Source organism: Ambystoma mexicanum, chromosome 6q (assembly GCF_040938575.1).
Source record: "Ambystoma mexicanum isolate Mex_15411 chromosome 6q, UKY_AmexF1_1, whole genome shotgun sequence".
Taxonomy (NCBI): Eukaryota; Metazoa; Chordata; class Amphibia; order Caudata; family Ambystomatidae; genus Ambystoma; species Ambystoma mexicanum.
Genome location: NC_090937.1, coordinates 672,467,753 through 673,044,468, shown reverse-complemented (window position 1 = coordinate 673,044,468; position 576,716 = coordinate 672,467,753).

The following is a 576,716-nucleotide window of genomic DNA, read 5'->3' as shown; positions in this document are numbered from 1 at the left end:
ATAAGTCTCATCATCCGATTCAGCACCTGAATTATAGAGGTCTGGGGAGGTGCAATCAGAGACACCCCTGGACAGTATGGTCTGCAGTAAGATTGGGTTTTCACCCACCACCACACTACGTCCTCCACTGGTGCCCGGTCGTGCCTGAGATTCCTCCTGGGTCTGCACCATCTCCTCCACCTCAACAGCATCAAGTGCATCATCATCTGCAAAAACATGAAAGACAACAAATGGAAACATGCATGAGCACCATAGCACACACATAGGCCTGATAAGCCAGAGATCCAGTACATAAATTACACATGTCCCACATGACTATTACCCTGGCATGCATGCACTGTCAATGAGTTGGAAGGGGAGGCAAAAAGTAGACACTGAGGACACCAAGATGGAAAATTAACACATTTTCTGCATGCTGGGTAGCACTGGCATCACACATTAGCCTCTGAGTGGCATGTCCAATACACATACATGACACATGCCAGCACATAGATGCCATGTAGCATAGCCATGGTACATTTCACAAGTACAGCCATATGTCAGTGAATGAGTACTGTCACCCATCCATGTGAGATGGACATGATGAGATGAAAAATGCAAAATAGTGTGTCAAAATACGCATGTGCCACACAAGGCAACACATCCAGTGTACAATGATACAGTGATAGCATGCAGATCGATACATCAGTGGTTGGTCACTGCAACCTGACACGAAAAGACTATCATGTTCCACATTCAAACAGGCCCCAAAAATGTTTGTGAGCAAGCCCTTACTCAATCAGCCTGAATGGTCAAATCATTCCAATAACAAGGTAATAAATGTGGCCAATGTGGGGTGTAATCAATGACAGAAGCATGTCACATATGTGGCATTAGGGCTGAAAAATGCGTTTGAAAAATGGGAGAATTGAAACAATCAGGCTGAATGAACACAGAAAAATTCAGAACAATGTTATTGCAAGATGACAGTTCAAGGGCAACTGCAGTAATGTTGCGCTAATTGGCTGCTGTGGTCAGAAGGGATACTGTCATACCCAAATCCAAGGCCGCTGAATGTTTTGGAGGAAGCACATGGGTGACCCATACCACTCAGGACTACACACCCTCACCTGGAACTCAATATGAACACGTCACCCATGCAACATGCACATGGATTACACACACATGCATGGCACTCACCGGACAATCCTTCATAATCAGGTAGGTCTCCCATGCCTTGGATCTGTTCCTCTGTGATGAAGGTTCCAGCAACAGACTCATGTTCACTGAGTTGGTTGTCCTCTGGTGGAGACCCACCGCCAGTCACCAGAGTAGAGGCATGATTGGAAGCCAGCTTGTTCTTTGCTCTGCGTTTCAGGTGATTCTACCGCTTGTAGCAATCATTAGCTGTGCGCCTCACAAATCCAAGGGCACTAATGTGGTCTGCGATGGTCTGCCAGTGTGCCCTACGTTGACCAGGTGTGGTCTTGCACCCTGCAGTCACCAACATTTCACGGCTATGTGCCGACACATAGGCTACAAGTGCATCAAGTTCGGCATCATTAAAGCTAGGCTTCCTTGACATGCCGGAGTGTGTAGCTGTGTCTGTGGTCTCAGCCTGTAGTGCCAGAGCATCCTTCTTCTTCTTCTTCTTCTTCTTCTTATTCTTCTTCTTCTTCTTCAAAGGTGGTGTGGATCCTGAGTGGCCTATGCCACTCTGGGCAGTAGGGCAGAAGCGCAGGTGGACTGAGTAACAGAAGCCTGTAAAGGCACAATGACCATAGGTCTTGGTGCAGGCATTGGCTGCAGGGTGATGTTGGCAGGGCCAATGTCGGTTTGATGGACCTGGACCGACACTGTGCCAGCTGGGAGACTCGGAGCTGGGGTGGATTGAGCTGCAGCTGCCCCTGCAGCCTCCCCACCCAGGCTACTTGGGGCAGCAGATGACATTGCTGCCCCAAATCCACGTGGCCTGGTGACAGCAACTTTCACCCCCACACGTGGCTTAGACTTGCTGACCTGGAAGTCAGCCTGGGAGTCATCCTGTGCCGGTTCAGGTGCCAAAATGGGCCGGTCCAACAAGGGCTGAGCTGGGATGGTGTCAGCTACGTTTCCCACAACCATTGCGGGGGGCATGGGTGTCCCCGATTGGTCCTCCACACACAGGGGTCTAGGGGCACCCTGCAAATCCTGGCCACGTCCCCTACCGCACCCACCATGCCCACCTTTTGGAGGTCAGCCACCTTTGCCTCCCTTACTGCTTGGTTGCCTCCCAACCATGGCACTGATGTTGTTGTGCGTATGGGAGTTGCAGTAAACAATTGTCCTGAGCAATTGGGGTGAAAGGGATAGGGTACTATATGGAATTCATACCCTAGGGCTCTGGCAAGGCTGTATTTGACCCCTGGGGGAAGATGACGGGTCACGCAAATGCACAGGCACCCCAAAAAAAAAGCACACATGCACGTAACCCCTGGTAGACCACGGAAAAATAAACCCGCACTACGCTGTGGCACCCAGAAACACAAAAATAAGCGTACGCGTGTTACACACAGCCTATAATGACCTCTGAAGGGGTACGCGACACACGGGGGGCAACCACAGTTGGGAAAAACGTGCACGACCTATCATCTGCCTTGAAAAAGAATGTGAAAAAGACGTGCATGTACGCGTTGGCAACACCCCCGCCAAAAGAAGAAAAGAACGCAGTCTGAGGATACAGGGAGTACTAACTGGAAACGTTGTGAAGTAATCGCGTGTGAACTGACAAGAAGTATAAGATACACCCGCTCGCTCCCCACAAAAAGCACGTACAAGGAAATAGCGTGATATTCGTACCTTTTAAGCCAGCCCACACGTGAAACGTCACTTACGCTAACGCGCTAAGGCCCTTTCCTCCAATAGCATGGTGACGTGCAGTTTTCTCACGTGCTGATTCACTATGCACCTGTGTTGTGTGCAATGCCTGCGCGCATTACGTCACTGATGCGCTTACGTGCTAAGGGCCTTTCCTCAAATTACACGCTGACGTGCAATTTTTTCATGTGCCAAATTACTCAGCATCAAGCTGGCCACGCGAATACACACGGAAGACCACGCTCCTGCCCAAAAGGCCATTTTCCTGCCCCCAAGAGCCATGAGCACGCTCCCACCAGCCATCTGCTGCTGCCTGCCTGCTGCCCATGTGCCCTGCTATTTGGTGCCTGCACGTCAGCCATCTGCAGGGGTCCAGTTGCTGTGTCCACCCCTGCTGGAACAGAAGACTCCCGACTGGGATACCATCGCTCCACAGCCCAGCCCCAGGACCCAGTTGCCCACCCACGCCTGCCTCGAGGGTCGCAATGTCAGGGCAAACACCATCTGAGACCACTGGCGACCCCCAGTCAGAGAGGAAGAGGGCCGCCAGCTTCAGTGAGAAGGAAGTTGGTGTCCTGGTGGAGCATGTCCTGGGGCATTATGATGCCCTCTTCGGAACATTATGCGCCAACAAGGAAGGACGGTTGAGGATCTGAGAGGATGCAGTGGTTACCATCAACGCAGAGGAGGTGGCAACCCGCGACATCAAGCATGTCAAGAAGCGCTGGGAGGACCTGAGGTCCAGGACCCTCTACAAGGCCCGGCACCTCGCGGAGGGGGGCCGGGCAGCATGAGTAACATCCAGATGAGGGTCCTGGAACACGTAGCCCAAGCACTCCACACCCAGATCCTTCAGAGGCAGACCCGTCTGGAGTTGAGCGGTAAGTGGCCAAGCATTGATGTGTGAGACAGGGCATGTTGCAGTGTGCTGGTAGTCTGATACTTGCCTGTATGTGTGACATAGGCCATATATGGATGTGTGTGTGCAAGGACATCATGGTCATGCATGTCAGACCAGTAATGTGTGAACCACATGGATGGTGCGTGTGTTCCAATGCAACATGGGGAGCTGTATGCGGAATGCACACATGAATGCATGCCAGTCTCTGTTCTTGGACATGGAGGGGGGGTGAGGGATGGGTGCTGCTGTCATGTACATGTATGGTGCACATGTGTGTGTGTCTGAGAAGTGTGTGTGTGTGTGACTTTGAAATGCCATGGTGGCAGATCAGACGAGTTGGTGGCAGATCACTCTCTTCGGCAGGGGCCTCTCTCTGGAACAACCTTCCTGCCTCCCTGAAACTCGAGGAGAACCACCTCCAGTTCCAGAAACACCTCAAAACCTTCCTCTTTGCTTCTGCTTTCTCTCCTCCCCTCCCTTGCTGAATACCTGACTGAAATTGCACTGGTTACCTGGCCACCCCTCTGATCTCTGGCCCAGGCCCTGTCAACTGCCCACCTGCACTGCCTCCCTGGCAGCCCCTGCACTTGGGGACTGTTTCTGTATCCCTTCAGTCCCCTTTCCAGCACTTGTCCGCACTTCCTGCACTTGCCTGTTTTTTTTTTTTAATGTGTTTTATTTATCTTATTTATTCCACTTCCCATGTACTGCACTTTCCCCCTCTCCCTTTCCCCCCTTGCACTCTTCCTTTCCCCCTTCCCACGCACTTGCGCAATCTCAAAGACAGCTGGCCTAGTAAGATTGTTATCTGTCCTCCCTTGTTCCCCCCCTTGCCTCGTCACTCCTTGAAACACTTGTGTTAGGCGCGTTATTAATGCCATATTATATCATATCATATCATGACACATGTCCGTGATGATGTGTAGATTCACTCATGCAGTGCGGTCACCGTTGTATCCACTGTGTCTATCCAATGTGTCTGTGGTGTACAAGACATGACGCATGACCCTCTGGTGATGTGTGTGCATGGGACCAGTGTGAGCCATGATGCATGCGAGTTTGAAGGCAACATTTTGGTTAACAGAGGCCCTTGTACATGGATGATGATGTTGATTGTAGGCGCCGGGACTGTTTCTGCATGTGTGTTGCGTCCATTCACCCATGTGTTTTGGAGGGACAGGATGGAAGTGACATTTGACAGTGCCCCTCATGTGTTATTGCTTCCTGTCTAGGGGAATTTTGTACTGTACCCTGATGCTTGTGTTCTATGTCTCCCTCTACGCAGCGTCAAGTGAAGAAGAGGGCAGAGACAGCGCTGTGGAGCCAAGCAGTGGGGATGCCTCCACCGGGCAGAGACGCAAGGCCCAGCCACCCTCCCAGGAATTGTCAACATCTGGGAGCGAGGGGGCTTGTGCCGCGTCCGCCACTATGGCTGTAGCGGAAGGGCCAGGTGAGCCCCCACAGGGGCTTGCAATGGCGGAAGACGGTGTGGAGACGGTTGGTGGTCTCCCACGAGGAGGAGGAGCCTGCTACTGAGCCGCACATGGGGCCTGGTGGGGGTAGTACCACTGGTGCAAGTGGTGCAGTCCAGGGTCAGGAGGGAGCACAGGTCACCGCAGAGGGGCCTGTGCATGTCGCTGTCCTTGACCCTGTGACTGCACCACCATGCACCAGCAGGGATGCCCCGTCTCAGGCCCGTCCACAGGTAGGGGGGAGTGCCACGTCATCTGCCTCTCCACTACCTGCAGACAAGGGGTCCCACGACCATATGGGCTCCATCCTGGTTGGTGTCGCGTTGTGCACACGTGACATTCATGATGACGTGCGTGCTTCCTGGGCGGAGCACACACGCCATCACGAACAGCAGCGTCGCAACGTGGCACTGTTGGGAGGGGCCCTGGTCGGTCGGTTCCTACATGTGTTGCGCACTCTGGCAGACCTCTCCTCCTCTGTGGAGACTATGCGCCATTCGTTCCCCCTGTCGTCTTCCGGCCCAGATTCCACCGGGGCCCCCTGTGGACCTGGCCTGACCAACACAGCCAGCTTGGTGGAGATCCCATCCCTCCCACAGTCGGGAGTCAGCGGTCCAGCAGGGGTGGACTCCGCAACAACTGGAGTCCAGCAGATGGAGGATGTGCAGGCATCGGACAGGGCACATGGACAGCAGCAACAGCAGCAGGCTCTAGGTGGGAGCAATTATTGCTCGGGCCCATCGACATCAGAGGGGCAGGCATCGGCCAGAGGGCAGGAGAACCCTGGAATTGGTGTGTCTTCCGTGTGGCTGCGGTTGGGCCAGCGCATAGATACGGAGCAGCAGCGGGCTGAAGAGGCGCGGCTCACCATGGTCAGGGCGGAGTTCTCCATGCGTCGGGCGTTGAGGCGGCCAGAGTGCCTCTAGGCAACTCGCAGGGAGTTGGAACAGGCCATGAGTGCATCCCTGCAAGACCTCCCGGGACATCACAGAGTGAGCTACAGGACTTGCCCGCCGCCATTGTATATAGAGAGATAGTGTTAGGTTTCCTTTGTTCTTCTTTTAATTTGGAGTTAATGGACATTGCTCCACTTCGTGTGTATATAGTTTTTTCTTTCTAGGACTTTTTTGTAGGTTTCCTTTTGTTTGTGGATCATGGACCATTTGGACTTATATTGTATATAGTTGCAGACTTGTACATCCTTTTTCTTTTCTATATTCCCTTGGATCAATGTTTTTTTTAAAAAATTTGGATTATGTTTTTATTATGGACATTGGCAATGGACCACTTTTTTATTCTACGTGATTTTTCTTTTTTTTAACTTCATTGGATTTACAACAATTTTTTTTCTACGTCATTGTACATTGATTTTCAGTTTACTATTCCTCAAAGTCAGTTATTTATGTTTTTAATACATTTATAAATAAAGTGTTTTGTTCTGTAATTGGTTTTGTGCATGTCTCATTGATGTCTCATTGAACATTTCCCCAGTCACGTGTTGCCACTGTGTGGCTACGCTGTGCATTCTTGCATGGACATGGTGGTTCATTTCATCTATCATGGCATGGGTAATTTGGGAGTGTGTTCTGTGGATGGTTGCATGCTTGGATTGGGAGGCAAGGGGGATTAGGATTGGCTTTCGGGACATGGGTCTGTTTTGTTAGGACATGTTGTTTGTTGGGACATAAGCCTGGGCCTGAGGCTCACTGCTTGGGCCTGGGGGTGCTGGGGGACATGAATTGGGGCCTGCTGGCACAGGTGCCCATCACTGCTGGGGGGGTGGGGGTGCTGGGAGACATGAGTCGGGGCCTGCTGGGAGGTGCCCATCACTGCTGGGGGTGGGGGTGCTGAGGGACATGGGTTGGTGATCAATAGTGGAAGGTGACATGTGGGCTGGCTGGGGGGCATGCCCATGGTGGATGGGCTGCGTGCGGGACATGACCAGGGGTGCAGGGTAGTCCCCTGTGGTGTGGGTTGCCTGCAGGGGCCGTGGAGGGGGTCGAGGGCACACCTGGAAGGACCCACACTGCCAATCCATGTGTGGGACTCCCCGCGCACCCCACTGGATACATGTACCCACTCTGACAGCGAAATCGTGTGTGATACTTCCAACGCACCGTGGAAATAGACGTACCCTGCTCGCACAGGGCCAATCATGTGTGAAACTTCCCGCAAACCCCAGTAATACACGTACCCCGCTCGCACAGGGCCGATCGCATGTGAAACTTTGCATGCACCCCAGTAATGCATGTACCCCACTCACACAGGGCCGATCGCGTGTGAAACTTTCGTGCACCCCCGAAATACACATACCCCGCTCGCACAGGGCCAATCGCGTGTGAAACTTCCTGCAAACCCCAGTAGTACACTTACCCTGCTCGCACAGGCCCAATCGCGTGTGAAACTTCCCACGAACCCCAATAATACACGTACCCCGCTCGCACAGGGCCGATCGCATGTGAAACTTCCCGCGCACCCCCGAAATACACGTACCCCGCTCGCACAGGGCCAATTGCGTGTGAAACTTCCCGCAAACCCCAGTAATACACGTACCCCGCTCGCACAAGCCCAATCGCGTGTGAAACTTCCTGCGCACCCCCAATATACACATACCCTGCTCGCACAGGCCCAATCGCGTGTGAAACTTTGCGCGCACCCCATTAGTGCACGTACCCCACTCGCACAGGGCCGATCATGTGTGAAACTTCCCGCGAACCCCCGAAATGCACGTACCCCGCTCGTACAGGGCCAATCACGTGTAAAACTTCCCGCGCACCCCCGAAATGCACGTACCCTGCTCGCACAGGGCCAATCGCGTGTGAGTCTTCCCGCGCACCCCAGTAATACACGTACCCCACTCGCACATGGCCAATCACATGTGAAACTTCCTGCGCACCCCCGAAATGCACGTACACTGCTCACACAGGGCCAATTGCGTGTGAAACTTCCCGCGCATCGGGGTACATGTATTCGGAGGGGTGCGCAGGGAGTTTTTCAGGCATTTTCGTGGTTGGGGGCCTGTGCGCCATGTACGGGATTTCTGCGCTGTACATGGAGCACAGGGAGGGGTTGGGGGCGTAACTGGCGCTGCTGCAGGGTCGCTGCGCCACTCTGCGCCACGGTAATGGATGTTAAAATCCATGAATACACTGTGCGCGAAAATGGATTTTACCGCAAGCGGCTGGCGCAGACTGTCGCACGCGCACACCGTGCGCCAGCCACATGCGCCACTTGTGCGCTGAATTCTATGAATTACCCCCTATATCTTTCTGGATGTGCATACAATATTTTCTTTCCTGTTTCCCCCATTTTCACAATAGTTCTTTCAACGCACTTCTCATATAGTTTGACATCATTACAAAAGTGCATATCTCTGGCCATTAGCTGTTCAATGATCTTTTCATTGAATGTTGTAATGTTTTTTCCAGACCAGTTAATTATATTCCTTGTCATCACAATCTCATATTTGCCGGCTAGTCATTGCCTATATTCCTTAAGTGTATTATTGAGGAAGAATTGTATTACCACGTGATCACTTAATGTAGTGTTGACTAGGAAAAAAATGGTAATGAGATCCCATTTTTTGTGTAAGCAATACATGAAACAAACAAACAAACAAACATGATCAATTCAAGATGCACTTTGCGCATTGGTCCAGGTGTATAACTGAGGGCCATCAGTATCGGATTATTTGTAGAGTTGTAGCATATTGTAAAGGTCCATAAAGGAGGGCCAACAGTTTTCTTTATCGACCCAATACATTTTGGAGGCCGCGGCTGCTTGAATACCATGCATATTGCTGCACATCTCTTTAGACAGCTTTTTGTTACATTTCTGCTGTCTCACGACGGCAAAGATTATTCAGAGGTCCTGCCAATACAAAATGGCCATTATGATTGGTAGTCAACCATTCCTCTATAGCCATAATCATTGACTCAATTATTTCCCTCATAAAAGCATTGCTTAGAGCATTGTACACATTAAAGTATGTCTAGTACCAAGTCACATAGTTATTTTAGCTGCGAGTACATTTTGGTAGCTATTTATTTTCACTTCGGAAGAGATGTGTTGGTGTCAAAATATCTTGACCATTGGCATCACTAATAAAATTGAATTGCAAATGCCCCCCTGCCCACAAACATATTGCTGAACAAAGCCACTTCTGCTTTCTGCAGGGAGCTTGTAGCATGGATGCTTATGATAGACCTCTCTTCTACTGTTTCTATCTCTCAGCTTTCTTTAACATCTTTCCTCCTATTATCCTTCTCTGCAGCAACGCCCAGCTCCACCACTGTGTCCACAAGACATAGCAATCCTTCTTTAATTATTTGGTGTTCTCTAGGCAGAGTGTTCCATAGGCCTAACAGCGCTTTTAATATAATGAACATTTCTGAATCAGAAAAATGATCTTGCTCTGAAGATGCTGATGATGAAAAGGAGGCACTATGTGCTGGTGAGGAAACATACACGCTTTCTGCTATTCGCATCAAGTCTTGTGACTTGGATAGGTTTTCCAGTGTGGGTGGTAGTCCTGAGGTACTAGGATGTAGCTCCTCTTCATTTCTATGTACCCGCCTGACCTCTGGTACATTGGAGGAGTCTTGTTGCAGGCGTGGGCATACATTTAGGAGTGACTGCTATCTATAGGCTCCACGCTCATTCCTTCAAATTGGCTTTCATGATAGTTCTCATTGTGGTTTTCCTGATCTTTCATTGTTCTTTTGTTGGATGTTTATTTCCCTGTGCTTTGAAATAGGCAGTCATGTTTCCATTGTTTTCTTTGAGTACTTTGACTTCCTTTGAAGTACCCGTATGTAAGCCAGCTATTGTTATTAATTTTCGCCGCTGTTTTCTTTCTAAGATTAAACGTTTAACTCGCCTTTCTATCAATGTTCGGATGCAGCTGCAATAATTAGGGAGGTGATTGCTTTGATCTTCCACAGGAAGATCAAAGTTTTTAACCATCGAGTGGTATTTAACAGGTTTCTCAACCGTTTTAATATGCGAAAGATTCACTTGGCCCAAGACTGCAATTCACCGTTGTCACTTAACAGAGTAATTCAATGAACGAGGCCCCTTCCTTCAATCATAACTTTTCCTGGACGCACACTGCTACTTATTCAGTCAATTACATTCGCAGCAGGTTAACTTTGTGACAAATTGGAAGTGTGTGTAGCTGGGAGCAGAACAATGCACCTCTCGCTGATGTTCCAACAGTTAAAAAAGCGTCATTCTCTTACTGCCTCTTCATTTCATTTTCATTTCATTTCCAACAAACGATGGATTTCAAGCAGACAATAGAGATCATTAGAATGCTCTTCAGTCTTCCCCGCCACTCACACCACAGACCACTCCTGACCACTTATCCTGCACCACTTCTCTGTCCCATGCCCTGCTAAGCAAGGGGGATCTTATTGTAAAGCAGGCCAGCAAACACAGACAGACAGCTCCTGCTTGGAAAGTAAAAATGGTAGTCAGACAGCACAGCGCTGACCACTTATCCCACACCACTGCTCTGTGACGCGATCCACTCTGCAATGGGATCTTATAACATATCAGGCCAGTAAACATGGACAGCTCCTGCTTGGAAAGTAGAAATGGTAGTCATACTGCACACTGCTGACCACTTATTCCGCACCACTTTTCTGTGTGGCGGTCCGCACAGCAATGGACATTTTACAGTAAAGCAGGCCATGAAACACAGACAGCTCCTCCTTGGAAAGTAGAAATGGTAGTCAGACAGCACACCGCTGACCACTTATCCCACACCACTGCTCTGTGACGCGATCCACTCGGCAATGGGATCTTATAACATATCAGGCCAGTAAACATGGACAGCTCCTGCTTGGAAAGTAGAAATGGTAGTCATACTGCACACTGCTGACCATTTATTCCGCACCACTTTTCTGTGTGGCGGTCCGCACAGCAATGGACATCTTAAAGTAAAGCAGGCCATGAAACACAGACAGCTCCTCCTTGGAAAGTAGAAATGGTAGTCATACTGCACACTGCTGACCACTTATTCCGCACCACTTTTCTGTGTGGCGGTCCGCACAGCAATGGACATCTTACAGTAAAGCAGGCCATGAAACACAGACAGCTCCTCCTTGGAAAGTAGAAATGGTAGTCATACTGCACACTGCTGACCACTTATTCCGCACCACTTTTCTGTGTGGCGGTCCGCACAGCAATGGACATCTAACAGTAAAGCAGGCCATGAAACACAGACAGCTCCTCCTTGGAAAGTAGAAGTGGTAGTAATACTGCACACTGCTAAATACTTACCTTGCACCACTTCTCCACCGTGTGTGCTGTCAGTGAACCATAATTCTTCAAAGACATTTTCCCTTCTCTCAAAATGTCCTAATACATTTAACAATAAATCAAATGCTTGTGTCAGCAACTGTATCTAACCAAGTAGCGCATTAGTGCTATTCAATCCACGAGCTCTACCTGCAGATGTATTCCGTTACCTAAAAATGTGCTAACAACTTTTAGAAGAAATTCAGGTGCTTATATATGACAGATACTGTGCTCAACAAAGTCATGTGTAAGTGTGTGTTCAATAAACCAGCTTTCTTCAAAGAAGTTTACTTTTCCCTCAATGGGCCTCATTACGACCCAGGCGGTAAGGGGTTTACTGCAGCGTAAACAGCGCCGACCCTTACCGCCTGATTACGAGGTCCCTTAGCGCCATGGAGCTTTTAACACCTGCTTTTAGCAGGTGTTAAAATCCATGGCGCTAAGGGACCATGGAGTTAATTATGCCACCGTAATTTACGGTGGCGTAATTAACGCCTTCCCCACTCCCATTATGCCCTATGGGGCAAAAATGGGAATGGGGAAGGGTAAATGGGGATTGGGGACTTACCGCCCCGCCAAGGTCGGAATGGGGCGGTAATCCGCCAACCACCATGGCGTAAACATAGTTTACGCCATGGTGGTAAAGTCACGGCCCAGGCGGTAACTTACCGCCTGGGTCGTAATGAGGCCCAATGTGTGGTAAGATGTTTGACAATCAATTGCTCCCATCAACCAGCACTCCCCAAAAATGTTTGACCTTCCCTCAACGTCTGCTGAAAAATGTGAAAATAAATGCACTTGTTCGTGTGTGTGTTAGCTACTGTGCTCAACCAATAATACATGTGTCATGAAATTCGAGTGCTCATATCAGCTATTGTGCTAAAAGAAGTAATACATTGGCACTTGTTTAATAAAGCAGCACTTCCCAAAAGATATTTTCACCCCCTCGGAGTGTGCCAATACATTTGATAAGGTTTTAAAATACTCTTGTTAGCTACTGCTCTGAAACAAGTCATACGTGAGTGCACATTCAATTACCCAGCATTCCCCAAAGATGATTCTGCTACTCTCATAACATGCTAATACATTTTAAAAGTAATTCAATTGCTACCTCAATCAACTAAGTTGTGCAAGTGTGCATTAAATCAACCAGCGTACGCCAACTATATTTGCCATTCCCTTTAGGTGTGCAAAAGGTATTACCCAAATTGACTGTGCACAATTGACCTTTTCTCCTAATTGACCGAATTATAATGGTCCTAATTGACCTTTTACACAAATTACCTTTTAGTTATTACATGGCCTGCGGTAGCGGCCATGTCGTTATGGTTAAGTTGCTAAACCCATAGGAAGAGCACTTTTTAGGTGGCTTATAACTTCGCTCCTCCTGGATGAATCCTCACCAAACTTTGCAAAGAAAGGTGTATGGTCTACTCTGAATTTCTTTGTAAAGTTCGATGAGGTTTGGTCAAGGGGGGCAAAGTTATAGGGGGTGTCCCAAAATTTCTTTTTTTCTCATAGACATAATGGGAGAAAACTTAGCTCATGCCTACAGCCCAAACTGCTGGACGGATTTTCACCAAATGTGTGGCAGGAGCGGCGGCTTGGTCCCGAAACCGTGCTTTTGTTAATTTGGTGAAAATCTGTCCAGTAGTTGTGAAGCGGGAGGTGCGTCACATTCTTTCGATGCGTCCGCCATATTGGACAGCGCAGCGTGGAAGTGAGTATACATCTACTTTTAGGGATTGTGTTGGTGTGTTGGAGTGGTTTGAGAGAGTGGGGGAGTCAGAGGTGGGTCAAATGTTGTATTTGTTTAGGTGGGAGAAGGCTGTGATGTGTTTGCGGTGTCTGCAGTCACCACGGTTGTCTGCAGACATACTAAACACTGGGCGCACCACAGGCTATTTACTTTATTATGATGTTCGTTTTGGGTCATTAGTAGAACATTGGGTGAAGAGGGTATGTATTGAAGAGTTTGTGGGTTGGTTGTAATTATTATTTTAGAATGTTAATTGAAGTGGATAGGTTTTGAGGTGGATGTGATACGTTTTTGGGTTGTGGTCATTTGGTGGGTGTTTGCTTCTATCGGTGTGTTATGAATCTAAGCCGCTGCCACAACCACCACAGCATAACACACCCATGCTACCAAACATTATGACTGTGGTATGTGGGCTGCTTAGGGGATATGTTTTCAGAAATGTGAGTACTGATTGGCAGTAGTGTAATAGTGTTTATAGGATAGTGAGATAATGTTTGTTTGTTTGTTGGATTGTGTTCAGCATGTTGGTATTTAAGACTGTAGGCATTTTGGGTTGTATTTATTGGTGAGGTGTTTGTTTGCATGGTTGTGTTATGTTGCAGTATTTGAGAGTCCAGTCATTATATACTTACTGTTTCCTTTGTTGAGGCTGTATGTAGAGTTTTGGCCAGGCCTTGCAGTCAAGATTTTAGGGTTTGGCAACACACACTGTAGCATAAGATACCCATGGAAGCAAACATTTTGGATTGTGCTCTATGGTCAGGTGTTTGCTTGAATGGGTGTGTTATGCTGTGATGTTTGTGAGTCCAGTCCTTGTATACTTACTGTTTGACGTTTTGTGGTTGTATGCAGTTTTTTCATGACATGGGTAATTGGAGCAGACATTCTTTTTTAATCTCTGTGATATAAGAAAAGATCACATGTAGTGTATGTAGTTTATAATAAGTATTGCATTGCATAGTAGACATTTCTGTATTTTGTCAACCCTCATAGTTAGTGCTTTAGAAGTACTATAGTTCAAACCAGTGTACTGTGCAATTTGCTCAGTTCCTGTGTTTGTTCATTAAATCATTGGGTCTGTGGAAAAAAAAATCCATGCTGGATTAAAGAAAAACACTTTCTACGCTGTGGTACAACATATTTTCTTCATTGATTTCAATAGGAGGAATTAAATAGGTGTATGTTTTTTGATTTGGAAGTGGTGGTAGTATTGTTGCAATTAGACAGCAGTTGGTGCATTCTAATTGTTTATTTCTTGTTCCATTTTAGTGGTATCCATCTATCTGTTTGCTTGTTGCAGAATTTTGGGGCAGTTAGATACCTGTTGGCATATTCTAACTGTTCATAGTTTTGAAGTTGAAGTTTTGTTGATGTTCATACACAGATTAGTTATTAAATTTTGGTTTTAAAAATAAGTAAGCGTTTACAAGATGTGCTGGTAATCACTGTTTTAGAATAATGGTAGTATCATTACATTCAAACCATCCACAATTCTTTTTTATATATGCAGTGTAGTGACCTGCATTGGTTGTGGCTCCTGCTTGGTAGATTATACCTATTGTTGTGAAGGTTTTCTTACCAAGTGATACTTGTCCATGTGTGAATCCAGTCACCTTGCAGTTGTTTTTGGTACCATCTGTGTTGTAACGTAAAAGCATTACTACTATGTATTTACTATGTGTCTGTATTTGTAAGGTGGAGCGATTATCTGAATTGCAGGTCGTACATAATCTGCCATGCTTTGCATTTTTGTACAAGTTGCTGAAATGGAGTGGATTCACAGTTAGTTATGGATACATACAAGAAGCGTTCATTAGGAACTTCTTCTTGTGCGACATGGCTGCATAGAGTGTATGTATGTTTCCACATGTATGAAATCTGGAAGATTTCATTTATAGGTATGTTTTGTTTTCCAGTACTTGTAGTAAGTACATTAGATATTCCTGTGGATCTTCTTGTGTGTTTATAGTGAATGTGACCATTCCAGCACAGTAGTCCAATTCCTGCCTTATTCCAGAAACACTGTAAGTGTTGTCAGGATTGTTGGTTGCATTTCTATGAATTTTTTGGTGGCAATTGGAATAGAATATTGATTTCTACATTTGCATAGCAATTTATGCCAGTTGTATTTGAAAATTTGAATGGACCTGACAGTTCTGCGTCCAAGTCATTTGATTGGAGTGTGCGGTTTCTTTGAAGAGGTAGTTGACTTTGTTTGTGCACTAGATCCTTCTTTGTTTGTGGTTCTTGATGAAGTATTAGCTTGTAACTTCTTTGGAGGAATTGCTGTGAGATCTTGCATAATTTGAGTCTGAAGTAGTTTTCTTTTACAAAGTTTTGCTTTTTGAAGAACAGGATAGGTTTTTAGATGGGGGCGTAGAGTGAACACAGTCTATTGTATTTTAGAATGCAAGGAATATCAGCATTTACTTTACTTGCATCAAAGTCGGTTAAAAATAGTCCATCAAGTGTACGTAAGAGTGATAGTGCTACATAGCTCTTCAACCAATATCTATCAATGCTTTATCTAGGTTAAGATCTTGTGATTTGTGAATGCTGACTGGGTATGCTAGAGTTAGAGAAAATTGTTGTATGCAAACAAACATGTCTTTAAAAAGAAGGAAGCGGGCTGTTGAGTGTCCTATCCTTTTAACTTCTGATAGTTTGTCAAAGAGAATATTAACAAACTGAATGTCGTTGTCACGTGGGTATTTTTGAAAGCCAACAACTGTACCAAGTGCTCCATTAACTAGTCCTTGGTCCACGCCAAGGTTACGTTTAAGCATTACTCTACATGTTAAAGATCATTTTAAGATTTTCTCCAAACCGGCTGTGTTAGAGATAGAGTTTTCTAAGGTATTTAGCATTGTTGTGGCTTGTTAACACATGGGTAGTGTCATACCATGTACGTCCAGTTTGTCTGTGGATGAAATTTGAAGTATTGGTTGCATTTCTTGTTTTAACATTGTTTCATTGAATTCTGAACAGCTTAGAAGAGTTTGCATCAAGGACATATAGTTTATATTTTTGTGTGCTAAATGTTCCATGACATCAGTAGCAGATGGCTTATGGCTAAAGAGTGAATGGATGTGCCTGGTTTATAACATAGATTGTGCTTGTTGAGATAGTACACCAACTCTAATACTTTTTTTTTTTTTTTTATTTTATTTTTATTTTATACTTTGTTTAACCCAAAGGGTTTTTAAAAGTTTTTGCGTTTCAATCCTTTCCATTTGAATATTGTTTACCTATGGTCGTTTTTCTATAGTTGACAGAATTGTATCCAAATTTTTTGCTGTGGCAGTGACCCAAGTAGTTCGTCCACCTCCAATTAGCCTCGCCCACCAAGTCTCTACATCGAAAGTGTGGGCTGCAGATAATATCTCCTTCAAGTAAGGACCTCTTATAGCCTCTACTTCTGGGCATCTTAACAATAGGTGTTTGGTCGTTTCCACCATAGCCGGGTCATTGCAAAATCTGCAAACGTTTGTGCTCGCCAGGCCTCGTATCATCAAGATTTCGTTCGTATGGAGTAAGTTGAGGCGGGCTCTTATAAAAGTATTCCTCAGCTTGCGGTTTGGATATCTTTTCCCGTACGCTTGTAATTCGTGTAGTTTGTGGAACGTCTGTGGCAGGTGCGAGGTTAACTTGCACGAAGCGGCCTGGTCCAAAGTAAGTATCCAGTCAAGCTCGTTTAATTTATTTTGGATTTTCATCGGATTGTCCATCAACTCCTTTTTGGAACATTGAATAGAGTCTAACTTTTCTTCTTGGTCTCTGTACCATCTGTTCAGGACAGACAGGCGCCCTCCTTCTGCCTCTGCATTTATAGCTTCCAAAAGCTCAGGGCACTTTTTCCAGCAATAATTTCCTAAACAACATCAAGCTGTTTCTTTCCACTATCGAGGCAAGCGAGAGTTGGCTCATTTCATGTCTGATCAAAACCAATGGAGTTGAGTTTGGTAGATTTAGGACCTCTCTCCAGTATTGGCTTTCAAGTTTCCTCCAGATGGTGTGTGGTAGCCCCAGCATTGCTTCAGCTCCGTAGATCAGTGTGGGAAATACCTTGGCCTTGTAGAAGTCCACAATTGGTATGAGGGAGAAGCGACCGTATTTTCTATCTATCGCTTTAGCCTGCGATATTAAGTTCTTTATTTTTGACAGCAGATGTTTTTGCATTGCAATCTCCCTTGTCGAGTTGTCCACCACAATGCCCAGATATTTAAATTCTGTGACTGTGCCGATGTGTTCACCTTCCAAAGACCATGCATATGAGTCGCTTTTGCTTTTGCCTTTCCCAAAGAACATGATTTTGGTCTTGGGCTTGTTTATTTCAAGACCATTTGCCTTGATGTATTCAGCGAAGTTGTCTCTGCAGGCCTATTGCTGTTTGGTCTGTGATGATGATGTCATCCGCATACATAATTCTCGAGATTTTCATTTGGCCAATATGCGGAGGGAATGATCTGACCTTTGCTTCTGATTCTTTGTAGTCGCCAATGAAGCTAATACTTTTTAAATGTTGGCATATGTGAGGTCTGCAGACTGACACATGTTTTCAGTTAATTCTTTATATTGGAAATGGTGCCAAAGGTTGACATTTCCTATTCTGCCAAGAGTTTTACGGCATAGTTTGTGCCCTAAGGTTTTAAAAATAGGTTCACCTTTAACTGGTGTTAATTGAAGAGGATCTCTGAAAACTATAATGTGTATTCCTCCAAAGAGTTCTTCATAGTCTGTTTTCAGGACCTCTTGTAATCTGAGGTGAATGAAGGCTAACATTAGATTGGAAACCATACTTACCTCATCTATTAGCAGGATTTTCATTTGTTTGAAAACTCTGTGTAGATCCATTGCAGCTTCTGGAGAAAGTGTGTAATAGTCTAATTTGTTTTGGTGTTCTATTGGAAGGAGTAGTAATCAGTTTAAAGTGACAAATGTTGTAGGCAGCTAAACCTGTGGGGGCAGTTAAAACAGCTGACAGTTTGTTGTTGTCAATAGTTGGAGGAACTTGCTGATGACCTTGATTAAGAACATTTTGCCTGAACCAGCTTGACCACTCACGTTTAGCAGTATAGGTTTGAAGTCTTGTCAGGTACAATTTTTAGTTTCATGCTGCACACCATGTTCAATTTGCTTTGTTATTTTTGGGAAAATGCTATGCTGCTCATTGTTTAGTTGTGGTTTTAGTAGAGCAAAGTCTTCTGTAGATTGTTCATACTGACACATAGTGTTTTCTACTTCAGTCATGGCTAATTCTGCCTCATTTGCTATTAGTGGCTGTCCAAGTGGTTCTTGGCTTCCTGTTAGGAGTGTCAGGAGTGTCCACATCTAGTTGCGCCTGGAGTTCATCTTCTTGTTGCTGTTCATTGTGCAACATTGTTTTGTACTGTGTAAAGTTTACATCTGTTATAGTGCTTTCATTTGCTTTGAAAGCATCTTCATAGGAGTCATAGGTATCTAGTAAATCTTCTTCTTTTCTCCATGGTTTAAAAAGTTGTAGCAGGGGAAATGTAACACAGTTATTTATGTTGAGGAGTTTTTAATGACAATTTGATGTGATTAATTAAGCATTGTTTGGTAAGTTTCACTAAGCTGCCTTCACAATTTGCTACTCTGTATCTACCTTTCTTCTCATCTGGTTTAATATTATTTTTGTATGTGAAGTTTTGGGCTGTGTGGTTTAGACACATGGTTTCCAAAATGGTACTTCTAGTTGGGTAGTGTGTCTAGTCAGTTGTTTTTCAAAATGTCTTGGGTGTTGGGATCATTTGTGGCTATTGTTACTATATCTTCACATGATTTGAGAACTCTTTTTTCTAGATTTAGCTGGACCAAGGTTTAGCCATACTATATTTTCAGATTTTCCATATGAGGCAGTACCGGTTTAACGATTTGCAGCTTCATAGCAGCAACATTCTCTATGGGAGAGCATGTTTTTTATGACTAAACTGTACAATTTCTGTGTTAATGTTTTGTCAGATGCTATGTCATCCCAGAGGTGTTTGAGCTCTGTTTTTTCTGCTTTGGTTAAGTAGGCTGTGACATATCGTGCAACTGCAGTGGAATTGTCTGCAATGTACTGCACATCTATATTTGCATTCCATAGGAGGGCAATGATTACATTGTAATCATTGATGTATTTTGATCCTTCTGTTCTTTTTATGTAATATGTGTTTTGTTAGGTGATTTACCTTTGACACTATGTCTAACTGAAGACATGAAGTTGTTTACTTGACCTGTTGGTTTACTTGGTCTAGGGAAACCAAAGTGGCATTTGGTGTAGTATTTGCCTTATTTTTTTTGCAACGACAATACTTCCTACATTTGTATCTTTGAAATTGTAAAATCTGTGCATGAAGTTCACTATGTGTCATTTGTGAAGGAATTTCACAAGTGACATATTTTTGGATGAACTGCAAAACAGTGGCATTACTGTCCTGACCAAATTTAGGAGCATCTTTAATCCACAAAAGCATGTGGATGTGTGGTGCTCCTCTGGTTTGGTATTCTTTTCTCCAAAAGAAGTGTTACACTTCTCCGAGGGGAGGAATAGTTTTATTACAAATTAAGTGTAGCATAGCAATCAAGCGATGATGGAAATATCTTGATACATTTACAGGATCTAGAGAGCAGAGTTCTCCTGGAGTTTTTATATCTATATTCGTTTGTTTTTTGTTTGCTATGCATAGGAAATTGTTTAAATCTTCCCATGCATATTCTGCACAACTTAATGTCAAAAACCAAGTTGGAGGGCCAATGTTTCTTATCATACAGTGTACATCTGCGTGACATCAGAACCAATATTCTTTTGTACCACGCATGTTTGCTAAAAGATTTGTAATGCTTGACTGTAAAACCTTTTCTAGCACTTTTTGTAGTAATTCCATAGCTAACATATTTTGAAAATGGGTTGCTGATTTTAATGTGTGTGCAACTCCGTAGCATAGAGTTGCTAGTTCACTTTCAAAGAGAAGGTGGAATATGTTTTCCACCATTGTCTGAATTTGGGGTCTTCAGAATACATTCATAAAGAGCAGTATTCTGATGCTGTTATTTGTGTAGGTCTTTCATCGTTCCTTCCTCCTTTTCCAGTAGGAAAGAGTAGAGGAAAGGCACGTGCTTCTATCCTTTTTTCCCATATGCTGATTGGAGATCCTTTGGCTTGTCAAATTTGGTACGTTTCCAGTGCATCATCTATGGTGTCTTTAGAGTGTAATGGGTGAATTGTATAATGGTCTAAAATATTGGATTCCGTAGCAGGCTCTAGAAGTTGAAATTGAACAGTTTCTGACGATTCTTGAATTATTTCAGTGTGTTCCCTCAGGCTTTCTTCAATATGTATTTCTTTGTAGTATTCATTGTTGTCTTTTAGTTATTGCAGGGCTTGTCTAACTTTATGTAAGTTCATGAGTTGTTGCCAATTTTATTTGTCTTTTGTAGGTACGTGATTTACTAAGATAATTAAAGTTTGATCTATTGGACGTTGCACTCCCAGAGTGTGTACATTTTCTTTGAGATGTAATGACAAATAATCTACTTTGCCACAAATGCCTTTCAGTGATTCAGAGGGAGGTAGTTTTGCTGTTTTTGGTTTAAGGCATATTATTACTTGAAATGGGTGCACTGTTTGAATTATGATGCTCTCATACAAGTTAAGTTGTTGGAGGGGTTTTGGTAGTGGGAACAATTCCAAGTTATTTGTGATAGCAGGTATTTGGTTGTTGTCAAGTTTTGCATTGCAGTAACTGCAAAGTATTAAGGGGTCAGTAATTTCGTATTTGCTTTCTGCTATAAGATAGAGAGCTAATTGGAACCACTTGGAATCTTCATTGTCTTCTATTTTGTACATTATGTCTACTGTTTCTGTACTATTCTTATAAAAAGTCCTGCGGCAACACATACACACATGGTTTGGTACTTCAGCAGATGTGCTTTTAAACTTTAGCATTTCTTTTTTATATGTGTGTAGTAGAAGATTGCCATCTGTAATGTTGTGGCTAGTCTGTTATAAAGTGATTGCATTTTGTAAGTGGCTTTCACTTCCGAAATATTTTCTCTGAATATGCTCTATTTCTTCGAGTATTTCTTTAGCTGTACCATGTAGACAATTATTATTTAAATTGGCTAGTGCTAAAGCAGGACTTTTGGCATAGTACAGTTTATGAATGAGTTTTCATATTATTGAATGGTATGTTGATATCAATTTGATGTATTGGAAGGTGCTTTTTCAAATAGGTCCAGAAATGCAGGCTAATGAATGTCCTTGTAGTCCTGTTTATTTTCGCACTGGACAGGAGTCCACACTTTGTAATAGTTTTATTTTCAATTTGTCTTTGCCTTTCACATACTGATGGAGGAACTGGCGTAAAGATGTGAAAGATTGTTTGCCTATGTTACACATTGATGTGCACGGCCATTTGTAGACTGGACGCATTGGTTCAGTGGAATGGAGAGTTGATACTAAGTTTTCTGGGGATATTTTTGTGAGCACCGTTTCTTGTTCCATAATGGTATTGTTACATTTTTCATACCCTCATCCACTGCTATGTATGGCAATTGGGTTTCTTTGCTTTTGTTTGTATGCTTCTTCATTGAAATATGGTTCTGTGCTGGTGGTATGACTCCATTCACCGTCACAGATGTTTGTGAAGCTATCTTTGTTGATTTTCCGTTTATTGAGAAGTTTTTTTTGTAGTTTAATAGTTAGTTTTGTTAGTGGATTCATTCTGTTTAAAACTAAAATAAATAATTTCCTTTTGAGAAGGATTGCACTGTCTATGAGAGCTTCTAGGATTAATTTTCTACGGTAGGTTTTAAGGGTTGTGCTTGATCTCTCTCCCGTTTTTATAAGGTTCTGAAGGACTCTTTCTTGTAAAATAATTCTTTTGGCATGTTTACTTGTGGCTGCATCGAGATTTATAGGTGCAGTGTTAGCACTACTGGTAGCTGCAGTCTTTTTAATAACTTTCTGTTTAGTTTTACATTTTTAAAGAGGAGGCTAAGTTTCTTTACTGGAAGCTGCTTTTGTTTCTCTTAGTGACTGTATTAGCTGCTTTGTTTGAAGTTTTTGTATAAATTCTGCTAGAGGTGGATGCTTATTTTGGACACTTTTCTTTTGATGTTGTCTACTTCTGTGTTGCATTCTATGGAGTTGCTTTTTGGTAGGCATTCTTTGGGGTCTGTTGGAGAAAAAAAGAAAGTGTGGGTTGGGATGTTGGTCAATGTATGTGGGCTTTGTGCCTGAGTGTCTGAGTATGATGGGTGGTATGTATGTAGATGTGTGTGATTGTGCAATGGGCTATTGCTTCAGGTTGTTAAGGCTATTCTCATATTTGTGTGTTACTGTACTGGTGTTCAGATGACAATACAAAGTATGCACCTGCTGAGGGGCACTCATTAATACTGAATCTAATGCTGCAGGGTTAATACAATTGTTTGTTCTACGATACTAGAATTCTACAGTGTTTGAGTAACAGTTAGAACATTATGGCAATAGTGCACTTACTTTTTTGGATGGAAAGAGTAGGTTTCTTCTGAGTTCTGGTTCGTACTTCAGACGCTGCTGGTTTTCAGAAGAGTGGTCTTCACTGCAATTGTCAAAGAAAGAAGTTAGTAAATATGTGTGTTAATAGCACTGTTCTTAATGTGGACATGAATTTGTTTTTTTTTCAGTAGTAGTGCTTTCTGATAACTGTACATAGCATGTAGATGCGGTTTCCTTTGTCTATGTGCATTCTGTATATTTTACTTTGAATCTGTCAGTTGAACTTGACTGAATGATTACAATAGAAAGCACACAGAACACACTTGGCTTTTTAAGGCAGTGTTATTGGATGTTCGGTGATAGGAGAAATAGCCATATGCTTTTCTTGCTATTTATACAGGGTAAATGGCAGGAAGTGTGGGGAAAAGCATGCAATGATTACATTTGTGAAGGTGTGGGAAATAAAGCAGAAGGAGTTGATGGGTTAATCAGCTTATTGCTCTCCAGGATAGTTGTAGGGGAGAAGGTTCAAATAAGAAAATCTGAAAAAGTGGCAAAGGGACAAAGCAAGTTCACCAGGCTGTAGGAGATTAGCAAACTTCTGGATGTTCCTGTAGTGCTTGGAGATGGGAAGAGTCTAAAATAAAGTAAGGGTTGCAGTGAAGGGTTTGGTGCTTTCATTGCAGACTGAAGGGAAGGAGTGAGATGTTATATGTGTTGGTTTACCACACTTTTTGTACTTAGTTGTACATGTTGTGATAGACATGACTGCACCTGTGTATAGTTGAATGCTTTTGTAAATTCTAGAACGGAATGGGCAACCAGCTGGAATGGGTGAGCTGCCTAGATTGGAAGAACAGTTGTAGAGGCACTGCTGTTGTTTCAGCTGGGAGCCTTTCAAATGATATTGGCTATCTGCGTGTGCGAATAAAGATCCATGTACTCATCCTGGCTGTGTGTCACTTTATAACACCCTACAAAGCCTTCTCCCACAATTATACTGTTATTTCTCCTATCTTTTAACATGAAATGACACTTTGTTAGACAGCTGTGTTTGTTGTGTCTGATTACTATTACATTCATTCCTAAAGGAAGTACAAATGATGGATTGTATGTTAAATATCCAGAATGATGTAGAGAAAGGAAATTGTATGTACATCCTATGCACCGTAATGCATTAAATGGTATTATGGTTGAAATGTGGATAAATAGGTGACAGTGGTTCCACAAATGACAGAATGAAGAGAATAACAGTTTGTACATTACAGTTAGTAATATGGGTGAATAAAAATGTGGAGAGAAACCAGCTTTCCAAGTGACACTTCATCATAGCAGATGGTAGAAATGACAGTAAGCATTTTTTTTTACAGGTTATACAGGGTAAGTGGCAGTTACCCTGTTTACATGCATTTATACAAGAGCTGTACATGTACTGTGCAGAAAATATTCATACCTGTAGTTTGTGTTCATGCATTTGGATGTGAATGAATCTGCAAGCAGACATTTTGGACAGTTTTATAGTAGTTGTTGCTGTAGCTTTGAAATCATAGCACAATTGTACTCAGAGTGATCAACAGTACATCTAAAGTGCTGAACTGTGATGATGGATTTAGATGTAGAGTTCTTGGATGTGATTGGTGGATGGTTGTGTGACTGCTTAATAGTAGCCAATGAGGGAATGGTGCAGAGAGTGAAGTGGAAAGGGTAGAAGGGCTGCTCGAGTGTTACACACTTTGCGGACACCGCGGTTGTCCGTGGACAGGGCATGTCCCATCCAGGGCTTCTGAGCATGAAATGGGAGTGTATTTTGGGGATTAGCCAATCAGGTGTTGAGGTTCTGCTTTGTATTGAGAGAGGTTGTGTGTAGTGAAGATGGCAGAGGTGGAGAAAGTCAGGGTGTTGGTGGTTGGAGATATGTTTCTAGATGGTTTAGAGAGGTATGCTATGTTTAACCATAAGGCTGCCAGTTTTGGCTTGAAGGAGTGGAGGTTTACTGGTCAACTGTGCCTGGTTGCAATATGCAGGCAGTGTTTTCAGCTTGTAAAATGTTCTGCATGTGGCAGATTCCACATGTAGTGGTACTGTATTGGGGTGGTGTCCATTTGGAATACACCAGTGATCCTACTTTGTTGAGTAATCTTGAAAAGTTGGTTCAGGCAGTGCTGGAGGTTGTTCCAAATGGGAAAGTGATTTTCTCTCAAATACTGCCTAGGGCAATATTGGACCATTTCAATGTTTTCTATCCCCAGCAAAATGGTGCAAGGTATTTGGTGAACAGAGGGATCTCTTCTTTTTTGTTGAGAAGTGGAATGTGTCTTGTAACAATGAAAATATTGATTATGTCAATTGTGACTATTTTAAATCAGATGGCATTTCTTCATCCATATTGGGAAATGCCATGTTGTTTCAAAATATAAGGAGTGCTTTACAGAGGATAATGTGAAGACATCAGGAAGAAAATAAGTAAAAATAACATTACAAAATGAAAGCTGTTTTTTTATAAGCAGTTTCTAAAAAAACAACAGAAAAGACTCTTTTGAGAGCCAACCTCAAAGGGGAAGTGGGGAACAGTATTTAAATTTTCATTACCCACTCTCATATTTTTCGATTTGTCAGTGGACACTGCGGTTGTCCGCGGACAGTGTGTATTACATATGGGGATTTTGAGGCTGAGAGTCATGCAAATGAGACTTAGCAGGCCAAGGGATTGGTCAATAAGGTATACTGGGTGTGATGTGTAAGGAGACTTTGTCAGAGAGTATTTTTCCTGAGATGAGAGCAGATAGCTATGGCTGTGTCTTTCAGAAGGCAGATTGTCTGGATTTTGGGAGACACGTGGATAAATTGGTTGGAGGTGCATGCAGATCGCTGTGGAGTGGCTGCACATCTTGGATTCCCTCATGTAGATGTGCACTGGCATGGAGTGCATGGAATGAAGTGGTTGGATTTGGTTCCTCTTTGTGTTACTTTTGTATCACAGCGTCATCCAGACATTATTATTATTCATTGTGGATAGAAGAGTTTAGGACATGTCTCTGGAATATCCTTTCAATTTGCAATGAAAGAAGGACTTGGGAAAGTCATGGACATGTTTCCAAACTCCAGAGTAATATTTTCTTGTATTGCGCAGAGACAAATGTGGCTGCATTCTTATATATTTGGTCCACAAATCGAGAAAGCAAGGCGCAATGTCAAAAAGCTGTTTGTGTCTTTTTGAGAGATGTTGGCATGTTTTCTTTTCACAATGAATATATTATGTTTCGTAGTAGACACATTTTTTGCAGAGATGGAGTACATCTTACTTATGCTGGGAATCAGATTTTTCTGTGAAATATACAAAATGCATTGTAGCCCTTTTTGGATCCTTTTTCCAGTAGGTGTTGACCACTTTATGTTTTTGAAAAACACAAAAAACACCACAAAAATGCTCTTTTCAGAGCCACCACTTTTTTCCGCAGAAGAGGGCAATGGTTTTGATAGGGCAGCACCGCAAACATTTTAAATGTCCTCGGACTGTCCACGGACGTCTAAAAATGCACAGGGCCCTGCAGCATTTCATAGGCTCTTCTATTTTTGAACTGTTAAAGGCAGCTCTGAAAAGAGCCTTTTTTTGTTGTTGTTTTGTATTTTTTGTTGCTTTTCAGGCATGACACATAAGGAAAGGAAGGGAAGGGAGGGTAAGGAAGGGGTGCCAACCACAGGGATACAAAAGGGCAGGTGGAGAGCGGAAGATGTAGGATGGGCCTTACTCAGGTAAGTGGCAGTCCTTCTCATGCTCCCGGACCACAGCCTCAAAAGCACTTTGAAGGGTCTCCCCCTGCAGAGTACTGCATCGCAGTACATACACAATACTTTGACCTTTGAAAAGTAAGGGTCTACAGCATCACGTATGGCCTGCAAGGCAGCAGGAGGAATGTGCAGCCCCACAGGCATGCCTCTTGTGGTGGCAGGAGCAGAAACAGAGGATGCTGCAGAGGAACTCAACCTACTACGTTTATCGCAAGGTACAACTTTACGAATAGCCCCACCAAGGAACAACCTTAGGTGTCACTTCATTGAGATAGTACCGTAGCTGTACAAACCTGTTTTGCCACAACTTGCACCAACTGGCACTGAGTGCAGCGCACCTTGTTTGCACAAGCTTTCGGTACTCCATCAAGAGTGGCAAACAACCTCCACACCCAAGATTCACGGTGAGTGCTAGTATTAGGGACTTCCACTACCTCATCCTCGTCATCCTCTTCATCTTCCTCTGCATCCTCACCATGCCTGTTCCCCTCTGCAGGCCCTTGGGGAGGTGGTGGTGGTGAGGGGGTGAGGGTGGTGCTGATGTTGAGGCAGCAGGAGCAGGACTCGCCATGGTTGTCATCTTCTCCAAATGTAAAAGAGCACAGCACAGCAAAAGCAATTTCTGATAACCAGCAATCTGGAGCAATGCTCTGTTCTGGAAGTCCAAAATCAGAATGAGGATCAGCTCTGGGGTGTGGCCTTTTATAGGGATGCTGGGGAGCACTTCGCCGACAGCTGCGCTGTCCGCGAACAATTTGAATACCAAAAAGGGCTCAAAAAGTTCCAAAAAGTAAGCAGATCACTGGGGCCATGGTCTGGGACATGTACAAGGGTGAACCTTCACAGGAAAATACCTTGGATTGCTAAAAATAGCACATTTTGGTGTCGGGGGCCCAGACCGTGTTCACGAACAAGGACTCATGCTTAGCATGGATGCGGTCACATGATGACGTCGCAGACACATTCGCGAATGGGAAGGGTGTCCGTAGGACACCAAATGCACGGGGTCGGTTGTATGTATGCATGCGGGTGTTCTACGGACAGTGTTCGGGTCCCGGAACTAATTAAAAGTGCGACACACATGCAGCGGACAGTTGCAGACAGACGCAATGTTCATAGGACCCGACGGTGTGGTACGTATGTGTGCGAGTGTTCTACGGACAGTGTTCAAGTCCCTGAACTAATTAAATGTGCATCACAACTTTTCGGACATGCGGACCGACTATGTGTTCTACGGACCTATTCATTCGTGTTGCGGACAATGCGAACAGGGTTTGTGTTCTTCGGACACCTTATTTTGAATAATTGCGACATGCGGACGGATTTTGTGTCCTGTGGACACCTTCATTTTAATAGCGAAAAGTGTGGACAGGTATGGTGTCCTTAGGACCCCTCCATTTTGGTTAATTGGGACATCCAAGACAGTCGTGCCATCTGCGGACACCCGAACAGCCTTTAAAAAAAAAAACACAGAGGAATATAGTAACAGCATATATAATATTTTATTATTGTATAAAAATATAAAAATTATGAAAGAGAGGGGGAAGCAAACATTGATACAAATACAGGGGAATTAGGGATGTGTACATGTTGGATGGTAGGGGAGGAAAAGTTTTTCGTGATGGGGATTTTTTGGGGATGGTCGGCTGGGAAATGGAGAAGGGTTACAGGTATTGTGGGACAGTGATATTTAATGTTTTCCTTCATATGGTCCTCTACAAGGTTTTTCAAAATAATGAAATTGGTCATTAATTGATCAATTTATTGCTCTAAACACTGCAGATGATTTTCCAGGGTGTCTGTTTCAGTATTATTTTTATTGTCTGTATCTTCTGTTAAAAACAGAAATGTCTTAAGTACACATAAAATAATGTTTATTAATTGGCTTATTACGAGAAGTGTAGTGTCTACCATTAGTATCACTGTTTTCACTCATTTCGTCCTGAGGAAAATTTTCTTCTAGCCATTCCAAAGTACTAGACATTTCTGTGTAAAAAAAAAGAAAATGTAGTACTAGTTGTCAGAATGAAGGGTTTGGGCATGCAAGGGCATGGAGCAGGCAGTAGGAGGCGAAAGACTACATTTCCCAGGAGGCAGAGGCTTATAGTCTTCAACCGCCAGCGCTCCGGTGCAGTTGATTATGGTCATGGAGCACGGGCAGAGGCGGCGTAGGAGGCATAGTAGGGTGTTCCATAGTTTGGAGGCTAAGACAGGGAAGCTGGTGCCCCCCGCTTTTTGAAGCTTAAACCTGGGGATCGATAGACAATGAGTCTGGGCAGTTCTTAGCAGTCGGGCAGTAGCGAGATAGCCGACTGCAGAGGTAGACCGGGGCTTTGTTGGCCAGGCATTTGTGCGTGAGGGCAAGTGTTTTTAAAGAAATTCTCTGCTTGACAAGTAACCACTTTAGATTGGTTCTGGATTCTGAAATGTGGTGGTTGCGGGGGATGTTCAAAGCCACTCGAATGGCATTATTCTGGGTAGTTTGGAGTTTGTTCAGGTTCTCTTGGCTGGTACTTATGTAAAGAGCACTGCAATAATCAATTTTTGCCATAATGAGCGTTCTAGCTAGTGTGACACTGTTGGGGGTGGTAAGAAATGGTCTGCAGGCTGCAATAAGTTTGCACGTGTAAGCAGAGGCAGACCTGACTGCATTAATTTTGTCTTGATAAGGATAGGGTGGCGTCAAGGTAAAAGCCTAACGTTTTGGTGTCTTTCGAGACTCATATGACATTACCGTCTATGGTGAATGACTGATAAGATGGCTCAAGTTTGCTCAGGCGTTGTGAGGTAACCAAGATAAGGAGCTCCGTCTTATCGTCATTTAGACATAGCTGGTGTTGGGCCATCCAGGCTTGGATGACCAGGTAGACGTCATTGAGGGCCTTGGTGTGTCAGCTAGATAATCACCTGAGATGGGAATGAGTATCTGGGTGTCATCCGTATAGTTGGTGTAGGAGACACCCAGATAGTCAAGCACATCAAAGAGTGGTTCGTAAAAATGTTGTAAAATGTAGGTACGCCACAGTGAATAGGGGAGGAGTCCGCAGCTGCGGAAGGTGCAAAGACCCTCATGGATCTGTTGCTCAAGAAGGATTTGATCCATGCCGCAGCGGAAGATGAGAAGTTGGCGGCAGAGTGGAGGTGCCTGCAAAGGATCTGGTGGTTGACCAAATCAAATGCGGCGGAGAGGTCAAGGAGTAATAGCATAGCTAGTTTGCCCTTGTCCTTCAATACTTCAATCTGGGTTTTCAGGTCTATTAGAGCAGTTTCGGTCCCGTGTCTGGGCCGAAATCCGGATTGTCGCAGACCTAGCAGATTGTTAGATTCCAGGTAGTTTTGGATCTGAAGGTAAGCTGCACGGTCCAGAATCTTAAGCAAAAACGGTACTGTAGTGATAGGTCGGAAGTTCGTAGGTATGCTTGGGTCTAAGGAAGGTTTTTTGAGTAACGGGATCACCCACGCGTCCTTAAGGTTGTCCGGGACAATACCTGTTTTAAAGGAGGAGTTGATGAAGGCCGTAATGAAAGGAGCAAGATCATGGGCAGAGTCTTTAATGATGGTAGCTGGGCAAGGGTCACCTTGGCAGTTGGATGGTTTAATTCTCAGGATGATATTTTCTACCTCAGTAACGGTGAGCGGTGAGAAGGTGAAAGGTTTGGTGTTAGCAGTGTCTAGAGGGAGGGACCTGGCAGGGGAGAGTGAGCGTTTGTCAGGCTTCAGGCTGTTCTGCTTGTCTTTAATTTTGGATTGAAGCATTGAGATTTTATTTAGTAAGGCTGCTTGAATGTTAGCACACAATTTACTATCTTTCGTGCATGTGTCTGGAGGGGAGACTGGAGTTTCGAGCTCTTTTAGGATTCTAAAGAGTTCCTAAGAGTTTGAGTCGGCTTGCAGAATGCAATTGTTAAGCGACTCTTTTTTAGCAGTGATGATGGCATCTTTGTAGGTGAGGGAGGCAAGAAGGAAACCATCTTTATGCTCATCAGACGGGTGGCTTTTCCAGTGATTTTCCGCTCAGCGTTTAACTTTGCGGAGGATTCTTAACTGTGGAGTAAACCATGAGTTAAGATGTGCACGTGGTTTGGCCTTCCTAAGTTTGATGGGTGCTATAGAGTCTATAGCCGTGAGCATAGTTAGGTTATAGGTGTCTGCTAGGGAAGTGGGATCAGAACATGAGTTGGTAGCCGCATTGAGGGAAGGGAGTAATAGTGGGAGGAGTTGTTCCTTAGTTATGTTTTTTTTAGTGCGAGTGGGGAGTGCTGGGGCTATCGGTGTCGGGGCTCGTGGGATTGCTTCAATATTAAAAGTTATGATGTGAAGGTCAGACCATAAGCATGGGGTATTGTTGAGGACCTGGATGTTGCAATTGGAGCCGGCTAACCGATCAATGGTCCTGCCTTTAATATGGGTCGGTTCTTGGATGTACATGGTGAGGCCAAGGTCTGTTAGAACATTCTCCAGATCAATTGCCACGAGATCTTTTAAGTCACCACGACCTAAGTTGAGGTCACCTAGGATGATTTTTTGTGAGTTGTTTTTCGTTTTGTCAAGGAGGAGAGTAGAAATTTCACTGACAAAGGTGGGTGCCGGACCTGGGGGCCTATAGATAAGGTGAAGGGTGGCCGTTTGATTGGGCGTTAGTAATAGTTTGATTGACAGCAGTTCAGCTGATTCGAGTTTGGAGTCGGATACCACTCTTAGGTCAAGGGAGTTTTTGTGGATGAAGGCCACGCCATCGCCTCTGGATTGGGCAGAGGCGCGGTCACAGCGTGTGATGCCGTAGTCCGGTGGTAGGGCCAGGGATAGAGAGGGGCCAGATGTGGCATGTAGCCAGGTTTCGGATATGGCGATGAAATCAAGGTCAGCAGTGGTGATGAGGTCGGCTATGTCTAAAGCGTGTGCTGTGAGAGATCTAGCATTGATAAGGGCGCCCTTGAACACTGGCAGTTTAACCCCTGTGGTAGTGGTTTTGCATGTAGTGGTGGATGAGGGTGAGCTGGGTGGAGAATGTGAGGTTTGCTTAGTGGCGTTGGTGCGGGAGTGTCGTAAGAGGAATCTAGTGCCTAGTCTCTTGTTTCTGATAATAAGGGGGCAAGGTTGGTTAGGAGTGGGTTTCGTAGCAAAGTATTCCAGCCAGAGAGCTGGGTCATTAAGGTATTGGTTAGTCTGGTTGCTAGGGTGGGGGACGGCTGCGGTAGTTGCTGCAATGCTCATTATAGGGGTCATAGTTGGTAGAGCTGAATGGTATAGGTTCGGGCAGGCCAGATTATTAGGTGGCAGATCAGGTCTGACCCCGAGGGCAAGTGTAGTTGCCGTGGGTAATTGAGTGACTACGGCAACGTGTGGGGCTAGAAGGTGGTGTAGTAGAAGGATCACACTGACGTGCATGATGGTAGTACTAGCTGCCTGAGAGGGATACCTATGAAGTTGTTCACATGGGACAAGATTGGGTCTCATTGGATAGGGCAGAGGTAACAATGGCCATAGCGGGCCAGTAAGTACAAATGCTTTGATATGACTAGATGCCCGGATGAGGCATTGCAAAATACAGCGCGGCTAAGTTTGGGTGTCAGGCGCATTAAATACAGTAGTACAGAGTGCACCAGGCAGAGGTGATACAGCTAGGTTTAAAGTGCATCTAGTGATATCTAGATGTGACAGATTACAGTAGGCTAAAATGCACGGGGGAAGGCAACACCTAGATTTGACATATCACAGTAGCCGAAATGCACAGGTGAGGGCAGCATCTAGATTTGACTAATCACAATGGCTAAAATGCACAGGTCAGGGCAACATCTAGATTTGACTAATCACAATGACTAAAATGCACAGGTCAGGGCGACATCTAGATTTGACTAATCACAATGGCTAAAATGCACAGGTCAGGGCGACATCTAGATTTGACTAATCACAATGGCTAAATGCACAGGGCAGAGTGACACACACCTTGACTAGATTGACGTGGCAAAACATAGGGTGCGATACAGATATTCAATTAGCAGGTATGGACTGCTGGCTGATCGGGACGTTGCAAGGTAGGATGACGCAACATGCAAATGGATAGGACATCCAAGCAACATAGGATTGGTTTGAAGTCTGTGCTACCGCAGTTGCTGGCTGAGTAACGTTCAGGGTGGGAGGGGCAACGTTGTAGGTCACACATGTAGCGGATGTCCATGTAATACTAGGAAAACATAGGGATAGTCTTTGCGGAATTACACACAAATGTCAGTAGTGTAGCGTGATTGGCAGGGCACAATAAAGGCACTTAGCCAGAAAAGTCTTAACAATATGCCTGGAATCGGGCAGCGTTTCTGGCCCCTGGCTCTTCCGGCTCACGACAGGCTCCAGACAGGAAGCCTTGTGGGTGGCCTTAGGGGTGAGCCGGCGTTCGCCTGCCGGCGAAAAGGGATTGGATAAGGTGAGATGGTGGGCCAATCGGATCAAGCCTGCACCATTAGCAGGGTAGTGATGGTCGGGTTTCATGGTGGGGAAGGCAATCATGCATGACTCCCAAGCTTCAATCAAGAGAAACCTTGTATGGCTCTGACCCCACTAGACCTCAAGGAACTAAAAGAGGAGCAGCAACCACTAGAGAGACTACCACTATCTTAGAGGCACCAAGGAGCAAACCCCTTAATTGGAACCTAGGTTCTGAATATCCCAATCTGCCATTATGGTCCTGGGGCCCTTCCGGATGGAGAGAGTGTTAGTGGCTTAACACACTTTTTATGTTTTTTGATGATCTGTAACACCTCCCAGGCAGGGAAAACACAGCTAGATCGGAAAAGAAGAATTGACCAATGGAAGGAGAAGAAAGAGTGTAAGGAATGGGAAAGAAAACAGGAAGGTGTGGGTTGTTCGGGTGAGGTCACAGGAGGTGGAGGTGGTGGAACAAGAGTCCAGCAGGAGAACGAAGTAGCACCAGAGGGTGAAGGCATTTATTGGAGAGTGTGAGGTGTTGACTTAGTGAGTACAAGGGTACTGCAGTGTGAGAGTGCATGTTTGTGTGCTGACAGTGCAGAAAAGCCAGAGAAAGCAATGCCAGTGTAAGTTATGGCTGTGAAGCAAGGGTGGGTACATGATGGTGTGTGATTCAGAGCTGGGTAAAGTTGTAGAAATTGTGTGGAGGAAGAAGTAGCACTGCAAAGGAAGGAGTAGTTGAGTAGAGGAGGGAGTTGAAACATTAAAGGTTGGAGGAAATATGTAGGAGGAGTGAAACGTAGAAGGGACAGGAGACAGGTGGGAGGAGTCAGGAGGAGAGCTGCTTTAGAGAGAGAAAAAATACAGAAGTGAGATGTTTGCCCTTAACTCAAAGTCTTCTAATAAATTTGACAAGAAATTGAAGCGCTTACACGTATCAGCTGTTTAATGTCAGTCAACCATATCATGTATTACTGTGGGGCCAATAAAGCTACCCCAGCACAAATGTCCTCCTCTGCAGACAGGTAGTGTGCTGTATCAAGCATCCAACAAACCTGCCCCAGTCCCACATGTTGGGAGTTTAGGAAGACCCTGCAAAATGTTTTCCTCCAACTCATCTCAAGGGATTTTTCAATTCCATCAAAGGGTCATAATTGATTTTTATAAGAAATTCAAATTTTCATGTCAGCTACTGCACTCAAATAAGTTATGCATAAGTGTGTGTTCAATCAAGCAGCATCAGCACTGTGCTGAACTTGAGTGCATTTTCAAACAGCTAGCAAGCCTTGAGTAATTTCTGTAGACGACCAGGTGGACACCGCCTCCCTGGTCTCCGCTCCCTTAGCACCATCTGGAATGACAGACAAAGAGCCACAAGTAGGAACCTGGGCATGAATCCTTGTAATATTCCTGTACCACGTCGAGAATATGACAGATGATATGAACTCAGGCAACCATTTAGAGTGTATCCTCAAGCTGACATAATGGAAGAATGCTCCCAAGAAGGATGCCCTTTGCCGAGCTGTCAAGATGCAGCCATGAACAGAATGGATGTATGGTAAAACCAAGTCATCAAAAGATTGTCATAAAGAGAATATAAAAAACTATTGTTAGGAAAGATTTCCCTTAGGTGCAATTTTCCCTCCATTTGTGAACCCCCCATACTTTTTGCTTTGTTTGGCTTACCTAACCTGACTTTTCCCACTGGTGCACAGCCTTCAGCTGCACTTCTCTATGCTATGGGGAAACTGACACGTCCTTCAGGCTGTCAGTACTGGGAAACTATGTTTCCCTTAGTCTTCGACTATGTTGCCATTTCTTGGTAACTTTTTATCTATGTGCCAAGTACCTACCAGTACTGCGCATCAAGGTCCTTTTGTTTTATGGCCCTAGCCACCCTCTAAGGATTTTTTGTTGTTCATACAAGTGTGCCTAGAACGAACTGGTGGCAGCTGTTTACTTTTAAAGTATTTTTACTTTGTTTTTATGGACCATACCACATTTACCGCATATGGCCCAAGACTGGGGCCAGTGCCGAAAACATCCATGTCACAAAGTCTTTTGTTCTGTCCTTTGGCCATTTTGTCCATTTGACTTCAGCCAGGTCAAGGGTCCCGGGTATTCCTTATTTGGGCATGCAGCCTCCCGCGAAAACCACATCTTTTGCGGGCTACTGCATGTCATGTGTGCTAGTGCCCAGGAAGAGGGTTGGGGCTGAGTGGTCCCAATCCACACTACTGGTGCCAATAAGTCTGGTAGACCTGAATGACTGAAACCACTGTAGGCCATGATTGGCACCTTCCTGCCATACCTGCAAGAGGGCAGATCTTCCATTGTCTATCTGAGATTTGAGCGTGAAACGAATCTTATAAGAGAAGGGGCTCTGTATCCATTGCATGTCGATCAACTGAAGTTCACACCGAACTACAGAAGGAGACAAGTATCCTTAACAAAAGAGCAGACTCGAGGAACCGCAGGTGATGTGCTAGGAAGGTTTGGCACCCTGACTCCAATGTTGTCCTGTCGGACCCTGGCTTTTGCTTTGTACCAAGAAAGCCTGCAAGGGCACTTCGACCCTTTGGAGTAGTGGGAGCAACTACTCTTGGCACCTCCTGATTACCCTCGCAAAGAGACCCTTCAGCAGTGTTCCTGGGCCATCCAGTGAACTCACCATCTCAAACACAGGCTACTGCACAGGAACACTGCCATCCTGAGTTGAGACTCAAGACTTTGGGAATTGCTTACTTGTGGTCCTGGGCCCTTTCCCGCCATTGTCCTAGCTCCTCTGGGTAGCGATTTATGAGAGTGCGCCACACTGCAAGCATGTGGTGACTGTGACTTTAAGTACCTGCTGGCATGCCCCACCGTGTACTGAGATGTGCTGCATTGGAACTATCCTTCTCCTTTCTTTGAGAGCTGACAAAAGGCTACTGTCCCGCCATGGACGATTTTCCCACCTGCAGTGGCTGAGAACCGGAGTGTCCAGTAACTGCATAGGTGAAACCTACTAGCAAAGTGGACTAGACGGGCCAAGTTTGTTCCAGACTGTGTTGAGGGTCGGTGAGTACTTTCATCACTTACCGGTGGCTGCTAGCTCATCCATCTGTTTTTACATACGAGAACCCCTTAATTGATACTCACCGTGGCTGGCCTGCCCTCCCCAGTTATTCCCTAACTCCAAAAGTTACTCTATCTACAAGGGTATGACCTCCTCTAGGAATAGGACTTGATTCTTCATCACCTCAAGCCCATTCATGAGCAGCTACAGGCCACTGAAGAGAACTTGCTTTTTGCTTTACGCACGACTGCTCTTTGTTAACGCACTGCTGTACTTTGAGCACAAGGCTCCTCACTTCGTAGGGCTGGACTACATAAGCCAAGGATTGACTAGGAAGCATCGCCTAATGTGATATCTGTGTTGAACTTGCCCATTTCTGTTGCAGGTTGTGGTTATTTTCTCCATACATATTGAATAAGCGTGTGTGGTAACTGTTTTCTTGATAACTGTGGTTTAATCGTGTTTTGTTATAAAGGCCTATTTTAAATGTATTTTTCATATACATCTGTCTAAGGGTAATCTGTGGAGTTTTACTGTGTGTGCTCATTGTGGGATTCCGATCACTCCCACCTGTCCTGAGACTTAGGGCCTCATCACGACTTGGGCGTTACCGCTAGTGGTATAACCGCCGGCGGTATTAGCCCTACTGCTAAACTCCCCGGCGCTAATAGAGTCAGATCACGAGTTTGGCGGTAATGTTAATCCCCATTCCCCATTTGCCCATTCGGGAATGCCCCATTCCCCATAGGGCTCAATGGGGAATTTTCACGCTCTTACCGCCGTCGGATTTCCCACCGGCAGTAATAACGCAAATTTTCGGCGGATTTCCCCCCAGCTCAGAGCTGGGGCGAAATCCACTGAAGCCCTCATTTGGCGGACCCTTAAATCCGGCGGGAATAGCGCGACTGCCGGAGTTAAGGGTTACCGCCAGAGTCGTGATGAGGACCTTAGTCTTGACTGCCTGCAAAGCTACTGTAGATTGGTCTGGTTTGTCCAGACGTTTCCCCGTTTCCACGAAACTATGGTGGCCTCCTAAACCTCTGCCCACCAGGTCAGAGTTTAGAAATCCAGCTTAACTCCTATGCTGAAACGATATGAAAATACTTAAGAATGATGATGTAACTGGAGCACTAAGAGAAACTTGTACCCAATGATACAGTAATCATGAACACAAAGTCACTGATCAATAACTTAATACACAGTAACGCAAGGTAGAAAGAATATATTAAAGCTTGCTTATAAATGTATATGTTTAATGTTTAGGATGACCATTAGAAGAAGATGGACGATGGCTTGTGTCAATCAACCCAGCTACCTCAAAATGCAAGCCCAAGATCATTATGTGAAAACACAATGAAGCGGTTGTTTGTCCCTTGCAAAATAAAGGAGTACATTGTCCTGGGGCCAAGGATGCTATTTCGAGAGATGAAGGCAAAGTACAAAGGGAGTTCAACGAGCAGGTAATGTGCCAAGGACATATTTCTCAAGATTAGGAGGAACAAGAACATTTACAGATATCAGTAATGAACAATTAACAGTGTATAAAAGTTATATGGAATAGAGTGAGCAAGTCTATAAAGACCAAGAGGAGCAACTGCACCCAATATCATTGAATCAAATAGTGCTAAATACACTGTCGAAATGGACATGTGACAAAGAGCTTGCATGCAAGGGCTATTCATTAAGCTTGAAACCAAGATAATGGTGTGCCTACACTCCCTTGATTGTTCTGAGACAGTGCAGACTGGGAAGGTCAATCTTCAAATAGAGGACACTGGCATGAGGCCTACCAATGAGAGACGGTAGACTAATTGGGAAAACAAGGGAGAGCTGACGTATCTCAAATCACCGGGGTTTCTTTTATATGTATGTGCTGCTGACAATCCTAATGTGCAAGGTTGGATTTGGGTTGCCAACCAATCAGAAAAGCCTGCCATGCACTTTTACATACAATGTTGCAAAGTATTATTCCACTGCCATATTCTCTGCTATAATCAGTATTACTACGTAAGTAGAAATAGCTTAGAGCGTGTCCTACAGACTATGGGCCACCAATGAGAGACTACCACTCATGCATTATATATGTAGGTTTCTGTAATATGCTGCGTAGGATAACAACATTGATGATGCATCTAGCATTATTTACACTAAATATAATAAAGAAGTGTTGTGATCCTGCATTCATCGATTTGATGAATAATGATTAAACCTGCTTTGCCTCATTGAGATAAAAGCACTTTTTCACCATCTTCTTTCAGTCTGTCCGTTTATTTGGTCTGAGACATTTTATTGGTAATTCCATCTAGCACAAAGATGCTTCAAGGTGATAGAGCACATATGGTAGCAGTGCGGATGGTTCAGGTCTAATCGACCTAGAACCCAGATCCAGACTCCCAGACATATGACTGCTCCTTCCATGATCCACACGATCACAGCACGTAAAGAATCATATGATCAACTTATGTTTGGCAGGTCCCCCTTTGATAAAATGCATGTCCAGTCCCCACAGGTGCCCGGCGGATGAAAGAGGAACTAGTTGATTGTGGGAGAGTCAAGGCCTAGTGACTTGAGCTGAGTGAAGGATGTAAGTAGACAATTGCAGCTGATAAAAATATAGAGTGGAAGGGATTGTGATTGTGTTATGTTGTATATATAAGAGACATAAAGAGTAACTGGAGTATGTATCTTGGAGATTAAAAAAGGAATAGAGATAAGAATTCCTCAAATTCACGGGCCTGAGAGGGACAGAAAGTTCACACGCTATAACTCGGTAAAGGAGTATTAAGGATTCCTAAAGGCAGACTCGATTAGAAGAACATGTATCAAACTGCCAGATGGCGTAACAAAAAGAGGAGATTTACATTTACTAAAACAGTAAAGGAAGACGTACGTAAGGGGAATATGTATATACATATTAAAAGTGCACATATGTAAGGGGTAAAATATGTTTGTATAAAGGATAACGTGTTTAAAATGAACGACAAAAGATAAGAAATGGTAGCACAAATAAATAAATAAAAAAAATGTCCTTACATTTTTTTGGACAAAGGATTGATGTCAATCAAATAGCCATAATTAGACGAAACCAAAATATAAAAAAGAAGACAGATTAAAGATACTGAAAAACAACTAACGATATAAATACAATTTAGGGAAAGTGTAAATCAAGGAGCTGAAAGAACAGTGTCAATAGATTTTTTCAAAAAATAATAAACAACGGTAGAAAAAATATTCTGATTTTCTGCAATACAAGCAGCGATTGATTGTGCCTGATCAAGTATATATTAAAATGATATATTTAATAAACTTGGAAGGAAGAGGAAAACATTTGGTAAGTATTGGCAGTCTGAATTGACTTGTCATCATGGAAGAAACACCTCTAACACGTTTATGCAGATCATTATCATGATATCCAGCCAAAATTAGGCAGTATCATTCTGGATGAATTAAGGGCACCACCGATAAGACATTCATGCCCTGGCCTCCAGGAGGTTCATTGTCAAATACGATATTACGTAATCTGGTGACATATTTACATGCCACAAATAAGGGAAAGAAGCTAGAGAAAAGATTGGCAGTATTAGAGCTTTGGACAATTTACAAGAATGAGAAAGATGACCCAGTCTATAGGGAGTGGATGCTTAATCAGCATAAAGGGGAAGATATAACTCCCTCAGCTCCTCTTTTTTCTCCTGAGAGAAAAGACGTAGAGAATGAAAAGAGGGGATTCTACCCTCTAAAAGAATTAAACACAGCAACCAGGTATGTTAATCCACAATACAAACCCCCTGCTTATACTAGTGAAGAGACAGAGGAAGAGAGTAAATGCAGAGAATGCAAATATATACAGACACACAATGAAACTAAACAGCATGATGAGAAAAAGGATAGACAAAATAAACAGATAAAGAGCACGAGGCAGAGAAACAAAAAAGAATAAAAGATACAGCTAAGGGTACGACAATAGTACAGAACAAATGGATGGGAGGACAAATATTGCTTAAACTAGATGATAAAAGTATTGATGGAGTCCGAGAAAGAGCGGAAAGGAAAGAACGAATAAAGCATGAGGCAAAAAGAGAAAAAGAGAGACTAAAAGAAGAGAAGCGAGAAGAAGCAGAAGCCCAAACATTGCAAGTACGTAGGTTGCAAAGAAGGCGGGAGGAAAAAGATTTAAGAACAATAAGGAGAAGAGAAGAAGAAATGAATAGAAGTAGGGGATTTAAAGATGATGAGATTGAATATCTATGCCACAGAAGCATAGTTCCCAAAAAAATGCAAAAGTGACTCAAAGAGGAGAAAGGGTCACAACCATCCCGTGGAGAGTTACGAGGATTATTATACATGCCAACCTGGTGCAAAGAAGACACAGAGACCATAGGGATAAGGATTGGAAAATTATATAGGCAAATGAGGGATTTGGAAGGATACAGAACTCAAGAGGGTGAACAAGGAGTCTCCTTTACAGAAACAGGAGGAAGCTTAGATGACATCAGATGATCATAGGACATTATCTTTAAATAGGTTAGATATTGATCACACAGAAGAGGACAATTGTCATACCAGTTGGGGCGTAATAATGTGAGACGAAGAAATCTAACATAATGAGAGAAAGCGAAAATAGGGTGCATATGGATTTTCAAGAGAATCAAGTATATATAAAGGGGTGCAATGGTCATATTTAGAAGACTCTATAATAAGGACCCCAGAGCCAATACCATATACTGAACAATTGCAAGTACAATCACATAGTACATGGGATGTATCCCCGCCGTATGTGAGCAGATTAAGGTCAGTGCCTGGAAGAAAACAAGCAGGCAATGATAATGCTGCCTGGAGAACAAAGAGTGTGGGTAGGTAAGACCAAGGACCAGGTTATGAACTATTAGAGACAGGAGGTGGTCGACCACCATATACACCATAGCGCCAGATGGATAAGGAACATTTAAAGTGCACATTGCCAATTTTAACTTCTAGTGCGCAAATATGGATCAAAGAATTAGATAAAAGGATATCGGAAATGGCATTAGCTATAGCTGATATAAAAGGCCTATTATCAGCTATCTTGGGGGAGGGAGATGATGACATTTGAAAAAGAGCAGGGTATCCAAAAGTAACTGCGCAAAACACAATGCATGATGGAGCGCCATTCAATAATTGTACAGCAGAAATATGGTGAGTGCTTAGATTAGAATAGCCAAATACATCAGATATTGGAGCAATAATGACTAGGAAGATGAGGGAGGACAAAGACCCCATTGCTTTTATTCAGGATATTCAAGACAGAAGGAGTTCAGAGTTGCACGAACTCTGGGATAAAACAGTAGCAATATTTTATCACATATTATGCCAAGAAAGGCAGTTAAAAAAACTGGTGGGAATGGAAGCAAAGCCATGCTTCGAGATCCAATTTGCAATTGTCATTATTGCAGAATGCTAAAAGAAAAATACAAGAAGAAAGCCGAGGCTAGAAAGCAAGAAGAGGCAAAGTTGGTGCAGAAGAAATCAGCACAATACGCCATAGAGGGAGCAGTGTTGGCAAGTAATGAGGGAAGCACGGCTCAAGTAGTACAGTTCCCACAGCAAAATAATATAGTCAATGCCCAAGACCAGAATGGGTAAAATTATATGCCAAGAGGCAGAGGGAATGGGCTTCGAGGAGGAAGATGAGGAGGATTTCAAAACCCTCAAGGAAGGGGATATCTAATGGCGGACAGCCACTAATAGGTTGGAATTGTGGAAAAATAGGACATATGACTAGAGCATGAAGAAGAGGAGACATAAAACAACAGAATTGGCAATCTCCAAGAGGGGGGATGGGATATGGTCCACAATACAATGCAGACTCCCAAGGATATTATGCTCAAGATCACTTGCAAAATCAGGCAAATGTGCCACAACAACAGAAGTTCAGTAAGTGTCAGCACAGACACAATTGCCACAACCCCAGCAATTCCAACAAGCACCAAGGCATACACAGTCATTACAGGCGCAGCGACATCAAGCACCTATGCAAATGCAACAGGCACCCACAGAACAAATACAATACATCCCAATGCAACATATAGGTGCATCACAATGGCAAATGGACAAGGGAGCCACACAAGTAGTAAAACCCAAATTAGGGAGTATGACTGTGGTGGGAGGGAATTCTTTCACAGACATGGGGATTAATTTATGCCCACAATAGGACAGCCCACATGAGAACCTGATGTTTTCAGTACTATCTGTAACACCAGACCCCCAAGAGGAACCAAGGGTCAAATTGATGATAGGAGGCAAGACATTTTCATTTCTTGTAAACACTGGAGCAACTCGTTCCTGTGTCCGTGAGGGGAACATTTCCAATTTCAGGCATTGCCATGAAAGCTCAGGGATTTTTTGGGGTGATGAATGTAGTTCCATTTACAGACAAATTACCAATTACTACAGGGGAAAACAACATGTCCATGCCATTGCTATACTCTAAACAGACACCGTTAAACATACTAAGATGTATTTTAATGACAAAGCTTAACATGACAATATCTTTTACTGATGAAGGCCTAGACCCTGATTCACAGTGCTTTCCAATGGTGTTTTGCCATTATGAAATGCTTATGCGAATCAGGCCCATAGTGTGTTCAAGCCCAGTGATATATATTTTATGAATGTTGAGTTATTTATATTAGCCCTTACTAGAAAGAAAGCCTTACGGGGAGTCCCTCTAGACGAGGAGGTACTTCTATATAGAGTGATTGCTTTATTGTCATGGTTACCTAAATTGGCAGGATCCATAACTATGGGGTGATCAGTAACTCTATTTGTAGAGCATGCATTATTTGCAATTCCAGAAAAACCCAAAAGAACATTGCTTACTCAAAGAGCATCGAGGTACGAGGTAATTATCTCAAACCCTGCAATTACAATTGTTAAGCCAGTGAATCCAGCAAGTTTATAGCTGAACCAGTGAGAGAAGATGGAGATATGCATGACTTTGTTACATACACTGAATGCTATAAAGATATTCTACATGTTTGAGAGAATGCTCTAGGAAGGGGGAAGTGGTTTTCATGGATGGTTCGTCTAGAATTGATCAAAAAATGGGGTGAGACATACGGGATCAGCAGTAGTAAAGATGACCTGAGGGGGTACATTTGAAGTATTGATAAGTAGAAGATTGCCATCAACCTATTTAGTGCAGGCTGCAGAATTAGCTGTGCTTATTGATGCACTATGACGTTTTGAGGATGAGGAAATGATGGTGTACTCTGACTGCGCCTATGTCAACCGTACACGCAGGCACATTGGAAAAGGAGGGGCTTCCTCGGTGCAGATGGCACTCCAGTGCAACATGTGGGGCTAGTAGACAAGCACATTGAAGCCTTATGCTTTCCAGAAACCATAGCCATTGTAAAATGCAAAGCGCATTAAAAAAGAACACATTTAAACAGATTGCAAAAATGTAATGGTTATCGATACATGTTAGTTGTAGTATGTCCCTTTTCTAGATGGATCGAAGCAGGTCCATGCACACATCCTGACTATGCATGCAATGCAAAGTTTCGAGTCAGCAAAGTATTTCCAAGATGGGGGGATGTGAATTCTTTTGAACCGACAATGGGCCGCACTTTGTGAATGAACTCTTCGAACATATAGTCTCACCCTTAGGCATCAAGCATAAGTTTGCTTCGGCCTATCACCCGCAAGCCAATGGGATATGTGAGAAATTTTAGGGGCCTTTTGAAGGAGAGAATAGCAAAGCTTATAGTAACATTAAAGAAGGGATGGCTGTGTTATGTACCCCTTACATTGTATGGATTGCGCAATAAACATGGTTCAGATCACCATTTAATCCCCATGAGTTTGTGAATGGACGCCATATAAGAACTTCAACTCCCAATAAGGGAAAATACAGATGCCCACAGATTAGCAAAGGCATTATGTGACGAGAGGGATGCATGATTATTTAAAAATGATGACTCAAAGTGTTTATTTTATTTCTCAACAGCTCAAGATTCAACAGGAGGGGTCAAAAGTGAACAGAACTGATGATTTGCCTATTAGTTTGAAAGACTCATTAAAACCTCCAGTACTTTACGCAGGGGACCAGGGGCTAGTGAGAAAATGTGTGCGTACATGGAATACCCCTCAATTTAATTGAATTTATGAGGTGGAGGAAGTAAGCCCTTCAGCAGCAAAACTCAAATGCCGACGGGCTTGTATCCATCGCACAATGTGTATAGACCCCCAGGTGTATACCAACTCTCACAGCATTCCGTAATTATTCTTGTAAAAGTGAACTCCTTACATAGAAATCCCAAATCATTTTGTTATGACAAAATATTCTTTATTTTAAATCATACAAAAACAATTAATGAAAAGACAATGTATGACAAAGAGCTTCTCTTTGTTAAAAAGTATATGAATGTCATCTCTAATAACACTTGATTACATTTTTAAACAATAACCCATGTCACAACCAACTATGACCCATACTGTACCACTTACAACCCACATCATTCATTCATATTCATAATCTACTCATACTGGGCAAAATGCGCAAAGTAAACAATTTGTAAGAAAAACAATAGGGTCTTACAACTCAACCCCACACTGCAAAGTGATATTGACTCAGTCAATGCACCCATTCAATACAATATAGGCACATATCAATTGTCTAATTTTGATATGAACATTTTCCCTCACAGTCATAATGACTGCCCAACTTTTGTAGTCCAATGGAACTTTAAGCAAGAGAGTGACGACTCGAGTTTCGGCTTATACTGTTTGTGATTTCCATACCCAAGCCATCTTTAGGACATGCAAAACCCCATTTCTGTTCACATTTGCAGTGTGTTGCTGATTGCCAATTTGGCTGTCTAGATAAGTAAAAGAGATAGAGAAAGTGAGAAAAGAGGGGAGAAAAAGAGGGGAAAGAAGCCCCAAAGGGGGAGGATCGATACAGTGGAGATAGGGGGAGAATAAGAAGGACAGGCAAAGTGGGAGGGAAAAAGAACAGGGCAGTGGGTATTTAAGATCATGCATCCATCTGAATGATATGAAACCTTATACGGGTGAAGCATTGACCTCTCCTGCACCTACCCCCAGTGAATGGTATCCACAGTGACACACGTGTCCCCACTGAAGCAAGAGAAGAGTGGCAATGAATGACCAAGAACACAAATAAAGAAAGCAAAACATTTGTAGATTAGGGTTGTGTTATGAACTGATCAATGTACAGTGACCTTTGAACACTTTGGTTAGATAAGCACTTAAGAAACAATGAGAGAAGAGTTTGAACTTTTCAAGACAAAGAAAGAGAAGAAAAAATGTCCGATCTTCGTTTATGATACCCTTCATTACATTGATATATTCATTCTTAGGTATTCTTTTTTTCCTACATTTCTCAAACATGTCCAGCTTTGATTCAAAGAGCTATAAGCTTTGTTGCATTCCTGGGGAACCCTAAGAACAATTGGATTGTTTGGTGAGTGATACTTGAAACAATACTCAAATTTTGGATATAGAATTGATATAAAAAGGAGGTAATACATTTGTATATTCATACAATGGAGAGGTTTCAACATTTTAGAGATTCATTATCATCTAAAAAATTGATAGGCTTTCATGTGATATTGATGGTGATATCAGCTGGCATTATGATTTCTGTTTTTCTCCTTATTCTGATGTCATTGCGTAGACTTGCAGAAAATGGCACTAACATGGAGTGTATTAATGGCACTGATATAAAGGGTATTGATGAGACAATTACTATTGGAAATGCTGAGGAGAACCATGAAGGTATAAATACAAATCTTGAAAATTCAGTTAATTTAAAGATTAACTCATGGTACCAGTACATGAAAGAAGTGGGTGAAAGAACGGACGAAAGTTGTTCTGTTTGATCTTTAATACCGTGCACCATTATTGCACCAAGAACCATTAGTGCAAGAGAAATGTCTTCACATGACGCAAAATGTCTCAGTCATCCAGCAGCACGCACAACCAGAGGACAATTTTAACGAAAAGGGCTATGTTACAATGGCGATCAAAAGTGGCATTGCCATTTGACGATACCTTTGTGAAAACAAGAAGGATGGAAAATGGATTTGGATGGACGAACAATAAACTCATGAGTCTGTCCCAGTTAGGAGAACAAATAAAGGTTGTCCAGATGAAGAAGTTGAATTGCTCAGGCATCACTGAAAAACCAGGCCAAGATGTGGAGAAAGACCTCAGTTAGTTATATATGGATGTGATCTCACTAGTACTGGAAGGGAAGAAGGGCTATTGGCCTGCCCTGTACATTTATTTAAGAAAGAATCAGCACGTATGATGCATATAGTGAAAGACAAATGTCTGGAATCATGGGTCAAGTATTCAAAGTTACTCACATGGGTCAAGAAAGAAGCAGGACCAGTTTCGATAATACCCACTGAAACATCCAACAACATGCTTCAGGAACAATGGCCTAATCCTGTTTGGGAAAAATAAAGGATGTGGACAGATAAGTGAAGTCGCAGGAATGAATGGAGGAACTGAAGTGTTAATGGATCGATTTTGGGCCTTTGGATCCAGAGCATACATGCAGTTGCCTAAGAATTGGTGAGTAATATGCTCTGTGGCAATGCTACATGTACCAGTATTGGTGATTCCCCAAAGTGACCTCCATATTGATGAATTTCCAAAAATGGATGAACATTTAAGGAAGAAAGGATCACCCAATCTCCACCGAATAAAGAGAAGTAATTATTATTCAGCAAAATCAATGGAGTGTTATGACAATATCCCAGATGAGCATAAATTGTTCAGCGAGACGGCAATGATAATGACAGTTATATTCTTGCCAGGACTCCAAGTAGCAGTAAATGCAAAGTGGCGTGGATTAGAAGATGGGAGCTGCTGCAGACAATCAATGCAACAAAAAAAGGATTCAATGCAATCAGAGAAGAATTAAGAGAAATCAGGCTGATGATTCTCGAGAATCGGTATGGCCTGGACTTAATAACAGCAATGTAAGGAGGCATGTGCGCCTAGGTTGAGCCTTTTTGCTGTACATTTATTACCTTCTCATGATGGAGAAAATGGTACCCTGACAAAGCAATAACCATGCTGTCAAGTTTGCACACAAAAATGGTGGAGGAAGTAGACACAATTGAAGATGATGATTGGTCTACATCTCTGTTTTCATTGATTCCAACTTGGCTGGCAAATGCTTTCAAGATGCTTGGAGCAATACTAGTGTTCGTATTGCTAGGATTCTGTCTTAAGGATCATCATGGGACAATGTAAAAAGACAGGCAAGAAAGCTATTGGAATGAAGATAATGATTGACATGGATACTATAACTGGTGAACTAGTGCAAAGTGAAGACAGTATTTGTGGGAACTTAAAGAAAAGTACACTTGCACCTCCAGGAATTAAGTTCTACTATCCTAAAGATCGGAAGAAATACTTGAGACAATGGATATTCTGTGCACGATCAGGCAATTGTTGTCTGAGGACCTGGAGTGTGAATGAACATATATATAAAATGCTGGTCACTAGAGGGGGGTGACAAAGATGTGGGTCCAGAAGAAAATAAATATGATGAAATGATAGAAGAAAATGAAGCAGGAAATACAGAAGAGCAGGTGAAGAGCTTGGTCGAGAACTTTACCTGAGGGGGGAATGTAGAGGAGCAGGTGGACACCTTCTCCCCGGTCTCTGCCCCCTTAACACCATCCCATTGGAATGACAGACAAAGACTCACAAGTGGGTACCCGTGCATGAATCCTTGCAATATTCCTATAACACGTTGAGTATATGAGAGACGATATGCACTCAGGCAACCATTTAGAGGTTACCCTCAAGCGGACGTAGTGGAAGAATGCTACCAAGAAGGATGCCCTTCACTGAGCTGTCTTGATGCAGCCATGAACAGAATGAATTAAAGAAGATATAAGAACCTATGCTGAAACAATATGAAAATACTTAGAATGATGATGTAAATGAAGCACTGAGAGAAACATGTACCCAATGATACCGTAATCATGAACACAAAGAGGAATTCAGTGACTCACTGGTTGATAACTAAATACTCAGTAACGCAAAGCAGAAAGAACATATTGAAGCTTGCTTATAGAGATATATATTCAATGTTTAGGATGACCGTTAGAATAAGATGGACGACGGCATATGTCAATCAACCCAGCTACCTCAAATACGAGCCCAGGATCATGAAGCGAAAAAGACGACGAAGAGACTGTTTTTCCCTGACAAAATAAAGGAGTACTTTGACCTGGGACCAAGGATGCCATTTCAAGAGATGTAGAAAAGGTACGAAGGGAGTCCAACGAGCAGATCATGTGCAAAGGACATATTTCTCAAGATTAGGAGGAACAAGAGCATTTACAGATGGCAAGCATTGTACAATTAAAAGTGTCTAAATTTTATATGGGATAGAGTGAGCAAATATCTAAAGGCCAAGAGGAGCAATTGCACCCAGCATAATTGAATCAAATAGTGCTAAATACACTGTTGAAATGGACAAGGGCTATTCATTACGCTTGAAATCTAGGATAATGGTGTGCCTACACTCCCATGCATATTCTGAGACAGTGCAGACTGGCAAGGTCTATCTTCAAATATAGGACACTGTCATGATGCCTACTGATGAGAGAGGTTAGAGTAATTGGGGAAACAAAGGAAGAGCTGATGTATCCCAAAGCACCTGGGTTTCATTTCTATGTACTTGCTGCTAACGAGCCGAATGTCCAATGTTGAATTTGGGTTGCCAACCAACACTAAAAATCCTGCCATGTACTTTTAGATACAATGTTGCAAAGTATCATTCTGCTGCCATATGCTCTGCTGTAATCAGTATAATTACGCATGTAGAAGTAGCTCAAGGCATGTCCTACAGACAAAGGACTGCCAATGACAGACTAACACTCATGCATTCTATATGTAGACATGCTCTCCTAATCCAATCCCACCCCTCAATAGGTTTTTGTAATATGCAGCATAGGATGATGTCATAGATGACACATCTAGCATGATATAAACTAAGTATAATCAAGAAGTGTTGTGATCCTGCTTACACCGATTTGATGAATGACGATTAACCCTGCTTTCCTTCATTGAGATAAAAGCAGTCTTTTACCATCTTCTTTGAGTCTGTCTGGTTATTTGGTCTGAGACATTTTATTGGTCATTCCATCTAGCAGAAAGATGCTTCAAGGTGCTAGAGCACATTTCCCTTTGCTCAAAGTAAACAAAAAAGAAGCAATAGTCAAGTGCTTGTGTTAGCTGTTGTACTCAACCAAGTCATGCATGAGCATGCCATCAATCAAGCCAAACACACTACATAATTAATTGAAAGTGTGCTAAATATTTGATAAGACGTTGAAGTGCTCATGCCAGTTACTGCACTCAACAAACTCATGTGTGAGAGTGCATTCAATCAACCACTATTCTTCAAGGACATTTGCCCATCTCAAGATATTCAAATGCTTATGTTATTAATTGCTCCAAATGAAGTGTGTGAGTGGACATTGAATCGACAAATGTGTCCCAAGCATATTTGCCCTTCGATCAAACTGTGCTAATACATTTGACAAGAGAGTTAAATGCTTAGTTCAGCTAATGTGCACCACTATCTGATGCATGAGAGCACTTCCAGTCAGCCAGCGCGACCTAAGGGGTTTGCCTTCCTCAAAATATGATAACAAAGTTGTCAAGAAATTCAAGTGCCCATGTCAGATACTGCACTGAACTGCATTCTATGTGAGAGACTATTGGTCAGCTGGTGCTCCCCAAAGACATTTGCCCTTCACTCACAGTGTGCTAACACATTTTTCTAGAAATTCAAATGCTTACATGTGTCAGTTTTGTGCACCTTTCAAGCCTCTCATGTGTGAGCACACGTTCCATCAAGCCTCCCCAGTGAACATGCCATCTCTCTGCAGGCAGGTAGTGTGTTGTGTCAAACACACAAAGACCTTGCCACTAATGCCATCTGACTCTGTGTACAGCAACACTCTGAACATACATTTTCTCCCAGCACACCAAGAACACTGTTCCCTTCTCTGAAATTATGCGAAGAAATTGTAACGGGAATTCAAGTGCTTGTGCAAGCATTTGAGGTCAGCCACGTTGAGCGGTAATGTGCATTCTATCGAGCCACCACAGCCCAAAATATGCAAGCAATTTGTCCTTGAAAGTCCCGTCTAGCCTGCCTTTTTAATGAAATACAGATCATATATTAACGTTATTTGCTAAAATAATGCCTAACATTATATTCTGTTCAGCAATGCCTAAAATGAACCCTATAATCAATTCCTAAAAAAAAAGCTTTGTAAAATGCTCCAGCTCTCAAATAAACAGCCCATGGATTCACCCCACTCCCTCTTTGAAATATTTCCAATGATTGCTTGACACCTGGATCAGCTCTGCTAATATTGGATCATTCCATGAGCCTAATATATGTTCCTGGACTTTAATTTGTTGAAAAATTACGCCCCTGATGAAGAGTTTTTTATACTCGAAACGCGTTGGGCTCACCAAAAGACAAATAAAAAGCAAAAATTTTTTTTTTATAAAACAGAAAGTTTCAACTGAATCATTTATGGACCTTTTCTACAGAATTGATTGAAAGTTATCAATATTGTATTTAAAAAAATGTACAAAAAATGTTCAAAAGGCCTATCTTGGCCGTCTAGAAAGTGTGCAGGGGACGTGGCTATCCACATTGGATTTCTTCTTTGTTTAATGAATCATATGTGCACAGACCTCAAGGGTATCAGGTAATAATATCCCCATATATATCGTCGCCGTAAATAATATCGCCGGGAAAATGTTGTGGCAATATTATTTGGGTGACCATATATATGGGGACAGGGGCAAAAAAAAATGTTTTAAAAAAAAAAGAAAAAAAGAAAGAAAAAAAAAGTTTGGGGGTTGCAGGGCTGTCTCCCGCATGTTCCATGCAATAATGTCGCCACTAGAAATGGCCATTTTTCGGCGATATTTTTGCATGGCGAGATTTTTGTGGCAACATTATTACATGGAACCACCTCAAGAGTCCCTCAGATGGACGTTGTGCTAGACATACAAAGATAATGAGTTATCTGCATGCAAATAGGACAACCAACCACTATTCTCCTGCTCCCTCTTGCATTGTAGGGATTACAAAGTTGCCTTCTCCCCCATAATGAAAGGTTTACTCTAATAACAAACCAATTCCATTGCTCCCCAAAGATTTCCAAGGATTTTGATGTGCACATTGGAAGAACAGAGAGACTCAGCTGAAAATAGGCAATTCCAGAAAGGCATCACAGGAAAAGAATTGAGCCCTCAAGCATGTCCAGGACACATTTAAAATCGAAGATGACGACAGGTCTTGATGTAAGCTCAGGCAAACCAGTTTTCGGCCAATCCCAGACAAGTGCAGCCCATACTACATAGGTGCAATCATAACCCTAAGAATCTCCCATAGAGTGGATAGACCAGGCTGTAAGAGCCAGTTGGATCAGGAAAATAGTGTGGGGAGTTCAAGTGTAAGTTGAAAGATGGAGTTTGATGCAGAGCAAAGAGAGAGAGGGAGAGAGATGTACTCAGAGGAAAGCATTTTGGTGGAGTTTGTAGGAAGAGAGAAGAGAATTGGAGGAAGGTAGCGGTGGGAGTTACCATTGGAGAAAGAACTGGCCCAGGAAAGAAGGTGTAGAAAGGCCCTTATAGGAGAACTCTGGTAGCTTGCAGGGTTTCATAAGGAGGCTAGAGGGAGAAAGTTACAAAGTTAAATTGAAGATCGAGGGGGAGAGAGAGATACAGGCAGAGAGAGAGATAGATGACATCACGGGAGTGCTATGAGAAAGAGAGAGTATTACCATCTGCGGAAAATAATGTAGAGAAGCTAGAGGGTGGACTAGAGAGTTGCAAGAATTGTGTAGGTGGGAGGTGAGTGGTTCACCTTTCTACCCAGATCATGTAAGTTCTGAAAGACTAAATCAGCCTAGTGCAGAGAATAGAGGTGTGGATCGAATAGAGGTAGTGCTTCCTAACTGTGGGCGAGGGAGGAAGTAATAGAGAGGAGTGAGTAAACTTTGGACCAATACCCTAGTTAAAGGAGGTAGTCACTGGGCAATGGTACCCCAAGGTCCTCTGCCAGGTTTCTGGAGTAGCCACCCCCTAAGGTGGACAATTCAACCATTCTGCTACTCATCTGTTATAACCCAGGAACTTTTGCTATGTAACAGACTACAGACCCCGAAAAGATACTCTCCTTGAATCAACCTCCAGCTGGTTTAGGAGCACACAAAAACCTGCAAGTTGAAGGATAATATAAGGGTTCTGATATGAAATGAGAGCCACAGCCAGAATGACCTAAATCCTGGGACCCTGCAAGAGATGGTTAGTTTTGTGCTACCCCATCTTTATGTTTTAACAAACTCAGACTTGGGTCTGTCCTTGTGTGCCTTCCTCTTGGATTGACTGTTACAGAGCATTGGTAATTTCAGACTCCTGGGGCCAAAATAGGGTCTTTCCATTTAATGGGGAACGGTGAAAGGGCCAGTCTGGCAAACTATTGTTTTATTGGACTATTGAATATTCGTGGTTCCTTTTTTGCAAACATTCTCTAGGTGAAACTAACATCCTGCTAATAACATTCTTTCAATGAAACAAATATCTGTTTGTAAGGGAATGTAAACCTCAGTCAATATGTTGCATAGGCCTATTGCTAGGAGTACAAATCATCCTTTTATGGGGCCAATTCAGCATGATGGATTGACACATTTTGTGGGCAATTTATTCTCTTGGCACATTTATTGTGGACTTTTAAACACACTCATTGTTCTTTGCCCAACTATTAAAGTTAGGGTATGTAAAACATGCAAGCCACTGCTACATATGTCAATGAGACATTCAGAGGCTTCAAGCAAGGGTTTGTATTGTCCTCAATGATTTTGAACCTTTTTGTTATTGACCTACCTCAGGCACAGGCCACATTTTCCCTCTGGTGGGAGTTCACCATATTCAATATGTTTCCTATGCTGAAGACATACGTGCCCTTTGCACCACAAAGGTTGAATATGCTGGCTGTTTATAAGTACATTAGTAATGCTCATTTTGTAAAAAGTGATAATTGCTTGGATGTGGCCACTTATATTTACCCTTACATGCTATAGTTCCAACCTTACAATGTTCCACAAGTACACATCAAAGTGTAAACCAAAGGTATTAAAACAGGTACAACACGTTTACTCTATTGTGTTATTCCTTATGTTGAACTAAATATATATAATGTCTGCAAATTGGACTTTGTCAGCAGCATTTGAAAGGGAATGTTTGGGGATTTGCCTAAGAACACTCATGTTCTATAGGATTTCATCTGTTTTATGCTTGAATGAAAATATCTTGGAGCCGTCATACCATGTGCTGTTTGGAGACGGAAGAGGAGGGCACAGCAAAAACGTTATTTCCAATTCAATTAATGACCAAACTCCAGCTCCAAATTAAATTAAATTCCACTGGAGTGTAAAAGTGAGATGTAAACTGCTTACACCATGGCACTTATGATAATCTCTTTGGTGTTTACACACTCAAACCACTCTTCTTACTATTTAGACGAAGATGGTAAAACTGTTCTGTTTGGAATCAATTATGGGAAACACAGACATGAGATGTTTATAGATGCATGATGGACAGCTCTGGAGGAAAACACTTGGGTTGTTGTGAACCACTTCACTGTGTTTAATTCTCAGCAAGTTGGGACTCAATTCTATTATCACTTTGGCTATTCTTCGCTATTTGACATTTAACAGAATTTGGATCACAAAAGGCACAATGTTGATGTTGTTAATGAAAGAGGTCTCATTTGCAGTGGCTAGCATTTCTAAATATTTATATTTTGTTTATTGTATTGGTTTATTAAAACCTTATACAAAATACAGAATGTACACAGGAACGTGCGTTACAAATTCCATAAGGTAACACTCAAACAGTTTAAGTCCTTAGCATTACAATCTATACAAAATGTTGTTTAATCATTAGTAATTCATACTTTAAAATTGTAATCATTATATTTAATTATTTACGAATGCCATCAAATATCAATCATATTAATCATTTTTAAAAACTGTACTACGGTTATCGTAGGATTGGTGTTCCTAAATTGTCGTTCCTAGAACTCATCTGTGGTCAGCCAATTATCCTTGTAGACAAATCTTGTGTATATTTCCTGTCTCGTGGTTTGTAATGCAGGAAATGTTATAATAATATGTAGCAGGGTCTCAGTTTCTTGTTTAATAGCTCAAAATCTGTAAGAGTTATCATGCACAATCTTCCTAATATATTCAAATTCCCTATTCGAGATGAGATTTAGTCTAAATCTTAGGACAATATTCATATAGTGCCCATCAGGGAATTTCTCCAATTAATTTGGTAGTGTGCCATATTTTTTGTTTTCTTGTGCTATATATTTATATAAGGTATATTGACCACTTATATCACAAGTGTTACTTACACGAAACCCACTCATATAGTTTCATCTTGACGACAACTGGGTTAACAATAATGTCCCCTTGGCTTCATTTAAAAAAATTAAAAATGTTAAAAAAAAATCTCTTTAAAGGTTTTCATGATACCTGGGTTAGGATTCTCCATATGGTGCCATAGTTCATAATAACTTGTATTTCTAGGGGAAGTTCTAATAATTCGAAAAAGATAGCACCCACCATAAGAGAAGTCACACACAGAGAAAAAAGTCCTAATTCATATTTTAAGATTGAGATTGGCACACGGTTAGGCAATGCTAGTGCCTTACGCCAAATGTTCCCTTCAATAAGTGCAAAGTCAATGTCATATGACAAGGTACAAACCTCCAAACCGTACATGATGGCTGGAATAACCTTTACATGATAACATGTGATTAATGGAATCCGTGAACATTTACAATGTTTCTATTTGATAACCTTTATCTGGCTCCAAATTGTTCTTTTTACATATTAAGCCTCTTCAAGGTAGCAGACGTATCAGATGTATTTACTATAAACAGTCCAGACATTTTATTTCATTCATAATACTCAGTCTCTCCTCCCTTAATTTCCCCCAAAAATTAGATCCACTTTTGTGGCATGGAAAGTATATTATATCCATTGGTGGTTGAATTGTTTTTTAATCCATTCTCATCCGTGTAGATTTGGAATACATTATTAGGTTATTGCATACCCCTCTATGATTATATCATCCACATAAGTGAACGAGCATATTGTGTATTCCTCAATCTGAGGTGATATAAATGATGCCTTGTCTAGGTACTCTCCTATATCAGAGACATGCACATTAAACAGACAAGGGCAATTCCTGTTTGGGTCTGTTCAGACCCGGAGGACCCAGGTCCCTAACCCCTGCTCAGACAACAGGTAAGCATGCACCAACATGTCTTTTCTTTCTCTGTCACCACAGGCCATCCCTACCATCATCGGGCAAAGTCAACATCTCTGGTGCTGGGTTGTGGGCAGGTGCTCAGTGTCACTGTAAGTTGTTCAGTTGTAAAAGTTGTATTCTCACGCTGCAGCATGTGTGTGCCTGCTTCCCCCTCACTTTGTCCTGGTTTCTTCCATGTTTGTTGGCCCAACCACTGCACTCCCATTGGTTGGCAGGCCCTTTAAATCGGCCACCAAAGGCACCCCCTGCCATGGCAACCCCCTGGGTCAAGGACCAGAAGCAAAGGACAGCTCCAGTGGTGTCAGCCGGTGTCCGCCATGGTAGCACATAGCGTTCAGCCGTCGAATTGCTGTGACTGATCAGGTAAGTTGAACCTGGGTATGTTGTATTGTGCTGTGCTCAAAAACATATCCTTTTTTCCCCTTCTACGAAAGTCAAATAAATAAAGGATGTGGACAGATAAGTGAAGTCGCAGGAATGAATGGAGGAACTGAAGTGTTAATGGATCGATATTGGGCCTTTGGATCCAGAGCATACATGCAGTTGCCTAGGAATTGGTGAGTAATATGCTCTGTGGCAATGCTACATTTACCAGTATTGGTGATTCCCCAAAGTGACCTCCATATTGGTGAATTTCCAAAAATGGATGAACATTTAAGGAAGAAGGGATCACCCAATCTCCACCGAATAAAGAGAAGTAATTATTATTCAGCAAAATCAATGGAGTGTTATGACAATATCCCAGATGAGCATAAATTGTTCAGCGAGACGGCAATGATAATGACAGTTATGTTGGATGTGTTGTATTGTGCTGTGCTCAAAAAATTGCCTTTTTCCCCCTTCTGTGAAAGTCGAATTTGGGTATTTTCACATTCTGGTAATGGTGGCATTGTACCTGGTTCTCACTAGGCTCCCACCTAGATCCCCCCGCTAGAAGACCTGCCATTCATTGGTGTGTGTTACTCGTTCCCCTCCTGTGTCTTCCTTTGTTGTGACCCATGGCCACCCTCTAGTCCTCTCCGTCCGCATTCTGAGTTGTGTGCCACAAGGCTGTGCATCTCTCCATCTTCTCTCACCCCCTTCTCTCCCACCTACCTCCTTCACACCCCGTATTGTGCTCTCTTTCTCTCCTATCTTCTTTAACTGCTACTCTATCTCTTACCCTATCCCTCTCACTAAGTCTGGAAGGAAAAGGTTCAAGAGGGACATCCTGGTCTCCAAACCAGGCCTCCCTATCGCTGAAACCTACACCAGTGCTTGCTCCAGAAAGACTCACTGATATCCTTTTTGTCGTCCCCTCTCCAGACCTATGGACCCTTCATATGGTCTCTGTTCTCTCTCCTTTCTCCTCCTCTCCCATTAATGGTGGCACTAGGTGATAGGTCCTCTCGTCCCCCTTACACTCCTCCAAGACCATCATTAATGTCTATCTGAACGGCACTGTCTTGATTCAGAGCCCTCAGCCCAATCTCCTCCTTTTTGATAGGCGTTTCCCACGTCTTATCAACTTCCTCCCTTCTCCTGCGACTCCTTCTGCCACCTCTCTGGCACCCTCATCTTCATCCTCTGCCCACACTTGGGACCCTCTACCACCTCCGCAGAGTGTACCTCAAGCTTGCACCCCTCCACAGAAGTCTTTCAAATGTGGCAACCTGCTCAACGTCACTAGAGGCATGGTTAATGGGCAGTTCTGTCACAAGTGTTGACCCTCTTCTCCCAGTGGGCTACAAGATCCTGTCCAAACCCAGAACCAACCGTTCTGGAGGTGGAGTAGCCCTGATCTTTCCGGAGTGGGTCTTGGCCTGTCAGCCCTACGCAGGCCTACTCTTCCTTTGAATACCTGGTCTGCAGGTTATCTATCTCTCCTGTCCTCTCTCTAACTGTGGCCACCATCTAAAGGCCACCTGGCCAGGTTGCCCTCTTCCTCTCTGAATGGGCCGACCTCTCCTCTTCTCTCCTTACCTCTACTTGTCAATTACTTCTCCTCAGAGATGTCAACATCCACCTGGATGCTTCTAATGCCTCCTCTGGGCTTTTCCGCAACCTCTGCGACACTCTCTCTTTCCATCCTGCCCTGTGGTCTGACACACTCTGTCGGACATACTTTGGATGTTCTCATCACCTCAGACATCCCCTGTCACCACTCTTCTCTCTTGGTCTCTTGGACTGACCACTTTTTAATCTCCTCTCATCTGAAACTCTCTATCCCTCAGGCAAAGTCCTCCCCATCCCCAGCACTGCGACCTACCTTCTCGGTCATTCGGTCCATGAAGCGTGTTTCAGTGGATGCCTTTGCCTCTACTTTCTCTACTCCTCCTATTCCTGCAGCTGACGCACACTCTGGCATAGCCCTTTCTAATCTGCATCTTTCTATTTCCAACACCCTGGACATCCTTGCCACTGTCATGAGAATGCAGCTGAAGTCTACCTCCAAGTGGATCTCTTGGTATGATTCCAACCTCACCATCCTGAAACGCAAATGCAGGATGGCTTAGAGGAAGTGGAGGGCTCTGGGGGAATCCTCTGACAAACTGGCCTGATGCCTTCTCCAAAGGCAATACAGACTCTATATCCTGTCCAAGAAGAGAGCACACATTCAAGCCCTAGTCTCTGGGCCACCAAAAACACTGCAGGACTCTTTAAAATCTGCAAAGAACTGGCCAATCCAGTCCCTTCCTAGGCCCTCTGTATGGCTTTCGCCTCTCAGATCTCTGCTACAACTCGGGACATTCTGTCCTCTAGCTCCTCTTCCTCTCTCTCTTCCTCTCTCAGCCCCCCTTTGGCCATCTCTCCCTCTCCTCCTCCTTTCTCCTCGTTCTCTCTGACAACACCTGACAAGGTTTCTAAACAAGTCTAGACATGTCGAGAAAGGTGCCCCCTGATCTCCGAGAACCTTCAAGGACCATATTGACAACCTCGCTCTAGCCTTGGCCAATTTCTGGAATAACTCCTTTGCCACTGGACCTTTCCCCTCTCCCCTTAAGCACTCCCTTATGCAACCCTTCCTCAAGAAGCTGTCTGCTGATCCTACCTGCCTGGCAAACTATCACCCAATCTCCATCACCCATTTTCTGGGCAAACTCTTGGAAAAGCTGGCCATCTCCCAGCTTACTCTCCACACTGTATCTGTTGTTTGTCTCCATGACCATCAGTCTGGCTTCAGAGCTGTCAGAGGCATGGAAGCTGCTCTCCTAAACACCTGTGAAGATCTGCTCTCTAACCTTCATTCCAGCATTCCTTCTGTCCCCATCCTACTTGATCTTTTCTCTGCTTTTGACACGGTCAACCACGGAATCCTGCTCATCAATCAACTCTGTGGGAAACTGGGCATCATGAATCAACCCCTGGAGTGGCTGACCTCTTTCGTCTTGGACCGCCCCTTCCAGGTCCAACTCAGTCCCTTTATCTTTCCTACCTCTCTCTCTTACTGTGGCGTTCCCCAGGGCTCTATCCTCTCACCCTGGTTTTTCAACCTCTACTTGTCCCCTTTGGCCTACCTGATATTTACCTTCTCCTCCAGCTTTCAGTGTTATTCGGATGACGCTCGTCTTTCCTTCAGGCACCCCTCAGCCTCCTCTCCTCTCTCGACGATTCAGGATTGGTGCGCCTCCAACAATCTCAGCCTTAATGCCAGTAAGGCAGAGATCCTTCTCATTGGGACCCCTGCTCCTGCTTTCCCTCTCTCACTCTGGCCTCCCACTGTGGGCCCTCTTCCTTAGTCTTCTTTAAAGGCAAAAATCCTTGGTGTCATCTTCAACTCAACTCTTTCTTTCTCTCCTCAAAATCTCGGATGTCTCCAGGAAGTCCCACTACCAGCTGCGCCTCCTCAAAGGGACTCTTCCCTTTCTCACTTCCCCAGAAGCTCACTGTCTCCAGAGCTCTGGTTCTCTCTAGGCTGGACTACTGCAACAGCCTCTTTTTCAATCTACCTTCCTCTACTCTCCACACTCTGCAACTAATCCAGAACAGGATTGCAAGACTTATCCTTGGCCTCAAGCCCAGGGACCGTATCTCGCCAGCCATGAAATCTCTTGTCTTGCTCTCAGTGGCTGCAAGGATCAATCTCAAGACCCTTTACATTGTCCACAAGGCTTTCTGGGACCAGGGCCTGCACTAAATCCAACACTCTCTTCCAAAATACCTTCCTTCTTGAGCCCTTCGCTCAGCTACCTCCAACTTTCTAAGCGTTACATGCTTCTCCATGCAGAGTGTGGGAGGTAGATCTCTCATCTCTGTAGGTGCCTCCCTCTGGAATGGCTCCCTGCCCCTCTGAAACTTGAGCCGGACCACCTGAAGTTCCAGAAGCTGCTAAAAACTTTCCTCTTCTCCTCTGTTTTCTCTCTCTCCCTCCCCTGCTGACCTACCTGTCTGCTATACCGACTGGTTGCTTGGCTATCCTCAGAGTCTCACTGGGTACCAGGCTCTTTTTTGATCAGTCACCCTTGCACTGCCTCTGGGCCTACCATGCACTTATGGGCTGTTACTGTAACCCTACAGTCTCTTGTTCTCCTTTCACTACCCAGAGCCGTGCTGCCCTGGCTGCACTTACTCAGAGCATTTCTGCCCTGCTTTCCCCTCCCCTCTTCCTTGCACTTCCCACCTCCCTTTCCCCGTGCACTTCTCATTCTCTCAATTGTACGATCTGAATGACACAAGGCCTAGTAAGATTATTTATCTTGTCCTCCCTCTGTCTTCCCTCCCTTGTCGCGTCTAGAAACACTTGCGTACAGGCACGTTATAACTTACTTGTCATATCAAGGAGCCAACACACATCCCTACCTCAGCCCCCTGTCCTTTGTGGTCTCACTGGACAGAGTTGCTGTTAGGAAAGATTTCATATTGTAGGTAATTTTCCTTCCATGTGGCAACCACCAAACTTTTTGCTGTTGTTTTACACACTGATCTAGACTTTGCAAGAGAAGCGCAGCCTTCCGCCACACTCCTCTGGGCTTTCGCTCCATTCTTACGGGGAAACTGACATGCCCTTAAGACAGTCAGTACCGGGAAACATTGTTTTCCGTAGTTCTTTTCTCATGTTGCAGCTTTCGCGCAACATGGCACAAGAGGGCCCTGTAAACTAAGTTACTGCACTCTTGGGTCTCTAGTCATTCTACAGGCCCTAGTAACTCTTGATGGATTTATAACGAACTGCGCAAGTATGTCACGGACGGGACTGGTGACAGCGATTGTTTCTTTGTGTTTTGAACTCCCTTTTGCCCTGTTAACCGCGCTTCTCGCGTTTGGCCAAAATGGGTAGCCTGGCTTCCAAAATGGCCAGACCACGAGGTTCTTTGTCCTGTCCGCTGACCGTCTTGCCCCTTCATCTTCCCCCAGGTCGAGCCGACCCGGGGCCATCCTTATTTGGGCATGTACTTTCCCGCGAAACACAGATGCTTTCGCGGGCTTCTACAGGCCTGTTGTGAGCCTCCAGGATGTGGGCTGGGATGTCTGGTCCCAATACACATCCTGGGTGCCAGAGAGTCTAGTGTGTCTTGAATGCCTGGGACCACCGTGGTCCGTGATAGGTCCACGTATGGTGTGAGTGTTTTGTGAGCAGATCTCCCATTGGGCCCTCTTCATTTTGGTGCGAAGGGAACCCTGGATGAAAGGAGGCTGGAAACACCACTACCATGTCGATCTCCTGAGTGCTCACAAACAAAGGATACAAGAGCCAAGTATTCTGGAACTAAGAAGCTGAGTCGAGGAATCGCTGGTGACCCGCTGAAGGTTTGGCACCCTGCACTGCTGTCGACCTGTGAGACCCCTCTGCCTCTGATCGAACGAGAAGGCCTGTACTGGTGCTTCGACCCTTTAGAATAGTGGGAACATCTATTCTCTGCATCTTCACCAACTCCTGTACGTAAGCCTTCGGAAGCATCCCTGGGCCATTCAGCGGACTGACCAGCCTACACAGGAAGCTTGCTCTGTTACCGCCGTCTGGCTGCTGCTGAAATCCGAGCCCTTGACACTCTCACACGCTTTGTACACTTGGCGTTCCCAGGTCTGAAGTGAGAAGTGTACATTGGGCCTGGAATACAAGCGGCTGCCGAGTTGCCCTGCTGAGGTAACCATCTGTGCGTGTTCGTTGCGTTTGGGACACCCTCGACCCTGACTTCTGCTGCCGCGGAATCTACACGGCACCGAGACGTCCCTCTGATCGTATCTGAACCTGCCAGTGAAGAAACTAACTCGGAGAAGCCTGGGTCTGCCTGCATCGGGGACCGGTGAGTAGTCAATACCCAGAACCGGTCTCCCTCCTGCAGAAGGCTGTGGCTTCCCCCCGCTGTTGAAAAGCAGCACCCCTTTCTCCATACTCACGCCCTGCTTCTGCCCACAAGTGGAGGCTGCGCTTGAGTTGCGGAGGTCTGTTCGCCATCGTTTGTTCACCTCTCTGAACTGCCTGATTTCTCCGAAGAGACAGGTACTTTTGAGCACAAGGCTCCACTCTTCGTAGGGCTCGGACTTCCTTCTAGTTAGGGAGGTCTCTGATGTCGAACTGGGCCTAACAATTACTTGCACTGCCTGTTTTCCTCCCCATCTAGATGTTCTGCATATTTCGTGCTCCTAACTCGTTAGACCCCTCGAGTTACTTGATTGTGATGTGTTGGTTTACTTGAGTTTTATCGTGATTTTTACTATGGTCGATGTTACAAAGGCCTTCTAATAAATATGTCTATATTTTTAATATAACACCTGCCTGGAGTAATTTATAAGCGTCCTTGCTTTGTGTGCTCATTGCGGGCTTTCAGTCACCCTCACCCCTCTTGAGACCTAGTCTTGACTGCCGCCATCGCTACCCTGATTGGTCTGGCTTGTCCAGAGGTTACCCTGTTCCAAGAAACTAGGCTGGCCTTCTGAACCCCTGCCCCTCCAGGACAGAGTTCAGAAATCCATTTTAACAGTTGCTCTAAAATCCAATATAACCCTAAGAATTGTGTTATCATGGAGATTGATGAGAATATGTAGTATATTTTCAGGAGGCTGCCAGTTTTTCAATATCTTCCATAAGCGAAGCCGGCTAACCATGAAAAATGCCTGTTGCGAGGTCTATACTGGCAATATGCAAGTATGGGTTATCCTTGTCATAGTTTTTATCAATCAAATTATTCAATATGTAGTCATTCAGGGATATAGTCACTCCCTTCCTGAAGCTTGTTTGATACTTTGAAAAGTTGCCTTTTCCAATTCTTCAATTTCCATTAATGTAATGGGACGATAATTAGATAACAGCAATCTCACTTCTTGAATATCAGGATAATATAAAATGTTTTCCAAGTAATATGGTTTTACTTCTTATTATGTCTCCAAATGATATACGCAAGAGGGGAGCCAATATTTCCTTTAAAAAAAACTATTGCTCATGCCATGTGGTCCCGGGCCCTCGAGTTAAAAGATTTGTTTTTATCAGACCAACTATCTCGTCATAGTCAAAATTGATATTCTAGAGATCACCATTGTTATGATCTAATTTCACTTCACCAATACTAGTATACAGAGCTGATAAGTGATTAACCCAACTCTCTGTGAATATAGGATTAGTCTGAGTTTCTCTTTGGAATTGGTCCCTATTCTGTATATATGACCAACAATCTACGCTATAGTTTTTGAAAATAGCTTCCAACAGGTGTTTTGTGGCATTTATCAAAGATAGCTTGAGGATCAGCACATGGTGATCACTTAAATTGGTTTCCTTAACGTAAAAACATTTACAGTCATGATTTAGTTCATCATGAAGATATAATCTCCCTGTGAGTGTAAATTACCGTTTTGCCAAGTGGGTTTACTCAGAATATCTTCCTGGATCCATTAGTTCAGCATCTATAGTCCTCATTCATTAATATCTATATATTAGATATGAGTTAGATCTGCAAAAAGGAAGTTGACGTTGATGTATTCACTTGTTTCATGTAAATGTCATTTTGCAATATTGTGTGACTATAGGAGCATGTAAAAAATTACTTCTTTGATCGGGTATCACATGTAAGGTCCCTTGAATCTTGTGCAATGTTCTTAGCGGATGCCCCTTATTTATGAGGATAATTATCTAAATTGTTGAGTCAGTGAAAGTTTGAAAATGTTACAAACCAATGAAACCATGGGATGTTACAACACCATATCACTGAATCATAGATATTGTGAATATTTGAGTCAAAAAGTCAATGAAATGCTGATTCATTTTGATACATTTTGACTTATAGGGCCACATTACATGTTCGGCAGGATACCGGCAAACTGTAATACCGTTTCTACCACTTGGTCTGCTGGAATTACTGGCAGATTTCAAATGGCGTAAATACCACAAAATCCCCATTAAATGTAGTCCGATAGGACTCCATGGGGGGATTTGACGGTATTACCGGCAATGGTATTACCGGGACGGTAATACCAACAGTTTTTTGCCAGTAGGGTGGTGGATATAGCTTCAGTTTAGAGCTGTAGGTAAAGCCACCACCCTACTGGCAAACTTGCAGTGTGCCGGAGCAGTAACGTGCCGGTATGCAGTAACTCTGCCACGTTATACCGGCACACTCGTAACAAGGCCATATTCTCTGATTTATTTTAAGGAAAGAGAATTTAACTTTTTTAACTTTAGGGCCAGGGGATGGGAGTTCTAAGGCTATTTGGGATGAATGCATGAGGGGGTAGCACATGAGATTGGTGCTCAAACTTATTTGATTGCTTATAGCACAATCATAGCTACAGCTCAGTTGAGCGCTTCACAAAAGCATTTTGCAAGAATTAGGCTTGGCATTTTATGCATTAGCGCAGTACTGTTGGTGAGTGAGAGAGGCGTTTTCATTTGCCTGGAAGCCCCCCCGACACCCCTTTTTCTCTGTATAGCAGCATCTAATCTGTTCTCTTATCACAAAACAATGGTGCACTGAGTTGCAGGCCCTGAATATTTTCTCAAACTGATTTGAAATAATTCTTAGATTTATTTTCCACAAATAGAGTTTTCTCTCATCACAAACAAATGACACACTCAGTTATATCTTCAGTGAACAATCCTCTACATGTATTTAAAACAATTCTGAGATGTTCTCCTCCTCAATTCGACCGCAAATATCACATCTGTTTATTATGTAATTGGGTCACTGCAATGAAGTAGTCACATAACCTGAATAAAGTTTCCTGCAATAAACCTAATGAACCCACATTTGTGGATGATTCATTAACGATGAACCACAGACAAACATTTGGAAAGGTTTGTCTGAAGTTTGTTCACGTGGCTAAAGAGAGGCCAATATGCTGGTGCTCCCATTCAGTCTCAGGCATCTTTCCGTGGGGCAGGCAGTCTTTGATTAAAGCAAGCTTATCTTAGGATGGTCAAATAAGCTGGGGAGTATGTAGAGTAGTTATAGGAAGAATGGTGGGGAGAGTTAGTGATCGACTGGTTTCCAGTTAAAGAGTAGAATTAGGATTGGTTTTGTTTATGCAGCACTATGCCACCACCAGAGATTGTGGGAGTCAGGTGGCACACCAGTCAGTGACTGCTACTTGAACCAAGTGGACAAGACAGGTGCCTTCAGGTGACACTAGGGAAGAGGAGTAGAAGGAGCCAGGAAACCCTGAAGGCAACTTGGGGAGAGTGACAGATGCCTGATTTTGCTGAGAGTGCACAGCAGAGGTTCAGTAAAGCAGTGGATGAAACACGAGTCCCTGTCTAACTCTTGGAGTGAGTATATGAGACATGTGCCATTGGGTGACAGCTGAGAGGAGGAGACACAAATCCCTGAGGGCAGGTTGTGGGAGAGGCATGCTAATCTAATTTCACTGGGAGCAGCAGCAGAGATTTAGGGAGGTGATGGGCAACAAACAGTGCTTAATTTGTAAAAAAATAAGTGCCAGTCCCCAAAAAATATTGGCCCCATAATACCGGGCGCGGCACCGCCCGGGCGCAGCGCCGGCACGCCGCCCGTGCCAGTTCAGTGCTAGAGCTAGATCTGCCCACCACCAGCCCATCACACTGCTGCTGCTTCATGTCACATGTTTGGCGCTGCACGAGCAACTGTTGGCACAGGCTAGTAGTGGCGGGAAGGACACACATGGGTTGGGAAAGTATAATGCTTTAAAGTTGGAAAACACTTGTTATGGTAGGTGTAGTGGTTCCAGCATTCCGGCAACCCCAGAGGCAAAAGAGTGCATTTGAACACACTTCTAAGATCTAGACAACACTTGTTAGACGTCTGGACCATACTTGCTGTGCTCGAAGTGATAATGCATTTGATCAAATAGTTGCAAACCTGTGGATGTTATCTTATTTGTCAATTTTGTAGACTGACCCCCCACCGCCCACCCCCTCCCACCGCCCTGTTTCCCAAATGACTCTGAGTGGAGCTGGGGTCGCTTGTGAGACTCACAGAGAGTATCTTTCTGTTTTGACGTACCAAATCGGTACGTATTGCAAGTGACACATTTTACTAACAGGGCAAACTTTCTATGGCAGGTTGGAATTAACATGACAGGACGTTACACTGCACAATATTTTACTGACCTCTATCACAGACAGCACCCGCAGACATGTTCAACTTGCTTTCAACAATGCAGAGGGGAAGAAGAGGGTAGAGTGACCTTTTGCAGTGGAAGTCAGCTGGGATTACATTATTTGCCCAGGATTACACACTTATGCTGAACAGCAGGCACCTCCCAGGGTGCTGCGAATGCTTCATAAATATACCTAAAAGCTTTACACATTGTTTGGTTATGTGCCCACCCATTGCCTCCCCATGGCCATGCTAATCCCTATGGCCATTCCCACCCATTCCTGCCTCTGCCCGCCCAATACACCTCCTCATGGGAACTCTTTGAGCTCTCATTACCATCAAACTTTGCACTGGAATTGCCTGCAAGTGTTTGTTTAAAGCAGTCTTCTGAGAGTTAATGACTTAAAATTGGAGTTGTAAACACGCTACTGGTATAGTACTTTTCTGCTTTAGCACTCACAGTCATCATTCAAAGAAACCAATACCGGATGCGACTCCGAATACTTCAAAACAAATCACTGGATTACCAATAATGCAGTCTATGTGCATATTTTAGAAGCCAAGAGTGTTTACTCTCCACCAACTGTGCATGTTCTCATTTAGGATTCACAGAAAACTGCAAACATCTCTACTGGGGCTAAAAGAGCTTCCTGCTGTGCTGCTAAGTAACTAAGGGGGCCCTTTGACCCCCCGCCCCTAAGCACATGAGTGAGAGGGTTACCTTACATTCAAGGGGACTCAGAGTTGAACCTGTTTAGATGGAAAGGGCAAGCGAATTACTAGATTATTATGTGTAGACATGCCTGCGGGTGGCCCTGGTCTCCAATAGGAAGAGAGGCCATCTTTGCTTAGGCTTATTTCGCTCTGGATGGGACCACATGAGTGGAGGTGTGTCACCCCTTTGGAGAAGACTCCTCCAGATTACCTCCCTGCCCCCCAGAGCACATCACCATTTGCTCCCGTGGATTAGGCATCTTAGTATTTGGAGGCTTGAGCTCAGCATCACAAGTGTATCTGCCTCCCCAGGCTGCCCTCATCTCATCTGCAATCTGCCAATGAGGCTTCCCACAGGCCTGCTGTTTAGACAGAATTATGACATGCTCATTAAGATGAGCTGGTATATCCCTGGGTTTATCTGACCTTTGCAAAGTTACGGATGCAAAGTTTGAGCTGCATTTGCTTTTGAAGAGAAGGTGATTGCCCTGGGGTGCTTGAAGAGATAGAGGGAGAAGTGGGCTTGCGGGGAGCATCGAGGAGTGGGTGGGGGTTTGAATGTTAGATGGAGCCAGCCAAGCAGGGAAAATGACAAATGGACTTTAAATGGCAAACAGGGAAATAATTGCATCTTTCCCCTTGTGGAGAGATCCTTAGAGATCCAGTTGGGAGAGAGGAAATTATGTGTAGGTGCACGCTTGTGCGGTCACACACACACACAAACGCAAGCAGATTATTATTATTATTTATCTGTTTCGCCTTTGCTTCACACTTTCCACTTCTCCCCCCTTCCATGCACTTTTCCCCTCCCCCTCTCCCATGCACTTGCGCGTTCCCAATGTCACTGGGCCTAGTAAGATCATTGTTTTGTTCTCCCCTGTTCCCTTCCCTTGCCTTGTCGCGCTCTGAAACACTTGTGTACGAGCGCGATAGAAATTAAATATCAACATCAATATGAATAACAGTAATAACCCACAAGAGTAACAATAGCACGCCTCAGCAACGTGACTTGAACTGTACTAGTATGGCCCTAAAAATTCAGTAACAGGACTCCTGGGGAGCCCCAAATCACCTCTTCCCACCCCAACTGATTGACTCAAATGTCATTCTACTTGCACCCCTAAACTACTGACACGGACCAAAATACATGCAGCTGATTTACGCCTGCAAACACTTCCCCAGCCACAGGATTTTGGGGAATCAATGCCTGCTCCATCGTTGACTCTATTCCCTAGTGGGCCCTCCCGGGTGCCCTTCCGGGGGCTCTCCCAGTGACCCAGCACTGTCATCTGGTAGATTTTCCATTCTTTGCCATCTGGTTAGAACTCGTACCCAAGTATCAATGCTACAAACCACAATGGGGCATATCTGCACCCAGGACTCTGTTACTTGTGGTCGGCACTGCACGCCGCATGTTTCACACCTCGCTTCTAACCACTACCCTCTTTTTTGCGGTTTCGAAATGCCACAATGCTACCACACATTTCAGAGAGGTGCTATACAAGACCACTGTACAATACATTACATTACCAATAAGATCATTAACTTGAGTTGGTTAGCGGTAACACTAATTACAACTCTTATGCAAGGGAGGTATCTGTCAGCACTAGATTAAAACTTGATATATTGTTAGGCTTTAAGTAACGGTGAATGGTTAGATGGAACAAGGACTGAGTGGGCAGAACCATCCTGTTGGACCTGCAATCTGGGACCGAGGTGCATTTCAGGGTGCAGTGGCTTGGACCTTGAATGCACTCCATGAGGGATACTGTGGTGATAGCAGAACATTCATTTATTTTCCCATGCATTGTTTTCAAGGTACAGCAACACAGTATGATGAAATGTGTTCAAAGAAGATCCGTCCAAAAACGTGTGAGGCCAAATATCTTTTCTTTTGAGGGTTTTTTAGTGCCTTTTTGCAACCTTTGAACATGCTACTCTTTTAGGGTGTCCATTCATTTGGCGCAAACCTTCCATTGTCTTAAACCTACTCTGAACCTGCATAATGTCACCTTTTTAATAACTACAAACAGCTTGGTAAAATATAGGTTTACTTGAACCAGTTTCGCCTGTTCACCCTAATGTTGGTTGTGTGGCACCCCTCTGATCCCCCTCGTCCCATTTTTGCCCTCAGTGACGCACTTCTCCCGGCCATGGCTCTGCCTGTGCTTATTCTTGCTGGTTCTTGGTGCTAAGCTTTCTTTGTCCTTTCTACCTGTTGGTGCCATCCTGTCCTTGTCCTCACTGTTTCTGGCTCTAAGTTGGAACTAAGCCTTTACCGCACCCTCTAGCTTGCATCTTCCCATACATGAGTAGTGTGCGGCAGTGGCACACCACCATTACACCACTGAGCCGATCCGGCTCTAGCCATCATCCCCCCAATCCCTCCAGAAATGACGGTCTATGCTATGGTGACTCGAACTGGCTGACCAACAGAGCCGTGGCCGGACAGGACAGCGCCTGGGCTTCACTCTTAGCATATTTAGCCAGTGCCGCCGCCGGCCCCCTCGCATTGCCGTGCGGCCCAGCCCGGCTGCGGAGCAGGCGCGGTGGCCACGGGGCCGCGGGGCAGCAGTGGCACACACACTGCTGCAATGGGGCCATGGTCAAAGTTGGGAAGGTTCGGGGGGGGGTCGCACTGAACTGGCAGTTGCCGTCAGACATGTCACATGGCCAATGGCAGCATGTCACGCACGGCACGGTGACGCCGCCCGCCGCCGTGGATTTCATGTCACAGAATTGACTTGAGCATGTACATTTCACGGCGATGGGTTGACGCAGGCCCGATCAACACAGATAGTGAAGTAAAAAAAAAAGGCAAGTTAACTTAGTTTCACTTCACTTAGCGTTACGGCGCTGCGTTGTTGTTCAGCAAGCGCGGCCTGCCTGCCTGCCTGCCTGCCTGCCCCTGAGGAACTCAAGTAGGCCGGGCCGCGGAGCAAACAGAACGGAACACGAGTCTGATCACCCTGGCCTCACCTCACGCCACGCCTTAACAAATGAATCCTGCCTCTGCTCAACAACAGACCCACGTGACTCACCCACCCCCACACACTCACGTCATCATGTAATTTCACTGGCTGGAGCCTGGAGTCAACAAGTTAACAACACAGCCAATGAAAACTGTACATTCTGTGTTACTATACAGAATGTATCAGATACTACATAGTAACAACAGAATGTTGGTTTTCATTGGCTGTTGTTGAACTCTGAAGGCCCAGCCAGCCAGGAGCCAGCCATGTCTCTGCAAGGAGATCAGCAGCAGAATGATTTATCGATCATGAAACTAGTTAAAGTGTGAATAAACAAAGGAATTACACATGCGCCAGCCGCCCAATGATGTTCCGGTCCCCAAAAAAGAGTTCCGGTGGCCCCCACCGCCTACCACCGGCACAAATTAAGCACTGGCAACAAACATTGGGACATGTGTAAAACTATATAGGCACTGAATCGAGCCAGAGGCAGGGGAGATGTGATGCTCACGATGTCTTCATTCCTGAAGATGAACTTTCTCTGTACCATAATTGTAGATGGTCCATAGTGATTATCATCCTATTCACTTTACTGACCCATTATTCAACATTATGCTGGGTATTCTGGCCAGTACTACAAAATGCACAGGTATTGCACTATGACATTGAACATTCACTGAGACCAAAATAAGAGGTTGTAGTTTCCTTTGTGTACCCTACCCTAGGGACAGAAGTGGGAGTTGTGCAGATCTACGGAAGATCAGGGAAGAACTACCTCAACAGTGGTAAGAGATCGACGATCTCAGGTCTCTATCTCTGTTAACCCCACCCACTGGGTCAGACGGAAACTGTAACGGGATGGATGATGATCAAGACAAAGATTATGCACCATCTTAATCCTTAACGGAAGAAGCATTTCTGTTGGAAAGCACCACTACTGAGGAGGCAGAGAAGAAACACACCACAGTTGCAGATACTCTGGTATTCCTAGAAATCCACTCACTATGTGTATTGTGATGAATCCCTTGATGTCATCGCTTTTCCTCAAGGGGAGCCCTATCCCATGAGACCAGGGAGGTGAGGTCACTACCTGATTGTGCCCCTGAGGGTGCTACACTGCGGGAGGTTCTCATGGGGACAGACTCACCCTCTTTGGACAGGGACTGACATCTAGGAGGAATGTGGTATGACCCCCTCCCAATTATGCCTTCTAAATCTACACCTATGGTACACCCCAGTAATAGACCCAATCACCCCATGTACAGTAATAGACCCAATCACTGCATGTACTTGTGTAGGGCCTGTGACATAAAATCCACTGAAACAAAGATGAGCCCAGACTACCCAAGTATGACTTACATCACAAAGACTGGGACGAGGAGGAGGTGCAGAACTATGAAGGTCACTACCAGCAGGAGGTGTCAGCATTCTAGTACTCCACTAAAGGCCACTATCAAAACCAACATAAAAACAGAAGACATACTAGAGAGTTTGTCAAATCCTCCCTTGAGGAGCTGCAAGCAAAGAGCGGTTGACATGGTAGCAAGAAGGGGTTGGTAACCGGGACGCTGGCGAGAAGTTGGAGACATCCCCACTTGGTCTGGCATTGAAGGTACAGACGTACCATCTGCCAGAGACCAGAGACTGTGGACCCACTGCAGTATATCAGAAGGAGAAAGGGGGCCACAAGACTAGAAATGGAAGATCCTGAGATTCACCGGGGGCATGCCAGCGGAAACCCTATTTATTTATTTATTTACTTGTGTATTTATTTATTGAACATTTGCATGGCGCCTAAACAGCAAACAGTGTTTCCAGGCACCACAAGACAGAGATGGGTGATGGGCAGCAGAGGAGAAAACAACAGTAACGGCCCTACCAGGCCTTGTGACATTCATATTGTGCAAGTGCAGCATCAAATAGTGCAGGGGGATCATTGAGGGATAGGGAGAGGGTGAAGTGCACAGGGAGGAGCCCAAGGGGAGGAGAAAGTGTGAAGAGGTTGACAGAAGGGCTTGAGTATAGGTGCGTTATAAATGCCATATTGTATCATATCAAGTGCCAGGGGCAAGCAGGGTAGGGTAAGTAGTGCGAGGATGGGGGTGGACCAGCCTTGAAAATAGGACAGGGAAGGGTGCCCCAGGGCAAGTGCTGGAAAGGAGTGAGGACTGGTCAAAGGTGGGCCTGACCCCAGTAAGGCTCATAGGAGACACAGGCAACCAGTTGCAGTGGCAGGAGGAGACTAGCAGGGGAGAGGGGATGGAAGGAGGAGGAGAGAAGTCAGGTCTTGAGAGGTTTCAAGAACTTAAGGAGATCCAGTTCATATCAGAGAGGGGCAAGGAGGCCATTCCAGAGGGAGGCTCCTGCCGAAGAAAGAGATCCACCCCACACTCTCTGCTTGGAGAAATGTCTGATCTGGAGAGAGTTGGAGCTAGAACACTGAAGGAATCTAGCAGGCAGGTATTTAGTGAGAGAGAGTTGAGTGTAGTGATGCCCCAGGCACCAGAAAGCCTTTTGGATGATGCAGAGGGTCTTGAATGTGATCCTTGCAAACACCGGGAGTCAGTGGAGAGATGTTAAGGCTGGAGAGATGTGTTACCTGGAATTGAGGCCAAGGATAAGTCTTGCATTTCTATTCTGAATTAGTTGAAGAGGGCCCAGGGAGGAGAGAGGAAAATTGAGGAAGAGGCTGCTGCAGTAATCCAGCCTGTAGAGAACCGGAGCTCTGGAGACGTTGAGTTTCTGGGGGAAGGTGAGGATATGGAGAATGCCTTTGAGGAGATGAAGCTGACAGTGGGCCTTCTTGGCAAGGTCAGACATATGAGGTAAGAAGGAGAGAGAGGAAATCATTGGTGGCACCCACGTTTTTAGCCTCGCACAAGGGTCAGAGGAGGGGCCCTAGAAGGGCAGCCAGAGTGTAGGAGGGAAGGGGGGGTAGTGGTCCCACTAACGTTAAGGCAGAGATCCTTAGCAGCACACCATGCCTGAATAGCAGTCAGACAGTCAGGGATGAGCGTGGAAGGAGAGGAGGAGGGAATCTTAAAGGAGCTGTGTGATGTCAACATAACACTGGAAATGAGGAGGGAATGTGGGGATTAAGTGAGCAAGAGGGGCCAGGTAAATGTTGAAAAACCATGGGGAGTGGATATAGCCCCTAGGGACGCTGCAGGTCGAGAGTGAGGTAAAGGAGAGAAAAGGGCCAAGTTGCACTAGGGAGGGCCGATTTGAGAGGAAAGAGGCAAACCAATCCAGTGCCAGATCCAGGGTATCACAGATGTGATTTTTGAGGATGGGATGATTGACCGTGTCAAAGGCAGAGGACAGATCGTGGGGGATGAGGGCAGAAGGAGTGTTGGAGTTGAGGTTTGAGAGGAGGTCATCACAGGTGTTCAGGAGAGCAGTTTCTGTGCCTCTGGCTGTTCTGAAGCCAGACTGGTGGTAATGGAGGCAGCCAACAGATTCAGTGTGATGCAATAGTTGGGAGAAGACCAACTTTTCCAGGTGTTTGCCCAAGAAGGGGGTAGTGGATATGGGGCAGTAGTTAGCTGGCCAGGCAGGGTCCACTGACAACTTTTTTAGGAGGGGGTGGACAAGGGAGTGCTTGAGGGGTGAAAGGAAGGAGCCAGTGGCAAATGAGTGGTTACAGAACTCAGCCAGGGAGGGAGCTAGAGGGGCAATGTTGTCCTTAATAGTTCTAGACGAGCAGGGAAACACCTGTTTGGAGGAGACTTTCATAGAGCAGACTGTCTTGGTGACCTAATCTGATGTTATGGGTGAGAAGGAGGAAAGTAGGAGAGAGGGAGAGGGGATTGGGGAGGCTTGCATACAGACAGGGAAGAGTTGGGTATAAAGGAGAGAGTTTTGGTTGTGAAATGGGAGGCCAACGCCGTGTAGCGGGCCTGGGAAGGGAGAGGAGAAGTGGAGACTGCAGTGGGATTGGCAAGTTCCTTACAGAATTTGAAAAGTTCATCAGTGTTGTTTGTGGTACCACAGATCAGTGCTTGGAAATGGGCCGATTTCTTGTAGTGGATGGAGAGTCTTTATTGTCTTTAGAGCAGGCGACAGGCCAGTTTGTCAGAGGACTTGCTAGAAACCAACCACTTCCGTTCTGCAACTTTGCACTTTCCTTTTCAACGAGGCTAGGTCAGAATAATAGCAACTATTGCACTTGGAGGCAGGCTTCATGTGGATACTCATGACAGAGGCAAGGATGTCAATGGTGTTGGAGATGGAGAGGTGAAGGTTAGCAAGAGCTGAGTCAGTGTGAGAGTAAATAGTAGGAGAAGGGGAGAGTGAAAGGTGGGAAAAGCAGCTACTGACACTCACTTTATCAGTCAAATGATGGAGAAGGAGACTGGCAGTATGGGTAGAGGCTTAGCCAGAGAGCCCAGCAGCTCCAGATGGGAGGAGTGGAGAGCGTGGTCGGAACAGGAGAGAGGAGTAGTGAGAGGGTTAGAGAATGAGATATCAGCTGTGATGAGCACAGCCAAGGAGCGCCCGGCTGAGTGGGTTGTGCCAGATGGAAGAATGGTGAGGGGAAAGAGAGGTTGTGCAAGAGTAGAGTGGCCACGTCAAGAGAAACCCAATGAATATTGAAGCGTCTGAGGAGGAGAAGCTTAGAGGTCAGAAGAGAAGAGGCAAGGTTGGGCCACTCCAAAAGGAAGGGGGGATCAGCCCAGGAGACCTGTAGATGATATTGACAGTGAGCGAGAGCATAGGAGGGATGCAAAGCTTGCAGACAAGACATTCAAAGGAAGAGTAGGATTCAGTGGGTATGATGGAAGCAGGGACCGATTCAGGGAAGACAAGGGCCACTTCACCTCTGGTCCGGTTTGACCTGGGCTTAGAGAGGATCTTGTAACCCTCAGGAAGTAAAGTGTCAAAAGCAGTGACAGAGCTGGCATTGAAGCACATCTCAGTGAGAGCGAGGACGTCAAGGAGTTGACAGATGTCAGAAGAGTGTTTGATAGCAGAGCGAGTCTTGAGGGTAGCTAGGTGAAGCTGGTTGCCGCCTTTAAAGGACTTCTGAGGTGGGGCACAGGGGTGAGGTACATCCGTCGGTAGGGGGCGAAGAGGCTAGGGGGGTGGCAGCCAGATGTAAGGCAGGGGAAGGGAGGAAGTTGATGAGAGACAGAAGACACCTGTCAAGAAGAAGGAGGTTGGGCTGAGAGCCATGGGCTATGATAGTGCCATTCTGGTAGACATTAATGATGCACCTAGATGATAGGAAGTGTGGCTTGAGAACTCCCCATCTGGTTCCATCAATAATGTGCGATGAAGAAATAGGGGAGAGGATAGACACCATATGGGGAATATATAGGTCAGGAGAGGGGACATTAAAGAGGATGTCTGTAATAGTCTGCCTGGAGGTATTATTGACATAATTGTCACCAATGGGCAATCCTGGGTTGGAGACAAGGTCTGCTTACTTACATTTTTTCCTTCCAGACTTTGAGAGAGGGGTATGAAAGGTGATAGAGTAGCAGTTAGAGTAGATATGAGAGATAGAGAGCACCATAGTTGTAGGTGGGGGTGGAGAACAGGTAGAGGGTTTGTACAATGCATGAGAAACTCACCAGGGGGCCTAGCAGGAAGTCAGGTGAAAGGAATCAAATGCGACAAATGGAACATTGAGTCAAAGGTAATGAGGGATAGGGTTTGATTTACAAAGGAAGCAGGGAGCATGAACATTTCACATTATAAGGCGCAGCCAGTAAAGTGAGCACCCAGAAATAAAGTCAGGTAAAGGAAAAAGGTGTAGCAAATTACGAATTGAATTTATTATTATTTGAATTTCAAAAATAGATTAAAAAAGCCTAGTATTTGACACAGTTCGAGGATTTAGGACAACAGGTTTTGAATTGCAAGAAAACAGTCAACAGCCAACATTTGAAAGGGCAGCAGAATAAAAAAAACATGGGCCTCATTACGAGATGGCTGCCTCCCATACCGTGACCGAGTCCGATCTTGTTCAATGGGGATTTACTGGTGTAGTCTGACCCCCCATACGGCTCAGTGGGAATGGGGAGGGCGCTAATAATGGGCTCGCGACTTGCAAGCCCGTTATTAGCACCCTGGTCCCTTAGCGGGACCCATAAGGGATGTGTGGTCAGACCACACGTTCCTTACGGTCCCTGCCAAGGGACATTGGAATAGGGCGGTAAGGGATTACCGGCACCGGTCTCCTTACCGATGCTCGGTATCCCTTACCGCCCACCTCGTAATGAGGCCCTATAATGCCTAGAGGGGAGTGAAATACATTGTTAATGCAGTGCCATGGTTAGCAAATAGGCAGATTCAACTATCCTACTGGTGAGGGAAATTCATACTATTTAAACCGCAGCCATAATTAGCAAATAAGCAGCTTGAACTATCCTCCAGGTGACTGAAATGCATACTTTTTAAAGCACTGGCAGATAGGCAAATACTTTAAACCGGGAGTTTCAATATAAACCAGGCAGACTCAACTTACAGAAAAAATGGGGTACAGGCATATAGTTAATCATGGAGACTCAAATAAGTAACTGGCAGATTTGAAAAAAACGAGAGGCAGGCAAGACAGGCTCAAGGCCAAGGGAAACAGCAGCCGAGCAGGAACTGTGCATCAGCAATCAGAAGCTATGCTAAGTAGGCGAGAGGTGATTGTGATAACAGGCTGAAGACCAAGAGATGGATTACAGTAAAAAGGCACAACATTTCAGGTGGGAATCACGGCACAGGAGTCCTGTAGGATGTTCGAATAGGTTAAGAGGCAATATTGCAGGTGAGAATGGCACAAGAGTCAAGTAGACCATCCATTTGCAGGGGCAACCACACGCAACCCCCCACCCAAACCAAAACCCCCTGCAACCCCCCACCCATTCCCTTTAAATAATTTTATTAACAAAAACCGACCCAATATATATATATATAAACGTACAAAAGGTCAATTAGAACCATTGAAATTAGGTCAATTCTCCAAACTGTCAATTCTCCCCGATCAATTTGAGTAATACCATCTATCCACTTTTCCACACAGGAGAAGGTCCAGGGTCGCTGTCTACAGAGATGTTTCCCACCACCAAAATTGAAAGATCATGTACCGAGGGTACAGTCTTGGTGAGGGTCTTCAGTCTCATCCAGTGGTCGAGTCCAGGTCACCAGAAGCCATCCTAAGGTCTATCCTGTGGCTGCAGCACTGAAGAGCCGAAAAGGTGGTGAACTGCTAAATCCTGGCACCTAATTTTGTCACTCCACCCATCGCAACCGAAAGTCATTGACGACCACCAAAGGACTTATTGTCCTCACCCAGGCCTTGTTGAGGTCCACAACAAGTTTCAGCCTTGTGAGACATCCTCAGCTGGTGTAGCAACCCAACATCGGAGTCCACTGTGAAAGTCCTGTATTGCTGCCTTTCCGACACTGCTTGGTTCCCTTCTTATTCTTGATACTGACATCCCAGCCACTCCTTCTTCCAAGGAAGGTCCATCCTCGAGGGGTCTCATTGAGTAAAGCCAAGAAACCCCATCACTTCGCCTTCCAAGGCACTAAAGGTACTGCGACGAGGAGGAGCATCTTCCAGCCTTAGGATTCATCCAGGAGTCCCAGATTTATCTTGGGTCCTGTTCTCCTGTGGCATCTCCCTTACTTTGTGGTAGCGGGATCTGTAGAAAGAAAAGCAGAACATTCTTAAACATTTATGAACCTGGTTTTAATAGAAAAGAAAAAAATACACCTTAACTTTTTCTTCCAGGTTGCCCAGGTGGGGGGATCCTCACACAGTATTTTTCTTTTATTCCGAGGAAAGCATTCTGCCAGGGTTATAACATTGCTGCCTTTATACATTAATGTCTGTGAAGTTACACACTGCTTAGTAATTCTTATGCTTTTTAATAACTGTCAGGAGTTGGTGCATTTGAACTGAATCTAAGTACATTGTGGTACACCATAGATGTGTATATATTAACCATTATTATAATGGTGTTGCCTAAGTACTAAGTGTGTTATTTACTTGCAAATATTAATTTGAACCTGACTTATTTAAATCTATGTCAGTCAATAAAAGATCTAGGGTAACACCTAACATTGCGTGTGGACCTTCCTTTGTGGGGGCTTGGGGATAATCTATACCTAAGAACCAGCCTGCATCACCTCCCCTGAGTCTCAGCCCTTGGTTGCTAGTGTAATCTACCATTAGAGAACCTTGGCTGGGGTGCTCTGTGTGTCTACCCAACCATATAGAGGGCAGAATTATAGATAAGCCCCTCCACTCTTTACAATAAGTCATCATCTTTGTAGAAGTACCTGGCAGGAGGGAGAGCCAGGTCTGCTAGAGCCATGCAGTACAGATATACAGGTCTGGGACCTGCACTCACTTGAGTAGAGGAGCATAAACCATTTTCCTCATGGCAGTACTTGGCAGGAGTGTGAACCAAGTATGCGCAAGTCTAGAGACAAGGAAACCTGGCCCTGGGACCCACGATCTGAAAAGGCCAGAGAGAGCAAACTTCCGCCTCGTGGCTGTACTTGGCAAGCCAGAAGACCAAGTGGGCTATACTGGGGAAACCTGTGCCAAGAACTATACTTGTATGTGAACTATTAAGAAAGAAGGAAAACACTGAAACAAGGACCATCAGCGGAAGGTAGGCATCCTCCCTGATTACCACTGAGGGCAAGGTGACTGTGAAATCAAGATGCCAGGAGAAGGCAGTCATTCTCCTAGTAGTGCTACATAGATAGAAAATGGAGAATGTAATCTACCTGAAAAATGACAATCTAACCAAGAGGCCAGGGAAAGGCAGTTATTTCCCCTGGTTCTGTGTGAGAAACAGTGAAGTCGGAGACCAGGAGAATGGAGTCATTCTCCTGCTAATTGAATCTGCAAAAAGGATCAAACTACAGAATATTGTGATCCAGGGCAGGGGAGTCATTCAACCCCTTGGGTGAGGAAACTGAGAACATTTCTGATATGGAGTGTTACAAGATTGACAATCCTTTGTGAAGTATTGGAACCAGGGGAAGGGAGTCATTCCCCCAGTTAAGAACTTGCAACCAGATCTGTGCTACCCAGTCCAGGAGAAGGGAGTCACACTCCTGGACCAATAACATTGATGCAACCTTCTAGTTTTGTTACAAGTCTAAGAGTCAGAGTTAGAGTTTTGACACAGGATGGTGGACTCTTTAGTTTACAAGAACATTCTGACAAACTCATTAGCATTGTAGTTGAGGCAGTGAAACCCCTCCTAGAAGTAGGGAAAGTTACGTTTTCCCTTTATTTTCTTGGTGAATAAAAGTCTATAGCAACCATTACACCATCCCCCTTCTGCACCCTTACATTATATAGTTCTTTGAGAAACAACCATCCAATCATAGATACGAAATCACATCACATAAATGTGTGGCATTCAGAACTACACCAGCACCACCAACGTCAGCACCATCAAGTCCACATGATATCATGTTTTGCTAGCCCAATATGTAAGTCAACCATATGGTAGTACTACACAGAGAATAAACAGCAGCCACTTCAGGCCACCTATACACTCTGCTGAAAAATGGTGTACTGATGGTAGGCAAGAACCGACCTGGGTACCACACCTATGTGGTCCCATATGCAGTGGAACCATGCACAGACCTGGGAAGAAGTCAAAAGATATGAGGTGCATCCTGCCCTGTACCAGTTGTATCATCAGACAAGCAGCACCTTTCCACCATTTAATACAATTACCCATGAAAATATCAGTGCTTCAAAGTGGATGCCAAGCTCTTCCCAACGTACACCAGCAGCACATAGGATTGATCATCTATTGCATCAGGGCAGTGCTATGAAAGTGTTTGAGTGTTGCTAAAAAATATCATAATTCTCATGACACACAGCGCCTGCTGAATGCTAACTTGGTTACATTATTGGCAATATATTTCTTGCCATACACACTTGTTTAAAATGATGGATTCTTGTGCATTAAAGGAAAGGTCAATAACTGCTGGGAAGATCCAGGCTGATGTCTTTCTCTCTTAGAGAGGTACCAGAATTGTGCAATGATATTTTGGCTACAGTTGGGTGGGCATTACAGTAGTCAGTGGGGCAAAAAACACTTTACCATGGACATCTAGACTAGTGTCCCAACACACTAGGTTGTCTTTCCTCCAAAAGCCAAGAAGTGTCCCAGAGCAATTCAAGTGGACAGCTGGTGTACACATATCACCAACAGACACCATTTTACATGCAAAACGTTCAGGGAGTAAGCCACAGGGAAGTTGACATCAAAGATATATTAGTAGAGGTTGTAGCAAATTTGCTAAGACCTCATAGTTTGCATTTTTGCTTTGCTGTAGCAGACATTGGGCCTCATTACGAGAAGTGCGCTAAGAATGGGGTCATTACTGGCATGGAGGAAGTAGCGGGTCTGTGCTCGTGTGACGCCGCTAATAGCGGCTGATTACGAGTGCGCGAGCAAGCGCAAACCCCCATGCCGGTAATGGCCATACCACCATGCCACTAAAGGCCCTCCAACCCCCTGATAGCAGCATCAGAGGACCCGCCGATACCCCCTCCGCCTAGGAGGCACCCCTTAATACCGACCCGGTAATAACATCATGTAAATACCGGGCTCGTTATACAGGACCCGGAAGTAACATCATCGCATCGGAATGGGAAATGCGCTGGCGGCCATCTTCAAAAACACAATCCATTGCAATCCTCCCAAACCACCAGTGTTGCATAGGAGAGACCAGGGCCATTGAAAAGAACATGTCCAAGGCAACTAGAAAAACCAACCCCCGCCTGCGCAAGAAGTGTTTCTCTGATGAGGAATTTAACATGTTGGCAGACACCCTTGCTGCCCATGTTGATGAGTCCACACCCATACCCTCAAAAGGAGGCACAGCAGAGGAAGAAGGGGATATGGGAGGAGTTAGCCCGCAAGGTGTTTGCAGGCGGCACCACCCCACGCACAGATCCAGACTGCAAGAACAGGTGGGATGACCTCCGCCTCAGGGTACGCAACATCCTGGCCAGCAATCGTCGGGAGGCCATGGCTACATGCGGGGGTGCCCACTCCCCAGTCAAACTAATGTGCTGGGAGGAGACATGCAGCGCTGCAAACCCGATGGAGTCGATCAAGGGCTCTGGGGAGATGGAGACGGGTGCCGCAACATCTGGAGATGGAGGTGAGTGACCCTGCAAACCCCAGTAGGGAAAACCATGACGTAGCACAAGTGATGTGGAATAGAGCCTAGGCAAGGCAATGCATGTCCCATCATGCACACATCAACATACCCATGTCCAGATGGAGGCCTAAACCCTACCACACTGAAATGCATGCTGAGTGCCAATCCCATTACCAACAGACAGCCAACACACAGGGACCATTCCCATGTCATACATCAGACAAACCCCAATACAACGGCATGCCACCTGGCATGCAGCATTGCCGAATTGAGACATCACGGCTAATGCCAAAATGCCCCCCTTCAAACTACCCTGTGTGACAGAACTGTAAGATATGAATGCATGATAAATGAAAAACTCCACAGCACCATCTAATGCATCTTGCATGTAACACCATCACTGATGCCCTGCATCTCTTCTACCCCCCAGGCATCATGGAGAAGATGGCAGTGAAGACGGAGCCACAAGGCCATCCACGTCCCGGGGCAACCCACCTGGCACTGGCAAAACCACCTCTGGGGCAGCATCGCAGCCCACAGTACAAGCCAGGGCGAGTGCACAGGCCATGCCGGCACATGAGGGCCCCACAGCTGTGGATGAGACTGCAAGCACAGAGGTGTCAACAACAGTGGAAGGGGAGGCCAGTGGCACCCATTCTGCTGCAACAAGTTCCATGGGTGAGGCAGCAGCCACAGCCCGACTGAGTGACATTGACATAGGAACGGAGGAGTACGTGGACCAAGAGGGCGCAATCCATGTGGCATGTTCACACACCCTAACCCCCCGTCCGTCCCCCAACCCCACACTCAGGCCACAATCTCCAGCCCCATTGTGGATCCTACACTGCACAATACCGACCTGAGTACTACCCCCGAGGCCAGCCCTGCAATTGCATGCCCAGCCGCCAGTGGCGTAGCACAAGATCTGGGGGCCCCCCTGCGAGCCATGCTGAGGGGGCCCCCCCAACTCAGCAACAAATCACAGGTCGTGCCACACACTGGCTGGCCTAGATTACCACACTTGTGCAATACGCACAAACGTTCTGTTGAAGGGGTATGCCGCACACTGCACTAGGAGAAAGATATGAATATGTGTTTAATGCAATATACAGCAAACTTTCTGAGAAAAATTGGCTAAAAAGCCACAGTGTGTGCTATTGTTTTGCAGGGTAATACCAATCCAATACATGCAAGTCACCAACAGCGCACATGAACATTCATGCTTTGCTAGTAAAAATGCCAATGCTCAATGAAAACATGTCCAACTGGCTGCACAATGTATACCAGTGTAGACACGTAATAACATTACAATAAAGCATGCCAGGCCACACTTAGACATACCTAGACCGGTTGCACCAAAATGCCAGTCGAAGCAATGAGACTCATCAAGAAGAGAGCACACATTCAAGCCTGCGTCTCTGCGGCATCTAACAACACGGCCAAACTCATTAAAATCTGCAAGGAACTGGACAATCCTGTTGCGGTCTCTACCTCTACTGTTCCCTCAACAGGCCCTCTGTACGTCTTTGGCCTCTCGCTTCTCTGCTAAAACTCAGGACATCCTGTCCACTATCTCCTCTTCCTCTCCCTCTTCCTCTCTCGGCCCCCCTTTGGCCATCTCTCCCTCTCCTCCTCCTTTCTCCTCTTTCTCTTGAACACCGGACTAGGTTTCTAGACAAGTCCCATCTATGGAAGTGTAGTCGAAACAGGTGCTCGCCTGCTCCTCCAGAACCATCAAGTACCAGATTGACACCCTTGCTCCAGCCTTAGCCGATTTCTGTAATCATTTGTTTGCCACTGGAACTTCCCTTCTCCCATACTCTTGGAAAAGCTGACCATCTCCCAGCCTACTCTCCACACTGAATCTGTTGGTTGTCTTCATGACCATCAGTCTGGCTTAAGAGATGCTAGAGGCATGGAAACTGCTCTCCTGAACACCTGTGAAGATCTGATCTTTAACCTTGATTTCAGCATTCCTTCTGTCTTCATCCTCCTTGAACTTTCCTCTGCTTTCGACACAGTCAACGACGGCATCCTGATCAATCGACTCTGTGAGAACCTGGGCATCATGGATCAGGCACTGTAGTGGCGGACCTCCTTGCCCTTCGACCACCCCTCCCAGGTCCAATTTGGTCCCTTTCACTCTGCCACCTCTCTACCTGTGGTGTTCCACAGGGCTCTGTTAGGGAGAATTCTCTGTTTAGGCTGAATTTCCTAACCTAGTGAGTCCCCCAGCAGCTTTGCTGGATTTCTGGAGTTTGTTTTTTTCATCCTGCCAAGAGTGCGACTCTTTTCCTCCCACTCTTGGACATGAATGTGGTTGATTTCTTTGAATGTCAATGTGTTCTATGGGCTATGGGGTCTTTTACTCCATAGGGCCTCATGCGTTTTGCTATGTGTGTTACACCGCACCCTCCGTGCCGTAACACTGGGGTGTCCTAGAGGATCCCCACCATAGACTCCATACCCTGGGACTGACTACTGTCTCCCAGGGCATGTAAAATCACCATTGGCTTTACTAGACCTAAATTTACTAACAGAACTAGTACAAACCATCCTATTGTGGACGTACTGGTAGGGGTAATTCGATTACCCCTGGGTCTGTTGTTCGAGGGGGCACTGTTCCGTCCCCCCTCGTCGAGTTTTGGCTGGTGGCAGTGGATACTACTTTTTATATTCGACCGGGAATATATTCCTATGGGATTCTTCCCATTGTTGGAGGCTAATACTTTTTCACTTTAGTCTCTAACATACCGCCGGTTTATCTGTCTTAAATAAATCCACTGGTTGGTATTTTCTGCCAGAACTCGGTTTTTAAAATGGCGTATGTGTTCGCCTCTGTAACTCCGAACCAAAGGTTGAGCCCTTTGTTCCACTTTTGGCAGGCTTCTGCACAGAAGCCCTCCAGAGTAGTGCCATTCCGTCTGGGTACCACAGGGGGTGTGGGAGGGGGTTTAGGCACCCTGGACTGGGTTGCCTTGCCAACTCAGGTCGCACTCTTGTGTGATTGGCCCGAGTGGTGAGCCGCCCCGCTCACCACTTAGCATGTTTGATTGACAGCTAGGCTGAATGAATAGGGGTTTTCTGCATAAAAGCAGGGCTTTTGGGACTGGAACTTCAGAAGTAGCCACAGGACCTAAGAATCCGACGAGGGTAAAGCTGAGCCGACCTGCAACGACGACACCTCCGGTGGAGCCCTGCTGAACCGACTCACCACTTCACGACGACAGAGGAGATCTCCCTGCCGGAGAGTCTTCTTCCCCTGACTGGTGAGAACAACCAGCCCCTTGCTCATTTCTTCGCTTCCAGGACGTCTAGTGGTCGAATTGCCCATGCTGAGCACCCCGGCAACCGGATAGCCACTGGCCACTGTACCGCGACCAAAAGGTGGTGCCTTGTGACTGAGCACTCCGCGGCTGGTCTCTTCCCTGGTGGTGCAACGATCTTCAACTTTTCCTCGATGACGAGAGCCTCTCATCTTCCGGCAAAGCCCCGACTTGGATCCACCACCAGGAACAACTGCCCCCGCCGGAGCTGGCTCTTCACTTGCAAGGTACTGTGTCCGCCTGGCTTCCCTTGAAACGGTTAGCGTGAGGTGTCTTAAATCCTTACCTTTCCATTGGGTCGCCTCCAGACCGTCTTAAACGTTTGTTCTAAACTGGTCCAACCTTTCTGTGACATTTTGCTACAAAAACTTGAAGTGCATTTCCACTGTGATACTTTTGGGACATACAGCCTTGCCTCTCTCCGAGTGGGCCTGGCCTCTGAACTTTGTGATTTACAGTAGAGCCTGCCTTGCTCGCCTTGCGTTTTTTCGTAAAAGTGTTGGTACTGAGTTGGTTTCATACCCTTCCTTTTTCTCTCCCTTTCTAACGAATACTAGAGTGCCTTCTAGGTTAAAGCATTCACCTCTGTCTGCAAATAAGTGGTGCCGTTGAACCTAGACTTGTCGAAATATTGTTATGGGATTGATATATACTTATAGTAATTGTGATTGAAGTTGTTTGCCATATTCGTGCCAGTGTGTTTTCCATAGATATGTTTTTAAATAAATAATTATATATCTTTACACCCAAGCTCTGATCCGTGTCTGCTTGTTCTACTGTGAAATTGCCCTATCTTGTATACTCCAAATACGGCCTAACTCTTCTTGAGGGAAGTCTGACTGCTCAGCCACAGCTACCAAGTGAATCTGTGGGGTACAGACTGCTACCAAGTGGGTTTACTGACAACACTTGTAGTCCTAAATCTTTTTCAGTGGTCCCAGAGGGAACTTCATAGGTTTCTGCCTAACAGGCTCTATCCTTTCACCCTGGTTTTTCAACCTCTACTTGGCCCCTTTGGCACACCTGAACTCTACCTTCTCTAACTTTCAGAGTTATGCGGATGACACTCAGCTTTCCTTCAAGCTGCCCTCAGCCTACTCTCCTCTCTCGCTCATTCCTGGTGTCATCTTCAACTCCACTCTCTCTTTCTCTCTTCGCATCTCGGATGTCGCCAAGAAGTTCCACTACCAGCTGCACCTCCTCAAAGGGACTCTTCCCTTTCTCACTTTCCCCCAGAAGCTCACTGTCTGCAGAGCCCTGGTTCTTTCTAGGCTGGACTACTGCAACAGCCACTTTCTCAATCTGCCTTCCTCTACTCTCCGCCCTCTGCAACTAATCCAGATCAGGACTGCAAGACTTATTATTGGCCTCAAGCCCACAACGCTACCTCTCCAGCCATGAAATCTCTCCACTGGCTCCTTTTGGCTGCAAGGATCAAGTTCAAGACCCTTTACATTGTGCACAAGTCTTTCTGTGGCTGTGATCCGCACTATATCCAATGCTCTCTTCCAAAGTACCTTCATTCTCAAGCCCTAAGGGTTAGATGCTTCTCCAGGCAGAGAGGGGCGGATCTCTCTCCTCTGCAGGCGCCTCCCTCTGGAATGGCCTCCTTGCCCCTCCCAAACTTGAGCCGGACCACCTGAAGTTCCGGAAGCAGATCAAAATGTTCCTCTTCTCCTCTGCTTTGTCCCTCCCCCTCCCCTGATGACCTACCTGACCTACCTGCCTGCTGTACCAACTGGTTGCTTGGCTACCCTCAGTCTCACTGAGTCCAAGCTCTTTCTTAATCAGTCACCCTGGCACTGCTCCGGGCCTACCACGCAGTTAGGGGCTGTAACTGTAAACCTACAGTCCCTTGTTCTCCTTGCACTACCCAGAGCCGCACTGCCATGGCTGCACTTACTCAGAGCATTGCTGCCCTGTTTTCCCCTCCCCTCTCCCTTGCACTCCCCCACCCCCTCCCTTTTCCCTTGCACTTCTCATTCTCACACTTGCACGATCTGAATGACACAAGGCTTAGTAAGATAATTTGTCATGTCCTCCCTGTTTTCCTTCCCTTGTCGTGTCGCGCCTAAAAACACTTGTGTACAGGCGTGTTATATATGACTTATCGTATCATGTAATTTTATCACAGATGCCCAGAAAGATATACAGTGTTGCAGTAAGAAACGGCTAGACTGGCAGAACCCAAATGCCAGTCTAGCCAGGTAGTTACACTTAGAAGGACTTCTTTATCAGAAATGCCTCGTTAAAAAAAGTCATACCGAACTGAGGAATGACTAGACTGGCTGCACCAAATTGCCTCTCTAGCCACTATTACCACATGTCATGCCTGCTTAGAATGGATGTGGACAACCATTATGATGTTTTGCACAATCCCACCCCCTGCCCCCACACATCGCCTCTCCCTCCCATCCCATACCCCAACTCCAAAATCAGCTCATTGGCCCAGAATTACCTCCATGTCCCTCTTCTTTGTCCCAGTGCGTACGTATGAGGCTCCTTGCCTCATGCGTAAGTACTGGTATGAGGAAGAGTGGGACTAGGAGTAATGAAGATTACAGGTAGCTAAGGCAGGCATTACCTTCATGTACCTGTACCTCATTCCAGTACTTGTGTATGAGGCATGCTGCCTCATACACAAGTACTGCCTCATACACAAGTACTGGGATGAGGAAGAAACGGGCTAGGTATAATGAAGATTACCAATAAGTAATCAAGGCATTAAAAACAAGTAGTGGTGCAACACTATTGAGCTGACTGGGCTTCAGCACTCCCACCCCCACTCCCCCACTGAAATTGTGATCTATGTTGACTTGACCTGGCTGACCTACAGAGCAGTTGCCGGACAGAAAAGGACACAGATGTTGAACGGCACCTGGGTTTTACTGTTAACAAGGGCCCGGCCCAGCAATTACTAATGTACAGCATTTCACTGTTAGTACCTGCATTCAAATGTCAAATTATTTTAGGCAATTCAAATTGTGATGTGGGTTTAGTATTTGCATGCCAGGGGAGTGATTGGAAGGGTAGAGAGGGAACAGGAGACCAGTCATTCGCACAGCAGCCCATAAATGGGTGCTTTCAGACTTAAAGGAGAGAGTTAACTGCTTGTATCATTGACGCAGCACTAGAATAGTCTCATTAAAATGTGTAAAGCAGTTAGATGCCCCCATACAAATAGGTTTGCTCCTCCCCACCACACGTGAAGTTAGCGCCTCTTCCAACATTTGAAGGGTTAGCCCCCTGAAATGTAGGTTTTGTTGCGCCCCTGAACACAAGCACACACACCATATATACACAAACACACCCAGTCATCCATATATTTGAGTGTGCACTCTTTCACCATACAGGCAGCCACCCATAGATGTAAGTGTGCACCCTTTCACCATACAGGCACACCCAGGCAGCCACCCATATATTTAAGTGTGCATCCTTTCACCGTACACACACACCCAGCCACCCATACATTTGTGTGCACCCTTTCACCATACACTCACACAGGCAGCCACCTATACATTTAAGTGTGCACCCTTTCACCATACGCTCACACAGACAGTCACCTAAACATTAAAGTGTGCACCCTTTCACCACAAAGGCACATCCAGTCAGCCACCCATACATTTAAGTGTGTACCCTTTCACCATACACGCACACCCAGCCACCCATACATTTGTGTGCGCTCTTTCGCCATACACTCACGCACGCACACTTCATGGGGTTGAAGGGAGCAATAATACTTCATAAAGAAATTATTTCCATTAAGGACTGAACCATAACGGAAATCATTTATTTATAAATGCAGAGTGACTTCAAAAATAAACTATTTATTTTTGAAGTCATAGGGCTTCCCCCACCCCATCGCATGGAGGCCTCCATGTCAATGTCAAGGGGTGGGGGTAGTGACGTACTTCAAAAAGAAAGTTTATTTTTGTATTCACTCTGGCATCCTAAAGAAATAATTTCTGTTACAGAAATAATTTCTTTATAAATACAGAGTGAATTCAAAAAGAAACAATGAAAAAAAAAAGGATTTTTTTTTTCCTTTTTTTTTTTTAACTCCAAGTGGGGCCCCCTCCCAGGACATGTGGTCGCGGGGCCCCCCGCACCGCGGGGGCTGTGGGGGGCCCTGTTACGCCAGTGCCAGCAGCAGCACCCTCAACCTCTGCTGCTCCCACTGACTTTGAGGCATGGCTGTCAAGGCTGGAGGCAAGGCAGGACTCTATGCTAGAACTAGTTCACCAATATGTGGCTGACGGAGAGGACACAAGGCGAGCGATCGCTCAGGCCATTGCAGGGAACACTTCCACCATAAATGCCTCTGCGGTCATGATGCTTGACAGTTTGGGGGCCGTCACGCAGGTCCTAAGCCGCAGACTGCAACCCATGCAGCAACAACAACCTGCGCCAGCCGTGCCAATACCTACAGCATCCACCCCATCCTCCACACCCACATCCGCTGCACCCTCCAGCCCTGTTCGTCTGACAAGGCGGAGTGCGAGGCAGTCCGATATGCTGCCCGGTCACAAAGAAAGCACGCAAATAGTGTGGGACAACAATGGGAGTGGTGTCGGTGGTGTATAGGGGAATAAGGGGGTGTTCATTGGGTAATGGGGAGTTCATTGGGGGTATGGGGAGTTCATTGGGGGTATGGGGAGTTTATTGGTGGTATGGGGAGTTCATTAGGGGGTATGGGGAGTTTTGGTGTGTTGGGGGAGGGGGGAGAGGCGAGGGCTTGTGAGTGGTGGAGGGGTGAGGCACTTTTCTGTAGTTTTCATTAATATACCCGTTGTATAAAAAATCATTTAATGCCTGGACATTGTTCATTTCATGTGTATTCATTTTATTCATGACAGTGTACAGTACCCAACTCCCCACATACCCTGTGTGCATGTCCACATGGACCCAGTGCTCATTGTAGCGCTGACACATTTCCATCAACGTCCCTGTGGTTCAGAAGTATTCGTCAATCAGTGATTGGCGTACAGCACAGCCATCTTGTGCATCACTTACTGGCAGGGGTGCTGCTTCTCCTCCACCTTCATCCTCATCATTCTCACCCGGTGCATGCATGTCAATGTCAGGTGCAAGTGGTATATTTCTCCGGACGCACATGTTGTGCAGCATGACACAGGCCATGGTGATCTTTGCCACCTCTCAGGCCTATAAAGGAGTGCTCCACCAGACCTGCTTAGGCAGCGGAACCGCGCCTTCAACAGGCCAAAGGTCTGCTCAATCGGGTATGAACCTGATTGTACTCCTCTTCATGGCTGTTAAGCGGGTTACGCACAGGGGTAAGTAGCCACGGCTTCAAGGGATATCCTCCATCACCTGCATGGGAGTACAGAGAGGTCTGTGTGAGTCATTCTGTACTGCCACCTTCAGGATTCACAGCCGTGGCCACAGCTATTTGCTGTTGACATGCACATGTCCCTGTATGTATGCACAAAGATTATTTGGATGCATTGTGTACTGCAATATGGTCTGCTAGTCTGGATGGCGTTGTACAGATGATTCAGGGTGTTTACTTGCTTGCTGATGTGGATGTACTGTGGATGCGGAACAATGTCTTGCCTCCCATGATTGCAGTGTATGCTACTCTGTGCCTAATCACACTAGCCACATTGGCACAGTTGTAATCATGTTTAGTCATGCATCGCTTGACATACCCATGGTGGGCTGGTTGTGCGTCTTACATGTTGTAATTGATGTACGGCATTGGTCCAATGTGTGGCAGTGATGTGTCATGTTCGGGTTGGGAGGTTCAGGTCAGAAGTGTTTAGCTCTGAATGCATTGTCCACTCACCGCCCATTCCCACCCAGGTGGAGAATGCATCCCCCAACATCACAACCCTGATGCACTGCCATGGGCCAGTCAGGCAACTCACCAAGCAGCCAGCACGTCGTCCAGCATGTCGCTCCAGGTGACGGGGTAGCGTGGAGTTACGCAGCACCGACACAATTGGGCATGCCTGCCAGTGCATGGAAGCCTACTTTGGTGTCAGCAATCTCCTGGGAAGTCCGTGGTAGGGATATGTGGTTGCTAGCATGCTTCAGGAGGGCATCCAGCACTTGGGTCAGCATGCGTGAAAAGAGTGGTTGTGATATACCATGCAGCTGGCCCACTGTGTGCTGGTAGGTTCCTGTGGTCAGGAAGTTGAGCACAGACACCACCTTTAGTAGCGGGGGGGGGTGGCAGTGCGTATTTCAATGAGGCTGACGATGTTGTCATGTATCATGTCCACAATGGTGGTGATGGTGGCCCGGTCCAATTGGTACAGGGTGGGGATCTGCTCAGGGGTTAGATTGAATGGGCTGGGTCTGATGCGAGGGATTGGTGGCTGCCTAGAAGGTACTACTGGCTGCACTGGTGGTAATTGCCAGGCCTGTCTCACCCTCCTTCTCCTCCTGTGTCTCCTCTGTGTTGCCTGTTGTTGTGGCTGTAGTTGTTGTTGTAGTTGCTGTTGTTGCTGTAGTTGTAGCAGTAGAGGCATGTCCTCCAGCCCCATGATTGCAACAGCTAGTGGTATCATTTTGGTGTGGGAAGGGGTGTGGGTGTACTCCGTTTATACTGGGACAGGCTCAATTGACTCCACCTGTGGTGATTGTGTGCACCTGTGGCAGTTGCCTTCACTGCAGGTTGTTATTTACGGGTGGTCCGCGATGCCTGTATGGCCGCCGTCTTGTGGGCCCTATTTACTGCCTTCTGGATGCCGGTAAGTGTATGCAGACGTATCTTGTGATGTCCTCCTATTACCGGCATCCCGGTATTTCCTCCGCGAAGGGGCATGTGTATGTGCGCAAGCCGGTATGAAGGAGCATGTTATGGGCGGTGGCGTTATTGGTGGGTTGTAGGGTCGTAATGGCCCGGACCTGTTAACGATGCCGGTAATACCATTCCGCCTTCCTATTTTCATTACCTCCATTCTCATAATGAGGCCCCTTGTCCCTCATTACAGGTCTTGTGGAAACAATGCTGGCGATTTACCGCCACCTGACTTGTCGGAATCACCTGGAAGTCAGGCGCCAGTAAATGGTAATCCCCATTCCCATTTGAGTCCCATAGGACTCGATGGGAATGGGGATCATGTAAGCATCGGCACCGTTAATAACAGTTGCAGTGCTTCGGTGAAAGTCTGTGGGCGGTTGCAGTTCTGCCCGCCAGGTCTGACACTGGCGCGCGGTACAGCACCCGCCCGCAGACTCGTAGTTTGCCAGTCCGGGAAACTTGTAATGAGGGCCATTGGATCAAATGACCATGTGGCCGGAGTGGAGTCGAGTGGAGGAGGCAGTCTGTGTTTGTGCCTGAGTCTTTCCACATTGCAACTGAAGCTGGGAAAAGCATTGAAACTTTGCAGAGCGAAGCAGAGTTGAGTCGAGTGGAGGAGGCAGTCTGTGTAGTCCGTACACATCAGGGGACGGCAGACTGCTGCGAAAACGGGCATTGATCAACTTGATCTTTGTGAACTGAACTGAACTGCGATCATCCGGTAACCAGTGAATAAAGGAAAATAAATAAGGTATTCTGACGTCAGTTTGTATCTGGACTTGTTCGTATTTGTAAATAGCTCGAATCACCCATTAGTGTCAGTTATTGCCCGGACTAGTGCCCGGACTAATCTGCCGAACCCGAAGGGGCTCAGGGGCACAGGGCAGACTCCTACAGTATCGCCTTGAAGGTTAGATCCCTCGCTGATAGTGATCTGCTACTCAGCTGAGGGGGCGCTTGAACTGCTAAGCGTAATGTGTGCCAGGAAGGAGGTAGGAGTTACTCACTAATAAACTATTAACAAACTATTGACTGACCGGGGGCGAGTTATACTAATCTCAGGCAATCCTTTGTTCTTTTTTGTGAAAAATTGAAAACAGTCCTTCTGGACTGGTAGCAGTAAGAGTTCTCACAGGTGACTGGCAATTTTGATTCAAACGCTCCAGTGATCTTTCACTCTGATTGTGCACTAAGTATTAGTGCTTAAGTTTTTGTCGTAAGATTCGGGGACTGTGGGCCTCTGGCCTTTGACCCAAGATCTTTGTCTTGAGCAGAGAAGTAGTTGCTGATTCAGTCTTTCTTTTAAGACTAAACTCACCCCTATTGATTGACATACTTGGGGACTGCGGGCCAGTGGCCTTTGACCCAAGCGGAGGGGCGACATACATCTCCTTTTAAAATGTATGATTTACGCAGCACTGTTCAGGGATCCCAAGCCAGCTGTAATATTCAGAATAATATTACTGAAGCTGGCAGGAAGTCACAGCGCCCTGAGAGGGGGGGCAAGCACACGTTTTTTAAGCACTACAAGTCAGGGGGGGTGGTATTTTTCTCCCACCTCTGAGTGTTTGTCCATCTGATAATTTGTCTCCAACTGGGTTAGGCATTCGGAAAACGCTGACAGTGTCTAGGCAGGAAGGGGCTGAGTCAAATCTGTTAAATCACCCTATCCAGGCCCTATTCCAAGGAAATTTTGATTATACCCTAAGGATGACCACCATGATTAAAAGTGATCTCAAGTCACTTAGTGTCAACGACTGAGTCAGTGATGAATTGCACTACAGACGATCTATTAAATCAAGTGGTGGGTCCAGTTCAATCAGAGGACTCCCAAATTGAATCTACCTTTAACCTCAGCCAGCTTAGAGATGAAGATCTGCTGGAGCTGGAAATGGCTGTACCGGGTAATATAATGCAGAATCCAATGAGGACAGTTGAAGAAAGGGAGCCGAAACAAGGAATGGACCCCATCTTCAAAAGCCTGTAAATTTCTTACCCAATTCTCAACCGATGTCCAGCACTCAACCAGCAAACATATCCCAGGAACTTGCAGCACTGACAATAACGGCGTTAAACTTTGTCCAAACCTCCTTGGTCAAGGTCTTTGAAAATTTAAAAACTGAGGTCCAACAGCATACGGGTATATTACTGGAGGTTACACAAGACCTAGAGATACATTAAATGACTGTGGTGGCTCTAAAATCTGCTATTAACAAGTCAATGGGTGAATCCATGAAAGATCTTCACAAAGAAGTTAAAGAGCAATCATTAAAAATTGATCACCTGACAGAACTGTGCGGGGAGTTAAAAAAGTTGTCGGTGACTCTATTAGAGAAATCTGAACTCTCCCATCAAATGACAGAGGAACGAGTTAAAGGAACTCCACTAAAAACCACTTCACAGTCATTCCTAAATGAGCTTCAGTGATGGAGGAGTTTTTAAGATTGGCTGTTATGGCAGATAGTGAATCCCCCCAAGAATATTTGGAACAGGGGCTGACAATAAACATATCATCTTCAGATTCCGATTAGGCTGTGACCCAGAGAAAGAAATTGAATGGATAATCGAAAAAGAAAAAAAAAAGAAGGGAGAGAGTAATAAATGAAATTCCCAGTCTGCCGAATAATCAAGGAAAATGAAAGATGAAGCAGCATGCATCAGAGGCCAATCAACTTTTGCGAAAGCTAAAGGAGGGTTTGAAGAAGGATGAAAAATCACAGAAAGAGAAGGAACTTAAGATTGGCCAAGGGAAAAAGGGGAATAAAACCTCTAAATCAAAAAGTCAAAAAGATCACGTTCCCACAGAAAATGTAGAAATAGTGGGAAAACTAACTGTGGGAAGCCAAACGGAAGTAATTGAGCCACCAAAGAAAATTGCTCCTATCTTTCTACTAGCTAAACGCAAATGCAAACCTGCTGTCACGATCCATGCCCCTGACCCCCTCAGATATAACAGCCCTCTGGCAGCAGACTGGGCTAAAGCCCTTCACACTGGCCCCAAGGGCCTTAAAACTCCATCAGAAACATACATGGAGTCAGTCCTGGCACCTTTGGCGCCCGGCTCATTATCAGGAATAGAGCAATACCAGTTTTGGACCTTAATCCAACATGGAGGCCTATTACACAGCTCAGTTCTTTAGAACCAAGCCATGCGGTCTAGTGTTTTGGCTGTCGCTGGGCCTGGAACTACTTGGCCTGGAACTACTTTACCTGGGCTATTTAAACCACACCCAAACAGCAGAACATGCTTCGTGTTATTCTGCACTCCTGCAGCGTAACGCTCACCATGTCCAGCTCCTGCTCATCTGCTTCTCCGGCAGCCCGATCTTGAAGCCCTAGATCCAGATTGCATTAATAACCTGGAAGAACAAGAACAGCATTAGAGAGCAAGAACACTTACCTGTGAAGTAACTGGTCTTGAATCCATTTTGCACTTCGCTTACCTCACGCATCTCTGGAGTTCACTGCAACCTGCAAAGATAAAGAAACAAGGACAGCATTAATAACAATTCTTACCTGAGCAAGCAGTGAGTCCTGGCAGCACCCTGCGCTTCTCTTACATCGCCCATCTCCAGGTTTGACCACAACCTGCAAGGGAGAAGGAACAAGGACAGCATTAACAAAGCACTTACCTGGGCAAGCAGCACTTTGATCGCTCATCACTCCGAAACATCACTGCAACCTGTTCAAAGAAGGGAACAGAACACAGGTTAGCAATTAACACCAATAAACAGCGCAGCGCTCCGCGCATCAATAACTCACTGCGGTCTTCGCCATCGGCGCGGCAACTCCGAGATCGCAACCATCCCTGTGAAAACAATAAGAGACATTGTTAGGGAACAACGTAGTGGAACAAGACGCTGAGAAGACAGAGAAAAGGGAGGGAAAGAAAGAGACAGAATAAAGACGGAAAAGAAATTATAACTCACCAGGAAGACAGCAAGCAGCGTCGGAGTCACAGCCAGTCTGGACCCGACATAAGGGCACACAGACCAGTGAAGCAACTAGGTCTACGGAACGCCCTCACCAACCACGCACCCCTGCAGAGAGACGCAGGACAGAGAGTTCAGTGCTCAAAAACCTAAGGTGAACAATAACCACAAGGGAAGGGATTTGGACCAGAGGGAGGTGGGAGTCCACCCATCACAGAACCAGTATCTTAACCCTCCATTCTCCTGTTATAGGCGTTACCAAACGTCTGGCACATAACCAAGCAGAGAGGGGCCCAGAATAGTGCTTAGACCTCCATCCAGTATCGTGTGGCGCCCCCGTGGATACCAGGTGAGAGTAACACCTGCCAATACCGGGTAAAAATCTGAAAAAATCAAAAAGTGAAGTCTCTGGAGGCTTGGGGGAGGCCTCGGCTAACAATAAAGTAGACCAAGCAAACACAGGTGTGATGATCAATATTGGGGGTGAAGGATCTGCCTCCTCAAGGAATGAAAGAAATTTACAAGAGCAACAGGCTAGTGGGCATCCTGTAAATGGAAATGGTGCAAGTAATACTACAGGAATCGCGACTGGAAATGGCAATGGGGGCCCAGAGAAAATGAAATCTACATAAACAAACTATGGATTTTGGAGTTTTTCTCTCAATAAAATTGCAGATAATGCAAAATAAAATGCCATTAAATGCCATTAAATCAGTCTACAATCCTGTTTGAAATGAAGTCAATTCCTGCTCTGAAGTACTTCTCAACAGCAGATTTTGAGGTAGTGAGTTTCCCTTTCGGTACTGATACAAATACTGCTGAAGTAATACTGAAATCAAGACTTGGCTTGGGCTTAATCCTGGGAGAGGCAGCGGCATAGGACTAAAGAGGATTGAGGATCTCCCAGGAATGCCCTGTACCAACAACTGGATAATTTTTGCACACTGAGAATCAAGCACAGTCAGCGGGGGCAAAAAATAAGGAGGGTAAAGGATCAAGTCCACCGAATATGTGGGAAAGGTTTCCTGAGATAATCTCACAAGTATTCCTCAAAATTGGCATGACCCAGCAGAGCTCTAGGGAAGAAACAGATCAATGTACTGTCGTGAAATACCAGAGGTTATACCTCCTTCTTCTAAGAACCCAGGAAAACACTAATATTTAAGACATTTCATTTAATATTATTTTAAGAGACTTGGTTAACCTGTCTGGTGGGGATTGAAGGATTTTCTATTTTTCAGCAGCTGACGCTGGGTTCAGAGGGGGGTAGACCAATGGGCGGTCGGCTGGTGGCTTGTAGTAATGAGGTGTTTAAGAGCTCTATTATACTATCGAATGCAAGACAAGGCATCCTTATGGTGAGAGTGACAAAAAGAGGTGTCAAAGTGGGTTTGAGCTGGATAATTGTAAATGTGTATTGGAATCCCAGAGCCCTCTCTTTATGCAACTTCCTGCATGCCCTTTCAGATGGTCTAGTGGAGTGTTCCGTGCAATATCCGGCAGATGATCTCATCATTGCTGGAGATTTAAACTCACAATGTATTTCCACACTTGATCTAAAGTCTGGAAACTTTCGACAGAAGACCAGCAATGGAATAACATGGGTAGAGTTCATGCGTGAGTGGGACCTCCCTATGTTCAATGGTAACATCTGGGAGGATATTCCCAATGCGCCAATCTGGCACAGGGGAACATCATGCTCAACGATTGACTATTTTTTTGCCTCATGAAACATTTTTGACAGTTGTTCTAGTTTTCATTTGGGGGATGGAAATAGTGATAGTCATGTAATGCTAAAGGCAACCTTGCGGTATGATAGTGATCTAGTGGCATCGGTTTATGATCATGAGTTGTCTACTAACTGTGCAGGGAATGCTGTCAGGAAGTTTGATAAAGGGAGAAAACTGCTCAATCATGAATTGAGGGAAATGGTGAATTAAATTTCTGACCAGCAAAAGTCAAAACGCTGTAATCCTGGGGGCTTTCTTCTCTTTCTGTTTAATCTGGCTCCATTAGAACCTCACCTTCAAAAACCACATAAGATTCACAGACATACCTTCAATGTTCAAATTATAGCATAAAAGAAAGAATTACGACAACAAAGAGTAAAGTTAAAGAGATCTCACTTAGATGTACAATCCTATAGAGAAGGTGTTAGACACCTCAATAACAACTACAGAAACTGGCTACGTGCTCATAGGCACCTTGTACTCCAGCAAGATGGAGAAAGAACGCTTTATGCACTCTCTCATAGAAATTCTAAACATTATTGGACAATGGTGGGAATGAATGAAGTAACTCAGAACCAGAAACAGGATTCTGTAATACAAGAACAGGTCTGGATTGAGAACTTCACTAAGGTTTATGATTCCCCGAAATCATCAGCCTCTCAGAGGAAAACAATGATTAAGTGGTCCCTTAAATTTACCAACTCAGACCTTGAACTGTTAATAAGGAAATCTTCAGCCTCTAGAGCAGTGGGACCTAACTGTCTTAGTAACTCAATTCTTAACATGGACCCACTTATTTGGGCAAGGATTCTAAAACAACTATTTGATAACCTCATCTCACTGAAGAGATTCCAAGATTTATGGAAACAGTCGCTAGTTATACCTATCTACAAAAAGGGTGATAGATCACTGGCCTCAAATTATCGTCCGATCTCCTTCGTAGATGCTGACAGCAACATCTTTACCGGCCTCATATTAGGAGAATTGGAAGCCTGGGCTAAAGTCAAGGGAATAAAATCAAGGCAGCAAACTGGCTTTAGGAAGGGTTTACCTACATCACTCAATTAGCTAGTTCTGAGTTGTCTTGGTGCGAGTTCTTTTCAAAAGGGTGCCCCCCCCTTTTTGGAGCTTGGATCAACCTCTCCCAGGCTTTTGACATAATTGATAGGAACCTATTGTAGAAAAAATTGGACGCCTGGGGGATTCCTCCTAGTCAACTATCGATCCTGAGAGAGTTACATTATAATAATCTTATGCGTGTGAGGCTTTCTAGATCTGGCCTACTGTCAAACTTGATCAGGATCGAGAGAGGTGTTCATCAGGGTTTTCTAATAGACCCCCTTCTGTTCATTGTTTTTATGATGGATCTATCTAGATGGCTGCAGGAAATAGGCTTAATATCACCTTCTATTGGAAATACAAACGTTAATTGGTTAGCATTTGCAGATGACATTGTAGTCCTGGATTACTCTCAAGTTGGGCTGCAGCGTCTTTTGACCACACTAGAAATGTATGATCGAAATAACAATCTAACCATCAATCCGCAAAGTCTAAGATACTAATATTTAAGCAACCGAGAAAGGAAGTCAAGACCTATGCCTGGAACTTGGACCAGCTATCGATAGAGACTGTTTTGGAATTAACCTACTTGGGAGCCACACTTCGATCTTTTCCAATGAAGAGCAGTCTGTTGCTAGCTATTCACCTAAAAATTGTGAAGTTGGGAGCTCAAATGAAAAAAATGTAATCTAAATTCTGTACATTTTCTATGCTCCTAAGATTCTATATAGGAAAGGTTTTTCCGATAGTTCTGTTTGGCTTGGATTACAACTCTATAGCCATGGATATAGAATGGGACACAATTGAAGCCAAGTTGTGGAAATGAACCTTAGGTTTACCAGACTGTGTACCGATAGTTTGCCTTTGATACGAACTAGGCCTTTCATCACTTAGATCATGGATGGAATAGAAGTGGATGGCACTCTATAGATTAATTTTAGATCCACCAAAGAGCTCCCTCTTCGAGGAAGTGGCTCTCGAGTTGTAATCTGGAAAAAATTGGGTTTTGGTCAAATTTAAGCAAAAATGCTCTGAAATACTGTCCAGATCTGAGTGTGGTGTTGACCTTCTTCTTCAGAATCCATTAAAAGTGAAAGAAAAAATTAAGCAGTGTGACTGGATAGGCACGATAGACAGCACGAGGAAGGCTAAGAGATTAGCCTCCTTTACATTGACGGAAAAGCGAGTCTCTGTAGTGCCTGCCTATTTAAAAAAGTCAACTGATTCATATTTAAGAATATCCTTTGTGAGATTTTGTTTAAATCTACACCCTACTCTAGAGATACTAGCTACTAGAGATAAGAAAGGGGAGATCACACCTAATTGTGATAAGTGTGATAACAATGAAGCCCAGACTAGTGAGCATCTACTATCCAAGTGCCTCGGCACACAGAGTTTGAGGGTTAGAAGATTTAGAAGGTTTGTCCATGATGAATCTTGGTTAAACACCTATGATTTCTGGGGTAGACTATCCTCAGGTAATGAGTCTGGTCTGTCTGTAGAGGTCATCAGAACCCAAAGGGAACTAACATTGATGGCTGATTGAGATTTTCAGGGAGAGAATAAAAGGGATGTAATCTAGAGGCTTTCAGTCCTTTTGTTTTTGTAACATGTAATTTACTAAGAGATTTGTCGTCTTTCTTCTCATTTTTCTTTTCTTTTCTTTTAGTGGTTTATGTTTCATGTTTTATCTCAGTAACTGTAAATAGATTGTGTAAATTGACTTAATTGTATTCCTTTTGTATGTATGTTGTTGTCTAGTGTGCTAAAAGTCATTTTTTGGTCATCAAAATTTGGCTATTGCACAATAAATAAATAAAAAAAGACCTTGCTACTTTATGAATTAGTAGGAAAATGCACATCCCCTGCTTTGCACTTTTTGCCTGTCCTGAACCTCAAGGCCATATACTTAATCAGCAATTGTGAGCCTGTGGAAATAAAATGGTCAATGATACAGATGAACAGATCCCATTTTGCCCAGGCTTTCCATGTAGAAAAATGCCCTATGCCATCTACAAGTGTGCCATAAATTGCCATGTACCTTCTGAAGACATTAGTGGCCATCCATTGGAACTCTACTTTGTGCATTGTGTTGAATCAGAAGAAGGAGTCTGACAACTTAGTGGCATTTTCAACACAGGTTTTATCTGAATTAAAATAACACTCCTAACTTGCCCTAAAGCTGTGAGGGAAGTTCCCTGCTTAACAAAACTAAAGCTACGAGCGCATGTCTAGTCCAAATAAAAAGTCTTCTGTCTGAATCATAACCAATTAACTGGCCATAGCACTTTGGAAAAATATCTGACTAAAAAGAAAATGGAGGCTTGTATAATAGCATCAGTGTTGTCTTCTGTCTAGCCCAAATGTATTCAAATTGTCCTCAGTCTCACAGTTCTTGCAGATTGACTTCACAGCTTTATTGTTAAATCCTTTTGGAAAATTCACCAATGTCTTTGGTCTGGGGTCCCCTCTCCCTTTGATGAGGAAACTGTCAATGATTTTCAAATGTTCCATTCCCTCCAGAATGACATCTTTCTTTTTCACCTTTGTAGCGTTGGGACTTTTATAAAGTCTGTTAGCTCTCTGTTAAAAAGTCTTATCTCTAAATATTCCAATTAGCTTAGGGTTCTGGAACAGTTGCATAATGCCGCTCCCATGATTTATGGACTATGCTGTCCGTGTAATAGAATATTCTGCTTTCTTTTCCTCAATTTCAACAAGCGGCTTTTGTCTGTGCTTCTTTGACACTCTTGGTGGTTGCTTCAATATCAATATACAGTTTCTGTATCTTTTCCCACTCTTATTTATCGAGGGCCATGTCCTGGTCTTATTATATTGGTGTAATACTTTGTCGGCTATTCCAGCCTTATATTATGTAGTGTGTATCCCTTTTCTCTATGGCTCAGAGGAGCCGGGTGCCCGTTACGTTCACTTGACTGTTTGTAGTAGTGGCGGCTATTCCAGCCTTTTAACACAATGGCCCTCATTACAACTCAGGCGTTAAGGGTTAACGCCACCGTTAACCCTTAACGCCTGATTCCCACCATAACGCCTGCGTTTTGCAGGCGTTAAGTTCCATGGTGCTAAGGCACCTTGGTGCTAATTACGGCACCGTAATTTACGGTGCCGTAATTAGCGCCTTCCCCACTCCCATTATGCCCTATGGGGCAAAAATGGGAATGGGGAAGGGAAAATGGGAAATGGGGATTTACCGCCCCACTCACCTTGTAATGGGGCGGTAAATCCGCCATCCACCATGGTGTAAACGTAGTTTACACCATGGTGGTAAAGTTGGTGCACTTAGCACCTCAGTTGTAATGAGGGCCAATGTTTGTATTACTTGCTCTTTGGTTCATGCAGTTTCATTGAGTGGCACAAAAGTTATAAACCATCCAAAAACTGATTTTCACCAACCCTGTAATGCACAAGTAAGCATAAATGTCCCAGAACATCTCTGATAATCTCGTACATCACAAGATTGCCCCGGACTGTTCGTGGACATCGGAGAAGAAACACGCCCGATTTCTGGCTTTTCATGGCCATATCTCATCCCATCCTCATCACCCTCACCTCCACAGAGATTGTTTTATTAGTTTGAGTAGTGCAATGTTGTGTTTTTTAATATGGTTTTACTGCGATGTTCGCTGACAACGTCCAATGTCTGTCAATCCAACATGGTGGATGTTTTCCAAAAATATGATGCACCTCACGCTTTTCACCATCCAATCAGCAGGCACGTCCGATGCCCGCGGATGTCAGGCCATCCTCCAGCCCAATCGAAGGCCTTTCCATGGACTGAATAGTGAAGTGAGCCCGTGGACCGAACCCAGATGTCACACATTTTTTGACCTACTTTTTGGTTGTTTAAAATAAAACAACTGGACAGATTTACACCAAATTTACAAAAACCTGCTTTTGGGACCAAGCCGCCGCTCCTGCCTGCAAAATTGGTGGATATCTGTCCAGCGGTTTGGACTGTAGGCATGAGCGCATTTTATTTTCAATTGCATCTATGGGAAAACACACACAATTTGGGATCCCACCTATAACTTTGCCCCACCTTCACAAAACCTCACCTAACTTCTCAGAATCAATTTGACAGGGCCATATGCTGTTTTTGCAAAGTTTCGTGAGGATTCGTCTAGGGGGTGGGGGGTGAAGTTATAAGCCGCCCAAAAAGTGCTCTTCCCATGGGTTGAGCAACGTATCCATAACTACAGGGACTCTACCGCAGACCCTGTAATATATATATTCATTGAAAAACAACTTTTTAAAAGGGATGTTATGGTTCCAAGTAAAACCGAAAAACCTCTGAAATTCGCCAGTTATGGTAAGCTAAGCATTCATAACTCGCGCCACTACTGTGCATTGCTAAGACTAACACCTAAGACATCAAAGATAACATCACAAATGTCATTGATGACATCACTGATGACATCACATGTCTGGCTCCTTCTATTTTCCGTTACTGACATATGTAAGCCAGTAACAGTCAGGATCTAAAAATTCAAAAAGTACTAAATTTATAGACTTATGGTTCAAATATGTTCCTACAGTAATTCACTGGGAGTCCACTCACAGCATATGAAACATATATATAAGGGAAAACACAGACTTGAAAGATAGCAATGCTTTCAGTGCTTGAAGATAATCAGTAAGGTTATCAACACTTTCTTATTGTTCTACTGTTTTTTTATTACTGTACTTTCTCTGGATATGGTCATATTTGTACTCACACTACTTTTCTTAGGGTCCAGTCACATCATGTGATCGTTATACATAGGGAAGTAGTAGCTTTGAAGCAGAGCAATCATTTCTGTGCATGAAGATAATCAGTTAGGTTATGAAGATTGTCTGGTAATATTGCTATTTTTTTGTTTACTTCACTTTCCCTGTATATGCTCATATTTGTATATGTTGTCTGGTTGTGATTTGTTTGCAATAAAGCAATTATGTAGTAAGTGGGTTTTATTAGGAACTTATTAAATCTTTACAGTATGCTAAACTCTAATAAGAAAGCATTTATAATGTTAGTATTTAACATGGCAAGCTTATTAATATTGCAACTCCATCCTGTCTGCTGCACATAATGCCTATGTTTCTACATGTGTATCTTAGTATACTGGAAAAACGTCATACTAGAATGCTGTTTGCATCAATGCATTAAGCACTACGTACCTCATGATATTTATTCCAATGATCGTTGACACTTTTTTGATCAACATTACAATAAGAATCCCTTGTACAGACTTTTCATGAAAAGTAAATGCACATATGATGTCATCAGTGATGTGATCAATTACATTTGTGATGTCATCTTTGATGTCCTGGGTGTTAGTCTTAGCAGTGCACAGTGGTGGTGCGAGATATGGTTGCTTAGCTTACCATAACTGGCAAATTTCAGAGGTTTTTCAGTTTTACTTGGAACCATAATGTCCCTTTAACAAAGTTTTTTTACTGAATTTCATAGGTTTTTAGTAGTACAACTTAACCATAACGTTCCTGTAACAAAGTTTTTTCACTATAGATATATAGGGCCTCATTACAAGGTTGGAGGTAGCCATGGCGCTATTAGCGCCATGGCTGCCTCCAAACTCGTTCCGACTCCGCCCTGGTGAATGGAGCAATTACCGGTCCATTCCAAGGTTGGCGGGACCAGTAATTCCCCATTCACCAGGGACATTCCCCATTCCCATTTGAGCCCCCATAGGGCTCAATGGGAATGGGGAAGGCGCTAATAACGGTACTGCGGTACCGTTATTAGCTCTAGAGTCCCTTTGCGGGTCCCGTCCTTAATGCCTGAAAAAAACAGGCATTAAGGAAGGACCCGCAAAGGGAACTCGTAGTAGGGTGGTAAGGGATTACCGGCACCGGTGCCCTTGCCAGTGCCGGTAATCCCTTACTGCCCACCTCTTAATGAGGCCCATAGATAATGTAAATGTTATAAATGTTTACTAGGATGCCCTTAGTTTATATACATATAACATAGAACATACTGACCCCATACATGCGCTAGTGCATCTGATATCCGTGAACCATGCGCCTGTTCGCGGACGGACTCGGACAACATCAACACTAGCCAAAAACTCAGAGGGTATCTTACATTGTTATATCATCCAAAAAAAACCAAAACACTAAACATGTTCAAAAAGCAGCACATAAATAAATTACATTCAATAATAAATAAGAAGTGAAACTGTGTATGTAAGACACTAACATTCCAATTACATAGCATATGCAACATAGTGGAATATACCAAAGCACAATAAATATGCCTCCAACAAAATTACCTCACAGAAACTGCACAGCAAAAATCAACAGGACACCTACGCATCAGTAACAGCAACACTTTGCAAGAAAATAGTGAGTACACTACATTTATTGTATATATTTATAAACTTTCTGTATTAGGTACACTAAAACTAATATATTTTTTTTTCACAGAAATGTCCAGTACTTTCAGATGGCTGGAAGACAATTTTCCTCGAGATGAAATTAGTGAAGATAGTGATACTAATGGTAGACACTACACTTCTCTATATAACCATTACTTTATGTGTACTTAACAAATTTTTTTTAACAGACCATACAGACATTAAAAATAATATGCCAAGAGAGACGTTAGAAAATTCTCTGCAGGGAATGGAGTGAAAAATTGAACTGTTAATGAAAAATGTCATTCTTATAAAAAACTTTGTGGAGGAACATATGAAAGACAAAATTAAATATCACTGTTCCACATGTACCTGTTCACCCTCTCCATGCCCCACCCAACTATCCCCAAAACCTCCCCAGCAAGAAAAACTTTTGATAAGACTTCCATCCCTTCCTCCCCTACCATCCATCATGTCCAAACCCCTAATTCCCCTGTATTTGTTTCAGTTTCTGCTTCCCCCTCTCTTCCGTAATTTTTATACGTTTATACAATAATACAATATTAATTGTGTTGTAAGTATATTCCTATGTGTCTTATTTTTTTTAAAAAGGCAGTTAGGCTGTCGGTGGACAGCGCGACTGTCTGGGATGTCCTCTATTAACGAAAATGGGGGTGTCCTAAGGACACTATACCTGTTCGTATTGTTGGCAATCAAAATGGAGGTGTCCTTAGGACACACAAGATGTCCGCCTCTCCGTAATTAACCAAAATGGGGGTGCTCTAAGGACACTATACCTGTTCAAATTGGCAGTAGACAAAATGGGGGTGTCCGCAGAACACTAAAGACGTCCGCATGTTCGTAGCTATGCAAAATAAAGTGTCCTAAGAATATATCCCATGTTTGCATTGTGAGTAACCAGAATTAATATGTCTGTAGAACACATAGCCCGTCCGCCTGTCTGCAAATTTGTGATGCACATTTGTTTTGTTCGGGGACCTGAACACTGTTCGTAGAATACCCACGCTCATGCGTAGCACACCCTTGCCCCTACGAACATTGTGCCTGTCCGCAACTGTCCGCCACATGAGTGTCGCACCTTTAATTCATTCGGGGACTGGAACACTGTCCGTAGAACAAATGCACGCATGCCTAGACCTGTCCCCGCGCATTTGGTGTCCTACGGACAGCCGTCCCATTCGCCAACGTGTCCTCGACGTCATCATGTGACCGCATCCACGCTAAGCTTAACAAACACTGTCTGGGCCCCCGGACACCTAAAAAAAGTGTTTTTCTCAGCAATCCAAGATATTTTCCTGGGAAAGTTCACCCTTGCACATATCCCACACTATGTCCCTGGCGATCTGTATACTTTTTGGAATTTTTTGAGCCCTTTCTTGGTTTTCAAAATGTTTGGGGACAGCGCGGATGTCCGTAGACCTCTAAAGTCTTTCTGGTGCTAACCTGTCACAACCATTGCACTTTTTGCTGGGATGAAGTGGTGGCTTTGAAAAGAGCCATTTTGTGGTGTTTTTTTGTGTTTCGAATGGTCAACAACTACTGAAATGGATTGCTGTAATTCCAAAAAAGGTTTCAATGCATTTTGTATATTTTGCAGAACAATCTGATTGCCAGCATAAGTAAGATGTACTCCATCTCTGCGAAATATGTGTGTACTACGAAACATAATGTTTTCATTGTGAAAAGAGGACATACCAACATCTCTCAAAAAGGCACAGACAGTCTTGTTAACATTGCGCCTTGCTTTCTCCATTAGTGGACCAAATGAAGAAGAATGCAGCCACATTTGTCTCTGCGCAATACGGGGAAAAATTACTATGGAGTTTGGATACATGTCGATGACTTCCCAAGTCCTTCTTTCATTGCAAATTGAAAAGAGATTCCAGACACATGTCCTAAACTGTTCCCTCCACAATGAATGATAATAATGTCTGGATGACACTGTGTCACCAAAGTAGCACAAAGTGGTACCAAATCCAGCCACTTCATTCGACGCACTCCATGCCAGTGCACTTCCACATGAGGGAATCCAAGATCCAATTTATCCACGAACTTCCAAAATCCAGACAATCTGCTTTCTGAAACACACAGCCATAGCTTTCTCCTCTCCTCTCAGGAAAAAGACTTTCTAACAAACTCTATGCTCACACATCACATCCAGTAAACCCTATTGACCAATCCCGTGCCGTGCTACATCTCATTTGCATCCCTCACAATCTCAAAAACTTTGCAAAGTTTGGTGAGTATTCGTCCAGGGGGAGCAAAGTTATAACCCGCCCAAAAAGTGTTCTTCCTATGGGTTTAGCAACTTAACCATAACTACACTGCCACTACCGTGTGTTAAAGGGACGTTATGGTTACAAGTAAAACCAAAAAACCCCAGAAACTCGCCAGTTATGGTAAGCTAAGCAACCATAACTCACGCCACCAACTTGCACTGCTAAGACTAACACTCAAGGCATGAAAAATGACATCATAAAGGTCATTGAAGACATCACTGATGACATCACATATCTGGGCCACTTGTTTTTGTTTGCTGACATGATTAGGCTAGTTTTTTGTGTTTGCTGACAATAAGAATTTCCAAAATGTAAACAGTGCTATATATCTGGACTTAGTATACCTCAAAACAAGTAAGGGGCAAGCCCTAAATAAATGGCTGTCCAGCCCATCCCCCTCCTCAAGGGAGTCATACCTCTCAACAGCTAAAGATTACAAAAAGGCCATTGCAGAAGCAAAAGCAGCTGCCTTCAACCTCAGAATCGACAGAGCTAAATCCCAGTCCAAGAAACTGCTTGCTATCTTCAACGAGCTAATCACTCCCCCCACGTCCACACAGGAAACTGTGAAGGACCAACAATGGTGCGAAGACATCCAACATGCCTTGCTAAACAAAATCAACCTACTAAAGGAGAAAATCAAAGCTAATCTCGCATACCTGCCCAAAGCAGCGCCTCAAACTCACATGAGCTCCAAACCAGACCCTAACTGCACACCCACCACAGAACCACACATCCCCTTCGCCTTCAGAGAGGTCTCCATACCTGAAGTCATAAACATTATGAAGCTTATAAAAACATTGCTATGTAAGGGTGACGTCTGTCCAGCCAACATAATCAAAGACTGTGCAGAATCTCTAGCACCCTTCATCACACCCTTTATTAATGCCTCCTTCACCACTGGCTCAGTGCCCTCCTCACTCAGGGAAGCCTGGGTCCGGCCTCAGTTAAAAAAGCCTACACTTGACCCAGATCTACCAAACAACTATAGACCCATCACTACGGTGCCTTTCCTACTGAAAATTCTAGATAAGGCGGCATACTTACAAATCCAGTCCTACCTAGAATTGCACAACATCCTGGGTAAAAGACAATCAGGCTTTCGTCCTCGGCATGGTACGGAGTCAGCACTGCTAGACTTGAAAAACCAGCTACTAAAGAACATCGACAAGGGTAAGTTGGCTCCTCTCTTGCTCCTCGAACTGTTGGCGGCTTTCTACTTGGTCGATCACAAGATCCTAGAGAAGCATCTCATAAACACCGCCCACTTCTCCAACAAAGCCACCAAGTGGATAACCTCCTTCCTGGAAGGCCGTGCCATGAGGGTTTTCTCAGACCAGGCAGCAGCCAACCCATCACCCATTGGCTGCGGGGTTCACAGGGCTCATGAACGTCCCCTACCCTCTATAACCTCTTCATTCTACCTCTATTCAATGACCTAGTTGAACTCAGCATAACATTCATTAATTATTCCGATGACACACAGATCTTACTCCCTCTATCAGGGGATTATGAACTTGACCTGAAAACACTACAAAAAACCTACACAATCATCCAGGCTTGGATGGCAACAAACAGCCTCTGTCTCAACGGGGACAAAACCAAAATCCTCCTGGTAGGCCCCAAAGAGACCCTGAAAAAACTAGACAGCAGATACTGTAATTTCAGCATTGAAAACACTGTGATCACAGTCTCTGCAGCGGTAAAAACAATGGGAGTATACCTTGACTCTGCTCTGTCCATGGACAGACAAGTCAGTTATATCACCTCATCAGCAGCACTCACAACCAAAATCATCAACGCTGTCAAACCTCACCTCTCTTCCAGCAACTGCCTCAACATTACAAGAGCTACTGTAGGCGCAAATCTGGACTACTGCAATGTCCTCCTCCTAGGCAAATCCTCTAAGAACATCAACAAACTACAAGTCACCCAAAACAATGCACTTAGAGCCGCCCTCAGCATCTCTAGGAGAGAGCACATCTCCCAAGATAGGAATGACATACACTGGCTTCCAATCAGAGAAAGGATACTCTTCAAAACACTCACAATCACGCATAGATGCCTGTCCCAATCTGCCCCCACATACCTAGCAGAAGGTATACACCAAGTCCAATCCTTCAGACCTGTTTGTGAAATATACTGACGCAAACTCACAGTCCCCGCATTCAAGAGAGTCAAAGCTGGGGGGTCCAGTTTCAAAGTTCTAGCACCCACAGCTTGGAACTCGCTACCTCTCAACCTAAGAAAAGAGCCATCCCTCATGGCCTTTAGAAAAGCACTGAAAACTAATCTGTTCAAGTAAACTGTGCGCTTGTTGTTGATACCATGTTATGTACTAAGACTTAAACTGCAACCTTGTATTACTGTACCCAATAATGTATACTATGCCTAAGTGAATATTCTGTAACCGCGCCACAATGCCCCAGGGCTGCTGTGTGCGTTATAAATGCAATTAATAAATAAACCTGCACCTTAACCTTTTGATATGTTCTTAAAGTACTTTCTTTAGAGTTTAATCTGAGCTCACAGTGCACATGCATGGGCAATAAGCATGCCTCAAACATACAACTAATTTTTGTATATGATGATTAACTCTGTTATTTAAATTTTTTGGTGCTGTTGTTTCTTTCTTCCTTACTTTAGTTTCCCTGTATGTGCCTCTAATTTGTATGCATTGTCACCTGCTCCCAAAGGCCGAGTTCTCGCCCACCTACTGTGCAGGGATGTTGGTAAGTCTCCTAGAGGCTTATGCCCCCTGTGGTCTCCCCCTGTCCCATGGATGCCTCCCTCCTCGGAAATTGACGGTCATCTGGCAGCCCCCATGATCCATGCTGACCCATCCTATTGGCCTGAAGTACAACAGCTGCCCCATAGTCCCACACCAATAGCTACTAGTGCGCTACCAACCCTCCTTAACATGACTTGTGCCCATCCAGTCATGCACCGTCCCAACCCACACTGTCAGGTCACCTCCGCCGATGGCACTACCTCCCACGATACTACTAAACTATCGAATCCCCTACTACGCTCTTGTGGGCTGCACATATTAGACCATTTCCTACTACTGGCATCTGGATGCCCACACCAAATGACTTGCCACCTTTAGCTGAGCTAAATGTACCACTTCCTAATTTGCCCCCTCTGCCTGTGCCACCACCCCATGCATTGTTGTATAGACTGTACCTTGCACCTATGCCTGCTCCAAATGCATTGTTGCCTAGACTATACCCTCTGCCTGTACATTTTCCTAATGTATTAATGCCGACATTGTACCCTCTGCCTCAGCAGATTTAATTGTTTCCTAGAATGGACTCTTCTACCCGCCTAACCTTTGACGAACCCATGCCATCACCTACCTCTAAGATCATGCTGCCTAAACACAATGCCATACTACCATCACCTATGCTTTTGCCTATATCCATGCCCATTAGCATATCACCATTGCCTTATGTCATGCCTCCTAAATTGCTCACTACACCCACCACCCTCAACCCGGGCACCAGCACCAACAGAGACATCTCTGCCTCACTGACTGTGCCCAAGACCCTGCTCACTCCACCATGCCCTGCCATCCACCCCACCCCTTGGAAAAAGGCTCTAACCGGTGTCTTACATTTGGGCTCACAACACTCCTCCAAAGCTTCCCCCAAGGGAGGCTCGGACATCCACCTCGACTCTCCACGCACCTGCCTCCCCTACACTACCCTATGCCATTCCTCCCCACTGGACTAAACCCATGGAGTAAAACCCTAACACCAAAATCTAAAGAGAAACGAGTCACGCATACAAACAGCCCCCCCCCCCGACTCCATCGAATGCCTATTCTCCAATACCATAGCTACCAACGGCACCACACCATTGGCCTCTAACACAACCAACACCAACTTGAGAACCAGCCCCCCAGCCTGCACATGGGAAACCAGATTACTCCGCCTCAGATCCTGTACATACCCCCTCTAAGTACATGAGCATGAGCAAACCCAGATAAACACGCTAATACTTTCAACAGGGGCTACACCCCTAACTCCTTGCACCACAGACACCCAGATGAGAGCTTGCATAGGGGAACTAGACTACAGCATCTCCGCTCTCACACAACTGCCCTCAGTCACCAGTGCACCATCAGAGACCAGAGGAAATCTCTTACTCCCATTGCCACTCCCCAAAGGTCTGCACTTCTTACTCTCTTATCCAATACCTTGCCACTCACTCCTAACACAATGCCCACCCCCACCATTGCCGAACCTGAGCACCTTGCCTGTGCCCTCATGAATGCTCACTCCATCTGCACCCACGCCCCAGACATTCATTATCTCATCTTGGAAAATGACCTTGATATCCTTGCCATCACGGAAACCTGGCTACAAGACACAGCTGTCCCGTCACTGTCTCTCGCTTTACCTAATGATTATTCTATGCTCAGAACAGATAGGTTAGATAGCTTAAGTGGAGGAGTCATGCTTATCACCAAAACCACCCTCTCCCCACCCTGCCAGGCTCTGAACTTCAACTCGCTAAAATTGAGCCCAATCCTCAAACCACTGTAGACATTGATCTCCTCTATAGCCAACATAACAACAGCAGCACACCAGAATCAGACATCCCTTCCGTCATCGCTCAAATTGACAAACCTAACATGAAGCTCCTACTCCTAGGTGACTTCAACTTAGGCCTAAATGACCCTGCTAATCATAAAGCCACAGCACCTAGCTCCTTCCTCCAAGAAATGAGGTTAAATCAGGTCATCACCGTCCCACCCATGCAAAGGGCTGGACCCTTGACTGGATACTTAACATCAACCTACCCACCACAGTCCTATCTATTGACTCTGTGCCCTGGTTGGATCACTCTCTGATCCATTTCAACCTAGCCATCAACATCATCAAAGCATATAAATCTAACATCAAGCCCTCATCACAGCGAGACACACTGGCAAACTTACTTTAATGATGATGGAACCCACTTTCTGTGCCACTCTGGTGCTGCTACCTGTCAGTTCTGATGCCATCCTTGTGGCCTACAATTCCACCCTCCTTAATGCACTCGATCTCCATGCCCACCTTAAAACCACAACAGCAAAAAAAACTATCCACCATAATTGGTTCACAGAGGAACTGTCCACCATATGAAAACTGAAACGATCCCAAAAACACCTATGGAGAAAAAACACGCCCATGCTTAACAAAGAAGCCTTTCTCAAAATTGGCAAATCCTACAACAATGCTATTGTGACTACCAAAGCTAATATCCATAGTACTAGAATCAATGGCGCCAGTTTGAATACAAAAGAGATCTTCAAAGTTGAGTCCCCAGCCACGACTATTTCTAGCTTCTGTGATAAACCTGAAAGTGTCTCACCCTCTAGTCCCTGGAGATCTGTCATCCTGGTGGCCAGGACACAGCTATCGCTTTTGGATCCAGTTCCTGGGGGTGGACAAGTGCAGGAGGATCACATAGATGAGGGGTCTTTGGAGAGGGGAAGTGAGCCACCGGATGGTGAGATGTGGTATCCCCTTCTCTGTAACACCTCTTTCCCAACCTCAGAGGTGGGATACTTAGAAACTCCCCCCTGCCCTTTCCTGACAAAAATACTTTCTCACTGACAGCTCACTGTAAGCTAAAATGGTCTAACACCAGAGCAGTATACCTGACATGTCCCAATACAATGGTCAGGCAAGGTCAGGCAATTACTGATCATTACACACACATGACTTCCATCACACTTCTCCACATGGATAAAAGGAGAAGCACAAAAGCACACTCTGAGCAAGACAAAGCAGCAGTTCTTATATGGCAGTTTAATACAAGGAGAAAGATGGCGAGACCATAGAGGGTTGCAAGGAAGGAAGTGCCCTTGACCTTTTCAGACCATTACTTTCGTGATTCAAGGAAAATAAGAAACCTAAGACCTGGAATTAAAGCTGAAGAAACCTGCATTGTGTGTTGAAGGTACCCGGGACTTTCCTGTGTCAATAAGCAAGGCAGGGACAAGTGTTTTCTGCCATGGTACTGTCCTTGGCACCTACAACAAAGCTGCGCCAGTAAAGATAGCACAGCGGCACAGCCGGGTAGTGTGGGAGATTGAAACTAGATTGGCCTGTGTTAGAACCAAGGCTGCAAGCGGCAACATTGTATGAAGAAATCTAAAGAGAACAGGGTGTGAAGCACATGTGACGAGCGACATGAATATAATTGAAAACCAGAGGAGTGACTGATCCTTTGCAGCCAAGAAAGATACCATAAACAGAGTTGCCCGGTGTGACGCGGGTGCTCACTCAAAGGTGTCTGTTAAGTATCCAGCCATTTGGTGAATGTGAAACAATAATTGTGAGATCAGAGTGGTCCTGAAACCTGTCAAGCTAAACCCTGTGCACATTCGCAAGTCTTTGATAGTTTAATACCAACTGAAATTGGTCTGAGCCCGGCTAAGGGAGACTAATTGTGTAAGAGAAAGGATCTGAGCCTGGCTGAGGGGGATCCAGGGTGAACTGCGAGTCACCTGAGAAAGAATATTCTCTGATCATTGTAAAGAGGGCATCTGAGCCCGAATGAGGGGGATTCAAAGTAACGATCATTGTAAGAAAAGGGATCTGAGCCCGGCTGAGGGGGATCCAGTGTGAAGAATGAATCACTTGAATTGAGTATTTGTGAGAGGAAAATAACTTTTCATTTGTTTTGTACATCAGGCCTCCGATTCAAGACACTTTGATAAGTAAAAAGACTTGGGTACAGAAGGCCCTGATGCTGGTAACTGAACTGTGTCCTTGTGCCGAGGAAGCTAGAGAGTGTGCTACACTCGAGTAAACCACCTTGTCCCCCATACTGAAGACGTGGGGAGGGGAGGAGTAGCCTGAACATTCCACAGATCATTTTGAACACTTCTTTCTTTTCATAACATTATTCCCTACACTATTTGTATTTAGAGGTAAGGATTGGCAATAGGTATTTTAGTATTGGCCCTTTTATTTTGGCAACAACACCACTAGAACTATGTTATTATTATTTGATGGTTGCAGCTTGCTCCCATCTGTAAATTTAGGATTATATAGGCGTTTATCATAGCCTTGTTGAAGTTTAATAAACACCCTTGAACTGTGGTCACTTGTGTCTGTCTTACTGTTGATATCATGCCTTCCTTACACTTCCCAAAAGACAAAGCTTGGTGCTATCTGGTACAGTCCGCACTGGCCAATAAAACTCACAATCTCAGAGAGAAAACCATCCTCAAAAAATCAGCGCTGCTTACCAACACAGTTTACACCACACTCCTATTATCCGATCGGAGCCCATCTCCTCCCCCTTCCACTTCTTCCCTGTCTCGCCAGCCAAAGTGCTCACCATCATAAATCACCTTAAAAACTCCAACTGCAAAGGAGACATCTGTCCCTCGCATCTCATTAAGATGTGTGCAGCCCCCCTTGCACCGTCATTGTCCAATGTATCAATGCCTCCTTTGCCTCTACCAAATTTCTTAACTCCATCAAGAAGCCTGGATTACACCACCTCTCAAAAGACACAGAACCAAACACTCCTGGAAACCCTCAACCTCCTTAGCCCGCATCAATCAGGTTTCAGATCCAGACATAGCACTTAGTCTCAAGATTCAGTTGGACAACATCCGCGATGCAGTGGATCTTGCCATTCTCCTTTTACTTGACCTATCTGCAGCGTTTGATCTCGTAGATCACAATATCCTATGTCAGCACCTCACCTCTCCCTTCAAACTCTCTATTGATGCTGCCAATTGGATCAACTCATTCCTGAGCAAGCAAACCTCAAGGATCTTCGCTGGGTCTGAAGCAGCCGATCATATCCTCGTTTCCTATGGGGTCCCTCAAGGGTCATGCATCTCCCCCATGCTTTATAATATGTAGACCAAACCTCTCTTTGACCACCTCGAAATTCCCTACACTAACTTCGCAGACGATACACAAGTACTTCTCCAGGTCACCATGATCTTGACTCTGCCAATATCAACCACCTGTGCCTAAATGATGATAAAATGGAGCTCCTTATCATAAGCTTTCCATATCGCCTTAAACTCCTTGACCCGGCCTTCACCTCCTTCTCTATGAATGGAAACATTACACCTTTTTCTAGTTCTGTCAACACTCTAGAAGTCCACCTTGACTCTGTACTCTCCATGCACAAACATGTCAAAGCTGTCTTCTCCTCTGTAGCCTACTCTACTGAACTCATTAACCTCTCCAGAAAAGTGCTTTCCCCTAGGAGCTGCCTCAAACTTGGGAGAGCCATCATAGGGAGTAAACGGACTACTGCAATGTAATCCTCACAGGAACCTCCATAAACATTTTTGCTAAACTACAAATGATACAAAACAATGCCCTGAGGGCAGTTTGGGGCCTGTGTAAATCCGACCATATATCACTTGTGAGACGAGAAGCTCACTGGCTGCCTATCAAGGCATGCATTGAGTTTAAGATACTCTCTGTCACCCACCAGTGCATTCGCAACACCACTCCTACATGCCTTGCCAAGAGCCTATCCAAAAAACACCATCCACACTGCCTGCGGTCCTCAACATCCTCCTCTCTTGTGAAATATAGATTCACCAGACAAAGAGCGGCAGGTGCTAGTTTCACTGTTTTAGCTCCTACCTTATGGACACACTCTTTCTTGATCTTCTGTAAAAAACTCAAAACCGCCCTGTTTAACAAATATGACTAACTCAATACTGTTCCCCGCACTCCTCTATAACTGAGTGCTTGTTTTTTATAACCGGCACCCTACCATGATACTGCACTATGTTGTTGTTTTCTTTTTGCTTCTTTCTCTATCATTTTTTGTAACCAATGAAATCTAGCGCTGTGATACTACTGGGTCCTTGGCACTATCAACAAATGCAATAAATAAATACATAAATACAATTGTGCGTTTTTATATGGATTTTTTCTACTAACACAAGTGTGTGGTAATTTTTCAATTGTTACCTATTTATTCCATGTGTAACATTACTCAAAACTCTCATAATGTAGCATTTATTATTTTAGTATCAGAAATTGCTGGATTAAAAATATTGTACTTTTATGGTGGAGGCTGCAACCATTGCCTATTTGTATGTATGATTACGTTACTATATCAACAACAACATTAGAAAACAACGTTTTGTTTACGTGAATACATGTACATTCTTTAATACATTAAGTAGTTTGTGATAGTTCTCCCAATCAATACTAACGTCTTGTTACCAACATTATAAACTCAACCCCTTGTAGTGACTGTTTATTAAAATGAATGTCATATGTGATGTCATCAGGGATAGGAATCCACAGATAGAACCAGGTTAAGGGATCTAACACCCAAATCTTCCCTTAATAGTCATAATACCACATGCTGGTTCAGGTTAATTCTGCTTAAATATTACTTTTACAAGAAAGATCAATCAGTATTTTGGTGTTCCTGATGTCCTTTTCCTTAAAATTTCTTCTAGCAAACAAAAAAAATAAATGTTTGTTGTTTTCCAAGTGAATGTCAGCTTTATTTAGTTTCTATGGAATGCAACTGATTTTAAAAGGACTGTTCCTTGGCGGAAAAAATAGGTCATAGGGACAAAGTTCCCGTGTATCTATACACGGAATTCTTAAAAAAGAAAAAGAAAAAAACTGGAGTAACTGGACCAATTAGATCGAAGAAAACTCCTATTCTTTGAGGTCCGGAGATGCAGATCTTGTTTTAGTTCCATACCTCAAGGTCATTACATGATCCCTCCTTGTAGTTATTAGGGAAGGAATCGGTTTGTGGTCTGACTTACAGGCCTCGTCTGTCTGTTTTCAAATGTCAAGGCACAAAAGAAAAAAGCCTACTGGTTTCAGTGGATCAAAGATATTAGTGTCACTTTCATCAGGGCTAGCGCAGACCGATACTTAGTTGTGTGTGGCCTTATTTCTTCGGTGTTGAACAAATCTAGGTTGTCAATAGGAGTCACACAATTCTTTGAAGATGATTTGTCCCATGTATAATGGTCCTAGAGCGACACACGCATGGGTGTAGATATTTTCTCTTCTACATTCTACATTCTCTTCTTGGAATTAAGGTGTCCCTGGGAACACGAGAGGTTTCCAGGAATGCATTTTTGAAAGGTACGACATTGGGAAAGAAAAATATCTACACCATGGACCTGGACAATCTGACCACTGCCCATGGCCACAGGCTATATCTCCATCACCACTTTTCTTTGTACCTACATCATGACACTTGTCAAAAAATAAAACAGACACATTTGCAAAACCATGCTTTCAGGTCCTTGCCAATGCTCCTTGCACGAGTTTGCTGCAAATCTGCCCATGTTTTATTTTTTGAAAAGTGTCAAAATGTACATACATAAAATAGTCATATAACTTAACCCCTACTTGATCCATTCAGACTTTTCACAAACCTTCAAGGTTGGGTCTATAATCTTTCTGAAAACCTTTCTCCACATTCGTCAAACGGCAACAAAGTTATAAGCCATCTAAAAATGTTGAGACTCCCCTCTAATTTTGCCCCCTCTTGACAAAATCCCACCAAACTTTGCAAAAACATTCATATTTAGGTCTAAAATCTTTTTGCAAACATTTGTCCAGATTTGTTCAATGACACCACATGTATAAGCTATAAAAAATGTTAAGACCCCCCCCTCTCATTTTGTTCCCTCTTGGCAAAACAGCACCACAACTTGCAAAACCATTCAGAGACAGGTCTAGAATGAAATTCCGAAATTTCATGCAGTTTTATTGAATGGTGCCAAGTTATAAGCCATCCAAAAACTGCTTTAAACCAACACAGTAATGTAGAAATAAGCAGGAGATGCCTCCAACCATTCCAGGTGTTCGTGAACATCACAGGTCTGCCTCGGACATCAGGACTGTTTGGGGATGTCGGAGTTGAAAAAGCACCTATTTTTTTTTTGCTTTTTAAGGCCATATTCATCCCATCATCATCACCCCTCACCTCCCCATAGATTGTTTCAATAGTTTGACACACCTCACATTTTTTATTGACCATTCAGCTGGCGCATCCAATGTCCGTGGACATTACGCCTGTTAGGCAGAATTATATGCAGTACCCTTTGGGAACAGCACACAAAATTAAGACTACAAGTTACAGTTCAAATTCACCTTTGGTACAAGCCTGTACTACACAGTAAAAGTGGTAGCGATGGCTGAGCAGCCAGACTTATCTCAAGAGCAAGTGAGCAGTATAAAATAGTTACACAAATGACAGCAATTACTATGATTCAAACAAACACTGACTCAAGGTTTCTAAGTAAAAAAATATACATTTATTTACACATCAGTTGTATAACATTTCACTAAAGTAAAGCAGTTGAAAAAACACTTTGCTAATACACCACACCACTCCCAATAGTTTCCAGAAAAGTTAAGCTCACAAAATGAAGTGGGAGCAAAATGGCACTCTAGTAATTAAAAAGGGAGGGAAAGACAAAGTTAGGCAGAAATTGAGCAGCACCAACAGGTAAGTAAGCAGGGATATCTTGAAAGAGGAACTACAGTGATGGAATCAAATCAAATAGGCTTAGGGCCAAAGTCAATTGGACAAAAGTCTTTTGCTCAAGATCACACAGTTCAGGGTAGTTTGCGGTTAAGTCTTTGCCAAGAGTTCAGGACAAAGTTGGTCGGCAGAAAAGTTAGTTTAAAGAGAGGAACCCTCGAGTTGAAAGGTTTCACACACCTTCACAGTGGCTGAACGAAACGCACAACCGGATTTGCACAGTACCTTTAAATGGAGAAGAAGTTGTAGCTGAGGCGGATGTTCCTGGTAGTTCCTGCAGGGTCACGGTTCCTGAAGCAACTGTCGAACTGACACAAAGTAGGAAGACTGGAGGGTCCTGCACTACCCTGGGAAGAAACCAGCAGCAAAGCAAAGCAACAAATAAAAGGTGCGCTCTTTAAAACCCAAACAGGGTCCGACCTTCCTGGCTATCCGGCCCACTGTAGCTCAGTAGAGCGAATTTGACCAGAGGAGGGAGTCCTGGCTTGCAGTTTGGGCAAACTGGTTGGTCCCACCAGCTCAGGGGAAGAAGATTCCGGGAGGATATTCTCTGTTGTTGGAGTTCGACGATTTAGACCTGCAGGAGGGCTTCACCAGGCGGTTCAGTCGTTGTATGGATCCTCTTCCATCAGCTCCTCGTCAATTCTTTTGTTCCAATGGCGACTCTGCCTTCCAGACCCAGAGACCTGCTTTTATGCAGTTTCCCCACATTCACACAGCCTGGCTGTCAATCACACAGCAGGGTGGCTGGCCCGCTGGGACAGTCACCACCGCCAATCATTTCAGAGTGCGACATTGGTCTCTAAGGGGGACCCTGTGCAGGGAGTCCTAAACCCCTTCCTCACTTCCTGGCCCCCCAGACATACAGGCGCCTAAGGAGGGCTTCTGCATAGAAGCCCACGAAAAGACTGTGAACAAAGGAATTAAACCTGGTTTGGCGCGCAGGGTAAACCACGAGAAAGACTTTTACAAAAAGAAATGGTGAATAAACCCAGCCGAAACCGTAATAAAACATATATGGTCTAGCGGGTTTAAGTTTGAGGCTACCAAGATAGCCTAAAACAATACCAAGGTTATTTAAAATAACCGCGGTAGAGAAAATACGGTCATTACCACTGCCACCAGCCAAGTCTTGATGAAAAGGGAGCAAAACAATGCTCCAAGAGAAACAGACAAAAAGGGATAAGTATTAACCCTTGCCAGTACTGCATGTAAGATGGTTTGTACTGGGTCTGTGGTTTTACAGAGGCTAATAAAGTTAATGGCAACTTTATGTGTTCTGGGAGACAGTAGTCAGTCCCAGAAAATGGAGTCTGAGTTGGGAAGTCTAAAAGGCAACCCTGTGTCACTGCACTGAAGGTGCTGTGTAACACATAGTAAAAAGATGATGCCTGTGGAGTAGATGAGGCTCCACAGTCTATGAACACAAAAATGTTAAACACACACAGCAAAAACACATGTAAGAGTGGGAAAAAAGGGCTCACAATCTTACCAGGTGAAAGAAATAAATCCTAGAAATCCAGCAAAGCTGCTGAGGGACTCAGTAGGTAAGGGAAATTAGCCATTCTTTAGAATTCTCCCTAACACTCCCCAATGCCCCCCAGATTAAGGGACAGGAGGATTTAATCCACTCCTGGATGAATCTCTACCTCTAGTCAGTTATAAACATCCTAGAGAGACCGTCAGCATTTTGGTGGTGACATCCTGCTCTGTGCTCAATGGTGAAATCAAACCCTTGCAGGAAGATTGACCATCTCAGAAGTTTTGGGTTCTCCCCTTTCATTTGCATTATCCATCTCAAGGGTTGGTGGTCTGTCTGAATCACAAAAGTAGATCCATACAAGTATGGTCTAAACTTCTTCAGAGACCACACAATGGCAAAACATTCACATGCCCACCTTGTTTCTGGTTCCTTCAGTTTCCTACTGATGAAGCAAATGGGGTGCTCCCTACCTTTCTCATCCAGTTGACTAATGACTGCACCTCTACCTGTATTGGATGCATCTGTCAGCACAATGAAGGGTTGGTGATAATCAGGAGCTCTTAGGACTGGGACTTGACAGAGGGCTTTCTTCAGTTTTTCAAAGGCCTGAGTGCACTCCTCATTCCATCTAACCTTTTTAGGGAATTTTGGAGAGGAGATTACATTCAAGGGAGAAGCTATGGTCCCATAGTTCTCTACGAAACTCCTGTACTACCCAGTGAGACCTAGGCCGGCTCTCACTTGGAATTGAATAGTAGAAGTGGCACAGTTTTGCACAGCTTGTACTTTGTTGGACAATGGCCTTATTTCACCCCCTCCTACCTCATGACCAAGGTAGACCACTTTGCTCTGACCAATTTGACATTTGCTTGCCTTTATGGTCAGATGGGCCTGCTCAAGAGCCTGCAAAACATATCCCAAGTGATCAATATGTTCTTTACATGTAGGGCTGAACACTGCAATGTCATCCAAGTATGCCATGCAGAAGTCCTCCATCCCATTCAGAACTTGATTGACCATCCTTTGGAATGTAGCAGGAGCATGCTTTAGTCCAGAAGGCATAACCTTAAACTGGTAGAGGCCTGCTGGGGTTGAGAATGCAGTTTTCTCCTTGGCATGGTCTGTCAGGGCTATTTGCCAATAGCCTGACGTCAGATCAAATGTACTGAGGTACTTGGCTGAACCAAGTCTATCCACCAGTTCATCTGTCCTTGGCAAAGGATGGGCATCAGTCTTAGTGACTGCATTTAGAGCTCTATAATCCAAACAGAATCTCAACTCCTTGGATCTTGCCTTTGGTACTAGAACAACTGGACTAGACCATGGATTTATAGAGGGCTCTATAACCCCAAGATGTTTATGTTTATGTTTATTAAATTTATATAGTGCTTAACCCAAAGCACTTTACAATAAAACAACGGGTACAATGGAGGGAGACGCATATAAACAATCATGATACAAACCAGTGTAACAGTGCGTAGAACAGTTTCCTTACATGGAGGAGGCGAGGGAAGGGTGAGGAGGAAGGGAGTGGGGGTAGTCAGGGAGGGGGGCAAATTCAGTTGTCTGATTTAAGTTCCACAGTGTGAGAAAAAAGGGGGGGAAGTGGGAGGTTATGAAGGGGGTAGGGGGGACTGGGGAGAAGGGAGGAGAGAGAAGGAAGGTAGTCAAGGGGGGGAGTGGAGAAGGAGGGCTTTCAAGGCAGAGCGGAATCAAGCATCTTGTTGACCTCTCCTTTGATGTGGGATCTCACATGTTCTGACATTCTGTAACCTCTGCTTTTCACAGGCAGGTAGACAGTCACCAGTGAGAATATCATGCTGACCCCAAGGTGTCAAGCCTGGTGATAGTGAAAACAGGGAGGCAAACTGATTTAACAGAACTTTGCACTCCTCCTGTTGCTCAGAAGTCAGTTGAGAAGAGAGATTGACTCCTTCTATTTTCTCATCCAAAGTTTGGCCTCTGAGGAGGTCAGGTAGAGGTTCACTCTCCTCTTCCTCTTGAGCTGAAGCTAGAAGCAACGCTCCCACTTCTGGTCTCAAGACATATGCCTTTAAACAGGTGGTGTGAAAGACTCTGGAGCCTCCTTAGGTCTGCCTAAGTCCACCAAATAGTTCACCTCTCCAAGTTTGCCCACAACCTTGAAGGGTCCTATCCATTTGTCGTGCAAGGCCCTCTGCCTCGTTGGCACCATAACTAATACAAGCTGGTCTTGAATAAACTCAACCATGCAGGCCTTCTGGTCATGCCAATGTTTGACCAGAGCCTGGCCTGCTTTTAAGTTATCACTAGCTTCTGCCATCATCGGTGACATTCTCCGGAGACCTATCACATAGTCAGTCACTTTGACTGGCTTGAGGGAAGGAGCACTCTGAAACCCCTCCTTAATCAGGGCCAATGGACCTCTGACTGGATGGCCATAGAGAAGTTCAAAGGGAGTGTATCCAACTCCCTCCTGAGGGACTTCTCTATAAGCAAAGAGAAGACATGGCAGTAGAAGGTCCCACTTTCTCTTAAGGGGTTCTTCTAAAGCACCTATCATGCTCTGCATAGTACGATTAAACCTCTCTACCAGTCCATTTGTCTGTGGATGGTAGGCTGTAGAGAACTTTTAAGTGACACCACAGTTTTTCCACATGGCTTGCATGTAGTGGGACATAAAATTGGATCCCCTGTCGGATATCCCTTCCGTAGGAAACCCTACTCTGGTAAAAATACCAAGTAGAGCCTTAGCCACAGCCTGAGCCGTAACAGTTCTCATAGGTATGGCTTCTGGGTATCTTGTAGCATGGTCTACTACAACCAGGATAAACATGTTACCTGAAGATGTGGGAGGGTCAAGGGGACCAACAATGTCAATGCCCACCTTCTAAAAAGGAACTGCCACCACTGGGAGAGGCACCAGGGGTACCACATTCTTGGCTCCACTCTTGCCAGAAGTTTGGCAAGTGTGACAGCTCCTACAGAACTTGTCAACTTCTGAACCCATCCTAGACCAGTAGAAGTATAAGGACAGCCTTTCCTTGGTCTTTTTGAAACTCAAATGACCAGCCAAAGGTATCTCATGGGCCAGCTGTAGGAACTGGAGTCTGATGGCAAGGGGCACTACAATTATTTTGCAGTCCCCAGGGATAGACTCAGTCGGTTCACTGTAGAAGAGGCCATCTTCCCAGCTTAACCCATGCTTTCCAACTTCTTGCCCATCAGTTTGGTTAGCAGCCTGTTGTCGAATGCCTTTGAGAGTAGGACACTCGCTTTGTTCTCTGCTGAAGTCTGCCTTGTTTGGTCCACCTTCTGCCAGTAAAGACTGCAGCTCAGGATGGTCAACAGGCTCAGGATGTCCAACCAAAACAGTGTCTTCTTCCAGATCTGATTCTTCGGAAACTGGCTCAACCACACAAGGTTTTACCTCAGACTCTGCCTCAGCAGGTGGAGGGATCACAGGGGTGATCTTGGACAATCTGGGGGATGTCTTGTTGGTAGCACAGGGGTGCTGTCTGACTTTTTCCTTGAGGTCTTGGGTTTCCCATTTGCCTCTTTCTTTCTAGAAATAGCAGTGAGCAGCTCCTGTGGAGAGGGAGTGATAGTTTACTCTATCAACTCCTCTGGAGAGCCTCTCAAGGTCCTATCCCTTGCAGGCCTAGTGAGCTCCTGTCTCCTCTTACTGGGAGACCTGGGGGTGCTGGACACAACTCCAAGAGTTTTCTGGTCATTTCCCAACAGGACTCTCCCAGGCACTTCACTCTCAAACTTGACAGTCATATCATTACACTGGACGAGAGCTTGTAACTGGGGAAGCATTTGCACAGGGCCACCAGCTAACTTGGTAAGGTGTTTGGGTGCCTTAGCAACATCCTCCACCTTGAAAAATGATTCATCTTCCACAGTTATGCTGGCTCTAGTGTCTCTGATGGCAGGAGTCTCCTGGCCATTCACAAGAACACTATCTTTATAATACTCTTTAGTATTATCTGTGATGGAATTATAGACATCTAAATTATGTTGTTCCCACAATCCCAGGGACACTAAAGAAACACTGGCTGAGACTCTCATGGGTTCATCAGCCAGTAGGTGAAAGTTTCCACTTTTGCCATAGGTCCTTCTTCCTCTGGGGAGAAGGCTAAAGAGACAGTGTGGACCCCTGAAGGTTTACCCTTACATCTGGGATTCCCTTTCACACGGTCAGTTGACCCACAAACATAACATTTCCAAAAATGTCTTGATGAATGGGGGTCTGTTCTGACCTCCATCTGGTTTCGGTACAGATGGTGCACTAGCCTGATTTGGGTTTCCCTGTGGTTTACCCTTATGTTGCTGTTTGTTGCCCTCTTTTGGATTGGAGGTATTATAATTCTCCTTGTTATTTTTCTTTGGCTGCTTTCCCTCTTCCTTCTTCTTAGTTGCCCCAGAATCCTTGTGAGTAGCCCTGTTGGCAACCCAGAAGTCAGCAGCCTTAGCTAACTTCTTTGGATCTATCACCTTAGAATGAGCCAAGTGCTGTCTGAGCTCAGGAGAGCAGGCATCATAAATTGACTCCAATATAACAAGATTTCTCATACGTTCATAAGTGTTCACTCTGTAATCCTTAAACCAACCATATACGTTTTTCAAACATTCACATACCCAGGTAGCCCGAGGGGTACCATCATGCTTTTTGAGGGTCTTAAACCTCTTCTGGTACTGGGAAGGGTTCTTCCCAAATCTAGCAATTAAAGCTAGCTTCACACACTCAGAATCCATACAATCCACCTCCGGCAACTCCATCACAACATCAGATGCAACAGTGGGGAGCCTAGAGAAGAGCCATGGAAGCAACTGATTCCCTGTAAAACCTTGAATACCATGGTTATATTCAAACATTGCCAACCAATCCAAAATATCAATCCTAACCTCATACATACCCACAATTTCTTTAGGCATACGGGATCTCTTAGGACTGAAAGACCTAGAAGACTCTGGGAGAGAAACATTTTCAAGAGATAACCTTTCTATTTCTAGTTCATGTTTTAGCTCCATTTCTCTGAGTTTAAGTTCTTGGTGTTTTTGTTCAGTTTGAGCATTTAAACATTTGAATTCCAATTCAAGCCTCATCTTTTCTAGAGCAATGAATTCAGGACTGAGTGTAGGACCTGGTGGGATCCCAGTGGACAAAGGTTGAGGTTGCTGAGCAGACAAGGGAGCAGTGAGGCCAACATTATGAGACACATCTACTTCCTCTAACTCATCAATAATAGACACATTATCATCCTCATTATTTTCCACATTTTCTGAGAGGTCAGGTATTTCAGACCCACCCTCCAGACTTTGTTTCTCTAACAACCTTTCAATCAATTCAGACGTGTTGCCTTTAACAGAGAGATTCCTTTCTGTACACAGATTTTTTTTAAATAATCCACACTGTAACTAAAGAGAGTCTCCTGACTGTGGCTTTCCATATAAGACATGATTAATATTGCTTTTTAGTGATGTTAGCCTTGTGGTTATTTGATCCAAGGTAATAGCAGAACTCTAAGTGCAATTACTATACTTGATCCTCACCGCTGTACACCAGTGTTAGACAGAATGATGTGCAGTACCCTTTGGGAACACCACACACAATTAGGACTACAAGTGACAGTACAATTTCACCTTTGGTACAAGCCTGTACTACACAGTCAAAGTGGTAGCGATGGCTGAGCAGCCAGACGTATCTCAAGAGCAAGTGAGTAGTGTCAAATAGTTACACAAAGGACGGCAATTACTATGATTCAAACAAACACTGACTCAAGGTTTCTGAGTAAAAGAATATACATTTATTTACACATCAGTTGTATAACATTTCACTAAAGTAAAGCAGTTGAAAAAGCATGTTATTAATACATCACAACTCTCCCAATAGTTTCGAGACAAGTTAAGCTCACAAAATGAAGTTGGAACAAAATGGCACTATAGTAATGAAAAAGGGAGGGAAAGATAAAGTTAGGCAGAAATTGAGCAGCACCAACAGGTAAGTAAGCAGGGCAATCTAGAAAGGGGAACTACAGGGATGGAATCAAATCAAATAGTCTTAGGGCCAAAGTCAATAGGACAAAATTCTTTTGCTCAAGATCACACAGTTCAGGGTAGTTCACAGTTAAGTCTTTGCCAAGAGTTCCGGACGAAGTTGGTCGGCAGAAAAGTTAGTTTAAAGAGAGGAGAAGGACAAGCCCTCGAGTTGGCGAAAGGTTTCACACACCTTCACCGCGGCTGAATGAAATGCACAACTGGATTTGCATAGTACCTTTAAATGGAGAAGAAGCTGTAGCTGAGGCGGACGTTCCTGGTAGTTCGTGCATGCTCACGGTTCCTGAAGTGACTGTCAGACTGAAACGAAGTAGGAAGACTGGAGGGTCCTGCACTACCTAGGGAAGAAACCAGCAGCAGAGCAAAGCAACAAATAAAAGGTGCACTCCTTAAACCCCAAGCAGGGTCCAACCTTCCTGGCTATCCGGCCCACTGTAGCTCTGTACAGCCAATTCGACCAGAGGAGGGAGTCCTGGCTTGCAGTTTGGGTGAACTGGTTGGTCCCACCAGCTCAGGGGAAGAAGATTCCTGGAGGATCTTCTCTGTCGTTGGAGTTTGAGGATTCGGACCTGCAGCAGGGCTTCACTGGGCAGTTCAGTCACGGTTGGGGTCTTCTTCCATCAGCTCCTCGTTGGTTCTTTCATTCCAGTGGTGACTCTGCCTTTCCAGACCCAGAGACCTGCTTTTGATGCAGTTTTCCCCCATTCACACAGCCTGGCTGTCAATCACACAGCAGGGTGGCTGTCCCGCTGGGACAGTCACCACAGCCAATGTTTTAAGAGTGCGACATGGGTCCTGTGCAGGGAGTCATAAACCCCTTCCTCACTTCCTGTCTCCCAGACATACAGGCGCCTAAGGAAGGCTTCGAAAAGATGGTGAACAAAGGAATCAAACCTGGTTTGGCACGCAGGGTAAAACACAAGAAAGATTTTTACAAAAAGAAATGGGGAATAAACCCAGCCTGAACCATAATAAAACATATATGGTCTAGCGGGTTTAAGTTCGAGGCTACCAAGATAGCCTAAAACAATACCAAGGTTATTTAAGATAAATAGTAGTAGTACCACTGCCACCAGCTAAGTCTTGATGAAAAGGGAGCGAAACAATGCTCCAAGAGAAACAGACAAAAAGGGATAAGTATTAACCCTTTCCAGTGCTCCATGTAAGATGGTTTGTACTGGGTCTGTGGTTTTACAGAGGCTAATAAAGTTAATGGCAACTTTATGTGTTCTGGGAGACAGTAGTCAGTCCCAGAAAATGGAGTCTGAGTTGGTATGTCTAAACGACAAACCTGTGTTACTGCACTGAAGGTGCTGTGTAACACACAGTAAAAAGATTATGCCTGTGGAGTAGGTGAGGCTCCACAGTCTATGAACACAAAAATGTTAAACACACACAGCAAAAACACATGTACGAGTGGGAAAAAAGGGCTCACACTTTGACCAGGTGAACGAAATAAATCCTAGAAAGCCAGCAAAGCTGCTGATGGACTCAGTAGGTAAGGGAAATTAGCCATTTTTGAGAATTCTGCCTAACAACATTGCCCTCCAGGCCAATTGGATGCTCTTCCGTGCGGCGAACAGGAAAGTGAGTCCGTGGACCGAACTCAGATATCACTATTTTTTAGTTACCTTTGGGCATTTAAAAAAAAAATATATATATATATATAAATCCATTGCATCTATGGGAAAAACCACACATTTTGGGACCCCTCCTATAACTTTGCTCCCCCTTTATGAAACCTCACCAAACATTGAAGAATCAATCTGACAGGGACAAATATTGTTTTTGCTAAATTTCATGAGGATGTGTCCAGGGGAGGGCAAAGTTATAAGTTGTCCAGGTGAAGCCCGCTGGTGTAAAGGGCGTTGCTGTTTGAGCTGGTCGGCTGTGATCCTGCGATCCCCACACTTATCTGTGTAGGATTTTGACTACTTCAGCTTCAGCTTCTGATCATTGTGTCTCCGCTCCAATTCGCGTAAGTCTGACGGATCCAGCAATCAGTGGTTGAGGAGAGGGGAGCATTCTTTTTTTTTTTTTCATTTCCTGAGACCAGTCACGTGAACGGAGTTACGTGACCACATTGCATTGCAACACGCCCACCGGAAGATCGCCATAAAATCATCACAGCGTGACCCTTGTGGCGTGAAGCCCGCTGGTGTAAAGGGCGCTGCTGTTTGAGCTGTTTGCGGCTGGAGCCGGTTGGAGCCGGTGTGATCGCCCATCATGGATATCCTGTCAGATTTCTACCCGATAGAAGAAACCACAAAGGTTTCCTTTACTGCTGACGACACGAGGGAGATAAGGAAGGTGAGTGATGCTAATAACCTAGAGCCAAAACTGTCCACATGTCCGCTGAATAATTTACATGTAATCATTACGGCTCAAACCACTTCACCGCTCATGACTGCACACCCAATTGCTCTTGCACAACCTTCCAAATCCCCGTCCCTTGACTGTATGAATGATCTACCTCTACATACACTCTCACAGCCAGCAATTGACTCAACCTCATGCTCTGGCAATATTGAAGTCAAAATGGCGAGCAGGAATTCCATGCAAAACAAACTACCTGCCTCTACCATACCAATAGAATCCAGTGACGCGGCTCAAATGCGCCAAAACAACCCTCTTGAAAAAGTAAATGGCTCAGGAGAGACAATACAACATGTATCATTACTACAACCTCTTTCAACGGACCCTCATGACATCCTGTCAGATGACGCCCAGACTATCAATGTATCCTAGGCACTTGAAATAACGGCAGAACCAACTCAACAGTTAGCACCGCCAAAAAACAACTTGGAATCAGCTGTTGATGAGCACATTAAAGGCGATCAAAATACATCAAACATAATAACGAACTCTCCTTATCATCACTCAGCTAAGGTCCCGGGCGAGTGCACCAATTCAACTCTGATGCAAGCGGTTAATCCTAGAACATCGACACCCGCCTCAGTTGCTGTTTTCAACAATAATCACCGAAAATTTGATTTCGACACAATGTCACATCAACAGGAATCCCTAAGTCAAAGGTGTCTTAATGTCTCAATGCTTGGAGGCGGCAAGACCAAGCAACGTTATCCTTTTCCTAGAAAACAACTGTCCATGCCTTACCACCTTCCGGAAAAATGTATATTGCATACTGGAAGCCACGAGCATGGGTGTTTAAGTCACAAACACTCTTACCGTACTGGTTTGCACACATCACTAACAAGTGTCTCTGAAGTTTCAGATCAACAACGTCTGGACTCTGCATCAAAACTGGAAGCCCTAGAACGCAGTTTAGAAGACAAGTCTACGAGCTCCATCCGCACAACGCACCTACAGTGCTCAGATATCTTCAGATTTAATTCTAAATCACGGCAACCATCCTCTTATGCAACCGTACCTTTGTTCGGGGCTCTCTCCGAAAACAAAAATAACTCACTACGGGATGCCTCGGTTCAGATTGCCTTCGAACCATAAGAACCCAAAGTGAATTTTCAAGACAATACTACACAAACCATCAGGACTCCAGATAAAGATACTCAGGCCAAACTACCATTAGAGGCAACTGTAGAAAATAACTTTACCATAATAACAACCATGTCTGCAGTAATGGCCCCATTCATGAAGCTATATGAACAAATAGCAGACCAACTAAAAGATCAAAGGACAGTCATCGCCATGATGACCTCAAAAATTATATTTGTTGAATCCTTCATCACAGCTATTCAAAAGGACCTCGACATGAATCAAGCGAAAGTCGCAACTCTTCTCCATTCCATACTTGATCCACTCATCAAAGAAAAGGAAACCCGATGACTTTCGAGACGCTTTGACTCAATTGATGTTGAGTCCAATGCCAACAAAACCACTCACCACCCAATGGCTTCACCTGAAACTTTTGATCCACATCCAGCAGAGTCCGTACGGCCTCAAAATACCAAACTTCCCATGCAAAGTGGTTCAACCTCTTCTATTGAAATTGATAACACGTCAAACAATGACGGAAAGCATGACAACGCAATTCCTAGGAGCGCAACCCAAGCAGCTGGCACAGGCACGGCACACGTTCCATGCGATAATTTGCCACAGCAAATATGCCCCATCTTTGTCAAAGGACCTAAATCAACTAATCTGAAACCAACGGTCAAAACATCTAAACCCAAATCCAATGGCAAAACTAAGGTGCTTGGGAAAAAGCAATTGCCTGATAAACAACAACCAAAAGTACAACTACCAATTAAGATACTGCGAATAGGTTTGCCAAAGCAAAGCAAACAAAACAAAGCAGTTCAGGAGTCAACCACCAAAATAATGCAGTCAATTAGAAAGTCAAAAACACTGTTAAATTTAACTCACGTAGGAGCCACACATAATAAGCATGACAATTGCACAAATTTAAGTTGTCAAGAACAACAGCACGCCGAACAGAGTGACGAAGAAGAGGAATTCAGTCACGATCCCTTTGACTGAACAACAACTTCAACAATTGACATGACGAATTTAAGTCAAGAGCTGATCTTGAAGAGGAAGAAGAACTTAATGAGAGCGCCTCCATAATCAATACAGACATGAATGACACTCCACCGAATTCTGACATCAATCTTGATCTGAAAAGAGTTCCAAAAGGGCCACTTCGTCTACAGATAGAACAGCTCAGGTCAAACTCCATAACCATAGAAGCACGTGGGAGATGTGAAGTTAGAAATTTACTGACCCAAAAGTCCTCAAATATGGAAAAGTTGGCTGCTAATATACAAAAAGAGAAACCCCAAAACAAGGAATCGAAAAGTACTGAAGACAAAGAGAGTGACTCAAATCTAGCCCCCATTAAACATAACAATTCGCAGGAGCATTCTAGAGACGACCCAAGTGAAGATAATTACCAGATTTTCCATTAAAACTTCCATCTCGCTCAAGAAATCAAGCGATTTGCAATGCAACAAAACCTGGTTCAAATCGTAATTCCCTTGAAGATGGACTTCTACTGGAAAGAATGAACACGGAAGATGACGGGCTGATCATGAACCGAGCAAATGTTATTAGACTCATGTTCCATCTCTTCGCTCACTCACATCTAATGACATTGCAAGAGTCGTATTTCCGGAAGAAAAAACACTCGACCGAGTGCTGATCTACCCGATGACCCCTCTCATTACACATTCCTTAAAACAGGAATTATCACAACTAAGATCATTAGGTTTCGATCTCACCGAGTCAGGAATAGCAGCTATACCATTAAAAAACTCTTCAAAGAGAAATCAATCTCCCGAACCAAAGGTCGCTCAAGGGCGTTCCAGTAAATGGCCTGCAAAAAATCATGAAAGACGGCATAGCCCAACTGATACATCTGAGTGGCGAAATTACAAAAATGATTGGAAAAAAAATGTGTCTCATTATTCAGACCGCCATAGGTCTGAACGAGACAATACACACCAGCGAAGAAACTCGTACAGGTGCAAGAAATCTCCCTCACCACACTCAAGGTATGGCTATAACCATGAAAGATCCTCTAACAAACAGGAATTAAGACCCCTATCGGCTGGAACAGAAAAGAACTGGAAATGGCTGATGGCACTAGTGGCAGATAAAATCAAGATGCCATAGAACGGGCTTTCGTCAGCACCCATGCCGCTCACAATAGCCTCATGGAACACAAGGGGCTTCAGTCACCTGTTCCAAGAAAGAACCAATCAAATCAAAACGCATGATATCTTCTGTTTTCAAGAGACTTGGTTGCGTATTCCACCTATAGTTGAAGGCTATTCAAGCCATCTCAACCCAGCAATTAAAGGAAAAACTGGTAGACCAATGTCAGGCCTACTGATTCTTATTAACAACCAATTTGACTTTGTAATAGTAAAAGAAATCATGCCAACCTCCCTAATCCACATTGTAGTAGGATCCATTAAAATTGCTAACCAACAAACAAGGAAAACATTGATAATAGTTAACCTCTATTGGAATCCAGCATCTGTCGCAAGCATGAATTTTTCCAGTCCAAATTGAAAAATGGCTAGTGCACTGCAAAGAAAATGGGTGGACCCATGGTTTATCATTTGTGGTGATTTGAATTCGAAATGTTGGGATGAATCCACAGGCCTCTTAACAACCGACAGCTTCGCACTAACATCAGCGGAAAAGAGAGGATATAAGTGGAACATCGTTATGAACATGCATAAATTGAACATAAACAACGGTAATACCACTGGAGACATTCCAGCCAACATCACCAGAAAACATGGCAATGGTGGCCACATCATAGACTATATTTATATTTCATCGGAACTGATCTCGGCAGAAAATAGAATGGTGATAATACACATGAACAACAGTGACCATAACTTGCTGTCAGCCAAACTACTACCAATTCAAAATAATGCAAAATTCACAAACATGAAGTCGGTTGAAATCAATATGGGAAAAACTTGTATTAAAATTCCATCTAATAAACTTCCATCTTTGACTGCAAAATCAACCACTCTTGTAAATCATCTGCATTTAACAAGAGAGACAGAACCTCTGAATTACCTCAGCTTATTCAAAACATATGAGACAAAATCGAAAAGCTCCTATCTGAACCCTAGTACACATCGGCACTCCTTTGACCATCAAATCATCCTTCAAAAAAAAACTCTGAGGAAAAACCTAAACACCTTAAAGGGTGATAACTCTGCACTAGCCATAACTAAAAGAAAATTCTGACGCCAGCAATATCGGAATTGGCTAAGGCGACACAAAAAGACACTAAATCGCAATGATGCAGAGAAAATGCTGCGTATCATTCAGTCATCAAACACTGCAGACATGTGGAAACAGTTAAATCAATTACAGACTGATCAAAATTCCTTGATAACAACGCCAATACATCCGGCAGCTTGGATTTCACACTTCAAGGCTCTGTTCAATCATGACCAGGAAGACATGCCATCCACACAAGTCAACGAGAAATGGCATTTAATAGACACCTCAGTGAACGCCATTGAGAATGTCATTATGAAGTTGTCGAAATCTAATGCTCATGGTCCTGATGGAATAAGCAATGCTGCCCTTAAAGAAAATCCATACGAATGGGCGAAACTTCTGTCAATTCTGTTCGATTATATTACATCAACTCAAAAAATTCCTATTTCATGGAAAGAAGCAATAGTAGTACCCATTTACAAAAAGGGCAATCAACAAATTCCAGCCAATTATCGCCCTATAGCGCTGCTAGATTCGTGGGCTAAGTATTTGGCACACTTGTACTTCGAGCATTGCGAAACTGGGCAACCACATCAGGCCATTTTGATCCATGGCAATCAGGTTTCGTCCAAGGCATTGGGACATCCCTTAACATTTTCATTTTAAACCTGCTGAAAAGCCGCACAGAGAGAAAAAAAGATTTGAAAATATATATAGCTTTTGTTGATTTAACTCAAGCGTTTGATAGTATTTCACGCCAAAAGCTATGGACCAAATTAGAAAAATGGAGTTGTCCTGTTTCAATCATAGACCCCATCAAAGAATTTCACCATCATACCACTCTCCGTGTTCGGTTGAACAAAACTGGTCTACCAACCGAGCCAATTCCGACCAACAAAGGCGTCAAACAAGGCTGCCTGATGGCCTCTGAAATATTTAATCTTTTCATCTCTGACATACATTCTACAGCCAACAACATTAGATGCTTTCCTCCTTCAATAGCAAATATCCAAGTCAATTGCCTAGTCTATGCTGATGATGTGGTCCTCATAGACCAAACCACAATTGGTCTTCTAAGACAATTAAACGCCCTACAGCCCTATGTGGAAACCAACGGACTCACAATTAATCCGCAAAAATCGTCCATACTACCTTTTGGTGTTCAAAGGAGCCAGTTGCGAACTAAAACAATGCACTGGTCACTACTCGGAACAAAAATCCCCATAGTTCAATCCTTTAAATATCTAGGAGTTTGTGTTAACACAAGCAAGATCAATGCTGCACGGCTCCAAACACTAAGAAAAAAAATTCTGAACCTGACAGGTCTAGGAAAAATCATCTTGAAACGATACTGTGGCTTCAGTTTAATTCCAATTTTTAAATTCTATAAAGCGAAGGTAATTCCAATTCTTACCTATGGTGCCGAAACATCATTCAACTGTAAAGCCAAAAATTGGCCAGTTCTAGAAGGCCACTTTTGGAAAAACACACTTCGCCTTTCTAAAGGCACACCAATGCAGGCATTCCGCAGAGAGCTGGGTTTAACCTCCATGCTAGCAATTGTAGAATGCAAGACGTTATCATTCTACAGACAATGCATGAAGCAAAACCCCAAAGGCGGATTTAACTGCCTAAAAAAAGCCCTGATGGAAGAACTTGACCCAACATTGAGTGGATGGCAAACAGAATGTCGACTTTTACTTAATGCTACAGGAGAACAAATGGATACTTTAATCAACAAAAAAAAACTATTCCTATGACTGGTACAGAACCGAAAGAGATTGGTTAATATGTAAGACCTATGGAAAGCCCTGGGAGGACAGCAAAAGACCAAATTCCTTACCAAGATATCTAAAACTGTTTCCTCACTGGTATTTCAGAGATCAATTTTTTAGATTTTGGCTCAACCTAATTAAAACAAGAGAAACTGCTTGGCCACGAAATCATGATAGTCCTCTGAATTGCAGACTTTGTCAAAATCCTGAGTCACCAGAGAATCTGTTTCATCTGTTCATGACCTGTCCGGCCCTATCGCCACAAAGGGGCATCTACATGATTCCCATCATTAACAAGTATGGACATAAATCAAAAGAATTATGGTGGAAAATGCTTCAATCGGGCGAAAAAACATCACTATCTCTTGATGTAGTCAAATTTACCATCGCCATACAGAAGCAGCTGTCAATGTGTGAAAATTTGTGCCAAGAAATTTAACATTTACTTAAAACTTGAGAAAAAGATTTTAAATTGTTTAAATTTGATAAAAGCTTGTCAATTGTATAACCATACACCAATAAAAAAATAAAAAAATAAAAATAAGTTGTCCTAACAATGCTCTTCCTCTGGATTGAGCAACTTAACCATAACTACAGGGCCACTACCACAGGCCCTGTAATATATATGGATTGGTAGGAAAGCAGTCAGATTCTGTTTAGATTAAAGGCCTATTTGTTATCTGCATATCTATTTACATAAAGAAATAATAAAACAGGAAAAAAGGCGAAAACGGGATTTGGTGGGATAACACCTAGGAAATAAATAGAGAAAGAAGAATGCATGCAGGTTCAATTTAAGCCTGTGGCTTATTATAGCAAGTGAATAGATCCAGTTGCAGTTGTGATGCTTCCCTGCCTATGATCAGTTGCATCAGATCCAGATGCAGTAGAGGAATGTGAGAATAATGTGTTGGGATCCCCTTTAGAAGTTGGAGTACATCTTTGGTGTTCTCCGTTCTCTAGAAAACTAAAACGCAACATATGACTGTATCTCGAGTTAGTAAATACAAAATAACTCTCCTGAACTTTTCCAATGCTATTTGACCAGATGCAATTCCATAGCATTCTACCTTATGGTGGAAAGTGATAGGAAAGAAACAGACATATTCCTCCTGTTCATTCACGTTAGACCATTTTAGATTTGGCTCTAGAGGCCAAGTTAGAATTGTGCACCCTAAATGGGGTAAGCAATCCACTCCTTGTATTGCCTGTCGCAGGAATATATATTACACCATGTTTGTTAGTAAGGGTAGTAGAAATATAATTGTGATCATTGTGATATATGCCTGAAATCAGTTTAGACTGTAGTGCTTAAAAATGCAATTATGTACATGAAGTACTCAAAGCACTTTAGTCACCAAACTAGGTTCCTATAGGAACATTAGATTGGTAGTGGAAAACAGCTTCTATACAGAAGGATGAGGCTTTCTCATCAAGAGGTAAATTAACGAGTAAAGAAAAGTGGACAAAGGCCAGATGCTTGGGGAACTCCAACAGTAAGGGGAGGTATGGCTTTTCCAGGACACTTAAAAGCATCCAGCGACAAGGTATGAAGCAAACCAAGCAAGGGCCTTATCTCTGATGCCAAGGAGAGATGATGTAGAGAGAAGGTCAGAATGGTCAACAGTATTAAAGGAAGCAGTGATGTTGAGAAAAATAAGACTAGATTAAAGGTTTGCATGCCGAGAGGAAGAGATGAAGTTGCTGACATTGGGTAGAGCTGTCTCGGTAGAATGCAGAGGTCCAAAGTCAGATTGAAGAGAGTCTCGGAGGCTGCAAGCATCAAATAACTCAGTGAGTCGATTGAATATTACTCACTCTAGGATTTTGGAATAGTGTGGTAGTAGAGAGACAGGATGAACGCTGGCAGGACAGTTAGGATTTAGACTAGGTTTCTGTTATATCGTGCTGGTGTGTTTGCATTGTGTATTAGTAAAGGAAGGGGATGTGTTATATCGTAACTGCCTGTGGATGCTGTGAGCTGGTGATGTCATGCAGAATGTTGCCTTGTGAATGTTAGAATGTTTAGCCAAGGGTTCCACATCCAGGCAGTTAGAGCTTCCCAGCCTGGGTGATGGGAGCCAGTGATATGTCCTATCCACTTATGTATTTATCTTCTTGTAACTGTAACCTAAGTACTTGCTAATAAACCTTATAAATTATCCCAAGAAGCCTGGAAGTCACTTCACAACAGTTTCTTAAATAGAGGAATGAAAGTAGCTGTCTTATAGGATGAGGGAAAAGTCGCATTGTCAAGAGAGGAGTTGAAGTAAGACATGGATCTATGTGCTTCACAATGTGCAGGACATTGGGTCAGTGGAGACACAGGAAGGGTTAGTATTGAGGAGTAGTGGTGGAGGCTAATAAAGATATTGTAGCAGGAGAGGACGGTAGGTTTGGTGGAGAAAAGTGAGCAGGAGGAAGGGATGGAAGGTAATTAGAGAGGGTATTGTGAATGGTAGACATTTTAGACACAAAGTAGAGAGCAAGATCATTTTCAGAAAAAAAGTAGAGAAGATGGAGGTGGGTTTAAGAGGTGAGGGAATTGAGTTGAGAGATTTTTGGAGGCGCCCAGGTTGCGAGGATTGAAACAAAATGAGAGAGAGATAGAACACGAGTCAAGAGTAGAGGTATCGTTTTAAAGAAGTTAGATAGAATTGGAGACCAACAGCGTTTCTTAACCTTTCCCAAGTGTGAAGTTTATTCTGCATTGTTATTTTCAGGGTGCAGATGAGAGAGGTAATCCAGGGGGTGATGATGAAGGAGTGAGTGAAGTAAGAGGTTAGCAACAGGAAAAGGAAGCAAGAAGAGCAGTGTTAAAGTTAATGAAGGCTTTGTCAGTGGATAGAAAGGTGAGTTCAGCATAGGGGGAGAGAGAGTGGTGTAGGTCAAAGAGGTAGTCAAGGAGTCTGTGATTAATAAAAGTTGTGGTGGATGCAGAGAGAGTGAGGAAGAAGCAGGGGTGGAGAGTGAGTCAACTATGATAGGGTGATTGGAGGGAGAAGGTGTGGTGGAGATATTAGAGGCAGAGAGTTCGGAATAAAGTCAAGGGAGTTTCCATTTAAATGGGTGGGCAGAGAGTGGACAGAAGAGAGTGAGATGTCAAGTAGAATAGAGTTAATGTCAGTGGATGTAGCAGCAGGGAGAGAGGGGAGGTTGAAGTTGCCAATGACAATGAGGTGGTCAAAGAATTGACCTACCGGACCAAGTAATCTATAGAGAGAGATACTATGTATGCCATAGGGGGCAGTGATTGTGAACATAGTGTATTCGAATCAGCGTGACATCGGGGAGTAGGAGAGATAGGGCGTTTGAAAGAGGAAAACAGTCCAACACCACCATCCCCTGCCATTGGGTTGGGGAGAGAGAATGAAGGTGTGGGAAGTGTCATGAAGGCCAGCAAGGGTTGCAGAGTCAGAGGGAGAGATCCAGATTTCAGTATGGTTAATGAGGTCAAGAGAAGGAGAATGAGAAAGGAAGAAGTCAGAGGTAAAGGAGGTTTTACTGCAGATAGACTGTGTATTCTAAAGAGCAATAGAAACATAGTGAGATATAGAAGCCTAGAGAGGTTGAGTCTAAGAAATAGAGAGGCACTGGGGGTAGATGCGAGAAGAGAATGTTTAATGAACGTTAGGGTTAGAATAGGTTTTGTAAATAGAAAGAGTAGTGTTGCGAGAATAGAGGTGGCATTGAACAGAAGAGATGATAGAGATGAGGAAAGAGTTCAGATGGTTCTGTGCAGAGTATAGTGAAGAGAGAAGTAGAAGGGAAGGGAAGAGATAGCATAAACAGTGCATGGTGAGGGTGGAGCTGAGAAGAAGCACTTAAGGGTACTTACAGACAAGTAGCAGGACAAAGAAAAGCGAAGGCTCATAAGCAAAGAGGCTAGTCAATGACTGGTCTTCACTCTTAACTGATCTGCACGAGGAGGCAAAGAGACTGGTCAATTGTTAGTCTTCACCCCTCTCTGTTCCACACTTAAGGTCAAAGAGACTGGTCTCCACCATTCACTGTTCTTTCATTATGTAGGATGCCCCTGTCTGGACCCCCCTAGGGAGTTTAGAAGAGATGACACATGCTCCCGTCACCTGATCCCCTAGTCCATCAGTGATTGGTCTCTCTGATATTGTGCCTGGTGTTGCAGGGATGAAGAGATTTTTTCCTGGTTGGTTTCCCCAGAGGAGCCTCTTGTGGCCTTCAGCTGTGGATAGGGCTGATCCAAGAAGACCTCAGGAAGTGATATGAAACTTAAGGGTACTCCATACTCAACGGGGACTGAGACGAGTATTAGAACATACACAAGCAAAAGAGTGTTCCCGTTGGATTTTACTTAAACCTGACTCATGACTCATTCAGCATCAAAACATGCATAAGACTTAATCCTATTATTCAAAGTGTGCATGATTTGTTTAGTGGTTGTGATCCAACAGATGGACCATAAGTAACGTAACCATTTTTGTTTAATTCTTGAACAAGATATACATAATCAATAGATACATATAAGATCAAAACTAACAAGTGTACAGAACATAAAGTCACAAAATATATGGCACAATCAAACTGAATTTATAAAGAAAAGAATATGTGCATAATAACAGGGGAGCAGAAACAAACATGTGAATACAAAATCCAGTAGTACACAAGAAGTAGTCAGGGAAGCAAAAAGAATTGCAGTGAGCATGTGCAAGTGGGTGCGGTTAGTGCCGCACAAAGACTGACTGGCCCTGACTAGAATAGGTGCAGTTCATGATATTTGGAAAAAGAGGGTTGGCAGAAGGGGACTAGTGAGAGCCAGTACACAGACTGTGAAATTAAATTGAGTTGTTGGGCTGCAGGTGATAGCACGTAGTGGGCAGCCTGCCAAGTTACCCACAAGGTATGATACACAATTGAGAGGTTGTTTGCGATCACACTGTGCACACGAACTACAAATAAGTGCACGTTTTAGTCAATTTAATTGAAGAACAATGCAGCATGACACATGTTTCGAGCTTGAAGGCTCTTCCTCTGAGGCTGAGATTCTTTAAATCCTGTTGGATATGCAATGGTTGCTGTAAAGCTTTAATAATAATGTTTCACAAATCAAAGGGCTTTTTTGAGCTCTTTGATTTGTGAAGCATTATTATTGCTGAAGGTGAAAGCACGTAGTGGGCAGCCTGCCAAGTTACCCACAAGGTATGATACACAATATAAATTGATTTGTGAGACATTATTATTAGAGCTTTACAGCAACCATTGCATATCCAACGGGATTTAAAGAATCTCAGCCTCAGCGGAAGACTCGTGTCAGGCTGCACTGTACTTCAATTGAATTGACTAAAACTTGCACTTATTTGTAGCTCGTGTGCGCAGTGTGATCGCAAACAACCTCTCAATCATGATATTTGGTATGCAACATGAATTTGTGAACTCTTGTTTTTTACAGGAAGTGATTCCACTGATCCAAGATGGCCACAGGAAGTAGTGTCACCCATCTAGGATGGCTGTTGAAAGTGACATTCCAGACAGATTGCGATGCCAAAAGCGAGAATGGATGACACACTCTCTCGTCACCTGATTGCCTTCTCCATCAGTGGCGGATCTCTCTGATATTGTTCCTGGCGTTGGTGGGAGAGCCTTTTGTGGCCTTCAGCTGGAGAGAGGGCTCATCCAAGATGGACACAGGAAGTGATGTCACGCTACAAGATGGCCTCAGGAAGTGATGTCACCTATCCAAGAATGGCACTGGAGGTGAGGTTCCAGACAGAAAGTGAAGCCAAAAACCAGAAGGGATGACACGCTCTGGTCATCTGATCACCTACTACATCAGTGTTTGATCACATTGAAATTATCCCTGGTGTTGGTGGGATGAAGCAATTTCTTTCTGACCAGTGTTCTCAGAGGAGAATTGTGTGGCCTTCAGCTGGAGATAGGGCTGATTCTAGATGGCCACAGGAAGTGTGTTAAGGGGTCCTTCTATGTTGTATCCTCCCTTATTGCTAATGAACTTTTTCATTAGCAGCCATTTTCTCAGTACTCTTGGCCTGATGATGTCCCCACAGGAATCACATTCTGGGCATGATTAAATTGGAACCCCAAGAAGCATGTACGTTTCTGCCACTTCAAGTTTTTTTTTGGTTAATCCTGCATGTGTAGGGTTGTTTGCTTCTGGACCTACCTCCGATAATTACAACATTCATTTTTGAAATGTTAATCTGGTAGTTATTTTGTTTCGTGTAAACTGACAAGGCATCCATTGAGTGCTGCAAACCAATAAGCGCGTAGTCTAGCAGGATGGTGTCGTCTGCATATCCTAACCATGCTATTGGTTCACCCAAAATTGTGGGGGGGGAATTACAGGCAGCACCAATAGCTAAATCCAGGTCTGATATACATAAGTTAAAAAGCAGGGTTGCTAACATCCACCCCTGCTTTAGATCTCGATTAGTTACAATATGCTGGGAAACCAAGCTTTCCTTATTTAGGTAAACAACAACAGATGTATCTGAATATATTGCCTTGAGTAGGTATAACAAACTGGCATTGATTCCCCAGTGACTTACCTTACCCCATAATAATGGACCGCATACTGAGTCAAAAGCTTTGGAAAATTCCACAAAACAGAGGTGAAGCTTCTTTGGAAAATTACCTCTGGTCTTAGCCATGGCACAATGCAAGGCACTGATGTAATGAATAGTGCCATGATCTTTCGGGAACCCCATCTTTTGCCTCTGTATTAGGCCTCCTTTTGTTGCCCAAGTGTTAAGATGTTTTAATAGCAGGGAGGAACATACCTTTTGACTAGAATAGATCATTGCATGTAGTCTGTAATTAACAGGGTCAACCTTCTTCCCTTTCTTAAAAACAGGAATAAGAATGGATTCCCGTCAGCTAGATGGTATGACACCTGTAGCCATGATATCTAGGAAAAGATGTTCCAGTATATATGCCCCAGAAAATAGGAATAACCTTGATCACAGTGTTGGCAATGCTGTCAGGGCCCTAGAGCTCTTTAATTTTTTTATGATGTCATATAAATCAGAAGAGTCAAATACAAGTTCACCCTTCGAAAGCAGATGCCATACTTCTATTTCTGGAAAACTAGCTTCAGGATCATGATATAATATTATGGTATGGTACCTTTAATCCACAAATACGTCTATGATGCTCTGTTCATGGGAGGGTTCACCTGCTGTTATGTTTCTAATCATAGCCCAACATTGTGTATTGTCATTGCACCTTAATAATCAGTATGATAGTTTCCAATTTACAATAAAAATAGAATATTGATGGGCTCCAAGCCATTCTTATATTGTGTAGACAGCTTAGAAAGTTGTATTGCTTTGTCTTCACAAGACATCAAACTATTCTTTTTACCCTTAACTCTAAACAGCTGATAATCCCTTTTGTTCTGGTGCATTAGGATGTCAAATGGACTCTTGTGTAAACTATTCTTAGTTCCCACCTTGATGTTTAATCCTAATAACACCTTCCAACTGCAACATATGTATGTGATTTCTTTAACAGCGCCAAAATGCCCATGGGCTGCTGCACGCTTTATAAATAACTACAAATAAATTAATAAAAAGTGATGTCACGCTACAAGTTGGCCACAGGAAATGATGTCACCTATCCAAGATGGGCATTGAAAGTGATGTCACCAAACCCAGATAGCTGCGGGAAGTGAAGTTCCAGACATAAAGTGAAGCCAAGAACCAGAAGGGATGGCATGCTCTTGTCACCTGATCACCTACTACCTCAGTTGTTGGTCTCTCTGATATTGTCCCTGGTGTTGGTAGAACGAGGTGATTTCTTCCTGATTGGTGTTGTCAGAGGAGCCTTTTAGGGCCATCAGCTATAGATAGAGCTGATCCAACATGGCCACAGGAAGTGATTTCACAATCCAAGATGGCCACAGGAAGTGATGTCACCAATCCAATATGACCCCTGGAAGTGATCTTACCAATCGAATATAGCCGCTGAAGATGAAGTCCAAGACAGAAAGTGAAGCCAAAAACCAGAATGTATGACACACACTCCTGTCACCTGATCACCTACGCCATCAGTTGTTGATCTCTTTGATATTGTCCCTTGTTTTGCTGGAAGGAGGCAATTTCTTTCTAACTGATGTTCCCAGAGGAGCCTCTTGTAGCCTTCAGCTGGAGATAGGGCTGAACCAAGATGGCTGCAGGAAGTGATGTCACTTTGTCCTTCTATCCTTCTTACCAATGGATATTAAGAAAGAAGGGGATTTCCCAGATTGAAAACCCTATTAAAACCAATTCCATCCGCAGTGCTGATGCTGAAAGCAGAGATAAATGGCTAAAGCTTTAGACGTTTGTTTGAATGCCATGGTTGTTTGTGAATACACAATAATATAATTTCAATGTTAACTTGGATTTGTGTGATGTGTGAGATTATAAAATGAGCATTGTGCCTTGCTTTCACATATTAACCCCTTAAGTGCTAAGGACGAGTATGCTCTTTTCATTTGCATGGAATTGTATAGAGCTCAGCATTTAAGGGGTTAATGTCAATGCTGATACTTTGAATTTTGTAATTGCTATAGAAAGATTTGAAATCCTTTAGAAGTGAAATGACTCTACCGATAGAACAGTTGCAGTTGGGAAGTACGTATTAGCAGCCATATTCAATGAAGTTTCCTTCAAGGAGTAGCTATTGGAGATGCTAAGTATTTTGAGATATAAGTGTTTTGTGACTCTTTTAATGTGAAGATCTGAGTTGTGGTTACATTGGAGCCTGTTATAATTGGAGATCATGGACATGTGAGAATTATTGAGGGATATTGTTGTGACATATATAAATAAACTTGGTGTATTTTTTATATACCACTGGAGGTTGGTTTCTATTGCCTTTCTGCTGCTGCGGGAATGGTGGTGTGCAGCTCAGTAGTTTATTGGCATGTGTTATCCATAACATAGATTTATTTGTTTTATGCTCGCTCTGTCACCTTTTTCTTCTGTGCATTAAGCCACATCACAATTGTTGATTGGGATAACTTAATCCGTGAGTATATAATGTAGCAGGGTTTATGATTGTTCATATTTGATTAAATGCTATGCAAAGAGCAAGTCCTGGTGCCCATTCATTTAAATGTGCAGTGAAAGCAGAATTAACCCTGTCCACAGGAATAAAGGGAGGAATCCTCTTGTCTCCTGGGTTGGATGACATACTTCTCATGAGGATCGCGGCAGGGCGCATCCTAGCACCCGCTGGGGTAGCAGGTAATAACTATTGATATCAGGTCACTGGGATGGCATGATGCTCAACCTGATTTAGGAGGTCCTAGACAAATTAGAGACAGCCCAGTGTTGAACCCAACATATCTGCTTCCCAAGATGGTGGGAAGCATGATACAGAACTCCATGATTGTGTTGCTGTTACTGATATCTTAGTAAAACCGCTCAGACTAAAGGGCAAACCCTGACTCCAGAGGCAACTGGGGAAAGCATGCAAAAACAACAGCAAAATGTACCCACCAGGAATTATTATACACTAATTACACACCCACAATAAATGATCAATTGAATTAGGCCCTATAGCATTCGTGGCTGCCTGTAACTCTCAGACTAGAGGGCAAACTCTGACTCCACCGGAGCCAGGGTTTGCCCTCTAATTAGCCCTGTAATTAGCATATAATAATTCCTGGTGGGTATATGTTTTGTTGTTTTTGCATGCTTTCCCCAGTTCACACTGGAGTTGACTATGTATTGGTAAAGAGGGTTGCATTGTGTTAGGTAGGAGGCAGGATTGGCGTGCCAGAAGGCTGGGGTACTGTTTGTGTTAGGTAGGAGGCAGGATTGGCGTGCCAGAAGGCTTGGGTACTGTTTTTAGAAATGTTGGGAGTCATGTGCCCTGAACAATATAAAAGTAACGGATCTGGAGGGCGAGGCATGTTAGTCAGTTGGAAACAGAATGAATTGTGAATCTGGTGGGCGAGGCGAGTTAGTCGATAGAGAACAGGTTAACGACTAGGATGCTGTTTCTTTTTCTCACAAGCAAACAGAAACAATTTTTTGCTTAACCATCTCCGAAATGTAAGACCCTTAAATGTTGACATGCAGAGCATCATCTGGCAGTACATCACTGACACCAGATGAAAACCTTGTGAGAAGTGTGGGTGCAACCTATGGTAAGAGAGTCTGTGGGACACACAACACTGCAACTCAGTGATTCCCAATGGACGAGCCAACAACATAAACATACAGTGGACAATCAGCGGCACAGATGCTAGATGACTGTCTATAGGACACTACCCAGCAGAAGGGATGATGACCAATTATAGCATTCCATCCGACTAACTGCACTTTTGTGAGTTGCTGTGATATTGCAAAGCTGTCTGAGAGAGTTTTTAGCTGGGCTACTATTTCTAACCACAGAAGAACACGATGCCACATATTGAATAATTATCATTCACAAAAAGACTGATCACTTCATTGTAGAATACTATGGAATGACATCAAGCCATGGCACCAATTCAGATGATGGTTCTGATGATGATGATTTGTTACCAGGTACATGTCAGACACTGAAAAGTAGAGCCAGTATGTTTAGTTGTGCTTGTGGTAGGGAAATGCTATGTTACGTTACGTTTTTAGGATTTGTACCACACACTGCTGCCATTTGCAGCAGTGTGTGCTCAAAATCGCACGGAATGACAGGCTCTGTGGTGGCTCTGAAAGAGTTGAAGCATCACTGCATATACAGGGCTTAAGCAGGGAAGTGTGCTAGCTCCCCTCTTATTTGTATCTGGCTGACATCCCTACAACATTGGACAGCTGCTGCACCTTCCCCCTTTAATTGGGAACAAAGAAGTTTCAGTGGCCGAGGTGCGCAGATGACATTGTTTCAAAAGTATTCTAGCCTATATGGCCATAATAATAATTTTTAAAACTCAGAAAAAAAATCTAAGTATGTTTGGTGGATGGATCAAGTCCAGTTAAAGTTAGTAACACAATACGCCTTACTTGGGGTCACTATTGACCAAACATTAACTTGGAACACCCACATAAGGCCATCCAGCCTTAATAATTTCAAAGATGCCGTTAACTGTGGCAACATCAGCCTCATAGTCACCAGTTAATTGTAGCAATATTTGAGTGCGTTTTGCATAATTAGTGTACTGAAAATCCCTATCATCCAACAACTCAAATAATGGTTTCATTAAGATGTTAAACAAAGTGGGTGACAAACAGGAGTCCTGTGGGACACAACACACCAGTTCAGTAGGCGAAGCCAGGAACGATTTGCTTAAAAGAAAGAGGGGGTTTCGAGGATGCAGATGTTGATGCAGATGTTGATGGAATAACTGAGGCCACAGATATACTAAGCTGCTTAATAGAAATAACCTTTTAAGAGTAGATGTCTTGTCGAAAAGGGCCTGTTGTATATTCACACACCAATCCTGGTATTTAACACCAGATTCTACTGAATTAACATTGGGCTTTTTAAGCTCCCTCGATATTTCAAAGAGTGTTTTTGAATTAGAGCTGGACAGACTAATGCACGAATCATAATGTTCTTTATTAGAAAGACCAATGGAATTTGTTTACTGTCTGGCTATTAAATGATATTCATCATTATCTGAAGCAAGGAGGGATTTTTTGGCAAACACTGCAGGCTTTGTTTTCTTTGTCCTTTAGGCTCCAAAGGTACTCATGAAACCATGACTGTCTAGTAGTCTCTATATTAATGGATTACATTTTTTTGGAAGGGGCAATATCATCTAATGTAGAGTATAAGCTGTGGTGGTAACAATCCGCCATGTCCTCACGGGAGGCCTGAGTGGGCAAGTAATTCAAGGTCTCCATAAAATGCACAATAGTACCACAGGTACTAAATGTGGGTAAACTAAAGACTATAAGGGGCCGATTCATGGAACAAACGTGTGCTGAAAATCTTCGCGCAAGCAGGTGCAAGCAGGTGCAAGCAGGCGCAAGCAGGCGCAAGCGGAAAAAAACAGGCGCACGCGATTCATGGAAGTCCCTGACGTGTTCACCTCGGGATGTCCGCCAAACCCGTGCATGGCGCACAAGTCACTGCAACATCCCGAAAGGCGTGCGCGACGTGCACAGTGAAAGCGCACAACCTCGGCGCATACACCAGAAAGTGGGCGGGACACGGGGCGTAACGCGCGGAATGGGGAACAACGCGCGAAAATAAGGGCGTAACTGGGGATGTACTGCAGGGAAGCAGAAGGAACGCCCACACGCACTCGAACCACACGTATTCATGGAATCGAATAGGGCAAAGCCACGCACAGCCAAAAACACGCACAAGCTGAAACACGTCCGCCACACGAAGGCAGGCGGTAGAGTCCCAGCGCATCACAAAAGTGGCAACATACAGCAATTATGTGCGAGCGGGGCACGTGTATTTCGGGGGTGCGCGGGAAGTTACACACGCGATTGAGCGGGGTACGTGTATTTCGGGGGTGCGCGGGAAGTTACACACGCGATTGAGCGGGGTACATGTATTTCGGGGGTGCGCGGAAGTTACACACGCGATTGAGCGGGGTACGTGTATTTCGGGGGTGTGCGGGAAGTTACAAACGCGATTGATCGGGGCATGTGTATTTCGGGAGTGCGCGGGAAGTTACACACGCGATCACATCAGGGTACGTGTATTTTGGGGGTTTGTGGGAAGTTACACACGCAATCTCATCAGGGTACGTGCATTTCGGGGTGCAGGGGAAGTATCCCACGCAACATCAGCAGGGTACGTGTATTCCAGGGGTGCGCGGGAAGTTCCACACGCAATTCCATCAGGGTACGTGTATTACAGGGGTGTGCGGGAAGTTCCACACGCGATCTCATCAGGGTACCTGTATTACAGGGGTGCGCGGGGAGCAGCACACGTGAATTGCACGTGTGGGTCCTCGCAGGTGTTCCCTCTACACCCTCCACGGCCCCTGCAGGTGGCTCACACCACAGGGGCCTACCCTGCACATGTCCTGCAGGCACCCCATCCACCATGGCCATGCCCCCCAGCCAACCCACATGTCAACTTGCACTACTGCCCACCAACGCATGTCCCCCTGCACCCCCAGCCACCAGGGGCACCCTACACCAGGCCCCCACCAATGCCTCCCATCACCCCCACCCCCCAGCCACCAGGGGCAGCCTCCACCAGGCCCCCACCCATGTCTCCCACCACCCCCACCCCCCAGCCACCAGGGGCACCCACCAACAGGCCCCCACCCATGTCTCCCAGCACCCCCACCCCCCAGCCACCAGGGGCAGCCTCCACCAGGTCCCCACCCATGTCTCCCACCACCCCCACCCCCCAGTCACCAGGGGCAGCCTCCACCAGGCAGCCACCCATGTCTCCCACCACCCCCCAGTCACCAGGGGCAGCCTCCACCAGGCCCCCACCCATGTCTCCCACCACCCCCACCCCCCAGTCACCAGGGGCAGCCTCCACCAGGCACCCACCCATGTCTCCCAGCACCCCCACCCCCCAGCAGTGCAGGGGCAGCCTCCACCAGGCCCCCATCCATGTCTCCCAGCACCCCCACCCCCAGCCACCAGGGGCAGCCTCCACCAGGCTCCCACCCATGTCTCCCACCACCCCCACCCCCCAGCACTGTGGGGCACCTGCCAGCAGGCCCCCACCCATGTCCAACTCATGTTCCCCACCACCCCCACCCCCCAGCAGTGCAGGGGCAGCCTCCAGCAGGCCCCCACCCATGTCTCCCACCACCCCCACCCCCCAGCCACCAGGGGCAGCCTCCACCAGGCCCCCACCCATGTCTCCCACCACCCCCACCCCCCAGCCACCAGGGGCACCCACCACCAGGCCCCCACCCATGTCTCCCACCACCCACACCCCCCAGCACTGTGGTGCACCCACCACCAGGCCCCCACCCATGTCTCCCAGCACCCCCACCCACCAGCAGTGCAGGGGCAGCCTCCACCAGGCCCCCACCCATGTCTCCCAGCACCCCCATCCCCCAGCAGTGCAGGGGCAGCCTCCACCAGGCCCCCACCCATGTCTCCCAGCACCCCCACCCCCCAGCAGTGCAGGGGCACCCACCACCAGGCCCCCACCCATGTCTCCCACCACCCACACCCCCCAGCACTGTGGTGCACCCACCACCAGGCCCCCACCCATGTCTCCCAGCACCCCCACCCCCCAGCCACCAGGGGCAGCCTCCACCAGGCCCCCACCCATGTCTCCCACCAACCCCACCCCCCAGCAGTGCAGGGGCAGCCTCCACCAGGCCCCCACCCATGTCTCCCACCACCCCACCCCCCAGCCAGTCACCAGGGGCAGCCTCCACCAGGCCCCCACCCATGTCTCCCAGCACCCCCACCCCCCAAGCAGTGCAGGGGCAGCCTCCAGCAGGCCCCCACCCATGTCTCCCACCACCCCCACCCCCCAGCACTGTGGGCCACCTGCCAGCAGGCCCCCACCCATGTCTCCCACCACCCCCACCCCCCAGCACTGCGGGCCACCTGCCAGCAGGCCCCCACCCATGTCTCCCACCACCCCCACCTCCCAGCCACCAGGGGCAGCCTCCACCAGGCACCCACCCATGTCTCCCAGCACCCCCACCCCCCAGCAGTGCACGGGCAGCCTCCACCAGGCGACCCCCCATGTCTCCCAGCACCCCCACCCCCCAGCACTGTGGGGCACCTGCCAGCAGCCCCCCACCCATGTGCAACTCATGTTCCCCAGCCAACATGTCATCACAATCTAGATCCCTGGTCCCTATGGTCAGCCTCCAAATGTAAAACACCCGCCCGAGTATTGCATCCACCCACTCATAATTTGCAATTACATCACAGAACACCAATTGCAAGTTCCGAAACAAACACATTTCCCTCACATACACCCAATGGGTGTCAGTGAATCTCAAAACACATATCATGAAATGCATGAAACCAATGAGATACCACACATTGAAGTTCACCAAAAAAAATATGTATTAAAGGAAACATAAATAGAATCAAAAATGAAGAAACAGAAATATGAATGTACAATAATTAAAAGAAGCATGTCCGTGAAAAAAAGCAAAACCAAAAATAAAATTCCAAAGTAATGTTGTCCAAAGTCAATGTCCACAAAACAAAATCCAATGGGAAATAAAAAAAGAAAGCCATTGCTCCATGGTTAAAATGTGAAAAAATAAATACAATCCAACAGTGAACTATGTACATGGGAAGAAGCCAGGGTCCATTATCCCAACAAAATAAAGGAAACCTATCTAACTACACTAACTAATAAAATAAACTATATACAAAAATGTGGCCAATGTTCGAAAGGTCCAAATAAAATCAAAACAAAAATGAAACCTAACACTACCTGCAAAACTATGTACAAGGGCAGCGGGCTAGTTTCACGGCTCACTTGTGGATGTCCCGGGCCAGGGCATCATCGAACTCCTCCTCAATGTCCCAGAGGTGGTCCTCCTCCATGGCCCCGAGGGTCCGCAGGGCCGTCGACGTGTCCACCTCCAAACCCCTGCGGATTGCCTCGAGGCACTCGGCCCGCCTCAGGGCCCTCCGCTTGGAGTTCTCCAGCCTGACCATTGTGAGCCGTGCCTCTTCCGCCCGCTGCCGCTCCGCATCTATGGCGTGGCCCAACCGCTGCCACACGGAAGACACACTCTGTCCTGGGTCCTCCTGCCCTCCGGCCGATGCCTGCCCCTCCAATGTTGAAGGCCCCGAGCCTTCATGGCTCCCACCACGTTGCTGCTGCTGCTGTGCCTCTGCCCGTGCACTGCCTCCTGCTGCCTGCACATCCTCTGCCGGCTGGGGTGCAGTCGTAGATGTGGCCACCCCTGCTGGACGTACGACTCCCGACTGTGGCAGGGATGCCTCCTCCACCAGCCTGGCCGCACCGTCAGAGGCAGCTCCACAGGGCACCCAGGTGACTGATGGGTGGGAAGATGGCACGGAGGACGACTGGCGCGTAGGGGGTCCAGTTGAGGAGGGGGTCGCAGCAAAACCCATCAGATGGAGGAATCCGGCCTGGGTGACCTGTCCCAGCAGGCTGACGTGGTCAACGAGCCATTCGAGATGACGTGCAGTCTCCTCATGAAACGACTGCAGGTCACCTCACATGGCCCGTTGACGCAACGCCACACCAGCCAGGACAGGCTCAACCCGGACCCGGATAGCCACGTCCGCAGGCAGAGGAAGGCCAGTTGACGTGAGCTCATCCCTTGCCTGAAAACGGGTCTGGACATAGGCATCCATGCTGGTGCAAGATGATGCAGGGACAGGATCAGGGACAGGATTGCACACAGGCACCTCCGCGGCGGCCTGTGCTGCCTCCTGTCCCTGGTCCTGCACTGCACCACTAGCACCAGTGGGATCCCCACCTCCAGACCCCGTCTCTGGTGCTTGCACGGCCTCCTCCTCCACCAAACCCCCCACCAACCTGGATGACTCCGTGCCATCTTCCCCTGTTGGGCCCTGTGGGGTCCCAGCTGCCCCTTCTGCTGCCGAGGAGTCCAACTCCAACCTCCGCCTCTTGGACCTCCCCCCGGCAGCTGCGGCCTGGGACGCGGCACCGGACTCCTCACTCCCCGACGAGATCACAACATGGGAGGGGAGCCGGGCCTTGCGTCTCCGGCTGGCGGTGGGATCCCCGCCGCTGTGCTCCACAGCACCTTCTCCGCCCTCTTCATCAGTCGACGCTGCAGACAGGGAGAAACAGAACACAGGCATCGGGGCACTGTACAATGGACACATACACACATGACAGTTGTACATGAGTGGCATTGGCAAACCTCAGACATGTCATCACAATCCCCAACACACATGTCATTTCAACTCGCACACATGAGCCATACCAGAGCCATATCGCAACTGCCAGCACCATCCATACACATACAACAGCATGAGCAGCCAAAGGTGAGCCAGACATCACATGCAACACAGGAAGTGCACCACACATGTACACACCACCACACTTGCATGCATGTGTACACCTCTGCCAAGTGTCGCAGTGTTCAGACGGGCATCCATGTCACATCTGCCAATCAGGCTTCCACATACCGCTGTCACATGCATCCATGTTGCATCACTGTTGCACCCTTGTCAAATCACACACATGCACATGTACACAGTGCTGATACATGCAGCCGAAAACAACATACATGCGTGACATCACGGACATGTCTACTTAAATACACATTCATCCAAACATGTGTGCCCACACAACTGCATTTGGCATGCAAGTCTACACACACAAGCACCATCCATGTCTCACACATACCAGCCCTCGCATGTGTTAGCCCCACGGCCCTGTACACCCCCACCCATACTAGACCCCATACAAACAGATGTGCAACCTGCACACTACTGAATAATCACCACACGCACTGCTCACAATCAGGAAGCATGTACACTCACTGCTCGACTCCAGACGGGTCTGCCTCTCAAAGACCTGGATGTGGAGCGCTGGGGATATGCGTTCCAGGACCCTCATCTGTTCTTCCGACAAGTGGCCCCGGCGCCCCTTGGCATCCGCTGCCTTCAAGAGGCGCCGGGCCTTGTTCAGGGTCCTGGACCTGAAGTCCTCCCATCGCTTCTTGACATGTTGTAAGTCGCGGACTGCCACCCTCTCTGTGTTGATGGCAGTCACGATGTCAGTCCAGATCCGAGTCCGTCCTTCCTTGTCGGCGTGGGAACTTCCGAAGAGGGCATCATACTGCGCCAGGACTTGCTCCACCAGGACACCAACTTCGGTGGCACTGAAGCTGGTGCCCCTCTGCCTCTCTGGCCGGGGGTTGTCAGTGGTCTCAGATGGTGTTTGCCCCGACATGACAACCCCAGAGGCAGGAGTGGGTGGGCAACTGGGTCCTGGGGCTGGACTGTGGAGCGATGGAATCCCAGTCGGGAGTCTTCGGTTCCAGCAGGGGTGGTCACAGCAACAGCACCCCTGGCTGATGTGCAGGCAGCAAATGGCAGGGCACGTGGGCAGCAGGCAGTCAGGCAGCAGCAGATGGCAGGTGGGAGCGCGCTCGGGGCTCTGGGGGGCAGTGGTTCGGCCTTCTGGGCAGGAGCGTGGTCTTCCGTGTGCTTACGCGTGGCCAGCTTGATACGGAGTGATTTGGCACGTGAAAAATCTGCACGTCAGCGTGTAATTCGAGGAAAGGCCCTTAGCGCGTAAGCGCGTCTGCACGCATACGCATTTTCATTGGACAGAAGGCCCCTCAAGCGCAAGCGCCCCTGTGACGTGATGCGTACAGACGTGCATAGGCATTTCAGCGCGCGTGAAAAACTGCACGTTCGCATGTAATACGAGGAAATGCCCTTAGCGCGTATGCACGGCAGCACGCATATGCGATTTCCTTGGACCAAAGGCCCTTAGCGCGTGAGCGCGTCTGTGACGTGACGTGCGCAGGCGTTTCCCTCATTGCACGTGATGACAGAACACACGTGGATTTCCACCAATCGCGTGTGAAAGTTCCCGCGCACCCCAAAACACACGTACCCAGGCCAATCGCGTGTACGCTCACTCCCCTCCCATCACACGCGATGAAACTTGGACCTACAGTCTTACCACGTATCCGAATACGGGAAACCCTCGCACGGCAAAAGTCGTGCACAGGCGTCAACGCGTCTGCCCACACGAAGGCAGGCGGAGGCGACCCCGCGCACAGCATAAAAGTGCGCGCAAACAACAAACGCGTATATACAGCTACGATGAATGCCCCATTTGTCGCTGCACTGATCGTGGGACACCGCAGGAGGAGGAGAATAGCCAGGGCATGCATTTTCGCACCACGGACAAGCCTTTTTGGGATGCCTGACGACCAGGTCTACGGCAGGTATAGGTTTCCACCCCATATCATCCTAGACCTGGTCAGGGAGTGGGAAGATGACCTCACATCCCCCACCCTTTGCTCCCAAGCATTGAGCCCCTTGGAGAAGCTGCTCAATGTCCTGCATTTTTTGGCCACTGGGTCATTTCAGCGGACCACTGCCATAGTGGGGGGTCTCACAGGCCACGCAGTCACGCTGCCTACCCCAGGTACTGGTAATCATGACAGCGCGCCCCTCAGTCCGCAGGCACATATTCATGCCCAGAACACCCGCAGAAAGGCAGGCCGTTGTCCTGGATTTTTTCAGGGTGGCACACTTCCCCAAAGTGCTCGGTGCCATAGATTGCACCCATGTGGCCCTACGTCCACCTAGGGCCATTGAGCACATCTACCGAAACCGCAAGCACTGGCATTCCATCAATGTACAGGTGGTATGTGATGCAAAGGGAATCATCACCTCTGTCTATGCAAACTACCCTGGCTCCACCCATGACAGTTTCATATACAGAATGTCCGCCCTGAGCCGGGCCCTGGAAGCTGGGCAGCATGGTGACACATGGCTCCTAGGTCAGTACAAATGCCCTTGCACATGCATGCAAGTCACACACAGACAAATATCCAAACCCTAATGATCTCAACTATTATCACCTCCCCAGGGGACAGTGCCTACCCTCTGAGCAACCACATGATGACGCCAATCCGGAACCCCACCACACCACCCCAGGTAAGATACAACGCCGCCCACATTGCAACCAGGGGCATAGTGGAGCGCCCATTAGGAGTGCTCAAGTCACGTTTCCGCTCCCTTGACCGCTCTGGTGGGCAACTACTCTATGCACCACCAGTAGTGTGCAGGATCATTGTGGCAGCATGTGTCCTGCACAATGTTGCAACACGGCAGGGCGTCCCGGTGGACATGGTGGTGCCCCCACATCCCCAACCACAGGCACAGGCGCTGCCCATGGGAGGGGACAGGGCATGTGGCGAGGAAGCCCGGACCCAGCTTGTGGCCACATTTTTCACCTAAACTCCCACCCCTGCGGAGTGCACACAGGCCTGGCACATACCAGGTGACAATCGATGATGACAAAGAGACAGTCAACTGTCACAACCCTACCACCCTGAGATAGTTGCCATGGAAGTGCCACATCGTCTGCATCCCTAGCTACTTAAACACAAGCTATCTTGTGTGACCAAAAGGCACACATATGACATATGACATAATATGGGCCATACACAAGTATTTCAAGGCGCAATGAGGCAGGGAGGGGGGATCAAGGGAAGACAGACAATGGTACTACTAGGCCAGGTGTCATTGAGATCGTGCAAGTGCAGGGGTAGGGGGAAGGTAAAAGTGCAAGGGGAAGGGTGGGGGGAGTCCAGTACAGGGGAAGTAGCCCCAAAAAATAATACATAGGTCGGCTGGTGGCAACTGCAAAGGTAAGTGCAGACAAGTGCTGGTAAGGGAGGGCTGTAGGGATAGAGAGACAGTACTGCAGTGCAGGGGTTGCCAGGGAGACAGTGCAAGTGGAGAGTGGCTGGGCCAGGGACCGAGGTCGGTGAGAGTGGCCCAGTTGCAGCTCCTGTGCAGTTCCAGTGAAGAATTCTGCAAGGGAGAGGCAGAGAGTAAGCAGAAGCAAACAGGAAGGTCTTGAGGTGCTTCCAGAACTGGAGATGGTTCCCCTCAAGTTCAAGTCAGGCAGGAAGTCTGTTCCAGGGGGAGGGCCCTGCTGCGGAGAGAAATCTACCCCCAGCTAGTTGCTCTGAGAAGCGGATGACCCGGACATGCAAGGTGTGCATCACACACACCTGCAAAACAGGCCATGGCCATCACTGTCATGTCACTCAAACCCTCCCAAACATCAACATGACATGGCAAGCAATACCCATACACCAACACATTAACGATAAGCTACACATTGCCATGTCCTAAATGTACAGTGGCATCGGACAATGATGCCTGACCCGGAATCAGATGAAATGACAGACCAACAAAATCTCCCACCCAAAATAAGTAATTTCCAAATGCGTTACAACATTCGCAGACGTAACATAACAATGAATGCCTGTCTACATGCACATTATGCATTGCAAAATCAACACTGCAGCTCATGTGTGCAGTGTCCTACTCCTGCATCACACTGCTCAGTGCACAGCACAGTGAACAGCCATTGTGTGTGATGCACACCCTGAGCATCACATCTAAGTGACAGACCACATCAAACATCAAATTAGGCATGTACTGGATCCATAATCGGTCACAGAACATGTGCTGCCGGGACACAGTGGGCACCAGAAGGCAAACAGTGTACACGTGGATATGCAAGGGTGGGAGTACATGTAGTGCATCAGAGTGCAAGTGTGTGGTTCTGCAAGGACATGCACTCCACCTATGCATGTGCACTCAAGTGACCATCAGTGTTCCCTACACATCACATGTGAACATCCACCATGTGTACACCCCAGCATGTCAAACCACAACTATCCCCTCGCACCTGAAAGGAAAACACAACACATGAACAGGCATTGATCAGCAGAACACAACATGTACATAGGATACCACCATTACTATGTCAGAGTTCCCATCACACTGCAGGGCAAGGCAACTATCAACAACAACCCCCCCCTCCCTCACAAATGACCATGACCCACTGAACAACTGCACCTGGGTCATGGAGCCCCCAACCCTCAATTCCACCTGGCCACAGGATCACCTTTACCCTTCGTCACCATCTCCCACCATGTGTGTAAAAAGATGCCTGAACCCTCAGAATCCACACTCATTTCCAAAATCACAAAATCCAAGGCATAAAAACGAACCCGAACACCCTCCAGTAGATGACTTGACATAGCAGTACCTCACAAAGGCCAAGTACTACCACAATGATGCAACAACCAAGGTAGCACAGCAAAACAATGTCACGACAGGATGTGAGACATGTGTGGTACATGACATAGGATGATGCACCATGAATGGATGTGTACTGTCACAGGTCCCCTGTACAGGTGCGGGAGTGTCACAAAACAACCACCCCCACCATGTCCCGGGTGCCTGCAAGGTCAAACTCACACAGGCCCCTGAGACCCTGGAGGGGAAGGAGGTTCAGGGATATGCAGTCGGGACAGGTGTTGACACACTGGATGACTGGAATGAGTGGCAGGAGAGGGGAGGAGGAATGACACATTAAACTAGGGAATGCACGAAAATGTACAACCTGCATGAATACATACACAATCCAAACAAACTTGGACATCATTGTCATGGCCTTCTGTAGTCCAGGCTCAGGAGTGGTACGAACCAACAACCCCCTCTAGGGTTTTGGCGCCTGCAAGTTCGGGGCTTACACAGGCATCCGCAACCCCAGTGGGGAAAGAGGGTCAGGGAATGTTGCTTGGATAGGTACGGGAAGCAGGATCACCGGGTAGAGGGTACAGGTTTCAAAATTGCATAGGATTCCGGGTGATTAGGGGGAAAAAACATACCAAATTGAATCACACATACATCCATGCATTAGTGCACCCCCCCAGCAAGCCTATGCAGAGCAGATTGAAAGAAAAACAACAAGACACTTAGCTCTGGTTTTGAGTGCTGGCCTCCTGCCTGCGCACTCTCAGGTCGGGTTACAGGAGCACTGCAATGCTGCAAAGAGAGCCACAGTCAACAACCAGTACGTGCCAATTACACAAAAACACACCACCAAACATGCCTCATAGCAACAGAGTACTCTACAAACAGACAATCTGGTGTAGATACCTTGTGCCCATATATATCAGTACCCCTGTGACGGGTCATACACAGTCAATGCAGTAAGTCAGCTGCCGGTGGGTGCGTGGCAAATGGAACACCAATGTGTCACAATTCACACAACATGCAATGTTCCCTGGGTAAGCAGACAGACCCATATAGCAAGCCATGACTTCAGTGCAAGTTGCGTACCACCATGACCGAAACAAAGTTTGCAGTGCATTTATCATAAAGTACATGGAAATGAAATGCACTGCACCCGAGTATGTCCCTTGCTGTATGTCCCTGTGAGCTGCCCCTTTCCATGTCTCGGAAGGCTACATGGTTGATGCAAGTGCCTCAATGGACCTTGGTGTACCGGAGGGTATGTGCCACTGCCCCTGCATGTGTCCCAGACAACCCTACTATCAACAGCCATCAGTCCACAAACGCATCTGAGCTGCATTGTGTGCTTCAACACCAATATTCGTCTAAGCTCACCCTCAGTGCTGTGACTAAGCCTGCATGTGCAACTCGCCTGGTGTAAGCTTTGCTGTGTCATGGCCCCCCTGTGATGCTCACCTTGCCTGGAGTTCCTTGGAACATGTCAGCAGTTCTAGGATGTGGGTCTGCAATCCCTGTGCCTCTGCTTGTGCACACATGTGCATGTGGGCACCAACAAACGGGTCCAGATTTCCGTCGTCCAATGGGCCATGTCTGCTGGCAAAGGTGCTCTGGAGGCTCATCCCCCTGCAGAAAGGGCATGAAACACATGATTAATGCTTCAAAGTCATCTGTGTGTGTCTCATCAGGCATCTCATTACTTGACCATGTCAGTTAGTCACATCACAAATCACACCATCAGTCTGTCTTTCACATCCAAAGTGTGGTACACTATCTACAGCATGAATTGCAACAAGCACGTGTACAGGAAAGATATGAAACATACTACACAATGCATAGCAATCAATGTACACATTATTCATGACACACCCCATCTAGCAAAACCCAAACAGTGGACAATGACAGCAAAATCATCCCCACTAGGGGTGTCAACACAAGTCACACAGCACCAGACATGCACAGATATGACAGTCCAAAGCCCTTGTGTAATATTCTGTAACACCGAACCATCCTTGCGAGCCCATGGATAAGGGAGGCAGGAGTGGCATATGTGAGTCAAGGACCCCAAGCAGCAGACACATACGCAAGACAACCATGAAGGGCCCAGCTGGAACAGACAGTGGATGACTTCAAAAGCCACAAAGCACCGCACTGTCACATGAATGCACAATAGACTAGAAATTTTAAACTAAATCAACTATTAACTAATTGCACTAACAATGGAAAACCTACATTACCTATTTAAACTAACTATCAAACAGAAACTAAACTAAAAGAAAAATCAAAAATGGCCACATACGACCGCGGGGGAGGGGAGGCACCCAGGAGGGGGGAGGTACAGGGTGCTGCTCAACATCCACATGCGATGATGCTGAGCCAAAAAAAAAACCTCCATGGGCTCAACGCCTGCACAGCCCGACCTATGTGGGAGATAGATGGTCGTCCGAGTCTGGCTCATCCTGGAAAGGAGGACGTGGCACAGTAGCCTGGCCACGCCTAGCCACAGCTTGCCCCTCGTCGGCAGCAAGTCTGCCGGACGGGTGAGCCTGGTTCTGTGTGGCGATGTGACATAGGTCTGCATGCTTCTGCATGCACGTGATACACGTGCTTCCTCTTGCAAGGTAGCACGTGTAACACGGAGTTCCTCCTGCAAGGCCTGGCTGGACAACCGCTGCACCTCCCGGCAAGCCTGTAGCTCAGCAGAGATGGTACGCTCAAGCTGTGCAAACCTCTCCTCTGCTTGCTGCCTCTGGGACATCATAAGGACACCCAGAGTGGATCTGAGGGAAGCATACTCCTCCCTCAGGGCATCCATGTGCGCCTCTGTGTGAGCAGCAATTGCTTGACGCAGAGACGACATTTCAGCCTGGCGTGCCCTGTCAGAGGCCGCCATGTCCAGCCTGAGCGAGCGGGCCGTGGATCGTGCCGCCTGCTGCTGGAGAAGCACCTGCCTAGCAGGGGGGAGCACAGATCGGGCCACACGCTCCATGCTCTCAGCGATGTTCTCCATTGCTGCCCCCTGCCCTTCTGAATTGGCAGTCGTGTCTTGCTCCCACTCAGTATACAGCGGTTGCGCGCGGCGACCGCGTTGCCGGGCTTGACCCCTGCGGGACCCAAGGACCGGAGGTCCTTGCTGTGTTCGCACCGCCTGCGGCTGCACGACTACATGCCCCCGTCGACGTGACTGGTGTGGAGGGTGACCCTGCGTCCCGATCCACCACGGGCGGAGGAACCAAGACTGTCTGATCCCTCAGTGCAGGTGTCGCAGACAGAGGAGTGTCCACATCAGAATCACTCACCCCTGACACATGGACTTGATGCTCATCCAACTCAACATGGACGTCAGAGTCGTCATCAAGGCTGGACTCATAGGCAGCCAGAGACAAGATGGACTGCAGCACTTGGGGGTTTTCGTGGCCTACCACCCCACGACCCCCACTAGTGCCGGGTTGATGTGGTGTTACCAACCCTGTGTCTGGCATGACAACACCATCCTCCGCCTCCATTGCATCATCTCCTGAAAAATAGAGAGAAAAAAGGTCACTACACATGTCAGAAGCACACGACACACACACACACCGACAGCAAAGGCATCACACAACATATGACCTGGCATGCATGCTGGGTCTACTTTGAATAGCTTCTGTGATCAGACCTGTTGAAAGGTGGCAGTTTCCATGGAAGTGGGTCTATGCAGTGCAGAAAATGTGTACGCCACTCACTACCTACATGTACAAGCACTCCATGGTGTGTGCCAGGAAATGTGAAGGCAGTGCAATGTCAAATTCACACATCATGTGCATTGTGCATTCAATGTGTACCATGTCTAGAAGCAAAGCACCCCTCCACCCCAGTACCAAAGCAGGGATGCCTAGCATGGTATCAAAAGGCTGACCATACACCTGTGTATTGACAGGCAGTGTTGACTGGCATCAACAGCTTAATGTGATTAAAATGACAACACTGCAAATGATGCTGGGACAGTGGGCAGGACACATGATGAAAACTCCGGAGGCCGCCCACGTGTGAAGAAGACACAACAAGAGTTGGACAGAGTCATTGGCCATTGAACAGGCTGAGGCCTGTGAGCCACACAGATTGTCAGAGCCTAAACATGTGTGCAATGCAGGACTGAGCCACAGTTGACATGGGGAGGCCGATGAGATGGCAGGCAATGTATGTAACCAAGGACTCATATTACAGTGATCATCCAGTCAAGGACACATAGGGGCATGCGTGCAATGCACATGGAGCATGAATGGGCACTCATGTCCCTGCGGGACATCTGACCCATGCACAGTACAAGTGAGATACCCTGCATCGAGTACTAAGGCTGTACCACACGGCATATGTCTGGCAGTTTCTACGCTGGAAGTTAGCATCTACACAGGACACATGAACAAGAAACTACACATTGGCAAGATTGAAGCAGACCAGTGCAAAGGTGGAACTGGGGTGCAGAGTGGCGGAGGAGGGGCAAGGGAGCATGCCCACATGGAGTCCCGCATGGAGGCAGAGGAGACATGCATGACGGAAACATTGCATTACTTACACATCAGAACCATGAACACGTCACATGTAGCAGCAATCATGCACAACACATCCAACAAGTGAAACACACACGTCCTCAACAAACACGGATCAACACTCACTGGACTGGGCATCAAAGTCCAGCATCTCTCCCACTCCTTCGACGAATTCAGGTGGTATGAACTCCGCAACGAGAGCCTCATGCGGTGTGAGTTCTTCCTCCTCTGGTGCAGGCCCACCGCCAGTCACCAGAGTCAAGTTGTAATTTGAGGCACGCTTAGCCTTAGTGCTGCACTTGATGTCATTCCAACGCTTTTTGCACTCCTGCGCCGTGCGCACCTCATGGCCGAATGAACTGACATGTTCCGCAACATGCTTCCAGTGGGTGTCACGTTGGGCAGCCGTAGTCTGACTATTGGCACCCACTAGCATGTCACGGCTGTGGCCCCGCACGTAGTCCACGAGGAAGTCCAGTTCCTGCTTACAGAAAGGCTTCTTCCTCGACGTGCAGGAGGTCGTGGCTGTGTGTGGGGTCCCAGCCTGTGCTGCAGGTGCAACCTTCCTCCTCTTGGACTGTGGCGCAGACCCTGGCTGGCTAATGCCGCCCTGACCAGTATGGCCAGTGGGTTCGGTGGATTGAGCCAAGGGAGTGGCAGGTGGAGGGATGACCAAAGGCCTGACTTGTGTCAGTGGCAGCTGGGTGCCCACTAATGGACCCTGCGCAGCAACATCAGCTGTGGCAGGGTCATTGACCGCAACGGTCCTCGTTGGCAGACTTACAACCGGGGTGCTGTTGGGTGCATCTGCCCCTGCACTTGCCAACACCCGGCTGTTCAGGGCAGCAGATGACATGACTGCCCCAGGGACACGTGTCTTGGTCTGAGCAGCCCGGCCTGCCCCTATGGTTTCCCCCCTGGCCTGTTGGAGATCTACCAAGGGCTCTTCAAGTGCCAATGCAGCCTGCGCTGGCAGACCCTGAGCCTGGGTGGCGGTGTCCACAGCTGCACCTGCAGCTACCACTACCCTTGGGCCCGTGGCAGTCGATGGAACGGACTACCGGGTCGTACGGGTGCCAGTGCCAGATGCAGGAGCTGCATCCCCCGGAACCACAGGGGGTGGTGGCATGGCTGCACTGACACATGGCACAACATTGTGCTCAAGTGGCGCACCCCTGCCTCTTCCCCCTCTGTGGCTGCCCTGGACACCCTGGAGTCCCCCTACTCCCTGGTCACCACGGCCACGTCCCCGACCACGCCCGCCACAAGGAGGACGCCCAGCTGAGGCGCCCCTCACCTTTGGTGCCCTCCCAACCATGGCACAGATGTAGTAGTGCTGGCACAGATGGAGTGGTGCCAATGGGAGGTGTACACCACAATTGACCTGGGCAATTGGGGTGAAGGGGGTGGGAAGCAAGATGTTAACAGCCCCCCTGCACCTGCAAGGCTGTATGTGACCCCGGTGATGTGGTGATGGATCACGCAATGCTCAGGCACCCCAAAACTGCAGTAAAACCGTGCACGCAACCCTGCAGCCTACGTGTGTGGATTCAACCTCCCGCAGTACGCGGTGGCACCCAGTAACACGAATAACGCGTACGCGTGGGACACGCAGGCTACTATGACATCGAAAATGGGTGCGATACACAGGGGCACCCGCAGTGGGAAAAAGAGTGTGTGCGACTCACCGTCTGACTAGCGCGATGCAGAAAAACACGCGTAGCCAATACCCCCGCCAAAAGAAGAAATACGTCCTTGATAGCTGTGAAGTTGTGATGGCGCGCGAAACAACAGGAAGCAGCAACACACGTCGGTCTCCACGAAAGGCACGTACAGCGAACTGCTGGGCCCGCTCACCTTTAACCCGTGCTGAGGGAAACGCACGCGCGCGTCACGTCACTTACGCGCATGGGCCCTTTCCTCGTATTACACGCGGACGTGCAGTTTTCCACACGCGCTTCTGCGCATGGGCCCTTTCCTCGTATTGCACGCGGACGTGCAGTTTTCCACGCGCGCTTAAGCGCATGGGCCCTTTCCTCGTATTGCACGCAGACGTGCAGGTTTTCACGCGCGCTTACGCGCATGGGCCCTTTCCTCGTATTGCACGCGGACGTGCAGTTTTTCACGCGCGCTGAAATGCCCATGCACGTCTGTACGCGTCACGTCACAGGGGCGCTTGCGCTTGAGGGGCCTTCTGTCCAATGAAAATGCGTATGCGTGCAGACGCGCTTACGCGCTAAGGGCTTTTCCTCGAATTACACGCTGACGTGCAGATTTTTCACGTGCCAAATCACTCCGTATCAAGCTGGCCACGCGTAAGCACACAGAAGACCACGCTCCTGCCCAGAAGGCCGAACTACTGCCCCCCAGAGCCCCAAGCACACTCCATCCTGCCATCTGCTGCTGCCTGACTGCCTGCTGCCCACATGCCCTGCCATTTGCTGCCTGCACATCAGCCAGGGGTGCTGTTGCTGTGACCACTCCTGCTGGAACCGAAGACTCCCGACTCGGATTTGGACTGACATCGTGACTGCCATCAACGCGGAGGGGGTGGCAGTCCGCGACTTACAACATGTCAAGAAGCGCTGGGAGGACTTCAGGTCCAGGACCCTGAACAAGGCCCGGCGCCTCTTGAAGGCAGCGGATGCCAAGGGGCGCCGGGGCCACTTGTCGGAAGAACAGATGAGGGTCCTGGAACGCATATCCCCAGCGCTCCACGTCCAGGTCCTTGAGAGGCAGACCCGTCTGGAGTCGAGCGGTAAGTGTACATGCATCCTGATTGTGAGCAGTGCGTGTGGTGATTTTTCAGTTGTGTGCAGGTTGCACATCTGTTTGCATGGGTTGAGTATGGGTGGGGGTGTACAGGGCCGTGGAGCTAACACATGCGAGGGCTGGAATGTGTGAGACATGGATGGTGCTTGTGTGTGTAGGCTTGCATGCCAAATGCAGTTGTGTGGGCACACATGTTTGGATGAATGTGTATGTAAGTAGACATGTTCGTGATGTCACGCATGTATGTTGTTTTCGGCTGCATGTATCAGCACTGTGTACATGTGCATGTGTGTGTATTTGACAACAGTGATGCAACGTGGATGCATGTGACAGCGGTATGTGGAAGCCTGATTGGCAGATGTGACATGGATGCCCGTCTGAACACTGCGACACTTGGCAGGGGTGTACACATGCATGCAAGTGTGGTGGTGTGTGTACATGTGTGGTGCACTTCCTGTGTTGCATGTGATGTCTGGCTCACCTTTGCCTGCTCATGCTGTTGTATGTGTATGGATGGTGCTGGCAGTTGCAATATGGCTGTGGTATGGCTCATGTGTGCGAGTTGAAATGACATGTGTGTTGGGGATTGTGATGACATGTCTGAGGTTTGCCAATGCCACTCATGTACAACTGTCATGTGTGTATGTGTCCATTGTACAGTGCCCTGATGCCTGTGTTTTGTTTCTCCCTGTCTGCAGCGTCAACTCATGAAGAGGGCGGAGAAGGTGCTGTGGAGCACAGCGGCAGGGATCCCACCGCCAGCCGGAGACGCAAGGCCCGGCTCCCCTCCCATGTTGTGATCTCGTCGGGGAGTGAGGAGTCCGGTGCCGCGTCCCAGGCGGCAGCTGCCGGGGGGAGGTCCAAGAGGAGGAGGTTGGAGTTGGACTCCTCGGCAGCAGAAGGGGCAGCTGGGACCCCACAGGGCCCAACAGGGGAAGATGGCACGGAGTCATCCAGGTTGGTGGGGGGTTTGGTGGAGGAGGAGGCCGTGCAAGCACCAGAGACGGGGTCTGGAGGTGGGGATCCCACTGGTGCTAGTGGTGCAGTGCAGGACCAGGGACAGGAGGCAGCACAGGCTGCCGCGGAGGTGCCTGTGTGCAATCCTGTCCCTGCATCATCTTGCACCAGCAGGGATGCCTACGTCCAGACCCGTTTTCAGGCAGGGGATACGCTCACGTCAACTGGCCTTCCTCTGCCTGCAGACGTGGCTATCCGGGTTGAGCCTGTCCTGACTCGTGTGGCATTGCGTCAACGGGCCATGCGAGGTGACCTGCAGTCTTTTCATGAGGAGACTGCACGTCATCTCGAATGGCTCGTTGACCACGTCAGCCTGCTGGGACAGGTCACCCAGGCCGGATTCCTCCGTCTGAGGGGGCTTGCTATGACCCCCTCCTCAACTGGACCCCCTAAGCGCCAGTCGTCCTCCGTGCCATCTTCCCTCCCATCAGTCACCTGGGTGCCCTGTGGAGCTGCCTCTGACGGTGCGGCCAGGCTGGTGGAGGAGGCATCCCTGCCACAGTCGGGAGTCGGACGTCCAGCAGGGGTGGCCACATCTACGACTGCACCCCAGCCGGCGGAGGATGTGCAGGCAGCAGGCAGCAGGAGGCAGTGCACGGGCAGAGGCACAGCAGCAGCAGCAACGTGGTGGGAGCCATGAAGGCTCGGGGCCTTCAACATCGGAGGGGCAGGCATCGGCCGGAGGGCAGGAGGACCCAGGACAGAGAGTGTCTTCCGTGTGGCAGCGGTTGGGCCACGCCATAGATGCGGAGCGGCAGCGGGCTGAAGAGGCACGGCTCACAATGGTCAGGGCGGAGAACTCCATGCGGAGGGCCCTGAGGCGGGCCGAGTGCCTCGAGGCAATCCGCAGGGGTTTGGAGGTGGACACGGCGACGGCCCTGCGGACCCTCGGGGCCATGGAGGAGGACCGCCTCCGGGACATTGTGCAGGAGTTCGATGATGCCCTGGCCCGGGACATCCACAAGTGAGCCGTGAAACTAGCCCGCTGCCCTTGTACATAGTTATGTAGGTAGTGTTAGGTTTCATTTTTGTTTTGATTTTATTTGGACCTTTCGGAAATTGGCGAAATTTTTTATATAGTTTATTTTGTTAGTTAGTGTAGTTAGATAGGTTTCCTTTCTTTTGTTGGGATAATGGACCCTGGCTTGTTCCCATGTACATAGTTCACTGTTGGATTGTATTTTTTTTCACATTTTAACCATGGAGCAATGGCTTTCTTTTTTATTTCCCATTGGATTTTGTTTTGTGGACATTGACTTTGGACACCATTACTTTGGAATTTTATTTTTGGTTTTGCTTTTTTTCACGGACATGCTTCTTTTAATTTTTGAACATTCACATTTCTGTTTCTTAATTTTTGATTCTATTTATGTTTCCTTTAATACATATTTTTTTGTTGAACTTCAATGTGTGGTATCTCATTGGTTTCATGCATTTCATGATATGGGTTTTGAGATTCACTGACACCCATTGGGTGTATGTGAGGGAAATGTGTTTGTTTTGGAACTTGCAATTGGTGTTCTGTGATGTAATTGCAAATTATGAATGGGTGGATGCAATACTCGGGTGGGTGTTTTGCATTTGGAGGCTGACCATAGGGACCAGGGATCTAGATTGTGATGACATGTTGGCTGGGGAACATGAGTTGCACATGTGTGGGGGCCTGCTGGCAGATGCCCCTGGTGGCTGGGGGGTGGGGGCGGTGGGAGACATGAGTTGGACATGGGTGGGGGCCTGGTGGAGGGTGCCCCACAGTGCTGGGGGGTGGGGGTGGTGGGAGACATGGGTGGGGGCCTGGTGGAGGCTGCCCCTGGGAGGTGGGGGGTGGGGGTGGTGGGAGACATGGGTGGGGGCCTGGTGGAGGCTGCCCCTGGTGGCTGGGGGGTGGGGGTGGTGGGAGACATTGGTGGGGGCCTGCTGGCCGGTGCCCCACAGTGCTGGGGGGTGGGGGTGGTGGGGAACATGAGTTGGACATGGGTGGGGGCCTGCTGGCAGGTGCCGCATAGTGCTGGGGGGTGGGGGTGGTGCGAGACATGGGTGGGGGCCTGGTGGAGGGTGCCCCACAGTGCTGGGGGGTTGGGGTAGTGGGGAACATGAGTTGGACATGGGTGGGGGCCTGCTGGCAGAAGCCCCACAGTGCTGGGGGGTGGGGGTGGTGGGGGACATGAGTTGGACATGGGTGGGGGCCTGCTGGCAGGTGCCCCACAGTGCTGGGGGGTGGGGGTGGTGGGGGACATGAGTTGGACATGGGTGGGGGCCTGCTGGCCGGTGCCCCACAGTGCTGGGGGGTGGGGGTGGTGGGGAACATGAGTTGGACATGGGTGGGGGCCTGCTGGCAGGTGCCCCACAGTGCTGGGGGGTGGGGGTGGTGGGGAACATGAGTTGGACATGGGTGGGGGCCTGCTGGCAGGTGCCCCACAGTGCTAGGGGGTGGGGGTGGTGAGGAACATGAGTTGGACATGGGTGGGAGCCTGCTGGCAGGTGCCCCGCAGTGCTGGGGGGTGGGGGTGGTGGGAGACATGGGTGGGGGCCTGCTGGCCGGTGCCCCACAGTGCTGGGGGGTGGGGGTGGTGGTGAAGATGAGTTGGACATGGGTGGGGGCCTGCTGGCAGGAGCCCCACAGTGCTGGGGGGGTGGGGGTGGGGGGGAACATGAGTTGGGCATGGGTGGGAGCCTGCTGGCAGGTACCCCACATGCTGGGGGGTGGGGGTGGTGAGGAACATGAGTTGGACATAGGTGGGGGCCTGCTGGCAGGTGCCCCACAGTGCTTGCAGGTGGGGGTGGTGGGGAGCATGAGTTGGACATGGGTGGGGGCCTGCTGGCCAGTGCCCCACAGTGCTGGGGGGTGGGGGTGGTGGGGAACATGAGTTGGACATGGGTGGGGGCCTGCTGGCAGGTGCCCCACAGTGCTGGGGGGTGGGGGTGGTGGGGAACATGAGTTGGACATGGGTGGGGGCCCGCTGGCAGGTGCCCCACAGTGCTGGGGGGTGGGGGTGGTGGGGAACATGAGTTGGACATGGGTGGGGGCCTGCTGGCAGGTGCCCCACAGTGCTGGGGGGTGGGGGTGGTGGGGAACATGAGTTGGACATGGGTGGGGGCCTGCTGGCAGGTGCCCCACTGTGCTGGGGGGTGGGGGTGGTGGGGAACATGAGTTGGACATGGGTGGGGGCCTTCTGGCAGGTGCCCCACAGTGCTGGGGGGTGGGGGTGGTGGGGAACATGAGTTGGACATGGGTGGGGGCCTGCTGGCCGGTGCCCCACAGTGCTGGGGGGTGGGGGGGGGGTGGGGAACATGAGTTGGACATGGGTGGGGGCCTGCTGGCAGGTGCCCCACAGTGCTGGGGGTGGGGGTGGTGGGGAACATGAGTTGGACATGGGTGGGGGCCTGCTGACAGGTGCCCCACAGTGCTGGGGGGAGGGGGTGGTGGGGAACATGAGTTGGACATGGGTTGGGGCCTGCTGGCAGGTGCCCCACAGCGCTGGGGGGTGGGGGTGGTGGGGAACATGAGTTGGACATGGGTGGGGGCCTGCTGGCATGTGCCCCACAGTGCTGGGGGGTGGGGGTGGTGGGAGACATGGGTGGGGGCCTGGTGGAGGGTGCCCCACAGTGCTGGGGGGTTTGGGTGGTGGGAGACATGGGTGGGGGCATGGTGGAGGGTGCCCCACAGTGCTGGGGGGTGGGGGTGGTGCGGAACATGAGTTGGACATGGGTGGGGGCCTGCTGGCAGGTGCCCCACAGTACTGGGGGGTGGGGGTGGTGGGAGACATGGGTGGGGGCTTGGTGGAGGGTGCCCCACAGTGCTGGGGGTTGGGGGTGGTGGGAGACATGAGTTGGACATGGGTGGGGGCCTGCCGGCAGGTGCCCCACAGTGCTGGGGGTGGTGGGAGACATGGGTGGGGGCCTGGTGGAGGGTGCCCCTGCACTGCTGGGGGGTGGGGGTGGTGGGAGACAGGGGTGGGGGCCTGGTGGTGGGTGCCCCTGCACTGCTGGGGTGTGGGGGTGGTTGGAGACATGGGTGGGGGCCTGGTGGAGGCTGCCCCTGGGGGCTGGGGGGTGGGGGTGGTGGGAGACATGGGTGGGGGCCTGGTGGAGGCTGCCCCTGGTGGCTGGGGGGTGGGGGTGGTGGGAGACATTAGTTGGACATGGGTGGGGGCCTGCTGGCAGGTGCCCCACATTGCTGGGGGGTGGGGGTGGTGGGGGACATGAGTTGGACATGGGTGGGGACCTGCTGGCAGGTGCCCCACAGTGCTGGGGGGTGGGGGTGGTGGGGAACATGAGTTGGACATGTGTGGGGGCCTGCTGGCAGGTGCCCCACAGTGCTGGGGGGGTGGGGATGGTGGGACACATGGGTGGGGGCCTGGTGGAGGCTGCCCCTGGTGGCTGGGGGGTGGGGGTGGTGGGAGACATGGGTGGGGGCCTGGTGGAGGGTGCCCCTGCACTGCTGGGGGGTGGGGGTGGTGGGAGACATGGGTGGGGGCCTGGTGGAGGCTGCCCCTGGTGGCTGGGGGGTGGGGGTGGTGGGAGACATGGGTGGGGGCCTGGTGGAGGCTGCCCCTGGTGGCTGGGGGGTGGGGGTGGTGGGAGACGTGGGTGGGGGCCTGGTGGAGGGTGCCCGTGCACTGCTGGGGGGTGGGAGTGGTGGGAGACATGGGTGAGGGCCTGGTGGAGGCTGCCCCTGCACTGATGGGGGGTGGGGGTGGTGGGAGACATGGGTGGGGGCCTGGTGGAGGGTGCCCCTGGTGGCTGGGGGGTGGGGGTGGTGGGAGACATGGGTGGGGGCCTGGTGGAGGGTGCCCCTGGTGGCTGGGGGGTGGGGGTGCTGGGAGACATGGGTGGGGGCCTGGTGGAGGCTGCCCCTGGTGGCTGGGGGGTGGGGGTGGTGGGGAACATGAGTTGGACATGGGTGGGGGCCTGCTGGCAGGTGCCCCACAGTGCTGGGGGGTGGGGGTGGTGGGGAACATGAGTTGGACATGGGTGGGGGCCTGCTGGCAGGTGCCCCACAGTGCTGGGGGGTGGGGGTGGTGTGGAACATGAGTTGGACATGGGTGGGGGCCTGCTGGCAGGTGCCCCACAGTGCTGGGGGGTGGGGGTGGTGGGAGACATGGGTGGGGGCCTGGTGGAGGGTGCCCCTGCACTGCTGGGGGGTGGGGGTGGTGGGAGACATGGGTGGGGGCCTGGTGGAGGGTGCCCCTGGTGGCTGGGGGTGCAGGGGGACATGCGTTGGTGGGCAGTAGTGCAAGTTGACATGTGGGTTGGCTGGGGGTCATGGCCATGGTGGATGGTGTGCCTGCAGGACATGTGCAGGGTAGGCCCCTGTGGTGTGAGCCACCTGCAGGGGCCGTGGAGGGTGTAGAGGGAACACCTGGGAGGACCCACACGTGCAATTCACGTGTGGTGCTCCCCGCGCACCCCTGTAATACACGTACCCTGATGGAATCGCGTGTGGAACTTCCCGCGCACCCCTGAAATACACGTACCCTGATGTAATCGCGTGTGGAACTTCCCGCGCACCCCTGAAATACACCTGCCCTGCTGATGTCGCGTGTGAAACTTCCCCCGCACCCCAAAATACACGTACAATGATGAAATCGCGTGTGGAAATTCCCGCGCACCCCTGAAATACACGTACCCTGCTGAAATCGCGTGTGAAACTTGCCCCGCACCCCGAAATACACGTACCCTGCTGAAATCACGTGTGGCACTTCCCGCACACCCCTGAGATACGCGTACCCTGCGGAAATCGCGTATGGAACTTCCCGCGCACCCCTGAAATACGCGTACCCTGCTTGCACGGGGCCAATCGCGTGAGGTACTTCCGCGCACCCCAGTGATACATGTAGCCCGCTTGCCGTGCTGGTACAGGGTTAGCGCAGCCCTTTGCGCTGGATTGGGTATATTGATGGCTTTTCCCTGCGCGAGAGGTGTTCTTGGGGGCGTAACTGGCGCTGCTGCAGGGTCGCTGCGCCACTGTGCGCCACAGCTGGTTTTGGTGGCTGGAATCCATGAATACGCTGTGCGCGGAAATGGATTTTAGCGCACGCGGCTGGCGCAGGGATTCGCACGCGCACACTGTGCGCCACTTGTGCGCTGAATTCTATGAATTACCCCTAAATCTGGTGTAGACAGAGTAAAATGAATGAGTGAGTGGTCTGACCAAGGACACGCAGAAATCTTAGGTAAGCTTACTAAGAAACCTATTGAACAATGCCATCCCCAAAATATGACCATCCTGGTGAGTAGGAGTAGTAATTAACTGTTCAAACAAAAGATCAGACAAAGCCTAGTTCACAGAAAGAGCTAACTCGTCCTGAGAATCAATAAAACAAAGGTTAGAGTCACCAACAATGATCATATTAGAAGATGGTTCCATAAGTGAATGAAGCATCGAAAAAAAATGTTCTTCAAAAGATGGTACATTTTAAGGTGGTCTCTTCAAAAGAATAATACTACAAGAAGTACAGCTGCTGACTCTATTGTACAGGATCATCCACTGAGACACTCCATGGACCCTTTATAACAGCAGAATTGGATACATCAAACTGAAATATTGCTTGGTCCCTCCACTTATGTTTGGGTTCACAGTTCTAATCTTTTCTCCATGATAGTATTCCAGATAGCAAACAGAAGGCTGGGCCATGCAGCCAGACTTCTTCCGCCGCGTGCACGATACTTTGTTGCACGGTAAGTGTCCCATTGTGAGTAATAAAAGAAATGAACAAGCATACAGGCTTTCAAATACAACCTAGATAAGACCCCTTTAATACTCGATTCATATTGTTTTTATATTTTAGACTTCTGACCACATGCCACCTCATTGAATGAGACACGGAAATCAGTTTCTGTCCTGATGAAGGCTGTGGAAATGAGAACATCCCTCAACTGCTCTAAAGGACGAAACACAGTTGTGTCGAAAGTTATAGGAAATGAGAGGGTTCACTTATAACTCTGCTTAATTGACCAGCCGATGTAGCAGCTACATTCACACGACCCCAAGACATTTTTGTAGGGGCTGTTTCACATTTGTATCAGTTATACATGTGCTTTTTTATATGTTTTTTGGTAATTGTTTTTTTTTTGTACATGAAATGCAGTACAATTTTTGTCCTGTGTCATATTTATCTATGTATTTATACGTAGTATTGCTTTATATGTTTTGGTGATTTCACATCCTTCTCAGTTCTTTATATACACATGGTATGTAGAATAAATAAGAGTGGGTCACTCTTCATCCGGGTCTGCTCTGATCATTTGTCAGACATACCAACACCATGCAGCCACTAGCAGTAGCAAACCTCAATATCCAACACTTCCTGCTCTACATTGAGCTGCAGAAGCATGCATAGTAGCACCTCAGAGTGTAAGCATTATAATGGTGGAGGAGACTCCTTGCAAGGAGAAGACCCGTTCCCCTGGACAGGAATCACCCTGGGCACTGACTAAGGGTCAGCTGATAACACTACCACCTTAACAGGGAGATCATATTAGAGCTACTCTCCACATACAGGATTATCTCCAAAGCAGGATAAACATAAGAACAGCCGTCTCATCACTGCTGATGCTTGTGTAAAAGCTGCACATTCTTGGCACAGGCACCTTCCAATAAACTGTGGTCAAGCTGCATGGCATGACACATTTTCTTTTGTGCTGACCCAGGTCCTGGACATGCTCATGCAGCAAGCACCACAGCACATCACCATGAACATGTAAATGCAACAACGGCACTGTTCTATGCAGCTGCCCACTTCCCTAACTCCATCACAGGTCTGGACCCGCACGTTGTGTGACATTGGTGGCCCCCGAGGCATTGGGAGAGTTGTTTCGGAAGAGGAAATAGCATTCCCTTAATGTACATGTGACCTGTGCAGCAGACCTCATTGTGGCCTACTGCTGTACCCGCTTCCCAGGTTCCACCCATGATTCTATGGTACTGCAAAACAGTACTGTGTCATCATATATGGAGATCCATAGAGGGCAACAGAGCTGGTTTCCGGATAAGTGCAATCACCATCAAAAACCTTACAAGCATATGAAATGGAAAGGGTAGCAACAATGGATGGGGGCAAGCTAATTCATGCATACGGTTGTGACAGGGCATGCATTATATTGACATCAAATAGATGATTGCTCCCTGTCACAGCCATGTGCAGGAAGGAACTACCCTCTGACAAAACCCATAAAAAGCACTAACTCACCTCACAAGACCCTTCATGACAGTGCCAGGCCATGAAAGAAATGCAAAAACCTGAATGTACTAAGAAATGTGCTATGAGTGAACTACATGAACCACAATACATAGGGACACCATAACTATACTGGACCCAGCACCGTTCTCCTTTGCAAGATGGCAGTGCAACACTGACAGGCAGTGATGTCACAAAGGATGCAACCCATGAATGTTATTTCCCAAAAGCATGATCATTATCACAAATAATGTGTGTGCCATTACCAGGAAGCTCATCAGACCACATGCCCAAGTGCTAAGTACTGAATATCCACAGACAACATGTTCATTGGCAATCCAGTTACAGTGTATGACTGTTAGTTCTGTCTGGTGGGTCAGTGGTGTGTGAAATGGGGGATTCCCTTTTTTGACATTAAGCATTTCCCTCTTATTCCATTAGTCACTATGTAATGTAGGGAGAGAGAGACAACTTGCGAATGTCAAATGTGCCATATGTACAGTAGCTGACATGTTGAACATCATGTCATGACCAATTGTTACACTTGCTTATATATCTGTAATCAACACATATCCCTATCTACAGCTCCTGTTACTGATGACACCTGTCCAGAACCCATGGACAGCATAGAACGAGACGTACAATAAGGCACACATAAGCAATAGGGACTTCATAGACCGTGCCTTTGGCCTGCTGATGGGACAGTTCTGGTGTCTCTATCAGACAGGAGGCCCAACCTAATGTTCAAGCCAAACACGCTGGTTAACAATTCTGTTGTGTCTCCCATGCTGCATTAGTAGACATATCCTCTTGCCCCAGTAGATGTCAACTTGGCACCCACAGAGGAGGTGGAGGACACATATGCTGGTAAACCAATTGCTGCACTGCAGTGACCATGCTGATGACAGGAACAGACGTTTTGTTCTGCAAGGACTGATTAGTCACATTTTAGTCTGTCAAACCCACTCAAAGATGACATTGTTTGCATCTGTTTAAGTGCAAATGTGATTTTATTATTTGCCCTTGCATCTCCCCCAACAGCCTTTCCCTCCCAACTCCTTCATCCCAAATACCACTGCCTGCCCCCTACCTCCTTGGTGGCACTCTTGCTCTCCCTCCTCCCTCATCTGCAACATCCATGTCCTTCCACGTCCCTCATCCTCAATGACCTAGTCCCCAATAACCTTGGCCTCCAACCCTCCTCTTCCCCAACAGGCATGCCCCTCCATGAGTGTCACATGTTGTGCAGGCTCATTTGCGTGACTTTTTCAAATAGGGCTTCACGCATGTTAGCATTCTGTGGTGGTGACTGAGGTTGAAGGTTACAACTCCTGGCCCCGGAAATACTGCAAGGTGAGGGACAGCATACTTTACATGGTCTATGTTCCAGCTGAGATTGCCTCTGTGAGCAGTCTGAGACTGTATTCAATGCTGCTGCTGCAGATAGGTGGTAGCACTGCCTGTTCATAGTCCTGCATGGCATCCCTAATTGCCTGCAAGTGTTGCAATTGATGTTCTGAGATATTTTCTATGCGCTGTTGGTGCTGCTCTATATGGGCGAGCCTCCTCCAGATCCCTACAATTGTGTACTATTTTATTTATTTATTCTTCCAAAGGTGCAATGCCATCATCACCAGCCCCTGTGCCTGTGCGCTGATGCTGGTGACCATGGATAAATGGAGCAGGTGAGGGAGAGGGTGAGACTCCGGGAGAGAGCTTGCCAGTGTCACCCCATTGGCGACAGGTGTGGCATTTGAGTGGTAACTGGTCTGCACAGGGACCTGCACGATAGTGGGGCATCAGCAGCAGTATTGGATGTGATACAGCACCAATAGCAATCTTAATGGCGGTGCTATCAGTGCTGACAACTGCTTGGATTGAGGCAGTGTTGCTGGAGTGTGCAGCTGGCATGCTGGTGTTGGTACCAGGTGCTGGTTTGGCAGGGATATTCCTGCAAGTGCCATGACTGCAGGGCTAGAGGCAAAGGTGCTAGCGGTTGTTGTGGGCAACTCAGTCCTCCCATTTGCATTTCCTTTTGACCCTGATGAAATGGTCACAGCTTCATCTCACTGGGTGGGCTGTGAACCTTTTGGGTTATGAATGATATGCAGTCACTCATCATGTGGTGTGGTACACTCAGGCACTTTGGTGGATGCTGACTAAGGCTTATGAGTTTAGGGCGGGTTCATGTGCAGAAGGACATCTACTTAACGATTGGTTCAGAGGTACATAGCCATTGCTGGTTGAGCGACTTGACTTTCGTGAGGCATGGTGTTTGTCATGATGTCCACCTTGTGGTTTGCTCTGCATTCGGCTGATCTGCATTCGAAATTATTAAGGCAATTAATTGTTCTACCTAAGACTGGCCTGAGATATATAGATTGGCTACCTTATGTGGATGATGTGATCCTTTTTGACCATTCATAGAAGCTTGAAAGCCATGTAGGATGGTTATAAAATCCATAACTTTGAAATAGTAACACCAATCTACAATTATGGTCTTTACTATGAAAAGGAAGAGAAACATATTCAGCTAGAAAATAACAGTTAGCATAATATAGACATTTACCGAATTTAATTATCTGGATAGCTTAATTGCTCAGAATTTGCAAAACAAAGTACTAACATTGAAAATAAATGAAATCCCATTAGAGCAGCATTGAGGGATTTTGATTGTTGAATTAGCTTATAAACAAAACATTTTGAGGCAATGCATTGACAAATGAAGTGAGCATTGCTACTTCCCAATTTAGTTAGACATTTTAAATATTAACTGACGATTTGAGACAGGCTAAATAATTTTTAAGTTTTACAAACAAAATCTTTGGCCAAATAATATGTGGTTACTTTGGATAAACCGCTTACCAGGCAGCAAGGTTACCATCACCTTCCCGGATGAAGAGAAAAGAAGGCTGTTCTAAGGTTAACTATATTACAGACGAGAGAGATCTGCAGCCCTAGAAAAACAAGCATTGGCAATGCCAATAGTTTTGGCGTTTACTGCGTTTTTTTGGTGCATTTTTTCATTTATTGCTACCAGGGTGCAAGGCGGAGGGTGTAAGGATGGTGTGAGAGAGAATGAGAAGGAAGGAGAATAGAGCAATAGCCCAATGTGAAATAACTGTAGCTGGGAAGGCACCTGACTTGCTTCTTACAAAGCTTCTGATTGGAGCAAATATTGTTAGGGAACTTCTCAAGTGCTGTACATAGCACATATTCACCTATAAGTATTATCCCAACTGTTGCCGGTACTCATTTATGGAACTTGGAAAATTGAAAGGCTCAGTTGTATTTGCCAGGATCTGAACCTGAAGCCTGCGATCCTGCACACATTGCCGCAGCAAGCGCCCAACCCAGAGAGCTATTTCAGCTCACGCAACAATAAAGTTAACATGGCCATTATGTACATAAACCATTAAATCATCCTCTCACCTATCCCACCGCAACGTTCTATTAGTGAGCTTTTGTGGCAGCCTTCCTTTCATTTAAAGACGTCCTGCGAAGGTGCACTTTATTGTTGTTCCCATGGTATATTACCATATGCCCTCAGACATTTTAGTTATGCTGAGCCTGACCTAGCTCACTTAGCATAAAAGGTCTCCCACTAACGTCATTCGTACAGAGCCGTAATCTCCAAACTGGCTAACCATTCCCTGATGTCTGTTGCTCTGTAAAATACTCTGCTTACAAGTATGTAGGCACCGTCACTGTGCTGTTGTAGCTTCATGATCAGAGCACACCGCGTTGGCTGGTGTTCTTAATTCAGTTGTAGCATGCTGGCTCTGCTCACACTACGCGTGCAGAGAGGTAGGCTATATACCCAAGCCCTATAGTCTCCTGTACTATCCCAAGGCCTGTTGCCTGACCGAACTCCCGGTGACCAATGTGCCCATCACTCACGTCTGGATACCTCACTTGGACATTATGAGCATCATTTTTAACTATCCCTGCCCACCTTCCACGCTAGGATGTCTAATCTAACATGAACATAATAACTCTAAGTCAAATGATCTGTCCAATATTCCCCTGCATATCTAAACTGGTAACCGCTCTTCAACACCTTTGACAGCCAAATGCAGCAGAGACCTATGAAAAATGCTGTTATGGCGATCTCGCCCCTTCTAAATTGCCATTTACGTTACTTTAATCATCACCCTCACCTCTCTCCTAGAGTAATTATCATCCACGTGGGTGAAACACCTCTGCTAACACACCAAACCCCTCCATGCTTCCTTACACCACTTCGAAAGGTGTGGAAACTGCAATTGTTGCGCTGTTCTAGTGAAAGTCCTATTTAGAACACAATTAGCCCAAGGGGCCGAGGCTGCTCAGGGCAGAACGTGCCCGTGGGCTTCTTTCAGTGGTATGCTTAGTTCGTAAAGCCTGGCAAATGGAGAGATGGTGAGCTGCACCCTCCCAGCTGTGATCCTGCAAGCTTTTTTTTGGCAGGGACCACTTTAGGCTATCCTAATCCTGTACCAACGTAGTTATTGTTGAGGGTTCCTCCATGCCCCCATGCGGTCCCGTAGCCCCCATCTAGCAAGGACGACACTTCCACACGCATCCTCACTGTTTGGGCTTCCCGGTCGCTCTGCGCGGCCGGGAAACGCCCCGTTTATTTATGTTGCACGCGGCGACGTGCAACGTCACGCCGCCGCGTGCGTGCCCGTCATCGGGCAGCGCCACACTCCTCCTTTTTCCAGGAGAACAACAACACGCGCTACAACTATGCACTGCACACGAAACACATCATAACATTAACACTTTAACATTCCCCATCGTCAGAAACACCCCTTTATTACCAGCCACCCGGGTCCCCTTACTTCAACAGTGATTACCAGTACAGTAGTCAGCCAAATGTCCAAGTACGTAATCGGTGAGGCGAGCAGGTTTCCCTTGCCCAGCCCTCTGGGGGTACCTCCTGCTCACCTCCGGCACGGGTGATCTGTCCACAGGTGTTGGTCTGGCCGGAGACTCAGGCAGGCACGGTGTTTCATCAGTGTCCTCTGGGAGATCCCCGGGGTCGGGCTCAGGAGGCGGTCGGTTCTTGGATCCCGTAGCTTCTTGAAAAAGCTGACATTGCGCGTGACCGCAAACCGGCCATCCGATGCAGTTACCATGGACCCTCTGACCGCGACAACGTCCAACGGTTCTGGCTCATAGGGCAGAGAGAGCTTTCCATGTGGATGTCTGTTGCGAATGAGGACCTCGTCACCTGGTTCCAGCCGTTGTGGGCGAAGCCCTCTCCGAGCATTCTCCTGCTCGATCCCTGGTCTTCGGTATGCCTCGACCTGCTGATCATCGATCACGCCCGGTTCCTTCTCCCCCACTTCGGGTAGCAACCCACGCGGGCAACGCCTAAACAGTGCCTCCCCCGGGGCCACTCCAGTGAATGCGTGGGGCGTGGTGCGATACACCCTCAGAAATTGGTACAACGCTCTCTGCAGCGGCTGTCCCTGCCCTGGGCAATTCTAAACGTCTTATTTAGAGTCCTCATGAGCCGTTCAGCTTCACCATTGGCCCTTGCCCACAGGGGAGTGATCTTCCTGTGCACCACCCTATAGCTCACCATCAGTTCCGAAAAACGTTTGCTCTGGAATGGTGCCCCATTGTCCGAGCACAACGTCTGTGGGAATCCATGGGCCGCAAATGCTTTCTCCACAGCGACCACAACATGCTCGAACGCTACTGAGTCCACGAATTCCACCTCTGGATATCTTGAATACTCGTCAACTAGTACCAAGAAGTGGGTGCCCATCGTGGTGGAGCCGAAGTCCGCATGGACGACCTCGCATGGTCGCGTCCCGCGAGGCATCGCCTCTATCTCCGGCTCCCGCTGTAGTGGAGAAGCCACCTGACACCACACACAGGCCGCCACGAAGTCATCCACCTTACGCTCGAGTTCCGGAAACCACACCTTCAGCCTTAGGCGGGCCTTGGTCTTGGCGGCACCCTGGTGACCACGATGTGCCAGCGCAATCACGTCGCCCACCTTCGACTGGGGCACCACAATCCGATCACCCCTGAGCAGGAGCCCGGACGTTGAAAATGATAGTTCCTCCCGGACTTTCCACAGCTGCTCCAGTACAGTCCTGGCCTCCTGATTGCACCCTGCCAGGGCCTCCAGCACCGACTTCCAGGAGCCTTGCTGCATGGACTGCTTCAGAATGTTAAAGCACTCATTCTCAACTGCCGCCGCCTCAAGCTCCTGAAGAGGCATGGCATTCGGTGTCACCGCATCCACTACCACCCGGACATGTTCTTCTGCCTCCTCTACGCAAATGTCCGGGTCTCCTCCACCGGGTGCCCCTGTGTGTCTGGAGAGGTAATCGGCCACATTATTCGCCCCAGGCCGATATACCAGAGTGACCCCATACTCCAGCGGGGCGAGCATCCATCTTTCAATCCGCGCGGGTGGCTTAGATGATGACCCCGCCAGGATAGGCAGCAACAGTTTGTGGTCCGTCACGACCGTCACCGGGCGTCCGAGAACATAGAGTCGGAAGTGCCGGCATCCCCAGAGAACCGCCAGTGCCTCCCGCTCAATTTGCGAGTATCGTTGTTCCGCCTCAGACAGGGCCTTGCTCATGTATGCCACCGGGCGGATGCCCCCATCAGGGTCTACCTGGGTCAGGACGGTGCCCAGTCCGAACGGGCTGGCTTCAACAATAATCTCCGATGGTAACATGGGATCAAAGAAAGACATGGTGTCCTCAGCTGCCAGGGCGCCCTTGATGTCGTCAAACGCAGCCTGCTCCAGTGGGCCCCAGTTCCAGATCGTGTCCTTTCTTGTTAGTGCCCTGAGCGGTTCCGACCTGGAGGCAAGATTTTTGATGAACCGTCCACAGTACGTAACCATGCCCAGGAAGCTCCGTACCTCAGACACAGACTCCGGAGGCTGCGCCTTCTTTATGTCCTGCACCTTCTTGGGATCAGGAGACACTCCCCCCTCCTTGAACACAAAGCCAAAGAATTCTATTGATGGCCGCAGGAATTCACACTTTTCTTTGTGTAGGGTGAGGCCCAAGGACTGCAGTCTCTCAAATGTCTTTGCCAAACGCCACAGATGATCGACCTCCATTCTCGCGAACACCAGAATGTAGTCGCTTACATTCAAAGCTCCCTCCAAATCCGCTAGGGCACCCCGGATGATATCATGGAATACCTCCGCCGCCGAGGAGACACCAAAACTAAGTCTCTTGTAACGGTAGAGCCCTCGATGTGTGGTGAAGGTGGTGATATATCTCGACTCGGGGTGGAGGACAACCTGGTGATACTCCGCCCTGAGGTCCAGTTTCGAAAAGAAGCAAGCACCTTGTACCTCTGCAATGATGTCATCTATCGTCGGAGTGAGGTGCCTTTCTCTCCTGATGGCCTTGTTTGGGAGCCTCATGTCAACGCAGATCCTGACAGCGTCGGGCTGCTTGGGTTTTCGTGCCACTACTATAGGGGACACCCAGGGGGTGGAGCCCTCCACCTTCTCTATTGTGTCCAGATCTACCAGGCTATCCAGCTCCTTATCGACATGTTCTCGAAGGTGAAACAGCACCCTCTGATGCTTCAGGGCAATGGGCTGCACCGACTCATCAATATGTAGTCTCACCGGTTCTCCAACCATCTGTCCAATCCCCTTAAACAGTGCCGCATATTTCTCCAACAAGTCATATATGTCCTCCAAGTAGACAGAATACGCGAAAGTGACAATGCCAAGGGCCTCCGCTGCAGCACAGCTCAGCAACGTGTTGGTGCTCACAGGTGTCACATAGAACCGTGCTTTGATTTGAGAGCCATCATGCTCCACCTTGGCCACAAACGCACCATCCAGGGGGATAGGGTCAAGACCACCAAAAGCAAAGATGCGGGCCCTTGGCGCAGCCAACATGGGGGGTTGGTCCATAACATCATAATGTCCCCGTGCCATTACATTGACGGATGCCCCAGTGTCCACGAGGACCGGAACGGGAGATTGATTCACCTCGATCACACACCTGGGCTGTCTCCTGTTCTTACTCTTCAGGACCCCCACACTCGAGACAAAGAACACATTTTCTTCCTCGTCCTCCTCCACTTCCTCCACCTGGGCATCCTCCTCACTCTGATCCACCTGAGCGACGTTGGGCGGCCGATCCTGGCGGACGAAGCTTGGCAGCCCTGGGTCTCTCGGTACCAGCACAGGCATGGCCGCCTTGCATGCCCTTGAGAAATGGTCTGGCAACCCACACCGTCCACACGTCTTTCCGGCCGCCGGGCACTCTGCTGGGTGGGGCAGGTCGTATCCACACTTTATGCAAATTTCCCCTGCCCTTCCGGCCCTCTCTCAGGGAGCACCTCCAGGCCTTCTGACACCCCTGCCACCGCGCCACATCGCACATACCTCCTCAGTCTTGATGGAGCGCGACCCTGCCTCCATTTTGGTTGCTCTCGCCTCTGACACCTCATGGCACCTCCCCAATTCAAGGATGCGCTGAAGCGTGATGCCTGGTTCTCGTAGCACCTGGCGCCTGAGCTTGCCCGATGAGCACGCCTGGATGAGCATCGTCCTAATCATGTCCTCTGCATCTTCCCAGGCGCAGGCTAAGGAGAGACGCCTCAGGCGTCCATAGAAGGAGTCCAGTGTTTCATCGTCCTTCTGTTTGGCCAATAACATCACAAAACGCTCATAGTCCGCGTTGGCAAGAGGCGGAAAGTAAGCTTGCAGGGTGGCCTTCGCCTGACCATATGATCCATCCCCAGGCTGCAGTGATTCAAAGATCTCCTGTACGGACGGTCCCGCCGAATACAGCATGGTTACCAGCCTGGTGTCATCATCCACCACCTGGGCCGTTCGAAAATACATGTCCAGACGGTCCACCCACCTCCTCCATCTGGGCCCTAAACTAGATGGTGGGCCCGACACATCAAACTCGGGGATGGGCTGCAGAGCCGCCTGGGTATGCACCTGGGCCATGACAGGAAGGATCTGTGGAGCAGCCGGCCCTGCCACTAGCTGTACAAGAGGTGGAAGACATTGAGGAGCCGCCTGAACAAGTGGAGGTTGCTGCACAGGCTGCCCTTGAGGTAGCGCACGTGGCGGGGCGGAGGAGGCCGCTGTACTGCCGCTGCACCACCTTGGTCCTCAATGTCACTCATGAGTCTGAGCGCACAGGCACCCCAGCATGGAACACAGGGGCCGCAACTCAAACTCCGCAGTCACTGCAACACCTTATGATGATGAAGAGGGTGAAGATCAGCATGGCCACCAACCTGTTGATGAAGATGCACCACCTTGATGATGAAGAGGATGAAAACAGAGTGTATCCACCACCCTGATGATGAAAGAGATGAAGATGAACTATTCAGCTTTCAAATGTCCCAAAAATTAGAAGAAGAAAATGCATGGGTCATGTAGACCCTAGGCCCAAAACCTTCTTTCTTGCTTTCACTCGACGTAGGAAACCCAAGGAAAAGCCAAAATTGAAATTAGGCATATATTCTTGCAGGTATGCCTTCCTGCTGTCAGGAGTTCCAAAAATTAAGCCTGGGGCCGCTTCCGAGCCGAAACCGGAGCCTCGTGAAATCCCACAGCTTTTTTACCAAAATGGCTGCCAGCCGCGTGGGTAACGCACTACCCGCGGCAAAGAAACGAAGTGTTGCATCCACCTCGTTTCAGTGAAAAAAATATAATCAATAGTCACCGCCAGGTCCGGGCATCATTTCCCCCACTCGTCGCCACTGTTGAGGGTTCCTCCATGCCCCCATGCGGTCCCGTAGCCCCCATCTAGCAAGGACGACACTTCCACATGCGTCCTCACTGCTCGGGCTTCCCGGTCGCTCTGGGCGGCCAGGAAACGCCCCGTTTATTTATCTTGCACGCGGCGACATGCAACGTCACGCCGCCGCGTGCGTGCCCGTCATCGGGCAGCGCCACAGTTATCTAAACGAAATATTTACTAATGGGTGCACTAGTAACCCTTGACCCAAAACAACTAAACCTCTCAACAACTCTGCGCTGTCACTTTAAAAGCAACTTAAAATTGGAATCACTTGAATGCACGACACTTGTCACCCAGTCCTCACGTTTCTGTTCCTCAGGTCAGGTGCAAATACCTCAAAACACCCTGTTTTCCCTTAGTTGCGACCTGGTACTAGACATGCTGCTTTTTGACATTGTAAAGGCAATACTACAAGTCTCACAATGCAAGGTAAATGTTATACTGATGTTGCTGTGTTGCTCAAAACCTTAAACCCCAATCAAGCACACAATTGTACCACACATTTTAATACTTATGGCATTAAATTGTTAGAGATTATAAAACACCAGTCAAATACTGTGTTCCTCGCCCCCGCTAACACAAAGCACAGTGAAATGGAAATCTGGCACCTGCATGTTTTCATGAATACTTAAAAAAAAGGTCTAGGGTCTTATTACCAGTTTCAGAATATTAGCTTTGCTCATACTGCAAAACCGCATTGAAAGCCTGCACTCGGTTATCCCAGGGGGCTAATAATGTGTGCAACAAAGCAAAGCATTTGCCCCCTCAAACACTTTCACTTTTACACAAAAAGCATGTGAAAGCTATCAAATTACACTCATTAATGAAACCAAAAAAGCACAACCCATGAGAAAAGCGCATATGTGAGCGAAAATGGCAGCTGTGTGGGGTATAAATCATATTAGTACCCGACGTGGGGAATCCACAGACTACTCTGCATGTGGATTGGTTCTTTTCCGAGCAATACCAGAGTCTAAATCCCGTGGACGCACTTGCGTGCATCGCAACATCCGGTACACTTTTTGTTTTTTAAAGTGACCATGTAAAGGGAGTAGGGACCACACATAGTCCCTTCTCCCTTTTCCCAGGTGGCCATTTTTTAGGTTTCTTTTTTTTCAATGTAAGTGAATGGTTGCCATGGAAAGGGAGAAGGGACCCTACGTACTCCCTTCTCCCCTTCCATGGCGGCCATTTTCTTTCTTTACTATGGCCGCGACAGAAACAGAAAATAGACTATGTTTTCTGTCCGTGGCAGGCATTTTTTCATAGCTTTTTTTTCCCCGGCTGCGAAAAGTAACACGTCTTGTAAAAAAAAGGGGTACCGTGGGCTAACGGGCCGGGAGAACTAAAGGCAATAAGCCCCTCAACGGTGGGCTGTTACTGTCAACGGTAATGCCTCTGGAGCCTTTGTTAATGCCCTTGCTATGCTCGGCCTGTAACTATGGGCCCCGGGGCATTACCTTGGGCGGTAATGGCCTGCCATCTTGGGGGTCATTGCCCCAATAACATCCCATTAGTGCAATGTGTGAAACACTAACTTGATTATAAGTATTACTTTCCTTTGTTTCACCTCTGTGCAGCAGTGTTGTACCTGTAATAGTATACCAGAGGACGGCGGGGGCTTTCACATCGACAATACCACAAGTTATCAGAGTATCTGGGGCCCATCTGGAACCATCCACATGGCAATAACATGGAACTCAGCACAACAAAATCTCCGGCAATCTCAGCGTTTGAGCCTGTGCCACACGGTTTTATATCATGGTGATGCACAAACATTAACACCATCCTCAAAACCTAAGGGGCATTCCCATTGGGCAGCTTGTGTGGTATTACCTATAGAAGTCTGATATGTTAGTTATCCCATTGGTCAACCATGTCAGGTGGCTTCGCCTGAGATTTCCCTAAAAACGTACTTTGTTGCAGAGTCGCTCGGTGACCATTGGCCCTTGCAACATTCTATGCTATCCCATGATCTTAGGATCTGAATTGGCTGGAGCGAGTACCCCCAGGCCTGGGACCCTGTGCTGCTCACAGCGCTCAGTGTACACCTTTTCAAGGTAATGAGAAGGACTAAGTCCCCATTGTTGACAGTGGTCTGATCACCTAGCATGAGAGAGTGCCTGCAGGTTGCAGTTTTTGATAGATAACAGATCTATCAATCTTGTCCGCTTCGCTGGGAACAGCTCCACTTCCCATCATGAGCAAATGGCCATTGTTCGGCTCTGCTGATTTACATGTGCAAAGACCACAAAATTGAGCCTTTCTGTCTCCAATTATGGGGATATTATTCTGCATTTCTAGGTGGCTCACAACCTCCGGAATCTGGAATCTTTCTCCTGCCCTTTGTCCTTGGCTGAAAACACTGTCTTTGTGCTACATGCTGCAGGGACTGCACATTTCCCTCCATGTATTTGAGGCCTGTTGTTTTATGTGTATTCACTGCAGTCATTCTATGGTTTCCCTACATGTCCTAATATCTTCCTGGAGGTTAGTCTAGATAGAGCATATAGGTCCCTTATACATTTCCATAGCTCCTTATGATTAGTTGCAGTAAAGCGGTTGCAAGCTCGGTCCATTTATGCTTGGCTTTCTTGCATTACTGCATTTGGCTAATGGGAAGGAAAACACTCTTGACAGTATTTACATGACCCCCTGATCTCGAGCCCAGGCTCCTACCCACCAGTTGCATACCTGCCCTTCCCCCCTGGCAACCCTTGCACCCTGGGACTGTTTCTATATCCCTGCAGCCCCTACTAGCACTTGACACCTGATGTCTGCACTTATCCTTGCACTTGCCACCAGCTGGCTGCACTTTTATTTATTGTCTTTTTTTATTTTACTGTTATCCTATGTACTGCACTGCCCCCTCCCCTTTCCCCCTGCACTTTTCCCCTTGCCCCTCCCCTGCAATTGCGCGATCTCAATGTCAACTGGCCTACTAGGATCGCTGTCTCTGTCTTCCCTCTGTTCCCTACTTACCTCATCGCGCCTTGAAACACTTGTGTATAGGTGCATTATAAATGCCATATCATATCATTATACCAGTAAGATAGCTCAGCGGGTTGAGTGCTTGCTGCTGAGATCTGAGCGTGATCTGCAGGTCGCAGGTTTGAATCCCGGCAAAGCCAACTCAGCCTTTCATCCTTCCGAGGTCGATTAATGAGTACCTATTTCGGTTGGGTGATATTGTATGTAAATATGTGCTCTGTAAAGCGCTTTGGATTAATGTGCTATATAAATAACACATCATTATATCATATCATATCTGTCTTCTATATATAGAAGGTTGAAGCATGTTCTTCATGAATGTGTGTGTGTCTGCGTATCTTCCTTCGTGCAGGAATGTGAGTTTACTTTGTGACTAACGCTGCTATGTCGTGTTATGACTAGTGAGGTCATCACAGCTGGATATTGTCATAGGTAAACCTGATCCATCGATGAGTCACCTTTCTCTTTGAATCTGTAAAATGAATAAGGCTTAAAGGGTCACCTGAGCAAATGCTGCTTTGCATATGTGGGATACACTGGCACACTTGGTGAATGGCCGAACAGTGCGTTGCATTGTTCGTTTCTCATCCTTTGGGCAGACATTTGCATAGGGGACAAGAGGGCCATTCCAAGGACCCACCCCCCACCCCCTCTTCATCTCCCTTAAAAGTACAAAATGGTAAATGATGGCCAGGATGTTAGATTAGTAGAGCGTAAAGCAGGTTAAGTGTCCACCTCCAAGATATAAATGTTTATGTACCCTGAAGGACACACATTCGAGTCCTTCCTTACTAGATCGGCTCAGCCTCTCATGCCATCCATGCCTACAATAAGAGCACACTTCATAACAATAAAGCGAGCAATTAGGTCTTGTAGATAAATGCTCGTAAAAACACCCTCCTGCGGGCAGGTGCAGGTTCTCACTCTATCCCCCCAACGGGACCCATACCTAACGTATACCAGCCGAGCATTCCTGTGGGATGCTGCCTGCACACTCCTTGCATTACAACTGCTCAGGGTGCTATTAGCTGTTCTTACTGTTAATCAAATGCAAGCTACACGTTAAGTAGAATCAACTGGCGCAAAATGCACATTCTCGCGCACAATGACCCGAGCCCACAGCAGAGCAAGGCAATTTTGCCCCCAATTCATTGTTCTATAAACTGCATCCAGTGACACTGTTAACTGCTGTATAACTTGTGGCTCGCAAGAGCAGCGTTCACTCCTGTGAAAAACACGTTTGCTGCACGTAGACTCAATATAATAAGAAATTCTCAATTTGAACAAATCTTGATAAATTTCTGCCTAATAACTGTAACCTTTCCACAGTGCCAATGTCGAGGTATTATACAATTGTGATCTATAGTTGATAAATAATTTCATAATGTTATCCCTATCTCCATATTTACAGTACCAATGTTTTACCGATTAAACGGCTTACACCACCAGACCACCAACACCAAAATTGGATAAGTAACAATAATTTTGCAGCTTATGTGGAGTTGGAAATAAGAAAACACGTGTTAATATATTGTTCAAAGCTGGACTTCATTCACCAAAAATGTCTTTGTAAATATGAGAGAAATGTTGAAACCGTTAAGACTGAAGACTTATAGCACGGATGCACAGAAGGTTGAATTGAATTGATTGTTTATTTTATATCGCCTATACACAGAGTGTTTCAAATGTTGAAATGAAATGATGAATGAAATATATATTTATTTATTTATATTGCGCTCGTACACAAGTGTTTCAGAGCGCGACCAGGCAAAAAGGGAGGGGAACAAGGGAGAGAAAAAAAACCCATAAAAAACTGTGATCTTACTAGGCCCAGTGACATTTAAGAAAGCGCAAGTGCATGGGAAAGGAAAATGGGGGAAAAGTGCAAGGAAGGGGGGGAGTGGAAAGTGTGAAGCAGAGGAGAGAAAACATAAATAGATATTAAATAGAATAAATAATAAATAAGGGCTTTAAACCATGGCAGTGCAGCCAGCAAGTGGCAGGTGAAAGTTAATCAGAAAGGTATATCTGATAAGTGCAGAAGAAACATGGGAGGGGGGCTGTATGGATACAGATACAGAACCCTAGTGCAGATGGTGGCCTGGAGGCAGTGCAAGAGGGTGGCAGGGTGAGCAGGTACCTGGGCACAAATGAACAGAGCGTGGCCAGGTGCACAATGCCATGTGAAGAAACAGATCAACAGGGGAGAAGGGGGCAAAGGCAGAGGCAAAGATGAAGGTCTTGAGAAGTTTCTGGAACCAAAGATGTTTTTCCTCAAGTTTCAAGGTGGCCGGGAGGCTGTTCCAAAGGGAGGCACCAGCCGAAGACAGGGATCTACCCCGGCTCGTTTTTATGCAAAACGACTAACCCTGAGGGAGTTAGAAGTAGAGGAGGGATGGGCTCGAGAGGGGAGGTATTTACAGAGGGATAGATGAAGGTATTTTGGACTCAGGCCCCAGAAAGCCTTGTGGACAATGCAGAGGGTTTTAAATGTAATCCTTGCCTCCACTGGGAGCCAATGAAGGGATTTCAAGGCTGGAGAGATACAATGTCAGGGCTTGAGGCCAATGACACGTCTTGCAGTCCTGTTCTGGATTATTTGTAGAAGGCGGAGAGTTGAGGCAGGTAGATTTAGGAAGAGGCTGTTACAGTAATCCAGTCTGGAAAGAAACATAGCTTGGGAGACAGTGAGCTTTTGAGGGAAGGAGAGGAAAGGTAGAGTACCTCTAAGGAGGTGAAGTAAAAAGTTAGATTTTTTGGAGACATCAGAGATGTGAACGGAGAAGGAAAGTGTAGAGTCAAAGATAACCCCAAGGTTCTTAGCTGTGCAAGTGGGGGTGGGAGGAGGGCCAAGGGAGGCCGGCCAGAGAGTGAGAGTAAAGAATGGAGATGGTGTACCAATAAGGAGGATCTCAGTCTTGTTGGCATTTAGACATAGATCATTGGCAGCACACCAATTTTGAATGTTGATTAGACAATCGGAGATGAGGGAGGGAGAGGAGGAGGCTGAAGGAAGCCTGAAAATGAGTTGGGTGTCATCAGCATAGCACTGGAAAGTTATGCAGAACATTGAGATGCAATAAGCGAGAGTTGCCAGGTATTGGTTGAAAAGCCAGGGCAAGAGGATAGACCCCTGGGGGACACCACATGTGGAGAGGGAGATAGAAGATAGGAAGGACCCAAGTTGTACCTGGGTGAGTCGATCAGAGAGAAAAGAGGTCAGCCATGCCAGAGCCTGATCAGTGATACGGAGGTTGTCACGAAGACGATTGAGCAGGGTGGTATGGTTGACCGTGTTGAACGCAGAGGAGAGGTCAAGTAGGATGAGGACAGAGGGAATGTTAGAATCGAGGTTGGAGAGCAGGTTTTCACGGATGTTCAGGAGAGCAGTTTCAGTACTCTGGCAGCTCTGAAGCCAGATTGGTAGTCATGGGGGAGCCAACAGAGTCAGAATGGAGATTAAGCTGAGAGATGGCCAGCTTTTCTAGGAGCTTGCCCAAAAAGGGAGTAATGGAAATTGGGCGGTAGTTTGCCGGACATGACAGATCAGCAGTGGATTTCTTGAGGAGAGGATGCACAAGGGAGTGTTTAAGAGGGGTGGGGAAAGAGCCAGAGGCAAAGGAGAGGTTGCAGAAATCAGCAAGGGCCGGCGCAAGGGTGTCAATGTGGTCCTTAATGGTTTTAGCGGAACAGGGATGGACCTGTTTTGATGAGGTTTTCATAGATCAGACTTGTCTAGATATCTCATCAGGGGAGAAAAGAGGAAAGGAGGAGAAAGGGGGATGAGGGGTAGCTGAGGGAGGGTCAGCAGGCTGAGAAGAAGAGGGAGGAGGAGGGGGAGCGGAGGAGAGGGTGGACAGGATGTCCTGGGTTTTAGAGATAACGTGAGAGGCAAGGGCATTGCAAAGATCCTGGGAGGAGAGAGGAGGGGTGGAGACTGCAGCAGGGTTGGCCAGCTCCTTGCAGATTTTGAAAAGTTCAGCTGAGTTGCTAGATGCCACAGAGACACGGGCTTGTATGTGGACTCTCTTCTTAGTGTGGACAGCAAGTAAGTATTGCCTTTGGAGCAGGTGGCAGGCCAGTTTGTAAGAGGATGAGCAAGAAGCCCTCCATTTCCTTTCCGCCACTCTACACTTCCGTTTAAGTGTAGCTAGGTCAGAGTCATACCAAGAATTGCACTTGGCTTTGGACTTCAAACGGATCCTCATGATGGGGGCAAGAGTATCAAGAGTAGCAGAACTAGAGGAGTAGAGAAGAGAGAGGGCTGTGTCAGGGTGTGAATCAACTTGGGGTGCAGGAGGGGGGGAGAAGGCTGCAGCAAAGGCCTCGACTGACATACGCTTCATGGGCCGGATATCTGAGAAGGTGGGTGGCAATCTAGGAGTGGACTTGGCTTGGGGGGAGGAGATGGAGAGAGGAGAGGAGGCAGTGATCACTACATCACTCCAGTAGAGAGGAGTGGTAAGGGGGGCAGTGAGGGGGAGGCCGGATGAGATCAAGACATCAAGTTGCCAAGTTTCCTTGATGTTAGAGATATTAGCTTTTTAGAATTTCATACAGAATGCTTTAACACATGTTATACATTATATTTAATACATATACATATACAAATGTTATATCTCATATGTAATTCATAAAAAGTCAGCCCTCCCTTCTCCAGCAGTGTAGCGCTACTGTATAAAATGCCAATCTGAATTCTGGCACCCTCCCATTGAAAAGCACTCCATTGCTGTCGAGCGATTTGACCGCTATAAGCAATCAAAAAGACAACAATAAATACATTAATATGTGTTATGCAAAACATGTATTGCATGGGTGTAATGTGTTCGCTTTTGTTTGAAACAAATAGGCTCCTTATTATTTAAAATATATATATATATATATTGGAACTACTGCCTGATTCCGCAATACAAAAATAAATGAATGCATACATCTGGGCTATGTGGTATGTAATATATTGATTTCCTGGGCATAATCTGTACTCTTATGTTTTATCCAAATATGCACATTAAACTAATAAAGACATATATATAATTGCACTGCTGCAATCTGTGTTCCTGTTACTTCACCAGCCTTCGATCTCAACCTCTCAAAGCTCACAGCTGCTTTTTCGACTGATCGCCTGATGAATAAATCCATTATTTCGTCTTTGCAATAGGCTTTCCTGTGTAAGGAGTGAAGCTATATTTTGTTATATTTATCTCTGATTGGCTGTATAATAAAACATTTCTAAAAGGGTTTTCCTCAGAAAAATTGTGCAATGTTTTTCTTTAAAAGTCAAATGAATTATCTCATATAACCACACGAGGGCAGACTCAGATAAGTCATCCTTTTTGTTCATGTGTGAACGTTTGCCTTACAAATACAGCTGGTAACCAGGAATTAAGTTAACATTTCCTGACGGATTGAGTATTCTTGATACAATGTTGATGGCGAGATAAAAGTGATGAGGGAAAGAGAGAGCGAAAGTGCGAGAGAGAAAGATAGAGATGCAGCGAGAGAGAGGCAGAGAGCGAGATGCGCTGGCTCTCTGCCTCTTTGGCGCACTATAGCGCCTTGAGATTGCGCTTCGGTGGTAGCGGTGCGCAGCATAAATAAACATAACAAGACTTGCCTCATTGATTCCCCCATTTTAATCCATGATGTTTCTGCAAACCAACTCATTCATATCTCTTAACTAATAAGGCAGCTCAGTGAGTTCAACATTTTCTGCTGCGGTCTGTGATAAAACTAGGATTCACAGATAGGAATAATTGCACGAATAATTGCACTTTATAGTCAGGCAACATGACTTTATGTAATAGACAGAGCCATCTTAAAGAATTTCGGGCCCGGGGCCCAGACACATTTGGGCCCCCCTAACCTCTCCACTGAATCCAAAGAGGTTTTGTAACCCAGAGTATCCAGTTGCACCCCCCCCCCCACTATCACAATAGCAACCCATAGCTTTGTATGCTGCACCACAATGGTCAAAATAAGCATAGGTACCTCCAGTTTTGTATGCTCTTCATCCTTGCTGGAATCAGAATACAAAAAGAAGTGCCATTTTAAGGGCAACATGATGAGCAGTCCACGACGAGGGTACTAGTGTTCTACCATACAGACAGGACACATTTTAACAATATTAACTACGGGCTAGATATACAGGCTGTAGCATAAATATAGGACTTAAATCAGTGGCCATAGGAACAAGATGCACATACCCCAGAACAGACGGTGCGGTAAAAAATGGCAGTAAAGCAGAGGTAACACCATTACTATACTGCTATACTATAGGCTTGGTGGTGAAGTGAAGGAAAAGCCTCAAACAAAATGCTGGAGGTAAATCCGCCACCTTACCTCCAAAAATCGTCACAATAGGCAGAATGAATGTTGACAGAATGAATCAATTATTGCTGACTCCATAAATGGGAACTAAGACCGCCATAGCACCACCTGTGATCCAGCGTTGATTTGATTCCGCCAGACCAAGTGGCAGTAACGAGAATTCCGTTTTGCAGTATTCCGGCAGATTTACCACTGGAATACTGCCAAACCTGTAATGAGGCCCAGAGTACTCAGATTAGCAGCCTGACAGAATGTAAAAGTTCTAAAGAATGTATACATGAGAACAATTGAAAGCAACACTAAAGACACACACGGACCATAGCATAGTAGGAAGTTGCATCTTTACAGACTTAGCATGAGATAGGAAGCGGGCCATGGTTAGTGGTGTTGCCATAAGAGAACAAAGAAACAAATGGCTTTGGTGTACAATAGAACAATGGTCGCTAATCCCATGTGAAGCAAAGCTATAGCCAGTTTAATCATGAGTGAGGCTTTTTTTGAAAAGCACAAATTAAGAGCGAATTCATTCACAAGGGATGACAGTTTTAAAATGTTTAGGAAATTACAATGTTGGCATGTTAGGCAATTTGAGATTGCATGAGTTGCCCAGGATCACACACATTGCCCAATCTGCAATGTCTGTACTTTACCACTTTGTTTTCCAGTTCTCATCATAATCAAGGTGCAATTATTTGTGAATGTTTCACTTTTATTTGCTAAAATTATCCAAGTTTGTAGATCTGATTTGGAAAGTACACACATTCCATAACCCAACATAATCATTTTTAAAAACAAAACATTATAGGAGCAGATTATACAAATGGTAAGTGTACACATACCATGATATGAGTTACAAAATGTCAGCTGACATTTGAAGCTCTACATACACCCAATACACTGATATGTGGATTATATATGATGTGCAGAAGAACATTTGAAATTGTACAAAGCAGCAAACCTTTTCTGTGTCAAATGAGCAGACCTGAAAAGATGTCCCCCGATGCCTGTGACATTCGATCCACTGTCTTCTGTCTAAGACCTCTTCTACTCAAATGGCCTGCAGAAAAAGAAAGGAAATGGGCTAAACAATGCCAACAGCATATGAGAAGGGAAACCTTTTGCTCAAGAAAGTGCATTACAATACATTGAAATACGATGATTTGTCTAGGATCATTAGATTGTTTGCTGGCACAGCCAGGACACATGCCAGTACACTTTGTTTCCACAGTCTTGAATTTGGCTTCCTAATCCTCTCTCCCGACTAACACATCATGCTCTTCTGCCCTGCTTTTACAGGTTACAATAATAAACAATCTTTATTTTCAGACATAAAAGCATATCAAACACATAGCAACAAAATGTAAAAAATACAATAATAAAACTATATAAATACAATTGTAAAAATACATTTGCTGAATGGCCTACATTGCCAGCCATGAGCCAATTAAGATCTTAAAACATTTTGGTAGTTTTTGGATATTCTGAACATTTTTAGTAATCAGATGTATTATTGCTTTGAGAGACATTTGAGAAATTATTGCCTACCTATTTTGTTGGCAATAATTATGTTTATTTAATTGCCTCCTTAACTGTTCTGTATTTAGACTTCCTTAAAATAGGTATCAAAGACCTCTGCCTCGAATTTATAAATAATTGGCAAAAAACAAATGATGAGTAAGATCATCTGTTAAAATATCATCACATGGGCATCAAAAGCTCACTTTTGAACCAACACAATTCCGGCCATTATGTGTATGAATAAACAACAATAAGTGACTTACCCTTAGATGGAACACAACACTCCTCTTTTTTTTGCTACCAAACCAATGTAAATAATCAGCATTGTGCCCATTACAGCCATAGACAATATACTTAAGAAAAATGACTGTTTCTTAGACTCTGTACTTGCCTGTAGCTCCCTTGTACAAATTTGGCTGCACCAAAGATAGATCGACTCTCGAGCCACTCGCTGGAGTAACATAAAGACTCAAAAGACTGAGACTTTTAAATGCTTTTTCCAGTGTCTGAATCATCAGGTTCTTCATAATCTCTTAAATTAGATGATGCTGAGCTTGAGAATTTAGTCATATCCAATATATCATCGGCTTTAGACTAATGTGATCATCTATATAATCCAGCCCAAGTTCCTGGTGGAGCAAATGGGTTGAAGTGCTCTTTACATCCCCCAAAATATTTCGCAGGAATCTGTTTTCCTTCACCTGTATAGATGGTGCAGAGGACTTTCCCCACACATCCACCCCATAAACAGACGATTCAATCGGCCTCACCCGGTAGATGTCAAATGTGGTGTTGAGATTGTTCACCCTTCCATCTCTGATCCAAACCTGTGTAACGTGCCAGAGGCCTGGGTATATTTTAGTGCTGTCTCAGTAATGTGGTCACCCCAATTTGCCGTGCTATTAAATATTACCCCCAGATAGGTACTTTTTTTAATCCAATTAAGTTTTAGTCCAAATGCAATAATATGGGGTAGATGTTTGCTTGGCTTGCCCATACACATAACTTTGGACTTCTTAGCATTTATTACCAGGTTGCTGCATCCCATATACTCTGCATAACCAGTGACCGAGTTCTGCAGTGCTGTTGGAGTACGTGCCAGCAAAACAACAGCACCAGCAGATGACAGCACACTAATATTTCTCCCCGCAATCCCTAGTTTCTTTATTTAATTCTGCTGCCAGTGTACTAACATTGAGGTTAAATAGCAGAGGAGCCAGGTCACTCCCCTGCCGGACCCTTTGCAGTACTCTAAATGGAGAGGATAGCTTACCTCTATTGTCTAGTCTCACTGACGCTCTTAGATCAGTATGAAGTGAAATCAGTACATTTAGAATGGCACCTGGCATCCCCAATGATTGTAGTGAGGTCCACAGCTTTTTTTACAGTTGACCCTATCAACAGCTTGACTGAGATCCATAAACCTCAAATAGATAGGGGATTCATAGCCTTTGGTATATTTATCCAATATCAAATTGATGTTCAGGATCTGGTCTACTGTGCCAACTCCTGCACTAAAGCCATACTGCTTCTCTAGCAGAATGTTCAAAGTTTGAGCCCAATTGGCAATACGAGTGTGAATCACCCTGCCCAGTCTTTTTTTTAAATTTATTTATTTTTTATTGTGCATATTAGCCAAACAAAATTTCGACTTTTTACACAGTATATCAGAAGAAGACTAAAACATTCCTTGTTACAAAATTATACAATCACATAATCAACTAATTTTAAAACTGTAAGTAGTCTCACTACTTCCATTGAGAGAAAAACTTCATAAGTGGAATCAATCAAGGATATTGGCCGGTAACAGCTAGGGTCCAATCGGTCACCTTTTATAAATATAGGAACTATTATAGATTCCTTCCAACTATTAGGAAACGTACTGCTAGCTGCAAATGCATTGAAGATTTTAGTGAAAACCGGCAACCAGACAAGGTAGTCTTGCCTAAACACCTCCACCTAATCTGGACCCGGCGCCTTACCAGATGGAATGGAGAACAGGGCTTTGCTTTCTTCCTCAACCTGAAACTCCAAACATGGTTGCTTAGTAAGAGAAAGGTCCTGGTGTAAGCAGCTTAGCGTCGCCAGGTCATCTCCATCACCCCTGTGATTGAACAACCTGGAGAAGTGATCAATCCAGGTTTTAGCTGTAGGAACCACACCGGAAATGTCTTTCATTGGGATGTTACCCTGGGACACGATATTCCAGAAATTGCTTTTGTTAGGTTTCATCGCTTACACTTCCACACTTCGTTTGCCTGTTCCAGGGCACTTTTATGAGACTGCCTTGCCGTGGCCATACCGATTTTATTTCTGTTAGGGCTGTTTGCTATTTCCAGAAGCTTGAAGTTTATCTTTCTACATTCCTGGTTATACCATGGTGAATAAGAATTTGCCTGTTCACTAGGCCAGTAGACAGTAGAAACATTTTACCTACAAATATCCAAAACATTATTCAATACTTGCAGATAAGTAATAGCTGATTCTCTACTAGACAAACAGATATCAATGGATGGAAGGCATGTAGCTATTACATTTTCAGAGTAGGATTCCTTATGCATGATTGTGCATTTTAACGGCCTCCTTCTATTGAATATATGATAATCACGGTCCGATTGTAGGATAGAATTATTATAACTGTGTCCGTGGAGTACCGACAATGTCAGGGGGTCGTCATCACTCTCAGGGCGTTGCTCAATTCTTAAAACATGGAGAAGATGCCAATCATTCACATGCATAAACAAATATATATTGTTGCACTTCACCTAGAGATGCGAAAGGTATATTGCACACGGCCTATCTGCAGGTAATCTTCCATTTACAGCTCGCAAACCACATTCAACAAGATTCAACATAAATGTATTGCCTGCCCTATTTGAAGACCCATCTTTCATAATCAGTGGCAGTATGTTAAGAGCTGCATCAATTTCCTCCGTTGCAGCAAATACTGGCAAACAATCATCAAGCCCTATATTAAAATATCCTCCTACAATTATGAATGGTTCCACAATACATTAAGCAGATAGAGGTGCACTTGGGCTCTCTAGACAGTTCAACAAGGAGGCCATATCAGGGCCCATGAATGTGTGCTGTGAGGAATTATAGAAATGAATGACAGCTATCGGTCGCTCCATATCATTAGTAATGTTTCCCCTAATAACGTGTCAGAAACAGGTTGCAGTCTAAAAACAATGCTCTAGCATATGCGGCAAGACCTCCAATGTTTCTGCTTTTCTTACTCGCATTTGCTGGAACATGGTACCCATGAAAGTTAGGAACTTGTATGAGTGTTATCTCCCAGGTCTCTTGCAGGAGCAATACATCAACATTTTATATAAATTCAATAAACTCTGTATCCCAGAGCTTGCTCTTTAGGATAGCTATGTTGCATGATACACTGACTCAAGTAACTTCAGCGTCTCCTGCTTTCTTCACTCCTCTCTCTATCTTTGTCCTTGCGGCTCCGCAGAGACTTGCACTACACGGCCCTGGCACAGTTGCAGGACCACACGGACCAACTCCTCGAGGTCAGGCCACTGCCACTGTCTGTTTCTTTGGTTGGTCAGAAGCTTGACTTCCAACGTCGTCCTCGGCTGACCAGTCCTCTCGGTCCCCGCCACTGGGAATGAGAGACATTGCAGCTTCACATTCCTGGTTCGAACTTCCTGGGCAGGGCTGGCTTCCCACCAGTTGCTCTCTCTTCTTCTTAGTCCTTTCTCAATCTTTATTTCGTTGGGCTGGATCCTCGCAAATGCAAAGTCCAAGTCCTTCTTTTTTGTTGTTGATGTAATCTTTAGACCTCCTTGAGGCCACCTCTTCTGAGTACTATGATCCAATTGTGGTACTTTAGCCCGTGCCATCATAGGAGCTTGTATTGCCTTCTGCTCCAGTATGCAGCAGGGCATATGTAAAGGCAAACTAAATCACCTACAAGTGGTACAAAACAATGCTGTTCGAGTTGTCAAGGGATTTAAAAAAAGGACCATGTTACGGTGGCAAGAAGATCACTGCATTGGCTACCCATTGGCAAGCAGATCATTTTTAGGACCTTATGTATCTCACATGCCAGCCTTTACGGGAAAAGTCCAGTCTATCTTTTCAATCGACTTTGTGGGCTCCATGTTAGGGGCACGCTAATGTCCAACAATTCTTGTCTTCCTCAGATCCTTAATGTTTTATCGGCTGGATGCTTTTTGATAGCAGCCCATCATTGGAATGCTCTACCTCCGGACATCAGATCTTGTTCCTCCTTACCATCCTTTAGGCATAGGTTGAAGATCATCCTTTTTTAATAAATCCTCCCTGGACTTTGACACTGACTTACTCCTCTGTTTTTCATTTTTTGTGTTGTCTATCTATGGGCCTCATCATGAGTTGGGTGGTAGCCCTTAAGTGTGGCAGTAATGGTGTTACCATCGCATGTACCACTCAGCCCAATCTCGAGTCTGATGTGTTAACCCCCAGCTCACAGCTTTAGAGTCAAACCTCACGCGCTGTGGGCCATCACACTTAAGTGAGGAAAGAGAAGGAGAAAAAAGGTGGAACATCCCAATAACATCAATGATTATTTCAGCCATTGAGGAACTTATAAGGCAAGCCACAGACAATTAGTAATGAAAAGACATTTCTTTTTCTGAAAGAGACTTTTCCTTGTGCACTACTTCCCCTTCCGGAGAGCGGAACCCCAATAAAACCTGAGACAGGAATACATTCTGTACTTTGAATTTTCCTCAAATTCTTCGTAGAAACCATTGGACCTATTCTAACTCATGTAGTTGCAGCATGTGCATTTCCTGTTTATTATGTTGCCACTGCACCAGCAATCGCGGTGGCAACATAATAAACCCTTAATAAAACTCCTTGATTAAACTCCCTAAACATAGGTTTTCTGTTTGTCTGGCCATTAATCACCCTGTCTTACATGTGTGTATCAGAAGTGGGATTGGAGTCCTAAACAACATAGATCACACCAAACTAAGATCTCATCCACATTCTGAGTGGATATGGCCACCGGCTGGGAGGTCAGTATGAAAACAATGGGTAAAGATCAGAAACCTGGGGACAGTGCACTCCAAGTCCAATCCTAGCTGCAGGTCCTGCTCTTGGTTTTAGTTGTGATCAAGTTTCCCTACTTCAAAAGATTAAAAGCTCATCCAGCATGAAATAGATTGAGTCCAGAGAGCATCCCATCTCCATTCACCGAAGAAGATGTTGGGGCAATGGGGCTGCATTTCTCCCAGTTTGCACCAGTGGCCCAAGTACCAACATGATTAATTCCATAGAGTAGCAACTATCATGTCTTTTCCCACACTGAGATTGTGATGAAAAAACCAGAGACGTTAGGGGCAAGCTATTCCACCTTGGCTCACCCAAATCCACCCACGGTTCCAAATTTCCAACAATCTAGAGCAGTGGTCCTCAAACATTTTGGGCCTGCCCTCAAAAAATGCCAACTTGACAGAAAGTCCAAATGGCTATGAACTATCACTCGCCGTCAGTACACCATACTCCCAGTATAGTCCCTGGGCTCCCCCACCTGCTCCCATCACAGTCTCTGGGCTACCGCATCCCACTCCTACCCAGTCCTGGGGCTCTCCCCACCCCACCACAGACCATGGGTTCTCCCCACCCTGCTCCCAACATTATCCAATTTCCCCCATCCCACTCCCACCACAGTCCCTGGGCTCCCCCACACCGTCCCCAGCATAGACCAAGGGCCAGTTAATTTTTTAAGTGGAAGCGCATAAATATTTCCCCTGATTTGCCATAGCGACCAGACGTAGCGAGGGAGCTCCAACCAATCAAGGGGGGTTTGTGGGGATTCTCCCCCCAGGATTTATTTTTAAATAATGGGTAAAAATGTTGCATTGCAGAGCATACCTTTTATAACAATTGGGTAAAAGGCCAGACAGTTTGCAATTAGCACTGGGGGACAAAGGGGCAGGCATGGTATTTTTTACTGGACACTCACCAAAATCAACTGAATGGACCAACACAAACATACACACACACACACACACACACACACACACATTCACACAGTAAGCACTATATCATCCACGCAAGCACCAATCACCATACACTCACTTCTAACACAAGCATACATGCATCCATGCACCTATTTAAATACAAAATAAATGAACATAAATGTACCTTCTGTCCCATTCAAGAAGTTCCCTCCCCAGCTCTCCAGCTCCTGCTTCATGAACAGTAATCGGGATGCAAGAGCTTGGGTGCTGAAATGGCCCGTTCCAGCCTGCTCTGTCTGTATGTGCGATGAGGCGCAGGAGCCCCCCTCATACATACACACATTCAGTTCCCCAGCCAGCTTTTTCAATAAGCCATGCAAGGCTGGCAGAGCAAAATGCCCCCAGCCTTGTATGGCTCATTGAGGATGTGTGGGTGGGGAACTGAACTGTCAAATGGAAACAGTGTTTTCCTTTGACAGTTCAGCCAGATCAGGGGCACTCCCTCAGCTTGAAAAAGTGTTTCACTGGGCTGGCTCCTCAGCTGCTCCATAATGGGTGAGGTGGTCAATGGTTTGATGCCCCTTCTCCCATTATGGATGAACCACCCTCGCCCAATGCTCCCTCCTGCCCCGCTTTACCTTTCCTACATTTCAATTTTTGATGACATGTTTCGTTGACATTTCTGGCCACAGTCTTGCGCCCATCCCTGAATGAGGCTGTGCACCCCACAGTTCGAAGACCTCTTCTCTAGAGTCATACAACACTGATGGTGAACTGAGGGTTCCCTTGTGGGACCAATATAGCTGGCCAATATAAGTCTGTCAAGCAGAGGTAATGGCATGTATACAAATGGTGCCCTTCCTTTATGTGACGGATGCCCGGAAACCCTATGTTGCCCCAAAACACCATATTCAATGCTGAAGTTCCAGATAGAATCCTTCTAGTGACCAACCATGCAGGTAAAGGCTCTGCAGTCTGGAAGAGTACTGGTAGAAAGCTGGGATCATCGGCTTGCTATCTCTTGGCAGTTGGACCATCAATCTCACCCAGAAGGAGAGTGACAGAGGATGTTTTATGAAAGAGGTCCAAGCCATTCACCCAAAATCCTAGGAGCATTGGGTGAAGAGAACTCAAAATGAATACTTTCAATAGAAAAGTCTCTGGGAAATGGTTAAACCAGCATGTCCAGAGCACCCCATTGAGGACAGTGCTGGTCATGGAGCAGGTGAGATGTTAGAAGCCCCTACGAAGAACAGTGAAACAAACTCACAGAAAGAGGGTGGCCTTTGGGTGGATCAAAGAGAACAGAGGAAGACCACTGGATAATTGCAGAAGTGATGTTTGAATTCAGCTTTCAGACGCATTCACTTGTTTTAAGGGCATCAAACCAATTCCAACAGAAGAGCCCGTAGAACATCAAAGCTTGGCTCACTTCATCAGCAACAGGAGTGAAATACATAGAGAACTTAGTGGGGAATGTGCTGGTTCACAAACAGGATGTAGAAAAGGTGTACATATGTGTAAGGTTTCATTTTAGCACATATTCCCCACTTGGTTCAAGGAAGGCATAACTTACATGTTGGGTGCACCAATTTCATTTGTGTTGTCCAATTCATCCACATGTTGATTTATTCAGTTGATAAAGTTGCTGTTTGTAGTTCTGATAAAGACCCCAACTTGACATTTGAATGCTTCCTCAGGAGGAATTTATATAGTATTAATCTTCATCAATGGAAAAGGAAAAATAAAATGGAAAACAAAGGGATAATTGTATTTGATGATTATGGAATACAAAATGCTGTTTTTCATCAAAATATTTTTAAACAAACATTCGAAATTCGATCACTAATATTACATGGTTGGTACCATTTTGGTCTGCATCATATAAAGTTATTCTTAGTGTTATTCAAAATGATACATATTTGATAGTCCGAAAGAATTATAAGGAATTGATTGCATCAAAATATTAAACACATTTCTTCTGCTTAAGTGGTTGAAGGCGAAAGATGCTGCAAACAATATTTTAAATAAAGATAGCAAAAGCTTAATTTTTGGAGAGAGAGGGCCTCATTACAAGTACAGCATTGCGGGTAGAGAACATGGTAATGTGGCAGTAATTGCATTACCCCTACATTACCGCACCACCATAATAGAAGTGTGTTGCTCAGGTGTAGGTTTTACCTGCAGCAAAAAGCGTGAGGGACGTGAGGGAAGTCCTCTATTTTGCTGTCAGGAAATCGACATCGGTGGAATTACTGCTGTCGGAAATTCCACCTAAATCCTAGTGAAGTCCTATGGTCTCTGAAAATGGGGATTTACACCACGCTACAAGCATTTGTAATCTCATTGTAAATCTGTGGGACTAAATGGTGGTAACAGTAAGTGAGTTTGGCGGTCATAAATTACCACCAAACTCATAATGAGGTCCTTGTCTCAAACATAGGAGAAAAAAAAAATATCTGATAATGCAATTGGTATGCTATTGCAAATACTGAATTTAATGGTGATAATGATAACAGCATCAAGAAAGGCTTGTGGAAAACAGCCAGAAAATCACTCTAAATATGCAAATTACCTCAATATTTTGAATGGATTCCTTCAAAGATCCAAACGTTGTTTTGCCACTGTTGATGTCCATATGTTGGCTTAAGTATTGCAGCCTTAATGTGAAAACTTGATGTTATTGTTCGCTCCTGGCAGCTTAGCATGAGTTGAGTGCTATTACAGGATTGTCCTGTTGGAATGTTGAATGCCACTTTTAATGCGTGATTTGAATCTAGGAGACTGTGTGGTGTTTTGCACTGAAAAAATATAGAACAATTAACACACGCTAGTGGGCATCATTACAAGTTTGGCGGTCTGAAAATGCAGGTGCCGGCACCCTTTCCGGGCCAACAAACTATGAGTTTGGCAGAAGGGGCACAGAACTCCCGACAGGCCTGACCAACCAGAAATTCAGGCCTCTACCGGTAGTGATTTCACTGAAGCACGGTGCCGTGATTCAGTGACCACATTCCCATGGAGTCCTATGGGATGCCATGGAAATGGGGATTTACCGTTCTGCTACCTTGCATGATATCCCGGTGGCACAGGGATATCGGGCAGCAGAAACAGTGTTACATGTCGGCGGTAGCCCGCTGCCTACTGGCTGGTTTTACTGCTGACCTTGTAATGAGGCTGTTGAATTTTAGTTTTACCAAATGAATTGTTGTTTAAATGTGAAAAAGAAGATGTTATTTCCCCAAAAAATAGAACGTTAGTTCAAAATGTGGTCTACCATGTATTGAACACAGGTCCCAATTTATGGTAGTCAGGAGCTCTGATTGTTGTGATCTTATAACAGTGATGTTTACTAGCTTGTGTAGGATTTAAATGCATTTGATGAGTACACATCAATGTATAATTAATACTATAGGCACCATGTATTCGTTGTTTTTAAAAAAAGCACTTTGAGGATGTATGTCAAAACTCCTTATGCTATTGTAAAGTTGTGCCTAAAGAGTCAAATAAGGTAATTAATAGAATAATTCTAAGAGTGGAGACAGTTGTGGCCAAAAGGGTTAAGAACATAATAAAGAAAACATATTGGAAAGAGAGACTTGTGTGCCTAAAGGAGTGAAGAATGTAATAGGGAGAACGGAATTTAGAGTGGGGACAGTTCTGTCCAAAGTGGTAAAGAATGTGATAGAGGGAGTAGTCTGGATAGAGGCAATGGGCCTCATCACGTGTTGGCCGGTATCTCAGTGGGATACCGCCCAACACTATTAGCGTTACCACAACTTGATCCAGCACAATTTCCGCTGCATCCCGAGTTGTGGTGGCACTGTTGATCCCCATTTATTCAGAGTCCATAGGACTCTCTGGGGCTTTTCGTTGCTATTACCACCGGCGGTAATATCACTGGCGGTAATAGCATAGAAAATGGGCAGAAAGCAGTGGTATCTACCTCCAGCAAGGAGCTGGGATTAAACCTCCCACTTTCCACCCAAACATGGGTTTGGGGGGAGCAGTAATGCTGCATTTTCTACAGCTCCGCCCAACCCCTGTTGACACCCAGTATCTGTGTACCCAAAGGGGTAAAAAAGAGAAGGGGAGATGGAGGCTGCCCACAGGGGCGAAGCATGTGATCAAGAGAGAACCTTTAAGGAGAAAGTAATACACAGAGGAGAGGTGTTTGGAAAAGAAGAGAATTCTGGAAAGGAGAGACTGGGAGTTGGTCGAAAGACTGACCTTAGAGATTGACATTCTAACACACAGTTAAAGTTGGACAACTTAGGCCAGCAGTAGGAAACCATGACTCTCAATGATCAGGACAGAGTCAACTTTAAAGGGAGGAGATTTCAATCCTTGAGAAAGTAGCTGGTCACCCCTACATCCTGCTAAGCTTAATTGTCACACATCTAGGAAGTGCCTCACTTGATGCCCAGGCCCTTGATTCCTCTAGTATACACGGGTAATGACTTTCTACTGGAGGATTACCTTGTAGATCACAAAAAGAAAATCACTGTTTAGCCTCACATACTGTGGACCATCAAACATAAGGGGGGACGTCCTTGTGAAATTAAGAGTTATCTCAGCCATTGGGGAACTCAGCAGAAGAAAAGTCACAGATTAAAGAAAAACACAGGATTTTCTTTTCACGAAAGGGACATTTCATTGAGCAAACTTTCACTTCCCTGGAGGGGAACCCCAGTACCATCCTAGACTGAGAGACATAGCTTTCCCTTGAATTTTTGTTCAAAACTGCTGGACGTATGAAATCTTGAATTCCATCTGATCTCTTCCCTTATTGTGCTGCAGCACTGCAGCAGTTCCAAAATAAAGCACTTTAAACTTACGTTTTCTGTGTTTGCCTGTGCATTGATGCCTGTGTCCTACATGACTGGTGGCAAATTGAGTTTATTCCATCATCTTAGTTTTTGTCTGAGTTGTGGATATATGAGCACCATGTTGTATGTGGGATAAAGAATAACATCAATATCTATGGGGGAAAAGTAATCTACAAACAGGAACAAATAAGTCACCTATTTGTATTGCTCGTTGGAAATGGATGGGAAGGATTGATCAGTGCAAATTAATTTCTACCCACTGGGTTTGCTGCTGTTGCCAATGGCAAGAACCCTTTTCAAGCAGTTTTCTGTTCTGAAGCCTTGAGAAAAGTCTGTGTTGGGTTGAAGAAGCTATGTGTAAAATAGCACTGCACTGTTAGAGGCATGTTTGTGGAGCTCACGGCTTGCATTTCAGCAACTTTGCATAGCCACAGTTCTTAGTACGTTTGGCTCTGAACTGGAGGCCAACTTCCAATCATGGCTACCTTTTGATGCTGTAGCATTTGAGACTTGCTTCAAATGTCTTATTCTACTTATTGTACTTTCACATTTCAGGTGGGAGATTTCTGTTTTCAAAGCCTTTGAAATTTCACCACAACTTTGGTGGTGTTTACTACATATTCCCCAATGATCCAATTTACAAGGCTGTCAGACTGCACTGATCAGATGAAACTGTTATGCAGTTGTCTGCAGCCTTGCTAAATGTCTCTCTTGATTTGAAGAATCTATGTGCACAATAGCATTTTCTTGTAAGGCAAACAAGAGCTTGCAATTTAGATCACTAGGGTATTGTGCCTATGTGGCTCTAAACTCGGGGTAACCTTTCAGTGATGGCTACTGGGTGGTGCTGTGGCATGCATGACTTGGATCAAATGGATTATTTTAGTTTTAAATTTCACCTGGAAGGGTGTTGTTCAAGCCTTTTTATATCCACCATACATTTGCTGGTGTTTGCTGCACATGCCCCAAAGTTCAGTCCACAGTTGCTGTCAGACTATACTGCACTGAGGATGCCTAATAAGGATGAAGCCAGAATGCAGTTGCCTGTACACTTGAAAGCTCTCTGTCTTGGGTTGAAGAAGCTGTCTATAAAATAGCATGGCCCTGTCAGACAAATGAGTATTTTTCTGTAGCTAATGGCTCGGATGTGTGTTAATTTGCATACCCACAGCACTTTGATCAGGTGTTTCTTAACTGGACATGAATTTCCTTTGATGGTTCATGGGTGGCGTTTTGACATGTGTGACTTGGCTTAAATGGCACATTCTAATTTCACAAGCAAGAAGAAGTTTCTGACATGTTTTATTTATTTATTTATTTATTTGTTTATTTATTTTTGTTTTATTTAAACCTTTACAAAATAATTTTCTTCAGAAAAATACAAGTTTAAAACAGTTAAGAACATATCAAATTATTAACATATCAATCGTAAATAGTAAAATCACAATCACAATACAAATCAACATTTTTTTAACCAATTTTCTGAACCAATTGTAAGACAATAAAATCCCAGTAAGTGCCAAAATAACTTAATATCAATTCATTTCCATACTCATGATCGATCACAAAACATTTTCAAGAAAGCGGTGACTCTTATCTTTAGGACTGTAGAGTTACTATGGGCCTCATTACACGTTGTGTGGTAAAAATCGTGAATTATCGGCATGGCGCTATTAACGTGTCCGCCTTTGCAAGAGGCCGCTAAAAGCGTACCATTAGGAGTACGCGGACACGAGCATAGCGCCATGTCGGTAATGACCCTATCACCATGCCGCTAAAGACCCCAAAAAGACCCTAAGTGGCACCGATGAAAGCACTGATAGCACTTCCGACCTCTCGCAAAATGCAAATAGCGGTCACCGCTTATAACGTCCATCGCAATTAGCGGTCGCCGTTAAATAGCGGAACCGGAAATAGTGTCATTGCACAGGAACGGGAAGGAGCACGGCAGCCATCTTTAAAAACACAATCCATTGCCATCCTCTGCCCTCTGGACCTGTTTTGAGTACTTCGCTATTGGAAAGCCACAAGGACACCCTCGCCATGCCTAAGGCTATTAAAAAAACAACTGACCGCCAGCGCAAAGAAAAGTTTTCCACTGAGGAGCTAACAATGCTCACAGACACCCTAGCAGCGAATGCCGACGTGGTATTTGCGAGCGACATGCGTCGGGAGACCCTTATCCGCAAGAAGGCAATCTGGGCAGAGGTTGCCCTGAAAGTGAGTGCAGTGGGCACCACCATCCGCACTGTCCGGGAGTGCAGAAGCAGTGGGATGATCTCCGCCTCCGGGTCAGAAGCATCCTGTCTGCGAACCACAACATAGCCACAGCCGGTGGATCTGATTCGCTGATAGAATTAAAGGAGTGGGAAGAGACCTGCGCCAACATGATTGGAGTAGAATCGATTGAGGGAGTCGGAACCATGGAGCATGGTGTGGCAACTACATCCGATGGAGGTGAGTGTACACATGAAAGTATGCACTGTGAATGTTCAGCTCCCCCCAAATGTGAGCCCATAATCACCTCATGGATGCGCAAACATCCATACATGCATACAACCCTGGCCATGTCAGTGTCAAACCCAAACACACACACATGCAATCAACACCAGAGACAAGTGCCACACACAACCATGCATGGATAACCCACTCAACCAACACATCACCTGCATCCCTACCAATGAAGTCCCAATGCTCACAACAGCTAGAATAATGTATTGTGCATGAAGTACATTGAACCGTCACCAATGCCACCCCCCCCCCTTTGTCCCCGACAGGCTCACATACAGACAGTGATGAACCTGGCAATGCAACTCTGGAATCCCCTGCCACGAACAAATCAAGGCCATAGGACACAGGGAACACTCCCACATCATCAAGGGGCAAAGGGAGAAGAGTTCCCATCCCAAGTGCCAAATATCGGCGGAGCACCACTGCTGCCATAGCGCTGTCCACACCAGCAAAACTGGCCCACCTTCTGAAGTGAACCCCCCACCACAGAATCCAGCCACGGAGGGCCCACCCTCTGCTGCAACAAGTTCCACAGGTGAGGCGGCAGCCACATCGCCGCTCTCGGATGTGGATGAGGCGATAGATTTGCCAATGGGCATGCACAACCCAACCCCCCTCGGAACCACTGAGGCAAATCCACAGCAGACACCTGGGTCCGGTGTCAATGGCCAGTTTGGCGAGGACAACATGGGAGGGTTCAGTAGTCCACCGGTGGCTTCACCAGATGTCCTGCTTGCAGAGGAAGGTGCAGCAGCCACACCACGGGAACACCACATTGACCCTGACCTGGCCAGCATCAGGCAGCACCAACAGGAGATAACTGTGCTGTTTGGGCAGCATGTCGAAGAGGCTGCCTGTCTCAGGGGGGAGATAGCTGAGACTGCCAGGCACTCAAGGGAGGCAGTTGAAGCCTGCACCAACAGGCTGTGTGGGGAGATTAGCCAACTCAGGCAGGTTCTCACACTGATAGCGGACGCAATGGACCGCCAGTTCCCACCACCACCACCGGGACTGACAGCCACATCATCTTCATCCACCAGTTCGAGGCAGACAAGCCCCCTCCGCCACTCCATGCGCACCACCAGGCACACGTCAAGCCAGCCCCCTCATGCTGGTGGTGGCAATGGGGAATAGGGACTGCAGGGTCAACCCACCACGTGTGCAGCTGCACAACAACATCGTGCCAGACACATAAAGGACTGTTGTTGGGGGAGGGGGGAAGGGTGTTTTGGGACTGTTGGGGGGGAGGGGGGAAGGGTGTTTTGGCACTGTTGGGGGTTGAGGGGGGAAGGGTGTTATGGGACTGTTGGGGGGGAAGGGGGAAGGGTGTTATGGGACTGTTGTGGGGGGGGAGGGAGGTGGGATGTTTGGGGACATGCATATATACTTAAGAATCCTTAATACACTGATTACTATTCAAAACACAGGCTTGGACCTCTTCATTGTGTATGTGTACTTTAATGGTGTCAGGGTACATTGGGCGCTTCAACACAGACACGAGAGCATTACTACCCATATCCATCGTACAGGGTGAAACCATGTAACTCAGAATATCTGGTTGATCAGATGCTGTCTCACATCATGTCCCTCCTGGCCATTTCCTCTTGCACGACCTGCATCCCCGTCACCTCCGTCCTCATCACCATCATCATCCTCATCAGGTGGTTCATTTGAACATCAGGGGGCAGTGGCACATTCCGTCTGATACACATATTGTGCAGCATGACACATGCCATGGTGATCTTGGCTACCTTCTCATGGCAGTACAGGAGAGCGCCACCCGACCTGCTTATGCACCTAAACCGTGTCTTCAAAAGCCCAAATGACTGCTCAATAATGACACGGTACAGGTATGTGCACGATTGTAGTCCTCTTCATGCTGGTTCTGTGGGTTCCGTACAGGGGTAAGGAGCCACCTCTTCAGGGGATAGCCGGAATCGCCTGTATGGGGGGCAGAATGGAGACCTGTTACTGTTCACCTCTGGACCGACATGTACATGTCACACAAATATACTTTGCTTTCAGATTGAAATCCACGACTACCAGCATGCATGCAGACGATCTGTGTGACTGCAATGTGCAAAGGTGTGCTAGACCCTGCAATTGGGCATGCACCATTCATACCTTCGACAGCAGTTGACATGTCCTGGGTGAGGCCATGTCTTGGGTGTCACTGAGCCCAGGCATATTTGGTACCAAACTGCTAGTGTTCTGCCATTCCGACATTGATGTTGCCATGCTGTGTACCTTCAATTCCATGGTGCTATAGGTGTGTGGTTCAATGCTATGGCTAGGGGTGATCCCTTTGCATGCATTCAAGGGCACATTACTGTATTGATGTTGTGCTGCACTAATACTGTATTACCATCTTGACGCCATGTTGCTTATTTGTGTATTTCGTGGTGTGGCATGATGTGCAATGTGGATCTGGATGGATGTGTGATATTCATAGACCTGGATTGTTCTCAATGTTGTGGAGCTTCTAATTGCATGTCGGTTCTTCTCAAGTACATTGTGGCCTTCCCTGATAGACATTGGCGTACATCTGTATGTCCATTTGTACTATGGACGACAGCCTACAGCCAGTTGGAGTATGGATCCCCCCCCCCAATCACACCCAGTTGGTGTATGTATCTCTACCCCCCCAATCACTCCCAGTTGGAGTATGGATCTCTCCCTCCCAATCACACCCAGTTGGAGTATGTATCTCTCCCCCCACCCAATCACACACAGTTGGAGTATGTATCTCTCCCCCCCCCAATCACACCCAGTTGGAGTATGGATCTCTTCCCCCCAATCACACTGCCATGTGCTTGCCCTGCTACTCACCAAGTAGCCACGAACGTTGTCCGGCTTGTCGCTCCATGTAGCGTGGTATGGTTGAGTGCCGCAGGTCCATGGAATCATGGGTTGATCTGGGAAATCGGGCACAACAATGTGTGATTATCTTGTTAGCGTCACATACCATTTGGGCATTGATAGAATGGAATTGCTTCCTGTTTCGGTAGACTACTTTATTGTGATGTGGGACAACCAATTCCACATGGATACAGTCGATCACCCCAATGCAACTTGGGATGCCTGCCAGTGAATAGAAGCCAACTTTTGTGTTTGCAATCTCCTGGCCAGTCTGTATGCTGGAGGGGGCTGTGGCCAGGAAGTGGAGCACAGTCACCACCTTCAGTAGCGGGGGGATGGCAGTTCTGATGTCTATGAGGCTCACAATGTCGTCATGTATCATGTCCACGATGCTGATGATGGTATCCCGGTCCAGACGGTACAGGGTGGGTATCTGCTCTGGGGTTAGGTTAAATGGACTGGCTCTGATCCTGGGGATTGGTGGCTGCCTCTGTGGTATGACTAGGTGCCGTGGTGGTGCTTGCAGCGCCCCCTCCTCCTCCTCCTCCTCCTGCGTCTCCTCTGTGCTGCCTGTTGTTGTTGCTGCTGCACTGCAATCATGTCCTCCAGGCCATGTAATGCTGCTAGTATTGGGACCATCTTGGTGTGGGAAGGGGTGTGGGAAGGGGTGTGGTGTGCTCCTTTTGTGCTGCCACAGTCTCCATTGCCTCCACCTGTGCTGATTGTGTTCACCTGTGGCAGGTGGGAACACTGCTCAGTTCTATTAACGGATGGTTCGCGATGCCGGTATTAGCGCCATGCCGGTAAGGGGTTTTTGGGGCTTTTACATGCCGCTATTTGCATGTCCGCATGGCTTGTGATTGTGTGCTATTAGCGGCATGGCGCTATTTACGGGATGAAGGGTCACGCGCCCACGACCTAGCCGCTATTAGTGGCACCGTACTTAGCGGTGCCGCTAATGGCAGTATTCTGGGTCGTAATTGGCATGGGGATTTAACGATACCGGTATTCCCTTAACGGTAACGTTAATCCCTTACTGCACAACGTGTAATGAGGCCCTATGTCTTATTTGATGCCATAAGAAATCTCTATTTACCCAGTGTAGATGTTCAATAAATTGCTCCAAGTATAGAATACGTTGCTTGAGTAAGGCTGGGCATAATAATAAAATATGTTGTAACGTTTCCTCAGTGCCTTCATTTTTACAGTATCTACACCAGTCCCATGCATCATTAAGCAGATTCAATTTTTTCAGAATGTAGTTTGTTTTTAATACGTTTAACCTAAATCGCATGAATGTATTTCTTAGATTATGGGAAGGATATTTCTCAAGGTAAACTTCAATTACCGGATTACATTTCCAGAAAGAATGTATCTGGTTAACAGTTTTTGATTGTAGGACAATTCCTATAGTCTGTTGCCAGTCATTACATCTTAAGATATTTTTTACCTTTAGCGGATTCCGTAAAAACATCTCTAAAGGGATCCCTAGATTGTTCAGGGTTTCTTCAGTAACAGAATTCAATTGCATACAAAAAGTATTGGAATAGTCCATCCCTGCAATTGTATAGAGTGACTCAGGGATGTTTAACACACATTTTCTCCATAGTAACATTTTCTTCCATATAATAACCGATTTTATTGATTGGAGGCCAAGCTCGTATCTAATAGCCTCAATCGGCACACATTTGAGTATGAAGAATAATACACCTTTCCATGTGATACTTTCCAAGCTTTTTATAAAATCAGTATTCTCTAAAACATAAAACTCTAGACCAAACATAAGCCTAGGGATTCCTGTCATAACATAAAAGTTCCTTATTAGTGCCATTGTAAATCTGCAGAGTTTTGTCTCTATTTTGCGCATCTGCCTCAGGATCATGTCCACTTTGGCTTTCAGTTCTCTTTTGATAATTGCTGTCGAGCCATTACCTGTGATATAATATCCTAAGTATTTGAATGTTTCTTGGCACTTAATGCATTTTCCCTCACAAAGCCATGTGAGATTAGATCGATTTCTCTTATTCTTTCCCAGACATATAATTGTCGTTTTCGACACATTCATTTTCAAACGTATCTCAGAGATAAAGGCAACAAATGCGTTTATCATTCGCTGTAAGCCGGTTTTCGTACAGTCTAACAACAAAAAATCGTCAGCATATGCCAACCATTCGAAGGAGGTGGTTCCCAGTTTAGGAGAAACCAAACCTTTATTCATCAATTCTTTTTCTGCTCTACAAACATATAAATTAAACAGAGTGGCTGCCAGCTTACAACCTTGCCGCAAACCATTATCTATTATAATCTCCGATGGGAGGCGGCCCTCTGAATTTAGCCTGACCTTTATCCTTGTGTCCAAGTAAAGTTCTATGATTATTTCGAGCAAATGTTTGGGCATGTCTAAGTCTTTCAAAATTGACCATGAAGTGGGGCGATCTACTAAGACAAACGCTTTACTGAGATCCATAGAGGCAACAAAAATCCCAGGCCCTTGTTTCAATAATGCTTTCGCTTGTAAACTTTTCATAATCAGCCCACCGCAGTCAGTACCAATATTTTTTTTAAAATCAATCTGTCTGTGGTCTAGTATCTGATGGCATCTAAGCCAATCTTCTATTTCTTCCATTACAATAGATGCAAATATCTTGGATTCTGGATCCGAAATAGCAATAGGTCTGTAACTTTCAGGTGAAATTCTTGGGCCTTTTTTAAAGATCGGAATCACAGCGCAAGACTTTATGACGCAGGTATAGTCCTAGTTAATAAAATATCCTTAAAAAGAATGTTTAAGATTTCTGCCCATAGTATTATATAAGTTTTAAATATTTGGTTAGATAGATTTTTAGGTCCCGGGGCAGCAGATTTCTTTGATTTCCCAATGAAACTAGCAATTGTATTGGCTGTAATATCTAGTGCCCATACATCAGCTTTTATGTATTGAGACATATCATTAGTGTTCCTGCTAACATACAACCCAATGAAATGCTCTTTCCATGTTCTTTCACTGATTTGCGTAAATAGCATCTCTTTTTGCGATAGTTCCACATCATTAATCATTTGCCAAAAGTGGGAGCTATCTTTTCCCTTAATGGTAGTAAGCATTTTTTCCCAATCTATTTGTTCTCTTAACGCATTACGACAAATCTGCCAGATTTTGTACTTTTGTTTAATTATTTTGATCTTCTTAATTCCTTCGCCGTCAATATATCTGGAATTCAAAATGTCACAGATTTCTCGTCTCATTTGTTTTTTTCCGTTTTAAGGTCTCTATATCAAAAGCATGGGCATGCTTACAACTGCGTTTCGTAGTGTCATTCATATTCCTACATGTCTTCAGTCTGATATCATTGACATATTTAGTAAAAGTATTCGCAGATAAGTTAAGTAGACATTCTTCATTTGACATATTATCGGAATCCGTTACTAGAACAGATGTAAATTTCTTCATTTTAGCGAAAGACCACCGTATCTGGTTGCCTTTGGCGTTCACTATCATACCATCATCATAACTAGATGTGTTCTCTAATGTGTTGCTGTGCGTTATCTCAATATACAAAAGGCTGTGGTCGCTAGTAGGCATTTTCTTCACAGTAAGGTTGGGAATACATTTGTCTAGACCATTAGTCACAAATATGTAATCTAAAATCAAACTGCTACCTCTAGCATTCCATGTATGACACATATTCGGTATCATAACTAACCCCATGATTTCAAGAAAGCTCAGCCATATCGCTCCTCTTAGCTTCGCACTACCAGAGACAGATCTAGCATTGGAATTAGCAGATTCAATGTTGCACATTAAATCGCCTACCTCCATGCTGCTAATATCGCAATCCGCATTTAAATCACCCGCTATGATTATTAGGCCATTTGCAGATACTCCACGCCATGCATCAATTTTTACAGTTATATACTGTGTTTCAGTATATTTCAGCAGATTCCAGTAGACATTAACAATGCAGATATCCACAGTAATATCACCAATATTCATCTTATATGTCACAGAAAGAAAAGAGCTCAAAATTGACCATTCATTTGTTTTGATTGCTTCCACAGTCTGCTTACGTGCAATCAGTAGACCTCCCATCGGTCTACCTTTTCGGCCTTTAATCGCCGGCAGTTGCAAAATATCAAACCCTCCCATACCAAATTCATAGTTGCCCATGTTTCTTGTACTAGGACCAGATCATAAGAATGCAAGGTATCAGTAACTTCCGTGTTTTTAATCAAGTGTACATACCCTCTTGAATTCCAGGTTGCTAGTGTAAATTTCACAGCCATTGCTAGAGGGGTTTTCCTAGTTCACTCAAAGAATTAATAGCTTCTCTAAGGGAGAGAGCCAGCGATCTCCATTCTTGCTTGTCACCTCTATCATCTGCCGTGAAGTTAACATCATTTTTATAACATTCCGTTGCTCTTTTTTCAACAGACTTGCGTGGAGCATACTTTAGATAATTTTGTTGGTCAGTCAATATATATTGGTAAATATCGAAGCCTCTACACTCTAGTGATTCAGCGTCTTTCAGCAGCAGGTTTCGAACCAGAGGCGATGGTATTACCAGGCGTACATTATTTAGCCTCTGTTTGTGTATAAAATCAACAAGAATTATGTCAGCAGATGTTATCAATACCAATGCCGGAATGGCTGCAAATAATGAGAGAATGTAAGGGCGATTCAGGGATATTTGATTCCCTTCCCCAAACAAGGTTGTTTGACTATAGTATCTTTGGCTAACACTCATTTGCCATTAGGATAACCCCTACCAGGTATATCCACCACTGGTTTAGAAGAGGAAGAATTTAAGGTTGCTGAAGAATTCGCTTTGAAAATCTCAAAAATATCTCCCAGGCCAGATTTCAAAGATGATAACTGTGAGGCAATATCCATCGATTCATTTTTCTTTTTCAACACGTCAGAGATAGAATTTTCAGCATCACAGCAGCCATCTGGAATCGACTGGGTGGCAGATGTAATATCTTTGTTATTTTCATTATTTATTCTTGGACCTGTATCTATCGGTGGATTCTCCGCAACATCAGTTTCGGTCATCCCATCTCTGGCTTCCGAAATAGTGTTCCTGTATGAGACATCGCTTAAATATTTTCGAGATGATTTACTCAAATTTTTCCCCTTATTCGCATTAGACTGTTGCGTTCTTTTCTTTATATTTTTTTTATTAATTGCATTGGTGATGTTTTTACGTACATTGCTGGAAGTCCCTTCAGTGACTTGAGGTCGTTGTTGCTCAATAATCTCTACAGCGTCCTCTGTAGCATTGTTTTTCACGTCACTCAAATCAGTGTGTCTCTGGGAATTGTCAATCGTAATTATCTCCTTTGCGCACTGGGGTTCAATTTCAACAAGTGCGACTTTAGGGATCTCATCTATCGCACCTATGTCTCTTCTAGCTGATGTTATCAGTGTAGCAAGCAGGCTTAATAACGTTTCATTGACTTTAAGGGGGACCTGCTGCACTGAGGTGTTAATTTGCATTAAGATCTCAGTTTGGCGTTTCAATTCATTAAGGATCAGTCTGTTGAAAATTCCCATCAGAGTGCATATATCAGTGTTACTTGAATTATCTGCATCAGTAACTTTTAGTATTTCCTCATTGGTCTCGTCATGGGGCTTATAATTACTGGGTAATTGTAGAAATTCCATATCAAATGTATGAAAAACATTTGGGGTATCGGAAAAAGAATGATTACTTTTATGTAAGTCGCCCTGATTACCAATCATCTCTCTCCATTGTTGCTTCAATATCTCTTTCCCTGGCTGGTTTACCAAATCTTCAGCATAGGGTGATTGTGAGCACTCATTAGGTTCAATAGGGTTACTCAGAGTGTCCGCATTCACTCTTAATTGGTTAGAACATATCTGCGCACATTGCAGTAGCTATTCCTCCTCAATACATTGCGGTGGAAGAGGAAATGCAGCCGCTCGTGCGAGACTTGCTCTTCGTGTTGTAACTGCAGAGAAGAAGTCTGCACGCGGGTCCTTCATATAATTAGGAATTTTAACCAGGTTATTCACCGTAGTAACCACCTTACTCCTAGTCCATAGTCCCCTTTCCTCCATACTTATGGGACATCTCTCCGTCCTGTGGGATGGGACTGGAGCACATTGTAAAAAGCATCCCAAAATGTTTTCAAAAATGCGTCCTTCCTCTCTTTCTTGCCGGGGCCCGGCATGCGGCCGTAACCCTGCCCACCTTGGCTCCGCCCTGAGCATCGCCCATCAGTCCTTTTCTATCGCCAGGTCAGAGACCTATTAGCAATAACAGAGGAACCTTATTAGAGTGGACGGCGGGCGGGCGTATGGAGGAAAGGGGACTATGGGCTAGAAGTAAGGTGGTCACTACGGTGAGCAACCTGGTTATACTCCTACGTCCCGTCTCCTTTCCTCCATACTTATTGGAGATTCCCAAGCACTCCTAACAGGAACTACGGGTGGGTGGAATACCCCTTACTGAAAAAGGTTCTTCAGCACAGCCTGACAAAACTGAGCATCAGCTCTTGAGCTCATGTCAAGATAATAATGCTTACAAAAAGCAGATGGGGAGGCCCAAGTAGCTGCCCTAGCGATGGACTCCCAGGGGACATATTTTTGAAAAGCAACCGCGGCTGCCTTGCTCCGCACCAGGTGGCATGAATACCCTTAGGAGGTTTCAGCCCTTGGACGGTGAAAGACTCCGTAATGCAGGCGGCGATCCACTGTCGATGGATCAGGGGTCTTAACTTTAGCCTTAACATAAGGAACCTCGGCTGAGCTGGTACTATGTGGCCTGGAATGTTTCTGTGACATACCAATCACCAAATTAGCCTTCCCAGGAAGGACCTCGGCACTGCCGGTAAAAGAAGAACTTTCCTTCTTTGCCCCCTCAATCGATCTGGTGTCGCCACAAGAGCGGGAACGGTGAGAAACAACCTTCACCAATAAGGCCTTGCCAGGCCTCTCAGAAATGTTGGTAACTTTAGCCTCTGTGCGAGCGACCTCGGACCCAAGTCCGGTAACAGCCTTACTGGCGCAGGCCTCGAACATCCGTTCGGTAATACCAAGCCCTGCCGAGGCCTCGGGGCGAACCCTGGTCTTATTTTTGAGGGAAGCCGACAGAGGGGCCTCAGAGCAAGCTCCGGTACCACACGACCCAGTAGAACTGGGCCTACAAGCAGCCCCCAAAGGAGGGGCCTCGGAATGTACTCCGGTATCCACAGGCCCCTTACGGAGACCCTCGGAGAAAACTGCGGTATAATTATTGGGCCCAACAGGCACCTCAGGGCGAACCCCGGTGACAGAGTGATCAACGCCCCTCCCAGCCCGGGAGGAACCCGGAAAGGTGTCTCCCGGCCGGGGTGCTCTGAAAAGTAAAGAACTTTCCGGGCGTCTCTTCTTTTCATCGATGAACACTTGAAAATACGAAGGAGGAGTTTGTCGGAACACCTCCTCCCACCGCTCCAACCGACGCTGAAGAGCTCGGACCGAAAGGGAGTCACAGTAAAAACAAGAGTCCCAACGGTGATCCGGACCCAAACACTCTAAACAAAGAGAATGGGGATCCGCTCTCGCGAAGCATCGGTTACAGGATGAAAAATCTGGAAGGTCTAGTTAGAATGACATAGACAGACCAATACACGATCGCAAGCGAGTGCTAGAGAGGAAAAAAGGAAGAAAATCTTCCGCGGATGCAAGTGCGTCCAGTCCCGAACGAGCGGAGAAAAGGACTGAAAAGGACTGATAGGCGATGCGCGGGGCGGAGCCAAGGAGGGCCAGGCCCTTGCAAGAAAGAGAGGAAGGACAATTTTTTTCGTGCTTCGCCTTGCCGACTAGTGCTCCTCCAGGAAAACAGTCACTGCATATAACGGGTCGGAGATCAATTCCAATCACTGTCAGGACTCGTGGGCATTACGACCAGTTCAACAGCGTGCACTTACGAGCACTTCCAGATGCGCGCGCGCGATGCGCGTGCTCTGGATGGATGTACAGGTACTGAACCAATAGGAAGTGGTGGGGGGCGGATCTCAAAGAAGATTTGAAAATGGTGCATGTATCCAGCGTCAATGTTTCCAAAACTTCGTTTTTCGCATTGCCGACTAGTGCTCCTCCAGGAAAACAGTCACTGCATATAACGGGTCGCATATCAATTCCAATCACTGTCAGGACTCGTCGGCATTACGACCAGCTTAACAGCGTGCACTTACGAGCACTTACGAATGCGCCGAAATGTTTCTGAGATTTTTATTTGGAGGGGCAATACATAAAATCATACTCACCAAATAATACTCTCCATAGGTTATAGGTGGGATACAGAACCCAGATTTTTGACAATGCTTTGACACCTTCCAAGATAAACAAATGCCCCTATGGATGATCGTCAATCAAGTGTGTATCATCCTTGCTTGGCTGTTTATCATTCTATTGTTTCTCCTACCTCACAGAAAACCTGTAACCTACATCCATCGTAACCTACATCGGGGCACTTACAAATCATTAAAGCTACTTAATGGTCCTGTGCAGAATAAAGTACTGGAGAAGTACAGAGCCGGATCACTGACACTGTCCTATGGGGCGTAAGAACATTCTTGTCGGGAGGTTCACTCGCCTAATTGATGTAGGAATTATGCCAGTTTGGGAATTTCGTCTTTAATGGAGGTAGATAATAATATGGGAGATGGCTGATAATGTTGACCTTTCACAGTTTGAATCCCTAGCATAAACGTAAGTCACAATCTGCCTAAACTCCTCAATGGATCCATAGACAAGACCACTGACTTATCTGATAGCCATGGCATGGTGCTTGCCAGATATACATGTTCTTATGAGATAAACAAGCGCAGTCACTGGCAATGATGAAATCCCTCTGTGTGCTAATCACATGGACAGTAAATTATGGAAGGCTATATGGTTTGCTTGTGCCATGTCTGCTGCGCCCGTTTCCATAAGCCTAGCTACTTTCTGATTACTTCACATTACCCTATGAATGCCATACTTAATGCAGAAAGCCAAGTTAATTCATACCCCAGAGTGTTGCATTGTATGCATGTCACATGCACGCTAAAACATTTATTTCCAGAACCGCTGCTCCATTCCCTGCCCTTCTGCCCCTTGTGTCATCATCTCCACTACACTTCCTTCATCCTCAGTCACTATTTATAGAAATGGAGGTATAACTTACTGGAAATATTCTCAGTGCAAAGTCTAAAATAGTTTCAACAATACAGCCCACTTGTAGAGTCAAATGCTGTTACTTTGGTTCTGATGAATTGATACTGACAAGATGGGCCAAATAACATGTTCTTCTGTTTTTTTTGCAGTGTCATCCTTTTTTATTTTGGCAGAAGACCATGAATGTTGTCCCTATTGCCCATCTGATGATCTTGACTATATTGGTGTCTTTTTTATTTTAAAGTAACTGTGATCGTGCTGGGACAATACAAGCCACACCACTCATTCCCTCTTGCTGCATTCTGTGTGATTTGTGATTTGTATTTGTTTGATGGATATTGTTATACATGTGATTTGTGATTTTGGGATGGATTTGTACTTTGAAACTTGATAAGAAAATATGAACAAACAATAATAGAGAAATATGGAATGGCAGAAAACACTGCATTGCTAGACAAGGCACTGGAGTGAGAGGAGCACTGCAGGGCACAAGAGGAATGGGGAGAGTGCATGATTCACTCTGGCATAAAGGGTCCTGGGGCAAAAGACTATTGCAGTGTGAAAGGGGTACTGGCAGTGTCTCAAGGAGTGCTCAAAGACACATTAAATAAGGAGAGCAAGAGGGAAACAGTGGGAACTGGAAGGATGCATGCAACACTGATAGAAAGAAATGTTGGGGGTGCATGGAGCATTGCGGGTACAAGGAGCACTAGGATCACAGGAGCATGTGATGTGCGAATACCATGCAGTGCTGCAAGAAACACATGTGTTCACAAGCTATACTGATGCTGAATGGAGCATTAGGCGGCACAAGGACCAGTAAGCCAAAAAACATCAGCGAGGCATCAGGAGCTGAGAGGTTTGGGATGGGAAATGTGGCGTCAAAAGGGGAATTATATAGTGCAAAGAGTACTAGTCGGCACTGGTGCACAGTGCCAATAGGGAATTGATTAGGTAGACACAGGTTACTTACCTGTAACTCTTGTTCTCAAGCACGGGTATTGTACATGGATTCACATGCTCATGGATATTCCCCTTCCTCAGGCTGGGAAGCCTGGGTAATATTAACAAGCAGTTTCACTTTAAAACTAAAAACTGCTTGTCGCATATACAGACTATTGCTGTCACTTTGAGTCATACTGCCCAAGCCAATGGATTTCTCCTGCTCAGCTCCACCCCCAGTGACCATCTTCAGATTTAGTGGAGCATGTGAAGTGGCAGAAGGAACCCATAAAAGCCATACAGGGGTAGAAGGGAGGGTTGCATGTCAATCCATGTAAGATGCCCATGCTGGAGAACATGTAAGTTACTTGTTCCGTCTCCAGCATGGGATCTTAGATGGATTCACATGCTTATGAATATAGTTATACAACAGTTCATACACAACCACTGGAGGTGGCCCATACTCAACAGAAGCAATACAATAACTCACCTCTGGAACACACTCAGCTCAAGTAAACAAGTGGCGAAGCACTGCCTGGCCGACACAGGACACAACCCTGGAATCCCTGTCAATGCAGTAGAATTTTGTGAAGGTATGAGTCGACCACCACGTAGCAGCCCTGCAAATGTCCAGCAGGGGAGCACCAGACAGCAATGCCATATTAGTAGTGATGGCTCCGGTGGAAAGGGCTCTAAGCCTTCCTGGCAATGGCTTGATTGCAAGACGATGGATATATGTGATACAACCAGAGACCCGTTACGAAATGGAAGCCTTGGAGAGGGCTTTCCCCTGCTCCCCAGTTGCAATTGTCACAAACAGCAGAGACATTCTGTGAACATTCTTAGTACGTGCAACATAGAACTTAAAAGCACGCGCCATGTCTAGCAAATCCAAAGCCCATTCTGCAGGAGAGGTAGGATTGGGGAAGAAGATGGGCAGACCTTAAGGATGCATTGGATGAGTGCATAGCACCATCTTGGGCTCATGGAAAGACAAGTAAGGTGGTTCGCACGAGAGAACCTGTAACTCACCAAAACATCTAGCTGAAGTGATAGCCACCAGAAAAGCAATCTTCCAAAACAGAAAACTTCAGAGGGACACTGTGAAGAGGTTCAAAAGGAGGACTCATCATTTTTGACAGAACAACATTGTGCTCCCATGAGGGGGCTGGAGCCTTCACAGGAGGGAGCCCTCTGAACAGTCATTTCAGGAATTCTTTAGCAAATCTGTGAGATCACAAGGAAAGCCTGCCAGGTGTCTGAGTGTGTCAGGGGTGTATCGGGAGATAGCTGCCAGGTGTACCATGGTGTACCATTATGAAATTGTGAGCAAGGCCTGCCTTTGTTAGGGAGAGCAGGTATGGCAGGATTTGAGATGCTTTTATACGAAGGGGGAGGGGGAAATACCTCTGAAGTACACCACACGGAGAAGCCTTTCAATTTGTGCTTATAGCATGCAAGGGAAGACGATGCCTTAGCTTTGGCCGGAATATCTTCACATTCTGCGGGCGATGAGCCATGGCCAAACTTAGGTATGCAGGAGCCAAGCTGTCAGGTTCAAGGATGCTGGGTTGTGGTGGAGGACAGACACTCCATCTCTGAACAGAAGGACTGGAAGAAGGGGCAGCTTGATGCATGGAGTCACAGACAGGTGGAGAAGGTACCAGATCTGCCTGCCCCATGCCGAAGCAATGAATATCATCTTGCAATTGGTCTGTTTGAGTGCCCTTATCACTTGCAGAATCAGGGGAATTGGATGGAAAACATAAAGAAATTGGCCCTCCCAGGGGAAAAATAAGGCAACCCCTAAACTACTTGGTTGCTGGTACTGACTGGAAAACTTGGGGGACTGATTGAAGCTCCCACTCATGGCAGGATCGTAATTACCTGCTGAGATAATCTGTGATAATATTGTGAATGCCTGCCAAATTGAATGAAACGAGAAACATTTTATAACCTATCACTCATTTCCATATGGCTTCCGCTTCCTTGGATAGAATGGGAGAGCGGGTTCCGCTTTGTTTCCTGAAGTAGAACATGGTGGACCTGTTGTCCATGAAGATGCTACCACCTTGCCTTGAAGTTGAGGCTTGAAAGACTTGAGAGCCCAGAATACTGCTCTCACCTCCAAGACGTTGATGTGCAACTCCTTCTCCTCTGGTTGCCATAAGTGTCTGGCATGAAATAGACCTGTGTGTGCTCCCCACCTTTCCAGGGAAGCATCAGTGGTGACTGTAGCCTGATGCGCTGCAAGGCGAAAAGGAGCACCTTGAGAGAGATGTTGACGAGCGCACCAAGACTGTAGGGTCTTCCTGAACACTGGAATGAGAGTGATTTGTCATTCCTGGAGCCTGATATTTGTTGCCACCTTGCATCGAGGATCTGTTGGAGAGGTCTCATGTACAGTCTGCAATGAGGGACTAGAGGGATGCCTGAGGACTTCATCCCTGGCAGTGACTTGATGGAGCGGACAGTTGTCACTCAAAGAGTTGAGAGCTGTTGCACTTTGCTCAAGATGACCTTCACACTCTCCTCCAAGTGAGAGGCCAACCACATCAGTGTGTTGAGACGTGAACCTAGAAAGAGAGCATTCTGAGGTGGCACCACACATGCTTTTGGAAAGTTGATTGAGAATCCCAGCAAAGTTAGGCACCTGATGGTCTCCTTTGTGTGCTGCAAGGCCAGTGGATGAGAGGTCTCATGTACAGTCTGCAATGAGGGACTAGAGGGATGCCTGAGGACTTCATCCCTGGCAGTGACTTGATGGAGCGGACAGTTGTCACTCAAAGAGTTGAGAGCTGTTGCACTTTGCTCAAGATGACCTTCACACTCTCCTCCAAGTGAGAGGCCAACCACATCAGTGTGTTGAGACGTGAACCTAGAAAGAGAGCATTCTGAGGTGGCACCACACATGCTTTTGGAAAGTTGATTGAGAATCCCAGCAAAGTTAGGCACCTGATGGTCTCCTTTGTGTGCTGCAAGGCCAGTGGATGAGATCCCGGAGCACTGTAGATGGACTGCCACAGGAACCAGGCACTTTGTGAAGACCCTCAGAGCTGACTTGAAGCCAAAGGCAAGAGCCTTGAATTGGTAATGTCTGTTGTTTATGACAAATCGTAAGAAGCGTTGCTGCTGGCAATGAATGGATATGTGACATTAGGCTTCCTCTAGGTGTTAAGGATTTCAATCAGGCGACACACCCTGGTCTCACCCTAGTATGCAGTGCACAACTGAAACGCTTACTTATTTATATATAAATTCAATATTTGAGAGATACACCACTCATATCACACCGCCTTTTCAAATACCTGGGTCACAATGGACCAGGAGCCAGGCTGGTGGGTAAATGTAATATTTATTTATTCATTCTTTTAAAAATTCAAAAGAGATCATACACGTTTTAATAAATGGGGCAGCAATCACCAATGTGATGATAATAACAATAGAAATGTGGGCAATGCACTTAATTCAACCTTCTATTGACACATATACAAAACGCCAGAGAATAGGAGCACTTTTTGATTTTAGGTAAGATAGCACTTGAGTTAGACTTTCCCCCTGCAAGGTTCCCTCAACCCACAAATAATCAATTCAAAATGGATAAACAGAATCAGTAGGTAATCAGGAATGACAGACAAGAAACAGAATTTAAATCCGACCTTCCCTTCCCCAAGAGAAAAACAGATTTCAAACCCTGGCAATTCTAAAAATGACAATCGGAAATGGATGAATGAAATACTGAATGTGTGTAAAAATCTTGAAATAAATGCAGTTTTCACTAAAGCAACAAGGTAAAGGTAACAACAATCACAAGCAATGTATAACCAACAGCATACAGTTCGAAAATGAGTTGCAGGTTTTAAAATATGTTTCAGCAAATGACACATTAGAAAATTAGTAAACTTTTGCAATGCCCGCTTGAATTCACCGAAATGGTTTTTAATAAAAATGGGTGAAATATTGAGGAAATTAAGGTGCGAAAAGGAAAATAAATCAGTTTTGACAAGAACAGTTTTACTCTAAAATAGAGTATTCAGGCCAGGCTACCAGATTGAGACACAGTAAGCTCCAAGGTTGACTCGCAAATTCAAACCTAGCACCTCCGCGCCCACCCTGGCGGAAGCAATCCGATCACTCAAAAGAGGACTCAGGGCTTAGGATTTCACGAGACAAAATTATTAAAGAAGTTGGCACAAGCTCAAGAAATCAAAGGCAGGGTTTCAAGAATGATTTTTGACAATATTACAAGTTATCAAGATGAGGATAGGATGACTTAGAGAGTGGAACTAAGGACAAGGCAATGCAAGGTATTCTATGATTTTCTATGGTTCAATTTGATACTCACAGTCCACATTTAGTTTGGATTTTGGACAGTCAGCGGTCTGGTCACCACACGGGTCTGGTCTAACAAAAGACAGCCGGACAAAATCAGCAGGACAGGATCAGCTGGGAAGGGACTGGATACCAAAGGATAGTTCTCCTGGACTGGCAATTCTGGTTACTGGATATTATAGGTCATCAGGGTACCAGGCTAGCAGCAGCATAAGTGAGTGGTGGCAAGCCAAGTTGGATTTGGAGGCCAAAAGTACCACAGTTTCTCCTGGTTACTGGGAGATTAGTGGGTTTTAATATTGTAAGGTGGGCCTTGCTGGAGCAGGATCAGCAATGCTTGGCCTTGTTGTTGGAGTCTGGAATCTGGAAGACGATGGAAAAGGAACGCAGCGCAGAAAATCAGGAAGAGTGTCTGTCCAGGGTCTTGTCAGGGACCCTTATTTACAATGCAAAATGACATCATCAAGGTAGAGTCTGGCCAGGGTTAACTACACCTGCCCCTAAACTACTTGGATTTGGCAGGGGAGCTAGACTCTGCCTCGCTCTCAGTTGATTGGATTTCTAAGAGAATGATGTGAGGTTTACAATGTCCAAACACTCCCACATTTACTTTACTTAAAATCCGATTTTACCAAAAACATACATTTCTTCACTTGCAATCTCTTGCCTAATTATACACACAGGTTACATATTATGTGCAGCCCAGATCAGTCCAATCTTCAGGTCTGTACGACCTTGTTTCACCTTTCTGATACATTTTGGTAATTTTACACATTAAAGATTTGACCTAAAATTCCACAATTTTATAAACAAATGTGAATTGTCCCCAGGGATGTATGTACAAAATGTTATGTTTGCCATATTAATACTTTCCTTAGAATCTGTCATATTTTGTAACTTCTGTTCCCCATGCGGCAATGAGTTCTACCAAGTTTAAAAAAATAGCCCACAAAATTAGATTTAAAACTGCACACTTTTGAAATTTTTGCTAATTCTTGCTACAGAAATAAAAGCCTTTAAAGTTAATTTATAGCATAGTCTGTGTAACCAAAAGGCAGTCCCTTTGTTACTAGATATTAGTGTTAGGAGATGTCTCACAGGCGGCGCTCCCCCACACGTTAGTGTTGAAGGTGTTTAGAAAAGATCCATATGCCCACAAAATCTACTGGTAACAAATATATAGATATAGTCTCTGTCTGCTAGTTATAAAAGTTTATTCACAAACACTACACGCCAACACGTGTTTCACCCTCTCTGGGCCGTCCTCAGGGCGTTTTACAAATGTGATAATTAGGATTCACTGTTCGAGAGAGCCCTGCATCATGTATCTTAGTTAGCTGGATATCATATCTTTTCTTTTTCCTTAGACTGATCCAGTTTCACACTAATTGTTAAAATTGTGTGCAACAACCCATACTAGGGATTTTTTCTTTGGCTTTTTACCCTTTGTTACTAGATCCTGTTTTTCTTTTCTTCCTCCAACTGCAAGCAGCTGTCATTTCTTTCCAGGCAAGGGGGTTTCCAGTCTTAATTGAATGTTTTATTGCCCCTTCACACTTGACAGGTCAGTGTCCCAGACTGCTATTTTCCCAGCCTGGAGCACAGACAAATGTCTGACGAGCGTGTGAACTTTCATTGTCCTGTCCCATTGAAAGTTTTTCAAGCTAGCAATTTGCACCTCCGTGTCCTGGATTTATGGTGTATCTCCCTTCCTTTGGGGAGTTTCATGGCTGGCAACTGGAATGATTGTTTTTTCTGAGGATTTGCAAATCCATCCCATGTGTTTTAAACTGTTTCATTTCTTACTTTTGGTCTTGACTTAAACAGACCTGTGAAAGAAGAAAGTCTATGGGCCTCATTACGACCCTGGCGGAGGACCATGGTGCAATTTTGCAACATGGGGGTTGGCGGACTCACCGCCCCATTCCGACCTTGGCGGGGCGGTTAGTCCCCAATCCCCATTTACCCTTCCCCATTCCCATTTTTGCCCCATAGGGTATAATGGGAGTGGGGAAGGCGTTAATTACGCCACCGTAGATTACGGTGGCGTAATTAACAAGAGGTCCCGTAGCGCCATGGATTTTTCCGCCCGGAAAATCCGGGCGTAAAAATCACCATGGCGCTACGGAAAGTCGTAATCTGGCGGAGAGGTACGCCATGCATTACGCTGGCGTAAACCCCTCTCCGCCAGGGTCGTAATGAGGGCCTATGTGTGTATTATCACCACTAACATGACTCCTTTATATTGCTAAGTAAACAGGCTTTCATTAACAATTGAGTTTTAAACAGGCCATTTTATTTTCTCTTCAGTCAGCACAGCCTGTTTTTCCACATGTGTTAAAAACTGCTAGCATTTCTTTCTTTAATTCATTTTGCAGCTCCTCAGATTGCCACTCTCTTTGCAGCTGTAGTCATTTCCTTGCAGCAGGGGTTTTATCTAAAGTATAGATACATTTATCCTTGACCTGGTTCAGAGAGTAAAAAGTCTCTTTGAACTGCTGCGCCTGGATACATTTTGACTAGAAATAAACACATGGGCTTCCAACCCAGGCGTTAAGGGTTTAAAATGATCTTTTACGTATAGTTGTTTCAATTTTTCAGTGAATCAGGGACACGCACACTTTTCTATGAGTGATATGCAACAATGGTTGGTGCCCTTTTACACTCACCTCCTCTGCAACAATCCATCCACTCTCCATTATAAATGGCCAAGGTTCCAAACCCAGTGTCTACAGGCTCCCCTCTTGCAGACCACGCCCCTGCAATCCACATCATGTGTCTCCCTTCAGCAGTGTTCCGGGCCTTGTCTGCACGCCTCTTGCCCATCCACCCCCCCCTCCACTATCAACGGCAGTTTGTACCTGTGGCCCTGCCCTCCCAAGGGGGCTGACAGGGTGGGAACGGCCAAAGTGCCAAACACCATGTACACTTCAAAGGTATCTTCCGCACAGGGGCCATTATAGGCACAGCCTCCCCAGACCCTGTGTTTCCAGGCTCCCCTGAAGCAGACCGCGTCAGAAACATATCACATTCACATACACACCCATATTTCTAATCCTTTATAAACCCCTTGATATTTATCTGCAGAACACCTCTGAGCAGGGCTCAAGTCGAGGGTACACGCGGTGGGACGGAGTCCACCCACTTTATTCAGAGGGGGGACTCAGTCCCGCCTAGCTAAAAGAGAAATATTGATTGTCCTCTTTAAATTTATGAATTAATAAAGCCGCCCTCAGGGATCAAACCACAGTCATCAGGTTTGTAGGCCGACACTTCACCACTGCACTATATAACCTGATGAAAAATAACAAGCAACTAAATGGGAAATATCGATTTGGGTGGTTATGCAAAGCCAATTAAATGAAATTTGCATATTTCACCTTGATATGCACATTTCTGGTTACGTCACATCCCATCGCGTTTGTTGATGGGTCCCCCAACTTTAATTTTTAGGACTTGACCTTTGCCTCTGAGCACTGGAGGTCAACTCTTGATTGTGCTACTTGTGAACATCTGTGAGCAGTGGAAGTCAAATCTTGATCGTGCTACCTGTGATCATCTGTGAGCACTGGAAGTCAACTCTTGATCGTGCTACCTGTTCTCCTGCTAATATCTCCTCTGCTTGCTGAATCTAATGGTTTGTTAGTCAAGGTCTTTATGATCTAAAAATGTCTATTTCGACCAAATGTACCCAGTAATGTAATGTTCATTCATCTCAATGACTTTACCATTGTCTAATGTTTCAAGTGTTCTGAACTCGATACATGGTAACTTTTATCATTGTCAATTGTAATAGAATGGCATCTTTCTCGGACCATGTCTATAAGCATGTTTCCTTTTGTTGCATGAAAGTACATTCAACAGATGAGTAACACATTATGATTAGCACCATGTCAATCAATTCTGTATGTATGTCAATTCTGTATGTATGTAGTATTCGACTAAACTACAGAGGTTTGGCCTCTTTGAACAAAACAAATGTGGAATAGAAAACTGTGATATAATTCCCTCAGTCACAGGCATTCAGTACAATTATTTTGTAATTGTTTATGCTTTTTTTATACAGATCTATCGACTTTTTAAGAATGCCTACTTGTATGGTTTTAGGTTGCAGTTCTAGGAGCCATGTCAAAAGACAGGGCACAATCCTGCATACATTCCAAAAGGATATTCATTTAATAAGAAGATGGGTTCGACATTGTGATTTTGCGGTGGGCGAGATTGAAAGTAGAGCCCAGGCTGTCTTTGAAGACTTGAGGGACAATCGATCCCGCATCTGCAGCCTGCAATTTAGCCATGATATGTACAGCCAATAGATGAGCACAAAAAAAGATGAATGTTTTGTAAATTGCTTCCAAATGCAATTCCAACTCTATTGATGCACACGCTGCCTCAAGTGAGTCCCGGGTGATGAATTAGCTGTAGGCAGTGGGGTACTGAACAGGTAACTCCATGAACTGATTGGTGCTTTCGGTGTAAATGTGTCTCTCTAAAGTTTGCATATTCACCAGATTGTGTTACATTTTAACTATACCACATTTTACTACACATCTGTGCCTGGTTTATGGAGCCTCAAATAAAGTAACTATGACCATGGAAACCAATTCCATAGTGCCCTGCACAAGAAGCATAATGTTTTCATAATCGGTTGCTTGACATGTACATTTTTTTAGGAGAGCACACTGACGGCAGCACAGAACTCGCAAGTGACGAAACCACTGAAACGTCCAGCATTCCAATGGTGAGCCCGAAGGATTTGCAGACGTCATATTATCGACAGTTGGATCTTCCCACATATCTAATGCAAATCTAATTTTCCCTTTTAAGTCTTTGTGACAATGCACTGAAAATTAAGGAGCAAGATTCTGCATCCATTTCTTTTCCGGAATCAACAACTTCAAGCACCTATCAGGTAATGTTATTTCACTTTTCAATTAAGAGAATGTATTATGCTTGGAATGTAAAAATAATACGACATTGTTTATGTATTCTGTCGGTTGTTTACAATATGTGTCATTTATGGTTTACTCTTTATATGTACCATTTTCTGCATCCCTATGTCTCTGTTCCATTTCTCTGTTTTCATCCATAACAAAACAAGTAGTGTTACAGGGGGATGCTGGTACTTCGACTGCAATTACATCATCCTTTGGAGCTGGTCCAGAGTATGAGGTATGGTTACTAGGGCTGTACCGAATAGCATATTTACTATTCGGCCGAATACAGAATAGTTTGTCAAATATTCGGCCGAAGCCGAATATGAAGCCAAATAGTTGCTTTATTTAATAAATCATGTTCCAAACTTCAAAAAACACACTTATTAAAAAAACAAATAAAGCACTATTTTAAATGCATTGTATACTTGTATTTCTCTTCATTGTAATTAATGTAGTATCTTTATTTAAAATATAACATCCCGAAGTAAAGCAGATTTAACCAAAATGAAGGGACCAAATGTACAGAAGAGTGTTGCATATTCAGTGGCAGTTAAAGTAGGAGGTTTCACAAATGCAAAAGGACTGTCTTTGTGAATCAGATGTATTGCATTCTCTATCCAGTTGCAAAGTCGATGCGGTGGATTTTCAAAACTTCTGTGCAGCTCACATAGAAATGTATAAAATGGTTCATGTCAGCTCATGTAGGACACAAGTCAAGAGGAAATCTGAAATTCGTGAACTCCATCTCACAACTATTCACCCGACCCAAACAAATGCTGCTCACTTTTCACTTATCCTAGCCACTCTTTCTCGCCAATACACAAACATATGCAACTTATAATTCCTGATAAAATATCAGATAATGTTAAACTCAGGACTCAAGTCCTTAAAAAAAGGAAAGGGGGGTTTATGACGTACGCAATGGGAAGTGACATGACAGGAACTGAAAGTATGTATGCACATTTCTTTTAGTTTGTTTTTTCCAGAAAAAAGTGCACATTGTATATAAACATTTGCCAAAAGAAAAGATGTTCCTGTATTGTTGCAGGCTTTGTATAAAAGATGAGCACCTTTTTTGTCTAAGAATCTGTAACAAAACATGCCCTAAAGAGCAGATTACAATATAAGATATTTTTCCGCTGTGTGATATCAATTTGTCTGGTCTAATTCTATTCAGTTTTATAAACTGAAGTCTATATTTGCCTTTCTGAGTTCATGTTGCATTATATTCAAATGAGAATGTCAAATACTTACTAGAAGCCGAAGTTCGGTACACCCCTAATGGTTACTGATAGTTCCCTTGAATGAAAGAAAGTAAATCCTACATAGGATACTATTAGACAGTGACATTCATATAAACGTGCAGTGTTTCAAACTTTTATGATTTCAGTCCTAACGTTACACTTCCTCCCTAATGCAGAATACATTGCAAAATGTTTGAGGGCAACATTACAATCAGTATGTTTTGCACAGTGATCTCTGATTGAGTACACTTGCCATCAATAAGGTGAAATTTGAAATGTATATTTTAACTAAATGACGTACATTGTTTGCAAGGGTATGTTTTTTCTAATGAATATTCTATTAAAGGTGTGGAATTAGAAGAGGAGGCACATGGATCAGAGGTGGTGGACCAGCTTGCTGGTCCGGTAGTTACAAGACCACGGTTTCACAGAAAATCAAGAAAACAAGGGTAACTACCAAACAATTTTCTTTTCTAGAAGTGTTGGGCTGGTATTTTCTTCATAACATGATTTTTTATTTAAAGTGCTATCTACTGTATGTGTGATTTACATTCAACATGTTTTTACAACCCATCTCCTAGAAGCCAAGAAGGAAAAGAAGTATAAAGACACAGACACACAGACAACACATGAAACCCAAAATGCTGCTTGCCAAACAGATTTCACCATGGAGAAACTACTATTTGAGGCGCAGCGTGGTCCAGTCAATAAGCATATTGGAGATGCGTATGTCCAATGCCCATAAATTGAATTGAATGTGACCGGCGAAGCCAACAAAGTGTTGTTGGACCATTGCTACAATAGCTAAAATGTGAGAATTTCGACATGATGAAACTGAATATAATGAATATAATGAAGATGCTTTTGAATTCCTCAGTGACCACTTGACACAATCTACACCCGCAAAAAAAGGTCCACCCAATAAACAATCAACGTTGATGCTTTCTCCAATTTGTGTGCAAATAACACAAGCTGAACTAACAGAGACTGAAGCTTCAATGTAATTGACCAAGGAACTTGCCAAAGATCTCAACTACAGTGTGTCTAGTTTGGCTGATTTGTCCACCACAGTTGAGTCACAATCCACAATCATGCAGGACTATTGGCTAATAAAGGAGCAGAAACATATTGTATTCGACAGCTGCCTGGTAGAGATTATATTGATGCTGAAATGTGTCAAACCAGTGAGGGGGTAAATATGTGGGGAGCCATTGATAGTGATTCGTCTATTACAAGTCACTAGCCTGAAAATCTAAGCCACCTGTGTCCACCTCCATGATACATTTTAATGGTCCGCTCAACTGATACTGAGCAAAGTGGCAGCTGGAAATCTACTGTGTTCAGCAGCTTTAATTTTCAGTGGCTCGACTTTTAGTAAGATGTCCAGTTTATGTCAATTTGTGGGACTTCAGTTCCTTGCTAAAAAGCAGTACTACAAATATCAAAGAGATTTCTTATTCCTTGCTATTAGTCAAACCTGGAAAATTGAACAAATGTCAATTGAAAACACATTCTCTGGCAAACGATTCAGGCTATCTGGCGATGGACAGTGTGACAGCCCCGGATTTTCAGCAAAGTACTGCACATACCACTTTCAGGACATGGAAACTAAAGAAATTGTGAGTTCAGAGGTCGTGCAGGTGTCCCAATGTCCTCAGTGGTCATGGAGAAGAATGGTTTCATAAATTCCCTTGAACATCTTCAATCGAGGGGAATGCAAATAGACCTCATAGCCACTGACAGACATGTTTTAATAGCCAAGCCTATGCAAGAGCAGTTTCCAAACATTTGCCATCAATTTGATGTATGGCACGTTGCCAAATCAGTCAATAAAAAAAATCACAGCTGCTGGTAAAAAAAAAAAAAAAGTCAGAAAATATTTTACAGTGGTCTCAATCTCTCAGCAACCATCTTTGGTGAAGCTCCATAACTTGTGATGGGTCTGTGGAAATTTTACTTGAAAAATGGCACTCATTGATGCACCACTGTTCCAACGTTCACTCATGGACAAACAACCAACATTGTCACAAATGTGCACACGGACCGTTATCGGAGGAGCAGGAACGCAAGAATAAGTGGTTGGTTCCATCATCACCTCCACACAAAGCTCTTGAGAAGATTGTGTTTAAAAAACTCTTTCAAGAGACCTGAAGGTACTCACATAATTCCGTCACACCAGAGATTTGGAGGTGTTCCACAATATGTGCATAAAGTACAGACCCAAAAGGTTGCATTTCGGTTTAGATGTTATGCAATCTAGAACATTACTAGCCTTATTAGAGCATAATGAGAATCTAGGCAGAGAACAATCGAGAACTGCAGGAAACTTTGAATGCTTTGTTACACAATGACATTTGCAAAACGAAGCAAAAAATGGGTTGCCAAGCCAAAAAACCAGGAAATGGAATTCCATTTTGTGAAAGATCTCACTTTGACTGTGTTGGCCATGCATACTCATGGGGTCGATCCTGATTTTGTTCCTAGGACACATACATTGCCACAAAACATTGCAAACAAACCCTGTCCACCAAAAGCGGACCTTGTTGAACAGTTGACTTCCTAGTATAAATGATTAGCAGTGGGGTGTAAATTCCACAATGTTTGTACATTGTACATGAACTAGTAAACTCGAATTTCAAAGCTATTAAAAGTATTAAGAAGTATTTAATTATGCACATTTAATCCGGTTTATGAATCATTCATTTATATATTGAATGAGAACAGGCATGTCTATGGTTGCTTGGTGTCTGTAAAGCTCAACATAGATGGCCATAGCGTCCAAATTGTCTTTTCGAATGTATCCACTTAGTCAACTTTTTTTTGCAAGTGTCTGTTGTAGGATGCCATACAGTGTAACTCTGTGTTTTCCCCCTTACCGCTTTGGGCCAGCTCTTGTAGGGGTTGTTCCTTTGGATGCCTTATCAGAAGGGAAGATCTTTGATTTGCGGCCTTTGGAGTCTTACGATTTCAAACACTGTGGGGATAGGTGTTACTGTTACCAAAATATATGACCACTCTATATTAGGTATATATTAGGTGAATTAGAGGTGGTGCGGGGGTAGGTTCTGGTGACCAGATGCGTTCAAAGGGAATAGGGGGCATGGGTTCAGGGGACCACGGCCTGGCAGGGACGGGGTGGAGAGAGCATGAGTCAGTCAGCAGAGATGGATGGGGCATTAAGGTTGGAGCAGGCCTTGGTCTCACATTCTTGGATGAGCACATTTTGTCAGGGCTCACTACTTGCTACTTTCAAAAATGAATAGCTGCATTCCTGTGACAACAGGAGACGCGCTGAGCTGACAGAGGACAGAGGTGGTGGGGGCTTGCTGTGCACGGTGCTGGGACAGGGAGAGTGAACATTTTGCCAGAGGGGCACAGTGCCTAGAAAAAGATGGCGTTTGGAAGGACACAAAATGGAGTTCAAAGTATGCACATTAGCACAGCGTTAATATACTTTTATGAAAAATGGGTGATGCAAATAGGTACAGGAGGGGTGAGATGTCTCGCCGCTTAGCTTATATGTCATTTACCTGGTCCGAGAATGGTGCAGGGGGCAGGATATACTGCCTCTCCTCCTCCGTTTGTTAGTGCACAGGAAGTTCAGTGGAGATGGAAGAGCACTTGGATTTATGACTTGTCAGTGTCACGAATTGGCCGCAGAGCAAATTCCTCTGCAAAAACACGGTGCACACAGACATGACAATGGGGAGGACCCTAAACGGAACTGTTGTCATAAGATAACTAAATCACTATCAATATAGAAGAGTAAAAAAGTATTCACGATAGTGCGGTATTGGTGGATACCAGCAAACAATTTGTTTCTCGAACAAAATTCAAATGCCACTTTGGTCGGCCAGGCTAATCACTCCTATGGAGTGAAGGTCACTGTGTTTTATGTTGCTTGTGGGGAGTTCACACTGATGCGTCTTGTACAGTATGTTTTTGATTTGTGGCTTTCCTTCACCAAAACGAAACTTAGCAAAGGCGCTCCAAAGAAGGTTCAATTGTTGTTCGTCCTTGGAAGAAAGGGAGGATTTGCTATGGATTAAAGGACAGGAGGTGTGTAATACCCGCAAAAATGATAAGGTTTACCATTTTAAAACTGGACAAAGGAATATGTAATTTCATTTTATGAAAACCGTTGATCTGAGCGGAAACTCAGCGTTATGCCAAGAGAATGGAAATACAAAATATAATGTAAGTCAAGGTTTTATTTTCTGACCGGTATTGCTTGCTTACGTTGTAATGGGTTGTTGGTTGAGGCATATTGTGACAACACGCAAACACGACCTGTATGTATTTGTCTTTGTCCCGGGCACATGGGCAGTCCAGCAACAAAATGCTATGGCAATTCGCTTCTGAACTAGAGTACCTACAGCAACCCCATACACGTGTTTCAGCGTTGTTGTGCCTCATCAGTGAGATGGAGCTGTGCCTCTCTGAGCACAGAAGGCATGGAGTCCACGTCTGGGTTACCCCAGGTTCCACCAAAACCCCAAGTTTGTTGCTAATATTCCATTATAATGCTGTCTATGTGTTGTTCGAATTCTTCCATCAGCTTCTGCATCCCATGGCAAGCTAAACATACTCCACAGCACTAACTTCTCAAGCACATTGTAGACTCCAACTTTCCATGATGTTTTCTCTGTGTTTCCATTCTTTCTGGTTTGTGTTCATTATTAGGTTCCACCCGGTGCAGAATGAAAGTGAAAATGGATACATTTGAATAAAGAATGGCTAATGAAATATATTTTTGTCATGTTTTCTACATAGCTACATTCTGCCTTTCTGCGAATGTCATCGTTTCCAGATACTGAGTGATGGTTTCTTCAACAGGCAGTGGCAGATACACCTAAACGGATGGAGCACTATTACGCTGATATGGGACGATCGCCCAGGACCGATATGCCCTTTGGTGGTACCAGCAACAAGGAGCAACCAGTCACCTTTTACGGTGGTCTAGCAAGAAGATGATGCCGAAGCCTTACGATTCAAGGTGCGTCTAATGTGCTCTTCTACTGAAAGGAACACCATGTGCCTCATGATAAAGATTTGATGCTCGAACAGAATGAAATTAAAAATGTGTTTGATAATCGAAATTGGTGGATGTTCTCTGAGCGTTTATTGTGAAATAACAGCACATTATAAATTGCAGACTATTGGTGTTTGCTTTAAAAATGGTGTTTTCTATTCCGATTTGGGATGCACTATGCTGTGAGAGGATGTGTGTGTTGATATTCTGGGTTCTGTGTCAACTGACGTTTATAAGTAGGTGATGACTGGGCGCGTTTGGCTACGCTGCCGACTAACATCATGAAAATAGGTGGAGAATATTGCTAGGAATACTCATGTCAGCTTCAGGGGCAGGTGATAGGATTTAGTGCTGTGAGGGCAGTTCAATTTAGGGCAATGCAGCAACGGATAAGATTAGCACAAGATGACAGTGCCCCACTCGTTGATTTCACATGTGTAAAAGTGAGGAAATCTAAGGTAAGGTGCATATGAAATGTTTTTACGATCGATCACAGTTTGCATAAAACCACATGCCTGAACGCTCGGGACAATAACATTTTTGAGTGCACTATTCCTTTAACGCAATTCAGTTCCAAATTGGGGAATAATTTCCCCTGTCCATTTTGAAAGCGTACACTGCCCATGCTGTCTTGGCTGCTGTTTCTGGAAGCATCATTTCTTGTTTCCAGCAGGTTGACAACTTAAAAAGAGCAGAAAACAAACATAAAACTAATGTTCTGCCTACCTGTTAGCACCCCTTCAATCCCATTCCTCTTGGAAACAGGGACTAACCCCATTTATCATGAAACTACATTTAAAGCTGTGCTGTATTTGTTCCGCATTCATTCGATTAGCAAATTACCTTTATATAAATGAGTTTCCTGTGGTGTGATACACGTGGAAGTGACCAATCGTAGGGTTGGTACAAAAGAATATTCTAGAAACCATTGGACAAGACGCTCCTTCACACAACACGCAGACGGCCTTGAATAAGGCTCTTTGAGGAGTTTCGGATAAATTGGGCCTCATTACAATACTGGCGGTATTGGGCAATTACCGGGTCATTGCGGCCTTTCAGTAATTGCCCATTCACCTACGCCGGAATAAAATGCTCCCCATTCCATTTTAGCCCCATAGGGCTCAATGGGAATGGGGAGGTCAGATGCAGGTCAGACCTGGTGGGTGGGAAGGCACCCGCGAGCAGAACGCGTAGTTTGCTGGTCCGGTAACAACGGTACCCGTAGTTTACTAGTACCGTTGTTAACGGACCAGCAAACCTATAATGATGCCCATTAAAACTAATGTCATTAGAAAAACAGGTAGAAACCAGTTGTTTTTTAACAAGATGTTCTAGCTACCCAGCCCATAAGAACTTACTAGGTTCAGAACCTTTGCTAGCAGTGATTACCCACCCCCTAACATGAGGCCTATTTATATGAAATATAAGTTAAATATCCTCCATGTGGCCTAACTCACATCTATATGGTTGAATCAAAATTCTGCCCTTTTTGTCCATCTGTATCCGAAAGTACGACACACTTTCTTTTATTTTGTCCTGGATACAGTGGGGCCAGCAATAGATGGTTGGTACCAATTTACATTAAATATGCAAGTATTTGCAAGTATGCAAGTTCTGTTATTGATACGTATGTGTTATGCAAGATGGCACTCGTTCTTGAAGCCATATTTTTGCATTGCTAGTTTAAGTACCAGTGCTTGGGCCAGGAAACGTAAATACTTGAAGATTTGAACTTCCCTCAGCCTATTCACATATGTACACTTATACTTATTTGGTGTTTGGATTGAATGATGAATTATTTTATTATTATTTTATTGTTTGTGCTTTTATGGCTGTTTACACGAAATAAAGCTGACATTGGGCCTTATTACACGGATGGCGGAGAACCATGGCGCTATTAGCGCCATGGTTGATGCCTGTAAAATACCGGCACCGCCTTGGCGGAAAGGGGAATTACCGCCCCATTCCAAGGTTGGCGGGGCGGTAATTCCCCCTTCCACCATTGCCCTTCCCCATTCCCATTTTTGGCCCATAGGGCTCAATGGAAATGGGGAAGGCGCTAATAACGGTACCGCAAATTGCGGTACCGTAATTAGCTCCCTGGGTCCCTTTGCAGGTTGGTTTTTAACGCCTGAAAAAGCAGGCGTTAAATCCCCCAACCCGCAAAGGGACCTCGTAGTAAGGCGGTAAGGATTTACCGGTACCAGTATTTTGCCGGTACCGGTAAATCCTTACCGCCATCCATGTAATGAGGCCCATTGACTTTGACTTTGATAGAGAAAGATTAGTGGATACTTATCAGCAACTGAAAGTGCCCCCAAGTGGACACACCACTGTTCTGCCCCCAACCTATCTGGTGGCCATGAAGCACATAATAAATACCTAAAAAGTAACTGTGGGCACCCGTCCTCCAGATAACTAGATAAGGAGTTTAGGCAGAAGGTCCCAGGTAGATATAAGGCCAGAGATCATCCATGAAGCAGACCAATATGGCTGTTCCAGCAAGATGCAGAGAGTCCAGGTGGCAGGGAGGTGATCTCTGTGTATAACATAGCTGAGAAAGGGCACACTGGAGCCAAAGTCACACTACTTTGCAGCCACCCTGCATTGTCACTGCTGGAGGGTGATGAGAGGGTGATGAGAGGTCCTAATGGCTGAGGGAGTGGACACTAGCGCGATTGTATGAGCAATTTCACACCTGCCTTTGAATGTTTCTGAGCTAAAGTGCGGATATATTCAGGGGCAGCTGGTAACTTGAAGAATGCACTTTATTTCTATTATTTGTGTTCGATCTGTGGGCAGCAAGTACCAAGATTCAAATTGGTAGGATGTAATGTTCTTTCTCAAGGGGAGGATTTCCTCCATGTGGCACAGGCTATCTGGTAAAAAATGCCAGTGTTTGGCTTGCGAGAAGTGTACTTGCGCAGCCTGATCCTCTGGCTTGCTTGAATCTAGGGTTGGCATGTAAGTTGGAAGAGCTAGATCTTAAGAGGCGTGCTGCAGTATATACTTGCTGATGTTTTTGACGTAAATAGGAGAGGAGCCAAAGATGGATTTATAAAGGTTGGCAAGAATGTAGCAAGGGGGTGACAATAGGCTTGCATGGAAGTCCCCTGCAGACAGTGAGGCCAGGGGCAGTCCCCCACTGCCTCCCATCCTGATGGCCCTTCTTGCAATTGGAGGGAAATACACCATTTTATGTTGGAGATGATGAAGGTTTCATTCTTTAACTGATATAAAAGAATACTAAATTAATTCATACACCTCAATCGGATGTTTTGATCACATTTAGCTCTCATTTATATCAACATTTCAATTTTCCTATTTCCTTGCAAGATACTGCACCAGCTGGGTGTCTTTTATTGGTATTGAAAAGCTAGATCAGTATTTAGTGCCAAAGTACGCCATCACATCATCGAAGGTCTGAGGGTGACTATTAGGCCGAATTATATGCAGTCCCCTTTAGGAACACCACACACAATTAAGACTACAAGTGATAGTACAAATTCACCTTTGGTACAAGCCTGTACTACACAGTAATGTGGTAGATATGGCTGAGCAGCCAGACTTATCTCAAGGGTAAAGTGAGCAGTATCAATAGTTACACAAAGTACAGCAATTACTATGATTCAAACAAACACTGACTCAAGGTTTCTGAGTAAAAGAACATACATTTATTTACACATCAGTCATAAAACATGTCATTATTATCAAGCAGTTGAACAATCACAATCTTAATACACTACACCACACCCAATAGATTCTGGACAAGTTAAGCTCAAAATGAAGTGTGAGCAAAATGGCACTCCAGTAATTTAAAAGGGATGGAAAGACAAAGTTAGACAAGAGTTGAGCAGCACCAACAAGTAAGTAAGCAGGGCTATCTAGAAAAAGGAAGTAAAGTGAGGAAATCAAATCAAGAGGCCTGGGCCAAAGTCAATGGACAAAAGTCTTTGAAGAAGATCACAAAAAATGATTTGATGTCCTGGGTGTTAGTATTAGCAGTGCACAGTGGTGGCACGAGTTATGGTTGCTTAGCTTACCATGACTGGCGAATTTCAGGGGTTTTTCAGGTTTTACTTGTAACCATAACATCCCTTGAACAAAGTTTTTTCATTGAATTTCATAGGTTTTTATTAGTGCAATTTCCATAACGACCCCTTAACAATGTTTTTTCATTGAATTTCATAGGTTTTTATTAGTGCAACTTAACCATAACGTCCCTTCAACAAAGTTTTTTCATTGAATTTCATAGGTTTTTATTAGTCCAACTTAACTATAACGCCCCATTAACAAAGATTTTTCAGTGAATTTCAAAGGTTTTTATTAGGGCAACTTAACCATAACACCCCATTAACTAAGTTTATTTCAGTAAATTTCATGGGTTTTTACCGGTGTGTGCTATTTTCCTACAACTTACTAATATCATACTTACCCAATATAGCAATATTTGTGTCCAATTTACAAAGTGTCACCTTAAAACTCTGCCATTTCCTACCTTCTAGAATAATGTTTAACACTTCTATACACGTTTTGCAACTATTTCAACTAGTTTTGCATCCGTAGACGTCTACGAACATCTGATTTCATTGCAGACCTGCCGGACAGAGCCACATGACCATACGCTGGCGCGCAGCATGATGACGTGTCCGAGAACCCGTCCGCACTTCATGATAAGATCTGTCGTGGACAGTTCGGAACTACATTTTCTACTGATCTAGGAACTTTCAAGTTCAAAATCTCCCTTGCACAACTCCAACACCTATTCCTACTCATTATCCATTAACAATCTAGTACACAGTACATACTTTTAGCTAATGCCATCCTTCCTCCCCAAGAGCCACCACCACTGCTGTAATCAAGGAGCACGAGAAACACTGTCCCTACCTTAGAAATACCACACGTGCACCTACCCGTCCATATTAGTGTTTGGTGCGTCTTCCCTCATTTTCTCCCCACCTTTCGTTCTTAGCTCTCCTGCCAAAAAAAAATACATCTAACAAGAACAAAAGAAATGTTCCTTTAGGAACCACATTTCACAGTTAAAAAATAGAACTAAAAAAATGTATAGACTCCATCTACTTTATATTTCTCAGTAAAGTACACAGACTCAATAAGATTTTCCAAAATTTCCATTTGCATTTTGTGTTATGTTAATGGGAATATTGTGGTGTTCATCCTCCCTTCCAGGGACTGGAACGGTGGATACTGGCACGGCAGCCCAACTTATCAGCTCAAGTGAAGCAAGGGTGGATAATGAGGTTTTGGGACCATTATCCCCCTATTCCAGCCCCTGTAATGGGGGATGAAGGCCATTAGCACCTCTGTTCCCAAAGCGGGAATCCATGGTGCTAAAAAAAAGGATTTTCCTCCCTACACTGGGATGCCTGCGTCTCGGTGTAAGAAGGAATATCCTTTTCCAAGATGGCCACCATGGAAAAGGAAGGCCGGGTTCCACACAGGGCACCTCTTCGCTTTCCATGGCAGCCTGTAGAAGGCTAAAAGAGAATCCTATGACCTTATTACCATGAGCACATATTTCTTCCCTTTCAAATCTATCCCAATTTTGAATAACTTTACACAAAGCCAGTCCCAGGTGGACATGGCCAGTTTAACCCCATTTGTTGTCCCTCGTGGCTGTCCGGATCATGACCTTATTCCATGAACCAGACAATCTGGCCACTGCCCATGGCCACAGGCTACACCTCAGTCACCAAAGATATATCCCTATTTTTTTGTACAGTTGGATATATTGACCCACGCAACAGCATTGCACCACATCACTAAGCTGCATCTGCGCAAGAAACAGCAACCTGGTGTCAAGCTGGGATGTACGTGAAGACTGCGTACCTGTTTTCTTTGATGTGGATCTTGTTGGGGCCGCCAGGCTGCAGCCAGCTGAATGACGAGTGTGTGACTCGGGGAACCCGCCTCTCCACCACCCAAATGGTACAGGGTGGAGGATGGACAGACTCCCAGCGTCACGGAAGGCACTCTCCTGATTTACGTGACGGTGGGACTGTGCAAGCACAGACAGGAGAGGCAGCAGTGAGGTTGAAGATTTCGGAACAAGGTGAAGTCCAAGGTGAACGCGGGATCACACCAAACAAAGACTAAGTCGGGGCACCAATCCGCAGGAAGACACTTTCAGGCGAACTTCAGGTAGCTGGTTTGGAGATGGCTGACTAGCCCGATGGTCTGTAGATCCAAAAAGGACGAGGCACCAGGCAGGACCAGACAGGAAAAGGGGAACCAGACAGGGAAGGGAAACCAACAAGGGGGAGCCCAAAGAATAAGGAAACAGACAAAGGCCCAATTGGTCCCAGGAGAGTCAGAGGGGAAACTGGAGCCAAGGGAACCCAGGGCGAGAACAAGGAACCCAGGCGACTGGAGGTCAAGTAGGGCAAGTGGGACCAAAGAGACCCTTGGGCAAAACTGCGCACCCAGGCAGGCAGAAGGCAAGCGGGACAAAAAGGACCCAGGGTTGAGCAGGGCACCCAGGCAGGCTGGAGGCAAGGCTAGGCAAAAGGGCCCAAGAGGAACCAGGATTGAGCAGGGCACCCAGGCAGGCTGGAGGCAAGGCAAGGCAAATGGGCCCAAGAGGACCCAGGGTTGAGCAGGGCACCCAGGCAGGCTGGAGGCAAGGCAAGGCAAAAGGGCCCAAGAGGACCCAGGGTTGAGCAGGGCACCCAGGCAGGCTGGAGGCAAGGCAGGGTAAATGCAGGTAACACAGGAAACCAGGAGCGAGCAACACGAACGAAGCTTCCGCGTTGAGATGCGGTTGGCTTCTGCTTGCGGTTCCCTTTCATGGGCCGCCGGCACCCGCGAGGCCTGAAACGCAAGCCGTTTCGTCTCGGGTGCCGGCGGACCCGAAACGAGGCTTGGAAGGCAAGCCCTTCCCAACGCGCAGGCCCAATCTACGGCGCATGCGCGGAACCGATACAGCGGTTTCCCGCGCATGCGCCGCAACCCTCCAGCAGCGGTTCCAGAAGCTCTCCTCCTGGTGGCTCCCCAGGCGCAAAAGCGCGGGTAGATCCGCCAGGAGGGAGAAGAGAGAGCGATCGCAACGGACCTCGGTCTCCCCAAAAGTGGCGTGACACTATGCCCCCTCCCAGGAAGACCCGGGGCCCCGGGTTTCCAAGGAAACTGATCATAGAACTCTCGCACCAGGCGGGGAGCGTGCACATGCTGACGAGGTTCCCAAGTACCATCACAAGCCGGGTACCCTTTCCAATCCAACAAGAAATGAAGCACCACCCTGCGATAGCGGGCATCGCAAATCCCCTGAACCTCGAATTCCGGGACCCCTTGGACGAGGACAGAGGCAGGGCGAGGGCAGGACCGAGCATAGGGATCGGCCACATAGGGCTTCAAAAGGGAGACATGGAAAACAGGGTGTACATGCCAAGAGGGAGGCAACTGGAGACGGAAGGCTACGGAGCATAACCGTTCGGTTATCGTGAATGGACCAAAATACCGGGGAGCTAGTTTAACCGGTAAATTGCGAAGTGGCAGGTTTTTGGAGGACAGCCACACCTTATTCCCCACTTGAAAATCTGGTTCCAAACTCCTTTTCCTGTCAGCCTGGGCCTTCATCCATTCCTTGGCTCTCTTCAGGATCTCACGTGCCAATTCTTGTTGTCGTTGAATCGTTGAGACCAGGACATCAGCAGATGGAACAGTACTGGTGGGCACGGGATGAAACGGCACCAATTTGGGATGTTGACCAGTAGAGCAGAAGAATGGGCTGATTCCAATGGAAGCATGAACAGTGTTGTTGTAGGATACTTCTGCGAGATCTAAGCATGCCTTCCAGTTGGACTGAGTCGCGTTGGCAAAACAACGGAGGTACTCCTCCAGGGTCTGATTAGTCCTTTCGGTAAGCCCGTTGGTCTGCGGGTGATAACCAGAACTCAATGCTCTACGTACACCCAGATGACTACACACCTTGTTCCAAAAAGCTGAAAGATATTGAGAAACACGATCCGAGATTATCTTTTCTGGGAGACCATGTAATCGATAGATTTCATGGAGAAAGACTGAAGCCATCTGAGCAGCCGTAGGGATCTTGTGGAATGGGATGAAATGAGCATATTTGGTGAAGCTGTCGACCACAACCATGATGCAAGTATACCCGTCAGAGGGAGGTAGATAAATCACAAAATCAGTGGCGATAGTATGCCATGGGTATGGTGCTAATTCAGTTGGTACCAGCAATCCCAGAGGCCGTCTCCTTGGGACCTTACATTGGGCACAAACGGGACAACTCTCGATGTATCTCTGAACGTCGGTAGCCCACCTTGGCCACCAAAATTGTCGGGATATCAGTTCACGTGTAGCTCTCATCCCTCGATGCCCTCCAATGGGTGAATCATGAAACCCATGCAATATGCCCTCTCGAATCGTACCCTCGGGAATGTAAAGCCGCTTCCGGAAAAACAGGAGTCCATCTTGTTCCGATACGGACTCACGCCGAAGAAGGGCCGATCTAGCAGGATCCATCCCGGTGGCGTCAGCGATAGACTGTAGATGAGATGACAAGGCCAATAAGAAATGTTGAGGGGAAATCAGTGGCTGATCCAAGCTGGGCGTTTCTTCCTCTTTTCCCAGGGATCGAGAGAGAGCGTCCGCTTTCAAGTTAGCAGTTCCTGGAATGTATGTAACGTGAAACACAAATGGGGAGAAAAAGAAGGCCCACCTAGCCTGTCGGGGTGTTCGGCATTGCAAGGAGCGTAGATACTGCAGGTTGCGATGATCGGTACGAACCTCCACCGAAAAACGGGCTCCAAGTAAATGATGCCTCCATTCCTCAAACGCGGTTTTTATAGCCAACAGTTCCCGCTCGATAATCGCATAATTCCTTTCACTGGGACTCAGCTTGCGTGAGAAGTAGGCCACCGGATGTTCAACAGAGGTTTCTGGATCTTTCTGCAGAAGAACTGCACCAACAGCAAAGTTCGATGCATCTGCTTCTACGATATAAGGTAGATCATCCTGAGGGTGGCGCAGAATCGGGGCGGCCATGAAGGCCGACTTCAAGGTGTCAAATGCCCGAGAAGCGAGAGAATCCCACCTGAAAGTGATCTTACTGCTGGTCAGCCTGGTAAGGGGCGCTGAGATTTGAGAGAACAGTGGGATAAAGCGCCTGTAAAAGTTTGCGAATCCCAAAAAGCGTTGTAGTGATTTTACATCATGGGGTTGTTTCCACTCCTGAATGGCTTGTACCTTCTTGGGGTCCATCTCTATCCCATCCTGATTGATCACAAATTCCAAGAAATCAATACTGGATAAGTGAAAACTGCATTTCTCGGCCTTTGCGAATAGGTGGTTGAAAGACAAACGTCGAAGGACCTCACGTACATGTCTCACATGTTCTTCGATGGATCTGGAAAAAACCAAGATATCGTCCAAATATATCCAGACTGACAAACCAATGAGATCACTAAAGATGTTGTCCATAAACCGTTGAAAGATGGCTGGGGCGTTGCACAGACCGAATGGCATGACTCTATACTCAAAATGCCCAAATGATGTCTTGAAAGCCGTTTTCCATTCATCCCCGTTCTTGATGCGTACTAGATGATACGCTCCACGTAAATCCAGTTTGGTGAAGATCCGGGCAGTATGTAGGTTTTCCAGGATATTGCGAATCAATGGAAGTGGATATCGGTCTTTAGCTGTTATATCATTTAGTTCTCGATAGTCAACACAAGGTCTCAAGGTGCCCTCCTTTTTCTTCACAAAGAACAAGGGAAACCCTGCGGGAGACTTAGACGGAACTATGTATCCTTTCTGTAAACTATCCGACAAGTAATCCTGAAGCACTTGTTTCTCATCCCGTGTTAAAGCGTATAGTTTCCCATGGGGAATCACGCAGTCAGGTAACAACTCGATTGAACAATCAAACGGGCGATGTGGTGGTAGAGGTATATCGCCCGGTTCAGCAAACACGTGCTCAAAATCGACGTACTCCTGAGGAACATGAGAGATGGAACACACACGGACCCCACTACCATCAGAGTTCAAGGGGGTCGAAGGAGCCAGGGTCGGAGTGGACAAACAGCACTTCTGAGCACAAACTGCAGAGGAAAAGGTCAGGGTGTGCGTTCTCCAATCAATTACCGGATTATGGTGTTGCAGCCATGGTAGGCCCAGAACCACCTTGTAGGTGGGGGACTTAATGACGTCCAAAGCGAGATCTTCAAGATGGTCGGCAATCTGAAGAGGTAGACCCACTGTGAATTGTCGGACAGGCCCAGAGGACAAAGGAGTTCCGTCGATGACTTCCACGGGCAGAGCAGTGGATCTGGACAAGAGTGGAATCCGATTCACAGAGGCAAATGTTTCATCAATATAATTGCCGGAAGCCCCGCTATCCAACAGAGCAAACACCTCCAAACTTCTGCCAGGCAACTTGATTCGGATCTTCAGAGTCTGTAGCACCGCGGGTTGCATGGGATGTAGAACTGAGCAGAACGTGGAAAGGACTGAAAAAAGAGGGGGACCTGTCGCTGCCTTCCCAATACACGACAGGTCCTCTAGTTTTCCGCCTTCTTCTTCTGGGATCGTAAAGGGCACGTACCCAGAAAATGCCCAGCAGCTCCACAATAGAGACATAGACGTAACGTTCTTCTTCGTCTTCTCTCTTCCTCTGATAAAGGACCCCTCATAGATCCTAGTTGCATAGGCTCTGGTCCGGATTCAGTAGGCCCAGACGATCCGGCAGGTAAACTGGTCGTTCTGGAACCGCCCCTCTCGAACCGACGTCTCTCTGCCTTCCGTTCTGCCAGTCTCTGATCAATTCGGAGCACCTGCTCGATTAGGTGTTGAAGTGTCTCTGGTTCGGGTATATGGAGTAACTCATCCTTGAACTCCTCTCTTAGCCCACGATGAAATAGAGTTTTTTGTGTGATTTCTGGCCATTGGGAATCGGTTGCCAGTAGACGGAAGCGACTAATGTAAGTTATTATGTCGGCGTTCCCCTGTTTCAAATCCATCAACTGGTTCTGCGCAGCGGAGGCCAGGTTGGGCATCTGAAAAACGTCAAGGAATGCTTTTTCAAAAGCTGCAAAATCATTCAAAATTGGGCTATTGGTAACCACAAACGGAGTTGCCCAGGCCAGAGCATTGCCTGTCAAATTCCCCAAGATATAACCAATCTTGGCCTTATCATTGTTGAAATGAGTCGACCTGAAAAGAAAATGGAGGCAAGGCAGGGTAAATGCAGGTAACACAGGAAACCAGGAGCGCGCAACACGAACGAAGCTTCCGCATTGAGACGCGGTTGGCTTCTGCTTGCGGTTCCCTTTTATGGGCCGCCGGCACCCGCGAGGCCTGAAACGCAAGCCGTTTCGTCTCCGGGTGCCGGAGGACCCGAAACGAGGCTTGGAAGGCAAGCCCTTCCCAACGCGCAGGCCCAATCTACGGCGCATGCGCGGAACCGAGACAGCGGTTTCCCGCGCATGCGCCGCAACCCTCCAGCAGCGGTTCCAGAAGCTCTCCTCCTGGCGGCTCCCCAGGCGCGAAAGCGCGGGTAGATCCGCCAGGAGGGAGAAGAGAGAGCGATCGCAACGGACCTCGGTCTCCCCAAAAGTGGCGTGACACATGGCTGCTCTGGCTCCTGTGCGCAGCAGGACCTCAAAACTGTGTTTTGGCAGCAACAAAAGATGGCTGTACCATCCTGCCTAGTACACGTCAGGCAAGATGGAACAAGGGGACACGTGGAAAAAGTATGCCAGTGTGTTCTGAGACATATATATGGGATCAAGTGGAAAGGCAGCACTGCATTGCTGCAAAAGCCAGAAATGCCCCTTCAAATGGAACCTTTTTTCACCTTTTCAAAATGCTGTGTTATGCTATTTCCATCTGTGCATTCTGAAACCACTGTGATGGGAACGGCCCTGCCAGGCCCAGGATAAGTCATTGTGCCTCAGAAAAAGCAGGCATAATTCCTGAATGACAGGTCCTGTCAAAGTAGATTTGAAAAAAATCAACACGCAACTTTCTTTTCACCCGCATGGGAACACAAGTTTTTTTCTTGACAAAACGTATCCAGGCGCAGCATTTCAAAGAGACTTTTTACTCTCTGAGCCAGGTCAAGGATAAATGTATCTATACTTTAGATAAGAGTCCTGCTGCAAATAAAATGACTAAAGCTGCAACGACAGTGGCAATCTGGGGAGTTCCAAACCAAATTAAAGAAAGAAAGAAAGAAATTATAGTTGTTTTTAACACCTGTGGAAAAATGGGCTGTGCTGACTGAAGAGAAAAAAATGACCTGTTTAAAACTCAATTGTTAATGAAAGCCTGCTTACTTAGCAATGTAAAGGAATTACGTTAGTGGTGATAATACACACACAGGATATCTTCTGTCATAGGTTTGTTTAATTCAAGATCCAAAGTAAGAAATTAAACAACTTAAAACACATAGGCTGGAGTTGCAAGCTCTCAGAATAACCTGTTATTCCAGTTGCCAGTCATGAAACTTCTCAAAGGAAGTGAGATACACCCTAAATCCAGGACATGTAGGTGCGAAGTGCCAGCTTGAAAAAACTTTGACTGGGATAGGACAATGAAAGTTCACATGCTCATCAGACATTTGTATGTGCACCAGGCTGGGACAATAGCAATGCTGGGACACTCACCTGTCAAGTGTGAAGGGGCAATAAAACCTTCAATTAAGAGTGGAAACCCCCTTGCCTAGAAGGAAATTACAGCTGCTTGCAGTTAGAGGAAGAAAAAAACAGGACCAAGTAACAAAGGGAATGCCTTTTGGTGCCAGAGACTATGTTATAAAGAAACTTTAAAGACTTATATTTCTGCAGCAAGAATTAGAATCTTTTTTAAAAGTTCACAGCGTTAAATCTAATTTTGTGGACTATCTTTTAAAACTTGGTAGAACTCATTGCTGCATGGGGAACAGAAGTTATGAAAAATGACAGATTCCAAAGAAAGTATTAATGTGGCAAACATAAGATTGTATGCATACATCCCTGGGGACAATTTGCATTTGTGTATATAATTGTGGAATTTTAGGCCAAATCTTTAATGTGTAAAACTACCAAAATGTATCAGAAAGGCGAAACAAGGATCGCACACACCTGAGGACTGGACTGAAATGTGATGAACATAATATGTAACCTGTGTGTATAATTTGTCAAAAGATTGCAAGTGAAGGAATGTATGTTTTTGGCAAAATCGGATTTTAAGTAAAGTAAATGTGGGAGTGTTGGGACATTGTAAACCTCACCTCATAAACCTGACATCATCCCCTTAGAAATCCAACCAACTAAGAGCGAGGCAGAGACTAGCTTCCCTGCCCAATCCAAGTAGTTTAGGGGCTGGCCTAGTTAACTCTGCCCAGCCTCTACCTTGATGATGTCATTTGGCATTATAAATAAGGGTCCCTGCAGGACCCTGGACACACACTGATTCCTAATTTCCTATGCTGGCATCCTGTCTGTTCCTGTCTTCATCTTGCATTTATCCATCTAAACTTCAGATCCCAATCACAATGCCAAGCATTGCTAATCCTGCTTCAGCTGGGCCTCAGTTCTAAAATAATCCCAATAACCAAGGGAAATGCTGTGTTGTTTTGGGAAGCATCCAACATTAACCTGGCTTGCTGCTCACTAAATGCATGCCTGCTGCAAACCTGCCATCCAGCTGATCTGTAGTATCCAGTGCCAGTCCACTGCCAGTCCAGTGCCATCTAGTAACCAGTTCATGCCCAGCTGATCCTGTCCCACTGAGTTTGTCCACCAGTCCTTTGTTAGACCAGATCCGTGTGGTGACCCGAGCGCTGACTGTCCAAAATCCAAAAACTAAAAGTGGACTGTGAGCATCAATGGGAACCATAGAAAACATAGTATACCTTGACTTGCTTTGTTTCATCCCACACTCTAAGGTATCCTATGTTGACCCCGATATCTTGTAATATTGTCAAAAATCATTCTTGAAACCCTGCTTTGATTTCTTGTGCTAGCGTCAACATCTTTAATAATTGTGTCTTGTAAAATCCTAAACTATTAATCCTGTTTGGAGTGATCGGACTGAGTCCGCCAGGGCTGGAGCTGAGGTGCTAGGGTTGAACTTGCGAGTCAACCCTGGAGCTAACTGTGTCTCAATTTGGTAGTCTAGCCTGAATGCTCTAATGTAGAGGAAAACTGCTCCTTGTCAAAACTGATTTCTTTGCCTTTTTTGCGCTTTCATTTTCTCAAAAACGCACCTCACTAGATCTTGCATAACTCACTCAATTTAACAGCTAGAGACCTAATTTCAATTCCATATTGTACCTATGATCCATAGCTACACCCCAACACAAAAAAACGCATTTACAATATTTCACCCGTTTTTATTAAAAACCGTTTTGCTTAATTTAGACGGGAATGGCAAAAGTTTGATAATTTTACAACGTGTCATTTTTATTATAAACGGTTTTCAATCTTCCATGTAATTTCGAATTGTGTGCTTTGCTCAATCTATTGCTTGTATTTGTATTTATTTTATTTGTACTGTGTGCCTTGCCCAGGGGTTTCTGGACGCATGTTTCGAAAGGCAGTTACAGGTTACAGACATAGATGCATTTTACAGTTTACAAAAATTTACAACATAGTTAAAGAGTTGCATAAAGAAGAGCAGACCTAAATATACAGAATAAGACAAAGTACAACCATTTTGCAGATGAGAGGATTAAACAGCTCCATGGATTAAATTGAGGTGGCCAGGGCATCCCGTTCATGTTGCCACAGTCTAGTTTTATTTTTGAAGGAGTGGATGTATGGAACAATTCTGAGAGCATTGGGAAGGGAGTTCCAGAGCTTAGCCGCAAGGAATGGGAAGCTCGAGCCTCTGGCTGTCTGAAGCTTGAAGCTGGGAATAGTCAAAGTGTGAGCTTGTGCAGATCTCAAAGGTCTGGTAGCTGTATGTTGTGTGAAGCGCTAGGACAAATAAGCGGGGGCTGCATTGTTCTGGGCCTTATGGGTTAGGACGAGTGCTTTGAGAGATATGCGATGTGTGATGGGTAGCCAGTGCAAGTTGCGTCTAGTGGAGGAGATGTGAGAACGTCTAGGAACGTTGAGAGCTGCCCTTATGGCATTGTTCTGAGTGACCTGGAGTTTATCAAGGTTTCTTTGACTAGTCCCTAAGTAGAGAGTTTTGCAATAGTCGATTTTGGACATGATGAGGGTTCTGGCGAGGATCAGACAGTTGCTCGTAGTCAAGAAAGGACGGCACGCTGTAATAAGTTTACAGGTCAGTGTTGCTCCAGCGAAGAATTGTTTTTGTTTCAAGATTTTTATACACATTCATTGTTTTATTCAGCCATTCCCGAGTGCCATTTTAACATTGCAAGGGTTTCAAATCCGTCTTTCACTCTCATTTGAGGAGGGAAAGTTAGATTTGAATTCCATTTCCAGATTCACAGTCCTAACTGCCTGCTGCTTCCTTATATTCATTCAAAAGTGATTGTGTGTGGGTTGAGGAATTTTGGAGGGGGAAATCCTAACTTGAGTACTATCTTTCCAAAAATCAAAAAGTGTTTCTATTCCCTGGTGTTTTCTATCTGTGTTGCTAAAGGGTTGAACTAGGTGCATTGCCTACATTCCTATTGTTCTTATCACCCCATTGGTGATTGCTGCACCATATTAAAAATGGTATGATTTCTTTTGAATTTTAAAATAAATAAATAAATATTGCATTTATCAACCAGCCTGGTCCATGGTCCATTGTGACCCGGGGTATAGATCTATGCAGCCTGATTCATGGAACTATTTCTGTGAAAAAGGCAGATTTGCGTGCATTTCTGCCTGAAAATCCCTGTTTGAAGTATGGGGATTTTCGGGCAGAAAGGCACGCAAATCTGCGTTTTTCATGCAAATAATTCCATGAATCAGGAACATAATCTTTTTGCAAACCTTCGTGTAGATTTGTCAAATGGCACCACATTTATAAGCGTTTACAATATTTTGGGACCCCCTCTAATTTTGCCCCCTCTTGACAGAATCCCACCAGACTTTGCAAACTCATTTGGAATCAGGTCAGGAATATAATTGCAAAATGTCATGCAGTTTCATTGAGTGGTGCCAAAGTTATATGCCATCCAAAAACTGCCCCCAAACATTTGAAGTGTCCCCGAACTTCTCAGGACTGTTCGCGAACATCCAAACTGTTCATGGACATTCGCGGCAAAAACACCTGTTTTTTTGCTTCTTGCAGCCATATCGCATCCCATCCTCATTACCCCTCACCTCCCCAGAGATTATTTGATAAGTTTGACAAATGCAAATTTGTGTTTTTTAATATGTTTTTACTGCGATGTCCGCGGACTCAGGCCGCTGTCAGTGAATCCAAGATGGCAGGCGTTTCCAAAAGTCTGATTCACTTCACGCTTTTCACATCAAATCAGTGGGCAAGTCCGATGTCTGTGGACACCACGTTACCGTCTGCCGACCGAACAGGGAAGTGTGTCAGCGGAGCAGACATAGATACAACTAATTTGTTTGCCTTACATTTTGGTCATTTAAATAAAAACTACTGGATGGATTTACACCAAATTAACAAAAGCATGCTTTCGGGACCATTTGCTCCTGCGGCAAATAGGTGAAAATCCATCAAGCTGTTTGGGCTGTAGGTGCAAGCAACGTTTTTTACCATTATGTCTATGGAGAAAAACGAAATTTTGGGACCCCCTATAACTTTGACCTCCCTTGACCAAACCTCACCAAACTTTGCAAAAATTCAGAGTGGGACATATACTTATTTTTGCAAAGTTTGGTGAGGATTCATCCAGGGGGAGCAAAGTTATGAGCCGCCCAAAAAGTGTTCTTCCTATGGATTTAGGAATATATATATACAGGCCATGTCTCATATATAATGAAAAAACTTTGTTAAGGGGACATTATGGTTAAGTTGCACTAGTAAAAGCCTATAAAATTTAATGAAAAAACTTTGTAAAGGGGACATTATGGTTAAGTTGCACATAAAAACAATGAAATTCACTGAAAAATCGTTGTTAAAGGGACGTTATGGTTAAGTTGCACTTATAAAAACCTATGAAATTCAATGAAAACACTTTGTTAAAGGGACGTTATGGTTAAGTTGCGCTACTAAAAACCTATGAAATTCAGTAAAAAAAACTTTGTTAAAGGGACATTAGGGTTCAAAGTAAAACCGAAAAACCCCTGAAATTCGCTAGTTATGGTAAGCTAAGCAACCATAACTCGTGCCACCACCGTGCTTTGCTAAGTCTAACACCCAGGAAATCAAAGATGACATCACAAATGTCATTGATGACATCACTGATGACATCACATGTCTGACTCGCTCTCTTTTCCTTTAGTGATATATCTTGGCAAGTAATAGTTAGGCACAAAAAAATCAAAAAGTACTATATTTGGAGACTTATACTTCAAATATTTTCTTACAATAATTCACTTTGGGTCCACCAAAAGCATATGAAACATATACATAAAGAAAATACGCACTTGAAATACAGCAATGTTTTCTGTGTAAGAAGACAATCAGTAAGGTTATCAGCACTTTCTTATTGTCCTGCTGTTTTTTTATTACTATACTTTCTCTGGATATGCTCATATTTGTATTTGCATTACTTTCTTTAGGGTGCAGTCACATCATGTGATAGTTATAGATAGGGAAGTAGTAGGTTTGAAGCAGAGCAATCATCTCACTTTCCCTTTATATGCTCATATTTGTATCTATTGTTTGTCTTTGTGTTTTGTATGTAATCATGAAATTATGTATTATGTGGGTTTATTAGCTACTTATTACATGTTGCACAGTACGCAAAACTCTAATAAGAAAACAATTATCATTTCACTATTCAACATGGGAAGATTATGATTATTGAACCTCCATCATGCATGCTGCACACAATGCTTATGTTTATAAATTAATAGCTTACTAAAGAACTTCATAAGAGAATGCTATTTATATCAATGCATTGCTTAATGCACTACATAGCTCATGATATTTATTCCAATGATCCTTGACATTTTTTTGTCAACTTTATAATAAGAATCCCTTGTACAGACGGCTTTACCCATCCATATATATATATATATATATATATATATATATATATATATATATATATATATATATATATATATATATGGGGTTTTGGCCGGGTTTGGGTTGGGTGGGGGGTTGCAGGGAGTTTCCCCCGTATATATGTTACAATTGACCTTCACAATTCAGTCAATTGTGAAAAGGTCAATTGTCATTTGAACAGTTGTAATACGAACAATTCGTAAACAACCGTACAGACGTTTCATGAAAAGTAAATGCACATGTGATGTCATCAATGACATTTGTGATGTCATCTTTAATGTCCTGGGTGTTAGTCTTAGCAATGCACGGTGGTGGCGCGAGTTAGGGTTGCTTAGCTTACCATAACTAGCAAATTTCAGGGGGTTTTCGGTTTTACTTTGAACCATAACGTCCCTTTAACAAAGTTTTTTTTACTGAATTTCATAGGTTTTTAGCAGCTTAACCATAACGTCCCTTTAACAAAGTTTTTTCATTGAATTTCATAGGTTTTTATTGGTGCAACTTAACCATAATGTCCCCTTAACAAAGTTTTTTCATTGAATTTCATAGGTTTTTATAAGTGCAACTTAACCATAACGTTCCCTTAACAATGTTTATTGATTGAATTCCATAGGTTTTCATTAGTACAACTTAACCATAATGTCTACAAACACCTGACTTCATGGCAGACCATCTGGAGAGTGCCACATGACCATATGCTGGCGTGCAGCATGATGACGTGTCCGAGAAACCATACACACTTCACGATAAGATCTGTGATTCGCGGACAGTTCAGAACTGCATTTTCTACTGATCTAGGAACTTTCAACTTCAAAATTTCCCTTGCACAGCTCCAACATCTATTCCTACTCATCCATTAACAAACTAGTACACAGTACAAACTTTTAGCAAAACTGCTATTTATCTTAAAATAGAATCAGCTAATGCCATCACTCCTCCCCAAGAGACACAACCACTGCTGTAATCAAGGAGCATGAGAAACACGGCCCCCTACCTCAGAAATAACACACGCGCAACATTTTCCCCTGTCTACCTGCCCCTCCATATTAGTGTGTAAGAGGATTCAATTCAACACTACAGCTAAGTCAATGCCTAGTCTGGGATACTGAATGGCAACCCTTATTGATATATCTTTATGTCCAGTTCATGCGTTCTGGATGACTACCCCTATATAACACCCCTCTCTTGGAATCCCCCTGACCCCACTGAGCCAAGAAGTAGTTCTGTTTTGCAAGTTAAAAGGTTTATTTGAGAATGTAAACAATATATATATATATATCACACTTTATGATAAATTAATAATTGGATATCACACTTAATCTGAGCAGTAATCAATAATGGATAGTCTGGCACTAGCACACTTCTTTATAATCAATGATGAGTGGTTATAGGATGGATAAGATAGCAACAATACTTTTATGGTTTCAAATGGATGCAAGGTGGAATGAAAATGCAGTACAGAAAAAAAACTTGATAGGATTTCAGCAAAAGACAATGTAATCACTTTTCTCTGGCAATTCACTCCCCCCTTTATGCAATGCAAGGAAATGGAAGGGAAGCACACAGTTCTCAGAAATGCAATCAAATGTATTTCAGTTCACCCCAGCAAGCTTAGAGAAAACAGGTATGAGTTTGAAATACAGGCACAAGTGCTTTGAATATGGTGACAATGCAGTGAGAAATATGCTGAAAATGCTTTTAATTCCCTTCAGGAGGTTCAGGGTGAGTGGTATCTAGTTAATATGAGTTCAGGCTCACTCTAGCAATGATTCAGGGATGGTTCTTAAGAGGCAAACGAAATTTAGCAGTTCAGGCAAAAGCGGCTATCTTTTTACAAGTAAAGAAATCGGGCCAAATCGCAAATCGCGGCAAAATTCGGGAATGCGTGAATCGTGATTGCTGAGAAAGTATAAGGAGTAGGAAGTCGTTTCTAGGCTTGTTGGTAAGGTAAGATTCGAAGCTTTCATAGGAAAGTTAAACCAAGTTCCTAGCCCAAACGGTTCCAGAGATACGGACGATTAAATAAAGGTAGTTTTTCGGATTTTAAATTTTAAAAGTTCAAAGCGACAGGTTACAGCTTGCAGCTAGAAAATGACAGGTGACAGCTTTGCAAATGACAGGTGACAGTTAGGAGGCCGTTCTGGTTAGATTAAAATAGATTGAATTATATTATTTTAACTAAGAGATTGGTTCTGCACAGTTCTTCTAGGTACTCACAATATATTTTTGAATTAGGCCTCGCCACGGATCTGGTCAGGTTTTGGACTGGACTCCGGTTCTGGTCTCGGCACTTCATAGTGATCTGGGTCAGCTCTCTGGTTCTGCTAACAGCGGTCTGGGTCACTCTGGATCTCTGGCCTCTGGTTCTGGATACTGCTCTGCTTTCTCTGGGTACAGCACTGCTTCTGGATCTTTCTGCACAGCTTTCTCTGGACCCAGCGCTGATCTGCACGGCTCCTGGATGCTGCTACCGCTGTTAGGTTTGCTGGATGCTGAGGCCTACTGAGAAGAGTTCTCAGTTTGTGGGTTTAGGCCCTTGCTTTGAGTTCTGAATCAAGTTCTTTGGAGTTTTAAAGTCTAAGTGTTGAATCTGGGATCTTCTGGATGTTGTATGGTCCAGCAGAGCGCGTTGCGGCAACTGGATTTGAATGACCTCTCTAGCTTCCAGTGGCTCTTTTTATGTCTTTTGAAAGTGGGTGTGTGTGCAGCATCACCAGCCAGCCCCTCTCTCAACTGCCCATTGGTCAAGCTTTCCTTTCTCTCTTGATTGGGGAAAAGAAGTGGAGTGTCAGAGCGATGTCATTTAATGGCTTGCAGAAAGGACACTCCCCTGTCAAATACCACACAATCTATATTTGACCTAAAGACATATTTCATAGATACACAGTGGTTTGAAATTACATGCACCCATCACATATCACATAAGGTATACCCTGTTCAAACTCTGCTCTCCCTGGGGGCTTGCATTCAGAAATGGCAACATTTGGTGCTTTTTAGTGGGTTTTGCAACATCGGATTTTTCTCCAGATTTATACACATGTACACGGCCTGTCCATACATACTCCAGTAAACTCCCATGTCTCTAGCTTAAACACAGAGTCTGTAGTATACATAAATAGCAGGGTTTTGCCCCAGAACATCACACAAATTTCCAACGCGTCTTAAAACGTGCACAGAAAAATCACAAGAATGATGGTATCATTTAAATAATTTTGACAAGTCCGCACCATGAGTTATACATCTTTCTTAAAATCATATTCTGGCCAACAGGGGTGTGTCTTCCCAGGTCACATGGTGGAGAAACCAGTTTATCCAGTTTCTGCCAAGCTCAGAGACCCTGCCCCTCCCAGTTTCTGCCAAGAGGAAGCTATTTTACAGCCCCCCTAATAAACCATCTGCCTGAGTCAAGGAAGGGCTTTGTTCAAAAGGAATCCATTTACGACTACCCAAATAAACCATCTGCCTGGGCCCTTTCTTTAGTTTCTTGCAATCCCCTGGTAATTCAATCAGAGGGTGTGTGACCTCCTTTTGGCCGGAGCAACAGAATGCAGCCAGGCCTGGGAATGCATTTGTTGGGCAAGCCCCCACTCCTGTCGGGGGTAGCTGACTGGCAGAATTCCAGTTTCCTTAAGCCAGGTTTCAGGTAAAATGTCACTTTTTGTTCCCCAGTTTTCTGCATTCAAATAAAACTAACAATTTTTACACATGCAGCTAGAATGCTGATTCTAAGTTCAAAACTATGACATTTTAACAGTGACAAACTATGTGGCAGTCACAAGTCTGTCCCTCAGTTTATTTACACATTTCGATTTTTGGTAATTTTAAATCCGGTTTCAGTTTAAGCCGCTGCAGACCTGCAGAGCTCAGCCAGTCTTGTTATAAACCTTCAAGTCACTTCAGAATATAACTTTACATTGTATCCACCTCTTAGTAAGTCTTTCTTTGGCCTGCTTTGGGTTCATTTATTCAGTTTTACACAAATGTCTGGTCTTGTTTTAAAACGCCGGCTTTCTGATAGTGGTGAGTACTGGTAATGCAACCATTTTTTGGATTTAAGAAAATGAATTCCCCACAGTTCTAGGTTGCTTTTGGCAATCAGCATTGCCATTCCCTATGGTTTCAGGCTACTGTGTGGGTAGCCCATGGTGGTTTTAGGCAGTGCCCTTCTGTGCCCATAACATCGGCAAAAATGGGTGGCAGCCTATTCTTCCTGCATTTCCCTGGGCATTTTCTGGGAAGCTCTGGCCATCATGATGTTTTCCATGCCAGTACTGCACAGTTTTTGTGGTAGGGCTCGGATGCATGGGTAAAAACATCCCACAAGCGTTTGGTGCCTTTTCCCTCATTTCCCTCCCCACTTTTCGTTCTAAGCTCTCCTGCCAAATAAAAATGCATCCAAAAACAAAATAAATGTTCCTTTAGTAACCACCTTTCACAGTTAAAAAATAGAACTAAAAAAACAACGTATAGACTCCATCTACTTTATATTTCTCCGTAAAGTACATAGACTCAATAAGATTTTCCAACATTTACATTTTGTCTTATGCTAATGGGAATATTGTGGAGTTCATCCTCCGTTCCAGTGACTGGAACGGTGGATACCGGCCGAGCAGCCCAAGTTATCAGCCCAAGCAAAGCGAGGGTAGATAACAAGGTCTCTGGACCATTATCCCACCATTCCAGCCCCTGAGATGGGGGATGAAGGCCATAAGCAGCCTAGGTTCCCAAAGCAGGAACCCGGGGTACTAAAAAAGAGGATTTTTCTTCCTACACTGGGACGCCTGTGGCATCCCGGTGTAGGAAGGAAAATCCTTTTCCAAGATGGCCACCATGGAAAGGGAAGGCGGGGGTTCATACAGGGCCCCTCTTCGCTTTTCATGGCAGCCTGCAGAAGGCAAAAAGAGAACCCTATGACCATATTACCACGAGAACATTTTTCTTCCCTTTCAAATCTATCCTAATTTTGAATAACTTTACCACAAAGCCAGTCCCAGGGGGACATGGCCACTTTAATCCCATGTTTTGTCCCTTGTGGTCATGGCCAGCAGCCAGATTGTCCGGATCATGATCTTATTCAATGACCCAGACAATCTGGCCACTGCCCCTGGCCACAGGCTACCCCTCAGTCACTAAAGGTATACCGCTATTTTTGTAGCTACATTATTATACTTGTCAAAAAATAAAACACTGGCACATTTTCAAAAGCATGCTTGTAGGTCATTGCCAATGCTCCTTACGCAAGTTTGCTGGAAATCCAGCCATGTTTTATTTTTTCAAAAGTGTCAAATGTATGCACATACAATCGCCATATAACCTAGCCCCCACTTGACAAAACCCATTCATATTTTACGAAAACATTTATATCTAGATCTATAATCCTTTAATATTTTTGCAAACCTTTGTGTAGATTTGTCAAATAGCACCACATTTATAAGCCTTTACAATATTTTGGGACCCCCCCTCTAATTTTGCTCCCTCTTGACAGAATCCCACCAAACTTCGCAAAAATATTGTTATCTAGATCTATTATCAGTTTGCCAAATAAAGTGTAGATTTGTCAAATGGCACCTCATTTATAAGCCTTTACAATATTTTGGCACCCACCCTCTAATTTTGCCCCTCTTGACAAAATCCCACCAAACTTTGCAAAAACATTTATGCCTAGATCTATTATCAGTTTCCCAAATTAAGTGTAGATTTGTCAAATGGCACCTCATTTATAAGCCATTACATCATTTTGGGAACCACCCTCTAATTTTGCCCCCTCATGACAGAATCCCACCAAACTTTGTAAGCTCATTCGGAATCAGATCAGAAATATTGCATACCATCCTCATCACTCCTCTCCTCCCCAGAGATTATTTGATAAGTTTGACAAGTGCAACGCTCAGAAAATATTATTGTCCCGAGGGTTCGGGCATGTATTTTTATACATACTTTGATCGATCGCACAAACATTTCCAATGCACCTTACCTTAGTTTTCCTCTTTTGTACACATGTGAAATCTGGCAGCAGGGCTTGGCCATCTTGTGCTAATCTTATCCGTTGCTGCATCAGCCGAAGGTGAACTGCCATAATGTCACTAAACCATATGCCCCGCTCCTGAGCCTCACATCACAAACCTAGTGATATTCTCTGCCTTTCTCATTGACGTTCCTGGGGAGTGTAGCCAAACGCGCCCAGTCATCACCTACGTGACGTGAAGCAGAACCCAAAAATCAACACACATCATCTCACAACACTGCACGTCACAATTCGGAATATTAAACCGTACTTTAAAAGGAAACAAGACTGTACAAAATTGGAAATTTGTTTCTTCGCTCGGTATCCAAAAATGTTTATCGTGAGTCACGCATTGTTCTTTTTGTGTACACAAGGTGTTTGTTTTGGGTAAAAGAAGCGCTTGGGTCGCACAATGAATTCCAGGACTTGTGCATCAACTTGGGGCTAGACCACCGTAAAGGATGTTATGTTGCTTCTAATCGCTAGTACAGCGTAAGGGCATATGGGCCCTTGGCGATCGTCCCAAAAAAGATTCAAATATATCCAGTTGTTCACAAGTATCTGCAGTTGCCGGTTAAAGAACCCGTCAGTTTGCACCTGGAATCTATGACAATCGCAGAATGGCAGGATGTACCTGTGAAAGGAAGCGCCCCCAATTTCAGCACGATCCTCCCCGCAATGAGAGACAATAAGGGACTCTCCCGTAATGGGAATAAGGCCAAGACAGAGTGCGGGTGAGCGTAAGTGGGAGTTTATCCAAAGAATAGGGCATGCAAAGAACTCTGCAACCTCCGAGAGCGCTCTGTCTGACAATAGCAAAGACAGGCGTATTTCTAATACAAAAAACGTCATCAGAACCTACACAATATAGGGGGCACAAGTTAATTGGGATTGGGTGGCGTCGACTAACTATAGGTGTTGCTGCAGCGTGGTTGGTCTTGGCGTGAGGACGTCACTGGTCAGCCTCGTGGGTTGGGTTGGGCCTGGCAGGCCAGCTTGAGGTCATCCGAGCGGTGTTGGTATGCTGGGGCAGCCTGTGACAAAGATGAATACCTTTCCTGACTCGTTTGCCCTAGGCCATGCACACTGCAGTTATTCAAGAAACGACATTTAAGTTCATCAATAAATCGCTCAGCAGTTTATCTGATAAAATAAATGCAACACATGAGGAATGCACCTCGTGAGAGGTCTGGTGGTTGTCGGTTGGGGTGAGATTTACCTGTGTCCTATTGACCGGTATTTTAGGTCGAGGGGCTGGGCTCTGGGGCCTGAGCCGAATGATACATGTCTGTCTGCTGCGTTAGAAGTTATTATATAAATGGGTCTCTGTGTCTTGTCCCAGCGTTGGGGGTCGTCTTTGCACGGGGTCATGATTCTTGGGGTGGTCTAGGGGGATTGTGGGATTTACGAGAGGGTGCTGGTAGATCTGTGGATTCAAACGTGGGTTTATTACCGTGCTGTAAATAACACAGGTGGCGGGCTGTGGCCTTGGGTGCGGTACCGGGGCCTCTGACTCTCTGAAGCGGCTCCAGCTTGGTTGGGGGAGGTGAGGGAGTGCGGCACATGCCTTAGCTTCTTCATCTGGCAGGCTTCGTAGGGTGGGAGGGAGAATGGCCTTGCATATATTCACAAAGGTTTTTTCCTCGTGCGTTGCTGACTTTTGAATGCAGAACTTTTATAATGTTTTGCCTTATTTTGATCTTATTTAAACACACATCTATATTTCAATTTCGTTACACATTTCTTTAATACATTCGGTCCGAGTACCTTTTCATTACATGGTATTATATCTACTACAGTGTTTAAGTATTTATATACAGTGGACGGTACATGAGGTAGAACTATATTATGGACCACAGAGGTTGACGGTTGCCACTATGGGTGACTTAAGAAGACATATAGGGGTTCATGTGTCTACATATGACTTAAAGACACTTTCTCTGTGATCTAGCAGCATTAGTACAGTCACAATGTGAGGTCATATAAACATTTCACTTTTATGGCTAATTCATAGTTTGCAGTTTCTGTTTAAGAAGAGTAGTTCACTAATACCACTACTTGAATTCATTTCTGCGTCGCCCTGGCCTCGCGGACCAGGTCACACGGGGTGCAGTATTACATTGTGGATAACAGACTGTTACAGTGTTAATATCTGGTGTCAGCTCGTACCCAACTTTCTCATGGGAACGCGCTCGCAGCGGAGCTGCCATGGTGCTGCGGCGGCAGAGATGCATGAAAGGCCCTCCAAAGTTGGGGGCCGCGCTACAGTGCGCTGAACTCACGCCATCCTTGCTAGACAAGATGGCTTCTAGGCCTAACTGAATTTTGGTATATGCAGGGAACGGATACGTGTGGGCAATGTCGTCGGCGGGTGAACCCTCCTCCACCTGGGCCCGGGTGGCATGAGGGGACGCCCACCGAGTCATGGTCCTCACCTGGGGAGAAGGCTGTAGGTGAGGAGGGCCTCGCGGCCAGTCCTCCCCTACACCTGTTTCGAAAACATAATAGAAATGTGTCTCACTAGCCGATCTTTATTACAATTTATCTATTGACTTATTAATTTGGCATAGAATTTAAAGTAACGATTAGCACAGACATGAAACAATGTCAACAGAGAGAAAACAAAGTGAAAAGTAGTACACAATTTGCTTCCAAGGACATTGCTATGTAGTATGATCAACTCTCAATGGGATACGGAAGCTGACGATACAATTCGAAGTGCTCCTAGAGGGCATTTTAATTTAATAGTACCGTTGAACCTGGGAGAACCAAGTAGTGGTCTACATGCATCTCAATGCTGGCCTGCCCATCTGGGCGTTAGAAAGAACATTACACACAAGGGTTATACTTGCGTTTCATTACAATATGCCACACAGAACAAACGAGTAGAATGTAACCCAGAAATAATGGTCAGATAATTATAAGTTGATGCTCGGGTATAAAATCTTCAAAAAAAACTTACATTATATTCGCCATTTCCATTCTCTTGGCATAACTCAGACCGTAACGCAGACTCTGTTCGCACCAACGGTTTTTCATCAACTGAATTTACATGTTCCTTAGTCCAGTTTTGGAATGCATAACCTTATCATATCTTACATTATTACAGCCCTCCTTTCATTCAATTCCTTTCGGAATGGTCCCTTTCTCTCAAGGTCAGAAAATAATTGAACCTTATACTGTGTGTCTGATGCGTGGGCTTCCTTAGCTCGCAAGCAAAAATTCAAAGCTGGTGACCTTCACTCAGAATCAAAATACATTCTTAGTTTGCAACAACTTGCCTCACCTCATCCATGAGAACTGTAATTCTGATGCACGTGCAGGGCCGGTCCTTGCATCAGGCAGTGCAGGTGGCTGCCTGAAGTGCCAGGCTCTAGGGGGCACCAGTAACACTCCATTATTATTTTAATTACATTTTAACACAGACATGAATAGTCCTTTCTTTGCCGTGCTCTGTGTGTAGGACAAGCACATCAATTTATAAACATCAACCGTTTTAATTAAGAGTGTAAAATAACCTTAAATTGCTTCTATTTAATATTAATAAATATTGGGAAACCAATATAAAAAATATAGAGGAACAGGTATTCAAAATGTAGTATTACTCTGTAATACCACAAGGTAAGGTTGGGGTTGCAGACTGCAGAAGCAACAATCTATTTTACAAGTCCACCATTTACGTTTCTGCCTCACCATCTGTGTTGTCACCCACATAATGCAATCAACTTGAAAATTAGTGAAGGTTGCAGGCTAAAAGCACTGAACAGAGAAGTGATACAGCACCCGCATGTGGTTATATACCTTGTGGGTTGTCCTTGCTTCGCTAGCACTCTGCAATCTGTCTTAAATGTGCCCCAAGCCAGGCTTCCCCATGCTGCTTGGTTTTGCTAAGAGACTGCACAGGACACACACAGACACAAAGCTGCACCCATCATTGTGTTGCACCCAGTCACATGCCGAGGCACACACAGGCACTGAAGAAGCACCAGATCAGACACAAATGAGAGGGTGTGGATAAATGGTGGGCACAGCCACTGGTTAGAATGAACACCCACCCACCCATGTGCACCCAACCCCTCACCTTGAGTGAATCAAGCAGAGCCCAGCCAAATGCCTATGATCAGCTTCAGTGATACAGATCTGAGAGCTGGAATCTTAAGCAAAACACATCAAACCCCATGACTCCTCCCCTTATCTTAGTAAGGCATTTCAGACTCCAGCGATCACACCTCTTCCGTTCATCATGTTTGGTAAAACGAACAGAGCCATAGAAGGACAAGGCACAGAAAATAAATGTTGGTGGCAGCAACACATTTAACAAATGAGCGGCATTTGGCAATGTAAAACATGTTATTGTTAGCACCTGCAATCGTATGCATACATTTTTAGGCAATTGAAATTAGATGCGCGTTCATTCTTGCATGTCAGGGGAGTGATTGTAAGTGTAGGGGTAGGAGGCCATTCATTTTCACAGCAGAGCTTAAGTGTGTGGTTTCTGTGTGGTTGAGAGATATAACTGATTGTAACATTGAAGCTGCACTAGAATAGTCTCATTAGAATGTGTAAAGAAGGTAGATGCCCCCACACAAGTAAGTTTGCCCCTCCCCATCGTCTCTGAAGTTAGCACCTCTGCTAACATTTTGAAGGAGTGCCAATGATGCTTCCTGCCTGGGGCGCAATCTGGTCTAAGACCAGCCCAGTGCACGAGCACAGTAGGAAAAATGTGGGGGCTGTCTTTTCTCGATGATCATGGCGCTGCTAAGAGGTAGGGAAACTTTGCAATGACAGAATGCACCCTACTCCAACATTTAAGGAGAGGGTACACAAAAAATAGTTAAAGTGTTTCTTTGTACACATAAAAGAGTTAAAGTGTTTCTAGCAATAGCCCCATCTATGCTTAGGTGACGGACACCATCACTTATGTAGCCTAGGTCTCATCCCTTTTGTGGGATTGTAAGAAAATTGTAAAAAGTGGAATAGTTGAAAAAAAAAAAATTAACAAAGAGGATCCATTTTTACATATAAATTGGATGCTTTATTTGGACACTTCTTAAAAACATTGTTGATCACAAAAAAAGATGGTAATCATTTGTACCTGGATTTAAACTGTTCCACAAGCTCTGTTTTAGGCGGACAGGGCACGCTGGCAATGTTTTCTGACAATGTATGTGCACTCGGAACAAAATCACACGCAATTCCATGATTATACATCCCCCTTCCTTTGAATGCCGAAATGCAATTTCTTTGGCCTGTACTTTAGGCTTATATTGTGGAACACCTCCAAATCTACCGTGTGACAAAATGCTGTGAGTCCCGTCAGATCTCTTGAGAATTTTATCAAACACAATTTTCTCAAGTGCTTTGTGTGGAGACGAAAATGGAATCAACCAATTCTTCCGTTCCTGCACATGACTGTTCACAAACATCCTAACTGTTCAGACTTTCGGGACAAAAAAACACCAGTTTTTTCTTCTTGCAGACATATTCCATCCCATCCTCATCACCCGTCACCTCCCCAGAGATTATTCGATAAATTCGATGAGTGCAATGTTGTGTTTTTTAATATGTTTTTACCACCATGTCCGTGGACACCAAACACGGATCCAAGATGGCGGGCGCATCAAAACAATCCGACACACCTCACGCTTCATCCCAGCCAATCAACGGACACGTTGCATGTCTGCGGACATCACGCAAGCTGATTAGCCAATCGGTATCCGGTCCGCGGAGCGAACAGGGAAGTATGTCCGCGGAGCGGACAAAGATATCACAAATTTTGTGTGACCTACTTTTTGGTTGTTTTACAAAAATTTACCAGACGGATTTTCACCAAATTTACAAAAGCACGCTTTCGGGACCAAGCCACTTCTCCTGCCGCAAACTTGGTGAAAATCCATCCAGCGGTTTTGGCTCTAGGCGTGGGCAAAGTTTTTTCCCCATTCAGTCTATGGGAAAAAAAGACATTTTGGGACCCCCCCCTATAACTTTTCCCCCACTGGACCAAACCTCACCAAATTTTGCAAAGAAATTCAGAGTGGGCCATATACCTTTTTTTTTGGTGTGGATTCGTCCAGGGGGAGCGAAGTTATAAGCCGCCCAAAAAGTGCTCTTCCCATGGGTTTAGCAACTTAACCATAACTACACGGCCACTAGCGTGGCCGTGTAATATATATATATTTATATATATATATATATAGACGATACCCAGATCCTCCTCCCGCTCTCAGGAGACTACGCCAAGGACCTGGCCCTAGTGAACAGGATCTATAGCATTGTTCAGGCATGGATGGCCACACACGGCTTATGCATGAACGATGATAAAACTGAGCTTATCATCCTGGGCACCACTACCTATATATCCAAACTCAGCCCTGATTACGACAACTTCATTATCGATGGGAACAATATAAAAGTAGCTCATGAAGTAAAAACCTTAGGATTTTACCAAGATGCCACCATGAACTTTACCAAACAAGTTAACTCTCTAGCTTCTGCTACAGCATACACATGCAAACTTATCAGAGCGAGCAAACAATTCCTCTCCACAGATAGTTGCATTACACTTGCCAGAGCCTTGATACTATCCAAATTAGACTATTGTAATGGACTTTAAATTGGAGCAAATAAACAGACCATCCACAAAATTCAAGTGCTCCAGAACAATGCCTTGAGAGCAGCACTCAAGATTTATAGAAATTAGCATATATCCTCTACAAGAAGAGAATACAAATGGCTCTCCACCATAGACAAAATTAATCTCAAAATCGCTTCCCTCACCCACAAATGTATCAATAACAAAGCTCCACCTTACCTCATGGATAGATTACGCAAAAGGACTTCTTCCAGACCTACCAGAATAGCCAACACAAACTGCCTCCAAGTTCCACGTTTCAAACTTGCCACTATAGGAGGAAATAGCTTCCCGGTCAAGGCTGCGCAGTTATGGAACTCCCTCCCCCATGACGTCAGAGAACCTCAGCCTTTCGCAAAATTTAGACAAAACCTCACTAGGTGGCTAAGAGCCAATGACAGCTAACTATTCCACTTGTCACATTGTACATAACTGTATATAACTATATATTACGTGAACAGGACCATGCAGGAGCATGCTCCTTGCTCCCCTGTCCTTGATCTCTCCCTGTTCATATCTGCTTACTGTAATATTGCTGATGTTTATGTCTACATGTCCTGCCGTTTCCTTGTACTTGCAATTAGCCGAGCATATCTGTAACCAAGCTCAGCGCATCTCTGAACCTTCATCTGATTTCTATGTATCTGTAACTAAGTTGAGCATATCCTTGCCTGTTTGCGCCCTGATACTCCAGGGTATGGCACGCCATGCAAATAATAAACTAAACTATATCTTGCAGTAACGCCATTCTGTATCCCCATTGTGTTTATTATTTTTCTTTAAGTCTCAGCAGACCTTTTGCAAAAGAACCCTGTTTGTATTGGCAGCAGGCAATGCTGGTTGCTGCAATTTCAGAATGTTTAGATGCACTGAAAGTGCTGACTTTGGGCATTTGGCTGTCATCTCAGTGCCAATGGATCCGACAGCTATGAATTGGTTTGCACAAAAGATTGTTCATCTACTCTGGAAGTTGTAATGGGGTGGAGGAAAATGTGCGTCGCCTGCGATGGATACTACTGGAATTAATTCATTGCTGCCATACTTTATCCAGAACACCTTAGTCAGATGATTCTCTCTTGACAGGAACATAAACAAAGGACTAATCCAGAAGACAAATAAGATGGTTGTTTCAGATGAAGATGGAATAACATACCGTAAAGGCCTGGTAAGTGTTTTTCGACACCGTGGGGTAAGTTGTTTGTGGCGCACAGTAGAAGCTTGCACAGAGTTTTGGGAGTTAGTGGTTTGGAACGGGTTAATGTTAGGATGCTGTCTGTTTGTCTTGCAAGATATTCTGTAATAAACCCCTTTAAGCATCTCACTGCCTAAAACAGAGACAATTCTTCTTGCATTCACTATAACTCTCCTCCGAATTTCACCGAAAGCGTATGCACATCCAACCTAACTGCAACGCTTCCTTTCCTTTGCATTCTTAAGAAGAGCTTGTTTTGTCAGACATCTCAGTGCATCTGTTAGATGGCCTACGACATCTGGCCCTTGCAGAGTGCATATATCCCGACGCATGAACCCTCAGCAAAGAAAGAGGCAGCACCCTTTCTGGGAGACAGTGGAGAGAAGCAGAGGGTTCTAGTGCATGGACAAGCAAGGGGGACAAAAGATTGTGAATCTGTCTGGGCTAATCAGTTTATATCAGAAGTCCATGAGCCCGAAGTCACAGAGTGTTTTGCAATCGGATTTCACCATTACAAAAAGCTTCTGTGAATCAGGCCCCATATGTTGCCTTTCCTTATAAATAGCTAGTCAGGTCAGAGTGCAAGCCCTGTGTCCAGCCAGCATGCCTTTCAAAAGAGAGGACGGGCATCTGTAAGTTACTATATAGGTTCCCTGGAGAGTGGCAAGGTGACCTAGGTAGGATGAGGATGGGCAGAGTTCTGAAAGGGGCAAGGAGGGATAGGGTAGTGGTGGGGGAAGGTGCTTGCCACCTATGGGATTCGCATAACATTAATCTTTCTGAGTTTAGGCCCTGGGCTTTGGCAACATTGTGCTGCAAGTCCAGCATCCCTGGAAGAAAGGCAATCTATTTGTTGCCTTCCCAGTACCTCAAAATACAACAGTATAACCATGTTTGCCTTTGAATCCACATTGAAGTTTTGAAGTGGGGAGAATATCTCAGGGGCAACACGCTTGCTTTTGGAACAAGACAATACCATGTTATTTGTTGCGGTTCTTCGAAGATGGAGGAGTCTGGCATCAAGCACGATGCAAACCACCAGCAAGATGAAATTTAAAAAAGCAGTGTCCACGTGTTAGAGTTCGTTGCATGAGAGCTGCAGATGTGCCTCATTAGGCTCTCTGTAGGGTACATAGAAATGCCTGTTTCAGTGCAGGTCCCAACAGTGCAAACCCTTTAGCAAAGAGAGCGAGGCACTAACACAAGGGTTGGGCTCTGAATCTTATATATGCGCTGTTTGTGAAACATCCTTGCCTCATGACTATTCTAAATTATTGCATTGGTAATTGTTTAAGCACATACCAATTTCTAGGAGCTCTTTAGAGCAATGCCTGCTTTACCAAAATGTGTGAACATTAATGAACCCAGAGCGCCTACCAGGATTTAAAAACATTTAAAATGCATGATATAATGTTTAATTTTCTTCATCCAAATAATTTTACTTTGACTGTATAAAAGCATAGCGCTCTGGCAAAATATTTGCTAAAATTGAAGACTGCTTGCAATCTGTTCGCCTAGTGATATAGACAACATATTCCTCACTCAGTCCAGAGACATGTTTGCACATTTTCTAAACTCAGAGCTGTTCTATAATCCTCTGGGTTACACACGTCTGGGGGCTTTGGTAAGCCTGCTGCAATATGTTGCCATGGAAATCCTAATGTTATTTATATTCTCTTTCGAGTAGATGGATAGCTGCACATTCTAATATCTAGCTTCCAATGACCAGAAAGGGGTTGATATATCCATTGCGAGCTGGATCAAAAGTCAAATATGTGGCAAATTGATACACGTGTGTACTCTTCGGATCCCAGCTGGCTTCTCCTTTCCCTGGTGCTCTCTGTGTGCCTTGTGAAGGGCGACAGATAATGTAATATATGGTGTTTATGAGCTAGGTTTAGCAGCATGCTACACCTCCCGACACCTGTATGTTCAGCCTGGCTGCCATAGTCTAGTTGTATGCTAACGGACATGCCATACCTAAGGAAACTCTCTCCAAGGGATGTCTATCAATTGTCTTACTCAGTGCAGGAAGCCATTACCTTTTAGCTACAGTTTAGAGTGGCCATGATTTACAAACCGTTTTTAAAAGTTTTCCCATTGGAAAACACTTTTTGGAAATCAGGCCCAGTAGCTCTTAGGTAGCCAACCTGCCCCAAACACGTGCACCTCGGCATCACTGGATTTCTCTTTATTTCCCCATGTGGTTTGGTGTATATGAACATATACCCCAGAGTAATGATTTCGATTGTATATACTGCTAAATCTGATCTGTTCTGATCCTGATCATCCTTACATCATAATGCTATCTCAGTTCCATCAAATGTCCCCCTATTTTCTCTGTCATCACTTTGACCTAACACACATTAGGAAAGCCAATGGTTTGGTTGTTTGCAGTTGAATATTGCATTTTACATTAATTAATCAATAAGCCCCGAGCAGGGGGTGGAGGGTGTCATTACCACTTCAGGTAATGCCCCGGGGACCATAGTTACAGGCCTGCAAGACTGGGGTACTAAGAGCATGTTATTTCGGTTTGTGAAACGCTCCAGAAAATAAACAAGTAAAACAAATGGGCGCCGGGGATGGGAAATCAAAGTCTGTTTTCCGTTTTGTATGGCGGCTATTGAAAACATAAAAGTAAACAAACAAAATAGCCACATAGTCCATTCTCCTGTTTCTTGGCGGCCTGTCGCAGATTGGGAGTGGACACGCTGGAGACAGAAGTGTTTTCAGCACATCCACTCCCGAAAAGCAGGTAAGTGTGGGGGATAGGGAGGGAGGGAAATGTGGGGAAGGGGGCATGTGGGTGTGAAGGAGTTTACCCCATTTCCCGGTGAGGGGAGATGGCGGCCACCAGCCCTGAGGACGCTCATGGCGGTGGGATTACATCTGGTAACGCCCGTGTTCTGAGCCTCCCCATTGGCTGGGAGGCCTCTACACCCCCTTCGCCGGTTACTAGTATACAAGAATGTGACTGGGGTGATTAGGAGTGAGATTTGGTAGGCTGCAATAAGTAGGCAGGGATTATCTCGGGCTGAAGTAGGGAGGAGTGAGCTAAGGTGGATGACTGATATAGTCAAGGCTGAGCTACTGTGGGTTGATAGAGGTAGGCAGAGATCTACTAGGGATAGTAGCAGGGATAGGCAGTGGTGAGCTAGGTTGCGTGGATGTAGGCAGGGGTGGACTATTATGGGTAGAACAATGTATGGTTGAGCTCTTGCTGGTAGGCACGGTATGCTTGGGTGAGGTCGGGTTGATTGGCAAGGGTGATTTTGGGTGGGTGGTCAGGATAAGCCAGAGCGAGCTATGATTGGTTGCCGAAATAAAGAGGGATGAGGTAGGGTGGATGGGCCATGGTAGGCAGAGGTGAGCAAGTGAGTGTGTGCAGAGGAGGCAGTGAGCTAGGATGAGTGGAGAAATGTAGGGATGGGCTTGATACTCATGGTTGAGCTAACATGGGTGGGCAAGGATCGGCATGGGTGAGATAGGGAGTCATTTATAGCCTTGCCACTGTTATGTGAGATGATGTCCGCTGTTCAGATGGACCCCTAATGCCCTGCCACGTGTACCTCCACCTTAATTTGCTTATTGCCAGCTGATGTCAGCTTCAGGAACTCAATCCACCCTGCTTCTATAGAGGATAACAAATTAATTGAACATTTGCAGACTATCACTAGGTGCCAGAGTCTGCAGCTTTGACAGTATGCCATCTAGTGAGGTTGGAACAGCCTGAAAATGTTTGCTTTTTTAGAAAATAAATGACTCAAGGTAGATCTGCTAATCAAACCCCCCCCTTTCATAGTGCTCCATGCCAAAATCAAAGTGCACTAATTTGTGTGTGTCCACCTACTGTCACCTCCAGCGATTCCCCTGCAGTGGCAGGAAGGCAGGCTCAAAGGTCACATCAGCAATCTTAACAGCTGCTTGAACAAACAGTTCCAACTGGCAGATGTGCCTTTCTAATCATCTGTGCCTCTGAAGCAAAACATAATAATCGTTTACCCTAGTCAGCCCGGTGACACATTAAACTGTAAAAAAACAGCCATGTTTGGTTTTGGTGTGGTGGCTACTGGGGTCACACAATTACATAGCCACAGCATTTTAATGCCATATTAGTGTCAGCTTGGTGAACAGTGCTCCAGTCATGAGAGCACTATTATGTATTAGGTTCCTGGACTGGTCTCTCCATAACAACCATGTGGAATGCTGCCACAATAACCTGCATTTTTGATCCCTCTGAGGAAAGTGGCAAGAAATCTCCCCAGGAGGTGGTGGCCTACGAATGAGTGCTTCAACAACAGTCCAGACTTAACAAAGCCACTCTCATGCATACCAGAAGGATGACCACTGGAGTCATTTCCTTTGTAGAAAGGCTTGGGAATGAAGTGGAGTTAGAGTAGTCAGAGGAGCGGTCTAGGCCAAGATACGGGTTCCATCATATTGGACTCTGCTAAGGCTCTGTACACTTCTTTCCCCTCCCCACTTTGTGCAGACAGAACAATCTGGGTATGACATCCTGAGGAAAAGGACACTTGCTACAGAGGCTTGGATTGGATATCTGAAAACAAACTTGTTTATGATCAGTCGTCTGTAGTATTTGTCTTTTATAAGGGGGGAAAAGGATACACCTAGAACTCTGTTGGGGATAAGGTCTATACCAAAGTCATCTGCCATAGAGCAGAAGACGTCTTCCTAGGAAGAGGAAAGCTCATTTCCCTACCCACCTACGGGACACATTTGGGGTGACTACTTCAGACCAAGGACTCTCTGCTGTCTTTACAATGGAAGCAGGACCCTGCTCACTGGGGATGAAGGACTATTGAGTGAAAGTGTAAAACAAAGAGATCACCTTGTCCCTGGGGGACCTGGATTGGGCCTCTCAGAAACTCAGATGCCAAGCAGCAGCTCATAAACCTCTGTTTACCACCTCCAGTCATCCTCAAGCCAGATCAACCATGTTCGATTAACTCATTGAGAGTCTCTACAGAACCTCTGGTGCTGATTTTGCTGTTCTATGATCTTCAAACTGCTTACCTGCTCTTTGAGAGATCCAGATGATGATTTGGCCCATGAAGCAGACTGCCAAGACTCAACCTGATCACTGGCTCAACTCTTGAGGAAGAAACCGACTCATATGCGGAAGCCTTTGACTCACCCCCTCTGGAATGCAGACTCGACCCAGCAGAAGCATTGTTGTGCCAACGACTCGACAGCTGAATCGAACAACTGCAAGACATTGACTCTACCCACTTTAATCCTGACTTCATCCAGAGGTAGCCCATCCCTGGAACCAACTCAAAGCAGACTCGCCATTGAAAAGCACATTTCAACCATCATGGTTCGACTGCAATAAAGCACCTAGAACCCTACTGTGGCACAGTTGTGCCAGAAAGCCAAGAAACCAAAGCTATTTGAAGAGATCCTGTCCGCCTGGTTCACCTTAAAGGACCAGAGTCGCTTTTACTCCCACTTCTTTGCCTTTTTAAGACATACCCTTGCATTCTTTGCATTTACTTTATAGGGGTGGTCTTAAGTGTTTTTAATTAGCTGTGCACAGTGTTAGTTTTTATTAAAGTTCCTATCTTGTTTAAAAATCTTGGTAGGATATTCTTTAATATTAGTACCACCATACTATTGTTGATTGTCTTGCAACCATATAAGCTCACTCCACTCCTGGAGAGTATAGCCTGCCCTCTGCCCACTCTCCTAAAAATAGAAAAGGATGTATGCCTGTCGGGCTGTGCCTATTTCAACTTTAGGATTTGGATCACTGCTGAATAAGTAGTAGTGTGGGACTAAGCAGGATGAGGTGTTTTCCACACTGCTACTATCCCTGAACTGTGGCAGAGCAGTAGTCATTTTGTCACAACAGCATCCCACTCTGAGCAACCTGGTGAATAACAGACTCCACCTCTCATTCCAGGCACTTGCGACCCACAAGTCCACTTTTCCAGGGACCGGTGATCACAGATGTAAGTACTCCATACAGTCAGGGCAAGATCTGCAGCCTCTATGGACATCTGTGCCCCAGTATCTTCCTGCCATGGAAGAGAAGCACACATGTTTGTATATTATGAGGGAGCTACTGCCTCGAGGACGATTTGGATTACAATTCTGCAATGTGAGCCAACGAGGGCACTTGCACAATTGACTGTGCATAACCTATTAGATTCCCTTAACATCATTAAACAGCAGTTAGTGTCCTAGGAGCTGGCAACGGCAGAATACAGAGGTGAACCCTCACTGCTTTCCAATTAGTGGCACCATCCTCAAATTCCTGTTTGTTATTCCTGAAATCCGTCACATCTGGCAGCCAGAAACGTAAATAATGTCCACCTCATTCTTGCTGGGCTGTGCAGACTATGAACAAAAGCAAAGGTTGTGGGGAAAATGGCAAGTCTGGCCTTCTTCTCAGGTTTGGACAGCACCCGCAATGGCGTCATCTAAACAGTGTGCTGCCTCCAGATGGAACTGGACAGGGTAAGGATGGGCACATCAATGTGAGAGGAAAGATTTGACATTGGTCTGGCCAGCATGCAGCAGAGCGTGCAGCCTCCTTCATCCTAACTTCTGATTGGACAGTACCTAGTTTTACAACATCTCATGGATAGACATGGTTGAAACATATCAAATAAATGGGCTCTCCACCAATGAATGGCACAAACGGTGCTAGTGACCCTGGCAATCAAATATCCTGCTCTTCAACACCCATCCCCCCACCCATCTCTACCTCTATCTCCATCTCTATCTCTGTTTCTTTCTCTATCTCTCTCTCTCTCACCCCCTCTCTTTCTTAATCTCCCTGTTTAGCTCTCTCTCTCTCTTGCTTTCTCTTCTCACTGTCTCCCTCTCCCCCTGTAGCATTTTTTAGCCAAAGATAACATAAGGTTTTTTATTCACTTAATTTCCTGCGACCCTTCACTGTACTCTTTTAGCTGGTTAATTGGCTACTCATTCTTGGAAGTATACTAATTCTCGTCAGATCAACCCTTCAAAAACGGCGCTGCTTTTCTTCCTGCATCTTTGACATCTTGTTCTATTCCCTTTCGTCTCTTTCCTTAGCTCCTTCTCAACTTCCCCTTTCTGCTTCTGCACATAATCTTGCCGAGTTCTTTGATTCCCCTCTTTCCCCTTTCTCTCAGGTTTCCAATATTGCTCAGTCTTGAAAATTCCATTCATATAATGTGCCTAAATCCCATTCACTTCTATCATTTCGTGCAACTAAACCTCTTGTTTCTTCATTACTGTTCTCTTCTCTTAATTACTGCTCTGTGCTACTACCCGGTCAACCAGCCTATCAGCTGTCTGCACTTCAGATTCGCTATAATTGTCAAGTTTCAATACTTTGTTATGTTCTTCCTTGTGATTGTATTGCTGCTACTTTAGCATCTCTTCATTGGCTTTTCTTGGATTCTAATGTACTATCTCACTATCTCTCTTCAGTTGTCACGTGTGTTATTGGCTTGTCTCCGCTTCATACTTCTTCTCGTATTTCTCTTTATAACCATGCTCGCAGTATTTGATCACAGTTACAGTTTCTTTCTATAGGTCCCTAGAGCTCCCATTGTTCAGTCTCATGCATGCAGTCTCAATTCATTATGGACATTGCTTGGGTAAAAGTGTTAAATAAGCTAAAATAAACTATTAAATTACAAAGCAAAAAGGGGTCTAGTAGATATATGCATGGCCTTGGTTGCAATGGCATGCTGCACTGTTAAGAGGACCACTCTTTGTCCAATTCGTGGTTGACGAATACAGTGTTGAACATGCCAACCACGTACACCTAAGTACACAAAGGCAGCCAAATGAATATAGATATGGCAGATCCCAGATGTGTCTGTTGTCAAAACATCAGGGATTGAGTACTACACATGACAGCTGATGCTCATCCCTGAATAGGCCTGAATTTGCTTACATAACGAAACTATCGTAATCATGGCCCAGAAAATAACAAATCTTGCAACTTTTGAATAAGGGTGTACTGTAAAGCAAACGATGGAGAAGGCAAGAGTCTCAAAGCATATCAACTTTTTGTCATTATGTCACCCACCTGAGATCACACAGTTCAAATGATCTGCAAGGTAACCATTTTTTTTTAGTTTTTAAAAAAAAAATGTTGTAGTTTAATTATGAACATTTCCATTTATGTAGAGAGACTTTAGGAGAGTTCCAGAGTAAATGACGCTCAGTGGATCCACTTGTTAAGTTTGAGAATGCTTTGAAGGAACAGGGCAATTGTGTAAATGTATTGGTTGTTTTGGCCGTTCAGTAACGCAGTCCATCTTTCCTGTGTCCATTTGTTGCACTGAAAGTTTGAAGAAGCCACCAAATTGTTCCCTTTGGGTTGAAAGTAGCTGGCATTCCAACACAAGGTGATATAAAGTTTTGGGTATGCCTTGGACTTTGCAGAAGTGACAGTATTGATCTGTAAAGGGTATCTGTCTAGCAATGGTGAGGTTTGATCTTGTTGGTATGGTGTTTAGACGTATTCTCAGGAACGTTGTTCTGATGTTAGGATCTGGAAAAATTGTGAGATACTTTGGAAGTTTGTGAATTGTTCGAATATCTGTGGTGCAGTGGAGATTCTGTCGGTAGGTATTTTTGATTTGAATTGTCTTCATCCAATCATTATGCATAATTTTGATTTTTGCGTGTTGAGGACGGAGCGTTAAGAGTTCCTCTGATATGTCTTTGTTGGCCATGTCTTGCTGGAGCTTATGTTTCCAGTGTTGGAGAACTGCGTTGTTGAATGTGTTCGGATGGAGCCTCAAGATTTGTATGGCTGGGGTTTTCTGGTCAGATAATATCCTATAGAAAATGTCCAGTCGCTTCCAAAGTACAATAGAGTCCAATGATTGGGTTGCCAACTCATATCTTATTCTTGACATGGGGTACGACGGTGGGAGATGTAGAATTTTCCGCCAAAAGATTGCCTCGTGCTTTGTCCATTTTATGGACCTTGCATTGAGCATTGCCTCTGTGCCATAGGTGATGATAGGGATGAATTTTTGTCTGTAGTAAGCAATGATGGACCTGAAGGAGAATTTTCCATATTTATGGTGTATAAGACATCCCAGTCTCTCTAGTGTTTGCAATTTCAGTTCAATTTTATCGAGCCATTGGGTTTCTGCCTTTGATTGATTTATTGGAATACCAAGGTATTTAGAGGTAGTAACAGTTTCTAGTCGTTTTCCATCCAGGATGAAAGTGGCTTCTTGTTCTTTTCTGAATGGGTTCTTGGCTAGAGACATTATCTTAGTGTTTGTGATGTTAATAGACAACTCGTTTGTGTTCATGTATCTTCTTAATGAGGTCAGGCTAGTTTGCAATCCTGATGTGGTCTTGTCAAGAAGGATAATGTCATCTGCATATATAGCATGATAGGAACCGGAATGGAATTTATCTTAGGTGGGTTTGTTGCAGTGCTGCATAGGTGCTCTTCGATGTCAGCCGTGAAGAGATTGTATAGGGTTGCAGCAAGTGGGCGCCTTGTTTTAATCCATTTGCCGTATCGATGGTTTCTGTGGTTGCACCTGCTTTCGATAGTCTGACCTTGATTGATGTTTTAGAGTACAATAGTTTGATTGGCTCTAAGATGTTTGTTGGACATTTCCATGCCTTCAATTTCCTCCAGAGTTTTTCTCTTGATATGGCATCAAATGCCATGTGTAAGTTAATAAAGGCCGTATGTACGGTGGTATGGTTTTTGATGGCCTTGTGTTTGACTAGATTTATCAGTATCAGATTGATGTTGGTTCCGACATTTGGGGTAAATCCAGTTTGTCTGGCAGAGAATCTGCCAGTGTCTGTTGCCCAGGTGGTTAGATGTTTCAGAAGAATTGATGCAAACAGTTTACCAAGGGGATCGAGAAGAGCGATGGGGCGAAAATGTGATGCATCATCCTGGGGTCCCTGCTTGTGTATGGGAATTATTGTAGCAGTCCACCATGAGTTCGGAATCTGATTTAAAGTGTTGATCAGAAGGAGGAGATTGCACATAAATGTTGCCCATGTGGGGGGATCTTCTTTGATGACTGCGTTGGAGGATCCATCAGGACCGGGGGCTCTTGAAGCGTTGAGCTTTTTGATCATCAGCATGAAGTCATCGTAGTCTGCATTTACTTGCCATTTTGGTTTGTTAAGAGTACCTTTGGCGGACGCATCTGAGGGTCGAGATTTGTAAATGTCTGAGATGTAGAGAGTCCAGCTTTCTTGGGATACATTAGCCGTCAGTTTTTGTTGATTCTGGGAGTTGTTATTTAGTAAGTTCCACAGCTCTCACGTGTTATGGGATTTGTATGTCTTCATGATATTTTCAGCGTCCAACTGTTGCAGGATCCTTTGCAGGGATTTTCTCCAGTTCGAATACATTTGCTTTATTTTCTTTGCCTTTGCGATATTTTCTGGGGTTTTAATCTTACTCAGTTGACGTAGTGATTTCCTTAAAAGTTTTTTTTTTGCCACTGATTCTTCATTATATGCGTGTCGATGTTGTTTCAAGACCGGAGGACAACTCACTTTTTGAAAGGGTATCAGAATCCATTTGTAATTGAGTTTGTCCGAGTCTTTCAGGGCAGAGTTTTGAAAGGCATTTGGAAGTGCAGACATCGCTTGCTGAGGAATTTGTAATCTGGTTGTTGTGCTAGTCAGTTCAAGGGGACATTGAGGACTGTTCCTTGGTTGTAGGGGTAGGCGCGTCCATGTATGGCTAATCGGTTGTGGTTGCTTTTATCAGAAAGCAATGTTTGCACTTTCGATATTAATGCGTGCAAGTGCTCTGATAAGAATATGTAATTGATTATGGCACTTGAGTTTCCCCTGGACCAGGTTGGGATGATTTTGTTTGACTTGTCAGTGGCATGGTCAAGTAGAATGAGGTTATTGATGTTTATTTCTTTCATCCACCTTTTGGCTTGCCTGGATAATTTCATCCGATTTAAGAGTGTCCCTTCTAGGGTGTGGAGATGGATATTTAGATCTCCACATAGTATGAATTCAATTGCCTGATGTTTGGTGGTTAGCCTGTCAATTGATAAGAAGACTCCATCCATAAATGTTTCATTGGCTATGGTTGCTGGGTTCCAGTAGAGATTCAGAATTGCGATTAATCTTCGAATTTTAGGGGGAGATATCTTATCCTGGTCCATTGTGAGGATTGCTTTAGTTCTTATTATTGTGTCCAAGGATTAATGTTTTCAGTGTTGAGTGCAGTCCATTCTGGGTTGATTTTAATCAAAGTAAGGAGGCCAGACGCAGGTCTTCCTTGGTTTTTTACAATTGCTGGGTTTAGAAAGGTAAGGAATCCCTCGCAGCAAGGTGTTGTACTAAGCAGTTTTCTTGTAGACAGATTATTTGGTAGTTGTCAAGTTCAGATGAGGGGTGTGTGAAGAGGTGAGAATTTCCTCTAGTGTTCCACGAACATAACAACTATGTAACACCTGATTTTGTTAGTGGTTATGAGTTAGTGATTGACGAGTTTTCTGAATATGTTGAATGGATGTCATAGTCTCTTCTGAATGCTCGCTGATGTCGACTGATCCATTCAGTGTGTTGTTCGTGGCTCTGGTTAAGAACTGAGTTTATAGGGGACCTAGGTCTAATATTGTAATTAAATACTGTTTTTCCTGTTCGGTTTGGTATCGGAGTGCATTGCTGGGGTGGGGTTTCTTGTCTAGATGATCTGCGAATGTGTGTATCAATAGTAGTTTTCTCTGTAATATACCAGCAGTTGAAGCCCAGCCTTCTGATTAGACTTTGCATTGAAAGTATGAGTTCTAAGTTTTTTGCGTCTAGGAGCTCTATGCAGATTTTGTCCAGGTGATGGTCGTCTTCAAACATCACAAGATTTATGTCTCTTGTGGAGATCGGGACTAACGGTGGTATAGCTTGAAATAATCGTAGGACGTTAGTTCTGTTAGAATAAGTGGTTCTGATCTGTTAATGATGTTTTCAATCCATATTGTGTGGAGTTGATTTTGCATTGGGGGATTGACAAAGGAGGGAAAGGAAAGACAAGCATCAGTGTGGCTGCAGGTTAAATGGCCAAGTGTGTCTGTCACATCTCTCAGTGATGCATCCGAGATTTCTTTGTAGCTGTCTGCTGCTGAGGATGGAATGCCATTGCAGTATTCATCTATGATTATGAAGCTTGAGGCAGTTTTTGGATGAAGGGACGGGGTGTATCTGGTGTTTGTGGATCTGGATGAGTGGTCAAGTTAAGAAGATATTCAACAGTGGGTATGCTATCTTCTGGTAGTACAATTGCCGTCTTCTTTGTGGAAATTGATTTCGGTTGACACTGGGGGTTTGCGTTGGTTTGTATAACAAGAGATTTTTGCAACGTATCTTTTACCGGTGGCGTGAATTCCTGAGGATTGTTCACAGTGCGTAAGAAGGCTCTTGATCCTGTTTGCTTCTTATTGCGTTTTTTTGAAGTATCTGTTTTTGTGTCAGGGGCTTTCTTCCCATGCAAGAAGATCTAGTACGTGTCTGTGGAGGGCTTGATAACTGGGTTTGTAGTTGTCAGGTGCACAATGGAGAAGTTGGCAATGGATTCTTTTGAGGAGCAGTGTGGAGCAGGTAGTTCTGTTGTTTCGAGTTCTTGGGCTAAATGTGGAATCAGAGGAGCTGGTTTGGGTTGTTCAGTAGGCTGGGAGGAAATGATTAACGATTGGTGTTGGTGGTGCGCTTTTAGCAGAGAGATTACTTCAGATGTTAACTGGGATTTTTCTTGGTGATCGCCTCTTGCAATTTCAGACAGTCTTTGCTGCCAGCGGTTGGATTGTTCTGCTTCAGTGTTCAAATGAGTTTCAATGCTAGTGATGAAGTTTTCTGTATAGGTTTGCTTTGAGTGAATCATGGCTAGTAAAGTTCCTGGTCGCGGATATTATCTTTAATGTTTTCTTGAATTTTAAGGAAAGGTATCATTGATTGCGATATTACTAAAATGCGCATATTTTGAAGATCCAACATGGTGTGGGTATCCTAGAATTGTTGTGATCATCAGAGCAGTGATCTTCAGGTGTTATGTTTGTATTCTTGTCTTGTAAAGGCTGTAGAGGTGCTAGGAGTTGTTGCTTGTTGATTGGTAGATCTGGGGTATGGAAGGATTCATCTGAATCATAGGTGAAGTAGTTTTGCGGTGGTTGTGTCGAAAGGCTAGAATTTTGCTGCTCAATTTTGACGTGTAGTGGTAGATGGTTTTGCTGATTTATTGGATTTATGCAAGCAGTTGAGGTTGAGTTAAGTTGTTGATTGCGGGTAGAAGTGCCGAATACATCCTTTCTTCTTTCCACATTTGTCATGATTGATTCAATTTCTGTAATGTCCATGGAGAGTCTAGCAACTTTGGCTGCTTCTCTGGTTGGTTGATCTTCCATAGATTGTGCAGTTTTGAGATTTCTCTGAGTTTGTAGCCAGGATAATTTTGCAAGTCTTGCTTTTTCTTTCTTTGTTGTAGTAGCTGATGAAGTTGACGGCGGCGGGAGCTGCTTTTTGGTGAGTTCCTGAAGGTCTGGGTATTCGATTTACCAGCGTTTGAATAGTTCGTTCATTTGAGGGCACTGTACAGGGTTCCTGGGTAGCTCTGCAAACTTTAGGCTGTCCTAGATTTTCTGAGGGTGAGTGAGTCAGCTGGAGGGGCTCCGGTTGGTGAAACTCAGGGGGGGTTGGGGCAAAGGGTGTAGAGGGCGAAGGATCAGCCTGAACTTCTTGTTGGTCCGCCCGGGGGTGGGCGGCATTCCCCTGAGTTGGGACTATAGAAGTGTGATTCTATATGTCTGGTTGGTTGCTATTGGAATATAATATGACTGGTCATGGCCAGGAGAAAGAAGTTGGCTGAAGTCAGGTTGGTTAATGTTCTGTGGTAAAAGAGGAGAGGTGGGTGGTTCAGTTGGGCTTGGTAGATGTTGGGCTTTGTTCGGATTGAGATCGACCTTGTGCATAGAGTGGTCTAGGGCTCCTTTTCTTTTGGTTAGCCTCAGCAAAGACTGTTTGAGTGTTAGTTATAGAGAGTCCACCGTAGCTTGCAATGTGGTGTTCGTGCCTAGTTTGCATCAGAGCCTTGTCAAGGGTCCTCCAAGGTTAGGTTGTCTGTTCTGGCAATTTGAGAACATGGTAGTGTATTTGGGCTAAGTTGGATCAGTGACTGGTTGTCACTTGGAAGTGTTTATTCAAGGCAGTGGAGCGGATTTCGTTCGATGTTCGGAGACCAAGTTGGTTGAAGACAGGTGTCACAGTTCGGCGTTAAACAGGGTGTAAGGGGGGATCCCTTTCTGTCTCCCGGTCGGCTGGAGTGTAACTGAACAGGGTGGGAGAGGTTGAAATGAGATCTTACGTTGAAGGGGGTACTGGGCCATCAGCAGGCAATGGAATATTCAGGAGTGGTCTGGGCGGAAGACCTGTTCGCATGGTTTTACTGCCGCATTTTCATTTGGTAATAGTCAGCTCCTGCAGCGTCTTCTGGAATATTGCAGTTTGGTGTACGGGATCTATGAGAAGAGCCATCTCGGCCTCTCGACAGTGAGTGGAGAGACTGTACGATTTGTGGCAGAGTCAGATGAATCAAGGCGTCAAACCCTTTTGGCCTCCTGCCAATCTATAGAACAGCTGGTAATAGTCACCTCCTGCAGTGTCTTCTGGAATATTGCAGTTTGGCGTACGGGATCTACATGAAGAGCCCTCTCGGCCTCTCGACAGTGAGTGGAGAGACTGTACGATTTGTGGCAGAGTCAGATGAATCAAGGCGTCAAACCCTTTTGGCCTCCTGCCAATCTATAGAACAGCTGGTAATAGTCACCTCCTGCAGTGTCTTCTGGAATATTGCAGTTTGGCGTACGGGATCTACATGAAGAGCCCTCTCGGCCTCTCGACAGTGAGTGGAGAGACTGTACGATTTGTGGCAGAGTCAGTAGATCAAGGGGTTGAACCCTTTTGTCCTCCTGCCAATCTTTAGAACAGCTGTGCACTGTGTGGAGTTGTCCGCAGGATCCTGGGTCATGCCCTTTCAGTCTCCCGACAGTCTGTAAGAAGGCTGTGCACTTTATTGGAGGGGATGGCGGGATCCAAGGGACGTGCCCTTTTGGTCTCCTGCGGGTCTGGAAAACAACTGTGCACTAAGTGAGGGGATTAGCAGCATCCAAGGGTCAAACCCTTTCAGTCTCCTTCCAGTCTATGGAGCAACTGTCCACTGTGTAAAGAGATCAGCGGGATCCAAGGGGCATGCCCTTTCAGTCTCCCATTAGTCTGGAGGCAGAGTGTGCAAATAGTAAATTAAGTAGGAGGCTGCGAGATCCAGGAGGGGTGGCCCATTCAGTCTTTGTTCCTCTGATGAGCAGAGCAGGGTTATCTTGAGGTATAAGGACAGACTTGTGTTTTTTTTAATGAAGTTTTTTTGTGTGTGTTCCTTGTATTGGTGGGATCAGGTTTCAGCTTTGTGCTGAACTAATACTGTGTCTCTGATATCTGAATCTGCGAGGAAGATGAACAACCAGAGCTGTAGGGAGAAGAAGGGATCAATGCAGGCGTAGCAGCTGCTGCGTCAGCAGAGGGGGAAGACGGGGCACCTCGGTGCAGGAAGATGTCTGGGAAGATTGCAAAGCTGGTGTTCCGAAACAGCAGCGCAGCCTTTGGGGCAAAGCTTAGAGAGGCAAGGGGCCAGTTATGTCCGTGACTGAAGAGAGCGGAAGAAGGGTGTTACGGTAGTTTCATCAGTTTCATGAGAGCCTGTCAGAGTGTTGTACACAACCGGAGATGAAGCAGTGAGAATGATCAAGGTGTCAGTGGTGGCAGGTCTCTCGCTGGTTGCAATGGTTGCAGGGTGAGTGGAGGCTGATTTGCTTGGCGCTCTGGGTAGTGCGGGCTTACGGTTTTCTGAGGCGATTTCTATCCGTCTTCAGAAAGGGTTCAGTGGGGAGAGCAGGGTTCTGTTAGGCTGTAGTGATTGGAGCTACTCAGTCACAGGTCATGGGTCACAGCAGTCCCAGGAACACTGCAGTCAATGTCGCAGTTTTACTTGGGTGCACATGATGTCAGCCATCACTGGTTCAGGGAGCGAGGCCGCGTAGCCCGCAGAGCCCAAAGACCAAAAGACTCTGCAGCCAACTCTGCGGGCCGCTCCGCGGGTTACTGGGTATTTTGAAGGACCTGGTAGTAACAATAAAGATAGGACAAAATCTCTCAGTGATCAGAAGTCAGTAGCAGGTAAACAGGAGGCAACCTACTCTGTCAATGTCCAAAAGACTCTGTAGCCGACTCGGCGGCCAGCTCGGCGGGTTGCTGGGTATTTTGAAGGACCTGGTAGTAATAATAAAGCTAGGACAAAAGTCTCTCAGTGATGATCAGAAGTCAGTAGCAGGTAAACAGGAGGCAACCTTCTCTGTCAATGTCCAAAAGACTATGCAGCCGACTCCGAAGTAACAACTTCACCGTCGGTATAGCAGACTGGCACACATCCTTCATCACTAGCAGCCACAATGTGATAATTCGCCATCCCAGTGATTATTTCAAAACAGTCATGCTATTTCCTGCCCTTCCAATGGTTTTTGCTCAAGTGTAATACATGTCAATTTCTCAACACTGGCTTTGAAGACGTGTACATCATTTTTCAACGTTTACCTGTTTTACAACTTCAAAAGGAGACGACTTAAAAATAATCAGACAACATATCAACAATACCTTGATAATGAAAGCTGAGGAAACACTCAGAATGACAAGCAGGGTGCCACCATGTCTTTCAAACCACTCGAATCTTTAGGGGAACTCAGAATTTCACTATGTAATAATATACCTACCCTTTTCTGGAGGAGGTTAGACTATACAATCAGAAGGTAGTTGGATAGTGCAACTGTTCAACTCTGAAATACAATGTTGCTCAAAACAATATTACATTTTATTTAGAACTTCATAGGTTAAAAAAACAACAATCACATCATGTTGAATCATAAAGTGCATACATAATAAAAGCGATTCTAAGACAATACTCTTATGACAGAAATATCCTTAATGATAGAAAAATAAGTGGTATTATGCTCCATTTGTGATCATATAGCATCAGAGTAATTATAATATTTCAGCTTATACCAATCTTTGTTTTTGTTTACACGTATAGTTCTAGCTCAGCTAGTGCTAGAACTTTAAACTCAACATATTTCTGTGCTCAGTGTTGAAAGGGAACATTCATCACAAGGTAGGTCACTCGACCTACGATTATGAAATAATCTGGTTCGTCCTTTAATGAAGACTTTTTTTTGGAGTTGAACTGTTGACAAAACATACAAATAGGGTAAGCTGTAGTTGCTTATTTTCCTAATTACAATATAAAGTTGAATGGGCTGGGGTCAGGCATCAAAATTACCTGTTACAGTATGTGGATGCAGTCCTTCATTCAGATATCATTGTGATCTGAAATTCCATCCTTTAAATGGATCTAGGTGATTGTGAGAATTTGATCTGTAAAATATGTTGAATTCAATCAGGACTGTGAGTTCAAAAACACAAACTATCTCTCATGCACACTCTCTCTAGTTGCTCTCTTCTGCTTACCTTGAAACTTTCTTAGACAAAATATGATCAGTCTTGGTCCCGCTCTAAAGGCCTGTTCTTGCTTTGATTCGTTAGTTTAGTTTGAGTCCTTGGAGGATCTCGAAACGCCTAATTAGAAGAAGGTGTTGTGAATTAGTCCGTGGATAGAGGTTGAGACCTGGCCTCTATCACATTCTGACACAGGGTCGTAGTCAATATGGTATCCCTCTGCTTACCTTAAAAAGGTGTGTCTTCCTTTAATAGGAATCTTATTTTGTGTTGTAAATGAGCGGGAGGATGGAGGTTTTCTAATATGTTTGCACCTATTCATGAGGATGGCTTAGTACTTTCGGGCTTTAAATTATCTAATGGGAAGATAAAACATTTTGTAGACTTTTTTTTATTTTATGCAATGTCGTCCCAGTACATATACAATCGATATTGATGCTTGTTATTATAAACTATTGTTGTCTACATTTAAACAATGTGGGCAAGCATTAAAACCCTATTTGGAGGGTCGGCGTATCTATTGTTTCTATTATTACCTCGTTTTTTTAAATTCCCTGTTTTGAAGTGTGGTGCTCTATGTTCCGTCCTATCCTCAGGCAGTGGGGCTGAAACTCGAGTGTTCAAGACGTCTCCAAGTTTAAAATGAGTTTGGGAGGTGCAGAGAAAGCACCAGAAGCCACAAACCCCATATTGGTAGTTGGTGATAGATTTTGGGCCTTTTTTGGTGTTCAGTTATTTGATTACAATTTTTGTAAAAAAAAGGTTTTTGTGTTCCTATAGTGAATTCTAATGTACGTTAGATGTACTATTGAGATCAAAAGTGGCCTATATGATTGGGCAACTTTCATTCCTTTCATTTTATAGTCTCTATATAGTTTGAACGTTTCCTTCTCTTAAATCCCAGAAAACACTGGTAAACACTGATGGCTAGGTTAATAGTTGCAAAAGTAGATAGGTTCCATTTTAATTGCATTATTATGCTACTTTTTATCGCAGGTGATAATGACAAGTTGGTAAAGTTATAGAGTACCATGGGGTAATCTGTCACTTGTTGGGCTGTACCTTGTGTTAATTAATATGATGAACAATAGTCACTCTTGTTTTTTTCATAACGAGGTCCACAAAAGGTGTAAATGTACATTAATGGAATGAAAGAATGGTTAAATCTTTATGCACGCTATTGTCAAAGGTTGATGTACTCTATGTCAGATATAATATAGGGCATAGGTTCTATATTTGGGGGGTTGCTACGTCCTCCGGGTTGTTTATCTAGTACATTGGGTTGACAACGCAGCAATATTTCAAGGAGCCCTAGCATGTGGTTCCCTAGTTCTGAGATGGTATTAAGGAGGGGGGATAATGGGGAGTGTATATCTTTCTCATACTGCCTTGTGCTTTTCTGGCTGTTTTGAAATTTTTTTATGATGATATTTTTATGACTGAATCTTGTGCCACTCTATGGCCTCGTTAAGAACCCCTTTGTCGATTTTAGTGATGAAAATGAGTTTCTGCTATTTCTCAAATAGGACATTGTTCTTAATGGTATGACTGTCTCCCTTAATTGTCATTAGGACGGTCCATTTGAATTCTTCGCAGCCAAGTTTTTATTTTTCTGTTGGTCTTGCCTATGTATATCAATCTGCATCGACAAGTTATGTAGTCTACAGTCCGAATTGCAGTTTGAGAAGTTTATTTGTTTCCAGGGCTTGTTGGTGCCAATGTTGACCTCTATGGATTTTGCAGTCATTTTACAAACAATGCAATGTCCACAGGGATGATGTCTCGTAATGGGATCTAGGCCCCATGTTTTTGTTATACTTGGCATTATAGGTTTTTTGGTTTTCATCTTAGAATTGCTGACACACTTTCATATGGTTGTGGATTTTTATAGGCAAATAAAGGGAGAGGTAAGTTCGAAGTAGCTGTTTTGAAAATTCTCCATTGTTTGCAGATGATGTTATAGATACTAAGACTCACATTAGTAAAGGTGTTTACACAGACTATCCTTTTGTCTGGAGGTTTTTTGATTTTGTCTTCTAAAAGGGTGTCCCTGTTGTTATTATAGGCCCTCTTTGAGGCTTTTTTGATCAATTTTCGTGGGTATCCTCTTTGTTTCAATTTTGACACTAAATTATTAGCTTCTTCCTCATATGCATTGGTATCACTGCTATTCCTCTTGAGTCTCAAGAATTGCCCATAGGGCAAATTGTCTTTAAGATGCTTGATATAGTGACTCTGATAATGCAAAAGCGAGTTTTTATCTGTTTTTTTGTATATGGTTTAACCAGGAGTTTGTCTTGTTCATGATCGATGGTAAGTTCCAAAAAGTCTAACGACTCTTTTTTTATGGTCATTGTAAATTTGAGGTGGGGATTCAGTTGGTTGAGCCAAGTTAGAAATGTCAAAGCTTTCTCCTTCATCCCTGACCAATCGTCAATGTAGCGAGCTCAGGCTTTTAGATGTTGTTCGAAAGGGTTACTTGTATATATAAACCTCTTCTCTGATTTTTCTATATATAAATTGGCTAAATTGGGGGCCATAGTCGCCCCCATTGCAGTGCTCTCTATCGTTGGTAGAAGGAGCCTAAAAATTCGAAGTAGTTTCTGATCATGGAGACTTCAATATACCATATTATAAAATATGTGGGGACTGGATCGTTGTCAGTTCTGGCTAGTAGGATTTCCTCTATAGTGTCTATGGTTTCTTTTTGAGGAATGCTTGTGTAGAGCTATACTATACCGAGACGAATAAGGCAGTTAGTTTCCAAATTGTAGTCTCAGTGTTTGAATTTTCTGATGACATCTTTAGTATCTTTGAGGTAGGATTTCATCTTCACTACATAGCCTATTAGTTAGTGATCAGCGAATTTTGAGAAGAGCTCTAGTATTGATTTGATTCCTGTGACTCGGTCTACCTGGTGGCTTTATTAAGGTCTTATGAATTTTAGGCAGGCAATAGAAATTTGGTAAAGTGGGATTGATATTCATAAAGAAGTTACATTCTTGCTTGCTAAGCCAGACTCTATCTCTAGCTTTTGTTGCTTTTAAATCGATCATATATTGTAGTTCACTGGTCGGGTCTTTTGAAAGTTTCTTATAATAGTTGGTATTGTTCAATTGATTTAGGCATTCATCTATGTAGTTTGTCTTTTTGAGTATAACTATGTCTCCTCCTTTATCGGCTCTTTTTATGATGATCTTTTTGTTATTAGATAAAGTCTTGAGGGATTCTTTTCCAGCTTTGTTAAGGTTATGAAAAATAGGTGTGTTGGTATTCTCCATATTGTTAACTTTGGCTAGTACTTCCTTATCGAAGATTAATGATTCAGGTGGGAAGGTATATGCAGGTGGACAGAAAGTGGAGAGGGCCTCAAGCCTTTGTGGTTGATTATGGATGGAACAATAGTTGGTAGTGGGTCACTCATTTCGTCAGGTTTTTCAGCGATAAATTCTTTTAAATGTATTTTCCGCATTAGTTTATGGAGGTCTGTCCGAAATTAAAAAGGGTCATGTTTTTTGGATTTTACAAAGACCAGCCCTTTATTAAGGACTTGCTTTTCTGTGCTAGTCAATTCATGGTTCGAGGGGTTCATTAAAAGCGATTCCCACTCCGTGCTTGTCATGGGTCTCTGTTCCAATGCCCCCTGTTTGGGCCTTTGTATAAAAAATCCTTAGAAGAAGAATTGCAGTTTCCCCTTCCATGTCTGTTATTGGAATTTACTCTCCCTCTACTGGGGGTAGTCGTGGAACTTCCTTCATACGGATTGTCTGGGCCACTACTGTCATTGCTCGTGCTATATGAAGTAGCACAAAAACGTACTCTTCTTTTTTGATTGTTAAACCCATTTTGTTGTATTGGTGGGTGTATATAGCCTTCTTGGGTGTATAGGTAGGCTTTTTCATGGTTATACCTGGATAGGTCCTTTTTTCGTCGTATGCATTCCAATGTGTTGTTTTGTTTGAAATCTTTCATCTCTTTTTCAATTTCTTCTAGTCTTTTTTTTAATCTTATCTAATGATGTCCGTTTTTTAAATATCATCTTCTTGTTTTTTAAAATCTATTTCTATTTTTTCTGCTGTTTCTTTGGCTGTATCTTTAATTAATATTAGCCAGTCATGCCCGCAACGGTTGGCTAAATAGGTCCATTGGAGCTTGAACTTGGCGCTATCTAGAAATAGTCAGGGTTCATTCGAGACAGTTAGACCTATGGGGAGAGATTTATTCTTTAAATATTCTAGCATTATTGCACCATGAAGTTCAGTACATATAAGTCTTTTCCGTAACTGGATGATTTCATCCCATTCGTTACTTTTGTCAGTAGTGTCTCCTAGTTCGTTATTGTTAATTATAGATATGGTGTTTGTCATGTACAGGCGTGCAAGCAGGGCTAAGCAACGGATGCATGGCCCTTTAAGAACACTACAACCAGGTGCTTGGAAGTTGGCATGGCAACGCTGGCGTCCTCTTGGCGTTTCCCACGGTCGACGCTGGAAGCCGCGGAACGCTGTCATGTGACCTCGCCTTCTTAGTCTCCGCCTTCACTTCGTATCGGTGCTTCTGATTGCAAGTGGTGGCCCCTCGTACCTAGCTCATTGTATCCTGCTCCTTTGAATCCCGGTCTCTGTGACCCTTCCCCCCCCGTTTCCTCCTGTATTCCTGATTGCCTCGTTTCCTCGACCCGGACCGTTACCTGGCCTTGATTTTGGACTGCTTGGTTCTTGTTTGCTGCCTGCATCGTTCTTCGACCTCGGACTGCGCACGGACCTCTAGCCTTCGCCCTTCTGTTTTGGTTGCTCTTTGTTTTTGTCTTCTGGATCCTCACTCACCTGGACTGCGTTTGGGCAAATTGTGGAACTTTAGAAACTTTCGAAGTTTGGATTCTTGACCTTGGAACACTTGGAGTTTTGGATTGTTGAACTTTGGAACTTTTCGAACTTCCTTGCGACGCACTCTAACAAGTGTGCCCTAGGCGTCCTCGTGCCGGCGGGATAGGTGGTTGGGTTCTTCTTGGATTTTGCATCGTGGACTTCGGAGTTCCTTCCCTTCCATGTCCCATCTGGTTCTCCCCGGCGTTAATCCGGAAAAAACACGGTAAGCCATAGTCTCGTAGGGGAAAGGGGTGGTTATCAGAATTTGGAACGTATTGCATTCTGTAACTATTTTTCGGGTCTTGTTCAGAAGGGCGGTTGGTTATACTTTCTGTACTGTGTTAACTCCTCACTTGCAGATCCAACGCCTGTCCTCGGCTACCCGTACCACCCTGACTTCTGCATTTACAACTCCTGCGGCACGTGTCTACTTCTGGGTCATCTGGGTCTCATCAGGTATCCTTTCTTTCCTCTGATTGATCACTCTGGCTGTCCATTTCTGGAGCCGGAGGACTCCATCAGGAGGAAGAATTCTTCGACTACACGACGTGGGCAACTGGATTCTGACATAATCAGAAGCCTTTAATATGGATACCAATGAGACGCTGTCCACTATTTTACAATTGGTGGCCGAATTACGTAATGACATGACTGCGGCTCACTCAGCCACGCAGCGACGGAGCGGAAACCAGTTGGCCCGAAGAGAAGAAGGCCTCTCTCTTCTATAAAGGGCTATCCGACTCCCTAAAAGATACACTGGCCACCGTTCCAGTAATACCTACAGCTTTTTCGGAACTATTGGATTTGGTTCTCCAGATTGATTCCCGACAAGCAGCACGGAGGGGTGAAAAGAGAACGGCTCCTCCTATTGCTCTTTCCGTTCCTTTACCTGCCGCCGGGTCCACGGAGCCCACGCAGATCGGGGCACTTAGAACTCCTCTGTCGGCTGAAGTTAGGGAACACCGGAGAAAGAATGGACTATGTTTCTACTGCGGAGGATCCGACCACTTACTCCGAGAATGTAGCAAAAAACCTACTAAGAAACAGGGAAACGCCAAAACCCGGTGACTGGAGGGGTCCAGATGCCGGGTGTTTTTTCAAGAGACCCCACAGGTTACAGTCCTTATTGTCTTTCTGTTTCCCTATCGTTCCCCGGTTCTGAGAAATGGGCCGTGATGATGGTCCTGGACTCAGGAGCCACGGGGAATTACGTGGATGCCGCTTATGCCCGGGAGTTGGGTCTGCCGGTTATGCACAAAACATGTCCTGAAGTGGTGAATTCAGTGGATGGCTCTTGGGTTAGTGACTAAGCGGACTTCTGACCTCACCATGATCACAGACTGCGGTCATCAAGAGGACATATACTTCGATCTCATCGCAGCACACAGTTCAAATTCATTCTTGGCTTGCCATGGTTAAAGTTGCATAATCCCTCTGTGGATTGGCATTCTGGGGAGGTATGTTTTCCGTCGGAATACTGTGAAAGTAATTGGCCATCATTACGACCCTGGCGGAAAGTGACTGACCGGACCGCCACAGCGTAAATAGCGTTTCCGCCATTGCACGAAGGAGCAAAGTGCGGCCCATTCCGACCCATCGGGCACGAGCACCACGGCATGGCGGAAGTGCAAAGTCCGCGATGGCGGAAATGACCCCAAAACGGCCCACACCGCCGCCGTACGGCGCCCTAGGTGCAATACCGCCACCCATCACAGCGGACACCGCAGTGTGCGCCTACCGGAAAGTACGGTGACCGGAAATATACGGAAACGGAAGTTAAAACATGGGCCCGGAACGGGAAACATCCCGCCGTACACCTATAAAACCACTAAAACCACACAACCACTAAAATCACTACCCTGAAACACACCCCAACCCTTCATCCACCCTAGCGAAACCAAGAAAAATGGGAAAAGTAGCGAAGAAAGCGTGCGACCGCAAGCGGCAGGTCCACTTCTCCCGTGAGGAACTCACCGTGCTAACAGAGACCCTCCAGGAGAATGCTGCCGTCGTCTTCTGCACGCAAATGACCAGGACGGCACTTGCAAACAAGAAGGCCATATGGGCTCTGGTGGCACAGCGGGTAAGTGCGGTGGGGACCGCACCCCGCACCCCACAGCAATGCCGCAAGCGATGGGACGACCTGCGGATACGCGTCCGCAGCATACTCTCTGCCAACCGCAACATTGCCACAGCAACCGGGGGAGGTCCTGAATCACCCATCAAGTTGACCCCCTGGGAAGAAATCTGTGCCTCCACCATCGGAATGGAGAGCATAGAGGGAGTCGGAGGGATGGAGAAAGGAGTGCAGACATCCGAAGATTCAGGTAGGTGGGCCAAATAAAACAATGCCAAATCCACAAAGTCCATCCATGTGAAGTACCATGCGTCCACATAGTGCAACAGAAACACATGTCCAGGAGAACGTCCACACACATCGGCCTGATAGCGCACGTTAAAACCCACAATAAATACATAAATAATTAAAAACCCCTAAAACACGCACTACACGTGCAGCAGGCACACCCTAACTGCAGGCTGCCAAACAACTGCACCCTCACTCCACACACAAATGAAAGCACCTCCAAGGCCCCGACCCAAATCACCCTCAGGTACCACCCCAATGCATGTGATACAATGCCATTCCAATTCCCACAGACCCATCAATAACCCTCGCCCTCCTTTACTCCACCACAGGGTCCGATCCAAACGACGAGCTTCAGGACACCCCTACCAGCACACCTGCAAAGAGGGCCAAGACCAACGGCCAAAGACCCTCCACCTCAGCTGCACGCATCAAGACACGGCAGCAGCACAAATCAGGTGGCAGCACAGAGGAGGGAACATCAACAGGCACCCCAGCAGCCAGCATGCCCACAACACCACCACCACAGGTCCCCCCAACGGATGCCACAGAAGGCACTGCCTCTGGTGGCAGCAGCACCATAGGTGACACCCCATTGATGGCAGCATGCTCCGACACAGAAGACGGGGATGTCGAAGTCAGATCCATCCATGACCTGTCCCAATCCCCCTGTCTGTCCCATCCCGTACAACATGAGGATACCACGCAGGGGCACCCACAAGACGACGACTGGCCATCCCCCACAAGCCCTGTGGCAAGGCAACATGAGGACAACAGCCCCTCTGTGACACCCCCGCAAATGGCCATGGCCCAGCAGAGGCAACAGTCCCTCGACCAGTTAATCGTGCAACAGCAGCAACTGGCCACGCTCCTCAAGGACCATGCCGATGAATGTGGGGGCACTAAGGCAGACATAGAAACATCAACTGAGACACTTAGGGCAGAAATGGAGAGTGGTACAGAGACACTAAGGGCACAAATGGAGAGTAGCACCGAGAGCCTGGGAGTCCAAATGGAGAGATGCACCGAGAGCCTGAGGGGGGAACTGCATGCGACGTCCAAGGACGTATGTGCCGAACTTGCCGCAGTGCGCCGTGTGCTCACTGAGCTCTCGCAAACCCTTAGGGACATGCATGGACGTGAGCAGGCAGAGACATCATCCGTTGCAAGTTCCGTCCAGGGCAGCCCCCAACGTAGATCTGGGAGGAACCTGCGCTCCACAGGCAGGGGTGCCCCTGATACCCGCAGAGGGGGCTTGCAATAGCGACTGCCCACTGACAATGAGCATCTTTGGACACTGGTGTTCGGGGGGGAGGTAGGAGGGTGGAGGGGGTGTGTTGGGCTCACTTGGGTGGCGGGTCGATAGGGTGTACAACATGATATCACATATGCCATAAACAGTGCACGATCAACCAATGAAATGTGTGGACATTGATCTTTGTGTACTAGGCCATCATAGGCGTACAGTCCATATTGTGCATGTCCCAGACACACACAGTGCCACGAGTCCCGTGTCCATGTATCAGCCACCAGGCGTGAGTGCTAGAAGCATACATCAATGAGATGCTGACGAATGTCACGGCCCTCCGGTGCCTCGCAGACTCCATGAGGTGCTGCCACATCCCCACCCTCATCATGACCATCATCAGGTGCTTGCAGTTCTGCGTCAGGGGGCATGGGCACATTTCTACGTACGCACATGTTGTGGAGCATGACACATGCCATCACCATCTTTGCAACCTTCTCATGGCGGTACAGGAGTGCCCCGCCAGACCTGCTGAGGCAGCGGAAACGACCCTTCAGTAGGCCGAATGCCTGTTCAATGACTACACGGGTACGTGAGTGGGCATGGTTGTAGTCCTCCTCATGCTGGTCCCGTGGGTTCCGGACTGGTGTGAGGAGCCATCTCTTCAGTGGATATCCAGCATCACCTGTATGTGGACGAGAAACGTATGATGTGGAATGCCATTGCTACGTACGCACACCCCCCCCCCTTCCTGCCAGGTCATTGCCGAATCACATACCCCACATTATCATGCATGTAATGAGACTCACCGAGTAGCCAGGATCTGTTCCCTGCGTGTCGCTCCATGTAGCGTGGTATTGTAGAGTTCCTCAAGACCATAGAATCATGGGTTGATCCAGGGAATCGGGCACAACAATGTGTAATGATCCTGTTGGAGTCACACACCATTTGTACATTCAGAGAATGAAATTGTTTTCGGTTGCGGTACTGGGCCTCCATGGCATGTGGGACGACCAATTCCACATGGGTGCAGTCGATGGCACCAATGCAACCCGGTATGCCGGCAAGTGCATGGAATCCCACTTTTGTGTTGGTAATTTCCTGCTCCGAGCGTGGTAGAGAGATGTAGTCGTCTGCGTGCTGCAGGAGGGCATCGAGCACTTGCAATAGTGTCCGTGAGAACAGTGGCTGAGAAATGCCATGCAACTGTCCGACTGTGTGCTGGTAGGTGCCTGTGGCCAGGAAGTGGAGTACAGACACCACCTTCAGTAGGGGTGGGATGGCGGTTGGGCTATCTATCATGCTGACAAGGTCAGCCTGTGTCATGTCCACAATGGCGGCTATGGTGTCCCGGTCCAGACGGTAGAGGGTGTGGATCTGCTCATCAGTGAGGTTGAACGGATGTGCTCGGAGGCGTGGGATTGCGAGCTGCCTGCGTGGTGGTAGTGGCTGTGCTGGCGGCCCTTGCTGGCCCTGCCTTGGCCTCCTCCTCCTCCTGCGTCTCCTCCGTGCGGCCGGTTGTAGTTGGTGTTCGTCTTCTTCTTGGAGTTGGAGTACTTGCAGTGCTATCAGGTCCCCCAGGGCCAACATCGCGAGTCCTGCCGGTAGCATTTCGGTGTGGTTGTGGGAGGAGACTGGCTGTGCAATTTATGTGTTTTCAGGCTGTATGGCCTCCACCTGTGGTGATTAATTCCACCTGTGCAAACTGCTCTCCCCTTTGGCCGAGCACGTCCCGCGCACAACGCTGCAATTCGGGGAATGGCATCTTGCTATTGCAATCATGTATTTGTACCCGATGGCCGTGTAAGATTGGTTGATATGTTCATTCTGCTGTGGTCCCATTGTTTCACATACTATCTGTGCAGTCGCGAACAGACTTGTGAAGGGTCAGTGGAACGTAGTACTCGAGTAACGGTGGGCCCTCATGCATCACTGTACCGAGTTGCAACGACGGGCGGGGCGTCCCATTTGTGGGTGAAGGCAGTTGCCATTTTCACACACAGGCGCACTCGATGGAATAATTAGTGATTTCAAACGGCCACAGATGCCTCTTCGACGTGATGTTGCAAATGAGGAATTCGAAGGGCGGCGCTTTCGGTTTTCAGCTAGCGGCGAGGAAATGCCCACAGGTCTGACTGCAAATATAACGTACTATTGTTCAATGTCCTTGAGACAGGGGCCATGGCGAGGATGCAATGATTGATATGAATAGTTTGGGATGCGCAATAGCGACGTGGGCGATGAGGCCGGACGTTCCCAAATACATGTTACTTCACTACACTGGAATTACGGGCTGGGGCACTGTGGATTTTGCAGGCTGCATAACGCACAGACTCAATGGATATTTCTAATGTTATGTGAGTAAATATTCAGGCGTTTTAATCCCGGGATGAGGGAATGATGAATGGATGCATGGGCAGGTGATTTGATACAGAGTTTGCCATGAACAGGGCTTCTTGGGATCTATCCGCCTCCCCTACGCTATGTGATGCAGGGCTGCCATAGTGGGACCATCGTCTATCTGGCCTTGTTGAGCCCTCCCTGTCTCGACGCGCCCTCAGACACTTGTGTCCATGCACGTTAACATTCCCATCTGATGGATTCTGTTTTGACAGACGCATGCACAGGTACACTCGTTTGTGATGGTGTTTGCACCTCGATATAGATGGTTATGAGTCGCAAGTGGTTTTGGGTTGGTGATGATCCTTTGGAGTGGGCTAGCATGCATATGGCTGTGGATTTAGTGTGATCATTGAAGTGAGTTGTTCGAATGTAGTTCTGATGGCCATTCTGTTCTTTTTCTTTTCTTTTGGTTGACAGGTATCTCCTCCCCTTTTGCCACTGCCATCTGTATGCCACTCCTGCAGATGGGTTTTACTCCCGACACCTGCTGCTTTGTGTTAATCAGTGGAGCAGCATTACGATCTTATGGGACGATCGCCAATGGCCCACATGCCCTTACGCAGTACTGGTGGCTCGGAGCAACATTTCGGCCTTTCAGCTGGACTAGTGCCTCCCCATTGGGACGGCCCTGCGGTTCTGTGCGCTTCCATGTTGCCTTTTCGTACGTGAATGTGGCTCTGTGTACCATGAGGGAACAGGGCGTCACACAAGTAGTGGCTGGTCATTTCTTGCGGATGCAGCCCACAATGGTGAAAAGTGTTTTGGAGTTCATGGCCTGATGGCTGTATGGGCTTGGTGATTTTGATGTGCATTAAATTTCTATTCTGATTTGGCCCGTGTAGCGTTCTTCTTTGCAAGTGATGTGGCATATGCCTATTTGGGGGGCGATGTATTGTGAGGAGATCTGCATTGGGTTCCAGCTTCGGAGTTTAGTTGCGTGGTACTGTACTGGGCGCATTTGCCTACGAAGCCCGTGAGGTCAGGGATGGGGGCTGCCAATATGACAGTTTGAATGTTGTCATGCTCAGGGGCGGGGGATTGGGTTTTGTGTAACAGATGCCGGTCAGCCAGGTGGACTGGTGGAATGATGTGATTCTCGGAATATTGCTGGTCACAGGTGCCTGTGTTTGCGTGCGTTTCTTGGTGGGGGACTGTGGTCATGTCCATTGGGATGGCTTCTGTATTCGTGCCATCTGTGCCCTGCAGCTCCCATTGGCCCCTGTTGTGTTTATTTTGTTCGTTGGCATGCATGGGTGACTTGTACATTTCAATGGTTGCATTGTGACTTCATTGCACCTACGGGGAGTTGTACTTTGTGGCCAGGGAGCGGTGTACAGGCACTCAGCGGGGCCGTTTACGGTTGATTCGCGATGCCGTACTTCTCACCATGGCGGAATGGTACATTCCGCCATGCTTGATGGCGTTAGGTACATGTCCGCTAGGGTCGGAATTGGCGTACCCTTGCGCCATGGTGGTGTTTGCGGTTTGGCATGCCGCGCGCGCGCGTGCTTGGTGCAGTTAGCGTTGGCGTTCACTACGGTGTCGCTAATGGCTTCGTACTTTGCGGTGACGGGTCATAGTCGCACCGAGCACTATTCGATGGCGGTATTGCATTTCCGCCATCGTTTTCCGAATTCCGCAAGGGTCGTAATGAGGGCCATTGCCTAACTATCAGTTCAGTGATCACCAGTCCTAGTCAGGCTCTTGCTGAAACCACCCGTACTGTGGGGGCAGTAGTCAACACTGTCCTTCCTATGGTGTACAGGGATTATCATGACGTATTCGACGCACGTGGGGCAGAGATACTTCCACCACACAGGCCCTATGATTGCCCTATTGAACTGATTCCTGGAGCCAAGATTCCGTCTGGGCGCATATATTCCCTGACCCCTCAAGAGGACGTGATTTTGAAGGAATATATTGACAAATCCTTGAGTACTGGCTTTATTCGTCCTTCTCGCTCACCTGCTGCCTCACCCATGTTCTTTGTCCCTAAGAAGGAGGGGGAGCTGCGTCCTTGCATCGATTACCGTGCTTTAAATGCCGTCACGATCAGGAATCAATATCCGATACCTCTGATTTCAGTCTTATTGGACCAATTGGGTGCAGCTAAGGTATTCACTAAATTGGATTTGAGGGGGGCCTACAATCTCGTACGGATTCGCAAAGGCGACGAGTGGAAGACGGCCTTCAAAACCAAATATGGCCTCTTCGAATACTGCGTTATGCCCTTTGGCCTGTGTAACGCTCCAGCGACCTTCCAATACTTTATCAACGACGTATTTCATGACATGCTAGACCAGTATGTAGTCGTTTACTTAGACGACATCTTGATCTACTCTCCTTCAGTTGACACTCACGTCGTCCATGTATCTAACGTTTTGCAATGTTTAAGGGAGAACCATTTGTATGCCAAGTTGGACAAATGCAGGTTTCATGAAACCGAGGTGGAGTTCCTAGGCTATGATATCACTAGCCGGGGAGTGCAGATGAGCCAGTCTAAGATTACCGCGATATTGGAGTGGCCTTGTCCTAGTACCTTGAAGGCTCTGCAATCCTTTTTAGGCTTTGCGAATTTCTATCGGCGGTTTATCCAAGATTTCTCAGCCATTGCCTCTCCACTCACTAAATTAACCAGCACCAAATGTGTGTTTAAATGGAACGAGGACGCTCAACGGGCTTTTGAGACCTTAAAGTCTGCCTTTACCACTGCTCCCGTCCTTCAACATCCGGATCCATCTTTGCCTTTCATTGTAGAAGCAGATGCGTCAGATGTGGCACTGGGAGCCATCCTGTCCCAGCTTTGCCCAGAGTCCACTGGTTTACATCCTGTTGCGTATCACTCCAGAAAACTCACCTCTTACGAGAGGAACTATAGGATCACCGAACGGGAATTGTTAGCAGTGAGGGACGCCTTTATGGTATGGAGACATCATCTTTTGGGGTCCTCCGAACCGGTTCGAGTGTTTACTGACCATCGAAATCTCTTGGCGCTGCAATCGGTGAAGTGTACCACGGCACGTCATGCCAGGTGGCATGAATTTTTTGCCATGTTCAACTTCACTATTACCTATCGCCCCGGTTCTTTGAACTCGAAGGCGGATGCTCTTTCCCGCATCCATGGAGTCCCCGAACCATCCGAGCTTAAGGGCGCTCTTCTACTGCCCAATCAAGTGGTGTGTGGGTGTACCTTGCGCCCCTCTCTGAAAACAAGGATCCAAGACTGGGTGAGAACCACCCCCTCCGAGATTGCTGGCCTGGGATTGGAGATCATCCATTCATTGCCTTATAAGAAGGATAAAATATATGTACCTGATTCCGACACAAGACACACAGCCATACAATGGTGTCACGATTCAGCGATAGCTGCACATCCAGGTACTGGGAAAACTATTGACCTTTTGAGAAGGTGGTGCTGGTGGCCCTCCATGTCACGCAACGTTAGGGAATACGTCGTTTCTTGTGCCACTTGTGCACAGTGCAAACATCAACCGGGCAAACCTGTGGGCCTACTTCAACCCATGCCTATACCAGAGAGACCTTGGCTTATGGTTTCTATGGATTTCGTAGTAGAGCTTCCGGTGGTCGACGGCTACGACACTATATGGGTGGTCGTGGACTATTTCACTAAATCAGCCTTGTTTGTACCCTGCCAGGGGATTCCTTCTGCTCCGGTTTTGGCGGAACTGTTCGTGAAGAACGTCTACCGGAGATTCGGTCTGCCCTCCATTCTCGTTACGGACCGGGGACCACAGTTCACTTCTCGGTTTTGGAGAGCAGTGACTTCAACGTTGGGTATAGACGGCAGGTACTCCAGTGCATACCATCCACAGACCGATGGGCAAACTGAGAGGCTTAATGCCACCATGGAGCAGTATCTACGATGTCTTACCCACCAACGCCAAGATACGTGGGTGTCCGTTCTACCTCTGGCTGAGTTCGCCTACAATAACTCTATGCACACAGCGACAGGTGTTTCTCCGTTTTTTGCCCTGTATGGCCAACACCCCCGTTCTTTGCCCAGTATCGCTGATTGGCCGTTACACAATCCGGCTGCCTCTGGTTGTCTTAGGAATCTATCAGATACCCACACTATGGTCAAGAATCAGCTATTACAGGCCCAGTCTCGTACTAAGTCTTCTGCTGATGCACATCGCTCCCCGGCTCCTAGCTACCGACCGGGGATGAAAGTCTGGCTGTCCACAAGGAACCTACGTTTGACTGGTCGACGAACCCTGTTGCCGCGGTTTGTGGGTCCCTACAGCATCCTGCAGGTTATTAACCCTGCTGCCCTCCGATTGGCCCTTCCTGCTAAATGGAAGGTACACCCGGTATTCCATGTCTCTCTAGTGAAACCATGCCACCCATCTACCAGACTACCTGCTCGTCCCCCGCCGATTAAGGTGCGCGGTTTGGATGAATTCAAGGTGGGTGCAATCTTGGATACCAAGGTTCGAAGGGGCAGACGTCTCTATCTGGTCGATTGGAAGGGCTATGGTCCCGAAGACCGTACGTGGGAACCTGCGGTAAACATCCATGCTCCGGCCCTTCTGTCTCATTTCTGGTCTGCTCGGGGGGTGAGACCCCCTTTGAGGGAGGATACTGTCATGTACAGGCGTGCAAGCAGGGCTAAGCAACGGATGCATGGCCCTTTAAGAACACTACAACCAGGTGCTTGGAAGTTGGCATGGCAACGCTGGCGTCCTCTTGGCGTTTCCCACGGTCGACGCTGGAAGCCGCGGAACGCTGTCATGTGACCTCGCCTTCTTAGTCTCCGCCTTCACTTCGTATCAGTGCTTCTGATTGCAAGTGGTGGCCCCTCGTACCTAGCTCATTGTATCCTGCTCCCTTGAATCCCGGTCTCTGTGACCCTTCCCCCCCCGTTTCCTCCTGTATTCCTGATTGCCTCGTTTCCTCGACCCGGACCGTTACCTGGCCTTGATTTTGGACTGCTTGGTTCTTGTTTGCTGCCTGCATCGTTCTTCGACCTAGGACTGCACAGAGACTTCTAGCCTTCGCCCTTCTGTTTTGGTTGCTCTTCGTTTTTGTCTTCTGGATCCTCACTCACCTGGACTGCGTTTGGGCAAATTGTGGAACTTTAGAAACTTTCGAAGTTTGGATTCTAGACCTTGGAACACTTGGAGTTTTGGATTGTTGAACTTTGGAACTTTTCGAACTTCCTTGCGACGCACTCTAACAAGTGTGCCCTAGGCGTCCTCGTGCCGGCGGGATAGGTGGTTGGGTTCTTCTTGGATTTTGCATCGTGGACTTCGGAGTTCCTTCCCTTTCATGTCCCATCTGGTTCTCCCCGGCGTTAATCCGGAAAAAACACGGTAAGCCATAGTCTCGTAGGGGAAAGGGGTGGTTATCAGAATTTGGAACGTATTGCATTCTGTAACTATTTTTCGGGTCTTGTTCAGAAGGGCAGTTGGTTATACTTTCTGTACTGTGTTAACTCCTCACTTGCAGATCCAACGCCTGTCCTCGGCTACCCGTACCACCCTGACTTCTGCATTTACAACTCCTGCGGCACGTGTCTACTTCTGGGTCATCTGGGTCTCATCAGGTATCCTTTCTTTCCTCTGATTGATCGCTCTGGCTGTCCATTTCTGGAGCCGGAGTGTTCCATCAGGAGGAAGAATTCTTCGGCTACACGACCTGGGCAACTGGATTCTGACAGTGTTCATCAATGCTGTAATGTAATCCTCGCTGTAAGCCAATGTCTTTTCTTCAGCCATTTTAAGGCTGAGAAGGAGGGCGGATTAAGACAGGGTGCTCTGACAGGAAGCTTGGCTTGAACTCCACTATAGATTAGTTCCCGTGACTGTCTGCCACTGTCTGCCACTATGAACACTAAAATCGTTAGGGGAACCCAGAATTTCACTATGTAGTGATATCCATACCATTTTCTGTGGGATGGTAGACTATACATTCAGAAGGTAGTTGGATAGTGCAACTGTTCAACTCTGAAATAAACATTTTCTCAAAACAAAATCACTTTTTATTATTTAGGTTAAAAAAACAACAATCACATCATATTGAGTGCACACATAATGAAAACTATTATTAAACTATAGTCTTGTGACAGGAAATATTGTTAATGATAGAAAAATAAGTGGTTATTCTGCTCCATTTGTGATCATAGCATCAGTGAAATTATAATCGTTTGGCTTATACCAATCTTTGTTTACAACACACAACAAGATTCCTATTAAAGGAAGACATACCTTTTTATGGTAAGCAGTTGGATACCATATTGACTACGGCCCATTGTAAGAATGTGATAGTAGCCAGGTCTCCACCTCTATTCACGGACTAATTCACATCTACTTCTAATTAGGCGCTTTGAAATCCTGCAAGGACTCCAACTAAACTAACGAATCAAAGCAAGAAAAGGCCTTTAGAGCCATAACAAGACTGATCATATTTTTTCTAAGAAAATTCCAAAGTAAGCAGAAGAGAGCAACTAGAGAGAGAGTGCATAAAAGATAGTTTATGTTTTTGAACGGACAGTCCTGATTGAATTCAACTTATTTTACAGATTGAATTCTCACAATCATCTAGATCCATTTAAAAGAAGGGCACTTCAGATCCCAATGATATCTGAATGAAGGACTGTTTCAACCTGCTGGAACAGGCAATGTTGACGCCTGACCCCAGCCCATACAACTTTATATTGTAATTAGGAAAATAAGCAACTACATCTTACCCTATTTTTTATGTTTTGTCAACAGTTCAACTCTGAAAAAAAAATCTTCATTAAAGAAAGAACCAGATTTTTGTTATAATCATAGTCCGAGTGACCCACCTCCTGATGAATGTTCCCTATCAACACTGAGAACAGAAACATGTTGACTTTAAAGTTCTAGCACTAGCTGAACTAGAACTATAAATGTAAAAAAAAACAAAGAATGGTATAAACGGAAAGATTATAATTACTCTGATGCTGTGTGATCACAAATGGAGCATAATAACTGATTCTTTTTCTATCATTAAGAATATCTCTGTCACAAGACTATTGTTTTAGAATAGTTTTTATTATGTATGCACTTTATGATTCAACATGATGTGATTGTTGTAAAATATAAACTTTAAAATTTGGTATTTTTTTGAGAAAAATTGTATTTCAGAGTTGAACAGTTGCACTATCCAACTTCCTTCTGAGATTACATTCAAACCAACCACTTCTTTTTTTGACATATGCTGTATAGTGGCCTGAAGTGGTTGTCGCACCAGTGTGGTAGATTGTGCCCTCTGTTGTGAAGGTTTTCTTTCCAAGAGATACTTGGGCATGCGTGAAGCCTGTAAGATTACAGTTGTTTTTGGTACCATCTGCATTGTATCACATATTGGTCATGTACATTTATTTGTATGTTGTAACGATTGTCTGAATTACAGAAAGGGATAATATGCTATGATTTGCATTTTGCAGAAGATGGTGAATGGAAAGGATTCAGACCTTCGTATGGATACATCCACAAATCGTTCATTAGGGATGTGCTCTTGTGAAACATGGTTGCAGAGAGTGCATACATGTTTCAACTTGTATGAAATCATTTCAAATACTTGTACACACATTAGGAATTCTTGTGGATATTCCTGTGTGTTTATGGTGATTTTTACCATTCCTGTACAGTAGTCCAATTCTTGCTTTATACCTGAGTCACTGTGAATGCTGTCAGGATTTCTTGTGGCTTTTCTATGAAGGACAAACATTTGCAAACACAACTGGGCCAAGCCGTTTAAGTACATGTTGTGAAAAATTGGTGGCAATTGGAAGAGAATTTACTCCAGCTGTGTTGTTGAATTTAAATGGACCAGAGCGTTGTGCCTCTGTATCCCTTGATGGGCCTGCTGTTGTTTTTTGAGAAGAGACATTTGTCTCTTTGGGCATCATTACGTGGTCGGCAGTAACACGCCATTTTTTACTTCTTTTGGAGAAATCTTATAGGTTCTGTTTTATTAGTTTTCTTTTTAACTGTGTTTTTTTTTGAGGTACAGTGTAAATATCTAGATGGGGGTCTACTGTGCATATAGCCTTTTACATTCTAGGATGCAAGGAAAGTCAGCGTTTACTTTGTTTGCATCAAAGCTAACTAGGAATAGACCATCAAGTGTACACGAAAGTGCAATATAACTCACACCTTCTGTAAAGGCTATGCTGCCAATGTCAATCTATGCATGATCTAGGGTTAGACCTTGTGATTTGTGAAAAGTGACAGCATATGCAAGAGATACAGAGAATCGTTCTCGCCATTCGTACATGTTGTGGAAAAGAAGAAAACGTGCTATTGTGTGGCCTATTTTTTTAACTTCCGCAAGTTTGTCAAAGTGGATGTTGGCAAACTGAATGTTGTTGTCATGTGGATATGTTTGGTAGCCAACAACTGTAACAATTGCTCTGTTGACTAAACCTTGTTCTATGTCAAGGTTATGTTTTAGAATTACTCTGTAGTTTAGATACACAGTTAATATTTTTTCTAATCCAGCTGTGATGTAGATACATTTTTCTAAGGTAATTAGTTGTGCTGTTGCTTGTCGACACTTAGGGAGTGGCATGCCATGCACCTCTAGTTTGTCTGTGGAGCTGTTATGAAGTATGTGTTCCATTTCTTTTTTCAACATTGTATCATTGAATTGACTACAGCTTGCAAGGGGTGGCATTAAGGACATGCATTTTATATTTTGAGTTTATTGTTCCATGACATCAGGAGCAGATGCATTTTACCCATAAAGCTCATGGATTAGTCTAGTATTTAAGATGGATTTTCGTATCTTTAGCAAGCAGACCAGTTCTAATGCTTTTTTTAAATGTTAGCATAGGTGACATCTGCAGACAGACACATGATTTGAGCTAGTTCTCTGTGTTGAAAATGTTGCCAGAGATGCTGCAGAATGTGTTACTACATTTTTGTGTCCAAATGTTTTGAAAATAGGTTTACCTTTTACCCGTGTTAACTGTAGCAGGTCTGCTAAAATAATAATGTGTTTTCTTCCAAACAGTTCTTTGTAGTCAGTTTTTGGGACTTCTTGCATTCTGAGATGAATTAAAGCCAACATGAGGTTTGAAACCATGCTTACTTTATCTGGAGTACTTTCATTTTCTTATTCTGCATACTTCATTAGCAGCTTCTGCTGATAATTTGTAGTATTCTAACATGTTTTGGTGTTCTACTGGGAGGAGCAATAGTCAGTGTAAAGTTACACCACCTATGTTGTAGGGAGCTAAACCTGTGGGTACTTTTACAACAGATGAAAGGTTGCTGTTTGTTAAGTCTTGTATAAATAGGCTGATTAATTTAATTAAGAACGTTTTACCAGAACAAGCTTCACCACTTACATACAGGAGCAGAGGTTTATAATTTGTACAGCTACAAGTTTAAAACCATGTTTAATGTCTTCAGTGACTTCCAGATAAATGGTGAATTGTTAATCATTTAGCTATGATTTGAGCACTGACAAGTCTTCTCAGATTGTTTAGATTGATACATGGTATTTTCTACCTCAATCATGGCTATTTATGCTTCATTTAAAATTAGTGGTTCTCTAAGTGGTTCTTAGCTTCCATTAAGGGAAGGTTGACTGCCCTCAGGAGTGCTTTATCTAGTAGAGCTTCAAGTTCTTCCTCTTGTTGGCGTTCATTGTTTAACATTTCTCTGTATTGTTTGAAATGGACATTTGTTATACTGTTTCATTTGCTTTCAATACAGAATCAAATGAGTCATGGTCATCTAATAATTCTTATTCTTTTCTCCTAGGTTGATAAAGTTGCAGTAGGGTCATGTAATAAAGTTCTCTATGTTGTGGAAATTGAAATGATAGCTTTACATGATTAACTAGGCTGGGTTTGGTAAGTTTCACTAGGCTTCCTTAACAAGATGAAACTGAATATTTGCCCGTGTGTCATCTGGTGGGACATTGTTTTTGTAGGAGTAGTTTTGTGCTATGTCATACAGGCACATGTTTTTCAATGCAGTACTTCTGTAGTATGTGTCAATTAAATTATTTGTTATTAAATGTCAAGTCTGTTGGCATTATTTGTGGCTATTGTTTCTTTCTCTTGGTCATATACGAGTACTCTTTTTCAGGTTGAAGATGGATCAAGGATTAGTCAAACAATGTGTTGAGATTTTCCATATAAGGCTGTACCTGGTAAATGGTCTGCAGCTTCATAGCACCCGCATTCGGTCTGGAGAGCATTTTTATACTGAAGCTGTACAATTTTTCTGACAGTGTTTTGTTGGATGATATGTCATCTCAACTGCAGTAGAATTGTCTGCAATGCATTGTATGTCTATATTCCACAAGAGGGCAATGATTGTATTGTAATCATTGGTGTACTTGGATTTTAATGTTGTATGTGTCTTTAGGGGATTCACCCTTTACACAGTGTCTAACAGAAGACATCACGCTATTTTCTTGTCCTTTTTTGCAAACTGGTTTAGGGAAGCCAAAGCAACATTGGTATAGTATTTACCTTTGTTTTTATATCTAGGTCGGCAGTATTTGCCACACTTATGTTTTTGGAAGTGTAAGAGTTGTGTACGTAGGTCACTATGTGTGGTTTCTGAAGGGATGTTGCAGGTAATGTATTTTTCGATAAACTGTAAAACAGTGGCATTACTGCCATGGCCATATCTGGTAGCATGTCTATGTGTGGTACTCCTCTGGATTGATATGCTTTTCTCCAAAAGAAGTGTTCGACTTCTCCGAGTGGAGGGGCAGTTTTATTGCAGATGAAGTGCATTATGGCAATGAAGTGATGGTGAAAGTAACTTGATTCATTGAGAGGGTGAAGAGAACAACGTTCTTCTGGTGTTTTTATATCTATTCCCTCTTTATTTTGGTTTTAAGTGTATAAGACGTCATGCAAGTCATCCCATGCATACTCTGCACAACTTAAAGTAACAAACAATGTGGGGGGACCTAGGTTCCTAAGCATACAATGTACATCAGCGTGAAGTCTGAACCAGTATTTGTTTGTACCATGCATGTTTGCCAAGAGATTAGTGATATTTGACTGTAAAACTTCATTTTTGTCTTTTATCTTTTGAAGCAGTTGGGTAGAGGACATGTTCAAAAAATTAGAGCCTGTTTTTAATGTGTGTGCAACTCTGCAACAGTTGCTAGTTCACTTTCAAACAGGAGGTGGAAAATATCTTCTACATTTTGTCTGAATCTGGGGTCTTCAGAATAAATGTGTAAAGAGCGATATTCTGATGCAGTAATTCTACCTCCTTTTCAAGTAGGAAAGAGAAGAGGAACAGAACTTACTTCTCCACTTTTCTCCCATATGCTCATTGCAGATCCTTTGGCTTGACGCCTTTGGAATGCTTCTAAAGCATCTTCTATGGTGTCTTTGGAGTGTAGTGGTTGAATTGTATACTTGTCTAAAATGTTGGCTGCAGTAACCGGATCTACACATTCAAATTGGCCATTTGGAGTTGAATCTTGAATTATTTGGATGGTTTCTCTTAGGTTTTCATCCATATTTATATCTTTGTAGCATTGAGTTCTTTTTTTTTTATATTGTAGGGCTTGTCTAACTTTGTTAAAGTCGACGAGTTGTTGCCAATTTTTTTGTCTTTGTTGGTGTACCAGCAAAGTACAATCACTGATTGATCTATTGGCCATCATACTCCTAGAGTTTCTACAATTTCTTTATATCTAATGGCAAATATACTAGTTTACCACAAATGCCTTGTAGTAACTCAGATGGAGTCAATTTTTCTGTTTTCGTTGAAGGCATATTATAGCTTGAAATGGGTGTACTGTTTGGATTATAATGGTTTCATACAAATCAAGTTGTTGGAGAGCTTTTGGAAGTAGGAAGATTTCTAAGTTGTTAGTAATACCACATAATGGCATTTGGTTATTGTCAAGCTTTGTAATGAAGTATGTGCAAATTATTGAGGAGTCCTCCTTGTCTTCTATTATGTAGGCCATATCTACTATTCTTGTGCTCTTTTTTTATAAAAAGTTATGCAGCAACAGACACATACTTGGTCTGGTATTTGAGCAGATGTGTTTTAAACTTAGCTATTTCTTTGTATGTGTTTGTTAGGAGGTTGGTGTTTGTGAGGCTTTTACTAAAGTTTTCTCAAGTAACTACATTTTGTAAGTCAATTCCAGTTCTAAAATATTTACTTTGGATGTGCTCTATTTCTCAAAGTTCTTTGGCTGTTCCATGTAGGAGAATGTTATTTAGATTTTGGAGTTCTAGATTGGGCCTTTTTGCATATTACAGTGTATGCACAAGATTTTGTACAGCGGAATGGTGTATTGCTAACATTGCTAACATTTTAATGTGATAGAAGTTGCTTTTGCAAGCAGATCCTGAAATGAAGGCTAATGAACGTCCTTGCAGTCCAGTGTGGCTGCGCACTGGGCGGGAGTCTATAGTTTGTAACATTTTCATTCTACTTTTGTCTTTTAGTTTCACACAGTGATTGAGGAATTGTCATAAAGATTTGAAGGATTGTTGCATGCGTTACATATTGAGCAGCATGTCCATGTGTACACTGGATGATTTCGTTTGGGCGAAAGGAACATTTTGTTGAAAGTTTGTTGGGGATGTTATTTCTGTAAGGGTTTCTTTTGCCATAATGGTGTCTCCTACCATTTCATACCCTGGGCCATTACTGTCTATGGCATTTTTGTTTTCTTGTTTAGAAGCCTCTTCATTGAAATATGGCTTTGTGCTGCTTGTGTAAATCCACTCACCTTCACTGAAGTTTGAAAAGGTATCTATATTCACATTGCCCATGTTTAGTAATTCCTTTTGTAATTTATTGATTAATTTAGTTAATGGTTTCATTCTGTTTAAAATCAATATAAACAACTTTGTCTTTAGTAGAAATGCGCTATCAATTAGAGCTTTGAGGTTTAGGGCCTCATTACACGGTATGCGGTAAAAACCAGCAATTACCGGCATGGCGTAAATAGCGTGTCCGCCCTCGCAAGAGGCCGCAAATTGCATGCCATTACGAGATCGCGGGCACGAGCCTACCGCCATGCCGGTAATGAGCCTACCGCCATGCCGCAAAAGTCCCCAAAAAGTCCCTTAACGGCATCCTCGAAAGCGCTGTTAGCACTTCCGCCCTGCCGCCACATGCAAATAGCGGTTTCCGCAAATAGCGGTGACCGCCATTAGCGGTCACCGCTAATAGCGGTCGCCGCTATATTGCGGAAACGGAAATAGCGTCATCGCACCGGAACGGGAAAGAGCACGGCGGCCATCTTTAAAAACACAATCCATTGCCATCCCCCTTATCCAGGACACCTTACCAGGAACCACGTTGGGAAATACACCAAGGACACTGTGAAGATGCCCAAGGCCATTAAAAAATCGTCTGAGCGGCAACGCAAGGAGAAGTTTTGCAAGGAGGAGCTCCTGATGCTAACGCAGACACTAGCAGACAATGCTCATGTCGTCTTCAACAACGACATGCGTCGGGAGACCATTGTGAAGAAGAAGGCCATCTGGGAAGAGGTAGCCCACAAGGTCAGCGCGGTAGGCACCACAACCCGCACAGTCAAAGACTGCCGAAAGAGGTGGGATGACCTCCGGCTCTGTGTGCGGAACATTCTATCCGTGAACCGCAACCTGGCTACGGGCACAGGAGGAGGCAGTGAATCGCCAATCAAGCTCACCGAGTGGGAGGAGACATGCGCATCAACTATCGGGGTGGAATGCATTGAGGGAGTTGGACAAATGGAGCATGGCGTGGCCGTTTCGTCCGATGGAGGTGAGTGTATGCATCAAACAATGCACAGTGAAGTGTGATGTTCCCCCCAATCATGTGTCCATATCAATGCCGTGGCTCCAGCCACAAACAGACATGCATGCATCACCACATGCCCAAACAACACAGACCCATTCATGCATGACCCACCCAACATCCCCATTACCTGCATCCACACTGAAGAGCCCGGAATGCATAGAACGGCATGACGTATTCATTTTGCTCAAGGCAGGTCGACCCATTACTGATGGTTGTCAACATTTCTCACCCTTGCAGGATCACACACTGACACTGAGGAGGCACGCACTTCCACACCTGCTCCCACATCCAGCAAAAAAGCAAGGAGGGATGCCACAGGGGACACCGCCACATCCACAAGGGCAGCCAGGACGAGTGTCCATGACCACAGGGACAGAAGCAGCCGGAACACCAGTTGCACGCATCCACAGGCCATGGCTGCTCCCGTCGTGGCACCCACGGAAGTGTGTCTCCCAGCAGGTGAGGGCAGCATCGAGGGAATGCACTCTGGTGCCACCAGCTCAACGGGTGAAGCAGCAGCCACGGCCCCACCTTCAGATGAGGAGGACACACCTGCCATTGATGCCGATAGCCAGAGCCCCAGACCAACAATCCCCTTACTGGCAAGCCCGAGGTACTCCTCAGGTCTGGGTAGTCATGGAGATTCACCCACCCCTGAAGGGATATGGAGCCCCCTCTCCTGATGCAAGTGCAATGGGACCAGGTGCATCAGCCATCCCACCAGCACCCACCATGCGACATGACCTCTCGAGCATCTACCAGAGGCAGAACGAGATGAGTGGCCTAGTAGGTCAACATGTGGCAGAGACAGTCCGCCTGAGGGAGGACATTGCTACATTGGCACAGCAGACAAGGGAGGGCATGGAGGCATGCACCAGCCGAATCTGCAGTGAAATGGCCCAACTGCGGCAGGCCATGAACCGCATAGCAGACGCTATTGAGCGTCGGTGCCCACTCACGGCCCAGGAAGAACCAGGCCCCTCCTCGTCTGGGAGTTCACGCCAGACTAGTCCCCTGCGCCGGTCTATGCGGAACCTGCGGCGCATGGCTTCACAACCACCAGATGACGATGCAGGCACTGGCAAATAGGGCCACCAGGATTCGTGTGCCACATGTGGCGATGGACACAATCACGTCATGAGACTCACATGGGAGTGTTGAGGGGGGAGGGGGGTAAGGGTCTGTTTGGGTGTGTTGAGGGGGGAGGGGGGTAAGGGTCTGTTTGGGTGTGTTGAGGGGGGAGGGGGGTAAGGGTCTGTTTGGGTGTGTTGAGGGGGGAGGGGGGTAAGGGTCTGTTTGGGTGTGTTGAGGGGGGAGGGGGGTAAGGGTCTGTTTGGGTGTGTTGAGGGGGCAGGGGGGTAAGGGTGTATTTTGGGAGTTTGGGTAATGCACTTTCGTACCACAATATGTTCAATATACACTGTTCAGAGTTTGAAACCCAAGCGTGGTCTCCATTATTGTGTATGTGTCATTCATTGTGGACAGGGTCCTTTGTGGGCCTCGAAACATGCACCAGGGCAACAATTCCCATCTACGTCCATGCTATTTCACCTTGGTGCATGATGAGATTACAGAATCAGATGCTGATGTACATCGTGTGCCTCCTTGGCACTGCCTCTTTCATGTCCTGCCGGGGCATTCCACCCGCACTCATCCTCAGCCACATCATACTCTTCTGGTGGTTGCATGTCAATTTCAGGTGGCATAGGCACGTTCCATCATATGCACATTTTGTGATGCTCTACACATGCCATGGTTGTCTTTGCCACTTTGACACGGCCGTACAGGAGTGCCACACCCAGGCCGCTTAGGCAGCGGAGCACTGTCATTGGAGGGATGTACTATATTGTTGTCCTCTTCCTGCTGGTTCTGTGGGTTCCGTACAGGTGTTGGGAGCCACCTCCTCAGTGGATCGCTGGCATTGCCTGTATGGTGTGAGGAATGGGTACCTGTTACGGGTCACCTCTGGTGTGGGCTGTTGTTGTTGGTGCTGCACTGCTATCATGTAGTCAAGGCTGTCATGTCATGCTGCTGCTATTGGCACCATCTTGGTGTGGGAAGGGGTGTGGGTAGGGGTGTGGGGTGCTCTTTTGTGCTGCCTGTCTCCATTGCATGCACCTGTGCTGATTGTGTCCACCTGTAGTTGATGGGTACACTGCTCAGGTCTCTTAACGGGTGCTTTTCCATGCTGTTATTAGCGCCATGCCGGTAAGGGGTTTTTGGGTGTTTTACATGCCGCTAATACCATGTCCGCATGGCTTGTGATGGCCTGGTATTAGCGCCATGGCGCTAATTCCGGCCTGGGGGTCGCGCGCCTGCGGCCTTGTCGCTATTAGTGGCACCGTAATTAACGGGTGCGCAGATAGCGGTGGGTTCGGGTCGTGATTGGCTTAGGGAATTAACGGTACCGGTAAATCTTTACCGGTACCGGTACTCCATTACCGCACAACGTGTAATGAGGCCCTTAGTCTTCTGCAGTTATTTTTAAGGGTAGGTCATGACTTTTTAGCTGTATTTATAAAGTTTTGAAGAACTCTATGGTGGAACTATATTGATAGGTTCATTAGAAGTTTTGCTTTTGTTTGTACAACTTTTACTTTTAGTTTTTGTAAGAGGGGCCTTACTTCTTTTAGTGGTGGCTGGTTTAGTTTTGTTGAGTGAGCTTACTAGTTGTTTTGTTTTGTTTTGATATTTGCTATAAATTGTCTTAGAGGTGGATGACTACATGACTTGCTTTTATTCTTGTCTGCTCTATTTTCTTTCGTTCTATAGAGTTGCTTTTTAGTAGGCATTCTGTTCTGTCTGTTGGGAAAAAAGAAAGGTTGGGTTTGAAAGTTGTGGAATGTACATGCATGTATTGTGCATGGGTGTGATTGTAGAGATGAATAGAGTGTTGTGTGATTGTGTAGTGGAATGATAGGTGTGCTTGGGAAAGTTGTAAGAGTAAGAGTCTGTACAGGAGTGATGGGTTTGGGCTAGTGAGTAAGGCAGTGGTGGTTTGATTGAATAAGTAGGGACATTATGATTTTTTCAGGAAAACAGTGATTGCTATAATGGTGGTGTTGATGGGAATAGAAAGAGTGTGAATGTTGTAATATAATGAGTAAAAGTGAAATAAATGTTGTTAATTGGAAAAGAATACTCTAGGATAATATATAGTGAAAGTACATTGTTACAATTAGAGAGATATATATGCTATATTAATGTACTTACTTTGTAGGATGTGGCAATCTTCTTCTTTCCTGTAATTGTAAAAGAAAGTTAGTGGGTGTATGTGGTAATGGTGAAGTACTTTTAGTAAGCAAGGCAGTTATTTATGAAGGTCTGAGGATTTGTTGGGAAGAAGAGTTAAAGACGTTGTGTTATGGGTGGTGTACTAAAGAGTGATAACTATGTTGTTAGAACAATTGGAATATGGGTAGTGCTGTTTGGCACATTAGAAGGAACAGGGCAAACATGGGTGTGAGAAAAATGTGCATATCTAGGTTATGTTTGTGCTGTGTTTATGGTGTAATGTATTTGTAATGTGTTGCCTCGTTTTTAAAAAATAGGGACACTGTGGCATAGTGGTAATGCAATGGAGAATTGTTGTTGCAGAAGTCTTTTGTGTCTTAAAGGAGAGGTTTGTAAAGAAGAGTACTTTATATGTAAGGTGAAGTGTTGCATATAGATAGATAGATACTTTGAAAGGGGGAGAATGGTGGCAGTATAATGAGTGAGGATGGAAAGTGTGACATTTATATGGAATGGAAAATGCTGACCATTTGAAAATGTTTTTTTAGTAGCATTTCCATGAAAGATTAAAAAAAACGCATATGTGCATTTATAGCAGCACTCTGTCTAACCTTTTACAGATGCAGATGGAAAATAGTTGTAGAACATTTTTAAGTGGCACTTGGTTTGTGGAAGTTTAATATGTTGGCAGTACATATATACTTGCCAATATGACCCATTACAATATGTAGGTGCTTATCAAGTCTTGTTTTTTTCCTTTGAATTTTGGGGGTTGTAGTTATACTTTTTGCATTAGAAAACTTGGACTACGTGGTGATGGACACTGTTTGCGGACACACCGTCAGACTAAATGGATGTAGTCACATGATGATGTCCCAAGACATCCGCGAAGGGGGCAGCTGTCCACAGACACTATTGGGTGGGAGACCACTGGGTGCATGCTCGCGGATGTACGCAAACAGGGGCGCTGCACGCAGTCTAATTAAAAGTGTCTCATGCCGCACCGGGCATGTGCGGACATGGTGCATTGTCCGCAGACACCATATTTTGTAAACAGACACCCCCGAACAGTCCTATGTAGGTGTAGTAAATATAAGCAATGTTTTCTGTATATGCGTTTGTTGATGGAAGGGTAGAACATTTTTCGTTCTCACCTGTGCTTCTGGCCTTTGTGAATGCTACCTGATGTCTGAGGACTTTTGTATAGTCCACGGACTCTGGAGTTGCTACATTGCGAGTGAGTATAACATAAGGAACTTTTAGAAAATTATGTCTGCACTGGTAAAAAAATATGAAGTGCAGTGAAAAAATTTTGTTAAAAGGGCATTATGGTTAAATTGCACTGATAAAAACCTGTGAAATCCAGCAAAAAAGCTTTGTTAAATGGACATTATGGTTAAGTTGCAGTAATAAAAACCTATGAAATTTGGTGAAAAAACTTAGTTAAAGGGACATTATGGTTACAAGTAAAACCGAAAACCCCAGAAATTCTGCAGTTATGGTAAGCTAAGCAACCATAACTTGTGCCACCACTAACACCTAGGACATCAAAGATGACATCACAAATGTCACTGATGACATCACTGATGACATTGCATATAACATTCAAATTTTGGTGAAAAGTCCTTGCAAGGTGTTTGTGTTTATAATGTTGGGATCAAAATGTCAGGGGTGATCGGGAGACCTATCTTGAACTACTTAATGTATTATAGAATGTACTCATTTAAACAAAATATTATATTGGAGTATTGTTGTTAATACAGGAGCCTAATCAAACATACACATAGGCAATGGCTGCAGCAAACACCACAGAAGTACAATATGTTGAATCTGGTCATTTTGGATGGTAAAATATTGAATGCTACCTTATCAGAATTTTGAGTAATGTTAAACATGGAATAAATAGCTAACGATTGAAGACTTACTACAAACGTGTGTTAGTACAAACAATGCATCTAAAACCTGAGGGTTGTTGAGTGGTTAATTGTGGGAGAGTATGCTTTCCAGTTTGTTTGCCAGAAGGGGGAGCTTCTTTGACACAGCTAGCAGCAGAGACCATTTAAAGTCAGTATTCATTTGGGGCATGGCACAGAGTGGTGCTCAAGCGGTTATTTGTGGGAGAGTCTGCTTTCCAGTTTGCCTGGAGGAGGAGCTCTAGTGACCCAGCGAGCAGCAGAGACCACTTAAAGACACCATCTGCTCAGAGCGTGGCACTGAGTAGTGGTGGAGTGGTTATTTGTGGGAGAGTCTGCTTTCCAGTTTGTTTGTTGAAAGGAAGAGCTCCAGTGACCCAGCGAGCAGCAGAGACCAGTTAAACTCACCATATTCGCAGAGTGCATTGCAGAGCGGTGCCGAGTGGTTATTTGTGGTTGCTTGGGGCTGATGGGGCCATTGGGCTGACCCCTTGAATAATCGCATTGCTATCGCTATAGCTTGGAACTTGCCTTCGAGAGGAAGAGACTATTTATCGACAGATTGGGTGAGCAGTAGTTTGACGCTCTACTTGCTTACACATATTGTTGGAAATAAAAATCTTTACCAACTGTAATGAACACAGGTGGGGGATGGAAGATGGGACTCCGTAGTACAGTGGAAGGAAAACCCTGGATCTTTAGCCCAATGCGGGTCCCCCAAAAGCGCCTAGTAAACTGGACCAATCGAGGGGCGCTCGCTTAAATATGGTATATTGGCCCATAAAAATCACAGGCTATTTTTTAACTGTGCAGATGTCGGAGATGAAGGATGGAACAAAAGGGATTGAGGGATCGTTGCTCATGGAACATTATGAGGAATAATCGGTGACGCTTGACAAATCTGGTGCTAATTCCATACGAAGCCAGGGGGAGCTAGCCTCACCAGTATTGTACACACAACTGGTTTACCAAGATCTACTTAAGGGGAGCATGCAGGATGTTATCTTGCCCCCCAAGCTGTTCCCTTGGTTATCCACTTCCTTTGATAATAATAACTCACTGCTTAAACTCTGTAATAGACTGAGCAGAAATGCATTGGGATTAGTGGAGAGGAATGTGATTGGTATGCAACTGTCTGCTTCCCCAGATTTACAGAGGCTTGCATCAACTTCCAGCTCTTCTAGCTGCTGTGATAGCGATAGTGAGTATGTAAGGAAGTCAGAAGTATATTCAGGAGCAATAAATGTAACAGGATCCTTGCCCATGAATAACCTGCAACTCAAGCCGGTGTGTCGTGTGCAGCCCACCTTGAATGCGATTTCAGCTTCGATTGACTCACTTATGATACTCTGTATTAGGTGCTTTCCACCATGTATTGCAGGCAACCCATTCAATAGATTGTTATACACAGATGACGTTATTCTCCTGGATGAAACTCTGATCGGGTTACAGCGCCAATTGGATGCCATGGCATCTTTCCTCTCCTCTAATGACCTCAGAGTTAATGCTGCCAAATCAGCAGTGCTTATTCTTGGGAAGGTAAGGTGCCAATCTCTAAAGTTTAAAGGTTGGTACATAAATGGTGACCCGATTCGAGAGACAACTGAAATGCCCTATCTGGGTATACCAATTACCGCAAGCTCCAGTGAAGCCCCAAGAGAAGCAGTGCTGAGGCACAAATTGAAGATGTTAATAGCCCAGACAAGATTGATTAAATGTAGATATTGCAAATTTACACTGTTTCCCCTGCTACGCTTTTATACGATGAAGGTAGTTCCCATTATGACCTATGGTGCTGAGTGTTCCCTTCAGTTGAGTTGGAAGCTCTGGTAAATCCTATCGGGTCTCTTCTGGAGAGCCGTATTTGACCTTCTTAATGATGTTTAATTGACTGCTGCAGGATCCAGTTGATTAGTATAGCTCTAACTCTATCTGCATCCTAAAGGCCCACATGTAATGTGTTAGCATATCTAGTGGCATCCTGATCTCTCCTGCCAGATTGCTCATACTTGCACAAGTACATTCCTGCTGAATTAAGCTCATTCCAGAGGAATCATATCATCTGCAGTCTTCAGCCTAATTTAACTTAGCTCAACCTATCGTATGCCTCACCATTTTATAATGCACAGCTAGTAACCAGCTATTGTTCAGCCACCGAGTGTGACACTGGTCCACTCTCCAACAGCACCCTTACCCTAAAATGCACATACCTAAGAGTCCACTGCCCCTCTTCTCTATCTCTATAGTTATTACTTACTTAGTGATATCACTAGCTGATCACCATTATCATTCCAATCAAAACCACACCATGGCCCTACCCCCTAATGACATAAGCATACAATGGCCAACCAAATGTCTTACACAAGGACCTTTACAGAATGCCCAACCATGTACTACCATTGAAAGAAATGGAAGACTCCACTCAAGACTAACTAAACTCTATGAGCCGTTAGCTAGAACCCTTGCTACTCCTAACAAAAGGTCTAACCCCAAACCCGTCACTCCCATTACTAAAATTCTGGCTAAGGTTATCAATATCATTCTAACTGCCCCTGAACAGAATCATCACTCCAACGCAATTGGGGAAAATAGAGTCATCGACAAATATAACTGATCATAATACAGCCAGCCAGATTAAGGAATCTGAAAGTACAGATAAAGGTGTATGTTGTACTATTGTTGACATTGTTGATCAAACACAGATAATATAAGAACAAATGAGCACCAAACCACATGATTTGACATTTGAAGCATCATTGAATATTTCACAAAATAAGGTCCAAAACAAGAAAGGAGGGAAACACAAATAGAGGAAAAGTGGTCGTCCACTTAATGCACCAAGCAAAACTATATCGGAAAAACAGCAAGCTGGAAATCTAGGTGAATTAAATATAATAGAACCATCGAATGGGGTGAGCAGCAATGCATTGGTGAGGAAACCTGTTATAGTATCACAAGGTCAGATAGGCAAAAAGAATACCGTTGTTTCCAACATTCTGGTGGATGGTACTAAGCAACAAGTAGAACTCTGCGGACCTTTGTAAAGGTGGCTGCAGCCAGGAAGGAATAACGTACCCTCCAAGACAGCTGACATATTTTTGCCACATACAGGGAACGCTTTTGCGCAGGGAGGATCTAGTGATGCATAGGTAGGGCAGAGACATGAGCAGATGGTGTGTCCACACATGGTACAAAGTGTGACTGAGTATTCAACTATGTCCAGGCAAAAGGAATTTGATGAACAATTTGAAGAGTATAGGGTAGCTCAGCAAGCAAATGAGTCTACAATGATGGGGGAGCGATTAAATTAGAAGAGATCTGCCCTCTGTCAACTTGCCCATTGTTAACAGGAGCTTTATAATGAACCTATTTCATCGAATACCAGCACTCAGGAATATTAACAGAAAGGATAGTATACAAATGATCCCCCCAGACATATATAGCTCCAACAATTGGGTTATAGTTCAATTTATCACACCCGCTATTGCAACTTTGCTAAGCTTTTATCAGAGCAACTTAGTGAAGATGAAGTATGAGCTCACAGTTTGTCAGAAGCAGAGTGTTAACCCACAGGAGGTAGACTATAACCGGGTGCAGGAAAACTTTCTACATGTAGATTAGGTCCCCTGATGCTAGCTTTTTGAACCATTTGGATGAGAACTTATCCTTTGCTAAATCTAAATTAAGGTCTACAGATATAAGGAGCAATTATGCACCTTGGACATTGGATTAGTTTAAAAATCTTAAAATTAGCCAAGCATGAACGAATGGGAGTATAGACCAAATTAGGTGGGCCCCCTGTAACTCCCGCGGCTTCAATTCCTTTTGTCTAATCCAATTGGATCACAAGTGTTAACTTCATGTGATGTTGTTTTACTACAAGAGACATGGCTAACTGATTATTTTTTTATTGATGGTTTTAATATAATGTTGTTGTCCAGCTAGACAGAATGTGTGTGACCTCCCTATGGGAAGCTTGGCCATAGGGGCAAAAGTTTCTTTATGTTTAGAAACTTGTCAATAAGTAAAATGTTCCCTTATGTACTATCTGTCCTCTTATTTGATAGATTGTATTTCCAAACACTTGTTCTACTTATAAATATATATAAGCCCAAAGGGCGAATTATAGCAGTACAATATATAAGAATATAAGTCTGAATTGGATATTTATATTGGTCTGTCATCTAATCTTCCACCCTCTCCTTTTAGGAATAATTGAGCAAAAGCATCTTTCTTCCAAGTATTTATCCCACACATTTAATAATGTGCCATTTGCTTTTCACATTTGAAATAATTCTATCTAATTGCCTTATGAATATAAAGGGGGGATAGTGTATTATTCATACAGTTTTTATTTTTTTATTTTGTAGTTTAACCTTTTAAAATTGTGGCAGTTTTTCTGTTACATCTTGAAGGTTTAAATTCATATGCTCTTTAAAAAAATGTGTAATGTTTGTTGGCTGCTTTCAACCATGTTAAAGATTGTGACACTTTGCGTAAATCAGCAAGTTCTTGTCACATTTGTTTACTACTTTTTGGCACTCCATTAGTTAATAAAAACAAATTCTGTTTTTGCAATAACACGATATACACCTAGAGCTTCAACATTTATCATGTATTTTTAAAGGTAAATATAATACTTGGCTTTTTATTTCCGTTAATTAATTAGCTCGTCTTTTTCCTGAAATTTGTGTAAACATGCAACTGTTTGAAAATTACATACTAATTGAGTAATTATATGTTTGTATAAGTTTAAATCTTCTAAAGGTTTTGAATTTTGTTGGGGTTTTACATTGTTTACAATTAAACACAAAGGCAGTTTATTTTCCACTAAATATTTACAACAATATAAACACATTGTTAAATTTTCATCTAGGGAGATTTTTCCTTCAAAAAATAAATACATACTACGTCCAAGCAACATTGCATTTTCCCTATTGGTGTTTTTTTACATCAACATTTATCATTTTGACAGACACATCTACAACCTTCACATGCATGAAAAAGTTGTTTGTTTATCTCAAAGCTGTGACTTTGAATTTGTTTATTGTGTCGTATAAAACTTTGGGTGGTGCATCGATGTTGTAAATCAATAATTAAGTTACTGTTTCATTTTTTTCTTGGAATCATTCTATTAAAAAATATTGGTATTGTATATCATCACAATGGTTTACAAGATTTAGGGCCTCATTACACGGACGGCGGTAAGGGTTAACGGCCACCGTTAATGGTACCGGTGACCGTTAACCCTTACCGCCTTACTACAAGGTCCCTTTGCGGGTTGGAGAATTTAACGCCTGCTTTTTGCAGGCGTTAAAAACCAACCTGCAAAGGGACCAGGGAGCTAATTACGGTACCGCAATTTGCCGTGCCGTAATTAGCACCTTCCCCATTCCCATTATTCCCTACTGGCAAAAAATGGGAATGGGGAAGAGCAATGGGGGAAGGGGGAATTACCACCCCACCAACCTTGGAATAGGGCGGTAATTCCCCTTTCCACCACGGCGGTGCCGGTATTTTACCGGCATGGACCAAGGTGCTAATAGCACCTTGGTCCACCGCCGTCCGTGTAATGAGGCCCTTAGTCTACTTTGTGATTTTTACATTGTTCTAATTGTAAAAGTGATCCTGTTGGTTGTTTATCTATACACATTTTCCAAACTAAGGTGCCGATGTATGGAACAAATGTGCGCCGAAATCAGTGGCGCAAGCGCGAAAAAGCAAGCGCACGCGTGTTATTCATGGAAGGACCTGCGGGTGTTTTCCCCGGGAAGTGCACCAAATCCGTGGGTGGCGCACACGTCATTGCAACATCCAGAATGCTGTGCGTGACGCGCACAGCGAAAGCGCACAACATCAGTGCACACACCAAAAAGGGGGCGGAACACGGAGCGGAACACGCGGAATGGGGAACAACGCATGAAAAAGAAGGCGTAACTGGGAAGTACTGCAGGGAAATACATGGAACGCCCACATGCACGCAGACAACACGTATTCATGGAATCGAATACGGGAAAACTGTGCACGCCAAAAGACGCGCACAGGCATAAACACGCCTGACACACGAAGGCAGGCGGAAGCATCCCCTCTCAGCATAAAAGTGCGTGCAAACAACAAACACGTATACACAGCTACGATGAATGCCTCATTTGTCGTAGCACTGATCGCGGGACACCGCAGGAGGAGGAGAATAGCCAGGCCCCCCATTTTTTTGCCCAGGACCAGCCTGTTTCGGATGCCTGATGACTAAGTCTATGGCATGTATAGGTTTCCACCTTATATCATCCTAGACCTGGTCACTGAGTGGGAGGATGGCTCACATTACCCACCTTGTGCTCCCAAACACTGAGCCCCTTGGAAAAGGTGCTCAATGTCCTGCATTTTTTGGCCACTGGGTCATTTCAGCGGACAACTGCCATAGTTGGGGGTATCTCACGGGCCACACAGTCACGCTGCCTACACCAGGTGTTGGCAATCATGACTGCACCCCCCTCAGTCCGCAGGCACATATATATGCCCAGAACACCCACAGAAAGGCAGGCCGTGGTCATGGACTTTTACAGGGTGGCACACTTTCCCAAAGTGCTCCATGCCATAGATTTCACCCATATGGCCCTACGTCCACCTAGGGCCACTGAGCACATCTATCGAAAACGCAAGCATTGGTATTCCATCAACGTAAAGGTTGTATGCGATACCATGGGAATCATCACCTCTGTCTATGCAATCTATCCTGCATCTACCCATGACAGTTTCATATACAGAACGTCTGCCCTGAGCCGGGCCCTGGAAGCTGGGAAGCATGGTGACACATGGCTCCTAGGTGAGTACAAATGCCTGTGCACATGCATGCATGTCACACACAGACAAATACACAAACCCAACTAATCACAACCATTATCACCTCCCCAGGGGACAGTGCCTACCCTCTGAGCAACCACATGATGACACCAATACGAACCCCACCACACCACCTCAGGTAAGATACAACGCTACCTATATTGCAACCAGGGGCATAGTGGAGCACACATTAGGAGTGCTCAAGTCACGCTTCCGCTCCCTTGACCGCTCTGGCGGACAGCTACTAAATGCACCCCCAGTAGTGTGCAGGATCATTGTGGCAGCATGTGTTCTGCACAATGTTGCAACACGGCAGGGTGTACCGGTGGACCTGGTGGTGCCCCCACATCCCCAACCACAGGCACAGGCGCTGCCCATGGGAGGGGAAAGGGCACGTGGTGAGGCAGCCTGGACCCAGCTTGTGGCCACATTTTTCACCTAAACTCCCACCCATGCTGAGTGCATACAGGCCTGGCACATACCAGGTGACAATCGATGATGGCAAAGAGACAGTCAACTGTCACAACCCTACCACCCTGAGAATGTTGCCAAGGAAGTGCCACATTGTGTGCATCCCTAGCTACTTAAACATAACCAATCCAGTGTGACCAAAAGGAAAGCATGCAAGGTGTACGTCACACCACCCCCCTGCAAAACAGGCCATGACAATCACTGGTATGTCACCCAAACCCTCCCAACCCACCTCACCCTAGTCTGCCACACCACGACATAGCATGCAACAGGAAAAGAGTAAATCAAAAGCCCAACACATGACCAATTAGATATGGAGTAACATGTGATAAATGGAAACAGGCCTGAGACAATCACACCTGACATGGAATCAGGTCAAATGACTGACCAACAACCCCCCCACATACAAAGTCATACACAAATGCATGTCACCAGCGGTACCATTAACAAAAGACAGAATGCCTGTTGGCATGCACATTGGCCAAGCCAAATCCGCAAATCCCTAACCTGTGTGCTGTGTATGTCTCCTGCAACACACCGCTCGGCACACAGCACAGTGAGCAGCCATTCTGTTGGGGATACACCTTGAGCATCATATAAAAAGGACAAGCAACACAAATAACCCATTGGCGCTTGTACACCATCCCCAAATGGCAAGTGATCATGTGCTGCAGGGACACAGCATGCCAAAGAAGGCAATCTGTGTGCACGTGTGGGCATGGCAGGGTGGTTGTTTGTGTGGCGGAGCATTGTGTAAGTATGTGTGTCAGTAGGGACATGGACACAATACATGCATGTGAAATCAAGTGACCCTCAGTGTCCTGTACACATCACATATGAACATTGCCCATGTGTACACCCCAGTATGTCAAACTACAACAATCCCCTGACACCTGAAAAGTAAAGCCAACACAGGAACAGTCATTGACCAGCAGAACACATCATGTACCTAGTACCCCACAATGACAATGTCAGAGAGTGCCCAAAAACTGTAGCCCAAGGGTACTGTCCGACAACAAAAGCCCCTCCCTCATTTACTCATCACCATGACCTTCAGAGGAACTGTGTCTGGGGTCCGTTGGCTTCTTCCTTCTAGTCTACCTGGCTTCAGGATCCCTCTACCCCTTGGTTTCCTTGCTCTACCCTGCCTGGAAATAGTGTCCAGCCCCCTCAGAGGCCACCTTAACTGGTAAAAATCCCAAATTGCAGAGAACTCCAAGGAGCCAAACCCCCAAACCTGGGAAAAAGCTTGTAGCCCACAGAAAACCCTGGAAGAGTCTCCAGTAGATGACTTGAAGTTGCTGAATATGGCCAAGCACGTGTCCAAGTAGAATGACAGAAGAACTGCCAAGGTAGCACAGTTGAAGAATGGATCAACAGGATCGGTAGCATTTTCAGTACACAATAATCAATGAGGATGCAACAACTGATGGGTAGTGTCACAGCTCCGGTCTGCATGCGCAGGAGTGGCACAAACCAACCACCCCCTCCGCGGTCTGGGCACCTGCAAGGTCAAACTTACAGAGGCCTCCGAGACCCCGGCGGGGAAAGAGGGTCAGGGAGCCATTGTTTGGATAGGCATTGGTATTAAGGATAACCGGAAAGAGGGACAGGAGAGGGGAGGTGGATGGGCAAGGGAAAATAGGCAAAACACAATATCCTACTATTGACAATTACACATGCTCAATCAGAGAAACCATGTTCCTTGTGCACATTGTACAAAATGGCTCAAAGCTGAGACAAAGAGAGACTTATCTCTGGGGTGAGTGCTGGCCTCCTGCCTGCACACTCTCATGTCAGGTAATTGGAGCAGTTCAATGCTGCAAAGAGAGCTTGAGTTGCTATTCTGTTTGTGTTTTCCCCACACACATAACACCATTCATGCCTCACACGTAGTGACTCCTCCCCAAACAAGCACTCTTGTCTGCTGCTTCATTTGTATCCTCTTGCTTGTGCCCCCGTGATGGTTCATACACTGTTAATGCCTTATGGCAGCCACACGTGGCCCTGCAGTATGCACTGTATTAGTTTGTGTCTAGGAATGCTACTGCACCAATAACTTAGCTTCTATGGAGCAGGGTGGGCTCGATGATATGGCTGACGCCCCCTGCGTGTGCCCCTGACAACTGGGAAAGCTTCTTGGAATTTTGTCCTCAGCGCGGCTTAGCTGTAATGGGTGCATCTTCCCCATCTTCCCCAACGCCTCGCCAACCTCCCCAGCACTGGTGCAACTTAGCTTGCATGTGTTTGAGGCCTGGAGGAACGTCGGCTTGGGCATGGTCCCTTGTGCTGCTCACCTTGCTTGGAGCCCCTGGAAACACGCCTGCTTCTGTTGGACGTCTGAGCACAAGCCCTGTGGCAAGGGTTTAGTAGTTCTTGGACCGGTGTCTGCTGGCAAAGATAGTCTGGATGCTCCTTTTCCTGCAGAAAATGCATAAAAGCCATCACTAAGTATTGAAAGTTTACTGTGTGTGTTTTCATGCTCATTGTTAATGGGCCATGTCTGAGACCTACATCCCACTTCCTCCCACACAACCCCAGGTTCTGTATCCTGACAGGTAGAGCTGGAACTTAAGTTGAAAATAACCAAGGATGCTGGCACAACAGGATGGTTGCCCTGAAACCCAATCATTCATAGATAGTGTGAACAAAGAAAGGCAGAGACAGCAGAAGTCTTGAAAGGCACAGAGAATGTGAGATGGCCGGAAACAGCTGACAGCAAGTCAACACCCACAACAGTCAAATAGCATTGGTAAAAGCCAACAGCCAACATAAAGGCATGGATGTAATAGATGAAAGGCAGGAGGAGTGACAGAAAGATGCTGTTGAACAGAATTCTACAGAGGCAAACCTAGGCAGTGTAAGAGTATGTGGAAATAACAGCCCGACAGACAGGCAGACAGATCTGCATCAAGGACAGTAGCAGGAAGAAGAACAGGGACTAAGGGCACCAGAGTATGAAAAACAAGTTAAAGAGCAGTAGTCCAGTAGTAGGAAAACTGCACCCTCAGGCAGCATCAAAGTCCAAGAGGGAAGACAGACACAACATGCCATTCAAAGGGAACAGAGTTTAGTAGTAGTATAGGCGGACATCTCAGGTGAGGACTGGACCGTGACTTGTGCCTCTTGGGTCACATTCCTAATGCATCCTCCTTTGCCACAATCCCCAGGGGCTGAACTCAACATGCACCAACTTGACATTGGCAAAATCCAGCCCCCTCCCACCATCAGTGTGACTCTGACAGGCAAAGGGTGCCAGCTACTGTCTACAGCATGAAGTACATCAAGCACATCTACTGGCAAGAAAATAACATACATCACAATCAACATCAATAAATGGACATTTCAATAATGTACTCACAAAAATTGATTGCAGACATGCCGTGGAGAAAACATACATAATCCCTACTAGGGTGTTAACACAAGTAGTACAGCAGCAGACAGGCCACAGATATGACAAAAGTCTAATGCCCTTGTGTAAATGGTTGTGACACCGAACCATCCTTGCGAGCCCATCGATAGGGGAAGCTGGAGTGGCATATGTAAGTCAGGACCCCAAGCTGCAAACACATTCATGAGTCAAGCTTGAAGGGCCCAGCTGGAACAGGCAGTGGATGCTTTCAAAAGCCACAAAGCACCACACCGTCACATGAATGCACAATAGACAAGCAATTTTAAACTATATTAACTAATTAAACTAACTATAAAAATCAAAAATGGCCACATACGACCTGGGGGGGAGGCACCGAGGAGGGGGGAGGTACAGGGTGCACCTCAACACCCACATGCGATGATGTTGAAATAAAAAAAAAACCTCCATGGGCTTAACGCCTGCATGGCCCGACCTATGTGGGAGAGAAGTCATCGTCCTCATCACCCTCTGACTCAAAAGGTGGACGTGGCACAGTACCCTGACCACGCCTATGCGCAGCTTGCCCCTCGTCGGCAGCAAGTCTGCAGGACCGGCGAGCCTCGTTCTGTGCGGCGATGACACGAAGGTCAGCATGCAGAACCTCACGTGATACGCGTGCTTACGCTTGCAAGGTAACACGTGTAACACAGAGTTCTTCCTGCATGGCCTGGCATGACATCTGGAGCACCTCCCGGCAAGCACGTAGCTTAGCCGAGATGGTATTCTCAAGCTGCTCCAACCTCTCCTCTGTCCACTGTCTCTGGGACATCAAGAGCACACCCAGAGTAGATCAAAGGGAAGCATGGTTTAGCCTCAGGGCCTCCCTGTGTGCCTCTGTGTGAGCAGCAATTGCTTGACGCAGAGACACCATTTCAGCCCGGCGTGCCCTGACCGAGGCCCTCATGACTAGCCTGAGCGAGCGGGCCGTGGACTGTGCTGCCCGCTACTGGAGATCCACCTGCCTAGCAGGAGGGAGCACAGATTGGGCCACACGTTCCATGCTCTGAGCAATATTATCAATTGCTGCCCCCTGTTGTTTGGAATTGGCAACCATGGCTTGCTCCCACTCAGTATACCCCGGTGGCGCACGGTGTTGCTGGGCTTGACACCCGCGGGGCCCAAGGAGCCGCAGTCCTTGTTGGGTTGGCACCGCCCGCGGCTGCAGGACTACATTCCTCCATTGATGTGATGCCTCAGGCACATCAGCAACTGGTGTGGAGTGTGACCATGCGTCCCGATCCACCACAGGCGGAGGTCCTACCACTGTCTGGCCGCTCAGTGCATGTGTCACAGACAGAGGATCGTCCACATCAGAATCACTCACCATTGACAAATGGACATGAGGCGCATCCAACTCAATATTGTCGACAGAGTGATCATATGGGCTAGACTCATTGCCAGCCCTAGACATGAAGGTCTGGAGCACAAATGCGTTCTCGTGGCCTACCACCCCACAACCCCCACTTGTGCTGGGTTGCTGGTGTGATAGCAACCCTGTGTCTGGAGTGACATCACCATCCTCTTCCTCCATTGCGTCATCATCAGAAAAGTGGAAAGTACGCATGTCAGAAGCACATAACCCACACACACATAGACATCACATCGACAGCCAACACATGAAGCAGACATGTCACACACAAATGAGAATCTGGCATGCATCCAGTGGCATTGATATGCAAACACATCCCAAAAGCAGAAATGGATGTGTCTACATAGCAAAGCCTACACAAGTACAAAATCTAGTATATCACCTCCATTACACACCACCTCTGTCAGGCACATGTCACAGGCAGAAATGACAGATGGCAACAAAGAGATGGCACATACCATAAGCATGTCTGAACTGCTAAATGCCCACACCTTCAAGTGAATCCAAACACACAATAACACACGTAATATGCATGTACACATGCATCACTAAACCATCATCACCAATATAGCTTCATGCATCTGCAGGTCAGCCCATACCGGGCGTCATGGGCCATGTAGACATAGTGAATGTCCCGAGCAAAGCAAAGGCCTGCAACCAGGCATGAGGGACCATAACGCCCAGTACGGTCCGAGTTGCAGGCCATGATGCCTCCAGAACAGCCCTCATGGCTTGATTGAGCACATTGTGCTATGAATGTGCCCTATTCCATTATTCTGTGTGTAAATTAATCACGGCCAGGCCCCACCATATTAGCTAAGTGGGCCTGGGCGTACACATACTGCACAACAGTGCACCTTCAGGATTATGCCAGTTGAACATAACGGGCGCAATGCTGAAATCTCACCAGCATTAACGTCAATCAACTACATATTAGTCAGTCAACAAAAAGGCTGTGGAAGACACATGTGTAAATGAACACGTTCACACACACATAAGTGAGTAGCCGCAATGTTGCACTACACAACGTAGAAGCTGCTTCCATATGTACATGTGAAAGTGCACAAAAACACCCCTTTTCCTATACACCTGTATTATGAATCTGAACAGCATCCAATACAGCAAAGCAAGCAGCTACAAAGCTGCTTGCTTTGATGTATCTAAAAGTGTACACATACACACGTGAAGGCAGCTCCACAGTCATTACAACCCGATTGGCAGGCTACAATCAATCTGCGCCCTAAACCCGTTGGTATAGGCCACAGATTGACCAATCAACTTTGCTAAACACCCGCTAGGGTGTTCCAATACTGAGTACATGTGTCACAGGATGCACCTGTGCCTGTGGCATTCCTGAGAGTGAAGGGATGAAAATCTGACCATACATGCCAGGTCACTTTGACATTGCAGCAGTGATTAGGCATGTAGAACATTGTAACACGGCTCAGAAGTGGGTTGATGCAGTGCAGAACATGTGTACGTTACCATGAAGGCAGTGTAAGGGCAAGCTCAGGCATCAAGTGCAATGTGCATGCAACCCCCCCTTAGTGAAAATGCATGTAGGCATTGCATGGCAGCGAAAGGGTGACCAGAGAACTGTGTATTGGCAGACAGTAATGACTAGCGTCAATTGAATCATCTGAGTCAACTGACAACACAGCAGATGAGAATGGGACAGTAAGCAGGACACATGATGAACCCTCAGTAGTACACCCATGTGTGCAGAAGCCACTACACCAGTTGAACAATGTCAGGGGGCCTGAAACAAGGGGAGGCCTGTGCCCCACACAGACTGTGACACCCTAAATATGTGTGTGATGCAGGACTGAGCCAGAGTGGGCATGGAATGGATGATCAAATGCCATTAAATGTATGTCATCCTGTACACGTACTACAATGATCATCCGGGCAAGGACACATAGCGGCATGCATGGAATGCATATGGAGCATGAATGGGCACTCAAATCCCTGCAGAGCATCTGCCATCTGCACAGTCCGAGTGAGACACCCTGCATCAAGGACAAAGGATGCACCCCACTGTTTGTGTCTGGCAGGTTGGCAGGGGGAAGTGTGCATGTACACAGGAGCATTGAACAGGCCATTGCAGTACTCCAACATGATACCCACCAGTGCCATGGTGAAATTTGGGTGCAGGGGGTGGAGGGGCAAGGGAGCATGCCTACGTGGAGTACCCGCATGCAGGCAGACCCCACATGCACTTCAGTCATGCGATGCCATAGTCCCAGTGCTAAGTGGAAAGACACCCCAGGCTACATGCAGAAGGGCCAGTGAGCTGGAACATGGACTGGAGGGGCTGCCGGGTGACTAGCATGTGAGCAGGGTGCAGGTGCGGTGATGAGGACAGTCCCCGTCTGCTGTACATGTAAAGCATGTTCCACAGCAGGCACGCATCAGTGAAGCATTGTATGACTCGCCCATGAGAACCATGTACAAATAGCATGTAGGGGCAGTCAAGCACAACACATCACACAAGCAAACCACACATGGTCTGTACAAACACGCGACAACCCTCACTTGATGGGGAATCAAACTCCAGCATCTCTCCCACTCATTCGTACAATTCTGGCGGTATGAACTCTGCAGCGACTGACTCGTGCAGAGTGAGATCTTCCTCCTCAGGTGGTGGCCCACTACCAGTCACCAGAATCATGTTGTAATTAGAGGCACACTTTAGCTTAGCAGAGCATCAGAGTTCATCCCAACGCTTTGTGCACTCCTGAGCTGTGCACACCTCCTGGCCAATTGCACTGACACCCTCCGCAACATGCTTCCAGTGGGACAAACGCTGGGCAGCCATAGTGTGACAATTCTGGCCCACTAGCATATCACGGTCACGTCCCAACACTTAGTCCACAAGGAAGTCCAGTTTCTGCTTGCAGAAAGACTTCTTCCTCAACGTGCCAGAGGCCGGAGCCGTGTCTGGGGTCCGAGCCTCTGCTGCAGATGCAACCTTCCTCCACTTGGACAGTGGTCTGGACCCTGACTGGCAAATGCCGCCCTGATCAGTATGGGCAGTGGCGCTGGTGGATTGAACCGAGGGAGTGGCAGGAGGAACAAGGATGGAAGCCCTGACTTGCATCAGTGGCTGCTGGGTGCCCTTGACTTGACCCTGCGCAGCAACATGTGCTGTGCCAAGGTCATTGACAGGGACTGTCCTGGATGGTAGACTCACAGCGGGGTGGTGTCGGCTGCATCTGCCCATGCACTTGCCAACACCCGGCTGCTCGAGGCAGCAGATGACAATACTGCCCCAGGGACATGTGCCTTGGAAAGGGCAGGCCTGAGTGCACTTATTGTGTGCCTCCTGACCTCCTGGAAATCATCCTGGGACTCTTCATGTGCCAACGCAACATGTGCTGGCCGACCCTGAGCCTGGGTGGTGGTGTACACAGCTGCGACTGCAGCTACCACTACCCTTGGGCCAGTGGCAGTCGATGAAACGGACTGCCGGGTCACATGGGCGCCAGTGCCAGATGCAAGAGCTGCATCTCCCGGAACCACTGGGGGTGGTGGCATGACTTCACCAACACATGGCACAACATTGTGCCAATGTGGCGCACCCCTGCCTCTTCCCCCCTCTGCAGCCACCCTGGACACCCTGGAGTCCCCCTACTCCCTGGTCACCCTGACCACGTCCCTGACCACACCCGCCACATGGAGTATGCCCATCTGAGGCGCCCCTCACCATTCGTGGCCTCCCAACCATGGCACAGATGTAGTAGTGCCGGCACAGATGTAGTAGTGCAAATGGGAGGTGTACACGGCAATTGTCCATGGCAATTGGGGTGAAGGGTGTGGGATACAAGATGTTAACAGCACCCCTGTGCACCTGCAAGTCTGTATGTGACCCAGTTGATAATGTGACAGGTCACACAATGCTCAGGCACCCAAAAACAGCAATACAACCATGCACGCAACCCCTGGTAGCCCACATGTGTGGAATGAACCTCCCACAGTACACGGTGGCTCCCAGGGACACGAAAAACACCTATGAGTGGGACTACTATGACCAAAAAAACTGGTACGCGATACACAGGGCGACCAGCGGTGGGAAAAATAGCATGCGCGACTCACCATCAGACAAGCGTGATAATGAAAAACATGCGTAGCCAATGCCCCTGCCAAAAGAAGAGATACGTAGTTGATCCACTGTGAAGTTGTGATGGCGCACGAAACAACCAAAAGTAGCAACACACGTTGGTCTCCATGAAAGGCACATACAGCGAACTGCTGGCCCTACTCACCTTTAACCCATGCTGAGGGAAACGCCCACATGCGTCACGTCACTTACGCGCTTAGTCCCTTTCCTCGATTTACATGCATTAACATGAGGACGTGCTGTTTTTTCACATGCAGAATCACCATGCACCCGTGACTAGGGAATCTCATCACATACGCGCTTATGCACTAAGGGCCTTTCCTTGAATTACACGCTTAAGTGCTGTTTTTTTACGTGCCAAATCACTCCACATCAAGCTGGCCACTCGACAACACACGGAAGACCACGTTCCTGCCGAGAAGGCCATTTACCTGCCCCCAGAGCCCCGAGCAGACTTCCACCTGCCATCTGCTGCTGCCTGCCTGCATGCTGGCCACGTGTCCTGCCATTTGGTGCCTGCATTTCAGCCATCTGCAGGGGTCCAGTTGCTGTGAACACCCCTGCTGGAACAGAAGACTCCTGACTGAAGTTCCATCGCTCAACAGCCCCGCCCCAGGACCCAGTTACCCACCCACACCTGCCTCGGTGGTTGCCATGTCAGGGGAAACACCATCAGACACCACTGGCAACCCTCAGCCAGAGAGGCAGAGTGTCATGATGCCTGCCCCCGGAAGACCAGACCAGGCCCAGCAGCCCCAGAAGCAGGCATCATGCCACTTGGAGCATGCCCAAAAGCCCCAGTTAGGGGCTGTTTGGGTGCAGTCCTGGCGCCTATGGCGCCAGGCTCATAAAGATAAAGTCAGTCCTGGCGCCATGGGCGCCAGGCTCATTATTGATAACTTACCTGAAGCAGACCATGCTGCATACTCACCTGAGGCAGACCATGCTGCATGCAGACTCAAGCCAAATGAGGCTTAGGAGGGACTATTTTACTGAAGGGACTATTTTGTTACTTGGGTGGGGCTGTGGAAGAATACTTACCTGGATCTTCTTCCAAAGCTATTTAAACCATGCCCGGACAGCCACACGTGCTTCGCGTTATTCTGCTTGCTGCAGCGTAACGCTCACCGTGTTTTCAGCAGCTCCAGTCTTCAGCCACGCCCGCTTCAGTCCTGGGACTCCTGAAACAAGAAGAAAAGAAGGATAAAGGTTAGAACAGGAGTTTTAACTTCAATCCTTACCTGAATCCTCATCCATTTTGCCACGGAACTGAAAGACAGAAGTCTTTGAAGCATTGCTTCGCATTCCTACGGCGCCGCGCTGAACTCACCTGCTTGGCGGTACTTCAGCATTCCATCACGCTCTCTCCATCTCGCGGCCGCCCTCCGACACCTAAGGAGACAAAGACAGCAGGTGAGCAAGGGGACTCTCTAAGGCTATACAAGCTACCCCCAAGGACTTACCTGATTTACCACGGGAGGTACTCACCTCATCTTGGGTCGGCGCAGTCAACTCTGCTTCATCGCTGTACCCCGGCCCCTAAGGGGAGAAAGCAAAGACAATACCAGTTACCCCCCACAAAACTTACCTGATTTACCACGGGGGTCTCACCTCATCTCGGGTCGGCACAGTCAACTCTGCTTCATCGCCGTACCCCGGCCCCTAAGGGGAAAACCACAATAGACTTATCTGAATCTTACCAAGTGCCAGTTGGAAATTTTCGAGTGGATTAATCGGCAACCTGCAAGGAATCGGACAGAGTGAAGATCAGACATTTGAACTCTTATGAACAATTGGACTTTAGAGTCAATACTGGAACTCACCAATTCCTCCACGCCAGTGAAGTAACTGGTCATCAACGCGCCCCTGCGATCGACGCAGGATGGAGAGCTCATCCTTCCAAACCATCAGGTGAGACTAAGGAGGGGACATCAAGAAAGATCTGTGGGAAGACAACGGGAGTGGGGAAGGTGGGTTGACACTCAATTCCACGGGTGGTTAATTCCTCTTCTCCTTTACAGAAGAATATTCTTGCGAGCCAGACAAACTAGGCTGAGCGGGCCAGTCCAGTCAGTCATCTCGGCGCTACACGTCACGCTGGTGGAAACAACAGCGGCCCAGTTCCGGTCGACGCCCCCGTGGGAACCAGGTGAGCGTAACACAGAGGGCTGCCAGCTTCTCAGCAGGAGAGGTTGGCATCCTGGTGGAGCAAGTCCTGGGGCATTATGATGCCCTTTAAAGAAGAAGATGCGCCGACAAGGATGGATGGGAGAGGATCTGGCTGGACATCATGGTTGCCATCAACGCGGAGGGGGTGGCAACCCGCGACATACAACACGTCCGAAAGCGCTGGGACGACTTCAGGTCCAGGACCCTCTGGATGGCCCGGCACCTCTTGGGCGCAACGCATGCAGTGAGACGCCTGGTCCAACTTACCACCAACGACATGAGGGTCCTGGAACGTATTAACCCAGTGCTTCACCGCCAGGTCCTCGAGAGGGAGTCTGCTCCGGAGTTGAGCGGTAAGTGTCCATGCGTAATTAATGGACGCAGTGCATGTTGAGCTGTGCAAGGAGTGTGCAGCTTGGACATATGTCTGAAAAGGCCCATGTATGGATGTGTATGTGCAGGGACATGACCGTGCTGCATGTGAGTCCTGTCATGAGTGATGCACATCAATGCTGCATGTGTTCCAAAGCATGATGCACAACTGCATGTGGAGATGCACACATGTTGGTATTTATGTGTATGTACTATGGCATGGTTGGGGTGTGACACATGGATGCTGGTTACACCTTCATGTATGTGCAGGGCATACATGTGCATGTGTGGTTTGCACATGTGTGACAGTGATACAACATGGATGCATGTGACACGGACATGTATGAACCCGATTGGCAGATGTGACATAGTTGCCTGTGATTGGACTGTGATAGGTAGTGGAGATGTACAGATGCATGTCTGTCTGTTGGCGCGTGTGTTTGGCACTCCCCATGTTGCTTGTGACGTCATGCCAACCTTCGGATGTTCATGCTGTTGTGTGCGTATGAATGCTGCTGCCTGCTGCACGATTCCTGTCAAATTCTGCATGTGTGTGGGTTCAAATGATATGAGTGTTGGGGAGTGTGATGGTATCTGTGAAGTTTGACACTGCCACTCATGTTCAACATTGACATGTGTATCTGAGCATTGTACAGTGCGCTGATGCCTGTGTTCTTTCTCTCCCTGTCTGCAGCGTCGACTGATGAAGAGGGCGGAGACTGTGCTGTGGAGCACAGAGGCAGGGATCCCACCGCCAGCCAGAGATGCAAGGCCCAGCTCTCCTCCCACGTTGTCATCTCTTCCAGGAGTGAGGAGTCTGGTGCCGCATCCATGGCCACAGCTGCAGAGGGAAGGTCCAAGAGGCGGAGGTTGGAGGTGGACTCCTCAGCAGCAGTGCTGACAGCTGAGCCCACACATGGGGCCTATGGAGGAAGATGGCACAGATTCATCCAGGTATGTTGGGGAGTTTGGTTGAGGAGGAGTCTGTGGATGGCCCACGCACGGGGCCTGGATGGGTGCATTCCACTGGTGCTAGTGGTGCAGTCCAGGTGCAGGCACAGGAGGCAGCACAGGCCTCCGCAAAGGTGCCTGTGTGTAATCCTGTCCCCGATCCTGTGACTGCATCATCCCGCACCAGCATGGAGGCCTTCGTCCAGACCTGTTTTCAGGGAGGGGGTGCGCAAACAACAACTGGCCTTCCTTTCCCTCCGGACGTGGCAATCCGGGACTGGGTTGAGCCTATCCTAGCTGGGGTGGGGTTGCCTCAACGTGGTATTTGGAATGACATGCAGGCTTCTCGTGAGGACAATGCACGTCATTTTGAATACCTCATTGACCGCGTCGGCCTACTAGGACAGGTCACCCAGGCTGGGTTCCTCCATGTGCTGGATCTTCTAGCAACCCCCTCCTCAACTGAACTCCCTATGCGCCAGTCATTCTGTGTGCCATCTTCCTGCCCAAGTATCACCGGGGCACCCTGTGGAGCTGCCTCTGACCCATTACGGCCAGGCTGGTGGAGGAGACATCCCTGCCACAGTCGGAGGTCCCGCAGGGGTGGTCACCCCAACAACTGGACCCCAGCAAGAGGAGGACGTGCAGGCATCGACCAGCAGAGCACATGCACGGCAGCAGCATGCTCAGGGGGGGAGCCATGATGGCTCGGGGCCTTCAACATCACAGGGGCAGGCATCGGCCGGAGGGCAGGAGGACCCTGGATTGGGAGTGTCTTCCATGTGGCAGCTGTTGGGCAAGCGGATAGATACGAAGCGGCGGCGGGCGGAGGAGGCACGGCTCACTATGGTCAGGGCAGAGAATTCCATGCGCAGGGCATTGAGGTGGGCTGAGTGCCTCGAGGCAACTCGCAGGGAGTTGGAACAGGCCATGACTGCATCCCTGCGAGACCTCGATGCCAGGGAAGAGGCCCGCCTCCGGGACATCAACATGGAGTTCGATGATGCCCTGGCCCGGAACATTAATAAGTGAGCTGGTGTACACAGTTCATTAGTGTTAGGTTTCCTTTGTTTTTCTTTTATTTTGGAGTTCATGGACATTGCTCCACTTCATGTATATAGTTGGATCATGGACCATTTGGACTTCCATTGTATATAGTTGCAGACTTGTACATACTTTCTTTTTCAATGTTCCCATGGATCAAGGGTTTTCTTTTATTTGGATTATTTATTTCTTATTGACATTGGCAATGGACCACTTTTTTATTCAACGTGTTTTTTTTTTTTTATTGGTTTACCTTTTTTGGGTTATATGTGTCATTGTATTTTGATTTTCTAGTTTGATTTCCTCTGTTACTTCATTATGTTTTTAATAAATTGTTTCTAACTTCATGATTGGTGTTGTGTTCTATCATTGGTTTTCTGCATGTCTCAATGACCATTGCTCAGTCATGTGTTGCCACTGTGTGGCTCTGTTGTGCATTTATGCATGGTGCTTCTTTTAAGATTGTCATGGCATGGGTAATTTGGGAGTGGGTTCTGTGGATAGTTGCATGCTTAGACTGGGATGCAAGGGGGATTTGGGTTGGCATTAGGGCCATGGGTCTGTTTTGTTAGGGCATGTTGTTTGCTGGGCCATATGTCGGGGCCTGCTGGCAGGTGCCCGTCAATGGGGGTGCGTAGGAGTGTGGGGGGACATAAGTCGGGGCCTGCTGGCAGGTGCCCGTCAATGAGGGTGGGTGGGGGTGTGAGGGGACATAAGTAGGGGCCTGCTGGCAGGTGCCCGTCAATGGGGGAGAGTGGGGGTGTGGGGGGACATGAGTCGCGGCCTGATGAGAGGTGCCTGTCAATGGGGGGTGGGTCGGGTGTGGGGGGACATAAGTCGGGGCCTGCTGGCAGGTGCCAGTCAATGGAGGTGGGTGCGGATGTGGGGGGACATGAGTCGGGCCTGCTGGCAGGAGCCCGTCAATGTGGGTGGGTGGGGGACATGTTTTGATGCTCCCGGGTACATGGTGCCATGTGGGCTGCCTGCGGGGTATGCCCAGGGGTGTAGGGTAGTCCCCTATGGTGTGGGCTGCCTGCGGGGCATGGTCAGGGGTGTAGGGTAGTCCCCTGTGGTGTGGGCTGCCTGAAGGGCATGGGGAAAGGGGAAAGGGCACACCCGGGAGGGCCCACACTTCCAAATCGTGTGTAACACTCCTGCACACCCCCGGAATACACATACCCCGCCCGTGCTAGTGAAAACGTGTGTAAAATGTGGCGGTCAAGTCCTACGGCTAACTCTTTGATGTTCCGGGCCAGGGCACCATCAAACTCCCCTTCACCATCCCGGAGGTGGGCCTCTTCCCTGGCCTCAAGGTCTTGCAGGGATGCAGTCATGGCCTGTTCCAACTCCCTGCAAGTTGCCTCGAGGCACTCAGCCCACCTCAATGCCCTGCGCATGGAGTCCTCCACCCTGACCATAGTGGGCCATGTCTCCTCCGCCGCCGCCGCTCCACATCTATCCGCTGGCCCAAACGCTGCCACACGGAAGACACTCCCAATCCAGGGTCCTCCTGCCCTCTGGCCGATGCCTGCCCCTATGATGTTGAAGGCCCTGAGCCATCATGGCTCCCCCCATGAGCATGCTGCTGCCGTGCATGTGCTCTGCTGGTCGATGCCTGCACGTCCTCCTCTTGCTGGGGTCCAGTGCCTCCCACGCTGAGCCTGCTGCTGCCTCCGACGCAACAGCCTCTGCCACCACAACGGCATCCGGGATGATGGAATCCCCCAGTGCTGTCGTGTATGTGCCCTGCCCGATGATGCCAGCACATCCTCCATCCGCTGGGGTCCAGTTGGTGGGGTGGCCACCCCTGCTGGACCTCCGACTCCTGACTGTGGCAGGGATGGGATCTCCACCAGGCTGGCTGCGTTGATTGAGGCAGATCCACAGGGGGACCTGGTGGCATCTGGGCCGGAAGACGGCACAGAGAATGACTGGCGTATAATGTGCACAGAGGAGGAGAGGGCCGCAATACTGGCTGACACAAGGAGGAAACCCCCGACCATGGTCCCTCCCAACTGGGCCACGTTGCCACACAGCTCTTCATGATGATGTGCGTGGTCCCCCCAGGAAGCACGCACATCATCACGAATGTCACGTGTGCACAACGCGACACCAATCAGGACGGACTCAATCCGGTCACGGGTCCCCTCGCCCACAGGTAGAGGAGTGCCAGATGATGTGGACCTCGGACGTCCCTGCTACCTGCGGATGGGCCTGGGATGGGGCATCCCTGCTGGTGCATGGTGATGCAGTCACAGTGTCAGGGACAGAGACATGCACAGGCACCTCCGCGGTGACCTGTGCTGCGTCCTGCCCCTGTCCCTGGACTGCACCACTTGCACCAGTGGTACCACATTACCAGGCCCCATGTGCGCCTCTGTAGCGGCCTCCTCCTCTATATTCACCAGCAACCTGGATGGCTCTGCACCGTCTTCTGCCATTGCAAGCCCCTGTATAGGCTCATCCACCTCTTCCGCTCCAGCCGTAGTGGCAGACGCTGCACCAGTCCCCTCGCTCCCGGATGATGGAATTTCCTGGGAGGGTGACTGGGCCTTGCGTCGCCGGCCGGTGGTGGCATCCCTGCCGCTTTCCTCCACAGCGCTGTCTCCGCCCTCTTCTTCACTCACTGCTGTGTAGAAGGAGACATTGAACACAAGCATCAGGGTACTGAACTATAGTCCCCTAGACACAAAGAAATAGCACATGAGTGGCACTGTCAAACATCACTTCCATCATGTTCCTCCACAACAAATGGGTCAGTGCAGGCAACACACATGCAGGAACAGGCATGACACATGCAACATACATTGGCATCCATGTCCAAGGCACCGTAGTTGCATCCAATGGTGGGCTGATACATGCATCATGGGACATGCTGCTCACATGCACACACATTACTGGAGGGTCTTGCATCTGGCCCGGCATACCCCCAGACACAGTGGATACAGGGATGACTAGGCTGTATCAGTGAATCAACACATCGTCACAGACATGTGTCATGCATCCATGGCGCACACACTACTCAGACACACGGACATGTACATCATGCATGTCCATGACAGCAGCACACATCTCTCACACCCCAAACATGTCAAAGTACAGACACAGGCATGCATACATGTGTGCGCTCTGCATGCTGTTCTGCATGATGTAATGTATGACATACACCATTGATGTGGGTCACGCCTGACTGGACTCACATGCAGCACCATCATGTCCCTGCACACAAACATCCAAACATGACCCATGTCACACATGCAGCAAAGTAGCTAACTACCAGCACACTGCAACATGCCCTTTTTTAAAATGTGAATGCATGGCCACTTACCGCTCGACTCCAGACGGGCCTGCATCCTGAGGATCTGTTGGTGAAGCACTGGGCGAATGTGCTCCAGGACCCTCATATGCTGGGTGGTAAACTGGACCCGGCGCCTCACTGCATCCGATGCTTCCAAGAGGCGCCGGGCCTTCTTGAGGGTCCTGGACTTGTAGTCCTCCCAGCGCTTCTGGGCGTGTTTGATGTTGCAGGGTGCCACCCCCTCCACGTTGATGGCACCCATTATGTCCTTCCAGATCCTTTCCGCCCTTCCTTGTCGGCGTGTAATGGTGTGAAGAGGGCATCATAATGCCCCAGGACTTGCTCCACCAGGTTACCAACTTCATTTTCACTGAAGCTGGTAGCCCTCTGCCTCTCTGCTGGGGGGTTGTCACTGGTGCCGGAAGGTGTTGTGTCGGACATGGCAACCCCCGAGGCAGGTGTGGGTGGGCAACTGGGTCCTGGGGCTGGGCTGTGGAGTGATGGAACTTCAGTCGGGAGTCTTCTGTTCCAGCAGGGGTGGTCACAGCAACTGGACCCCTGCAGATGGCAGATATGCAGGCACCAAATGGCAGGGCACAGTGGCAGCTGGCAGGCAGGCAGCAGCAGATGGCTTGTGGGAGGCTGCTCGGGGCTCTGGGAGGCAGTAATTCAGCTTTCTTGGCAGGAGCGTGGTCTTCCATGTGTTGTCGCGTGGCCAGCTTGATACGGAGTGATTTGTCACATGAAAAACAGCATGTTTGCATAAATTCCGAGGAAAGGCCCTTAGCACGTAAGCACGTAGGTGATGTAACATGTGCGCGGGCTTTTCCTTTGCCACGGAATGAAGGTCCCATTGGGATTCCATCACTATGTACGTGCTCTTCATGGGAAGTGGTACGTGTATTCTGGTGGTGCGTGAGGACTTGTACACGTGTTTCGCTAGTGCGATCGGGGTACGTGTATTCCGGGGGTGCGCATGGACTTTTAAATGCGTTTTCGCTAGCACGAGTTGGGTAAGTGTATTCCGGGGGTGCGTGTGGACTTTTACATGCGTTTTCGCTAGCGCGAGAGGGGTACATGTAGTCCAGGGGTGCGCGTGGACTTTTACATGCGCTTTTGCTAGCACAAGCGGGGTACACATATTCCAAGGGGTGCGCATAGATTTTACACATGTTTTCGCTAGCGCGCAGGGTACACGTATTCCGAGGGGTGCGCGTGGACTTTTACAAGCGTTTTCGCTAGCACGAGCGGGGTACATGTATTCCGATGGGTGCGTGTGGACTTTTACACATGTTTTTGCTAGCACGAGCGGGGTACATGTATTCCGAGGGGTGCGTGGGGAGTTTTAAACGTGTTTTCTTGGTTGGCGGGCTGTATGCTGGTCCACTGGCATTTGCGCCATGTAGGGGATTTGTGCGATGTTTTTGGCGCACAGGGCGGGGTTGGGGGTGTAACTGGCACTGCTGCAGGGTCGCTGCGCTGATCTGCGCCATGGCTGGTTATGGATGTTGAAATCCATGAATACGCTGTGCGCTGAAATGGGTTTTGGCGCATGTGGCTTGCACAGACTGCCACACGTGTACTCTGTGCACCAGCCACGTGCACCACTTGTGCGCCGAATTCTATGAATTACCCCCTAAATGTTTAAATGCTGTATCACGTGCTCCAAACATGCACATGTGTTGAGATGTACTAATGCAATTATTTCCAGTAAAAAAATAAATGTGATATCCTCATCATCCTTTACATTCTCTCATGTAACAAGATCAATTTGTTACAAAAGGTGAATTGTGTTTTTGTTTTTTCTTTGGCGAAACGTAACAGTATACCTTTTAAACTATGTCAAGTGTAGTTTCTGTAGAGCACATGTTAGTGTAAATGCCCATTGCTTTACTTGTTTTAATGTTGTACTTTTATTTAGCTGCGTTTTGTTTGTTGTATGAGAGTCAACTTCAATTAAATCATTAATGCTTCTTTTCATATATTATAATGCATTACCTTTTGCGGTAAAATCATATGTTATATCATTATTTATTGCAAACTTTCTTAAGCTAAATAATGTTCTGAAGAGGATGTATGTATAGATTGCCGAAGATATTGTTTTTAAAATTGTGATCCTTATAATTTCTAACATTCCTTTAGAGCATTTACAGTGTGCCTAAAAAGCTTGTTTTGAATAGCAACTGCTCAGTCTACAACATTTTTTAAGTAATTTTGTTTTGCTATGCATCTATGTATATCTTTGGGAATTTTAACTTGTTCCATCAACATTGTATCAATTTTAGTTTATTTAGCTTAAAAATATGTGTTTGCAGTGTTGATGTTTTTAAAAAGCTAAATAAGTGTTTGTGATTGACATTATTTAATGTTGAATTTTTAACATTTGTAGCTGTTGATGCTTTTTTTTATTTCTTTGTATTGATTGTGTTGGATTATGTAAATGTTTATAATTTCTTTTACTGTGTTTTATTTTTGACACTATACGTAGTTATATAATAGCCTGTAACACATTCTTATTAAAAAACATATAGTAGACTGTTTATTGTATTGAGTTATTTGCAATTAAATTATTAATAAACAGAATATATGTATGTATTTAGAAAATATACAAATATTATGTATTTATACATAATAGAAAACTATAGTACAATAGGTTTACATTAATATGCATATAATACATGTATATGTTTTAGTAAATATTTTGTGTTGTTTTGTGACTGTATACACATATCTTGTATGTAAATCATATGTATTTAACTTTACCTACATTGAATGGTAACATACCATTGCAAAGTATGTACAAATTACGTTGAGTGAATCATTGGGCCTCATTTCGAGGCTGGGAATAAGACAACAGCAGCGCCGGTATCGCTACCAGCACCGTTGCTACCATACCGCCATACTAGGAGTTCTGCTCGCGGGTGCCCTTGCAGCCACCAGGTCTGTCCTGGTGGCCGTACCGGCACCCGTGAGCAGAACAGGATGGTAGCACCGGTACTGTTATTAACGGTACCATCCTACCACCCTCCCCATTCCCATTCAGCCCTATAGGTCCGAATGGGGATGGGGAGTCCCTTATTACCAGCACACGTGAATGGACAATTACCGGGTCCGCCAAACTCGGCATGACCCGGTAATTGCCCATTTGACGGTGCTGGAACAAAATGGATACCGGCGGCAGCCGTGCCTGTAATACAGGCATGGCTACCGCCAGCCTCGTAATGAGGCCCATTATGTATAGTGTTAGCAGTAATACTGTTACTGTTTCGCAAGTTATGTAATTTGAGTAACAATAATACATTGATTTTTATAACAATACAAATTGGATAATATATATATTACATATGTCATAGCACTAGTAGTGTTTTTCTAGTAATGTAATTTGACCAACAATAATGCATTGGTAACATAAGGATTTAAATATGCTAATATACGTAGTGTGCTTTCACATGTAACATTTCTTACATTTTGATATATTTCTGAAGTCATATTTATTGCAGATATTTAACATGCAACATTTGTAACGTACATGCATTATTACATCCCTTATTGCATTAAATATCAACAAATAACTGTATATAAATATGTTATGTGTATTATTTGCAATGCATGTAATTATATAGCTTTTTTGGTAATACACTAGTACAATTAATAATGTATAGTAAAATAATGTATCTGCACAGATAGTTTTATATATATGAAAATTGTTGCTATATATATGTAAATATATATATTACATGGCCACAGTAGTGGCCATGTAGTTATGGTTAAGTTGGTGTTTCCATAGGAAGAGCACTTTTTGGGTGGCTTATAACTTCGCTCTCCCTGGACGAATCCTCACCAAATTTTGCAAAAAAAGTATTTGGGTCACTCTGGATTCTTTTGTAAAGTTTGGTGAGGATTCGTCCAGGGGAGGCAAAGTTATAAGGGGGGGGCCCAAAACTTTTTTTCCCCCATAGACATAATGGGAAAAAACTTTGCTCACGCCTACAGCCCAAACCGCTGGACGGATTTACACCAAATTTGCGGCAGGAGTGGCGGCTTGGTCCTGAAAGCATGCTTTGCTTTATTTGGTGTAAATCCGTCCAGTAGTTTTTAAAAAAATGACAAAAATGTAAGTGAAAAAAATTAGTGATATCTGTGTTCGCTTCGCGGATAGGACGGTGATTGGGCAAGCAGCTTGCGTGATGTCCGCGGACATCTGACGTGCTCTCTCATTGGATGAGGTGAAAGCGTGCAGTGCGTCTGGCTTCAGAGACGCCCGCCATCTTTGTTCCTCGCCGCCTGCACATTAAGTCTTGTGTCTGTCTCCTGTTCCTCCCACCCACGCTCATGCCCCGTGTGTCCTTGTCCCCCCACCCCCACTCATGCTCCGTGTCTCCCCTGTTCCTCCAGCCCCCGCTCACGCCATCGGCACACGGTGGCCAGCGGAGGGCCGAGGAGCGGGATCTGCCGCCTGCACACGAACGCTGTGTGTTTCTCTCACCCTCCCCCACCCCCTGCTCATGCCCCGTGTGTCTCTCTCCCCTTCCCCCCACCCCCTCTCATGCCCCACATGTCTCCTCCCTCCCCCCATCCCCGCTCAAGCCCCATGTGTCTCTCTCCCTCCCCGCACCCCCGCTCATGCCCCGTGTGTCTCTCTCCCTCCCCCCACCCCCTGCTCATGCCCCGTGTGTCTCTCTCCCCTTCCCCCACCCCCGCTCATGTCCCGTGTGTCTCTCTCCCTCCCCCCCACCCCTGCTCATGCCCCGTGTGTCTCTCCCCCCCACCCCCACTCATGCTCCGTGTCTCCCCTGTTCCTCCAGCCCCCCACTCACGCCATCGGCACACAGTGGCCAGCGGAGGGCCGAGGAGCGGGATCTGCCACCTACACATGAATGCTGTGTGTCTCTCTATCTCCCCCGCACCCCAGCTCATGACCCATGTGTCTCTCTCCCTCCCCCCACCCCCGCTCATGCCCCGTGTGTCTCTCTCCACTTCCCCCCCCCCCTCTCATGCCCCGTGTGTCTCTCTCCCTCCCCCCCACCCCCGCTCATGCCCCGTGTGTCTCTCTCCCTCCCCCCACCCCCGCTCATGCCCCGTGTGTCTCTCTCCCTCCCCCCACCCACCGCTCATGCCCCATGTGTCTCTCTCCCCTTCAGCCCACCCCCCGCTCATGCCCCGTGTGTCTCTCTCCCTCCCCCCCACCCCCGCTCATGCCCCGTGTGTCTCTCTCCCTCCCCCCACCCCTGCTCATGCCCCGTGTGTCTCTCCCCCTGCCGCCCACCCCCCGCTCATGCCCCGTGTCTCTCTCCCCTTCCCCCACCCCCCACTCATGCCCCGTGTGTCTCTCTCTATCTCCCCCCCACCCCCGCTCATACCCCGTGTGTCTCTCTCCCTCCCCCCACCCACCCCTGCTCATGCCCCGTGTGTCTCTCCCCCTCCCTCCCACCCCCACTCATGCTCCGTGTCTCCCCTGTTCCTCCAGCCCCCCGCTCACGCCATCGGCACACGATGGCCAGCGGAGGGCCGAGGAGCGGGATCTGCCGCCTACACACGAACACCGTGTGTCTTTCTATCTCCCCCGCACCTCCCGCTCATGACCCATGTGTCTCTCTCCCTCCCCCCACCCCCCGCTCATGCCCCGTGTGTCTCTCTCCCCTTCCCCCCACACCCTCTCATGCTCCGTGTGTCTCTCTCTCTCCCCCCCACCCCCGCTCATGTCCCGTGTGTCTCTCTCCCTCCCCCCACCCCCGCTCATGCCCCGTGTGTCTCTCTCCCTCCCCCACCCCCCGCTCATGCCCCGTGTGTCTCTCTCCCCTTCCCCCCACCCCCCGCTCATGCCCCGTGTGTCTCTCTCCCTTCCCCCCACCCCCGCTCATGCCCCGTGTGTCTCTCTCCCTCCCCCCACCCCTGCTCATGCCCCGTGTGTCTCTCCCCCTCCCGCCCACCCCCCGCTCATGCCCCGTGTCTCTCTCCCCTTCCCCCCACCCCCCGCTCACGCCCCGTGTGTCTCTCTCTCCCTCCCCCACACCCCCGCTCATGCCCCGTGTGTCTCTCTCCCTCCCCCCACCCCTGCTCATGCCCCGTGTGTCTCTCCTTCCCCCCACCCCCACTCATGCTCCATGTCTCCCCTGTTCCTCCAGCCCCCCGCTCACGCCATCGGCACACGGTGGCCAGTGGAGGGCCGAGGAGCAGGATCTGCCACCTACACACAAACGCTGTGTGTCTCTCTATCTCCCCCGCACCCCCCGCTCATGACCCATGTGTCTCTCTCCCTCCCTCCACCCCCCGCTCATGCCCCATGTGTCTCTCTCCCCTTCCCCCCACCCTCTCTCATGCCCCGTGTGTCTCTCTCCCTCCACCCTCCGCCCCACCCCCACTCATGCCCCGTGTGTCTCTAGCCCTCCCCCACCCCCGCTCATGCCCGTGTGTCTCTCTCCCATCCCGACCCCTCGCTCATGCCCCGTGTGTCTCTCCCCCTCCCGCCCACCACCTGCTCATGCCCCGTGTTTATCTCCCCCTCCTGCCCACCCCCTGCTCATGCCCCGTGTCTCTCTCCCCTTCCCCCCACCCCCCGCTCACGCCCCGTGTGTCTCTCTCTCCCTCCCCCACACCCCCGCTCATGCCCCGTGTGTCTCTCTCCCTCCCCCCACCCCTGCTCATGCCCCGTGTGTCTCTCCTTCCCCCCACCCCCACTCATGCTCCATGTCTCCCCTGTTCCTCCAGCCCCCCGCTCACGCCATCGGCACACGGTGGCCAGTGGAGGGCCGAGGAGCAGGATCTGCCACCTACACACAAACGCTGTGTGTCTCTCTATCTCCCCCGCACCCCCCGCTCATGACCCATGTGTCTCTCTCCCTCCCTCCACCCCCCGCTCATGCCCCATGTGTCTCTCTCCCCTTCCCCCCACCCTCTCTCATGCCCCGTGTGTCTCTCTCCCTCCACCCTCCGCCCCACCCCCACTCATGCCCCGTGTGTCTCTAGCCCTCCCCCACCCCCGCTCATGCCCGTGTGTCTCTCTCCCATCCCGACCCCTCGCTCATGCCCCGTGTGTCTCTCCCCCTCCCGCCCACCACCTGCTCATGCCCCGTGTTTATCTCCCCCTCCTGCCCACCCCCTGCTCATGCCCCGTGTCTCTCTCCCCTTCCCCCCACCCCCCGCTCATGCCCCGTGTGTCTCTCCCCCTCCCGCCCACCCCCCGCTCATTCCCCGTGTGTCTCTCTCCCTCCCCCTAACCCCGCTCATGCCCTGTGTCTCTCTCCCCGTCCCCCCACCCCCCTCATGCCCCGTGTGTCTCCCTCCCCCCCACCCCCGCTCATGCCCCATGTCTCTCTCCCTCCCCTCCATCCCCGCTCGTGCCCCATGTCTCTCTCTTCTTCCCCCCACCCCCCGCTCATGCCTCGTGTGTCTCTCTCCCTCCCCCCAACCCGCTCATGCCCCATGTGTCTCTCTCCCTCCCCGCCACCCCGGCTTATGCCCTGTGTGTCTCTCTCCCCCCACACCCCCGCTCATGCCCCGTGTGTCTCTCTCCCTCCCCCCCACCCCTGCTCATGCCCCGTGTGTCTCTCGACCTCCCCCCCACCCCTGCTCATGCCCCGTGTGTCTCTCTCCCTGACCCCCACCCCCGCTCATGCCCCGTGTGTCTCTCTCCCTCCCCCCCACACCTGCTCATGCCCCGTGTGTCTCTCCCCCCCACCCCACTCATGCTCCGTGTCTCCCCTGTTCCTCCAGCCCCCCACTCACGCCATCGGCACACAGTGGTCAGCGGAGGGCCGAGGAGCGGGATCTGCCACCTACACACGAATGCTGTGTGTCTCTATATCTCCCCCGCACCCCCGCTCATGCCCCGTGTGTCTCTCCCCCTCCCGCCCACCCCCCGCTCATGCCTCGTTGGTCTCTCCCCCTCCCGCCCACCCCCGCTCATGCCCCGTGTGTCTCTCCCCTTCCCCCCACCCCCGCTGATGCCCCGTGTGTCTCTCTCCCTCCCCCCACCCCCGCTCATGCCTCGTGTGTCTTTCTCCCTCCCCCGCACCCCTGCCCCGTGTGTCTCTCTCCCTCCCCCCACCCCCCGCTCCTGCCCCATGTGTCTCTCCCCCTCCCGCCCACCCCCCGCTCATGCCCCGTGTGTCTCTCCCCCTCCCGCCCACCCCCCGCTCATGCCCCGTGTGTCTCTCCCCTAGCCCACCCCCCGCTCATGCCTCGTTGGTCTCTCCCCCTCCCGCCCACCCCCCGCTCATGCCCCGTGTCTATCTCCTGTTGCCCCCCACACCCCCGCTCATGCCCCATGTCTATCTCCTGTTCCCCCACCCGCTCATGCCCCATGTCTGTCTCCTGTTCCCCCCACCCGCTTATGCCCCATGTCTCTCTCTTGTTGCCCCCCACCTCCCCGCTCATGCCCTTTGTCTCCGCTCATGCCCCATGTCTGTCTCCTGTTCCTCCCACCCCCCGCTCATGCCCTGTGTCTGTCTCCTGTTAATCCCACCCACCCCGCTCATGCCCCGTGTCTGTTCTCCCCACTCCCCGCTCAATGCCCCGTGTCTGTTGTTCCCCCCACCCCCGCTCATGCCCCGTGTCTGTCTCCTGTTCTCCCCACCCCCCGCTCATGCCCTGTGTCTGTCTCCTGTTCCTCCCACCCCCCGCTCATGCCCCGTGTCTGTTCTCCCCACCCCCCGCTCATGCTCCGTGTCTGTTGTTCCCCCACCCCCCGCTCATGCCCCATGTCTGTCTCCTGTTCCCCCCACCCCCCGCTCATGCCCTGTGTCTGTCTCCTGTTCCACCCACCCCCGCTCATGCCCCGTGTCTGTTCTCCCCACCCCCCGCTCATGCTCCGTGTCTGTTGTTCCCCCACCCCCCGCTCATGCCCCATGTCTGTCTCCTGTTCCCCCCACCCCTCGCTCATGCCCCGTGTCTGTCCCCCCGCTCATGCCCCGTGTCTGTCTCCTGTTGCCCCCTGCTCATGCCCCGTATCTGTCTCCTGTTCCCCTCATGTGCTGTGTCTGTCTCCTGTTGCCCCCCACCCCCCTGCTCATGCCCCGTGTCTGTCTCCTGTTCTTCCCACCCCCCGCTCATGCCTCGTGTCTGTGTCCTGTTCCCCCCACCAACCGCTCATGCCCCGTGTCTATCTCCTGTTGCCCCCCACACCCCTGCTCATGCCCCATGTCTATCTCCTGTTCCCCCACCCGCTCATGCCCCGTGTCTGTCTCCTGTTCCCCCCACCCGCTCATGCCCCATGTCTCTCTCTTGTTGCCCCCCACCTCCCCGCTCATGCCCCGTGTCTTCTCCGCTCATGCCCCATGTCTGTCTCCTGTTCCTCCCACCCCCCGCTCATGCCCCGTGTCTGTCTCCTGTTAATCCCACCCGCCCCGCTCATGCCCCGTGTCTGTTCTCCCCACCCCCCGCTCAATGCCCCGTGTCTGTTGTTGCCCCCACCCCCCGCTCATGCCCCGTGTCTGTCTCCTGTTCCCCCACCCCTCGCTCATGCCCCGTGTCTGTCTCCTGTTCCCCCAACCCGCTCATGCCCCGTGTCTGTCTCCTGTTGCCCCCCGCTCATGCCCCGTGTCTGTCTCCTGTTGCCCCCCGCTCATGCCCCGTGTTTGTCTCCTGTTCTCCCCACCCCCTGCTCATGCTCTGTGTCTGTCTCCTGTTCCCCCCACCCACCGCTCATGCCCACGTGTCTGTCTCCTGTTGCCCCCCACCTCCCGCTCCTGCCCTGTGTCTGTCTCCTGTTGCCCCTCAACCCCCGCCCATGCCCCGTGTCTGTCTCCTGTTGCCCCCACCCCCCGCTCATGCTCCGTGTCTGTCTCCTGTTGCCCCCCACCCCCGCTCATGCCCCGTGTCTGTCTCTGTTGTTCCCCCCACCCCCCTCATGCCCCATGTCTCTCTCTTGTTGCCCCCCACCTCCCCGCTCATGCCCTTTGTCTCCGCTCATGCCCCATGTCTGTCTCCTGTTCCTCCCACCCCCCGCTCATGCCCTGTGTCTGTCTCCTGTTAATCCCACCCACCCCGCTCATACCCCGTGTCTGTTCTCCCCACCCCCCGCTCAATGCCCCGTGTCTGTTGTTCCCCCCACCCCCCGCTCATGCCCCGTGTCTGTCTCCTGTTCTCCCCACCCCCCGCTCATGCCCTGTGTCTGTCTCCTGTTCCTCCCACCCCCCGCTCATGCCCCGTGTCTGTTCTCCCCACCCCCCCCTCATGCTCCGTGTCTGTTGTTCCCCCACCCCCCGCTCATGCCCCGTGTCTGTCTCATGTTCTCCCCACCCCCCGCTCATGCCCTGTGTCTGTCTCCTGTTCCTCCCACCCCCCGCTCATGCCCCGTGTCTGTTCTCCCCACCCCCCGCTCATGCTCCGTGTCTGTTGTTCCCCCACCCCCCGCTCATGCCCCATGTCTGTCTCCTGTTCCCCCCACCCCTCGCTCATGCCCCGTGTCTGTCCCCCCGCTCATGCCCCGTGTCTGTCTCCTGTTGCCCCCTGCTCATGCCCCGTATCTGTCTCCTGTTCCCCTCATGTGCTGTGTCTGTCTCCTGTTGCCCCCCACACCCCCGCTCATGCCCCGTGTCTGTCTCCTGTTCTTCCCACCCCCCACTCGTGCCCCGTGTCTGTGTCCTGTTCCCCCCACCACCCGCTCATGCCCCGTGTCTATCTCCTGTTGCCCCCCACACCTCCGCTCATGCCCCATGTCTATCTCCTGTTCCCCCACCCGCTCATGCCCCGTGTCTGTCTCCTGTTCCCCCCACCCGCTCATGCCCCATGTCTCTCTCTTGTTGCCCCCCACCTCCCCGCTCATGCCCCGTGTCTCCGCTCATGCCCCATGTCTGTCTCCTGTTCCTCCCACCCCCCGCTCATGCCCCGTGTCTGTCTCCTGTTAATCCCACCCGCCCCGCTCATGCCCCGTGTCTGTTCTCCCCACCCCCGCTCAATGCCCCGTGTCTGTTGTTCCCCCCACCCCCCGCTCATGCCCCGTGTCTGTCTCCTGTTCCCCCCACCCCTCGCTCATGCCCCGTGTCTGTCTCCTGTTCCCCCAACCCGCTCATGCCCCGTGTCTGTCTCCTGTTGCCCCCCGCTCATGCCCCATGTTTGTCTCCTGTTCTCCCCACCCCCTGCTCATGCTCCGTGTCTGTCTCCTGTTGCCCCCCGCTCATGCCCCATGTTTGTCTCCTGTTCTCCCCACCCCCTGCTCATGCTCCGTGTCTGTCTCCTGTTCCCCCCACCCACCGCTCATGCCCACGTGTCTGTCTCCTGTTGCCCCCCACCTCCCGCTCCTGCCCCGTGTCTGTCTCCTGTTGCCCCTCAACCCCCGCCCATGCCCCGTGTCTGTCTCCTGTTGCCCCCACCCCCCGCTCATGCTCCGTGTCTGTCTCCTGTTGCCCCCCACCCCCGCTCATGCCCCATGTCTGTCTCTGTTGTTCCCCCCACCCCCCTCATGCCCCGTGTCTGTATCCTGTTCCCCCCACCCCCCACTCATGCCCCGTGTCTCTCTCCTGTTGCCCCCCACCCCCCGCTCATGCCCCGTGTCTGTCTCCTGTACCCCCCACCCCCTGCTCATGCCCCGTGTCTGTCTCCTGTTCCCCCCACCACCCGCTCATGCCCCGTGTCTATCTCCTGTTGCCCCCCACACCTCCGCTCATGCCCCATGTCTATCTCCTGTTCCCCCACCCGCTCATGCCCAGTGTCTGTCTCCTGTTCCCCCCACCCGCTCATGCCCCATGTCTCTCTCTTGTTGCCCCCCACCTCCCCGCTCATGCCCCGTGTCTCCGCTCATGCCCCATGTCTGTCTCCTGTTCCTCCCACCCCCCGCTCATGCCCCGTGTCTGTCTCCTGTTAATCCCACCCGCCCCGCTCATGCCCCGTGTCTGTTCTCCCCACCCCCCGCTCAATGCCCCGTGTCTGTTGTTCCCCCCACCCCCCGCTCATGCCCCGTGTCTGTCTCCTGTTCCCCCCACCCCTCGCTCATGCCCCGTGTCTGTCTCCTGTTCCCCCAACCCGCTCATGCCCCGTGTCTGTCTCCTGTTGCCCCCCGCTCATGCCCCATGTTTGTCTCCTGTTCTCCCCACCCCCTGCTCATGCTCCGTGTCTGTCTCCTGTTGCCCCCCGCTCATGCCCCATGTTTGTCTCCTGTTCTCCCCACCCCCTGCTCATGCTCCGTGTCTGTCTCCTGTTCCCCCCACCCACCGCTCATGCCCACGTGTCTGTCTCCTGTTGCCCCCCACCTCCCGCTCCTGCCCCGTGTCTGTCTCCTGTTGCCCCCCAACCCCCGCCCATGCCCCGTGTCTGTCTCCTGTTGCCCCCACCCCCCGCTCATGCTCCGTGTCTGTCTCCTGTTGCCCCCCACCCCCGCTCATGCCCCATGTCTGTCTCTGTTGTTCCCCCCACCCCCCTCATGCCCCGTGTCTGTATCCTGTTCCCCCCACCCCCCACTCATGCCCCGTGTCTCTCTCCTGTTGCCCCCCACCCCCCGCTCATGCCCCGTGTCTGTCTCCTGTACCCCCCACCCCCTGCTCATGCCCCGTGTCTGTCTCCTGTACCCCCCCACCCCCCGCTCATGCCCCGTGTCTGTCTCCTGTTCCCCCCACCCGCTCATGCCCCGTGTCTCTCTCCTGTTGCCCCCACCCCCTGCTCATGCCCCGTGTCTGTCTCCTGTACTCCCCCACCCCCTGCTCATGCCCTGTGTCTCTCTCCTGTTGCTCCCCACCCCATGCCCCGTGTCTGTCTCCTGGACGCCCCCCACTCATGCCCCGTGTCTCTCTCCTGTTTCCCTCCACCCCCCCGCTCATGCCCGTGTCTGTCTTCTGTTCCCCCCACCCCCCGCTCATGCCCCGTGTCTGTCTCCTGTTCCCCCCACCCCCCGCTCATGCCCCGTGTCTGTCTCCTGTACCCCCCCACTCCATGCTCATGCCCTGTGTCTCTCTCCTGTTGCCGCCCACCCCCCGCTCATGCCTGTGTCTGTCTCCTGTTGCCCTCCACCCCCGCTCATGCCCCGTGTCTGTCTCCTGTTCTCCCCACCCCCGCTCATGCCCCGTATCTGTCTCCTGTTCCCCCATCCTCCGCTCATGCCCCGTGTCTGTCTCCTGTTCTCCCCACCCCCCGCTCATGCCTCGTGTCTGTCTCCTGTTCTCCCCACCCCGCTCATGCCCCGTGTCTCGTCTCTCTCCTGTTGGCCCCACCCCCCGCTCATGCCCCGTGTCTGTCTCCTGTTGCCCCCCACCCCCGCTCATGCCCTGTGTCTCCCTCGTGTTCCCCCCACCCCCCGCTCATGCCCCGTGTTTCCCTCGTGTTACCCCCTAACCCCCCCGCTCATGCCCCGTGTCTCCCTCATATTCCCCTCACCCTCGCTCATGCCCCTTGTCTCTCTCCTTTCTCCCTCACCCCCGCTCATGTCCCGTGTGTGCCCTGTACCCCCGCTCATGTCCCGTGTCTCCTCCCTCGTGTTCCTCCCCACCCCCCGCTTATACCCCGTGTCTCCCTCATGTTCCTCCCCACCCGCTGCTCATGCCCCGTGTCTCTCTCGTGTTCCCCCCACCACCGCTCATGCCCCGTGTTTCCTTCCTTTTCCCCCACCCCCTGCTCATGCCCCATTTGTACCCTGTTCCCTCTCACCCCCCGCTCATGCCCATGTGTCTCCCCTGTTCTCCCCACCCCCCGATCATGCCCTGTTGTGTTCTTTATACACCCCGCCTTCCCTTTCCATGGTGGCCATCTTGGTAAAAGATTTTCCTTCCTACACCGGGATGCTGGTGTAGGAAGGATGCTTTTTTTTACCACCCGGCGTTCCCACTTTGAGGACATAAGATGTTAGTGGTCTTCATCTATTGAAAAGGATGTTATGGTGACTAATAAAAACCTTTAAAATTTAGTTAAAAAAATGTTACAGGGACGTTATGGTTAAGTGGCGCTATTAAAAACCTATGAAATTCAGTGAAAAAACTTTGTTAAAGGGACGTTATGGTTAAGTTGCGCTACTAAAAACCTATGAAATTCAGTGAAAAAACTTAGTCAAAGGGACGTTATGGTTCCAAGTAAAACCGAAAAACCCTTGAAATTCGCCAGTTATGGTAAGCTAAGCAACCATAACTCGCGCCACCAACGTGCACTGCTAAGACTAACACCCAGGACATCAAAGATGACATCACAAATGTCATTGATGACATCACTGATGGCATCACATGTCTGACTCACTCTTTTTTCTTTTGCTGACATATCTAGGCCACATGGTTTTCTTCAGTAACAGTCAGAAACTAAAAATTTTATTTTATTTGTAGACATATCCTTCAAGTAGGTTCTTACAGTAATTCCCTTAGAGTCCAGTCACATCATATGAAACATATACATACGAGAAGACACAAGCTTGAAAGACAGCAATCCTTTTTGAGCATAAAAATAATCAACAGACTTATGAGCACTTTCTGATAGTTCTGGTGTTTTTTTTTTATGGCTGTACTTTCCCTGAATATGGTCATATTTGTATACATTGTACTCACACTACTTTCCTTAGGGTCCAATCACATCAAGTGATACATATACCTAGGGTAAATAGCAGCTTTGAAACAGAGCAATCATTTATTTGCATGAAAATAATCAATTAAATTATGAATTGTTTCTGCTACTACTTGTGCTTTTTTGCTAACTTCACTTTCCCTGTATATACTCATATTGGTATGTGTTCTTGTGTCTTTGTGTTTTGTCTATAGTAATGCAATTATGTAATACATGTGTTTTATTAGCTACTTATTACATATTTCACAGTACACAAAAATCTATTAAGAAAACAATTATCATTTCATTATTCAACATATTAACATTACGAATATTATACCTTCATCTTGTACACTGCACACAATGTTATGTTTCTGTATGAGTAGCTTAGTATACTAGATAGAACCCCATGATAGAATGCTATTTATATCAATGCATCGTTCAATGCATTAATTAGGGTATGATATTTATTGCAATGATCCTTGACACCTGTTTCGCAACATTATAATAAGAATCCCTTGTACACATATTTCATGAAAAATACATATACATGTGATGTCATCAGTGATGTCATCAATGACATTTGTGATGTCATCTTTGATGTTCTGGATGTTAGTCTTAGCAGTGCACGGTGGTGGCGCGAGTTATGGTTGCTTAGCTTACCATAACTGGCGAATTTCAAGGGTTTTTCGGTTTTACTTGGAACCATAACGTCGCTTTGACAAAGTTTTTTCACTGAATTTCATAGGTTTTTAGTAGCGCAACTTAACCATAACGTCCCTTTAACAAAGTTTTTTCACTGAATATATATATATATATATATATATATATATATATATATATATATATATATATATATATATCATATATATATATATTCACAAAAAAATACTTTGTTAAGGGGACGGTATGGTTAAGTTGCGTTACTAAAAACCTGTGAAATTCACTAAAAGTGTTTTACAAACGTGACATAATACAAAAGTCTCATTATGGTTCAAAGTAAAACCTAAAAACCCTTGAAATTCGCCAGTTATGGTACGCTAAGCAACCATAACTCCCCGCAGCACTGTGCACTGCTAACAGTAACACCCAGGACATCAAAGATGACATTACAAATGTCATTGGTGACATCACTGATGACATCACATGTGCATTTACTTTTCAGACAAGGGGTTGTGTAGGTAATTTTGGCAAAAAAGTATCAGGGATTATCGGGACATGTGTAATAAACTTCATACTTCATCACACAATGTAGGCGTGTACAGAAAATTCCATTGCAGTGTTCTTTCTAGTACAGGAATCTGCTCATACAGAAATGTAGGTATTGGCTGCAGCATACACCACAGAGGTGCTATATTTGTACTTTCCAAAGTTGTATAATAAAATGGTGAATGCTTCTGTATGAAACTTTTCTGGTCTGTGAAACATGTACTAAGTTGCTAATAATGCTTTGGTTAGTATATATTTCTAGTAATACACACAAAACATAAATAGACTACAATGCATATAAATATGGGGCTTATATATTGAGAGATAAGTAACCAAACAAGAGGCAGTATCAGTAGCAACTGTACAGAATGTACATGATAGTATTGACACACAAAAATGATTGCTGTGTTGCAGGCCTGATTCTTCCCCTATATATGTACATTATAAGATGCTAATTATTTCTAAGAAAAGTAGTGTAAGAACATGTGAGAATATCAATATCTATAAATGTAATACCTTTCGAAAGCTAAGTTTGTGACTGTCAGTAAATAATGCCACCCTGCCTACATATGGCACTGAAGAAAAACGAAGGTCCTACGCATGTGATGTCATCTTTGATGTCCTGGGTGTTTCTGTTAGCAGTGCACAGTGCTGCAGGGAGTTATGGTTGCTTAGCGTACCATAACTGGCGAATTTCAAGGGTTTTAAGGTTTTACTTTGAACCATAATGAGACTTTTGTATTATGTCACGTTTGTAAAAAACTTTTAGTGAATTTAACAGGTTTTTAGTAGTGCAACTTAACCATAACGTCCCCTTAACAACGTTTTTTTTTTGTGAATTGTACGGGTTTTTAGTAGGACAATTTAAGTGTAGGGTCTTGCTAAGAAAGACATTTTGTACTGCATGTCACAGATTTTCAGTAGGGCAACGTAACCATAACGTCCCTTTACCAAGAGTTGTTTGGCAAACAGTATACACCTTGCGAAGAATGCCACATGAAAGTATGCTGGCGTACAGCACCATGACGTGTCCCGGAATTAGTACACCCTTAACTGTACCATCTATGCCTCGTGGGCAGTGTGGAAATAGATGTGATATTTATGTCGGAACGTCCATCCTCAACATTTGCCGTACACAACGCCAACATGTATTGGTATGCAGGGATTGCCAATGCACTACACATTATGGGGCCGATTCATGGAACAAACGTGCGCCGAAAAAAGTAGCACAAGCTGGCGCAAGCGTGAAAAAGGAAGCGCACGCCCACGCGTGCGATTCATGGAAGTCCCTGTGCGTGTTTTTCTCGTGATGTGCGCCAAACCCATGCGTGGTGCACACGGGCGTACACGTCATTGCAACATCCCGAACGCCATGCGCGACATGCACAGGGAAAGCGCACAACGTCCGTGCACACACCAAAAAGGGGGCAGAACATGGGGCGTAACACGCGGAATGGAGAACAGCGCATGAAAAAGAAGGCGTAACTGGGGAAGTACTGCAGGGAAATCCACGGAACTCCCACACACACGTGAACAACCCGTATTCATGGATTCGAACACGGGAAACCCGCGCATGGCAAAAGACGCACATAGGTGTCAACGCAACCACCACACGAAGGCAGGCAGAAGCGTCCCCGCGCACAGTATAAAAGTGCGCGCAAACAACAAACACGTATATACAGCTACGATGAATGCCCCATTTGTCGCAGCACTGATCGTGGGACACCGCAGGAGGAGGAGAATAGCCAGGGCCCGCATTTCTTTACCCCAGACCAGCCTTTTTGGGATTCCTGATGACCACGTCTATGGCAGGTATAGGTTTCCACCTCATATCATCCTAGACCTCGTCAGGGAGTGGGAAGATGACCTTACTTCCCCCACCCTGTGCTCCCAAGCATTGAGCCCCTTGGAGAAGGTGCTCAATGCCCTGCTTTTTCTGGCCACTGGGTCATTTCAGCGGACCACTGCCATAGTGGGGGGGGTCTCACAGGCCACGCAGTCACGCTGCCTACACCAGGTGTTGTAAATCATCACTGCACGCCCCTCAGTCCGCAGGCACATATACATGCCCAGAAAACCCGCAGAAAGGCAAGCCGTGGTCCAGGGCTTTTACAGGGTGCCACACTTCCCCAAAGTGCTTGGTGCCATAGATTGCACCCATGTGGCCCTACGTCCAAAGGGCCACTGAGCACATCTATCGAAACCGCTAGCACTGGCATTCCATCAATGTGCAGGTTGCATGCGATGCTAAAGGAATCATCACCTCTGTCTATGCAAACTACCCTGGCTCCACCCATGACAGTTTCATATACAGAATGCCTGTCATGAGCCGGGCCCTGGAAGCTGGCCAGCATGGCAACACATGGCTCCTAGGTGAGTACAAATGCCTGTGCACATGCATGCAAGTCACACACAAATACCCAAACCCTAATAATCTCAACTATCATCACCTCCCCAGGGGACAGTGCCAACCACATGATGATGCCAATCTGGAACCCCACCACACAACCCCAGGTAAGATACAACGATGCCCATATTGCAACCAGGGGCATAGTGGAGCGCACATTCGGAGTGCTCAAGTCACGCTTCCGCTCCCTTGACAGCTGTGGTGGGCAGCTACAATATGAACCCCCAGTAGTGTGCAGGATCATTGTGGCAGCATGTGTCCTACACAATGTGCAACACCTTGGGAGGTACCGATGGACATGGTGGTGCCCCCACATCCCCAACCACAGGCACAGGTGCTGCCCATGGGAGGGGACAGGGCACGTGGCTAGGCTGCAGGAACCCAGCTTGTGGCCACATTTTTCACCTAAACTCCCACCCCTGCGGAGTGCACACAGGCCTGGCACATACCAGGTGACAATCGATGATGACAAAGAGACAGTCAACTGTCACAACCTTACCAACCTGAGAATATTCCCACGGAAGTGCCACATTGGGTGTATCCCTAGCTACTTAAAAACAAACAATCCTGTGTGACCAAACGGAACACATGCAAGGTGTGTATCACACACCCCTGCAAAACAGTCCATCACAATCCCTGGTATGTCACCCAAACCCTGCCAAACCACATTACCCTTGTCTGCTACACCATGAAAGGGCATGCAATAGCAAAAGACAAACACATGACCAATAATATACAAAGAGACATGTCATAAATGAAAAACTGGCATGAGACAATGATGCCTCACATGGAATCAGATGAAATGACTGACCAACAACCTCCCACACATACAAAGTCAGACACAAATGCCTTCCAACAGTCGTGGCATGAACACAACACTAAATGCCCATTCACATGCACATTGGGCATTGCAAAATCCAAACTCCCGAACCCGTGTGCTCTGTGTGTCACCTGCAACACACTGCACAGCACTCAGCACTTTGAGCAGCCATTGTGTTGCAGATACACCTTGAGCATCAAATGAAAACAACTAATGAAATCTACAACCAAATGACGAATGTACAGGGTACCCAAATGGCAATAGATCATGTGCTGCATGGACACGGCGGGCCTGAAAATGCAATCTGTGTGCACCTGTGGCCATGGAAGAGTGGATGTACGTGTGGTGGATCATTGTGCAACTGTGTGTGTCATTAGGGACATGCACTCAATATAGCATGTCAAACCACACCAATCCCCTGACAACTGAAAAGTAAAGACAACATAGGAACAGGCATTGAGCAGCACAACCCATCATGTACATAGTACCCCACAATTACAATTTCAGAGTGCCCAAAACACTGTAGGCCAAGCCAACTGTCCAACAACAAAAGGCCCTCACTTACACATCACTGTGACCTTCTGAACAACTGTCTCTGAGGTATGTAGCCTTCTTCCTTCAAGTCTACCTGGCTACAGGATCACACTACCCCTTGGGCTCCATTTTCCAGCTTGCGTGTAAATAGGGTCCAGCCCGCTCAGAGCCCACCTTGACTGGTAAAAATGCCACATCGCAGAGAACTCCAAGTGGGCAAACCCACAAACCAGTGAAAAAGGCTGTAGGCACCAAAAAACCCTGGAAGAGTATCCAGTAGATGACTTGAGGTAGCAGGAAATGTCAAAGCACATGTACAAGCACAATGATAGAACAACCAACGTAGCACAGTTGAACAATGGTCCAACAGGATGGTTACCATTCCTGGTACAGAACATACAATGATGATACAACAACTGATGGGTACTGTCACAGCTCTGGTGTCCAGGGGCAGGAGTGGCATGAACCAACCTCCCACTCCGTGGTCTGCATGCCTGCAAGGTCAAACTAACACAGGCCTCTGAGACCCCGGCGGGGAAGGAGGGTCAGGGATATGTTGCATGGACAGGCATTGGTATTCAGGATAACCGGAAAAAGGGGCAGGAGAGTGGATGTGGAATTGCAAGGAAAAGTAGGAAAAATAAAACTAATCACAAAAACACATACTCAATCAGAGAAAAAATGTTCATCATGCACATTGTACCAAATCAGTCAAATGAAAGCCAAAGAGACACTTATCGCTGGGGTGAGTGCTGGCCTCCTGCCTGCGCACTCTCAGGTCCGGTAACAGGAGCACTTCAATGCTGCAAAGAGAGCGTGAGTTACTAATCTGAATGTGTGTTTACAACACACACCCCCCGATCCATGCCCCAAAGTAAGTGACATCTCCACAAACAAACTCCTGTGTCTACTGCTATGTACCCATACGTTAGCTTGGGCCACCGATGGGACATACACTGTCAATGCAGTAATGCCGGTGCATGTGGGTGCGCGGGAAGTGGAAGGCCAATAGGTCAAGAATCAGACATGATACAATGGTCCCTGGGTGAGCTGCTAGACGCGTATAGCAAGGTGCATCTTCAGTACAAGTTGCATTCTGGCCGCCACAGATTTAAGTAGGTAGTGCACGTGGCAATTTGCACATGCAAATGACATGCACTCATCACAAGTCTGAGCCTCGCTGGTTGTCCCTGTGCGCTGGATCAGTTTCTGGCCAGGAACACTACTACCCTAATTACTCTGCTTCAATGGAGCAGGGGGTACTTGAGGATATGTTTGGCCCCTGCGTGTGCCCTGACAACTAGTAAAGGCACTTTGCATTTGGCCCTCAACGCATGTCAGCTGTACTGTGTGCTTCTCCAACAATGCCTGGCAAAGCTCCACAGCACTGGTGCCACTTAGCATCCATGTGCAAGTGGCCTGGTGCAAGGTAATCTGCAGTGTGGGCCCTTGTGTTGCTCACCTTGCCAGGATTTCCTGGAAACATGCCTGCTTCTGTCGGACGTCTGAGCACAAGCCCTGTGCATCTGCTTGCGCACACATCCACACATCTGCACCACCGAACGTGCCCAGTTTTCTGTATTAGTCGTCCCTGTGTCTGCTGGCAAAGGTAGTCTGGAGGCTCATCTTCCTGCAGAAAGGGCATGAAATAAATTAATAAGGCTTGACAGTTCCCTGTGTGTGTGTATACATGCTGGTTGTCATTGGGCCAGGTTACAGAGCTACATCCAAACTCCTCCCACCATCATTGTCACTTTGACAGGCCAAGGTTGCAGGCTACAGTCTACGGCATGAAGTGCATCAAGCAAATATACAGGCAAGAAAATAACATACATCACAATCCACATCAATTAATGGAGAAATCAATCACATACTCACCCAAATTCATTACAGACATGGGGTGGATGAAATGCAACCAATCCCCACTAGGGGTGTTAACACAAGTAGAACAGCAGCAGACAGACCACAGTAATTAAGGAAGTCCAAAGCCCTTGTGAAATATTTTGTAACACCGAACCTTCCTAGCGAGCCCATGGATAAGGGAAGCAGGAGTGGCCTATGTGAGTCAATACCCCAAGCTGCAAACACATACACAAGACAAGCTTGAAGGGCCCAGCTGGAACAGACAGTGGATGCTTTCAAAAGCCACAAAGCACCACACCATCACATGAATTCACAATAGACAAACAATATTAAACTATATTAACTAATTAAACTAACAATGAACAACCTACATAACCTAATTAAAATAACTATCAAATAGTTAATATTAACTAACTAAATTAAAAGGAAAAATCAAAAATATCCACATACAACCCGGGGGGGAGGAACCCAGGAAGGGGGAGGGACAGGGTGCACCTCAACACCCACATGCGATGATGTTGAGACACAAAAATAACCTCCATGGGCTCATCGCCTGCACACCACGACCTGTGTGGCAGATAATCCATCGTCTGAGTCTGCATCATCCTGTAAAGGACGACGTGGCACAGGAGCCTGACCATGCCTAGGCACAGCTTGCCCCTCGTCGGCAGCAAGTCCGCCGGACGGATGAGCTTGGTTCTGTGCGGCGATGACACGCAGGTCTGCATGCAGAACCTCCCGTGATACACGTGCTTCCTCTTGCAAGGCAACATGTCTAGCACAGAGTTCTTCCTGCGTGGTCTGGCTGGAAAACCGATGCACCTCCCGGCAAGCATGTAGCTCAGCCGAGATGGTATGCTCAAGCTGCTCAAACCTCTCCTCTGGCCGCACCCTCTGGGATGTCAAGAGGTGATCCAGAGTGGATCTGAGGGACTGAGACTCAGCCCTCAGGGCCGCCATGTGTGCCTCTGCGTGAGCAGTAATTGCTTGACGCAGAGACAACATTTCAGCCTGGCGTGCCCTGTCAGAGGCCGAAACCTGAGCGAGCGGCCCGTGGACTGTGCCGCCTGCCGCTGGAGAAGCACCTGACTAGCAGGGGGAGCACGGATTGGGCCACACATTCCATGCTCACAGCGATGTTATCAAGTGCTGCCCCCTGACGTTCTGAATTGGCAGTCATGTCTTGCTCCCACTCAGTATACCTCGGTGGCGTACGGCCCCTGCATTGCTGGGCTTGACACCTGCGGGACCCAAGGACTGTGCACCCTCATTGGGTTGGCACGGCCCGCAGCTGCACGACTACATGCCCCCGTCTACGTGATGCCCCAGGCACATCAGCTACTGGTGTGGAGGGTGACCCTGCATCCCGATCCACCACAGGCGTAGGTCCCACCACTGTCCGGCCCCTCAGTGCAGGTGTCACGGACAGAGAAGTGTCCACATCAGAATCAATCACCCCTTTCGTATGGACCTGATGCACATCCAACTCAACATGGCTGTCAGAGTGGTCATCTGTGCTGGACTCATAGCCAGCCAAGGACAAGATGGCCTGGAGCACACATGGGTTCTCGTGGTCTACCACCCCACAACCCCCACTTGTGCCGGGTTGTGGTTGTGATGACAACCCTGGGCCTGGCATGACAACACCATCCTCTGGCTCCATTGCGTCATCACCTAAAAAGTGGAGAAACAAAAATATTAGTACACATGTCAGATGCACATGACACACATAAACATAGACATCACACAGACAGCCAACACATGAAGCAGACATGTCACACACAAAACAGAACCTGCCATGCACGCCTGGTCAATTTGACATTGCATCAGTGAGTAGGCGTGTAGAACAGTGTTACATGGCTCAGAAGTGGGTTGATGCAGTGCAGAACATGTGTACGTTACTCACTATCTACATGAACAAGTACTTCATGATGTGTATCACAAATCATGAAGCCAGTGGAAGGGCTAGTTCAGGCATCACGTGCAATGTGCATGCAATGTGTTGCATGGCTACAAGCAAAGCCCCCCCCCCCTCAGTGAAAATGCAGGGATGCCTTGCTTGGTAGCAAAAGGCTGAACAGAGACCTGTGTATTGGCAGACAGTGTTGACTAGCATCAATGGCATCATCTGAGTCAACTGACAACACAGCAGATGATGATGGGACAGTAAGCAGGACACATGACGAACCCACAGTAGTACACCCAAGTGTGCAAAAGCCACTACACCAGTTCGGCAGAGTCAGTGGGCCTGAAACTGGGGGAGGACTGTGCCCCACAAGGACTGTGACACCCTAAACATGTGTGTGATACACGACAGGGCCAGAGTGGGCATGGGATGGCTGTAGAAATCCCAAGAAATGTTGCTCATACAAGACACAAACTACAATGATCATCCAGGCAAGGACACATAGGGCCATGCATGGAATGCACATGGAGCATGAATGGGCACTCATGTCCCTGCGGAGCATCTGCCATCTGCACAGTCCAAGTGATACACCATGCATGAAGGCCAGAGGAAGTACCCCACTGCATGTGTCTGGCAGGTTGGCTGGTGGAAGTTAGCATGTACACAGGAGGCTTGAATAGGCCATTGCAGTACGCCAAAATGATGCACAAAAGTGCAATGGTGTAATTGGGGTGCAGGAGGGGTGGAGGGGCAAGGGGGCATGCCTATGTGGAGTACCCGCATGCAGGCAGAGGACACATGCACGTCAGTCATGCAATGACATAGTCCCAGTGCTGAGAGGAAAACCACCCCTGGCAACTCACAGGGAGTTGGAACAGGCCATGGATGCATCCCTGCGAGACCTCGGGGCCAGAGCAGAGGCCCGCCTCCAGGAGATAGACATGGAGTTCGATGATGCCATGGCCCACAACATCACAGAGTGAGCCGCAGGACTTGTCCGCCGCCATTGTATATAGTTAGTTAGTGATAGGTTTCCTTTCTCTTTTTTTTCTTTTGGGACGCTTGGACAATGCCCCACGTTTTTGTATATAGTTGTAATTAGGTAGGGTTTTTTATATAGGTTTCAATTCAATTGTTGGGCTCATGGACCCATGTTGCAATATTTGTACATAGTTGGACAGTGGATTTTAAAAAAAAACATATTTTACCCTCACCATGGATTTTTGAATTTTGATTTCCTTTGGATTTACTTTGTTGGACAAGGATTTTTTACAAACTTTATTTTGGTTTCATTTGGATTGTGTCATCATTATTATTATTTTTTATTATGCCATTTTTTCTTGTTTCTGATTCTTTACATGCTTGTATTATACTTATTATACTTTTTTTATATTTTTGTGCACAATACATTTTGATTTCTTACTCCCATGTGTGGTATTTGCTCTTTGGTTTACTGCATGTCGCAATGTGGGTTTACACAATCACTCGCACCCAGTGTGTGTGTGTGTGTGTGTGTGACGGACATGTGTTGATGTGCATATTTGACTTTTGGTTAGTGACAAGTAATAGGCCTTTCAGTGTGGGGTGGATGGGAAACTTGGTTGTGTGTGAAGATTGGAGTGGCGTAAAGTGGGATTTTGTTGGACATGAGGCCCATGAATGTGCATCATCATGACATGTTGGGTGGGGACCTGAGTCGGGGCCTACTGGCAGGTTCCCGGCAATGCTGGGTGGGTGGGAGTGCTGGGGGACATGAGTCGGGGCCTGCTGGCAGGTGCCCGTCAATGCTGGGTGGATGGGGGTGCTGGGGGACATGAATCGGGCCTGACCCTCAATGCTGGGTGGGTGGGAGATGCAGGGGGACATGAGTCAGGGCCTGCTGGCAGGTGCCCGGCAATGCTGGGTGGGTGGGGGTGCTGGGGGACATGAGTCGGGGCCTGACCCTCAATGCTGGGTGGGTGGGGGTGCTGGGGGACATGAGTCGGGCCTGACCCTCAATGCTGGGAGGGTGGGGGTGCTGGGGGACATGAGTCGGGACCTGCTGGCAGGTGCCTGGCAATGCTGGGTGGGTAGGGGTGCTGGGGGACTGAGTCGGGGCCTGCTGGCAGGTGCCCGGCAATGCTGGGTGGATGGGGGTGCTGGGGGACATGAGTCGGGGCCTGCTGGCAGGTGCCCGTCAATGCTGGGTGGGTGGGGCTGCTGGGGGACATGAGTCGGGGCCTGCCCCTGGGGGTGCTGGGGGACATGTGTCCGTGCTCACTTGTGCGTGGTGACATGTGGGCTGGCTGGGGGGCTTCGACAGGGTGCATGGGCTGACTGTGGGGCATGGCCCGGGGTGCAGTGTGTTCCCCTGTGTTGTGGTCTGCCTGCAGGCCCTGGGGAGGGAGGAGAGGGCACACCTGGGAGGACACACACTGGCAATTCGTTGGGGCACCCCCAAAATACACATACCCCGCTCGCACAAAGCCAATCGCGTGTGAAACTATCCGCGCACCCCCCAAATACATGTACCCTGCTCACTCAGGGCCAATCACGTGTGAAACTTCCTGCGCACCCCGGAATACACGTACCCCGCTCGCACAAGGCCAATCGCACGTGAAACTTCCCACGCAACCCTGAAATACCTGTACCCCCCTCGCACAAGGCCAATCGCGAGTAAAACTTCCTGCGGCTGGACTTTTACACGTGTTTTTGCTAGCACGAGCGGGGTACGTGTATTCCTAGGGGTGCGTGGGGAGTTTTCAACGTGTTTTTGTGGTTGGGGGGCTGTATGCTGGTCCACTGGCCTTTGCGCCATGTAGGGGATCTGTGCGATGTTTTTGCCGCACAGGGCAGGGTTGGGGGTGTAACTGGTGCTGCTGCAGGGTCGCTGCGCCACTCTGTGCCACGGCTGGTTATGGAAGTTAAAATCCATGAATACGCTGTGCGCGGAAATGGATTTTGGCACACGCGGCTGGCGCAGACTGCCACACGCGCACACTGTGCGCCAGCCGCGTGCGCCACTTGTGCGCTGAATACTATGAATTACCCCCTATATATGGTTAGCAAAAGTTGTACTTATCTGAAAAAGACATCAGCTAAAAGCATCCTTCCACCCTAAGAAACAGCAGCACTGGTGTTATGAGAAAGCATAAGAAACAGTGGCGCTAGCTTGCACATAACAACCGGACAAAATGTATCGCTGCACGTCTATCAACGCATATTACCGTGTATTGCCTTTTTGCTCATTGCCGTTTGCAAATTCCCTTATTGTCTGCCGTGCCAAAAAATAAACTCACCCGTAAACAAGGATAATAATGCGTTAATAACAACCGTTCACAGTGTAAGGAAAACATAATAATAAATTTGCATACACTCCAAATACTACATATTTCTCAGCAAAGTACATAGACACCATAATCTTTGCCAGTAATACTCTAAATTAGCAAATCAGTAACATGTGCTACTGAAAAGAACGATTAGTTGTTGTAATCCGGGGAGGCGGTCGCAGTTCGGAACGAAATCCTCTTTCAAGATGGCTGCCATAGAAATGTACCAAGTTACAAACGCCGAGATTTTGCAATCGCCGTAAGAGAAAAAAAAATGCCAACTACACCGGAAGAGGATAATGCAGTTATAAATTGAAAAGGAAGGGAGAATGAAAAGAAATTACGTTGCGTGATTTTCAAAAAAGACTAAAAAAACTTGCAAAGGTTTACAAAAAGCTATGTGGAGATAGTTAAGGTTTCAAATAAGAAATAGCAATGCTAAAAAAGAATTAGTGCAGTCATATACCACAAATGTACAACCTGGGCACAAATATTACTGCAATAATGTAATAGCGCAGAAAGATAATACGACAATTATATTGGCATAATCAGATGTGCGGTAAGAGAACAATAAAGCGCGGTTCGCTGCAGAGTGGGCAAAATTAAACTTACACAATATTTACTGCCTCCATTCTGTTTGTGCAAGGTACACCAATGTGTTCACATGGAAGATTCTTTGTATACTGATGTTCCATGTCCCTTACAAACCTTTTGAAACATAACATTATCAATTGCTATTTTTTTCGACCCTTTCATTCCGTGAACTGCCAGTAAGTTTCCCTTTTCACTCAAGGTCAAAAAACTATTGCCCATTATACATTCACTCAGATCTGCGGGCGTATTGAGCGGTAAACCAAAAAAGCAACTCATGTGGCCTTCACTCAGAAGCCAAATACCTTCTTTCTTTGAAGCAACATATTGCAATCCAATTATGAGAACCGCTACTCCCATACACATTCCTAAGGGATGTTTCGAGCAAACACTGCAGATGGGTGCTGTAGTTTACAAAACTGAGGACGCCAGTCTGACAGCAATTTTATTCCAAACACATTTTAACCCACACGCAGAAATTGGTCGTGGAACAGTAAGCAGGAACTTCCATTTAAACGTATCACTTTGGTGAGAAAAAAGCTCAACTTTTTCATTTTGCGGTTCCACATCCCATTCCGGCCCCCTCAAAGGTCACCTTCCGAAATACTGTTACATGAGTGTGTGAAGTCCAATGCAGTGTTGGTTTCGATGTGTTACTAGCGATATCCGCATACACTAAAACATGAATAAAACATAGGGGGGCACCGAAAAAAGCTCACTTACTTTACGCTGTTGTACAACCTATAAGGCAATGAGTCACATGTTCACGCGCAAGTACTTTTCCCCCATTCAATCGAAGGAGAAAAGAGACGTTTTCAGAACCCCTGCCCATTATAACTTGCACCCCCTGCACCAAACATCATCAAACCTTCCAAATAAAGTCACAGTGAGCGATACAATTTTTTTTTCAAACTTTGGTGACGATTTATCCAAGTATAGTACAGGTATAAGGCAGTCTAAAAGTGTTCTTCCTATGGAAACAGCAACTCAGGCATAACAACATAGCCACTAACGTGCCTGTCTAATATGATGTAGTGCTTGTTGGCTGGACCTACAGATTTGGATATATGTCTGTATACATTTGAATGTATACGTGTACATTGGCTTGTAACTCCACTGCTTAGAAGGTCATTTCTGGGTGCATGGCCTTTGGCCATGCACCCAAAACAGTACACCCTCCCCAGAACCATCTCACATGCTAACATATACTACAGGTGTATGCATTGTTCTAATATGATGCGGTGGATGTGGGCAGGGCCTAGGGTTTTAGGAGTATGTTGTATGGGCTACAGCCTGCAGCCATGCAACCAAAACTGTACATCCTGCCCACAACCACCTCAGTGATGTGCAGTAGTACGGGTGTATTGATAGGTGAAGGTTGCTTCACTTGTTCTGGCTAGAGACTGCACTCCTAGCTGTATGTACATGGATATAGCAATGTGTGGGTGTGCACTGGCTTACACCTCCAGCGCTTATAACTTTGTTCTTGGGTGCTGTACACACTCCCCACAACCATGTAATCGTTAGTCAATACTGCAGGCCTGCACCCAAGACAATATACCCTCCCCAGAACCATCTGACATGCTAACATATACTACAGCTGTATGCATTGCTCTAATATGATGCGGTGGATGTGGGCAGGGCCTATTGCAATGTGTGGGTGTGCAGTTGCTTACACCTCCAGCACTTATAACTTTGTTCGTGGCTGCTGTACACACTCCCTACAACCATGTAATCATTAGTCAATACTACTGGCCATGCACCCAAGACAGTACACCCTCCCCAGAACCATCTGACATGCTAACATATACTACAGGTGTATGCATTAGTCTAATATGATGCGGTGGATGTGGGTAGGGCCTAGGGTTTTAGGAGTATGTTGTATGGGCTACAGCCTGCAGCCATGCAATCAAAACTGTATATCCTGCCCACAACCACCTCAGTGATGTGCAGCAGTACGGGTGTATTGATAGGTGTAGTTTGCTTCACTTTTTCTGGCCAGAGACTGCACTCCTAGCTGTATGTCCATAGATATTGCAATGTGTGGGTGTGCACTGGCTTACACCTCCAGCGCTCATAACTTTGTTCTTGTGTGCTGTACACACTCCCCACAACCATGTAATCGTTAGTCAATACTAAAGGTGTATCCATGGTTGTGACATGCTGCAGTGGTGGTGGCCAGGGCCTACAGTTGTGAAAGTATGGCCTCCGGTTTATGGCCTGCGGCGATGCATCCAAGACTGTAGGCCCTGGCCACAACCACTGCAGCATGTCATAACCATGGTGGCATACTAATCAATAACAGACCCATAGGAAAATGTCATCTAATAACGTCATGTACTCAATTTGAATGGTCAGTAACACAACGCGTGTCCTTCGAACATTTTCAAGGTGTCTCTACACAGCACAGACTAAAATACTACCCTTATCGCACCCCTCATTTTCTGCATGTACAAATATCCTGAACAAGGCGGCAATGGAGAATACATCATTAACAGTTGCCGCCCAAACAAGTACAGTATTTCAGTCATCTCTTACGCTCTGAACATCTCCAAGCACTGTAGGTATTCAGAAGACTTTCCTAAACACCATTTTGCATGGCGAATACATCATTACCACCTGCCGCCCAAACAAATAGAGTATTTAAGCCAGCCATCTCTTACTCTGTGATCCTCCCCACGCACTGCAGGAGAGCAAAACAGTTTCCAAAACTGCATTTTCTCCTCTGGTGGCGACCGCACTGTCTTCGGATCCAAGATGTCGGGCGCATCCACTTATTCTAACGCACATCATGGCTTGCTGTAGCCAATCGGTGAAAAGGTTGCGTGTCCGCGGTCATGACGCCACCACCCTGGCAGAGTTAACAGGGAACTGTCACCGCGGAGCGGACATACATATCACACATTTTTTTAGACATATTTTTTGTTTGTTTTAAAGGAAACTACTGCACGGATTGGCAAAAAATTTACAAAAACACGCTTTTGGGACCAAGGCCCTGCCCCTGCCGCAAATTTGATGACAATCCAACCAGCGGTTTGGGCTGTAGGCATGCGCAAACTTTCCCCCCATTCAGTCTATGGGAAAAAAAGATGTTTTGGGACCCCCCATATAACTTTTGCGCCCCTGGACCAAACATCACCAGCAACTTAACCATAACTGCACAGCCACTACCGTGGCAGTGTAATTTATATATATATATATATATATATATATATATATATATATATATATATATATATATATACATATACATATATATATATATATATATATATATATATATATATATATATATATATATATATATATATTCAGTTAAAAAAAATTCTTAAATGGACGTTATGATTAAGATGCGCTACTAAAAACCCATGAAATTCACTAAAAAAACTTTGTTAAACGGATGTTATGGTTCAAAGTAAAATCAAAAACCCCTGAAATTCATTTGTGATGTCATCTTTGATGTCCTGGGTGTTAGTCTTAGCAGTGCACGGTGGTAGCGCGAGTTATGGTTGCTGGCGAATTTCAGGGGTTTTTCGGTTTTACTTTGAACCATAACGTCTGTTTAACAAAGTTTTTTTTACTGAATTTCATAGGTTTTTAGTAGCGCAATTTACCCATAACTTCCCTTTAACAAAGTTTTTTTACTGAATTTCATAGGTTTTTATTAGCGTAACTTGACCATAACCTCCCTTCATCAAATTTTATTTTACTGAATATACATAATCATAGTGTAAATTTCATAGATGTTTACTAGGATTCCCTTACTTTATATACATGTAAATAGAACATACTGAACCCCTAGCTAGTGATTTTGATGTTCGCGGACTGTGCAAATGTCCGCAGACAGACGCGGACAACACCAATGCTACCCAAAAACTCAGGGGTATCTTAAATTGTTATATCATACCATATGAACACTGTACAAGTTGAAAAACCAACAAACAAACACATTATAGTAATGCATACCATTTATAACTTATATATCTAACACATCAAACATCCTTTTAAATACCATATGTAGTAAAATGGAATATACCAAAACAAGAAAGGTATGCTTCTAACATAATTACCTCACAGAAACTGCACAACTAGGAGCAGCAGCAGATCTACAGAATAGTGAGAAGACAACTTACCACAATCAAGTATGTAAACTTTTTTTTTCTTATATATTTCTAAAATGTCTATATTAAATACAATAAAAGTAATATATATATCTTTCTCCTCACAGAAATATCAACTACTTTAGAATGCTTGAGGAGAATTTCCCACATGGTGAAATGTCTGAAGATAGTGAAACTAATGGTAGACACTTCTCTATATAACCAAATTAATAAGCATTACTTTATGTACACTTAACATATATATATATATATATATATATATATATATATATATATATATATATATATATATATATATATATATATAAATATATATACATATATATCTTGTTTTTAACAGACCATACAAACAATGAAAACAATATACAACAAAATACTTTAGAACAAACTCTCCAGCGCATGGAAGAGAAAATGAACAAGCTCATGACAAATTTCCACCTTTTGAAGACTTTGTGGAGGACCATATAAAAGAAAAAATTAGATAACATTGTGCAACATGTACCTGTCCCCCCTCTCCATATCCCAGTCAATTATCCCCAACCCCTCACCACATAGAAAACGTTTTGATGAGATTTCCATCCCTTCATCTCCACCTAACAATCCTCTTGAAAACCCCAAGTCCCCTGTGTTTGTGTCCGTTTCTGCTTCCCCTTATCTATCATAAATTGTACATATATATAATATAATGAAAAATAAATGTTGTGTGTGTTAATTTAGTCCTTTGTGTTTTTTTTAAAAAAGCCAGTTTTGGTGTCCGCGGACAACACGGGTGTCCTGAAATGTTCCTAAATAAACAAAATGGGGGTGTCCTCAGGACGCTATGCCTGTCCGTATTGTTCGCAGGCGAGTTGAAACTGTTTTGAGAACACACGCGGTGTCCGGAAAAGTTTGCAAATAAACACAATCGGGGTTTCCTGAGGACGCTATACCTGTCCGTACTGTTGGTAGGCAGGTTGAAACTGTTCTAAGAACACATCAAGTGTCCCGGGATGTTCATAAATAAACAAAATGGGGGTGTCCTCAGGACACTATGCCTGTCCGTATTGTTCGCAGGTGAGATGAAACTGTTCTAAGAACACACGCGGTGTTCTGAAATGTTCGCAAATAAACAAAATTGGGGTGTTCTGAGGATGCTATGCCTGTCCGTATTGTTCGTAATCAAGTTGAAACTGTCTTAAGAACACATGCGGTGTCCTGAAATGTTCGTAAATAAACAAAATGAGGACGCTATACCTGTCCGTATTGTCTGTAGGCAAGTTGAAACTGTTCTAAGAACACACACAGTGTTCTGAAAAGTTCGTAAATAAACAAAATGGGGGTGTCCTGAGGACCCTATGCCTGTCTGTATTGTTCGAAGGTAAGTTGAAACTGTTCTAAGAACACAGGCGTTGTCCTGAAATGTTCGTAAATAAAAAAAATGGGGGTGTCCTGAGGACACTATACCTGTACGTACTGTTCGTAGGCAGGTTGAAACTGTTCTAAGAACAAACGCCTGTCCGTACCTGTTCGTTATACTTGTGTAGCACTTTTAATTAGTTTCAGGACCCGAACAATGTGTAGAACACCAACGCGCATGCGCAAAACAGTTTCAGTGCATTTGGTGTCCTGTGGACACCATTTCTCTTCGCGCACATGTTCACGATGCCATCATGTGACCACGCCCATGCTGAGCGTGTGTTCTGACTGCGGACACTGTTCGTGTCCCCGAACAATTTAAAACTATCTTTTCAGGCAATCCACAATATTTCATAATAATAAATCACCATAGCACAAGTTCCAGACAATAATCCTGACTTTCTACATACTTTTTGGGACTTTTTTAGCCTTTTTTTGGTGTTCAATCTGTCTGCGGACAGCACGGGTGTCCACAAAGCACGCACCAGCACTGCTATAAAAGGCCACACCCCAGAGCTCATCCTCATTGTGTTTCTGGCTATTTTACAGAACACAGTGCATTTTTGCTGCCAATTTTCCAGTTTTATTTCTGAAACCTGATGGCATCCATGGCTCCACTGCTGCCACCTGGTGCTACATCTGCCTCAGCACCACCCCCACCCCCGCCACCACCATCACCTCCCCAAGGGCCTGAAGAGGGTAACAAGAGTGAGGATGCAGAGGAGGGTGAAGAGGATGAAGAGGATGAGGTAGTGGAAGTCCCTACTACCAGCACTCGCCGTGACTCTTGGATGTGGCGGTTATTTGCCATTCATGGTAACGTGCCCAAGGCGCGTGCAAACAAAGTCACCTGCAACAAGTGCAAAATGGTGCTCAGTCACGGGAGGCTTGGTTCGTACAGCTTTGGTACGAGAATTATGAAGCGACACCTAAGGTCATTCCACGGTGGGGCCATTCCCAAGGTTGTACCTTGCGAGGAGCGTAGTAGGTTGAGATCCTCTACTACATCCTCCATTTCTGATCCTGTCACCACAAGGAACACTCCTGTGGGAGAGTGTATCCCTCCAGCTGCCTCACAGGCCATTCACAATGCTGATGACCCTTACCTTTCGAGGGTCACCGTTGTGTGTATGTACTGTGACAAAAGGATCTGCAGGGGGGAGAGACTTTGTAGTGCTTTTGAGACTACAGTCTCAGAGCATAAGGAGACCTGCCCACTACCTAAGTAAGGCCCACCCTACATCTTCCTCTCTCCACCCGCCCTTTCTTATCCCCGTGGTTGGTGTCCCCCCCTTACTCTCCTTTCCCCACCTCACCTAGTGTGTTGTGTGTAAAAAAACAAAAAATATATAAAACAACAAAAATAAAAAGCAAATAAATGGATCAAGGCCCTGTGTATTTTTTAGAAGTCAGCGGACAGTTCGCGGACATCTAAAATTTTGGGGTGCTGCCCTATCATAACCATTGCACTTGTCTCTGGGAGGAAGTGGTGGCTCTGAAAAGAGCCTTTTGGTGGTGTTTGTTTGTGTTTGAAAAACTTGAAATGGTCAACACCTACTGCAAAATGGATGGCTGAAATTCCAAAAAAGGTTCCAATGCATTTTGTACATTTCTCAGAAAAATCTGATCGCCAGCATAAGTAAGATGGACTCCATCTCTGTGAAAAATGTATGTGATACGAAACATAATATTTTCATTGTGAAAAGAGGACATGCCAACATCTCTTAGAAAAGCACAAAGAGCCTTATTGACACTGCGCCTCGCTTTCTCCATTTGTGGACCAAATGAAGAAGAATGCAGCCCCATTTGTCTCTGCGCAATCCGAGAAAAAATTACTTGAGAATTTGGAAACATGTCCATGACCTTCCCAAGTCCTTCTTTCATTGCAAATTGCAAAGAAATTCCAGACACATCTCCTCCACAATGAATTATCATTATGTCTGGATGATGCTCTGTCTCCAAAGTAGCACAGAGAGGTAGCAAGTCCAGCCACTTCATTTCACGCACTCCATGCCAGTGCACTTCCACATGTGGGAATCCAAGATCTCCAGCTACTCCACAGCTTTCTGCATGCACCTTCAACGATGTATCCACGAGTCCCCCAAAATCCAGACAATCTGTTTTCTGAAACACACAGCCATAGCTATCTGTTATTCTCTCAGGAAAAATACTTTCTGACAAACTCTCTCCTGACACAACACACCCACTAAACTTTACTGACCAATACCTTGCTCTGCTCATTCTCATTTGCATGCCTCCCCACCCCAAAATCCCCATACGTAACACGCGATGTCCGCGGACTACCGCCATGTCCACAGACATATCGTAACATAGACAGCCCTTCTACCATTTCCACTGCACTCTCTGTGCCATTCCCTCATTGGATACAGCTAAGCAGTCACACAACCATCCACCAATCACATCCAAGACCTCTACATCTAACTCCATCATCATAGATCAGCACTTCAAATGTACTGTTAATCACTCTGAGTACAAGTGTCATATCATTGGAAAGCACCTACTACAAGAACTACTGTATAAGTCTCCAAGATTTCTACTTGCAGCTGCATGCATATCCATATGCATGAACACAAACTACAGGTATGCATATTTTCTGTATAGTACATGTACAATTCTTATAAATTCATATAAACAGATTAACTGTCTTTTAACCTGTATAACCTATAAAATGAACTTACTGTCATTTTTCCCATCTGCTATAATCAACTGCCACTTCCAAACCTATCTGCTATTTAATTTCTTTTTACACACACATTTGCAAAGCATGTTGAACTAACATATTTAAAGTAAAATATAACGACTGCACATAGTCAAATGAAATTGCATGCACACACTATGTTCAGATATCAAACATGAATACTTTTACAAAAACATACAAATCAATGTCTAAATTAACATCAGTGCTATTAACTCAGAAGAAACCTTCTCATTCCACAAAAAAGTAAGATAAATACCACCATAATATTTTTACTATTACTCAAACACACTGTGGGGTTCATTCATGGTATTTCTGCGCCTAAAAACAGAGATTGTGCACCATTCTGTCCACAAATCCCCATTTGTTAAACAGGGATTTGGAGGCAGAATGGCACACAAATCCCCATTTTGCGACACACAAATGACATAACTCAGCCCCTAGAATTTTAATATTATAGAACAAAGAACTGTTTTAATTATATACCATTAGATTTACTATTTGTGTTTCTCCTCACCACTAGCTTACTTTCTACTGTCATCTGAACCCCAGTTTAGTAGCACATAAATTCAGGAATACCCATCCCAACTAGTTGTAGTTGGCCAATGCACAATCACACACCATCACATACATCTTTATCATCATACTCAAACACTCATGCACACAGCACACATACATTGCAGAACACCCCAACCCATACCTTCTTTATTTTTTTCGACAGACCCTAAAGAATGCCTACCAAAAATCAAGTCCGTAGAGAGCAAATTAAAATAGAAGTGTCCAAAATAAGCATCCATCTCTAGCAGAATTTGTACAAGAAGTTCAAACAAAACAGCTAATAAAGTCATTTAGCGAAACAAAGCAAACTTCAAGTACAGAAACTTTGCCTCCTCTATCAAAATGTAAAACGAAACAGAACGCGATTAACAAGAATTGAGCTACCACTACTGCTAAAACTATTCCTATAAATCTGGATATAGTGCCAAGTAAGCATACCAAAAAAAGTATTTTAGCAAAAATGTTCCGCCACAGAGACCTTCAAAATCATATAAAAACAGGAGAGAAATCATGCACAACCCTTAAAACCTACCGTACAAAATTAATCTTAGAAGCTTGATAGACAGTGCAATACTTCTCAAAAGAAAGTTATTTATTTTAGTGTTAAACAAAATGACACCACTAACAAAACTAATGACTAAATTACAAAAAAATAATTCTCAATAAACGAAATGTCAACAAAAATAACTTCTTAAATATCTGTGGAGGTGAGTGGAGTCACACCACAAGCACAGAACCATATTTCAATGAAGAAGCATACAAACAAAAGCAAACAAATATAATTGCCATACATAGCAGTGGACGAGGTTATAAAAAAGTTAATAATATCATAATGGAACAAGAAATACTGCTTACAAAAATATCCCCAGAAAACTTAGAATTACCTCTCCATTCAACTGAACCAAAACGTCTAGTATACAAATGGCCATGCACGTCAATGTATAACATTCCCAAAAAATCTTTCAAGTCTTTATGCCAATTCCTCAATCAGTATGTGAAAGGTAAAGACAAAATCAAAATGAAACTACTGCAAAATATGGATACCTGTCCAGTGTGCAAGTACACAGGACTACAAGGACATTCATTAGCCTGAATTTCAAGACCTATTTGCAAAATCACCTTCCATCATATCAAAATGATATCAACACATCATTCAACTATAAGAAATCTAGTCTATAAACTGTACTAGGCTAAAAGTCCTGCTTTAGCACTAGCCAATTTAAATAACATTCTTCTACATGGTACAGCCAAAGACCTACTTGAAGAATTCGACTATATCCAGAAAAAATATTTTGGAAGTGACAGCAACTTACAAAATGCAATAGCTTTACAACAGACTAGCAACAATTCTATGCATGGCAACCTTCTACTACACACATACAAAAAAGAAATACTGACATCTAAAAGTACATCTGCTGAAGTACCAAACCATGTGTGTGTATGTTGCCGCAGAACTTTTCATAAAAGTAACACAAAAACTGTAGACCTAACATACAAAATAGAAGACAATGAAGATTCTAAATGGGTTGAATTAGCTCTCTACCTTATAGCAGAAAACAAATACAAAATAACTGACTCCTTAATATTTTGCAGTTACTGCACTATAAAACTTGACAACAACCAAACTCCTTCACATGCTATCACAAATAATTTGGAATTATTCCCACTGCCAAAACCCCTTCAACAACTCAATTTATATGAGAGCATCATAATTCAAACAGTGAACCCCTTTCAAGCAATAATACGCCTTCAACCAAAAACAGCAAAATTACCTCCCTCTGAATTGGTGAAAGGCATTCGTGGCAAAGTAGTATATTTACCATTAGATCTAAAACAAAATGTGCACACTCTGGGAGTGCAGCGTCCAATGGAGCAATCTTTAATTATCTTAGTAAATGGTGTACCTACAAAAGACAAACACATTTGGCAACAACTGGTAGACTTACATAAAGTTCGACAAGCCTTGCAATATCTAAAAGACAATAATGAATACGACAAAGACATTAATATTCAAGAAAACTTGAAGGAAACCACTGAAATAATTCAAGAGTCACTAGAAACTGCTCAATATGAGCTTCTAGATCCTGCTACAGTATCCAATACTTTAGGCCATTATACAATTCATCCATTGCACTCTAATGACACCGTAGAAGATGCACTAGAAATGTACCAAATGCAACAAACAAAAGGATCACCAATCAGCATATAGAAAAAAGTATAGAAGCACATGCTTTTCCTCTACTCTTTCCTACTGGCAAAGGAGGAAGGTACGATGATAGACTTATTCAAATAACAGCATCAGAACACCGCTCGTTACGGATGTATTCTGAAGATCCCAGATTTAGACAAAATGTGGAATACATATTCCACCTACTCTTTGAAAGTGAACTAGCAACTCTATGTTACAGAGTTGCACACACATTAAAATCAGGAACCCACTTTCAAAATATGTCAGCTACACAATTATTACAAAAAGTGCAAGAAAAAGATGAGGTTTTAAAATCAAGCATTACAAATCTATTAGCAAACATGCGTGGTACTAAAGAGTACTGGTTCTGACGTCATGGAGATGTACGTTGTATGATAAGAAACCTTGGCCCACCCACTTGGTTTGTTACATTAAGTTGTGCAGAATATGCATGGGAAGGTTTACATGATTTCCTATGCATATCAAACAAAAACAAACCAAACATAGATATACTAACACCTGGAGAACTTTGTTCTCTAGATCCTGTTAATGTTTCCAGATATTTTCATCATCGGTTCATTGCTATGCTGCACTTTATTTGTAATAAAACTGTTCCTCCACTCAGAGAAGAGCAACACTTCTTTCGGAGAAAAGAATACCAAGCCAGAGGAGCACCACATATCCACATGCTTTTATGGATTAAAGATGCTCCTAAATTTGGTCAAGAGAATGATGGCACTGTGTTACAGTTTATCGAAAAATATGTCACTTGTGAAATTCCATCGAAAGCAACAAATAGTGATCTTCATGCACACATTTTACAATTTCAAAGACACAAATGTGGCAAATATTGTTGTCGCAAATACAAAAACAAAGGGAAATACTACACCAAATGCTGCTTTGGTTTCCCTAGACCAGTTACAAAAACAGGTCAAGTAAACAACTTCATGTCTTCAGTTAGACATAGTGTTAAAGGTAAATCACCTAAAAATACATATTACATAAAAAGAACAGAAGAAGAAAAATATATCAATGATTACAATGCAATAATTGCCCTCTTATGGAATGCAAACTTAGATGTGCAGTACATTGCAGACAATTCCACTGCAGTTGCACGATATGTTACATCATACTTAAACAAAGCAGAAAAAACAGAGCTTCAAGACCTCTGGAATGACCTGTCATCAGACAAAACACTGTCTCAGAAATTGTACAGCTTGGGCATAAAAATGCTCTCCCACAGAGAATGTGGCTCCTATGAAGAAGCAGATTGTTTAACCGGTATTGCTTTTTATGGAAAATCTGAAAATATAGTATGGCTAAGTCTTGGTCGTGCTAAATCTAGAAAAAGAGTTCTCAAATCATACGACGACATAGAAACAATAGCCAAAAATGATCCCAACAGCCAAGACATTTTGAAAAACAATTTGCTGGACACATACTACCCAAACAGAAGTACCACTTTGGAAACCATGTGTCTATACCACATAGCCCAAAACTTCACATACAAAAATAATATAAAACCCGATGAAAAAAAAGGTAGATACAGAGTGACAAATTGTGAAGGCAGCTTAGTAAAACTCACCAAACCAAGTTTAATTAATCATATGAAACTGTCATTAGAGACTCCTCAGCATAAAGAACTATATTACATGTCCCTGCTACAACTCTTTAAATAATGGAGAAAAGAAAAAGAAATACTAGATAACTATGACTCCTACGAAGATGCTTTCAAAGCAAATGAAAGCAGTATAACCAATGTAAACTTTATACACTACAAAACCATGTTGCACAATGAACAGCAACACGAAGAAGAACTCTAGGCCCAACTAGATAAGGACACTCCTGACAGTAGTCAACCTTCTGTAACAGGAAGCCAAGAACCACTGGGACAGCCACTAATAGCAAATGAGGCAGAAGTAGCTATGACAGAAGTAGAAAACACCATGTGTCAGTATGAAGATAAAGAAGAGTTAACTATACTACAATCAAAACTAAACAATGAACAGCGTAGCATTTTTCAAGAAGTAACAAAGGAAATTGCACATGGTGTACAACATGAAAATAAAGAATGCGCCTGCCAAAATTACAAACCTATACTACTGTACGTCAGTGGTGAAGCTGGTTCTGGAAAAACATTCTTAATCAAAATCATCAGCAAATTCCTTCAACAATTGACAAACAACAAACTGTCAGCTGTTGTCACTGCTCCCACAGGTTTAGCTGCCTACAACATAGGCGGTGTTACTTTACACCGATTACTAATCCTGCCAGTAGAACACCAAAACAAATTAGACTATTACAAACTTTCTACAGAAGCTGCAATAGAACTATGCAGAGTATTAAAACAAATGAAAATGCTACTAATAGATTAAGTGAGCATGGTCTCCAACCTAATGTTGGCTTTGATTCACCTCAGATTACAAGAAGTACTCAAAACAAACTACGAAGAGCTCTTTGGAGGAAAACACATTATTGTTTTCGGAGATCTTCTTCAATTGACACCAATGAAAGGTGAGCCTATTTTTAAAACCTTAGGACACAAACTCTGCCCTAAAACTGTTGGCAGCATAGGAAATGTTAACCTTTGGCAACATTTCCAATACAGAGAATTAACAGAAAACATGCGGCAATCTGCAGATCTCACTTATGCCAACATCTTAAAAAGTATTAGAGTTGGTATACTATCTCAAGAAGCACAAATAATATTGAAAACCCAGCACATTCATGCACTTTATGGCGATAATGCATGTTCTACGGATGTTATGGAACAATTAGCACACAAAATATCAATTGTATGGCCTTAATGCAAATGAAATTCACTATAAACTCAAAGGAAGATCCACAATAATTTCTAATGTACCTACTACAAGTACTGGAATACAAAAACATATCTATAAATGAAATCTTCCAGATTTCAAACATGTGGAATCATACATGCACTCTCTGCAACAATGTGACACAGGAACAAATTCCCAATGAGCGCTTTGTGTATGTATCCATACTCAATTGTGAATCCGTTCCATTTCAGCAACTTGTACAAAATGCAAAGCATGGTAGATTATGTACTACCTGCAATCCGGATAATCGCTCCACCTTACTAATACAAACACATAGTAAATACGTAATAAAAATGCTTCTACGCTACAATGCAGATGGTACCAAAAACAAATGCAAGCTGACTGGATTCACACATGGTCAAGTATCACTTGGTAAGGAAACCTTCACAACAATAGATATAATCTACCACAAAGGAGCCACAACCAATGCAGGTCACTATACTGCATATATAAAAAACAAAATGTGGATGGTTCGAATGCTATGATAGTACCATTACTCTAAAGCAGAGATTACCAGCAAATCTTACAAACACTTATTTAATCTTCTTAAAACCAAAATTTATTAACTAATCTGAACTTAAACATTAACAAAACTTCAATTAAAAAACTATAAACTGTTAGAATATGCCAACAAGTATCTAACTGCCCCAAAATTCTACAACAACTAAACAGATAAATGAATACCACTAAATTATATAAAAAAATAAACAGTTAGAATACACCAACTGGTATCTAACTGCCCCAAGATTTTTAATAACCAAACAGATAGATCAATACCACTTTATTATAACAAAAAATAGACAGTTAGAATATGCCAACAGGTCTAACTGGCCCAAGATTCTACAACAACTAAACAGATGAATGAATACAACTAAATTATATAAAAATATAAACAGTTAGAATACGCCAACTGGTATCTAACTGCCCAAAGATTTTCAATAACCAAACAGATAAATCAATACCACTACATTATAACAAGGAATAGACAGTTAGAATACGCCAACTGGTATCTAACTGCCCCAAGATTTTCAATAACCAAACAGATAACTCAATACCACTTCATTATAACAAAAAATACGCAATTAGAATATGCCAACAGGTATCTAACTGCTCCAAAAATCTGCAACAAGCCAACATATAGAACATTAGCCAGAAACAACAAGTGAACACTGAAAACAAACAAACAAATGGACTGTAGCATAACAAAAAAAGTTTTTTTTTTAATCCAACATGGATTTTTCTTTTCCCACAGACCCAATGATTTTAGCAACAAACACAGAAACTGAGCAAATTGCACAGTACACTGGTTTGTAATCTACTAAATATGAGGGTCAGAAAAATAAAAAAATGTCGATTATTCAAAGCTATACGTTGTTACAAACTACCAATACTAACATGATCTTTTCTTTTATCACAGAAATTAACAAGGGATATATGTACTCCAGTTACTAAACCAAACAGTAAGTATATTATAATGAGTACAAACATTGCAACAAATCACACCCATAGTGGCTTATAACTTTCGTGCTTATAAATTTGGTCTTGGCCATGCACCCAAGACTCTAGGCCCTGGCCACAACCCCCGCAGCAAATCACACCCATAGTGGCTTATAATTACGGCACTTATAAATTTGGTCTTGGCCATGCACCCAAGACTCTAGGCCCTGGCCACAACCACCGCAGCATATCACACCCATAGACCACACCCATAGAATCAAACTTTTTAACTATGCCATATGGGCACTTTTAATGTCCGTAAACAATATGAGTGTTCTTAGAACAATTTCAACTTGCCTACAGTGCGTGTGTTCTAAGAACAGTTTCAACTGGCCTACGGACAATACGGACAGGTATAGCGTCCTCAGGACACCCCCACTTTGTTTATTTACGAACATCCCAGGACACTTGATGAGTTTTTAGAACAATTTCAACTTGCCCACGAACATAATGGACAGCGTCCTCAGGACACCCCCATTTCGTTTATTTACAAACATTTCAGGACACCGCATGTGTTCTTAGGACCTCAGAACACCCCCATTTTGTTTATTTACGAACATCCCAGGACACTTGATGTGTTCTTAGAACAGTTTCAACTTGCCTATGAACAGCCGTAGTGTCCTCAGGACACCCCCATTTCGTTTATTTACAAACATTTCAGGACACCTGGATTGTCCGCGGTCAGAACGAACACAACAGGGGTGCCTGCCCCCTAAATAAATACAACATTTAACCCATCTCTTACTCCCCACCCTCCCCAAACAGTCTTACACGCCAACACGCTTCACTAAATAGTATTTTTCCACCAAGTTTCACCGCATTGTCCGCGGATGTCCGTGAATACAAGATGGCGGGCGTGCCCAGAAAATCTGACGCACCACACGCTCTCAACCATCCAATCAGCGAACACATCCAATGTCCGCAGACACAACGCGCATCGCCCAGCCAATCGGGATCCTGTCCGTGGAGCAAACAGGGAAGTGTGTCCGCGGACCGAACATAGATTTCACACATTTTTTGTGACCTACTTTTTGGTCATTTAAAAAAAAAAAAAAAATTGCAAAAGCACGCTTTCGGGACCAAGCCGCTGCTCCTGGTCCAAATTTGGTGAAAATCCGTCCAGCGGTTTGGGCTGTAGGCGTGAGAAAAGTATTTTCCCCATTCAGTCTATGGGAAAAAAAGAAGTTTTGGGACCCCCCTTATAACTTTGCCCGCCTGGACCAAAGCTCACCAAACTATGCAAAAAGAATCAGAGTGGCCCACATACAAAGTTTACAAAGTTTGTTGAGGATTCGTCCGGGGAGAGCGAAGTTATAAGCCACCCAAAAAGGGCTCTTCCTACGGAAACAGCAACTTAACCATAACTACACAGCCACTACTGTGGCTGTGTAATATGGAAAAAAATATATATGTACATTGTACGTATAGTAGGTATGCTGTCATTTTACTTACCATTACGTTATGTTGTAGTTTCATAATGTCTATGTGCGGTTATATTTTTATTATATTGTGTGAATACAGTACCTTTGTTAAGTAAATAGTAGTATGTTGCATTGTTTTATGGTAAAATGTAATGTTTTAATTGTTTGCTTGTTTTTTAATGCATATAGCATTTGTGTAAATGTACTGTAAAATACAGAGTTCTATATTAATGACAGAAGGCAAACTAAGTTATGTTTCAATATATTTTAAAGTGTGTCATTTGTAATTTTTACATAAATAAAATGGAAATGATTAATAATTTTTTTAAACTCACCAAAAACTTGCACTTATGATGAATGCTGATTAATAGTTTGGCCCTCGCAATGCATGATTGCTCTTGGTAGAATAAGCTAGAGGGGTCCTTATGTGGTATGGTCCTGGGATTGGGCCCCTCATGTTCCATAGAATATTTAAGTCTGGAACTCGGGCTGACTTCAATGGGGGGAATGGTGCTTCGTACCAGAGGCTGTTTGTACATGAAATCTAGATCTCGCACGGCCTGTAGGCTATTGACAGGCTTGGGCCAAAGTCTTGATGGGGAAGCCGTATTTAGGGGTATCGCTAGTAACACATCGAAACCAACACTGCATTGGACTTCACACACTCATGTAACAGATGTTTTGGGACCCCCCATATAATTTTTGCCCCCCTGGACTAAACATCACCAAACTTTGCACAGAAAAAATCAGAGTGGCCCATATACCTTTTTTGCAAAGTTTGGTGAGGAATCGTCCAGGGGGAGCGGAGCTATAGGCCACCAAAAAGTGTTCTTCCTATGGAAACAGCAACTTAACCATAACTACACAGCCACTACCATGGCAGTGTAATATATATATATATATAAAAGAACTTTGTTAAAGGGACGTTATGATTAAGATGCGCTACTAAAAACCCATGAAATTCATTAAAAAAACTTTGTTAAACGGACGTTATGGTTCAAAGTAAAATCAAAAAACCCCTGAAATTCATCAATGACATTTGTGATGTCATCTTTGATGTCCTGGGTATTAGTCTTAGCAGTGCACGGTGGTAGCGCGAGTTATGGTTGCTTAGCTTACCATAACTGGCGAATTTCAGGGGTTTTTCGGTTTTACTTTGAACCATAACGTCTCTTTAACAAAGTTTTTTTTACTGAATTTCATAGGTTTTTAGTAGCGCAACTTAACCATAACTTCCCTTTGACAAAGTTTTTTTACTGAATTTCATAGCTTTTTATTAGCGTAACTTGACCATAACCTCCCTTCATCAAATTTTATTTTACTGAATATACATATTCATAGTGTAAATTTCATAGATGTTTACTAGGATTCCCTTACTTTATGTACATGTAAATAGAACATACTGAACCCCTAGCTAGTGATTTTGATGTTCGCGGACTGTGCAAATGTCCGCGGACAGACGCGGACAACACCAATACTACCCAAAAACTCAGGGGTATCTTAAATTGTTATATCATACCATATGAACACTGTACAAGTTGAAAAACCAACAAACAAACACATTATATATAGTAATGCATACAATATAGAACTTATATATCTAACACATCAAACATCCTTTTAAATACCATATATAGTAAAATGGAATATACCAAAACAAGAAAGGTATGCTTCTAACATAATTACCTCACAGAAACTGCACAACTAGGAGCAGCAGCAGATCTACAGAACAGTGAGAAGACAACTTACCACAATCTAGTATGTCAACTTTTTTTTTCTTATATATTTCTAAAATGTCTATATTAAATACAATAAAAGTAATATATATGTTTTTCTCCTCACAGAAATATCAACTACTGTAGAATGGCTTGAGGAGAATTTCCGACATGGTAAAATGTCTGAAGATAGTGAAACTAATGGTAGACACTTCTCTATATAACCAAATTAATAAGCATTACTTTATGTACACTTAACATATATATATATATATATATATCTTGTTTTTAACAGACCATACAAACAATGAAAACAATATACAACAAGATACTTTAGAACAAACTCTCCAGCGCATGGAAGAGAAAATGAACAAGCTCATGACAAATTTCCACCTTTTGAAGACTTTGTGGAGGACCATATAAAAGAAAAAATTAGATAACATTGTGCAATATGTACCTGTCCCCCCACTCCATATCCCAGTCAATTATCCCCAAACCCTCACCACATAGAAAACGTTTTGATGAGATTTCCATCCCTTCATCTCCTCCTAACAATCCTCTTGAAAACCCCAAGTCCCCTGTGTTTGTGTCCGTTTCTGCTACCCCTTCTCTATCATAAATTGTACATATATATAATATAATGAAAAATAAATGTTGTGTGTGTTAATTTAGTCCTTTGTGTTTTTTTTTAAAAGCCAGTTTTGGTGTCCGCGACAACACGGGTGTCCTGAAATGTTCCTAAATAAACAAAATGGGGGTGTCCTCAGGACGCTATGCCTGACCGTATTGCTCGCAGGCGAGTTGAAACTGTTCGGAGAACACACGCGGTGTCCGGAAAAGTTTGCAAATAAACAAAATCGGGGTTTCCTGAGGACGCTATACCTGTCCGTACTGTTGGTAGGCAGGTTGAAACTGTTCTAAGAACACATCAAGTGTCCCGGGATGTTCATAAATAAACAAAATGGGGGTGTCCTCAGGACACTATGCCTGTCCGTATTGTTCGCAGGCGAGATGAAACTGTTCTAAGAACACACGCAGTGTTCTGAAATGTTCGCAAATAAACAAAATTGGGGTGTTCTGAGGATGCTATGCCTGTCCGTATTGTTCGCAATCAAGTTGAAACTGTCTTAAGAACACACGCAGTGTTCTGAAAAGTTCGTAAATAAACAAAATGGGGGTGTCCTGAGGACCCTATGCCTGTCTGTATTGTTCGAAGGCAAGTTGAAACTGTTCTAAGAACACAGGCGGTGTCCTGAAATGTTCGTAAATAAAAAAAATGGGGGTGTCCTGAGGACACTATACCTGTACGTACTGTTCGTAGGCAGGTTGAAACTGTTCTAAGAACACATCAAGTGTCCTGGGATGTTCATAAATAAATGAAATGGGGGTGTCCTGAGGACACTATACCTGTCCGTACTGTTAGTAGGCGCGTTGAAACTGTTGTAAGAACAAACGCCTGTCCGTACCTGTTCGTTATACTTGTGTAGCACTTTTAATTAGTTTCAGGACCCGAACAATGTGTAGAACACCAACGCGCATGCGCAAAACAGTTTCAGTGCATTTGGTGTCCTCTGGACACCATTTCTCTTCACGCACATGTTCACGATGCCATCATGTGACCACGCCCATGCTGAGCGTGTGTTCTGACTGCGGACACTGTTAGTGTCCCCGAACAATTTAAAACTATCTTTTCAGGCAATCCACAATATTTCATAATAATAAATCACCATAGCACAAGTTCCAGACAATAATCCTGACTTTCTACATACTTTTCGGGACTTTTTTAGCCTTTTTTTGGTGTTCAATCTGTCTGCGGACAGCACGGGTGTCCACAAAGCACGCACCAGCACTGCTATAAAAGGCCCCCAGAGCTCATCCTCATTGTGTTTCTGGCTATCTTACAGAACACAGTGCATTTTTACTGCCAATTTTCCAGTTTTATTTCTGAAACCTGATGGCATCCATGGCTCCACTGCTGCCACCTGGTGCTACATCTGCCTCAGCACCACCCCCACCCCCTCCACCACAATCACCTCCCCAAGGGCCTGAAGAGGGTAACAAGAGTGAGGATGCAGAGGAGGGTGAAGAGGATGAAGAGGATGAGGTAGTGGAAGTCCCTACTACCAGCACTCGCCGTGACTCTTGGATGTGGCGGTTATTTGCCATTCATGGTAACGTGCCCAAGGCGCGTGCAAACAAAGTCACCTGCAACAAGTGCAAAATGGTGCTCAGTCACGGGAGGCTTGGTTCGTACAGCTTTGGTATAAGAATTATGAAGCGACACCTAAGGTCATTCCACGGTGGGGCCATTCCCAAGGTTGTACCTTGCGAGGAGCGTAGTAGGTTCAGATCCTCTACTACATCCTCCATTTCTGATCCTGTCACCACAAGGAACACTCCTGTGGGAGAGTGTATCCCTCCAGCTGCCTCACAGGCCATTCGCAATGCTGATGACCCTTACCTTTCGAGGGTCACAGTTGTGTGTATGTACTGTGACACAGTACTCTGCAGGGGGGAGAGACTTTGTAGTGCTTTTGAGACTACAGTCTCGGAGCATGAGAAGACCTGCCCACTACCTAAGTAAGGCCCACCCTACATTTTCCTCTCTCCACCTGCCCTTTCTTATCCCCGTGGTTGGTGTCCTCCCTTACTCTCCTTTCCCCTCCTCACCTAGTGTGTCGTGTGTAAAAAACCAAAAAATATATAAAACAACAAAAATAAAAAGCAAATAAATGGATCGATGCCCTGTGTATTTTTTAGAAGTCAGCGGACAGTTCGCGGACATCTAAATTTTTGGGGTACTGCTCTATCATAACCATTGCACTTGTCTCTGGGAGGAAGTGGTGGCTCTGAAAAAAGCCTTTTGGGGGTGTTTGTTTGTGTTTCAAAAACTTGAAATGGTCAACACCTTCTGCAAAATGGATGGCTGAAATTCCAAAAAAGGTTGCAATGCATTTTGTACATTTCTCAGAAAAATCTGATTGCCAGCATAAGTAAGATGGACTCCACCTCTGTGAAAAATGTATGTAATACGAAACATAATATTTTCATTGTGAAAAGAAGACATGCCAACATCTCTTAGAAAGGCACAAAGAGCCTTATTGACATTGCGCCTCGCTTTCTCCATTTGTGGACCAAATGAAGAAGAATGCAGCCACATTTGTCTCTGCGCAATCCGAGAAAAAATTACTTGAGAATTTGGAAACATGTCCATGACCTTCCCAAGTCCTTCTTTCATTGCAAATTGCAAAGAAATTCCAGACACATCTCCTAAACTATTCCCTCCACAATGAATTATCATTATGTCTGGATGATGCTCTGTCTCCAAAGTAGCACAGGGAGGTAGCAGGTCCAGCCACTTAATTTCACGCACTCCATGCCAGTGCACTTCCACATGTGGGAATCCAAGATCTACAGCTACTCCACAGCTTTCTGCATGCACCTTCAACGATGTATCCACGAGTTCCCCAAAATCCAGACAATCTGTTTTCTGAAACACACAGCTATAGCTATCTGTTCTTCTCTCAGGAAAAATACTTTCTGACAAACTCTCTCCTGACACAACACACCCACTAAACTTTACTGACCAATCCCTTGTTCTGCTCATTCTCATTTGCATGCCTCCCCACCCCAAAATCCCCATACGTAACACGCGATGTCCGCGGACTACCGCCATGTCCACGGACATATCGTAAGATAGACAGCCCTTCTACCATTTCCACTTCACTCTCTGTGCTATTCCCTTATTGGATACAGCTAAGCAGTCACACAACCATCCACCAATCACATCCAAGACCTCTACATCTAACTCCATCATCATAGATCAGCACTTCAAATGTACTGTTAATCACTCTGAGTACAAGTGTCACATCATTGGAAAGCACCTACTACAAGAATTACTGTACAAGTCTCCAAGATTTCTACTTGCAGCTGCATGCATATCCATATTCATGAACACAAACTACAGGTATGCATATTTTCTGTATAGTACATGTACAATTCTTATAAATGCATATAAACAGATTAACTGTCTTTTAACCTGTATAACCTATAAAATGAACTTACTGTCATTTTTCCCATCTGCTATAATCAACTGCCACTTCCAAACCTATCTGCTATTTAATTTCTTTTTACACACACATTTGCAAAGCATGTTGAACTAACATATTTAAAGTAAAATATAAAGACTGCACATAGTCAAACGAAATTGCATGCACACACTATGTTCATATATCAAACATGAATACTTGTACAAAAACATAAAAATCAATGTCTAAATTAACATCAGTGCTATGAACACAAAAAAATTACTAATTTCTTTCCTTTACAATTGCAGTGAAGACCACTCTCCTGAAAAACAGCAGCAGAATCTGAAGTACAAACAACAACTCAGAAGAAACCTTCTCATTCCACAAAAAAGTAAGATAAATACCACCATAATATTTTTACTTTTACTCAAACACACTGTGGGGTTCATTCATGGTATTTCTGCGCCTAAAAACAGAGATTGTGCACCATTATGTCCACAAATCCCCATTTGTTAAACAGGGATTTGCAGGCAGAATGGCACACAAATCCCCATTTTTCGACACACAAATGACATAACTCAGCCCCTAGAATTTTAATATTATAGAACAAAGAACTGTTTTAATTATATACCATTAGATTTACTATTTGTGTTTCTCCTCACCACTAGCTTACTTTCTACTGTCATCTGAACCCCAGTTTAGTAGCACATAAATTCAAGAATACCCATCCCAACTAGTTGTAGTTGGCCAATGCACAATCACACACCATCACATACATCTTTATCATCATACTCAAACACTCATGCACACAGCACACATACATTTCAGAACACCCCAACCCATACCTTCTTTATTTTTTTCGACAGACCCTAAAGAATGCCTACCAAAAATCAAGTCCGTAGAGAGCAAATTAAAATAGAAGTGTCCAAAATAAGCATCCATCTCTAGCAGGATTTGTACAAGAAGTTCAAACAAAACAGCTAATAAAGTCATTTAGCGAAACAAAACAAACTTCAAGTACAGAAACTTTGCCTCCTCTATCAAAATGTAAAACGAAACAAAACGATTAACAAGAATTCAGCTACCACTACTGCTAAAACTGTTCTTATAAATCTGGATATAGTGCCAAGTAAGCATACCAAAAAAAGTATTTTAGCAAAAATATTCCGCCACAGAGACCTTCAAAATCTTATAAAAACAGGAGAGAAATCATGCGCAACCCTTAAAACCTACCGTACAAAATTAATCTTAGAAGCTTGATAGACAGTGCAATACTTCTCAAAAGAAAGTTATTTATTTTAGTGTTAAACAAAATGACACCACTAACAAAACTAATGACTAAATTACAAAAAAATACTTCTCAATAAACGAAATGTCAACAAAAATAACTTCTTAAATATCTGTGGAGGTGAGTGGAGTCACACCACAAGCACAGAACCATATTTCAATGAAGAAGCATACAAACAAAAGCAAACAAATATAATTTCCATACATAGCAGTGGACGAGGTTATGAAAAAGTTAATAATATCATAATGGAATAAGAAATACTGCTTACAAAAACATCCCCAGAAAACTTAGAATTACCTCTCCATTCAACTGAACCAAAACGTCTAGTATACAAATGGCCATGCACGTCAATGTATAACATTCCCAAAAAATCTTTCAAGCCTTTATGCCAATTCCTCAATCAGTATGTGAAAGGTAAAGACAAAATCAAAATGAAACTACTGCAAAATATGGATACCTGTCCAGTGTGCAAGTACACAGGACTACAAGGACATTCATTAGCCTGAATTTCAAGACCTATTTGCAAAACCACCTTCCATCATATCAAAATGATATCAACACATCATTCAACTATAAGAAATCTAGTCTATAAACTGTACTAGGCTAAAAGTCCTGCTTTAGCACTAGCCAATTTAAATAACATTCTTCTACATGGTACAGCCAAAGACCTACTTGAAGAATTCGACTATATCCAGAAAAAATATTTTGGAAGTGAAAGCAACTTACAAAATGCAATAGCTTTACAACAGACTAGCAACAATTTTACGCATGGCAACCTTCTACTACACACATACAAAAAAGAAATACTGACATCTAAAAGTACATCTGCTGAAGTACCAAACCATGTGTGTGTATGTTGCCGCAGAACTTTTCATAAAAGTAACACAAAAACTGTAGACCTAACATACAAAATAGAAGACAATGAAGATTCTAAATGGATTGAATTAGCTCTCTACCTTAGAGCAGAAAACAAATAGGAAATAACTGACTCCTTAATACTTTGCAGTTACTGCACTATAAAACTTGACAACAACCAAACTCCTTCACGTGCTATCACAAATAATTTGGAATTATTCCCACTGCCAAAGTCCCTAAAACAACTCAATTTATATGAGAGCATCATAATTCAAACAGTGAACCCCTTTCAAGCAATAATACGCCTTCAACCAAAAACAGCAAAATTACCTCCCTCTGAATTGGTGAAAGGCATTCGTGGCAAAGTAGTATATTTACCATTAGATCTAAAACAAAATGTGCACACTCTGGGAGTGCAGCGTCCAATTTAGCAATCTTTAATTATCTTAGTAAATGGTGTACCTACAAAAGACAAACAAATTTGGCAACAACTGGTAGACTTACATAAAGTTAGACAAGCCTTGCAATATCTAAAAGACAATAATGAATACGACAAAGACATTAATATTGAAGAAAACTTGAAGGAAACCACTGAAATAATTCAAGAGTCACCAGAAACTGGTCAATATGAGCTTCTAGATCCTGCTACAGTATCCAATACTTTAGGCCATTATACAATTCATCCATTGCACTCTAATGACACCGTAGAAGATGCACTAGAAATGTACCAAATGCAACAAACAAAAGGATCACCAATCAGCATATAGAAAAAAGTATAGAAGCACGTGCTTTTCCTCTACTCTTTCCTACTGGCAAAGGAGGAAGGTACGATGATAGACTTATTCAAATAACAGTATCAGAACACCGCTCGTTACGGATGTATTCTGAAGATCCCAGATTTAGACAAAATGTGGAATACATATTCCACCTACTCTTTGAAAGTGAACTAGCAACTCAATGTTACAGAGTTGCACACACATTAAAATCAGGATCCCACTTTCAAAATATGTCAGCTACACAATTATTACAAAAAGAGCAAGAAAAAGATGAGGTTTTACAGTCAAGTATTACAAATCTATTAGCAAACATGCGTGGTACTAAAGAGTACTGGTTCTGACGTCAGGGAGATGTACGTTGTATGATAAGAAACCTTGGCCCACCCACTTGGTTTGTTACATTAAGTTGTGCAGAATATGCATGGGAAGGTTTACATGATTTCCTATGCATATCAAACAAAAACAAACCAAACATAGATATACTAACACCTGGAGAACTTTGTTCTCTAGATCCTGTTAATGTTTCAAGATATTTTCATCATCGCTTCATTGCTATGCTGCACTTTATTTGTAATAAAACTGTTCCTCCACTCGGAGAAGAGCGACACTTCTTTTGGAGAAAAGAATACCAAGCCAGAGGAGCACCACATATCCACATGCTTTTATGGATTAAAGATGCTCCTAAATTTGGTCAAGACAATGATGGCACTGTGTTACAGTTTATCGAAAAATATGTCACTTGAAATTCCATCGAAAGCAACAAATAGTGATCTTCATGCACACATTTTACAATTTCAAAGACACAAATGTGGCAAATATTGTTGTCGCAAATACAAAAACAAAGGGAAATACTACACCAAATGCTGCTTTGGTTTCCCTAGACCAGTTACAAAAACAGGTCAAGTAAACAACTTCATGTCTTCAGTTAGACATAGTGTTAAAGGTAAATCACCTAAAAATACATATTACATAAAAAGAACAGAAGAAGAAAAATATATCAATGATTACAATTCCATAATTGCCCTCTTATGGAATGCAAACTTAGATGTGCAGTACATTGCAGACAATTCCACTGCAGTTGCACGATATGTTACATCATACTTAAACAAAGCAGAAAAAACAGAGCTTCAAGACCTCTGGAATGACCTGTCATCAGACAAAACACTGTCTCAGAAATTGTACAGCTTGGGCATAAAAATGCTCTCCCACAGAGAATGTGGCTCCTATGAAGAAGAAGATTGTTTAACCGGTACTGCTTTGTATGGAAAATCTGAAAATATAATATGGCTAAGTCTTGGTCCTGCTAAATCTAGAAAAAGAGTTCTCAAATCATACGACGACATAGAAACAATAGCCAAAAATGATCCCAACAGCCAAGACATTTTGAAAAACAATTTGCTGGACACATACTACCCAAACAGAAGTACCACTTTGGAAACCATGTGTCTATACCACATAGCCCAAAACTTCACATACAAAAATAATATAAAACCCGATGAAAAAAAAGGTAGATACAGAGTGACAAATTGTGAAGGCAGCTTAGTACAACTCACCAAACCAAGTTTAATTAATCATATGAAACTGTCATTAAAGACTCCTCAGCATAAAGAACTATATTACATGTCCCTGCTACAACTCTTTAAATCATGGAGAAAAGAAAAAGAAATACTAGATAACTATGACTCCTACGAAGATGCTTTCAAAGCAAATGAAAGCAGTATAACCAATGTAAACTTTATACACTACAAAACCATGTTGCACAATGAACAGCAACACGAAGAAGAACTCCAGGCCCAACTAGATAAGGACACTCCTGACAGTAGTCAACCTTCTGTAACAGGATGCCAAGAACCACGGGGACAGCCACTAATAGCAAATGAGGCAGAATTAGCTATGACAGAAGTAGAAAACACCATGTGTCAGTATGAAGATAAAGAAGACTTAACTATACTACAATCAAAACTAAACAATGAGCAGCGTAGCATTTTTCAAGAAGTAACAAAGGAAATTGCACATGGTGTACAACATGAAAATAAAGAATGCGCCTGCCAAAATTACAAACCTATACTACTGTACGTCAGTGGTGAAGCTGGTTCTGGAAAAACATTCTTAATCAAAATCATCAGCAAATTCCTTCAACAATTGACAAACAACAAACTGTCAGCTGTTGTCACTGCCCCCACAGGTTTAGCTGCCTACAACATAGGCAGTGTCACTTTACACCGATTACTAATCCTGCCAGTAGAACACCAAAACAAATTAGACTATTATAAACTTTCTACAGAAGCTGCAATGGAACTATGCAGAGTATTAAAACAAATGAAAATGCTACTAATAGATTAAATGAGCATGGTCTCCAACCTAATGTTGGCTTTGATTCACCTCAGATTATAAGAAGTACTCAAAACAAACTACGAAGAGCTCTTTGGAGGAAAACACATTATTGTTGTGAAAGGTGAGCCTATTTTTAAAACCTTAGGACACAAACTCTGCCCTAAAACTGTTGGCAGCATAGGAAATGTTAACCTTTGGCAACATTTCCAATACAGAGAATTAACAGAAAACATGCGGCAATCTGCAGATCTCACTTATGCCAACATCTTAAAAAGTATTAGAGTTGGTATACTATCTCAAGAAGCACAAATAATATTGAAAACCCAGCACATTCATGCACTTAATGGCGATAATGCATGTTCTACGGATGTTATGGAACAATTAGCACACAAAATATCAATTGTATGGCCTTAATGCAAATGAAATTCACTATAAACTCAAAGGAAGATCCACAATAATTTCTAATGTACCTACTACAAGTACTGGAATACAAAAACATATCTATGAATGAAATCTTCCAGATTTCAAACATGTGGAAACATACATGCACTCTCTGCAACAATGTGACACAGGAACAAATTCCCAATGAGCGCTTTGTGTATGTATCCATACTCAATTGTGAATCCATTCCATTTCAGCAACTTGTACAAAATGCAAAGCATGGTAGATTATGTACTACCTGCAATCCGGATAATCGCTCCACCTTACTAATACAAACACATAGTAAATACGTAATAAAAATGCTTCTACGCTACAATGCAGATGGTACCAAAAACAACTGCAAGCTGACTGGATTCACACATGGTCAAGTATCACTTGGTAAGGAAACCTTCACAACAATAGATATAATCTACCACAAAGGAGCCACAACCAATGCAGGTCACTATACTGCATATATAAAAAACAAAATGTGGATGGTTCGAATGTAATGATAGTACCATTACTCTAAAGCAGAGATTACCAGCAAATCTTACAAACGCTTATTTAATCTTCTTAAAACCAAAATTTATTAACTAATCTGAACTTAAACATTAACAAAATTTCAATTAAAAAAATATAAACTGATAGAATATGCCAACAAGTATCTAACTGCCCCAAGATTCTACAACAACTAAACAGATAAATGAATACCACTAAATTATATAAAAAAATAAACAGTTAGAATACACCAACTGGTATCTAACTGCCCCAAGATTTTTAATAACCAAACAGATAAATCAATACCACTTTATTATAAGAAAAAATAGACAGTTAGAATATGCCAGCAGGTCTAACCGGCCCAAGATTCTACAACAACTAAACAGATGAATGAATACAACTAAATTATATAAAAATATAAACAGTTAGAATACGCCAACTGGTATCTAACTGCCCAAAGATTTTCAATAACCAAACAGATAAATCAATACCACTACATTATAACAAAAAATAGACAGTTAGAATATGCCAACTGGTATCTAACTGCCCCAAGATTTTCAATAACCAAACAGATAACTCAATAACACTTCATTATAACAAAAAATACACAATTAGAATATGCCAACAGGTATCTAGCTGCTCCATAAATCTGCAACAAGCCAACATATAGAACATTAGCCAGAAACAACAAGTGAACACTGAAAACAAACAAACAAATGGACTGTAGCATAACAAAAAAAGTTTTTTTTTTTAATCCAACATGGATTTTATTTTTCCCACAGACCCAATGATTTTAGCAACAAACACAGAAACTGAGCAAATTGCACAGTACACTGGTTTGTAATCTACTAAATATGAGGGTCAAAAAAATAAAAAAATGTCGATTATTCAAAGCTATACGTTGTTACAAACTACCAATACTAACATGATCTTTTCTTTTATCACAGAAATTAACAAGGAATATATGTACTCCAGTTACTAAACCAAACAGTAAGTATATTATAATAAGTACAAACATTGCAACAAATCACACCCATAGTGGCTTATAACTTTCGTACTTATAAATTTGGTCTTGGCCATGCACCCAAGACTCTAGACCCTGGCCACAACCACCGCAGCAAATCACACCCATAGTGGCTTATAACTTCGGCACTTATAAATTTGGTCTTGGCCATGCACCCAAGACTCTAGGCCCTGGCCACAACCACCGCAGCACATCACACCCATAGACCACACCCATAGAATCAAACTTTTTAACTATGCCATATGGGCACTTTTAATGTCCACAAACAATATGAGTGTTCTTAGAACAATTTCAACTTGCCTACTAACAGTACGGACAGGTATAGTGTCCTCAGGACCCCCCATTTTGTTTATTTACGAACATCCCTGGACACTTGATGAGTTCTTAGAGCAATTTCAACTTGTCCACGAACAATACGGACAGCGTCCTCAGGACACCCCCATTTCGTTATTTGCGAACATTTCAGGATACTGCGTGTGTTCTAAGAACAGTTTCAACTGGCCTACGGACAATACGGACAGGTATAGCGTCCTCAGGACATCCCCATTTTGTTTATTTACGAACATCCCAGGACACTTGATGAGTTTTTAGAACAATTTCAACTTGCCCATGAACAATATGGACAGCGTCCTCAGGACACCCCCATTTCGTTTATTTGCAAACATTTCAGGACACCACGTGTGTTCTTAGGACCTCAGAACACCCCCATTTTGTTTATTTACGAACATCCCAGGACACTTGATGTGTTCTTAGAACAGTTTCAACTTGCCTACGAAAAGCCGTAGTGTCCTCAGGACACCCCCATTTCGTTTATTTACAAACATTTCAGGGCACCTGGATTGTCCGCGGTCAGAACGAACACAACAGGGGTGCCTGCCCCCCTAAATAAATACAACATTTAACCCATCTCTTACTCCTCACCCTCCCCAAACAGTCTTACACGCCAACACGCTTGACTAAATAGTATTTTTCCACCAAGTTTCACCGCATTGTCCGCGGATGTCCGTGAATACAAGATGGTGGGCGTGCCCAGAAAATCTGACGCACCACACGCCCTCAACCATCCAATCAGCGAACACATCCGATGTCCGCAGACACAACGCGCATCGTCCAGCCAATCGGGACCCTGTCCGTGGAGCGAACAGGGAAGTGTGTCCGCGGACCGAAAATAGATATCACACATTTTTTGGTGATATGTCCAAATTGCTCCTGGTCCAAATTTGGTGAAAATCCATCCAGCGGTTTGGGCTGTAGGCGTGAGAAAATTATTTTCCCCATTCATTCTATGGGAAAAAAAGAAGTTTTGGGACCCCCCTTATAACTTTGCCCCCCTGGACCAAACCTCACCAAACTATGCAAAAAGAATCAGAGTGGCCCACATACAAAGTTTACAAAGTTTGTTGAGGATTCGTCCAGGGAGAGCGAAGTTATAAGCCACCCAAAAAGGGCTCTTCCTACGGAAACAGCAACTTAACCATAACTACACAGCCACTACTGTGGCTGTGTAATATGGAAAAAAATATATATGTACATTGTACGTATAGTAGGTATGCTGTCATTTTACTTACCTTTACGTTATGTTGTAGTTTCATAATGTCTATGTGCGGTTATATTTTTATTATATTGTGTAAATACAGTAACTTTGTTAAGTAAATAGTAGTATGTTGCATTGTTTTATGGTAAAATGTAATGTTTTAATTGTTTGCTTGTTTTTTAATGCATATAGCATTTATGTAAATGTACTGTAAAATACAGAGTCCCTATTAATGACAGAGGGCAAACTAAGTTATGTTTCAATATATTTTAAAGTGTGTCATTTGTAATTTTTACATAAATAAAATGGAAATGATTAATAATTTTTTTAAACTCACCAAAAACTTGCACTTATGATGAATGCTGATTAATAGTCTGGCCCTCGCAATGCAGGATTGCTCTTGGTAGAATAAACTAGAGGGGTCCTTATGTGGTACGGTCCTGGGATTGGGCCCCTCATGTTCCATAGAATATTTAAGTCGGGAACTCGGGCTGACTTCAATGGGGGGAATGGTGCTTCGTGCCAGAGCCTGTTTGTACATGAAATCTAGATCTCGCACGGCCTGTAGGCTATTGACAGGCTTGGGTCAAAGTCTTGATGGGGAAGCCGTATTTAGGGGTATCGCTAGTAACACATCGAAACCAACACTGCATTAGACTTCACACACTCATGTAACAGATGTTTTGGGACCCCCCATATAACTTTTGCCCCCCTGGACCAAACATCACCAAACTTTGCACAAAAAAAATCAGAGTGGCCCATATACCTTTTTTGCAAAGTTTGGTGAGGAATCGTCCTATAGGCCACCAAAAAGTGTTCTTCCTATGGAAACAGCAACTTAACCATAACTACACAGCCACTACCGTGGCAGTGTAATATATATATATACATATATATATATATATTCAGTAAAAAAACTTTGTTAAAGGGATGTCATGATTAAGATGCGCTACTAAAAACCCATGAAATTCATTAAAAAAACTTTGTTAAACGGACGTTATGGTTCAAAGTAAAATCAAAAAACCCCTGAAATTCATCAATGACATTTGTGATGTCATCTTTGATGTCCTGGGTGTTAGTTTTAGCAGTGCACGGTGGTAGCGCGAGTTATGGTTGCTTAGCTTACCATAACTGGTGAATTTCAGGGGTTTTTCGGTTTTACTTTGAACCATAACGTCTGTTCAACAAAGTTTTTTTTACTGAATTTCATAGGTTTTTAGTAGCGCAACTTAACCATAACATCCCTTTAACAAAGTTTTTTTACTGAATTTCATAGGTTTTTATTAGCGTAACTTGACCATAACCTCCCTTCATCAAATTTTAATTTACTTAATATACATATTCATAGTGTAAATTTCATAGATGTTTACTAGGATTCCCTTACTTTATATACATGTAAATAGAACATACTGAACCCCTAGCTAGTGATTTTGATGTTCGCGGACTGTGCAAATGTCCGCGGACAGACGCGGACAACACCAATACTACCCAAAAACTCAGGGGTATCTTAAATTGTTATATCATACCATATGAACACTGTACAAGTTGAAAAACCAACAAACAAACACATTATATATAGTAATGCATACAATATAGAACTTATATATCTAACACATCAAACATCCTTTTAAATACCATGTATAGTAAAATGGAATATACCAAAACAAGAAAGGTATGCTTCTAACATAATTACCTTACAGAAACTGCACAACTAGGAGCAGCAGCAGATCTACAGAACAGTGAGAAGACAACTTACCACAATCTAGTATGTAAACTTTTTTTTTCTTATATATTTCTAAAATGTCTATATTAAATACAATAAAAGTAATATATATTTTTTTCTCCTCACAGAAATATCAACTACTGTAGAATGGCTTGAGGAGAATTTCCCACATGGTAAAATGTCTGAAGATAGTGAAACTAATGGTAGACACTTCTCTATATAACCAAATTAATAAGCATTACTTTATGTACACTTAACATATATATATATATATATATATATATATATATATATATATATATCTTGTTTTTAACAGACCATACAAACAATGAAAACAATATACAACAAGATACTTTAGAACAAACTCTCCAGCGCATGGAAGAGAAAATGAACAAGCTCATGACAAATTTTCACCTTTTGAAGACTTTGTGGAGGACCATATAAAAGAAAAAATTAGATAACATTGTGCAACATGTACCTGTCCCCCCTCTCCATATCCCAGTCAATTATCCCCAAACCCTCACCACATAGAAAACGTTTTGATGAGATTTCCATCCCTTCATCTCCTCCTAACAATCCTCTTGAAAACCCAAGACCCCTGTGTTTGTGTCCGTTTCTGCTACCCCTTCTCTATCATAAATTGTACATATATATAATGAAAAATAAATGTTGTGTGTGTTAATTTAGTCCTTTGTGTTTTTTTTTTTTAAAAGCCAGTTTTGGTGTCCGCGGACAACACGGGTGTCCTGAAATGTTCCTAAATAAACAAAATGGGGGTGTCCTCAGGATGCTATGCCTGTCCGTATTGTTCGCAGGCGAGTTGAAACTGTTCTGAGAACACACGCGGTGTCCGGAAAAGTTTGCAAATAAACAAAATCTGGGTTTCCTGAGGACGCCATACCTGTCCGTACTGTTGGTAGGCAGGTTGAAACTGTTCTAAGAACACATCAAGTGTCCCGGGATGTTCATAAATAAACAAAATGGGGGTGTCCTCAGGACACTATGCCTGTCCGTATTGTTCGCAGGCGAGATGAAACTGTTCTAAGAACACACGCGGTGTTCTGAAATGTTCGCAAATAAACAAAATTGGGGTGTTCTGAGGATGCTATGCCTGTCCGTATTGTTCGCAATCAAGTTGAAACTGTCTTAAGAACACACGCGGTGTCCTGAAATGTTCGTAAATAAACAAAATGAGGTCGCTATACCTGTCCGTATTGTCCGTAGGCAAGTTGAAACTGTTCTAAGAACACACGCAGTGTTCTGAAAAGTTCGTAAATAAACAAAATGGGGGTGTCCTGAGGACCCTATGCCTGTCTGTATTGTTCGAAGGCAAGTTGAAACTGTTCTAAGAACACAGGCGGTGTCCTGAAATGTTCGTAAATAAAAAAAATGGGGGTGTCCTGAGGACACTATACCTGTAAGTACTGTTCGTAGGCAGGTTGAAACTGTTCTAAGAACACATCAAGTGTCCTGGGATGTTCGTAAATAAATGAAATGGGGGTGTCCTGAGGACACTATACCTGTCCGTACTGTTCGTAGGCGGGTTGAAACTGTTGTAAGAACAAACGCCTGTCCATACCTGTTCGTTATACTTGTGTAGCACTTTTAATTAGTTTCAGGACCCGAACAATGTGTAGAACACCAACGCGCATGCGCAAAACAGTTTCAGTGCATTTGGTGTCCTGTGGACACCATTTCTCTTCGCGCACATGTTCACGATGCCATCATGTGACCACGCCCATGCTGAGCGTGTGTTCTGACTGCGGACACTGTTCGTGTCCCTGAACAATTTAAAACTATCTTTTCAGGCAATCCACAATATTTCATAATAATAAATCACCATAGCACAAGTTCCAGACAATAATCCTGACTTTCTACATACTTTTTGGGACTTTTTTAGCCTTTTTTTGGTGTTCAATCTGTCTGCCGACAGCTGGGGTGTCCACAAAGCACGCACCAGCACGGCCATAAAAGGCCACACCCCAGAGCTCATCCTCATTGTGTTTCTGGCTATCTTACAGAACACAGTGCATTTTTGCTGCCAATTTTCCAGTTTTATTTCTGAAACCTGATGGCATCCATGGCTCCACTGCTGCCACCTGGTGCTACATCTGCCTCAGCACCAACCCCACCCCCTCCACCACCATCACCTCCCCAAGGGCCTGAAGAGGGTAACAAGAGTGAGGATGCAGAGGAGGGTGAAGAGGATGAAGAGGATGAGGTAGTGGAAGTCCCTACTACCAGCACTCGCCATGACTCTTGGATGTGGCGGTTATTTACTATTCATGGTAACGTGCCCAAGGCGCATGCGAACAAAGTCACCTGCAACAAGTGCAAAATGGTGCTCAGTCACGGGAGGCTTAGTTCGTACAGCTTTGGAATGAGAATAATGAAGCAAAACCTAAGGTCAATCCACGGTGGGGCCAGTCCCAAGGTTGTACCTTGCGAGGAGCGTAGTAGGTTGAGATCCTCTACTACATCCTCCATTTCTGATCGTGTCACCACAAGGAACACTCCTGTGGGAGAGTGTATCCCTCCAGCTGCCTCACAGGCCATTCACAATGCTGATGACCCTTACCTTTCGAGGGTCACAGTTGTGTGTATGTACTGTGACACAGTACTCTGCAGGGGGGAGAGACTTTGTAGTGCTTTTGAGACTACAGTCTCAGAGCATGAGAAGACCTGCCCACTACCTAAGTAAGGCCCACCCTATATCTTCCTCTCTCCACCCGCCCTTTCTTATCCCGTGGTTGGTGTCCCCCCTTACTCTCCTTTCCCCTCCTCACCTAGTGTGTCGTGTGTAAAAAACCAAAAAATATATAAAACAACAAAAATAAAAAGCAAATAAATGGATCGATGCCCTGTGTATTTTTTAGAAGTCAGCGGACAGTTCGCGGACATCTAAAATTTTGGGGTGCTGCCCTATCATAACCATTGCACTTGTCTCTGGGAGGAAGTGGTGGCTCTGAAAAGAGCCTTTTGGTGGTCTTTGTTTGTGTTTCAAAAACTTGAAATGGTCAACACCTACTGCAAAATGGATGGCTGAAATTCAAAAAAAGGTTGCAATGCATTTTGTACATTTCTCAGAAAAATCTGATTGCCAGCATAAGTAAGATGGACTCCATCTCTGTAAAAAATGTATGTGATACGAAACATAATATTTTCATTGTGAAAAGAGGACATGCCAACATCTCTTAGAAAGGCACAAAGAGCCTTATTGACATTGCGCCTCGCTTTCTCCATTTGTGGACCAAATGAAGAAGAATGCAGCCACATTTGTCTCTGCGCAATCCGAGAAAAAATTACTTGAGAATTTGGAAACATGTCCATGACCTTCCCAAGTCCTTCTTTCATTGCAAATTGCAAAGAAATTCCAGACACATCTCCTAAACTATTCCCTCCACAATGAATTATCATTATGTCTGGATGATGCTCTGTCTCCAAATTACACAGAGAGGTAGCAAGTCCAGCCACTTCATTTCACGCACTCCATGCCAGTGCACTTCCACATGTGGGAATCCAAGATCTACAGCTACTCCACAGCTTTCTGCATGTACCTTCAACGATGTATCCACGAGTCCCCCAAAATCCAGACAATCTGTTTTCTGAAACACACAGCCATAGCAATCTGTTCTTCTCTCAGGAAAAATACTTTCTGACAAACTCTCTCCTGACACAACACACCCCCTAAACTTTACTGACCTTGCTCTGCACATTCTCATTTGCATGCCTCCCCACCCCAAAATCCCCATACGTAACACGCGATGTCCGCGGACAACCGCCATGTCCACGGACATATCGTAACATAGACAGCCCTTCTACCATTTCCACTTCACTCTCTGTGCCATTCCCTCATTGGATACAGCTAAGCAGTCACACAGCCATCCACCAATCACATCCAAGACCTCTACATCTAACTCCATCATCATAGATCAGCACTTCAAATGTACTGTTAATCACTCTGAGTACAAGTGTCATATCATTGGAAAGCACCTACTACAAGAACTACTGTACAAGTCTCCAAGATTTCTACTTGCAGCTGCATGCATATCCATATGCATGAACACAAACTACAGGTACGCATATTTTCTGTATAGTACATGTACAATTCTTATAAATTCATATAAACAGATTAACTGTCTTTTAACCTGTATAACCTATAAAATGAACTTACTGTCATTTTTCCCATCTGCTATAATCAACTGCCACTTCCAAACCTATCTGCTATTTAATTTCTTTTTACACACACATTTGCAAAGCATGTTGAACTAACATACTTAAAGTAAAATATAAAGACTGCACATAGTAAAACGAAATTGCATGCACACACTATGTTCATATATCAAACATGAATACTTGTACAAAAACATAAAAATCAATGTCTAAATTAACATCAGTGCTATGAACACAAAAAAATTACTAATTTCTTTCCTTTACAATTGCAGTGAAGACCACTCTCCTGAAAAACAGCAGCAGAATCTCAAGTACAAACAACAACTCAGAAGAAACCTTCTCATTCCACAAAAAAGTAAGATAAATACCACCATAATATTTTTACTATTACTGAAACACACTGTGGGGTTTATTCAAGGTATTTCTGCGCCTAAAAACAGAGATTGTGCACCATTCTCTGCACAAATCCCCATTTGTTAAACAGGGTTTTGCAGGCAGAATGGCACACAAATCCCCATTTTTCGACACACAAATGACATAACTCAGCCCCTAGAATTTTAATATTATAGAACAAAGAACTGTTTTAATTATATACCATTAGATTTACTATTTGTGTTTCTCCTCACCACTAGCTTACTTTCTACTGTCATCTGAACCCCAGTTTAGTAGCACATAAATTCAAGAATACCCATCCCAAGTGGTTGTAGTTGGCCAATGCACAATCACACACCATCACATACATCTTTATCATCATACTCAAACAATCATGCACACAGCACACATACATTGCAGAACACCCCAACCCATACCTTCTTTATTTTTTTCGACAGACCCTAAAGAATGCCTACCAAAAATCAAGTCCGTAGAAAGCAACGCAGAAGTAGAGCAAATGAAAATAGAAGTGTCCAAAATAAGCATCCGTCTCTAGCAGAATTTGTACAAGAAGTTCAAACAAAACAGCTAATAAAGTCATTTAGCGAAACAAAACAAACTTCAAGTACAGAAACTTTGCCTCCTCTATCAAAATGTAAAACGAAACAGAAAACGATTAACAAGAATTCAGCTACCACTACTGCTAAAACTGTTTCTATAAATCTTGATATAGTGCCAAGTAAGCATACCAAAAGAAATATTTTAGCAAAAATGTTCTGCCACAGAGTCCTTCAAAATCTTATAAAAACAGGAGAGAAATCATGCACAACCCTTAAAACCTACCGTAGAAAAATAATCTTAGAAGCTTGATATACAGTGCAATACTTCTCAAAAGAAAGTTATTTATTTTAGTGTTAAACAAAATGACACCACTAACAAAACTAATGACTAAATTACAAAAAAAGACTTCTCAATGAACGAAATATCAACAAAAATAACTTCTTAAATATATGTGGAGGTGAGTGGAGCCACACCACAAGCACAGAACCATATTTCAATGAAGAAGCATACAAACAAAAGCAAACAAATATGATTGCCATACATAGCAGTGGACGAGGTTATGAAAAAGTTAATATCATAATACTGCTTACAAAAAATATCCCCAGAAAACTTAGAATTACCTCTCTATTCAACTGAACCAAAATGTCTAGTATACAAATGGCCATGCACGTCAATGTATAACATTCCCAAAAAATCTTTCAAGTCTTTATGCCAATTCCTCAATCAGTATGTGAAAGGTAAAGACAAAATGAAAATGAAACTACTGCAAAATATGGATACCTGTCCAGTGCGCAAGTACACAGGACTACAAGGACATTCATTAGCCTGAATTTCAAGACCTATTTGCAAAACCACCTTCCATCATATCAAAATGATATCAACACATCATTCAACTATAAGAAATCTAGTCTATAAACTGTACTAGGCTAAAAGTCCTGCTTTAGCACTAGCCAATTTAAATAACATTCTTCTACATGGTACAGCCAAAGACCTACTTGAAGAATTCGACTATATCCAGAAAAAATATTTTGGAAGTGAAAGCAACTTACAAAATGCAATAGCTTTACAACAGACTAGCAACAATTCTACGCATGGCAACCTTCTACTACACACATACAAAAAAGAAATACTGACATCTAAAAGTACATCTGCTGAAGTACCAAACCATGTGTGTGTATGTTGCCGCAGAACTTTTCATAAAAGTAACACAAAAACTGTAGACCTAACATACAAAATAGAAGACAATGAAGATTCTAAATGGGTTGAATTAGCTCTCTACCTTATAGCAGAAAACAAATAGGAAATAACTGACTCCTTAATACTTTGCAGTTACTGCACTATAAAACTTGACAACAACCAAACTCCTTCACGTGCTATCACAAATAATTTGGAATTATTCCCACTGCCAAAACCCCTACAACAACTCAATTTATATGAGAGCATCATAATTCAAACAGTGAACCCCTTTCAAGCAATAATACGCCTTCAACCAAAAACAGCAAAATTACCTCCCTCTGAATTGGTGAAAGGCATTCGTGGCAAAGTAGTATATTTACCATTAGATCTAAAACAAAATGTGCACACTCTGGGAGTGCAGCGTCCAATGGAGCAATCTTTAATTATCTTAGTAAATGGTGTACCTACAAAAGACAAACAAATTTGGCAACAACTGGTAGACTTACATAAAGTTAGACAAGCCTTGCAATATCTAAAAGACAATAATGAATACGACAAAGACATTAATATTGAAGAAAACTTGAAGGAAACCACTGAAATAATTCAAGAGTCACCAGAAACTGGTCAATATGAGCTTCTAGATCCTGCTACAGTATCCAATACTTTAGACCATTATACAATTCATCCAATGCACTCTAATGACGCCGTAGAAGATGCACTAGAAATGTACCAAATGCAACAAACAAAAGGATCACCAATTAGCATATAGAAAAAAGTATAGAAGCACATGCTTTTCCTCTACTCTTTCCTACTGGCAAAGAAGGAAGGTATGATGATAGACTTATTCAAATAACAGCATCATAACACCGCTCGTTACGGATGTATTCTGAAGATCCCAGATTTAGACAAAATGTGGATTACATATTCCACCTACTCTTTGAAAGTGAACTAGCAACTCTATGTTACAAAGTTGCACACACATTAAAATCAGGAACCCACTTTCAAAATATGTCAGCTACACAATTATTACAAAAAGTGCAAAAAAAAGATGAGGTTTTACAAACAAGTATTACAAATCTATTAGCAAACATGCGTGGTACTAAAGAGTACTGGTTCTGACGTCATGGAGATGTACGTTGTATGATAAGAAACCTTGGCCCACCCACTTGGTTTGTTACATTAAGTTGTGCAGAATATGCATGGGAAGGTTTACATGATTTCCTATGCATATCAAACAAAAACAAACCAAACATAGATATACTAACACCTGGAGAACTTTGTTCTCTAGATCCTGTTAATGTTTCAAGATATTTTCATCATCACTTCATTACTATGCTGCACTTTATTTGTAATAAAACTGTTCCTCCACTCGGAGAAGAGCAACACTTCTTTTGGAGAAAAGAATACCAAGCCAGAGGAGCACCACATATCCACATGCTTTTATGGATTAAAGATGCTCCTAAATTTGGTCAAGACAATGATGGCACTGTGTTACAGTTTATCGAAAAATATGTCACTTGTGAAATTCCATCGAAAGCAACAAATAGTGATCTTCATGCACAAATTTTACAATTTCAAAGACACAAATGTGGCAAATATTGTTGTCACAAATACAAAAACAAAGGGAAATACTACACCAAATGCTGCTTTGGTTTCCCTAGACCAGTTACAAAAACAGGTCAAGTAAACAACTTCATGTCTTCAGTTAGACATAGTGTTAAAGGTAAATCACCTAAAAATACATATTACATAAAAAGAACAGAAGAAGAAAAATATATCAATGATTACAATGCAATCATTGCCCTCTTATGGAATGCAAACTTAGATGTGCAGTACATTGCAGACAATTCCACTGCAGTTGCACGATATGTTACAGCATACTTAAACAAAGCAGAAAAAAACAGAGCTTCAAGACCTCTGGAATGACCTGTCATCAGACAAAACACGGTCTCAGAAATTGTACAGCTTGGGCATAAAAATGCTCTCCCACAGAGAATGTGGCTCCTATGAAGAAGCAGATTGTTTAACCGGTACTGCTTTGTATGGAAAATCTGAAAATATAGTATGGCTAAGTCTTGGTCCTGCTAAATCTAGAAAAAGAGTTCTCAAATCATACGACGACATAGAAACAATAGCCAAAAATGATTCCAACAGCCAAGACATTTTGAAAAACAATTTGCTGGACACATACTACCCAAACAGAAGTACCACTTTGGAAACCATGTGTCTATACCACATAGCCCAAAACTTCACATACAAAAATAATATAAAACCCGATGAAAAAAAAGGTAGATACAGAGTGACAAATTGTGAAGGCAGCTTAGTAAAACTCACCAAACCAAGTTTAATTAATCATATGAAACTGTCATTAAAGACTCATCAGCATAAAGAACTATATTTCATGTCCCTGCTACAACTCTTTAAATCATGGAGAAAAGAAAAAGAAATACTAGATAACTATGACTCCTACGAAGATGCGTTCAAAGCAAATGAAAGCAGTATAACCAATGTAAACTTTATACACTACAAAACAATGTTGCACATTGAACAGCAACACGAAGAAGAACTCTAGGCCCAACTAGATAAGGACACTCCTGACAGTAGTCAACCTTCTGTAACAGGAAGCCAAGAACCACTGGGACAGCCACTAATGGCAAATGAGGCAGAATTAGCTATGACAGAAGTTTAAAACACCATGTGTCAGTATGAAGATAAAGAAGACTTAACTATACTACAATCAAAACTAAACAATGAGGAGCGTAGCATTTTTCAAGAAGTAACAAAGGAAATTGCACATGGTGTACAACATGAAAATAAAGAATGCGCCTGCCAAAATTACAAACCTATACTACTGTACGTCAGTGGTGAAGCTGGTTCTGGAAAAACATTCTTAATCAAAATCATCAGCAAATTCCTTCAACAATTGACAAACAACAAACTGTCAGCTGTTGTCACTGCCCCCACAGGTTTAGCTGCCTACAACATAGGCGTTGTTACTTTACACCGATTACTAATCCTGCCACTAGAACACCAAAACAAATTAGACTATTACAAACTTTCTACAGAAGCTGCAATGGAACTATGCAGAGTATTAAAATAAATGAAAATGCTACTAATAGATTAAGTGAGCATGGTCTCCAACCTAATGTTGGCTTTGATTCACCTCAGATTACAAGAAGTACTCAAAACAAACTACGAAGAGCTCTTTGGAGGAAAACACATTATTGTTTTCGGAGATCTTCTTCAATTGACACCAGTGAAAGGTGAGCCTATTTTTAAAACCTTAGGACACAAACTCTGCCCTAAAACTGTTGGCAGCATAGGAAATGTTAACCTTTGGCAACATTTCCAATACAGAGAATTAACAGAAAACATGCGGCAATCTGCAGATCTCACTTATGCCAACATCTTAAAAAGTATTAGAGTTGGTATACTATCTCAAGAAGCACAAATAATATTGAAAACACAGCACATTCATGCACTTTATGGCGATAATGCATGTTCTACGGATGTTATGGAACAATTCGCACACAAAAATATCAATTGTATGGCCTTAATGCCAACTCTTGCAAGCTGTTCCAAATTCAATGAAACAATGTTGAAAAAAGAAATGCAACCAGTAATTGAAATTAGCACCACAGACAAACTAGACATACATGGTATGACACTACCCATGTGTGAGCAAGCCACAACAAGACTAAATAGTTTAGAAAATTCAATCTCCAACACAGTTGGGTTGGAAAAAATATTAAAATTATCCTTAAACTGTAGAGTAATGCTTAAACGTAACCTTGACGTGGGTCAAGGACTAGTTAATGGAGCACTGGGTACAGTTGTTGGCACTTTCAAACATACCCACGTGACAACAACATTCAGTTTGTCAATATTCTCTTTGACAAATTTTCAGAAGTGAAAAGGATAGGACGATCAACAGCTCGATTCCTTCTCTTCAAAGACATGTATGTACGCAGAGAACAATTTTCTCTAACTCTTGCATATGCAGTCACCATTCATAAATCACAAGGTCTTACCCTAGACAAAGCATTGATAGATATTTGTAACACAGTCTTTAAAGAAGGCATGAGCTATGTAGCACTATCACGCTTACTTAAACTTGATGGTCTATTTCTAATCAACTTTGATGCAAGTAAAGTAAACGCTGATATTCCTTGCATTTTAGAATACAATAGACTTTGTTCACTATACACCCCCATCTGAAAACATATCCTGATCCACAAAAAATAAAATGTTGTAAAAGAAAACTAAATCAAACAGAAATGCAACAGGATGTCACTGCAAATCCTCCAAAGAGAGTAAAAGAAACTAGTACTTCATCAATTACCACTACCAAAGAAGAACCTATTACTCAAAGTAACTCAAGTACTTCTACTAAGAAACAACACACATTCCAAAAAAATGACTTGGACACAGACTTATCTGGGCCATTTAAATGTTCAAATATAACTGGTGTAAGTTGCTACGCAAATGTAGCAATGAATATTCTATTTCAATTACCACTAATTGTTGACAACATTTACTTACACAGTACAGACCAATTGTGTTTGCAAATGTTAGTACTTCATAGAAACGCAACAAACAATCCTGACAACACATATAGGGTTCATGGAATAAGACAACAATTGGACTACTGTGCTGGAATGGTGAAATTCACTGTAAACTCAAAGGAAGATCCACAATAATTTCTAATGTACCTACTGCAAGTACTGGAATACAAAAACATATCTATAAATGAAATCTTCCAGATTTCAAACATGTGGAAACATACATGCACTCTCTGCAACAATGTGACACAGGAACAAATCCCCAATGAGCACTTTGTGTATGTATCCATACTCAATTGTGAATCCGTTCCATTTCAGCAACTTGTACAAAATGCAAAGCATGGTAGATTATGTACTACCTGCAATCCGGATAATCGCTCCACCTTACTAATACAAACACATAGTAAATACGTAATAAAAATGCTTCTACGCTACAATGCAGATGGTACCAAAAACAACTGCAAGCTGACTGGATTCACACATGGTCAAGTATCACTTGGTAAGGAAACCTTCACAACAATAGATATAATCTACCACAAAGGAGCCACAACCATTGCAGGTCACTATAATGCATATATAAAAAACAAAATGTGGATGGTTCGAATGTAATGATAGTACCATTACTCTAAAGCAGAGATTACCTGCAAATCTTACAAACGCTTATTTAATCTTCTTAAAACCAAAATTTATTAACTAATCTGAACTTAAACATTAACAAAACTTCAATTAAAAAACTATAAACTGTTAGAATATGCCAACAAGTATTTAACTGCCCCAAGATTCTACAACAACTAAACAGATAAATGAATACCACTAAATTATATAAAAAAATAAACAGTTAGAATACACCAACTGGTATCTAACTGCCCCAAGATTTTTAATAACCAAACAGATAAATCAATACCACTTTATTATAACAAAAAATAGACAGTTAGAATATGCTAACAGGTCTAACTGGCCCAAGATTCTACAACAACTAAACAGATGAATGAATACAACTAAATTATATAAAAATATAAACAGTTAGAATACGCCAACTGGTATCTAACTGCCCAAAGATTTTCAATAACCAAACAGATAAATCAATACCACTACATTATAACAAAAAATAGACAGTTAGAATACGCCAACTGGTATCTAACTGCCCCAAGATTTTTAATAACCAAACAGATAACTCAATACCACTTCATTATAACAAAAAATACGCAATTAGAATATGCCAACAGGTATCTAACTGCTTCAAAAATCTGCAACAAGCCAACATATAGAACATTAGCCAGAAACAACAAGTGAACACTGAAAACAAACAAAGAAATGGACTGTAGCATAACAAAAAATTTTTTTTTTTAATCCAACATGGATTTTTTTTTTCCCACAGACCCAATGATTTTAGCAACAAACACAGAAACTGAGCAAATTGCACAGTACACTGGTTTGTAATCTACTAAATATGAGGGTCCAAAAAATAAAAATATGTCGATTATTCAAAGCTATACGTTGTTACAAACTACCAATACTAACATGATCTTTTCTTTTATCACAGAAATTAACAAGGAATATATGTACTCCAGTTACTAAACCAAAGAGTAAGTATATTATAATAAGTACAAACATTGCAACAAATCACACCCATAGTGGCTTATAACTTTCGTGCTTATAAATTTGGTCTTGGCCATGCACCCAAGACTCTAGGCCCTGGCCACAACCACCGCAGCAAATCACACCCATAGTGGCTTATAACTTCGGCGCTTATAAATTTGGTCTTGGCCATGCACCCAAGACTCTAGGCCCTGGCCACAACCACCGCAGCATATCACACCCATAGACCACACCCATAGAATCAAACTTTTTAACTATGCCATATGGGCACTTTTAATGTCCGCAAACAATATGAGTGTTCTTAGAACAATTTCAACTTGCCTACTAACAGTACGGATAGGTATAGTGTCCTCAGGACCCCCCATTTTGTTTATTTACGAACATCCCAGGACACTTGATGAGTTCTTAGAGCAATTTCAACTTTCCCACAAACAATACAGACAGCGTCCTCAGGACACCCCCATTTCGTTATTTGCGAACATTTCAGGACACTGCGTGTGTTCTAAGAACAGTTTCAACTGGCCTATGGACAATACGGACAGGTATAGCGTCCTCAGAACACCCCCATTTTGTTTATTTACGAACATCCCAGGAGACTTGATGAGTTTTTAGAACAATTTCAACTTGCCCATGAACAATATTGACAGCGTCCTCAGGACACCCCCATTTCGTTTATTTACAAACATTTCAGGACACCGCGTGTGTCCTTAGGACCTCAGAACACCCCCATTTTGTTTATTTACGAACATCTCAGGTCACTTGATGTGTTCTTAGAACAGTTTCAACTTGCCTACGAACAGCCATAGTGTCCTCAGGACACCCCCATTTCATTTATTTACAAACAGTTCAGGACACCTGGATTGTCCGCGGTCAGAACGAACACAACAGGGGTGCCTGCCCCCTAAATAAATACAACATTTAACCCATCTCTTACTCCCCACCCTCCCCAAACAGTCTTACATGCCAACACGCTTGACTAAATAGTATTTTTCCACCAAGTTTCACCGCATTGTCCGCGGATGTCCGTGAATACAAGATGGCGGGCGTGCCCAGAAAATCTGACGCACCACACGCTCTCAACCATCCAATCAGCGAACACATCCAATGTCCGCAGACACAACGCGCATCGCCCAGCCAATCGGGACCCTGTCCGTGGAGCGAACAGGGAAGTGTGTCCGCGGACCGAACATAGATATCACACATTTTTTGTGACCTACTTTTTGGTCATTTAAAAAAAGAAAAAATTGCAAAAGCACGCTTTCGGGACCAAGCCGCTGCTCCTGGTCCAAATTTGGTGAAAATCCGTCCAGCGGTTTGGGCTGTAGGCGTGAGAAAAGTATTTTCCCCATTCAGTCTATGGGAAAAAAAGAAGTTTTGGGACCCCCCTTATAACTTTGCCCCCCTGGACCAAGCCTCACCAAACTTTGCAAAAAAAATCAGAGTGGCCCATATACAATTTTACAAAGTTTGTTGAGGATTCGTCCAGGGAGAGCGAAGTTATAAGCCACCCAAAAAGGGCTCTTCCTACGGAAACAGCAACTTAACCATAACTACACAACCACTACTGTGGCTGTGTAATATGGAAAAAAATATATATGTACATTGTATGTATAGTGGGTATGCTGTCATTTTACTTACCATTACGTTATGTTGTAGTTTCATAATGTCTATGTGCGGTTATTTTTGTATTATATTGTGTGAATACAGTACCTTTGTTAAGTAAATAGTAGTATGTTGCATTGTTTTATGGTAAAATGTAATGTTTTAATTGTTTGCTTGTTTTTAATGCATATAGCATTTATGTAAATGTACTGTAAAATACAGAGTTTTATATTAATGACAGAAGGCAAACTAAGTTATGTTTCAATATATTTTAAAGTGTGTCATTTGTAATTTTTACATAAATAAAATGGAAATGATTAATAATTTTTTTAAACTCACCAAAAACTTGCACTTATGATGAATGCTGATTAATAGTCTGACCCTCGCAATGCAGGATTGCTCTTGGTAGAATAAACTAGAGGGGTCCTTATGTGGTACGGTCCTGGGATTGGGCCCCTCATGTTCCATAGAATATTTAAGTCTGGAACTCGGGCTGACTTCAATGGGGGGAAAGGTGCTTCGTACCAGAGGCTGTTAGTACATGAAAACTAGATCTTGCACGGCCTGTAGGCTATTGACAGGCTTGGGCCAAAGTCTTGATGGGGAAGCCGTATTTAGGGGTTCCAATTACAAGACTTTGAACAAAGCCATCTCCACTGACATTAATTGGATCCCAGATTTCAGCAAAGGTACCCCATGCATACATATGAAAAGTCTTTTGAGAGGCGATTTAACAAATGGGACTGCTGTAATAACTATGCCCACCTTTCGAAATGAAACTGCTAGGCACGTGCTAACCCAATGTGTGCAAATGGGCCCTATATATATGTGTAATCTTGGGAAATTTGTTCACAAGTATGAGACCATTCTATCCAAATCCTTCTGGGACTACTGTCTAAATATGGACACTACTTCCTCGCAATTTGATGTGTATCGGGTTAGTTACAGGTGAAGAAATGATTATTATTATCGTTGCCCATTAAGGCAGCTACATTAGGATGAGGTATCCATAAGGGAAGCCATTTTTAAGATATCTAAGGGCTTGTCGTATAAACCATGTGTGAATAGACAGCTGTCCAGCAATTGAACTTAATTCAATCAAGCTTAATGTTTTGAATGAATTGTAAAATGAATTATTTTAATCTACTTGTAAAGTTTGATTTAATTTTTTTAAAATGTACTTTTGATTTTAGGTATCTAGAATTCAAACTAAAATGTATAAACTGTATACATTTTACAGATATGTTTGATGGAAAAGCTAATGAAGATGAATCGGATTGAATTGAATTGAAATGAATAGCTGTTGTTCAGATGGTTTTGGAAGCGTTGAATGAATTTTAATGGACATTTTATGGAATGATTTGAATGAATTTTATGAAATGTGTTTCTGTAAAGTTCAATTTGAACCAACCTCAATAAAATATATTATTATAATAGTCTGCATAGAAGTTGATTTCCTTGTAATAAATGTGAAATTTCATAATGCATGAAAGGTTTTGCAGAAAGAGTGCAAAATGTTTAATAGTACATACTTTTAAAAAAATGGTTTGATTTTTAACCAATAGGCAAGGTGTAGTAAAATGTGCCAACATTGAATAAACATACTTTGTATTGGTTTACAAAGTACACATGATTTATTTTAAAAATGAAACCAAAACTGTTTTAAGAATCATGTGATTGGAAATGTTGCAAACATGGCGATTGAAAGAAAATAGTTTTAACAACAATTTGATTTGAAGATGTGTCTTTTAAAAGAAGGAGTTTTAGTTGTTGTTTTTGAAATACATGTGTATTTTTAAAGTGCTGGCTTGTGGCACACTGCATTTAAAGGTATGCATGTTTTCATTTATTGCTTGTTTTATTAGAATACCTACAACTTTTAACTTATTGTGTTAAGGTGTTTTGCATATGAAAAGTGTATTTATTGAATTTAAAAACATTATACCTGTCGTAACATGTTGCAGTTTGATATTACTATTAGTTGATGTTTAATGCTATAGAGGTTTTAATATTTATAAAATGTTCTTTAATTGCTAAAGTAACTTTTTTAAATTAAAGAAATGTGTTAGCATTACTTAAGGGGCACATGCACCTTCTGATATAAATATGTGCTTTATATGGTGTAATTACAAAAGTGTGCATTTTCCCTATTCCCTATTATTTAGCAAACGATGATACTTGTTTGTATTCATATGTTTTGTAAGAAAAGAAGAATATGTTTAAAATATGTGCATTGTTTTATGAAATATTTACATGTAAACATTTTAATTCCAGTGTGATATGAATGTTATACTGAATATGCTATTAAGGTAAGTAGCGTGACTTTTTAATTAAGTGATGTGACATATGTTTATTTTTGGATTTTGTACTTTAAAAGAAAATTTAAGTTGCTGTGTGTTTACATAAAAAGTACAATTATGTACTTGTACACATTTTTAAATAAATGGTAGTACAACTAACATTGTGTGCATATATTATTTTCATGCTATGCATTTGAACTTTAAAGGTATGTAACATTTGCTTTATTTCATGTTTAGTTAGAATACTTACAACTTTTAAATTGTTGTGTTAAAGTGTTTTGCATATGAAAAGTGTATTGATTGAATTTATTTTTTATACCTGTTGTAATATGTTGCAGTTTGATGTTACTTACATTTTTTTATTAGTTTATTGTTAATTTACATTTTATATGCTGTACATGTTTGAATATTTATACTATGTGCAATTGTACTTGGTTATTTATAACACACGTAATACCGAAGAGGTTTCATAGTGCAGAACAGGGATTCAAACCTGTATTGCTATGAGTCGTCTTGCTTCCTAGATGAGCACGTTGCCCCTGAGCAATGCTACCCATGCCAAATGTTAAATTTTAAATTGTTAAAGTAACTTTAGTTAAATTAACCTTTGAGTGTTCATTTTATAGAAATGTTTTAGAATTACTTAAGGAGCATATATACCTTACAGTAGAAATATGTGCTTCATATGGTGTAGTTATAAATGTATGCATTTTCCCTATTGTGTTTATTTATTATTTAGTAAAGTACGATAATTGTTTGGATTTGTATGTTTAATTAAAATATGTGTATTGTTTTATGAAATATTTACACATATATTTTTTAATTTCAGCGTGATGTGAAAGTTATTCCGAAAAATGTTATTAAGGTAAGTAACGTGACATTTTAATTTTTAAGTGATATGACACATGCTTATTTATGGATTTTGAACTTTATAAGAAAACTTAAATGTATTTATTTATTTATTTTTGCATTTATAGCAGCCACCAAACCCTCAGGCATCTAGGGGCTAGTTACCGTAAGTGCAAAGTGTCAGTTTCTAATGTACAGTGCCACATGTACTGGTTACAATGTATGGGTGTAACTTGCAGGTATAATTTGGCAGAGTCACACCTCATGGTATGGGTGATACTGCAGATCGACAGGTAGGTATGACAGACAAGATAAGTGTAAGAGGACAATCTGGCAAAGCCGCACCTCATGAAACAGGGGCTAAATCAGTTATGTAATAGCTGATGTAGCCCCCGTTTCATGAGGTATGTAATAGCAGCGAAGTGAAAAACAACATGGGTAAGGGTACATATTCTGGCAAGCCGTGCCTCATGGTATGAGGGGCTACAACAGCTTCAGGAATCGCATCACTGGTAAGGCCATGACAGGGGTGCTGGAGCCACATTGGTGCAGCAGGGCAAATAAAGACATTGTAGACATAGCGATTGTTGCAGGTGAATCACATATAGAAGGTCATTCTAGAATAAGCAGTGCAGCTTCTGGTGATGCAGGTGTTGAATCACTGGTAGGTGGCATGTATAAGACAGATCAGGGTGTTTTGCCAGCCCACTGAAGGAGAGAGTTCATGAGGATGGGCCAAGCGCAGGAAGTCTCCGGAAAGAATCATGTAGGAAGTTGCTTAAACCGCTAGGGTAGAAGCTGTAAATGTATACAGTTGTTTCGGTCATGCCACTGTATGGGCGTTGGGCATTGAGGCAGGAGCAGTAAACCAGGGTCGGAAAGGGCAGAGGGAGAGGTTGGGATAGTATCTGATAACTAAAAGATCATGAGACATAGGGTAGACGAGTAGTCTGTTGTGTTGAGGAGTGCAACAGAATGATGGATTACCTTGTTAGGGGTTTCAGAGATTGCCAGCACTACTAGCAGGTCAGAGCCAACAACAGCCTTGCTGTACATAAGATGGGGAAATTAATGTTAAGTGAAGTAGTACGGGCAAGTTGAATATGAAAGAATGCAGGGACCAGGCACCAGAAATACCCAGACAGGCCCAGACAGGGTGCAGCCTTTTCCAAGTGCCTTCTCCAATGGAGTGTGCTGGCATCACCTGCCAGCTCAGGGGCAAGGTGAGGGATTGAGGTAACACAACCCAATCAGTACTGAGAGGCGGGCGGGTACTGGAAACACACAGCAAGTCTGCCTGTGAGGCGTGATGCTGCGGCCATGTTAGCACGGGGCTCCAGCTCCATTGTTGACATGGAAGTCTACATAAAAAGTACAATTATGTACTTGTGAATATGTTTAAATTGTAGCTAGCACAACTTAACAATGTATGTGTATATCATTTTCATGCTATCACTTTGAACTTTTAGCATGGTAGCTTCCGGCACACTACATTTAAAGGTATGTAAAATATAATTTATTTCTGGTTTAGTTGGAATACTTATAACTTTTAAAAAGCTTTGTTACAGTGTTTTGTGTTAACATGCAAGTACTTTTGTATTATAATGTTTTATATTACTCAGGTACATAGTAAGCATTGGCATCTTTAAAATCCATGAAATAGTTTTTGGGCTTTATTTATATTTCTGATTTTTCCAAATAAGTAATAATTTGTATATAGTAAATGCCAGTAAGTACTTAAGAAGTTTGAACTCATACAACTTGTAATTTCTTTAAAATACATATCATTTTCCTCCATAAATTAATATTGGGATATATTACAAAAATGAATACTGAAATAGTACATCCCAGATGTAAACACAGTGTATAAAGTTATATGTTGAATACATATATTTGTAATCAAATCTGTGTATGTTTCTTTTTTGTGTTCACATACAGTTATGGAAGGTTAAATGTATAATGGACCTTGAAGTAGTTTGTAGAAAAGCTCAGAAAAAATACATGCAAAGTATGTTCTTTTACTAAACTTTATAAAACTACAAGTTTTAAAATAGATGGGAAAAGTTGAAAACAAAGAGGTAACCAAATAATATATTGAAAGCGCTTAACTATGTTATTTTAACAGAATAAACCTTTCAAAATAGTGAAAACTGAATCAAATAATAAAACTAATTTAAAAGTGTTACAGAAAAAACATAGAACACTTTGTTTAATACATGATGTAGCTAAAGTGCAAACATGCAAGTCCAAATATTAAAGTCTGTTATACAAAGGAACTATTGTTTTTAAGTATGGCTTAATGGATGATACTTTACTTTTTGCAGACAAGTAGCAGCTTTTGTTTCTCCTTCTCCAATTCCATATATCAAGAAGCTTAAAAAAATAGCCATACTCTGTATCAATGTTTGGTTAAGTTTGAAGTCCCACAGAAACACAAATCGGAAGTTTGTAAGGTACAGGCTGATGTAATTTGTCTACTAATTTACTCTCCTTTTAGTAGTATGTTTTTACTTGTGCCACCTACAGTCAGCATGTTTTTTCATGTTTTTTTCTTCATTTGTTTTATTTTTATGAACAGTTCTAAATTATATGTGCTGATGTCCATTTCACATAGGTGACAACAAGTCAGAATTTCCCAAATTAGATTTTTTGGGGTTACCTCTTTTAAAACATGCTATGCAGATGGTGCAGATTACTTCAGTGATGATTCAGACATCATCCGGATGAGGAGTTTTGAAGTAGTCCCAAAACCAAGATCCTAACTAGCCAAATGGCATTGTTCCAGAGGTTGTTATACTTTTTTATGCAAAGTTTAGTTTTTTACTAATAACACCACTTAAAATTCTTGTATTACTGTCAGTAGTTGGAACATTTTGTTTTGATGTTTCTTCTGCAGTTGAACTTTCTGATGTACAAATAGAAGTACCGGGAATGGGTAAATTATCATTTTGGCTTTAGTGGACAACAGATCTAGTAACATTTGAAAGCCTACTACTTGGAATAGTAGGAGTATTAAGTTGTTGGTGTTTTTTAAGTTAAGAGGAGTTGACATTGTTGCAATATGACTAGGTTTCATAGGCAAATTACATGCTTTGTTTGTATGTATGACCAACGTTTGAACATTTGAAATGCACAAAGTAGCAGTGCTAAGGTGCATTTTCTTATTTATTTTCAGATTCAAAGGACTTTCTAGTAGTAGGTAAACATCTTTTTTGAAACCTCTATAAAAGAGGTTTGCAGTTACTTGAATAAGATTTATGGATGCTTCAGTACATCACACAATTAACTCAATGAATATTCTCTGGGATGTTTTCTTCTCATGTTTATGAAGATAAAATATGTACTTTAAAGAACTCAATTTCAAGTGGTACGAGTGACTTAAACCATTCAATGAGACCATGTGAAGTCCAGCCTTTTCAGTTCTTCCTCTCTGGTAATGACATGAATTGCTTAAAAGATTATTATTTTAAATAGATGAGGGGAACCTTCCAGGGTAGAACTGCCTGTCACAAATGTGAGTGCACATTACGAGTGTGGCGGTCCGGAATTAAGGGTTCGAGGAGCAATGTACCGGCACCCATTCCGGACAGCCACACTGCAAGTCTGCAGACCGGGGGCACTGCGTCCAGCAGGTCTGACCAGCAGAGGTTTCACAGAAGCACCGGCACCAACGGAAAGTGTTGCAAGTTGCAGGGTTACTAGCAACTCATTTTGATGCCCATTGTTTTGACAAGTAGACAAAGATCATGTGTCTGAATAAACCCTTTTCTGCTCTGAAGGACCACCAGTAACCCACTTCCTCAGGAAATACCTTGGCAATTTCACTGAGTCCACAGTCATAGTCCACATGCATGTTTGACCAAACCCTTTTCCTTTCGTCAACAGTAAGAGAGAACCCCCAAACCTCCCCCATGCAGCATCACATATCATTTTAGAAAGTGGCTTGTCCTCTTCTAATTGTTTATTTTAGAATTCTGACATTCTGAGTTGGCTAATACACTTAAATCGCACAGCGACATGTGGCACTATTAGGCAGGATTATCGCCTTTGGCTTTTGTAGGCAGGATTATCCATTGTGGCATTCATTTATCTGTATATAATCTAAATGTGCATGCTCTAAGCCAAACTCATTCCCTACTATAGAGTAAGTGTAAAGGATTGCATAATGTACACATTTGTCCTGCTGCATCCGTTTCTGGGTCTTCAGCTCATGCTCTTCAGTGGCACAGAGCAGGTCCACATTTTGCAGGTATCCTGTTTTACAGCTCCTGCAGCTGCATTTAAATATGAACCTCTGATCCCATACCATACACATTGTGCAGAACTCTACATCTGTTGGCATGGTAATATTTAATAATACACCATGTTGGATGTTGGTTCGCTGACTGATATTTCACACAATTTTTCAAGCCACCTCAGATTTGTATCACAACACATGTCAGCACTGCCTGCTCAAGCAAGCCATGGAAAGGCTATGCGGGTTCTAGCCAGACTGCCTGCATCTGCTCAGCCAGCAGGATATTAGGAAGGAAGCCAGTGTCTCTGTTGAGCCCTTGGGAGGGTGGTTAACACTTTTCCAACCCAGATAACTCTCAGCAGGAGGACTCATGGGAACCAAGCTCGAGGAAGCATGCACAAAACAAATTTGCCAGCTTCACGCAAGAGGTGTTTCAAACTGCAAGCTGGAAAGGAGGTGGGGCTAGGACAGTCAGACAGACCACTATTGGGTGAAGGAATGGACTATCTGTGGACTTCTCTCTCCTTCCTATCATCTACATTTCCTGCAGAGCAAAGCACTTTGGGTATGATGCAAGAAGCCGTGTTACTGTGGCTGGGTTTGGTCTCCTTAAACCAAGTTTGCTTTCATCCAATACCTGGGGGCCGTTTACCCTTATAAGGAAGGAGTATTCCACTCCTTCTTTGATTCATCTTGGACTCTTAAGGATATAATTAGTCATTTGGACCCTTTTTGGATAGCTGACCTTTCTGAAGTCCTCTGGCAGAGGTGTAGGAAAGCACTTTTAGCTACCCATCCCCAGCGAACATTGGAGGTGCCCTGCTGTTGGACCAAGACCTGCACGCTTAGCCAGCTACACTGTTACCCAAGCTCCTCACTGGAGGTCAAGGACTCCTGCAGGTGCAAGAGAGCCTCCTCGGATGGAGAGGAAAAGGACTAATCTTGACCCTGAGCCCCTCTATTGGGACTGATTGCATCAGAAGGAGCAAAATAGCCGGATTCTTGTATTCTGCCATGTTGAATCATCTTTGAACATGAGTGAACGACATGTCAAGGCCTTAGAACCCTCATGTGCGCAAGTGCTGCTTTTGGCTCTCTCTTCAACCTTCTTTCAACTGCTGTTTTGCATTCATCAAACATGATTGATGCTGCATCCTACCAGCAGAGCATGATACCTGTTCAGCTCAAACACCAAGTGGTGCGTCTTCAAACAATGCAACGAACCACCAGGATCACCAGATCGAACTGCTCCAGACCATGACCCTAACCGCTGGAAGCATTGTGTCATCTGTCAACTCGACCCAGTGGTAACCATTGTCTCCAACCAGTTCAACCTTTGCACCGACCGTTGTGGGCTCACTGAACTGCTCCCTTTTTGCCGTCATCCCACCTGGATCAGCAAAACTCGCCGCATCTGAACCAGGATCAAGCTACAAAAGACAGCATCCTGAAGCCGGGTACGACATCATCAGACTGAACAAGAGCAGATTCAGGCACTTCTCTGACCTCCATGCACCATGGACCACTTTTGGAATCCTAGAGAGTGATAAGGCACCAATGTTCACCTTTTTCTACAAGGACAAAATCTTTTAAGTGACAGTGTTGCAAGTCTTGCCTTTTATTCGTGCTACATTACTGTGCTAAATCTACATTCTGCATTTTCATAAGGCTGAGTTTTTGTTAGCCAGGTCTTTTATAGAACAGATACATTGCAAATTGTTGTGTTTAATTAAATATGTATAATTTTTATAGAACCTTGATTGGTCATCCTTTATTTTGGATTTTTGTGCTATTGCTGTTTTGGTTATTATCATTAAAACATTCACATCTCTCTCGAGTACATCTGACCCCCGGCCCACAAAAGCCAAAGCAGATATATCTCCTGACTGTGCCTGTGTCACCTTTATGATTGGAATCACTGTTGGGCTGTAGTACTGTGAGGGCTTTTAGGCAGTTTAGCCAATACTCATCTTTGTACTCCTGCAGGGCAATAGTCATTATGCCTCATTACGACCCAGGCGCTGGACCATGGTGCTATTAGCTATTAGCTATTAGCACCATGGTCCATGCCGGTCTCCGGCATGGTGGATGGCGGAATTACCGCCCCATCACAAGGTTGGCGGGGGAGGTAATTCCCCAATCACCATTTGCCCTTCCCCATTCCCATTTTGCCCCATAGGGCATAATGGGGATGGGGAAGGCGCTAATTACGGCACCGTAAATTACGGTTGCCGTAATTAGCTCCAAGGTCCCTTAGCGGGTTGGATTTTAACGCCTGCAAAAAGGACCTTGTAATCAGGCGCTAATGGTTTAACGGTGCCGACGCAGCGCCAGGGTCGTAATGAGGCCCATTGTGTCACTGTAAGGGCCAACCTCAGCCTCTCGCTCAAGACATGTTTTGTTCTTTTAGCCCGCAACCCACAATATGACCCATAGATAGGGGCAAAGACACTGCACAATACTTCAAGTACGGCTGATATTACCCATCTTCATCTTTTAACATTTTAGTGTCAAACAAAAACTGAATATCTATAGGGGACAGATCGCCAGTTATGCTTTCCGTCTGCTTTATCTCTGCTATCAGAACAGGCAGACCTTAGTCAATATGCTGGCTAGGCACATGGCTGCTGCATTGACCAGCATAACACATTGTGGGCCTCATTACACGGAAGGCGGTGAGCCATGGCGCTATTAGCGCCATGGCTCATGCCGGTAAAATACCGGCACCGCCTTGGCGGAAAGGGGATTTACCGCCCCATTCCAAGGTTGGTGGGGCGGTAAATCCCCCTTCCGCCATTGCCCTTCCGCATTCCCATTTCTACGCCATAGGGCTCTATGGGAATGGGGAAGGCGCTAATTGCGTCACCGCAATTTTGCGGTGCCGTAATTAGCTCCGAGGTCCCTTAGCGGGTTGGTTTTTAACACCTGCAAAAAGCAAGCGTTAAAGCACCAACCCGCTAAGGGACCTCGTAGTAAGGCGGCAATGGTTAACTGTCACCGTTACCATTAACGGTGGCCGTTAACCATTACTGCCTTCCGTGTAATGAGGCCCTGTGTCTATAGCACGATAGAGCACCCTTGCCTACTTTGTGCCCATACGCCCCTCCTTATTAGCTCAATCCTGCCTCCAGTGCCTGCTTTCTTACCGATTAATGTAAAAAACAATATACGGCTTTAACGGCAAATGTATTGTTAATACAAGGTGATGACAGAGCAAATAGAGGCCATTTGGCAGAACAAAGATAGCACGATGAAGATCATCTGATCAGAGACAGAACAGATCAGATGAACTAGGTGATCAATTCGAAACCAACACTAGGGTATATGTTCATATCAATTAATGGCACTTGTGAAAAGAAGAGAACACCACTCATATTGAAGAGTGGCAAAAGTTTGAGGCATATTGCTAACTAAACGGAAACTTTGTGGGTCAGAGTTAATGGTTGACTGTCACTGAGCAAGAGCAATGCCAGTAATTCCTTGAGATGGTTCTGTTAAGAAGAGGATCTGGCTAGCATAACATTCGAGGATGGTAGAAATGATACATTCACAGAATCACAGCTGGCAGAGCATACAGCTAACCGGGTCTCAGCACGAATGCCATATATCACATTCTCGTCCCTCATCATAATCTGAACAGAGAGCACCCTAGAAAGCGGAATGACAGCTAGGATGCGTGTCGCAGACACCTGCGTCATTTTCTTTAGTCCAGCATGCCATGACTACAATATTTCATGTCTTGTTACAGGAACCTGCATGTTACGATGCAAATATCCATTCACTCAAGAGAACATTCAAATACCATTAGTCTTTCCCTGGCAACATATTTCAGCAGGATTCTCAAAGCAGGCGAGGAGGGCAAGCCAGAGGATTATAAACGAGCAGTGAGTTTAGAATATTTGCAAACATCTCTCATGACTGGAGTATATGCTACATACTTCACTAAGTGAACTGATCTCAAACACTATTTCACACTAATTGTGTAGAGTAGCATTACCTTGATTTTAGCCATTTTGTTTAAGGTAGTGATATCACACATTTTGCCTAATTATGTAAGGTTGACTTACATTGCTTTTAACCCATTTGTGTTAGCCATATCTCGCATTTAGCCTAATTGTCTAAGGTATTATGCATTCATCTAGCAGGTAGATCACCTGTGAAACGTAGCACTGCTCTGGCTACATAGATGCAACCCAGGAAGTAGACATTGTTGTTTGTACAGCTAACCCCTTTCTCCTCTCGCACACTGCACCTTTGCCTCTTAGCGGAAGGCACAAGCTCACTTCCACACACTCTGCACTCACACATACCGTAAACACTGTTGCACATCACCACTGCCATAAGAATGAAGCTACTTTTAATGACAAATATTTGAACTGCAGCTTCCAAATTTACTCTCTATCTCCATAAACACAATTCCTCCCTTAAGTCCAAAGTATACCTCTACTTCACCCATACACACTCTATTGAGACATGGGTCATTATCAGGGTCTTGGTCACCCGCGCACAACTTTCATGGCCGAAATGCACACAAACAACATAATAGCACCTGCAAAATTCTGCCACATTTCTGGACTCCGGTCCCTCGTAGGGCGTTCAACCAAAAGCACGTTAGGACCATAATTATGGTGAAAGGTGGTATAACAAATGACAAAATGAATGAATTAGTCTGTAAAATGTCAAAGGGATACATTTTATGCAACTAAGCGAAATAATTCTGTTCCAGAAAATTAAAAATGTGATAATGTCAATTAACTGTTTATAAATCCTTGTACAAAACCTGAGATAATGAATGTACATTGTTGGCATAAATCCCCTAGAAAGGTATATTTCCTGAAATAATTATCAATGAAATAATGTCAAAAAAGTAGTGGGGCAATGAGGTTTGCCAAACATCATGAGTACATTACTAAGGGCCTCATCCTGAGTTGGGAGGTGCGCCGAAATGCGGTGATAACACAATTACCACCACATTTACCACTGCGCCCAACCTCGAGTTAGGCGGAATTGGGTGTATCAGCATTTTGCTGGAGGTAAAAATCTCCCCTTTCCACCAGTTTTTGGTGCTATTAGTGCAGCACTAATTGTGCCGGCACTAATAGCGTCAAGAAACCCCAATTGGGTCTAATGGACCCCATGGGAATGGGGATTTACCTCCCCACCCTAACTCGGGACCCCGTGAAATTGCCCTGGACCGAGTTGCTGTAATGCTAATAGCATTGGGTGGTATCCCGGCTCAGTTAGCACCGGGATACCGCCCAACTCAGGATGAGGCCCTAAGGGCCCAATCTCTTTGTTTGCTGCACTCCTTTTGCAAATTGTGGGCCTACACTGAAACAGGCTACTGTATCTGCCCTACAAAGTTGCAAAGTCTCCAGGCATCCTCAGTTTCAAAGTGGAATCAAAGGCAAATATGTCAGTCTTTTCTGTTGTATTTTGAGGTAATTGGAATGGCAATAAGCATATTATTACCATTGCGCCAAGGATGCAGAGCATGGAGCACAATTTTTCTGTCATGCCTGTCCCATAGATGGAAAGCCACCTCCCCCTCCTCTAGGGCACTCTGGTACATTTCGTAGCCCGTACATCCCAGCTAGTTTTAAGTACTGAGCATCCATTTCACAGGCCATACTGGGTGGTAACAGACCGTGTTTAACAAGAGCCCTGGACGTTGCCACCCGATACAGCCCGTGGAACGGGGCCTTAACATTATTAGCACCCATTCCATGAGCAATGGAAGGGCTACATGGAAAGTATTTCCATTCAGTGATTTGGCTGCCATGCAGCTCTCCGTTCGTTGAATGAAAATACGTTCCCAAAATGGCTGCCATGGAGCAGGAAGCGAGGGCTCCATAGGGAGCCCCTCATCCATTTTTAAGGTGGCCAAAATGGAGCAGAGGCAGCAGCAGCTGTGTCAGCACCATCACAATAAGGTAAGTGCGGATAGAGGAATTGGAAAATAAGGGTATTGGGTGTGGGGGAAAATGGTGAGCTGGTGAAGCATTCATCAGGCAGCTCAGAATGTGGCCTTGGATTGGTATATTCCACCTGCGTTCCGAGCCTCCTGATTGGCTGACTGCCTCCACCAGGGGGCTAATATGAGTTATGCCACTCCCCAGTGATCCCACATGGTGAACTTGCACCTGGTTTTCATGACTTTTGAGATTGATGTTGGCTGACCCCGCTGCTCAGACTCATCCCATGCCAATTAATTTTCAGCAATAGACATGTGCAATATACTAGTTAGCCAGGCCCACTTCGGAATCTTAATTCCCTCTTTCCTGCCCATAAACTGTAGAGCTCTAATTCTCTTTCCCTTCTCCCTGGGAAAGTGGAGGCTGGCAAAGAATGAACTGGATTTCCTCCTAAGAATGTAGAGGATGATTTTTATACAGTCATGCCACATATGTGGCGTGACTAAGTACTATAAATAACCCTTGAGCCGGACAGTCATTAGCCATTAAACGCTAGTAGTTGGTTACAGATGCAGACTACGTGCATTGTAGTAAATAGGACTTAGATTTCCCCTTAAGTTAACAGAAGGGTGAGCAGGGACACCACTGAAGCCTTTAAACAATTTCAGTTGATATTGAACTTGGAGTCAAGGGGGCAGTCTTTGCCCCATGTTAGCAGGCATGCCTTTACTCATGCCATCAGGGCATACACTCCCTTGTGTCTGGCACCATTCAGCAGCCAACACCCAGACTACATTAACACCTTGCTGACATAGCTTAATAGCTTTTTTAAGTGGTCCTTTTGCGATTCAGCTCCCCCGTGTCTGCCTTTCATTCTGTCCCATGATTATGTGCAATGACTCACCTGCTATCTCCACTGGGTTATCTAGGTTTTAGCATGGATTAAGTCACACGGTGGGGCTGGTGTCATGCACACATTCCCTAAGAAAGCATCCGTCTTCACAAACTAAAGGCTCTGTCACTTTAAATGGTTTCTTGCCGGCCAAAGACAGACCTCTTTAACTTATCATAGACAGGTTTTACACTGCTTTCGCTCTCTGATGTGAAGCAGTGAATATGGGTGATCAAAATAGTTCCATGTGGGGCTAATGTTATGATAGAAATATGGAAATCAATACATTCCGAAACATCTCGATTATAATCTATGCACCACACAGCTGCCTCAGGTGTGTTTTCTGAGCTGTAGGGAAGGATGGACGCCAAACATAATCCTGGATTTGCGTCCCACAAGGCCCCATGCATATAACTTCAACTTAGGGAAGGAGATGAACCCAAAAACAGTGTAAGCTGTTAAACGTCCTCTTAAGAGGTCACAATGAATTGATAAATGGCTGTGCTTTTGTAATATGATTTTGTATGCCTGACAACACTTTATTGCAGGGGTGGGATTTGGATGTTGCTGTTTCAGGATGTTTTGGTGTTTGTTAAGGTTTGCGAGGTTGTACTGTCCCCTGTTGTATTTTAGGACAGTTTGTTTTACTACAGAGAATAACACACACAGAGAAAAAACTTCACAGGAGCTCCTTATTGTTCTGCCCAGTGCAAACTGAACTCTCCTCCCTTCCCTTTACTAACGAGCCTGCATCAGACGCAGTTTCCAAGGCGGATTCACTGTCTGTGTGCCAGGACAGAACATCTTCCCCGAGCAAACAAAAAATAGATATAAGAAACATTCCTGCATATAGCCTCTGGCTCTCTATCTCTTCAATGAGCTGCATTGGCCTTCTGATACATCTGACAGGTTGAGGTGATGTGATCACCTGTTCTCTTTCTTCCCTTGGTTGCTGTCCATCCACTGACATTCCATCATGTGCCTTCTTCAATTGCTGTCTCATGATACCTCTTCAAATCAGACACATTATGAGTGATCACACAATTTGAAGATCTTGCAATCACCATGGATCCCTTCATGTGAGGGACTGTCATTGGTGTTTGGTCAAATCTGAATTCTGTTTTCCTCTGTTGCCGCTGACACACCAGCACATATTCTCCAGTTGGCATTAATGATTCCATAACATGTCTCCACGGATCGGCATAGATCTTCATGCTCTTTCTGTTTCTGTTTCTGTTTCTGATCCAGTAGAACCAATTCTCGATCAGGATTCGTTATCATTCCTAGACAGGTGTGGAAGTCGTGTTCTCACTTTCTTCCCAAACAGCATGTCAGCAGGACATCTGCCCTTACTACCAATGTGCACAGTTCCAATAGTCACGCAACATGTAGCATGGTGCCTGATTGAGTGACATGTTGCTTAACACAATCTGCTGTAGTGCCTTTTTGAGACAGCCCATAAACCTTTTGATCATGCCATTGGCCTGGGCTACAGAGGAGATATCTTTCTGTGGAGAATTCCCATGTGTCGTATCAATCAAACAAACTCCAAGCTGTTGAACAGATATTCATTGTCGGATTTGAGCATGTCTGGGAAGCCCCATGCTGAAAATATATTATCTAGCGTGGGTATTACTGTGCTGGCGGCAGTAGAAGATACCATCTGTACCACAGGGATTTGTCAGTATTCATCCATGATCACACGCCAGTATTTGGCTCCTATGAATGTCCCAAAGAGGTTGATGTCTAAATCATTCCACACAGTCTCCAGCAGATCAGACATTCATAAGGTTATGGCTAGTCCAAATGTGCTTTGACTTGGGTGACATATTTTGATGGTGCGGTCCACCATTGTATCAATCCACGGAAACCACATGGTGTCTCTAATGTGATGTTTGGTGGCAACCACACGTCGATGGCCTTTGTGAGCCAGCATTACGATTTGTTATCGGAGCTAAGAGGACATGACTAATGGGCTGCCTCTCATGATGAGGCATTTCCTCTGCACAGATAGTTTATCTTTCATCTGCTTGAATGCACTAAGATCTGCCATTGAAACTGTTCTTTCTCAAGCGCCAAAAAAATACACAAGGGGTATGGGTTGCTTACCAAGAGTAGGCGGGTTATGCCCAAGCTGTATCTGGTAACAGGAAAAGGAGAGGTGGGCAGGCCATCCCAGAAATCAATTGTGCGCAAACAATCATGTATAATGTTCATGAGAAATCCTGTATGTCTCAAGTGGTGAGGGAGAATGAGAACAACGCTCTCCCATCACACTGTAGAATACAGTTACTTGTTTGTTATGTAATCTACAGACAACAACTAAATTTGCATGGGCCTGTGATCAAGCAGCAATATAGTCGATCAAAAAAAGGACAGAGAAAGTTTTAACTGTCCCTGCCTGTGTGGGGTTCTATCCCTAGTCAGTGCTGATGGGCCGCCTCTCTAATATTGGATAGACTACAAAGAGAGTAGTTCATTCATATTTTAACTTTACTTTCTTTTTTAAATGCTTGGTTGACTAATGGCCCAGAGATTGTTGTATTCAAAGCTATCCATAGTGTGAAAAGGATGGGCAGTGTAGATCAACCAAGCCCTGTTTCTAAAGAATTTAGAAATAAGGGGTACAGACAGATACCTAAAAATATTAGGGCAAAATGATCACTTTATTGGCCATTACTGAAGGTAAATGAACCCACATTAAAAGGTTTGTCTCTGTTACAGGACTAAAAAGAATTATCTAAAAATTTCTATCTCTAGAAATTCTTAGTCTCCCTCTGGTTTGAATGTGGTTTGCAGCAGCAGCCTTACTGCCGTCTCCACTTTTGTGTCAACTGATTTCAGTGGTCTCAGTTGTTGGTGCCACCTTTTTCAGGACTGTCTTCGTGGTAAGCTTGCAAGGAAAAAATGGCTACAGACATGTAGCCTTCTCATATACTGTATCCAGCATTCAATCACAATAATGGAGCAGTCTCACCTCAGACTTGTTTAAGGAGACATTCAGACTGTCGAGTCACTCATCTGACTTAATTTCAGGGTGGCAGCTGTGTTGAAAGCCCCTGGGCACACAGGATTACTGTACTTGTTGTATACCTCTTTCCTCCAAAAAGACATTCGTTTGATACAGTTTTTTAAGTGGAACTCAGCCCCTCTTCAGTGGTGGTAGCCCCCTGCCCATCATGCAGGAAGAGGCATCTAAAGTTAAGCTGCTTTTGTTTGGGGAAGGTGTGTTTAAGCTTGAAAAGGAGGGGCAGAATGGAGCCTTTCTCAAGCACCCGCAGGAAATATCGATCCCCATCTCCTGTACTCATTCGATTCTCATACTTTCTGCAGAATGTCATCACATAATGTATGTTAGCTGGGGAGTGTTGTGGTCACTGGGCCCAATGGGAACATGTGAGTGATGAAGTTGATGTATTCTTCGGCTATGGACGTGTACTTCATTTAATTAGGGAGCAGGTGACAAGACATGAAATTGGCCAGGTTGTATTCCTTCCGGGCTTATGAATTATGTTGAAGATCATGCCCTTGTAGCCAAAGGCCCCATCTTTCTTTTCTCTGAGACATTTTGCACCTGGGATTGCCACTTATAGTGATCGGCGCCAGATGATCAGTCACAAATGTGAAAGGTTTGCTGAGTAAAAACATGTGGAAGTGATAGCAAGCGCAGACTACTATCAGCCCTCTCTGTTCCGGCTGCGAGTATCATCTTTCTGTGTTTGAAAGACTCCTGATGGTGTATGCAACCACAGCTCTAGGGGAGTCTCTACCTGGTTTGTGTTGTTCGAGTATGACCACCACCCCAACCGGGCTGGCATCCACCGTCAGGTCTGTGTCAAGTGAAGGATCAAAGTATGCCATGTGAACCACCACTGCGATGTCACATTTGATCTGTTGGAATGCTACCTCACATGCTAATGGCCATATTAATGGGGCACCTTGCTTTGTGAGATCTGTCAGTGGTGTGCCTGTGGTGGCAACATTTCTGCTGAATCTGCTGCAATAGATAGCCATCCCCAGGAATGAATGAATGTCACTGATATTTTAGGGGACAGAGATTTCAGAGATGACTTTCACCTTCCTCAGGTCAGGACTTATTCCTCTTTCAGAGAAAATGTGCCCAAAGAAATTCAGATGCAATTTCTGAAATGCACATTCCTCTAGATTGAGAGTTAGTCTTGCTTCTTGCAGCACTGTACACACCTGTGCTAGTACTCGATCATGCTGTTCAATTGTGGATCCAAACGTCACTATGTTGTCACTATAAAAGAAGTGTTGAATCGTTCAGGTTATGCTCCCGTGCAATATTTAAGCAGCTGAGGAGAAGCTTAGCCATTTGAAGCAGAAAAGACCGAGGTGCATGGCAAATGTGGTGATGTATCTGGAGTGCGCATTTAGTTTGATCTGTTGGTAGCTGTTATTTAGATCGTGTTTTGAGAATACTCTGGGCTCATTCAGTAGTCAAATCATGTCATATAAGTGATATTGATATTGATATTTTATTTGTATCGCGCTCGTACACAAGTGTTTCGGAGCGCGACAAGACAAAGGAGGGGAACATGGAAGAAAAAAACAGCGATCTTACTAGGCCCAATGACATTGATAACGTGCAAGTGAAGGAGGAGGGAAAGGGAAAAGTGCATGGGAGGGGGGAGTGGAAAGTGCTGAGCAAAGAAACAATAAATAAATAAAATAGAAAACAACAAACAATGGTAGTGCAGCCAGCAAGTGGTAAGTGCTAGGTTTAAGGCAACAGACAGGGTGTGTCAGAAAAGTTTGGAAGAAGGGGGGCTGGGGGTTGCAGAGTTACAGATACAGACTCCAGTGAAAGGGATTGCCAGGAGGCAGTGCCGGTGGGTGGCAGGGTGAGCAGGTACCTGGGCCCGAAAGTCAGAGGGTAACCAGGTGCATGATGTTGAGGCACAGCAGATCAGCAGGGGAGAGGAGTTGCTTCCGGAACTGGAGATGGTTCTCCTCAAGTTTTAGAGTGGCAGGGAGGCTGTTCCCGAGGGAGGCCCCAGCCGAAGACAGAGATCTAACCACAGCTCGTTTCTTTGAAAAACGACAGACCTTGAGGGAGTTGGAGGAGGAGGAGCTAAGAGCTCGGGAGGGAAGGTATTTACAGAGGGACAGCTGAATGTACTTTGGACCCAGGCCCCAGTAACCCTTGTGGACAATGCAAAGGGTCTTGAATTTATTCCTTGCAGCAACTGGGAGCCAGTGGAGGGATTTCAGGGATAGGGAGATATGATTCCAGGACTTGAGGCCAAGGACAATTCGTGCAGTCCTATTCTGGACAAGTTGCAAAGGGTGGAGAGTAGAAGCAGGTAGATTTAGAAAGAGGCTGTTGCAGTAATCCAACCTAGAGAGAACCATGGATTGAGAGACAGGGAGCTTCTGGGCGAAGGAGAGGAAAGGCAGAATACCTCTTAGGAGTTGCAGTAGGAAGTTTGACTTTTTAGAAACATCAGATATATGGGCAGAGAAGGAAAGCGTGGAGTCAAAGATGACCCTGAGGTTCTTAGCCTCGCAGGTGGGGTTAGGAGGAGGGCTAAGGGAGGGTGGCCAGAGAGTGACACGAAAGGAGCATGAAAGTGTGGCGATAAGGAGGATCTCTGTCTTTCTGATGTTCAGGCGGAGATCATTTGCTGCACACCGATCTGGAATGGCAGATAGGCAGTCAGAGATGAGAGAAGGAGGGAAGAGGTGACCGAGGGAAGCCTGAAAATGAGTTGAGTGTCATCAGCATAGCACTGAAAATTGGTGCAGAAAATGGCAATGAAGTGGGGGAGAGTTGCCAGGTATTGTTTGAAAAGCCAGGGTAAGAGGTTAGACCCCTGGGGGACCCCACAGGTAGAAAGGGTGATAGAGGAAAGAAGACCCAAGTTGGACGTGGGAGGGTCGATCAGAGAGGAAAGAGGTCAGCCAGGCCAGGGCCTCATCAGTGATACCCAGATTTTCACAGAGACGGTTGAGCAGGATGGTATGGTTGACCGTATCGAAGGCAGAAGAGGGATTGAGTAGGATGAGGACAGAGGGGATGTTAGAGTCAAGATTGAAGAGCAGGTCTTCACAGATGTTCAGGAGAGCAGTTTCCGTGCTTCTGGCCGCTCTAAAGCCAGAGTGAGGGTCGTGGAGACCACCGCCGGAATCACAGTGAAGGTTAAGCTTCGAGATGGCCAGCTTTTCCAGGAGTTTTTCCAGAACAGGAGTGATGGAGATCGGGCGATAGTTAGCCAGGCAAGAAGGGTCAGCAGTGGGTTTCTTGAGAAGAGGGAGTACAAGAGAATGCTTCAGAGGGGATGGGAAGGTTCCTGAGGCAAAGGAGAGGTTGCAGAAATCAGCAGGGCAGGAGTGAGGGTGTCATTGTGGTCCTTTATGGTTTTGGAAGAACAGGGAAGAACCTGTTGTGATGAGACATTCATAGATCGGACTTGTCTAGAGACCTCATCAGGAAAGAAAAGAGGAAAGGAAGGGAAAGAGGGTGGGGGTCTTGAGAAGAGGGTGCATTCCTGGATGTCTCTCATGACTGATTGCTTTGTTTGCCTGTCTCATTTCTATACACAGTCTGATCTCCTTGGTAATGCCTGTCTTTGGAACGGCCACCAGGTGCAAACCCTGTGGGGTGGTATCAGAGGCCACTTCATTGATGCTGCTTGCCAGTATGCATTTTAGTTCTTTCTCCATATGTGGTTGAAAGTTTACAGGTATCCGCTGAGCATGGTGTGCCACAGGTATGATTGACACATCTATGTGAAGTATCACCAACTCTCCTTTGAGTCGCCCTGGACCTTTAAATGGAGTGGAAAACTGGTGTTTTTTTTTTCAGATTCATGAACTGCATGTTGCATGTCATAGCTGCAATGTTCATTATTATTTTCTTATCTTTGGTTTAGAGCGTCATTTGAAACTTTCTGTGATTGATCACAGGTACCTTTGCTGCCCACTGAAACACTCTCACGAAAGATGTCAACTGTGGTGGAGGAAACATCTTGTTGAATACCAACACACACATGATATTCAACATTGCTCCTGTATCAATGTCAAACCTGGCTAGGTGATAGCCGACTGCCAACTCGACATCTGTTGCAGCTTTGTCCATGAGGCCAGTCATCATGCATGCATAGTCATCTCCCCCCATCATGTTGGAATGATATAGGTGAAAGGGACTGACCAGTCAATTGTCGAATGTGATTGAGCAGGTTTTTTCTTGCATTCATATCTCTTCTTGCTGACGTATCTTGCCTAATCAGTGTTTAAGTACTACAGGTATGGTACGGTATACGGAATTTCAGCTTTGAGTAAGTATTCGGCTGAATTCTGAATGAAAATTAGGTATTTATCTTCGGACGAATACCTAATTAATTATCACTCAAAGCCGAATAGTTTGCCCTACAAAATACATTAAGTACTGCTTTGAGTGTGTGCCTGGAATCATTTGGGCATGTCATGTTAATCCTTTAAAGGATCATTAAACAAAATGCTGCTGTCGCGTTTTTGATTGAGTACAGGCGGAACAGAGGTGTCAAAGTGCAAACAAAGTTCCTGCCCTTCATGTGCTGCACTTTCATCTGGTGGTTTGCTGGGAACGGTGAGCTGAAGCAAAACTGTCAACATTTTGAATGTAGTATCTCTTGTCTCCCCTCTATTTTGCAGTTGAAAACCATTGAGCTGGAACAATAGTTTATGAAGTTTCTACTGGAAAATGGTGTTTTCTTTAGGTGCTTATTGATTTGCTGATGACCTGTGTGAGCAATCCAAAAGTTACAGGTTCCAAACCGACCAATTCCCTATGAAAATAGTACAATTACATGGATAAATATAGCTCTTGAAGAGATCCCAGTAAGTTGAGTAAAATAGCTGCAGCAAAGAACTGTATTCAGCCAGCAGGCCAAGGTTATAAAGCAAGTAAGATGGGTCAGTGGGGAACTGTGTCCACGGCTGAAATGTCCTTCTAATATTGAAACATAGGTTATCATTCCTGCCCTCCGACTTTCTTATGTTGCTGAAATGAAGCCCTTTGATTTGAGTAAAGTGACATATGTTACTAAATAATGTGGCTATATTTAACGAAAATACCCCACTCTGGCAGCAGAAATATTGCTCAAATATTACAGTCAAAAAAGGGATATGTGTGTGTTAAAGACAAGCGATAGAAGTTTACAATTTAGAAGCATTGGACCAAATGGATGTAAGAGTGAAACAAATAAGTAAAAGAAACATTTACATGACAATTGAAGATCTGAAAATCCGCACAGTCCCTTCCCTATAAATTGAGCTGAGGACCAAGGACAACTCTGCATTCCTATATATGTTTGTCTGGTGTCTTGTACTGTGCCCCAAAACACCACAAACATAGAAAGCATGGCTTCAGCATCTACGCTCCACAACTCACTGTAGTAGGAATTCACGTGTAGAATGAGCATTGTGCTATTGCAACAGGGAAAGATGAGGTCAGGGAAAGTGGATCAGTTGATATGTGCATTTGCTTTCTTATTTCATCTGCACTTCAAGTGCTTCTAGGGTCCTTTGTCTAGTTGCATTGTCGCCGTTTATTTAGTTCCCTGTTGTATTTTTGGACAATTTGCATGACTGCAGAGAATAACACACACAGATACGAGAATTCATAGGCGCTCTTTAATGCTCTGCTGTGCACGAAGAAACCTTCCTCACTTCCCTTTCCTAATGCACCAGCATCAGCCCCCGCTTCCCAGTCTGATTAACTGTCTGTGTGCCACGACATGACAGAAGGACATATATAGTTTCAGAATAGGTTTGAGTGTCTTTTAAAGGTCCAGCATGCGTCCTGCTACCTTTGTGTAACTGTCAAATTAGGGGTTGATGGAACAGGCTAACACAAGATCTGTTTTGTAGGAGATGTGGAGTACTTTCTGGGACGTTTGGAAGGTTGTGCAGTGTTTTGGAGTCTTGTGTTAGGTGTTTGTGGTGTTTTTGTTGTTTGTTGATACCTATTTTTTTCTTTTTGACTGTTTGTGTGTGTTGTTTATACTCTCTCTCTAATCTTCCCCTTCTATCTTTACTCCTTTTACACATGTTTTTAAGAGGTTCCTCTAATGACTTTCCCTGTAACCTTTGTGCCACCCCCAAACTTAACAACTTTACTTTAATAGTGTTTGTAGTAAGACCTTTTTTGTGTGAACCCAATTAATCTTACAGGGCTGAGCTCAGGTACTCTCCCTGCTGTTTGTGCGTTTCAAGAATCCTTTCCCATTGCATGAGTATTGTAAAAAATACCTTTGTTGATCTTGATGCCCTGCTCTGTGATTTTCACATCAACACCCTGGTTACATTAGAAACATGTGTGTTTTCCACATTGGGCCTTTAGCCAACATGTCCTTTTATTTGGGCGGAGTGATGTATTGTTGATGGAGATCATGCAGCTGCACTGATGACTTTTCTAGCTAGTCACTAGAAGGGAATGAAACATGTAATCAGTGATTTGCCTATTTGTCCACATATTCAAAGTGAAGGGTACTTACCCACCCTCTGACCTGTCCTACGATGTTCTCACCACAAGAACTACTGCATCATACAATTCAACGGCATAGACCTGGTAGGAGTCACAGTGGGCAAGGCCTGCCAACATCTGTAAACGTGACTGCTGGCAGCTGCAAAGCAGGGGCTGCTCTTTGACACTGCCGCGCATGGCAGGGGGCTGGTGTGGTACAATGTGAAGCTGACTGCTCTGCCATGTATGAGCTCCAGCTCTTGTCTCGGTTGCTCCTGCAGTTATGACAACAGTGTTTGTGTATATGCAAGTGACCCTCAACTCTGCCACCATCCTTCTCAGTGGTAGACTAGCCCTGGAATTCTCCCTTTCTTTTAGGCTTCCCACCCATGGCTGAGAGGAGTTTCTGTGCCCTCTAGAGAAGGCCAGGTTACTGGCCTTGTTACAACGGGCAGCACCAGCATGCTGGTTGTGTTTGCTGGCTCGTGGGTGTATTGTGTGTAATATGTTGGTGCCACTCTTGTGTATGGTATGACTTCATATGCCCCAGCAATGATGACATGCCCAGATTGGTCCTTGCTTGCCCAAGGGATACAAGTACTCTGCATAGACTTTTGGTCACAAGATGCTGCTCATCACCAATTACAAACACTTCCACATCGTAGATATGCACTGTGGACTTTCAATAGGTGTCATTGGTTGTTAAGCAGAAGCAGAAGAAAAGAGAACATGGTCCTCTGAAAGCACGCACACTGAGCAAAGAGGTAGTACTGGTTGCTGCGATTGTCTGGTAGGAACGGTTATTGACTGAAGGACACCACTGGCCGCTTGGGATCGCTGAGGTGTCAAAAGAGAGGGTACACTGAATAAGTGCCTGGTGTTGGTATTTTTAAACTACAAATCCATGCACTCATTTTAATGTCAGCGTGTGACCTTTCAGGCTATGTGTGTTTCTCCACCACCCTTTGGACCACTCTTGGGGTTGGACTCAATATCAGTGCTCGTAGTTTTCAATCACGGGAGAGTGGGTGTAATATATATCCAGGTCATCATCATTACACCCAACATCATCCCCACCATTGCCATCATCTAGATCAGAGATCTAAGGTCAGAAAGGGATGATATATACAGTTGGTGTGTTAGGGCAGATGGGCATGGCTCTGCTGCCACTGACTTGCTGCTGGGAGCTGCGGGTGAACCCCCCCCCCCCCCTCTTCAGGAAAGTCTACTCCATCTGCCACAGATTCAATGGCAGTCTCTTCAGCAGGCACTTCAACATACTCCTGCATAACTGGGAAGTGCAGGCTGGTTTTGTGCAACAAGGGAGCATTGGATACACCCCTGTGTGCCAGAATCTAAAAATAGGCAAGTTGGAGTTTGGGCTGCTGCTACTTAGTGGAAAAAAAATGCTAAACCAAAGATGATATTGAAAGGACAAGTAGCCACAACCAGAAGCATCATCAGAGTTTGAATGATTGCTGTGCTTGTCGTAGAAGTGGTGGATATCCAAATTCTGTGTTTTGATTGATGCTATACTATCTGTCCAAAATGTGTCTCTATGCAGAATCGCAACAGCGACTGTTTCTGCAGTGAACTAAGCAACATTTTCTGGGCAACTTTCTCTCTTCCTCCCACATTTGGTCGCTGGGTCTGAGGACATCTGAATTGGTGTTGCTTTTAGCCTAAAACACCAAATACATTGGCAGCCCTTTTACAGCCTTTTTCAAAAGGAGGTCGTGGTGTACAATCCTGCACGTGACCTGAACTAAACTAACGAAAGTAGCTGAAATAGTCACTCCTGTTAAATCAAGTCTCTCTTTAACTCTACTGGCCAGTGAGCCCAAACAGTGGCATGTTGAGTAACCAATCCCACTTCCACAAATGCCCAATGAATTTGATCAACCGCACCAACACATTTTCTTCTGCTCTCCTAAAACAACTAAACTGCTTGTTTTCTGTGTGAATGTGCCTGTGCCAAACAAGCTGGCACAGCACAGATTCCTCCAGCATCCTACTTCTCAGTTTGCTCACGCATATGGTATGTTCTGTCACACAGGCTATCAAACCCAAATCAGCCACAAATGCCTACCACCGGTGAACTCCGTCACCAATGTTACCAGAACCCCCAAGTCTTTTTCTTGTAGCCCGGACGGGGCCATGGAGGTAAATAAGGACGCGGGAGCCGGTGAAGGATTGCACACAACTTTCTTTATCTTAACTCAGGAAGTAACTGGCGTCACAGCGCCAACGCTCCTCCTCTTCCTCCGTTAACTGACTACGCCCCCTTCACTCAAAGGGTGTGTGCCTTAAAGGGGTGGGGCTGGTAACAGTTCTATTCACACAAAATGGTTTAACTGTTTATTTTGTTTGTGATTGTGGCAGTGCAAAAAAGCTGGCAACTAGCAGACTCCTTCCCCACCCCACTGCTCAGTGTGCTTAATCAGGTGGTGTGCTACATCATATATCCAATCAACTTGCCAAAAAATGGCCCCCAATACATCACCACCACCTCTCACAATCTTTCCAGGGCCTCTACATTTCTGTTTCACCAAATCAAATGATCTGCTTGGTTTGCATGTGAGTGTGCTCATTCAAACAAGCTGGTCCAACGGATGTATACGTTTGCAGGCAGTTTGCTACTTCACAGAGCCAATCAACCTGCCACAAATAGCCTCCATGAAATGTGATCACCACTACCTCCAACAATCTTTCCAGTACACCTACATTTCTGTTTCAATTGATCTGCCTGGTTTGAGTGCACTGATTCAACAAGCTGCTCCAACAAATATTCCTTCTCTGTCCCCCTTCTCAGTGTGCTCAAGCCAGCAGTGTGTTGCATCACACAGCCAATCAACCTGCCGCAAATTCCCATAGTCTGTGATCACCACCCCCTCCAACAACGTTTTCAGCACCCCAACATTTTTTCTGTTCTTCCAAAACAATCAAACTAATTGGTGTGTGAGTGCATAATTTCAAACAAGGTGCTCCTGCACAGAGTCCCCCGCCGTCCTATTCCTCAGTGTGCTTAATGAGATGGTGGGTTGCATCATACAGCAAATCAACCGTCCACAAATGCCCACGGGCCGTTATCACGTATTGTCATAGTTTACCTAATGCCAACTTGACCTACTCCGATTTGACCACATCTTTTTGGTTGAATTCGGAAGGTCAAATTTTATATTTTAATTACAAAATAGTTGTGTCATAGGGTAAGGGAATAGGTTTAGGTGGGGGGAACTTGGGTGGGATGGTCAAAAACAATTTGACCAATGAAAATAGGTCAAATCGGCAGTAGCTTAGGTTTTTTAGATCGAACAACCCATATCCGTTATCACCCCAAACCCCATTGTTTCCACTGCCCCTACATTTCTGTTCCACCAAATCAATTGAACTGTCTGTTTTGCATGTGAGTGTGGTCATTCAAACAAGGAGGTCCAGCCCAGATTCCACCTTCGTCCTACTGCTAAGTGTGCTTAAGCAGGTGTTGGGCTGTGTCACACAGCCAATAAACACGCCACAAATGCCCACTGGCTGTGATCATTCCCACCTCCATCAATGTTTGCAGTACCCCCACATTTACGTCCACCAAAACAATTCAACTGCTTGTTTTCTGTGTGAGTGTGAAGTTCAAACAAGGAGGCCCAGTGCCCATTCCACCTCCATCCTATTGCTCAGTGTTTTCCAGCGGATGGTATGCTGTGTCATACAGCCCTTCAACCTGACACAAAAGCCCACCATCTGTGATCACCACCACCTACAACAATGTTTACAGCACCCCCCAAATTTAAGTGAAAGCTCTCAAAAACTCCCAAAGAATGTGTTGAATTCTTTATTAAGGAAAGCTGTTAGAGTAATTGGGCCACAATATTAAAGTAATATGCACAATTCTAATAGCACAGTCTTGTGGACTGCAAGATGACACATCCCAGAACCCCCAGGCCTACTCTGCATGCTCCACCTCACTCCCCCAGCAATGTCTGCTGCCACAGCTTCTTACTGGACAATTTGAGAAGGGGGATGGGCATTGAACACCACCACACAGTAAAGGACAGTAGCTATTCCTATGTTACCACTTGCCACATGAAGCCACCCATGCCCACACTTCTTAATGATGCTTGTTCATCTAGGCATGATGCCATCTTGCCCAAAATAAGCCACATCACTCTGCATGTCTATATGATTTATTTTCCACTATGTCAGAAGGGAATATTATTATAATTTGACCTCCTACATAATCCTTACTAGATACAAGAATGTTTATGCTATGGTAGTGTACTCTTACTAAATACAACAGTGTCCACACTCTGGCACAGCTCTCTTGTGTCTTATTAAAAACGTGATCCAATGTCAAACATCACTGATCATTTAAATATTCTTACATAACAATGGGTGGATTGCTTATGGCTCACCAAAACATGGCTCTCCGCAGCCTCAGGCCCTTCCATTTTTTAGTTAGTTCTTGGAGGCTTTAACACATTGCAGGCTAACAGAAAGTTTGGCATTGGAGTGAAATGATCTGCCCTTAATAGAGATAACCATAGGTTTGCTCATATTCACTGTACTGGGGCTCCAAGTAAGTGGGAATGTATTCTCCTCTCTCATTCGATTTCTCTTACAACATCTACTGGCTTGCTTCACATTTTCTTTACATAAACATCCATGAATTCTGATCCACCTCTAATCACAATACCTACTTGTGACAGCTCTAGATCTAAAATGTCCTCCTCTTAGGTATATTAGGTGATTTGGGTGAACTCTAAGAAAGATTTGCAGGCATCCAAATTTCACTCTAACCTATTCACCGTTGGGTTTCTCCACGGGGTAGTTGGCCTGCAAATATTATAAGTGAGACTTATCCTCTCACTTGACACAAATGTATTAGTCAACATGATTAAGCCAACCATTTAAATAGATAACTTCCTTGTGGATATTAGAATCTTGTTTGAGAGACTGTAAACCAGAACAAAAGGATATCTACACTTGATGGAAATAGATGAATAAATGAGTATTGAATCAGTTTATTTTGCCTATGCTCATGACCTGGACCACATCTCAGAAAACTGACTCTGTGTTTTTGACCCCTGAGTTATCAGAGATTGTTTGCACTAATCCCTTTCGAGAAGCCAGACTCATACGTCCCTTCCGTAAATCTTGAATTAAAAAGAAATAAACAAATAAAAAAGTTAAAATGAAACCAACTGACACAGCACAAACACCATGTAGATGCTGACAGATGTAAATCCCTATTTAAAGGATGTCAGAGAGTAATCTTGAAGTACAAGATTAACTACTGGGATCCCAGTATTCATCTGTCAATCAATCTAAAATTCAATCCAGCCCACTGTACTCCTTCACTCAATGCAAATACTGCTTTCCATGTACTATATGGACAACAATTCTATATAGTGCCCTCCACAACTTATTTTTGTTAAATGTGTTAACATAAGGCAGAATCTGAGTGTGAATAATAAAAGTCCTCTTAGGTCAATGCATTGTCCTTTGTCCATGTGGCTTCCCTTCATTCATCAATTGGTGCCAACAGCTCAGGTTTTACTTGCTTTGCCACAACTCCGTAGGCCTTGAATTCTTTGAATCCAACTGATTCAATGACTGATTAGATTCCATGTGGGCCTGTTTTTCAACCTCCTTTGATCTTTGATCCATTACTTGACATGAGATCAATCCTATTTATTGCAGTTATCCCCGATTCTCTCACATAACACATCCTCGCTCCATTACTAATACCACCATCTTGGAGCTGCAAACATTAGGTAATTTTAGTAAGATCACCAACAGCCCCATTGCATCTAATGTGATGAAAAATACTGACCAGCTAATTAAAACCTTATCTTGATGCTAAATATGGTCTGTTTCCTCCCTAATCTTGTTTGTGACTCAAAGATGGGATCAAGACTATCGTGCTTGGGTGATGGATGGTTGAGTGCCATGCTGGTCATGTTGGACCTCTCACCAGCCTTCAGCACTGTGGACCACAGCATCCTTCTCAACATATTATCAGTGGCCCATGAGTTTACCAAATCTTTGACATGTTTCCACTCCTTTCTTCAGGATAAAATTAAGGGTTCCACTTAGATCCATTTTCCTTTTTTTTGAGGAAAGCATTATCAGGAGTTACACAGTATACACTCCTCCCCTGTTCCTCTTTAAAATTATTACAATGATAGCACCACTAGAGGAGTACATTTGCACATGGATTTGTTTATGTATGGAGCAACTTTGTTGCTGAGTTGCGTGCCAGGTATCAGGAACAAACCATGGAGAGTATCCTCTAAATTTGTGTTGAGACTTGCCATGCCCCTGGGTACCATTATTATGTTAGAATTGGAGGGAGTGCATATTCTAAGGTATTGTTGTGTGATGAATATGGTGGAGTCATCACTGATTTCTTGGTGGTGACCTCCTCCAATGTGGCCAGGTGACAACAGCCACTACCTGATCCTGACTGTAACCCAGAATTGATTTGCTAGTGAAACCCTTTAAAAATTCTTCTCCAAATTCCTCAAATCAATGATTAACAATCGACTTTGTTTCCCAGAATTTTCAAAATACTGGGATGACAAAGAGGGAGGGTGAAAGAGTGACTACAAGGTCAGTGAGTGCTCTAGTGTTTTCTGGCACACACCAGTGCCTGGGAAATTTAAGCAGCCCGAACACCGGCTCACTGATGGAGAAGAAAGAAGCTGCTGCACGAGGACACGCTGCGGGAACTCTAGGAGGCAATGAGGGACTACTGGGCATTCACAGGTGAATGAAAGCAGTGCTTCACTGGCCAGAGCCAAAAGAAAAGCAGGAGTGTCGAGTGGAAGCTGTGCAAGACTGTCAAACAAAGTAAAGGCAGCTGTGAGAAGTAAGCAGACAGGAATCCATCATCAGCCGCCGCGAGATAATTCAGCAACACCAAGAAAAGCTGATGAGTCTACCCAAAAGCAGCAGGGACACTGGGGTGCTTTGGCGAGCACGCCAAGTGCAAACAATTGTGAATAATCTAATTGAAAGAAAGGAAAAGAATGGACATATTTTAAATGGGGGAATTAAGTTACAAGCAACCCCGTCTCCTAATGGGTAAATGCACACAGTGCAGGTATCAAGCAAACTGAGAGAGGATAATATAAGGAGGACACATTATCCATAACTATATATAAGCAACTTCGGGAGTGGGTGAAGACCCTGAGTGAAAAGCAGAAGTCCTGGCAGGAGAGTATACCAAGTAGTCACAAGGATGTGAATAGCAGAAGCCCTGGCAGGAGAGTATACCAGGCAGCCTCAGGTGAATGAATAAGAAGTCCTGACAGGAGTATCCCAGGCAACTTATGTTAAAACAAGAAAGAAGGAGCAGCATAGCCTGGCAAAAAGATATACCAGGTGTCCTGAAAGAAACCAAAATTACAAAGCCAGACAATTTTTGTGCAAGTGTTCTAGTTGACCAAAAGAGGCCCAAATAACTATTGTGTATAAAACCTCAAAGAGCAAAGATGCATCCAAGGGAAGGGAACTGCCCTCTGGAGCAAGGACCTTTATCCTTGAAGAACGTTTTGTTGGAACCATTTATTTTTCCGTAATGAACACTTTTCTAAACCACCCAAGGTTAAATACATTTCCCTTTTTCACCTTAAAGTTAAGTTTGTAGTGTGAGGGTCAGAATAGAACTTTGGGCATAGGACAGTTTATTTTTGCCCATTCTGACACAAACTGATCATTTGTTTTTGGTTTAGGTAGGGAAATTCCACTTAGGACAGGGTCAGATAGGCATTTTACCAAACATTTTTATTTTCAATAAAAGTCTTTAACCACAATCATGGCTAACTTGTGTCAGAGTTTCCTTCCTGACTCCTCACAGTTGATAGGGACTGACAAAGAGGGAGATGAGTGGTGTACAGTTGACCTGACTCCACCACTGATTACAGTGTCTTATGGCAGCTGTTCGAGGATGTTGATAATGAAGGTGAAATAATATTGGAGGTCTATATCCCATGGCAAATAATAATCCAGCATAGGAATGCCCCTTGTCCTGTATGTATTGCTAAATGCATGTCTGCATACTTAGAGAAGGATTTGTTAACATTCCCCACCACTTTATGGATGGACAGACCCCATGATGTAGGGCTTTTGGAAAGCATGGGAGCAGTATGCATCGAGCAGAAGCCATGCACAGTGTTACTCAGAGTGCAACAGTACCCATTGTCAAGAAAGCCAGATGAGGGAATAAATATGACAACTGTGGCATTGTGGCAACAAGGCATTATAGTGCCTTCATAGTCCTCCCTGTTGGCTTCAAGTTGGAGGATGATACAGGATTTGTGCCCCTTGAATAATATTGTTGAAGTGCAGTTCCAAGTTGTACCAAATCCTGCCATAATCCTTTTTAATATCCTACTGAGGCCATGCATTTTGCTGTAATTGATTTGATAAACACATCTTTCTAAATATCATTGCACTGTGATTCTCAATATCTCACCACGTTTACCTTTCACAGGCAAAGATTTCAACACACTAGACTTCCTCAGGGGTACCGTGAGTCCTCCAGTATTTGTAACAGAGTGTTACATATGGATTTGCGCGGTAACAAGTGATTTTGTTGCAGGAAAAAATAAAGAGTAAAAAATATCGATTTTGTTTAATAAAGAGGGCAAAAAATAACTACTAGAGGTATACATTTTGAAATACAGGTTAAAATGTAGAACTATAGGTGTGAGTTCTAGTTCTAAATAATCATCCAATTAGACTTCAGTATACAATAGTTTACAGGGGAGGTAGAAAAATAGGGTCAACATATAGAAGTGTTCATGGGGTTTGGAGGTGGGTTAATGAATTGCATTAAAAACCAACAAAAACGGGAATTAATTATTAATAGGTCCACTAGATGGCAGCCTCAGACTATAGAAACAGACTGCATCCAGATATTAGGCTCGAAGAAAAAGGTACTTTGTTATTTTTTACAAGTTATTTATGTTTCATTTTATATGTATTTGGAAGATATCTCAGCATTAAAATCACATATAACCATTTGGGTAACATACATGTACCGAGTACTGTTATTCAGTATGTAGATGACCTCTTAGTGTGCAGCACAACAGAATAATTATGTAGGGCATATTCAATTACACTGTTGACAATGCTTGCAGACAAAGGGTATAAAGTAAACAAGGACAACATTCAACATTGCCAGAGAGTGGTATTGTACTTGAGACAAATTATATCATCTGAAGGTAAAAGAGTAACCCCAGAAAGAGCAGCTTCAGTACAAAGCACACCTCAGTCAACAACCATGAAAGAAATGCAGCAATTTCTGGGTTTCTGTAACTATTGTAGAGCATGGATTTTTTTAATATTCTAAGTACACAAAACTGTTATTCCAGGGACTCAAAGAAGAGCAAAGAAGGAAAGGATCTATTACATAATCAAGAGACATGCTAACATGCTTCCAGGAATTCAAAAGTGCCATAAGCAATGCACCAGTATTGGAATCCCCTAATTACACTAAGGAATTTAATTTATTCTCACACACCCATGGGCAAATAATGACTGTCATGTTCTCTCAGCAAACATCCTTAGGGCACAAACCCCAGTCATATTACAGTGGTATATTAAATTTGGTGATGCCGGGCCAATTCCCTAGTGGAAAGGCACTGGTCGGTACAGCTTTTGCTATTAAGAAATCTGCATTGATCACTATGGGCTGCTCAGAAAAACTATATGTAGAGCATTCAATGTTCACAATTCTTGAGAGATCTAAATTGACTTTGACCAAAGGGCCTCTCCTTATGAAGTGATATTGTCAAGCCCATCCATTCACATTGTGAGATGCTGCACTGTGAACCCCGCCACATTTATTGCAATACCAGTTGAGGATGGTGCCTGATTGCATTATATATGGAAGCCCTGAAGAAGATTTAGGGGGTAATTCATAGAATTCAGCGCACAAGTGGCGCACGCGGCTGGCGCACAGTGTGCGCGTGCGAATCCCTGCGCCAGCAGCGTGCGCCAAAACCCATTTCCGCGCACAGCGTATTCATGGATTCCAGCCACCGAAACCAGCCGTGGCGCATAGTGGCGCAGCGACCTTGCAGCAGCGCCAGTTACGCCCCCAAGAACGCCTTCCGCGCAGGGAAAAGCCATCAAAATCCCCAATCCAGCGCAAAGGGCTGCGCTAACCCTGTACCAGCACGGCAAGCGGGCTACGTGTATTTCAGGGGTTCGCGTGAAGTTCCACACGCGAATAGCCTGGGCACGTGTATTTCAGGGGTGCGCGGGAAGTTCCACACGCGAATAGCCTGGGCGCGTGTATTTCAGGGGTGCGCGGGAAGTTCCACACGCGAATAGCCTGGGCGCGTGTATTTCAGGGGTGCGCGGGAAGTTCCACACGCGAATAGCCTGGGCGCGTGTATTTCAGGGGTGCGCGTGAAGTTCCACACGCGAATAGCCTGGGCGCGTGCATTTCAGGGGTGCGCGTGAAGTTCCACACGCGAATAGCCTGGGCGCGTGTATTTCAGGGGTGCGCGAGAAATTCTACACGCGATTTCAGCAGGGTACGTGTATTTCAGGGGTGCGCGAGAAATTCTACACGCGATTGGCCTGGGTACGTGGATTTCAGGGGTGCGCGAGAAATTCTACACGCGATTGGCCTGGGCGCGTGTATTTCAGGGGTGCGCGAGAAATTCTACACGCGATTTCAGCAGGGTACGTGTATTTCAGGGGTGCGCGAGAAATTCTACACGCGATTTCAGCAGGGTACGTGTATTTCAGGGGTGCGCGAGAAATTCTACACGCGATTTCAGCAGGGTACGTGTATTTCAGGGGTGCGCGTGAAGTTCCACACGCGAATAGCCTGGGCGCGTGTATTTCAGGGGTGCGCGTGAAGTTCCACACGCGAATAGCCTGGGCGCGTGTATTTCAGGGGTGCGCGTGAAAATCCACACGCGAATAGCCTGGGCGCGTGTATTTCAGGGGTGCGCGTGAAGTTCCACACGCGAATAGCCTGGGCGCGTGTATTTCAGGGGTGCGCGAGAAATTCTACACGCGATTTCAGCAGGGTACGTGTATTTCAGGGGTGCGCGAGAAATTCTACACGCGATTGGCCTGGGTACGTGGATTTCAGGGGTGCGCGAGAAATTCTACACGCGATTGGGCCTGTGCGAGAGGGGCAGTGTATTACGTGGGTGTGCGGGAAGTTGAAGAGGTGAATTGCCAGTGTGGGTCCTCCCAGGTCTCCCCTCTACCCCCTCCACGACCTCTGCAGGCAGCCCACACCACAGGGGACTACCCTGCACCCCTGGTCATGTCCCGCAGGCAGCCCATCCACCATGGGCATGCCCCCCAGCCAAGCCACATGTCCCCTTGCACCCCCACCCCCCAGCACTGTGGGGCACCTGCCAGCAGGCCCCCAACCATGTCCCACTCATGTCCCCTTGCACCCCCACGCCCCAGCAGGCCCCCACTCATGTCCCCTTGCACCCCCACCCCCCAGCACTGTGGGGCACCTGCCAGCAGGCCCCCAACCATGTCCCCTTGCACCCCCACCCCCCAGCACTGTGGGGCACCTGCCAGCAGGCCCCCAACCATGTCCCCTTGCACCCCCACCCCCCAGCAGGCCCCCACTCATGTCCCCCTGCACCCCCACCCCCCAGCACTGTGGGGCACCTGCCAGCAGGCCCCCAACCATGTCCCACTCATGTCCCCTTGCACCCCCACCCCCCAGCAGGCCCCCACTCATGTCCCCTTGCACCCCCACCCCCCAGCACTGTGGGGCACCTGCCAGCAGGCCCCCAACCATGTCCCCTTACACCCCCACCCCCCAGCAGGCCCCCACTCATGTCCCCCTGCACCCCCACCCCCCAGCACTGTGGGGCACCTGCCAGCAGGCCCCCAACCATGTCCCACTCATGTCCCCTTGCACCCCCACCCCCCAGCAGGCCCCCACTCATGTCCCCTTGCACCCCCACCCCCCAGCACTGTGGGGCACCTGCCAGCAGGCCCCCAACCATGTCCCCTTGCACCCCCACCCCCCAGCAGGCCCCCACTCATGTCCCCCTGCACCCCCACCCCCCAGCACTGTGGGGCACCTGCCAGCAGGCCCCCAACCATGTCCCACTCATGTCCCCTTGCACCCCCACCCCCCAGCAGGCCCCCACTCATGTCCCCTTGCACCCCCACCCCCCAGCACTGTGGGGCACCTGCCAGCAGGCCCCCAACCATGTCCCCTTGCACCCCCACCCCCCAGCAGGCCCCCACTCATGTCCCCCTGCACCCCCACCCCCCAGCACTGTGGGGCACCTGCCAGCAGGCCCCCAACCATGTCCCACTCATGTCCCCTTGCACCCCCACCCCCCAGCAGGCCCCCACTCATGTCCCCTTGCACCCCCACCCCCCAGCACTGTGGGGCACCTGCCAGCAGGCCCCCAACCATGTCCCCTTGCACCCCCACCCCCCAGTAGGCCCCCACTCATGTCCCCCTGCACCCCCACCCCCCAGCACTGTGGGGCACCTGCCAGCAGGCCCCCAACCATGTCCCACTCATTTCCCCTTGCACCCCCACCCCCCAGCAGGCCCCCACTCATGTCCCCTTGCACCCCCACCCCCCTGCAGGCCCCCACTCATGTCCCCCTGCCCCCAGGTCCTGACGAAACGCAATCATGGCAGTAATGGGCAGCATACCCAGCACAAACACCCAGCCAAGGATTGCATCCACCCACATAGTAGATGCAATTACATGATACAACCCCAATGGCAAGTATGTAAATGAACACATGTCCGTCACACACACATACACAATGGGTGCAAGTGAATGTCAAAACCCATATCATGACATGCATGAAACCAATGAGAAAATACCACAAATGTAAGTAATAAATATATGTATTAAAGATGAAAATGAAGTAAAGAAATAAAACACACAACAATGGGGATGACAAAACAAATGGTCCATGTCCGAGAACTAATAGAAAAAATCAAAAAACAAAGGAATCCAAAAACTAATGTAGTCCAAAGAAAAATAATGGGGGGAAAAAATAAGGAAAAACCATTGCCTCATGGTGAACACAAATATAAATCCAACAAATGTTTTCCAAACATCAAACTATGTACAAGAATATCCCAGGGTCCATGAGCCCAACACCATAAATGAAACCTACTACTACTAACTAATAAAAAAAATATATACAGAAAAGTGGCCATTGTCCGAGCGGTCCAAAAAAAAATTAAAAAATAAAGGAAACCTAACACTAACTAACTAAAGAACTATATACAATGGCAGCGGGCAAGTCCTGCGGCTCACTCTGTGATGTTGCCGGCCAGGGCATCATCGAACTCCATGTCGATGTCCCAGAGGCGGGACTCTGTCCTGGCCCCGAGGTCTCGCAGGGACAACCCCGTGTCCACCTCAAACTCCCTGCGAGCTTCCTCGAGGCACTCAGCCCGCCTCAACGCCCGACACATGGAGAACTCCGCCCTGACCATGGTGAGCCGCTCCTCTTCCGCCCGCTGCCGCTCCGCACCTATCCGCTGGACCAACTGCTCCCACACGGAAGACACTGCCATCCCAGGGTTCTCCTGCCCTCCGGCCGATGCCTGCCCCTCTGATCTTGATGGCCCCGAGCCATGATGCCTCCCACGTCGAGCCTGCTGCTGCCTCCGACGCCACTGCCTCTGCCAGCACGACGGCATCCAGGCTGATGGAATCCACCGATGCCATCGTGCACGTGCCCTGCCAGATGATGCCGGCACATCCGCCATCTGCAGGGGGACAGTTGCTGGTGTGTCCACCCCTGCTGGACCTTCGACTCCCGACTGTGGCAGGGATGGGGTCCCCACCGAGCTGGCTGCGTTGGTCGGGGCAGGTCCACAGGGGGCCCTGGTGGCATCTGGGCCGGAAGACGGCATGGAGCACGACTGGCGCATAGCCTCCACAGAGGAGGAGAGGGTCGCCAGAAGGCCACACACATGTAGGAAACCCCCGACCATGGCGGCTCCCAAATGGTTCACGTACGCACGGTGCTCTTCGTGATGATGTGCATGCTCCTCCCGGGAAGCATGCACCTCATCACGAATGCCAGCCGTGCGCAACGCGACACCAATCAGGACCCTCTCCACACGGCCAGGGGTCCCCTCGTCCGCAGGTAGAGGAGTGTCAGATGACATGGACATCTCCCCTACCTGCGGACGGGCCTGGGATGGGGCATCCCTGCTGGTGCATGGTGGTGCAGTCACAGTGTCAGGGACAGTGACATGCACAGGCACCTCCACGGCGACCTGTGCTGCCTCCTGCCCCTGACCCTGGACTGCACCACTTGCACCAGCGGGGATGCCCCCACCAGGCCCCATGTGTGGCTCAGTAGCGGCCTCCTCCCCCTCTGTGGAAACCACCAACCTGGATGTCTCCACGCCGTCTTCCGCCGGTGCAAGCCCCTGTGGGGGCTCACCCACCCCTTCCGCTGCAGCCGTGGCGGCATCCCCGCCGCTCTGCTCCACAGCGCCTTCTCCGCCCTCTTCTTCACTTGCCACTGTGTAGAGGGAGACATAGAACACAAGCATCAGGGTACTGTACAATGGTCCCCTAGACAGGAAGCAACAGCAGATGAGTGGCACTGTCATACATCACTTCCATCATGTCCCTCCACAACACATGGGTCAGTGCAGGCAAAACACATACAGTAACAGCCATGGCGCATGCCATGGACATTGGCATACATGACCAAGGGACTCATGATTCATACAATGTTGGTTTTAAACTCACATGCATCATGGGTCTTGCCATCACATGCACACACCTCACCGTAGTTCCATCCATCTGGCCTCGTACACCACAGACGCAGTGGATACAAGGATGACTAGGCTGCATCAGTGAATCTGAACATTGTCACAGACATGTGTCATGCATCCATGGCAGTTACAAGTCACAGACACGCAGGTCAGACACACACACATGGACACCATACGTGTACATGGGACCAGCACCCATCCCTCACCCCCACCCATGTCCAGGAACAGAGACTGCCATGCTTCCATGTGTCCATTCCGCACAGAGCCCCCCATGTTGCAATAGAACACATGCACCAACCATGTGGTTCACACATCACTGTACTCACATGCCTGACCATGATGTCCCTGCACACACACATACGTACATGGCCTATGTCACACATACAGGCAGGTATCAGACAACCAGCACACTGCAACATGCCCTGTCTCACACAGTAATGCTTGGCCACTTACCGGCCAACTCCAGATGGGTCTGCCTCCAAAGGATCTGGGCGTGGAGCGCTGGGTCTACGCGTTCCAGGACCCTCATCTGGATGTCACTCAGGCGTGCCCGGCCCCCCTCCGCGAGGCGCCGGGCCTTATTGAGGGTCCTGGCCCTCAAGTCCTCCCAGCGCTTCTTGATGTGCTTGATGTCGCGGGTTGCCACCCCCTCCGCGTTGATGGCAACCACTACATCGTCCCAGATCCTCTCCCGTCCTTCCTTGTTGGCGCGTGGTCTTCCGAAGAGGGCATCATAATGCCCCAGGACATGCTCCACCAGGACACCAACTTCCTTCTCACTGAAGCTGGTGGCCCTCTGCCTCTCTGGCTGGGAGTCGCCACTGGTCTCAGATGGTGCTTGCCCCGACATGGCGACCCCCGAGGCAGGCGTGGGTGGGCAACTGGGTCCTGGGGCTGGGCTGTGGAGCGATGGTATCCCAGTCGGGAGTCTACTGTTCCAGCAGGGGTGGACACAGCAACTGGACCCCTGCAGATGGCTGATGTGCAGGCACCAAATGGCAGGGCACGGTGGCAGCAGGCAGGCAGGCAGGCAGGCAGGCAGCAGCAGATGGCACGTGGGAGGCTGCTCGGGGCACTGGGGGGGCAGTAATTCGGCCTTCTGGGCAGGAGCGTGGTCTTCCGTGTGTTTTCGCGTGGCCAGCTTGATACGGAGTGATTTGGCACGTGAAAAATCTGCACGTCAGCGTGTAATTCGAGGAAAGGCCCTTAGCGCGTAAGCGCGTCAGCACGCATACGCGATTTCATTGGACCAAAGGCCCTTACAGCGTAAGCGCGTCTGTGACGTTTTGCGCACGGGCGTTGCCCTGGCAGGGCTTGGAGATCCCGCGTGCCTTTATGTTCTGTACGTGCTTTTCATGCGGTGCGTGTGTTTTCCATCCGTTGGGGTTCACACGCTATTACTTCACAGCGGGTGTTGGCTACACATTCTACTACACGCAAGGCAGACGGTGAGTGGTACCCCGCTCCCCCAGGCCCGATCGCGTGAGAAAATTCCCGCGCACCCCTGAAATACACGCGCCCAGGCTATTCGCGTGTAGAACTTCCCGCGCACCCCTGAAATACACGTACCCTGCTGAAATCGCGTGAGAAAATTCCCGCGCACCCCTGAAATACACGCGCCCAGACTATTCGCGTGTAGAACTTCCCGCGCACCCCTGAAATACACGCGCCCAGGCTATTCGCGTGAGAAAATTCCCGCGCACCCCTGAAATACACGCGCCCAGGCTATTCGCGTGTAAAACTTCCCGCGCATCCCTGAAATACACGCGTCCAGGCTATTCGCGTGTAAAACTTCCCGCGCACCCCTGAAATACACGCGCCCAGGCTATTCGCGTGTAAAACTTCCCGCGCACCCCTGAAATACACACGCCCAGGCTATTCGCGTGTAAAACTTCCCGCGCACCCCTGAAATACACGCGCCCAGGCTATTCGCGTGTGGAACTTCCCGCGCACCCCTGAAATACACGCGCCCAGGCTATTCGCGTGTAAAACTTCCCGCGCACCCCTGAAATACACGCGCCCAGGCTATTCGCGTGTAGAACTTCCCGCGCACCCCTGAAATACACGTACCCTGCTGAAATCGCGTGAGAAAATTCCCGCGCACCCCTGAAATACACACGCCCAGGCTATTCGCGTGTAAAACTTCCCACGCACCCCTGAAATACACGCGCCCAGGCTATTTGCGTGTAAAACTTCCCGCGCACCCCTGAAATACACGCGCCCAGGCTATTCACGTGTAAAACTTCCCGCGCACCCCTGAAATACACGCGCCCAGGCTATTCGCATGTGGAACTTCCCGCGCACCCCTGAAATACACGCGCCCAGGCTATTCGCGTGTAAAACTTCCCGCGCACCCCTGAAATACACGCACCCAGGCTATTCGCGTGTAGAACTTCCCGCGCACCCCTGAAATACACGTACCCTGCTGAAATCGCGTGAGAAAATTCCCGCGCACCCCTGAAATACACGCGCCCAGGCTATTCGCGTGTAAAACTTCCCGTGCACCCCTGAAATACACGCGCCCAGGCTATTCGCGTGTAAAACTTCCCGCGCACCCCTGAAATACACGCGCCCAGGCTATTCGCGTGTAAAACTTCCCGCGCACCCCTGAAATACACGCGCCCAGGCTATTCGCGTGTGGAACTTCCCGCGCACCCCTGAAATACACGTAGCACGCTCCCCCAGGCCCGATCGCGTGACAAAGTTCACGCAAACCCCTGTAATACACGTAGCCCGCTCCCCCAGGCCCGATCGCGTGAAAAAGTTCACGCGAACCCCTGTAATACACGTAGCCCGCTCCCCCAGGCCCGATCGCGTGAAAAAGTTCACGCGAACCCCTGTAATACACGTAGCCCGCTCCCCCAGGCCCGATCGCGTGAAAAAGTTCACGCGAACCCCTGTAATACACGTAGCCCGCTCCCCCAGGCCCGATCGCGTGAAAAAGTTCACGCGAACCCCTGTAATACACGTAGCCCGCTCCCCCAGGCCCCATCGCGTGTAAAAGTTCACGCGAACCCCTGTAATACACGTAGCCCGCTCCCCCAGGCCAGGTCGCGTGTGTGACTTCCCGCGAACCCCCGGAATACACGTACCCCGCTCAATCGCGTGTGTGACTTCCCGCGCAACCCCGAAATACACGTGCCCCGCTCGCACAATTGCTGTATGTTGCCACGTTTGTAATGCGCAGGGACGCTACTGCCTGCCTTCTTGTGGCGGACGTGTATCGGCTTGTGCGTGTCTTTCGCTGTGCGTGGCTTTGCCCTATTCGGTTCCATGAATACGTGTGGTTCGGGTGCGTGTGGGCGTTCCCTCTGCTTCCCTGCAGTACATCCCCAGTTACGCCCTTGTTTTCGCAAGTTGTTCCCCATTCCGCGCATTACGCCCCGTGTTCCGCCCACTTTCTAGTGTATGCGCAGAGGTTGTGCGCTTTCACTGTGCGCGTCGCGCACGTCTTTCGGGATGTTGCAGTGACGTGTGCGCCATGCACGGGTTTGGCGCACATCCCGAGGAAGACACGCGCAGGGACTTCCATGAATCGCACGCGTGCGCGTGCGCCTCTTTTTTTCCGCTTGCGCCTGCTTGCGCCTGCTTGCGCCTGCTTGCGCCTGCTTGCGCGTAGATTTTCGGCGCATGTTTGTTCCATGAATCGGCCCCTTAATATGGGCAAGGGAGGATGTTGTTGAGGAAGGGGAGGTCATCCGTATTGATAAGTCATCAACAATCGTTCAGGGGACTGGCCAGAGACACACAGGTACAGCAGTGGTATTCTATGTAGATTGGGAATATGAGCTTATAGTGCAAAAGAGGTTACCAACACATTATTCGGCCCAAGCAGCAGAACTGATTGGATTTATAGAAGCATTAGAGGCCTCCCAAAGATGCCTAGTGACCACTTACTCTGATTCTATTTAGCTACATCCAGGGTTGTCTAGATGGAAAAGGAGTGGCTTCTGGAGGTCGGACAGCACACCCATCTAGCATGCAGCCTTGCTGGAGAGATTGATTTATCCCTTGTCCCATCCACACAGTAACAGTGGTTAAATGTGCTGCCCATACCCAAAATACAGACAACATTTCTCCTGGCAACGATGCAGCAAACAAGGTCACCAAAGAAGCGCCATATCACAGGGACAAGGATCACAGCATATCCTGAGGTGGTGAACCAACATATGCAGTTAGCGATGCCTTACACTGCAGTACCACTCATGCAAATAACTGAGTTACGAGGGCAGGCGGACAAGATGAGAAGGACCGTTGGGTCAAGCAGGTTTGTTTGCAATCACCGACCGGCCTGATTTGTAGGCAAAACATTACACGTAGAGGAGTAATGCCACAGGAGTTGCTCATGTTTGTTCATGTTGCTTTTGAAACCAGGAAAAGTGATGGGTGGAAGGTTCTGAATTAATCTGAACCACTGGTTGTTACAAAAGATTCTCTTTACTGCACCTTTCCTTCCATCTTTATGGAAGTCCCAAACTTGTTGCTTTTATTTTTGAATCTGACCTCTGAATCTTACACTGCAGTGCAATGGGGTGCATTTTTGTTTTGTTCTAGAGTCTAGACTAACACTGAAATGATTTTTTGGTTACTCTAGATGTGCTTAAAAGATGGGCTGGTGGCAGCAGTGACTTTTCCCCACTTTTTGGGGAATTTCATTTTAGCTTTACCACGTTTACCACGCTTGGCTACTGACTGTGACTACTGGTCAAACATGGCCATGCCACGAGGTTTTTCACCCATTCTTTTTGCATCTTGTTGTTTAGCCTTCTTCCTGGCCTCAGAGTCCTGGAATATCCTTATAAGGACTCCCAGTGCCCGGGAAAGCAGCAGCTTTTGGCGGGCTACTGCAGGGCTTTGTGTGTTTGACAGGCAGGATGTGGGCTGGGTTGTCTGACACTAATCCACATACTGTTTTCTGTGTGTTGGAGTGGTATGCATGAGTGTTCCTGCAATTGGTCCTGATTCGACCACTGTGTGGTGTGTGTGTGTGCTAGTTCTGCTATTAGCTAGTAGGAGTTTCAACTCCTACCTGGCTTTTAGGATAAAAAGAGGACCCCTGCCTGCATTTCTCAGATATCCTAGAAGAACCTGAAGGAGCCAAGTATCCTGTCCAGCTGAGAAGACCCGCATAGAAACCTGAAACCTGACAGAAGGAGGCCTGTCAACTGACTTCTGCTACAGCTCGGCTGGAGCCCTGTCTGTCTCATGATCTTCAGTAGGCCTGCGAAGGTGCTACGACCCCAGTAGTGGAGGGACCATCCATTTGCAACATCTACTCAGTGCCCAGCACAAAAACCACCTTCGGAAGTGCCCGGAAATCCTCCTGTGGCTGACAAGGTTCGTTTTTGGGCTACCGGGTTAACTTCGTCGCCATCAGAGTTTAAGCCTGAAACTTGGTACACCCTCAGCTGCCACTGCAACAACACCCTCTGCGAAATGTTGGCATCCTAGCACTAAGGGGACCCGAGAAAGACCGGAAAGTCCGACCATGTCTACTGAGTCCTGCTGCATCACTGTGCGCGGCGTGCACCGTCCAAAACCTGCTTTTCTGACACGAGTCCCGAGAGGGGCGCTGCATCATTGGTTTTTGTATTTCTTCACCGAGAATCCTTGCACCAGCAAAAGATCCCAACCACAGAATCACTCGAACCTGCAACTCTTCAAATCGAGGAGCGTGGATTTTGTCGGGAAAATCACACCAGGACGCCCTTCCTTTGTTCTACAAAGACTTGGGAAGATTTGGAGTAAGGGGGGTAAGTTACAGAGCTTTTAACCTACCCCTATACTCCCATTATAGATCAATGGCGTATAATAATCCAATTACTTACACTATTGGCTTTGTCATTGCTTGCCTTGGGAAGGCTTCTGACTGTTGGGGGTAATTTTGGACACTTGTCTACATTGAACCCGGACTCTAAGAATCCATCACTGGGCCACAGAGACCCTACCTACATTTTTTCCTGCATACTAAATTCTGTGGAACTGTATCCTGAACAATAGGGCACAAAGCCCCAGACAACTTAGAGTTGGACAATTTTAGCTAGGGATCATCTCTGTGGAACTTTTTGTGTATGATATTTACCTATTAATGCCTTTGCTGGAGTATTTTAATTTGTATTGTGCATTTGAACCTGTGAATGGTTATATGTATTTAGTTTGATGGTATTGGTTGATAAGTCTACCTGCTTGCATTTATTTTCTTATAGTGTGTTTTGGCCATAATTAAATAACTGTATTTTTATACATCCTGTCTAAGTGCAATTTGTGACTCCCATTGTGTGACCTCATTGTGGACCCTTTACACTCTCACCCCTCTGAAGAACTTCGCCTAGACCGCCTGTCACTGCTACCTAAACTAGTTTGGCTACAGCTTCCTGAGGTTGGCCCTGTCACAATATAGGTTGGCCTTCTATACACCTGTCCACCAGGCCAGAGTATAGAAAATCAGTCCTAACACTGGCACTGCTCTGTGCAAGCTTTGACACCACTGTGTTTTAGCCTGCCTGCTTCATTGCAAAAGGGGTCAAGCCATATGCAAATCAGTCAGGTACTGCCTACAATGGGAGCAGCCCAGCCTGAACTGCCAGGCCAGGCCAGGTGCCCTCTGCACAGAAGCACAAGCAACCCCTAACATGTTTCAGCCTTGTGGGGCCTCATCAGTGAGGTGCATCATGGTTCCCAATGGCGCAGTGAGCAAAGGACGCACTATGAGGTTGAAACATTTATGGGGATGCTTGAAGCCTCATGAAGAAGGGATGTGACCTAGCAGTTCGAGCTGGATTGCCCCTTTCTGGGACAGACCAAGACGTATTTGCATATGGTTTTTCCTCTTCTGTAATGGCATGACAGGCTGAAGAATGATGGTTTGGAGGGTTTCCGAGAGCAAAGTCAGAGGTTAGGATTAATTTCAAATCTTCCAATCGTCACCTCTTTTGTTTTGCATTAGTTACCATGAGTGGAGTGGGTATACCCAGATGTGGGTCCTGGGCCTGGTAGGCCCACAGCGCCAAGCCACTACTCGATGATTATACCCTATGAGGCCAAAACATATCTGGGAATGCTTGTGGTCTTGTGCAGAAGACATGTGACTTAGCAGTACGGGCTGGACTGCCCCTTTTGGGGTTGGACCAAGACTGATTTGCATATGGTCTTTCCCCTTCTGTAATGGTTTGGTAGGCTGAAGAACAATGATCTGGAGGGTTGCCCAGAGGAATGCCAGACATTAGGATTAATTCCAAATCTTCCAGCCATCACCTCTTTTGTTTTGCATGATTACTTTTGATCAACTGCACTACCCAGTGCATGTTTCTAAGCAGTATATAATTGCGGATATACAGGATGACTGGTTTGAGACCAACCTGCAAGAATTTCTTAACACGTTTGTGGCTAATTGCACAACTTGTCATCTGTACAACACTGGCCACATTTCCCTTCCTCTGGATAATTCAGGGAGCTGCACTTCGACTGTATGTGCATGATTAACAGGGGCAGTCAGTGCTGTTACCTTATTATTGTTGTATTCCCATTCTCCCATATGGTTGAGGCTAGTCCATGCGCACAACCTGATGCAAAACATGATGCAACATTTTTGTTTTTTTCAAGGTATTTCATCACTGGGGATGGGTGTGAGGTCCTTCAATCTGATAATGGGACTAATTTCTTTAGTGAGGGTATCAAAGAGAATGTGTCCCTACTTGGGATAAAGCACAAAATGTGCTCAATATACCTTCCTCAGGACAACTGAATTGTGGAAAAAAATGAATGGGCTTTGGAAAAATAAGTTTGTCTCCCTCTCGCTTTGTTTATCCTGAGAATGCAGCCTAGAAAAGACCACCACTTGTCCCTGCATGAGATAGTGATGGAAAGATAGATGCACATGCCTCTTATTCCTACATTTACAGCATCAGATGTTCACAGGACAGCAGGGGTTTTGTTTAAAAGGTGTCTGAAGATATGGATGGAGACGTAAACACAGCAAGCAGCTGTGATGGGGTAGAGTAGCATACCTCCCCATCGAGCACCAGGTCTCTTAGAGTCATCATGAAGCCAATGTGTGGGTGGACCTCCGGTCTCCTTACCCAAAACAGGCCCACCTCTTAAGAAGGGAGTGCACATTTGTACATAAAGCAAACTTATTGTACAAACGGCCAGGAGGGACTAGAAAACACTTTAAACACTGACCTAACCAGATTCTCTGCAAACTACACAAAGATTACACACATATACATGCACATTATGCAACATTTAACACACTCCCACATATTTCATTACAAAGTCATGCCCCCAAACAGGATTGGTTAGCCCAATACAAGGAAATCTAATCCCCCAAGTTGCCACATTGCATCAGCAGACATGTCATTATGTTACTACGTGTGTGTGAATCTAAAATGTATCAACTATACACAAAGTAACACTAATAGTAACACTTTATTATTAACTACACTAGAAACATGTTAAATCTCAACATCATGCCGACATCACCGTTAGCCTAGTCATCAATAAGGCGCATGCAGCATGAACCCTTCTTTCCCATTGAACCCTTTATTTGTTATTTTATTTTTTATTGTGTTGTAGTTCATTATCAACTTTTCACAAAAAAGAAACAGAGTAAAATATAACTAAAGATAAATACAATTAAAATGTAATTTCATACAAATATACTATAAGATAAAAGACAAGAATAAAAATACAAAGATTTACATGCACATATCTCAAAATTAAAATCAATTATTATTCAATGTGGAAATACAAATATAGGGGCATAACATACTTAAAGTACGGCCATTGTTCTAAACATCATACATATATTGCATGGATCAAGAACAGTTCATATTCAATCCACAAAGTACATATTTTAATGCTTGTCATACCTTAACCAAGGCAATTGATCTAGTCACACTGCAGCCGGAAAGACTATTTAACCAGAACACTTCCCCCTGTAGGTCCTTCAAACTGTCAGCATGATACCTGTAGTATTTAACATAGTACGTAATCATACTACTTCAGGATGTAAGTACATGTCAAAGTGATTCAATAATTTCTGCTCTTTTAAAGAGCCAGCATACACATTCTTCAGAAGGGAGGTTCCTCCAAACCCATTTTACCTCCATAACGGTAGTTTATTTAGCCTCATCTGCAAAAATAACCACCTAGCATTGAGGGATCGAAATTGATAAATATACTTTTGGGCCTTGCGGTAGGGAAACAATTATCTTGTATACATATTTTATGAGGGAAGCCTACCTATATGGTCATGGTTAGAGCACCAGTCCCATTCTAGGGTTTTCATTTTATATGAACCTAGCAGAGACCCCAGACCTTCAGACCAGTCAGGACATCACCCCAATTTTGAGAAAAATTCCTTGTTTCTCACTCTGATCACATTTTCCCCCAGGCATTTCCTACCTCAGCAGATTTAATACTGATGAAGTCACATCACACACATTTTTTTTAGAAATAACTTTCCTCCATTCACATTAATAATTGTGCACAGGGAAGTTGAGCCCAATTCAGTCCATAGAGCCTGTATTGGTGTCGCCTTATATAGACCTAGGATCCAGCGCCAGATGCATCCTTCTAGGTGATCGCCCCATTGTTCATGGTGAACAAATGAATATTCCAATCCATACACTATACTTGCTAATAGTTTTTGTTGATATAGAGTTATTATCCCAATGAATAATTTTCAGTATGGCATTATCACTAAAATCTATACAATTTATAGACATATTTTGAATGTTATCATACAGTCCTATACTCCTGAAGAAATAATCAATTGTTAAATGGATGTTACCACTCTGCCAGCACTTGGCTGCTGGGATGTCACCATTTATAGAACCATTAAACATTTACAGCCTCAAAACAAAACAAAAGGCCATGCATAAGCAAGCACTTATTGTAATTTACTGTGTCACACACCTCCCCTTTGTCATTGACTACATAATCAATGCAATAAGAGTTAAAATTGCCTCCAACTAGAAGGTACAAGGCCTCATAGTTCATATTGTCTAAATTAATAGTTTCATAAATGGACAATTGGATCTCTTCAGTGGAGGCCTTTATCAACCACTCCAACTTTCCCCCTTTAGTTAATTAATAGGGAAACAAGACCCTACAAATATCTTTCATACTAGTCCCACTGTGAGCATACCCCTCTGCTGGATAAACCCAACTCATCCCCACACCATATCCACAATTTACCCACTGTTCCATAAAACCATCCCAAATTGGTGGAGTTTATAAGACAGCACCAGGAGTCAGCCCCAACCAACCCTGGATAAAGTTTTATCTCACTCTTATTTTCCATTTGGCCTAGCTTTGGACAGTGTCACAGTCATTATGGCAGCTGATTTAGGTAACTGGGCAGAATAGCATCATGAGATCCTCTGATATGTGCAAATGATAATGAGCAAAAAGACAAACTTTGGCATGAGGATCTTCACAGCTATGCTCATTCAAGAAGGCATCCAAGAGAAAAGAGAGTCCAACCAATGGTAATTTGTAACTCCTGCTTCCTTCTCCACGACCCCCCATAAGTTATGTAATGCAGGAATCATCTTTGTTAGAGTACCATTTTTCAAATCATTGCCCTGCTTGAAAAAGCACAATCCTTTTATCAATTGGTCTGCAGGGTCCTTCTTTTTAGGATCTGAGTTTTGCTTATCCCATTGCATCGGTAATCAGGAAAAGATATCAGTAAAGGCAACCACAACTCCCAGGAATCCCCAGGGGTTTACTACCCATAATCACATATATGGTCTTCCTGCAATTAATCAACAATATCAAAAGGTCTTCTCCACCTCAGAATACACCCAACTACCTCCTCATAGACGGAACGATTGTGCCATCGAGCTAATACCAGACCAGCCTTTACCATTTAGAAGGATATATATTTTGTCTACCACAGAAAAGGAAGTTCTTTGGGAATACCTCAAAACAAATCTGATGAATGGTCTCATCAGATTCCACCTCTCCAGCCGCCGCCTCAATATTTTTCATACCAAAGAAGAATGCCTCGGAACTACGTCCATGCATAGATTTCCATGGTTTAAACAAAATCACAGTTCCGGACAAATATCCTATGCCATTGATCCCCAACATCTTGGAGGCGGTAAAAGGGGCCAGAATTTATACTAAGTTGGATCTGAAGGGGGCCTATCATCTCATTCGGGTGAGACCGGGAGACGAGTCGAAGACAGCTTTCAGAACCCTGTTTGGTCATTATCAATATCGGGTAATGCCGCTTGGCCTTTCAAATGCTCCCGCCATCTTCCAACGCTTCATGGACCATTTATTCACAGACCTACTCCTACATAACGTCATGATTTACTTGGATGACATTCTGGTCTTCTCATTTTCCAGTCAGGAACATGAGAAACATGTGGGAGAATTTCTTCGGAGACTTCAACAAAATCTTCTTTATTGCCCACTGGATAAATACTCTTTTCACCAGTCCCAAGTGATTTATTTAGGTTATGTATTATCAGCTGAAGGAATAGCAATGGATCCTGAGAAGGTGTCCGCAGTACAGACTTGGCCAACCCCTACGTCTGGGAAAGACATCCAATGGTTTGTGGGATTTTCCAATTTCTATTGGAGGTTCATACCTCATTTTTCAACCCTTACTCAGCCGTTGACGAACCTTCTTAAGAAGGGAGTCCCCTTTTCTTGGACACTAAGCACACACAAGCTATTTGAAAAGCTTAAAAAGCTCTTCACCACTGTCCCAGTTTTGATGACTCCCGATCAGAACCACCTATTTATAGTAGAAACAGATGCTTCACAGTATGTATTAGGGGCCGTTTTGCTCCAAATAGATGACCAGGGTCAAGAAGGTCCAGTGGCATATCTGTCCAAAACACTTGCTTCAGCAGAACTAAATTACACAGTTTTAGAAAAATAACTGTTAGCCATAAAACGTGCATACCAATGATACATTATGCGCTATAGGTTTGCAGACCGTCATAGGACTCCAGCTCCTGATATCAGACCCGGTGATTGGGTATGGTTATCGTCCCGCTTTCTTCCACAACATGTGGTTCCTTCCAAATTGTCACCAAGATTCTTTGGCCATTTCCGGGTTTTGGCAGCTATCAGAGCTGCAGTATTCCGACTCCGTCTCCCCAACACCCGGGTCCGTATTCACCCGGGATTTCATGTTTCGCAGTTAAGACAAGATCACTGAATGCAAATTCATCCCAAGATATCCACACGTCCTCCACCAGTTCTTTCTGCCTCCGGACCAGAATATGAAGTCGCTGATATCTGCGACTCCAGATACCATCAAGGAGGTCTTCAATATCTGGTGAATTGGAAGGGTTATTCCCCAGCAGATCGTACATGGGAACCAGAGGTAGCTGTTCATGCTCCCTGTCTGGTGAAGAAGTTTCACCAAAGCCACCAAGTAAACCGGGGGGATGTACACCTAATAGGGGGCATACTGTGATGACTGTCGTCTCCGCGGGTCATTATGACAGCAGGACTTCATCCTGGCCAACTCTGCCACACTCCAATATGGCGGTACTTTCGTGCCGCGATAGTGCTCTAGTCTTTGACTCTCTCTCACATGCACTGGTAGCCACAACCCCTTCCTTCCCAGCATATCCGGGTATGCTGCCATGAGATCCTCGCATTGCTGCTCTCAGCAGAGTTCCAAAACGGTGCGTAAGTTCATTTAGGTTCTTGTGCCTTTTCTAATTTCTCTGTATTTACTTCCTCTTTTCCTTCTAACAGAATCTGTACCTTTGACATACTTCAGACATCCCTTGTAACCGCCATCTCGGAACTCGGAAGCAGCTTACCATTTCTGACAAGCTCCGCTTTTTTCGCCTGTGCGGTAGGTGAAACATCACATTAGCCGCTCATTACTTCTCGGCCTTCCAGAGGAGTAGATTAGGAATCGATTGTCGCCCTTTGCTTGATCTTAGGCTCCCGCCCGAGATATCAACTAAGTTGTTTCCCTTCCGGCATCCGGGATATAGTATCACTTCAGGGCCACGCCCCCCTCTGTCATCGGTAGGTGTACTTCTTCCAGTTCTGCTTAACAATCAACCTCATAGCTTTCTCCTATCTTTGTATTTTCCCTTTACTCAAACTCCATTTCCAAGACTGAAATGCAAATGGATATTTCCCATTTGTGAAAGGTACAGTGAGCACAAAGCGTGTGCTGCAAACTTTCATCTCAGAACTAGTTATCATGCCATGTTCCTTCTGGAGAGGAGCGCCTGCTACCTTTTTTGAAATATCAAACATTATTTGACTCAGCAGTAAAATACAAGATAATTTACTCTCTAACCTTTCCATTACTTGTTGCCCAGGTGGGGGGGGGTCTTCACGCAGAATTGTATATCTATTCTAAAGAATGCCATTGTTCAGAAGTAACCTGCCTTTCTTGCCTATTATATGCTGATACACCTCACTTAATAATTCACATGCCTATTTAAAACTGTTTGCAGTTAGTGAATCTATAACTGATTTTAAGTATTGTGTTGTGTTGTACCACATAGAGTGTATATATTTATATATTTGCCATTCGTTGAATAAGTATTTCCAAGTACATAGTGTTATTATTTAAATGTATATATATTCCTGAATCTTATTGTATATAAAGAAGCTGTGTTATTACCTAACATAGTGTGTGTACATTCCTTTGTGGGGCATGGGGACTCACTGTACTTAAGAACCTGCCTACATCACCCTCTGAGAGCGTACGTCTTGGTTGCTTGTCCATTCTACCATATGGCAAACCTTGTCTGGGGTTGCTCTGTGTCTTTGACCCAACCATACAGAGGACAGAAATACAGAAACCCCTCTCAAGTCTTTACATTGATGTCAGCTGTGGGATCACTGGTTTTAAGACTCAGTGTTTTATCTAGCTACTACAAAATATCCACATGTCTTTACTATTTATGGGTTTATCAGTGTATACTGATAAATAAACTAGAAGCAATGGAAACTATTCAAATTTGCCATTGACCAGGATGAGGCTCTCCAGAGTGCTTGTGAAGTGAGAGAAACAGATTTTGAAGATGGGTCTAGGGTACAGCTTATAACTGACCTTGTGGATTTCCATGCAGACTGTGATAATCATGATGAAAATGGGGGGGGTCTGATGAGGACCTTACCCATGGAGAAGGCACAGATGTTGCCACTGGGATTGCCACTTCTCTTGTCTCTTCTTTTCCAAAACCCAGAATTATTTCTCATGGAAGTGCCCTGGAACCTGAGTTATTGAGGATGAAACTAGCCTTTGAATGCAAAAAGTTAGAGACTAAAGCTGAGTTGAAGAAGGAGTTGAAATAACAAGTTGTACTCAAAAACAGAGATCTTGAACTCAAGGACAGAGACACTGAATGTCAGAGACTTCAGTTGGAGAAAGCTAGAGTGGACATTTCAGCCAAACCATTGAGAGTGTCAGGTCTCGTGCTACCAGGTTTATGCAAGATTTGGTTGGTGTGTATGTAGATGGTTCTCATTTCCCCAATGGATAGAAGAATTTGTTATGTTTTGATTGTTTTGCATACACGGGAAACAGTTTAGGAGCACTTATTTCCATTTCTTGCGGAAAAGACACTTTAGTTTTTCTAATATTGAGGCTTGAACAACATGACCTACTCGAGGGTCGTTCCTAGTTATTTAACCATGTTCCAAGGATATGGGGGTGGTATTCTTTATGGCCTGGGTCTGCTTGGTGGGGGCAGGTTTATAGAGATGATTGGCTTTCTGCTGCCAGGCCTTGAGCTGGGCTGCAGCATGGTCAATGAGGTAAGATGGAAGACAGAAGATACAATGCGAAGTTTGTTGCATTCGTGCGACCAGTCTCCCATGAGAACCGGGCGGCTACAGGGATGGCAGAGGCTGGGGGAATAGCTTGTTCGCTGTGCGCGTCTTGTGGGGAGAGCTGCAAGCATGCATTCTAATTTCATGGCTGGCCTGCCATTATGTGAAACAAAATGGAGTCAGTGGCACACAAAATGGAGTCCAGGCGGACTCTGATTTGGACTGTTCTCAGGGGTTACAGTTCCTAGGGGTATTCCCGCCCGGGTGCTTTGGGGCCAGGCCCTGAACCCAGAGCAGCCGCAACTGGGCCTAGCCAGGAAGTGTGCGAACAGAGGGGGGGTTCCGAGACCCACTCCTCCCACTCACCACCCACCAATTCTGGTCCAGCCCAGTGCCAGCCCAGACACCTGGCTCGTGAGTGACAATTTTGAACTCATGAACAGCATACATGATATTCAAACCAAACCTTGCTCAGCATACTAAAACTCTAGTTTCATACAATTAGCATCAAAGGGTGACAGTGGCCACCAACTGAACAGCCCTCATAAACTCGAATCATGGCCCCTGATGTTATGGGGTTCGACAACTATTGGACCAGCAGTCCACCTTCGTAACAAGCACCACCATGGATATCCAATTGTCCTATGCAGGACGAGCACTGTCCATACACTTGCAGACCCACTCCCATGGTACCAACCAAAGGATGCCCAACCAGCAAACTAGATAAAGTTTCAATATGACAAGTTGCTCGAATGATGAGACTACGAACACAATTGCATGAATCAGGGAATAATATCGGACCCCATAGACTGGTACCACTACGGCTGATTCAAAGAGTATAGCCAATCTCTTCATATATTAATACTACATGCACTGACTAACAGGGAATCAGTGCACATGAACTAGGAAACCATGGTTGGTTACAACCTATAAATGGAATGAAAAATGAATAAAAGCTACCCAATGAACAGACGTGCTACATCATGAAATCAATACATATGTTCCCATGATGCCTAACATACCGCCCTGGAGGCATCAATTCAATAGGAAGCTGGTCAACAGAACGGGATTTAAATCCAAGTTACACGTGCGTACATTACCGTGTCGGACTCGTTTGGACACTAGTGCACATGATCAAAGGGCATTAGCAAACCCATGTATCACGAGTCGATATGACGTAATGTACTAGGAATGACACGCATGCTCCAAAGAAGCAGCATCTCTGGGTACCCACATGCAAGTGCCAAGTAAACAGCGCTTCTGAGCTCTGCATAAATCAAAAGAATGGGTACTACTTGAATCGAGGAATTAACCTTAAGTGATACACTATTCACATAGGATTGCACTATTTCAGCACGCACAATCTCACGTGAGCCACCCCAAGAGAAAAAAGAAAAAAACATGCTAACACAGCAACTGCTGCATGCCCACAAGATAAGCGTACTCCCTCTACAAGTCATCGTGACTTGCCCTTATGGACTTGTGCACATGCGCATAGATTGGTGTATCCACGGAACAGACCCTATTGCGAACACAACATTTGAAGCATGTTCACAAGATTACCATCCCCCATTTACAAGTCTAAAAGAAGCGCGCAAAGATTAGTGTCACTTAACAACGGGCCCCATTATTTGAAGCAGCACTTAAAACTACTCCCCTGAGGCCCCACTTCCCTACCCAAACGGACGTGATTGTGGCAAGTTACTTCAGGCTAATTAGCCAGGTAATGAATCGGGAAACTCAGCCACGGCGGCCGTAAATGAGCAACTCTTTGCAGCAGCCTTTGAGGGGATGGAGTAGCCCGCCCAAACAGCCTCCTTCAGAGACATGCTGGAACACGTATTGATTACACCACTAAATCATCTGTCGTGAAGAAGATGAAACCGGTCGACCTTTTTTGGTTATGGTGGTTCCATTGGAGTAGCCCGCCCAGGCAGCCTCATTCAGAGACATGCTGGAATACGTATTGATTACACCACTAAATCATCTGTCCTGAAGAAGATGAAACCGGTCGACCTTTTTTGGTTATGGTGGTTCCAAAACCATAAGAGATATTCCCCTGATTCATGGGGGATACTCCGTTTGTGTAGTGAAATCTCCTCACATGTTGTGAGCCTTTTAAAGGTGTCCCACGGATAATGGGATCATATTTTAATACTATATACGCCTCCAGACGTAATCCATCCACACGTGGCAATTTTGTTGCCTTAGGGTGAAAAAATGCAATGTTGAAATTTGCAATGCACTAGTAACCACATGCTAGCCTTGCAGCTATTCTTCACAAGATCTAATTACAAATCTTGTTGAAATATCTCTGGTTGTTTGACGCTGGACGTCGCTGTTCTCTTGCAAATCAAATGCTATGAATATTTCACACACAATTGATGAGAATTAGGGCTAGTTTTCTCTTTGTTCTATCCCTTTTAGATAGGCGTCGCACCATTCGCCATCTAGGGCCAGGCATCCCCGTTAGGGATAGGGTGTTCTTCCATAGGGACATATAGCTCATTGGACCTCTTCATAAGTATAGCGGTAAGGCAACAACTGCGCCTGTATCGCTACCGGCACCATTGCTACCGTACTGCCATACTACGAGTTGTGCTCACGGGTCTCGCTCTGCCCACCAGGTCCGACCTGGCGGGCAGTGCGGCACCCGAGACCACAACTCGTGGATGCACCGGCACCATTCTGAACGGTGCTGGTGCATCCAAGCTCCTCATTCCCATTCAGTCCCATAGGGCCGAATGTAGATGGGGAGTCCCTTATTGCCGGAACCCGCAAATGGGTAATTACCGGGTCCACCGAACTCGGCATGACCCGGTAATTGCCCATTCGTGGGTGCCAGTAAAATCACGGGTCCCGCTGCAGTCGTGCCTTTGTTACAGGCACGGCTACTGCCAAACCTGTAATGAGGCCCTCTGTCTTTCCCCATGTGTTGTGTGGAATGTTTGGAAGTCATTTGTTTTGACCTTAGCACTGCTAGTCAGTTACCCAAGCCAGAGGGGAAACCCAAGGCTAACAGGAAGAGTAAGAAGACCAGCTCTGTGAAGCAGGCTCCTTCTCTTGTGGTCGTTTCAGCAACACCAACTGTGGCCTCCTCTCCTGAGGGAGTATGCCCAGTGGTGACTCTTGACCTAACCGGACAGTGGGAAGCAGTTGTGGCAAATGCAGAAAAAGAATGCAAAGATCAATGGCCAAAGATTTCAAGATTGTTGACATGGGTCTATGACAAAGGAGGACTATTGCAGACACTATCCCTGAAGGATGCATCCTTATGTTTCAGAAATAATGATATGAAGAAAGTTGGAGAGAATCGCCAGTGTGGCCGAATTTTTGATGTACCAGGTATGAAGGAAGGGACAGCTATCCTGATGGATCATTATTGGGCATGTGGATCCAGATTCTACATGAAGCTGCCCAAAGACTAGGGAGGGATGTGTGCCTTGGTGCTCATTGAGGTTCCAGCATTAGTGATTCCTCAAAGTGACCTGAACATTGGGGAATTTCTGAAAGAAGATGCCCATCTAAGAAGATTGCTCGAATTTCTCAATCGAACAGGGAGGGATAATTATTTCTCAGCAAAATCAATAGAAGCCTTTGATGCTAACCCATATGAGCACAGCTTGTTCAGCAAGACTGCCTCAATATTCACGGTTATCTTTATGGTTACAGATTACCACATGGGGACTTCTGCAGACCATCAACACCACCATAAAAGGATTCAATGCTAATAGAGAAGAATTGAGGGCCATAGGATTGATGACCCTACAGAACAGATATGTCCATGACATAATCACAGTGATGGATGGAGGAGTTTGTGTTAAAATAGGGCCATCATTTTGCACTTTCATACCTTCTCATGATGACGAGAATGGGACCTTGACAGAGGCCATAACATTGCTGACAAGCCTACACAACAAAATGGAAGATGAGACAGAAGATATCACAGATGATGGATGGTTCGCGTCCATTTTCTCATGGGTTCCACTGTGGATGCCGAACATCTTCAAGTTTCTTGGAGCAATATTGGTGACATAATAATTGCACAGTGAAAGAAGACAGCAAAGAAGGAAGTAGGAATGAAGATCATGAATGATGTCAAATCAGTGTTAAGACCCAAGGAGTTGAAGATGAAGATATCAGAAAGTACACAAAGGCCAGCATCGTAGCACCTGAGTATCCAAAGTAGCACAAGAAGTATGTGGGATGATGGGTCTATTGTAATCCAAATGGACGGTGCAGCTACGTGACCTGGAGTGTGGATTAACATATCCAATCAGCCTGATCCCTAAAAGGAGTTATCTAGATTTGGACCCTGAATAAGCAATTATTCAAGAGACAAAATCAAGAGGTGGAGATCGGTGAAGGTGTGGTTGATGAATCAATCAGAGGGGGAAGTTTAGAGGAGCAGCCGAATGCCTTTGCAGGACGTCCTTCCCCCCTCCCCCCTACACGCTGACAGCCTGTAATTGTGCCATGTGTGACACCAGCAGTTGTGACTATTCTTTATCAAGTCTTCTAGAAAAGGTATCCACTAAGAAAACACAATCAGATGTATCCCAGAAAAGATGACAATCTCTTGGAGGAGATCCCCGAAAGAATATGAAAAAGAGAGAAAGAGAAGTTGGTGACATCACAAGAAATTAGCATGACACACAGAGAAGACTGGCTGAAGAGACAATGTATCGACCTTATCGAAGCTTGTGACAAAGTAAGGAATCGAGTAAACTTTCATGTCCAAAATGAAGATTGCACATGTGAGTCGCATGGGAGAGAATGCAAACCGTTCAATAACCGTAGATGCAGCAACACAAGTAGACCAAGTGATCATAGAAGCTGGTTATAGGTAGTGAATAGACTGCAGGCCTAGCCGCCGTTAAATAGAAGCTGGACATTGGCATCACAATTTTAGTAATTTCAGACCATGAAGAGACGCGCTGAAGGCTGTGTCGCAGCAAAGAATTAGTGGGGAGCATAGAAGAAACGAGAAAAGCTGTCTGGCCTGCTGTCAAGACTGAAGGCAGCCAATGACTGGTTATCTATTCTTGAAGGCAGAGAATGTGAGACACTGATTCATTCTTTGTGAAGGTGCAAAGAAAGAACATCAATAGTGCCAAGTTATTAATTCAAGACAATTAAATGCTATAAAATGGGCTGAATTGCGGTCTCCTGTCACGTGAGCCAAGGATGGCAATAGAGTTCAGCACGCAGTGCTAGAACTTTGATAAGCCTGTGCTCATACTCCATTATATTCCAATAGATGAGAATATATTGCAAGGCCAAGTTCAAAGACAGTCTGCATGGCAGAAGGGATGTGTGATGAGAAATGATAGGATAATTGGGTGGGGAGGTAAAGTCAAGTCCACCTCCCGGCAGCTAGGTCTGAGCTCATATGCTGCTAAGTGAATCGAATGTTCCAGACATGGCATGAGCGTGCCAACCAATTGTAGAGGGCCATATAACTAAGGACTTTATATTTTGAGAGCCAATGGACTACTGTGTTTCTAATAACTGTTGAAGATGACTTGCACTAGGGGTGGGCATAAATTGTCCACATGACTATAGAGACCCAATCACAATCTCAGTCCCTATAGAAAGTATACTTAGATGTTCCCCTTGAGCTAACTAGAATCCCTGTATTGTTTCTTATTTGCCACATATTATGACGTCACGTATGACGTGTTTTTCAAATAAAAGAAGTGTTATTTTATGAAATGCTTTGAGTGAATGCTGTGTGACATCCGTTGATGTCTGTTGTAACTGTCATGATGCCTACCCCCAAGGAGCCAGACCGGGCCCAGCAACCCCAGAGGCAGACATCATGTTCCCGAGGGAAGTCCCAGCGGCCCCATGTAGGGGCCCTTTGGACTCAGTCCTGGCACCTTTGGCGCCAGGCTCATGTTGGACAACAGTCCAGGCGCCATAGGCACCAGGCTCATAAAGGATGACTTTGTGTTAAGAAGTGCTTGGTGTGAACTTACCTGATGCAGACCGTGCTGCAACATCCAGGCCACCTAGAGGCCTGAATGGGACTATTTTACCTATGGGACTACTTTACCACACGGGTGTGGCCGGAGGAAGAATACATACCTTAGAGGAAGAATACATACCTGGAACTACTTTGAAGGCTATTTAAGCCACGCCCAAGCAACTCACGCTTCACGTTTATCTGCACCTAGCAGCTGGACGCTCACCGTGTCTGCTCCTGCATCCGGACTCCAGCCACGCCTGACAGCATCCTGGAACACCTGTAAAGGGAGAAGAGAGGAGAACAGGAGAAAGAAGAGACATTACCTGCTTAATCCGTATTCCAGAGTTATCTCGCCGACGATCCTAAAGGAAAGACATTCATTTTTAAAAGCACATCGCATAGCTCGCTGCAGCGCAGCATTCCATTCACCTTTACTAGGCGCCTTCTTGCCCATCAGCGACCATCTGGATCCTCCGCCGCATTTCAGCGCCTAAAGGAGAAAAAGACAAGAACAAAGGTGAGCTAGGGAAGAGAATAAGAAAGGCTTAATTTCCACCATAAGACTTACCTTTTGGGGGGCCAATCCCTCTTCACTTCGGGTCGGCTCTGTTTCTTCGGCATTTCCGAACCCCGGCCCCTAAGGGGAAAAAGACATTAGCATTAGTGAGCGAATGCAAGGACTTTAGCGGAACGCTCATCAAAGACTTACCTGATATTTATTGGGACATCTCTTGTCACTTCGGGTCGGCGCCGTATCTTCGGCATTTCCGAACCCGGGCCCCTAAGGGGAAAAAGACACAAGCATTAGTGCATTAATGCCAGAACACTAGAGGAACCACTCATCAAAAACTCACCAGAATTTTCCTTTGGCGGTTCCATTCACTAACTCGGAATCTTCATTCAGCACCTGAAATAGAGAAAACAGACAATGGTTATTTAAAGCTTGAACTTGCAACAGAATTCTTACGATACCTTACCGGAAAAGTCAAGCGAACCTGAACTCTCACCAATCCGAGATCCAGTGAAGTAACTGGATAACAACGCGCCCCTGCATCAGAAGCAGGATGGAGAGCTCGTCCTTTCAGACCCTAAGGTGAGACTTCACAGGGAATCGCAGAAGGGTTTCGTGGAGGGTGAGAAGGGGAGTGGGAGGCCTACGCATTATCCCGCAGATTGTTAATACTCCCTTTTCACACACAGAAGGATATTTCTACAAGCCAGACAAGCCAGATTTGGGGGTCCGGTCCATTCCATCTTCCGAGTCCTGCGCATCAACCTAGAAGAGGCCACAGCAATCCAAACCAGGCCAGCGCCTCCGTGGGAGTCAGGTGAGCGTTACAGAACGCGAAGACTACCTACAATTTCCTACCCGGGCGCTATGGATACTTCCGAGATAGACCAGCTGGCCCAACTTTTGGGGGAACTACGGGCAGAAGTACATTCCGCCCGCCAGGAGACTAACGCATCAGTTCGTTCCTTGGAGAGCTGATCCTATCCAAGGAACGAACTGATGACCTGGCCAAACAGCTGTTGCAAGGTCAGGCAGGACAAACTCCGTTACCTGGTTCTGGGGGTAATCCCACTCCAGTGGTTTCGAATAACCCGGTACAAATCAATCTACCTGGAAATATGCCACTGGCCCCGCCTGAAAGTTTTGCTGGGGACCCCAAAAAAAATGCCGTTTTCATGAAACAATGTCACTTACACTTTCTATGCAGACCTGGTGCCTTCCCTAATGACCAAACCAAGGTAGCTTTTGTATTATCTTATCTCAGCGGCTGTGCTGTCGATTGGTCAGTTCCTTTGGTAAGTCAAGATGACCCAATTCTCCAGGATTTTCAAGGCTTCCAGGCAAGCATGGAAAGATTATTCGCTCGACACTCCCAGGGACAGGCCCTGGACAACGAACTGCTATCCTTACGACAAGGTAACCAGGATCTCTTATCCTACATCGCCACCTTTAATAGGTTGATTGTGGAAACAGGGTGGCCAGAAAATAAAAGGATCACATTATTTCATCGAGGCCTGCGCAGAATACATAGACTTAGTGGTCCAACTTGATCACAGACTTCAGAATAGAAAAGCAGATCGATCTGAGTTTGAAACCTGAGTGTTGATCAAAACTCACGCTAACCCCAAGGGTACCGACGTTTCAGAACCTATGCAAATCGGTGGAGTTAAAGGACTGTTAACTCAGAAGGAACGAGAAAGAAGGCGGCAGAAGCAATTATGTCTTTATTGCGGGGCTTCTGGCCACTTTTTACGAGATTGTCCGGTAAAACCACCCAAGAAGGTGGTTGGAGCCACTGACAACAATCTAACAGAACCTGATTCGGGAAACGACCAAGCCCGACAAGCGTGGAGGTCCGCTTGCCGAGCTTGAAAACAAACTCTTTGACCTCGCATTTCATCATGCTAATGGTCCTCGTTGATCCGAGACAGCGTCGGCGGCTGCATGCTATAAAGGCATACATCGACAGTGGAGCTATCGGAAACTATGTTGATCGTGAATTGGCCTCCAGGATTAATCTCCCTCTCTGTCCGAAAACCAACAAGGATGTCATTACCACAGTTGATGGAACCGAAATTGCCTAAGGGCCGGTAACACATTCTACTACAGAAATGACACTAGTGGGTCAGGATGGACATCGGGAAGCTATTGTGTTTGACGTAATCAAGGCCCCACAGTTTCAAGTAATTCTAGGAATTCCTTGGTTAGAAACACATAATCCTCGAATTGACTGGCGAGCAAAGAGAATAACCTTTCCTGATTGTACACAAACTTGCTATCCAAGAAATCCAAACATGGGCCTGGCCACAGTAACCTCCGCCACAATACAACTGCCGCCTGAGTACCAAGAATTCCAAGATGTTTTCCAAAAAGAGCAGGCCAACACGTTACCTCCCCACCGGTCGTACGATTGTCAAATCGATCTGGTACCCAATGCTCAACTGCCTTGTAGTAGGATCTATGCCCTTACTGAACCTGAGAATCTTCATTTGCGACAGTATTTAGATCAGTACCTTGCCAATGGTTTTATTCGCCCGTCAAAGTCTCCTGTTTCCTCAGCTCTGTTCTTCGTGCCAAAAAAAGAAGGCGACCTTAGAACTTGTATTGATTACCGCGCCCTAAATCAAATAACGATTAAGAATCGTTATCCTCTGCCCCTGATCCCTGAACTTCTCGACCAGGTAAAAGATGCTTGTATATACACCAAGTTAGATCTTCGGGGAGCTTATCACCTGGTGCGTGTAAAAGAAAGCAACGAATGGAAGACTGCTTTCCGCACCAAATATGGACTCTTCGAATACCAGGTGATGCCTTTCGGATTGTGCAACGCACCTGCTGCCTTTCAATACTTTATGAATGATGTTCTTTGGGAACTTATCGATGTTTGTGTCATCGTATATATCAACGACATTCTGGTGTACTCCTCTTCGGAATCCGATCACAGAAAACATGTCAAGGCAGTTCTTGAGAAATTGCGCCAGCACAAACTGTTTGCAAAACTCGAAAAATGTGTTTTTCATGCCACAGAAGTCGAGTTTCTTGGATTCATCCTGACACCAAAGGGAGTCCAAATGGACTCACGAAAAGTGGACGCCATCCTCAAATGGCCATCTCCTAGCTCTGTGAAGGGTGTTCAGAGCATGCTTGGTTTTGCCAATTTTTATCGAAGATTTATCCCAGAATTGCCTCGGGTGGTTCAACCCATCACTGCACTCTTACGGGAAAATAAACGCTTCGAATGGACTAATGAGGCAGAACAGGCCTTTCAAGAACTGAAAACTAAATTCACCTCCGCACCTGTACTGAAACATCCATGCCCAGATCTCCCTTACATTGTTGAAACCGACACATCCAGCTTAGCCATGGGAGCTGTCCTGTCTCAAAGGGATCCTGTAACTAACCAATTGCACCCTGTAGCCTTTTGGTCCAGAACATTCTCGGCTCCTGAAGTTAATTATGTTAAAGACGTTCTAGCTCAAATTGTAAATCTGCCCCAAGCCTCCGCGGAATACATAGACTTAGTGGTCCAACTTGATCACAGACTTCAGAATGGAAGCTATAAGCTATAATCAACCCGGTGGCCTTCAAACTCGATCTACCAGCTAACATGCAAATCCATCCCGTTTTTCACGTATCACTGTTGAAACCAGTACAACCTGGAACCAGACTAATTAAACCACCAGAACCAATTCAAGTAGATGGGGAGCTGGAATTCGAAGTTAAAGACATATTAGATTCCAAGGTGTCAAAGTCAAAACTCTTCTATTTAATTGATTGGAAAGGATATGGGCCTCAGGAAAGGTCTTGGGAACCAAGCGACCAGGTACATGCACCTCGGTTAATACAGAAATTCCACCGGAAATTCCCAAACAAACCGAAACCTCCGGAGATAACAACCTTGGGAGGGGCCTTGGGAGGGGGTACTGTCATGATGCCTACCCGCAAGGAGCCAGACCAGGCCCAGCAACCCCAGAGGCAGACATCATGTTCCCGAGGGAAGTCCCAGCGGCCCCAGGTAGGGCCCTTTGGACTCAGTCCTGGCGCCTTTGGCGCCAGGCTCATGTTGGACAACAGTCCAGGCGCCATAGGCACCAGGCTCATAAGGGATGACTTTGTGTTAAGAAGTGCTTGGTGTGAACTTACCTGATGCAGACCGTGCTGCAACATCCAGGCCACCTAGAGGCCTGAATGAGACTATTTTACCTATGGGACTACTTTACCACACAGGTGTGGCCGGAGGAAGAATACATACCTTAGAGGAAGAATACATACCTGGAACTACTTTGAAGGCTATTTAAGCCACGCCCAAGCAGCAACTCACGCTTCGCGTTGTTCTGCACCTAGCAGCTGGACGCTCACCGTGTCTGCTCCTGCATCCGGACTCCAGCCACGCCTGACCGCATCCTGGAACACCTGTAGAGGGAGAAGAGAGGAGAACAGGAGAAAGAAGAGACATTACCTGCTTAATCCGCATTCCAGAGTCATCTCGCCGACGATCCTAAAGGGAAGAAATTCATTTTTAAAAGCACATCGCATAGCTTGCTGCAGCGCAGCATTCCACTCACCTTTACTAGGCGCCTTCTTGCCCATCAGCGACCATCTGGATCTTCCGCCGCATTTCAGCGCCTAAAGGAGAAAAAGACAAGAACAAAGGTGAGCTAGGGAAGGGAATAAGAAAGGCTTAATTTCCACCAAAAGACTTACCTGTTGGGTCAATCCCTCTTCAATTCGGGTCGGCGCCGTTTCTTCGCCATTCCCGAACCCCGGCCCCTAAGGGGAAAAAGACATTAGCATTAGTGAGCGAATGCAAGGACATTAGCGGAACGCTCATCAAAGACTTACCTGATATTTATTGGGACATCTCTTCTCACTTCGGGTAGGCGCCGTATCTTCGGCATTTCCGAACCCCGGCCCCTAAGGGGAAAAAGACACAAGCATTAGTGCATTAATGCCAGAACACTAGAGGAACCACTCATCAAAAACTCACCAGAATTTTCCTTCGACGGTTCCATTCCCTAACTCGGAATCTTCATTCAGCACCTGAAATAGAGAAAACAGACAATGGTTATTTAAAGCTTGAACTTGCAACAGAATTCTTACGATACCTTACCGGAAAAGTCAAGCGAACCTGAACTCTCACCAATCCGAGATCCAGTGAAGTAACTGGATAACAACGCGCCCCTGCATCAGAAGCAGGATGGAGAGCTTGTCCTTTCAGACCCTAAGGTGAGACTTCACGGGGAATCGCAGAAGGGTTTCGTGGAGGGTGAGAAGGGGAGTGGGAGGCCTACGCATTATCCCGCAGATTGTTAATACTCCCTTTTCACACACAGAAGGATATTTCTACGAGCCAGACAAGCCAGATTTGGGGGTCCGGTCCATTCCATCTTCCGAGTCCTGCGCATCACCCTAGAAGAGGCCACAGCAGTCCAAACCAGGCCAGCGCCTCCGTGGGAGTCAGGTGAGCGTTACAGTAACTCCCTGTTTTAGATAATTGATATTCAAACAGTAAAAAGACTTTACCATCTTCCTGAGTTTGCCTGATTATTGTAGTACAGAGTTATTCTGTTTCCCATCCACCTGCATGACACGCTACCTAAATTAAGGCCCCCTGGTCAGTCACGATGAAGACCACCCAGAAGAAATGTGTTGACATGGAGTGGCGGTCGCAGTGAAACAATGTGCAGATTCTTCCGGTCCCAGAGGGCCTGACTGTGGGCAGCATGGAACAATTTGTGGAGACTACCCTGATGAGTTTTCTCATATAACTTCTATGCATAAATATGCCTTGTAACTCTTTCAATTGGAGCAATAATACAGCTCTGATTGTGTGTATATCCATGGAACATGATAATGTACTCCCAATGGTCATAAGAACCGCAAGGTAACAATAATCACATTTTATATGAAACCCAAAGGATTAAATACACAGTGTTGATACATTGTAAAAACATAGGGCCTCATTATGAGTATGAGGCAGCCATGCCCTAAATAAGGGTATGGCTGCCTCCATACCGGGCTCCAATACCGGGTTCCTTCAATGAGGAATAACCTGGTCATTCCAACATTGGAGGACCCGGTAATTCCTCCTTGAAGGAACAATTCCCCATTCCCATTTGAGCCCACATAGGGCTTGATGGGAATGAGGAGGGAGGTAATAATGGGCACATTACAAATGACTTGTTATTAGCTCCCTCTTCCCCTTGCGGGACCCAGAAAGGACGTCTGGTTTTACCAGACGTCTGGTCTGGGTCCCGCAAAGGTAACCTCGTAATCGGTGCTCCCATAATGAAGGATGCCGGTTCCGTACCGTCGTAGTGAGGCCCATATACTCATATACTTCAGCATTGCACAGGCTCAAATAATTAAAATATGCTTTTAACAAGATAATTGGTGGTTACCAAAGGTTGTGAAAAAGAGATGACAACAACCACATGTCTTGAACATTAAGGATCAATTAATACATGTCATTCATGATCTGTGTGTAGACCCTCTTTAATGGCTTGCAGTTCAAAGATAAGTCTTGCCTCTTTTTATCTCATAGCACTGAGTCTGTTAGCACATCTAGATTCTCGGTTATATCTTGATCACAAATAATCTGATCTGATGTATGTCCTGGCTCTGATGTTCCATGAGCCAATGACTGGCTAATGGGTTCTGTGTATTGCTCGCGTTTCGTACTGCCAATGTCGATTTTTTGGCACAAACAAGTGATGGAATTTTCATTTGTTCTTTTGTTCATATCATAATACACTTTTGAGTGTTTACTGTAATGAGGACATGAGTATTTCTTGGTGTGAGGCGCACTTTGAGACTCAATGTGTGTTAGTTAGGGGTATGCATTATTACCCCCCTCCACACCCACTCTCTTCAAGAACACCTCATCACGATGGAACTCATCTGAGGAATTGTGTCGCTCACATCTATGCAGATATCTGACATCGACGTGATCTACAGACCTTGCCATTACAAAAATGCTTTTCTATATGTTAAACTTGATTTATGAAATAGACAAAATAAGTATACCAATCCCCATTAGAAGAATAGATGCTGGCAGTCTCTTCTTCTGCAGATAGTATTATTAATATATAAGGAACCCGAGATATAGGACAAGCAAACAAACATAGAAACCTGTTTATATATGCTTCATATAATTAGGAATTGTGGCAGATACCTCAATGGGTGCAGTGCTATGGTTCTTTTCTAAGGAGCTCATTTTCATTCATTTGTATGGCGGAAAGGAGGGGCAGATCATAGGTTACAATCCCGCCTCCCCCTTCCACTCCAACATGCTCCAAGCATTTTCACAGCATGTATTTTCGGTATACGTAGAATTTGTTTGGTCACATTTTTTACAAACATTTGTATTAAAAATAGGTGGGGATTTGGAAAGGGTATAAGTTAAGGTAGGGGGAAGTGTGGGAGTGTGTGGGGGCTCTCCCCACTCATTTTTTAAAAAAGGGTGGGAAAAACCTAAAAATGATTTTTGTTTTTGACCAAATAAAATTCGTTCATTTCGAATTAGGTCTTATTTTTCGTCTATTTCATGGACAACCTGTATTTTCATGCAGGCACATCTGTTGTGGATTCGTAGGAGTTTGCACCACTAAAAACAGGCAAGCCTGCATAGGAATCCATTGTAAACACCACCTGCCACGCATACATGGCAGACAGTGTTTACCCAATTTGCATGGTGGAGTGCAAAAGGGTGGGGTACAAGCATGTACCTTTGAACTCCACCTTGCAAATGTTGAAAATTGCACGGAGGGGATCTGCCTTTGCAAAAGCGGAAACGTAGCAGGTCCCCCATGCAAAATTGTGCGGGGAACACAAATGTGAGCTCCTGGTAGAGAAACATTAAAAACAGGTAGCCGGTTACTTTGCATCACTCTGATCTTCATCAAACTACCCCTATCAAACGGGACAGTGTTCAACTACAGTAAAACCCTAACCCATACAGCATTGATGCCTGTGGTGATCTTACCCAGTGATAGGCAGCCCTTTCACCTGTCACTTAAACAATTTCCTAATGGCTATCATAAGGCTAATGGTAGGACAATAATTTCAGACTCTTAGCCTTAGCAGCAAGTTATTGAGCCATTACAGGCCAAATAACGATTCTTTCTCGTAAGAGCAGCGCGCTTCGAAAAGTAGCAAAGGATGTAGGCAGCAAACTCCTCTCTTGAATTACTCTTATAAATTGCACTCATTACACCATTGCACATACTGCAGCGGGCGATGATCTCATTTTAGAGGCAATTTACTTTAAAGTGCCGATAATTAAGGTATAAATTGCTACTGAAATATTTTTAGAATTATGTGAGCACAACTGTAATATAAATGAAAGCAAATTCAGCAACACAAAAAATAGGGTGTTGCCCTTTGCAACTGCATGTTCGACTTTATGTGCCGTTCTGCCATGACTGCAGCGTTATAAATTTGTTTTTCAACATGGTGCATATTTTTTTTTATTTACATATAATTAAGGAACCAGCTAATTTTTCAGTGTGTTTTGCGAGTAATACTGCATGTAATCAAATGCAAGTTAAACTGCGTTAAGGGCAACAAAGAAAAATGAACACTAAGACCAGTTACGATTGGCCTAATTGCGTGACCCTTACCATTAGCATGTGCAACAGCGAACAGAAACCCTTGTGCAATGCCCACATCTTCCACCCACAAACACCCCAACTAAACGTCCCAAATACGTGCCACAGTCTCTCCCAAGCTCACAAACGTCACACGAGTCACCAAAGAGCTACATCGCACGCTCGTCATGAAACTTGTAAACACCAGCTGCCCTCCTCACAACTCGTAAGCTTAGAAGATGCACTCTTCTAGTCTCACCTTCACACATATACTTGACGACTGTGGGGCCAAATCATGGAAATATCTGCGTGGTAAATAGGTACTTTGCACGCCAAACCACACGCAAAATCCCCTTTGTCGATTCATGGAATCGATCGCGCGGTACTTTTTCATACTTTGTGGGGACTTCATGCAGGCCCAGCACATCGCTGCGAGAGGCCGAGTGCCTTGCGCAAGACACCCCACAGAGCATGGGCGTGGCTTGCATTGAGGACAGGGTAGCGGGTGAAACAGAGAAAATTAGGAAGAACAAAGCCAAATGTGGCCGTTACGAGGGAATACTCCGCAGGCAGTCCATTGCACTCCTGCTATTGCATGGAATGAAACGTATTCATGGATCCGCGGGTGCAACCTCTCGGCGGGGAAAATGCCACGCAAAGCCCTAATATTATCTGCCACCCGAAGAGAGACACTTACGCATAGGATTCACCGTGCAGAGGTAAGATCGGGAGTCGGATTTAGGGGTGTGTGTACGCAGCCGGGGTTCTGATCTCATTTAGGGGTATGCATTATTACCCCCCTCCACACCCATTCTCTTCAAGAACACCTCATCACGATGGAACTCATCTGAGGAACTGTGTCGCTCACATCTACACAGATATCTTACATCGACGTGATCTACAGACCTTGCCAATACAAAAATGCCTTTCTATATGTTAAACTTGATTTATGAAATAGACAAAATAAGTATACCAATCCCCATTAGAAGAATAGATGCTGGCAGTCTCTTCTTCTGTAGATAGTATTAGTAATAGATAAGGAACCCGAGATATAGGACAAGCAAACAAACATACAAATCTTTTGATATATGCTTCATATAATGTGCACAATAAATCAGATGTGTAATGAGCATTGTATTCAGTTGTGACACCAACTGCATTGTGGCCAGGCAGAATAGGCAGCTGCACTTGATTTTGTTTCCTACTTTAAGCCATCTGGCATTTTAGAAGAGTGCAGGGGTGTCACCAGGTTGTGGCATGAGGGTAAGGCCCTCCCTCAATTCCCATGGGCTCAACCCGGCATGGTAAATGTGGGGGAGGAAGGCGGGGGAGGAGGTGAGTGTGAAACGCTAAGCTACTGCTGTTATTGGGTTAACTATAATACAGACCACTGCACTGAGAAGTGAAATAGCAGAGAATCCTTATAGGCCCCCACCGGGTTACCTGATACAAAGAAGTCAGAACACATTTTTAATAAAAATAAATAATGCAATGCGCTATTTTGTAAGGCACTTCTGAGGCACCAGGAGTGTTGAATGGCTATTGGTAATGACTATGGTCTGAACTGATCAGTTAATTCTGTAATGCCTTCTGTGTTCGCTGTAGTACCTACAGTTTGTGTGTTCACCATAGCTCGACTTATGTCACGTTTCCACCGTCAATTGGAGAATATATTAATCATGTGCAATAACGAAATTTGAAATGCATATTGTTGAGTTGAGTGCACCATGAACCAGAAGATAGTTCAGTGTATTCAGCACGTGTTGAGATCCATGTTCAAATGCCTGATCACAATTTCAAATCCCTGCAAAGACGACTGTAGCCTTTTCTCTCTTAGAGGTTGATAAACTTGAGTCTATACAATTTAATTACAGTAACACCTACCGTGCCACTAGCACAAGATACCTGTAACAGAAAAGGCATGGTATAATCATTAAAAAAAATAAACATATTAATGAACACAACATCAGTCTGGTGCAGGTCTGTAAAAGCAAAGAAATATCGAGGCTCAGTACCACAAATGAAATACACCAAACACGGGCTATAAAGATTTACAGATCTTTATTCTACTGTACAGTTTACAAAGAAACAGATAGTTATCTCGCTCTCAACACCCCTCAATGAGTACCAGCCCGTCAAATAGAGGAGAGAGAGAGCTGGGCATCTAAACATTCGTGCTTTTATACAATTTCAAAACTATTGTCCAGCCTCTCTTCATGTTAATAATTTGTGGTCTAGAGTTTGTGCCTAGTTCACATACAGCTCATACAATAATATGCAAAAGGATTACACAGATTTGCGTTTACATGAAGGCACAATGGTGGTGTATGTTCTCGATCCCGCGGTAAGCCTTGTTCTACATCTCCGCATAATGCAGTTCGGCCTGAATATACACTCGAGGTGTGTTCTTTATTGTCCCAACATTTATACAGGGATGAGTCCTATGTGCGCAGACAATACTTAGTTGAGAGTTCACATGGAGCGCAAGGTCTCTTTACCTAGTCTAAACATTCGGCTCTCGGACAGCCTAAACATTAACAGGGCTCAAAGGTCGGGAGGCTTGCTTGCAAATTGAAAACACAATCCACCATTTTAGAACAGAGAATCGTACAAAACAGAAATCAAGATGGCCGATGAATCTTAAAATGGTGGCAAAGTCGATCCAAAATCGGAACTTTGTAACGCGGTTTTCTGTGTGAAGCGATTGGGCTTAGGCCAATATAAATATAGGGAGGCAATATACATTTTCCGTTTCACAGGTCTAGTGATTGGTGCCTCCAAACCAAGTGTGGAAACTCTGGGTTGGCACCCTCGATGAAGACCATAAATCAGAAGTGATGATTAAGTAGCAAATTAGAGAAGGTGGGCCCAAAGAGTCAAGGCCCATATCCACTTTGTCGCGCATGATACTGTGATTCTGGACAGATCATTGTATCACAGTGCATAGTATTGTGTTGTATTCAGGGGAAGGCTTTTCCTTCCCAGTTTCTGGTGGCATTGTTTAGCCTATTCTGTGCTATTTATTTTCATATGGGCTATTTGAATGGAAAGACAGCAGAACGTCAACCACATATCATAAGTCTCTAGCAAGCCTATTTTATGGTCTGCTTAAATGGCACACAGTTTGCTTGTTTCTACAATTTCAAAGGTCTCTTACATGTCATGAAAAACAACTTGCAAGTCTCTGTCAAACACTGACTACACGCAGGTAAACATATCAGACATGTTCTTTCGCTGGGAGCATTTAAATCTTTAAAATACAGTAGACAAAACAGATGAGAGCTTTTAGGTTCACAAGACAAAGCATTCTAATAATTGTAGTGCTTTCATTTATAATGGAGAAAATGAAGCCACAATCATTCTCTTTTTGCACAGATGTATTAATAGAATATTGTCATGTTGGTGTATCATATGATTTGTGTACTTTCCAAGTCTGCTAGTTTTCGATAGTCAAACATTCAAATATGTATTCGCATCCTGCTGTTTGATAACAATTGAATAGCAATGCTGTCCATTACCAAAATTACATACTGGACCCAATGTGTCTGATTCTGGGCAACTCATTCAATTGTGTAATGGCTGACCTGGCAGAATTTCCAATAATTCATATTTAAAAATCGTCAAACATCTTCAAAACATCAATGCTCATGGTTTAAACAGTATTATTCCTGCTTCAGACATAATAATAGTGACCATTGTATGTTGCACACCACAATTAGTTTCTTGGCATAATCATGCAACAATACTTAAACAAAGTTCCCCTCTTCTAATCTCAGTCTCTATCCAGGTGCATTCAACTTATTAGTAAGTCCTGATCTGCATCCTCATCTTTCTCCTTCATCCATGCTTCCGCACTTCTACAATATGTTACGATGCCCATCTGAGTTCTTTATCTATGCTGGTTATCAGCACTTTTGTCATTCGGCTACTGATCCATACCCTGTATCTATACTAGAGACTCTATTCATGTATTGCACCTGTTAATGCCTATGCTAGAGCACAAGTACCCTCATTGCAGGCAGCTAATGTTGCCCTTGTAATGTTACTGTATTTCTGGTTCTCCTTTCAGCCTGAGGTAAAGAGGACTTTGAGAGAGTTACCACCTGCATTTTAATCAATGCCAAGGCAACATATCAAGCTATGGGTTGTGAATTTGAGGAGGAGTTGGGGGCAGGCAGGTCAACCAGAGAGTCTGGGGGTTCCTTAATGTTTTGGTTAAGAGACTCTCATGTTAAGTTGCCCCTGGCTTCAAATGATCAGACACAAACTCACAGAGAACAGAGGAATGGGCACAAGAGAAATAAAAACAGGGCCCCATCTGCCAAAGGGTTCTGGCTGGCGTTTGGTTCACTACTTTAGGTACAATACAACAATGCAATAATCTCACCTATTTCTGTGGCTTCTGTGGATTGAAATGATAATGATTTGTTATTTATATAAAGCCTTTATCCAAAACGCTTTACAGAGCACATATTTACATGCAATATCACCCAACCGAAGGTGGTACTCATTTATCAACCTCGGAAGGATGAAAGGCTGAGTTGGCCTTGCCGGGATTCGAACCTGCGACCTGCAGATCACACTCAGATCGCAGCAGCGAGCGCTCAACCCGCTGAGCTATTTTACAGAAATGGAGCCAGAAAGCTCCCAAAATCCTCTAATCCATAGAGGTCCCTCCTGGAGCCTGCAACAATGAACGAAAGCATTGGGAGCCTGTGCAGAACTGCCAGATAACACAGATAACGCCCACACATGTCTGTGACAGTCCCAGCTCTGACCCATGCAAAAGGCTCCGATCATTCCGCTGCTGGAAGGGATGTTACACCTTTAATTGCAGGTTGTTACATGGCATTCATATTATGAACATTACCAAACTGCATACATGCAGGTGACTATCACACAGGCTCTCACGGGGTGTAACTGTGACAGAAGTACAGCAGTCCATTGGGTAGTTTGAAGAGATCTCAAGTTTAGGTTCACTTTATATTGAATTCTGGCACATGTGAGGCTGCATTTTTAATATGTGCCAGTCTACATAATGGCATGTGCTAGAAATGACAGGTTTTACCAAGCATGATTTGAGAGCTCTGCTCAGGCATATTTTTTAGTAAACAGGGGTGTGCATTAGGAATGATAGTAGGTGAGAGAAGGGGATTGCGTTTTTGCTGTATTTCTTGCCTTTGCAGGCTTATGACTATTCACATCCAGCACATTCAGCACGCATTCTCCTGTCCTGCGCCAGGAGAAAAAAGAAGCACATGCTTGAATTATGCCCGGGACATCTCTTTCTTTTATCTTTGCACTGTTGTTTAAATGAATACTGTTTAATTGGGTAATACTAATAATGGATCAATATTGTCATGAAGCAACTCGTACTCGTTGTGATGCAGTGAATTGTAAGTCATTGCCTTTGCCTTTTGTTGAATGTCAATGTCGGAGTCATTGAGAATGCAATAGGTGCACCTGTTTCCAAACCCCAACATAAAGCATTATAATATTCTAGAACATTGAAGCACAATGTAAACAAACCCCTTTTCTTTTTTCGTAGCACTTCAATTTGTTTTTGATCACAGCACATATTATCATGCTGCATGCCCTTGTCAATCACACGCAGGTATCTTTATCACCGTTTTTCTTTTTTTTTAATGTGTGCCTTGAATGTAAAACGCATAGGAGATTAATGTGTGTGTTCACTCTGCTTCATGAATCAATAGCACAATGGATCTGCCATCGGCCCACTCGCATGATGTGCACACCGCCCCCATGCAGGCAATCCTGCCTACACCACTGGAGTAGTGGTTTGATAGGTTCAGGAATTGTACTAGTATTAGGTAAATCGATTTATTTCAGATTATTTGTAATTGAGGATTCCTTTTTAGCTGAGTGCCATATTAGCTACACTTGAGAAAGGGTCTGGCACTGATTGCTGCAAAGGAGTGTTGCCAGAAAAGAGATGATAAGACACGGTATTCGAAGATGCTGGCTTGCAAATACGATCACTTTGATGTTTAGATATTATAAAAACAGAACAGTGCAAGAAAGCACTCAGGTTGTTAATGTTTGCCGTAAGGGTGATGGCCATCCTATTGAAGACGGTCTGGGTAGGGAAGCGATGGAGAAGGAAGCCAACTATAAACTTCTCACAACTTGCCAGTGGCATGTGCCACAGTAGATCACAACACCTTCTTTCAGATTTTTAGCAAATACACGGGGAAAGGGCAGTGCCCTCAAGGGATTACTGCTCTTCTTCAAAAACAAAAAGGTGCCAGAGAAGATTGACTCGTAGCTCACAAACCCCCACTCATCTCACACGCTGCCTCCAATGGACAGCATCGACAACCTGTCTTTTCGGCATCTACATGAAACCAATGCCTTCACTGGTTGAGATCTTTGGTGTGTCTTGACAACTTCATGCTATGAACTCTTGTTCTTGTTAGAAAAGAAAATAAAGAGATTCAATTTAACAACAGGTCCGGCCTTGTTTCGAGATGAGATGATTGAGAAAAACCCCTGCCTAAATGGAGTAAAAGGTAAATAATGTACTTCTATGTGTCATCATAGCACCAGACACTGTACCTTTCCTTCTGTCAGAAACAATGGGTAGCCCTCCGCTATCTGTAGAGCAAGGGGGGCATGTGAGGGCCCTGTATGATGCTGGGCTATCTTCTATCCCCAGGTGTACAGAAATACACCACTAACTACACATATTCAAGTAAATGATAACATTGTTCGAGTTTACTCATAAGGTGTACGTAGTCAGAGCTCTAATAGTAACTTGGCAAGACTCCTGGCAATAGTAGGCATGTTGGTATTTCGAAAAACAAAATAGAATATGGCAATCCTCTACCAGTATCCAACATAACATATCATGTATGTATCTCTCTCTCTCTCTCTTCTCTCTCACTTTATCTCTCTCACCCTATCTCTCTCTCCCACTCCCACTCCCACTCCCTGCTCTCACTTTCATTCTATGGGCCTCATTACGAGTTCGGCGGTAACCATGCCGCTATTGGCGGCATGGCTGCCGCCGAAATCGCGTCGGGTCCGGGTCCTCGGAATGAGGATTTACCGGGCCATTCCGAGTTCGGAAGGCCCGGTAATTCCTCCCTCCAAGGACCCGGACACGGTCCTTCCCCATTCCCATTTCAGCCCCCACAGGGCTGAATGGGAATGGGAGAGGGAGCAAACAACGGGCCATTACGAGACGGCCCGTTGTTTGCTCCCTCTTCCCCTCGCGGGACCCGGTAAGCACGCCTGGTTTTCCCAGGCGTTGCTTCCTGGGTCCCGCGAGGGGAACTCGTAATGCGGTGGTACGGGGTGAACTGCGCCGGCACCTTTTACGGCGCCGTTCACTCCGTACCGCCAGGGTCGTAATGAGGCTCTATGTCTTTCTATGTCCTCATTACACGGTAGGCGGTGGACCAAGGTGCTATTAGCACCTTGGTCCATGCCGGTAAAATACCGGCACCACCTTGGAGGAAAGGGGAATTACCGCCCTATTCCAAGGTTGGCGGGGCGGTAATTCCCCCTTCCCCCGTTGCCCTTCCCCATTCCCATTTTTGCCCCATAGGGCATAATGGGAATGGGGAAGGTGCTAATTACGGTACAGCAAATTGCGGTACCGTAATTAGCACCCTGGTTCCATTTGCGGTTTTTTTTTTTTTTTAGCAGGCGTTAAAGTACCAACCCACAAAGGGACCTCGTAGTAAGGCGGTAAGGGTTAACGGTCACTGGTACCATTACCGGTGACCGTTAACCCTTACCGCCTTCTTTCTATGTCTCTATCTCTGCCTAATTTTCTCTGTCTCACTCTATGTCTCTCTTGCTTTCTCTCTCTCTCTCTCTCTCTGTGGGCACGAGTCATGTTGCCAGCTAAGTGAATCCTAACATTGAAAACTGCCTCTTTTTAAAATTTGAAAATGTATATATATGAGGACGATATTAAGTTGCGCAAACAACGTAAATTCATACGCGACAAAGAAGACTACGAAAAAGGAAGGGTATTCACCTTCGCCAAACGCTTTGATACCCTCAGACTCAAATTACCTACTGGTCCACACCCAACAGCAACGGAACTTCCGGCTGCATGCTCATCTTCGGAAGTGGATACCACGGAAAGTGAAAGTGAGCAACCCATACGAAAACTGAATTTTTTAGAAGAAATGCAGCTGCTGGGGATGGATACACGAAACAGCAACAAAAAACCAAGAGGCAGAGGCTGAGGCAAATCAGTGGGACAGAGAGGAGGAAGAAAACAAGGAGGAGCAACAGGTTCAGACACCGGGGACAAGGACCAGGCAGCACGCAAGACCCGCTCTGGCACCAAGAACTTGTAAAAACGAATATGGAAGAACAAGACAAGTCCATTATCAACCTCTCCTCACACCCCCTCTCAGATGACCAACTTAAAATTTTGAAACTTGGCCTCAATTTTTGCCCAACGAGCCATTACAACTATGCAGAAACACGCATAGATTTTGACAAATACATGCGTAAGGTCAGGCTCAAAAAGTTTTTCGCCATCAACCCGTCCAAAACAACAAGTCCAGAAATGCCAGAAGGTCACACATCAGTTTCTATTGAAGATATGACCACATTTGGTAACCTCATAAGCCTGGGATTAGGAAGTGCACCATCTGATGACAACATTGATCTAGACTGAAACTCCATGAATATACATACGGATTGGCCAGGTACTAGTCAACTCAGGTGCAAATCAAGATTTAATCCCATGTTTAATCCGGGAGGACATATTGAAGCATTTCAGGACCTAGTCATCAATGATTTGAGGAAAATCAGAAAGATTAAATGCAACTATAGGGATAACCTCACACGTCATGAACTTGGTGTTCTGAAGGATCTCAGTATATTATCAGACTGTATTATCAAACCATCTGACAAAGGTACGAATATTGTGGTGATGAACCGTGTTGACTACATCAAGGAGGCGGCAAGACAACTCAATGATCAATCCTGCTATGCGAAATTGGGTAAGGATCCCACTGCAGGTATGAACATGAAACATTTTGACTTGCTGCATACATATAAAGATAAGGGCCTATTAGAGGATGACATGTGTAAGTACTTACATCCAAAATTTCCAGTGATGCCGACTATCTACTTCTTACCTAAAGTACATAAGAATATGAGGAAGCCCCAGGACGCCCCATTGTAACACTCTGTGGGGCACTATATGAGAATACCTCAAAATTTGTGGACGAGACTTTGGTGTCCTTTGTAACGACACTTCCTTCTTATTTGAGAGACACCAAAGATTTCCTGAATAAAATTAATGGCATCACCTGGAAATCCACATACCTGCTCACTACCCTAGATGTAGTTTCCCTGTACACCTCCATAAGACATGAAGATGGGTTACGGGCTTGTGAACATTTTCTCCATACCAGGTCAATTAATTTTTTATCACACAGTCGCATGATATTGGACATGATTCACCTTTGTCTAACTAATAACTGTTTTATATTTGATAAAGAGTTTTATATACAGCTCCAGGGTACAGCCATGGGGACAACTTTTGCTCCTTCGTACGCCAATTTATTCATGTGTTGGTGGGAGAAGTTTGTTGTTTGGGGCACAGAGTACAATGGTTATACATCTAAAATTGTACTCTGGCTGCGGTATATAGATGATTTGTTCATTATCTGGGATGGAACCAGCTCCGAGTGGTTAGATTTTGTGAAGAAACTTAACACCAATGAATTAAATCTGCAGTTTACAGAGAGCCACAGCAAGACTGCTATTGTGTTTCTCGATATTCTTGTTAAAGTGGCCCTTGAGGAACTTGTAACGGAACTTTACAGGAAACCGACAAGTTCAAATATACAGCTACATGCCAAGAGCAATCATCCCACCTCCCTGAAATGGTCCATACCATATGGCGAATTTATTCGCATAAGAAGGAATTGTTCTAGACTGGAGACTTTTGATGCAGAATGTGGATATATGGCACATAAATTTAAACAGCGAGGTTACCCTAAGAAGATATTGGAACAAGCATATCATAGAGCAAGGGACCAAGATCGCTCTTTATTATTAACAACAAAAGTGGTGCCATTACCACAGGAATGTCAGAGTGAGACACGTCTCATTCTCACGTATGGCACGAATTCCCAGAACATACGTCAGATCATGAGAAAACACTGGCATGTTCTACAATTGGATGAACACTTGGGAGGGATCCTGGGAGACAGGATGAACATTACATTCAGACGTTCTGCCTCACTTAAAGACAATCTTGTCTTTAGTTTCATGAGTGTTTCCCCGCTTTCAAGAGGCTCTACCTGGCTACACACATCAAACACAGGTTTTCAAAAATTCAGGAAATGTAAGGCCTGTCAATTTGCTAAGGATGTCTCAAGCTATGATCACCCAATTCTGGCTAAAAGTATTCCCATCATATCGCGAATCACCTGTGACACCGAGTACGTGGTTAATGTGCTCGTGTGTCCTTGTGGCAAGTGGTACGTTGGGAGTACCATAGGAAGACTTAAGCTGCGGATGTTGCAGCATATTCGAGCCATTAAAAATGTTGATGCAACATACCCCATGGCTTTACACTTTAAAGAAGTACATGATGGAAAGCTAGATGGCTTTACATACTTTGGCATTTACACCATAGCCAAACATCCTAGGGGTGGAAATAGAGAATTGGCACTGAGACAGTTGGAAACCAAATGTATTCTTGATCTTGACACGAAGAAACCAAGAGGTCATAACTTAGATGAAGAACTTTATACTTTCTTAGGGACTTAATGACAACAATCTTTCCCCTTAAATGATGTTATCAAGAGTTATACTGCTCTTCTTCTCTTTCTGGAATACACAAGAGATAACGTTTCCATTCTGTTTTCAACCTTTACTTCCATTATCCTTTTCCACCCTTTCCCTCTTTTCCATATTAGTTGTAATGAGAGTGCCTTCCTGATTTACGTTCTTTATTAATCATATATTTTATATGTGAGACTGCATAGATACTCCTTGGGACCAATTAGTATACAAACAGTCTGAGATCCACAAGTTGATTGAGGGCTCTCAATCAGATGTACTAAGCTTGACGTGTGAAATTCATATATGGTATTTTTATGAGATATTTTTATAAGGTATTTTTATAAGGTATCCCTATACGGCATTTCTATATGATCCTTTCTGGTTTTTGACTGCATCTCTCTTATCGATTCTTTATGGTTAGCTTTATTCTTGTAGTTTATTCTCTACTTGCCTTTCTTTTTGCTCTACTCTTTGCCTTTTTAATTCTATATTTCCGTTTTTCTTTTTCAACTATAGGCATGCAATGCAGATGCCAGCGGTCACTGAGTTTCCCCGTAGAGTCTGAGGTTATGTTTGAATCCGCACTGTTTTTGCTTAGGGGGAACCCTTCTTGGGTTCAGTATATAGATCATTCTATAGGGCTCATTTGAGCATGAATTTTTTCACCCTACCCCTAGCATAGCAGAGGATATATTTCTGTTTTTAGAATTGTGATGTATTGTTTTTCATTATACTTTTTTCTAATTTTGTTTCATGAAAGTGCGCCAAGGTTACACACATAATTGGGTATTTGTTATTCTGTCTCTGCTCTGCTATCCCTTTTCTTTTTCTGCCTTTTATATACTACTTCCAAACCCAACACATGATTTTTTGAATTTTAGACCCATAACTATTTTATGCTGTGCAAGAATGTTGCTTTTTACAATGCTGTCTTTGTGAACTATTTTTAAAGACTGAATTTTTGGTGTAACGTGTATATTGTAACCATCCCTTTGCCATTTTGCACAAGTCGAATGTTTACAGGCACCATGCATTTTATATTAGGCACTTTGCACTTTATGTAAGACATGCACTTGGCACTTTATAGCAAAAAGGCAACTAGCACTTTAGAAACTAGGACTAGTTCACTTGGAACTATGTATTTGGGCTGGTGCAGTCTTGTAATTTTGCACAGGGCAGTACACCTAATTATTATGTTCCATTAAACCTCACAGCATATGTCTAATTGAGGAATGCAAGCAACATCCTTTGTTTATTTCTCTGCTCATAATTAAATATAATAATGGGTTCTGTGTGAATATCAGAATTCCGCATCAGATTCAAACAGGCGCATGTTTGATCTAGCATAACACTTGGTCACTGCAGGAAAAGGTCACACACACACGGTGCTTTGAATGTGCAAATATCTTTGAGGCTGTTACTAAAAGTCACGGAAGCGAAACGAGAACCATTATATGCATTACGAGTTTTATTACGCTCTGAATATGTTTACTCTCCCATTTGGAATGAAACGCACTAAGCGCTAATTATCCATGTGGTTATGTTATTTATAATATGTGAGTTGTTAAACTATTTATTATTTCTGTTTAACGATGTAGCAAGTGCTAAAAATGCATGTAAATATCGCTGATAAAGGAGACTTATACACTAAGAAGCAACTTCAATGTGCACCAATGTTGCAGTAATTACAGAGCTTTTTATACATTTAAAGATGTCTGCCTTTGTAATGTGGTAAAAGCACCTTGTGTGAAATGGATACACTCTATCCGATACAGAGATCAAAGAGACTAAGAACCCTTTTTAAAGTCACCTTGTTTATGTTTGCACTTTTAAACGTGATCAAGCGGTCTGTGCACCGTGAAACGCGTCGTTTCTGGATTCTTTTCCTTGCCATGCTGACATTTAATAAAGCACTGTTAGTCTGGTAAAACTTTGGACTGTGTTTTGCCTCAGTGCAGAGAGTCACCAATGACTTTCTCTGCTGTTCTTGGGAGTGCACTCCACTGGTTAAGCTTTTCCCGGTTCCATCTTGGTTCTGGGAAATTGGTTTTCCCCCTTTTTCCGTATATATATATATATATATATATATATTTTAATTCATTTCCAGCATTTGTCATAGCCATACAAATAATGTTACACTTTTCTAAAGGGGCAAAGCAGATGATCACAACCTAGAATGATATGAAATGATATGATATGGCATTTGTAACGCGCCTATACACAAGTCGTTCAAGGCGCGACGAGGCAAGCAAGGGAGAACAGAGGGAAGACAGAGACAGCGATCTTACTAGGCCAAGTTACATTGAGATTGCGCAAGTGCAGGGGAGGGGGAGGGGAAAAGTGCCAGGGGAAAGGGGGAGGCAGTGCTGTACATGAGATCAAAACAATAACAAGAAGTGTGGCCAGCAGGTGGCAGGTGCAAGGGTAAGTGCAGACAGCAGGTGTCAAAAAGTGCAGGTAGGAGGACTGTGGGTTACAGATACAGAGCGAAGTGCAAGGGTTTCCAGGAGGCAGTGTGGGTGTGCAACTGGGCAGTTAGGGACCTGGGCACGAAATTAGAGGGTAGCCAGGTGACAGTGTGGTATCCGACAGGAAATTAGCAGGGGAGAGGAGGAGAGAAGGCAGAAGCAAAGAGGAAGGTCTTGAGGTGCTTCCGGAACCGGAGATAGTTCTCCTCGAGTTTCAGAGAGGCAGAAGAATGTTTCTGAGGGAGGCCCCAGCCAAAGAAAGAGATCTACCACCAACTCGTTGCTTGGGGAAGCGGCTGGCCCTGAGGGAGTTGGAGGTGGAGGATCGAAGAGCTCGAGTAGGATGGTATTTATGAACCCAATCCCCAGAAGGCCTTGTGGACAATGCAAAGGGTCTTGAACCTAATCCTTGCAGCCACTGGGAGTCAATGCAGAGATTTCAGTGCTGGAGAGATACGATCCCTGGACTTGAGGCCAAGATCAAGTCTCGCAGTCCGGTTCTGGATCAGTTGTAGAAGGCGGAGAGTAGAAGCAGGCAGATTTAGAAAGAGGCTGTTTCAGAAGTCCAGCCTAGAGAGGACCAGGGCTCTAGAGACAGTGAGCTTCTGGTGGAAGGAGAGGAAAGGAAAGGAACAACCGTATAAACGTTTTTCATATAGACAACTTTAATTCTCAGATGGACAGTATGGTACAATCCTATGATACTTTTTAAATATCCTTTTGAGAAAATGAAAGACAATAAATATCACTAATGAGCCTTCAAGAATGTTATCACTAAATCAAAGAGGGGCTAATTTTGCCCCTAAGTTTAATTTGACAGCAGGTAGCCATTACGTTTGCACTGCAATGCAAACAGCTCCCCACTGCCAAATGTTCTGAATTTGCACAAAAGAATGCAAAAGTGCAGGGCAAAAGGCAGCATACACATGTGTACCACAGTGCAAAGTAAGTTAACGCTGCCTGGCATTGTGAGTGCCACTTGCAGTGCATGCTCATGGTAAGTAACGTTCACAATTACAATTGAACCCTGCCCGACATCCAAGCATGTCAGGCAGAGTTTAATTGTAATTGTAAACACTGCCTGCCATGCAAGCATGGCAGGCAGTGTTTACAATGGATCCCTATGGGTCCACCTGCTTTATGCTGAGTCTCCAACATTTGTGCTGGCATATAAATCCATGCCAGTGCACGTACTGGAGCATTTGTAGGACAGAGAGGATGGTGTTGGTAGAAACAAAACTTGTGTTCTGCCCCTCCTCTCCATCATACAAATTGATTGTGCCACTTTAAACAATGAGCTCCAGAGCATTTTGGGAGCATAAGATTCACCACAGATATTTTTAATTGACAAACGTGTCTGTGATAGAAGGGTTGTTTGCTCTAATCACTAAATACATAATGCCCACTGGGCTTGGTGCACATTTTGTTTTTCAGAACACTCCTCCTAACATCAAACTTTTTGCAAATTGACTTGTAATCCCTCAGGCTTTCGAAGAAGGATACAATGGCTACAACATCAGTCCCTCCACTGTGGTCCAAGTGCTTCACTGAATTTTAGGTGGATTTCAGGGTAGGGATTACTTTTGACATTCCCAGTTCCCAATAAGCATACACCCATAGAGAATTATCTATATTGAGGATTCAAAATAGAGAAGCCTAAATGGTAAGAATTATAACAAAGCTAAACCACCTCTGACCTATCCCCTCTCCATGTATACCAAATCAATGATGAGTGGCATAAAACAGATTATGACAAACGCGGGGGGTGGGGTGGTGTGATATCTATTTAAACCATGTATATAACCATGGGAATCTGTCAAACAGCCCACAAAACAATTTGTTTAGGTGGTGCTATGTCTTTAGTAGTTGGCCAGTGGTCAGCACAAGCTCTCTGCGATTTGAAGCATGGTAAAAGGAGGATATTAAGGATGAACTCGCAACAGCAGAACACGTTTTCATTTCCCAGATGTTTTGGTTTTACAGGTTGATTATCGTCAAGAGTAGAAACAGGAGACGCAGAAAGGAAAAGGAAACATGTTTCTCCTTAGAGTGCCCCTAATACGAAGATCATCTCTCTTGCATCTATATTCATTTTATCTCGGATCACAGAGCCGATGCATTTAGGTGCTGTACGGTGCCCGCGCTCTGAAGTGCAGTGAGGACTTTAGCGATGGTGAGGGTTATGCTAACAATTTGTGAAAGGTAGAAATCTGTTACTCTAGTGTTTCGCCTTTCATGTTCGGTTGTCAGGAAATCCGTGTGCCGACCTCATGCTGGAAAACAGAGGTTGGGTGGATCAGTTACATTTCCTTTTGGTTGGGAAAGCAGGGGAAATGAACAAGTTCTGCTTGAGTTGGGTGTTGTGGATGCTAAAGTTACTGAATTATGTTGTGGGCCAGCTCTTGAGAGTCAGCATTAAGAGCCCATTTGGATCTGTAAGGGTTAAACGGTATCACATAATAATGTCCCCATACATAATGTCCCCATTAAATGTTGTCTGGAAAAGCCACTGGCAACATTATATATGGTGACATTATGTATGGGGGCAGGATACGGGGATGTCCCCTGCTCCCCTTGTAAGAAAAAACATGTTCAATGTAATAATGTCTCCACAAAAAATGGCGACATTTTTGTCAGGAGACATTTTTGCGGGTACAATATTACATGGAACAGGTTAGACTTGGGTAAGAAAACAGGTGTCTTTCCTCTTTCTAAGAACCCGGTGAATGTGCTCAATGCTCTGTATAGGACTATTTCGTCCTCTAGGTTGTTTATTAGCCAAACATATCAATGGGTAACTATAAAAGGTGCTGCATGTTGATGTGAGTGATTGTGCACATTTCAAATTGATTTTTTAGATCTCGAGGTTGCAGAGACGTAATCCTTTTATTACCTTGAAATTTTGGTCAGCCATTACTTGTTCTTGTATTTTCGACTTCTTGTCTAAACTAGTTCTTTGTCAAAGAAGTACAAAACCAGGGTCTGGAATTATATGCAGAAGGGCCAAGGATAATTGGTTAACCAACGTTTTAAGTGGGTAGTCACCAGATTCTGGACATGTTTCAAAAACCTAATGATCACATTCTGTCTGCTCATAGGCAGTATGACTGTGAAATTGGTGTGAAACAATTGACAGTGAATATATTTTGGCGAATGTATATATTTTCAGAGAGCAAGAAAGAGACTTTGAAGGTTTATCTTCAGGACAATGTTCACAATAGGCTAATGGCTCAGTGTAAAGCTTTGATGTGCTTTGTGTCCAAAATGCATTAGCACGACACCCTTTTGGCGACTTTGGGATGTTATATTTACGGATTGTTATTGGATGCATTTATATTGGAATGTGTGCATGGAACTTTTCAAATCTTTACTAACTTGGCGTTACAGGGAGTTTACGCTCTTCTTGGGAAAAGAGCTTTTGTTTAATTGAAACCTACTCCTACAGATGTCATTGGCCATTATGAGAATCACACATTTAGGTTGTGTAATGCCTGTACTTGGGATTTGATACAATAATCAACTACAAGTGGGATTGTAGAGACCATTGAAGTTTCCCTTTGACCTGTGACACACTGCTACCAGAACCCTCGTTCTAAAGTTGCCCTTTTCTGAGGGATTTTTCGTAATTCTGTACAGTGTAGAAACGGTTAGCAATATCCCTTATTTTACTGTACTCCTTTGAAGGATTTTCGGTCTGTTTCTAGTTTTTTGGTGAACTCATTTCACCTCCATGGTATTCCAAAAAGGTTATTTCTGATCGAGGCTCCCAACATGAGCCAATGTTTTGGGAAGCAGATGTTATGGCTCTAAGGCTTGTGCAGGCCCATTTTGCAGCCAGTGGGGTGAGGGTATTCTTCAATGATGCTTCATGCTCAGAATTGTTCCCATCATGTTTAATGGGCACAGACTATCAATGTACCCTACTGGTATATAGAAGCCATCATGTTCAGATTAGGGAAATCCAATAATATGTGAGTGAGTGCCACATGCTTCTGCCTTAGAAAAGGGTACACGTGTTCCAATGCTTGCCATACTATGCCTGATATGTGACAGGTACATGCAGCCATTACTGAGGCGACTGATGGTTTTCAAATCATCTGACATGCCTGTGGTCCACCTTGTCTCTGGGAAGACCTGAATCTCCTAAACAGTTAAAATACATAGACAATGACAGAGTAAACATGCAGAGACAGTGGTGGTTATGTAAGTGCATGCTGCATAGTGCTTCTTTAGATGTGTAACCTGAGTTACATTTCCCAGTGTAATTGGAAACAGGAGTGTATGCTACACAGCACCATTGCTTTACATGGATGGTGGTAGTGCGCTCTGTTGTCGAGGTGTACAATGTACAAGCCATATAGTTACACTGGTTACGTGAATTTAGGGCAGTATATATGCATCATTTACACTCGTCTATTCTCCCCCAACTGGCACCTTGTATGTGGTTGGGTACATGGTCCCCGTGAATCCCCTCTTTCCACCTTTGTCAGCTGGGCATGTAATACCATTCCCTTGGCTTACTAGCATGCTGGCAGCATAGGTCTACACCTCTGCCTCCTGTGGTCATCCCAAATATTCTTTGTGTCCTTGACCTAGAACGGGTTAGCCCAATGGTGTGATCCAATATGAAAGTCTTGCAATAGGACATCAAAGGATGTTGTGGTAACCTACTTTCCACACTGAACACACCATTACATTTAACTGACAACACCAAGTCAGCCACAAGCGTACATTTTCTGATTGGCAATACATTGTCATGTTTTAGGCTAGATTATCTCACTCAGCAAGTGCTACATGGTATTATTCACTACTTGTCTGTTCTTCTGTTACTGCATGCTTATGCTTTTTACAGCATCATATATTACATTGAAAATATATACCGAAATCGTAACTGGCAGGGTACCCCTAGAATGGCTTGTGATAAAGATACACATATTAATTTCCAACCAGTCTGCAACATTTTGCATTGTGCAAATTGACATGTCTGCGCATGTGGGAATATGTCAATTGAGTATGTGTAGCTTGTATATGAATGGTATGTACAGACTATGACAAAGAAAACACAGATGCGTGCATGCACACGTATCTACAGGTGCATGTAATTAATGCACAGAGTGCTCATAGCTTAGGGTAATGGGGTTGCATGCCTGTATATTGGTCATGAGGGTTCTATGGTATGTTCCACAGCTGCACTCGCATGAGAGACACGGTTCCCTCTCAATGTATGTCATCTTTAACAGAGCACCTACCCAGCAAGAACAGAAACAACATCCAGAAACTATTATATGGATTCATAAGTGCAATTAGTGGAAAGAACCCCTATACAGGATCTCAGCAGCTGGAGAGTGTGAGAACATTGACACAGGGGATAATGTGTCACCATTCGGTAAGCCTCGTGTGCCATGGCACAATCATTCACTTTTCCAAATCCTATCCCACCGCAAATGAATGAATATGAAGCCAAGCTCAAAGTTGGACTCTTTGTTTCGATATAGTGGCAGAGTGGTTAGGGATTGAACAGATTATTTTTCTCATGATCAGTATGGGATGACATGTATAGGGAGTGCAATCCAAGTGTTCAATGCTTCCATTTGTCTCTCTCTCTCTCTGTGTACGACATATGGAGTAAGCTTAGCTTTGATACTCTAAAACTGCAGCCAAAGTCAACAGGTTTTTGCAAAGTGGCTTATCATCTGGAATTGGGAAAACTAAGTTAATCATATGACTGCTTAGCAAGGAAGGGCTGGGCTAAAAGCATAAAACCATAGTGAAGCCTGCTAACACAGATGAACTTTCTAGAAAGCTTGGCCAATTAGAAACTGACAGCTGGGTAGATACTGGATAACCCAGGCAAAATGGCTGCTCTCACCTGAGCTTTGTCACTTGCCCTTATGCAAAGTTAAATATTATGCTGATTAAGGGTATGTGCAGTGTAAACGTATTTTTGCTTGCATTTTGTACACTGTTGACTCCAGGAGTTTGGCTTTGCTTATAGGCAGGAAGGCATCCAATTCCTCTTCTAGTTTATATCATGCTTGGAAAATTTGAGATGGTCTGATCATCTCCGGATTAGATTCAATGTAATTCTTTATGAAGCGGGCCAATCGTGTCAAAGCGAGGGAATCAATTATCAGCTTTCATTTTTAGCATGTGATTCCTGGCTTTGTGCCGCTTGACATCTAGGATTTACCTCCATTTTATACCTCAGTCAGCAAGTTACCCATGTGGTCATCATTAGTGCAACACTGGACTTTCAGTTAAACGATTCAAAACCCCAATCATATTAATTCACCATCAGTTTACCTGAAATCAGCCAAGCAGTGTTGTTCTTAGCAGCAGTTATCATTATATTGATGATAATGTAAAGTATTATTTAAGAATCATTTTCTTTTAGTGTTATGAACCTCTTACTTGGTACAGATACAGCGCAGTCCAATGTTGTATTACGCTTAAAGAGGGCCAGATGCTGCCAACAGACTCCTTTTTTTTTAATAAAGTGACCCAGCATGAACAGAGGAGGGTTGTGCCAATTGGATTTGTGGGTTGCACTACTACTAACATATCTAAGATGGAAAGCCTTGGAGTGTGCAGCATCAGAAAGGAGATCATACAGCAATGACGAGCCTTCACATTCAAAATCTCTTCTAGACCCAATGTTAGAAAGAATCTTGTAAAAGGATGAAGTGCAGCAAGGCATTGTGCAGTATACCAAGGCTAGCAGTTGTACCCGTGCTTAGCCCTGTACTTCCTACCGGGAAAAAACTATACAAAGGCATATTTATATTTTATAGTTTTTACATTGTCTACACCATGAAACCTACCTACATGCCAAATTCCAGGTTTGCAGCATGTTGTGAAGTATGCTAAACTTTTTAAACAGGCACACACACATATCCAAGCATTGCAGAGCGATTAAAAACACAGAAACAAATCAAATTGAAAAATGTATGCATACACACATGTTTTCTTTCAGTGACCCCTCTTCCACTGCACCTTACACCACTGGTGATGGAAATGAGGGAGCATCTGCCAGATCCTCGTAGGAACACCGGACATACTGACACACACATCCTTCATTCACTGTGCCATCTAAGTTGGCCCAGTTACCCACATCCGCGTCTGATTCTGCATCAGTGGCACCATTCATTGGCAGGGTCTTGTTGACACCACAATCACTTCAGCTTCTTGTTGTGGGTGGTGCTACTGCTTAGGTTATTATTAATATTATAATGTGTGTTATTATGGTATTTATGAAGCGCAGACCTAACTTTGAGAAGCAACAGAGCGCTTTACAGAGGTATACATCAATACAGATACATAACGGAGTGCTTTACAGAGGATTACTACATTACAGATGCATAACGGAGCGCTTTTCAGGGGAACCAACAGAACAGATATACAGCGGGGTAGGATACAGAGGGGCACAGAGGAGGGGCACAGCTGCACCAGGTGGCAGGGAGTAGTGGGCAGGTGGCATCTGAAAAAGTCCTGGTTCTGGCACTATTTGGGCAGTCATAGAGGCACTGACTCTTCTGTACTGCTGGTACCTACTATGTAGGTAATTGGGCATTGGGCACCAGAATAGTAAAAGTGCAGAGTTTGAGGAATGCGTGCTTTCAGACTCTCAGGGATCGTCCCCACATATTTCCAATGTGGCTCTTAAATTGTGTGAGATATTGAAAATGTAAACATTTCAGAAGTCCCTTTCACAGTCTTACAACCATACTCAACATTGTAAATAGCCGAGTTGAAAAAGGACTAAAAAAGTTGAAAAAGGTCAAGCAGTTTGTCCTATTGTAAAGAGCTTATCTTGAAGCAATTTATAGGACCAATTATAACTGAATTCTTTTGTTGGTTCTTGATATCAAATATTTGGATACTTGCTGCTTGCAATACTGCTTTAATAACCATGAAAGACGAATATTCTGAAACCCAATGCTTAAAAACATTATATGCAGGCCAAATAAGTCAGTCACTGAAAGCGATTTAATATCCTTACCAAAACATATCAAACAACAGAATGCTACAGCTCTCTCTCCAATGTGTATTAAACAGCACTAGAAAATGCATTCTAGAACACAGATGCATCTATGCTCATTACACAGAACACCCAGAAACACCAAGAAACATACTCACACCAGAACTCGGGGTTACTCTGGTCTGCATTCACCCACACAACCCACACAAAACAGAACCTTGATGGTTGGAAGGCTTTGAATCAATTATAAACAATGTCATTGCTCTAGGCAACCCTCTAGACAAGAGGCTCGAGCCTGCTGTGCCTAGAGTTCAAAGCTACGCCTCACTGACAATGCCCAATGAGGCTGAACAATTTCTGATATTCATTTTGGTTTTGTGCAGAAGAGCTGTGACTGGGCAGTTTCGACTGCAATGCCACTTTTATAGTGGGACCAAGCCTGATTTGCATAGAGTTTTTCCGCCTTCTGTAATGGCATAAGCAGCTGTAAAATGATGGGCCAGAACAATGCAGGATCATATAACTGATTTAGAATCATCCATCTTTTAACCTTCAGTTTTCCTACAGAATCGACCTGCTTTTTCCAGGTAGTAAAACCAGACATATTCCCCTTTGTGTGCCAAGGAAACTTGAACTGTCTGTTCGCATTGTGGGTGAAAGCCTCATCAAAAATAACTAAATAACTTCCATTATTTCACAAGCCAAAGTTCAAAAGAGAGGTTATCTCTCCCAAATAGGTAGAATTTGGTTTCGGAAATAGTATTTAAGTACAAGATAAGAAAGGCGGTTTTCTGGTGTCTAACTTGCTAGTATGTGCCCAATTCCTTTCTGCAATGATAGATGTTAGATTTTTAATCCACAGAATGTGGGAAGGAAAACGTGAATATTTTGTGACCTATACCTAGAGAATAGCAGCAACTAGTTTTAATCTCTTCCTTCACTTGAAATCGCATAATACTAAACAGCTCATGACTTCAAAAGCATGTTCATGTGTAACTTTACAACCTGGAACGTTTACCATTTGTCAATGATCTCGCCTTTAGATCAAAGGGACTAGTCATTTATTTGCCAGGTGGATTACTGATTATATTATTTACATTGAAATAGACACACATTTGGTCTGCGTTGGATGTATTGTAAACTAATATGACTGAAGGGATCATTGAGAACAAGCACCGTTAGCATTCAGGATTATTCAGAATATCTTGGGCATCCAAGATCCCATAAATATGAAAGCATATTTATAAAGAGGTGATTTTTGACTTGTAGAAAATAGCATTTTTGTAAATATTAAAGTAAATATTAGAAACAGAATCAAATGTTAGAAACAAATTGATATATGTGTTCGTTCTTATTCTACAGAAAGTTTAAATCTATTGAATTGCCTCAGTTCATTCATACGAATACAATGTCAATATGTTTCAGTCTGAGATGTGTTTCAAATGCATTCTTATTAAGCATCATATTAATAATAGCAAATCTATCCTTCTGGTAATGTTTTGGCCTAGTTGGTTATTCAATGGGATGGTTATAATCTACTAGAAACACCCTGCTGAAAAGTTTCTCTCACACTCGCAGTAAATCAGAAGGTATGGTTGGATTTCGAATGATGTCATAGAACCAATGAGCACATCTAATTACTGAACAAATACCATGTTCGCCAGATTGCAAGATCTGACAAAGAGTGAAATATTCTGACCATATATGAGTCATATCCACAACACAGGATTCAGACAGGATTACCGAAAAGGATATTTAGTTTCGAAAGGAAGGAGAGAACACAAGCAGTTCGGAGGATGAGAAGCCATTTTGGAACGGCACATCCAGATTCGAATGAAAGCAGGGCCAAACAAGTGCTTAGCATCTGAACCAAACAACAAACATGTTTATTTGGACCCCGGGAAAAGCTAACCAATCAACTGATGTCCAGGCAGAGGTGATAGATGTATTTATAATTATTATAATTTTTTTTTATATATATCATGTTTAATACCGAAGATTTTCTAATTGCAGACCCAGGTTTGGAAGCTGTGTTGCTCTGCGTTGTCTTGCTTCCAAGACGATCGCATTGCCACTGAGTTATACTACCTGTGTCAATGGCACCACCCAGATTAACAAGTCTTTTCAGATCCCCATTGTACTGTGTTCATTCAAGTAACTCACAACGTAAGCAAATCATAAAACCCTTACATTCAAATATACTATCCCTTAAAAATGTAACATTATATGGTCTAGTGACATCTGTAGATCAACATATTTAACGCATTAACGCCCCTGCTTTTTAAATATGAAACGTCTTAACTGGTTGCTCTAGATCTGTGAGTTGAGGTGTGAAGAGATCGGACAATTTAAAAGTCATTAAGAAATATTTGCCCCATGATAATCATAGTTTCATTGAAGGTCCTGAATGAGCATATTGTGCATAGTTCGTAGAAGCTCTGAAAATAGGAACGTCACAGGGATGTCATTGGGTGGTTGCCTGAGGCATTGGCTGCTATTCTTGGCAACTCCTTTTGGCACCCATGCAACTCCATTCGCAACCTCTATGTCTGGGACCACGGTGGCAGTGCACAACAAAAAGCAAAGAGGGATTTAATGGCATCCCTCTATACTCACACATTGGCCCTTCCCTTCTACCCAGCTGCCTTTCATTTAAGGAGTTGCCTAGCATTTGCGATGAGGTGGCTGGCAGGGCAGGTGATGGCCTACGGTGATCAGGCAAGTGGCCTGCAGTGTGTGGCGGTGGGATGGCTTGATCACATGAACTTTGCATATAATGGCAGTAAGTGGGCCTATGAGGCTGCACAGGGGCAATACCCAGCAACAAGCTAAGAGAGATTTGATAATAGCTCTCGTTATTCACCCATTGCCTCTTCCCTTTACACCATCTGCTTTGCGTTTAAGGACTTGCCAAACATATGAAATGGGGTGGATGGCGGAAGGGTGATGATGGCCTTTGGTGAACAGACAGGTGGACAGCAGTGTGTGCCGGTTGGATGGTTTGATCATATGAACTTGGCATATAATGGCAGTGGCTATGAGGCTGTACACAACATGTGCAGCACTGCCATGCATACCAGATTTATGCTGGCATAGGATCACATTACTAGGACATGTATGTCTCCTCTTGACATATCAATCCAACAATGAGGCATGCGTGGCATTGACAGGACTTGAATGGCATACCTAGAGCATTTGAGGCTATATGGACATGAAATGGCAGATAATCGGGTGTGCACATTACAGAAAGTGACCCTACTATGCATGTAAATATATGAGGCAATGGATTGCATTACTGGAACATTAAAGGATGCACTTGGCATATGATGGGAGCCCCTGCACATGTTAGTTGCTATCTGACATGTGGTGGCTGTACCTTGCACTTGCAGTATTAGGTGGCCTACTAGAGCATGTGAGTCTCTGTTTGACATATTAAGATATCAACTGAACATGTGAGGCTATACATTACACATGATGACTATTGGCATTCATGAGCCATTAACTGTCATTGGATTTTTAGTGACACGTGACGCTGCATTCCTAGATTTGACAAACTGTACCTTACATATTATGACTGTACTTCTTGTTTGGGGCTATAACATGCTTAGAGGGCAGGTGGCAACATTTGAATTTGTTTGGCCACACCAAGGAATGTGGGGTTGTATTTTTATTTGATACCATTACAGCGATGCTGGTGCTCTTACGTCCATAAGATGAATTGACTGGCCACAGTGTCTGAAATAACATTTGTAGGCACTGTCAATGGGGTTATGTTTGTTCTGGGTGTACCATGTTGTATCATAAACCTATCAATGGCATATCAAGGGAGCTCCCCTCATATATAACACTGCTTTCAGTGACATCATAAGGTGTTGAGGTCATAGGTCATATTGGCAGCATTTCCTGTAATGCCTTAAAGGTCAGAGGTCACAAGGTGCCATTTCATGTGATGTAATCAGGGTGTGTTATTTCACTTCTGTTGCCCTTGGCATTTGGGAGAATGCACATCCATGGATGATGACAGAGGGGATTTGTTCCAGATTTTTCCTGCAAGTATATTAGACTCTCTTTACTTTGTCCCAGAGAAGTTAAGGGTCATATTACAGCCATCTGTTTTTAAAAGCTTAGCATTATGAAGAAACATTGAAATTCAAGTGTCGACTATAAATTACTATCCAAGCCCAAAAGTGAGTGATTGCGGATTCCCTTACTACTGGATGCTTAATTTTCTGAAACATGTCTTTTTAAAATATTACCAAATTCACATTACCTATTGAAACAAATCAAGAGTATTCATCCCTTCTCCCCAAGGGGGAGCCAATCACTTTGAAGATAGGGAGGTGTGCCCACTCTGCAAGACTCTCCCTAGGGGTCTGGGAAAGTCAGACATCACTGGGAGTGACTCCCACTTAGGGGAGAGGGACTCTCATTCCCACGGGGAATTCCATATGCAAGCCACCTTGTTTGGCTCCAGGCAATCCTGGATCGACCACAATGCCTGAGGAAAAAGGGAATATCCCCTTAAGAACAGACTTGTATGTAACCAGGATGAGTGGAACACAAGTAAGGCAAGGGAGACATATGTAGGGGAATCCCTCTGACATAGCTACGCCTTGGAGGGGCTAAGCAGACTGGAGCCGCAGAGCCCTTGGCAATCCGAGAAGCAGAGAATGCCAGACTGAGATGCCAGAGATCGGCAACCAAAATAGCAGAGCTGCTGAGAGGATGGAGAGTGGAGGACCATCCGACATGGTGGCGTGAACATGGAAGCTCCTTGGTGGGCCTGGGCCTATCCAATGAAGCTGAAACCTATAGGGACGGCAGGCCTAAAACTTCCATTGGCAAGCCTTTGCAGAGCACATCAAGACACAAAAGCACAGAGAGTGGAACAGCTGTGAGGTCTGGAGTGCAGAGGGGGCCAACTGAAGCAGGAGACCCAAATGAGTGCCAACACCTGGAATGCCACCCACGACAAACAAAGGTACCAGGGTGGAACAGAGAAGGGGAGGCCGTACAGGGTCTTAAAAAACAGAACTTGGGAAAAATACGATACAGAGGTTTGGACATTGAGAAAGTATGAAGAGATATACCCCAATAATCCAAGAAAAGCGAATAATGATACTAAGTATGGGCTTTGAGAAGGCCTGAAAGACTATCTTCTGAAGGAGGGAAGAAATGGCTAAAGTTAAAAATTAAAGAGAGGTGGAATCCTGTAATGAAAGGCAGTAAGAAGAGTGTGTGTCAAGGTTATATGTCACACCCAGGGATCAGAGAAGGAGCCTAGCAGACAGATCCCTGGAGTGGTGGTGTCTCAATCCATAATAATAATATACCAAAGACCAAAAGGCTCAACTGGAAAGGGAGTGAGTTAGTCAAAGTAAAAGGAAGGACTGTAAAATACTTTTTTAAGAAGCCCATTAAGAAAACATTTGAGACTACAGATAAGCAGTACACCAGCACAGAAACAAAACTTAAAGCTAGTTGTCAGGAGCTACAGGAGCTCATAACTCAGACATTGAGACCCGGAAGAGACCACCACAATGACTCTGATGAGGGAAGTTGGCTGCAAGTTTAAAGATAAAAGAAAAGTGAACTACAAATCCATTTTGTAATTATACAATAAAGAAGATAACATATAGGGAAAGCTTTATAATACCATACCACAAAAATGCAAAATACTCTGTTTAGGAACACTTTGATTGGGATGGATGATGGCATCATTTGAATTAAAAGGCAATCAAAATAATATTTAAAAATATTGAATGCATAAGCCTTTCTCCCAGTGCCAAAGGTGCAAGTTAAATGTTGCACTGGAAAACCAAAACCATAGTACATGTTACTCTTACAAAGAACTAATCAGGTAATATTGTTTTCAAACATTAGGACAATGCCAAGAAACACAAAAAGGTAGTATGCAATGCAAAGTTCACTGAGGATCAATCACTTAGAGGCTTTTCTCAGCATCATGTGGATATTGATAGCCAATAATTCAAAATCACTATGTTTCATATCCTTTGACTATATGTGGTCACATAGTTCATTCACAATTTTAAAGAAATTAGGTTATCAGAGTGGATTCAATCTTAGGCCACCAGAATCTATCAAGTGCAAAATCCTACTATGTACAGAAATACTCAAAATACTGCCAAACAGATGCCTGTGCTACCTATCGTTAAAGTAGCTGAGATCAAGAGAAGACCCTCTGTTCAGAGTCAACACAATGTTTCTCACCTAGCCCAAACAATTCAGATATAATCCAAAAATAGATTTATACTAGTTTCTGATGTACTGTCTAATCAGTTTGTGCACTACAGATGTACTCTCCACCGAAGATGGATGAACAAAACCCAGGATCAGTTCACTAAGTGAAACCAAATTAGAATTTCTCTTGGAAAAATAATTAATATCCTAATTTTAGAAAAAAACACCGTAATAATCTTCCACCACCTCCTAGGCTTCAGCATAAATGGGTTTGGAGAAACAGGTAAAATCATTGACTGACAGACCCCTCATTGTTTTAATTTGTACTCAAGCCACTGTTCCAAGTCGACAATGACAAGAGAAAAATATTCAAAATAAAAATATGCGAGGGAAGGGCAAAAGTGTGTTATGGCAGACAATACATGGTAAGGCCTATTGGAAGTTTGTTTATGCCCCTTATAAATATCCCTAGGTTAACTGAAAAACAAGTACAAGTAGAAACCCAGTGACATATCTGCATCCTATGACTCAAAACAAAGTGAGAACAAGCATGTAACATTTGATGAAGAGGAAATGTAGCCATCACATTTGAGGGAGAAGAAAATTGGACTGTTTTTTTGTCAACATAAGATAGTCACCCCCAAAAGAAAAATTGACCCAGCCTATAGAGAAAGTGACAGATGACATCAAAGCAGAGAAAGAAAACATCTAGAAATGATACCCAGATTAAACAATTTAGACATTTCCCTTTTTCATTTTTCTAAATGATGTGTTGGCAGTGGCACTGAGGGGGATGCACTAGCACTGTTTTGGGTTTCAAAATATGCTTGTATCCTGACAGATTTCTTGGCCAGCACACCTGAACTGTATCTCAGGGACAATTAGTGCATCAAGTCACCCCACGGTCAAGTTCATGAAGCCACCAATATATAAAGAATTCATTCGGAAATGTCCAAAATGTCCACTTTCTCTGTAAAATGGGAATTACATTTCTGCTTCCATCCCAGTTCATGGACAATATCCCTTATTGGTTGTGAAGGTGAACGGTTCTCAAGCCAGATTGGTTTCATGAGAGGCACAAAACACATTAATCCAAGGGAGGGTGATAGGCATTGTATACCTCTTAAACCTCTTCTTGGAGAATTATATCATTTTGATGGCAAAGAAATTACAGTTAATAGAGACACAGAATCTATGTATATAAAAGGCTTAGTTATGTTTCCGTACTCAGCTGATGCAATTTATCAACGTTAGGTTGCCCTCTGCTGCCCAAATGGCAAAGTGCACCGCTGTGTGCCCTTCCACTTCAACAACAGGTTTCATTTTAACAAACAAAATACGTGCAGTTCTACATGATCATCTACACATCCACTATCACAAACATTTGGAATAATTTCAAGTTACTTCTTTCCACCCCCACTTCTCTTCAGACAGGTCACGGTGGTGCCCGTGTCAATGAAGAGTTAATTACTGGCTCAATTTTGCAGTCTCTAAAGAGTGAAGCGCGATAGGACAAATGCCTCCTCACAAGCTAAAACTGAAAGTAGGTGCTGTAATTATGCTACTACGCAATGTTATGCCATCACAGGGACTCTGCAATGGAACAAGGTTGACAATTATGCGTCTACTAAAATACATCATAAAGTCATGTGCAATCGGTGGAACTTAGATACTGTTCTTATACCGCACGTACATCTCATTCCATCTGATACAGACATGCCTTTCAAATTCAAAAGAAGACAGTTACCTATACGTTTAGCCTTATCAATGAACATTAAGGACCTATGCCCCGTTCCTGGAAGCGATCTGTGGTAATTACGATATCAGGGGACAGAAGTGACCTTATAAATTACAGACTAATATTGAAGATCTCCTAGGTTGGCATATGTTATGCAGGGAACGACTAGTTGGAAATAAAAATAGAGTGTGAAAAGCTCACACATAGGAGAATTGTTGTGACTACCCAGCGCCCGCCACCATTGCTAATGGTGAATGATTGTAATGCAAGGCTATCACTTTTGATTGATTGCTTGAACCAGGTTAACTCAAAATGGCTGACTGATCAAGCTAAAAGAAAATGCCAATTTTGTAAACCCATATTGTACTTGAATAACATCAAAACCAAGTTAAAATTATTTTTAGAAACAATCATATCCTTGACATTACCATAATATCGGTCTGTGAAAAGAATAAAGTTGAACTTTTCATCACCCTGGATTTAAATAGTTTGACGTTTGACTAAGTTCAAAGTCAATCACTGAATACATCAGGAATCATAATCACACATTAAAATGGCATCCAAAGAAAGGAGAACATGTTTTTTGCCCAGTCATTTCAATAGAGGTAAGGGTAATTCTCTGTCCAAAATATCTCTAGCCAATGAAAATAGCAGTATTAGTGGGAAAACAATTAGATAATTACAATAATGAACATACCGTAACCTCATTTTGTTAGTCAAATAATGGGAATCTGCTCTAGATACTCAATATGCTGAACATGTGGTCTTTAACAGATGATTTTTGATAATTGCTGTGGGGAAAAAAACAGTAAATCGTTATTTTTGGGTTGAGACAGGTACTGCCTCATTTATATATTGATAATGTTATACTCAATTATTACCTATTCAGATTTGACCAATAAAAAGTTATTGTCCAGAATAAGGCTAAACGAATGGATTGCTGCTATTTTGAGGAAGCCCGTTGGTCTTCCCAAACACTTCCCTTTTCTCTTAAAGTTAAAAAAAAGAAGACGTTATTGTTCCCGGAGATATCTGGCAATACGCTATCCATTAAAGATCAGAAAAGAATACACCTTGTCAACTGAAGTATTTTTTAATATTTTGATTGATATTCGTTACCTGTAAGCAATCTCTATTTATTCAACACCACTAATCAACTTCAGGAATTATACTTTCTGAACTTTGGTTGAAAGTAATGATCCACAAGTATTTTTGAATAGATTTAGCAAATCCAGTTATTTGTGAAATACGAGAAGATTGTTGTGACAATACTGATGGTATGAAAAATAAAATATCAACACTCAACAACAGGACAGATTTTTTGGTGTTCTCCCTGTACCTTGTGCTTGTGGAACATCATACCTGTAATACTTTGGAAAAAGAGCTACTATCTAAGTTACAAATAACTTTCTGATGATTACATTACTGATGATTCGTTAGAAAATGATGAACAACTGAGACAAATGAGAGAGATATTTTTTGATTTAGAGAGCACCTTATCTGTTGATTTATATGACTTTGAACATAACATATGATATGATATGATATTGTATTTATATCGCACTCATACATAAGTGTTTGAGAGTGCGACACGGCAAGGGAAGGGGAAACAGCGGAGAACAAAACAACTATCTTACTAGGTCCAGTGACATTGATGAGGAGCAAGTGCATGCGAGAGGGGGAGGGGGAAAAGTGCAAGGAAGGGGGAGTGAGGAGAGTGCGGAACAAGGGAAAAAAAACAAATAAATAATAAATTGATAAATAATAAGGCGACAAACAATGGTAGTGCAGCCAGCAAGTGGCAAGTGCTGGGTTTATGGCGGTAGACTGAGTTGGTCTGATAAATGCAGGAAGAAAAGAAAGGGGGGAACTGTATGGGTATAGATACAGACCCCAGTGCAAGGGGTGGCTGGTAGGCAGTGCAGGATTTGGCAGGTTGAGCAGGTACCTAGGCCTGGAGGAGAGAGTGTGGCCAGGTACACAGTGCCGAAGGAGAACAAAAATCAGCATGGGAGAGGGGTGGCGAAGGCAGAAGCAAAGAGGAAGGTCTTAAGCTGCTTCCGAAACAGGAGCTGGTTCTCCTCAAGTTTTAGCGTGGCAGGGAGGCTGTTCCAGAGGGAAGCCCCAGCCGAAGATGGAGATCTACCCCCAGCTCATTTCTTTGAAAAACAACTGACCCTGAGGGAGTTAGAGGTAGAGGAGCGGAGAGCACGACAGGGAAGATATTTGCGGAGGGATTGCTGAAGGTATTTTGGACCCAGAAAGCCTTGTGGACAATGCAGAGGGTTTTGAATATAATCCTTGCATCCACAGGGAGCCAATCGAGAGATTTCAGAGCTGAAGAAATACAATCCCAGTTCTTGAGGCCTAGTACAAATCTTGCAGTCCTGTTCTGGATAAGTTGCAAAGGTGGGAGAGAAGAGGCAGGCAGATTTAGGAAGAGGCTGTTGCAATAGTCCAACCTAGAGAAAACCGGAGCTTGAGAGACAGTGAACTTCTGGGGGAAGGAGAGAAAATTCAGATTATGTTGAGGAGGTGCAGTAGGAAGTTTGACTTTTTTGAGACATCATCAATGTGGGTGGAGAAGGAAAGTGTGGAATCAAAGGTGACCCAAGGTTCTTAGCCTCACAGGTGGGGATAGGAGGAGGGCTAAGGGAGGCCGGCCAGAGAGTTAGGGGAAAGGATGGTGATGGTGTGCCAATGAGGAGGATCTCAGTCTTGCTGGCATTCAGACAGACAAAGTTGGCAGCACACCAATCTTGAATGGAAGTTAAGCAATCGGAGATGAGAGACGTAGAGGAGGTGGCCGAGGGCAGCCTGAAAATGACTTGAGTACCATCCGCATAGCACTGGAAGTTTGAGCAGAAAAAGGCAATGCAGTGGGCGAGAGTTGGCAGGTATTGGTTGAAAAGCCAGGGTGAAAGGTTAGACCCTTGGGGAACACCAGAGGTGGAGAGGAAGATAGATTATAGGAAGGACCCAAGTTGGACCTGGGAGGGTCGATCAGAGAGGAAAGAGGTCTGTCAGGCCAGAGCCTGATCAGTGATACCCAGGTTATCACAGAGACAGTTGAGCAGGATGGTATGGTTGACCGTGTCGAAGGCAGAGGATGCTAGAGTAAAGGTTGGAGAGTAGATCCTCCTGGATGTTCAGGAGAGAAGTTTCCGTGCTTCTGCCAGCTCTAACACCAGACTGATGGTCGTGGAGGCAGCCAACAGCATCAGAATGAAGGTTTAGCTGACAGATGGCCAGCTTTTCAAAGACTTTGCTCAAAAAGGGAGTAATAGAAATTGAGTGATAGTTGGCCGAACACGAAGGATCAGCAGTGGGTTTCTTGAGGAGAGGATGCACAAAGGAGTGCTTAAGAGTAAAGGTGAAGGATCCTGAGGCAAAGGAGTGGCTGCAGAAATTGGCAAGGGCCTGAGCAAGGGTAACAATGTGGTCCTTGATAGTTTTAGAGGAACAGGGGTGGACCTGTTTTGACAAGGATTTCATAGATCGAACTTGTCTTGCGATCTCTTCAGGGGAGAAAAGAGGGAAGGATGAGAAGAAGGGTGGGGAGAAGGCTGAAGGAGGATCAGAAAGTACAGCCGGAGAGGGGTGAGGAGAGGGAGTGGAGGAGAGGGTGGACAGGTTGTCCTGGGTATTAGAGATAAAGTGGGAGGCAAGGGCATAGCAAAGAGCCTGGCAGGCGAGAGGAGGGTTAAAGACTACAGCAGGGTTGGCCAGCTTCTTGCAGATTTTAAAGAGTTTGGCCGAGTTATTGGATGTCGCAGAGACACAGGCTTGAATGTGGACTCTCTTCTTGGTACGGACAGAGAGTCGGTATTCTCTTTGGAGTAGGCAACAGGATAGTTTGTCATAGGATGAACAGAAATCCTTCCATTTTCTCTTAGCCGCCCGACACTTACGTTTAAGTGATGCTAGGTCGGAGTCATACCATGTATTGCACTTGGCTTTGGACTTCAAGCGGATCCTCATGACACGGTCAAGAGTATCAAGAATATCAGAAGTAGAATAGTAGAGGAGAAACAGGGCTGTGTCAGGGTGTGAGTCAGCCAGAGGATGAGGGGTGGGGGAGGTGGCAGTGAAAGCCTCCACTGACACACGCTTCATGGGCCTGATGTCCAAGAAGCTAGGCAGCAGTATTGGGGTAGGCTTAGCTTGGGGGTTGAGAGGGAGAGATGAAAGGAGAGGAGGCAGTGATCACTCCAGGAGAGAGGAGTGGACAAGGGGGTAGACAGGGGGAGGCCAGAAGAGATCAGGGCATCAAGTGTGTGTCCTGCAGAATGCGGTGGGTCAGAGGGGAGGGCAGAGAGGGAGAGGGGATAGCAGAGGTTGCAAAAGAGAAGAGATGAAGGACAGGGAGAGCGAAGGTGAATGTTGAGGTCACCAAGGAGGAGGAGTTGTGTGGTTGAGGCCAGGAGGGAGGAGGAGAGGTCAGCCCACTCAGAGAGAAAATAGGTGGTTTGACCAGGGGGCCAGTAGAGAGTGGCTAGGAGAGATGGAGAGCCTGCATACAAGGCATAAAAAAGAGGAGTAAGTCTGAGTGGTAATGGTAGTGGCAGGAATCCACTCAGGAAAGAACAAGGCTACACCCCCACTGGGCCGGGTGCATCTGGAAGCAGTGAGGATCTTGTAGCCGGCAGGGAGGAGAGTGTCAAAGCTCATGACAGAGCTGGCCATAAACCATGTCTCAGTAAGACCAAGGATATTGAGGTCCAGTTCTTCAAGCAGGTGGCAGATGTCAGAGGAGTGTTTGACAGCAGAGCGAGAGTTGAGAGTGGCAAGATGAAGAAGGTTTCCGGCCTTAAAGACCTTCCAGGGAGGGGTACAAATCAGAGGTACGCCCTGCAGAGGTGTGGAGGGAACCTGAAGTAGGGCAGGGGAGGAGGGTAGTGTGGGCAAGGTCACCAAGGAGTGGGAGGAGGGAACAGCTGGAGATGAAAGGAAGTTGATGAGGTGAGGGAACCACCTATTTAAGAGGAGGAGATTGGGCTGAGGGCCTTGGACCATGACAGTGCCATTAAGGTAGACATTTAGAATGACTCGGGAGTTGTAGGAAGAAGGGTGGGGAGTGGTGATGAGTGGCTGGGATGGAGGCAGTCAGATTTAAGATTGTTGTTGCATATGCAGCACTGACTGACACATTCACTCTCTTGTAGTGGATGAACACACAAGAGCCATCTCCGGAGACTTGGGGAAGCATGTGGCACACCAGTCAGAGGTTGTCTTTTGATGCGAGTGGATAAGACACATGGCATTGGGTGACATCTGGGAGGTGTAGTGGGAGGGGCTGTTACTCCCTGAGGGCAGCTTGTGGAAGAGTCAAACTTGTTTTACCTGGGAGGGGCAGAGATTCAGAAAGGTGAGTGACACACCAGTCAGTGTCTTTGTGATAAGACCAGCAATCTGGTCCTGTCAAGGGAGTAGTAGGTCTGCCACAAAGCAATCCAGATGCAGCCTTAGCCCCGAGGACAAATGCAGCAGAGAGGAGCCCAAACCATGTCCCCACCAAGAATCAGTACATGCCTTTTCAGACCCAAATCTCCAGCCTTACCTCTGAGCTCAAATGTTCACCAGTTTTTTCTATCAGTTGCAGATACCATCAAGCTGAAGGAACTATAGAGGGGAATAGAAAACCAGAACACCTGCTTACCTGGCATACCAACAGAATGAGACAGACAATACATCCATAGCTCTGTGGAGACCCGATCACAGAAGAAGGCTGATGCAAAATAGACAAACGCTGGATGCAGCCATGCACTGTTACAATAACAACAAAAAAACACTGTTCGGTACTGCTAGTGTCTTCTGGCCAGTAGCATCCAAAATCAGCAATCCCCTTGATCACTAAGGACTATTCCCCAAACTTAGCAAGATGGTACTAGAGAGTGGATTGTGAAACACGAAGTTGGGCATGGATTTCCTACACCGCTACGGCCATTACGCGGCAAGTCGGTGAAAGCAAGAGGAAAGAATATGTGAAACATCAGAGGCACATTGGATTTGAGGGAGGTGTAAGGGGAGTGGTAGATAGAAGGAGCAGTAGGAAGCTGGTAATCTTTGGTATCAGTGAACCGAGCCAACTCCAACAGAGTATGTACAAGGTATGATCCCAATTCCCAATTAGAAGACTAACCCTTGTTGAGAGTAGGGGAAGTGAGGTTATCAGTGAGCCTGAATTTAGGGAATTCTCATTAGTCTAAACCAGATCATGGACAGGGAGTATTTCCAATCAGTTGTACTCACCTCAGGTTACCGATGCCTGGGTTGGTGAGGAAACTGCACTGGAGACAAGAGAGAGTGGGGCACCCGTTGGGCTGACAACATTTTAATAAACATCTTTGAATTGTCTCCAAGAATCAGAGTGTTTTTCTGTGCCATCTGTGACAGTCTCTTGACATACGTGGGCAAGACACATTCCATTGGGATACACATGGAAGGAGAAGTGGGAAAAGCCAGGAATCCCAGAGGGCAGCTTCTGAGATAGTCACATTTACCAGATTTACATGGGAGGGTGCTGCAGCTGTTGAGTGAGGGGGATGCCATACCAGTAGTGAGTGTCTGTAACTTAAAGCAAGATTTTGATATACATGCCATCAGCTGACACCTGGGAGCAGGAGTGGGAGGAGCTGGGAATTCCTGAGGACAGCTGGTGGGAGATTCACACTTGCTGGATTTACCATGGACGGGAGAAGAAGATATTCAGGGAGGTGGATGAGAGACTACTGAAAGTCTGACTCTTGGCAAAGGTTAGCAATATGCATGCCCTTGGGATGGGGACAGAAAGGCCTTTATCCGACCCTTTTATTTTAATAAAGATGTTGAATGATGAAAACATTACAACTTTGTGTCTGCCTCTCATTTCTGACCCCTCACACCTCAACCATGTTTTTTTTCACCCAGCACACCCTACAGACACAAAACAAATCAACATCGAAATGCTTTTTTTAAAAAATCTCTCTAACTGCCATCTATATCTGACAGCTGCCTACCGACCTATCCAGTACGTGGCTCGACCTCATTGCTAAGACCTCCATAAATATGAACAATATTCAATGGGTGACTGCTTAAATGAGCTGCATTCTGTTAAGAAACATCTGCATACCTGTGTGGACTTTTGGTTACCACATCATTGTGCACTTACTTCACTTGAGTGTATGCCATTATCTGGCTTAAGACAAATACAATTTCCTTCACGTTCATAAACCTGAGATGGCAAACCACCCTTTCACTTTTGTAGTGTATGTAAAAAGATGTACCTGCCACTTGTTTGCAGATCACTAACACGCAAGTATTTACAGATTCTAGCATTGATGTTTATAAAGTTGACAAAACACCAGATCTTGATGAAACATGAAAACAGCATTTGTAATGAACTTTTTTTCCCACTATTTCATACATATGATAATGTCATTCAATATAAGGACTCGAACAACATATATTCATGGTGCCAAAATAAAACCTCTACATAATGTACACTGATTCACAATGGTAGCTCATTATAATAATATGTACAATAACATAATGAAGAATCCAATTCTCAATACATTTTTTACACAAATGTCAATTGGAACTTAACCGCAAACGTTTTTGTAATACAAGTTGTTAAGAAGGAACAGAAAAAAAGATAGATAAAATGGCCCATTGTTTTACCATACAAGCCTCGTGAAAGGAAAATGTAGGTAATTTACCAATTTTATTCATGGTGCAATATCGAATAAAACTTAGGCTACAAAAAGGATACATTGTTGATGCTGCTTTGCACCAGGACAAGTTTGCCCAGTGCTAATACCATTCTGCATCAGCACTAGGACAACCTTTGTCCGGATGCAAAAAAGCTAGGAAAATTTATCATTTCTGCACTTGGGCAATTTTTGTCCTGGTGCTTAGCCCATCAAACTGCACTTTAGTGCAATGGTTTTCTAATATATCCTAGTGTTTTCAGAAATAGGGCAAACTTTGCAGCAGAGGTAATACCATCCAAACTTGCACTTGCACCAGTGCAAAGTTTCTGTAAGATGGCCCCTGCTGTTTAGCCAGGTTAAGTAGTCCATTGAGTTCGAATCTCGGGCACATCATATGAATACAATATCATCAATATAACTATGCCAATGAGTCACATATTGTTGATACTGGTATAGATATAATCATTTTCAAAAGTGACTATTGCATGATGCATACATGGTTTATGTCTGCTCTTTGTTTATATAGTAGTCACTGAAGAGAAGTTAGTGCTTTGGTAAACAGTCAGGTTTTTCAAACCAGTGGTCAGCAGAGCTGTTCCATTTGGTGCATGTTGGAGTTGATTTACCAAATGTGTGCATAGTCCATTGTACAAGAGGTTGCAATAGTAAAGGCAGGCGAGTATCTTGGCTCGCACCACCTCTGTCTTGTGACAAGTCGGTTAGGATTTACCAAGGAATACGGCGCTTTTAGTGGGGAGATCAGGATCCTGCATCACTCTGAGGGTTATTGGTCATGTTTCCATCAAAGATCCTACAGAAATGTTCCAAGTGCTCTCTGCGGACACCAATTCCGGACCTATGTATAATTTCCATGGAAATCGAATGATATGTGATTTTGTTGTTCAGCATAGGAGGATTTCATGTTTTCCTCATTGATGGAAAGACTGCTGATGATTATTCTATTATAAATCCTCCACATGAGTATAGATCTCCTTGTACGTAGGGGGCTATTAGCCCTTTCAATATCTTGGTCAGATCCAGTGATGTGGGCCCCGTTGCGGTAAAATAAGAGGTTGCCCTTAGCCAACAAAATTGACATCCATCAGTAATATATGGAGATGATGCTATGCTTTATAGTTTCTAGTGTCTTTAGGAAAAAAGCAGGAGTATCATCAACTAGCATTTTAGGACATGGCATTGTGTTCTTTGCGGAGAACTGGTTGTCTGAGTTAATGGTAGACCTTGAATATCCGACCAGATGTGCTAATTGCCTTCATTATTAAGTATTTGCAGCACTGCATCATCCACCACCAGATTGCCTTCTGATTGCCTTAAATGTGAGTTGGTCACTGCAGCTTGTTAGATTTTTGTCCAGAGTGTTCTCAGAGTCTCTTAGATGCCTGTCCTCCTTTTTAATTCTGATAACTCAATAGACAACAATTGTTGACTGTTTTCCTTACTGACTTAAATTTATTTTGATTAGAGAGGGGGCTGGAAAATAACAAAATGAAAACTGAAATTGGCTCTGGCATGCACAAAAAATGTTTTCTGGACACAAAGGGAGTGTATAAACTGAAAGCATTGCAAATGGGATCCATCTGTAGGTTCCATCTGGCTGCACACTGCAGTGTATGGACTGAACCATCAAAATGAAGAGTGAATGCTATGAAAATTACTACTCTTATGTTGGTTACAGCTCATGGAATTTGTGTCAAGTCCCGGGAGGATATGCAGGAAGAAGAGTGCCATGGCTGGAATTTCCAGTGGGTGATAATTGCGTGTAGAGAACCTTTGTGTATTTCATTTGCAAGAGAGTGTTTTGAGTCAAGGAAAAAGCTGAGATGTTGTTTATGCTCCACAAAATGCTAGGAATGTTGGGGGAGTAAAGCTGTTGATAGTATACTGGTTATTGGATGGATGTGTGGAGTAAGGTGGATATGCAAGACACTTAAAATGTGCAAAAACAAGGGGGGGTCCTGGGAGTCCCTCTGCCGGCCAATAAGTCCCAGTTTCGAGAGTCTTACCCAGATTCTTTAGCCTACTATCTCTGCGCAGAGGCGAACTATCCATAACATATTAGTGTTTGTCCTGCCATGGGGCAGACCAGCATCAACATGTCAGGCAATTCTCCTCTGAACAAGAGTACAGACAGCAGCGCCATACATGTGTTTTGGCCTTGTTGGGCCTCATCAGTAGGGTCGAGCTGTGCCTCTCTAAGAGCAGTGAGCAAGGGGTCCACGTCTGAATTACCCTAGTAAGTTAGGGTGAGACCCAAAGTTACTTTAATTCTTCAAAAACAAGGGGGATTCGGGGGGTGTCTCTGCCAGCAAATAAGTCCTGGCTGTGAGAGTCTTACCCAGATTCTTTAGCTCACTATCTCTTTCACACAGGAGAAATATTCATAGCATATCAGTCTTTGTCCAACCCTGGGGTCTGGCAATTCTCCTCTGAACAAGAGTACTGACAGCAAGCCCAGACATGTGTTTCCAACTTTTTGAGCCTCATCAGTAGGGTGGAGCTGTGCCTCCCTAAAAGCAGTAAGGTGTCCACATCTGGATTACCCTAGTAATTTAGGGCACAACCCAAAGTAACTTTAATTATCCAAAAACAAGGGGGTTCTGGGAATCCCTCTGCCGGCCAATCAGTCCTGGTTTTGCGAGTCTTACCCAGAGGCGTTAGCTCACTATCTCTTTCACAGAGGAGACATATCCATAACATATCAGTCTTTGTCCTGCCCTGGGGCAGTCCAGCACCAAGGCCAGGCAATTCTCCTCTGAAGAAGAGTACCGACAACATATGGATGTTATAGATATTTCTCCTCTGGGTGCAATCCCATTGAAAAACAGTCTGTAAACCAGGCCCACAGTGTCTCTTTTGAGAATGCAAATATCTATTACAAGCAAGTACTGTAGACTCCACTCTGTGTTGATATAATCACTGAATTATGTTGAATTTTTTTAACAAAAATGAACATGCACAAGAATTATCGTGGTAGTTCTATGAAGAGTGGACATAGGGCTGGATGACAGTCAACTACTTCGGAGACCAGAACACCCATATTCTTTATTAATGTTGTCCTGATCCTCATTCCAACTTGCGGTATTGAATTGAATGTCTCTGTAGATGTGCACAATCCTTGAAGCAATCCAACTCCTTTAAAGCTCTGTGTAGCATGAGTTTCATTATGCTTGTTGAATGTATGAAACATGGAGAAAAAATACCTGCTGCTGTTGAACACAGAGTACAGGGCTACTATAGACATCCCTTCACTCCAACCCACACATTTTACATTTTGGTTGACATTCATGGTACGGTTTTCCACATCTTCCCATGCCTCCTTCCCCTACTGCCTTGTCATTATTCACTATTCGCCAATAAAATCTGAAAGACCTTCAAATCAACCAATTGTCATTCATTGATTAGTCATGCATGTTTGGAACTTGTTAGTAAAGTCATGAAATGTAACTAGGTCTTATATAGCAAAATGTCTGGCATTTTGGTGACATCCCGAAACATGGTTCTCCAAGAGATGGTGGGGGGAGTTAGCATGAGCAGAGTGAAAGGCAAGTTGTTATTCATCAAGGATTTATGTTTGCAGGTTCGGATGTACTCACAGTCTATATGGTAATGAGAGTCTAGGTGATTTTGGACACGTGGCTTGTTTGTTGACATATGGGCCCAAAGTGTTTGCCTCTTCTTCCTACTAATAACATTTGCCTGATGAGTATGGCTAGGTGTGGGGTTGAAATTTGGTGGAATGGTAAAACAGATCAGAAGTGAGTGTACCTGCAGATGCCATATGAGCGGGTGAGCCAATTATGGGATGTCTCTTAGTTGGTCGTTGTATGGAGTTTAATGTTCAAGAGGGAGTGTAACGTAGAGAAGAATGGATTGTTTGGTGGGTAGAGAGATTGTTTATTCAAGGTGGTCGGGTCCTTGAAACTATGAAAAGTTTGCTGGGTCCCCAGTTCCTCTAAGGTTCCTTGCAGTTCCTGTGAATTGTTTCACCTGCTTTCCAGAAGTGCAGGTGTGTCTTGTCTGTTGGTGCTTTTCCAATTGAATATGCAGAGCAATATATTTCTGATTGTTTCTTCCTTTTTGAGTACAGAGTTCTTGGTTGTGAATAGGGTCAGTTAAAGAAGTGTGACCTACTGTTGAGATGTTCTATAGCATCTAAACTGACCCGAGAAACCATGGACCTCATAATGGAGCAGGTATGTGACAGTCCTTGAATATGTGGATCATTTTCTTCTTTTAAACTCACATTGGTATAGCGCTTCAAATATTAATCAATAAATATCATGACTATGTGCAGATATGGCAATTGATGGTTAATCATACTAAAACTTCAGTTTTGGCACTGTGGACCCTCACATATGAAATAAGAAGTAGGAATACTATTAGAACAGCAAGGATGACAAACTTGGTGGAAGGGTCATATATTAAACTCTTTTACATTACATTGTAGTAAGGTTGTCGTTAGATAATATGGTGCATGTTTGTAACACTAAATCTCTATGAATTGCATTATTTTCAATGGGCAGATGATGTGTCTCCCCTGCGCCTACTCTCCAATATACAGGGAATACATTCCTGAGTCAGAATTTAAATCTACTCCCAATCACTCCCCGTATGTTGAATACCTTTGGATGTTGGGCTTGAATTTATGGAAGACAAAATCTGGATTGGCCAATTTCTGCTTTGGGTAAGAGTTTGGTCCAATCTGGCTCTCAATTTGAACAAAATCATAATTATTTATTATATTTAAAAGAGGCTTTGTACATGCCTACTCTTAGTTCAATTATATTTAAAAAAAGAACTGGTTGTTCTTGGATTAAAATAATGGTTATGTAATCTGGTAACTATTGTAACTGATGCAACACATCTGATCAAAATGAGAAGGCTTGACAGAATGCAGTTAGATGGGATGTACTGTTAACATCTGCTAAAAGCGTCAAAGGTTATCGATCTTGGGCTTCTTGGGTAATGAAAAGATGGCCTTTAGTACGCTTGAGATTAAATATGTTCCGCTTGACTAGAGGTACAGGAAAACAGAGGATTGATGGACAGAATAATTGAATTTGAAAATATTACTGAGAGGAACTGCTGTGCACTTCTTGTTTCTTGTTTTGTTGCGCTCTTTAGATGAATTTGAGGAAACAATATTTGATTCCATGTTTAAAATTCTTGGGTGTGTGAAGAACCGCACTGCAGCATTGTTTTTATCTTCCCCTCCAGACCGCTTTCTTAAGAAGCATGTGCACATGTTTTGCTTAAAGCATTTTCTATAAGGACTTGTGTTTGAAAGGTGGCATAAATATCTGACTTCTAAAGCTTATAGATTTTTGATTCGTTGTTCAGTGGTGGAGTGGCCCTCATGTTGAAAAAACACTTTCATTGCCATCTGGTCACTCACTCTAGCCCTGAGGATTGCTGGCAAAAATTAAAATCAACCATCATGTCTCGTTGAGAATCTAGGTCATTTATAGATCCTGCCCCACCTCACAGGAACATGTCACATTTTGAAGAACAATTCCTTGGACTTCTCAATCTTATCACCAAGGGCAAGACCCCCCCCCTTATCTTTCTCATATATATGAATGTATGGGCTGAAGACCCACTTGATAGGCATGCCTCCTCTCTAACCAGGTCCGTGCAAGCCACTGGTTATATGCAATGGGTTAAAGTCCCTTCTCATATTGGCAGGCACACCTTGGGTTGGGTCATTACGTACTTCCCCACAGTTGAAGTGAGTTCCTTTGCATGGTCCGACCATTGTATGGTGGATGTACAAGTTCAGCTTCCCACACCACCTCTAAGAATGGACATTTTTCCACGAAATTGAAAAGAAAGCTAGGAATTTTAAGAATGTCACAACAGACAAGTTATCTGCACTGCTAGCGGTCAGGCTTCACCCTACTGATAATCTTACTAACTCCTCTGACCTTGCAGTCCATGGGCCTCAACCCGGGTCCGGGTCCGGTCTGGTTGAATGGCCACTTACCGGGACATTCCGACCTGTGCGGACCCGGTAAGTCCCCATTCAACCAACCATTCCCCATTCCCATTGAGCCACCATAGGGCTCAATGGGAAGCGCTAATTACGGGCCTGTAAATTACGGGCCTGTTATTAGCGCCCTGGTCCCTTAGCGGGACCCGCAAAGGACGTGTGGTCAGACCACACGTCCTTTGCGGGTCCCGCTAAGGAACTCCGAATGGGTTCCTTACCGGTGACCATTAACCCTTACCGCCCAACTCGGAATGAGGCCCCATGTTACGATCACTACTGATTCCATCATAGGACTCTTGCCTCTACGAACGCTAAAAAAAGTTTAATGTCAAAACTCACAAAAACGCATGGTATAATGCCAATATCATCTTGCTTTGACAAAATAAAAGACAACTAGAAAGAGCCTGGCTTTAGAACCCCACTCCTCAATCCCTGAGCTCATATAAACAGTCAAAGAAAGACTTCAAAACAGCTGTTATAGAGGCCAAATCTGTCTAGATCAACAATATAATTACGAACGCTCGTTCGAGTTCCAGTGAACTGTTCAAAATCCTCAATGAATTTGAGGAAAAACCAGGTACCAATCACGATCATCTCAAAGACTTTGCTTGGTGCCAGACAATCCACAATGAATTCTCCTATAAAATGTTGGCTCATCTACAGATAATCAAAGGTCTACAGGGGAGCATAGTCGTGCTTAGTGTTACCCGTCCATCCACCTCAGTCGACAACTTTCCCCAAACCATCAATGACACCTTTAGCTTTACCCCTTGCTCTGAGGATTACATTCATAGGATCATCCAGGAGAGGAAACCAACACCCTGTCTAGGGGACATCTGCCCAGATAACATCTTTAAAGGCATTGGTTCCTTGTATAACGAAAGTTGTCAATCTCTCCTTCAGTGAAGGCCTGGTCCCAGTGTCCCTGAAAGAGGCTTGCATCATGCCTCTGCTCAAGAAAAGTAACCTGGATCCAGTGGTGTCCAAAACCTACTGACCCAGGACGAATGCCCCTATTTTTCTCACGGTAGCCTACTTACAGCGTCAGGGCTTCATTGAAGAACATGCCATCCTAGGGGTACGTCAGTCAGGCTTCAGAGCTAAGCATGGGTCATAAACCACTATGCTGAATCTTAACTCCACCTTGGCCAGCATAGTTGATAAAGGACACCCTGCCCTGCTTATGCTCCTAGACCTCTCTGTGGCCTTCGACTTGGTCGATCACTCCCTCTTGGTGACCAGATTAAGGGATCAGGCATGCTGTTTGGATTCAAAGGCTCAATGGGTTGTCTCTTTTCTTGGGTCACGTACCGCCAGAGTTGCAGTTGGCTGTGCAAGTTACACCCCCACTGCCCAAACCTGTGGTGTTCCCAAGGGTTTCTGTATTCCTCCCACGTTTTTTAATAAATACATCAGGCCTCTCCTCAGCCTTCTTGACCACCTGGATGTCCATTATAGCAGCAATGCAGACAACACCCAGGTCGCCCTCAAGCTCAATGGGGATCATGCACAGGAGTTTGTTGCTATTAGTACAGTGTATGACCCTGTACAGTCCTGGATGGCCGAAAACTCCATGGCTCTCAATAAAGGAAAAATAGAGCTCCTGATCGTGGCCTCTGCCCCACGATTGAAGAAACTCAGTCCTGCATACAGCAGTTTCAGTATTGCATGCATCCCCTTCAGTGTAGCTAAAAGCGTAAAGACACTTGGGGCCTCATCAAGAGTTGGGCAGTAGCCTTTAAATCCGGAGGTAACTGCATTAGCACCACCAGGATTAAATTTAAAACCCTTTGTATTGTCCACAAGGCTTTCTGGGGCCTGGGTCCAAAATACCTTCAACTATCCCTCCGTAAATACGTTCCCTCTCGAGCACTTCACTCCTCTACTTCAAACTCCCTCAGGGTCAGTCATTTTTCAAAGAAACGAGCTGGGGGTAGATGTATGTTTTTGGATGGAGTCCTCCCTTTGGAACATCCTCCCGGCCACCTTGAAACTTGAGCAGAACCATCTCTGGTTCCGGAAGCAACTCAAGACCTTCCTCTTCGCTTCTTCCTTTGCACCTCTTCTCCCATTCTGATCTGTTTTCTCTCTCGACAGCATGCTCCTGGCCACCCTTTTGTGCTCCGGGCCCAGGTACCTGCTCACCATCCCGCACTGCTTTTCTAAGCCACCCCTTGCACTGGGATCTGTATCTGTACCCATACAGTCCCCCCTTTTTCTTCTGCACTTATCAGATATACCCTGACAAATTACGCACTTACCTCTGCTTGTATTTATTTTATTTATTTATTGTATTTTTTTTTCTTCTCATTTGCACTTATTATTTACTCTGTTCTCACCTCTGTGCCGCACTTTTCACTCCTTTCCCTTCCTTGCACTTTCCCCTTTTACCTTTTCGGTGCACTTGCACGTTCTTAATGTCACTGGACCTAGTAAGATCGTTGTTTTTAATTCTCCCTTGTTCCCCTCCCTTGGTCACACTCTGAGACACCTGTGTATGAGCGCGATATAAATAAATTATCATATCATATCATATCATACCAATACCACTCCGCCAGATCACGACTGCAACCCAGCCTGTGGTATTCCAGCTGGGCTCTATTAAAGCCAGCTGTAATAGCGCCGGCTGTAATCACTTCGACAACACTGCGCGCTATCACTGACCTATCACAAGTAGAGTATCTGTGCTACTAGTGCTGGAAATCTGGCACTAATAATGCTGAAAATACCCTTGTCCAAATGCTGGAGGTAAATGAACACAGGTGAGAGTAACAAAGCCGCAGGTGGAAACCACGCACACAAAAGGCCTACAAAAGACCCATACAGGGTCCAAACACACTACCCAACACCACGTTGCCATTAGGAGCAGGTAGGTGAGAGTAATAAAGGCACAGGTGCAAACAATGCAATGCACACATACCCACCCAGGCCACAAACACATTAACCAGTACAATGTTGGCATTAGGAGCAGGGAGGTGAGAGTAATAAAGGCACAGGTGCAAAGAATGCACACAGACCCAGCCAGGCCCCAAACACACTGCCCAACACCATGTTGCCACTAGGAGCAGGGAGGTGAGAGTAATAAAGGAACAGGGGCAAACAAGGCACCCAGACCCACCGATGCCCCAAACACACTACCCAACACCATGTTGCCATTAGGTGCAGGGAGGTGGGAGTAATGAAGACACAGTTGCAAACAAAGCGCACAAGAGAACCGTACAAAATACCCACCAGGCCCCAAACACACTTCCCAACACCAAGTTCCCATATGGAGTCGGGAACCTTCACATGGACCTCTACATGCTGCGCCAGGAGCTACAGAGACCTGACAACCAGCCCAGGACACAAGGAGCACGGGGGTGGGGGAGTGATGAGGAGGAGGAGGAGACCAGCCCCAGCAAGGTGGACAGCTAACACCCTAGGTCCGGAATGATGGTCAGTTGGTAGCCAAGTACAGGCTGGACAGGGCTTATATCACCCGGTTGCTGGACACAATCCAAGGTGACATTGGTAGCAGGATTGCCATCAGCACTGCTGTGCCTCCACTCGTGAAGCTGGTGTCAGTCCTGCAATACCTTTGGATGGGCAGCTTCCAGCACACAGTTGCCATGATGCATGGCATGTCCCAGTCCACATTCAGTGCAGACCTGGGCCAGGTGCTGGATGCACTGCTGTGCCATGTGAACGAACACATTGCATTGCCAACCACCCAGGCACAGGTGAACAAAGTCAAGGCACAGTTGTATGTGATTGTCCAGGTGCCCAACATTATTGCAGCCCCAGACTGCACACACGTTGCACTGGTTGCACCCCGGAACCATGAGGATGACCTATAGCCCAGACCGGACCATCAGCCACTGCTGCACTCACTACCCTGGATCCACCCACGACTCCATGGTCCTGTGCAACAGCACACTGCCAACATACATGGAGAAGCACAGAGGCCAACACACATGGATAGTGGGCGAGTACAAACTATGCCTGAAATGCATGTCAAAGAACAACAAATGTAGAGGGGGGGCATATCCACAGGAAGCCTTGCATGCCACCAGGAGCCACAGCCATCACCATCACAGCACCAGTACCACATTTGTGTTGCACACAAGGTCACCTGCACTTGGCCAACACACATGGACCCACACAAGGTGATGGTCACACACTTCTCATAACACCATAGCACATGTGGCAACAACAACCAGAATGCACCTTGTCTGTGTTGCAGTGCTGATTTTCACCCTGACACCCAAGAGTAACCTCACCCAGGGCACCACACAGGAATGCAATAACCATACTGTGAACCACTGTAGATGATCAGGACCAAACCCGAACATGAACATCCCTGAGAGAGTGACCCATGTGCACATTTACATACATGTGAAACAAAACAAAAACTGGTGTCATGTAGCTAAAGCTCCACCATCTACTGAGACAGCCACAACCAAATACAAATCACCACTGGCCCTGAACAGCCAGTCATGAGGGGAGCCTCATCCTGATGGTATGGATGCCCCACTGTGCCAATCAAACCCAGAGAGTGGTCCATGTAGAAAGGGAGCTACAAGGAACATGGCGCACACTGCAGATCAATCCCATGGAACATGACTACACCATATTCAAAGGACAAGTGGTTACATGACAGTACTTGATGAACAAGAGTGTCACACAGAAACCCATTCACATAGCGCATCATCCACGGGTGTGACTTCAGTCATCCCATGTGCAGCCAACTGTAATCCGCCACAGGACAGCCCACTGAATCACACAGGGTGCATGTATAGGTAAGATGATGCATGACATGAAAGATGATGGATGTATAGTAATCATCCAATCAGATTGCATGTCCCTGTTGCACGCATAGATGGCCACAGTGCATAGTGTATTGATGCTTAGTCCCTGCAAACCCATTGAAGTGACCCAGGCCTCATGTACACATTTAATGCTATACAGGTGATTCAGGATACCCGCAGGTCACCTGGTTGATGACCCCTGTGCAGAATCCACAAACTCTGGCAGAGCTTGCATACAACAATGCCCAAAGTAAAACCTGCATATGTGTAGAAAGGACATTTGGTTTGTTGGAGGCACGGTTCTGGTGCCTGGACCGTACTGGAAGGGCACAGATGTATGCATCAGAACAGTTGGAAAGATTGTACTCACTTGTGCCATGCTGCACAACATCTGCTGCCGTAGGAATGTGCCACTATCCCCGGATGCAGACGTGCGACACCCAGGGGTTGGGATTGAAGATGACCAGGTGCCCGTTGCTGGGGCTATTTGTGGATGGGGACATGCCACGAAGAGCACTTGTAAAATAAATAGCACTTGTCAATGTGAATCATGAATGTCCTTGCTTTATGTCATGTTTGAACAGACTTTAATTAATGTGGAACTAACCACCCCCCCCCACCATCTTCCCAGCACCCATACCCTCATCCCCCCACCAACTCCGCAGCACCCATACCCCCTCCCCCCAGCAACTCCCCAGTACCCATACCCCCCCTACCAACTCCCTAGGACCCATAACCCCTTCCCCCCACTGCTCTTGTGAATTAAACACAAGACTACTGTAACAATTTGCTGGCTGGTACCACGCAAACCAACTTGCACCCTCCACTAACTATGCAGCACCCATAACCCCTTCCCTCCACCAACTTCCCCTCCCACATACCGCCCTCCCCCCACCAACTACCCAGCACCCATACCCCTCCCACCAACTCCCCAGCGCCCATACCCCCTTCCCCAATACAGTGCATATGAGTCCATGTGCCCGGCCCTCAGGCCAACAGTGCATTGTCCATCTAACATGGACGTTGCTTCCCAAGTGCAGTGCCCACAGGTGAGCGGTGCTGCATATGATGCAGTGACCTATGCCTGGGTGACCCCTGTAGGGAGCCCTCTGTGGGGGTGGTTGAGGTGGATGGCACTGATGCAGCCAACTGCAGCTGCTGGCGGCGGCGATTGTTTGCCTCACGCATCTGATCTGCATGTGCAGATTGCCCCTCACATAATTCACGTACTCACTGGCCAAACCCTGTGAGGGCCACAGTGTATGCCTCTACAACCGTACGCGTGCGTGCATTGTCACGCACCATGGTTTTGGCCGCCCCCATAATTGCACTGCTGATGGCCTTGATGTGGCGGTTATGTATGCTGGCTATGCTATCAATCCACATCTGGCGTGCCTCCATCACATCCAGGTGTGCCATGACAGCATTGGCGGGACCTGTTCCTGTGTCCTGTGCGGGGCTGCTCTGCCGGGCAGGTCTATGCGGTGTTGTAGGGCTACTGTGCCTGGCAGGTCTACGTGGTGTTGTAGAGCTGCTGTGCCTGGCAGGGCTGCGCGGTGCTCTGGGGCGGATTTCGCTTGTGGTGCTGGACTGTCTGGTGGGGCTACCGTGGATGGAGGAGCCACCAGCAGATGACCCAAATGAGGGTGTGTCCTCATCCGCCACTGGTGTGTGTGCACGGTGGAGACGTGCACTGACATGTGGACTGTGGATGGGAGTCACCACATGCTCAAGGGTGCCTACGCGGGGGGTCCATTTGCAGCACTGGACTGTGTATTGTGAATTATGATAGGTACAACATGCTGCTCTTCACCAGATCCGGTGGTTGCACTCATGGCAACTTCAACATCCTGTGAGCCCCCGGTGGCTTGGGACAGGCTTGGTGAGGTGGCCCCTGGTGGCTTCTGCGCGCCAACGTGGTGTGACACTGCTGGGGTGGGTGCTCTTCCTTGCCATGTCCTGCCGGGCCCTTCGCGTGGTGGTGCTGGTGGAGGCATGTCTGGGCAGACTTTGGGATGGGCCTAGCTCCTCGTCATCCACGTTGCATTCGGATGATGCCTGCGTGCCTGAGGGGACATAGGGTATGGCATGAGGATAGGGCACCTTAAATTATTTTCATGCATTTCAGTTCTTACAAGGGTTCGGTGGGGGGGGGGTGGGTTATACAGGACAGTTTCAATCATGGTTGGACCTGACCTGTTTTGTGTTCATGGTGTTGGTATTACTGGAGTATACTACGTGAGGGGGGAAACAGTTTGGAATTGTTGGCATAGCCGTTCCAAGGAAATGATGCACATGCACAGCTGGCATGCTGCAGTCAGTGAGGGGGGTTGGTACTACGCCCACCTGACGTTGCTGTGCCCCCGCCATGGATGTGGGTTCCATGGTGCTTGCATGTGTCCATTGGCTGCCCTACTCACGACTCTGGATCCCACAGGTCGCCTAGGTGCACTGGTACAAGGGTGCTGTTGTGGGTGGCTGTGGTCACTCACCTGCACTGCCCCCACTCACAGTGCCCGGTTGTCGTGCATTCACACTGGGGATGGAGTGGTGGCCTCTTTACACTGCAATTTGTAAGGGGGTGACTCACCTCCAGCCTCCTGGATGCTGGTGCCTGCCTCCACTCCTGCAACTCACTCAATGGATGCCTTGTCAATGAGGCTAGTACACTGCTCCTCCCATGATGCCAGCTCTGGTGGTGGCCCTCCACCAGTCGCCATGCTCTCACTCCTGTGCTTTGCCAGGAGGCCCCGAACACGGACCCGCTGGTTGTTGAATCGCATGCGGCAGTCCTCTCCTTCCCTGGGGACATGGCACGCTGCGGTGACCTTCTGGCTGATGTCTGCCCAGATGTGGTAATGGCGCTGTGAGCCTGTTTTTTTTCTTTTGGGGACCATAGAGTTCATCCTGGTGGGAAGTAACCTCCTCCACCAGTATTGTGATTTCTCAGTCTGAGAACCTAGGTTTGCGCACCCTGTGCAGGGCAGACATGCCCCTCACAGGATCCTGGGACATTTTCTGGGATTTGTTGGAGTGGATGGCTTCCAGGGCCTCCGATTTTAGGTGGATTGTAATTTCCAAAATGGCTGCTGCTTTGTTTCCCATTCCGGCGGTGATGCATTTCCTGTGGTGCTAATAGCGCGAGACGCCGGTGGTAACGCAATGTTTGCAGAGTTTTGGGGTTTTCAGCCATTATTACTGCCAAACGCTATTTGAGTTAATTCCAGTGCCATGTGCACTTGCCTGCCAATTTGTGATGGGACGTTGTTTGCGCCACAACTCACGCCGTTAACGCAAATACCGCTCGGCAGTATATGCATCCCGATACTGCCCAACTCGTGATGAGGCCCTTGTTGTGTTTTTTGACGCCGAACTCACTATAAAATCACACGTTTCGCACACCCAGTCCTCATCCACATTTACAAAAAAGCGCCTACATCATATCCGGCCAGTCATTTCAGCCCATAACTGTGCTGTTTTATCCACTGCTCTTGTGAATTCAAAACTAGACTAATGTAACAGTTTGCTGGCTGGCACCACGCAAACCAACTTGCACTCCCTGCAGGTATCTCAGAATGGCGCAGTTAATGCCATTTGTGGCCTCTCAAGATGAAACCATGTATCCAATGCAGAAGAGAACTACACTGGCTTTCCATCCGACAAAGAATCACCCACAAGATCTTGACACTTTCCTATAAGTGCTGGACAGATACAGCTCCACAACATCTGAAGAACCAGATGAAGGTAAAGAAACTAGGCCGCCTCCTGCACTCCCAGGATAACCTCGAAATGGCACAACCTAGGTATAAGCTTGTCAGGTTTGGCGGCACAACCTTTGATGTCCAGCGCCTCGGTCCTGGAATGCGCAGCCATTCTCCATCAGAGCCGCTGGCTTGATTGGTCTCTTCAAAAAGCTGGTGAAGCGCCAACCTTTTGATCTTATCCCAGGCTAATGAACTATGACTGCATCCTCCCCTCCCTGGCTCGGAAAACTGTTCTGTCTTGCCCTCGTTTCTTGTTTTCGACGCACATTATAAAATAATAATTAAATAATAATAATAATAATAATAATAATAATAACTGCGTTTTTTATTAAATGATTTGGTTGTGCAAAAGGTTTAGTGGGATAGTTTTTAATATTTAATTGTTTTAATGTGCCGCCCCTTTTATCGATGGATATCCTTCTTGAACAAAGATATATATAAAAACATTCTTCAAGTTGTGGTGTCACCAAGGGGATGGTTTTGTGTCTTTTTGTCAAACCTCTTGAATGTGCATTGCCAAAGCTTTTTTTGTGATCTATGATTCTCATTTACGGATCTGTCAGGCTCCTCATTTCACTGACAGATGGATAGGTTATTTGGCTCATTTGAGCGTCAAAGAGTTCATGACCAAGATGATGGCTGTTTTACTAGGCACAAGGTGCTACCTATTTGCTGACCGACCATGGGATAAGAACCTATTTATTTTGGTGCCTGAGGTTCATTTGGATAGGAGGTGAATGGGGCATTAGGTTTCCAAGTGATATCAGGGGGTTGCCTGGAAATATATTTGTTATCCAGAATATGGTGCTCATGTTCATGAGATGTCCATGGGTCGGTGAGCATGGGCGGAGATGTCTGAGTAGTGTGTCTCAGCTTCAAATAAGGGGACTCTCTTAGTACAAGTCTTCCTATCTGTTGAACAACAAAGCCTGTTTTTCAGCAGTTTTCCAAAGGGTCCAGTGGTTCTCATGTGTGCAGAGTTGTCTGGGTATGGTGTCCAGACAGTCCTAAGTGGCGTCATCTAAACATTTTAGTTTGGGGTATTTTTTAGTTGTACTACCAAAAACAGGTTCAACTAAGTTATCACAAACTACATTGTTTAGACGACACAACATTTTACCGTCCAGAAGCTAATAGTGGCTATAAAGGAAAAGTTGGGACCAGTTTGTTTATTTCCTCTTCACCAGTGAAAAATAACGAAGGAAGTTTTAACTTAGCAAAGCATCATGACTGGGACATTAGGGATGCATTTCTCAACAGTTACTTTTTGGACTTTTGACGTGAACGTCCCTGTGTGCAATATGAAGTGGTTTGAATTTAATTTGTTAGGATACTTATGAAGGGACATTAAATAGCTTTACTTCGTTTTTCATATTTCTTTTCCTAAAAGTACCTGGATCATACATGTATTTTTTTAAATGTAAAGAACCCATTGCCATCTAGCTTAGCAAATAGCTTGCATTTTCTTTTTCATGTGCTATATTTCTAAAACATATACTTATTTGAGTAATTTTCCATCTCACATTACATTTCTTTCACTGTTCATGTTTAGGAGTCATTCTAGGAGTCATTCTCCTGCTTATATTGTTCAATTTAGTACGGCCATGACCTGCTGCCTGTAGAAACTTCAGCGAGCACTTACACTGCCTATTCCTATTGATTGAGCAGAACATTACTTTAGAAGTACTGTGTAGTGATTAACACCTATGACTTTCAATATACAGGATGAGTCAAGAGAATGGCCTTATGCTGCCAGTCAATATGAACGCTCTATGCATCATGCCTCTGTGCTGTAATGGTGTAAATCGCACATGAAATTAAACCTCAGAGGGAAGTTCATAAGCACGTTTCAACAGATCTAATTCGTGTCCTATTTCTCCCACTGCCTATGTAAGAACCATCTTACAATCGAACAGCTTTCAGCTGTGCTCCAAGCAACACCAAGGGAGTTATAAATTGCAGTCACAGTTAAAAAGCACATTTTCAGTGGTTTGATATTGAGAGCCCTGCGTTGTGAGAAATTAGGAGAAGATGATTTGGTTAAGACATGCTTGCAAGATGAAGTAGTTGAATCTTTTCATGAGCCTGCTATGTGACTCGTTTCTAATGGTTCGAAAACAAGTCTTGAGTTTAAAAAGCAGCTTAATACTAAATTCAATAACCTGTCATTATGCAACTGCTCCTTACCGTCATGTAAAAGACCCAGATAAGAGTTGTCAGGCTTGTTTTCTTAATGGTTTTGGGAATAACTTGCTTGGATCTTCCGAAAAAGCGTAAAGTCAGCACTAACGACTTTGAGTGAGAAAGAACATTGCTTGTACAAAATGATAAGCACAGGTAGCTGATTAATAGAATCAAAAGCGCAAAGTAACCTGCAGCACAAATAACGAGTTGCACCCGTAAAACTCCCATAGTACGCCTTCTTGTGAAGCAAAATTGTGCACCTTCAAAGAACCATTGTGCCAGGCAAATGCCAAACCCCGGCAAAACTGCACCAATTTCCCGTCTATCTCAAAGTAGCACCCCTGCAAAACTGTGGCCGTCCCCGCCAAACACCATGCAGTACCTCGGCAAAACTGAGGCCCTTACCCCTTAACTCCAAGCAGCAACCCGGTGAAACTGCACCCCATTCCCACTAGCTCCATCGCCCCTCACTGAAAGCAGCATCCTGGCGAAACTGCAGCGCACACACCTTATCTCAAAGCAGCACCCACAAATTGCAACACTCTGCATTCACCCCTTACACTAAAGCAGCCCCCTCAAGTCCTGCCTCCTACCACTATCCCCACTGCCCCAACCTCTCAACCCCAGGCAGTTTCTGCTAGTGTGCCCTCCTCCCACTGCCCCCAATAAACCTACCCCCTGATCCCAGGTGACCCACTCAAATCTGCCTTTCTCCCACGGCCCCACTGCCCCAGACCACCAGCCCCAGGCAGCCCCTGCTAGTCTTCCCTCCTCCCACTAGCTCCACTGACTTTTGGCCCAACCCCAGGCAGCCCCCTCAGGTCCTGCCTTCTCCAACTACCCCATCTAACCTCTGCCCGGACTCCAGGCAGCCCTTTCAAGTCTGCGCTCCTCTCACCAGCCCCACCTCCACAACCCCACAGCGCCAGTCAGCCCCCTCAAGTCCTGCCACATCCCACTACACCCACTAACTTCCACCCCAACCCCAGGCACCCCCCTCAAGTCCTGCCATCTCCCACTAACCCCACTGACTTCTGCCTCAACCTCAGGAAGCCCCCTCAATTCAGCACTCCTTCCACTACCCCCACTGGCATCCACCCCGACCACAGCCCCCGCTCAAGTCTTCCCTCTTCCCACTTCCCCCAATGCCACAACCCCAGTCAGCCCCCTCAGGTCCTGCCTCCTCCCTCTAGCCATTGACCCCTGCCCCAACCAAAGGCAGCCCCCTCAAATCCACTTTCCTTTCGCTACCCCCAGTGACTTCTGCCCGGACCCCAGGCTGCTCCCTCAAGTCTGCCCTCCACCCACTACCCTCACTGCCACAACCCAGCAAATCAGGGTAGCTGCCTCAAGTCCTGCCTCCTACCATTACCCCCGCTGACTTCTGCCGTGCCCCAGGCAGCCCCCTTAAGTCCTGCCAACTCCCACTACCCCCACTGACCTTTGCTCGACCTGACCCCATGCAGCATCCTCAAGCCCACCTCACTCCCACTACCTCCACTGCCCCAAACCCTAACCCCAGGCAGCTCCTCAAGTCCTGCCTCCTTCCACTACCCCCACTGACATCTGCCCCATCCCAGGTAGCCCTCTCAAGTCCTGCCTCCTCCCATTCCCCTGACTCACCTCCTCTCAAACCCCAAGTAGCCCCTCAAGTCTGCCCTCCTCTCACAAACCCCACTGACCTCTGCCCCAACCCATTCAGCCACCTCAAGTCATCCCTCTTCCCACTTCCCCCAATGCCCCAACCCAGGCAGCCCCCTGAAGTCCTGCCCTCCTCCCACTACCTACACTGCCCCAACCCCACACCCCCAGGCAGTCCCCTGAAGTCCTGCCTCTTCCCACTACCCCCACTGACCTCCACCCCAACCACAGGGAGCCCCCCAAGTCCTGACACATCCTGCTACTCCCACTGACCTCTGCCCCAACCCCAGGTAGCACCCTCAAGTCTGCTCCTCTCCCAATTTAATGTCGAGGAACAACCTACCTCAACTCCCACAGCCTCCCTCCACCATAAAGTACACCTGCTACATTTTCTCCTCCAAAATGAACACCTGGGTGCACTGCCATTCAATCCAGGACCGTAGCTTCTTCCATGACTCCCTGGCAGACCACACAGCTGTATATCAACAGGGCAACATACTGTTGTACCAGCTACACTTTCAAAGAACTGTAGGTGAATGCAGATTGTTACTTGCGATTTAGAATGTGTGTGTGCATTGCAGCCTGTACAAAGGTAGGTAGTACCTGCCAGAGACCCAAGCAGGGCAGACGTGTAGTTGGGTAATGTGAAGGCTGTCAGAGAGAGTGTTTGAGTCAAGGAGACTGAAAATGTGTCCATCTACACTGAATAACTAATCATGGGACTCAGCTTTATTCCAGTGGCAGAGGTGATGCACGATATGAGAGCAGGTAGTCGGTGATTGCAGATGTGCGCAGGTGGATGACAATAATTTGAGAGGCATACAGCAATCTATCATGAAGTTCACAAGGAGTGCAGCCCATTCATCCAAAGTGAGGCCCCATCCACCTCAACATCCACAATGCAAAATACCCATCCCAGTGAATGAAATGTGGACACATCCACATTGACAAGCTAGTAACAAAGGAACCCCTAAACATCAGTGGACCAGAAAGGCATTCCACGTACAACAAACTCAATCTCTGGTAGAGAATGGGCAGAGGTGAATGAGCTGTCACCAGATAGAACTACATGTGGTAAATATAGCAAAACACATGAACAAGTGAGTACCCATCCCCAAAGGGAGACCCCAAACACCATAATTAACCATCTCACACATCCCCGTATGGACACCATTACACACACAGCAAAATGTTGCACACACAGCACTAACACACTGACACCAAACACGCAGTGACCATGCACAATAAATGGAATCAGATTAACAGCCACATTCAGCCCACACAGTGTGCATTACCTCCATAGTGGTGCAGCACAACTGCCTCCAGGTCAGCAGGGAATGCCCCAGGGGACAAGTGACTTTACTCTGGTGATCCTTGGCTACAGTTTCTAAATGTCCCTGTAGCCGGGGGGATTGACCACCAGTGCACCTCCTCTGACAACCGTCCCAGAAAATCTCAGGGGTCACCGTGGCAGAGACAGGGGGCAGAGCCCCCCGGCTACCAGCGTATCTGTCAACTGCGGTTCACTGTCCTCAGTGTAACCCCAACCAAATTGCACTGCCAGTGAGGGAGCACCACAAAGGGCACCAGTGGTCTGTGGTGAGGTCAGTTACCCACCCAACCCATCTTGTAACACAGACCAACATGTACAAGTTGGAAAACCAAATCAAAGCCTACGACACTATGGAGATGCAGGCAGCTGTACACCAGCTGAGGTGGGATCCCATTGCTCCGTGCACACCACCAGAACCTCTCGTCCACTCTGTTGGGGAGGTGTTGCATGAGCATGTCTAATAGGACCCGAGAGATGGTGCAGTATACCTGGGCAGGGCGAAGCCAGAGAGTACTGTAGTAGAGATCCATAGCAGCCCTGACATGCAAATTGCTTGTCGAACCTGGTCTTAATGGCAGATGACCAATGGAACCATCTAGTGTCTCTTTCCCTCTGGAATTTCACTCAGCATAGCTGGCACTTGGATACCCCAGTGAAATCTGGTGAGGCAAATGATTAAAGGTCTCAGGGCCAAAACCATCTCAACCTCTTCTCAGACTTGATATGGCAGAGGAGCCAATGGTGTGAAGCTGTCATCTGTGGGATTATGACTGAATGCTTCAAAGTAAGTATCCTCCCTCAAGGTATCTGGTCTTTGCATTGAATTCTTTTCCATTGAATTGTTTTACATCGAGGGTTTTGCAACGAAGAAATGTGCATCGAATGCATGTTTTTGAGGGGTAAAGGGTTCATTTTTGTTGTGGTGTTTTTTTTTTTTTTTATTTGAATTTTATTGGTTTCCAAGGCAAAAGTTTGATAGTCATTTGCGACCAACCGGTCAAATATGAGAAATATCACATAAGGAAAAACAGTATATAAAACGTGTAGCATCTATTGCACGTCACTTAACTTTTCAATAGTGTCATCAAACCAAAGTACCCTTTCCCTCCCCCCTGCCCCCTTTCCACGTAATACCATCTGAAGGGCTGGAAGAGACCAATATATACATCCGAACCAATTTTGACTCTATGATGTCAATCACATGGGCACATTAGATCCTTCGGGTTTGATATAGCAGACATTGTCAACCAGTACTTAGATTGTCTCTAAAATGTAAAAACGCTTTGCAAACATTCTTTTTATGTGACATATTTAGCTCGAAATTCCGACCATGCATTCTCAACTGAGGTGCGATCCCCATGGAGGACTGCAGTGAGGTTGTCCATTCTATATATATTCAGGGCAACACCCACCCATTCGGTTTTATTAGAGAGCCTGGCTCTCTTCCATACCATGGTGAGACAAGCTCTAGCGGCCAACAGTAGACCTTGTACCATTTTGGGCGCTTTCATGATCATATCGTCCATTTCAACCAAGCCAAACAAGATCAAAAGTGGATGTTTCTCTCTGTCGTCATCATCCAACTCCTTGATCCAGCTGAGAACTTCCGTCCAGTAAGCTTGGACCACCTCACATCCCCACCACATATGCCAATAATCGGCCCGGTTCCCACAGCCCCTGCAGCAGTATGGGCTTACCCCTTGGTACATTTTGGCAAGTCGGAGCAGGTCATATTGCCACCTGTACAAGAAGCTTGATGGCATGTAATTTGTATTGGCAAGAGATGGAGGATTTCGCCGTTCGTCTACATATTTGGAGCCATAATTTTGGTGAGATCTGCCTGCTCATGTCTGATTCCCACCTACTCCTCAATGTGTGGGATGGCGTAATATCAATCTCGATCAGCGCCGAGTACATTGCACTTATTAAGCCCCTAGAACTCGTACATGTGTTGAGAATACTTTCAAACGGGGTGAGATCCCTTTGTAACTTGTCCTTCCATATCGCCCTAGTCATCACCCCCTTGAGTCTCAGATATAGGAAGATCGAGAGCGGACCTATGCCAAGTGCCTCTTGCAGGTCTTGAATGGTGATAAAGGCGCAGTCTCTCCAGAGTTGACCAGCCCTTTCTAGTCCTGCATCGTACCATGTCTCGAAGCTCCCTGGATCCGGGATTGCATCTTGGATCCCAGGTAACCAAAGATGTCCAAGGGGAGAGGGCCAGGTCGTAACTCCTGCCATTTTCTTGCCTGGTGTCCATATTGCCCATATCGTTCCAATAATGGGGTGATTTTTAACACTGTTTCGCAATTGGGGCCCTGGAACCCATAGCCATTCTCCAAGGATGAATGGTCGGAGATGATAACTGTCTAGGGCTATCCACTGTGGTTCTGACTTCTGCCTGACGTGTGGGACAAGGACACGTAGTTGGGCTGCCCTGTAGTATGTTTCTATGTCCGGGAGGCCTACCCGCGCATTGTCCTTTCGGAGCTGGAGCAAGGATCTGGGGACTCTCGGCTTTTGGCTTTGCCACAGGAAGGCTAAAAGAACTTTTCTTGTGTTCGTAAAGTATTCCTGGGGCCTTTTAATGGGGAGCATTTGGAACAGATAGAGTATTTTAGGGAGAATCACCATTTTTATTGCATTTAAATGGCCCATCCAGGAGATGGTGAGTCTGGACCACCTTTGGATGTCCTTTTGTAGGGTGAGTGATAGTGGGGGAAAATTAGCCTCGTAAAGAGAGTCAAGGTCTCGGGTTACATTAATGCCCAGGTATCGAAGCGTGGTGAGGCTGACCTTTACTCCTAGGGGATCAAAGCGGTCCACCTCAGCATCTCTACTTTTGTCAATCGGAAGGAGGATCGACTTTCCGGTATTGATTTTGAGGCCGGCCAGTTCTCCATATTCTTCGATTATGCTGACCGCAGCCGGAACAGAGTTTAGGGGATCAGTTAGGTGCAATAGTATATCGTCAGCATAGAGGCCTAGTTTGTATTCGCATTCTCCCACTGTAATGCCTTTAACTCTACCTTCCTGCCTTAATTTCTGCGCCAACGGTTCAAGGGATAGCACGAAAAGTATTGCTGACAATGGGCAACCCTGCCTTGTTCCCCTTTCCAAAGGGAACCATTGTGAGTAGCCCCCGTTTACTGTCACTGAAGTTGTAGGAGATGTGTACAGGATTGTAATGGCACGGCGTAGCTTCGGCCCCAACCCGTTCCAAACTAGTACCCTTTCTCGGCATCTAGTGACAGAAGGGACGGGTCCCATCCTTTCCCCTGTGCCTCATAAATTAAGTGTAGTGTTTTTCTCATGGTGTCTGCACTCTGTCTCCCAATGACAAAGCCAACCTGATCAGAATGTATTAGTCGTGGTAGGTACATTTCGAGTCGGGCTGCAATGACTCTTGCATACATTTTAGCATCGATTTTGAGAAGAGAGATGGGACAATAGGAACTACAGTGTGTGGGGTCCCTCCCTTCCTTTGGAATGACAGCGAGAAGGGCCTGGGAAAAGGACGGGGGCGCCTGGCCTGTTTCAAAGATGTGATTGAATAAGGATACAAGGAAGGAGGCGATGAGTGGACAGAACGCCTTATAGAATCCGGGCGTGAAACCATCGTCACCCGGGGCCTTTCCCGTCTTTAGGCGTTTTATGGCTTCCGTGACTTCTTCTTCTGTGACTGGTGTGTCTAAGGATTCGGCCTCTATGGACGTGAGTGTGGGGATCCGGACCTCTTTAAGATATGTGTCAATGCTACCTAGGGGAGGGGGGGGTCGCATGTATATAAATCCTCATAAAAATCGGCAAATGCTTCCTGTATCCCTTCCGGAGATGTTACTATCGTATCTGTGAGGGTGCCATTGGTCCTTTCGATAAGATCGACCCATCTCTCTGCTTTCTGTGCCCGAAGACGAGCCGCCAGGAGTGCATCTGCTTTATCGCCCTTTTCATAATATTTTTGTTTTAAATATTGTAAGGTTCAGGCTGTCTTACCCACGATAAGTAATTTGAGCTCTTCTCTGAGCCGTTTGGCTTCAGCCATGTGCTTGGGTCTGTCACATGGGAAAGACTGCGCTAGTTTCTGGGCAGTGTTGAGATTTTCCCTAATGTTCGTTTCTATCAGAGCACGTTCTCTTTTTTTTTGGGCCCCTTCCCTAATGAGCACCCCTCTCCAAGTGGCCTTAGCTGCTTCCCATATGGATACCTTCCCAACCTCTCCTGTATCATTGGTAAGAAAAAATTGCTCAATCTCATTTTCAAGGGTTTCCTTGAAAACAGAGTCAGCCCATAGGGAGTCATTGCATCTCCATTTAGAGTTCCGAGGGGCCAGGTCGCTCCAGCACACATCAACCGCAATCATGTCATGATCTTACCATGCGGTAGGATATATATTTGCCGCACGAAGTATCCGGAGAAGGCCATCGGAAAGGAAAATATAATCGATACATGTAAGCGTGTCATGGGGGAGGGATTGGAAAGTGAAGCCTCTATCCGTTGGGTGTAGGTGGCGCCAGTTGTCAGTGAGACCATATAGGTCAAGGGTTAGTTTGATTTCAGCTTCATCTCGAGAGATGGGTGGGTTATGTGCCTCTGCCCTAGTTTGTCTGTCCACTGAACTATCCATCCATGTGTTAAAATCTCCACCAAGAGCTATGTGTCCCTGTGCCATGTTAAAAACCTTCTCAGTAATCCTATGGAGGAACTTATTCTGACCTTGATTAGGTGCATAAAGTGTAGCCAGGGTGACAATTGTGCCACTAATGTTTCCCACCACCACGAGAGCCCTTCCCTCGTTGTCCGTCCACGACTCAAGAGTTACCATCCTGAGACCTTTGCGAATTAGAATCCCCAATCCCCCTTTTTTGTGATATTAGAGCTCCAGAAGGAAAGGCCCACCTAACGAGATGGAATAGGTTTCTCCTCCCCTCTTCGATATCGTGTTTCTTGGAGAAATAGAATGTCTATGTTGGACCGCCTGAATTCCCTGGCCACCATGGAGCGTTTTGTGGGGGAATTTAAACCCTTTACATTAAGTGTGCATATGCGTAGTGTGTTGTTAGAGAATGTAGGAGACATCTTGTGCTTTGTGTGAGTATATGAATGACCAATTCGTCTGCTTCATAGCCCTTGCCATGTTTGATAGCACGGAGTGTGATTCGTCTTTTTTGAGTTGGGGCTCTATAAGTCCTGAAGAGGTCAAGGAATGACCCGCCCAGTTCGCTTCCTATCCCTTCATAGTCCCGTTTCATGTTCTTCCGAACCCCAGATCTGCCTTCTGGTGTACTAAGTGTCGTTCTCCAATCCCACCCACCCATCCCTGCCCTCCCCCCCATACATTCGGCGTCCGGTCCGTCCAGGTTAACATCACCCAGTCGGCCTCAGAACACCAATGTAAACCGCGAAACAAGCGGTCCTATCCTAATATTAACAAGTTTAACAATGAGCCCCCAACCATGTACTCATAACTCAACAAAACAAACTTGTAAATATGAATCCCGACCCCCATTTTAGGCATCTATCCAGTGTCTGTTTTACCTCATAGGTCTATTAGGCAATCCAAGCATTCGGGTCCAAATTCGCCGATTGTGCGACTGGAGTAAAGCAATTAGACAAATATTCTGACCTTAGAGTCGGGTGCATCGTTGCCGTATGCCGAGGTTTAGTTCCCCCACAAATGAGTCTGAGGTACACCAACCACTGTCAGGTGGCGCTCAAGCTCCCAGCTTCAGCCATACCATCCACCCCCTCATTTCCATGCGTAGTGCAGCCTGGTGTGACACTCTGGGATCTAGATTAGTGCTTCATGTCCTGGGAATTGTTCATCCTCTGGAATTTCCTGGATCCCTGAATCCTCCTCCGCCGCGGGCCCTTGGTGCGCCACTCGCCCTCCTCACTTTTTGATTCACCCAGGAGGGGCCCTCCGCCTGGGGACCTATCAGGTCCGCTATACAGTCAACTATGTCTTTTTCCGAGACAAGTCTCATTGACGAGCCCTCCCACTCAAAGGTGAGGGAGAATGGGTAGTCCCATCGGTATCTAATACCTTTGTCCTTTAGCATCTTTGTGATTGTGGAACACTTCTTCCTCATTGCCAACGTGAGTGATGATAAGTCTTGGTAGAGTGAAATATTGGAGTCATCCAATGAAAGTTGTGGGATGTTTCTGGCCTTCTCTAGGATTCGTGCTGTGTCAGCATAATTGTGAAAACGAGCTAGCACCGATCTTGGGCCACCCGGTCTGCCTCCAGCTCTATGAATACGGTCAATTTTGGGTTCGTCCACCGATTCGTCCTTCAAGAGGAGCTTCAGAATAGCGTGCAGGGTTTGCTTTAGATCAAATTCGGTTTCCCCCTCTCTCTCGGGAATGCCAAAAACCTGTATGTTGTTACGGCGCTCCCTGTTTTCAAGATCATCAACCTCAAGGCGTATTTCCTCTTCTCTATGTTCTATCTCTGCAATGCGGTGGTCCATTTGTGCCTCCAGTGTGTTCAGGGAGGTTTGATTATGCCCGACCTGTTCCAGCCTGTCATCCATTTTGTCCATCCTTTGTGTAATTTTATCTATTTTGCTACCAATGTCCGCTCTCATGCCCCTCATCTCGGTAAGTAGGTCAGCGATGTCCGCCTTGGTCGCAGCTGCATCAGACCCTGTCGTCGACATCCTGGACTCAGTGAAAGACTTCGGAGGTTCAGTGGTTGGTGCAAACTTGTATCTCGCCAGTTTGCCCTTAGGCTCTATGGGCGATAGATCTCAAATGCACGTAGGAGGGCTATAACGCCGGAATGGTCATTCGAGGATGGTGAGCTTGTGCATGAGGGCTTTTGTCCTATGGTGGCCAGACGTGGCTTCGAGTGAGGTGTTTTGGAGAGTTCCCTTGACAAGCAGCGTCTCACGTGTAATCAAGCACCACTTGGTTCTTTTTTGTTACTTGTTTAGCCCTATTTTAGTGGGGACTTGCCTGCGACGTAGCACAACAGAAGGCTCTGAGAGTAGTTCCCCAGGGAGAGGGACAGCAGTTCGCAGACAGGGTACGACCACCCTGGGTATTCCTCATGCACAAGGAGCACTCCAGACGGAAAGCTGGGGCCCTGTTTTTAGATCTGGTGAGCTTGGAGGTATGTATGGGATCAGAGGAGGGAACACGCCCTGTCCAACAGGGGCCCAACCCTGAGTCCTTTTTTGCCGAAGAGGGATCTACTCGTGCCCCTTAATGCATAGTGTCCGTGGCATTATAGCTTCTCCCATCTCTTTGGGGTTCCAGTACCGTGATGTCAGGCCCAGCAAGTGTTTATATCCCTTACGCGTTGAGGATCAGGGACAAGATGCCAAGAGGGCGAATGGGCATGAGAGGCTCTGCACTGAACAACGTGCGCGCTTCCAGCGGTACCGTCCGGGGGTGCCGAGGTCCTGAGGTTCTACGTGAGGCGGGCTGCTCAGACAACTCAATCAAGTGCGAGGAAGAGCGATTCCGTTCTACGCGGGACCGCGTAGTCTCAATAGTCCCAATGCGGGCATCTCCGTCCACCGTGACCGGAGTGTGTGCCTGCAGTGTAAGCATCAGCGGAGGCCACCTGTAGTGCAGCACCTTCAGCGATCACCTCACGGTCGTGTGGGGACGGTGCCGGGAGCACCCAAAGGTGGGCGGCCTTCTTCCACGGCCTTCGATTCTGGGAGTGGGAGTGTGCACAACCTCCCGGGGGCCGTGGATGCTTCAAGTGGGCTTTATAGGGCTAAGCGCGTCTTTACACAGTACCTTCAAGGGGCCCTGGAAGCAGCACACATCGCCGGGCGCGCCCTGGCCCTGCGCGTATCACAGCTGCGTAGTCGCTCAGGAGTTTGGCGGGAGCTCGCAGGCCCTCTTTGACTTCATGCGCCGGAATATGCCGAGGGAAGTATCTTCGTGAAGGAAGCTCCGTTTGAAGCTAAATTTTCTCCCAGTACGTCACGGACACCTCCGACGTCCGATTCTGTGGTTATTTTGGCTGGGGGGGAGTCTTGTGGTGGGTGCTCAATCCACTTTTCAGGACCCTTGCGCGGAGCCTACACGGAAAGCAAACCCATCCGTGCGCCCCCTGGTGGCCGGTCAGTGGTGGGTTTTAAAGGGTAAAAAATAAGGGGTTTGGGGGAGAAATGCAAAAAAGTTGATGGAAATGTCCCTCGATGCAAAAAATTTGATGCAAAGACCATAAACCCTCCCTAAACTGTGACAACAGGAAAACATCACTGTGTAGCCTTGGTTAGCCTAAAATAGCCAGCCTTTGTGCCAGTGCACATAGCTAGTAACCTCAGGACTAGAGTGTGGACATAAGGGGGCAACCTCTCACACCTGTAGTACACCACATGTTTCTTGACAATGTGGTGCCTGATCATTTGTAGATGACCTAATTCTGGGTCAGGGGTTTGTAAGTGGCAGAGCAGCTACTTTGCTGCAATCAATTGGGAGTCATCCTGTGAGGCACAGTTATGTCACAGGCGCTGCCGGTGCAGCAACGGTCTCTACCCTTCCTCCTCCTGTTGCGCCACAGTGTGCACAGGAAACTCCTACACACCCTGGGTGCACCTATGGGGATGTGGGCTGGGCAGGAGCACTCTTCTCCCTTTTTGGTGAGCCTAGATGACCAGATGACCTTGGCCCAGCCAGCAGCGGAGTGGCAGGATCCAGGTCATGGGAGTCAGGGAAGAGAGGCTGGGCCTTGGTAGTGGATGGCAGCTTAAGCCCCAGACCGTCGGTGGAGGCCTCAAGGCAGGCACATCCTCATGGCCACACAGCCATGTGATAATGGAGGACCGTCCTGGGCCAGTTGGTCCTTCACATTTGGTCACAGATGTCAGAACAGATAGCCTGAGTTGCAGCTCGCACAGCTTTCTTCTATATTTGTCTACAGCCAGGCTCTATGATAGTGGGTGAGAAGTGTCGTCTTGTGGGACAGACAAATGTCACAGGAGATGGACGGGCTACTCCACACTTGGACTGGGTTCCCAGAGCAGGCATGGACCAGCGGGCCTGGCCGCAGAGGTAAAGGCTATGCAAGCCTAGGTGACACCCAAGGTCTGTTAGGTGTCCCTGGGAAGTGCTACTGGGGCTGGGCAAGGCAGTTAGGAGCCCTAGGCCTCTCCAGAGTGAATGACTCGAAGACTCACCAGCCAGAGTCCCAGGTGTCCCTGCGTGCTGACCCAGCATTGTGCACCAGCCTCTGATACAGTGCGGCAGCCACAATACTCAGCAGTTTTCACACTGGAGGGAAAAGCTCAAAGGTTTTTAGGGCAGGGCCCTGGACAGCCATGGGTGCAACCCAACCCTTGGTTGTCACTGGATGGACCATAGCTGCCAAGTTTCCTTGTTACATACAGGACTCCTCGAGGCTGTCCAGTTGTTTTTGAATAATGCACTGCAACATCTTTTTGAGCTGACAAGGTGATTTAGCAAGCCCTGATGAAGATGGGAGCCAGGTGAGTAATTCCTTGCACTTTTTGCATGACACTCAGGAAGAACATGGTATGGTGATGTTGTGGATGGGCATGTAATCACTATATGGGGTAATTTTAAGTGCTTCGGCCTGAGGTGGGCAGGCCCAGCTGCAATGGTGCAGAAGGAAACATGATGAAGATGGGAGCCAGGTGAGTCATTTTCTGCACTCAGGAGAGCACATGGTATGGTGTAATTGGGTGCAGGGATGTAATATCTGCTATAACCTTATGTTCTCCTTCCTTTTGAGGCATTCAGAAAGGGGAGACAGTTGCTGCTGAGCAAGGTCACGGGGCAATGGAATGCTTGCACACCACACCTCAGACAGTCTGGGTTGGTTTTGGCCCCTCCAGAGAAGTACATGGCTACGTGACAGACGACGACTGGAGCAGGCTCTCATGAGCAAATGCTGTCACGTGAGGAGGACATCCTTCTTAAACACAACTTGCACTTTTCTCTGTCTCTATCACTCCTTATATGGAGACATGTTTTATGATCTGTATTATTTGGCAGAGAAAGGAGTAGTCACTCCATCTGTATGTTAGGGTGATCCAAGCTTAGGGTGGGCCGAGCAGTCCTCCCAGGTATTGGTTTCTGCTTACATTATAGAGCCAAAAACAGGGGTGCCAGAGTCAATGCTCTTGTCCAGGCAGTTCAGTCAGTTGGGGATACCGTTTATACTTGCAAATTCACAACAGGTTCAATAAACTCACAAATTCACTATTAGTTTAGTAGACAAATTCTGTTGTTATATTTATTATCTGCCATGGTAGTGATTTTGCCCTATTGCCAACACGTGTTTCGACCTCTGTGGTCTTTTTCAAGGCAATATTCAAGAGTAATATCAGTCTGTTGCATGTATGAACTATCACGTGTAACATAAGTAAGCATCAAGATTGCGTACATTATTTGTGAAATTATCACACAACACAGACCACATGAATAAATAATGTTGTAAATTAAGAATCAAAAAGGCAAATGGGAGAAATGAAGAAAGAAAAATGAAGAGAAAAGAAACAATATTATATTAGGTAAATCCTTGTGGTAATGGATACAGATTACAATCAATGTACATCATCTAAGAGTCCATTTGAGCTGCTTATAGCTGATTAGATTATTTTATCAAAATGTATCAGTAAATTGCATGTATAAGTGAGCAGAACAGCATTTGAGTAAAAACCTTAATACTGGTACATGTTCATAGAGTGATGGGTCTCTTTCAGATAATGGGCCCAGTGTGCACACACTTTCTACCTTCCAAGTGGTCTATACATACTACTACAACAGTGTGTTATGTGCGTCACTGTGCATCTAATATTCCGGAACTTGTTTTACACATTCTAATTACCTCAAAGATCTGAAAACGGGACACAGGAATGTGGCTACATTTAAATATAGAGTGCATGCATTGGCATTGTGGACATTTAGTACCATTAAATATTGGGTTATTATGTTGGGGCTATTATAAAAGCATCTTATATACATTTCACCTTGGATTTCACTACTTACCCACACAGGGTAATAGGATGCCAAAGTGTCAAAAGATTGGCAAAGTGCCAATGCGCAGTCACAAATCCTTGCAAACTCCAGTTGAGAAAGGTGTGCTGCGAATAAAACGAGACCCACAATGTATAGACCCATCAATTTGGGTGGTATAGCCACCATTTGGTTTCAAAGAATTAATTGAAGTTGGCCATAAGCACTTATTAGAGGCATCTATGTGACTCACCACTTCTTGTAGTTTCTAGTCCATGTTGGGGTGAATTATATACTACATTGTCCTAAAAAATGCAGCATCCTGCTGGGTTATGTCCCCACAAACCGAATTCCTCCAATAGAGCAAAAATCCATTTGCTTATGTCAGAATTGCCTAATTTATTATCCCTGCTAGTGACAGAGAAGCCGCATTTCGGTGATTGTTGAATATGCAGATTTTAAAGTTTGTGCTGACCCGGCCTCCAGTTCAGGATGCCGCGAGGAAAGACAGATTCTGCTGCTTCTTTGTTTGAAAGAAGGAAACTTCACACGATCGCACTGAACTTGTGCTGACAATTCATGACAATCGGGATCTGTGTCGTAAGTGAGTCAAGGAGAAGATTCAGGCGCAGGGAAAGGAATTGAAAGGACCAGGGGGTCCACAGAGAGTCACAATAATGACAAAATTTGGAAGGAGGAGATGAATGGTGTCATATTTAAAAAAGGAGGAGGTGCTCTCTGAGGGAGTCAGGTTGCACTGGTGAGGGCCTTAATGGCAAGGAACCCCTCTCCCCTTTTCTTCCCAACAGTGTGTGGTGAGTGGGAAAAGGAAGCAAAATCAGTATGGAGAGCCACTATAGTAGGAGAGTCGTCATGGGAGATTCATATTTCTTAACAAGTTAAAATTGAGGTTGATAAGAGTCAAAGTACTCAATTATGCAAGAAGACATGTTGCAGAGGGGTTGGACATTCTGGAGGCCAAGTGAAAAAGTGAAATCAGGTGGGGGAGAGGAGCAGATGTCGCATGGCAAGCAAGAGTAATGGATGAGTTTGGAGATTGTGGGAGAACAGGAACATCAATTTTGATTGGTGTGGCTGCAGGGAGAGAAGAAGGATATAGCGAGAGGGGAGTGGCTGGAAGAAGTTGGACTGAGTTGTGGCTAACGGCTAGGAAAGAAATGGAGAAGAAAATAGTGACAACAAGAAGGAATGGAGGGGTGCAGAGTCATTGTGTGATGCTTACCGGCTGTTGTGCACTATACAAATAAAAAATAAAAATAAAAAAAAAGAAGGTGCATGATAGTGAAAGGAAGGAGTGTGGAGGAAGGGTGTAGCCCAAGATGGAGAGTTTAGGTGAGTGAGGGGCAGGGAAAATGTGTGAAGGAGAAAGCAGCTAGTATAAGTTCAGAATTGAGCTAAAATTGTGCTAAAGGCCACGAAACGTCAGTTACCAAGCCCATACAATGATGTGTTTTAGTTCTTCGAGGTAATACCTGCTCTATTGTGATTGGAGTGTTGCTGGTTTGTTTAGTGAGTGTGCAAAAATTAGCTAAAAACATGCCGCCGGTGCACGGCCGTTTTGGACATTCACTTCCATTACCGCAATGAAAGCCTACGTTTCTGTGGGCTCATTAAGCAAACGTGAATTCTGCACCAGTTGCAAGGTCACTTAATGATGTCAGATGAGCTTACTGTGGAGGATAGTTGTTGAATTGTCCACTGAATGATGAGCCAAAAAGGAAGTCAGAGCTTTGCAGGTGCAGTGTTAAGGGGTGCTTAGAATGAAGGTGAGGGAGAGAAGCTGGGTTTTTCCACTTCTAGCTGAATTTTTCCACTCTTTGATCCCAATGCTTGCTCTCTGCTCTTCGGCCTTGAGCAGTCTGGTAACCATCAAGGGGCGGGGATTTCCCCATAAAGAGCAGAGGCATTCTACATGAAAAAGATAGAGATATTCAGACCCCGGGGGATGCAGTCTCGCTGAGAGTGAAGACGCTCTTCTCCAGACCAGTTAGCACGAGTGATCTCTCTGCCTACCTGCTCAGGGACTAAGTGTTGTGGTGGCCGAGATAAAGGTGTCTTCCAACGGTGTTGCTTTTCATTATGTTTATATATAATCTACTATATGTTATGCTTCAGTTGTATGTGCATGTATATAGTGTGTGCATAAAGGGTCTGCAACGAGCCAATGTGTATTATCAACTATTGGTCTTTGTGTGATTTCTTGCCTCTATGAGTCCAAGAACTTTTTCTGAGTCTGTGTAATAGGGTGCGTGAGTCTGAGGTCCCTACACGTAGCGGACAAAGCAAAACAGTTTGAAGGAACCAGGAGTCAGTAGCATGGTAAATATTGTAAAGTCCTCAAATGAGCAGGGGCTCAGGGCATTGGTGCTTTTTGGCCTGAACAGAGACAAACAGAAGGTTTGCCCTTTGCTGCTTTTGGCCCCTGGCTGTGCATGCCGGAGCTGGTCGCCATGGGAAATTCCCTAACAAGTAAGGCAGCATGTCACACAACCGTCTAGAGTCAAAGTGCTCAAGATGGCTTCCAGGTGATCAGTTTATATGGAGGATGAATCCTTATCATAGTATGCCCAATGTGCTTCATGTTATAAGCAGATTCCTCAGAAGTTATGCAGGATCCTTTGAGATGGCAGAATGTGGCACGAAATTACTTTAAAATCAAATACCAATTACATGATGCTGTCAAATGTCCCTCTATGATCCAATCAGAGTGCTCAAAACGGTTTCTGTTTGTTTAGATGCAGAGGCCTTGGTGTAGAAGAGCTAGGGAGCTTCGATTTTGAAGCAGGGACCTCATATGCTATACAAAATGCTTTTGAATGTGAGGATGTGGCAAAACAAATCATCTGTCCCTTACACCACACTATAATGTAATTTTGGAAGCAAAAACCTGTAACGATCCTGCCTCAAACATAACCAATGTTATTATGTTGGTAATACCCAGTGGGTTCTTTGCCCAGGGCATGGTTTTTGCAAATCTTCTATACTCCACCCATATCCACAATGTGGCTGAAGGCCCGGGCATCTTCTATACATATAATGGACCCACTGGGCACAGCCTATGGCCGTACCCACTGTGCAAACAGCATTGGGCATTGCCCCCCCCACACCTAGTGATATACCCAATGTGCAGAGGCACTCAGGCAAGATGAGTGGCCACTTAACACAGCATGGCAAATTGTCATGTCCAAGGAAGTCACCAGGAATATGATGGGCTTGAATGCTGCTACTGGCACCATTAACCGGTCTGTCACATGAAGAGTCAATTGCCCATGGCCTGCTACTATGCAATTGCGGAACTGATAGCTCTAGATATCGTGAATGTGTCTCATATAAAGAGCTGCTTTTGCTCTAACAAGGGTTTGATACTCCTCCAGTCCTACTCATGCCATCATCCTTTCGAAGTTTTAGACTGAGTACTGTAAAGGTGGGTAATAATGGTGACAATGAGTAGCACATTTTACCAAGAGCTAAGAAACTGCAATTTCTGGAATGGGTTACCGTAAAAATATATAATGGTTATTATTATTATTATTATTTTTATTATTATTATTATTATTATTATTATTATTATTATTATTATTATTATTATTATTATTAATACTAATAATAATAATAATAACCCAGTGTCCACTTTTCCCAGGACATGTTCTTCACCCATGCATGGGGGTGCACAGTGGCCATGGAAGCTCAATAGGCTACTGCTAGTACTGCAGACCTCGGTCCTGATTCATGGAATCGGGGTTCCAATGTAATTTAGGGGTGTGCGTAAGCAGTGTAGAGGGGTGCAGGAACATTTTATGTGGGTTTGCACACAGATTTCCCAAGTTATTTCTGAGTTACGATTTTTTTATACCCATGTTGTCAGAGTGCCAGATACAGTTTAGGGGGACCCCACGCAGGGTCCCCAAGTCGAAGGTATGCTTTCAGGGGACCCCACACCCTGTTTGAAGGGTGTGTGTATTTGTACCTGGGGCAGCACACAAAGGTAGCTGTACAGGCTGTTCATGCTTTGCATGTGGGCGTATCGGGGGCGTTCTGGGTGCGACTTGTGAATACGGTTACTTTGCGCTGTCAATTCCATGAATACACAGGGCGCACATTTTTCTTTCTTTGTGCAGGGTCATGCAGTGTCTTCCTCGGCATGCGGCACTTGCAGGATTACTGCTCCCATTTCCATGAATCGTCCCCTAGTCTGTGGTGTAAAGCTCGGTGCAGCAGTTTGATCCAGACTCAAGCCATGTCTGAAAATATATTTGAATCAGAGATATCACCTATGTTATTATGTTTAAGTTCAACTTCTCATAGTAAAAACAAAGTATAACGTTTGCACCTTTCAATGATTCTTTACAAAACCTTCTTGAATAAATGGGAACAAATGTCCTTTTTTTAATTTGAAAAGGTGTGTCCGTAGTTGACAAAAGTACACGGGGTCTGACAATATTTGTTTTGGTGCAGTTTTCTACAGGCCAGTTTATTTATTATCACTCCTGAATTATCTGCTATTGTCTCGAGTCTGTTATAGATGTGAGACCTTGAACATTTTCAAATCGGCTCCCATTGTGGCCTATGGATGTTTCTTAGGTTGTGAGCACCCCACAGTGCATAAACAATGCAGAGAGTCATATCACATCCTTATGGGTGTCACAACCACCATAGCGAAGTTTAGGGGCTCCATAAGTGTTTAACATGAAATGAACAGCAAGTTTTATTAATTGTATGGCCTTGACCACATTTCTGGAGCGCCACTTACCCGGCTTGGAGTGGATAATTCTGCCAAAGGGGTCTAGCCCTACAGAAAACTCTCAACCCAGCTCAAAATTGCAGAAGTTGTCCACGTGGATAGTTGGGGCAGTTGGAACCACTGTGGCTCATGGGGCTCCCCTTAAAAAAGAAGCCACTAAGCCTGGCCTGCTGAGATAATCGTAACCCCAGGGTTTCCTATGGCCAACAAAGCGTCCCACAAGCGTTTGGGCCATGTCGCAGGCACACTGGACACTGGGCATAGCTGCAGACCACTAGCAATGGGCACTTTGGGGTGCACTTGTCAAGAAAGTTAGCAGGCCCCAGACATATTGGCCCACTTGGAATGGCTGAAAGCTTTGATATGCCCAATGGCCACGGCTTGCGCCCATGCACTGGACAAAGTGACAACTCAACATTTTCATAGGACATGCTCAGTTGATACATAAGGTGGCTTGGGAATGCCCATGTCATGGCCAAAGGGCAAGCTCAGGGCAAATTTGCCACTGGTTATATGCCCAATTGGTACGTCGGGTGTCTGTGGCATGGTCAAAGAAAGAATGTCCAATGGGCATGTACATAAATATGCTAGTGGCCACGTTGGGGTTCTGGGAGGAGTTAGAGTCATGTCTGGCAGCAAATTGGCAGAAGGAAAAATACCCATTGGACATGGTTTATTTAATTGTCCAATTGCCACAGTGGGTGTATGGGAGATGCCTGGGACACAACCAAAGGAAAGATGTAGAGTGAAAAAGGACTTTGTCATACCTAGTGGCTATAAAGTGGCTCAGGGTGAAGTGCGGCACATGACCTCAGGCCATGCTTAGTGGACTCCGTACATTTATTAACACATATCATATAAAAAATATGAGAAACATCTTTGGTTAAATGGATTTTATTGTTAAGATTACCAAGAAAACATTTTAATTCAGTTAAAATACTGTGGTCAAAGAGTTGTTGTGTTTGCTGCACAAAAGAACAAAATCCCACATGTTCCCCAACTATAACCTGGCCACCAACATGTACTGCTTATGACACCACAAATGCCATCTGTGTACCTATAGTTCATATAGGAAACAAAAAGAGCTAAGAAAAACCGCTGTACCCAAACGCTAAGTTTGAATTTCTTGTATTTACTAACTGAGAACAAAGCTTAAATCAACTCCAGTATACAGAGATTACATTCCTGAGTCAGAATTTCAATCTACCCCCAGTATACTGAATATATTTGGATGTGGCACTTCAATTTGTGGAAGACGAAATCCTGATTGCACATTTCTGCTCTGGATAGGAGTTTGGTCCAATCTGGCTCTCGTTTTGAAAAAATATAAGCAGCGTTATCAAAATTGGCTGAAACAACAAAAATCAAGTATTATCCAAAGTGATGGTGCGCATATGCTACGACTTATACTGGGAAAGAATTCTAGACAGCACAGGGCATTAATCAACAACGCTGGGTCACAGGATAAAGCATTACAATGCAATACCATCTCGGAGGTTGCATGTGTATCCTACTTCGGCAGGCTTTTTGGCAATATACATTCGGTTGACCGATGGGCATTATGTGTAAGAACCATACTTGGAACCTCCCAATAGACAAAGATGAGCTAGTATCCTTGATAAAACATGCAGTATCTCGCGAGCGGCGGGACCAGATGGTCTATCCAACTTTATATTTTCAAATCCATGTGTAGAATTCTGTCTTGTCTTGTTTAAACATGTATTAGCAGAGGCCACCAGGGGGCATGCTCAGGGAAGCAGCCTGAGCGTGATATTCTCCTAGCCCAGGACCGCTAAGCGGCGTGAGCAGGGGAGTTGCTAGGTCTGAAAAAGACCCGGGGCTAAACTGTTGTCAGTACTGTTGGGACTGGGGGCTAGCTAGTCTTTTGGCTGTAGCTCCTGAGATTCTATCCGGGGCTACAACCAAAAGATCAGGGGCTATAGCCCCCTTAGCCCCCCCCTAGCAACGCCCCTGGGCGTGAGCCCCCTGCTTTATGTTCTCCCCACATGAAACTAGAGGCAAATGAAGGCGAGAGGCTTCTGCACACGAGGGCGAAACAGCGAAACAAACTGCCATCAGCATCGTGGTGAAAGAGCCCTATGAAGTTGCGGCGAAAGTGAAAGTCAGATTTCTGCCAGCGTGGGTCCTTGAACGCTGGTGCGCTATGGCTGGTGTCCTGCCAGCGCGAACTGAACATGCCGGGGACACAGAGGATCCCTCCAGAGAGTGAGGGGGAGGTGAGTGGTGACTGCACTGAACGGAGTTTGAGAAAGGGTGAGCCAGCAGCTGGGGCTTGCGGTACTCATAACAACTGCTCCTGCACCGATAAAGTTGGTGAATCAGCTGAAGGAGGAGCGTTCAGCTATGTGGATCCGTATCCTAGAACCCAACACAAATGGAGCATGCTTCTCGTGCCTTTTTTCCCGTGCCCCAAGCTCTCTCTCTGTTGGGGACATCTCTGTTTGGTGCTGCAACTTGGCCACAGTTCTCGGGGAACGCACAAATTCCAGCTTTGGTGCTCTGAATTCCTCATGTGTAAATGTCCATGTTCATTGCCTCGCAAGCAAAGGGGCAACACCACCTTCAGTCTTACCTACCCAACCAAGGTCTCCCTGCCCCCAGCACAGTACGGAGGAAGAACCAAGGCACCCCTACTAACAGCTGCATAGCCTGGGAGCACACAGGTGGTTGTTGCAGTTGTACCTAGGATCTGTTTTCCACAAACCTGCTGGATGGGATGATTCCTATTGCTAAAGACCACAATGTGAGCAAGGCCACATTGAGAGGACAAAGGGGACAGTTCCTTGGGGGATTCTGAGCACACCCCAGGAGGGGGGCTCCTCCTACGGACTACTACTTGAATAAGATGGGGGTTGCGGACCCATGACCCCCAGTGGATGAGGAGACTCCTGTAGTCAACCAAGGGTGGTGAGGGCCCTCAAGCTTGGGGCATGTGCCTGCCTCCCTGGCACAAGCTGGAAACTGACAGTCACGGTCTGAGGAAACTCTGGAACTGTTCTCTGTAGGGCGCCCAGCTTGGGTTTACACACAGGGGCTCTCCCGGAAAATAGGAGGCCACACACGAAAGTTAGGGGTGAATTGGAGGTGTTGACACGGTGGTCTGTGATGGGTCACCCACATAGGGAAGAGGGGGATAGTGGGGCACAGAGTAAAGGGAAGGAAGTCCCCACTGTAGGAATCGACGGGAAGCACGTGGGGCTGAGCTGGTGTTTGCTCACAGCAGTACCCCCCACCTGAGCAGAAACACAGGACTGAAAAGTGGAGTGAGGGTACCCCTATAGCCGGACATGGGTGGTGTGGGCGCCCAACTATGGGGCATGTGCCCGTCACCTTAGTCAAAGCAGAGAGCAACGTCCCATGTTGTGCAGGTGATCGTGAGTGGAAGACACATAAAGGGCAGTATTTACCACCTGCAGGGATGCACAGGGGGAGAGAGCGCAAAGGGGACACGCACTGGATAGTGGGTTCAGGTGTATGGAGGCGAAGCAGAAGTTGCCCACATATGTATATGCACCATGCCACCCCTGGCTGGGACTGTAGTGCAGGGCGCAATGGCTTCAACACTGGAGGAATCCGCAGCAACCAAAAAGGACGGGGCAGCGCTGATGGAAGGAATGAGGAACATGAGGGCAGATATTGGAAGCAGGATTGACAAGATTAACCAGAGGATAGGTAAAATGGAGGAGAGTCTGGAAAAATTCGAACATAATCAAACCTCCCTTGATACCCTAGAGACACAAATGGATCTGCAGATGTTTGAAATGGAGCACCGTGATGAAGTTTCGAATGAAAATGGACGATTTGGAAAACCGCGACAGGCGGAACAGCCTTAGTGTCTTCGGAATCTCAGACAGGGAGGGGGAGTCAGAGCAAGACTTGAAAAGGACACTTCACGAAATCATGAAGTTGGTTTCTGAAGACGACACTATCGGCGAGGCTAAGATCGAGGGGATACACCGGGCGCGAGGGGAAGCTGGGGGCCCCAAGTCACTGCTGGCCCGGTTTCATAATTTCACAGACAAAATGAAAATCCTAGAGAAAACAAAACAGAAAGGCCCGATCAACTATGGCTCGTCCAGAGTAACAATCTTTCAAGACTTATCCTCATTGGCCTTGGCATGGAGAAGGATGTGCATGCCCCTGATGGCTCCAGGAGAAGGGATATGATATGATATTTTATTTGTATTGCGCTCATACACAGATTTTTCAGAGTGCAACAAGGCACAGGAGGGGAAACAAGGGAGAACACAACAACAATCTTACTAGGCCCAGTGACATTGAGAACGTGCAAGTGCATGGGAAGGGGAAAGGGGAAAAGTGCATGGAAGGGGGAGAGTGGAAAGCGCGGAGCAGAGGAGAAACATAAAAAATTATAAATACAAATAATTAGATAATGGAGGCAATAAACAGTGGTAGTGCAGCCAGCAAGTGGAAAGTGCTGTGGTTACGGCAGAAAAATTGGGTAACACTGACAAGTGCAGAAAAAGAAGAAAATGGGGTGGGTGACTGTATGGGTACAGATGCAATCCCCAGTGCAAGGGGTGGCCAGGAGGCAGTGCTGAAGAGTGGCAGGGTGAGCAGGGGACAGTGGGTGGCCAGGTGCACAGTGCCAAGACAGAGCAGATCAGCAGGGGTTGGGGGGAGAGAAGGCAGAAACAAAGAGGAAGGGGGGGCGCTGTTGCACACGGAACGAAATGGCGGCTTCCGTGTAAGCTCCGGCTGTGTCCTGGGCAACAAAGCCTGCTTGTAACATTTATCCACTTCGGTTCGGCACGATTCTTGAGGAACATATGCATCATTGAACCGAGATAGCCCATACGAAGTTTGGGCAAAGAAGGAGCAGCGGTTCGCGAGATCTAGACTGGTTGGCTGAACGGGGCACGGGGAGGCGCGCACACCCGGGAGTGAGAGGAGGAGCCCTGCGCTGCGGCTGCTGGAGCGAAGGCGGCGGCCGATAGACTGAAATTTCCCAGCATGGGGGGGAGTGTCGCGGGCGCTCCGATCCTCATAGAGCGCCCCGCCGACCCCCTACCGCCGACACAGCAGCGGCATCCCGCCGCAAAAAGGAAACATCCGAACACCGCCCAGCAGTCGACGGAGAAGGTAGGCCACACAGCCGTTGCCGCATATCACTGCGGCCTCTGCTGGGCTTGCGGGCAGAGCTGCGGAGCAGCTGAAAGGTGGGGAGGGCGGGCGGGTGAACACCGCTCTGCCTGCGCTCGCCCTGGGGATCGCTGAGTGGGGCCCGGTGCGGGGCGGGACTGGTGGTCGCCCCGGTCTCTTACGTGAAACTGCCGATAACGAAGCCGCGGCGCATGCCTGGGCCATATAATAAATCAGTGTGATAGAGGAGCGGATCGGCTCGCTCGTGGACCCCCCCACCCAGTAAACACAGAGACTGCAGAAAGTCTCACTGGAAGCGAGTGCACAGGCAGCCACACGGGGAAAAACATTGATTTGGAGACACAAATAACAGAGACTGCAGAAAATCTCGCTTGAAGCAAGGGCACAGGTAGCCACACAAGGGAAAAACATTTAATCTGAGGCACAAATAACATAACCTGCGCTACCACAGAGGGGTCACTGAACTGTAAAGAGCCCAACCCTTTGCAACCCAACGGGAGGGCTAAGGACAACACGGAGTGAAGCTGGTGCAACCCACTGTGGGGGGTGGGCATGGACGCCCACACTGAACTGTGATGAAACAAATCCCCCGGTCGACCTTTAACACCCGGGCTCTAGTAGAAAACTACACATGAAGTATCGAGATACCGACCAGGTCCATACTAAGTAACATAACAGCACGGTATATTAAGGAGACATATCTCAGGCTCATTGCATTAGCGCTCCTTCAGCAGAGGGCACCAACATACTTCTCAGACCAGTAACAATGCCCAAAAACTTTGGCCCGAAAAGGAACAAAGGAACTATCGAGAAATACACAACCGCAATGCAGAAAGGTTCCGAGCCCGAAAGAGAAGAGGCAATGCTAACACAGGTTGAACAGACCCCCACAGCTTCCATGATGGACCCTCAAGCAGTGTACCAGGCTATGCAACAGGGATTTGCGGCACTGACAAACAAGCTGGATGGAATCACAGCAATTGTTGCAAGTATCAAAACACAGCTTGACAAAACAACGTCTCGCATGACGGAGGCAGAAACCAGAATATCAGGAGGGGAAGACAATATGGAAACACTAAAGAACACGGTATCCACGATGGCCATTGAACTAGGGACAGTGAAATCTAAGTGTGAAGACTTAGAAGCGAGATCACAGAGAAATAATGTCCGTATAATAGGTGTTCCGGAAGGGGCAATTAAAGGGACAATGGAGAAAGCGGTGGAAGATCTTCTGCGAACCCTGCTGGGACAACCGGGATGGTCGCCTGTGTTCATGGTGGAAAGGGCGCACAGATCATTGGCCCCGAAGCCGAAACCCGGAGCATACCCCAGGCCCATTATAACTTGCATACTTAATTACAGAGACAGAGACCTGATCCTAAAGACTGCGAGAGAGAAACAAGAGCTAAAATGGGAAACCAGCACAATACGCATCTTTCCAGACTTCACCCTAGCAGTCGAGCAGGAGAGAAAGCTTTTCTCTGGAATCAAAAAGATGCTACGTGATCGACAGGTACATTATGCAATGCTTCACCCTGCCAGACTCAAGATCCAACATCAAAATAAATCGTACTTTTTTACATTCCCTGAAGAAGCCACAACCTTCATAGAGAAACACATACCTCTGAATAAAGAACAATCCTGAAATGAGAGTAAAGCTATTAAGAGGAACCGGAGATAGCTTCGCAGATATTATGTTCAAGAAGAAAATAGGACTGGCAAAGAAACTAGCTCCAAGTTGGGAGCCACATGCTACAGAAACCGTGCCCAAGGGAAAAAAACACAATGCAAATGCTGATTTGAAGATGCCAAAATAAAGGAGACTAACAAGCCAGAACTGAAGACAACACATATAACTAAGGAAGGCTTGGGCACAGGAAACGCCGCAGCCCCCCCTGTAGCAGGTGCTTGAGAGGATGTTGGGAGGGGTGGTGGGAGAAACCAAAGCACGGTTGAAGTTTGGGGAACTGTGAGGGAGGGGTGAGGGACACGTTTGGGGGAGTTTGGTTACTGTTTTAAAAACAGGGTTGTAAACACAAAACGCACACAGGTTCCTGGTACTTCAACTTTTAGGCAAACAATGCAGACACACCGAGATATGGCAAATACCTCGTAGATAATGGATAAATCTAACATGGAAATTATCAATGTACTGAGCTGGAATGTTAGGAGGTTGGGCTCTAAGATCAAGACAAGGAAGATCATGGCCTACCTCAATAGACAAAAAGCTAGGATAATTTTCCTCCAGGAGACACATATAGGCCCCCGACAGGGTGAACAATTGATTGCGAATTGGGGCACTCATAAAAACTTCACGACTTACTCCACTAGAGCGAGGAGGGCGGCGATACTGATACACAAAAAGCTTCCGTTTGTTTGTAATGGGACCGAATGTGACCCTGAAGGTAGATATGTTATAGGACATGGTATTCTCCACGATAAAGAAATAGTTTTTCTAAACCTATATGGCCCAAATATTGACCAACCAGAGTTATACTCCACAGTTTTTGAAAAACTAGCGAGATATCCTACTGACCGGGTGTTATGTGGAGGGGATTTTAACACAATTCTGGATGTGCAGTTAGATCGTACATCGACACAGGCCAGGACACTAATCAAAGCAGCACAGACAATACTCGCACAAATGTCAGATCTACAATTAAAGGATGTTTGGAGAACATTAAACCTTGGTGGAAGAGAATACACATACTACTCCACAGTCCATGATATGCATTCCAGGATTGATTTGTGGTTAATAGACACGGATAGCATGGCCTGGGTGACGGAATCTCGCATATACCCCAGGACATACTCCGACCACTCCCCGATACATTTAGCATTGCAGATCCCAGACAAGATCAGTCCAAGACCACCATGGAGGTTTAAACCAGCAGCCCTAAGTGACATAATAGTATATAAAAATTCAATGGCGTAATATGCGCAAGACTACTTCGAGAACAATGAACATTCGGTCTCCACCCAGGCTATACTGTGGCAAGCATTCAAAGTTTGCATAAGGGGCCAATTGATATCCATCGAAGGGGGAATCCTCAAAGATATTAGGGCTAGACTAGAGAAGCTTGAAACGCAATTAACATCACTACAAACCCAGTATGCAACGACCCCGACCCCCCAATTGGCCACTGAAATTAAGACCAAACTGGAGGAGTATCGAGAAGCGGCGGACCAAGAGATAATATATTTTCACAGACCCATAGCAGCGCGTAGATACGGGGAGGCGGAGCGTCCTGGGAAACTATTGGCCAGAGCAGTACGTGGAGAAAGGGGACCCACTAGTATACCCTGTATACAAATAGAAGACGGTACGATGTCCACAAACCAGAATGAAATGAAAGACACATTTTACAAGTTCTATAAGGAATTATACTCCTCCCAGGGCACAGTCACTGACATCGAGATATAACAATACCTCTCCAAGATACCAACAATGCTTATTGCAGAATTGACTAGGGAATTACTAGAGGCACCCATTACTGAGGCTGAAATATAAGAAGCAATAAAAGCTCTTCCCAATGGAAAGGCTCCGGGCGCAGATGGGCTAGGAGTAGAATTCTATAAGGCGTTTAGTCAAATCCTAACACCCAGACTACATGCTGTCTGGAGGGAAGCTCTGGAAATAGGAGAACTCCCCGAAACCACCAGGGAAGCAATAATCACACTTCTACTTAAGCCAGGTAAGCCCACGGGAGAATGTGGTTCATACCGCCCGTTATCATTAATAAACACTGACGCCAAGATCCTGGCAAAAATATTAGCAACAAGACTCACACAATATATGCCATATATGGTGCATGAAGATCAGGCCAGGTTTACAATGGGTAGATCTACAGCCACAAATATTAGACAATGTCATCAGATAATGAACTCTATACCCGCTACGACTCAGGGGATAGCGGTCTCCCTAGATATGAGAAAAGCGTTCGACACAGTCTCATGGCACTTTCTTTTTGGAGTGCTACGAAACTATGGGTTTGGCCCAAAATTCATAAAGTAGATTCAGATACTATATACACGACCACACGCGAAGATCAGAGTAAATGGAACCCTTACAGACATACTTGCATTGTTGGGAGGTATCAGACAATGTATCAGACAAGGCTGCCCGCTCTCCCCCTTGCTTTTTGCCTTAGTTATAGAACCATTAGCAGACATTCTCAGATCTTGTTACAGCTCGTTTGGGATATGGCTCGAAGGCAAGCTGCAAATTATAACGCTGTATGCGGATGATATACTTTTATATCGAAAAAACCCAGACAGTACGCTCGGCAAAGCCCTGGCGGAGGTGGGGAAATTTGGTGAATACTCGGGATTGCGCCTCAACCCCCACAAATCAGAAATATTTCTGCTCACGGACGCCCCACCACAGCCCCGGAACCTTCACGGACTTATATGGAGTCCGATATACATAGTGTATCTAGGTGCCCACATAGCCAGAATGGCCCAATTATCCCGAGTATTGAACTACACGACATTAAGGGGAAACACTGTGAGCTAAAATGAAACGATGGAATGTACTTCCAATATAAATGGCGGGGTGGATAGCCTTAATCAAAATGGTGATACTACCGAAACATTTCTACCTCTTTAGTACAGTTCCAGTATGGCCCGGCCGCGGCCTGTTCTCCAAAATCAATAGCGCCTGCATAGCTTTTGTCTGAGGAGGACACCCTAGATTGGGCTGGAGAGTCTTGACAGACACATATCCAAGGGGAGGACTGATGGCCCCAGACATAGAACTCTATTACTTGGCGGCACAGGCACAACAAGCAGCCAGTTGGGCCACATGTTTTCTTAACCATACAGACACACCCCAGTCACTGCAAGAGAGAGAGGCAATAGGGACGCTACAGAGGATGATCAGACCCACCCCGAAACAATACAATACGACCAATCCCTCCAAAGTCACAATCACAGCATGGTCCAGAATAACTGACATATTTGGTGCCAGTAAGCTATATCATCTGAGTATGCCAAAATGGGGAGACCCACACACGCCACTCAGTATTGAAGGTGAAATAGCAAGACATTGGAGCGCTAAAGGTATCACACAGTGGGGTCAGTTGTTCCCGGACCAACACTTCATACAATGAGAGGATATTAAGGATACGTTGGGTAATATGTACACATATAAACAGCAATATCACAGGGTTGCAGCCCTTACACAACAAATCCACCCAACATACCCAGAGGAACCGGAAATAAATATGGCACTATGCTAAATATTCACAGGAGGAACCCAGAAGATCACTGCCTCTGCGCTGTACAAAACTATAATACAAACACGCCCTGCGTTAACCCACACATCTAAGGGGAGGTGGGAACAAGACCTGGGGCAACTGATAGATGATCAAGAATGGTCTCGGATCTGTGCACTGACTAAAGGGATATCTTGCAACTCGAGGTTTAAATTAATACACTATAAAATAGTGCACAGGACACATTACACGCCATTAAGGCTTAAGCAAATATATTCCACATCGAATGGTGCCTGTCGAAGATGTAATTCTGAAAATGCTAATATATTTCATATGCAATGGGACTGCACCAAATTGAGACACTATTGGTTAGAGGTTTGCGGGGCTCTTAACAAGATGGCAGACTAACCGGTGGTATGGACACCACGGATTTGCATGTTGGGGGCAGAAGGGGAACTGAATCCGACGTGGCGAAAACTACTAAACCTGAGTCTGCTCATAGCCAAAAGGGTCATATTAATGAGATGGAAGAATGTACAACACCCCACAATAGAGGACTGGAACAGAGATGTGGTGTGGATTAACAACACTGAAGAACTATATATTGATTCGGTCACGCAACACAGTAGACCCAGAAACATATGGTCACGATACAAGCAATACTTGGCTGATCTAAGCGAACCAGAAAACCTGAATACAGAAGGCAATTGAACTATATATGTAGTATGTCTGTATAACCAAAAGTTGCAAATGTATGTGCATAACCTGTGAGCAAATATAAATAAAGTTGTTAAAAAAAGAAAAAAAAGAAAAAAAAGAAAAACAAAAATAAAAAAGAAAAAAAGAAACAAAGAGGAAGGTATTGTGGAGCTTCCGGAACCAGAGATGGTTGTACTCAAGTTTTAGAGTAGCAGGAAGGCTGTTACAGAGGAAAGCCCCAGCCAAAGACAGATTTACCCCAGCTTGTTTCTTTGAAAAATTACTAACCCTGAGGGAGTCATAGGTAGAGGAGCGAAGAGCTGGAGAGCAGGGCTGGACTGGGAACTAAAAGAGGCCCTGGAAATAATTACTGGGGACCAAAAGAGGCCCTGGAAATAAAGTTCAAAGTGGCCCCAAATTACACATTTTCAGCAAGCCCAATGCTTTTCCTATGAGAAAAGGAGTTCCGTATAGGCCAGTCCATCCCTGCTGGAGAGGGGCGGTATTGGTGGAGGGATAGCTGAAGGTATTTTGGACCCAGGCCCCAGAAAGCTTTGTGGACAATGCAGAGGGTTTTGAATTGAATCCTTGCATCCACTGGGAGCCAATGGAGAGATTTCAGAGCTGGAGAGATACTGTCCCAGGGCTTGAGACCAAGGACAAGTCTCTGAGTCTTGTTCTAGATTAGTTGCAGAGGGCAGAGAGTAGAGGCAGTAGATTTAGAAAGACGCTGTTACAATAATCCATCCTAGAGAGAACCAGAGCTTGCGAAACAGTGAGCTCCCGGGGGTAAGGAGAGGAAAGGCAGAGTACCTCTGAGGAGGTGCAGTAGGAAGTTTGACATTTTAGAGACCTCAGAGATGTGAGCGGAGAAGGAATGTGTGGAGTCAAAGATGACCCCAAGGTTCTTAGCCTCACAGGTGGGGGTGGGAGGAGAGCCAAGAGAGGCCAGCCAGAGAGTGAGGTATAGATGTGGGTTCCCGTTCTCCCTCACATTTGAACTGGATGGGCATAAACACAGGTTGAAGAAGAAATTAAGAGGGCGATGGTTAGGCTACCGCTGGGTAAGGCCCCAGGGGAAGATGGGTTTTTGGCTGGTTTTTATAAGGCATTTCTCTCCTCTCTCCTCCCCTTTATGGTTGAACTCTTTAATGACATTCGGAGACGGGGGAAGACCCAGAATCCTTTTCCCGTGAACTAATATCGTTGATTCATAATGAAGGTAGGGATCCCTGAAGATCCAGGTCTTACCGTCCCATCTCCCTCCTGAATATCGACGCCAAGATTTACACACAGGTACTGGCGGAGAGATGGGAAACATACATGCCCCACCTGATACACTCGGATCAAGTGGGATTTATAAAGGGATGACAGGGAGCGGAGACAATGAGGAAAACCTTACATATGATTCCTGAGACACGGGAGATGGTGGGGGACCCCGCTCTTCTCTTGGTGGATGCTGAGAAAGCTTTTAACAGTGTTGAGTGGGGCTTTCTTGAGGAAGTACTGGGCAAGGTGGGTTTGGAGTCTAGGTTTAAGAGGGGTATAAAGGCGGTTTTTAATGCCCCCATGGCATCCATGGCAGTTAATGGGGGATATTCCCGCTGGATCGCCCTAGGTTGGAGCACAAGACAGGGCTGTTCCCTCTCCCCAATCCTATTTGTTCTTTCCCTGGAGCCTCTAGCTGAAAGAATCAGAGGGGACCCCAGAGTAGGAGCACTATAAAGTTGCTCTATATGCAGACGATATGCTCTTGCATATACGGAACCCCCCAACCTCTACCCCGAGGGCAATCCACCTGATTGAACAGTATGGAGAGATATCTGGTTTTAAGATCAACAGGGCTAAATCGGTCCTTTTCCCTTTGAATGGGGACGGGATGAGGACAGGAATAGATACGCTCCAATCGGTCTAATGGTTAAGTGGGTCACATTGAGATATCTGGGGATTATTCTCACAAGGGAGGTGGGAGACCTATTTGAATCCAATTTCTCCCCACTCATTTCCGGATTTCGAGACGACCTGGAAAAATGGGGAAAATTGACCATATCTTGGCTCGGGCGCCTGAATGCCCTGAAGATGATTTGTCTGCCAAGGTTTCTATACGCATTTCAGATGCTTCCGATCCGGGTCCCAGAGTCCTTTTTTCTGGAGAAGAACCAGGAGATGATGAAGGTTTTGTGGCAGGGGAAGAAAGCAAGGGTTGTGTATGAGGTTCTTACCTTGCCTAAGGATTTGGGGGGGTGCAACTTCCGAACCTGAAACTGTATTATAGAGCTGTACAGTAAAGGGTCCTCGTGCCCCATTTTAGGATGAAGAGGAAATTCAAGTGGGCTGGGTTGGACAATCTTAATTTAGCCCCTGCCATGGTAGGGGAGTGGCTGTGGGTACCAAGAAGCAACCTTCCTCACAAAATCCGGCACCGCCCCATCCTGGGGACTACATGGGTGATCTGCCATGAGAAAGCAGATGTGCAATGGTTGATGACTTGGCAATTTCTCCTGAATCACCTCAGGGTGCCTGGGTTCCGATGCGCGATTCCAAACCCTGAGAGATTTCAAGCGTGGTTTTAGGTGGGTCTGGAGAGGGTAGGCCAACTTTGGAAGGCGGGCTCCTTCATAACGATCATGGAACTTGAGGAGGAACTGGGCATAAGTGCTCTTTCAGTCTTCTCATACCTTCAGCTAAAGGGAGTGCTCATGAGAGAAAAAGGGAAAGAGACGACTATTGGCATTTGTGGTGGGGATGCCCTCGAATACAGATATTTTGGGAAGAAGTACTGGGGTGGGTGGAAGATCTGGAGGGGATACACTGTATTAAAACACCCTTTCTGGTATGATTTGGGATGGAGTAAGTAGAGGGAGAACTGAGAAGGTTGTTGGGGTCGGCAGCACCCCTGCTGCTTGCAGCACAGGCCTGTCTAGTCATGAAATGGAAATGTGCCAGAACTCCAGGTAGGAAAGACTGGATCAATGTGGTTATGAACATATGCGTCATGGAAAGAATTACTGCAGCGCTTCATGGGAATGCAGCGCCACATGAGTTGATATCGGGTGAATTCATGATGAGATACCTGAAAAGCTAGGGAAAGAGACGTTGAACATAATTGACTCGTATAGGATACACGGTACTGAGAGGTTTAAACAGTGAGCGAGGAGAAGATTGCTCCCGAGGCGACTACCTCCAGTCAGAGAATATCCCAAGAAGGAAAGTGGCTCTCATGGGGCGGCAAAGATATCAGTTAAATGCAGGTGGTAAGACTCTCAAACTGGACACAACCGAAGGTTTATAAGTTGGTTGTTATTATGTTAAAGAGGACATTGTTAAGGGAAGGAGAGGGGCGGGATCAGAGGAGGGGAGAAAAGTATCTAGATATCAAAGGAGTGGCTTTTGAGGGTAGGGTGAAAAGGGTGGATTTTTCTTGTTTAGATGTCTCATTCCCAGTGTCAATGTTTTTTTTGATGTTCGAAAATTCCAATATAAACAAATATGAAAAAAGAAAAAAAACATGTATTAGCACAAGCTTGCTTACCACCATCATGGAGAAGCACAATCTTGGTACCTATTTTCAAAAAGGAGAGCGAGCGAATCCTGCAAATTATCAGCCTATCACTTTACTCGATATCCTGGGAAAACTGTTTGCCAAAATTCCACTGAAATATCTTAAAAATTGGGCTAGAAAATCTGGCAACTATGAAAAATGGCAAACTGGTTTTGTGCAAGGGGTAGGATGCAACTTAAATCTTCTACTACTCAACACACTGAAGATTCTAGCGTTAACCTCAGGAAGACCTCTATTTCTAGCCTTTGTTAATCTCAAACAGGTTTTTGACAGTGTCAAAAGGGGTTTTCCTGGAACAAATTAAGAGCATGGAACAGCCCAGAAGATCTTTTGGCCCTGATCATTGAATTACATGCAGGCACCAGGATTCAAATACGGCTGGACTATACTGGTCAATTATCCAAGAAGATTGAGACAAAGAAAGGTGTAAAACAAGGTTGCCCCCTGGCCTCAGAATTATTCAGCTTGTACATATCAGACCTAAAACATGTCCTAAACAACCCTGTGACATGTCCGCCAAGGCTGAACGGAGATTCATTAGGCTGGATGATTTATGCAGATGACTTAGTCTTGCTATCTCAAACACCAATTGGTCTACATGGAGGCTTGATTACCCTGCAGACCTTCATGGATCTGAATGATCTTGAAAGCAATACAGGAAAATCAGAAATCCTGGTGTTTCAAAATATGGAAGGCAGAAAGAAGAAGACTTTGTTTCGCTGGTGGCTGTGCAACGACTTTCTGCAAACCACAAAGGTGACAAAATATCCAGGCATGTTTAAAAACTCAAATAGAGATGACAGAGCAAGAGTTTGTGAACTTAAAAGGAAAACAATAAGTATGAGATCTCAAGCCCAAGTTTTCCATGAAAAATATGGCACATTTTCCATGTCTCCTGTAATGGAATTCTACAAGATGAAAGTCGTCCCAGGTTTGACATTTGGAGCCGAAGCATCCCTCCCGACATCATGTAAAACATGGGAGGCATTGGAGGGTTGCTTTCGGAAGAAGTTATTAGCCGCAATTAAATGGGAGCTGGGTCTAGTGTCCATGTACAGGCGAGTCATGTGGAACTCCCTACATTTGTTTAGGAAAACTGTACTGGAAGACAACGCGACTCAATTTGAGATCCTAAAAAAAGAAACCTAAATTCACTTATGATGCAGTGCTAGTGGCTTGGTCTATAAATTGTAGACCCATATTACAGGAGATTGATTCTAGTGAAAGACAAATCCTACCAAAACAAAACTCAAATTCTGGTGTGCTGACTGGAATCGTACTGAAAAACAAATGGAAATGTCTAAACTTGGTAGCCTAGCAAAAAGGCACGGTAGACTGTTAAATAGAACACCCAAATACTTCCCAAAAATTCCATGCCTGATTCAAAGAAATGTATTTCTTCGATTTAGGGTGAATGTGATTCATACAAAATAAGTCCTTCACACAAGGAAAAAGGAAGGAAATTTGTATTCAATATGCAGATTTTGCCTCACACACACAGAAAATTTGAAGCACCTTCTCCTGAGCGCTGAGGCTGTGGAATCACAAAGAACACAACATCTGGGACAGATAATATCAACCACCCCATGGATTGATGCTGAAGAGTGGTGGGAGCGTTTCTACAGTGGAAATGATTTTAAATTGATTTTTTGTTGTACTACCAAAAATAGGTTGATCTAAATTACCACAAACTACATTGTTTAGGCGAAACCACAGATTGCCATCAGGAGGCTGATAGTGGCTATGAAGGAGAAGGTGGGACCAGTTTGTTTATTTTCTCTTTCCCAGTAAGAAATGTTGAAGAAGCTTTAACTTAGCAAAGCATCATGAGTGGGACATTAGAGGATAGCTCAGCGGCAACGTGCTTGCCTTAGCAGCAAAACAACACAAAACAACACAGGTTTGATCCCGGGTCCGTGCTTAAAACCTTTGGGTATTTACGCGCATTATAAATACCAACTAAGACAAACAACTAAAATAAACATCTCCTATAACAGCGCCTCGAAGACCCGGGCTGTGTGAGCGCTTTAAAAATGCAAAAAAATAAAATAATTAGTGGTGCATTTCTCAACAATTTTTTTTTTTTTTTTTTTAATTTATTTTTTTCATTTAGTTTATACAAACTTTAGAAAACGTTTTGAAAACTTTCTTACATTATCGTTGTCATGCTCGACCCTAGCATACTTAATTTCTAATTTTTAGTATGTATTTCTTCTAAAACATTTACAAATTCATCTGAAGCAGCATTCTGTCACTCTATTCCATCAGAGTCTGTCTTGGGCTGCCTTGCCCGTTTGGGGAGCACGCCTGCTTCAACTTTTTTCTTGTGGCAACGTGCGATTTCTTACATTTCTTACTCCATTTCTTGCATCATGATTTCCATCTGTTGTAAAAACAATGTGAGTGCCAGCGACAATTGTTTGTGTGCACTACAGTGTAAGCGGCTCCACCACTCTTCCTCGCTGTATTTCTCAACAATTAATTTTGAACTTTTGGCATGAGTGTCCCTGTGTGAAATATGAAGTGGTTTGAATCAAATTTGTTAGGGTCTCTATTAAGGGTAAATATATACGTTTACTTCGTTTTTTATATGTATATCTCTTTTCCTAAAATGTACCTGGAGCAATAAATGTATTTTTGTAACTAAAAAGAGCACATTGCCATTTAGCTTAGCAAATAACTCACATCAGTAAGTGTTATTTTATTTTTCATGTGCCATATTTCTACCACAGCTACTTATTTGGCAATAAACCCCCATTTCACATTGCTTTTCTTTCACTGTTCATGTTTAGGAGTCATTCTCCTGCTTATATTTTACAATTTAGTACGGCCATGACCTGCTGCCTGTAGAAACTTCAGCGACCACTTACACTGCCTATTCCTAGTGATTGAGCAGAACATCAATGCAGAAACATTACTTTAGAAGTACTGTGTAGTGATAACACCTATGACTTTCAATATACAGGATGAGTCAAGAGAATTGCCTTATGCTGCCAGTCAATATGAACGCTCTGTGCTGTAATGCTGTAAATCGCACGTGAAATTAAACCTCAGAGTCGATAAGCACGTTTCAACAAATCTAATTCATGTCGTCTTTCTCCCATGGCCTATGTAAGAACCATCATACAATCGAACAGCTTTCAGCTGTGCTCCCGGGAACACCAAGTGAGTTATATTTCAGTCACACTTGAAACAAGCATTTGCTGTGGTTCTGTATTGAGTGCACTGCGTTAGGATAATTAGAATCAGAAGATGATTTGGTTAAGACATGCTTGAAAGATAAAGTAATTGAATCGCTTCATGAGCCTGCTATGTGACTCGTTGCTAATGGTTCGAAAACATGTCTTATGTTTAAAAAGCAGCTTGTACTGCAGACTCAATTCGGTAACCTGTCATTGTGCAACTGCTCTGCACCGCAATGTAGAAGATAAGAGTCATCAGGGTGGATATCCTTACATACTGAGAGCTGGGCCCAGATTATCATGGTGTGGACGGCTATTTAGTTATAGCTTCAAAGACAGTTAGCTCTCTGCCAGAACTCTTGAAGATACTGATTATAAGGGACTTTGGTTATGAAGGAAGGGTGTATTCTGGTGAAATGCACCAAATTCACATTATCAACTGAAAAATATGTAAATCTATATGTTAAGCAAAATTAATACGATTGGAGCTATTATTTCTTTTAGTTTGTATGAACACTGCAGGTACCAGTAAGGAAAGTAAGGACAACTTTAAAAAATGCTCCTGGGTTTTGCACACTGTACTTTCAAGACGTTCACCAATAAAAATACATAAATATATATGCACAAACTCACACATTGGCCCTCATAACATCCCAGGCGTTAAGGGGTTAACGGCGCCGTAAAAGGTGGCGGCGCCGTTAAACCCTTAACGCCTGATCACGAGGTCCCTTTGCGGGTGGCACTTTAATGCCTGCTTTTAGCAGGCGTTAAAAAACCAACTGGCAAAAGGACCTAGGAGCTCATTACGGCACCGTAATTTACGGTGCTGTAATTAGCGCCTTCCCCAGTCCCATTGAGCCCTATGGGGCAAAAATGGGAATGGGGAAGGGCCATGGCGGCATGGGGAATTACCGCCCCGCCAACCTCGGAATGGGGCGGTAATTCCCCATTCTGCCATGGCGGAGTCAGTAAGTTACCGGCATGGACCATGGTGCTATTAGCACCATGGTCCAACGCCTGTGTCGTAATGCTGTTGTGTCAAACAGACACACAGGATGTAATTATGCTTAATTTGAATAATGTATGCATATTATAACTCTGGGAGATGGGTCAGTTACAAACGCCTCTCCTTGTGCAAATTGAACAATTTCCGGTAACAAATTGTTACAGAGGGTCATGCCATTAACTGTCTGCAAAGGGCAAGGGTTTCCTAAAACATATACAGGAACATATTTTGGAAAATCTGAAAGCTTCTTTGCACTCACATTACAGGCACAAGTGATTATTTTCGTGCTCTTTTATTGTATCTCCCGAGTTTCGTAATCAGAACTCAGCACTCAAGCTTCTAACAAGGGTTTTAGAATATATGAAAAGCTAACATAGGCCTGGCAGGTTGCTGTCTCCAATCCCCCACCATGCGCGCAGTGCAGAGAGAGCATGACAGTCGCCCTCTGCATCAGAGGTGTTGCTAGGGGAGGCTAAGGGCACTGTAGCCCCATGTCATTTGGTTGTAGCCCCAGAAAGAAGCTCAGCGGCTACAACCAAAAGGCTAGGTAGCCCCGAGTCCCGATAGCCGCGGCATTAGCATAGGCCCAGACCTAGCAACACCCCTGCTGTGCACCATGGCTCTAGATGTGCAGCAATTGGGGCACTCCTGGTAACAATGAGATGCATTGGAAGGTATTATAAAGGCACTAACATGACCTGCTCTATATGACCCCTCCTAGTCAATGCCATTCTACTGCACAGGCAAGCAATGTTTGAGGGATGTCTGGCCCCTGGAAACAAAGCTCTCTACAGTACAGTACATGTTTATTTTCATATGCAGCAGGCATGGCTCACCTTTGCATTCATTATCCACTGGCTTGAAGCTCCAGTCGATGAAGAGCCAACCACTTGGCCCTGGCCTGTGTGTGCCCGACCTTGCTGCTCTCCCACCTCTCTTCAGCAGATGGCTGGAAGAGGGGAAGGAGCTCTGCTTCTGACCAGATTCTTCATTAGATTCGGAGTTCTACAATAACAAAAGTTACATTTAAATACATACATACATACATCTTTGTGTTTCATTTGACATAACTTATGCAATATTAAAAATGGATGCCCTTCAATTAAGTGCTCTAAAATCATATTTATTTAAGTTATACAAAAATTCCTCATCATTATATTCCATAATTAACAAATTGCAACACGGTAACATCTAATATTCTGTGCTTTAAATTAGTGAGTTAAAAACTGTTTAGCCAAGTCTAAGTGCCGTGGACATAAAAGTAAAAAGTGACCCAAGTCCTTGACTCTGTCCTGATTACAGAAGCAGATCCTAGACATTTCTTTATACTCCTACCTTCTTCTATCCTTCGGGGGTAAAAGATTCAACCTTGTCATTATTATAATCCTTCTGGAGGGCCCAGATCAAGATGAGCAAATTTCCCCGCCCCCAAAAGGTAAAATGTATTAAGGGTTTAAAAAAAGCAAGTGCGGGCAGAAAACACTCCATCCCAACATTTCTCTCCAATCCCACCTCCTTGCTTCCTGCTTTACCATATCCACGATGTTGGATAGCAGGAAGGACAGTCCTTGTAAGGGATTTGCCACCTAGACAGAAACTTAATTCTCTCATTATACCATTGGTATTTAATAATTGCTAGGGATGCCTTCATTTCCCCTGCCACTCTCTTTATATTTGGGCTTATTAGTTGCCCCACACAGGCATTTAGAAAGTAACTAGCAAACCTTATTTGTGCCTCTACCTCAAGTGATGGAATCCCCAGTTCCAACCGCAGAGCACTATTTGGCATAAGGCCAACTTATTTTTTCATTATTCTGTTCTGAAGTTTCTCCAAAATGGTACAATTGACAAAGCCCCAGATTTTTTTCTTATAGGTCATCAGGGTGCGGACCTTGGCTTTGGACACCTCCAGACCTTTATCAAGCATATATCCGACATACATATGATCAAATCTGAGAAGGCCGCCCAAACTGGCAGAGGCCTTCTCCGCAATGGCTGCAACGTGCTCTGTCCATTGCACATTCTAGGCGAATAACATACCGAGATAGCAATAAGATTTTACTCAGTCACCACAGGCAAGATCTAGGTTGGATCCACAATATGCCGCGTTCTGCGTTGAAGGCCATGCTATTGAAACTGTGGATTAAGTTAGGATTTTGGGAGTGATTTTCAGTCATCACTGAATATTAATACAAATACTGAAAGCATAGCTAATAAAGCGCAATATATACTACGCGTTTTAAGGCTAGTTAAGCCATATGTGTCAGAAGAAAATTGCGCCACTTTGGTACGTGCTCTTGTGATGCCCCGGCTAGATTATTGTAATGCCCTAATGTTAAGGGCTAGCAAAAACAGCCTTAGACAACTTGAGGTCTTGCAAAAAAGGATGTGGTACGTCTCGTTAAGGGCATACCCAGATATGATCCAATATCCTCTCACAGGATGAATCTTCACTGGTTCCCAGTGGAAGCACCCATAAATTCAAGGCGCTGACAATCGGGCATAAATGTCTCTACGGGAAAGCTCCAAGTTATCTTAAAGAATTTGTTAAACTCCATAACCCGACCAGGGTTACTAAATCAAGTGATGGGATTTGTCTCCAAGTTCCAAGGAGCAGGCGGGTCAGAGGGATGGGCTGGCTTTTCCTTTCCCAAGCTGCCTACTTGTGGAATAAACTTCCGAAACTCTTACATGCCAAAACAGAACTTTTGAAGTTTAAGAAAAGAGTGAAAACTATAGTTTTTGGATAATCTCCTTTTTTCTGCAATCAGTCTTCTGACACCTCACACCGTCCAACCTTTTTGCGCACTGATGCCTGTGGGCTCTGGCGCATAACAAGTGCAAATATAAATACTTTCTCGATCGGTTCTCCACCAAGATGCCATGTGAAGCCCACTCTTCCCTTACCAAAGACCAAAATGTTTGTTTTAGATATATTTAATTTCAACCCATTGGAAGAGAAATATTCATTGGCATGCAACAGGCTCTGTTGGAGCCCGCCTGGAGTTAAATCAATCATAGTGGTCTCATCCACATACATTACAACCCCAAACTAAAACCATTCAGACTAGGGACATTCACTCCCTTTCCCTAAACTTGCCAAGTTAAAATCAGACAGACATAAAATAAAAGGTATTGGGGCCAAAGGGCACCCCTGCTTCACGCCTTTGTTAGTTGGGAATGTTTCTGAAGCAACCCATCCGAGGCGACGTGACACGCAGATACGCATGTTTGTCCGTATAACAGGGTTGCAGCAGGTTTAAGGGATTTGCAGGCAGCAGCCAATTTCTCCCATTGCTTATGCCTGGGAATAGCATCAAAAGCCTTTTCTATGTCAAGAAAGGCCACATAAAACTTTCCACTTCTGACTTTGCAATATTTGTTTATCATGGTGGAGAGCACCGAGCAATGATTTATTGTAGAGTACCCTTTTCGGAATCCTGTCTGTAGTAGATCCAAAAGATTCATAGAATCAGCCCACTCCTCTACTCTCATAAATATGCACTTTGAAAATGCCTTAGCCGGTATGTTAATCAGAGAGATAGGCCTATAACAATTAGGTTCTACATGGGCGGGGCAGTCCATTCAGCATCTCGACCATGTTAGTATTATCATCCTGAAACAGCTTCTGGAAAAGGGACCTCCATTTTTCAGATGGAATGGGTCCCATCTCCATCACCTGCGAAACTTCAAAACCTTGCCAACCATTTTCGGAAAATGTTTGCTGTTGTTAGTCAGCACTGCCTGTTCTAATAGGTCTCACGGTTTCACAGTGTATGCTGCTTTCTTCTGTCTCAACAGTTTCTTATAATCCCCTTTGAACTTATTCAGCATGTCCCAGTGCTTCAATTACTCCATCTTCAGCATATACAAGCCTGTCTTCGGAGCCCTACACTAGAGATCATACCATGGAGTGTCCCTTAAACTGCCATTATTCAGGGTAGTGTGCTCCCTATTGTTAGGCAAGGTTTTAATGCAGTACACACTGGGAACACTACAAACAACTGTGACTACAGGTATAGGAAACCCAACCTTTGGTATAAGCTTGTACTACACAGTTTTGGTAGCGTGTTGAGCAGCCAGGCTTATCTCAAGAGGGGAAATGTGAGCTGTAGTAGAGTTAAACAAAGATTCACAGTTACAGGTATTCAAATAAACTCTTACACTCAAGGGTTCTGCATAAACAATTAATCATTTATATATCAGTCAGTTATAAAGCCTTCTTCAGAAGGGTGCACTATAATAGTAACACACAAATATACTTCAATATTGTACACTCTGATTTTCTGGATCAGACAAGGCCCTTTTGGGATGGCCCACAGACGCAACCTACACCCACAGATGACTTCAGTAATAAGGGTGTTGGGGATATTAATACCTTACTGTTGGCATACAGAATATCTCAATAGTTTGTGAAAGGCAAAGGTTATCTGAACACAAGAAATACACATTTTCTTAAGTCGGCCAATTACGTTCAGATAGCAAGAGAAGAGTCATTGAATTCAATATGCTAAGCCAAAGTCAACAGGCAAAACTCTTTTTATAGGATGCAGCACTTGAGGTAAGTAAAAGGAAAAGTCTTTGCACAAGTTCTTAGGAGTCTTTGATAAAAAGAAGAACCACATGTAGGGCCACAAGCTAATTAGGCTTGGGAGTTGCAGAAGTTTCAAGCACTGCCACAGTAAGACGTAAGTTCTCTTAGGCTAGTTTTACAGTACCTTAGTAAAGAAGAAAATGATCCAGCTGAAGACTTCTATTCCTGTACAGCTATGCATTGCTCACTGTTCATGGGCCTCAGGCATGGGGACAAGAGGGAGAATGTCGGGGGACTCCTGCACTGTATTGGCACAGCTGGCAACTGGCAAACTTTACTTTCAGTGGCTGTTTCGTGTTTCAGCTCCTTGTGGTACACCAAATAGCAATAAGCGTGGTTCCTGGCTGTCAAGGTGGACTTTCCTCACATCTGAGGACCCACACTCAACTGACGGGGATCAGGCTTGGTCAGTCCTGCTTTGTGGGAGTCCGGAGGATCTTCCAAAAGCTTTCGGCCAGCTTACAAGCAACGCACACAATCTGGTGTCCCTCTCCCTCGCTCTACGGTTTCCTGCAGCACTCTGAGGAAATGCAACCAGCTCCAAGATGCGTGTCCAGGTGGCTTACTTGGGAGTCGAATGGTCCCACCAACTCAAAGGGAGATGTCGTCCTTGCAGGGCTTCTATGTCGATGCAAACTTGGCGATTCGGACCTGCAGCAGGGCTTCACCGGGCAAAGCAACGGTCCAGGAGGTGCAGCAGCCATCCTCTTCAAGCTCTACTTCGGTTCCTTCATCCAGTGATCAACTCTGCTTTCAAGCCAAGAGTCTAGCCTTTTATTCAGTTATCTCCCATTCATTCCAGCCTAGCTACCACTCACCCAGCATGGTGGCTGTCCTTGCCGGGCAGTCAGCCAGCGGATCATCACAGAGTGCATTTGGGTCTCCTAGGAGATTAAGCACATGGAGTTTCGGGCACCTCCCTCCCTTCCTGCCTACCCCAGACACTCTGGAGCCAGAGTTGGGTTTCACTCCTGAAGCCTGCCAAAGGCGAATGAAAAAAGGGACCAAACCTGGTTTGGCGTGCAGAGAGAAACTCGAGAAGGACCTTTCCACAAAGAAATGATGGAAAAAGAAGACCGGGGACCATTTTAACAAAGGAAACTCAGCACCATTTTGAAAAACATGGCT